At 41.4% G+C, this 524,069-nt stretch overlaps 8 protein-coding genes and 5 long non-coding RNA genes across 26 annotated transcripts; 7 read left to right on the top strand and 6 right to left on the bottom strand.

The window, feature by feature from the left end:
* Nucleotides 1-62,871: 62,871 nt before the first annotated feature.
* LOC141755829 (uncharacterized) lies at nucleotides 62,872-65,646 on the bottom strand. Of its 2 annotated transcripts, XR_012591352.1 has the most exons (3): nucleotides 65,440-65,646; nucleotides 64,142-64,221; nucleotides 62,872-63,452 (listed from the first exon to the last, which is right to left on the bottom strand). It is a non-coding gene; the product is annotated as an uncharacterized LOC141755829 (long non-coding RNA). The 2 variants fall into 2 exon arrangements; XR_012591351.1 differs by lacking the exon at nucleotides 62,872-63,452 and having other exon boundaries at nucleotides 63,765-64,221.
* A 32,163-nt stretch (nucleotides 65,647-97,809) lies between these two features.
* Nucleotides 97,810-285,256, top strand: sash1a (SAM and SH3 domain containing 1a). 7 transcript variants are annotated; one of them, XM_074616170.1, is made up of 20 exons: nucleotides 97,810-99,468; nucleotides 238,494-238,622; nucleotides 249,240-249,290; nucleotides 249,622-249,671; nucleotides 256,437-256,477; nucleotides 257,198-257,287; nucleotides 257,369-257,481; nucleotides 258,692-258,790; nucleotides 263,116-263,251; nucleotides 263,764-264,716; nucleotides 266,637-266,711; nucleotides 266,906-267,049; nucleotides 269,319-269,451; nucleotides 270,463-270,632; nucleotides 270,756-270,965; nucleotides 273,747-273,897; nucleotides 274,902-275,030; nucleotides 277,708-278,732; nucleotides 281,380-281,511; nucleotides 281,958-285,256. In XM_074616170.1, exons 1-20 carry the CDS (start codon nucleotides 98,962-98,964, stop codon nucleotides 282,216-282,218), a joined length of 4,599 nt encoding a protein of 1,532 aa, XP_074472271.1. In that variant the 5' UTR covers nucleotides 97,810-98,961; the 3' UTR covers nucleotides 282,219-285,256. The 7 variants fall into 7 exon arrangements, with proteins under 7 accessions (XP_074472271.1, XP_074472272.1, XP_074472273.1 ...); XM_074616171.1 differs by having other exon boundaries at nucleotides 97,823-99,468; nucleotides 263,764-264,161; XM_074616175.1 differs by lacking the exon at nucleotides 97,810-99,468 and adding an exon at nucleotides 150,296-150,349 and having other exon boundaries at nucleotides 263,764-264,161.
* On the top strand, nucleotides 177,533-179,948 carry LOC141755808 (uncharacterized). The gene is made up of 2 exons (XR_012591341.1): nucleotides 177,533-179,437; nucleotides 179,567-179,948. It is a non-coding gene; the product is annotated as an uncharacterized LOC141755808 (long non-coding RNA).
* LOC141756463 (uncharacterized) lies at nucleotides 275,037-276,092 on the top strand. The gene is made up of 2 exons (XR_012591480.1): nucleotides 275,037-275,208; nucleotides 275,305-276,092. It is a non-coding gene; the product is annotated as an uncharacterized LOC141756463 (long non-coding RNA).
* A 1,319-nt stretch (nucleotides 285,257-286,575) lies between the features above and the next one.
* LOC141756462 (uncharacterized) lies at nucleotides 286,576-289,706 on the bottom strand. The gene is made up of 3 exons (XR_012591479.1): nucleotides 289,577-289,706; nucleotides 287,726-287,817; nucleotides 286,576-287,341 (listed from the first exon to the last, which is right to left on the bottom strand). It is a non-coding gene; the product is annotated as an uncharacterized LOC141756462 (long non-coding RNA).
* usta (uronyl 2-sulfotransferase a) lies at nucleotides 289,611-350,229 on the top strand. 2 transcript variants are annotated; one of them, XM_074616178.1, is made up of 9 exons: nucleotides 289,611-290,145; nucleotides 317,106-317,222; nucleotides 324,190-324,233; nucleotides 331,144-331,299; nucleotides 339,470-339,549; nucleotides 339,641-339,794; nucleotides 346,988-347,085; nucleotides 347,205-347,362; nucleotides 348,342-350,229. In XM_074616178.1, exons 1-9 carry the CDS (start codon nucleotides 289,878-289,880, stop codon nucleotides 348,632-348,634), a joined length of 1,368 nt encoding a protein of 455 aa, XP_074472279.1. In that variant the 5' UTR covers nucleotides 289,611-289,877; the 3' UTR covers nucleotides 348,635-350,229. The 2 variants fall into 2 exon arrangements, with proteins under 2 accessions (XP_074472279.1, XP_074472280.1); XM_074616179.1 differs by lacking the exon at nucleotides 317,106-317,222 and having other exon boundaries at nucleotides 289,615-290,145.
* Nucleotides 350,230-353,126: 2,897 nt separating this feature from the next.
* Nucleotides 353,127-368,064, bottom strand: slc22a16 (solute carrier family 22 member 16). The gene is made up of 8 exons (XM_074615622.1): nucleotides 367,904-368,064; nucleotides 365,340-365,816; nucleotides 363,989-364,106; nucleotides 361,214-361,772; nucleotides 360,312-360,439; nucleotides 356,816-356,925; nucleotides 356,142-356,241; nucleotides 353,127-354,832 (listed from the first exon to the last, which is right to left on the bottom strand). Exons 1-8 carry the CDS (start codon nucleotides 367,945-367,947, stop codon nucleotides 354,638-354,640), a joined length of 1,731 nt encoding a protein of 576 aa, XP_074471723.1. The 5' UTR covers nucleotides 367,948-368,064; the 3' UTR covers nucleotides 353,127-354,637.
* A 7,620-nt stretch (nucleotides 368,065-375,684) lies between these two features.
* Nucleotides 375,685-410,731, top strand: mettl24 (methyltransferase like 24). The gene is made up of 5 exons (XM_074614693.1): nucleotides 375,685-376,301; nucleotides 392,153-392,251; nucleotides 397,612-397,745; nucleotides 402,427-402,652; nucleotides 409,355-410,731. The coding sequence occupies exons 1-5, from the start codon at nucleotides 375,969-375,971 to the stop codon at nucleotides 409,670-409,672; spliced, it is 1,110 nt and encodes a 369-aa protein (XP_074470794.1). The 5' UTR covers nucleotides 375,685-375,968; the 3' UTR covers nucleotides 409,673-410,731.
* On the bottom strand, nucleotides 376,010-379,056 carry LOC141755651 (uncharacterized). Its single transcript, XR_012591315.1, has 3 exons — nucleotides 378,938-379,056; nucleotides 378,509-378,591; nucleotides 376,010-376,154 (listed from the first exon to the last, which is right to left on the bottom strand). It is a non-coding gene; the product is annotated as an uncharacterized LOC141755651 (long non-coding RNA).
* cdc40 (cell division cycle 40 homolog (S. cerevisiae)) lies at nucleotides 410,529-432,316 on the bottom strand. Its single transcript, XM_074614692.1, has 15 exons — nucleotides 432,075-432,316; nucleotides 430,480-430,566; nucleotides 429,510-429,639; nucleotides 429,319-429,405; nucleotides 429,036-429,175; nucleotides 428,518-428,614; nucleotides 427,601-427,740; nucleotides 426,195-426,269; nucleotides 425,872-425,917; nucleotides 422,652-422,753; nucleotides 421,063-421,178; nucleotides 419,324-419,457; nucleotides 414,931-415,007; nucleotides 412,196-412,340; nucleotides 410,529-411,384 (listed from the first exon to the last, which is right to left on the bottom strand). The coding sequence occupies exons 1-15, from the start codon at nucleotides 432,264-432,266 to the stop codon at nucleotides 411,207-411,209; spliced, it is 1,746 nt and encodes a 581-aa protein (XP_074470793.1). The 5' UTR covers nucleotides 432,267-432,316; the 3' UTR covers nucleotides 410,529-411,206.
* Nucleotides 432,317-433,318: 1,002 nt separating this feature from the next.
* On the top strand, nucleotides 433,319-505,067 carry wasf1 (WASP family member 1). Of its 5 annotated transcripts, XM_074615020.1 has the most exons (11): nucleotides 433,319-433,854; nucleotides 463,519-463,673; nucleotides 465,319-465,453; nucleotides 476,866-477,019; nucleotides 483,565-483,682; nucleotides 490,814-490,897; nucleotides 496,114-496,170; nucleotides 496,991-497,151; nucleotides 500,460-500,639; nucleotides 501,834-502,402; nucleotides 503,294-505,067. In XM_074615020.1, exons 2-11 carry the CDS (start codon nucleotides 463,541-463,543, stop codon nucleotides 503,449-503,451), a joined length of 1,749 nt encoding a protein of 582 aa, XP_074471121.1. In that variant the 5' UTR covers nucleotides 433,319-433,854; nucleotides 463,519-463,540; the 3' UTR covers nucleotides 503,452-505,067. The 5 variants fall into 5 exon arrangements, with proteins under 5 accessions (XP_074471121.1, XP_074471120.1, XP_074471116.1 ...); XM_074615015.1 differs by lacking the exon at nucleotides 490,814-490,897 and having other exon boundaries at nucleotides 433,377-433,854; XM_074615017.1 differs by lacking the exons at nucleotides 433,319-433,854; nucleotides 490,814-490,897 and adding an exon at nucleotides 455,209-455,365.
* Nucleotides 505,068-507,538: 2,471 nt separating this feature from the next.
* kif25 (kinesin family member 25) lies at nucleotides 507,539-515,814 on the bottom strand. Of its 2 annotated transcripts, none has more exons than XM_074615013.1 (15): nucleotides 515,691-515,814; nucleotides 515,273-515,338; nucleotides 514,033-514,155; nucleotides 513,734-513,875; nucleotides 511,644-511,747; nucleotides 511,451-511,536; nucleotides 511,316-511,355; nucleotides 511,162-511,229; nucleotides 511,009-511,083; nucleotides 510,702-510,848; nucleotides 510,273-510,452; nucleotides 509,914-510,068; nucleotides 509,537-509,782; nucleotides 508,804-508,959; nucleotides 507,539-508,538 (listed from the first exon to the last, which is right to left on the bottom strand). In XM_074615013.1, the coding sequence occupies exons 1-15, from the start codon at nucleotides 515,796-515,798 to the stop codon at nucleotides 508,387-508,389; spliced, it is 1,848 nt and encodes a 615-aa protein (XP_074471114.1). In that variant the 5' UTR covers nucleotides 515,799-515,814; the 3' UTR covers nucleotides 507,539-508,386. The 2 variants fall into 2 exon arrangements, with proteins under 2 accessions (XP_074471114.1, XP_074471115.1); XM_074615014.1 differs by lacking the exon at nucleotides 515,691-515,814 and adding an exon at nucleotides 515,484-515,684.
* Nucleotides 515,815-517,012: 1,198 nt separating this feature from the next.
* ccdc167 (coiled-coil domain containing 167) lies at nucleotides 517,013-519,226 on the top strand. Its single transcript, XM_074615994.1, has 4 exons — nucleotides 517,013-517,138; nucleotides 517,320-517,414; nucleotides 517,574-517,626; nucleotides 518,290-519,226. The coding sequence occupies exons 1-4, from the start codon at nucleotides 517,088-517,090 to the stop codon at nucleotides 518,406-518,408; spliced, it is 318 nt and encodes a 105-aa protein (XP_074472095.1). The 5' UTR covers nucleotides 517,013-517,087; the 3' UTR covers nucleotides 518,409-519,226.
* The last annotated feature ends 4,843 nt before the right edge of the window (nucleotides 519,227-524,069 follow it).

Below are 524,069 nucleotides of genomic sequence, written 5' to 3'. Positions count from 1 at the left end.
GGCGCATGTTTGGTCTTTGCACACATGCTTCCACTCTCCTTCACTTCAAGTTCTTTGCCTTCCTCTCTTCCTCCAGCGAGTCCTCTCTTGGTTCCACAGCGACAGATATGGCCTTCTCCGTGTTTAGTCAGCATCGTAGTGTGGAAGTTGGTATAGGTAGCTCCGTCTTTAAAACCCCCAAAAGTGAAGAAGAGGAAAAAACAACTTCAGGAAAAATAGCTAGAGGTCATCCCCGGAAACGATGTTCAGTGTTTCTCCCTCCGACCCAACTGTTATTTGTGTGTTTTTTCTTTTTGTCAATGTTATACTTTTTTCCATCTTTGAGTGATTTCTTTCTTTTCCATACACTACAGTATGCAGTATTCTCACCCCCGATACAATCCACACACTCGAGCAACAAGAGGGAGTCCTGTCTATCTGCCATATGCCATCTTCTGTCCTGGATTCAACAGTTATCAGTGGGTTGCAGTATTTTTCTCATTGTAGCCAATTTTCTTGTACAGTTTTATGCAACTTTCACATGGATGTTTATGACTTTATCTGCTGCCACAAAAATTTAGAAATTCTGTAGATAGAGATTACTGTGCAATGGAAAATAAAAGTGGAAAATGTATTTTTTTTGTTTGTCTATAAGCATCTTTAAAAGAAAAAATCTTATATGGAGTTCAAAATATAAATATTTTTACTTTATAGTATTTCTGCATTGTGAATATAAAGGATAGAGTACTGCCATGTGTGATAGTGTACATAGTGTAGGTACGTATGTCCATACTAAGACAAATACTGTTCGTGAAGAGGAGGGGTCGTGTCTAGAAGGTAACCCACAAATTGTGAAAACTGCAAAAACTTGCAAAAACTCTTGCGAGACTCGCAGCCTGACGACCTATCCTAACCTTTCAAGGTCAATGCCTAACCTTAACCATTTGAGGTCAATGCCCAACCCTTTGCTGCATGTCATCCCCGCTCTTTCTCTCCCTTTCGTGTCAATACTATCACTATCAAATAAAGGCAAAAAAAAAGCCTAAAAATAACCTAAAAAAAAAAAAGACCCTAAAAAAAAGAGAGATCAATGCCTAACCTTAACCATCTTGTGAAAGTTTCCCAACTCGTGGGTTACCTTCTACTGTAGACACGACCCAGATGAGGCTGTGAATGGGAAGAAATTGGTTCAAAGTGTTGCCATATTTACATGTGTACACTAGATGGCAGCAAACACACATGGTTGTGACTTCATGCATTTAGACTGAACAGGGAGAGATGAGTGGTCAACAACAAAACAGTGCAATCTTACCAGCCTACGAGTTATCATGAGGTGATCTAGCCAGGTAAACATTGACTAGAATACATTTATAGATAACTTCAAAATTGGTTAATATAATTCAACTGTAAAGCAAAACGCAGATCTGTTCAATGTTTCAGTTTGATGTCTAATATAATGCATTTTCGAATAGTCGCTGCTTTGTCATCTTATGGTCTGTTGTGTTCTTATGCAGTAATGCTCCTTTTCTTAGAGCAACACAATCCTGTATCGATCACGCTAAGTGACATCCGAATGTGCTCTCTGGTTTCTTTGAGGTCGTGACACAGGTGACGACGTGGTCAGTGGAGCTCTTGAAGGTCACCTTTTTTCAGTTTTTTTTTACTCTTGGCTGAAGCTTTATTTGTGCTTGAATTACAGGCAATGGCAAAGTACCTCTAAGTGACCCTGATCGTGATTTTTGGTAAATGTGTCTTCCACAAGAAACATAGTAATTATCTTAAACTGGGAGTCTTTCTCTTGAATTTTTTTCCACTTAACCGCCTTACAATACACCACTGCTATTAGGAAAAGACCTCTTGAATCAGAGATACAGTTGTCCCAATCTCAGTCTAGCTGAGGTCAGTAAGTTCACCCAGTAGTGTATTCACAGTCGATCAATTACTGCAGCGGCTTCCAGCTTGGCTGACGATTTCCTGTCGGAAGAAAGATTTACACGCTGTAACCCGTACATTGTCATTTAATGCTTCCTTACGTCATGTGTCACCACGCTTGGTGACTCATGTCTTGCACAATAACTAGGATTCTAAGGCTCTCCTAATGAATGAATAAGTTATAAACCGAAACACAGCACAACTAAACCTGATTGCAAATTAAACTATTGATTGCTGGCTGGAGGGATAAAGCAGACTGTGATTGAATGTCTTCTCTGTATAGCTGTTTTATGATCAGTCTAATAAAAAACGTTTACTGCAGTTTGCATACGTTGATAGTCCCTAGGGGCCATACTGTTTTTAACCAAGTCTGTAGAATTGTCTGCTAATCTGCAGCGTTCTTCCTCCTTCTCTAAGTTATTTTAACTTGCAGTTTGCTTAGGAGATTTATATGCAATATGTAAAATCAACAACAAATAATAGAAAAGGAAAAATACATTCACAAAAAAGCATGCGAGGACTTAGAGGAAATGGTTATGACTCCCCTCCTCCTACCCGTCTAGCGTCTGTTCCCATATATAATGAATGGGGGTTATGACCTTCATCTCTTCTTTACGTAAACAAAACTATCAAACAAAGTGGTGTGTCATAATTTTATTATGAGGAATCGCATGTGTTTCATCAAAGACATGCTTCTGTGCCGGTGAGAGGTTGAAGGGTAAGTTAAGGGGAGATTGAGAGGCAGAGACACACAGAGAGAGAGAGAGGGAGAGAGATAGAGAGAGAGAGAGAAAGAGCGAGAGAGAGAGAGAGAGAGAGAGAGAGAGAAAGAGCGAGAGAGAGAGAGAGGGAGAGAGATAGAGCGAGAGAGAGAGAGAGAGAGAGAGAGAGAGATTGGGAAGGTGATGAAAAAAAAAAAAACATCATGTTGATTTGTTCAATTTGACTGAAGCCACGAAGAGAAGGTTGCCGGGGAGAAATGTTTGTTGATGCATACTGTTTGAACTACTGACCTTGTTAGCACATGCACAAACACACACACAGATGTAGGGTTTAGGCGATCCAGCGAATGACACGTCGGTGTGACTGTTGCCGTGGTGACTGGGAAACATGAATGACCTGAGCCACGTCTGCACAGCAGGAATCAGCATGACACCTGAGGGAGACATTGGTTTTTAGCTTGATTTAAACCATCCCTGCAGTCAGAAACATACAATGTTTGATGTGTTTTTTCTTTCTCACTGTGTAATATTTAAGAAGAAAAACCATAAACTGAGCAATGGCGGGTTTTGTTTGAATAATGTTTATTCATTTTATGATACAAAACCTGTCACACCTGCTGTTTATTGTTAGAGACGGCTGAATCTGCCATCTAAATGCTGTTTCTTGGGGGAAAAGACCAAAAGTAATTTGATGTCATCAGTCATTTTTGTTAAGGAAGGTGTTTTTCCACTTGATAGATATCTCATTTCAGGGGCATAAGCGGTTCAATTTCAAGCTTGGATATCCTGTGTTATTTGGAATTAGATGTTTTTCTTTCTATTCACATTGATATGCTGAGTCGAGCCTGAAGATAAATAGCAAAAAGTACTAGTTTACAGTAGATTTACTTTTATTTAGTAGGCTAGATTTAATGTATGGGTATGTATTTCACTTTGAAATATATTATGTCCAGATCCCTTTGAATTTACCCCACCCACTAAATGCAATATAAGACTTTTTACGGCACATTTAACCACAGGGTATGTCTAATAACTGGAGAACAGGCTAGTTAGTGCTCTAGCTAGAGGCATTATGGAAGAATAATCCCACCAGACCTGTTTTTATGGCAGACATTTTGATATAGCAGGAAAAAAACACAAGATTAATAATGTTAATTATGGCTGCATTCTATCACATTTGAGCCAAATTTATGTGCTCTGCTATTGTGCATGATTGCTAACTAGAGCGGCTTCCAAGTGGTTTAACGGAACTGAGACATCATGAACCATAGTTCAAGATGAGGAGCACCTTCAGCCACAGACTCATTCCCCCTCGGCACAACACAAAGCGCCTGGGTCAGTCCTTCATGCTGGTAGCCATCAGGCTCCACAACCAAGACTGACCCTCATATGAAGACTAGGAGGACTTTAAGAACTTTAAACATGCACTATCGGCCTTTAAACATGCACTATCTACCTTTTGACATGCACTATCTACCTTTAAACATGCACTATCTACCTTTAAACATGCACTATCTACCTTTAAACATGCACTATCTAACTTTAAACATGCACTATCTGCGATCATCTTTGACTCTAACCACTGGCACACTTACTTTACACTATACATCCTATATACCACTTTACAGACAGCACATATGTTCATATTACATTTATTTATTGTACATACTACATGTATTTATTGACGTACTGTACACACTATGTTCACCCATTCACTCTGTATCTTTTATATCTCTGTTATTGTTTTTTATAATTTTTGTATACCTGTACCTCTCCTGTGTTTCACTCTGTTTGCTGATGTTGCTGCTTTGACACCTGAATTTCCCTCCGGGGATTAATAAAGGTTCATCCTATCATATTAGGGTGGTGTCTAGAAGGTAACCCACAAGTTGCAAGTTAGACAGACAAACTTAAAGCCAGAAGTTGAATTGACTGAGATGCCAGAGATCTTCACAACAACAAGGTATATTGCTGTTCTGTGAATGCTTGTCTTATTCTACTGAACTTCTGCATGTAATGTCACCTTATTTGTGTGTGTTGGCTGCTAATTTCTGCTTTAATGCTGCTGCTATCTTCCTGTGTGCAGTATTTTTGCTGTCATTTCTTGTCATTGCTGAACTCTTTTGTTGCAGATTGGCATGCACAGTGTGGTGCTGTCCTGGTGCTGCATACTGATAGAATATGAATAACGTTACTAGCTTGAGTAATGAGTGCTATGAGCTGAATTATTTTAGCAACATATTTCCCCTGCTGCTGTCTCCTGTTGGGCTCCTCTGAAGTTCTAGTAGAGAGTAATACTGTATATTGGCTTTATAGGGATGTAAACATGACTGCACAACACAGAGCATTCACATAATCACTTCCCCGGAATAGCGGCTTCATGGGAAAACTCGACACATTGGCGTTTTCTTCAAGCATTTCTTATTCAGTTTCAGCTTTAGAGAATATTTCATTCAAAAGGCTTTACTGTATGTGTCAACTTGCTTTGCTATTTATATCATAATTGCATCTATCTGCCAAGCTCCTGTTTTACTGTTTGCAGTGCTGCTACACTCTGCCAACCTTCATCTTATCATAAAACGAATATTGCATGCTCCCATTTATTATTTTTTTTTTATTTTAATGTGTAATTTAATAATTATACCGGCTGCATGAAGTGTCTTAGCCTGCTGCACTTCAAGTGGATTTCTGGTTTTAGTTTAATCCATTTTCATTTCAATAGATGGGCCCAGTAGTCTCCCTACATTGGTTTGTTTTTGTAGGTTCACGGTGTGCTAGATGAGATCACTTTCAACTGGTTCAATTGAAATTATGATTGTAAGCGTACAGTAAAAAGAGGACATTCATATGTGACTAAACACTAAGGCTGCAACGAACTATTATTTTCATTGTAGATTAATCTGTTGATTATTTTCTTGATTAATCGGTTAGTTGTTTGGTCTATTAAATGGGGGAAAAATGTCGATCAGTGTTTCCCAAAGCCCAAGATGACATCCTTAAATGTCTTGTTTTGTCCACAACTCAAAGATATTAAGTTTACTGTCATAGAGGAGTAAAGAAACCAGAAAATATTCACATTTAAGGCTGAAATCTGATTTTTTTCCCCCTTAAATTTTATTCTAACCGATTATCAAAGTAGTTGCCGATTAATTTAATAGTTGACAACTAATCAATTATTCAATTAATCGTTGCAGCTCTACTAAACACCCATCCAATTGTGGATTTGCAGACGTGCAGTGACTATTCATGTCAGCAGTTTCTCCTTAATAAGATACTGTAGGGAGGATCAAGTTTGGAAACATAATGAGTATCTTAACTTACTGTGACTGTGCTTCTTTAGACTGAGGCCAAAAGGATGACTTCATGTTGACTGTGTTTCTACAAGCAAATACACAATTAAATGGTGCCTCTGGATATTGTTTCATCTCTAGTTCTGTTAAAGGAACATGCTGCGTATTCTTCTGTTTGATGTGAACCAGTTCGCCGCTGAAAAGGCACCTCTCGCCTTCCATAATACAGTGGCAGAACTTGGGCGGTTAGTCAAGGCTCATTTAAATACATATGTTTCTGTTTGCTTTAACTGTACCCAGTTAACATCCAACCCGCCCGCACTTAACAGAGACATGTGCTAAAAGGATCATTTGCTCCAATCTGTCAAGCTGAGAAACATCTGTGTTGTGGAAATGAGTGGAAGATCGTGTCTGTGTGCTGGTTTCCTCTCGCTTCCTCTGTGTGTGTGGAAAGGGAGAGAATAAGGGGTGTCTATAACAGACATGGGTGTGGTTGGAACTCTGACCTTGTAATTTTAAAATGGCTTAGACTCGGTGCTTCTCTCCCTGGTGGAGTGAACAGAGTCTGAAAGCTCAGTGATGGAGCCACGACCTGCTGCCCTCTGAGTGCTCGGTCTGAAGCTGTGATACCCGTCTTGTATGTGTGTATGTGTCGTCCACTTTCACTCTCAAACCTATTGGACGGCTATAAAAAAAAAAGTATTTTAAAATAAAATGCAAATCAAATACATGTGCCCACGCTCAGCGGAGAGGGAAACGGGCACACGTGCAAAACGGCAACATCATGGAATGCAGACCAAAACAAAATGGCCGACATCCAAACCCTCAGCCTGTGCAACCAATTTCAATTTGCTGTAATATGTGGTTTTGAAATACCACAGCACTAATAAACACAAATTGAGGTCTTGTGTGTATAATTACAGCAGGCACTGAAGTGGAGTTGAATCAGTCTGGTTCTGTGAGCCATGACTAAGGGATGGAAGACTTGTTGCTGCACAGAAGAGACGGTGGAAAACGGCTCATGTCTGAGTTGCCTGCTGTCATTTTATAGTCTACGGTCTATTTTAACGTACAGATATTTCCACGTCTGTATTCTTTATCAAGTTACTCCTCGTGATCATTGTCATAATTTGTTTGAGACTTAACTCTCCTCTTAAATTAAGATCTGTATTATTGCAGTTCAATGTGGGTATATTTTGCGACTACATGAAGATGAGTGGTTTTGATGCATTTGTCTTGTAGGGACCAAATGCTTCTCTGATGGCGAAATGAACCGTCCCTGTGTCCCACAAAATTACGTTCCCATACAACTAAACTGCAACTTAACTTCTCAATTACATTTCGAGGGAAATGTGTTTTCTTCAGCTGCATTTTTAAACACGTGGTTAACGTTGTAAATTGAAACAAAACAAAACAAAAAAACGCAACCCCACTTAGTTAGGTTTAGGCAACGAAACTACTGGGTTAGGTTTAGTAAAAAAAATATCATAGTTTGGCTTAAAATGACTGTTTCACACGGGACACAAACAACGGTCTCCCGGAGGAAAGTCTGGTGTTTGTTACGGTCACTCGATACACTACATCACCTGCTCTGCGCGTCGCTTGTTGTTCTACATAATGTTATCAAAAATATCGAAGTATGGTTGGAAATTAGCACCAGCCACCACCCAAATGCTGGTAAAATATGCAAGTGGCTGGTAGAAATAACAATGGTAATCTATGGAGTGGCAGGTAGATTTTGGAATCCACCAGCCACAGTGGCAGGTGGACAAAAAAAAAGTTACTTTTGTGTTGACACACACACACCGCTATTTATCTTTTTAATCAAAATCTAAAATGTTATGCACTCAATGTTGTGTAAATTTTTCCCTGTGGTAACCCGAAAATGATATAGAATATCAATATTTTTCAAGCTATTGTATCAAAGTTGGAAGTTCCAGTATTGTGACAACATCAGTACGACGTCACTTGCTGCGGGTGTCCACGGACTTACAAACGTATTAGTGATGCGTCAAAGACAAACATAATCCATGACAAAATATGCTTCCTTCAAAATGTACTTTAGAATCTGTTCAGTTGTAAGGGGACATATTTTTTTAGGAGACAGGGTTGTGTACTCGTGAAGGAGAAAAGGCACTTTTAAAAAAAGACATGCCTGCCATTTGGACCCATTTTGTGCAACGATTTGATTTGTTGTCTGTAAAAATCCTCCAACATTTAACTTGTCAAAATATTTAGTGCTGTTTAGGAAAGAGTGGCTTGGCTCCTCCAGCATGGAGAGGGAACATTTCAATATGCAAGGCATGCTGTGTTTTAGCATAAAAGGAATGAAACTTTAATGGCTGGTTTGAAAAGCAGCCTCAGAGCTGCTGCAGCGGCGGCTAGCACCAGATAATTTCCCTGCATGAGATGGTTCCATCATTAACCCCGTAACTGCATTCAGGAGAGTTTGCAAAGTTTCCTTTTGAATCGTCTGTATGCAATTAATTTCTACTGCTTCCTTTTAATTATTGCTTTAGTGGTGTGTTCTGATTTAATGTGGATTAACATGAAGAGGAACACATTCTCCAAAGCGTATCTGCTCTTAAAGTTTTCTCTCTCTTAACTTTCAAAAACTGATGGGCACTCAGGTGAAACACACTCAGAGGTGCAATCTCAGCCACGCCGTAACATCTGGCAACCACTTTCATGTGTCCTAGTTATCATAACAAATGTCTGCCATAATGCATATTTGATCATGCCAGAAGATCTAATCTAGTGGTTGCACCTCATCAATAATTAACAGTCTCAGCAAGGTATCTGTTTATATTCCCTGTATGGCAACAAGAGACTGTCTATATTACTGAGGTTAACATTTGGAAGGACGTTCTTTGTTGCCGCTCAGCAGCTGCTACTGTATTGTGCACCAGTCTGTGTAAAGCCAAATGTCTTATCTACGAAGGTGTTTAGAGTAACAAACGTCCCAAGCTCCTTCTCAAATATTTGTTCAATATTCCCATGAGAACCATAATCCAAAAGTGCAATAAAGGGCTCTTGTGGGAGTCATAAATACCCATGATCCTTATCTAGGGCACACAGATCCCATCTGAAGAGGAGAGAGGCTATCATTTCTCTTAGATTTGAACACACCGCTCATCTGTCTCTACTGGAAATGTAATTTTCCAACAGGGAACAATGTGGAGTTTAAGAGTAGGGCTGTGTAATTAATCTAATTTCAATTTCAATGACAATTTTGTCTTCCAATGATTATGAAAACCACACAATCAACATAAAACGTTAAAACGATTCACAAATGATACTCTTGTTTTGTCTTGTGTTATGAATCCAGCACACCAAAGTTTCCAAAGTTGGAGAGTAATTGTGTTAAATAATCGTGATCTCAATATTGACCAAAATAATCGTGACTATGACTTTTGCCATAAGCCAATAAGGCTACGGATACTATCGCCATTAATGATGATTGAATCCTGGAACACGTATTGTGCCCTGAATAGGGGAATATTTGTAGTGAGACTTGTGACACGATGCCTACTCTCTGGCAGTCTCATGAGAATCTTTAATTCACTTAAACAATATTAACAGTGACATAAATATTTATAATGCTTTGCATTTATGTGCATTTTTCGTTTTCACACTAGATCAAATTAACAATATTATTTTCTTCTATTACTTAATATTTCTTTAGATAAACAAACAATAACAAATTCAGATCTGTCACTCTTTCTATCAAACAGGATAAATTCAATATAACAGATTAAATATTACTGCAAACAAGTCTATAAAACAACATTAAATATATAAGCAAAAATAATTAAACAAAAATATCCTATAAAACATAAATTACTCTAAATTTCCTGTCAATTTCTTGTCTTAAACAATCACTTTATAATTAACACACAAATGCATCATCTTTACGTTTAAACACACATATACACTTCACTGGCTCATATTATGTCTTCACATACACACGCGATGAGTCGCGCGCTGCACTGCCATCGTGTGGCGCTATTAAAGCGGCAGATCAAACAGAACTAACTAGTTTGAACCAGTGTTTTACTTCACGCTCGAACAATGCCAATAAAACACTCTAAATTAGGTTAGCATATTAATAAAACAGAACGCAACAACTTAGTAAACATATCTGAAAGTTTTGAGTATGAAATACTTATTTCTGTACCTGAATAGGGGAATATTTGTAGTGAGACTCGTGACACTATGCCTACTCTCCGGCAGTCTCGTGAGAATGAGGCACCGTAGTCGCGAGCTTCCCCTTCAGGCCTCGGCAGGTATCACTAATCAATTTCAGAACAGACTTAACAGGTAGATCACAGATGGACAGGAAGATAGGACAGGAAGATATCCTGACATTTAAAGAGGTTTTAACCATAATAATGTTTTTAAAGTGTTTTTAATCTTTTTAAAAAATACTTTGTTTTCAACACTCAAACCTTTTAAATGTTTTTAACCCTTCATGGATTTCAGTTTCTTTTATGACCCATTTAACAATGAATTCATCTTTTATGTCACTATAACTGTTTTTATTACTAGAAGTTTATTTATAGCTGATCAGCTTTCTTCAATCAAATTCTACCTATCACACATACATGTAGCCATTTATCTTCAATTCTTCATAGACTGGGGACCATTTGCAGAACCTCTGCAAAAGAGACTCTCTTTCTATAAAGAGAGAGTGTTTAATTAACTCACATTAGGTGTCCACCTATGTCAAATTTATTCTTGGATAATTATGGCATAATAGGAAATAGTTAAAAATAGACACTGACCTGCTCCGTCGGAGGTGCCCTTTTATCAAAATGTCATGAAGCCGATCACCAACCCATTCATTGTCCTAATTTGTCTGCCCAAGGCCAGGCTTGTTCCAAATCTGGATGGTAACTTGCTGTTTGGGCAACCTGTGGTCTCTGAGGTCAGGAAGAGCTGAAATTAGTGCAGCCTTTGCTTTTCTTCAGTAGTACAGTCAGTGTAAGCAATAATTTGGAGCAGTAGGACTTGTTCCCTCGCTGTGTCGTGTTGACACGCTTGTCTTTCTAGAGGTGTGGTCTGAGGTGAAAGGGAGACAACCGGGGAGCCGTCTGTGTAATTTGCTAGGCTCATTGTTCGACATGGATTTGTGGAAGTAAACTTGTTCAGTTGTTTTCTTCTCTTGGTTAAGTCACAGAGATAACAGGCTGTGCTGTACGTCAAATCAAAGCCAGCGACTTTTAAACAGACAGACGGCAGATTGAAAAAACATTGGTGGCCTTTTCTTACAAATCTTACATTCCACAAATGATTTTTGTACCAGTGTAAAATTATTTTAACATTTGGTTAAAGCTGGCTATGATTTTACCTTGAAGTTTTTCTCTTGTGGGTCCTTGTAACAATCTGTCCGACAGTAATATAAGATGTCTGGGGACACTAAGCAGCCCTGCTGTAACCCTCTGTGATGGACTGGCTGGGGCATTCATTAAAGTTTCAGGCTCTGCAGGATAAAAAATTTGAGAGAGGCAGGCTGTGATTCAGGAGTGACCTTCTGCTTTTATTACGTATAATACAGGGGGAGTTAACTGAAGCCATTTGCTGGCCTTCAGGGCACGCAGCAGTCTGAGTAATACGAGGCTACAGAAGGGCAAAACTGTAGGTGTGAATTGCCAAATCTGGTCAGTGTATATCCCACGCCAAAACCTCGATAATGGACCTGGCGAGCTGAAATGTAGGCTTGGAGAGGATGAAAGTATTGTAGTGAGAGGTGGAGGAGCTGGCATGTTAATGGTGGTTTACTCTAGCTTCACTTTAATGTAGTAACTAGGGCTGTCAAAGTTAATGAAAATGAATTTTAACGCCACTAATTTCTTTAACGCATTAATGCAACTTGCGATTTTTAGGTTGTAGCTCAGTTTTAAAGCTAGAGCGAAGATACTGGCACCATATGAAACTAAGAAATCCATTGGTACCAATCACATCATACTAGCTTGTCGCAAAGGAGGCTAAATAACGCTCCAAACTTACGCTAAATTTTGGCGAGGAAAAACTGGCATGGCCATTTTCAAAGGGGTCCCTTGACCTCTGACCTCAAGATATGTGAATGAAAATGGGTTCTATGGGTACCCACGAGTCTCCCCTTTACAGACATGCCCACTTTATGATAATCACATGCAGTTTTGGGCAAGTCATAGTCAAGTCAGCACACTGACACACTGACAGCTGTTGTTGCCTGTTGGGCTGCAGTTTGCCATGTTATGATTTGACCATATATTTCTATGCTAAATGCAGTACCTGTGAGGATTTCTGGACAATATTTGTCATTATTTTGTGTTGTTAATTGATTTCCAATAATAAATATATACATACATTTGCATAAAGCAGCATATTGCCCACTCCCATGTTGTTAAGAGTATTAAATGCTTGACAAATCTCCCTTTTATTAGAAAGTGACAGGAATGATAGTAATGAAAGGGGGGGGGAGAGAGGGGATGATATGCACTGCGGGGCGCCCCAACAAATCTCCCTTTAAGGTACATTTTAAACAGTTAGAAAATGTGATTAATTTGCGATTAATCACGATTAACTATGGACAATCATGCGATTAATCGCAATTAAATATTTTAATCGATTGACAGCCCTAGTTCTGCTATATACTGTCAATCTTTCCCATTAGGACTCTAAAACTTAAGTTGACCTATCCTTATGCTTGATGCCATATTGCTTTTCACTGAACCTGAACACCTGAAACATTGTGTGAGCACAGGATGCTTGAAGTCCACACCATTTGCCAGGTGCTTCTCCATACACAATGCATTTCATTAGTTTCAAATTAGCCTCTAAAGTGAGCATAAAGTGGGCAAACATCTGCTGATAAATATCACGTGATTATGATCAAAAGCTCCAGGACAGCTACTAAACGGACCTTGCGGTGAGATCGTTTTCTCAACAATACATTCATTTCTTCTTTAGCAGACACAGACCGCTGCCCCTCTTAATATGGAGTCATAAGTGTTTGTACACAGTGGGACTTTATACTTCTCCTATCTGCTTGAATAGCACGCAGGGTCTAATTAACATGTCTGGCCAGTAAATTGCCCTGTTCTCCCGCAACAGTAGTTTGGGCGCTGTGATAAAAAACCCTAGAATGAACCAACTCAGCAGCTCAGCAGAGTGTCTGCCTGCACAAACAGGGAAGATGGTCTGGAGCATAAAAGGGACTCCATAAAACGCAAACCACTAAGTACACAGCTTAGCCCTGCTTCCTCATTCAATTTTCCTTTGTGTCATTTCAGATCACGCGGGATAATTGTTTAATGCAGCGTTTCACAAAAACAAGGTGCCTCGGAAAACAAATTAACATTATATGTGGTGACGTGTGTTATCCTCCTACTTTGGAGCCATCATTGTGTCTTTGGCGGAGGATATTCCCCCGCTGGAATTTCCAGAGAACCAGGCGCTTCATTTTGGAATTTTTAAACGACTGCCTGGCAGCTGCTGGTGTTTCCAAGGCAACTGTGTGATTGGGAAAGGGGATTTGAATGGTGGCTGTCAGCGAGGAAAATTGAGCGCTGCCACAGGGATACATTTTACCCTGTGAGAGTTTACGTTAAATGTGGGTCAATCATAAGCTTCTATTAAGTCTTCACCCTGGCGAGGCATATTAATTTGCATCTTTGCTTGACTCGTCTGTATTCCATTAAGAGTAGTAGGCTGCTCGCTGGTTTCTAGAGCTGCAGTATAATGTGTGATGAATGTGTGGTGGTATGAAGCGGAGGGGGGGTAAATAAAGAGAACTTCCAGTGCTTGCAGGCTAATGGAGGCAGATGTCATCCTGCACTTTGCACGCCTTTTGATCAGTTTCTCCGATCAGGCAGCTCATTTATTGAACAATTTGATGACATGTGCATGAAATGAACAGCAATAAGTAATACAGCAATGCATTAACTGGGCACTTTCTTCACATACAAATAAGGATTTTATTCCAATTTGTTGATTAATGCTGTCATTATAGCTCCATTGTGTTCAGTCTGTCCTGACAATCCAATCACAGTGTGATCATGTTCATCTCGTCTGCCAGCAGATATAGCTTCCAAAATTAAGCAATTGAAAGTCACCATTAACCTAACGTGTTTAATGGTTGTATGGCTGGAAGCATTCAGGTTTTTTTTTCTAAATCCTTTGTCTAAATTCTATTGAATCCAATGTCTTATTCTTTAATAGCCAAATATGATTTAGATAACAGACTCATAAGCAACATTTCTGTGACTAATGGCTTTCTTTGACGTGTTATTTATTTGTGTTTGGTCATTTAATTATATGGTTTACATGAAATGAATAGAGCCACTGATTGTTTTATTCATTCAGCAGAGACCCGCTTAAAAAGACTGGAATAAAATTCCACTGAATTTAAGCTGAGGCAAGCAGGCAGCTTCTATCAGTCTTAACGACACTGATCTGTTAAAGATGTCACTTATGACACATTGGCAGTGTGCCTGTGATGTTATGAATATTTTATATTTGCGCCATACCAAATGACATGTCTCAAACCAGCTCCTAATGGACGCTTTGAAAGGGCATTACCAACCAGGCAAAGAGGAGCATCTGCATATCAGGTTTTAAATCATCATATGATTCCAGATGTTTTATAGCTGTGCTATTATTAGCCAGTTTGTCTGAAGCATTATCAGATGAGGAAGCCGCACACAGGGGCCATCAGTGTATCATGGTGATTTTTAAACTATAACGCTGATGTTTATCTGCTTTTCACCTATCAGATTGATCCTTAATCAAATGAAAATCAGCTGTTGCGCTCAGGTTTGAATACGGCATATCTAATAAATCCCATCTATTTTTAAGGAATCTAAACATCAAATTGTTTCTGTAATAATAAGGACTTATGTTTGTTAATATGTTCTGTTTTCACTAAAAACTAAAGCGCACAAAAATTCTTATAGACTGCAGTGTTTCCCACAGGATTTAGTGAGACTGTGGTGGTTGGACCTTGCACCCTCTAGGGGGAGAAAAGTTTGTACATTTTAAAGTTAAATAATCCATCTGGTGCATTTTGAAAGCAAAAGTAAAAGGATAGGTCTATGAAGAAACTTGTGCTCTTGTAAAACAGTTTTGTTCTCTAGTGTAAATTTAATCAAAAAAGCAAAAAAGTCACAACCACATGGTAGGGGTGGGCGATATGGAGAAAATCAAATATCACAATATTTTTTACCAAATACTTCAATATCAATACTGCAACGATATTGTACGGTTGATTATTGGTGCTTTCACAAAAGATTTAGACAGAGATTGTTGATAATAATCATAAGTAATGTGGATATAATGGCAGGTAATGGCAAATAATAGATCAGCTAGAACAGTCTGTTAAATTCAGAAAATTACATCTCTTTACTGTAATGCAGCCTTTAAAACCAGGAAAAGACAACACTTTTGGCATATTATGACATCCAAAATCTAAGACGACATCTAGTCTCATATCAAGATATCGATATAATATCGATCAGAGCGGGGGGGCACATCCCTCGCCGAAGGGAGAGAGGGTGTAGGGAACACTAAGTCCACGGCCCTGGGAAGGTTTTGTTGAATCCCCCGGGCAGACTGCACGGACCCCACCCGTTGAGAAGTGTACAAGTATTTTTGGTTCATAATGAAACTGTGGCGGGCCTATCTAGACTGGCAGGTAATTTAATGGGATGATATAAAAGGTATGTACTTATAGTGCAGCGTCGTTGCTGTTACTCAGAGCGGTGACTCTCACAAGGTGGTTAGCTGATACTCGTTCATGTCCAGTTGGGAAATAATTGAGGTTGTCATATCACTTAGTTGTCATGGCAATCTGCTGGATGTCACTGCTGATCTACTGAGATGCTGCTGACCACGCTCAAGCGCCACAGGGGAAGTTTTTTTTTTCACTGATCAGGACAAAGCACTTGTACAGAGGAAGAGTGACTGGGAGGGCAGGGAAACGCAGTCACACTGACAGCTACAGCTTCGTCTGTAGACACGCACACAAACGCACATGAATCCCAAAAGCATGAACGCTTTTGGTAATGAATAGCTATCCGTTACTGTAAAGAGTCTCCGGAGAAACGGTTGTTATGAATGAGGGGTTTGTGTGTGTACGTGTGTGTGTGTGTGTGTGTGTGTCCCAGCATGAGCTTTTCACACAGACTAAAACTTCCTCCCCAGTGGATATGGAGCAGTGAAGAGCCTGTCTGCTTACCTCAGCACTAATCCAGAAAGAAAGCAGACAGGACACACTGGGCTATGGATCCACTGCTGCTATTCATGGACAGGGCGGGATCACATTTCCAGTACTAAAGAGCCTCTCTTGTCTTTTCTACTCTAGAGTTTCATGTCCCTTTTAGCATCGAAAGCCCACGAACTGACCCAACTAACAAAGATGTACACAAAATTGAATTTTGCACCTGAAGCTACACGTGGTAAATGTTTCAATGCATAGGCCATTTAAAAGATTTACAAGTGGAACACAGATATGACCTAGTGACTATACAGAGATGTTTATTCAACCAGAAGATGCAGGTACAATCGCACATGTCAACACAGGTGCTTTTCAAGCTTGATTCAACAAGCAAATTAACCGACAAAGATACTTGCACACTGTATGCAAGCATCTTCTTTTGGTTAATTTAACACGCAGCCTTGTAGCGAACAAAGAATTCCTTTCACATGTTTGCCAAACCCCTATCTCACCGCTAAATTACTGTCACAGATTTTTAAACACTACAAACACATCTCTCACCCCGGGCCAACCAACACTTAGTCAAGCTGAAGCCATTAGTGAAGTAGAGGAAAGGAGGCCTGAACACAAGTGCAAAAATGTGCAGACATCAACAACGGTTCAAGGCTTCTGTGAGGCTTCACTGTTTTGCTACACAAAAATAAACTTTAACTTGCATATTTTTAAATGGCTTCTGCTGCTCCATGCTCTTCCTTCTTATTTTCGTTCTCATTCACACTCGTAGAGCACTTTCAACTAGAGACGGAAGTGAAACAATACAAAAAAACAACTAACCACAGCCATGTACTGCTATAGGTGAAACCTGTGTTTTAGAAGTAATGCATGATTTTCATTTTGCCGTTGCATTTGCTTGCATTGTTTGATGGGTAGTTTTGTGCACAAGGTTAATGTAGTTCCTTGTGAGCTCAACTGCATAAAGCTACAGTGGTATGGTTCTGTTAATGGGATGTTCATAATGATTATTTAAGGAGCAGTGTCCACCAAAGCGTTTTTTCCTGAGGCCAGCATATTTTTTTAATGCTTTGCAATAGGAGCGCCGCATATTTACGCTATGGTAAAAATGCCAGCAGTGAGACAAGTGTCTTTTTTGCACAGAGCGCTGCACCTTTGGCGTTTTTTTTTTCAGGTTGCAGAGAATTGAAAAATGTTCAGCTTTGGGTAAAACGCTTCACTCGTCATTGTCACTTTTCACCCAGCAGTCCAATCACAGCGGAGTAGAGGCGGGACAAATAGCCTACCACAAAGATGCGATCAAATGTGTTTATTATTATTATGAATATGTTGGGGTCTTACTTTGTATGCTATGCTATTGTTTTTATTGTTTTGACTTTATGTTGTCCCCGTGTCTGGAGCACTGGACCAAACGTATTTCCCCATGTGGGATAATAAAGTTGATCTGATTCTGTATCCGAACCGAACGATCGTACTCACTGAGATATTTCCTCCCCCTCAGAATCTCATGAACCCACGTAGACCAGCAGGTTCGTCTTCTCTCCGTATACGTGCCTCAGCCTAGCTTTCATCCAGAGCAAGGGCCAGAGCAAGCAGTCTACCACCGGCATGTTTACTTCCTCGGCTATCAACCAAAGCGTTTTCAGCTGGGAAAACACGCTTTAGTGGACACAGGCCCTTAGTGTTTATCAAATCTCATGTAAGTGTGTTAACCAATGTAACCAATTTAATTGTTTTAAATCAATACATGTGAAAGAAGTAGTATTAGAAAAAATGTTTAGTATTTAATGCTGACATTTTGTGAAATCTTTCAGAATCCCTGTAAAAATGTGTTTCACAACAGGGCAAATGCAAATACTCTCCATGTATTCTCATTCTAACCGTCTCTCTCTCTCTGTGTGTAAAACTGCAGTTTGGCTCCTTGAAGACCTCCTAGCCTTGGCACGAGTGACAGCGTTTTACCCAATGTGTATTCACAACCAAGGTAATTATAAGTCTGTGTGGTAGCTGCTGTTCTTCTACATGTCTAATTAAATCATTCAAGTTAGACATTCGTGTGCTACTTTAACAGCCGCGTGCAGCATTTCGAAAAATGACCTTGTGCCATATTTCAGAGATGGTTTCTGTTTTTCAAAATGAATCGAGGTGCAACACTGCAAAGTCTGTAATGGCAGTTATTGTGTGCTACTTGGTTGAGGATGTGGAAAGGGAAGTAAAGAAGGAGAAACTACTCCAGAAAGTCAACGTCAAGGCTTTCAATTTTTGGTATTCAATAAGAGCATGTCATTGTCATCATTTCCAGCCTAACAAGTATTATAACAGTCATTTGCTTTACGGATGCTGAATGCATTTTATCCTGTCGTAGATTACTATTCACTATCAGTTGGTAAAATGAAAGCAATTAAAATGTCACAGACTTTCTAAGACTAGAATTAAAAACTATAACATGAATTAAAAGATTGGTATTGTCACATTGTTTTACATCAGCTACTCATGATTCACGTAATTAAAATGAGTCTGTAACTGTATTTGTAACCATGGGAGTGTTTTTCATTTCAGGGATGAAGAGCTCTTTACTGGCAGCACTAGTACACTTGTGAGTAAATATGACAGTGTTTCTTATCTGTAAGTGAAATGTCTGTATTTTTTAAATGAAGCATGGTGGTATGGATCCTCCAGAAGATTTACAGGGAGTTTGGTGTGACCAGGGTCACAAGCAGAGGAGGATTTCATCTGAATAATTAGCCACAGTGGCTTTAAAACCACTCCACTTCAGGAAATGTGATGCATGGAGGTGCTCGTGTGAATGTGTGCGTGCAGTGGCCAGTGATATTTACTGATTACCTATAAACATCTCATTTGCAGTATATACATCCATACAGGTCCCTGTGCAACATGAGCAGGAGCATCAACTCCTTGTTCAATACACTCCAACATGACACGGCCTCTGCAGGAAGTGAGACATGGAAGAGCATGCCTCACTTTGTGATTGCAGCTGTGTTCAATTTAGGCCTGAAATGGGATATTGTCACCTTCACACTTTCTTTTCCATTTTAATTAAATGGCTTCTTATTCCAGAGGACAGTGTAGATACCAGAACAGTCTGTTCAAGATTGAAAAGCAAATTAATCAGATTTCTCCATATGAAGTTCTATGTAGAGATGGGGATGAAAACACTTGCATGCCCCTCAAAATGGCATTGTGCTCTGGCACTCCAGCCACGCACCGTTAATCTGTTTGAACACAGAAGCACTGTGGGATGCTGGGGAATCCAGCGGGCTGCTTGATGTGGCAACAATTATTTGTTAAAAGCTTCTCATCTGGACTGTTAATGGTGAGAAATGGTTGCACAAATAGGAGCTGACAGAAATTGATCACGCTAATACCTTTAAAATGTAATCCCTCAGCCTCGGGGGGATATGACCTCATGATGAAGTCAAATGAGGTTTTATTTTGCGCTTCATGACAAAACTTGTACCCTTGTGTGAGTTGTGTAACTGACTGCATTTGACCTGCAGTGATATCATTTATTTATCCATCCATCCGTGAGTTATACCTGCTTATCATTTGGTAGGCCCCTTTGTTACGCTCTCATGGGAGGCACATGAGGCACATCCTCTTCTATCTTCTCATCCTCCAGTCTCTCTTAGTAATTCATCAGTAAAACTGCTTGTAACAGTGCTGAAACCGGCGTTTATTCAGAAGTAAATACCAGTAACCGTAACCTAGGCCCTGTCCACAGGATGAACAGAGTGAACAAAATCGTAAGCGTAGCTTTGCTGCTGGGCACTGATGTTGCAATGGAACGAACAATTGACTTTTTCTTCTTGGCAATATAGTATGCCCAAAACAGGCAATTGAGGCAACAGTTCACCCGTCTGGGAGAGTTAGCAGCCACGATGTTGTGTGTATTGTCGGGGAGACAAGCAGCCACTTTCCCAGTAAGTCTCCTAGTTTAGCCGTGAGGTTGTCAGTTGTGTGTCGGCGTACTTTACAGGGTTTCCGCCAGTGTATTGCAAGTCCGGTGGCCCACCATGTGTATGTGACGGTAAGTATGAAGTTAGCAGTAACATTATAGCTGTGAACGTAGCAGTGCAGTGTGTGCACAATTTATTAGTACATTGCACATTTATTTGTTCATTGAATAAATGTTACAACTCCTCAAGACCCAAGCCAAGTTCCCATGTCTTGCTTGCCACCCGCTAATTAAAGTGAAGGGGATTAGCAAACACTATTCCCCCCGCAGGCATAACGTTTCAACAGTATTCAATTTACAATCTGTCTTGTGTGATTGTTGCTGGAATGTTTTCAGTTATCACCTGCACACTGATTAGAGACATTCAAATATTAGCAGACATGTCACACACAATGAAGCTCATTGAATTATTATTATATTAACGAGTAAGTATTTTTTAAAATCATTCCAAAAGGCAATAACTGGGATATATACTGGTCACCTCTTGATGTCACCACTGATGCGTCCTGCTGTAAACTCTATCTGTATCATACCAAATTACTATAATCCTATTTCACTGTGTGAGCTGGATATGTGCTCCAGTGACACAAGGACACTAATGCACCTCTGAGTGGTCCAACCTGGACTATTTCCAGACTGTCCTTTTAGTGGCACAGGCCTCCTCGTCCAGACTGCCATCTTCACGTCTGCGCTTTAGCAACTATCCTGATAATCTCATTTGTTTTTCTATCATGTCTTCGCTGCCAGAAGTTCTTATTAAAGTTCACTGACCCATACTGTATTCATTAGGGAAATTAATGCTTGGAAAAATTGAAAATCAATTTGTTTCTTTAAAAAAAAAAAAGCATTGCAAAACTTCTTGACAGCACTGCAAACGAAAATAGTTGTGAAATAGTCCTATTATATCTGACTTTTGACAGTGATGTATGTTAATAGATTTTTATTTTGCACCCTTAAGTTGACTCGACATATCCGGTACAGCCAGAAGCTAGTGACGATCTATCTAAAATATAAAAAAAGCACTATGAACAACCTTAGACAACGTAGTCAATGTGTTTTGACAAGTCTATCTAAACCAGTTGGTGATATTTTTCTGAGGTTGTGTTTTTTTTTTCTCAGGCTTTTAAAAAAAATGTCAAAATGTGAAAAACCTTCTCAAATGAAAGCGTTCGTCAAACCTCTGTGAAGTTCTTTGGTGTAGCTGGCAGCTTCTGGCAGCCTTTGATGCAAACAGAACTGAATCTCTGGTGAAAATATCTGGCAAAGAAAAGTGTCCTCTGTAGAAATACAAATATAGTACACACACTGAAACATGTACTCCCACTCACTCACTTGCGCACCCACACAAACACCAGAGGTACAGTGTGGTTGTCATTTTTGTACTGAACGTTTGACAGCCCGCATGTCAGACTTCTCTCTGGGGAAAAGAGCAGTAGAGGATCAGGCAGCTACAGAAAGTCCTTTTAAAAGAAAATCCCTCTCACTTGAAAAAATACTCAGTGTTTGTCTGAAATGAGCACTCTGACACGTGTCACATCTGTAAACCATCCTAGAAAACGGCACTTGGATTTTAGAGAACACGAATCGGATAAGAAGCAATATTCATCTTCAAAAATCTGGCACTGCTAAATATGATTGGAAATGTAAAAAAGGATAAATCTATTTTATAATATTTTTTTCTTTCCTTCAAATTATTTTTGGCTAAATGGATTCTTTTGTATGTGCTTTGCAGATCATTATCATTATTATTATTATTATTATTATTTTTTAAGTTTTTACATCATTCTGCAGCTTCACAGTGGTGTTCCTTATGTATTCAAATCCAAACATTCAAATTTTAGTTGGTATGTTTAGCGTCAAACTGCTATTTTCCCAAGCCCTTCTAAAGAAAAAATCCCCATGTGACCTGATGTAGGTTTCTCCATGATGACGCTGCTACATGCACAGTATATATACTGTACATCCTTATTGTCAATATATTAATGTTGCATACAGTAACTTAGATGGCTGTCGGCACGCTCCCAGTTTGGAGAAGCTGACCGGAGTACCGACACGGAAGCTAAGCAATATACTGCTGTGTGGACACCACGTTAAGTTCGGATCCGAAAGTCGCACAATAACACAAATAAACTAACCGATCAATGTAGCGGTAGCCCAGCAACTCCCGTGTTCTGCAAGGTAAAATTACTATTTTTGTGAATGGAGTCTGGTCTCCGTCGGAAGAGGACTGTCTGATTGCAAAGTAAAGCTGTTAAAATATTCTAAATATAGCATACACTTAAACTGATATTGATTTATTTAGGTGGATAAAATGTGTTTTTCTGCTGCTCCCGTTCACAGCCGCTTTACCTCGCCTTCAAACAGCCCTTTCTGACGGGGAACTGAAGCCATTATATCGCTCACTCCAAAGCCACCAGACCACATTCACAAAAGTAGCAATTTTACTTCGGGAGTATACATACAACTCTATTTAAAAAAATTAAAGCTAACCATTTTAGTTATTTCCAAACTTAGCACACTTAACTTTGACTCAGCTAGTTCTAGCGTTCACATTATTCATAACCTTATTGATTAGCTTAATTTGGAAACCTACGTCACTGCTATTTGCAACGGCTGAGAAAGCGTTTCCATTTGAATAAAGCGGAACAGAAAGCAGATGGACCTGATCTTTAATAAATTCTCCAGATTTATGTTTCTTTGTCTGTTATTTACATTTTATTATTCAGTGTTCATTTCTAGTTTTGACTATTATGTCTTAGGATTTAAAGGGTCTTTCCTATCATTCTTCCTGCTCATTCCAGCCGCTTTTGGAAATACTGGGTTACTTTGGCTGTCCAAATGCTTGTCACATGACCTCCTCACAAAGTGACCCTGCTTCTCTGTAAAGACACAATGCACAACATGACACACTTAGTGAAAAACAAATTCACTACTGTATTTGTGAAGTGTTTTTTTTTTAAGAGAGAAATGCCATCTGCCATTTCCTCCCTATCTTTCAGTTGTCTTATCACGTCGGATCTCTCTCTCTCTGTGTGTGTGTATAAACACAACGCTGGCCGTCTCTTTCCTGCTGTCAGCAGAATCTACTGTTTGGCTCCGCGGCGCTGATGTTTGCAGCCTCTGGATTCTGCCTTTTCTGTCACGGCTCTGAGTGAATTTAATCGAGAGTGAATAACATACGAGCGCACACACAACACACACGTCTCCGGACTTGCATCACACAATGGGCTAGGTTGTTGATCGGTGCCTGTCTTCAACCAAGCACAAAAGCCGGTTTTGTGTCTTGCTGTGATAGAGGGAGCCGGAGCATGTTCCTCATTGATAACACTGTACGCTGTAATGGAATCATTCACGGTGGATTTGATGCACAAATGTTTCACCAGATGTTTTGTCACATTGCAATGTATCGTAATGATCCCATTACGAGCCAAGTCGGATATATTTCTTATCCAAAACTCTGATATTGTTCTTGACATGTTTAATCCAAAGGACAGGCCAAAGCCTTATGTAGCCCTGGAAGTCACCAGGATTTACAGATATGATCATGTTGGTATTACACTTTACTGGTGCCTTATATCCTTCCCAAAGCATTAATCAGTCATGTAAACGTTATATTGATTGGTTCTAGGTATGGGTAATCCCTTGGTTTAGTTATTTTTTTCAACAGAGAGGCCATTCTCTATTGTCTGCCCAGGGATTACAGATGTTATCTAGCTTATAGCTAACTCTAGTACAGCTAAGAAGCTGTGCGCTGCCCCTGTCAAATAGATAAATAGATGAATAAATACATATATAAATATCATTTACACAGAGGTAGATCTCCTGCTTTTGAAGAGAATTGTATTTCAAGCAATCCCCTCTCACACACTTTTACAAGACACTTTTATTAGGCAGCCTATCCTTTTTTATATCATTTATTTTGGTTATTTTTATTACCTATTAGATTATTTGCTTTATCAGTAGGCCTATTTGTAGCACTGGCAGTCATATTCTCAGATGTCTGTTTGAGCTTTTGTATTTGATAAAGTGAGAAAAAATTGATATATAAATTGATATATAAATAAGAATAAAAAAAATTCTTTATTTCCTTACATTCACCGTTGTAAACAGACACACACTGATGTTGCAGTCGCAGTACAAGATGGCGTTAAGGCACACATGTTCATAAACGCCAGCTGGCAACATACAGTAAAACTATATTAAAACATTACCTTATCGCCTTTCCATGTTCCATATGATTGATCGCAGAATATATTGCTTTTCTTCTGCGTATCTGCGTAATGCCACAATTGCCGTTACAAATGACAGAAATCCACCAAAATAGTGTTTTGTCATGACGACACCTGTCAAGACTTATGTCGAGAGACGAAATTTGACGTAGGCTTCCGCCTCGTAATTCTCTATGCAGGTAAAACCCTGCTAAAGCACCTCCACTTGATTTAACACCTGACTTAACTGATATTACACCTGCCTGACTGCTTTAACCTTCAGCGGTGGTGGTTTTGACTCGCCCGGCGGTGAGGTTCAGTCCTTCCTCCAGACTCCCATGTTGCCGCCATCAGCACTTTCACAATCCCCGTCATTTAATCTCCTTTCTGCACTTCATTAGCCTGCTATGCTAAGAGACCGCTCCAACCCCCCAGCCCGTCTGAGTGGTTAAAAGTGGTTAAACTGGCAATCCGTCAATCTGAGGCTTTAAGTACGGAGAACCCTTTCTCTTCCCCTGTGTGCCACTCTCACCCGGATTCACATGGCTGCCTGTTTTAGTGTCTTTATCAGCACTTCCTGATGTCTGTATTCTGCACCAAAGGCGAGACATTGAATCAATTACTGAAGGTATATGCATGAGTTCACACCATCCATAGGAGAGTCGCATATTAACAATGCTTCAGATACACTTGTAGGCCACTCATGATATTGCTGCGTCTGCTTTTCCCATGACCAATTAGTCAACTTCCAGACTGCACTAGCTATAGGTCGATGCTGTGTATTTTTGTCACAGACGCTAACTTAATGCAAAGGGGAAGTAATTTATCTTGTCTAATTTAGATTATCTTGTTTTTCAGCTCTTTATATCACTTTGTAGAAACTAATGTCTGTGTTTTATCATGAGGTCAAAGCATTGCAACAATCTATCGTAATATTTTGAGGTTTATCAGCCAGTCACATTTGAGCCGCTCATAATAATAATAATAATAATATAATTAAAGTAACTTGTATAAGCCAAGTCATCAGTGTCAATATATCATTGGGTTTTCTTCTAATCACTAGCCCTGCTTTGCGTCTGTAATTAATCGCTCTTGTCTGCAATGCAGGTTCCTTTCAAAATGTAATCAAAATCATCTTATCATCCATTCCATTACTCAAGATAGGCAAAATCATATTATTAACATCAATAATTCTCCTTCCAAAAGTGAACTTTGGATTGTTGGTCAAGCAAAACAAGCAATTTGAAGACCTCACGTTAGGCTTTTCTGACCTTCTCTAGACCAAACAGTTAAGTGATTATAATTGAGAATATAAATATTTGTTAACCCTTATTGCAATTTAGACATCACAGCATTTGCCCAGCATTACATTAACATGTTTTAGATATACATTTTTTAATATGTTTAGTATTCTAACATGTAATCTCTTCCCCAGTCTTCTGCTGGTCTTTTACCCTCTTCGTATTCTAAACCGCTGTTCACCCTGAGTTAAAAGTGCTGCTCATTCAGCCGTATAAACTAAATTGCCACCCTTTGCTCTCTGCTTTTCCTTGTACTGACAGCACATCACTCATCTGTCTCAACATCTCTGATGGGTAACAGAATGAGCAGCTTTGAGATATAGGATGAATTAGAAATAGCAGCTATGCAGCAGCATGACCTTCATGCTAATCGTGGTTGTCTCTTAGGATGAAGGTTGTGACAGTATTGTCAATGGATTTATCTGTGATTGTGGTTTATTTAAAGCCTGTGCCAATACCTGCCCATCAGCATGATGCCAGCTAGTGTAACTGTTTTCCTCCCAGCCTGGCCCGAGGACAAACCTCTGTGGGTGACAAGTATTGGAGGTTCATGTTGGAGCAAGGGAATTTTTCTGCAGACAATTCCCTTTTTTGGAGTCTTTTGGCCTGCTCCGTGGCTGGACCCATTGTGGTGACCAGCTGTGGTTAGAGTTTAAGAGCAATGGCCCTCAACAAATGGCACGGAACAGTCTAATTGCCACTAATAAACCACCAAAGCAATGCAGTAATCCTCCTAAGGCCAACACATTATTCAAGCCTGCTCGCGCCAACACATTATTCAAGCCTGCTCACTGGCTTCCAGCTAATTCAGAAACGTCAGATTTAACCATGTCACATACTGGAAGTTGCATAATACAAATTGCTTCATTAAATTATGAACCAATGATGGGCTGTGTGTATCAGTTACTACTAAAACAACTAGTCAGTCACTAGTCAACAGTGTTGATAATTGATTAAAAATGACCAACGCTAATTGACAGTAAATGTTGGCATTGGGTGCAAATTGTGTAAATAGTTGAGGGATACTGGACTGATTAAAGTGGTAAAGCTACATGCTCCATGCACACACATTTCCAGACACATTTTTGGCAAAAAAAAGAAAAATGATTCTCAGTTAATTTCCCACTGTCTGTCTGATTTTTAACCATTGACTCTCCTCCGGTTGAGTCCAGTCAGCACACATTTGCGACTCTGATTAGCATCACTGCTTTTGCCACACAGCTCATGCTAATCAGAGCAATTAGGTAACAGCACGCGTCTTAATTTATGCGTCTGGGGCCAACACCGAACCTCATTTTCAAATGCGGTACAATGACAGTGATCGTCAATTAGAGACGCGGTATCAGGGACGTGCAATGCCACAGATGGATAACACATCATCACGATCCCTCCCGCTAATTCATAGCCTGATTTGCATGATCCATTTAGGAAGCATTTATGAGAATGGGGAAATGGCTGTTGTCAGTGATGAGGAGGCAAGTGGGAAAGATAGTTAGTTAGAGGTGGATTTTTTGTCTTCTTGCAGCTTGTTTATACCTGCTATAATTTGTGTAGATGGATTCTCAGTGTGAACCAGCGAGGATTTAAATAATTAAGTGAAATGAGGGAAAATGCTATTTAGATTATGCCGTTTTGTAACAGGCGGCGTGTGGTTTCGCAAGTGTTATGCTCAGCTTTGCCTCAGTAGAAGAGTTAATTATAAGTCATATAATTACTTTGCATAGTAGCCTTTTTTTAGCTAATGAGGAGCTGCTAAAACAGAAAGTAGGGCAGTTTGGGTACAACATTTTCTAGTGCTTGAAAACAACAGATCCCATCAGCTACTGTCAGGTCATCCAAAGGTTAACAGTAGTAGTATCTGTAGTATTGAAATAGTGTCAACAGAAGAAGGATGGAAAATACTGTCAGCGCTGATAATAATTGATGTTGATTACTGACTTGTCAGAATAATAGTCGTAATGGTAATTATGGATAAAGCAATGATTTACACTCTAGGTTAAATAGACTCTCACTGCATAGCCTTTTGCAATTGTTAAACTATTTGCTTTTCCAGTCCAAATAAATCACCTTAATTAGATTAGTGCATCAGGAAAAAACCTGCTTCGCTTCAGATTTGAGTAAAGGTTTCTCCCTGCTTTGTTTAAAGTAGACAGCTGCCAGGTAGCCTGAAGGCAGCAGTTGCACACTGATGTATATTTAACTCTCTTCCTACTCAGGAGGACCACATACTGGCAGCCTCGACAGTTGTTTTCTCCTCTCCATCTCCTGTAAACTCTCAACTCTTTCCATTGTTTGAATAAAGTTGCACGACGCCAACTGTGTCAAATACAGCGTCTCTCTTGAAGCTTTTTTAAAGAGCTCATAGCGGATACCATGTGCAAGAAAATCAGTTTGTGATTTACGAGAGAGAAGAAGATGTAAGAGCCATGGCGGTTTCCTCATGTCAATCCATGCCTTTCATTTTTCCCCAAACCACTCACTTGATCTAATTTGCTGTTTATCTCTCTCCTTTCTCCAACATCTTTGGCTCTGTGTTGTCATATCCCACCACCAGTATGTTTTCAGACTCTTCTTCTTTGTGGCTTCCATTCGGTTAGAATACTAGTTGAGCTGAGCCAGGATTCAGTGATTGTCACATATCCTCAGGCCTTTTTCAGGTCTCTCCACGTTAACGGCAGAGATTGAGATGTAGACTGTGAGTCTCGGTACAACTTTATGGGCAACGCTGCAACCACAAAACCAACATTTCTGTTGTCAGCAGATCTGGCTTGTGCCACATTGCCAAACCCGCTGTTTATTTTCAATAGTATTTGAATCTGTCCATGACGCCGGGCTTGCGTCTGATACCTAATCACTCTGCCAAAATTGCACCCCTGGAATACGGACGAGGATTGGTGGGAATGTTGATGTCCCTGGTTTGGCATCTCTCTGTGGACAGTCTGAACTGAAGGGAGTTCAATCTTTTAGGACATTATGAAGGTCAGGAAGTTCAACTAGACATTGATCTGTCCTTAAATAAACTCCCAGCATGAATCTGGTTGAGTTTTGGCTGCAGGGAGACATACTGAGCCTGTGAGCTACCTAGTATCTAGTACATATGTACTGTACTCTTACAGCTGTGTAAGGATTAAATGTTATGGCTGACAGTGCCATTTTTATTTCTTTTTAAATTATTTTACGTTTTATTAATTGACAATCTGACGCCCAAGCTTGAAGTTGTACACTGAGCACCTACAAATTTAAATAATAGCACAGAAACCAAACTACTCTTAACCCGGTAGTTCCATTGGAAGCTTATACTGCAGTCAAATATAGCTAAGCCCTAATTATATTGCTGTGTTTGCTTTTGTTTTTACATCTCGCCATACAGTCAGGAACAACATATTGTGATAATCCTTCCAGGACAATGGGGATAAGGAAAGAGATCCGAGCAAGATATGCCTACAGTCTAATCTCCCCAATTTGCCTGTCTCAGTATTCTGATTTATTTGAGCCTTTGTCTATGGCTTAAGATACATACAATATGCAATTATGCTTCTTGGATGGATGGTCGAAATATTTCATGGGGAAAATTATGCACCGTATTAAGAATGTCTTCTACATGCCAGCATGGAGCATGGACCAGAACTGTATGCATTTAGATGCAAATTTATGTTGACAAAAAGTATTCTGGTGCGTACACCAAACCCAATTTACAATAGATGTCCTGAGCTCATATTCAGTGAGAAATCTGAATATAATAGCTATATCTGTTTTTACTGCTGGATTTAGCAGCCTGTGCAAATTTGTTTGTGGTACTTGGATACCTCTAAATCAAGAAATACTTCAACATATTGTGAAGATAAGAAGATATAGGGCTGCGACTAACAATTATTTTCATTCTCAATTAATCTGTCGATTATTCAATTAGTTGTTTTGTTTATAAAATATCAGAAAATGGTGAAAAATGTCGATCAGTGTTTCCCAAATCCCAAGATGACGTCCTCAAATGTCTTGTTTTGTCCACAATTCAAAGATATTTTGACTTTTTTTTCTAAAAAAATTACTCAAACCGATTAATCGATTATCAAAATAGCTGCAGATAATTTAATAGTTGGCAATTAATCAATTAATCGATCAGTTGTTGCAGCTCTAGGTGTATACAGTATGTACAATTAAACTTAACTTCTTCCAACTTCACAAGGGATATTGTTGCTATTACTGTACATCAAATGAAATTGCAAGGTGAAAATAAAGATAAAAATAGATTAAATAAATGAATAATTTATAGGGAGCATTGGAAAGCCATCATCATATTTAACCATCTGATTATAGGAGAAGCACTGTGACAAAATAGAAAGTTAGAATGCAAAATGAGAACTTTTGACATTGCTGAGTTTGCGTTAACATGCTCTGATAGGTTGATGAAATCTGGGTGAAAAAAATGTGTTTGATAAAATCTCAATTTAGTTTTCTCTAACAAACACGCACACACACACACGCACATGTCTAGTTACATCAGAGCTGATGTGTGAAGAGCACCTCCTGATGCCATTTTTTGCACATTTGATGCTATAATAGAGCTGCAACAGCACACTCTGTACAGTTGCATAACTGGTGTGAATGCAGTTTTTCCCTCATGCCTTTTTCCACTGTAGGTGTTATTCATTTTTACACTAGTGCCTGTTATATTAGAGACTCCTTTGATTTAGACTAAGTTGCAGAACAAAAGAAAATGAAAAGAACTTGTATCGATTTCTTTTTTTGTATAAACCTTAAGTCCCACTCGGCAGGAATTTATTAGGCCAATACCCTCAGAATGAAATTGAGGTCAAAGACTTTTCTTTATCTATAACAGGGTTTATAATAGATATGTTTTCTCAGGATTGTCAGATGAATGTGCTAAAGGAAAAGCACCTCTGCAGACATTGGTTTTCCATTTTATAAAATCTCACTTCAGCAGCTCGGAGCCTTTTTGGGGCTGAACTTTTGCTCCATCGGATCAAGAGTTCATCCAAACCCTGCAGCTGCTAGAAACCTCTTCATCTGGATAAGATGAAGACATTTTAAGCAGGGGAAACGTACAAGGCAAAAAATCAGAGATCCAAGCTCAAGATAGATTTTTGCTTTTAAGCGTAGCAAAATGCTAACAGGCAGAAAAACAAACTCCACCGTATATGTCCTTCAGCTGCAAGCATCAATATCAAATTTAGTCTGTAGTCCCTCAATATGAATGAGAGATAGAGTACTGGGTATCGGCTGTGCTCAGTCAGTCAACTGCTGATTAAATATAACCTTGGTACTAGATACACTGTTTGTCCAGACTTGTCATTGTATGTTTCTCTGAAGTGCTGAGCGTAGACACACCTCTACATATCTGTCATCCTTGCACCTTACAAACTAGTTGGCACCAGTTCTATTGCCATCGAGATCCCATTCAGTCAGCACTTTTGCTTTCAAGATGAACATTTCCCTGAGTTGGGGATTTCAAGGACGCAAGAAAGAATAATGACAGCCAGGATAAGAGGGATAAAGAGCTCACGCTTGAGAATAAGAGATGTTCGAGAGGGGGTTACGAAGAGGAAAAACAGGGGGAATGGACTGAGAGACAAATGAGATATGAGCATTTGGTGGCTGAGCTCTGTGAAGAGCGAGAGCAAATAGTGTGGGTGTGACTCAGAGGGCACATAAAGCTTTTTGCGAGCATTTCTGTCATGTGTGGTGTCCGGGGAAAGGAGATCCAGAAAGCTCTTAGGGGTGCAGGGTGACAAGATAGGCTGTGATACGACAGCTGTCGCATGTCACCTTGAGAGGACAGACGGTGTCAGAAAAAATAGTGACACCTTGCTGATGTTCCTGTGAAGTGGCCCGAAAAGACCACCCTGGACTTGTGAAAATACTGCCGTCCAACGTTTTAGAATAGCTTCTAGGGATATAACGTGAACATTACAAAGAAATAAAACAAAGGGAAAACTGAATTTAAAAAAGGGTATAAAACAAATCTTTTTTTTTTTTTAACCTTTATTTAACCAGGTAGGACTCATTGAGATTAAGAATCTCTTTTTGCAAGAGAGACCTGGCCAAGACAGCAGCATTTAAACATACATTAAAGTTTCAGACGCCACAACATAAAACAAATGCAAAATAAATACATAGCATAATATCATACAAAACACATTAAAATCAAGTGTTGGAAGCCAACGTTAAAGTGAAAATATTCAGAAACACAGACAGCTCCCGATTGACTCTGCTTCTAGGCCTTTCATTAATGTTCTAAATTCATCAAAAGTAATCAGATTCCCAGTTTCCACTTAGCGTGCAGTGTATTCCAGGAAAAGGGAGTGGAATAGCTAAAGGCCATCTTACCTAGTTCTGTGCGGACCTTAGGTGCAGATAATAAGTACAGGTCAGATGAGCGTAGGCTATAGCTGCCAGTGTTGCGCTATATGAGAGTGCACAGATAAAATCAGTATCTGGAGCTATATAATAAAAAGATGGGTAAATTCTAGGACTGTCAGTCGATTCAAATATTTCATCGTGATTAATCGCATGATGGTCCATAGTTAATCGGCATTAATTGCAAATTAACCACACAAATTTTATCCGTTCAAATGTACCTTAAAGAGAGATTTGTCAAGTATTTAACACTCTTATCAACATGGGAGTGGACAAATATGCTGCTTTATGCAAATGTATGTATATATTTATTATTGGAAATGCATTAACAACACAAAACAATGACAAATATTGTCCAGAAACCCTCACAGGTACTGCATTTAGCATAAAGAATGATGCTCAAATCATAACATGGCAAACTGCAGCCCAACAGGCAACAACAGCTGTCAGTGTGTCAGTGTGCTGACTTGACTATGACTTGCCCCAAACTGCATGTGATTATCATAAAGTGGCCATGTCTGTAAAGGGGATACACATATCTTGAGGTCAGAGGTCAAAGGACCCGTTTGAAAATGTCCATATCAGTTTTTCCTCGCCAAAATGTAACACAGGTTTGAAGTGTTATTGAACCTCCTTCGCAACAAGCTAGTATGACATGGTTGGTGCCAATGGATTTTCTAGTTTCATATGATGCCAGTATCTTCACTGTAGCTTTAAAAATGAAATGATTTTTGTATAACCTAAAAATCGCAAGTGGTGTTAATGCGTTATAGAAATTAGTGGCGTTAAAACGAATTTGCGTTAATGTGTTATCACGTTAATTTTGACAGCCCTAGTAAGTTTACTGAATCGAACAAATCAGGCTGTGGGTAGATCACCCTTCCACGTCAATGGAGAGCTTTTTTAAAAAGACAACGAGGCTAAAAGATGGCTCTGAACGTATGTATCGAATGTATTTCCACAGTATAATCTCTCCATGCCAGGCAGCTACAATAGGCACAAACAATGTTCAAATCCTACCCACACACACTCCTCGGCAAAAAGCCGAGAGCTTTAGAAATACAAAAAATAATCGTTGAGATAATACATTGGGCTTATGTTCCATAAAAGTTCACACAAATGCATATCTCAGAAAACCCACATCAAAAATAATCGTGCTAAGAATGAACCAACACTGATGGACTAAACCTGCAGTAAAATGCCATACAGATATGTCACTCTCTCCTTCTGTTACATAGCCATTCCTCAGCTGCATTACATGGTGCAAAGAACACATGTCTGTAGACAGCTACATAAATACATTCTGACCTGTAACTATAGTACATGTGTCTTGCACACACGCTGTTTAATGGTATTTTTTTAGTCTATAAATGTGGTGCCAGATGTCATAAAATAATTACTGTAGATCCACATTCACTCATCATTTGCTGTTGCTTTTGCATTTAAATCCACACGGCTAAATCCAGCCCGCATATCCCTCCACCAGTGTCTGTATTACACTTGTGTATGTAGGCAGCCCTGTCCACTTGGGGGACAGTATCAGTTGGCACTTAGAGGCTCCTGAGCCAAAATGCTCAGCCATCCATACAATGCATCAGAAACAAAGAGACAGCTGAACACACCCGATATCTTTTTCCTCTCTCTGTTCCCAGTCTCAGAATCTCAGAAGCACCTGTGCCTCACTGCTTCCATACTGTAGCGACCAGTCATTCATCTGAAAGAGGGATTTTTGAGAGACTTGAACTAGAAAAAGGAAAATGTGTCTAAAATGTCAAAACAGCTCGTATCACATTTTACTTTCTTTTTTATCTGGACTGCAATTCGTCTCATCTTCTTTTCTTTTTGACCCTTAGATTTCCAAATGTATATAAATTATCAAATATAAGCAACATTTTTGAGTGTAATGCAAGACAGTTCAACACCAATACTACAGTACATACAGCATCCAACATTACAATAGAGTATAATTAACACCTCTGACACAGTGTCAGCACGTGACAAAGCTTCACAGAGGTACTGTAGGATTTATGGCTTTGCATTAGATTTTGCATCCGTACCTCAAAAATCTTCTCTGTACCACTCAAGCTATGTAACACGGTTGGGTGGGTTAGATTATCTGAAAAGTGTGGTGGCAATTATTTTAGTTTGGACACTTCTTCTATGCTCTATAAGCTTTTATTTCCTGTATAAATCACATAATAAATGGTGATTACTCCACTTTGTAGGAACACATTTTACGTTGTCTTTGTACATGTCATGTTGGTTATGTTGGGCTATGCTTGTCTGAGCTTGTTTTTTTTTATGCTGCTGGCTGCAAACAGTTTTTATTTGGGTGGTTGGTGATGTGGTGAGGCTGGATCAGTCTAAATGTAGGCTGAAACACCAAAACAATGGGCTAAAAGAGTCTAAAAGCTGTGTAGGCCTGTAGTGTTTGGCATGATTTCTCAGTTGGTAAGACCTCTTCTAATATGATTAAAAATATTGCTTGATACAAGGATCAAGATCAAATGACATTATCTTTAAGTACCTTTTAATAAATGAGGCCCCAGACATGAGACTGTGTTTGCTCTTGTACTTTTCTCACACAAGCAAAGTTAAAGCCCAAATAAGTGACCCTTGGTTCTTTAATTTAAACCACAATATCCCCAGCGTTTGGTAATGGTGAGACACAGTTTGTTTTATACCTTTTATACCTAGTGGTTCTGAGACTGGGATACCTAGCAGCACACCTGTCCAAATGACTATATTCTGTACATACAGTATGGTATCTTCACCTGTAATGCAAACATACTGACAACATTAAGGGACTTTTACAGACCAAGACACTTTCGGTGCAATGCCTGGACGACAGTAGACCTGTTGATGACAGGCCATAGGCCACAAATTCACTTAATATAGGCCATAAATGAATTATATCTTTTTTTTTTCATATTTCTGTGTGTCGGGCATTTTAATGTAGTAACACTTTTGATGTTTTTCTACCATAATGCACAGTTTATGTTCTTGGTTTTTTCAATTATTTACAATAAATTTTCCCCGTTCAGTGTATACATTTAAAGGACTCAATGCAAAATAACGGTTTTGTGTGTACATTTATAGGTAATGAATGGAAAGTGTTTATATACTGTACATGACACGTACAATATATTTGTTTTGCATCCAGTTATTTTTACCGCTGTAACTACCCAGTGTCACCATGGGCGTTGTTAAGTTTAAGCTAATGTTATGACGCAACGAGAAAGCAGCACATTAAGAACATGACAAAAACTTGCATGTACTGCTTCTCTGTGATTCATTTAGAGTTTTGTCTGTTCACTAAACTGTCTTTTAGTCACACACAAACATGGCTAGTGTATTTCTATTATAGACCCGTGGCCTAGATATTCTTTATGGCTTTCTCCCTAATCATATCAAGCAGTCACACACACACATATGCATACACACACACAGCACCAGTCGTCGTAGCCTGCGGACATTGCAGTTTCCAGCGACTGTTAAGGTCAAACGAGCAGAACCCACTCTGATGCAACCGCTTCAACCGCTCTCATCTGGTAACATAGCATGAGCAAGTAACAACAATTACTCCCACCACTCCAGTTCACTCCAACAATTACTAACAAGCCATTCTTGCATTATATTATTGACCTACTGTGCTGCAAATCGCATTAACTTTCATTCACTTCCTGGCTCTGAATACGAGGCGTCCGAATCAGGATGTGCTCTCATCTGACGAAGGCCTGTTTATGTTTGGTGATGTCACTTTCAATTGAGCTGCCTTTTTCCTCCGCAATTATCTACGGCTGTGGCCTTTTGTTTCTGTGTTTAATTCCTCCATTCATTTGAATCAGTTCTCCGTCTGTTGCTTTTTCCGTAGAGTCCTTAAGGGAGCAAATGAATGGATTGCAGGTTTTAATTAGAATAGAACAGACCTTGGATTAGGTCAGCCACCATTAGTCTCCTCCTCTCTCTCTTCTCCTCTTTATAGCTGTTGTAAAGCACTAATAGGCAGGCCTCTCTTCTGGTCTGTCTGTGTAACTGGATCATCTGGAGGTGAGCAGCAGTTTGCTGTATTAATACTTCCTGAAGGTCTGGAGTTTATTAAGCACATCATTTGTAATCGCTCTGTGTTCACTTTTGCTGATGTCGGGGAAGATTTTCTTGTATGAAATACTTGAAGAAGATCAAATGTAAATTCAGATTTATAACCATTTTATTTTTTCTAAATTTCAACATATGTTTTGAATGTGTCTCATGGGGCCCCGAGGCTCATGAAACTCACAATCTTTAGTTCGGGCCATAAATAAGAAGCACATATAATCATAAATCTCCAAGACCACACATAATGGGAGTCACAGGGTTTTCCAGAGGCAGTCGTGTTTTTAATAATTTTTGTTTTTTGAATGCATGAAATGACACTGAACTCTTCTCTTTCTTGCCCTAACCTGGCAGACAGGCAGTGTTTTTTATTCATTATGACAACTTGATGGTGATTGCTATTACTTCTGTTGACAGTAGGAGCGTGGTTGTGGTTCTTTGGATGCTTATATCCTGATCTGAACCAAGGTCAGTGGTTATGTGATATGGCATTTATACAGTGAAATCTGTAGCTCGGTTATTAGGGCTGTGGATTGGCTAGACTCTGGCGATCCCATACGTGTCATGATACAGAGGTAACGATTCAATATATTGCGATACTGTAAGCCAGACGATATATTGAACTTTTGGGTACCCATATTGATCCCATTTTTATTCACATATCTTGAGGTCAGAGGTCAAGGGACCCCTTTGAATATGGCCATGCCAGTTTTTACTCACCAAAATGTAGCGTAACTTTGGAGTGTTATTTAGCCTCCTTCACGACATGCAAGTATGACATGGTTGGTACCAATGGATTTCTTAAGTTTTCTAGTATCACGTGATGTACAGTACCTTTTAGAACTGAGCCCGTTACAGAAAGACAGAATAGCAGCCGGGTCCGCCAGCGGGACGTTGGATTTTTAAGAGGTAAATTAAAAATTGATAGAGCGTTTTGGAGAATCGATACAGTATCGCTAAACATAATATTGCGATACTCATATTGCGTATTGATATTTTCTTACAACCCTATCGGTTATACAATTAATACGTATATAAAATGTTGTGAGAATTAAGAAGACCTTTGAGTTAAGAAGTCATGTGTCCCTTATTGATTCTCATTTTTCAAATCACTAAATAGGAGATAAAAATAACGAAAACATTCACACTCAATCTGTTCTTCCACCATTTATCCACTATTCCTGTGTGCTGTCACTTTAATGTCTGCATTTCCTTCTTGAGGAATGTCTCTTAGGGTTTGTTTTCATCAGGTAGTTGAAGTTTTTTTTTTTTTCATTTTGCTTGAAGCTCACCTGTCATCATGTGTTTGTCTTCATGTGTGGATTATGGCTTTCATGCAGCCGCTCTGATTTTTTACTTTTTTCTTTATTTTTATTTTGATCATTTGTTCAAAAAACTTTTGAATTTCTTCCCAGAAACTGAAAGTTGTTGCAGATCTTTGAACTCCGAGCGGCTCTGCTGAGACTCCCAGTGTTTGACGTTGTTTGCTTGTTTTGCACGGCGGTGGAGATGTTTGGGGTCAGGGCTGAGGGCCAGCCCCTCTCACTCACATCCTAAAAACATTACCCAGATAACCCCATCTCCTGACCTCGCCATGTCCAAAGCTTTTAGTGTCGCTTCCCCACAAACACATCGAAGATTACTGGTGTGCACAAACTCCCTGGATCACAGGCCTATTTAAGCACAAGGCAGATGTTAAAGTTGAAAAGTTCAGCTGGAATAAATCTGGAGACACAGCTGTCAACAACACTGTAATTATTTAAAGGATCTACAGCAGAGCATACCTTTATGTTGGAGCCAGGAGCTAAACAATAACCAGAGAAAATACCTATAGCTCCACTACAAATACAGTAACCGTAGCGTATAACCTCACCAAAAATGGACTGCTGATACTATCCTCATGTAGAACAATCTGTTAACACTGATGGCTAATATACAACATGGATTCTGTGTTTATATTTTATTCTTGTGTGTATTGTTGTGGACAGACAGAGTAAGTAAAACTTGACCGCAAGCCAGAGAGTGTTTCATTGTCGTTACTGTGGCTCGTTTCTGTTCCCTTCGCCTACTCTGTGTTTAGAGGGGAGTCAGACAGACGATTTACATTCCAGCTTGATTCACTGTGGAGTCAAACTCTATCTGGAGTTCAGGATTTGTAAAAACATGTCAACTGAATTTTTTTGAATGAACTTTTATTCTTAAATTAATGTTGAATGTGTGTTTTTCTCTGTTTTCTTTTAAAAAATCTGTAAAACTATTAAGCTGTCATTCCTCTTTATTCAATAAAAACACAACAAGTGTCTGCTCCAGCATCTAAGGACCAAAGTGTACAAGGATTCTAAGAGCGAGTGGACATCTCTGCCCCCAATTAACCTCCGTTTTATGTGAGTGAGCTGTTGTTTTGTTGTGTTTCATGTTTCACATTGCAGCCCCTTTTAAGCCATGAATGGCTCGGTTGGAAATTAAAACAGTGTGTGGCCCTGTAAAGAGCTCTCTCCATTAACACAGCGAGATCATTTAGAAAGTTTGCGGCGGGGAAAAAAGGTGACCTTGTTTTCACTGGCTGCCGTTCAGACAGAGCATTTCAGGACACTGTTTGTAGGTACTCAGTCTATTAGTCCTCCAAGCCTCTAACAGAAGCCTTGGCAGCGTCTGCCAACTCATTACGCGGCCCATAGAGCTCCCCGCAGAGTCTGTTCCCTCTTTTTTGCCCTCTATGTGTGCTGCTGGTCCGTGTTTGTTTACTTGTTTGTGTGTTGGGACATTCCCAGACATGCACACAAAGCTCTAGTTCCTGTTCCATCGTTTGATTTGTCACCACCGATCAACCGCGCTGACCATGTTCTCTCTGGGAATGTGCTCCCCTAGTATAGGTCCATTGCATGCATGCACATACAGGACATGCAAGGATATACAGTTGGAATGCACAATTGAGCATGTATGAACATGTGTTCAGGCTTTTGGAAACCAGAGTTCTCGTGCATTACATTCAACATACCCTGTCGCGTCCAAAACATGCATGGCATTTTCTCTATATGGATCGTAAAACATCTCTGCATTTCGAAAGGGATAAAGCTGTGTCACAATGACGAATGGAAGTGGATGCTTTTTTCTAGTAGGCTTAACTTTCTAAAGGATGACAGACTCTGGGGTTTTTTGAGGAGAGGCTGAACAACGGTGCCGGTCGAAAGGGAAAAAGTTAATTACGGGTGAAATAAATGCACTGTCATGCTGAATTACCTCCTTTAGGAAATGGGCTGGGACAATATCAAGGGAACAGGATGGGTTATGTTTTGTCGGTAATGTTGACGGTTGAATGTTCAGCAGTGTTTGTTTTTGTTCTTTGTTAGATCCCTTTCAGTCGCTGTCTGAGACAGTTTTATCGCCCTCTATTTGCATTGGACTTTATGAGTGAATTTCATCCGTGGGGTGCAATTTTAGCAGGCTTTTTAAGTAGAAATGGGTCAACTTTGTTCAGGATTTTTTGGCACAAGTGGCCTTAAGTATATTGACAATATCACACTAATTGAAGAGCATAATGTGCAGAAAGGAAGCAAAGATTAACTGTAAGGAATCGGTAGCCACAGAATTGTCAAGGTGGCATAGATGCTAGGGATGCACCGATCTGACTTTTTCAGTCCTGATACTGATAACGATACCTGGACTTTGAGTATCTACCAATGCCGAGTACCGATCCGATACCAGTGTTTACATAAATATAGGAATTACAAGTGAAACCTTTTTAATGCAGCGACAAATTGGTCAAAACTTAAACAGGAATTAAAATTCCAGTATATAATGTATATAAACAGAATTTAATTGAATAGGTCAGCCCCATTGTTACCAATATCCGATCCAGCTATCTGAGTTAACATAGGCTCGGTATCGGTGTATCTCTAAGCACATTGAAGTAATTGAAAATGTTATCATAATTGGCTGTAATAATTCATAAAATCTTAAGGAACTGTTTCAGTGCTCCAGCAAGTAGATCTAATAAAAGTCAAGGCAACTAGAAACAATAAACACATCTGTTATAACCCGAAAGCTAAACTAAGTCCAGAGCGTCAGAGATACTAAATAGAGGACAGGGATTGCAGCCAATTATACAGTCAGTATACAGTTATTACTTTCCCCATTGGGACGGAGATTAAAGTTCTTTCCGATGCTGAAGAAAGCATAAAAAATGACTAGACTGTGGTGGTGGTAGTGGTTGTAGTAGTAGTGTAGTAACAATTGCATAATATGCATCCATGCATGAATGGTTGAATTTGATGCAATAAATCATGCATACTTTTTGTGTATGTATGTATGTGTGTGAGTGTGAATTTCTGGAGTCAATCCCAATCCCTCCCAGCCTTTTGTATGTGCATGTTTAGATGTCTCCTGCCATTTGTCCTCCCGTGGGTCCTGGTTTGTTTACTCTAAGGCCCAAATGTAACATGGCTTCCATAACAGGCGTTCTATTAAGTGTGCCTGGATGGGTCTCCCACACACCACTGAGCAGCCATCAGCTCTGTGCAGCTCCTGACTCCCAAGTATTAAATCAGGCAGTGGCCAGCTGGGGCAACATCCAATATGTAGTCTTTACGTCTCTTTTTATTTTCTTATGTGCTTATTTTTATACACTTATTTTTATTTGTGTATTTTCATGGAGAAACACAGAACACATATTCATTTTATGCACTGCTGTGCTGACGAATAAAGATATCTTTTTTTAAAGGGGCTAGAGGAATCATAAATTGCTTGTTAACAGTGACACCTGTGGCCATTAAGTCAATGAGTCAGCGTCCTGTTGCTCGCTCTTGTGCTTGCACTACGTAGAGGCAAGTTCAGGGTCTGTTTTGATACCCAAAACCAAACAAAGGCCCCTCCATTAATCAAAGGCCCAGCCGATGTTAATCGTAGTTCTCCCCCCCCCCAAACGTTGGTTACGTTGCTGTTCTGCAAGACGGTGGTGGTAGCTGGTCGTTTGTTGGGGTTGCACATTTCTAACCGACAGTGACATGACAGTTGGATTTTCAAAGTAAAACCAGCCGCATTCTTCACATTAAAAGCAGTCTACAGGCTGATAAAGGAAACCCAGAAAGTCGCGGAAGGTCTAATTGTTTTAGGTTAGATCACAACTTGTTCATACATTGGCAATAAAAAACAATTCAACTTTTACACATGTAAAAACTTGCATACAGTCCCTTTTAATACTAAAAGACGAAGGGACTGTATGTAATGCTCTCCATAAACAGATGCATGCAGGCAAACACTTGTTAATATGCATATGTCCTGTATGTTTATTGCTTAAGTACAGGTTGGAGATGAAATCCACCATCATTGACTCCATCCTCCTATATTTTAGCATTGACCATATAGTCATGCCACTTGGCTTGGGCACTTCATGGATCAATCAACGCTCTCCTGTCCCCACTGTTTACAGCCAGTGTGCCACACACACAGCATTGTTTATGCTGAGATCCAGGAATAGAGGGGAGGCTTAGGGCAACGGGACACACGAGTCAGACAGGCATCCTTGAGACAGACTGCATGCTTCCTTCTGCCACCTGGGTCCTCCATTATCGAGACACATGCTGCACTCGCAATCATTCTGTCTTTCCTTTACAAAAATAGAATAATAGTCACTCGGTGGTATTAATCTTCGGAGAGTGCGGTTTTATGAAAAATACATTACGTTACATAATTTCGATTTTGTAATGGCAACCATACAGATGTAAAAATGGCATAAAATAACCAAAAGATTTATATGAACCAAAAAAAAAATTGTTGACCAGCAAAGAGCAGTGTTAAATAGTAACTACTGAATTTCAGATTTTTTTTTTTTTGTCTTTTCCATCCCTCTTTCTCTCACTTCATTCTCCATTTCTGTCTGTGTTGCTCAGTGAAACGCTTTATGCCACCACACACACACACACACACACACACACACACACACACATAGAGAGAGAGAGAGGCAGCTGAGCCTCTTTGAGCACCAACAGCTGTAATGGTGTGATAAGGTAGAGAAAACCCAAGGCCGGGGGTTTATTTTTTAGGCACGGTCAGAATCCCAGTGCAGCAAAGGTTTTTTGCACCACAATGGTACATGGCTTCTGAGAACCCCTGTTTATCATTCCTCGAACCATTTCATTGCCCCAAATGAAGACCAATGACACAAGCTGAAATCTCCTGTACAGCTGCTTTATCAAAGGACATCTGGATAAGAGAGAGGGGAAGAAAACGGGAGGAAGGGAGAATATTTTCTGGCAAAAATGTCCCCACTGCAAGGCCACCCTCCATTTCCACCATGGCGACAGTGATCTATGTCTCCCGTTGGGCAATATAGTTTATTTTCTCTCTCTCTGTCCTTTAATCTCAGATAGACTATATAGATAGAGAACACATCCGTTCAAGGAATGAAGAGGAGACCCCCCAGTAGTGCTTTATCAAGGACATCCTGCTGGGAATACACTAGATCATCGCCCACTGAGTCGGTCTGTCATACTGGACTCAAGAGACAAAATGTAGACTGGAGGTTTACAGGACAGATGTTGTTGTTGTTGTTGTTGTTGTAGTATAGGATAGATGATGACATACTGTACCAATTGTATGCAGGGTTTGCATCCAGTTTGTCCCTCCCATCCATCAGTTCCAGATTTGAAACATGTGAGTACAGTTCACTTAAAGTTATAGATCAGTGTTATGAACATGCTTTGGATGGGAAAGCACAGTGTGCCATGCTGGCTTTGATAAGGAATAGAGTTGTGCTGTATAATCCGTTCTGTACATACACTGTATATAAGAAGTGGACGTCGTCATCGTGACGTCACCCATTGGTTTGTGGACTGCTGTTTTGGTCGTTGCCATCTTGGTTTTTGCAACCAGAAATAACACGAGAGGGTGGAGCTAAGTACAACAAGACATTTTTAGGCAACCAAAATGTTAATAGTAACTTTGATGAACTGAAAACAGACAAAACACGGAAACACTGAAACAGGACAATGCTGTAGTAGCGACCGGTCAATCACAAGGTAGCCACGCTAAAAGCATCCCCTGCTTTATGGTCTATTTGTCTCTAAATGGGACCATAATTTACTAAATGAACATCATGCTGTATTGAAAAAGACTTGAAACTAGCGATTGAGACCATAAACTCACGTTTACAATGTTTACTGAGGTAATAAATCAAGTGAGAAGTAGGGTAATTTTCTCATAGACTTCTACACAATCAGACTTCTTTTTGCAACCAGAGGAGTCGCCCCCTGCTGGCTACTAGAAAGAATGCAAGTTTAAGGCACTTTGGCATTGGCTTCACTTTTCAGACCCCAGAGTTGCCCACTGGTTCTGTAGCCTTGTACTAAACAGTGGTATGTTTACTTTAATTGTTAACTGAATTGAATGTGAATGTGAATTTACTGAAAGAGTAGCAGAGCTCAGTCTGTTTTTACTCTCCAGCATAATAAAACAAACTGACTGGACATAAAACGGCTCGAATCGCTGAGGATCACTGGGATTTTTATGCTTATTTCTGCAACCTTTCAGGGCTGTTACTATCTATTATTAGATTATGACTTTGATGTCCCTTTTGAAGATATCATTCAGATGCAGATGAAACACCTGCACGTCTGTGGGATGATCAAAAGTGTCAGTTTATTATAAAACATAAAAAATGGGGTGTATTACTTTGTAGTGATGCTCTGAGTGCTGTTTGCAACACTTTGTCACAACAACAGCTGACATTCTGCAAACTCGCATTTGCATCTATTAATTCACTGGCATGCTAAAATGAATTCCAATAATCTCTTTACTACACACTGTATATTTTACTATTCAGGGTACATTTTAATTACTAATCTCTTTTGAATGTGCTGAAATTTCCTGAATATTTGTTCTTGTTTTATCGGTTTGGCTTTGAAATAACTGTTTTGCAGATGAGTCACTATTATATATGTCTATGCAACAACAATAGAATGGTGCAGGAATGAGTCCTAAAACCTGGAAATGAGTTAGCATTTTAGCACTTGCGGTTCCCTCATATTGAAGTCAATAGGTATTTGGTGAGATACCTGAAATATGGTCTGAGGTTAATACAAGCTGAAGAGATTTTAACGTTTTATTCTACAATATAAAATACGTCAGTAAATATTCCACTTGTGTCTTAAAAAAGGCCGTTGCTAACAATTGGGACTACTAAACGTCACCATGCAGACTTGTCCGCCTTTACAGCCTCGTTGTGTATACTCATGTTATGTGAGTATAGTTCGTCTATAGCCCAACGTTAGCTTTTTACTCCTGACGATTGCATTCACATTTCAAAAATCGTAAAAGTGGTGTTCATTTGTGGAGATTATCTTGCTGAACAAGACGTGTAAGTATCATAAAAGTATGTTTCTGCAATAATCCAAAACCCAATGGAAAAATCCCATTGGCTTTTTGTCGAACCAGTGCGAATCTGACTTCCTGATTGGCCTGCAAAAATATGTCCTCCCTGCACCACTCTATATGCACAACAAAACACCATATCACCGTCGCATTGGAAAATGGTGCCAAATGTTAATGATTAAGCATCAGCGCCCTGCAGCATCAACCTCCCACCCGCTGTTCTGCCATATTTCCAGTCCCTTGTTATGTGTCAGAATACCTATAATTACAAAAATATTTCACTGGACACATCCACGCATACCACCTACTGACACCCACACACACACACAAACACTGCACATCCTGACATATTTCAACCCTTCCTGTCTCTATCTCAGGCCTTAATGTTCCTCCAATTACCGCCAATTACCGCCCTCACCACTGGCGGGTAGCGACAAGATTAACGCCGAAATACCAAAGTCATTGAGCTGCTTATTGAACGTAACGCTCCTCTGTCCCAGCATGCTGTTCCCGTATTGATTTTCAAAAGGCGACGCTGCTGATCCATGAAGGCAACATGGTGGCATATATTAGAGCTATTTGAGCCAATTAGAGTGATGTATGTCTCGGCACCCGGTGGTGGCGTAGTCGGCGACACACTCGGGTGGAGACGCGCTCCGTCATTTTTCAGAGTAATTAGAAAAACATCACATGCCGTGACAGGCGGGGGCGGGGTGAGAGTGTGTAACCCCCGGCGCACTGCGATACTGCCACAGAAGTACAAACGGGCGCACAAGCACCGAGAGGGAGAAGACTGCAAACGCCATTTAACGTTGATTTATGGTGCATATTTCGCCTTAATGCCTCACATCATTTATCTTCATTTAAAGGGGATAGACATCTTATTTACAAGTGAAATTACAGATTATTTGCCTGGCAATATTTATGGAGAGGCTCACTTCCAAAGCCTGCCGAGGTAGAGCATCAACCTTTTTTTACATCACATCTGTAGGGGGCGCTCTGGGGCAACTGGGTCTCTTGCAGGTGCGTTGGAGTCACAGCACAGACTAAAAGGAGCTTAACTCAGGCAGCCAAGCTTGGTGGGCCCATTTCAGAGAGGATAGGGATGGGGGAGAGAGAGTGTTCCTATTTTTCTCTTCAGTGCTTCCATGGACATGATCATCCGTGCCCACTTAAATCCTCCCCTACAGAGTCACACACAGATAAACAGCAAGCTGGTGCTACATGTCTGAGTCCCTATGCTTGTGTGTGTGTTCACAGGTGTGTGTGTGTGTGTACGACACCAAGGGCCATATGTGCCACCTGACAACCTGTCTGCTCTCCGAACTTGAGACCTTGACTGAGGTATACCTCCTCCACCACCTCTCATCCAGTAGACAGCACCTACTATATATGTTTTCATCGGGAAAAGCAAACACACATCTGTCATGAGAGGTGCATTAACGGTGTGTGTGTTGATGCAAATGCATGCATGGTTGAGCGTGTGGGCACAGCACTGTCTCTCTGCTGGACAAAGTGACAACAGAGAGATCAAAAGAAGCCCAAGAGGGCAGATTATCTCCAGTCGGGGGGAAGCTAGGTCTCTGTCCAACTGTCGCTCCATTTTTTTTGTTCATTTCACAGTCGTACATGAGCTGATGGAGGGAGTAGAGGAGGAGGTGGCTGTCTACACTGTCTGCACTGTCTGCACTTTCTGCCTGCTGCTGCTGCTGCATGACACACAGCAGACCAAGAAAAATGAGAGAGGTGGGGAGAGAGAGTTGAATTATAAATAGCTTCACTCCAAAATACTATTAATCCATTTTGGTTTGAACAAAATAAAAAGTGATTTGGAGGTACAGCTCGATCAGAGCTCGGTTTCTATGAGTTTGTTAATTTTGTCAGTGTGTGCCTTAGGGCTGTAACTAACGATTATTTTCATTATCGATTAATCGTTTGGCCTCTAAAATGTCAGAAAATAGTGAAAAAATGTCAATCTCAATTTCTCAGATTCCAAAGTGATGTGTTTACATGTCTTGTTTTGTCGGATATTCAGTTTGGTAAGTTATTAATATATATATATATATTTATTTATTTTTTTGGGGGGGGGGCTGGGTGTATTTATTATCCTAATTAGTAATAATTTTATTATTTTTATTTTATTTATTTATTTATTTATTTGTTTATTATTGTTATTTTTTCTCATTTAATGTTTTGTTTTGAATTATGTAATTTTCTTTGTGAACAATTTCTGATGCATATCTTTAAAACCAATAAAATTTGATCACAAAAAAGATTCACGTGTGATATAAAATAGGAAATCTTCATATTTGAGAGGCTGAACAGCATTTTCTGCCATTTTTGCATGAAAAATTACTTTAACAATTAATCGATACTCAAAACAGTTGATGACTATCTTTCTGTCGATCGATTAATCGACAAATCGTTGCAGCTCTAGTGTGCCTGTGCACCAGGCACAAACAAGACCCATCTAACTGGCTGGCGTGTTGTACATCTACAGACTGACTGTAGTGGTTTTATCTTCCCCCCGTTTCTTCCCAGTCTGGCGTGACACTGTAGTCCCTGCTAAGTCTGTTTGCCTCGGGGGGGGGGCTGTAGACAGCCTCTGTGACATCTAGTAACCCCGCTGTGCAGGTGCCGTGACCAACTAGTAGAAGTTGGTAGTGCAACAACAACCCTTGCCAGCTTCCCACCCACAACTACAACCACGTATTCTATTTGAAACACAAGACCAAGACAGAAGTACTGCAGAAAAATATCCACAGCAGTAGAACCTAAAAAACTCTAAAACCTTTCGAGTAATTCAAGAATGGCAGAGAAAGGTGCTTTGTGACGAGTCACCAGTTCCTATTATGTTACCGGTTTTACTTCTTCGTAATGGTGTGCTTCATGAATAGTGTAAAAAAGAATGACCTTATTATAGCATTAGACTTGTTGCTGTGTGTATCGTTAAGTAATGGAGATGGCTGCAGAGTGAGACGGAGAGAGAGGCTGACACACATGGAAACCTTGTGGAACAGAAGCAGGCTCCTGGGATGATGGGTGGCTCTGTGTTTTCTCCGGATGACAAATTAAATCAGAACGGTGTCCTCTGCTCTAATAGAGTAGCTCTGTCCGGTTTTATCTATTTACCGCTGTACTACCTGCCTCTGTTTGGCTGTCTGCAGAGATTAGGGCTACTTAGTAGCACTGTGTTGAGCTGGTTCAGATCATACTGCTCGATATTAAAAAAGTCCCATATTAAGGCACAAGGCTGGCATTATGTTTACTATTGAATGACATTATGTGCAGTAAGTAGTGTCTGTATAACTAAAGCCTGATACAGGCATAGAACTCCATTGTCTTTAGGGCTGCAACTAATGATGATTTTCATAATTGATTAATCTGCTGATTATTTTCTAGATTAATCAATTAAGCATTTGGTCTATAAAATGTCAGAAAATAGTAAAAAATGTCCATCCCAGTTCCTCAAAGTTCAAGGTAATATCTTTAAATGTCTTGTTTTGGCAGCAGTCCAAAACCAAAGATATTCAGTGTAATATGATACTGTATAAAACAGAGAAAAACAGGAAATCTCCATATCTGAGAGGCTGAAAATAGCATTTTCTAACATTTTTGCATGAACAAGTACTTTTACGATTAATCGATTATCAAAATAGTTGCTGATAATCTATCAGTCGACTAATTGTTGCAGCTCTAATTGTCATCCAAAAGCTATTAAAAACCATGGTGACATATACCAGATTATTCCGGTCAGATCGTGACCTGTGAACTGTGAAACTGAGCATACTCCGTGACATAAAAAAAATTCTTGACACTCTGGTGCTTGAAGCAAATTAAAAAAATGAATGATATACATACAGTATAGCACAGATCCAGAGATGTGTTTGTACACAAACCCTGCTATACGACATCTCTTCCTCGAAAGTAAATAAACAGAAACATCCACCTGTGTCCTCGCTGTCTTGCTCTATCTTTCTCTGTGGCTCTTCTCAATCTAGACAGATCCTGTTTCTCTTAAAACCGAGCACCAAAGGGGGTTTTAATCATTGGTAATTGAAGACCCTGCTGGGAGTAAATGAGCCTTAATCTGACAGCCGAGTGCGTACCATTAGCACCGGGGGCTTAGGCATTCGGATGGCACATTTAGCGCGTCGCAAGATAGAAGCATGATTTATAGAAGTGTCGCTAGTTTTGCTGCTGTGTCGGAAGGAACCGCGCCACATCTAAGTTGTGTATATCCCCTGTGGGATCTTTAGTTCGTGCTAAACCTATTTTGAATAAGCTTGTGGGTTAATGCTTTGGAGTTGTTTTTATGCAACTCTGTCCTCAAACACACTGAAATATTTAGCTGTTCAGTTTGTTCTGCTCTCCTCGGGAGTATTTGATTATACATGATTTAATTCTTTGTTGATCATATCTAATTTAATTTAGATCCTCTGGTTTGCTTCACTCTTTCACTCTCACCGGAGAAAAATTTTACTTTTATTCAGATAACACATTTCCAATTCAGGAGTTTGTGCCTTATCCGCCTTTTTTTGTATGCATTGTCTGAGGTGAAACCCTTCTGACTTACATCCCATTTGACTGATAAGCCCAGAATTTATATTTCTCTCCTCAGATGCATTCTGTGGCGAATGAACAGGACTGAAAAAAAAAGACAAATCTAAAGATAGAGAGCAGCAAGCGTGAATTAAAAGATAAGAGACAAAGTTTTTCAACCAATGTTTATTTCATTTTTATTACATTTTGAAAAGGTCATAATAAAGATAAGCCTGTCATGTCTGGAAGCATGGCTGTATGAGCAGATTCAAAAATAATGTCCTTTACAAATACAAAGCTTAGACTAATGGAAAGACCTGAGGGAATATGGACAGCCTTGCTTTTTATGTAACTAATAATAACCAACCAATATTCAATATTCGCACCTCATAATTAATTCATATAAGAGAATAACATCAGGTGTGTGCATGTATGCATGCAAGGTCCATTTGTGTGTGTGGTCCAGCAGCAGGAGGTGTTTGAGTGTGTCTGCACCTTCCACATGACTGCCTGTGTTGGGCTAAAAGCCTTACAACCAAAAATGGTCATCTTCAGTGTTTCTCAACGTTTCCACTTGAGCAGCTTAAAACAGCACCTGGAACTATGAGGTTAACAGCAGCTTCTGGGGAATATGGACTGAAAACAGAGGGCAGGCTTTAGAGGATGAGTGAAGCTGCACATACAAATGATATTTACTTGTACAGTATACATGAATCCAGGGAAGTATCGGAAGTAAACAAGTCGTCATTACTGCAATGGCATCTCCCTTCATTATGTGCACATTTGAATGCAAGCTGTCCTAGGAGGTGTGCAATTTTCTACTTTTATCTTTACTTTCTATGTAACGTTACTTAATTAAAACGTCGTCTAGGAGTTCGGGAAGAACCTGAGCAGTTCTCAGCTGCCTAACGTTAGCATAACATGGTGAAACAAGTAACTCAATCAACTAACTGTGGCGTTATTGTGAAATATATAACGTTAGTTGCTCTAACTAGGGCAACCTCATGACCACAAAGTAAACATCATTCGATCTGCATCATAAACAGAACACATACAAAGTGTCTGCTAACCGTGTTAACTAATGACTCTCGGCCGAATGCATCACGGTTGCCGGTAGTGACGGCAGCTGTGTCCTTGTAGAAGTCTAAAATTTTACTTTAATCAGTTTGAAATACATCATCTGTGTTTTTTATCTACGCCAACCATTTACTGTATATAAGTTACTACGAGCAACAACAGACGCTTTTAGCCCTAAAGTCACCAGTTAATACTGAATGAACAGGAACGCACTCCAGGCACTCCAAAATATCAAAAAAGTAGCAACGAGGAAGAGAATATATTAAAAAGACTTTATTGTAGTGGCTACATCATTTAAAAAGCCAACATGTTTCGACCACTGTAGGTCTTCATCAAGGCTTACAAACAAACAAACAGACAAGGCGGATGTGGCCTCACCTATATTGTATCAACAACCAATGGGAGGCTATCACATGATAATCATTATATTACAAAATGTAAACAAAATACCATTACTTTGCAACAGAGGCTGTAAAGCAAACATGGGAGCCTAGACAGAAAAAGAAAAAAATGTATAATATTTTTTATATTTATCATTGCTCACAGAAAACATGTAAAATCTATATCCTCATTAAGGCCAGGATACTTTAAGGCATCCAGTCAATGGATCCAAAAAGTCTCCCTCTGGTAAAGTTTTAGTAACCTGTCTCCCCCCCTCACCAGCGGTTTGATATGTTCAATGCCCTCTATGCGTAACAGGGAATCATTAGCACTGTGATAATCATTAAAGTGTCTAGCAATGGGGGAGTCGCGATTCCTGATTCTGATGGCATACTTATGCTCGGCGAGGCGATCTCTCAATCGTCTTTTTGTGCGGCCAATGTAGAAAAAGCTCTCCTCACATGGACGAGACAAGCGGTATATAGTTAATACTGTTGGCACTATACAGTACAATCACTACGACTTGCCACCACATTAATGACGGCGCTGCTAGATGGCGAAACACACAAAGCGGTCGCTGGATTCGCCTATAATAGGGCATTTTAATTGGAACTAAAATGTCTGTGAGGCCATAGCTTGACTAAGATGCTTTTCACTGTTAGATCTGCTGCCGTGAAAATAAATCGGCATAAACACATTAATCTTCAGCATCTCTTCAATCACATAACTACACATGGATGTGCATTTATATACTGTAGCTCAGATGTTCAATATTTCCAGTTTGGGGGGGATCAACCAGTGAACTGATCAGATAAAGGTGGATCTCCTGAACCTGGAGGTGACATTGTCACGGTCTCCATGGAGATTCAGTCTTTTCCCAGGCAACCATAACCAAAATGATCTTTTCTACAGATAAGCCAAGATTAAATGGATAGAGGAAGTGTATATATACTGTATAGAATGAGCTCAAGCTGCCATCACATTAGTTTCCTGGCTGTTACTATCTTAATCTGACTGGTGAAATTTCCTCAAAAGGAAACCTACAGCATGCAGAACTCAACACACTGCAGTCGTCTTGCTTATGCACAGAAAACAAGCTGTATGTTTCCTCATCAAAGTCGTACTGTGGCAGTAGCAGGAAACCATAATGAGCTGTGTATAAGGAAACAGAATAGGAGATGTAAGGAAACTGTGACATGGCTTTCACTAATCCCTGTTGTGATTAACAACACCAGCGCCTTTTGTCTGTGTGCACGACGTTTGTTGTCCCTGTGTTTTCATCTACTTCTCTGTACCATGTGATGATGCATATGCATGAACCCTATAGACATAAACGCTTTGTTTTTGAAGTTCGATGACGACTCAGTTGCTGGTGCAGAGAATGTAGAGAACAAAACAAATGGCTGATAAATTCGTTGTTTTTTTAGCATTCAAGTCTTTTATTCATTTTGTGCATAATGTCCTCCGTCTCAAAAGGGGATGCAATACTTTAAAATGAAAAATTAAATGATAAGTCAGTTGCTTTATCAGTCTTTTATACATGATGCATGAAAGAAATGAAGTTCGCTTGTTCTTTGCTTTCCTTTGGGACATTCCATTCAATGACATATGACAACATAATCACATTAATGTCATTAATTTGTTTGTTTATTCGCTGTTTCTTCCTCATTTTTCAGCTCTATGTTTGTCTATTGCAGTATAAAATTAACTTGCAGTCCCACCACTTCATATTGGTAGCATTATTTTTTGTAAATGTGATATATTAATATTGTGTAACACATTTTACAATCAAGTATTCATCCTTCTAGTTTTCCTCCCTCTCGCGATCTCTGTGGCCCCTGTAGTGTTGGATGTAGTGACCAGGTACTGGATTAGCGGTTTCTAAACCCGGCTCGACTACAGATTGGGATTGCCTCGATACTCTGACCCATCCTCTTACTGCTAATTGGTTAACCCTCTAATCCAGCTGGCGGTCAGCAGCAGTAACGCTCTCCAAAGGCTGTTTGGCGGGAGCTCAGCCCGGTGCGCCAGGAAACTGCTGCCAAACTGAGTGTCGGTTCATTAACAACAAGTGGTGAGAATACAGATACTTGGTTGACACATTTGTCGTAAACTTCTACTGTAGCACTCGTCAGACTGGGTCAGAGAAATGACTTTGATATTTTGCAATTATATCACTTTCTCAGATCTAAATATCACAACCCTGTGATCATTGTTCACAACAATAATATCTACCATATTTCAATATATATAGTGTTAGTTTTGCTGTTATCTATCACCAACAGATGCAACAAAATGGTGATCCCCATTCATTAAATCTTGAGGTTTTTCCTCGAATAAATCCCTCGGGAATACAAAATATCATGAAGGAGAAATGGTAGTATGAGCAGTAATAGCCACTGTGGCTCAACAATCAAACAGCAACCCTTGAGAAAATTGAACAAACAAAAAGAAAACTCAAAAGATATCACTGTTCAGTCAACAAGTGGTCTCTAATGAACTGTTCCTATACTTATACGTGTAATGTACAACTTGCATAACATTCGCATTTTTTTGACTTTCCAACCCGCCTCCTGACAGGATCTACCAATCAGCTTGCTTGATATAGAGGTCTCCCAACTCCTCACTAACGTTCTAACTAATGTAAACCCATACGCATAATTATTAGACGCAACTGACGTAGTAAAAAGAGCGAGAAAGTCAGCGTAGGCCGGGCGGGAGGTGGTGGTTGGATGGGTCAAACAAACACAGGGTACTCTTTCACCTAGGAGAATGCTGTTCATGTTCTGTGTGAAACCAAGTCGACGTTGACTTATTTTACCTTAGTTTTGTTACGTAACTTCCATACTTCATTAAAGCCAGTTACATAAAAAACATATTTATTTTACGTAACAAACGTACTTATTTCAACCCAATTTCACGATCTTTTCCTAAACCAAACCAAGTCGTTTTGTTGCGTGAATACACATAAAAACTAAGTAAATTTACACTAGAATTTTATTTTGAAAAGAATCTGTATGCATGTAACGAGTGGAAACTGGACCCTGATGCGTCCAAAACTGACACTGGGGTACCTAGAGTGACAAAGCTGCAGTATTTGTTGAGTTGGGAGTGAGAACGTGTTGGCCTATTTTAGAGATTTGGGAGGTGTGTGCGTTGGCTTCTCTCTGAGCGACCATAACATCCTTTCCCTGCCTACAGTAGATCTGAAGAGACATTTACGTATGTGTAAGCCTAACACAGAAGAGATTTAACACAGGTCGCTTTCACAGACAAATATAATTGAACCAGCAAGAGATTAATTATAATAATAATAATAGTAATATTCTCACACCTACACATGTATAGACTGTATTTAATGACAGAAACCAAGAAGACAGCAATTATATAACGACCAGGCAGCCTCTTCTGGCAGATCTCACTCTTGGCATGCATCCATAATTATTTTAGTTTCAGTTTATTGTAAAACAAGTTGTGAAAATCGAACACATTTTCAAGAGATCAAATAAAAGTCAAGTAGAATTTTAAGATTTTTGCTATTTCTAATTAGTTTTACATTTTAGAGTAAGAAAAAAAGTGTAATGAAATAACCCTAACCAACGGGGTAATGACAGCTCAACAGAAACTGTTACACTTTGATTGGGCCTTGGATATTGTACGGCACTGACAGTTACATTAGAACTGAAATACATAAAGCCCAAATTGGTTTACACAAAGATGCTGAATTGATTAGCTTGATTAGATAATAGAGGTGAAGCTGTGGCCCTCTTTGAGCCAAACCACCCACTGTGAGAAATCACACAGGACAGGTAATCTGAATGAAGATGAACCAGTGTCTCTGGGTTCTTAATTACTTCATATGTAATCTCATTGTGTTGCCATGCACAGTCTGCCAGTCTCTCAGTTTAAACTAACAGCATTATGCTCAAAGAGAACAAGGTGCCATATGTTCAGGTTGGAGCTGTCAGCTCAGATTGGGGAGATTTCGCCCGCCTAGAGTCCTCTTTTCTCTCCATTTGTGTCAGGTATTTCCCCCTCCGGTGGCAAACTGGAACAAATGTTAAGGCTAATTGATCCAGCTAATGAAATGGCCGTGCCCCAGACTGAGGTCATACACACACACATCACAGGAATTACAGATGTGCTTATACTACAAGGCAGGAATTGATGGCTGAATAAGTGGGGGGATAAATGAGTGGTCAAGGACTAATTGATTCATCTGATGAGTTGTGTTGCATGGCTGTGTGCGTATGTGTGTGTTTTCATGCACATTTGGATGTCGGCCACAGGCCTAAATGTAGATATGATGGCTGATGGGATGGATTAGTCAGAGGGGAAGTTACAGTAAGTGGCTCCTTAATGGGCAGCTGTGGCCTCATCTGTCAACTCTGGACAGAACCTTTAACCACATAGCCTCACGCACACAGGCAGGATATTGTCATGCTGGATGGAAAACATTATCTTGTTGTAAATGCTGACACAATTAGACGATTAATTAATCAACCAATTGGCGACAATTCTGATAATCGATTAATCATTTATGACGTTTATTTGCTGGTTCAAGCTTCTCAAATGTGATGATTTACTGCTTCTCTCTGGTTTATATTAACGTCTTTGGACTGTTGGTCATACAATGATGGCCATTTTTCACTATTATATGACATTTTAGAAACTGAACAATTAATCGAGTAGTTTTCATCCCTAGTTTTTGATTTTTAGGTCGGTTTGTTTACTAATTTTGCTCTTGATTCTGTCAAAAATCACCAAATGGCAAGATCTGAAGTGATCATAAGTAGCCTATTTGTCAGAGCAAAGAGACCTTATGCCAAAGTCTGATTTTCTTTTTTTCAGCGACTTCAAATCGGTCTCATGTTGTGCTCAGAAAGCTGTTTCCTAGGTTGGAACAAGGAGGCTAAAAAGACGACAAATCACGGCGTCATATCTTTGGGGTACAACACATGCACAGTAAAATCTGGTCAACACTTGCTGAAAAGCTCAATAGCTGGCGCATGATCACAGAACATGATAGATAATAATAGCCTACTTTATGGGCAAGAATCTTTAATAAAAGACCAGGAACAGATGATCTCTATTTGAAAACATTCTTTTGTATATCGGACGCCATCCATTCAAGCGTACCCAAAAAGTTCCGTCAGGCCGAGCGCACCCAAAGAGAACAAGTTACATTGCACATGTCTTCCATATGATCAAAGACTGTGTCCCAGCCTTCATTTAATAGTCTTGGGTTTGAATTGCAGCTGAACCAATCAGAGCTTTGTAGATGGGCTTAAGAGTGGGGACGTCATCTTTCTGTGCCAGAGCTTAGAAAAAATGTCAACAGCAAAATTGCTACAAAAATGGCAACAAGAGTGGATAAGTTGGTGCAGTTGAGGTTCTAAAAGAAATAACAGCTCTTAAATCGGCAAATATGTTCGATCAACTTGAAAAATGACAACTGCTGCTGACTACTGCAGCTTTTGTGTCAACTGAAAATGACATTGATGTGACATATACGTCAGCTGGAAAATGTCAATCCCTCCCAAACAGAAAAAGGGCTAACATGAGCACAACGTCAATAAATAATGAAGTGAAATGGCAATTCAAAAATCCAACCTGTTGTACTAACCTGACACATTCAGAAGAATGGAAGAGGACCATAGCATTGTAGATACTGTAGACTACCACTTATGTGTGGGAATCAATAAAAGAAGCTCTTAGAGGTTTGAATTCCTCTGGGATTTCTCTTCTCAAATCCAACAAGCTAGGAATTGGCATTCCAGAGCTTGTGCCATTACAATATTGATCGGGAAATAATTATCCATTCTTTGTTTGTTCCCCCTCTCTTTCTCTCTCTCTCATCTCACATGCAGCTGTAGCCATCAAATTCTTACCCTTTTCATAAACATACTAATCTCAGCTGTAAGACATTTTCACGTCACAATCCCCTTCCTCGCTGTCATTCTCCATTTAGCTTCACTCGTACCAAACTGTGATGATTTAAGCTCCCTGTGTACCTTTTGGTGCACGCTGCTTGAAACCTGTGCCGTTTCCACCGGCCTCATAATGGAATATTCCATTAGGAAGTGTTTTTCAAGCCCCTCTGTGTTTTGTGTGTGTGTTGCTTGTGTGTACATTGGGAGGTGGCGGTGAATTGAAATAAAACTGTGCTGATAAATGTGCCTCCTGCAGACCCCCTAGGCTCATTAAAGTGCTCCAGTGCCAGGAGACCATTCGTCTCTGAGTGGTGAATACACAGCGGAGGCAGAGGAGTGATGGCACAGCGAGCCGTGTGGTCTCTGTCTCTGCTGGGGATGCAGTTGCACGAGGCGGGAGGTGTTTTTTATGTCTGTGTGTTTGTCGGCCCGTGTGTTGCACGACTTGCACACGCGTTCACACTTTTATAATTTACTATACTGAATAATGTGCTTCATTTGAATCCAAGGTCACACTGCGTCTGTTAGAATAGATTCAAATACCTGGAGCCCAGTCAATATTAGCTACAGTAGAATTAGAGGAATGCAGATTCCAGGGGGGTGAAATTGATTTCTGACTGTAGCCTATTCTGCATAGACATGGTTTAATGTGGTAAACACGGGTCCTGCCTCTGCTGAGTACATGCTCTCCGTTGTAGTATTTCTCCTAGATTCATAGTTTCTTGTCACTGGGAAAGCCTCATAACTCCAATTTCAGTGCTTTTTATCTGTTTATTTCAGCTCAAACTTTCTTTTTTTATTCATCACACATCACACAAAAAACATACAATTTCACTTGTTTTAATGTGTATTCTTTTCAAACACATCAAATATCTCACCTCTCGTATGACCAATGAACCAACCTCTGTAACTGCAGCGTTAACCAAACAATAAACAGGTGTAATAGGAATAAGAATAAATACAATAAAATAAATGAAAGTAAGAAAAAGAAAAAAGGAGGTGACTAGAGTCCCAGCATCGTCCGTATTAATGGAGACCATCTTTGAACAAAGTTATCTATTTTCAACTGTGATCTTGATTTTTTTTTCCATAATAAAGACATTTTTTACCCAGTCCCTCCATTGCACTGTGCTGGGGGGTTGTGGCTTCAACCAGGAAACTGTTATCATGTTTTTGCTATTTGAAGCAGGATTCTCAGTAAATTAATTAAAGCTCTATCCGTCGTATCATCATGAAACTTACCTGATATCAAAAGGGCTGGATCTAAAGCAAAATGAATACCCAACACCTGTTTAATTTGCTTTTGAACGTTCTACCAGAAATCCAGGATCTGTGAGCAATCCCAAAGTGAGTGAAGTCCAGCTCAAACTTTCGTAGAAAAATGTATTTACCATCATTACACTGGCGTACAAATGACACGCCAAAAGCAAGAGCGGCGTTCTTATTGCACATGAAATGTCAAATTACCGTGTCATTCATACGCCATTTAGTATAACCGGGCTGTATTTAAGGGACAGACATGAGTAGTGTTGATCATCTCATCGCGGCATGAACGCAAATAAACATACATACTATAGAAGGGGAAAAAAAGAGTTTTCTGAAAGTTGTTTACTGGATGTCATTTTAGACTCAGTGTTTTCTAACATGAATAACATTAACAGCTAGAATAAAATAGAATACCAAAATAAAACAAATGAGAAATGCTGAATTATAAATCACCAAATAGATTTAGTTCTACATTGATTCAATAACAATCTGTTTGATAAATAAATCTAATCTATCATTTAAGATCCCTTCAATACCCAAATCCCTTTTTACATACCATTTCTATATTATTATCAGCACTGAAGGCTGTGAAATCATGCAAGTAAGCTTCGATAATTTATGTCCATCATCTGAGAGGTTATGTTCTGGTAGCTATTCATCTTTGGTGCTCTGGAAAACTGTTCTCAACCAGGCAAGAGTTTGGACAGCCAACTTCTAATCATTTTACAATTTTGCGGAATTACAGCTCCTCACTGAAATCATCACCACATGTCAAATGATGTATTTTCTAATGTGCCAAGTCAAGCGTGACAGCTGAAGGACACAACTTAAGTACAGTGGGTTATCGTGGCGAAGAGACACTGTTCCTCAACATACTCGGCATGCTTTGTACACCACACACACACACACACACACACACACACACACACACACACACACACACACACACACACACACACACACACACACACACACACACACACACACGCGCGCTTCTAATAATAATAGGGTGGGACGCCTGAGGAATGTGTCCAGGCAAGCAAAAACATTCTACCGCCGGTTTGGCAGAAACCGACTGCCGAGTCTTTTAATTTGCCCTCCTACTATTTTCTCCCTCTTGTGCAATCAGAGGTTTGTGTATTTCCATGTTTAGCAGGGGGAGACAAGACAGCGAGCTGCGCCTATTTATTTAGTTTCAGTCAGGGGTTGTTGGTGCGTGACTGGGAGACATGCTCTGGAGGCAATGCTGACTAAAGCAGACATGGTGCGAGGATTCAGCTCGGCTTCAGCCAGGATTCTGTCAATGGCCAAAACCACAATACCAAAATGAGTCCTTGTTTTCTAATAGCAGTAGAAAAACAGCAGGGAAAAGATCAGATACTCTCTATGTTGCTGCTATATCAGCACAGATCTCAAATACTATAGTCTGCATCATAGTGTGCTGTGACTATACATGTTCAGACAAAACAATAAAATTGAATCAATAAGGGAATATTAATAGGACCCAAAATCAACTCTGAATCTGTGTTAAGGGAAGCCCGTTTGCACGAAAAAGGCGTATGAATGACACGATAATGCGCGTGTTATTTGGACGCCATGTAGTCTGTACTGACTGCAATGTAAACGCATCCACACAAATATGCAACGCTGAGGGGTAGGGATGTAGAAGAAAAAGTGAGAAAGACCGCTTATTTTGGGCAGCTGAGGAGGTGGATGGGTGCAACAAACACAGGACATTCAAGAGCGATGTTTTATTTTGTTAGTAAGTTAGTAATATTGGTCACGTGTTTTTTAGTGATGTTTGTGACGTGTTTTCTGTACTTAGGTTACCTTGATTCGTACGTATTTTACTTAGTTTACGTACTTATTTTTAAGCCCAATCATGACGTTTTTCCTAAACCTAAATAAGTGGTTTAGTTGCCTCAACCTAACTGCAAACGATATTGTAGTTTTGTTGCATGGCGTACAAATGACACGTGAAAAGTAGCATACAAATGACATGCAAAAAGCCTAAAATGCATCCTCATGATATGCAAAATGTCATGCTATTTATACGCCTCCCCGTGAGACCGGGTTGGTTAAGGGAGGGGTTCCTGACATGACATTGTTCCGAGGTAATCAGTCCACCCGTCCCCTAGCCACTACACGACTGTTGAGCCTGCCACACCTTTTCCATACTGCACACATGGAAATGGGTGGAAATGCATGCGTGTTCCAGGAGAATTCAGGTTTGTGTATAATTCACCTAATCATTCCACGCTTTTCCTTTCCTGTCTGAAAGAAAGGGGAAATACATGCGTCGCAGTTGTGTTACACTCCCAGATGAAAACATTTCATGCTGCTTTTCCTGCCTTTTCATTTTCCGGCTTGGTCAAACAAAATGTATTCTTGTCAGTGCAATTCAATGTGTTTTTGTATTGCGAGTAGGGCAATTCATAGGGACAGAGCATGCTGTCAGAAAATGACAAATTGCCCAAAATATGCTCCAAAATATGCTATTACATTGTCAATTTCCTGTCCAGGCATTGTGTTTTTTGAACTGGGCTGAAAATGGGCCAGGACAGTTTAATTTTTATGGTCTATTCCTCATCAGACCACAGGCAGCTTGTGCGGTGTTTTTTGTAGTTTATATTTCATAGATGTTTTCAGCACACATCCATTCTTTGAGCTGCGCCCTGCTGCACACATTGAGCTGCCCTGTGTAAAACCTGTTAGGACTGAGCGTAGAAGGGGCACTGTGAGTGTGCCTTGATGATAGTTGTTGAGAGAGGAGAGACCATTACCTCTCCACTCTCACCACCCAGGTTTTTTTTTCCAAATGGTCTCAGGGATTGAGACCTCTCAACCTTGGAAAGTTTCACAGTGTGGCATGAATCCATAAATTCATGATTATTGCTTTGCTGCACACTTGTGACCCTCTACAACTCAAACCAGTGTCTACTAGAGATTCTTCAGAATAACTATGATTTGTGAGCAGTTCAAACAGTGTTTTTTCCTTCTCACACTATTTCCTTTTAATTGGCTTAAAGAAAAACTAAACCATGAAAAAAGGAAAGATTTAAGCCAGAAATTAAATGTATTATATGTAGAAAAATTGAAACCGATTGTCTTGCGAGCCATTTCATCTTGCAACCCCTTCCTGACCTCATGGTTGGGAACCAGTGGTTAAGGCTGCCGCAATAACCACAGTATTGCAATACCTTTCTATTGACAAGCCAACCGCTCCAACTGCTATGATCACGTTTTTTTCTTTTTTTAATTCTTTGCAATGGGAACGCTGCATGTTTTCACTATGCTACAAACGCTAGCAGTGTGACGAGGTTCTGAAGGTGGTGTTTTGTTTTGTTTTTCGCTTTTTTTCTGGTCCCCTTGAGTTGAAAAATATTCCTTTGGGTAAAACGCTGCGCTCATCACTGTCACTTTTTACTCAGCCGTCCAATCATAATGGAGGAGGGACGGGACAAATACCACAAAGACTAACCGTCACATCCTATAGATACAGTACATGTGCTGAATAAATACACGTAGACTGCCGGGTCCGTCCTCTCGCCCTACGTACTTCAGCCTTCCTTTTCATCCAGAGCTCTACCTTGTGCAGACATTTTTACTTCTGAGGATATTCCGTATCATAGCAACCAGAGGCAACCAAAGCGTCTCATTGCCCTTCTGTGTTTTGCATTTAACAAAAAATAAGTATTCAATTAGTTTTAAAACTGTCATATTTGTCATTTAAAAAGCAACAATATACATATTAATAGCCTGGCAATAAAGCTTATAGCACTAAAATCAGGATAAATTAAGTAATTTGCAAAAAAAAGAAAAGAAAAATAGCAATAATACTGCATATCGTGCTTTTGAGCCAATCATTATCACCGCAGGGGAAATTCCTTCACTGTGACAGCTCTACCAGTGGTCACAAAACACCAAAATGTATATTGTGCAAGTTTGTGAAATTGATAATGATGGGTTTACCATATTGTTCCTGCATACATATGTTTTTCTCAAATGTTATCTGAAACATAGAAATGTGAAACCGAGCTAACTTAAAACAAGCCCACTGAACAGCAGTGTTTAGCTTAGTTGGGCTACCATGTACATTCTGTCTGTGCAACTTGATAACGCTTTTTGTAATTGGATAAAAACCAGCATGGCTACTTTGGCCTGCTGTATCTTGGACATGAGATGTTTAGTCTTTCCTAGAGGGTCAGCAGACAGAAAATATGTCTTACCTGGTAATCCCCTCCACCTGGCTAATTCTCCTTAGCAGGGCGTCGTCAATGAGGCTCAGCTATCTGCTTAACCTTACACGGCTCACTTTAATCACAGCCTAGGTAGCGTGGTGGCCTTTGCTCGCCGTCACTGTACTCAACCCGACCACAGCGGTCCCCAGTCCTCTCTCTTTACCGGCCATTCATCATTCAGACACAAACTAATACTCTGGGCCCTCCCTGCACTGAGGAATTACATGTATGGGAACTTTTTTCCCAACCAACCTTCTTGCTCAGCAGGACAGACGCTGACGTTGGCGTAAAAGTAGTTGATTCATTATGATCAATAATCCATTATTAGCATTAATATAGTTATTATAGGCCTCAGGGTTAGGCCATGTAACAGAAGAGCAGGGGTTCACAATTGAGTGAGAAAGCGTGTGGGACCAATGGTGCTGAGTAGCGCAAGAGATAATATATGTGTTCTCAAGTCAGACGTAGTGATGACAGCGCACCTGAAAGTCCCCTTAGCATTAAACCACTGAAAATCTACCTTTTGAATATCAAATGCTGACCACCGGTAGGCTTGAAAGCGGTTCGAGAAGTTCGTAAAAACATATACTCCTCAATTGATCTGTGTCTTCAGCATAGTTTCTCTACAACATAGCTAAACAAACTACTTCCATGTTGCCGGCTCATGGCTCTAAAGCTCGGCAGTAGAGTGGTGTATTTATCAATGTATTGGTGAAGCAGGGGTTTGTTTGGATCATACTGAATATATAGATAAATGGTGGAGAACAAGAAAAGCTAATACATTTTCTGTGCAACCTTTCAGTCCTACATGCAGCAAGTTTAGTATTTGGTATTTAAAAAGGCACTCTACCAATTTTACAAATGAAGATTAGTTTACTTGACACAATGACTATGATTCTAAAGGGAGCTTTCTAAAGTCTGACAAAATAACCCTGATGATGTTAGTTTGGGTCAAATGAAAGGTGCATTGTGGGAATTGTAGGATCCTGGAGCCTGGCCCACACTAGGGACTAAAAGTCAGAATATCTTGACAACTGCTACTTTGATTTCTTTTAAAAAATATCTGTTATGAGACCCCCAAAGTGCAATGCTAAATCACTGGAGTACCTCTTTAAAACAGAGTATTTCTTATTTCAACTCTTGTCCCAAATTCGTCCCAAAATTAGTTTTCATCCTCCCTGATCCTATTTTTTTCGGCCCCCGGGACAACGGGACATCTTTAAGCTCGAGCCCTGCCCATGATTACATTTGAAGTTTTTGAACTTAGATCCTCTGGGATACTGATGGTACCACAGAGGATTATAGTTTTTTGGTGTTTGGCTGTTTGCCAAACCGCGTCCCCGAAACCAAGGACGCTCATTATTGTGTGATGAGCTACAGGACCGCCGTTCTGTGCCCTTGAGAATCACAGTAGGGGCATAAAGCTCAGGACGTCCGCCGCCGCCTTCTGGCCATACCCTGTGGTAAACCTCAACTAGGAGGTCCCTGTGTTCTTGGCGTTTTTGTGGCCCTCCTCGTGTCTTCCTGACGTCATGCCCAGGCAGAGTAGGATACCATCTGTTGTCGTCGTGGAGACAGGAAAACCCCCTGGTGTCCAGAACATGAGGCAGTACAGGTAAAGCAACAGTGAACAGGTCAGGTATCAACAGGTAATTATAGTACAAATGAATTACAAATTAAAGGGATAGTTTTAAGCAAAACTATGGGGAACGGTGTATAAAGTTTCCCCTTTACTTGAGCCATGTGTCTCTTCTTAGTCAACGAATTAAAAAAAGGAAACAAGAGAAACAACTTGTTAGGCATGAGACACACTTTCCCTCCTGTCCCTCATTTCTACGCAAGGCCACATGCAGCTGGTCTCTCTTTCTCCTCCTCCTCCTCCGTGCTCTGGAGGAATATCTAATGCTGTTGCCCTTGCTGTCTGTATAGATTGTGAATTCCAGTTATGGCGCGTCTGAATCATTGGTATGCAGAGTGCAGGGCACAAGTAGCGGATGTGCCGGGCGGAATCGACACGTACAGGTTTATTGAAATACTCTCCTCATTCTGCCGGTAATTGCTCTCGCTCTCCTTGCCTCCACTTCCTTCTTTCTCTCCGTCTCCCGTCAGTGCGTCGCTCAATTTCTCTCATCTCGTTCCTTGTCCTTTTTCCTGGTCTGTCTCCCACTATTTAGTACATCCCTTGTTACTCCCTCCACTACCCCTATTTCCCCATCTTTATCTTTATCCACTCTGTCTCCCCTTACCGTCCTCTGCTGCTTCCTTCCTTCCTCATCTTCATTATCATTCTCCCCAGCCCCTCAACTCGGCGTTCCTCTTTTGTCACCTGTAAGATTGGAAGTGGAGGATAACTGAGATTCCATCATAGCTCTCATGAATAGGTTATGCAGATGTCACTGACACCACTGCACCTCATAAATACATGCCTTATTACCTGCCTCTCTTTCCGCAGCACACGTACGAAGCCCCCGCATTCATCTCGCCTAACTAGCTCTCTCATAAAGTATATGGAATTGATGCGGCGTGTACGGCAGAGTCAGAGCGACACCACAACCAGTGTATGCAAATCACATCCTCGGTTCACCTGTGCTGGATGGCATCCTCACTGTTGTGTTTGTCTTTGAGAGCAGACGGTGTGTAACTACTGCTTTCAACTCTGCCTCTTTCACAGCCCCAGCTAAAACAAACATGAGTAGCAGCGTGCTCCACTCACAGCTGGCATCCTCTGAATCACCTCTGTTGCTGCTGTTGATCCTTTTCTCTCTTTCCTGTGTTCCATACTGCCTTTTCTACTAGTGTCTGTAAAGCATCTCTCTCTCTCGGATTCAAACTGACTGTCTTTTATTTTCTCAGGCTGTGTGTACTGTACCCTTCTCTCTATGTGTGAACTCTTCAGGGCTGTCCCAAAGAGACTAGTAAGTGTGTGTATGCGATTTCTTTTTTTTGGACGAATAGTCGCATAAACTAGTCGATTCTTTTTCATTTAAAGACTATTCGAAAAATCTAAAATCATGATCCATCCCTAGTATGCATCACACCATGCTGTTCTCATACACAGTTCGTAGCTATACCTACTAAAAGTAATTTGTATATATCCCACAAAATCAATTTGTGTGTAATTCACATAATTGTGAACCAGGAAATATAGAACGCAGCGTATGGAGGATGTCGGGGAGGATGGGCGGGTTAAAAAATACCAGACTTTCACTCAGGAGACCGGCGTTTGTATCCCGTGGGAAACCAGAAGTTAACGTTGATTTGTCACGTAACTTACGTACTTAAGTAACGCCACTTCTGTAGTTATTTTAACCCAAACACACAAACTTTTCCTAAACCTAACAAAGTAGTTTTGTTGCCTAAACCTAAGGAAATTGTTTCCTGTGAAGGAGTAGATTTATTTTGAAAAGGCTGTATGCATGTAACGAGCGGAGAAGTGACACGTGCTGCTGGACATTTGTAGGAAAACGAACGGAAAAGCAGGAATAACTTTTTCGTGAGATATCATACGAACCGTTGCATGAGGATACTTTGATCACACACATACCCAGTGTAGTTAATCTTGCTCTCCCTCTCTCTTCCTTCAAGCTGTGGTGGAGGTGATGTAGAGTTCATCGAGGGGTGACATCTCAGCCAGGGATGAGTGTGGGTCTGGAGGCAGACCTTGGTTGTTAACAAAGACAGAATTATGAACAGGATTTCCTCGTGCAGACAGGAAGAGGCTGAATATCACCCAGACGGGTTTAACCTCACAATCAGCTGAGGACTGTAGAGAATCCTCCTCTTTATTTCACTATCTTATGTGCCATCCCATGTGGGAGCCGGAGATAAGGAAAAAGGGAGAGGTGTTGTTGCATTCTGCTGGTGGCCGTCAGTGATTTGTCAGCATTAACCGGGCCTACGCAGCTTTCAAATGACAGAAATAATCTCCATAGAAGTTGCTTTCAATGTGATGCGTAGAAAGCAGCACTGCTGTAGGATGAGGAGCTTCACATCATGCAGCAGAGCTAGTGGCCTCCTCCAGATGGCTGAACGCCGAAACGCAGTTTGACTTGGCTTTGCTCAATGATGCATGAAAGCCACATTGACCACCAGTGAGATCAGCTGACCTTGCGTCCCACTACCCTGTCTGTGTCATTGCCCATATTCAAGGCTTTTTCCAAACAGCAGTAAGTGCTTTGTCACCATTTATTTATATTTATTAATATTCAGTAGGGCTTGGACGATTCACTTATCTCCCGATTCGATACTATCACGATACTTGGGTGCCGATTCAATATGTTTTGCGATTTTTAAGTATTGCGATTCTACTAGTATTGTGATTCGATATGACAATTTATTGCAATTTTTGTTAACTTTTTAACATTAGCACATGGGAAAAAGTTGAATCATATACTTCTAGGGACTTTTATTTAGGGAAATCTCTTAATTGATAGAGTAAAATTTTTTGATTTTCAGCATGTATGTAGTCAGAGATGTCCTGTAGTCAAATATATATCAATAATTGTCAATAATTATTACATTTTTTCCAGTAACTCAAAAATCAAAGAATAAAGACATTTCCCCTCACAAATTAGTGGTATTTTCTTTTAATTTTTTAAGGGACATGTAATGAGTTATACTTCTGGTGAATATAATCAATTCATCTTATTTTGTTAAGAACTTAGTTTGAAATCCGGATGTAATCACACATGTATACTTCCTCTAACTTCACCAAGTCCGTTGCTAGCCCTCCCGTCAGCTTCGTCCTCTTTATACACCCCCGGACAGCTCCATCGGGACCGTTTGAATGCACTTAGCGTCGGCTGTATTTGACGACAGAGATGCGAGTTAGCTCTGCTTTTCTGTCAATGTGACCCAAAGTGTTTCCATACTTTACTGTACTGTTTACCACTTTGGATTTAAATTGTGAGGGTGCATGTCGTATCCACGTGGACGGGTATGCTATGAGGATACCTCCCCGTTTTGGCTCGCTGCGGTTTGTTTTGATCGATGGAAATGGAACGGATATGACGTCACTTTACTCTGACTACAACAATACAAGCGGTAACTTCCCTCTACCTCCGCATAGACTCAAATTAAGCCATTATATCAATTACGGCATTAAAAAATTGATTTCAAAATCGTTAAAAAAAATGCGAAACAAAGGTGAAATGATTTTTTCCCCCACCCCTAATATTCAATATGTTGTTCTTGATGTAAAATCTTTATTAATGCACAAAAACCAGCAGCGTTGATGCACAATTGGCCGCTTTTAAATAGGTGCCGAATGTGCACAACATTAGGATGAACTTGCTGATACAATATTGAGTTGCATTCCGTCATAACAAATTTCTCATCTGTCCTCAGACTACAGTAAGCTCTGTTTAGCATGTCTTTTCCCCCATCTACTCCTACCCCCTCTTCACTACGAAAGAGGTTTAGTTGGGGAAATTAAATGCTTCATTTGGGTTTATCAGATCAGTCCATTTCGTCAAAAGACACTCGTCTACAATTATGCTGCAGGCTTACACAATATAAGCATCCCTTCCTCAGTTTCCATGCATCCCATTGACAGAAGGCTAGAGCACGGATAGTGCTTCTACACATTACCAACCTAATAAAAGTAAAGGTGTTCTTGTTGGAATATATTCCCGTTGTAAATGGGAAGTAATGAGGTGGGAAACAAAAGGCTGTGGATGGTTGAACTGGGTGTCAGGAGGGGTGGGCATCAGTACCAGGGAACAGGATGGAGCTGGAGGAAGGATACCAGTGAGTGTGATGGCTAATGGATAGATGAAGAAAGTGTGTAGACAGGCGTGGAGGGAGAGCGGAGGGGCTCTATCTGCCTGCTGCCTCTCCCCATAGGAACAGCTGTCTCTCAGTCTGTTAACAGATGTAGATTCACAGAGGGGGGAGAGACGGTCTGACTGCTCCCTTCATCTTTCTTACTGCTCTTTATCTGATGAATAAAGTATATATATGTGTCACTTAGCTTTAATTTCCTGTTGAGTCTTGGGAGATACTTATTTACAATCTCTTTTTAATACCATCATCAAAACATTTAAAGTGCCTCACTACCAGCTGTCATTTCTAATATTTCTACCGTGTTGTAGGATACGTTCTCTACAATCCTGTGTGTGTGTGCTGTTTAAACTAGAGCTCCTTTTAATGAACAGTCCAAATTTGATCAGTCCAAGCCCTGTCTACTGGTAAGAGATGTTTTCAATTATTTTATTTCTATTGGTTTACCTCCCTGAGGCTTCAGGAAACTGACTGTAATCAATTGTTTGGCTCGTAGAGAATACTCCTCTTAAAAGTCGTATTGTGACTAACAATGTAATAATGTTGTATAATGTAATAACCTGGTCAAATGTAATAAAATTACCCTTTTAAATCGAATGAAGGCGCAACAGAGCTTGGTGCTTTAATTTAGGGCTGCACAATTAATCAAAATGTATTTATATAATTTATTTATTGATAATTTATCGAATTAAACGCAATATGGCCTATTGCAATTTACAAATCGCAGGAGGCATAATATTTGTTATATGTATTTGTTAAAGGCTAAATGTGTGTCAAAATACCATTTTTTAGATTAAATATAGACGTGCTGCAGAGATGTCCTGGATCACTGAAGATTATTAGTTGCTACATGTTTCCATCGACACTTATTAGAAACCTGTTAACCTTCAACACCACAGATCCTTTGGCATCATACCCTCATGTTGTGAAGAGAAATAACGTTCCAGATTTTAAACGAAACTGTATAAATATATATCTGGCTGAACTACACGGAAATCTGTATGAAATTATGCACAAGTGTCATCATACGTGTGATATAGCTTCAATGAAACATTACGTAATGTTGTAAAACATCTCACTATGAAACTACTCCAAGGGAAATCTGACAGAAATATCAGGAACATTAGGTTCCAAGTGGTAAAATGAAATGCTAAGTTGTAGTCTGGTAAAATTCTCATGAGCTGATTATCATCTCTTCCTGCATTCTGAGATCTAAGACCTTTTGTACTGGAGTGTCAAATCCCACATGTTTCACTGCTGATGTACTAACCTAGTTTCAGTTTCAACTGCAGTAAGTTCTCTTCACTTTCTGGCCCCATTTGGGGTTCATTTAAAGGATAGTGTGAGCGTTTCTGTGTGAGTGTTCGTGCTCGTGCGACTGCATGTGTGTTTTCTTCCTTTGTAGCGAATTATCTTCTTCATTAATTTCGACACACGAGGAAATTGGCCTGTTCTCTGCTCGAGGCTACGTCTAAATTAGAGCGATTGGGGTAATCCAGAGATTTGAAGGGCTTGAGAGACTAAACCTATTCTAGGCTCAATAGTCAAATAAAAAAAGACGTGACATTTCTAAGTGATTTATCTCGTACGAGGTTATCAGCCGGCCCGGGCAGTCACAGTGTGATGTTCCAGTATCTCCGTACAGTGTGTCTGCGTCGTATTGATTAGATCCAGGTTGAAAGGTTTGCTCTCGTACTCCGCCTCGCCCCATCATTCCTCTCTCCATCTCTTCTTCATTTCCCCATCTGTCATCCTCTCTCTTGTTCAGCTCGGCTGTGTTTGTCTATTGTGTGGGATGTGGGGAAGGCAGGCAGGCCGACTCTCCGGAGAGCCGGCGGCCGATTCCAAACACAAGACACTTTGACTCAGGTGTCAGAGGATGTGCGCTCAGATACTTGACTGCTGAACTGCCCACCCAGAGGCCTGTCTGAGCAGCAGTCAGCCCAGACACACTGGAGCATGGGAAAGGAGGAGGAGAGAGAGGAAGAAGAAGAGGGAGGAGGAGGTTAACAGCTGAGACAACCATGTACAGTGCAGCATACTGCCCTATGGGAGGTCTATTGAGTGAAAGCTCACTGTGCTTCAGTGGTTTGCTGTACAGCTCGGTATTGTGCTGAACACAAGCGCTATGCTGCATGTGGATTAGATTCCCTTTTATTTGATTTAGTTACTTCTTGTGCGGTTCTTGTATTCTGGCATCGTAAATACCTCAGCGGGGTTTTATTTTTTTAAATTGTAAAGTGTGCAGCCTGTACTTTTCATTCTAATCCCACCTCAATTCAATCTGTGCGGCTCTGAGGTCGCCTACAGAGCAACATTTGCTGCAGTTTGCCCCAGTTACTAAAACAGGTCTGTTTTGTCCTGGGGTGTTTCACCACTTCACTGAGTTATGTCAAATTAAGTTTGTTTTGACAGACCAGCTCGCACATTTCATGGGAGTTTAGCTTCAGAGCTATTAGGTGAAAACATTTACATTGTTGAAACGCAGTCATACAGTAAGTGACTTGTAGTGCTGTACTGGGCTGTTGCATCACCCCACCTGATCCAACCACAAAATTACGTTCCCGTACAACTAAAACTGCATTCTCAACAAACCTCCGACACAGAAAACTATAATGGAACGGCGATTCTCACGACCAATTCTTTCCAATAGTAATTGAGAATGCAGTTTAGTTGTATGGGAACATCATTTTTAGTAGACAGAGCTGCCTGATTGTATGTCAACTTGTTTTTGGTTGTGTCAAGAAACCGTTAATTCATCATATTGTGTGTCACTAATGTGGATACAATTTTCCAAAACTCAGTCCAGCACCCTTGTCAGATGTAATTTTGGACTGTCAACATTCAAATAAGCCAAAAAATGGCTCAAAACAAGGTCCTTTTAGCGGTTGCAGCCGATGACATTTAAACAGACGGAGCTCTTTCAACACGAGACATGGTTGATTTGCTTTAATGGTCAAATTACATGCACATCAACCAGGAGAGGCTCATTGAGATGGCGTGCGGCCAGCCAGCCCAGCATGAAGCCAATCTTCCCACCCTGACTGACTTATCTCTGCAAAGTTAATCAATAATTAACTATAAGACATGCTGTGATGAGGGCGGTAATGCCCCTTTAGTAAGATAACACCTTGCACTATCACTCTATTTACTTTCTCCTAATGGTGGAATGTGCACGTGCCCACGCACGACCCCAACTGGCATCCTTGAACATTTGTATCACTTTGAGTTTTCTTTTTGTCTTTCTGTTTCAGCCATGACAACCCTGGAAAACATATGGCGTTATCGGACCAAACAGTACTTGGGACTTCAAGGTAGGGCTGGGCTGTATATCGACTTTTTAAGGTATATCGCTATATTTTCCAAATGAGATAAAGGATGAGACAATACAGTTTATACCAATATGGTTTATACTGACTGAGTGACGAAGTTGCTGAATGATGAAGTTGCACCATTGGTCGCTGCTCTTTCAAAGAAATAGCGACAGTGTTTCTGCTGGTAACTTCGCCTCCGCGATCAATCCGCTGATCCACTTCCTCAGTACATACTGTACGCAGATTTTCTTTTTCTGTAGGCCTTTAAAATGTATATTTCCCTTTATATATGTGTTTCAAACGTGGTCAAATCTTGTTGGGTGTTGACACAGTTTGATGTTATAAGAGTAGTGTGGGCGTAGCTGTGTGATGTAACCTGGTCTGGTCTGTTAAACAAAGTAACATTATTACTCTAACAAATAGTTGGAAATAGCATGATTATATTGTTGAATTTATTGAATTAAAGCTTGTGACATCTCACATGTAGCTTTAACTTACAACTGAACACAACAGCCCACTTCATAGAAAATACCGAGATATATATCGTGTATCGCCATTCAGCCTAAAAATATCAAATTGGGATTTTTTGGTCCATATCTGCCAGTTTCTACTTCAAGGGATTTTTTTCAGTTTGCATTCGTACCAACGAAAGGAACACCGAAGTGATGTAAGCCAGCCTTAACTTCAGGACTTCACTGTCGGTCCATTTGTCCATTTATTTTATTACGAGCTGTTGTCTTTGTTTCGTGTTGTCTGTTGTTTACACGGCTAACAGGTTGAGGCTAAAGTTCCTCCGGTCCGAAAACGCCTATTGATGTTCAAAAGGTTCACTCTTGGTTGCTATGAACTATTGATTATATGTTAGTGGCGTTCTTTGAAATGTTCTCATAAGCCCAACACATCTTCCCAACCTGTGGGGGAGCATATAATTCCTCATGTGAAGCCAAAGCATGAACATCACGAGAGAGTTGTGTGTATCTATCTCTGCCGTCAACTCAGTGTGCATTTACTCCACAATATGGACCCTTCTCAATAATTCAGGTTCGCTCTGTTAGCAAAATAAATCCCTAGTTGTCTCATTGCTAAAACTGTAGCACAGTTGACCTTCTGCAATGCAGTCACACATCACCATGAAATTGAAAGTAGGAGCAGTCTACGTATGGCCATGTGCTTGTGTGTAAGTAAAGTTAAGATCACATGCACGTCACTCCCATGATCTGATACTGTAGGTCTCCTGAAGCAGATCACATGCACATAAATAGATTCTCTGTTAGCAGTTCATATATAGCTGCACCGTTTCCTCCAGAAACCTCTGAAGTTTAAACCAGTCATAACTAATAGATTTTAGTTCTGTTGCCAACTCGGTGTCAGTGTCAGCCTTTCTGAACACGCCGTAGTATTCCAGCCAGATGAAAAGATTGTACCTAGCTGTCATCATCTATCAATAACAAAATAGATGTCTCTGAGCCATCCTTCTTTGAAGCGCTGAGGCAAACTGGCGTGCACAGAAGATGTGTGAACAACAGTGGATGAAACAAATCAGCTTATCTCTCCGTAACTGTGATGCATTTCCCACTGGAGATTCCCTTTTTCTTCTCTTTGTGTCATTCTCTGCTTCAATCCTGTCTCGTCCCATATCCACAGCTGAATCTAGGTTACATCACGTCTCCAGATTGTACCAAACGTATCTTCACTTTTCTCTCCTTTATTCAAATTTGGATGTTAGCTATTATCAAAAGAACAACAACCCCAAAGAATGTTAGCTTTCTTGAATAAGAGCTGTAGCTCTTTCAAACTAGTTTCTCTTCAGAGAGACAGAGTGGGCATTTGGCAGCTTTCCTTTGTTGCCTCTGAGACTATTTAAATTAAAATCTATGTCTTTGTTACCGACAACACCTTACAGAGCAGAAAAAGCAAAACTCAGCAAACAAAGTGGTCTTAACACATGCATTATTAATAGATCTCGTAAGACATGCCGCCTCTGCCGAACTGCTTCTCTCCAAAAGAAGCCGCTGTGGGACCCGAGTGGGAATCCAAAGATGTAAAGCAACACGGAGCAGCTCCCTCAAGCTGTCAGGCGTGCAGCTATACCTTTTGAGTCTAAACTTTGTGATGGTAATAAAGGAAAGAGGTATGTTGCTGCACACCTTCACAGCAGAGGAATTCTTGTAGTTTACCCACGCTGTGTTGTCTTGCGTGTTTCCTCTAAATGAAATGTGTTGCACCATAAATAAATGAAAGAGGACTGGCACAAAAACAACCAAAGAAGCCTTGAGCCCAATTTCTGCATTCACGGCGAGTATTTTTGTCCCTCTTCTTTTAGTTCGTCTCAACCACAAGTGAATTCCCATGCTGCTCATTAGAAAAAGCCTTTCTGTCCCGCTGGTGTTCCAGCACGTCGAACCCACGGCCACCGCGTTGTTCGTGCAGAGCTACCCGCAGCTAACCATCCCACCAGGGGACAGTGAGGGCCACTCGCAGCAGCACCAGTCGCACCAAAAGCAGCAGGCACATGAAATAATGAGAGAGTTGAACAATGTTTCGGCTAAATCGATCGAGGAATCGATATCACACAGGCGTATGTTGTGTGGCCTTTGCGGCAGCACAGGTGAGCATATCACAGAGCAAATGTACCATGACGGTTTGCTCACATGCTTTGAGATCTGTAAGAAATTGTTCTACTTCTGCGTGTGTGATATTGTAGATCACTTAGATTACACTTAAATGTCTTTACAATACACATTTTACACCTTTTATAAGCAGGACAGAGTGCGAGTGCACCATATAAACAACTGTATACAAATGTTTAGAGCAATCTCTTCTTCCTTTTCTTCTTTTTCCTCTTCTCCCCCTGTACAGTACGTGAGCCGAATGCTAAATATTAATTTTTATTTTGCAGTAAAGCTAGTTTGCTAACTATAGTCTACATTTATTTTCATAAATGATTGCACATATGGGAGTGAGTTCATGATCTTCTCTTGTATCTTGCATCTCTGTGTCCGCTTGTACTGTAAATGTGTGTGTGTGTGTGTGTGTGTTTATTATATCGCTGTTTTTACATCTCAAAGATGAAAGAAAACATACTCCCTCGCTGCTTCCCAAAACTGCATCAAAACCTTTCATCTTTCTGGAAATTACGATGCATCCATTGAGTACGAGTGTGTTATTTTTAACATGTTTTTGGGGCTAGCCTGTGATCAGAATGATTTGGATTCAAATGAGTACGGCGATGCTAACACAAGTCTTTTCAGTCGGCGCAGCTGCAAGTTGAAGTGTGCACTCAGAATAGCTCAAATAATGGGACACTATTCATTCCATGTGCCGGACTGATTCTTGAACAGATCTTAAAGATAAACAAGTTTAATGCGGTAATTTAGCAACTGCTAAACTGCCAGGCTGAGTAACAGGATTTGACAAAGAAATATATTGAATACTCAATCTTCAAATTTTCGCCCATTGTCAATGTTTTTCTTTTCCCTGTTCCACCCTGCAGTTTAAAGGTGCTGCCATTGTATCATTTCAGATGAGCAGCACAAATGGCAATTACAGCAAATTCCAGCAGTATCATTTGCATGTAAATTGCTTTTTTTTTTTATTTATCCAATGTCAGTTTTTAACCTAACCCCAACCCTGAATTTTATGTTTGGTTTGTTGCCTATAAGCTCGTGCCTCTGTGGGACCAACTGATATGCTGCTTTTTTATTTTAAACACTGGCTTGTATTAGTAAAGTGGCAATGCATTTCAACAGGATATTATGAGTTGGGGGTCATACAGTGGGGATTACGAGTTTGAAGGGCAACTTTGCCTGTTTTTTTTTTTATTATCAGTCACTCCATTTATCTACAAAGTTGAGGAAATGTGCACCTAATGTCTGCGTATATGGCATGGGCTCTCATCTGAAGATGAGTGGGCCCAGTCCAGACGAATAGACAAAAAACAGTGGGCGACCTCCGGGTCTGAGAAGTGAAGCCAATGCAGAAGTGCCTTAAATTTGCATTCTTTCTAATATCCAGCAGGGGGCGACTCCTCTGGTTGCAAAAAGAAGTCTGATTGTATAGAAGTCTATGAGAAAATGACCCTACTTCTCTCTTGATTTATTACCTCAGTAAACATTGTAAACATGAGTTTATGGTCTCAATCGCTAGTTCCAAGTCTTCTTCAATACAGCATGATGTTCATTTAGTAAATTATGGTCCCATTTACAGTCAAATAGACCATAAAGCAGGGTTATGATTTAGGGTGTGGCTACCGTGTGATTGACAGGTCAGGGAGTTGTCCATGTTTTCGTCTTACAACTCTAACTCATTCACAGTGTGTTTTCGGTTTGGGAAAGTTAATTGTGACGTTTTGGTTGCCTAAAAATGTCTTATTCAGTGTTCGGTTGTACTTAGCCTCACCATCTCGTGCCTGGTTGCAAATAACCAAGATGCCGATGGTCAAAATGCACAACTCGAGGCTTCAAAACAGCAGCCCACAAACCAATGGGTGACGTCACAGTGACTATATCCACTTCTTATCTACAGTCTATGCTTGCATATCCAATAGAGGCATGTGTTTCACAAATGTCTGTCTTCCCTTGGAGGCAATGCAGTTTACTAATTGAAGAAACTATGCAATTCACCACATCAGAAAGTACCAGATCATGGTCATATCATCAAATATCAGAATGAAAGAGGTGTAGAGATACCAAAGGAAGTGAAAGTGATGTGGTTGTCTTCTATAGAGAGCACTATAACCTTCTGTTTTATTGCCTAAGCAAACAAAAAACAAATGCATGAGACAGTTAATATGTAACAAAATGGTGTGATGTTGCTCTATGAGTCCCAAGTGATAAGGAAAAGGACAGGCAATCCTTAGTGTGGACTCAGTAGCACTTTCTTCGTCGTAAATACTGTGTTTTGTCTCACTGCTCTTTACATGCACAGTTGGTTTTAAAATACGCTAGCCTGTTCCTGTGTGAAGTGTGAAATATCATAGCAGAGTCTGGGTGGCTGTGTGGAGGTTGCACTTCATTGTTGTTGTTATTTTAAGCCAAGCCATTTTCAATTCTTCTGTAATGTGGCGTGTCTGTTGAGTTTGTTATTGCATTGTTGGCTATTAGTTTAATTCACATTAGTCTCACGGTTGCTGTTTTTATTGTTACATTATTGTGTTTTGTTTGATGAACAGAGAATAATAATAATTTCTAAAAGGACAATGAAGTGAATACCGGTAGTTATTTGTGCTAAAGCAGGTGCCAAATAACCAAAGTCGTCTAAAGGCAGTTTGATATTAATTAAACTTGGAACAAGCCTTGAGTAAACATGCAGACATTATAAAACTGAAATGTTTTCCTTTGCCTGGACAGTTTAGTATTCCTGGAATACCAATACATGTATTTGCAGTTAGCATTAAGCACACTCCTCTAAATCTGCAGAATACATCCATTTTCATTCTTTAATCTGCCCTCAAGAGACGAGGATTTTCTCCTGTGTGACTCTGCATATCTTAGCCACCTCCACATAAAGCTGTAAATGGAAGGAATGGTTTATGGCATGTGACTGCTGTACTTTACAGTCTACTAGCAGTACTGCTCTTCAATCTATCCATATTCCTACAAAACGTTTCCTTGTCCTTACTTTTCTTTTCAGAATATTAGATTAAAAGATATAATTCCTTGAATAAAAACATAACTTCTTTAAGTATATATCACATTTAAAATTCCACATTTGAAGCAATGATTTTTGTCATGTTAACCCAGCTCCACTGTGTGGAAATGCTCGGAGGAAGTGGAAATGTGTCCTGTAAAGCAAAATAACTGCCAAATGTTGAATGCAAAAAATTAATCAAAATATGAAATAAAATATGTTAGTGTATTTATTGGTGAATTATTCAGTTAGATTTATTGTGATTACTACACGTGATTATATTTAATAGTAATTTAGAATTTTTTTTAACCGTTAACCGACAAGATTATGGTAAATGGACTGAATTTTGTTTATATTTCTTTTAACCGTTTAACCAATAGCATTAATCAGTTAGAATTATTTATGTCAGTTAACGGTTAAACTGTTAATTATTAACATCCCTAAATAGTATCGGGGATCAATAAAGTATATCTTCTTCTTCTTCTAGTCCCCAAACTTACATGGATGTAAGAAACACTGCAGCATTTAAGCATCCTTCAATTACAAATAGTGTGATAGACACTGTGAAGATGATCTGCTTAGGCCAATAAATAAACCACGAAAAGAAGAAACCAAGCTTTGTGCAGGATCTTCAGTGAAACGAAGAGTCGTGAACATAAAGCAGAGGTGGCATGTAGCCCCCACATAGAGTCTAGTAAATGACTCACCTGTTTTGCTCTGAAAAGTGTTTGCAAAGTGCCCACTATTCATGACTCACATTTGATTCTTTTCTGCCCACATGCACACTGGATCAACAGTTAAAACATTTCACGCTCTTAGTTGTAATCGTACCAAAGATCAGAGCTTCCCATCAGCGCATAACAAGCCACCACCAACGCTTAAGTACTCAACATGCAGCACTCACACACCCTGAAGTTTAAACAGCCCGTTACAAAACACAGCCAGCCGTTTCACACAAACACAGCTGCAGCAATAGAAGCGATCCCAGCAAGGTATACAGCTGAGACATGAAACGGGCTTTGGGGATGTGCGGTGCTCCAGGCGATGTTACAACATCTGGAATCGGACCAATACTGACTTTTTTTAATGCAAAGGGAGAAACAACAATGCAGAAAGGCAGAGGAGTATGAAATTGTTTGAGTGAAACATTTCCTAATACTCCTGACAAGAAAATGAGTTTTCTTATCTGGTACGTAGAATGTGTTGCCCTCAGCAAGTGACCTTGTTTATGCTTAAGATGTTCGGCGTACTGTATGGAACACAAATTAATTTGTAGCCCTTCAACTTTGTGTCCTTCTTTGAGTGGACACATTTGTGTTTACAGTTGAGGTTTTTTTTAACTTGAAGAACCCTTGAAATATAAATAACCTCTCCTCTCCACACAATAGTTAGTGTTTGACTGTAACCACAAAGAATATCTGCACAGCAATCACAACTGGAGCCTCTTATATAAATGCATGTGACACCCCCTGCAGCAAAGCATTTGTTCATGCATTTAAATAGGAGTATTATTATAATGATGGATACGTTCTGCTTATAGATTCTGCTAGTCTGCCAGTCTGTTAACTCTTCCGCATGCCACTGAACATTAGTCTGTAATTGGTTTGAGGGTGTCGAGGGCCTCCGTAGAGAAAATGAGCTCAAACATTTGACCCCCTCGCTGCTCACTCTTCTGTTGTAGTTCCGGATGATTCTACCATCAATCTCCTACTCCATGTAGGCGCTTTTTTTACAGATAAACCATTATAGATGTCAAGATGTGGAAATTTCACATTATGGTATGTTTCAAAATGTCAGTATTAAAACATCAGAAGAGGGAGATGCACCTTGGAAGACCTCTGTGCTGTTTCTCAGGGTGCTGGATGAGAAATCTGATTCATGACCTTGTGAGGAAAGTAGGCCTGCTCTGCTTTAAAAAAAAAAAACAATGATTTCTCTCCACTCTAGGGATTGGTCGGCTCACCACTTTTGTCCAGACTGAGGGGATGACCCAAGTAGAGACAGGACTGTGCAAAAGCCCCTTTGCACGCTGGGAATGAGGCGTCTTGTAAACCCCGATCAGACAGATGTCGCTAGAAATGTGTCGCGAGCAAAGCCATTGTTGGAACAGCACTTGTGTCGCATATTGTGTTATTCTAGCACTTTTTAGACGTGCATAAAAATTTAAATATTCTCAAATTTTTAGCACGGATTCGAACCGCTCATCAATGTCACACTTGGCCCAGGCAGCCAATCAAATCAAGCAAGAGGTGGTACTACTTTACCACTTCCTTCCTGTTTTGATGCCGGTAGATGTGGTAGGAACAGGCTTATTATTAATGTGGGATCACTGTCACTCACTTTTTAATGGACTTAATGACCTGACAAAGTACACAGAGTCGGATACAAGCACAGCAGTTCTCAACAGCTTTTGACCTATTAATCAGGGAAAACACCCACACTTACATGCATACGTGTTACCATGGTTACCAAATGATTTGCATAAATAGGTTATATACATGGCTGTATACAGATCAGTTATAAGATTGCCTCCTGAACAGATTTCACAATCAGCAGATGGATTTATTAGTAGTTTAGCTTTTGAAATCATGCGAAAATATAAAATCCTGCGGTTGGCTCATTTGCTTTCACACCACAAACAGTTGTTGGGTCCGCATCACGGTTCGATTGACAGCTTTCACACCAGCCCAAATGAACCGTATTCACCAGGCAAACAGACCTGAGTTCGTTCTTACTAAACCAAACCGGTTAGGTGTGAAGGCACACCCTAACTGTTGATAACAAATCTTCCAAAGTGTAAAAAGAGTTGTTTGTTTTGCCTAACATAAACCACCAAATCATACCACTGTGTCAGTGGTACAGACTAACGCAGCATATGAAGAAACAAAACTAGGATTTTCCTGGAAGAATATTTTTTAGAATGTATTTTAATTTAGTCTTGCACTGCCTCGCTGTAGCAGTAGCAGGCTCAAAAATGGTGACCAAATCACCTTCACCTTACGAGCAATAACAGGAGCTGTTTGTCAGCTACAAATAGATTGTGTTCAGACAAGGCAGACCTTTTATTCTGTCATCTCCTCATTCATCCCTCAGCCATACCCTGATGTTCACCCACGAGCCTCCTCTGGCCGTGGCCATGGTACCTTTCTGTAGGCTTGTCTCTTAAGATTCTGTATTTCATATCTCAGTGATCTGTCAGTGTCTGTTTAGTTTTGCTCTGGTGCTCCTGGGGGGGATTTAATGTTCCCTACTGAGTGTGTTCAGTATTCTGTGTGGATTCATATGGGGACCAGAAGCTGTTACTGCCAACTGCATTGCCATATAGCTACAATAGTGTGGAGTGTGCTGGAGCAAATTGTGTCTAAAGATTGTTCTCATCATTTAGCAGTTAAGTTGCCCAACAAGCTAGTTTCCTATAAGCCCAAAGTGTGTTCCATTAAATAGAATAAAGTACCTCAGATGCAGCTTCTGATCTGCTCCAAAACAAGCTTCAGCAATCCAATGGAGAACAGCCTTACTGAGATCAAACAGCATCTGTCGACCAAGATGGACTAGTATGAAAATGTGCTTTTGGAAGTTAAGATTGTGTGTATGTGTGTGCGCATGCATGCGTGCGTGGGTGGGAGTGCATGAGCCTTTCTGATGTTGCATGCTGTAAGGTGAGACTTTCAGGTCCAGGGGGTTCTGTGCAGTACATCAAATGTAGTCGGGCCATTTCTTCGCTTAACTGTGTGGCATGTTTGAAGGAGCTTACTTGAGCAGAAAATTGAATACAAAACACTTAAGTCATCAGACTCATACATTATCTTTTAAGAGAAGAGGGGGCGGGGGTTGGCAACAGGGTGGCTTCTGCAGAGATGAGAAGGATAGCAGAGGTTCTTTGAAGGATGTTGTTTAATGCATCTTCAACACACAAAAGCAGTTTTTATTACTCGCTTATGTTAAATCATTCTGGTGTGCGCCCTGAAAAATAGTGCACCACTTTCCCCCCCGCTGTGCCTCTAATAAATACGCTCACCCGAAGACTCACTATTTAAACGAGTTTCCTCACATCTAACCAAAATCCCTCATGCGTAATCATAACATCTCACATCGCCTCCACACTGTGAGCTTTATATACGCCGTATTTAGCTTCATCTCGCCCTTTCCTTGGATCCAGTTTCCTGTAAATTCAATATTTTCTTCTTCCTCTGGAGCTTAAAGTAAACTTTCCTCAACAGTGCCAGAACTTTTCCCCCAGTAATATATTCCAAGAGAACTCATCTACAATTTCAATGAAGTCATGCGCTGAATTATTTGAGAAAATACGTTTCTCAGGTCAACTAATACTAGCAGAGTAGAATGGATCTCATCAGTCATCGAGTCTTTTACTTGCAGTTTTTACAAAAGCATTGGGGAGATATTGGTTGTCATTTTGCTGATGATGTCATAACAGGATTTGATTGGTTGGTTGGGTGGACCCTGGAAATGGCTCGATGGCCGTGCATATGAGAATCCTCCCTACAGATATGAGGTCAGTATGGGCGATCAATATCCTGTATCAGGTCAATGTGGACAATGTAATACAGTCTAATCAATGCAACAACACCACACACTATGGCCTCAAGTGATGAAACGTCACCGCACCATCTCAAGTAGAGTTGTTTCGATACAGCCTAAAATGCTGGATAAGGGTATGCACGATCCAGTATGTTATTAATTTAGCAGCTCATTCATGCTACACAAGAGCAACACTACTAGCTACCCGATCCATACATCCCGCCTGATCGATACTGCACATATGCAATTCTCAACAGAGATGAGAATGGGTCACTTGTTAGCTACTTCCATCATCCGCTCCGTAAAAATCGCTGCGTCTGAAATCGATGATGGAAGTAGCTAACGTGAGTGAGCCATCTCGCTTCTTTCTCATCTCTGTTGAAAATCTGCCAAACTAGATAATAAAATAAAGTTCTATGGCATTCATTCTCTGTATGTATTTGTTCATGTTTTACAAATGGTTTAACCGGAGCCAGACTCCAAACTTACGCTACATTTTGGAGAGGAAAAACTGGCATGTCCATTTTCAAAGGTGTCCCATGACCTCTGACCTCTAGATATGTGAATGAAAATGGGTTCTATGGGTACCAACATGCCCACTTTATGATAATCACATGCAGTTTGGGGCAAGTCATAGTCAAGTCAGCACACTGACACACTGACAGCTGTTGTTGCCTATTGGGCTGCAGTTTGCCATGTTATGATTTGAGCATATTGTTTATGCTGAATGCAGTACCTGTGAGGGTTTCTGGACAATTATTGTCATTGTTTTGTTTTATTAATTGATTTCCAATAATAAATATATACATACATTTGCATAAAGCAAGCATATTTGTCCACTCCCATGTTGATGGGAAGAGTATTTAATACTTGACAAATCTCCCTTTAAGTTAGATTTTGAACAGATAAAAAAAAGTCTGATTAATTTGCGATTAATCGCGATTAATCATGGGCAATTGTACAATTAATAAAAAAAAAAAAGACAGGAATGTCTGATTTTAAATAATCCTGCAAATGAAATATGACAATCAAGGTGTTGCACGTTTATATTATTTGTTTATATATGTTTACATTGCAGATGGATGGATGGATACATACATTTGCATAAAGCAAGCATATTTGCCCACTCTCATGTTAATAAGAGTATTACATACTTTAATCTCCCTTTAAGGTACATTTTGAACAGATAAAAAATGTGTGATTAATTTAAGATTAATCATGATTCAAATATTTAAACGTATCATCTCTAATATCAAGAAAAACAGAAGATTATAAACTTCACAAAGATGATTATGATGACAAGTGTTGATTATATTGCATCCATCTCCAGTATTGTCATATATTAGGAAATATCATGCAGCAAACTCAACACATACATTATATTAGTATGTATGCTAACAATCAGTTTTTAAATTAAATTCCATGTATAAGAAGGGGAAAATATCATAAAATGGATCGTCCAGGTCTGTTCTATTGACAATGATTATATAGGAAAATATTGGACTTGACATTGGAGGAGGGACTCTTCATGCTCAAGAAAACGTCTGGCGATATCATACAAGTGACCTCATATTTCTTTCTTGAGCCTTTTTTCATTTTAATATGAAGTCAAATGTTCTCAGTGTACCGTAACAGATGAGGTGATCCTCCTGAGACCGAGCTCATAGTCAGACATGGAGTCTGATTGATGTGTCATGCACTTGTTGGGAAATCGTTTGAGTTATGATGGAATCCTCGTCCACAGCCATCACTGTCACCAATAATGACCCCTAATGAAAAATGGACCTTTATTCTTTCCATCTGTCTTCTCCGAGGCGCTGCAGAGATTAATACAGCCATCGAACCTCGTGTTCGATAACCCATTTACTTTACCTCGTCTTTCACTTTGCTTTTCATATGTCCTTTGGCAGTAAAGTAAGGTGCATATATTCTAAGATGGTAGTGAGTTCAATAAATTACTTTAATTATTCACATTTTCAGTTATTGTCATCCGACAGTCACTGTTAGTCCACATTTCCCCGTGTCTACTATGGTGTGTTTTTTCCCCCTATACATCATACCATTACACAGACCCTGAGGACCTGGTGGATAGGTCAAATCCTCAGAGCCCTATTCATTAATATAACATGTTAACAAACGTGGGCTCGCAGCCATCATCTTCCCGTCCATTTGAGACTAGATTTATTGCAGTGAGACTCTGTGGCCGCTGTGTCTAATTGCTCTTTTGTCTTCAGTCCTCCTGAGGTACAGACACTGGGAGAGGGTGGACCCGCAGCTTAGTTACAAATCCTCTTCTTTATGCGTAGCGTCTTCTCTCAGCTCCAAACACCAAAACTCTAAGTGTTAACACTGTATTAAAGGTATAATATGTAACATTTCTGCATTAAAATGTCTAAAAGTGACTCTACCTATGCTATATATATATATATATTTTGTAGTAGTGTACTTACTTTATCCCCAAATGTTTCCAACAATGTTCAAACCCAGAGAAATCCTCAGTTTTATTAATGGTAACGGACCGTTTCATTTTGTTGCCTGTCAATGACGACATATCCACGTTGCCCCTTCTAGTTCCTATTATTTCTGGGGAATCATGGGAAACACCAGATGATACGTCAGAGAGCAAGGAAAGAAGTTGGCGATCCAGCTATGCAGCTAACCGCCCTATTATTTACAATAGGTTTCTTTTGGACACTCGTGATGGAGCACGATTATTCTGTTACCGTACCGTTACAACAACAGGCTCATAAAGTTATTTTTAATACGATTGTTTTGACCACGGTTCACAGCGCTGGGCTAACTCACGATGAAATAATGTTACAGTAACATTAGCTGTATGGGCAGTCGACTCATCTAAACGTAAGTTGGCAAATTAACGTTACGTTACTTGCGGTTATTTCATTAGTATGAAATGACATAACGTGAATAAACGAGACTAAACGTAACGTGAATTAAACATTTATTCATTACCTCATCTGTGAACATGATTTCTGCTTGAGTCACGTCCGATAGATTTTCATCGGTAATGGTGAAGACACCAACTCCCATGAGCCCACGCTTCATCACAACGTCATCACACTACTTCCTTTTGTTATTATTTTGATTGAGAGCCACCCTAGCGACAGAAGTTACATATTGTGCATTTAACTTTACTATTTTATTTAAATTATTTTTTTAAATTCTGATGACCAATTTCTGTTAAGGCTCTTTTCAGGAATTTTTACGAGTTTATATATATATATAAAAAAAAAAAATCATCATCCAATATTTCTAATATCTATTGGGGTGAGTCTGCTCTACTGTACGTCTGTCAGCCGAGAAATAAGTTAAATCCTTTCATTTTGTGCCATCAATCATTGACGGGAATTTTCTGTCGGTTATTTCATCTAACTTTTAGAGAAAAAAAACAAAACACCTCTTCACATATCTGCATAATAATTCATTCGTTTTCAATCACCTTGTTTTAATTAAGAGGGAAACGAGGTCTGTGAAAAAAAACAGAGCTAATCTTTATTAATTGGGCTTTCTGCACCGCTGCTTTGCTGAGGGGATTGTTATAAAACATTCTCTGAAGTCACATGACGGTTCATTTATCATCAGCTGGAAACCTTCCCTTTAGCGCATATAGAGCTACACACACACACACACACACACACACACACACACACACACACACACACACACACACACACACACAAGGGACTGTCATACTGAAATCTTTTTCCTATAGCTGGGATACGTTGTCCCGTCTCTATCGCCGTGTCTTTTATTGTCTCTCAGCATTTGATTACATGTCTGGTGCAATTCATCCGTCCTCGGCAATGAACCAATCTTTGGGAGATCTCCTGAACGTTCAGCTCAGCGGTCGTCTCTCAGCAGCAAGCCGCCTGGTTTGCCAGTTAAACCTGATGCCTCTGGGGGCCATTTCTCTCCGAGGTTAGTCGTAGATCACGAGGTGATGTGGCCGGCTGGGATTGCCTTTAGTCAATATCTGCCGTCAGAGATCCTCAAGCCTGTCTCTAGCCAGACCCTGACCCATCTATATTATCCTGATATCTGTAATTAAAGGCGGCTGAGGAGAGGAGAAAGGGAGGAGGCATTCATATTTCATCAGCGGGCAGACTGACAGACGCACTAATTTACCGCTGGTTTTATCTCCAGCCTTATCATTAACAGGTGTGTAAGGGGTCTCTGGAGGTTGTTTAGTTGTATATGTGTGAGAGAGAGTGAATATAGAGTATCAAGACTAATATATTGAGCACATACCACTATATTTTTAATTATTCGGAACCATTAACAAGTGTGTTTGCCCGTCTGTCTGTGTGAAAATACTCGCCAGGGTTTCAGCACAAGTACCCAATTGCGAAAGAAAAATATGTCACACATTTATGCATTATATCACTACTCACATTCGCGTGTCTGAAACTGCCAGTGGCCATGTGTCAAAAAATTTGCATATATACATAATCCACTTATGCTGCCGTGCTCGGCCGGTGCACGGCCGTCCATACTAATTACATGGACTCTGGTTCACTGCGATGGCGTATCGGTGCAGCTGACTGGGGATTAAGTGGCGGCTCCCGTGGGCAAGTCGATGCCCTCCGAGCCACCAAATCTCTCCTACAACTACCTCTGCTGCTGCGAAGTCAGGTCACAGGTTAGCCGGGTCTTATTAAAGTACCGCCAAAGGCAATAACAGGAGACATATTGCCTGATAATTCTCTCTTTGGTAAAGCCTGGGTTTCCATGATAACAGCTTAAGACTACAAAGCAGCAGCTCGGTTTCTTAGCTGACTTGGTTTGTGTGGGATTTTTGGGCATTTTTCTGTTTAGCTGCGACTTCTGTTTCTAACACAAAGAAGCTCAGTGCAAACATGTTTGAAGACAGTCTGACCCATTTAAGGGAAAATTAATTTATTACCTGGTAGTTTCTCTCTCCGTGTTTGCCAAAATGTTTTCAGCTCATTAGCCTGCCATGAGAGTTTTTTAATTCTCGGCACAATAAATACAATAAATTTTAACTGCTGGTTTGTACCGCGAGTGATTTTAATTAGCAGCGGGGTCTCACTCTGCACTTGCGCTGCACAAACTTCATCTCTTTTATGTGCCTCCTGTTTTGTTTCCTTGGGAAAGGCTTTCAAGCTATTAATGTATACTGCCAGTTTATAATCAGGTTGTGAGGGGGATAAAACAGGATGCCAGAGACGTTCTGTTCTGTGCAGAGTCAATAAGGAAAAACAAAGATCTGTATCACTGTTCTGCAGATTTTTTTTTTTCCTGTTGGCTCCGAGGCTCCTTCTAGTCCTGTGCTGGAGCTGAAAACGCAGTGCAGGAGTTAAGGGTTGATTTGAAAAGAAGTCTGCACTCCCCTGAAGGCAATCACCGCTACTGTCTGATCAGAGATCTGTCCATCAGCTCTTATTGAAACAGACCCCAGGAGAAGTTGAGAAGTTAGCTCCAACTGCAACTCAAAGCAGTAGTAGTTTGATTGATGGCATCACTTTTATTGCACCAGAGGGAATGCTAACACACACATCTGACCTGTTGCCTTTTCCAGACAGATTCTCTGTGTTGATTGACAGGTGTCTGTGGCTGATATGCTTAGACATGCAATCCTTGCATTAACCCCGAGCTGCCACCCGTCTCTCCCTGTGGGGTTTGGGGATGTTTAGGTTGATATTGAGCTGCCAGCGGAGTGGCAGCTGCTCCTGACGTGCCTGCTTCACCTCTGGTCTCTGGAGATCGCCTCCCAGCCAGCCGCTCGTAATTAAAAGCGCATAAAGACAGATCAAGCGCCGTCCTTCTCTCTCCATTGAAGATGCCAGACGACTGAAAAATCCATTAGATGCCCGGCACTACCGACCGAAGGAGAGATCCTTCATTTCTAAGCTGTTTTCTGCCTTTAATTGCATCCCAAGACGATAAACAATGTGCATTTTAACACTGATTTTATTCAGCTTCACCACAAAACTACTCATCATAATAATCGCCTCCAAAGTTTTTCTCCTACTCCCCCAATTTGTTCTTGTGTTTTCATGTACAATCCTGAGAATCTGTTTCCTGGGAACATTTTTCCAATCATAAGAAGCCTGTGTTATCCAGGAACATTTGGATACTAGCTTCTATTCTTGCCTAAGCCAAATGTGATATGCAGCAATCACAGGCAATCATCAGCTCACTGCAGGATTGTTTCCTCTGGTCTTGGCTGTTCCTGTAGAATCCTCTCCAGCCAACCCCTAAATCTCTAACGGAAAGAGAGGGAGAAAAAAACGATTTGACGATTTTGACAAGACAAAACCACTCATACGTCCGCCCACTCTGCATAAAAGTTACTGTGTAACAATATGTTTATCGTTGCTATTTCAATTTGTATACACAAATCATACATTTTGTATTTAATAGTGCTTTGGCAATGTGATAATTTGACAATAAATCCTCGCAGGAATGCTGATCATAACATGCTTAACCGTATCTACCGCAGGACCGCATTCAATTCAAAGCATGAACTGTGATTTGTGTTTTCTATATCAGCTTGGCCGTGTTGCCGGCAGAAGAGTCGTCTACGTATCTATCAGGCTCTGACAGATAGCCTCCACCTGTAGAAACCAACATCCATGACCTTCATGGCGCCGCTGCATCGAGGTGGACAGAAGCCATTCTCTGCTTCAAAGCATTTTAAAATTGAGGTCTTGAAAGGTGCAACCTCGACGTCTGAAGCCAAGGAGACCTTAAATTTTCACCCAACAAAAATCCCCACCGTCTAATACCCAAGTCTTCCCTTTCAGAGAGAAAGAGAAACAGCCGGCGTAGACTATTAGCATAGAGAGAGGCTGGCTGTCAGCGGAGCTGCTATTGTCTGTCTGTCTGTCTGGCTGTGTCCATCTCCCCTCACCTCCCAGCTGTGTCTACTGGAGCTTTTCTTCCCCTCAACCTGCCGCAGTCACACTCTCTCAATCAAGCAGCCTATACATATTTACCAGACCCAATACTGTGCACTCTCGCTGCCACATATTCATATTTACCTGCACTAATGCCCTGAGCTGCCTCTTTCAGATTTTATTAAGGGATGCTTATTGAGGTGTTATTGATGCGGCAGCAGTGCTCTGGCTTCAGGCCAGTACTGCTACACTCAGTGGGGAAGAGAAATGGCTCTGCTGCTTGAAATGGGCATAGACTGCCTTTTTATGTCACTACATGAAGACTGCCTTTTTATTTTATATCATTGAATATTGCATGTTTTAGGGTTTTGGATTGTTAGACAAAATGATTTGAAGACGTCACTTTGGGTTCTCTGAATAGGTGATGGGCATTTTTCACTATTTTCTGACCTTGTATACCAGGGCTTCTCAAAGTTCGGACTACGATCCACATACGGACCGAACGGCAAGTCAATCCGGACCCAGCCCATACCTCAATACGTTGTGAAGTGTAACGTTTCCTACTCTGAAATACATTTTCTATTGATCAATAACTTGTTAGTGACGTTGAATATACAGTGTAGCTGGAGGTCATTGATATTGATCTCGTCACCAGATAAATGTGCTTTTAATGTGGCTTATTTCTCTGTTGTTTACATCACTGTCATGGCAACGTTAACTGCTGGAGATTGTTGTGTGTTGTTGCTGCCAAGTTCACGCATTAACGTCACACCGGAGAATTTGCTATCAGCTCCTAAATCGCAGATACAGAATCTGTCTTGTTTTCACTTGTACACAATTACTAGAACTGGTGTCAGAGTCAGAAATAATAACCTTCTGAACCTTTTTTCTTTCTTAAAAAAATACTCAAACCGATTAATCGATTATCAAAAGTTATAGCTATTAATTTAATAGTTAGTCAACCAACACTCGATTCCGTCGCATGATGGTTCGACAGATCTGTAAAACTTTTTTTCTTCAAAAAGAATCACACAAAAGCACCACTTTAAAGGGACTATTTTGTAACTTTCAGAAATGCTTGTTAACAGCGACACCTGTGGCCGTTAAGTCAACGAAAGTCCGCGTCAGCCTCGCACTTGCTCGTTCTAAATAGACATGAACGAGCATCGCTCAAAACAGTGAGGCGACACACGTCAGCTAAAACCACAATATCACTCTATATTTCAGCTGCTTGGCAGTAATGTTAGCTGACCAGACGAAGGTATCTCCATGAATCACTGCTGATCCTAGTGTTGGCTTTTCCTGCTTCAGCCTCCGAGGCTGAAGTAGGAAGAGAAACGTTATCGTCTCCGACCGCAGCCGGAGTGAAAAGGGAGACACCGGCACCCGGTCGGAGACGATAACGTAACTCGTTGCGGAGCCCCGTCACTTCACAAGACATGGTCTGGAGGAGCTGCATTATGTATTTCTGCACAAACGTCCACTGTACATTCACTAGATATTCTCAGAGCTACGTATCTTCTGCAGTGTGGAGTGAGCGCGCATAAACGTGAGGTGGAGCGAGAACAAGCGCGTTGTGTGAGTGAAGACAAGCAGGCAGAGGAGCGGTCTGAACAGTGAGCCACACACGAGCGCGCATTGGAAACCGACCCGGTAGATTTATACGTGTAAAAAGTTACAAACAGTCCCTTTAAATCTTGTGTTTACCAAAAATGTGCTCATAAGTTTCTTAGAAATAAGTCAATCAGACTTCCGGTGTGGCGCTGAAGCAGATGGCTGCTTGAAAGAACCTCTCCCAATCGGTCGGTTTTAATCCCCTTAGAAAAATAGCTGAGACATAAAATTAAACTGAAGTATAACATGGAAGGGGAAAAGCAAAAAAAGGGTAAAGGCAAAACAGGCTCCAGACGCGAGAAAAGTGAATTGGCAGAGGAAAACTACGGCGATGAAGAAAGTCACGGCAACAACGGCGAGGCGGGGAAAGCTAACGAGGCGGTAGCTAGCTCGGACATGCAGGCTATCTACAATGAGATCCGGGCGCTCAGATCTGATCTGAAAAGTGATATGAGTGAATTCCGACTCTCGTTTTGTGAAGACATAAAGAAAGAGTTGAAAGAGTTTAGGGGAGAAATCAACCAGAAACTCAAAGAAGCTACAGGTGACCTGCAAGCCACCAAAGTCAGAGTGGCGGAGGCGGAACAACGCATCGCCGGTATTGAAGAATGGGACGCAGCGGCGAGAGAGGCTCTTATTCAGACGATGGAGACTCAAGAGGCTCTGCAGGCTAAGCTAACTGATTTGGAAGCTCGCTCTCGCCGCAACAACCTCCGCATATACGGCGTGCCGGAGGGATCTGAGGGGAACAACCTAACGGAGTTTGTGACAAAGCTTATAAAGTCAGAGCTGGGCCCGCCGATAGCGGAGATGGACCTCGGAATACAGCGCTGCCACCGGGCTCTCGCTCCAAAGCCTCCAAACGATGCACCACCAAGATCACTGGTGATCTGCTTCCTCGAGTTCAGAATGAAAGAGCAGATAATGCATACTGCTTGGAGAAAGAAAGATGTCCGTTACGACGGGAAGAGGATCTATTTTGATCAAGATTATCCCTCCGACATTTTCAAGAAAAGAAAGGCATATGTGGAAATACTGAAGGAACTTAAAGCTAAAGGAATCCGTTTCCAAACGCCACATCCAGCCAAACTGAAGGTGTTTTTTGACAGCGGTACCCACACCTACGAGAGCGCGGCAGAAGCGGCTAAAGACTTGAAGAAGAGGGGATTCTCCATAGGACCCGTCAAGGAGCCCGACTCTGCAGCGGTGAAACAGCGGAGACTAGCAACGTGGGAGAAGGCAGGTGCGGGCCGCCGGGCTGTGGACCGAGAGTAGATACGGGAGAGACTACGGAGTTTTCAACGCAACCCCCCGGGAATATTCGGCGCTGACGAGTGATACGTTGAGGGTAATTATAACGGGGCTTATCGGTAAGTGGACGGAGCCATACACCTCCACGATGAGTCACTTGAATGACTGATAAAATAAATGTAAAATCCGACCTCGAAAATTACAAGGGACGGCCCAGTTATGAGTAGACTGACAGTGATACCGTGGCACTAACACTGGGCCACTAAACAACAGAGACAAAGTCATATTGTTTTAAACTAAGAGGCCACTCTGCTATTTTAGTTTCAACCAGTTTATTAAGACATTTGATATAATTTCTCCTGGAGCTTGCCTAAGTTGAATCTTTATACCGGCCGACTGGGAACAGTTCTGAACATTACCTGTGCAGAGTATTTTCTTTTGCACTGAGGGGAGGCCCTTGATGGACTCAAGGATTCCCTCTCAATTTGAGGCTTTATTCAAACCTCGGACTTGGAAGTCTTTTTCTTTTCTTTGTTGTATGTTCTTGTTCTATTATGATGGTTCATATACATTGTTCATTGTATTTACTAGGATGTCATGGGTAAGGTTACACAAGTGCACAGGATTTGAATTAAACACATGCATTATCAGGACTACAGGATAGTTACACTTAATGTCAATGGGTTGCATAATCCGATTAAAAGGAGTAAAATCATTGCTAAAATGAAACGAGAAAGGATGCAGGTAATATATTGGCAGGAAACCCACCTCTCTCCACCAGAACATGATAAACTGAAAAAACTTGGATTCCAAAATACTTACTACTCATCACATAAATCTGGAAGGAGGAGGGGTGTGGCTATTCTGATCCCAAACTCAGTCAATTTTGAATTTATGTCTGAAATCAAGGATAAGGAGGGGAGATATGTCCTAGTCAGGGGAAAACTAGATAATAAAGAGGTAACACTATTTAATGTATATGCTCCGCCAGGGAGTAACAAATCCTTTTTTAAGAAGATATTTAACTTGATAGCCACAGAATCATATGGTACTCTAATATGTGGTGGAGATTTGAACGTTCAAATTAATCCTAAACTGGATACAACTAACCCATCCCAAAAGAAACATCCAAATGCCACAGTGGTCCAGCGGATGCTCAAGGAACTGGGTATGATTGATGTGTGGAGAGATTTTCATCCATCGGAAAGACAATATACTTACTACTCCTCATGCCACTCTATGTACTCAAGAATTGACTATTTATTTATGTATAAATCAGACAGACATAGAATTAAAAATTGTAATATAGGGATTAGGGATGTATCTGACCATTCAGGAGTATACTTATCTTTACATCTAGTTAATCAACAAAAAAATACACTCTGGAGACTCAACACAAGTATTTTAAATGACAAAACAGTCCAGAAACAGATTCAGAATGAATTTGAAATGTATCTTCAAAATAATGACAATGGAGAAGTTTCCCCAAATACTCTATGGGACGCAGCAAAGGCTGTGATTCGAGGTAAAATTATCGCTGTCACAGCTTTCCGGAAAAAGGAAAAACAGAAAAGATTAACCGATTTACAAGAAGAAATGAAGTCCTTAGAGATCAGACATACAAAACAAAGAGACCCACAAATATTGACCAGATTAAACAAAGTTAAACAAGAAATAAATGGGATATATGATGAGGAAATAGAAAAGCAACTCAAGTTTGTCAAACAAAAATACTACGAGACAGGACCTAAAGCAATGAAACTCCTCTCCTGGAGAATACGAAAACAACAGGCAAAGAATACAATCTACAAAATCAGGAATCCTAGAACACAAAATGTCTGCAGTGACATAGAAAACATTCAACAATCCTTTGAACTATACTACAAAGATCTTTATACCCAACCGGCAAGGGCAGATACACTAGCAATGGAGAGATTTCTAAACTCATTGGATTTACCATCTATAGGAGAACAACAGAATGAAGCAATGATGGCTGACATAACAGCAGAAGAATTGGACAGAGCTATCTCAAGGTTGAAATCAAGTAAGGCCCCGGGCACAGACGGATACCCGTCTGAATGGTATAAAGCATTTAGACCACAAATAATACCTATACTGCTTAACTGTTTAAATCATACATTGAGAACAGGAGAAGCCCCGCAATCATGGAGAGAAGCAGTCATCTCAATAATTCCAAAAGAGGGAAAAGATAAAAAGGAATGCAGTTCATATAGACCAATATCAGTCCTAAATGTAGACTATAAATTATTTGCTTCAATCCTATCTAAGAGGCTAGAGGTCATCTTACCTGAGTTGGTAGATCTAGACCAAACAGGTTTCATACAAAACAGACAGACACAGGATAATTTAAGGAGAACATTACAAGTTATGAGCCATATTACAACAGAAAATATAAATGCAATGCTGGTCAGCCTTGATGCCGAAAAGGCATTTGACTCAGTGGGTTGGGAATACCTGTACAGGGTGCTTGCCAGGTTTGGCTTTAAGGATGGTTTTATTAAGTGTATTAAAGCGCTATATTCCTGTCCAATAGCCAAGATTAAGGTTAACGGACACCTGTCGCAAACAATCCAACTAGAAAGAGGGACGCGCCAGGGGTGTCCCTTGAGCCCTGCTCTGTTTGCATTGTATATTGAACCCCTTGCCCAAGCAGTTAGAGAGGACTTGGAGATAAAAGGGATTACAATCAGAGGGGAAGAACATAAGATCTGTATGTTTGCTGATGATGTCCTGCTGTTCCTTGCGAGCCCTGAATCTAGTATTCCTAAATTGATGAGCCTTCTAAAAACATATAATTCATACTCTGGATATAAATTAAATATCCAAAAAACTCAAGCTCTCACTTTCAATTTTATACCCCCTCAAGATATGAGAAGGAAATATCAATTTAAATGGAATTCCCCCTCAATAAAATATTTGGGAATAAATTTAACAAAAGACATGTCAAAACTCTTTGAAAGCAATTACGGTCCTATCAATGAAGAGATAAAATCAGATATTTCTAGATGGACGTTGTTCCCATTAGACATGAGTAGTAGAATAGAAATAATTAAAATGAACATGTTACCGCGGTTACTCTATCTTTTCCAGTCATTGCCTTTGGAAGTACCCCAAAAACAATTTAACGAATGGGATAGGATGATTTCGAGGTTCATCTGGAACAGCAGGAGACCTCGGGTAAAGTTCAAGACACTACAATTGTCAAAGGGGAAGGGAGGGAGAGCCCTACCATGCCTGCAGGATTATTATTACGCTGCCCAATTGAAACCTTTAGTGTGTTGGTGTGCACCAAACTATGAATCCAAATGGAAGACATTGGAAATAAAACAGATAGATACTCCAATACAGTCAATACTAGGTAACAGAAGTCAGGCTGAAAGGAGCTATAACAGATTAAACCAGTGGACCCTATTTTCAGTTAAGCTGTGGTTTAGGCTGCTGAAGAAATTACAATTGGAGAAACATGCGGGGGTCTTGGGTTGGGTAGCGTATGATCCAGGATTTGAGCCTGCAATGTTGGATGGGAGATTTAAACTGTGGGTTGGGAGAGGTATCACGTCTTTCTGTTCAGTCACCTCAAAAGGTCAACTACAGAGCTATCAGGATTTAGCAGATACATTTGGACTGGAAAAGCAGGACTTTTTCAGGTACCTGCAAGTTAGAGATTACTTTAAGAAAAAAATACAAAGCACAAAAACAAACGATTACAATTTGATTACTATATTCTCTGATGCATATACAAAAGAGAGAAGTAAAAAGTTGGTTTCCAAACTATATGGAAGTATACAAGACTCTAAGAAGCACTCTACAAACTACATTAAACAAAAATGGGAGAAAGAGTCAGACTCACAAATAACAGAGGAGGACTGGACAGAAATATGTGAGACTCAGGCAACTACTACAAACTCGGGATCCTGGAGGGAGTTTGGATGGAAGAATGTAGTGCGATTTTTCATTACTCCTAAATTAACAGCACTGCAAACAGACACGCAGAGCCAGGGCTTCTGTTGGAGGCAATGTGGAACCTCAATGGCTGATCATTTCCATATTTTTTGGGCATGCCCTAAAATACAGCCATATTGGCAAGAGGTGGCAACTGAGATCCATAAAATAATTGGAATAAAGTTAAAATACTCATTCATTACACTATACTTGGGAAAAATGCCAGAAATTGTCTTTCACAAAGATAAATATTTAATAAAGATTCTCTTGGCAAGTAGTAAGAAAGCCATAACGCGAAAGTGGTTGCAGACTGATCCTCCAACATTAGAACAATGGCGGGGTATTGTAAATCAAGTGTATTGTAATGAAAGACTCACATTTATTTTAAGGCTGGAATTGGAAAAAAGTATTGAGTACTGGGAAAAATGGATTGTGTATTTACACCGTTGATTGAAGTGTGACATTTTATATTAAGATGTATTTACAAAAATGTACTGTGATTTGATATTGTAACACCCATGATGACCTCATGTTCTTTGTTCTCAAATAAAAAAAGAGTTTAAAAAAAAATAAATAAGTCAATCAGAGTGAAAGAGCATAAATAAACGACAGATTAGTCGACTAATCTACTAAGAGGGGGCAGCCCTAATTTCCTTACAAACAAACAGTGGTGTGTATTTCCATACAGCCAGCGAGACTCTTGTGTTAGGTTGCCACCCTTGCCTCTCCCTGCACCCGCTGGTCGCTCTCCTTGGCCCGGAGCAGCAGAGTGGAAACACAGCGCTGCTGGCACTGCCAGCACACTCCCTGAGTCCACCCACCGTAGAGAGCACCAGTCTCCCTGTTCCATCTGTCACTCCACTCCCATAATACCCTGCTCCTGTAACCCAGCTATGACATGTCTGAACAATGGGGAGGGCAGAGCTGTGCAAGTTTTCATCCTTTATAAGAGAAATTCCACCTAATCTGAGACATTAGAGCTGAATTTCTTGCTGAGATACTCTGGTATTGTCCAAATTTCTCTTTTTTTATTGTTGCTTTATTGTTTCCATATGATTATTATCATTGCGTGCACTGTTATGAAGGTCACGCTGTATGAGACGGATGCTTTTGGTTTGTAAAGTAGCTGAATATTCATTATAATGCCAATATAAAGTCCGAGCTCTAATGTATCATATCACACTCAGCAGACGTTTAACCCCCGTTGCTCCTCTCAGTCAAACCACTTTATATACGAGTGTTTACAAAGGACGAGGGACAATATAGAGCATTTCTGAGTAATTAGGACGACAGCAGCAGACAGGTAAATCACGGTAAATGTCAACCAGCTCAAGCCTGATCGGACTGGGAACACGATGAAGGATCTAACACTGGCGCACACCTCTTCCTCTGACATTTCTGACATGCATTTTTGGCACGTTTCGGAGACTGTTTGATATGCTTCCCCACTCCTCCTCCTCCTCCTCCTCCTCAACCGGTGAGTGTTTGTTCTCTAGCCCCCTCAGTCGCATGTCATAATGAGCCGAGGCAAATCACTTCCAGCCCCAGAGCTGAGATGGTGATTGTATCAAACTGACCCCTAACAAGCTGTCAGCTCACATTTGATAAAGCATGCATCAGCACCGGGCTCTGCTTGGCATCCATTTGGACGGAGTGGACAGGTCTTATTCAAGCAAGAGAGTTATTCTCTCTGTGTTTTCCCACAGACAGTTTGACTTGTCTCATACTCATAATGAGGGGCATCCAGGGGGGGGGAGCTGCAATCTGATACAGACAGTTGGACTCCGCTTGCTTGCTCTCCCAATGTTGCAAAGTCCAAAAGAAATTGCATCAAATGTCATACAGATAATGGAAGGAAAGATGGATGGATGGATGAGTTGCTGCCTCAGTTTCTCCTATTACATCAGCTCCCAGTGCTGCGAAATCTTTCAGTTCCCCCAGTTCCCACATAGAGGGAGCTCATGCGTGTTGAGAAACTAAAACCGTGGAAATGCTGAATGAGTGAGAGCTGGTGTGTGTATGAGCGAGGGAGAGAAAGAGAGAGAGAGAGAGACATAGACATAGAGAGACATAGAGAGAGAGACATAGACATAGAGACATAGAGAGAGAGAAAGACAGACATATAGAGATAGAGAGAGAGAGAGAGAGAGAGAGAGACATAGACATAGAAAGAGAGAGAGAGACAGACATAAGGAGACATAGACAGAAAGAGACAGAGAGAGAGAGACATAGACATAGAGAGAGAGAGAGAGATACAGACATAGAGAGAGAGAGAGACATAGACATAAGGAGACATAGACAGAAAGAGACAGAGAGAGAGAGACATAGACATAGAGAGAGAGAGAGAGAGAGACCTAGAGAGAGGGAGAGATACAGACATAGAGAGAGAGAGAGACATAGACATAGAGACATAGAGAGAGAGAGAGAGAGAGACCTAGAGAGAGGGAGAGAGATACAGACATAGAGAGAGAGAGAGACATAGACATAGAGAGAGAGAGAGAGAGAGACCTAGAGAGAGGGAGAGAGATACAGACATAGAGAGAGAGAGAGACATAGAGAGAGATAGAGAGAGACACACAGAGAGAGAGAAACACACACAGAGAGAGAGAGAGAGAGAGACATAGACATAGAGAGAGAGAAAGAGAGAGAGAGACATAGAGATAGAGAGAGAGAGACACACAGAGGGAGAGAGAGAGAGACACACAGAGAGAGAGAGAGAGAGACATAGACATAGAGAGACATAGAGAGAGAGAAAGAGAGAGAGAGACATAGAGATAGAGAGAGAGAGACACACAGAGGGAGAGAGAGAGAGACACACACAGAGAGAGAGAGAGAGAGAGAGAGAGAGAGAGAGAGAGACACACAGAGGGAGAGAGAGAGAGACACACACAGAGAGAGAGAGAGAGAGACACACACACACACACAGAGGGAGAGAGACATACAGAGAGACTGAGAGAGAGAGAGAGAGAGTGACACAAACCAGCAGCTCTGATCTTCATTTCTTACTGTGCGACAGCTCCAACGTGCGCTCTCGTCTCGGACCAACTTTGGCCAAGTCGGTGTGAACCTGGTGAGCCAGTGTGTGTGTGTGAGCCCGGAGGCGGCGTTGGGAGACAAGTTGGGAGAGAGAGAGAGAGAGAGAGGGGGGGAAGAGAAAAAAGGGACTCGCATCACTATTTTTAAATGGGTACAGTGAGATTTGGGGGGCGTGGACGGTAGAGCAGCAGCAGCAGCAGTGAGCATGTTGGCTCTTGGCTGCAGCTCCAGTGTGGTGATGATGTGCCGGCTGGAGGAACCGGACTACGCGTAGAGACTGACGGGGTTTGGACACAGAACCCTGCGTTTTGCCGACTTGCTGTCATTTTTGAAGGCACCATTTGGATTTATTGCATCAACACGCTGCCTTTCGACGACACAGAGGACTATAAGGAAGGAAGGAAACCGGGTTTTTAAGACGCAGCAGCTGCCGTGCGTAACGGACGAAATCTGCTCCAGCAGCTATTTGAATGACAATAGTTTTGAGGCAACTGCTTTCTTATTTTGTTTCATTACTGGGACTGGTAAGTCACTGACATTTGAGAGCTGTTTCAAGTGATCTTCAGTTGTAAATATTGACAGGTGTTACAGCCAAATGTCTAGGTTGTGAATGGTAACCAAAAGCTTTGGTATGGCTGATCCAAAAATTGCGTAATGGAGGCATCTTTTACTTTAATACTCGGATAAATGGACTTGCATTTTTGCATTTTTTTTTAATATAACGCTTTTCTAGTCTTTCGACCACTCAAAGCGCTTTACACTACATGTCAGCATTCACCCATTCACACACTGATGGCAGAGGCTACTAAGGTGCCAACTTTGCCCACCAGGATCTAATCTAAATACTAAATACTCATTCACATTTGGGGTTTAGTGTCTTGCTCAAGGACACATCGACATGTGACCCGGAGCAGCCGGGGATCGAACCACCGACCTTCCGATTGGTGGAAAGGCACACGTTGTTATTGACAACCTTTTTATAATGCGTCTGAAAATGGGAAAGTAAGCATCACTTTTAGTGTCTTTCCTTCCGAGTTGGAGCCCAAAAAACAGCCAAAAAAAATGACAACCAACGGACCTGTCATCGTGTACGAGTGGCTGAAGACCCTCCAGCTCGCCCAGTACGTGGAGGCTTTCGTGGATAACGGATACGACGACCTGGAGGTCTGCAAACAGATCGGAGACCCGGACCTGGATGCCATCGGCGTCTACATCCCGCACCACCGGCAGCGGGTCCACGACGCCGTGAGGAGGCTGAAAGACGAAGCCAACGAGACGGCCAGCGGACTCTACTTCACCCTGGAGCCGATGCCACCCGCTGCAGAGGTTTACACCAGTCACATGGTGGACCAGTACGAGTCCAAACTGCGCGGGTCCAAGTCGTGGACCGAGCACAACACTGACCGGGTGGTCGGGCGCAACGGAGGCTACATGGGCGCGCAGAGGAACCTGACGCTGGGCAACAGGAGGGAGCTGGTGATTTACCCCAAGCTCAAACTGAAGATCATGATCAGGGATAAGCTCATCAGAGATGGCATCAACCTGGCCAAGCAGCCCTACTCTAATAAGGTAAGAGAAGAGACGCAGTGCATGATGGGAACATGCAACCACCTGTCAACATGTCATACATGGCACAACAATGGATGAAACAGCTGCAAAATTAGTGATTTAGTCAGATATCCACAGTACAAAATATGCATACAGCCTCTCTTCTGTTTTTATTGTAAAATATGTTTAAATAAGACACCTGATTTGAGAAATCGTTTAAAGGGACTGTTTGTAAGAATCAGAAATGCTTGTTAACAGCGACACCTGTGGCCGTTAAGTCAGCGTTTGGCTCGCGCTCGTGCTCGCTCTACATAGACATGAACGAGCTCAAAACAGTGAGGCGACACACGTCAGCTAAAACCACAATATCACTCTATATTTCAGCTGTTTGGCAGTAATGTTAGCTGACCAGACATGGACATGGAGACATGGAGACATGGAGGTCTCTTCATGAATCAATGCTGATCCTAGTGTTGGCTTTTCCTGCTTCAACCGGAAGAGAAACGTTATCGTCTCCGACTGGGCGCCGGAGTGAAAAGGGAGACACCGGCACAGCGGTCAGAGACGATAACGTTTCTCGCTGCGGAGCCCCGTCACTCCACAAGACACGGGAAACCTCTGTTGGTCTGGAGGAGCTGCAGCAGTTATTTCTGCACAAATGTCCACTGTACATTCACTAGATATTCTCAGAGCTAAACTAACTCTTCTGCAGTGTGGAGTGAGCGCGCATAAACGTGAGGTGGAGCAAGAACGAGCGCGTTGTGTGAGTGATGACAAGCAGGCAGAGGAGCGGTCTGAACAGCGTAGCCACACGCGAGCATGCGAGCGCACATTGGAAACCGACCCGGTAGATTTATACGTGTAAAAAGTTACAAACAGTCCCTTTAAATAAGACACCTGATTTGAGAAATTGTTTAACAATTGCCCAAAAAAATAGATTCTAGACTAAAAACAGATTGAGTTATTTGCAGAGACGGTTGTTTTTACGATGTGCCAGTGGTGTTTATAATATGGCCCAAAAGGGGCTGTGACCTGCTCAGCATCATCCATCATCCATCATTTGGTTTGAAAAGCCACTGTCAGTCAGATAGGAGCGCATCTTGTGTAAAAGGGCACATTTCACTCGTGTTTGGACATCAAAAATAAGGGGAATGAAACTGAGCCATAGGTAAATGCCAGTGTGATGCCTAAACATTTTCAGCCCCGCTGCACTTTGCACAAGTGTGAGTGGTTTCTGTCGCGGTGAATGATGGGAATGAAGTCGCTGCCGATCAATAAGCAGGGAGTGGCGAAGAGATCCTGAGGAGCTTTCACCATGCCTGTGATTTCCTGTAGGAGGAGGGGGGGAGAAAAGATTTACACTCTGATTATTAATCTCCTCTGACCTCACCTGTCCAGTGACTGGCCTCAGCATTCAGTGTGGGTGGATCAGCCAGCCAATACGCCCTGGCTCTTTGCTGTGATGAATAGAGAGCGGGCTATCGATGAAGAGCGCCCAGCTGGGTTGGCTGTCGCAGTCCTGGAGCCAGACTGAGAGGGCCTCTTGTTTTCACTGATAGTGACCTTTCTTCAGAAGTGTGTGAATCATATGCCAAACCAGCTGAGAGGGCTCCACTGAGTGACTGCTGTTTACACACAGGGAGGCTTTTGATTGGCCTTTGAGGTCGTGGCCTCTGTAGTTTTTGCTGGGGACATACAGCAACATGCAGTTTTTTGTACTAGTGTACTGAATACTAAACTTGCACAGCATGTACAACTTTCAATATTAAAAATCTAGAGTAAAATGACTTGTTGGCTGGTCAGCAGAACATGTGCACGATGTTTGGAAGCTTGCTTTGAATACTGGGACTTTTATTGTCTTAAGTCAGTGTTATTTATATTTCTGATTGGCATTATTTTCTACAGAATTTATGACTTAAAAATTAAAGGTGCTGAATTTGATATCCAGAGCACTAATATAGCAGCAAACAACTATTTGCTATGCAAAGATATGAGGAGTAATGTCTACCTGAGCAGAGAATGAAGTTGCTCTCCCTCTGTGCGTGTTGTAATCCGACTTTCTATCTGCTTTATTGACATCGTCGGACTGGCCACCCATGCTTTTAGTGCATGTGAGTGCATGTGAGTGTGCCCCATTGGCTAGCTCATGGCCGCCGCTCTGCACTGCTCTCATACGGTGGTTAGAGCTGCTAACGCCGTCCCGACCGATGTTGTCGTTGCGGAAGTGTAGCACCCACCCTCCAGTTCCCCTCAGGTTAACAGTTAGCTCTGTCATCATTGTTGCCGTACTTTTCATTGTTAGCGCTATTAGCACCGTTAGCTACGCCGGCTGGTCGTGTCTAGAAGGTAACCCGCAAATTGCGAAATCTGACTTGAGATATGCAAAAATGTCTCCCGAGACCCGCTGCTATTCTAACCTTCACTATTTAAGATCAATGCCTGACCTTAACCATCTTGTGAGAGTTTTTCCCCAATTCGCGGGTTCCCTTCTAGACACTGCCCCGCCAGCTCAGCCGTCACCGTGTTGAGAGCCATGTAGAGGCAATAGAAATGCTACCAAACTCTCATTTAGCACCTTCGCACCACCACTCAAGAACTTGCATTCTTGATTCGACTGATCCAGAGCCCGTTGATTAGCTTCTTTTCAGCAGTTGAATGAGCCTGAGGATTGAAGGCGGAAACAACTGCCTAGGGGTTGTGTCCCTGAGTGTCAGTTGGATTGTCTGTGTGTATATGCAAATATTCATGTAACGTCTTTTCAATCTCGCCATTCCAACTAATACAGATCCTGGAGATATGGTGTTCATGTAGTGATATCCGTCCATGACTATATCTACATCCTGTTGTATGACCCAAACCTTGATCTTGTTTACCCTATCCAGTACTCACTTGTTTCCAAATTAGCCTTTCCAACTGATTCCAGCGTCGATTCCAATATGTGCATGTTTATGTAAGCTCTTTTTGTCTGTCTACTCTGTATATTTCTCCCACTTTGGCTGACTGTGAATCCCACAGAGATTTAGGATTTGTGAGGGATTATCTGTCAAACCAGGGCTGAAACAAAGTGTTGGTTCCAGAGGGTTAAACTATCTCTCCCTTTGAAGGCTGTATTTATTTAGAGCCAAAGCTTTGGCATTGAGGTTTTGGAGGGGAATGAGCAGGTCAAGGTCTTTCTCTGTCGCTCTCTCTTGTGTGTGTGTGTGTCTAACCCTGTAGTTTTGAATTGGCTCCAGCCCAGTGCTTCTCTCCACCCGGAGGAGTGAGAGGAGTGTGAGAGATGGAGCTGTGACCAGCTGATGGAGGATTGACTAACTGGGCTGTGATTGGTCTGTAGATATCTCCCCTCTCTCTCTGTGCGCCTCTGAGACTGGATGTCACCCCCAGCGGAGACCGAGACCAGAGAGCCAGACTCGGGGCCAATTACAGGACACACAATGTCAGTCTCAAGGGATGTTCATTGTATAGTATAACCATGATCTCCATCCACATTTAAACTGTCCTCTGTGCTCTCAATACACAGGATTTTTTTTCACGGCCTCTGGTCTGACAGCCCTCTGTTCGTCTTCGTGTCACCGGCTTTGTCTCCATTGTTTGTCATTATGCAAAAATCATAGGCGATATAAGCTCTAAGATTCAGAAAAACCTCTCCAGGGCGTGCTAGATTATTATCAACAATTCACTGAAAGGGCTCTGCTGGGTGTAATAAATACCCATGATCCTTATCAAGGCCGCAGAGACCCCTTGTCTGAGAGAGTATTATTTCTTATGATGTAAACAAACACTTGTGCTACGGGCTGCACATTTCTAAATCTGTCATCAGGGAACGATATAAGCAGAGAAGATGGTACTGCCGGTTTGTCTGTTGTCAAATGCACTGCAGTTGTAGAGTTCACGTTATCTTCATTCTTTAGGTTGAAACTGTCTCATAAATTTCTGATATACTGAGAGTAAAAATGTCGAGCAGAAACTATCAACTATGACGATACAGCCCGTTCTAATTCCCAGGGCTTCAAATGCAGACGGTGTGATACCGCTGCACAAGGCACCCTTTAGCGCCAGGATAAAACGCACTGGGCTTTCCATTAAAGGCGCTGTGTGTAAGATCCGGCGGCATTTAGCGGTGAGGTTGCAGATTGCATCCAACTGAGGCTTCTCCCGAAGAACGTGTTGGACGATCGGGCTGGGCAGTTTATCAATATTATATCGATATTGTGTTATGAGACTAGACATCGTCTATTTATATTTTTGATATCGTAATATCGTGATTAGGCATAAATGGGGTCTTTTCCTTGTTTTAAAGGCTGCATTACAATAAAGTGATGTAATTTTTTGAACTTACCAGACTGCTCTAGCTGTTCTATTATTTGTCTTTTACACGCAGTCATTATATCCACATTACTGATGATTATTTATCAAAAATTGTGAGTAAATATTTTGTTAAAGCACCAATGGTCAACCCTACAATCTTGTCACAATATCCATATCGAGATATTTGGTCAAAAACATTGGGATATTTGATTTTGTCCATATCGCCCAGCCTCATTGGACGATCAGCTTTTATTTGTCAAGTGTACAGTTAGTATGTCTGCTGTGTTTCGGAGAGGCACCGTGCGTTAGATGGCTCACTGGTCACACAATTGTAATCCCAAAACTGAAAAGAACCCAACCTTCTTTTTTTGGAGTATCTGATGACACAGAAGACCTTGTTTCAGATTGTCTTTTGTTAATTGCAGGGGTTGACACTGGCTGTCCTTGTCTATATTGTGTTCACATCCTTGTAAGATACTGTATATCTATCTATCTAAGTGTTATGTCCAAATCTGTATTCTGTCTTTCACCTGGCTGCTAAGCAAATGCTCCTTTAGTGGTTGAAGGGTTTTGTAGTTGTCAAATAAGTGCAGTGAACAAGCACAGTGGTTACCCCTCTGCATCCTATTATCTCCCCAGTGATCTCTAAGGATTTTAAACTTTTTATCTTGTCAGAGAAATACCCATTTTACTTTACTTTACTTCTGCTCATTGCCAGACTATTTGAAGATGTGTTCTCATCCTGGTGTCATCCAGAGCCTGGTGCTGGTAACGGCAGACACAGTCAGACATAATAGCGCCTCATTGTTAGCACTGTGATTCAGGAGGAAGCAGCAGCTAAACACTGGCAGATTCTCCATTGTTTGTATGGAAGCTGATGGAGCCGCGTGTCCTTTCACTACTGCTCTGTTTTACATTCCCAATTTCCGTCCATTGAAACGGGGGCTGCGGAGGCAAGCGTCCAGCATTGTGCCGATGGGTGGGTGGGCGATAAAAACCTGGGTGTCATGCAGAGAGGGAAAGGGTTGTAAATAGATGGGCACGATGTTTTTGCTGGCTGAACGAGGCTTGGTGGGTGCTAGGGGGTAGGACAGTTAGATGTTCAAGGCCTTTCTCCGACTCCCACTGAACAGCTGATTAAATGGTGGGTGGGAACTTTGAGGCCTCCAGCTTAACAGGCCTGAAGAATGTCAGAAATGCAGCGGACACCCAGAGGTGTTGTGTGCGTCGGGGGGGATAAGCAGAAGGGAAGGTAGCTTTTAGTTTAACTGACTATTTTATTAGCTTTCTAAAGCAAAAAAAAGAGGAAGTTCACCGCCTTACATGCCAAACACTCACCTCACTTCCTGTCTCAGTGCTTTTATCTTGATTAGTATCGCAGCACTCTCGCCGAGCAGGAAATTAGGTTTTTGTTTAAGATGACCCTCTGTTGGCCCACTGTAGTTATTGAGAGCCCCCAAGGCTGACTGGACAGCTGCCAAGGCTTTGTGTGAAACATCATTTGAGCAGTTTTAAAATATTTCTGTTCCGAAAAATCTAGTTTTCAAATCTCTTACTCACAGTGCAACCAAAATGTATACATTCACAGTACAGTGAAGCTCAGGTAAAAGCAGGAATTTGATTGAAAACAATGCGCAGATTTCCATTCAAGCTGCAGCGTTATGTATTTATTCCATTTTCCACTACATATGCATGTGATGTTATTGTAACATGTACAGAAATAACTTATTATATGGCTAAACCGAGAGCTTTTTCATTGCCCTCAGTGGAACACTCCCGGCTTTTCATGAGCTTCTCATTTAGCCTATGTTTTTTGGCGAATATCCTCTTCATCTTTGTCCCATGCTATAGGGCTGGCACTCTGCCACAAGGAGGGAGAGAAAAGCCTTTCACTACGGCCTCAGAGTTTTCCACGCGCTCTGCCCGAAAGCTCTGTTTGCTTAGTCTTTATTAAGGGCTTCTTAAAGGCATAATCAACCAAAGGGCTCATAAAGGGGAAGTCATAAAGAAGTCAAGGACCAGCCTCTATTGTCCTGAGAGGACAGAGAAAGTCAATTAGCAAAGTGAGCTGCTGTTTACGTTACAGAAAAGCGGGGTTATGTGGAGCAGTAAAAAGGGATAGATCACATTCCCATCAGACGGAAAAAGTCGCATATACACTCACTTAGTGGCTGTTTCTGTAAACAACCTGTATTTAGGGCCCTTTTAAAACCATCTTTCTTAAGCATAAACTACAAGTACCAGTATTTAGCTCTTTGGAGAGCAGCTGGGTGCAGTGAGGACTGATGGTTATCACAATGACCTTTGACCTCACTGCTTTTGACCTGCGGACTTAAGCACAAATCATTGATGTGATCTCAGCCAAGACAATGAAACAGACGCTCTTCTGCTTCTCACAGCTAAACAATGTCAAGTTTACCTTACATTTAATAAAGTCTATCGCCTCAAGTGCATGTGATCACTTTCCCATCTGTTGAAAAACCGTGTGCAATAATTCACGAGACAATTTGCACATCTTTGCTCCCGTTAGTCCAAAAACAATAACTGGAAAAGGAGCCAAGTCACGTATTTAAGTTCTATCACTGCGAAGACATATCCATTTGCTGGATGGTTTTCCTCTTTTTGTAATATAGTGAGGGGGTTTCTGTCTTGACCACCCATCTCCTGGGATCCTGTGCAAATGTGGGAAAGCTGTGTTTGCAGCTGGCCTTCTCATTTCAGCAGGAAGGGGTGAGAAGGGCTCGCTCCTACTGTGCTGTTTCTCACATGATCAACTTGCTTTTTAAGCCACTTTTTTTTATTCCCCGGACACGTGAACTCTGTTAGAAAGATGACATTTCACAGAGCTCAAATTTACTATTAAACAGAACTTCACTCCATTTGTTACCAGGAGTTGTCACATGATAATCTCAACATTTAGACACTTAGTTCATGTTGAAATATCGGATTTATGCTTGTGGCAGTATAAATGTCACTACCTCTAGCCTTTGGAGATGTATTGTATTTAAATGACATATGTGAGCTGCAGTATATGTGTATCACTTAAAGTAGCAGTCATGGTAACGGCTTTAAATAAAGCAGGCCAGGCCAGCCATTTGGTTTTCCACAGCGGTGCTGGGGAGCAGGTCCTGATGACACACATTCATGACAGATACATTATCAGAGCTATTCTGGTCCAAGGTTCCAGCAGCTTCCAGACAGCCTGTCTACGTGACCACATAGTATCCGCATCAGGAAGGACTGCAGGCTGCATTATCGATACTAAAGTGTATCGGCCTTTTTCTATTTTTACTTGTTTTCTAATGTTAGTCGTCGGACAGGCATGTAGTTGGTATGTACTGTTGTCGATTCAGTATATTTAGTTCGTGTTCTCAGCTATAAGTTGAAAGGTCAGAGGATTGTCACTATTAGTTATAGCCTCACAGAAAACCCATCAAAAGGGATTATTTAAATTAATTTTATTTCCATACATTGTATTTCCATTAAATAGGCGTTATCGGTCGCTATAAGCACCATAGATGTGGGTCAATATGGGCCTACTACGCCCAATAGTAGGTTTTATCATCTATTCAGATGGTACATCACCGAAAGAAAGTATAAAAGAACACAACAGCCACCTCTACTGACCGTAGTAGTTATTATGACACGAGTATAGACAGAAACTGAAACTCCATATGGAGGTCGGGGGCGACAGATGGGACACAAAACACAGGGTTTTTATTGAGAAGGCTGTGGTTTGCATCCCTTGTGAAACCAACAACGTGTTCACAAGCGTTAAGTTTGACTTTCAATTTGAAATGTAGTTATTTGAAGCCAAAACACAATGTTTTCCCCTAAACTTAACTAGGTGGTTTTGTTGCCTAAACCTACAGAAGTTGTAGTTTTGTTGCCTAAACCTAACTATGCCTTTTTGTTTGTGTTCAAAATGTGACATTTCATTCACTTTTACATGTTAGAACGTGTTGCTTTTAAGTTTCGCTTTTCACTTATACAACATAGTAGGCATAGTAGGCCCCTAATGACCCACATCTATGGTGCTTATAGCGAGCAATAACGCCTATTTAATGGCCTTATAACAGTCGAGTGGGGTGTTTTCAGCTATAAGGTGAAAAAGTCACAGGATTGTCACTTTTAGTTGGCCTCATAGAAAACACTTCAATAGGGATTATCCAAAAGACTTTTATTTTCATGCTAAATTATGTTTGGTATGTTAAAAAAAAGCTCCCTTTGAACTCATGTCTGAGTCATGTTTGTATGATGTCTTTAAACTCAAGGCTATATTTTATGGTTCAGTGCACAGAAGGCAGATTCCAGTCGACAACGGCAAACAGAGAAAGTAGATGTTCTGTTGCTGCTGTAAACATGTTTGTTTCTTACAGATTACTTCACCCAGTGCTGGCAAATGCAAAAGACAAAAAGCTTGCTTTTATCCAAAAACCTTGGATCAGTAACCTTAAAGGACTCCTCTGATAATAACAGCAGCCTCTGCTGTAGTTACAGTACATGTACACAATAATGACCCTTGAACAGCGGAGATGGAGGGGAAAAAATGAAGATATCAAGTGCCCCAACAGGATGGAGAGTGACAAGAGAGCAGGCCCGAGCATCTGTCTGTGTCACGATCCAGATTGCAAACGCACTTGCAAAATCAACACATCCGCACATGTTTTCCCTCTCTCCACATCTCCGTCTAGCACACACTCATTAGTACACTCGCAGTGATTACTCTGGAGGGGATCATTAAATGTTCTCATAAAAAAGTAACAGTGTTTCTTAGAAATACATGACCATATATTGTTTCATACAGGCGCATGCTGTCAGTCATTGCAGGGATTGGTTTTTACTGTATCGCCTCAGGTAGTCACGTGTGACCTACAGTCCAGGAAGGCTAATTACATCTGACTCCCACACATCTACACACTGGGAGGTCTTTGTTACAAGTTACCGTGGAGACAAACGGAAAGATATTTAAAAAATCAAATGTTTGTCCTGTAATCTCACACTGATGATGTGTTGCTGGCTTTACACGGCAGACATCGAAGTTGGGATTATCGCATCGTGCTGCAATTCTATCGTGTGCTCCGCAGAGTTTAAATATTACTTATGCTATTTGGTTAAGCAGCTCTCTCATCCTCCAATCCTCACATTTGAGACATTTGATAAATGGCTTAAACCATGAAGTGATTGTTGTCAATTCATTTCCCATGAATAAACTAATCAAATAATGGAGTAATCATCTAACCGTTACAGTGCTAGTTATCTGCTTGTGTGTGCATGAAAAAATCGAGACAGTTGTAATCTCCTTCTCACGAGTATAACTCTGCTCTTCTAAAAACGTGACAAAGCGCATTCTTGTCATTTTTCTCAAGCCTTTGCTTCCATATTCTGCCCCAAACTGGATGAATTAATCCTCTTTCCTACAAAGATGCGGTAAAAAAATTAACAATGACAGCAGTTCCCTGCAATGCATTGGTTTCAGACGAGCTCCATAAATCAGAATGATGAAGGCGGAGACTGGTTGCCTGCAACTTGGCGGAGGATTTCTTAATAAAGCTCTGAGCAAGTTCTGGGAGGGTTAAAGCGCCACTACCTACAACAGAGCTTAATTGTCCTACATGTAGCTACAGTTAGGCTCATGTCGGCCCGTATTATCTTGGACTGTGTTTTAGGGCTATAATGTCGGGGTGTAGAGAGATGAGTGAGGCATGATAGCAGTGAGCATGAGTGTTAGAGAGACAGACGGGGAGAGCGTGTATAATTACCTCGTCTGAAGCTGCTGCCAGCTTGGTGTACGGAACGCAGCATAACCAACTCTCAACCCCCCCCTTATCCCTAATTGGTCCATTTCCAAGGCATGAGGGCAGGGCTGCGCTGAAAGCTTTGATCATGGAGACCACACCAGTGTCGATATGTCCCTACCTGAGTGCATTTGTAGTGGCTGCGCTCGGCGGGGGATTAAGCCATACTAAACCCACTGAGTGTCTGTCGGTGTGTCTGTCTCTTGCTCTGGCTTCCCTGCGGCTCCGCATACCTGAATGTGAACCCTAATTACCTGGCAGTTACTGCATTCCTCAAACACGCCTACGCAAACACAGCCGCACACGGACCGTGTGTTGCACATGTTCTTTTACAAAGGCAGCGGCGTTTGGTAAAGGCATGCTTTTGTCTCGTGTGGTTTGCGGCGTTTAATATGATAAGCATTTACAAAACACGCATGGGTTCCAGCGCATTCCGACACAAATGTTAATCTGTGTGGTAAACTGAGTGTCGTGTGAGCATATATCTCCCTGTGAGTGAACACTATGGGATATATGTCTCCTTAACTAATACTAATTGAGGGAATGTTGGGAGTATGTGCTGGTGACAGGTGCTTAGTTAAGCTGAAAAAGTACAGTACCAGCAACATAAATGGTAGGGCTGGGACGATATACCTATCTCCTGATTTGATACTATCACGATACTTGGGTCCCGATTCAATATGTATTGCGATTCTACAAGTATTGCCATTCGATATTGTAATTTATTCTGATTTTTGTTAACTTTTTTAACACTAGACCATGGGAAAAAGTTGAATCATACACTTCTAGGGACTTTTATTTTGGTAAATCTCCTAATTGATAGAGTAAAAACAGTTGATGTAGTCATCCATAGGTTGATGTATGTAGTCAGAGATGTCCCAAAGTCAAATATATCTGTCATTGTCAGGAATTATGGAGCAATGTGTTTTTATAGCCCCGCAAGAATTTAGAAATGTAGCTTTTTCAAGGTACAAATATAGGACTTTTACTTGGGAATAGCTCTAATTTGATACAGTAAAAATGCTAAATTTTGTATCTGACATTTCCCTCACAAATTAGTGGTATTTTCTTTTTAATTTATGACGGATGTGTAACATGTTTTATACCTGAATATAATCAAATGAATCTTATTTCCATATATGTGTTTTGTATATACCCTTTGTTGACACCTTATTTTGAAAACCGGATGTAGTCACATGTATACTACCGCTAACTTCACAAAGTCCTTCGCTAACTCTCTCCGTTTGCTCCGTTCTCTATGTACATCCGTGGGGATCTCAATCGAGGCTGTTTGAATGCATTTAACATCAAATAAAGCAACTATATTGATTCTGGCATTAAAAAATTAATTTCAATCATTAAATAAAAAAACACGACTCAGGGAAATCGATTTTTTCCCCCCACTCCTAATAAATGTATCATGTATGTTTTATAGTACAAATGTTCATTTGAAGCTCTGTTAGTGACAGATTTCGATTTTTCTGACAACAGATGACAGTACAGTATAACCTAACATGAAATTAATATAAAATAAAGAATTAGGCACGGGTCACATAATGTTTTTATCTTCCTCACCGTCTAATACGTTTTCTCTGAGAGGAAGTGAAGCTGGCCGGAGCAGCTCTGTCCAAACGTGCTGCAGCCCGCTAGTCAAACCCGTCATTGGTGGATCGATGTAGACATGCTCAGTATGGAAGGCCGGAGTTCATCACTCTAATTGCTGCTTTTCGACCTCTGTACACGTTAGAGTTAATTGTTCTATTCATTAAACGTTAGTCGCTCGCCACGCCACTTCATGCAGGGATGAAATAGGGTCTCCGCTGCGACTGTTGAGGCGGTCCCTAAACCATTTTTTGGTCTGAATCTGAAACCCACCATCATTAAAGCATCAGTCGGGGTTTTATTGGAGTCCTGTGGCTTCTGCAGAGAAAAGTCTGGTCAAGTTTGTTTTTGTTTGGTTTAACTTTGCAAGACATTATTCAGTTCATCTCATTCTAAGCTAACCTAAAATCCACAGCGAGTGAACTCTACAGACAATGGATTATAGACTGTATAAACTGAGCTGGTGTGTCCACCTCAGTGTAAAGCTGGTTTTGAGTCATAAAATAACCAAAGAGGAGCAAATGTAAGGAAATGGACTGCACTGTGAGCACATTTATGAATATGTTCTGTATTTTTGTATGCTCCATCTAAGGTCACCCTTTGTTAATGTCTGAGATGTGCACTCTTGGTCTTGCTTCATCTGCTGCGGCTGAACCGTGAAACCACAATTTTCAGATCAGCAGATCTTTAAACCAATGCTCTGCCAAACCAACACCCTGTTTACTTTAACAGCCCTTGAGCTTTCTTTCTCAAGGAAAGTCTCTCACACAAATGTGGAAATGGGTAGTGTCTTCTCTGGTTGTTTTTTACATGATGGGCTCAGCCTCCAGGGCCTGGCACCATCGTCCAAGGATCTCAGATCATTCTAACCTCAGTTTACTCTTTAGGGTTCGTGTTACACAGTCGACTCGAGTCTTGGCTTGAGTGGAATGTGTGAACAAAGTCATCAGTTAATTAAATTTGGCCTCATTGGTAAACACAGCCATCTGAAAGCTTGTTTTCATCGCAGCTGGCCTGGTGTGACTTCTACTGAAAGGCACTAGTTTATGTAACCGGTCTAGTGACAGATTTCTAATACTCGGCTTTGTTTAAAGAGGATTAGTCTAAGTCCATATTTATTTCGACATGGGGGATATTACAAACGATAGAAGCTTATTATGAGCATTTGAATATTCTAGTTTATATCGTGGAATAATTACGGACTAACGGGAAGGAGAGCGAAAACAAAGGAGGTTTCTCAGTACAGCTTTGCATGCTATGGCTCAACACTTGTCCCTTTGAATATTTGTTGATGCCCCTGAGGCCAGAGTGGCTTGCATAGCAACAGCAGACTGATAATCTGCCCCTAACGTGCAGCGGTCACGGCCTTTGGTGGCAGAGGAAGTGCCGTAAATCCGCTAAATCACCTCTTCGCTATGAATCCTCACAGAGCTGATGTCACACACACACACACACACACACAAGCCAAACAATGAACTGGCCGACTGACAGCTCGCCGTCCGTGCCTGAGCGGAGGGGGTCATGCATCGGGAATTTTTCTCTGCTCCGCCAAACATCCTCACCCAGTTTCACCTCATTCTCGCTTACTTACAGGCAGGGGAGACAAACTGAAATACAAATAGACAGACTGGCAGAGCTGTCAAGCCGAGAAAGGGAAAGAGATAAAGACGGACAGTTGGTGAAACAGGCAGTTTTTGACGGACAGAAAAAACAGCAGACACAAAGACAGACCGGCAGAGACGGAGCTGGATTGACAGGCAGAGAAGTCAAATCTTTAGAGTCATTATTAATCTCCTCTCATTTGAGACTTTTTAAAGGAAGAACTACCACTGCACATCAACAACCTGTTTTCATCTGCATGTGCAAGGTTGTGTTTGCAGCCTTGAGCGCGTGGCAATTACTCTCATCACGTACTCTCCAAAGCAGTTACAGGTTGAATAATTAATATCGTAGCCATTAGATCATGAGTCAGTTCATAAACCATGTAAGGATGATTGCTGAGGTACATAACACATAGTGACTGAGAGAAGTGCTCGTCTGTGGAGAGAGTAAACTGTAGCGTGGTGATGGAGCGCCTTGCAGGAATTTGTCTCATCACCTGATTTAAAAACATTTTTGGGGGGAAATGTTGCATAGTTTAGGGAAATATCATGGTCATCTTAAGTTTCATACTTGTATTTTGGGTTTTCTACAAGAAAATGCATGTTTACATGCTTTAATGTAAAAAAAACAACAGTATTTTTTCTCATACTGTCTGTCTGAATATGCCTGTATTCACCATCTGTTTGAAACGCTGTGTTTTAGCGCCTGTCTCTTTAAAGGGATAGTTCGGGTGTTTTAAAGTGGAGTTGAATGAGGTAATCATCCATAGTAGGTGTATTACTTACAGTAGATGATGGTCGGCACGCCCCCAGGATCGAGAAACAGACAGGAGCATCGGCACCGGAGCAAAGCAATACAGTGCTGTGGACGGGGCCGGCAGAAAAACGTATTTTAGCCAGCTATAAAGAAAGGCTCACCTTAAAAAATTGATATCCATTTAAGTGTACGCTATATTTAGAATATTTTCTGACAGCAAACTGAACTGAAAGTGAAATGTATCTATACTGTTTTTGTCATCTGAGCCTGCTGGCTTTGGAGTGAGCATAGATAAGTCTCACTTTCAGTTCAGTTCGCCGTCGGAAAGGGCTGTCTGACGGCAAGATAAAGCGGTGAAAATATTCTGTATATAGCATACACTTAAACGGACATCGATTTTTTTGTAAGGAGAGCCTTTCTTTTAGGTGGCTAAAATATGTTTTTCTGCCGTCCTCATTCACAGCACTGTATTGCTTTGCTCTGGTGTCGGTACTCCTGTCTTTTTCAGCTGGGGCCACACCGACCGCCATCTACTGTAAGTAATACACCTACTATGGATAAGTGCCTCATACAACCCCACTTCAAAACACTCCTGAAAAAGCCCAGTCTGCTCTGATTGGTTTGCGAGAAAAATATGGTGCACCTTTGCAAAGGTAGTTCTCAAGCTGTGGGCAGTATATTCTAATGAACTTGCATGTGACATAGGAAGGGGAGCCAAATCTGAATGGCTTGTTGAATCATGTGTTTTCTGATCTAGACAGCCCACAAAAAACGGACTGGGTTGTTTTAGTTCACAGTTAAGTGAGTTTTTATGATATGTCCCCTTTAAACTTGGCCTTTATCCTACTCATTTTCAAATCTCCATATGTGACCACTTAGGAAATGTATGCCATGGCCAGCAGCAGCATGGGAACGCTTGGCATTGAGCGTCTCTCCGGCCGACTGTATTGTGATATGAGTCTTTGTTATGGTCACTTAGCCATGTCCCTTGCCTGGAGACGAAATAATGTTTCCCCCCTCAGATGAGAATACACTGTCAGCCCAGAACAATGGGCTGCAGGACGGCGCTTCTTCTCCCAGCAGCCCCTGCAGCTCTGATTCCCGGCACCACTCCATTTATGGAACAGTTGAACGCTAGTGAGCCCTCCTACCTCTCTTTAACCCCCAAAGCAAGCAGTGCCCCCATTTCACCCAGACTTGGTCAAAGCCAAACTCCTAAAACTGCAACTAGATGCCCTGAAGTATGCACCAGCTGGCAACTTTCATCCTCAAGTGGAACCAGCATAGTTGAACCAGAGGGCGAGATTAGCTCGCTAATACTTCCCTGGAGATGACAAAAGGTCCTTACTGACACCAGTGTAGGCTTCTTTGGGAAGTAGACTACAATGCAGCAGTGGAAGTTGAGGGCAGCGATTATGTGTGGAGACGGTCTTCATTGTCATGCAGGAATCCCGCAGCCGGGTTTATAGCAATTGTTATGTAAAGCGGCCATTCATATTTTACACTCTGCTTGGAACGGAGGTTCTGCTTTGGGCTTTGTGTGGAAATGATACAGAGACAAGGACAGGAAGACATGTATGTAAATATGTGTTACTGTGAAGCTCTTTATACTCCACAGCGCATACACAAACCATCACCTGCTCTCGTTTTCCACCATCAGCTGTATATTTCTGCAGAACAAAGGAGTCTAGTAAATGTAGGGCAGACGCACCATCTTGTTTCTTAAATATATTTGTGTAGAAATCAAAGCCCCTCGCCGTTTCTGTGATCATTACCCGGCAAAATCACAACAGAGTGCACGAAGCTCGAGTGCTCTTATTGTTGATTAGCACAAGGCTTCTCCTGTAATCCTAATCAGGATATTGATGATGAACCCTCTTCACTCGGGGGAGAGAGGCTGAGGAGGCTTTTGTTATGAAATGGCATTATGTTGTCGGAAGCTGAGACTCAGATAGGACTGTTTATTCCGGTCACACAGGCAGACGATGCTGTTTATACAGAGAATTTCCCATACTGCCTCACTCTCTGTGGTAGTAGTAGTTGTGGTTGTTTTAAGTGGCTTGTGCCTCACTGCACAATTAAAGCTCCATCAGGACTGCTTTTAGGTGCTACTGCTGCTCAAGCACCAACAGATAGTTGTGTTTGGGGAAGCTAAAGGGAAGTAAAAAGTGAAGTTATAATTATTTTCATAATAAAAATGTATAAATAAGTAAATTTAGTAACACGCTTTCATCGCCGCCGCTCTCTCTCTCTTACTTCACCACTCACTTGCCATGTAAACACACTCTACGCACTCTACTCTTACAACAAATGGCTCTAGAGAGGACCATTTGCGTTTTCACGTCAGCCGCCTTAGCTCTGAAACACGCTTGGCACACGGGAGAGGCTTCAGTCGGTTGCAATCTCCTAAACCTCACCGTTAGATACCGCCAGATCCTACACACTGGACCTTTAAGACAACACTATGGAGCCATGTGCACAGTTGTAGATGACAAATAAGTTGTTTACACAGTCAGATGCTCTTGCAAGACATTTTTAAATGTGCTATCAAACACAACTTAATGCTTTAGTCTCTACAATAGTACAGTTTTTTCTCAGGTAAATGGCACTACAGGAGTCATTCATATGTCCTTTATGCTATAAAACCATAGATGGAAGAGGAAATGTCACCACAGTTTTAGTAGCTGCACAGGCAGTGCTATTTGGTTTATTAATACCACGGGTCCAAGCAAGCTAAGGCACTAAGATGGCACAACACATAAACTCTCACAGAATGCACATTCGAGCTGCTAATAGTCACTTAAAATCAATTTGCAGAAATATCACAGAGGATCAATTCTCCAGTTTGGTGGTTCACAGCAAAGAGTCCAGCAGTCAAATATCAGTTTCTTATGACCTCATCTGCTAATAGTAAGTTTGTTTACCCCGTCACTCTGAATTTATCCTCTTGCCAGCATGTTTTAGAATCCATTTTTTCCAAACTGTCTTAATTAATTACATTACATTTTAAATTACTGTTTTAGGACTCATAATAGACAGAATTACCATACGAAATGTAGTCTTTCTGCGATGTCCTGACTCCATCCTATCAAATGCATTACTAGCTGTCAACCAGAAGATATTTCTTAGATAAAACCTAACCACACCTACTGATAACAACAAGAACTTATACAATCTTTGAATAAATGGGTACAGAAAAGGGTTCGAAAAAGGGATGACCAAAATACACATATACTTCCCTCATGAATACTTTGCTGTTTGTGTGCTCCTCCCCTCAGAGGAAGCGACGCCTTTTTGTTCTACTGTAGCTGCTTTGTAATGGCTGTCTGATCACTACCGCGCCACGCCTGCTGTGAAACAGGCCTTTACGCTAGATGCACATCACTGCGACTGCTGCGTGAGAAAGCAGACATGCATCTCAGTACCAGTTAGCATCCCAACAGGCCACGGGGGTCTCTAAATTCATCTTATGTAAGCTACTCAATATCTACGAGGCTCAGGGGTTGTCACAAAGAGTCTGATGAGACGAGTGCGGCATAACGTGCTTCTTCTCCCCGGGTAGTTGGCTGGTGTGTTGCAGACTGAATTGAGAGATGATTACACAAAAAAAAATTAGATGACATACTTATCTCTCTGCCAGTCCTTTAAGTGGTGAAAAAGTCTTTTCAAAGGAGGAAAAGGGATATTTGGTGATGTTTGACTGACTAAAATGAAGCATATTCAATAGATGGACCAGTTGGCAACCTCCGGGTCTGAAAAGTGAAGCCATTGTGGAAGTGCCTTAAACTTACATTCTCTCTAATAGCCAGCAGGGGGCGACTCCTCTGGTTGCAAAAAGAAGTCTGATTGTAAAGAAGTCTATGAGAAAATGAGCCTACTTCTCACTTGATTTATTACCTCAGTAAACATTGTAAACATGAGTTTATGGTCTCAATCGCTAGTTTCAAGTCTTCTTCAATACACATGATGTTCATTTAGTAAATTATGGTCCCATTTAGAGTCAAATAGACCATAAAGTAGGATATGCTTTAGGGCGTGGCTCCCTTTCGATTGACAGATCGCTACCACGGTGTTGCCGGCCTGGAGTTGTCCGTGTTTTTGTCTTATAACTTTTAACCCTTTCACAGTGTGTTTTCAGTTCATGAAAGTGAATTGTAACAGTTTGGTCGCCTAAAAATGTCTTAGTCAGTGTTCGAATTGACTTATCTCCACCCTCTCGTGCCACTTCTGGTTGCAAAAAAACAAGATAGCGACAGCCAAAACACAGAATTCGAGGCCTCAAAACGGCCAAACCAATGGGTGTAGTCACGGTGACTACGTCCACTTCTAATATATAGTCTATGAAATGGACCCTACTTGGTTACATAGTGCAGGAGTTCACTTTCTTCTGTGTCCCCTTCGGTGTTGAAATACTGATCATGTTCAGCATCGCTACCTCTCCTCGCCTCTGTAGTCCAGTGGCTGATTAAAGGCCATGTGGGCTCTTGCCAAGGACGCTTCCTATCGAGTCAGCAATCCCCCCCCCCAAGAGATGGAAACAGCTCTGGGATGTAAAACACGAGCAGAAGTGTGTCAGAGCTTTTTTTCATTGAGGCCCTGAGCTGAAGCAGTGTCAGTGGGCTCAGTTTGATATCTGCCATCCCAGAATCCTCTCCCCTCTATCAGACATCCAACACTGCATATCTGCTACTTTAACACATTAACACTGCCCCTACACTTAGAGCCTAGAGTGTAAACAAGTCCAATATTTTGATGCTGTTAAGCCTCTTCATAGTTGGACGTCCCCACTGACAACTTCTCTATTGGCTATTCTCCCCTTGTTGAAAGGAAGCATGAATCCCGTTGACAGTCCCCACAGCCCTGAGCGAAGCCCCCCACTGAACCCCATTCACAACCAGCTCATTATGGGATGTCAAGTCTGGCATCCTTCCTCTTTTCCAAGCCGTGGAAGTGTGTGTTTTTTTCTTTTACTGTAATAGGTTACCAAGGCGACATGTAGGAGCACCGCTGAGAGTTTTTTGGTGGTGTGCTCTCCTGTGATCCTGTGGACAATAAGCCCACTGACAGGCATCGTTGACATGCCCGCTGCCGTAATCATAATGACGGAGATCAGGTCGTGCTGCTCGGTTGCTGGGTTTTCATTTATTGACAGGCAGTAGGTGACTTAAGCCCTGTGCGGCAACTACTTCATTTGCTTTCCGTCTTGCCTGTCACACCTCACGATTTGAAAAGCCAGGGTGCAAGCCAAAGCTAAAGAAGTAGGTCACTACAGTATGTATTGAATGAATGAGTGATGGAGTGTGTAGACTGGCGTAGTATGTTCTATAAGCCTCAAACGCCTCTCTGCTAAATACCAAGCCCTTGGAGGAATGCATCAGTATAGATGAGGACCCCGCGGTCATTCGATCCTGAAGGGGTTTCGACTCCAGGCATGTCCTGTAGGAATATCCCGACTCAGCCAATCTTGGCATGCCCGCGGGCTCTCAGCTGCTAATGCGCTCCTAACTGCGTGTCACGTATCTGCCTACTGAAGGTCAGAGGTCGAGTGGAATCGTTCATCTGTTCTCCGCAGAGGGCGGAAAAGGCCGTGGCGAAAAGGGGAAGTGTGGCTTGTGCCGGGTCGTAGAGAGCCACTCCGGGGGGGTTTTGAGCATACCAAGCCCTCGTTTCCACACATGCAGGAAGTTATCGTTAATACGCTGCTTATTCAGGGAGACGGAATGTTTTTCCTGCTCTGGCTTTGTCTGTTCAGGACAGTTGGGAGATCCCTGAAGGTGTGATTCATTATTTGTATTTGTTGGAGAGTTGGGCACACATACTGCAAAAATTATTTTAGATTTTGGAACCCTAAAACAAAAGTACAAGACTAAATATTTTAGACACTTTAGTAGTTGATATAAAAATTGCATCAAGATCCAGCTTTAGTCCTCATGAACTCTTTTTAATAGGGATGCACTGATCCAACTTTTTCAGTCCCAATACCGATAGTGATACCTGAGCTTTAGGTGTCGGTCGATACCGAGTACCGATCCGATACCAGTGTTTAATAAGCTGTATGCCTCACTGTGTGGAAGTGACTGAGATCATTCTTTTATGTGTAAGGCAACAATGACTTAAACATTGCTTTCCTAACTTTGTAAAACAAAATGTAACAAATAAGTACATGGATATAAACTTAATGAATTGTTCTTTATTATTAAAATAAAAAATTGTAAAAAAAAACAATCTTCAAAATTAACAGGAATTATAATTCAAGTGTAAACCTTTTTAATGCAACAACAAATTATTCAAAACTTAAACAGGAATTTAAATTCCAGGATATAATGTATATAGTATATAAACATAGAACTGAATTTAATAGATCAGCCCTATTGTCACGATACCCGATCCAGCTATTTGAGTCAGTATCGGCCCGATATCTGATCCGGTATCGGTAACGGTACATCCCTACTTTTTAATGTTTTTTCCATTGACATATGTTTGTATTCACTACTGTAATGGAAGATACTTACTAATCTTGACTATTCTTTTTTTCTTTTGGGTGCTACTATGATGGGAAACATCCTTTCAACATAAAGGTAAGACACTTTATTTTGATGTTTTCATGTATCTATATGATCAGCACTCTTCTCTGTCTCCCATTCTGACTTGAGTCAGGGGCGTTTACACCAGTAAAACCAGTGCATCAGACTCAGATGGCCTCAATATGGTGGGTGGGTGGGTGCCAGCTTTAAGTCTGTTACGACCCCTCCACCTCCTCTTTTTTTTTTATCTCTTCTCTGAATAAGAACAACACTCCCAGACATATGACGAGTTTGACTTGAGCTGCTAAATGCAATGTGGGTCACAATGAAAGAAACCATGCACTACACACACACTACAGTACCCGATCAAGTGGCTTCGTAAGATTACTTAGCAGTGTTTAACACCCTGGATTCCTCTGTAAAATGTCAATTTATGCAGTCTAGTCTCATCTCCAGAGATGTTGTTTAGCAGGGGAGGCATACTTTGCATCAGTTACACAAGTGTGTGCTTTTGTTTTTATGTGTTTAATTCATCTGCTTATTTACTTTGAAAGAGTTCATTATAATTTCAATACAGCTAAAATGGAACAGAGAAAACTAGGCTTATTTGTTTATCTCAGTTCCTGGCAAAGCAGACTCATCTATTATGTGTGTGTGTGTGTGTGTGAGTGTGAGTGTGCATGTGTGTGTGTGTCTGCTCTCTCTCAAACTTGCTGACAGAGGCTCTTTGTTTATAGCGGGGTGAGAGAGAGATGAGACTAGGTCATACAGGCAGATTAGTGCTCATTGAAATCCTATAGGAAAGGTCATTTACATAGTGCTGCTTAAATCCACTTGTGACCTCATTGGTGAACCCATTCACAGTCCTGACACCCTCCGCTCACGTCTGACACTGTTTTGTAAACAAATGGTGGTGCATGTGCTTTCTTTTTCGCTATGGGAGTCTGGCCCTGCCGACCTGAAGTAGTTCAGTTACAGAGTTTCACTCCACTGTCATGTTTGTTTTAAAGAGCTTTGGCTGACCTCGGCACATTTTTTTGTATGAATGCTCAGCTTGTGTCGGGTTCTTCAGACCGCCGAGACCCACAACAGGAGTTTGTCTGGCGGTAACGTCGTTTCCCTGAAATGAGGATAAGAATGTGGAAATGACTAATGGTGAGAAAGATGCTGCTGCTAAGCGTCCTGCTTTGTTACGAACATCTAGTGTTTCCCCTAACTCCTTGTTGGCAAATGCAACCAGGTAGTAAACAAAAGCACTTACTGTAAAACATGCTGCTGGATTAGATTGCTATAATACTGCTAGCGGGCAAATTGTATTGAAACAATGAGATCAATTCACGCAGACTGCTTTTACATGCATGTAGCAGTGCAGACGTAACTAGATTATAATGTTGCATGAGAGAAAGACTAAGCTCCTTAGCTGCAGCAAACGTGACACAAACATTTTGCGATATGCTGAGTAAGATATATTGCAGTATATTACGATTTATTACCTTTTTTCAACTGAAAATGATGCAGTTTGTCAACATTTGTTTTCTCTAATAAGATACAGTTTTCACTCTGTTCTTCTCAGAGTTTTCATTCACATATCTTGAGGTCAGAGGTCAAGGGACCCCTTTGGAAATGACCATGCCAGTTTTTCTAAAAAACAAAATTTAGCGCAGCTCTGGAGCATTATTTAGCATTCTTCCCGAAAAGTTAACATGACATGGTCCAATGGATTCCTTAGGTTTACTATTTTCAGATGATACCTCTGAAAGACAGAATAGTGGCCGGATTGTTAACCGGTTAATAGTTTATATAATAAAAGCTCTATACTTGATACAATATTGCCATGCAAAATATTGCGATACTATGCTGTATCGATTTCTTTTCCCTCACACCTACGGAATAGTTTACAGTAGATGAAAATAAATCTTTGCTCTGGATTCCACAGTATACTGTTAGACATTAGAAATAAGCCATCCTATATAGACTCATCCCTAAAGTGTCCCTAAATCGTCCCTTTGCTAACAAAACTTCACAAAGCAAATCACAGGAAATCAGTCATTTCCAGAGCTAGCAGATATGTAATACTCTTAAGGCAGAGCCCCGTCCCATCGGGAGCGAAAGAGGAAACTGAAATCCGCGACTCAAGTGCCTCAGCTTTACCATGGCAACGATTGTCATTGAAGAGGTTGCAGATGTGTCTTTCACATGACACTTTATCACAAGTCTTTGTCTGTTGCCAAATATTGGCCTTCAGTTTGCTTTCATTGTCTAGACTGTTTTGCGTGTTGATGTGCGAGTGTTAATTGTACACTGTTTAGTGTTTCCTCCTTAATGGTTAAGTGGGGTCCTTGATAGGCAGACACTTTTGTCAGGGCGAATAAAGCTCAAGATCGTCTGGCTTACTCACGGTCGCCACAAAATAGAGAGAGAGAGTAAGACAGCAGAAGCAAGCTCACATGTTTTCTATTTGTTTTCCCTGGATTGCCTTCTGTTTCCCAAATTTAACATCCATGCGTCTCATCCTCGGGAATCAGACTGAACCGTGCAAAAATGAACAAACTTCCAGAAACTACAACAATAATCTGTGGTTTGTCAGATTTGTGTTGCTTTACTCAGCAGCAGTTTTGCTTTGCCTCGGTTCAGCGCTATCTCCCTCTGGCTTTCTCCTTCACCTTCTGATACATAATGACAACCGTAATCTGATTGGACTGAGAGGAATCTCTGGCTCGCAGCTGCAGGTCACTGTAAACAAGACGACACCGCGCGGCATGTCCCTATCACACTGTGACAGGTTTTCTCTGTTTCGTATCAGTCACAGTGAAATTTTTTCCACCGGAGCAGCGACTCTCTGGTGGCGGGTGTAATTTGGCTTGCTCGTGCCGTGATGAATTGGAAATGGTATTAGTGCATGTGGAGGTAACGTTCCACCCGGCTGCGGTGTCACTTGTGGGATTAGGGCTACGATTCTTTTTGTGCCGCATTGCACATCTCAGTATTGATTTGCATTCAGGTGCATTAATGCATATGCACGCATGGAGCACCTGTACACACAGTGTCCATAATGGAGGAGGTGACAACAGAGGTGTCAAACACGCCCAGAGATCAGGAGAGGCCAGAGAGGATCGCACGCTTGTCTGATTTAACCTGTCTGTCTCACACACATAGAAAAGTATGAGCTACTTTGTAATAGTCAGTAAAGGTGAGGATGTTTCCATACAGTAGATGATCTGACCATCACATTTGACTTGTTAAACGTAGGGCTGTCAGTCGATTAAAATACTTAATAAAAAATGAATTGCACATTTTTAATCTGTTCAAAATGTACCTTAAAGGGAGATTTGTCAAGTATTTAATACTTTTATTAACATGGGAGTGGGCAAATACGATTGCTTCGTGCAAATGTATGTATGTATTTATTACTGGAAATCAATTAACAACACAAAACAATAACAAATATTGTCCAGAAACCCTCACAGGTACTGCATTTAGCATAACAAATATGCTCAAATCATAACATGGCAAACTCAAACCCAACTCAGTGTGCCAGTGTGCTGACTTGACTATGACTTGCCCTAAACCTTGCCTTTCATTCACATATCTTGACGTCAGAGGTCAAAGGACCCCTTTGATATGAACTGACAGTTATTTAACCTCGTTCGCAACAAGCTAGTATGACATGATTGGTACCAATGGATTCCTCAGTTTTCACATAATGTCAGTATCTTCACTCTAGCTTAGCCCGCTACGTGTTAACTTTGACAGCCCTAGTTAAATGTTTTTGAAAATAAAGAGGATTGCAGTTCTGACAGAAGCGTAAATCACAGCACAGAAAGCATCAATGACTGTATCCAGTAATGGCTACAGCACACATTTTTCTGATGATGAGAACTTTCCTCCGGCAAAAGACTACAAGAAGTTCCATTACTCATGCTACCATTCGTCATCACCCTCTAGTCATTTAGTCAATAAATGGAACCAGATCTCTCTTCTTCTCAAGATGTAAACAAATAGTCCAAGATATGAATGAATTCATTGGATTTCATTTATTTAAACCTAAATAAAACCATTTATTATGGCCTATTTTTGCTGATTTCCAGCAGTCTGTTTCTACTCACATGTGCGCTGTGTTTTCCTCTGGATGGTAATTCCTGTAACACTGCTGCTGCTACACAGATTCATTTACAGTTATAGCTGTACGCCTGTCTCTATTCATCCAGGTTGCTGAGAGCAGCACTAACCCAGGGTCACCTGTTTTGCATGAATGCCCCCTTTAATGGTCTTGCTTTAATAATGCCACAATAATTCTTTTGAACAATGGATGGTGTCAGGCTAATGACATTTCTACCTTTGCAGAGACTTCACAAACCATTGTAGGCAACATGCAGGTGAATATCAGGAGTATAACAGTGTCAGTAATGGGATACTGTTCTTTTTTTAATATTGTTTCAGCCTTACAAACTGCATAATTATTGGACATTTTACTTGAAGTTCCTTCCTCTTATTAAGGCAGCTCCTGCTTTTCTTAAAAAGGAATACCAAAGGGGTTTTTAATTATTGGTAATTGAAAACCCTGCTGGGATTTAATGAGTCACAATGTGACAACAGAGCTGTGCAAATGCCCCGCAGAACTCCCAACTCTGTGTCTGCTCCCTGTCTGCTCCCCTCTTCCCTTCCTGATTGCAAAAAAAACAGACGTTCCTAATCCTAAATTCACATGACAGCATCTCTTTTCGATCACTATAGTGAGTGACATGATGCAGATCAAGCTGCACCAACAGGGACCAATCTGACTGCGTGTCAAAGCAGCTATTTAAACTTTTGCTGGTTGGCAGAATAATGAATGTATATTGAATTTTATTTAAATTCACTCTATTGCCTTTGGTGAAGGTGAATCACTTAATTAGCATAGTATGCAAGAATAATGGGCACTTAGGGTTCTTTCTGTTATGTAAAGCATATCATTTTCATTCTCCTTTTACCTTAGCTTAAACTTTATTTTTTCAAGTTTTGATGAAAACATAATATTCACAGAAGGCTCAGTGACACGCTGAAACAGGAAGGATTATTCTTGAATTGTTAGTAGAAGACATAGATCACGGCCGTTCGCTTGTTTTTCTTGAACAAGACCTTCACAATGATGCTGCACCCATTTAGTGCTAATGATATCCGCTGCAATAAAATGCCATTATCATTATCTTGGATGAGTAGCCAGACATTAGTCTCACAACTCTTACAACTCTAGAGGAGGCTGCTAAAATAATGAATGAGCGTCCGTGGATTACGAAAGAAGCTGCCGATTTATTCTCGTGAATACATTTTCCCCATTTTACATCAAGTCTATAACTTCAACAAGGCCTTGCGTGATAGATCTGCTTTAAGGGGAAACACATACTATGTTCTATTACTCTCAGTTCAAGCCTTACAGAGACCAAGCTGGTGTGCTCAGGCACTCCTTAAGTCAAAATGTGTTCATCATCTAGCACAGCTCATAAAGTGGTAAACACCACTGGACTATTTTGGCAAGTTCAACGGCTGACTTTAGAGTTGGAGATGTGTTATTTAATGGTAAATACTTCCATACCGATCATGTTTATCTGTAACACCTTGTGATTAACAACATATCCAGATAGCTAACAAGAACAAACAGCAGGGTTTATGTCCAATTTAGTGCTGAAGACGTTGTTGAATCAATTAGTCGACTGATAATAATTTAATCAACTGCATTTTTGGTAGCTTATTAGTTATTTAAAGGTGCAGTGTGTAGAATCTGGCGGCAACTAGCGGTGAGGTTGCAGATTGCAACCAACCGACTCTTCTCCTGTGTGCCAAGCTTTCTAGAAGGTAATCCACAAATTGCAAAACTCTCACTAGAGGGTTAAGGTTTGGCATTGACCTTGAATGGTTACGGCTAGGATAGGTCGTCGGGCAACGAGTCTTTTTGCACGTTTTTACAACTTGTGAGTAACCTTCTAGCCACAACCACCAAGTTTGTAGGAGAACTATTACGGCCAACGCGAAAATGTGAAAACGTGTATGGCCCTATCTAGAGCCAGTGTTTGGTTTGTCCATTCTGGGCTACTATAGAAACATGGCGACTGGCTACCTGATGAGGACCCGCTCCCTATGTAGATATGAAGGGCTCATTCTAAGGTAACAAAAACACAATAGTTCTTAGTTTCAGGTGATTATACACTAATGAAAACATAGTTATGAATATTATATTCCATTTCTGCCAATAGATCCCCTTAAATGTTACACACTGTTCCATTAAATCATTTATCCATTAAATATTCCAATCATTTACTAAAGTTTAGATTTTTTAAATTGTGAGGATTTTCTCTCTTTTATATCACTAAATCAAATATATTGGACTTTGGTCTGTTGGTCATACAAAACAAACAACCTGAAATCTTGAAAGTATCATCATGGGCATTTTTCACTATTTTCTGACATTATAGACAATTAATCAAATAATCAAAATAATGGGTAATTGGGAGAATAATCAATAATGTAAATAAACAATCACTGCACCCCTATTTTGGTTAATTACATTATTTAACTTTTTCATTTATCCACTTCATGAGAGCCCAACACAGGTCAATCAGGGGGGTCACGAGCCTGTGGTTTAAAGGGGTTAATATATCCCCCCCCCCGGGTCACACAAAGGCCATGACATGTTAAAATGGTTTTCCATATCCAATAATGGAGAATTGACTGTAATCAGTCAGCTCAAGGACATGCTGTTGGGTTCTAGGTCGTCTGACTGTTTAGGCCTTGAGTAGCCTCTGTTGCATCAATCTCCTGCCTTGGTAATGGATGGTTTATGGTGTGAGTCCCAGCTGATTGGACCAGTTGAGTCTTTACTTTGAAGGCCGGCGTGATTTACTCGCTGATCAGTAGGAGGCATGGGACTTCCTGTATACTCCAGATCATCGTGGGTTAAGCAACCATCTGCCAGCTTTGCCGTGCCTTATTACCACAGAGGGAAGAGGGTTTCGGTTAATAGAGATGAGCCCAGTCAAGCAAATTAGCCCGTAGCTTTCTTGGGGTTGGTCATTCACCGACTGTGTGTTTGCACAGATGTGGTCATTAACTTGGCAGGGTTGAGTTGCCGGGGCAGCGGAGGTGATGCCGCTCCATTGTGAAGCTCGTTAGTCAGATACAGTAAATAGAGCTCATTGTGAGGCGAGGAGCTATGGGAGGCCGGTTCCAGAAAACACGAGACCAGAGCTGATGTTACACGGCCTTGCCAGGCGAGTTGGCAGAGGTTAAATAACCTCAACTATTGGTCTCACACAGAGGTTTTAATGGGGTAGTTATGGTAAATGTGGTGTAATTATGGATAACGACAGTTTCAGTGTAGATGTGGAGAACTGGAAAATCCTTCAGTGCTCAGGGAGAATGAAAGCATCATTGTTATTATGTTAACTAAGACCCAGCGTTTTTAGTTTGTAGCTGTTTTGCAAAGCAATAAATTGAATCATCCCCAAAAGAACTGTAACTCAACAATGAGAATATTCTCTGACTTAACCGCCGAACCACCGCATAAGAATTTGCATAAGTCGTGAAATTGATTTGTCTCTGTCCTTGCTCACTGTTCAATCTGTGGTCATGCTGTGGAGTTCAAAGAGACTTGTAAATTTCATGTGGAACATTTTTTACTTTCACTTATCACATCTCAAACTCTCAAGCTCCTCGTGTTGAGGGCAAAAGAAGAATGTCCCCGCTGATCAGAAACTTTCTGCTGGTCTAGACACATTCCTTGGCCCTTCCACACTGATTATTAGAAGCGTGCGTGGTAAATACAACATCTGGTGTCTCTCTAATTTAAAGTAATTCCGTGTTTGGTAAGCAACAAGCCCTCGAGTCAGATGGTCTATGAGAATGCGTGTTATGTTGGATAATATATTCCTACTCTTTGTATTTTGGTGCAGCGGTTAAATGTTGTAGATGTGTTGAAGAAGGCAAGTCGGAGCAAATATGAGTAAGATATTTTCATAAAATGGTTACTATATCCTGACAGTAGTGCATGAGACAGGGAATCTGAAATAAATCATGTGTTTCTGTGCCCTCCGGTGCTCCTAACAGCATCTGCAAGATTTCACAGATCGGAGGAAAACAACCAATCAGAGCCGAGCTGGAGCCTGCCGTCTCTGAGCAGCTGTAAATCACTCGCAAACTCTGATCAAACGGTCAAACTAGGCAACGCTGATCAAATATGAATCAATATTCTGTTACTGTAATGCCTATTTCTCACCTCAAATGTTTTCAGAAACATATTTTAGTGTACTGTTTGGCTGTAAAATGAGAAAGTTTGTGACCCAGCCGCCATGTTGAGATCAGTTGAGGAAATACCAAGCACCGCCCACCAGCTGGAGCAAACTTTCTCATTTTACAGCTAAACAGTACACTACAAGATGTTTCTGAAAACATTCTACATGAGAAATATTCATTACAATAATAGAATATCGATTCATATTTGATCAGTGCTGCCTAGTTTGACCGTTTGATCGGAGTTTGAAAGTGATTGACAGCTGTCTCTGTTGAATGAACAGCCAATAAGAACGCTCTCTCTCTGAAATGACCTGTGATTGGCCAAAGTCTCCCGTCACGAGCTAGATTTTTTAAAGCCTGAAAACAGAGCCATGAGGAGGTGCAAAAGTGTAGTTTTCTCTCAGAACAATTTAATTACAATATGCTGAAAGGTTATTATGGAGTTTTTGCCCAATGATGCCAAAAATATTCTGCCTACTGCCGCTTTAAGTCACTGCAAAAATAACCTGAATGGTTAAGTGACCAATTTCTCTACTTTTGGATATCGTTGTATTCCTTGTGTCATAAGTGTCATAAATGTTGGAAGATTTAATACCAAATTAAATTTTGCATGAAACATCAAAAGCTGTCAAATAAAACACATTTTCTATGATTAGTTTTTAAAGGACTGTGGTAGATTTAAGTGGGATTATGAGCCCATTTGTATGATAATGTTTCAAATTTAGCCAGGAGGCACTATTATTCTGTTCGTTACATTCTGTCCCATTAGGTGTAGTGGGTGTTATCTGAGTGGCACATCCTGTTTAAACCAGTGGAGAACTTGCCGGGCAGCCAGACGCAAATCTGAAATCCATCTTCCCCCCTGTCCTCATGTCCGGTTCGTATGTTTGAAGGGGGATTACAGTGTGCTCCATCTCTAATTTAGGCACTAACACAGCAGAAAGCGCGAAAAATGGATTGGGAGGCTGCAGCGGGGAGAGTGTGCTCAGCTGCTGTCTTCTGTATAGCACCGAGCCATAATTAGTCTATTACAGCGGGGCAGTAGCGATGGGTTATATGATCTAGTGCTATTAGAGCACTTAAAGTCAGCATGTCTCCCGATCATTTAGCCCCGCTGAGCGGCTACGCCGGATGGGCCGCACGGACTCTTTATCAAATTCTCTCAGCAGTGCAGGACGTGCCAAAAACCACACAAACCACGCTGGTAGAAATACATAGTGTGTGTTTTTCTTGTCTTTTTCGCACATGCTGCTTTTTCCAGTCATGAAATAAGATATTTATGCTGACTTTAATGACACAGAGCAGCCGTTACAGATGGTGCTACCTCTGTAAGTCCTCGCTTGGTATCATAAAAACCACTGCAAGGTGACACAGTAAACTGAAAATGATTTACAGCACGGGCCTCCTCGCCTCTACATCCTTCTGTCTAGTAAAGCTTATTTGTGACCTACGTTACAGTGTTGCCCAGCAGTTAGGCGAGCTGTAATTGGAAGTTCTCAGGTTTGATCCTAGCAACAGGCAGTAAAACAGAAAGCTGAATCAGTCATTTCAGGTGACTTTTGGAGGGAGGAAAGCACATTACAGGCAATCACTTATCAGTTGGCTTGATAGAATATTTCGATAATTTGTATCTCTGTAAAGACGGTGATTCAATCAGCAGTCAGAGGGCTTATAGCTGTCAGTCATACTTTGTATTCTAACCTACCAGCCTTGATGGTAATTACTCACCAGCGTGTCTGTTAGCCTTCTCTGCAGGAGGGGCCCGACTACTCCAGCTGTATCTCAAAACAGACAGCTCTCGCGCAGATTATGTTTGCTACATCTAATCAGAGACGAAATAAGGGGCCGGTTCGCTGCAGCGGCATGCAGGAAGGCAGGGAGGATACAGGCGATACATGCAAGGAATCACTAAGCAGTCTGGGTAATTATTTCTAAATCAATATTGTGACAAGCAAAGCTCTGGAGTGCCAAATCCCAGCCCGTCCGATTTGAGCGGCCTTATCCCCGTGGAATCTCCAAAGCTCAAACGCCGCCGCCGTGATTGATTCCCACCTGATACCGTTCACATGATGGCCATCTGCAATGCTAACACGGTGATCCCGATCGATCGGGTTCTTCTACAGCGTATACATGTGGGGGCTCGCTGCAGATCAAGGCTGTATGTGTGCTGCTGAATGTGAGCTGGAATTTGTATCCTGCTTCCATTTAATTAAATGGCTGCTCGTGTTGAAATAATGATGTTAATGTTAAAATTATTGGTAAATTGATACTATTAAGGAGGCTGGGATAGGTGCACATAAATCATACAACCACACACACACACACGCTCGCGCATAAATTGCACAAACAGAAGCTAGACTTGACAGATGGGGCCGAAGGTATCCATTAATGAGCCACTTAACTTCTGCCTTTTAAACCCACCTCCACTGGCTGAGCACCCAAGCTCTACTATATCAAAAATGATTATACACTCATGTATTTCTCTCTTGTTCTTCGTCTTTCTCCTCTAAGTATGAGTGTTTTAATTTCCAATTCCCCGTGTCCTTCTATCTGCGCTGCTCAGAAACATGTTATAACTAATTGTATTCTTGCGGGATAAGTTAATGTTTATGTTTTGTGCTTTAATTAGAGAGTAAGTGCATAATTATACCGTACCTTTAATCTTTCATAGACACCTTAAGAAACCAATTAGGAAAAATACTAGAGGAAGAAATATATACTTCATAGCGTGTACATCATTTTGTATGTATGACCAGTCGCTCCAGGAAATCACGTTGTTTTGCGATCGCAATAATTCACGCAAATTCAACCAATTTTGTCCGATCACCACAACTTTTCTGCAAATTTGACGGATCATAGCAGTCCACCGCGCCAACGTCACCAAACTCACTACTTCCTTTGTTCTGGTTGTGCTCACATTCACTTCTCCTGTCTCCTAAAGGTTGTAGGGCAGCGGCCAAACGAAGTGTCAGTGTCATATTTCCGAATAATCCCAGGTGCACTTCTTCATCTAGAATAAAGAATATTTTGGTAGAATTGTTTTAATGCTGAGCCTTTTTGGTAATGTTACTTAGAACAATCAAAACAGTGCAGTTTTTTTGCCTTTGATTTTTAATGAATAATATATATATAAAATCAACTATTTCTTAAATTTTGCTTTGCAAATTTATTGCAAAAACAAAACCCACCTAAAAACATCACAACATGCATTGCAGTTTTTTAGAAAAGCTGCCGCGGAATCAGGCATTTTAGGCCGCAACAGTCTCAAAAAACTGTGTGACTTATCTATTTCTAAAGCAATGCAAAAGCTACAGTAGTAGATATTCAACATGTAAATCCATTTGCACAAAAACTTTAAGTGCAGGAATAGAAGAAATCTGCTCAAGAATTTAACCACCCACGCAGAAAGAGAGATTTTATTTTTTACTTTTTTACCCAAGGGGGTCATTTCACTGACCATATATATATCTATATCTATATATATATATATTAATATATGTATATATGAAGATATGTTTCTAATTGGCCTGCTTTCCCTCATCACTTTCCTCATTTCTTTCCCCCTCTTTCTCCATCTCTCTCTCTTTTTCCTGCTCTTTCTTTTAGTGCGAGACAAATGTTCTCACACCCATCAGTCCAACCTCACACCTCCTGACAAACTATATTATCCCCGCACTGCCCCTCCCAGTGTAGTGCCCAACTCCACCAACCCCCTCTACACACAGACACATGGCTCCGGCCCTCAGAAAAAACAGGCCGACACCTGACAGCGGGGAAGCTCTCACTCCGAGTGGCCTGAAAACAAAATCACCTCTGAAACCATCAGGATGAGGATGTCACATCTTATGATAGCAGGGGTGTTATTCAGGGATGGAATTTACTGTCACCATTTCAAAGTGATGTCCTCATGAGCCAGTCTGTAACATGGTGGCCTATGCCGAGAAAAAACACAATACAAACCCCTTCTACATATCAATGAAAGCATACAGTACATTCTCATTTACATCATTAGAAAGACTGTCATGATACCATTGAGCAAATATTCTGAAGAGTATGAAAGCTCCTGCTTTTCTTCCAGATGCAGGTTTGATTGCGGCAACGTAAGAACAGCTGCTGCCAAGCCGAGCGTAAAAAGTCAATTGAGCCTTGGGTTTATATCTAGATGGCAAGCGGCTGCGTGTTAAGATTTGAGTGTGCCTTCATCAAATCAAATAAGATCAGGAGAAAGAAAATAACAGTACGTGACCCTGCCTCCTCTAAATCGCTTCTGTAATAAGGTTTTAGATTATACTTAAGAGGGTATTTGTGTTTAATCGAGTGTGTTTGGGCTGTGGTCAGGAACACCTTGGTGAAATCAAGCTAAGACCGTAGACTGTATATAAGTAGTGGACGCAATCACTTTTTTTGATTTTGGCCGTCACCATCTTGGTATTTCCAACCAGAAGTGACACGAAAGGGGGGAGCTAAGTACAACCGAACACTGAATAAGACATTTTTAGGCAACCAAAAAGGTTATAATTAACTTTCATGAACTGAAAACACACTTAAGGCTTAAAGTTGTAAGATGAAAATGCAGACAACTCCCAACACCGGACAATGCCATGGTAGTGACCTGTCAATCACAAGGTAGCTACACCCTAAAGCATACCCTACTGTATGGTCTATATGACTCTAAATGGGACCATAATTGACTAAATGAACATCATGCTGTATTGAAGAAGACTTGAAACTAGCGATTGAGACCATAAACTCATGTTTACAATGTTTACTGAGGTAATAAATCAAGTGAGAAGTAGGCTCATTTTCTCATAGACTTCTTTACAATCGGTCTTCTTTTTGCAACCAGAGGAGTCGCCCCCTGCTGGCTATTAGAAAGAATGCAAGTTTAAGGCACTTAACAAACAATACAATGGGTTTAGTCTCTTTTTTTTTAGACAAAAAGCATCTAAATAGCAGTTAATATATCATATGGATATGTTCTCGTCCTGAAAGTAGATGGAGATCAAGATGAACTTGAGATTTATTGAAGGTCATCCTCCCATACGGTTGAGCTGGCATGGCTGGCCACACTACTCTGGCTTTGTTTACAACCAAATGGATGCCAAAGAAGAGCTGAAGAGCTGAAGCTAATGTGGCTATTTGTTAATGACGCTAATTCCACAGGAAGGGCTGTGGCCAGATTTCATAGCAGATGGACAAGGAGAGGAGATGGGAGGACGTAAATTGGGATCGGGTAAAGAGGGATTAATTTGCAATCAAATTCCAAAATAATGATCAAACTGCATATCTCCATCCCCATTCGTCCTCCCTCCCTTCTCTCCTGTGCTTGAGGGATAACTAATGTCCCTGTTCCTGCTGTTTGCATTGATTGTGTATTCCAGTTGTGTGTCTGGTTAGTTGACATGCAGAGCACATTGAAGCAGGTGGTTCTGGGGCACAGAGCTGTAATTTCTCTCACTGGGAGTCAGGTTTAAGGAAAAAAGAACCAACGGCGAGCAAACATCAACAGAGAAGGAGGTTTCAGTATAAAACACAAAGCCAATTTCCATTATATATAACTTTTAAATGTTTTATTTCTTCTTATACTTACCTCAGAGTTTAGGCTGCTTTGAATTCCATCAGGAATAAATAAATGAATCATGACCCACCCTCTGCTTTACAAGAGCCCTGAGACGTGTGCTGTCCGCACTTCCCCGCCACATGATTGTTTGCTTCCTGTGAGACTAATAACATTATTCAATGCAGTTTATAGCAGCGCTGCCGTCATGCTGAACTTTATGATAACTGCAAAGGCTCATACGACTCTTTGTGGCATCAGAAAGTTTCATGATATTGGCAGCAATAAAAAAGAATTTATAGTCCTCAAAGTGAAAATAAGGTTAAAAAGTGTCTTAAATTGAATCCAATTGCGGCAGTAATTTCCTGCCACAGTATCCAATGCATTATCAATGCTTCAGCACATATTGTTGGCACATCTTGGTAGCCAATAGCGTATCTCCAACAGGGTTATCAGTCCCCCCTGTGGGCGCTTCTTCCAATCCCACTAGACATCCCGCTCCTACGCGTGATTGGCTGAGTGGGCAGTTGGCATACTTTCCCCGTCTTCCCTTTTGCGTTACTTTGTTCCCGTTGGCTGTGTTGGAGGTGATATAGAGTTCATTTTGGGATTACAGCTCAGCTGCCGGGCCTGTGGCAGAGCTCGGGTGTTAACAAAGAGAATTATGAATCTTTTGAAATCCTGACAGAAGAGCGTCTGGCGAGGAAACGTATAAACGAATTACCCTGCAAAGCAGTACACCAAACCTGAGCGGAAGCAAAGCCGCTGCTGTTGTCTGCGAGTTGATCTTTAAGCAGCGGGGTGTGTGTGTGTGTGTGTGTGTGTGTGTGTGTGTGTGTGTGTGTATTCATGCGTGTTTGTGAATTTTTATGTATCTGTTTCTGTGTGGGTGTGTATTGCTTGCAGGTTTGCACCAGACAGAGGGAGAAATGAAAGCTTTTTCACAATGACACCCAATACACGACACGTCCAGCTGTGATTCAGCCGTCAATATCAGCAGCACATGTTCGGGTTACGCACTTAGGTGTGTTCTTTTTTTTCCCCTCTTTCACCTCAGTCCCCCCTCACTGATCGATACAAATACCTCGTCCAAGTCGTGTTGTCACATCTCACTTTGGAGTTTTTACAGGATCAGTCTCTGCCAGCTAGCTCACACTGCTGGCACACACTAGTACAAATGTAGCCATGTTTTCCCCCCCCCTATCTTCCAGCACCAGTCAAATGTAGCCACAGCTCAATTATTTGTGGTAGATCAGGAGCGCTGCAGGGTGTCCGTGCTCTCTCGCTGTGTGGGAGCACAAAAGGTGCGACAGTAGCTGTCAATGTGTAGACACTATTCAACTCCATTAGTCATTTTCCAGTCGCTGTTATTGCTGGTTACAGTTTTTTTTGTGTGAATACTTTTAAAGGTGCTCTTGATAACATTCGACCACCAGATGTTGCATTCTCCCTCCCTCTTTCTGTTGTGTTTACTTCACAGCAACCGGTTGCCAGGCGCTTACCGTCAATCTCAGCCATTTATTAATTTGCTTTCACACTAACTGACGACCCAAAGATACCACGTGATAACGACGTCGGTAAACTATTGGCTCAAAAGCCTTGTTAGAAGTGGAAACGTGTCAGACATCTTCCACAGAGATAAACAAAACATTAGTTTTGGGCCTGCCAACATTTTCAAAATGATTAATGATTAGTATTATTTTAAAAATTGTATTCGTCAACATAAAAATGTTATCAATAAAACCTTTAATCTGCAATATTCACAGTATAAAAACTGTCGAAATAACTGCTTATGCATCATTGAGACGCCAGTTTTCAAATCATAACTACTAAGATTTATGGAGTCATTTATATTTGTCAACTGCCGAGTGATGACACGTTATGCTAAAACGATGATACATGGTGTTTTAGATTGAAACCCACTAATAGTTTTACGTGACTGTATGCATGCACGTCCCATTGTCACTCTGTCACTGATGAGGGGCCTCCGACCTTCCCTCCTGACCTTGTGCTGTCTGGTCACCACCTGGCTCCGGGGAGAATGTGGCGTGAAGGAGGACACACACACATACCTGACCAAGATTAATGGCACCTCAGATATTCATCATTATTCTCCCTAACAGCAGTCAGATATGGCCGTGGGCCAGGCCTCTGCCACTAAAAATCCACCGAGGTAAAATTATGCGATGTTCACTGCTTAGCAGCAACCTGGCAAGAGTCCCGAAGTACTTTGGAGCTCGTTCAGCCTTTGTTATAAATGGCTAACGGTGCAACATTACAATTCAAATGGATATTCGTCAGGGTAGTTTTCTAAAAAGGTGCCATGGTCACAAACGTAAATAACCGACCTCCAGTCAGTCCACACATTCATAATGCTCCATCATCTCTGCTTGACAGTCAAGTAGCCTTTGTGTTTGCTACGAGCAAGCAGTGGGTCCTCAACCTCTTGTTATCCGTCCTAATTGTCTGGAGATGAGGGTCAATGAAGCTCATACAAAGGGCTGCTGCAGGGAGAGGGAGAGGTGCTTGGACGGGGTGGGGGGTATTGTTGCAGTCGGATAGATAGAGAGGTAATCGTATGGGGGGGATGGAGGGTGGAAGGAGGGGGGGGGGGGGGGGGGTCTATCTGCCTGCTGCCTCTCCTCATAGGAACATCTGCCTCTGAGACTGCAACAGATGCAGAGGCACAGAGGGAAGGATGGTGGGAGTTGATGCATCCTGCCAGGTTGTTCCACCAGTCACTGTGGTTTTTAAATATTAGTTAACTCCTTTGCTTTGTTGCTGATATCTTTACTCTAACATCAAACACAAATCGCAAACCTTGTTCCAATCACACTCATATTGTATCTACAAGTATCTGAAGTTGGAGCTGAAACCGCATTGAAATACATAATTGACTAAATCAGTAAATTAAAAATAAACAGTCACTCCCTAACAATCAGGTATAAAAAAGGCTGGCTAACCACAGAGCAGGTAAGAATGCAGAAAATCACAGCTAGTAATTAGAGAGCATTGGGTGTGTACACTTTTGGCACCTTTTCATGCATCGCCAACCAGATTGCTGTAAATTGTCTATAATAGGCTGAGAGTTGTTATTTGTCAAGAAGGTTTGCCATTACACACACGGAACATTTGAATAGAATTCCAATTATTCAACGCTATGTTGCCTCAGATTGGCTCCTGAATGGCTCCACTTACCGTCTGTTGTGTGGCGTTGGGGCGTTCGAAGCCTCTGGTCCAAATATTTACACTCGCAATACTCGACGAACGCGGCCTCCATCGTTCAATCACTCGGACCGGTGTCTATCTGTGATGCGGTAGCACACCTCGTCTGATAGCCTGCTATTAAATCTGAATGAGCCAATTTTCCTCTTCCAATGAGATTCAACCAATTATCGTTGTGTGTATTGGTTTACCGCCGGACAGCTGCTACTGCTGCTGCTGCTGGGAAATGGATTGTGGTTTGGTAAAGATTGGCTCCAGTTCCTGCTAGATTTGTTTCAATCACATGAGTTTGATTAAAGAACCATAAACAGGCTATATAACGAATGCAGAATGAGCAGTCGGCTGTTTGCATTAAATGAAAGAGGCAGACATTTTACAACTCACCAAATTAGGATTTTTATGCCTCCGCACCAGTGGCAGCCGTTCCCGAAGGCATTATGTTTTCTGGTTGTCCGTCTGTCCGTCCATACGTCCAGTCCATTCTTGTGAACGCAATATCTCAGCCTTTAGGGGAATTTCTTCTCATTTGGCACAAACGTCCACTTGGATTCGAGGATGAACTGATTAGAATTTGATGGTCAAAGGTCAAGGTCACTTTGACCTCACAAGAAAATGTTTTTGGCCACAATTGAAGAATTCATATGCTAATTATGAGAATTTCGCACAAATGTCTATTAGGATGAAATGATGAAGTGATGTAGGGCTGTCAAGGTCAATGCGATAATTACGCGTTAACGCCACTAATATCTTTAACACACTAACGCAACTTGCAATTTTTCGATTGTAGCAGGCTTAAAGCTTAAAGCCATAGTGAAGATACTGGCGTCCTATGAAATTAGAGAACCTAAGGAATCCATAGGTACCAACCATGTCATACTCTTCTGCCGTCGGTCATTCCAGTTGTTTTTATTTACAATGTGGAAGATGCCTTCATGGATTGTTTCCGGATCTCTCTCTTCTTTCTATCTCTGTAGTCCTGTATTGTCTTGGACACATGGTAGATCTCTGGAGAAGGGCTCAAAGCTTCAAACAGAAAGTAGACTTTGGTGTCGGAGCTTCTTCAGATGTTTGCCTGTTGTCTCAGGAAGTTTCAGGAAGCAGCTCCCTGAGGACCGCACTATAAATTCACATAACACAGGTATCCGAGCCACACTTGATACACACAACTCTGTGACATCCATTCAACAGAGATCAGGTTACACAGCACAGGTGTAACACACGCAACCTTGTCATATCCACTTCTGTCGCTGCTTTGTGTTTGGTCAAAAGAGCAATTTTTCCAATGACCCTGAGCTCAGCTGATGTCAAGAACATATTCAGCGGATGAGTCAGCAGCTGTTTTAGAGCTTAGACGGCTACAAGGATTCATCCTGAGATTTATCAGGGTGATACAATTCCGTGACTTTCCTCTACTTTTTCCTCCACTCGGTTTCATCATTACTCTCGTCTGTTTCACACAAAAGTCCTGTGAGGATGTGAGGTCTTATCTGCTGCTGGAGTCTGGTGTGGACAGTGATCTGCCAGCAGACCATCGGGCCTCAGTGCTTATCAGCGTGTACCGGTGGCACCGGCCTTGGCTGCTCTTTATCTCTTATCTGTAACGCAGGATGTAGAGCAACACAGACACTGGCCCAACAGCGGCTAAGCAGGATATCAGGAGGAGCACTGCCAGCTGTGGAAAAGATATCAGATATTATTATTATTATTATTATTAACTGCGCTACACTAGGTGATGCTGTGTGTTTTGTTTGCTTGAAAGAGATTTTTGTTCAGCGTGTATGAAAGAGGATTTGGGTTATTTTCAATCTAGGACTTGAAGTTGTCAGTTTTTTGGCATCATGTCAGCTGATTGTCAGTGTCAAAAATGATAAGGTGTTCATGTTTCAGTGTTCATCTTACAATAATATGCTCAGCTTACAATACAAAGCAGTCAATATGTCAACACTACAAAAAATGACGCCCTAAAAAAAGCACCTGTGTGTCACATTCTCAACAAAAATGTAATAATATGAGCTTTACGAAGGTAGTATTTGCTGCAGGGTACTTTGGATTGGATTGCACAGGTGTTCATGATATGTGTGCCCAAAACACTGTTGAGGTTTACCTATCTCCAGGTGGCAGAGAGTGATTCTCTCTAATACACACTCAGCTGGCCAAGGACATATCCACCAGTTAAATCCCCAAAAAATATTAAAACTCACATTTAGTGTATATTAGAATGCTAGTTTTTAACACAGTGAAGAAGATTGCACATAGACAGCACTTTCTGTTATTTTTTGTTGTGAACACATAATAGAGAGCTGCTCCCAGTGACCTTGGGGTATATTAAGCTCTACAATAAAATAAGTGAAATGTTCAACACACAATCCGACAGCATGATGGGGGAATACTGCAAATTAGTTGTGGATAGCTAGAATTCTATTATTATCATTAAGGTTAGGCAAACTTTTTTCTATATAATGCAAGGCAGCTCAACAGCAACATAAACTACAGCCTCCAAAATGATAATAGAGTTGAATCAACACATCTCCAAAACATTTTCAACAAAAACGGAACATTTTAAACTCCATGAAGGTTGGATTTATTGCAGAGACTGTTGTATTAGACGGCATTAGTTTTAGCTTGGTGTACCTAATGAACTGATATATACTGCGTATGAATCACAAGCAGTGGTGTTACCATATTTATTCCTTTTACTTACTCTTTGATCACATGCTTTGTGTGTAATGAGTTGCTTTTTTGAGCGTACTCCCACACCCAGCAGCTTCACCGGGTGTCCCTGTCAGCCCCCCCGTCGGCTTTGCCAACTTTGACCGCCAAATATGTTTGTTATGACAGGGATGATTAACACGTGTCAGTGAGTGAAGGCCATGCCAAGGATTTAAACTAAAGCCAGGATGCCAGGGGGGGAGAAAGAAGCCCAGTGAACTAGGTTACATGTTTGAACGCCATCTTGCCTTCTCTTGCCTGTGGCATGTAACCCCCACCACCACCACCACCACCACCACCATATTGCTGCCTCTGTGACATTATTCTCACTTATAGCACAGTGATCATCTATCTCCAAGGAATGCAAACAATAAAAGGTGCTGATACAGGCACTGTGTGATGGCGTGCTGTTTGGGTATTCTTAAACACCCGTCAATAGTGGCATCATTAATTTATTGATGAGCGAGTGGCAACAGAGAGCCTCGGGGCCAACACGCCTTGTCAGTTGACCTTTCCGGTACTGGTGTGTGAACTTTGATACATTCAGCACATGACTCATTACAGAACCTGCTACAATTCATGACCTTTCACAAGATAAATGGGAGGTGCCAAATGTCAGTACCAACCTGCGGCGATGTTGTGTGTAGGGCTATGGGTTTTCTATCAACTAAAAAGGGCAAAGGTCTTATTTAGCCTATGTAACAGGGCAAATGCTGATTTGCTACTGTATTGCACCTCAGGGAATACACACAATATAGCTTTCGTGTACACAGTCCGTTCTGCATAGCGACAGTGACTCAAATTGAATCAGAGGTCATGTTTCATGCCAGGGCTCTGGTTTATGATGAGTTTGCAAAACATCTCTTACAGTGAGCTATAAGCATGGACTGTATATAAGAAGTGAATGTAGTCACCGTGACATCACCCATTGGTTTATGGACTGCCGTTTCGGCAGTTTGTCATTTTGGCCATCACCATCTTGGTTTTTGCAACCAGAAGTGACACGAGAGGGTTGAGCTAATTACAACCGAACACTGAATAACACATTTTTAGGTGACCGAATTGTTATAATTAACTTTCATGAACTGAAATCACACTGTGAAAGGGTTAAAGTTGTAAGATGAAAACACTGACAACTCCCAGTCCGGACAACACTGTGGTAGCGACCTGTCAATCACAAGGTAGCCACGCCCTAAAGCATACCCTGCTTTATGGGCTAAATGGGAGCATAATTTACTAAATGAACATCATGCTGTATTGAAGAAGACTTGAAACTAGTGATTGAGGCCATAAACTCATGTTTACAATGTTTACTGAGGTAATAGATCAAGTGAGAAGTAGGCTCATTTTCTCATAGACTTCTATACAATCAGACTTCTTTTTGCAACCAGAGGAGTCGCCCCCTGCTGGCTACTAGAAAGAATGCAAGTTTAAGACACTTCTGCATTGGCTTCTTTTTTCAGACCCGGAGGTTGCCCACTGGTTCAAACACCATTAACCAGGCCACTCCTCCTTTCATGTAGAGTTCATGTCTCCTTCGTAACTGAAGAAGTTTAATAGGTAACATCAATAACAGGTCAGACATATCCCTTGGATTCTACCTGGCTAGTCTGTTTCTTGGAAAGAACAGAATGTCATGACATTTTAAAGAGGCAGTGTATTTAAAACCTGGATAGAGGAGTTTCTTATTAGCCAGTTATTAATGTACTGCACAGAAATGCTATAGCTTTATTGCCTTTCAGTGTGTTTATGGGAAGCTCTATAAGCTGTCCTGCATTAACCCAGGGCTCCATCTTTAGAGCCGGGCTGCCAAAAGAAAACATGCTTTCCTTTTTGAGTCAAACCTGGCCAGCCAGCCTAGCCAAGAATAACAGGACCCATCAGCTTGCAACTGAGAATGCTCTCCAAGTTCAACTTCTTTCATTCTTCCAAACAGCAGGGTTTGTGTTGCAAATCCGAGTGTGTGTTCTCAAAAGTCGAAACATAATGATCCCAGATTTACATGATCAAATCCATCCATGATCACCCATCGCGGAGTTCCTGATACAGGATTAAATTTAGTGCAGCCCTGAGGGCACAAACGTCTCTGTAAGCCCTTCCGAGTCCCACAAAAACAATATTGCTGATCCTCCAGACCTCACACGCCCACACAATGCACCACTGAGCCACAGAGGAAGAGTGTTGGATGTAACCGCAGCACTTTTTGCTGTGGGATAGATTAGTGTACGCACAATTAAAATGGGTCAGTCCGCCAGGCACTGCCAGCAAGGTATTTTTATTGTTGGGAGTATCCCAATGGATTAGCCCCCCTGTTATATCCTCCCTGATACATTCTTTTGCTGCAGAATGAAAGGCCAGACTGGGTAGGGAATAAAACTCTCGCTTTGATGGTGCAGCATTTTAATGGCCTATTAACTCGGCTAATCATGGAAAATAAAGGAACTTCTGACAGGAACGCGTGGTAGCAGGAAGGTGCTGAGTAAGGATATGGGTGGTGTTGGAGATTCAGCATTAAGAATAGACTTTTTGCTGCACTGTGTGTTCATGCCCACCTGCACTTGTACACGTGGCTGCCGCCATTTGTGTGTTAATCACGGTATAGGGGAGGGAGTCATTACAGCTAATACCTATAAAAGTCCTATTCATGCCGCCTCCCTGCTCAGAGTGCCCTCATGTGATAAACCTGTGGCTTATCGTCGCCTCGAAAACATAAAGCCCTCATCGCTCTGACAAGGGCTTTTAAAAAGGAGCTGAGGGGAGCAGAGGCCTGAATCAAGTCGCTTCACAAATAATCTGTCGCTGGAGGGCTGCGGCTGTCAGCGGCACTCTGTCAGGCGGTTGACGCGAGGGAATGAGAAAGTGAAAGATGGGAAGGCGAGCGGAGGTCCGCGGCCGCCCGTTCCCTTAATTCCACCATTTGAATGCAAAGCCGTCATTGATCTGATTGCCGGTGTGCAGCTACGACGCCAAAGTGAGATTCACCGCCTTCTCGGCTTGACAGGGAGTCGTGAATGAAGCGGCACACACACCGTGCGCGCTTACCGTCTGACTCAGTTACTGATGTTTACCACGCTGTTTCACATTGTTTTAGTGGTCGTGTAACCCGATCCTGAATCTTAAGTATTAAAAATTGAGAACCTTTTGTTGAAATGTACAAATGACTTCATGTTAACACCAGTGTTTCCCATCACATCGATGTTTCCAGTGGCATCTCCACAGTGCACTCTACTGGTTTTATCCTTTGTCACACCTACAGTACAGAGCTTTCGAGATCCTCCATTATTTATTAATATAAATATCAATAGTATATTCACAGTTACCTGTCAAATACGCTGAAAACCTCTAAAATATGTATGTGGGATGAAAAATAAATACCACTGTGTTTAACCCTAGCATTACTAAGAAAACGACTGTCTGAATATCTCTGAAGGCCTTCAAGGTAGTATGTATGACATTACTTTTCTCAAATTGAGTCCCACCCACTTCACTCAAATCAGTGAGAAGAGCACAGACAGAACACAAATACATAAATCTCCCATGTGAAATAACCAATATATGGCTGATAATACGTGTGTTCATGCAAGACCAATTGCTTACATTTCTTTTTTGGGTGCCTTTAAAAAACAGTCTAGGCTGGTTAAAATCGACCTCCATCCATCATGTGATGGAGTCATATTGTGTAGGAGGATATGACTTTTCAGCTCTGGGCCTGATGTTGTCCTTTTTTCACAATGGGTAGGGCTTCCTATACTTCACACTAACTAAAGGTTATCCATCATGACATCCTGTTCAGAAAAGCTGTCGTTCACTGTCAGCGTCTGTCAAACAGACGTGTTCCGTTTAAAGCCTTTCTGACAGCAAATGTGTCTTCTGCTCTCCTCCTAACCAGCCCTCCGTGCCTCCTCACACTAAAACCAAACACTGTGTGGGGGTGTGAGATGGGATAAACACCCTATTGGACTCCTAATCAGAGGAGGATGCTGAGTTAGCACACTGTTGATACTCGGTAACTGGAGGTGGTGTTGATGCTCCTTCCTCCCAAACCCCTCCAGTCTCTCTCTCAGACAGATCCAATACCCCTGGGACCTCACTCTCGCCACTGGTTCTACTGGTTCATTGAACACGTAATCTGTAGCGCCTATACTAACTGCCCTGCAGAGGAAATAATACAAGAAGAAAATCAGAGATCAGCAATTCTACTGCAGCCTATACGCTGTTGCTTTTTGCTTTGAAGTCATTATTTTTACTATCTATCTTGGTATAATTCCTCATTCAATCCAAATGGAACATCAGAGGACTGTAAACTTAAACCCCATCCCTGATGGTATTTAATTGAATAAGAAATTGCAACACATCAGATTCCACGTTGCAATTTTTCAAATTAAGAAACGCATGATTACAATCTCCCAAGTTGAATACAAGAACTCTATCAAGAGGCCAACTAGTGTCGGGAAGCGTAACCGACATGTACTTATTTTTTACTGCTTACTAGAACCGGGGGGATGCTAGTTATTGCCACGCTTATATTTCAGAGCTCCTTGGCGATGTAATGAGCGCGGCTGTACGCCGAGAGTGAAATCCGTGGAGTGCTGAGATCTGCCGTGGAATGTACAGAGGCAGGCAGAGGCGTATTGGTCTGGAGGGCTGCTGACAGACAGATTGATGTAGTGCTCGCTCCTTTGAGGCATGATGAATGACTTTCTGTGTTGTTTAGAGAGTTGCCAGCTCCCCCCTCCAGCGGGAGAAACTTTGGCCCGAGAGAGTGGAATACGACTGGTGGTGGTGGTGGCGAAAAGCGGAAGAGCGGCGGCAGCACAAGGCGGCCTTGGAGACGTTTCAGGTTGCACTTACAGTATGGCGATGTTATGAAACCCGCAGCTTAACATAACAGTGGACTCATAGAAACTCAATACAAGGAATGGAAACTTCCCTTCTCTTGTGTTTAACGCGTCCACAAGCATTGAATGAGTCTTATCTCGTATGTTATTCCAAGTTACACTGAGATGCAACCTCTTTGATCCATGGGGATAGTTTGTCTCTATCGTACAATACACCCACTTACAGACAGAGAGGAGTTCAGCATGTGGAGGTGAAGATTGTCTGCAGTCACAGCGCCCGAAGCAAAGGGTGCTCTTTTTCTTGAGGTGGCAAACTGTTGTTTTTCTTTCTGTGTTTCTCTTAAGCTTAACTAAACGTAACTGGTCTGACTGGTACTAGGCTTACAGCGGTAGTTGGTGTTACACGGTGGCCGGGCATACACCGATTACATTACTTGCCCACTGCTCCCACCATGTTATCAATACATAGTTGGACGACGGACACTACACACAGAGCAGCAGGAATCAGATTTCACACACATGGGACGAGAAAGAGTGGGAAAAGTTCCTCACTGTCACATCCCTAACTGGTACATGTAGCTTTATCCATCAGTAGCTGACAGGCAGCATGCCATGTCTTTATTTGTTAGTGGTCAAACTCAACCACAGCTCCTCTAGCACCACCCTGCAGCATTCTGTTTGGCTCTCTGTGTAACTACACATCTATGTCTTCGCTGCTTCCTTATACATTTTGATGACCTCTTATACCCAGACTCAGTGGGTGGTTTTTGATTATCCATGCAGCGCTTTTAATATGCAAACATTACACGAAAGCAACCGGAGAGCAGATTATGATTCAGGGGACTTCGTCTCAGACAGATGCCGAGGAACCCTGTGATGTTGGGGTTGATTAACGGCATGGATTGGCGTGCTCCTGCTGTTGCCTATGTAGGTCAGACAAATTAAATGTGGAGCTTTTCACTTAGACATAGCAGTGCTTTAACAGCATGTAGCATGTCAACAGTAAAGTGCGTGTCAAAGGAGTCTTGACATAACTCTGTTATGTGAATATGACTGTTCCATACATGCTAAATACTAGTCTGGCTGTCCTGGAAGATAAAGTGTCTTTGATGAGATTTGTAATAGCCGTCAGAGCAATTTGTGCACGTTGCCTGTGGCGATAATCTTGTTTTATTGTCTGAGTTTGTTGTGTTCTCCACGAATCTCTTTGGCCTCCTCTCTTTTGTCGCCGTTGCCCGAGGCCAGGCTAGTGTAGCACCAGCACATTAGGGCCTCGTGTCATCAAGGAGATGGATGGACAGTGGCTGTTGAGGTTGGCTCTCCGATAGCGCCGCAGCTTCACAGGCGGCTCTTTCAACGGGGGAGACGCGCCAGCAGCAGGGGAGGATGGATGGGGTTGGATGAAGGGGGAGAGTCTGGATTAATGAGGGGCGTCTGGTGACTGATGGGACGACATCAGTAGACGGCTGTTTCAATTTCAGCCTCCCACTCTACATCCTGTCTATGTTATTCATCAGGCAGGACGACAGAAAACTCCTCTACTCAAACCACCCATCACGGTTTTTGGGTTCTTCTCTTGTTTCCTGTCTTTCTCCCCACGTGACCTGATGACCTTTCATCAGTTAAATTCATACTTTAACAACTGCCTTAACATGTCAAAACCAGCTTTGTTTTGCTTTTTTCTATTAAGCCGTGAGCGCGAGCGCAAGCTGTCGGTTTTTCATCGCTGTCAGGATGAAGTGTAAGCAGACACGAGTGCCTCCCACTCCAGCTAACCAGTCCCGTGACGCCGGGTCGTAAATTGTGGCCCTACGTTCCCTCCGGGTCCACCTCGTTGCCCCCTCTCTCCTTCCTCATCCTCTCCAACCGCCCCAGTGGGACCATTATAATCAGTATGGTGGTGTGTGTGCCTGTATCGGAGCTCGCTGCCTCCACACTGATCTCTCAAGTGGAGGGGAGAGGAGAAACCGTGAGGAGGAGATGAGCTATGAGGAGAGGAGATGTGAGGAGAGGGGGGGAAGGGACACAAGGAGCACATTAACTATTTATGGGTCTACTCCCATGGCTAATGGGAATTACATCTGTTTTAATTATTGATGGCCTAACCGGCTGTCTTTATAAGCATCTCCTCTGGGAACTCAACTGCCTGACAGATGTATTCAATTGTTGTTGTTGTTGTTTATGTATGATACCGAAGCACATGTGGATCGGTCCGACGCACTCCACTAATAATATTTGGTCTCTGAGTACATTTTTTTTTCTCCTGATTCATAGCCATGACTTAATTTAATTCTGCCTTTTATTATTTAAGGGAATTATGGAGAAAGACATAGTGAGATGAAATATTAGGTGGGTTTTCTACCATTGGTGCCGTTGTGAGTCCTGCCTGGGGCTTGTGTGGAAGGGGAAGTCTTCAAGGGAACTGTACTGGTTTTTACAGGCAAAATATGACCATTGGCAGATGTTAGAAACTGGAAATAGCACACCGTCTAGAAGGATAAATCTTTGGGAAACGAACCAGTGCACCTGCGTGGATAGGAGAAGAATATCTATGTTAGCCTTTTCCTTAAACAGAAAGTCTTTATCTTTCAAGGGAACAGATTTTTATGTTAGCTGAAACTTGGCCGGCTTGAGTTTCTGCGTTTTTCTCTTGCCAGTCATCTCTCGAGTCTTTCTGTACTCAGATTCGTTGCCAACTGGCCCTCAGTCAGCTTCATTGTGAGAAGGTATTGGTGTAGCAGATGGCACTGGAAAAAGCCCGAGGTATCTTCGGAAAACAGAGGTCCTGGCTCCGTTGCAAGTCGGAGGGAGATTATTTTCACTCGAGATGAACTCCGGTTTGTGTGTGCGCTCTAGCTCGTACTTGCGTTTCGGTGTGAAGGGTCTTGTGTGTGTCAGGATGTGTACAACCGATGCATCCTCAAGTCCCTGTATTTATAGATGGATTTGCTCTGAATGAGTGATCTCTCGTTCTACGTTTCTTCTAATGGGCCCTCAGAGAGTTGCTATTGAAAGGCAGGAGAAGACACAGGCAGGCCGGTCTCAGCCAGTTATCAGCACCTGCCTTCTGCTAGCCATCATTAACGTCACCACCAGACATTTATCACCTGCCGTTGAGCTGGACTTCTATGATCAATGTCTGAATCTAATCAAAAGACACAAAAGGCATGATTTTTGCACATTAAACTTTATTATCCTGCATATTAGGATGTCCTGAGCTGTCCGTGCTCAAATGTGCTGATGCATGATACGCTGAGGTGGCGCTTTCTTTCTTATTGCTAAAAAGATGTAGACGTCCTTAAGGATCTCCTCGCTGAATTACGGTCTGGCCTTTTTTCTAGACGAGCCCCGCTGATTAATGGGTCCTATTAAACCCCGTCTGCTGGACGTGAGAAGGCGGAGGCGACGAGTAGCGGGGACGGGCCAGGGCTCGTCCTCCTTCTGATGGATGGTCTCAGAAATGGTCCTTACCGCCTGTGTCATACAGCATCTGGAGATGTATTGATGTGCTACAGTGGGGGGGAGCCAGCACTGTCTGTTACAGCAGGTTGCACCAAGAAGTGAGAGGATAGGATAGACAGCGTGTCAAAGTCGAGAAAGGAATATTTGAAAATCCAGGTGAACCGAACGGCAAACGAATGATGGAGGAGACAGAACGACAGCCGGGCAGCGAACAAGTATGTTAACGAACCAAGTGACAAATACTAATCGGGTGATGAGTGGATCTAAATGAAGAGAAGTGGTCCGGTAGCTCTTACCGAGGTGTTATCTTCCTAACAGTGTATTATCGTCCTCATTAGAGCATGTCCCATGGTTAATTATTGATCAGCTATGCAGAGATAAGTCACTCACCAAAGGCCTCAAGCTGGGCTTTGAGGCTCCACACTTGTCCCTGCTGGGCACTGACACACACCACACACACACACACACACACACACCACGCACACACAGATAAAAACTGCTAATCATTGTTTACTCTCACACCAGCATGTGTCAGTCCCAGTGTTAATGTAAATTTAACAGGCTCACTGAGAATCCCTGACTACTGTTTAGTTTAATAGAATGCTAAACTCCAGAGACCGTGTGCTTTATTAGCACACTAACGGCTGCTAATGTCAAAATTGTGTTGGAAGTGCTATAATGGAATGACGCTTGCCTCAATATCTTGTTCTGCTGACAAAGGAAAAAGGAAATTTCGCTGTTCTCTTTGATATTTTTTTTAACCCCGTTGTTGACATTATGTGCCCAGTAGCCATCTATCAGCAGACAATAGTAGATGACCTGTGTTCGGGTCCCATGTTTGTGTTTTAGTGAATTATCACGGGGATTGCCTACAGTACGTCCTGCAATTGTCAGTGTTGAATTCTCCCATGGGCCATTTTACATCCCAGTGTTATGAGATGGTGTAACGTCTAAAAGTGTGTCTGGTGGGGGCACGGAGCTCAAAGCATGAGACTTTTGCAGGATATCATTGTACCTTATCTGTGCACTATGACTTGTGATTAAAGGAAAATATTAGGGATGGGCATTTCAAGCAAAAATGCGATTCGCTTATCACTGGGAACTATTTGATCATTCTTCAAAGATCTGTCAAGAACAAGGGAAAATATATGTTTTAAGACAAGATGATGGTCGCATAAACTATTAGATTTTTTTTATAACTTAATGACTATTTGAAAATTCGAAAATCGTGACCCATCCCTAGAAAATATACGCTTAAAGCTAGGAATGCATCAATCCTACTTTTTCTGTATATGATATCTGCAGATACCAATCAGATAACACGAGGACAGAGATTGCTGTGGCATTAAAAACTGAAATCCTCACTAAAACCACTGAATTTCATAATGCCATTGACAGAGAAACTGTATTTAATGTGGATTGATAATCATGTCTAGCCGAAGCCTGATCCGCTTAATAATGTCAGTATTGGGACAGATGGCGATCCAGCCGATCAGATCGGTGCATCCCTTCTGAAAACAAAGCTCCAGTATTGATTGTGGCACCTGCTTTAGATTGTCAGGAATCCACATCGCTGTGGAAATATCACTCACAAGCAGTCTCCGACCTGCCTGTGGTGGTGTGTTTGTACAATCGTACAGTAACGGTATGACCAGGTCAGAGTCTCTCGGCCCATTAGCTCTCCCCTCTTAGTGGGACAGGCCGGTAACAAGATCTGGAACATGATGAATCCGACTATTCCCGAGGTCATTTACTCTGGCTTTGTTCCCTGCTTTCTGCTCCCTGTGCATACACGGGATTGTCATCACTCTACATTTGACAAATAGACATTCGTTTCTGGTTTTACGGCATCTTGATTGCACTCGAGAGCAGACTCAAGGTTATATGCACCTTTCAACAGATCCTTGTCCTTTGTAGTATAACGGAGGCAGAGCCTTTTTATTAGTGCTTGATAAATGCGCATGCTGTCGGACATAGCGGATGAAAAGGATGAGGCTCGGCCTGAATATGCCATGTTGCATTCTAAAGAACACTTCTTTTTGGTTTTGTATTGTAATGAAGCAGCTTCTCAATAAGCTGCTGCAGACGTTGTGGAGATATAAAGCGGTGTTCTGTCTCCTCCGGAGGAAACAAAGGGAACACTTGCTTGGTAAGTTGCGATATAATTGAGTGTGCAGTCATTGATTTTCTTGTCTCTCCTCTCTCGCAGGTAAGTGGATGTGTTTTGCCGCGAGGGGTCCGAGGGGCTGCGGGGTGGTAAGTGCGGAATCATTTTGAACACCGAGTCATTTTTCAACACAGGACAGGGTCCCACTCCTCTTTATACCCAGACACGGCGAATGGACTGCTGCTCGGCTAGACACCATAGATTATTTTCGCTTCCTTCTCTCCAACTTCAGTGTCCTCTTGCAGCACAACATAAACAGATATCTGTTAAGGTGAAATATGTAGAATTGATTAAGGGGCCTTCACTGTATCTGAAGTCAATCAAATACAAGCAGCTAATGGATTTCGCTGCTTGTCAGTAGCATCTGTCAATGTTCATATCATACCACTAATGAAGGAGCAGCGTATGGAGTTGTAGCTTGTATTGCCTGAAGGAGGGCAATACTGACTTTTCCCTTAACTTGCAGTCGATAGCAAAGCACCTGCATCGCCGTAAAGACTCCCCTTGGCACATTTAGGAAGCGTCTTCTTTATTGAACAATAACATGACTTACATGCATTAAAAATGTATGTTTTATATTCAATAAAGTGGCTCCGCTGCTCCCCTTCACAATACTTAAAAGACTGCAATTACTCCCTCTCTCTAGCTCTCTCGGGATTAACCTTGCCCGCTAAGAAACACTCTTAAAGCCCCCAAACCGGAAAGCTGAACAAAGCTAATGACTGTGCAGCCGGCGTCTCTCTCGCCTCCGTGAGTGACACGGAGATAAAGCGCACCGCAAAGTGAAAGTGAAATAATTGTTTAACAGACAAACCTGACAAGCAAGACAAAGGCAGAAGTGGGCCAAGTAAGACCTCTTCCCTTTTTGATTATGCAAAGCAGCTTTCCCTCCATCCATCCGTCCGTCTCACAGTGCATTGTGGGTAGTCATTACTGTAGATCAGTCTCAGTGATTGGCCGGAGACATACGCTTTTGTCAGATTGGATTTGTCCATTCGGCGACGGGCATGTGGGTATCTGTGCCAGCGAAAGGTAATGATGGTGTGTTTGTACAGTAGCTGACAGCTGGACAGCTCCATCTACTTTATTCACAACAACACATGATTGTGCTCAACCCATATGTCTTAATATAGACTTTATGAGCCATCGCCTGAACACTGTGCTCTGCAGCACCGTGCAAGAAGCGGCTTTATGAGCTGCAGTCATTTAACGATACTAGCTTGTGCCGGCATCATTAGCAGGTGACCATTATGCAGCTTTAGTGTGGATCAAAGACCAGACCAGTAATGAGGAGATTACAGCAAAATGCAACGGACGAAATGTGTCTCTGATCATAGACCGAGCAGATATTCTTTGATTGCAGAATCGGTGTTCGGGTGAAAGCACATAGATGGAACAAAAAAGTCCAAGAACAAAAACGAGATCGCACAAAACGAGTTGTTTATTCAGTAGAAATCCACTGCTGCTCTCTCTGGAGACTTTACAGCGTAGGTAGGATAGACAAAAGGCAAAGCCACGCTGCAGGTAGAGGCAGACAAGGTGAGGAGAGCGTGATGAAAAACACACATGTCCTGCAATTCTAAAAAGGTCACACTGTGGACGCATCTCCACATGTGCGTGGCCCTGCATCTGTTAGGCTCAGCTTGCCTCCTCGCCTTCATGGAAGACAAAAAAACTCCATATCCAAATGTTTAAATGCTTCTATACACGTTAGATCAGTGGTTCCCAACCGATTGTCTACCGTGCGCCTAGGATGGTTTCTCTGCTTGGGATTAGTGTTATTCCTTGTGCGTGCATTGATTCACGATCTTCATCATGCATGCAAGGAGGTGATAGGCCAGATGAGAGGGATTAGACTACCTCCTGATAAAGATAAAGAATTTAAAGGGACACATCAGTTTTGTGAAAATCCAGCGGCCAAATTGCTACCAGATCCTTCCGAATATTGTTTCTGTGATTATATCTGAAACTACTTTTTCTCTGGCGGAAGCATCAATTATCCAATTAGTATTGATGTCTTGTAGAAAAAACAAAGCAATCAGCATGATGTTGTTTTGAACTAGTAATCTCCAGCATTATCAAATATTGTCTAATGAAGGTCAGGATAACAACTAGACGGTGTAATGTGGTTTCCCAAATTGAGAATGCGGCTAATTCAGTACTACAACATTAGTATTTCAGTTCGGAGCACAGGGGGGAGTAGGGTAATGTTTCATTTTAGCGATTGACCTTTTTCAATTGATTTCTTCTCCCGGTTGCGCAGGTGTCGTAAATATCAAGACGTTCAGGGAAACAATTAACCTTCATGCAAAATGATTTCCATAATTTTAATCTGCGTCATCGATTTGAAAAGTACCCTCATTCATCAGGAGGTGAAAAATGCACGGCTTCTTTTCGATTCCAATTTTCATTTCTGATGGAAACAGAAATAGAAATGTTGTTATGCTTATTTATATTACTGGTATAAGCGTATTTCAGTGTTTAATTCAATTGTTTTTGCTGTCAAAATGTCCTAATCAGCAAAACTCTGGATGTCAGATTTATCCCAAAGTTAAACTCCAATGTGGGACAGTTAATAATCAGTTTCTGCTCTCCAAAGCCTCAGCCAGAAATATACACAACAGTGTCCCTGTGTTTCCTTCTTTGCCCCGAGCCAATCCAGATTTTTAATCACTTGTCAGTGATCCCCTCTCGGTAATCTTGTTTTGTGTAAACACACGCACATGCACACACACACACACACACACACACACACACACACACACACACAATACGTGCATGGCGGGTGGATTGGGAGTTGGTTAGTTCAGTGTGCAGAACACAAACACACTACTGAGAGGCCATGTGTCCTAAATTAGACCTTGCAGAGTCACTGACATTCCAACTGGAAAACAAACCTCTCCTTCGGACACCGTTTGCATGTATGCGACGTATCAAATGTCTCTCTAAGATCTCTGCGGTTGTAATCTTAACCCTATTAAAGATTATTTGCTTCTAAATGTAATCTGTTTGTCACGAATGCTTCTTTTTCTCAGGGAACAATTGCAGTATAAGTTAGTGTGTTGTGTGCAAAAGCTGTCATGAAGGAAAGACCTGATTCAAAGAGGAGACAAAGCTCCGCGTTTGACAGTAAATTCCTGGAATCCCAAAGCGTGGCAGTGAGGAATGTGTGTCAGGGTGCGTGTATCACGTTCAGATGGCCTGTAGCTGACATGACAGTTCGCTAAGCCTCTTAAGCCGCCCCTCCACAATCACTGTGTTGACATTGTCTCTGGCAGGAAGCTGCATTGCACCACCGTCGCCCCTCTCTCTGCTCTGGATGTGCAAACACGACGACGACAACGCTTGCAGCCAATGTCAGTTTTGTCTTTGATCTATTGCCGTTGAGCTTCAGATCTTTAAAAGCACCAAAAGCGTAAAGGTGGATTTCTGGAGAGTAATGTCAAGATAACCCTCAAGCTCCATGTGCCCTCGAGCTATAGTACGTCCTTCAGCTCCTACGATATACGTTCCTGCATTTTCAATATACAGTTGGAAGGGAATATAAGGTAGTAGATGTCTTTGTTTACCTGTGTGAGAGAGACATTAAAGCGTACCTTGATATCTCTGGAAAGACAGCTGATAAAAGAAGCAGGGGGTTGGGGAAAAATAAACTTTCATGATAAATATATATATAAAGCATGTACATGTGGAAAGGATGAAGGGTTGTGCGAGTATTCTCTCATATTTGAGAGATGACAGAGAGTCAGAAGCTTAAGGGAGGGTTGGTGAGAGACGGAGAGGCATCAAGGTGTAGTAGATGCAGTGTGTCTGACTGGATGTTCTCAGAGTCCAAAACTTGGCATAAAGCTTTATGGGTTATCTCCGTTAAATCGATTCGATACGATATCCAGAGCATTAATATAGCATAATTACTATTAGCTATGTAAAGATATAGAGGAGTAATGTCTACCTGAGCAGAGAATGAAGTCGCTCTCCCTCTGTGTGTGTTGTAATCCGAGCTTCTCCGTGCTTTGTTGACATCGCCGGGCTGGCTATGTATGCTTTAAGTGCATGTTAGTGCATGTGAGTGTGCCCCACTGGCTAGTTCACGGCTGCTGCTCTGCACTGCTCTCATACGACAGTTAATACGAGTAATGTCGTCCTAACCGAAGGCGCCGTTGCGGAAGCGTAGCACCCCCCCTCGGGTTTCCCCCAAGATCTATTGCCTCCGTGCGGAGGCAATAGATCTTTTTATTGCCATTGTGTTGCTAGGGTAACAGCTTTGGTCCAAGTTTACTTCCTGTCAGCTACTGCATTAAAAAACATTGTAACAGGAAGTACAATGGGGCCCATTTAGAATGTTTGTTGTCATGTTTGAACAGGTCTATAGAAATGTCCCAATCTCACATCTAGCACCTTTAATGTAGTAATGTTGAATATGAAAAAAAATAAGAATTATACCAGTTTTTATTGTGGCCGGTCTTGAACATCACATTTACTGTATTTATAATACGCAAAACATTTTCAAATATACCCAGCAAAGAAAAAACTATTTTTCTGCTCCTGTTTGCTCCAACATTTCCTACAACAACTGGTATTCATTATGAATTTGGCTGATATTTAAGGCAAGCTAACATTTATAACACTTCAAGTGTTTAATCCTGTTTGTGTTACAAATGTGCAAACATAATATTTCACATTCTAATCACAATGCAAAACAACCAAAACAATGACAATGGGAGGTTCTAGTTGAAACAATGCAGCACTTTTTTAGTGTTTCATCACACTCCTCCTCCACACAGATATACTTTTTATAATGATACCTAGTTATCAAATCATTATGGATGTTTCTGTAAGTGTGCCATATTTTCATTAGCAGTCACTTCTCATTGTGGCACCCATTCAGAGAAGCTCATCAGTGATTCAAGGTGTGCAGTTTCCCAGATAAATCGTCAGTCTGCTCTGCATTCTCTTCCACATAATTGCAAAGGCACAGGTGTGTCTGTGTGTGTGTGTGTGTGTGTGTGTGTGTGTGCATCTATCTGCATGTAATCCACGTGCCCACATCCACTGGCCCATGTCAAGACCAACACCATTCACTTTAGTCACAGATGGCTTGGATCTGCCCTGGCGCACAGGACTGTCTCGGCAGCTTTGCCTTAAACGGGGGAATTCAGTTAAACCTCTCACAGGGAGACCAAAAAACAGCAGAAAACCGCGGTAGCTGTTGACTGGATGATCATTCAGCGGTTTCCCCATCATGGTTTGGCCTCTTTGTCAAATCCTTGCAGAGTGGAGAGAGGCTGGGTTGGCATCGCCGTTTCCCCACAGACATGCGGTTAATCGATTCATTTTGCCTGAGTATGTTAAATAGCGAGCGTCTGGTTGGTAAACTTGTCGAATGTAACTAATAAACTCAGTGCCCCGCAATCCCTCACACTCACTGCTCTCTACAGTTGTTAGAAACACAGAGTGAGGGCCACTATCCATGCACAAGCAACCATGTAATATGGTTTGGATACTTGTCATGCAGCACTAAAAATAACTTGTGATCATCCACAGCGGAGGGACATGTTAAGAAGAAGAACATTTGATGTGACTTCAATGAAACCACCATAACAACAACATTAGCATTAGCGTGTCTTACACCTGTCCAAACTGACAAAATTGTCAAGATCAAATGAGGTACAGCGGCGTCGGAATGTAAATATTAAATCGGGGAGGAACCCCGAGGCCTTCTTTAGATGAAGAGGATGACAGAGAAAGAGCTATTTTGTGCCGTGATGAAAATCTTTGCAGATAAACATCCTTTCTTATGGTAATTAGATGACGCGGTGGATGACAGCCATTGGCTGTGGCGGTGAAGAGTGCTCTTCAGGAGCCAATGGCTTTTGTTATCAATGGCTGGCAGCTGGAAAACCCATAAAGAAATGGAAGGCTTCAAGAGGCACTGGGCCCTGAAACACATTTTATGTGGGGCTCATTTTGCCAGCCAGAGTGGAAGAAGAGAGAGATGCGGTTGTCTGCGAAATGGCCTCAAGAGCACCACTAAATTTCCTGAGGAGAAATGGGAGTCATTATTAGTACCTCATTCAGAGTGGGATCATCAGTTTTTGAATGTTATTTTTGGCTTTATCCCGGATTTCTCAGGGTTTAATGCTGCATATAATATGTTTCATATTGAAAGAGTGGACAAAGTGATGAGGTTTTGCCATATTTAGTGCCTCTTTTCATTGAATGTCAACTGGCAAATCTCTGGGGGGGATTTGAGGGGTTTATCATTGGGTGTATTCATTTGTCAAATACGAGTAAGTACTGTGTCACTCCATTTCTGTTTGTATTTACTTAATTACCTATTTCTGTCTGTTAAATGCATTAACTATCACCTTTGCACAGCTGCCACACACACACACAAAGCCTTTAGAGCTTGTTGTGACTTGAGGAAACCATTTCATGATTCCATTTGTGTCTGTTTATATGAATGTGCATTTGTTTGTGTGTGTTTGTTGGCTGAATTTGTAGTGCAAGAATCCCGCCCTGCAAATAAAATGTTATGTAGCTTCACATAAATTTACACCGCAATCAGTTTTCTGATTGAATTTTTTTTTCTTCCAGTCACTATATAGTAGTCCGTTTTCATCTTTCCTCCCATCCTAGTAATTCTGTCTCTTTTGTCCTCCGCACCAGAGACAGGGGGGTGTTTCCATCCTGATTCAGTGGGAGGCCAGCATCGCTAATAATTCCTGGCAATCACAGAGTCCAAGTCTGATCAATAGGAGAGACAGAGGCAGCAGCAGGCTGCCATCCAGCCCAGCCCTGATAGCTGCTATTAAGAGTCCCCTTCGCCACTAACACCAGAGCCACACATACTATCCCTCTGTGGTCTCCTCCTACCATACACCACTATCGGATGACTAATGGAGCCGTGATTGTGCGACCTCAAATTGAAGTTTGTTTATTCCTCAAGCGGGGTTCAAGGTTCGGATGGTTGTTTGTAATCAATCACTGACGTTTTCCTATGAATTTTACATTTTTGTTCACAACAGTTTTTGTGACATCTTAACTTGAAATTCTCTGATTATGAACAAAACATCCAGAGCTGCTGCTTCTGCTGCTACCCACAGTGTAGTGGCAGCTGCCATTTCCATTGTAATCTATAACATATGCCCCATCTCTGAGGCCACGGTACAGTTCAGTCGTTTCCAGAGGAAGCTTTGCTTTACTGAAACCCGCTGGCGAACAGATGGAGTGCCAACTGAAAGTGCTTCCTAGTGAGGAAAAAAAAAAGAATCGATAGCACAATAAAGTCTTGCCACATGTAACAAAAGTAGCTTGTGTGTCAGAGCTTCCTTGCCAGGGCGACCTCCATTATGTAATCCATGTATGGTTCAGCTAGAAAAGAGGGCAGCAATTAGCTATTATCCATTTTTATACCCCAGGAGCAGTCGTAGAAAGGTGGAGGTTCTTTGTGCTCGGGGCAGAGAATAAAACAGGATGCAGGGTAACCTCACATGTGAGGCTGTGACCTTTTAACGGGTCGGGTGTCCGACTCATCGCCTGAGAGGTGTGGGGCCTCTTTGTACACCTTCAGAAATGGAACAGAAGCAACACAAAGGCTCTGCTGCTTAAACAAGCCGAGGGAGGAGAGGCAGTGGATGGTTTTATTATCAAATGTAGACAGATTTTTTTTTCCTTCAGCTGCCTTTCATGATCAATCTCGGCTTGATTTTTGTATATTGTCACTCAGGTCGTTGTTCAGCTGTTGCTAAGTCCTGATCTCTGAAGGGTGGATAAACAGAGACGATTTATAGCATTGCTGTCCCTCCCTGGGGATCACAGTCCATCTTCTTTCCAGCAATATAGATGAGATTCAGTTTGATTCACTCACCTAAACACATATTTTATTCAATCGAGCACACCACCGTAATCCTTTGTTTTATTTCCTCTTCGGAAAAAACAACTCCACAATTTACACAAAGGTTATGCATCTCATTACAAAAGGGGATTTAGCCCAAATTTAGTAAAGGGACTTAGATTAAAGCTGAGTGCCTAATCCCTCTCCAGCCCATAGCTGAGCCCTATTGATGAACCATTCTCTCTGGAGAGGTAGAGGGGATCAATAGGCAAACAGCATCATTGATCCTGACTGCTTTGAAGTCATGTCTCTCCCAGCCAGAGATCCTCATCTCTCAGATCCCCGCCGTCACACAAGCCCCTTTGTCCTCCCCGCTGCCTCGTCTGGTTAATGGCTGTCATAAAACAGCAGCCCTGTTTGCAGAATATGTCGCTATGTATTAGAAGTTATCCTAGTAAATCATTTTTATAATTAATTTTATGCTTGTATCAATGTGAATGCAGTAATGGGAGATGTGCAGTTATATATCTTTCAAAAAGGAAACCGATGAAGTCATTTATACCACGATGGTGTTTATTGAGTAGATGTCCAGTATTGTGTACATGATTACTGAAGGGTTTGGGGGGGAAATATGAGGCTCAATGATGAGGTATGAAGTCCTAATATCCTGCGTTTTTTACCGCAGTAACATGTCCCAGATGTGCTCATGGGAAGGTTTCACCAGTGACATCATCACAGCGGTCCAGACAGACACGGGCATCCCTCCGACGAGCAGGCCGCCGTATATCATTATGTGGTTCTCTGCGGGACTTCTCTGTCTCTCTTAAAACCATTTGTAACAGAAGAGAGATTCAATACACCCGAGGTGTGGAAATCCAACTTTTCCAGCCCCCGACATACAGATAGTGATCGTTTGACTTGGAGAAATGCAACAAAGCAAAGCAAGGCTTTTTTTTTTTTTTTTTTCTAAAACCTCTGCCTTCAATTTTCTCAGAAACAAGTTTGTCATTTTTTTTTTCCTGTAAAACCCAATTCCTCCCTGTGCCACAATGTGCTGACAGAAGCAGTTATCACAGCTCCCAATAATGTGAGCGTTTCCACTGGTGAGCACAATGAAAGGCTTTGGGAAGTCTTGTCAAATCCATTTATTTTACAACAATGGGCTATAACGGAGAAGGCACAATGGGATTTTTCATTCCCTGGTTCAACAGTAGAATTCATTATCAAATTCTTTGATTTTTGCCCAGTTTTTTTTTTACAAAAATGTAGTAAGTGACAGTCAAGGTTATGTTGGCATTTCATATTATCATTATTCAAGATTTTAGTGCATTCTCCAGCAGTGTAAACACCACTAGCATAAAAGCAAAACAGATTTTGTTGAGTTGATCTATTTTTTGTTGAGGTTTTTCTATTTGATTTGATTAGATGGAGAAATCTATTTAGGAATATGTTTCATCTGCTTGGTCACTTCCAGTCTGGTGCAGTTTCAACATCATAAAAAAATGATTTGGATTATGTACACTGAAAATCGGACTCCCAAGTTCAGCATCAAATTCTAGTAGGCCATACATTTACTGTAGAGCTTAAAGGAGCAGTGTGTAACATTTGGGGGGGATCCATTGGCAGAAATGGAATATAATATTCATAACAATGTTTTCATTAGTGTATAATCACCTGAAACTGAGAATCGTTGTGTTTTTCGTTAGCTTAGAATGAGCCCTTCATATCTACATAGTCCGCCATGTTGCTCCGCCAAGTTTCTACAGTAGCCCAGAATGGACAAACCAAACACTGGCTCCAGAGAGAGCCTTTTTTTTTACGTTACCTGAAGGCCACCGTAGTTCTCCGACACGCTTGTGAAACTGCGGTAACGTGAGCTGCAGAGTGCAAAACCGTGGTCCCGCCAGCTGCTGTCTGACTTCTGTTGCTCCTAAAGTAGTGTTATTACGTTAAGGAGAGAGGTGAACGGCGTTACCACGGTTTTGCACTCAGCGCCTCACGTTACCGCAGTCTTGGAAAGGGAGGAGTGAGCTGAGGGGTGCTCACTTGGTTCCAGTCTGCAACCAAACCAATAGATGCCACCAAATCCTGCACGCTGTACCTTTAAGAAGCTGAAAGCTAAATTGCAGAAATTTAAAAATTGCATTCTAACAATTATGATGACTCACCTTGTACAAACAATGCGATATTAGTCCTGCAATTGAGTGCAACAGTTTGCTGATAAAAGCCAATTATTATATCTAACGTTAAAACTCTCTCGGTGTTTTAATAATACTTCTCTTCTCTGGGTGTTTTACCGAAGACTCAAACAGAGCCATACACTGAATGTAGTGTCGATATCAAACATTTAGAGTGCGTCTTTGTGCTGTCATGTGTATTCTCTCCCACTGACAGAGAAAGCTCAGTAGGAAAGCTCTGTGTTTGTGCTCCGTCAGGCTGAGAACTGAGGTTTGAGAGCAGTGTTTTAGTGTGTGAGTAGAAATAGGCAAAGTAATGATCGGCACCACGCCCGCTCACCTCTTACTAAGACATGTGAATGTGAATGAGGCTCGGTAGCGGCAGGAATAGATGACCAGCGGGGAGCATTAGCCATCGCAGACCCCCTCGGCGCCTATTAAAGCACATAGCTGTAAGCTGACCTTACTGACATTTTACATGTAGATGTATTCTGCTCCTGTCTGCCCTTCATAGTATATTGATTGACCCAAATATCAGTGAAGGCCACAGTAACGGACTGGCGTTGAGGTCACAGAAAAATTATCTTTTTTTTTCTTCCCAATTGAAGATTAATTGAATTTAAAAAAGTGTAAATTCAAGTATACTGTTTGTGTAATGAGACACAAATATAGTCAGGATGATTATGTATCAGGTTATGATCTACTCTCCCTGCATATACATACATGTAGTATATGTGGATATATGAGATATTGAATCAAGTACCATGTCATACTTCAGCTAAGTGTTATGTAATGCAGTAGAAAAAAAAACTATTTTTACTTTCTTAATATTTTAGATACATAATGAATGTGAGCTATGTTGTCATGCAAATAAGCATTCAAACGGTATCAATGTCAGTTTGTGCTATCTCTCACTTGACAGGGAAGAGAAGAGTGACTTCATATGTTTTAATGTTAGACGTTAGCTTCTCTGTAGTGTTATGTTCAATATGTAAATTGTCCTGCAATTGGACAAATCAGTTATGCTAGAAAAGGTATCCTACTGTATTTGAGTAAGATGCACGTCTCCCGATGTTTTATATTATATGTAATTTCAAAGTAATTTGGCACATGTACAATTGTACTCTGCTGCTTATATTTTTGTGCAATATAAATCATGTTATTTGAAAACCCAGCAACAGTAGAGCTTTTAGTATAGTGGGGAATGCTATGTGTGCTGGTGACATAAGGACACATGGTACACACACAATCTTCCTCTACCGACTGAGCCGTGCCTCCTGCAGCAGTTGATCAAATGTGAACTTAACATAACAAAGTGGAGTGAATGTACGAACCATTACACAACCCACTGATCAAATTCTCCCATGCAGCAGATCAGCTATCAGTCCTCGGTACACGCCTAGACTTTGCTAGAATGTATTCCCCCTCTTGCTGGGAATGGAGGTGCTTGCGTGCAATCCGTTTGTCCGTACAGACAGAGGCATCTTTGTCTCCAAACCTTTCACAGTCTCAGCCTGTTTCATGCCCCTCGTAGCAGCCAGCACCAGCGATCCCCGAGCCTGGAGGGAGTTGTTTATTTGAAGGAGGCGGTCGATGGCACAGATTGCCCAGCGAGGCTGTAATTACACCGAAATCTGAAATGGCAGCACTTGGAAACGGATGAACTGGTCAATAAGTCACACTGCAGCCTTCCAGTGTGAACCCCCGTGTGCACACCTTGTAATTTTCACCCCTCCGTGCAATTAATACTCGCAGAGAATAGACGGCAACAATTGATTGTTGTGGTGTTAACTGAAATATAAAGTTGTGTTAGAAATCGATGAGAGGGGTTTGTCTGTGTCGTGGCAATTGCTCATATTTCCCGGGCTGTTTATTTGAGGGAGGAGTGAATTTGAGATTGAGGGGTTGTGTCGTTTTGTCCTCTCTGTGTTGTGTTTGGTATCAGAGAGATGGAAGAGGGCAGTCACATGGGTGTAGTTCAACACCAACATGCTCTAATGGGATATGCTTGGTGTCTTATCAGTGGATTTGCACGTGGTTGTTACTGTACATGTCAGCTGTATTTTACGTTAAATATATTTCCTGTTAGTAAACACAAGGGACACATTAGTAACCATTTCTGCCCAAGAACCCAAAAGCTGCAAATCTTTCAGCGCATTCAAAGTACAGTTAAGTTAATGTGATATCTATTGTAGCATGTGAGAATTTCTCTCACCTTGCTGCTGTTAGTACGCCACAAAAATGGCATCGATTGGCCATAAAACATCAATGTAGAGCTGCAACTATGATTTTAAATATCGATTAATCTTTCAATTCCTCATTTCATCAATAAAATGTGAGAATATACAATAGGGAAAAGAGCTATCACAAGTTTCCAGAGCCAAATGCCTGTTATGTTCAACTAACAGTAAAAAAAAATCATTTTAAAAAGAGAAAAGTAGTAAATCTTCAAATTTATAATTAGCATTGTAAATTATTAATAAATCTGAATAGTTGATTAGCTTTATGTTCATTAACTAATCAATTCATTTATTAATCATTCAGCGCTACATTAATGCAAATACATTACTTAAAGGTCAGGTCCATCTGCATTCTGTTCTTATTTTTTCCAAATGGAAACGTCCACTCAGACATTGCAAAAAGCAGTGATTTAGGTTCAGGTTATCAAAGTAAGCTAATCAAAGCTAATCAATAAGGTTATGAATAATGTGAACTCTAGCACTAACTGAGTCAAAGTTAGCTGTGATAAGTTTGGAAATAACTGAAAGGGTAGGTTCAGATTTCAGAAGTGGGGTTGTTATGTATACTCCTGCGTTCTGCGAGGTAAAATTACTGCTTTTGTGAATGGAGTGGATTCCCCACTTGGGAAAATAGCATTTTTTGACGCTTAACATACATGCTATGACCAAAATTTTAATGTTCGGATTTGAATACATAAGGAACACCAGAATGAATACAGAATGATGTAAAAACTTGCTGTAATCGCTCTAAATAGGCTGTTATTTTTTTATGCCATACCGGTGAATCTAAAGCTGATGCACTCATTAAACAGCTTTTAATAATTGGTCCTTAAGATAAAAGGTCCTCTTAGTGTTTCCCCCCTGTGAGTGTAATCCTTCAGAGGGATGCAGGTACACAGACACTTTCTTACAAGTACGCCAACACGTACTTGAGCGGCTCCTTGATTGGCCTCACATGGCTTCTCTGAGCACCCATTACTGCCACTCTGCATGATCTCACTGTGTCTGTGTGCAGAGCGGCGGAGGGCCAGTAAAAACCAGCAACGTTCCCTCCCGCTCCCCCTCGCCTTCACTCCTCCTTCTCCTTTCTTGTCAGTACGGAAGACAACTGGGACAAAATCTGCCTTCCAGATATAAAAAGATTTGTTTTTTGTTGGAAAGATGGACCTTTCTTTTGCTTCACTCATTGGTTTTCTGTCTGTCTCTCTAGATCGCTCTCTCCGTCTCTTCTCTCGGCCAACCCTGCGTTCTGAAACATGCATTGATCTAATTGATGATGCAATCTTATGGAAGCACAGCAGGAGATAGACGCCTTATAATGCCAAGGGGACTACAAAAATCTAGGACAGAACCTAAGCCTCAACTTTTATCTAAAAAAAAAAATCCCCCAAAATCATTTCAAATGGCATTTTATATTAATCCTACAACTCTGTTTAAGCTTATGAGGATATTTTCTCATTAAATCCAGTCAGCTGTTTAAATCTTTAGAGGACACATGAACATGCCCTCCACAGGAACCCTCTCAGACTTTAGATCCAGATTTGATTTTTCAGTATTGTACAGTAAAGTCCCATGAGAGTGTGAACGCATGCATTATGATTTTAATGAGTTTAGCAGTCATCCGTGGCATATACAGAGCCTCTAACCTGCTTATTATTCATGACTTCTCGGTAATTGTGATTATGCTTTTTGTTTCTGCGCAAATTTGATACCACTATCATCTGACTGTATGAAACAATGAATGGCGTGGATATGTAAAACTGAACCTTTTAAGTCGTAATTGTTTAATTAAAAGTGTCTGTGCCTCAGACTGAGACGGTCCCGTAAAAACCTGGATCTTTACCACAGCTGCCATTAAACTGGCTTCTTTTAGATATCACTTTACTCTCCTCCTCCAAGCTTTCACCCGGGTCGACCTTGTCTTTGTATCTCAGCTGCTTAACCGCCACGGGCACATTGTTACAGGAGCACAGATGTCTGTTGGAACGGCTGGAGGGCAAAGCGAGAGAGCATCGTAAAGTGGAAAGAGTTATTTATTTATTTGCTTGTTTATTTTTTTTCTCTTTCACCGCCATGTTGTCGCCTAAGAGTGGTACATGGCAGCGGTGGCCCCGGGGAGGGGGGACGAAGATTTGTGAGCAAGGATGCTTGAGTGAGTGAATACTGCGGAGTGGAGGCTGCCTCGTGTCTGATACATGTCTTGGGTGCAGAATACAGTAGACCAGGGCTGCCCAAAGTGGGGCCCGCTGGCCAAACTTGGCCCGCCATCAGGTTCGATTTGGCTGGCCAGATGTTTTTTCTTTTTAATTAAAAGGCCTGCGACCGACTTTACTGTCTTTCAGAGGCTGTAGCAGGCTCGGTTTTAGAGCTAGACTGAAGGTATTGTATCCTATGAAACTGGAACCTGAGGAATCCATTGGTACCAACCCTGTCGGTAAGGAGGCTAAATAACGTTCCACAGTTGGGCTAAATTTTGGCGGGGAAAAACTGGTATGGCCATTTTCAAAGGGGTCCCTTGACCTCTGACCTCAAGATATGTGAATGAAAATGGGTTCTATGGGTACCCAAGAGTCTCCCCTTTACAGACATGCCCACTTTATGATATTCACATGCAGTTTGGGGCATAAACCATGCCGTTTTTTGAATGCAGTATAAATGTGTTAATTGGTGTATTTCTGCATACTGGGATCCCTAAACAGGCTTGGAAATGAATAAATTGGGTATGATTGGAAATGAGCCCAATTGTATTTAGCTGGTGGGTTTTAAAGGTCACCTATTATGCAAAATGCACTTTTCCATGTCTTTTAAACATCAATATCTGTCCCCAGTGTGTCTACAGGCCACCATAGTATCATAAAAGACCATCCTCTCTCTTTTTCTCCTCCTCCGTTTGTCCGGAAATGGGTGCAGAAAAAAAAATCGCTTTTTTTCCTTCTCTTCTGACGTCATTAGAGAATTGCAAGCCATGTAAGGGTTTCCTGGTCGAACCAGAGAGAACCTTCAGTAGCTGACCCCGCCCCACAGCGCGTCACTGTCTCTCCTCCTCAACCGAACTTGAGCAAAGTAGCTCCTACAGTTAGTCTGCAAGAACCAGCAGAACAGTCTTCATGTACTCCCATCATCTAAATATAACATGTTCTTTCACAAAGGCTTTATGTAATTACACTGTTTAAACAGATGATATTTATATATTATATATATTTGATGTCATGCATGTAGCAGAGTACAGGTAGTAAATAGTGACTTGTAAGCAACACAACACATTTCTGTTTCACAGTCAAACTTTATTTGAGTAGACAGATGACAATATTAATTATTCACAGCATTTGTAATCATCTCACCTGTTAGTTAGTTATGTGACATGGTGCAGGAGAAAGTCTTCAGCTCTGGTAAACTATGGTAAGCTAAGCTCCGGTGGTCTGTAGTCATGGTAACACAGAGACAGCTACTACTGTAAATAATATACCATTACTCTGATCTTCCATACATTTATCTTTTAGCAGAAATAATGAACTGACTACTGTTTCACATCTTCTATTTTCCACCCTGATGGTCGCTGTGTTTACACACCGTCTCATAGCGGTAGCATGTAGCTAACCCGTTAGCATGTAGCTACATGCTAACGGGTTAGCTCTGTATCTCCCATCTGCTTTCAGCTATCTGCTCTCCTCTGGGATGATTCTGTCGGTCATTTCTCACAGATGGATCTGTAAAGACAGACGTAAAACAGAGTGTATGTTTACGGTTTACAGAGTTGATGCATGAGGTAAACACTGAGTTAACTAACAGAGCTATAAATAGTATTATTTACCTGAGAGAAACCGTCAGGAAAACCTGGAATCTGGACCGCAGATGTTCATCATGTGTCGCCGATTTCTGATCAGATTCCTCCGGTAATGTGCGCTGGGTGAAGTTTCTGGTTTATAAACTTTAAAGTGGTTTATAAACTTTATTCTAGCTGCTATCTCTCCACTCGTCTCTCTCTCCAGAGCTTCTCCGGGAGGGAGGGAGAGGGTGACGCTGTTGTTGTTGAGGAAGTTTGATTGACAGAAAACGCTGACCAATCAGAGCAGAGTGGGAGGAGACAGGCTGTGAATCAGTGGTTTTCAGACAGAGGCTGAATTAGGCTCTGAGGCAGGCAGACTCAGGCTGCAGTATGAGAAGAATAAAGGGTTTTTTGAACATTGCAGCATGTAAACATGTTCTAGTGCAACATTAAAATACATCTATGAACCTGGAAATGAGCATAATATGTGACCTTTAAGGGGTTAACTATGTAAAAGCCAAAATAATATTCAATTAGGAGAATTTGGGATCGTAGTACCATTTTGCATCTTAACAATACAATACAATAGGTCTTTACTTTTGGCCCGGGGGGCCCACCATTGAGTTCCAGTTTTGGCCCTCCAAGGGAAAAAGTTTGGGCACCCCTGCAGTAGACATTTTTTCATTCGTATGATGCGTTTAGAGTGTAAATGATGTACAGCACAGCACGCCGCGTGAAGAGAACAATGCAGGTTGACATAGCATGGCAATTAGCATAGTAGCACAACAGAATACACCCCAGAAGGTGCAGTATAAGAAAATAAGATGTACTTTTTTTTTTCTTTCCTTTGTCAACTGTCCAGTCCACTTCATCTACATATGTAAGAAAGGCTCTGGCGAGGAGGAAAGCAGCAGCAGATGGTACTGTCACCTGGAGTGCATGTGTAATGATAGACGGCCACCTGTGCTGGGTTTCGTCTCACAAAGCAAGTTCGAGCTCTGTATTATTATGTGTTATGCGAGGGGGAAATTGCTGCTCCAATGTGCTCTTTTCTAGTTGCTAAGGAGATTACCGAGCCAAATCTAGCAGAGCCGCTGATCAAACGTGTCCTTGTGTAGAAATACAGATACTTAAAAATCACTTTAATCTGAGCGTTACGGGATAATCCCCGTAAAGTGATGCTACACACACAAGTTTGCATACAAACTCGTCCCCAGTATGGAAACTTCCAGATCTGTATTCCCCCTTAATTCCACCGTCATGTCACCACAGCACCACAAGTTAGTGCTTATCTTTTCCATTTCTTATGGGAGCATCACCATCAAACCAGAGGATTTTTTCTCTTCAGCAATCTGTGGTGCGCAAATAAGCCAGCTAGCAGCCGCAACTGTGTGAGAAAACATACAGTAACTTCAGTCCTGGCAAAACAAGCATCCCCCTCTCGACCTGAGAACATGCCCAGACATCATTAGAGACGTCAAAGCGGGCATGGAACCTAAACATCTCATTACTCACACTTGTTTGAGCTTGAGTCTGGACTCCAAAAAGGTGGTGGAGGGGTGGAATGGTGAGGGCACTTGACAAATTATAGGGTAATAGATTCTCTCATTAATTTAATATGAGAGGTCATCTCTGCTAGGCTCAACATTTTGTAATGTCTTGGCAGCTTTGGGAGGCTATTAGCTTCATAAAAAGTCACTAAAATGTACTTTAGCTGTTATTTCCCCCTGTGGAGCAAAATATGGGTTATAATGCAGTAGTATACTGGCATCATAATTGAAAGTGACTGATAACGATATATCAGCTCGGTCGCATAAAAAGGAGTGTGAATGACATGATAAAGCATGTTTTTTCCGTGTTGAGGTTATATTTTTCCGTATGTATTTTACTTTGTTAACACTAATTTTAAAGCCAACCATGACGTTTTTCCTCAACCTAACTAAGTGGCTTTGTTTCCTAAATCTAAGTGAGTGGTTTTGTTGCCCCCTGCTGGTACTGCACCTTCCTACATGTGTAATATTCTCGTCTCTATCCTCTTGTGGACAGGTGGGTCTATCACACGAAGGTATGCACCAATACCGGATTGGATATTGTGTCGATTCTGACTCAAATAGCTGGTGTCAGGTATCGGTAACAATGGGGCCGATCTATTTGATTCAGTTCTAGGTTTATATACTATATACATTATTTACTGGCATTTTAATTCTTGTTTAAGTTTTGAACAATTTGTTGCTGCATTAAATAGGTTTACACTTGACTTGTAATTCCTGTTAATTTTGAAGATTTATTACCAAGTGGCTGGTGCACAATTTATTATTTTAATAATACATAACAATTCAGTACATTTTATCTTTGTATTTATTTTGTTTTACAAAGTTGGGAAAGTAATATTTAAGTCAAGCCTGATGTTGCCTTACACATAAAGAATGATCCCAGTCATTTCCACACAGTGCGGCATACAGCTTATTAACTAAACACTGATATCGGATCGGTACTCTGTACCCAAAAGCCCAGACATCGCTTTCGTTATCGAGACTGAAAAAGTCAGATCGGTGCATCCCTAATTAAATGCCATGGTGTGATATAAGGACGGATATATATACCTGTACATTTCTCTTCAAGGAAAAGGCATAAAGTATTCCTGATTTGTTGCTTGCAATTCTCTGTTTTGACAGCTCAAATAATTGCTCCCAGCATAAGGTGTTGAATGGAACATCTGTGATAGTGTGTGCATATGTGCTTACTGAGGTAAACATCCACATATCCATCTGCCATAGAAATTAAGTCCGTACACTCCAACAAAAGAAAGTGCAGCTCATATATCCTGCTCTCCTTCCAGCCTCTGTTTTATTATCTCTCCCTAGCAAAGAGGGGGGGGGGGCTCCTCAGAGAGCTGTCATCCATTGCCATCCATTATCTCCCCGGCTAGCCGTGGATGGCTGAGCACCGTCAGCCTGTGGAGCACAGTGGGACTCTGGGGTTAGCAGGGCTCCAAGTCAAGACGGCTCTCTCGCACCACTGTAAGCCTCCCGGGCCTCCCGGCGGATGGCACCACGCTGGTGAAAAGACAGCATCCAGCCCACCTCCTCTTCCACCACCCACTACGCCACAAAGAGCAGTTAACACACAGTGGAGTCTGTCAGCCTCTGTTCTGTTCATTAAACTGCAGACTTTATTATAAAATATGGTTAATTTCAGTTCATTCGGATGGAAGATTTACTGTACTCCACCACTGTATGATTTGAATTTGACATCAGCTGTGTTTGTTTTGTTCTGAGCTGTGTTTTCATTTCTCAGACGTCACTACCAAGCGAGTGGATTCAAGCATCGTGCTCTCTGTGCACGGATCAGTTGAAATCGAGGTTGTTGCGGCATGTTGGATGTTACTTGTGCTCAAGTGGATTTTTAAGACCGTACCCTGCGTGGAAAAAGTCATACAGTTGCATGTTCGCCTGCTCGGCTTCATTGACTTTTTATTACCTTGAGACGATGCCAAAGCACAGCAATCCATTTTTTTTACAGACACCTATCATTTCACTATTAAATAAACCGTTTGTATCTCTACAGTTATTATCCCTCATTGTAATTACTGCACAGCCAAAATCATTTTCCGTGGAAAACCCCTTCAGGATTTTAATGAAGTGAGCGGCACTCCTGGGAGTGGAGGACTGGATGCAGCAAGGAATGCATGATTAATCCTTAAAAATGCCTCTGGAATGCACCTCCTTGGTCTCCATCCAACTTCGGATCAAAGAACCCGAGAAAAAACTGTTCTTGTCCCAGTAGTTATTATTGACTTTGATATGATTAATCATTTAATGGATGTAATACTGCATGTCTTACTGTTCCTCGTAAATCATCCTGTTTTTGCTGCTTGGGTTATCTTATACAGTATGTACTGTATGTAGTTCTTACATCGGTAATAATCCTGTAAATGCTGTATTGTTTTGGTGGAATTTGCAAATTGTGATCATGGAAGGCAAGCAAGTGGTTGAAAAACCTCTATTTTTTAATCTGTTAACTGTTCTGGACTACTGTACTAGTGCAGTGCCTGTTTGGAGCACGTGCCCATCCGGAATGGGCCAATTGCTTGGTAGCGTTGTGGAGAACCGCGGTATGGCTGCTTGCACCCGCCAAGTGTGAAGTAGATTAACGGTTCTCAAGATATGCAAAGGGAAGTCATAAATACACAGACAGAGATTCCTTCCTTTATAATTAGATGATGCTGCTACAGCGCCACCTATTGGCCAAATGGCACCAAATTTGTCATGGTCACTCACACATCATATCTACAGATGTCCACCAAATGTGATTGCAATAGCACAAAGCGTTCAGGAGATATGATATTTCTTGTAATATAAGCCCTACCCACAGCATTTTGAGCTAACTTTTAGGGCCAGATACAGCAAAACTGTATGGAACATCATGTCCTCTCACAAATTCTGTGATGATTGCTCAAAATGTGTAGGGAAACGGTGGAAAATCTAGGTGCAAATAAAATCCAGGAAAAAAATAGTTATGTGTCTGAGATTTATGGTTAAAAAGTTACAGGCCAAAGCATAAAGTTAATTGTTATAGCGCCATCATCTGGCCAAATTGCACCACATTCGACAAAGCATTCCCTTCGGTCCCCAGCAATACACCTGCCAAGTGTGAAATAGATCGGAAGAACGGTTCTCGAGATATGCAAAGGACACACAGACAGACAGACAGATATTCCTCGATTTATAGTTAGATGGTAGTTAATAGTTCTTTAGGTTTGGTATCCAATGGAAGTTTTGCATATAATTTAGTATAAAACATAATATTAGAATGTATTATATAGAAAATAACATTTCCGCAAAATGCATCTTATATTTAAAGGTTGCAATTTGTCATTCTTTGTAATCAGATATTCCCTTTATTCAGTGCTTTTGTATCTTTGACGTGTAGCATTTCCTCTTCTGAGGAAACCCTTTAGTCATCAACATCTGCCCCAAAGATGAGAGCTTTGAACTGGGAGCAAAACGATCTGTAAAACACACGGTGATGAAATATTCATCGGGAGCGCCATGGCTTGAGATCGGAAATGTGGGAGTTATGTCCAAAACTTAGCAGTGTAAATTAATCTTATACGAGTTTTGCTATCTCACAAGATTTACTCCACTTGACATTTTAAGTGGGTCAGCCAGAAAATAGGAAAATGCTCGGTGCAGAGCTTTGACGATCTATATTTACACTGTGATCTGGTCATGGCTGTAAATGCTTTTATAGCACAAGTAAGCTTTTAAAAGTTCTGTACGGTTTTAATTTCTTCCTCCTGCATAGTCAGTCAGCTCACATTGTCCCAGAATGCACTCCTCCTCCTGCCAAGCAGAGTTTTTACAGCAGTCCAATCTAATAACCAAGGCGTTGTCAGTCAACAGTCGGCAGCCTTTCAGAAAAAGGAAAAGGTCTTCAAGCCTGAGGCGTTTGTTGCCCTCTAATAATACATTTATTGGCATGTCTGTTTGCTCACTCTCTCTCACACACTCAGAAATGCACGTCACACGCTCTGTAAACCCGTGTTCACACCATGACCAGCTTGGTTGAATGTTTGCTGTTATCTAGTGTCCTCAGCGTTCAGACCGAGAAAAAAACAGAGCTGCATTTTTCTATCGTCCTTTTTTGCTTTCCATCACATTACATTGTTACGAGGAGTTATCATAGCAAGTTAGCAATCAGAGTAGCATTAAACAGAAATACACATACAGTGACTTCATAGTTAAATCTGCAGTCGGTAACTTTGAGCAATAATGTTATGTCATTTTTATAAAACGGTCACTATATCCTGACAGTAGTGCATGAAGGAAAACAACCAATCAGAGCCGAGCTGTCTCTACAACAGCTGTCAATCACTGCTTGCGGAACTTGTGAACTCCAATCAAACGGTCAAACTAGGCAGCGCTGATCAAATATGAATTAAGATTCTGTTACTGTAATGTCTATTTCTCACCTCAAATGTTTTCAGAAACATCTTGTAGTGTACTGTTTAGCTGTAAAATGACAAAGTTTGCTCCGGCCGGTGGGCGGTGCTTGGTTTTGACTCAACTGTTTTCAACAAACTTTTGTTGCATTCAAATGGGGTCGTGTTTAGAAGAGTCCATATGAACGCCCCCCCTCTTTTGGTATTCACAACCTCGTAAGTGGAAAGTTTCTGAAAGCTCAGAGTTCACGAGTTGTGACGTGTTTGTTTACGTTTTCAGAAATGGCGGAGGCCTTGGAAGTAAATTTTTCTGTGCGTAATAAGTGAATATATTGTAATTTTAGTCGTATATTGTAATCATTAATAATTTATAATAGGTGTAAGGAAAGTGTTGATATTCCCAACGGCCTAGACGCCGACAGTAACATTAATATTGCCGTTGCTTAGCAGCGGTGTTCTCACGACTTTAACCACTTGAACGCCAAGCATATTGTGCACACGACTTCCCATGTTGTAAACACAAGCTCACGGGTTTCATTTGAAGGCACCATTTGTTCGGGCGCAGTGGAATCTCGCTAATGCCATTATGAGCACAGGAGCACACAGAGGCACATGATTTTTTCACAGATTATTTTTCTCTAATGCACTACTGACAGTTTTATAAAAATAACTTTGCACAAAGTTACCGACTGCAGCTTTAACCACTGACCCTGACAATGGACGCAGCTGTGGTATAAACTTGTTTATATGACAGTTCCTGCTGCAGTCTTTATGATGAATGATTTAGAAACCTGGGAAGGTTGTGATCTATTTCACATGTATGATGCTGTACTATTGTTCATGAAACAAAGCTGCATCTGCAGGGTCAAAAGGACACATCATCAAACGCACCTCTAGCCACTTGATCCTTGCTCTGGTCATATAGCGAACATCATGTGGAACACACAGTTTATTTCCTATTATCCTGATCTTGGCTTGGAGCTGCTCCAAGTGTACTGTCTGTGGGATTTAAAATGTCAGACATAGACACGCACACAAAGGCATGCAGACCTCCAGCAGCCAGGTGAATCACAAACCACCTTCGTCATCGCTCCGCTCACCAGTAAAGACAAACACGCTCTCACAAGCAGGCTCACACCGGCCAAACAACACTAATTAATTACTCAACTGACTCTGTCTAAACTGCTCCAAATTATTGATTTATTTTTCTTCCTAAGTACAGTTGCAGCGTGTTCATCCACATGTAGCTCATGTGCTGCTCGCACACAAACATCAGCAGTGTCACATAAATCAAACATCTGTGTGTGTAATTGCCCTCCTATTGGAATGGGATCGTATCGATTTATGAAACTAAGTGGGCGTCTCATTTTAGACCCGGCTAAATAGAGTTTTAATGACTGCCTTCATCTGTGGTCCTATTGTGAGCCTCTGGATTTCAATCTTCAGAGGAGCCAACAAAAGAATATTGCTGGGACACACACACACACAGATTTTTGGGGGTGTTTTTAAGGTCATGTGTCTGTCAACATTTCCTGTCTTGTAGCCAGATCCAAGCTTGTCAAGCTTTCTAGCAGTCTGGAGAAATCCGAGCTCGAAAGTAATTTAGAAAAAGGCGGAATCACAGCGCCAAAAAAAATCTTATCAAAGTGATTTTTTGTCTGCCAGGGAGAATATTTTATTAGATAGCAACAGAAACAACCTCGCTCTGGATCTTGAAACAAGAAAGAGGCAGTTTACTGCATTAGAATCAAAAGAAGAAAATATTTGTGTTGCGTAGAAGAGTTCTTTGTACCAAAAGGTGCTGTCCCTGGAGACAAATATTTCCAAACTAAAAGCCCTTTGAATCGCGGTCTCAGGCTTTCTAAAGACCTTGTTATCCTAGAGATTTTCTCTTGACCTTGAGCTTTGATTGGAGCAAAGTTTTTTTTGTGCTGCGCCCAGCTTTTCTGAGACAATGTGTAGATAAGACCAACGAGGGTTTTAGCTCTGAGGACTTGTGTTAAATTCTCTGTTAACCACAAACCATCCTCCTCACTTAGTCATCCTCTCATGTTGATATTTCACGTCCCTGCTATCGACAGTAAAGTTGACCTGAGATGTCTCGGGTGCTGCTGCTCTCGGAAAAGTTGACAGGTCTCCGAGCTTGTTCCTTTAGGCGCTTTAAGAAAAACTCCCGCCTTTGACCGCCGCGGTGCCGCGGAGTTCATCCATTACTCTGCGACAGCTTGATGAATGTGTCAGGCGGTTTAATTAGAGTTTGTGTTCTTAATATCGCCTCCCTTGTTTGACGACGTTATTACCTCAGTGTGCGATTCGATGTGATTATTCACCGCTTTGATAAGGCGTTGTGATGAAATGTTATTTCTCGCACGACCGCGGCGGATTAACAAAGGTTCCCACAAGACGGATCACTGATTGATCACAGCCTTCCTCTGCTTCACGACTCAACTGATTTCTTGCGATCCAGAAAAGGCTGCAGGCGCTCAGAGCTGCCAGCCCGTCTGTCACTTGTCCAACATCCTTGGCCGATAGAAAAGTGACAGACAGACAGCTGGTCCCTGACTTGTCAAACATGTTATCATTAGCTTCTTTTTCACCAGAATGTATTTAAAAAAAGCACATTTGATTTCCACTGCTGCGTGTGGGCTCATGCGACAGCAATGATTTTGTGCAAAAAGTCGACAAACACCCACTTTATTTGTTTATTCCTGCAAGACTGACGGCTTGTGTTGTCATTTTGACATTTCTAGCTGATCTTTATTGCACTAAAGTCTTTTTAGTTTTTGTTCCACACGATGCTTTTTTTTTCGTTTTGCGTCAATCAAATAGAGAGAATCACTCCGAAGCTATTTTAAAGACGATTCCACAGATGAGTCAGATGAAAACTCACAGATCCGAGATGAATCTGCTGCTCTGCCATTAAAATATGTGTGCATACATGTTGAAGTGAGCGCTCTTTAATGTGCGTCAGCTGGAAAGTGCTTCAACCTGGCTGGGGTCGCAGATCAGCGCAGGTACCGTTTGACGGCGTCTGAGTTTTACGCGTCGGCGCCTCTTCTTTGATGCGTCACTATTACAGGCTGAACATGACGGGCCTTGTCTTCCTCCACCTCTTCTTTAGCACAAAGCCCCATGCTGAGGATGGCTGGAAAAAAACAACAACTAATTATTCAGCTGTTGAAACAAAGAGGCGATGAGAGAAGTAGCCTGTCTGTAGTATTGATGCAGATGCAAGGCAGTAATGAAAGAGATTACTGGCTGTTTTGCAGGTCTTTTAGAAAAGAGGTAGCTCTTTTGAGAGTGTGTTGTAGTTGTTATGACAGCAGAGATGCAACCTTGGGATAAATGTAATTGTTTGTTGACGTGGCTGGCATTTTAAAGCCTGCGCCGGGAGACAGTTAAGACCTTGAAGGACAAAAAGCTGTGTTAAAACCGTAATAGGATAAACCAGCATCCGGGCAGCGTTCACTTTCATAGACAGCCAACACGCTCACATGCACACACACACACACACACACATGCACACAAGCGCACACACACTCCATGTTTCATTTACATTCACACTAAAACAACCACGCTCACCGTCACACCTCGCCGCCCCTACAAAGTTCCACGCACATCCATCACTTGTCAGTACAGAGTGAGTGTGAGATGATGATGGATGGTTAGATGTTTCCACAGAGCAGAGTAGAGGAAGCGTGTGTGTGTGCGTGTGTGTGTGTGTGTGTATCCCATGTTGTTGGAGAGCTTCGCTGGTTTCGCCTCAGGTGTTCTCTCCGACCCGGAGGTTAATTGTCAGAGTCAGTCAGCATGAAAAAGGCGTGTAAAAGTCAGATGTGTAAACCTGTGGTTGTATATGACAGCTGGTAAAGTGACACCCGTCTGACATGAGACTGTAACAGAGAAGATCTGCTCTGGTGTAAATGATATGGATTCCCCTTGTTTGCTCATATGTAGTTTTGATGTCGAGCATGTCTCTTTACACAGCAGGAGATAAATGAAAATGTATGAGGGAAAGACAGAACTCTCTCCTAGACGCTCTAAGCAAACCTTGTGTTCAAGGGAAAACAGGTCACCCGCAATGACTGAACCTTTTTACATCCTTAACTGCTGCCAACCGACATACATCCAGATACATCATTTCAAGGGTTATTTGCATTGTATTATAGTGGAGGCTTTGTTAAAGGTAGGATTGGTAGTGTTGTTCAGATACGTTTTGGGTTGTATTTGTTGAAATTCTCATTACAATTTCAAATGCTCTGACAAAAAAAGAGAAAAAAAATCTGGTATCTGTGTCTGTCGCGGGACTGTAATAAACCCGTTATTAGTTTCACTTTCACTTTTGAAATGTAGTTAATTTAAGCCAAGTTGTTTTATTGCCTAAACCTAAAGAAGCCTTTTTGTTTGTGTTCAAAACGTAACGTTTCATTCAGTTTTACGTGTTAGAACGTGCTGCTTTTAAGTTTCACTTTCACTTTTACAACGTAGTAGGCATAGTAGGCCCCTAATGACCCACATCTATGGTGCTTATAGTGATAACACCTATTTAATGTCCGAATGACAGTCGAATCGGTTGGTTGTTTACATTCGTTATGATATGTTTACGTCCATAATGATAATTTTGGGAGAGTGGCTTTGGAGGGAAGCCTGAACGGACAGACTATCAGTGTTGCTGACTTGGTGACTTTCGCGCTAGATTTAGGGACTTTTGGAGCTAATGCTGTTAGCTACTTTCATTAGAAACGAGTTGTTAACACGGCTCGGTTTTTCGGTTGGATCATTTTTAAAATCTAGTGTACTCTTGCAACCCAGCCTTTAACATCAGAAGACATTTTTACATTGTTTTGATATAACCTTCAGGGAAAGGGGCATTGGGGCAAAGCTTCAAACTTCAAATTTCCAAATGTTTCCTCTTGTATGAAAAGTTTCCCGGCTCAGTTTTAACAGAAAGCCATAACAAGAAGCTACGTTCAGGTGAACCCATGTTCTTCTTCTCATTTTTCTTCACACTATTCGTCTCATGAGGTGCAGCCGTTGTCTCAGGGTGTTGTGGTGTGAAGGTCACTCTGACAGTGTACCCCTTCCTCTGTGCCAGGAAGCGTGGTACCTTCCCCTCGCCAGCGTAGCCCGCATCATCACCCCGCAGGTTCCAGCCTGCAACCAGCGTGACCCCGGACGAGGCCGTGGTCGTGCGCCGCTTGGCGCTGCCCTTTTCCCACATTACACAGGCGCCGCTTCTGCCGGCGCCGCCATATGTTTTGCCATCGACTGTCATACATAGAGGGCAAAGGTGAGAGATGCCCAGCGGTAACGTCCTGGCAGAGTGCTCCACCCCATCAGGGAATCGCACACGCTGTGACACGTTTCCTGGTGTGGCGTTATATTTTGACAATAGGGTATTTAATTGTGGAAATGCAGATTCACAGCTGTTTTTATTTTGCCCCTCAGGCCTTATAAATAAATCCTTTTGTTCGTTCTTATCTCAGCTTTTTTCATCCATTCTACATGAAACAAGTATCTTTCCAGCACATCTGGTTGAATGTCAGTGACTGCTGTGAACGACTCAAGCTTTTTTTAGTTGTTGTTCCCCTCCCCTTACCTACACTTTAATGCCGTGATTAAACAACCTCACACAGTTAGGAGTGACAGAGTGCGGCCACAGATATGGAGGTAATGTTTCCTGTTGAATGAACCCTCCTCGGGTGCTTCAGCTTCCTGTTTCCTGTCTCTGGGAGAAAATAGGACAGTGCTTTGGTAGCCTGTGGAGAGAAAACAGAAAAACTCAGTGGAAACCTGGAGAGAAGGGGACACTCACTATTGTTGAACACAACACTAACAATTTCTCACTCATGGGCACAAACACTAGTTTATGGTTCCATTATTTCAAACATTGTGAGGATGAATACACTTGTTGATGGATGTCCATGACCTATGACCTCAGTGCCGCTTCCCTGTGGTGTCTGGGAATATCTTTGAGCTCCTAGTTTTATGTTGTCAAAAACAGTTCCATATTAACAGCTTCGTGATACAGAAGGTCAGAAACAGCAAGTTTAACACACATCCTAACATATATCTGAATATACTGTATATACATACATATACATGTTGTGTGGCACTGCAATTGAATAATTACTGCTTCTCTCCACATGTTTGTGTGTTTTTAAATGATAATTTGTACTGTCTGTAAAGAAGCATAATGGTTGCTATCATAATTTTTCAGACAGCTGTTGCTATAGCGACATGGAGAGTGACTATAAATTCAGTATGTGTTGAATTACCTCTGAAAAGGCCTCCTAGACCATCGCCACTGTGACCTACGAGGAATCTATAGAGAAAAATATCTATCAACACATCTGTCCACGCTGAAGCCCCACTTCACACAAGGGCCTTTAGCAAAATAGCAGTCCATGCATTTAAATAGGAATATTATTATAATGACACACCGTCACATCAAGCGTGTGTGTATGTGTGTGTGTGCGTCTGAGTGTGTCACATTGGTTTTGGAGAGGGGAAGGGTTTAGGCCATAAAACACGGCAACACTCTGACAGGTTTCAGAGTCCTGGTGGAGAAGACAAGCCTGAACAGTTGACCTCATGGCTTGGTCTTTATGTTAATGCCAGAGAATTTATTAGCAGCCAGTTTGGGCCTCGGGGGGCACTGGTACTGACGTAAATTTATGTGAGTCTAAGTAGGATGACAGAGTGAGAGTGGTGATACATTTATTCCTCTCTATTCTGTTCCCGTCAGCAAAAACGAAGCAGATCATTAGTGACTGAGCGGGACAGACTGTCTTTCAAAGAGAAAATTTGCGTGGGAGGTGTACTGTAGGTGTGTCTGATGAAAGAAGAGGGAGAACTGAGTGTGGGCCAGTCAATCATGTCATCACTAGAGCTGCAAACCAGTGCTTCCCACATCTCTGGACGTGTAAAATAAACGGAGGCGTTGATTTAATTACCAAAAAGAATACATTTATTTATCTTTTTGCAGTATTGCATTTGCGTCATAGAATGTACAGTATATAAGAAGTGGACGGAGTCACTGTGACGTGCCATTTTGAAGCCTTAAGTTTGGCATGTTGTTTTTTTGCAACCAGAAGTGACACGAGAGGGTGGAGCTAAGTACAACCGAATGCTGAATAAGACATTTTAGGTGACCAAAAAGGTTACAATTAACTTTCATGAACTGAAAACGCACTGTGAAAACAACGCCCTGGTAGCGACCTGTCAATCACAAGGTAGCCACGCCCTAAAGCATAACCTGCTTTATGGTCTATTTGACTCTAAATGGGACCATAATTTACTAAATGAACATCATGCTGTATTGAAGAAGACTTGAAACTAGAGATTGAGACCATAAACTCATGTTTACAATGTTTACTGAGGTAATAAATCAAGTGAGAAGTAGGCTCATTTTCTTATAAACGTCTATACAATCAGACTTCTTTTTGCAACCAGAGGAGTCGCCCCCTGCTGGCTGTTAGAAAGAATGCAGGTTTAAAGCACTTCAGCATTGGCTTCACTTTTCAGACCCTAAGGTAGCCCACTGGTTTTGCTTACACATAAAGTGAAGCAAAAAAGAAGAGTGTATGTTTTCTGATACTTAGTTTAAGATATATATATATATATTGATATTTTGCAATCCATGCTCTCTGTTTCACTAAAGCAGGCATAGAGGTGAAAAAAATTAAATAGTGCAGCCAGCTCAAGAAAAAAAGGAAAAGAAAGAATTTAATAACTGAGAATGGCTTCTAGACAGAAAGCAGCTTGTTCTCACATTCTCCCCCGTCAAAGCTCCCAAAGCGTGATACATGATAGAAACCACCTCGAAGATTAAACACTGTAATAGTTTGTCAGCTTTTGGTCTTGGCCAAAACTCAAGACAGATTCTGTTTCAGCTCATTGAATAACCCCCCCACCACCCCAAAAAAAAAATCAATTTTGGTTAAAAAAAAAAGTTGTGAAAATGTGTTTCCTCCAAGAAAGTCTGAAAACCACTTGACTGTACGCTGCTGGGGTTAGAGCCAAGTCCAACTGTAACTCAGTATAGACCTCCAGCCAGCAGGCTGTAGGGAACATTTCAGCGGACAGGGAGTCATAACTTAGCATGTTATTGCAAACAGGAGGTCATATTTTTCCTGGTGATCAGACAGCTCCTCTAAAGAGTGGCACAAAAAAAGGAGCGAGGCAATTAAATGAAAGGGTTTTTCTTGAATATGGGCCTACCCACACTGACAGCATGAAATTGTTAGCTGGAACTGAGCGAACGCCACAAGCAATTTACCTCTGCGAAGCGCACGAGAATGTAATTTATTTTCATTCACGTTGGATCACAGTAGCTTGCGATGTGTCACTTGGCTGTCTGCGTGGATTCGGTGACATCTGCGCGTCTGTAAAACCTAAAAAAAAACAAAAAAACAGCGATACCTCGTTAAGTATTTGATATTGGCTCACACTGTCGGGCCGCTTCATCCGAATCTGTTCCAAGCACTTAAATCAAATGTGGGGAGTATTTTGCTTGTCAGCTGTCCCGGGGCTTGAGAACCAGTGGGTACAGTAATAGCTTTTATTTGAAATAGTTATATCACATACTGAACTGAACTGCTGCTGAACTCCTGTTCAGAATGCAGTTCTTGCTCTGGACTATTGACACACCTGACTTGAGAGTAATTGCTGCAGTTAACTTAAATCAATTAGCAATCCCAAGCATCATTAGCTGCTTATACTCTGCAGCCAACACCATCACTAATTCAAAACACAGTGTTAATTGTTAATGCGTTGGTAATGATAGCTTAATTGTCTTAATAATATAGTAGGATGTTGATCAAGTGAATTCAAGGACGGGGAATATGTGAGTTTGTACTGAAACGTTTCTGTTTCTCTGTTTCTTCCATGTTTGGTCCCACCTATGATGACTCCTCTTCTTCTTTGTGTTCAGGTAAGAATAAACCCTTCCTCCTTATCACGCCCTTATTTGCTTTTGTCTTTCATTCAGACTGATGTGCAGCAGCAGCAAGGATGTGGGCATCATTGTTTTCATTATTCCTTTGTTATTACCTTACATGTGCTCTAACACTGAGCGATTGCGTCCTTGTCTGCTGATTCTGTCACAATGCGACTAACCTGATTCACTGAACCTAATTTCGCCGCACTTTGCTTCGCCTCGCTGCCTTCGGGAGCACGGCGAGAGAAACTGCGAGGATGTTTCTGCTGAATTTCATCAGCGGATCTCTGAACCGTGAAACAAAATGACTTCCTGAAACTTTCACGTCGTCCCTCTCCTATAATTCAGCGTGGCATTTAGCCAAGTAAAAATGAAAGGGGGAAATCAATAAAGTATCACAAAGTAATAGGATAGACAAAAGAAAGAAGCTCCACAAGACGAAAGAAATTACCCAACAACAAGGTCACCTCATTCCTCCTCTGAGCATCCATTGAGCAGTTGAGAATGGGGACGGGAGGAGTGTGTGCGAGACAAGATAACACACAAGAATGGCGTCGCGTAATTGAGATATCAATCAAGGAGGTTATTTCAGGGGTAATTGCTGAGGTCCTTGGGTTTGTGTTTGTGTGAGAGAGAGAAAGAGAGAGACGGAGAGAGAAGATTAAATGTGAGAAAAAAAAAATAGCGTTGAGAATCTGTCATTCATCTCGGTAGAATAGACGTCATCGTATTCGTTGCTGTTATTCTGCTCCATGACGCTCCAAGGCTGAGATGCTTTTGGTATTAAAAAAATGAATAAATAACGACAGGAATCGACTTCCTGTCTGCTGCTTACAATAATAGCTTTATATTTAGTCACGGCTGCGTCTGCATTTTCTAGGCCTATTTAAAAAAAATGTTTTTTACACAGGCACACAATGAGGGCATGGTTTTTATTTTTATTCATTTTTTTTTTCCACCAGAAGTCTGTCTGAGGAGTTTAATTTTGTATGCAGTTATTTGGGGGTTATATTTCATTTGGCTGAGGACAGTAAATAACAAATGATATCCACTAGTGGGTTTTACTTTGTGAGGATAGATGTCGTATTTTTTTTTTTTTCCAAATGGTAGAAGCCTCATTTTGAAATGGGACTCCTCAGTGACATTCATACTGTGCTTAATGTTTATGCATGTGGAATGTTTCATTTTATTAAATGCCAATCCGCTTTTATATCCGTATGGATGGGCCGTTTGAGACTTTTCAAGAGGCATCGAGCTTTGTTTTAAGGGCAACACGGAGCTCATGAATATTCCATTTCCTCATGAGATTACTTCCTGTAATAACACGGCTCTGCTCCCCAAGGACATACTACTACAGACGCTACACACTCTGCTTCAGGCACACACACACTCACTTCATCCCCCTCACACACGCTTGCCTGCGTGTGGACTTGCACACATTCCCACATACACAAATCCAGGTAGATTATTTATATATTAGCATAAGAATGTTCACTTTTAATTTGCCATTTTCTGCCCAAGTGCTCTCAGATACTGTACTCCCTGCATGGTTAAATCGGAGAATAAGCTTTTAATTGTGGTGATGGAAATGAGAATAATGGCCCTGGGTGAACTGGGTAAAGTTTTTTGGGCTTTGGTGAACCTGCCTCCCATTGCAACAGAACTGATAATTTTTTCCCATTGTCACTAGCCGCTTTTCCTTTCACGTTTTTTATGCTTAAGTATCGCATTAGAAATGCCGTATGGAAACGACAAAAACGTTTTTATGCTCGCTTGAGGTGGTTTTTGCCTTTGTCGAAAAAGGGTCGATGTGCTAAATGGGTTATAGAAACGCCTTTGTCGAATAAATTCTGACCTAGCGAACATATAACTCACATGACTGGTCAGCTGTTTCCGTTGTCGGCGTCTTCTCGGATATTCCCATAATGTGCGAATGCTTGTCTACGTCTCCGGACAACATGAAATGTGCCCAATTGACACAAATTCCAGCAGACCTCTCTCCATTATTCTATCGTAGATGGATAGTTGGCCAAGGAGACTTGTTAGGTTTCCAGTTCGCAACCTCTACTTTTACTCTGTTTACTGTTGGATTACAGCCATGTGTAGCCTATAGCGCCAACTTCTGATGAAACTATGCTGTAGCCGAATTTATTCTCTCCAAACCAGTTGATGGAAACGTGCCTAATTCGCATTTCTTTTGCGACATTTCAAAAGTTTGCTTCAAATTTGCTTGACAATTGAATGGAAACACGGCTAGCGTGCCGTTGCTCCACTTTCAGAAGAATTCTTTGGTAAATCCTCCTACGGAAGTTTAGAATAGGTAAAGTGTGTGATGTCCTTTAAAGGGTCAGATCATCAGAATTACAATAAAACACTCATTTCATCAGTCATGTCTAACTATTTCTGGAGATGCAGATCATTTGGGTTTATTTGCCCAGGTTATGGAAATGTCGATATCTGAGAGTTCCGCCTCCACCACAATACAACGGGGTTTGTGGTGCTAAAATGATATTAAAAAGTTCAGCAGTGTCTCTGGATAATTCACAGACCTCCCCGTCAACCATTTTCATTGGAACCACTTTCTTCTGACGAAACTGTTGACAGTTTGTTCTCTCTTTGAGCACCACAAAATAAAATCACATTCTCTTCCATTGTGTTGGTGTGGAGGCAGAAATGTCAGAAATGCTTATCTCAAATCTTAAAATAAAACCCAAACTGCATGGCTAGATACCACTAGAGATAACTTAAAAAAAAGTGTTTTATTATTACAACCGCTTTAACGTTGGCTACCACAAAACATATATCATGTTACTGCGAAATGGACGGGAATGCATCTGTAAGAAATAATGTGAAATTGGAGTGCACCATTTTAGATTTATTTCATACAGGATTGGGAAATATGAGTCTTCAATATATCAGCAGCATATGGGAGTGTGGTTGTGTGTTCTGGACTGGAGACGTGTAGCGCTGACTTAAAACCGGACATCTGGATCGGTCATCATCGCTCGCTCTCGTTTTTACAGTTTGAATGGAGCATATTTTGGGAATAAGGATAGTATTCTCCACCAAGTTTTATACCTCACCACCCAGTAAAGACTAACACAGCTAACTCAGCCTCTGACCACTGCCGGTGTTTTTAGATGATGTGTTTATGAAATGGATCTGTGGAAGGAACTATAAAGGAGGAAATGAAAGGAAGAGATTTGGATTTCAGGATTGAAGGAGCAGGTCTTTGGGGTATCATAATCCTCCCAACCAGCTCCTTTTGAAACTTCCCAACCAGCTCTTCACCAGGCTCGCACATTCTCTACGCATGTACAACCCATTCAGCTACGAACAACTTGACTGACACGTGAAATGCCCAATTATTGGCTACCAGCAAACAATTATTCACATTATTCACCCAATCGTCATTGCAGGCCGGCGATTAATGATGGCTCCAACCAGCCATGAAGCGGACATGATGGGGGCATTAGAACAGCAGTCGGGGGTGGCGATGTGGCGAAACGGGAGGAGGATGTTTGAGCATGTTGTCAACAGGCCTGAGATGTGGATGACAAATGACCAGTGCTGGTTTCTCATCAAGCTGATGTCTGTTATTCATGGAGCTGTGTCTGATTGAATAATGTAGCTTCAAAAGAGAGCGGCAGGATTAAAAGACGCCTTTTATGTGGAATTAGAGGCTCTTTTTTCCTGGATTTAAAGCACCTTTGGATCCAGTAACGCTGAAGTTTTCTGGATTGGCTTATTGATCGGCGGTTGATCGGTTTAATCGATGAATGGATTTGTCCCCTTCAGTTGTCTTGAGCTGTGATTGCTTTCATCCTTGTACTAGGGTCAAGGATTTATATGTGTCCCAGTTTGCTTGGACTTTTTTTGTCTTTTACTCTTTTCTACCTTTGTAGTGAAGCACTAAAGTTAACTATTAGCACCTCTAATATGGCAATAAGCCACAAAAAGGAGCACTAGTCAGGTGATTGAAGAAATATTAAAGAGGACCTATTACGCTCATTTATCAGGCACATACTTGTATTTTGGGTTTCTTCTAGAACATGCTTACATGCTTTAATGTTCAAAAAACACTTTAGTTTTCTCTTACCGGCTGTACTGCAGCACCTCTTTTCACCCTCTGCCTGAAACGCTCTGTTTGACTTCCTGCCCCGCTCCTCCCGAAAAACCCAGTCTGCTCTGTTTGGTCAGCTGACCCACTGTTGTGATTGGTCAACCAAACCAAACTCTGCAGACTCCACTCCAGCTCCGCTCTAACTAGCTTTGTTTGAGGGCGTGCCATACTAGCCGCTAGGCATGTATTATGCAAATGTGTTACATGGTGACATCACCACATTACGGTAGAAAAGACGGGACTTCAAGCAAGGCATTTCAGGCTGTTCAGGAGCAGTGTTTCTGTTGGGGGAGAGTAACTCCCTTTGGTGTGGGCTTTGTAACTTTGCAGACCTTTTACATGCACAAAAAATTATGAGTTTATATTAGGATCATATGTCTTCACATTTTGTCAAGATTTCTGTTTTGCATTCTCTTTTTTTAATCATTCAATTTGTTACTTATATGAAGTCAAGACTTTCTCAGGTTACCTACTTTTTGGTTTTCCTAACCGTGTTCCCGGTTTGAGTTAAAGGTGTTTATGAGAGTAATCCGTGTGTATATGAAGAATGTGTCTTGAGAGGGAAATTGCTGGCAGCTTATGGGACATAAAAAAGGACTTCCAGTAGTCTGGCTGATGCAGACATAAAAGCTGGCTGGTGCTTTGAAGACATGAGCCTTTTGAGATTGGATGCTGTGCATCAGCACTTTGTAAGGGCTACAACTACTGTGCTGCTGCTGGGGACCAAATACAAGGCAATATTTAGAGAAATGAAAAACACAATGGTCTCTACTGAGATATTTTCAGATAGACATAAGTATTTATCAAAAATCCCTGTTATTGAATGTCTCCCAAACACACAAAGAGATGCATAACATCTGGTATGGAGGGACTGAGAACATAAGAGAGAGTGGGGGAGTGTGACAACTTGGCTGTTAAACCTGATTCAGATATATTTTTTATAAACTGAGAGATAGACAGGCAGACTGACAGACAGGAGAGATGGAGACACAGAGGGCGAGAATGAAAGATCACAGATAGTCATCATTATCTAGCTCCAGTCCTCCCAGTGGTGGAGCAGATCAATACAGTGTACCCAGCATGGCTCTGCTTTGGAACCAGCACCACACAGCCTCTCATTACTGCCTTTCACTCTCATTACCACACACACACCGCCGCCAGCGCATGCACGCACACACACACACATGCACCCGCTCACACTTGCAGACATGCCTGTGCACACTCTGTCAATCTCTGTCAGTCTTCAGTGCATGTTGGCCACACATGACACATCTGAACAAACATTTGCTCTGATTTGAATTGTTATTGGGTTTGGCTTACTGTGTTTTTTTTAGAGCGTTTGAATGATGCAGAGCTGTGACCTTTTCTGTTTAAAGACAGCGTTTCTTGCATAAAGCTGCTATAGGCTGCACACATTGTTAGTAGTAGTGGGGTTTTGTAGAGTAAAACTGTCTTTCGCTTTACATGTCAGACCACATGAATGTGTGCACACATGTACACACACACTTCCAATCATTCCAAATCCCAATCTCAACGAAATTAGGTCATAATATTTACTATGTTAATGAGTTTCTATTTTTGAATAATTAACATGGAGTTAGTGGGATTTGAGGAGGGAATTGGGTCTCAATGTAATCCTCCATGCCTCTAGTGAGCGGAAATGTGTTGTATGTGAGACTGGTTAGACTGGTTGGTGTGGAAGATGGATTAGCATGGCGTTAGACGGTTCACTGATGATGCTCTTTTTTTTTTTAAAAAGAGATGGAACAAAAGGTTTTTGGGTATCTTTTCATCATGACAGATGTGTAGGGTTTATTAAGGAGTTTAGTACTTCTGTAAAAAACATAAAAATATCATGCATCTCTGCCCTTTTTTTGGAGTTTTCCCAGCAGCTCTTGAGCTCTCGGGAGCAGCTCAGAGAGTCCTTCAGCCCCCCTGATTTGCATTCGCTGCAAAGTTCAACAAGCCTGCTGCCTGCTGCCACCAAACAGCGAGGCAGAGCTCTGCTTGTTTTCTCACTCTTAATCAAATGGAGGGCAGGCTGTTTGTGCAGCAGTTTCATCGTCTTTATTTCCCTCCGCTTGATGCATCTAAAATGAAATTAGTAAGTCTCTCGCCGAAGCCGGACGGGGGCTTTTGAGAGTCACTCTGGGAGAGTGGGAAATCTGATCCAGAAAATACAGCTGTGTGTGTAACTGTGTGTTTTTTTCGGTGTCACTTCCTCACATACACAACCAGCGCTGGAAAACCAGATGTTCTTCCGTGTTTTATTGCTAGCCAGCCCCAGGAGAGAGGAGAGCCACCTGCTGGAGGAGCTCACCACGACCTTGAATATCTATAGCGAGCATCCATCTGCTTCCCGTACTCCGCCATCCTGCTGTGCTGCATTAAACCTACATAGGTGGCACTGTGGCTCAGCCATTAGTGCTGTCGCCTCATACAAATAGAGAGGAAGCTAAATCCACTGAGAAAGGAGAAAGAGGAAATTCAAAAGTTCAATTAAAAAGTTATTTTAGTCCATCAGACACCAGCATCTTAAGTCTTATGAAACCAGGTTTTGATGGACTGTGAAAAACTGGAATTTGTGGAATCATCTCACCCCCTTTGGTTTGGGTGCATGCCATGTTTATGAAATCCCATGTGTGTAAAGCATACATCTACAAACAAAGCAAGAGCCAGAGTCTAATCAGTGTTGTGGAGCAGAGATGCTGTGTTGTGTTCAGTTCTATTTCTGAATGTCACAGTAAGCATCTTTACATATCTGCTTCCCAGGATACCAAGTGGCAAGGTGTGCTCATTATCTTACTGACGGTGCCCCCTTATGAGTGCTGGTTAGTAGTCTCTTTGGTAATGCTCACGTACAGTAGCTCCTCCTTGCCTCCAATGATTTATGTTCTCCACTATAAGAAAACAAGGTCACCTTTGTCTAACCTTTGTCTCTATGGATGGTGCCAGTCGCCATCCTAGCGAAACAAAAAGCACTCTGTCAGCGTGGTTACTACAGTATACAGCATGCAACTGCAAATACAGACACAGCAGGGCCTTACTGTATACACAGTTCCATAAATGGCCCCTAACTGTGAATGTGAGCTTAAGTGATGGTGTAGTGGTGTTAAAACTCTGACAAGACGACCTGTCCTAACCTTAACCAGCTCCAGAGAGGTTTTCAACTTGGGGGTTACATTCTAGACACGACCTTAATACTGCAGTGAGCAACGGAGAGCGAACTGTACCCAGCATGCCAATCGGCGGTGTAACAGTTAATAGGGGTCGCCTCTCAATACACTACATATTGTGTACATAACACACTACTAATAATTATGCCCCGTAGATCCTCAAGAGCTTGGACTCGTCACTGCACTTCCTGGGGTCCTCAGCAATACACCCGCCAAGTGTACAAGTCGATTAGATGAACAGTTGTCGAGAAAATTGAAGGACAGACCGACAGAGACTCCTTCCATATTAGTGTGATTAGATGGATCAAGGCAAACATAAGAGCCATGTGTGTGTGTTATCCCGTGTTACCTGATCGCTAAGCCTCGCACAAGTTAGCGATGCACAATCAGTGCAATAGGCTGTCACATTCTCAGGGATTTAGTTTGATGCCAAATGAAATGAGAGACGCATTACACATTTAAGCTCCAGTCATCTTACTCCCTCACATACCCCATGCCTCATATTTTAGAGATTATCACACCCCTGGTGTCATAGCAACCTGTATGTAAGGAGTCAAAGAAGGCAGGAGAATAAAGGAGGAAAGAGAGAAAGAGGACAGACTGGTGTAGAAACGGAGCAGAGACAATACAAAATTTAGAGAAGAAGGAGCAGGAAGAGACATGGAAGTGCAAAATCAGAGGCGAGAAGGAAGAGAGAGAAAGAGGGGCTTCATATTCTGCCACTAAATTGCAAAACGACAGATAAATATATTGTAGTCTGTACAATTGGTCAGTTAGACTAAAAGAGAATAGCAAACAGCTAAGAGCGCGATACTATTTTTGGGGAAATATTACAGTATGCAAACACTATGGACACTATGGCGGCAAAAATATCCCACAATGCAATGCAGTGGTGATGACAAATGTTGATAACAATGTTCATAACAGACTCTGACAGACAGCTCTTTAACTTCAACGTTTCAATTTAAGTGTAAGTATAGCATCTCTCTTTGCTATGCGGAATATATATGTTAAATTAATTCAGACTTTGATTCTCAGAAATCGTTTCGGTCACATGAGGTTGGCACGGGTTGCCATGGTTACACATCTCCAACCGGCCAGGAGGCTCTCAGGCAGTGACGACGTAAAGTACTGCTCTGAAAGCACTGCAATGAATGCACTCTATACATTCCTGCAGAAGCTCGATCTCAATGTTGTTATTAAGTATCAGCATTTAATCCTTGGTATCCAGGTAGCTTTGCCAATGTTGTGCCAACCGAAGACATTGCTGTTAACATGCAGTAGGAATGTTATCCGCTCCAAAGTTGCACATAACAGGCAGGAGGCCAGACCAAAGTAATGCTAGTTAGCTGGAAACGTGCTGATGATTGATACCCGATGATAGCGGTGGTAATGTCAGACGTGATATTTTATTTTTGGATTGAGTGAAGAGTAGTTTTTTTTATTGCAGTCCTTTGAAATCCAGTAAGGGTGTGGGTGTATTTTATGACCGTTACAGTAAGAGACAGATCTATTTTTGCAGACACACACACTGCCGGTCCAAAACCGCAGTCTTACTTACTGTAAGTGAATTCAACTGAATAAAATAACATTTTTACACTTTTGTATGTTAATTCCTGCTTCAGTTTAAAAGTAAAATTGGAACATCCCCTCTGGTTTTTAGTTTAACTAACCGGAGTGTAATCTTTCAATAAGCGTGGACAAAGATGGCTGCTCTCTTGGATGAAGTAGAAGAAAACTACTGCATGAAGCGGGATGATGTTCCCATAGGGTTGTAATATGTAGATATGTGTGTGTGTGTGTGTGTGTGTGTGTGTGTGTGTGTGAATCCCCACTGTGTTACTCTCCTGTACACAGGAACTAAGTCCTGCTGTGCAATCATGCTTAGTGAAGCCCACCCGACCCCCTGCAGACACGCAAACACACACTCGCATATGCACACACACAGGTACACACACACACCACGTACGGTATACATACCTTCTTCCGCACGCCGTGCTGCACACATCCATACAGCCCAAGGAGCAGCGGGTTATAGTAACAGTATTTTCAACTTTTCCAATGCTGCTCAGCGAAGGAACTGATCTAAGCTGTTTCTCATTGCCATGAAATATGCATTAGTCCCAGCCTTTCATGTGGGCGATGAGCTGTGTTTTGTGTAAGAAGTCCCGGGGATATTTTCTGATACTTGCAGCCCACCAATTTTTTATCTTCATCTTTTAATTAAGAAGGAGAATGAGGTCTCGGAGAAAGAGAGCTAATCTTTATTAAATGGAATTTCTGGGCCACTGGGTTGCTTCGGGGCTGGTTACGAAACATCCCGCCAACAAACGCCGCAAACCCCCAGCTCCACGATCCATTATTTCTCATCAATTAACCTTGAGAAAACCACAGGAAAAGACCACGCTGAAATAATACGAGGCTTAACATGAACAAGGGGGGGTTACGCTGCCTATAATAATGATTTCAACTGCTCACCTGTTATGTCTCATTCTCTTTGAATAATGTTGAGCAAGGGGTCTCACCGCTGACAGAATCCCATTGTTCACACTGTCGGCAAGCCGTCTCCAGCTCGGGCGATGTGCAGCCTCCAGCCTGGTTCCATCTTGTGTAACGACGTGGCAATCAATCATTTTTTTGCAGAGTGTCTGCGGGGGTAGTGGTGTGTGCCCACATTGCCCATACAGGTTCACCAGGAAATTCCTAATCCCAGCACTCCACTGGCTCCTGTGACCACCACTGGTCGCTCCTATTTCCCCTTTTTCCTGGCAGGTCGGCCCTCTGCTCTTCTATTATCCCTCTATCTGTAATTAAAGGCAGCCAAGGGGAACTGAGATGGAGCGAGAGAGGATAGGTGTCCATATTTCACACAGCAGCAAAGATCCCAGCCTTGGCCATGGCCTGAAGGGTGTGTAATTAGTAGGGGTGGAGGGGAAAAATCGATACAGCATCGTATAGTGGAATTTGTGTGGCAATATTGTATCTATGCACGGACGTTAAGTATCGATCTTTTATTATATAAACTATTAACCTCTTAACAATCCGACCGTTATTCTGTCTGTCAGAGGTTTTTAGCAGACTCAGTCTTAAAGCTAGAGTGAAGATACTGGTATCGTATGAAACTAGAAAACCTGAGGAATCCATTGGTACCAACTGTGCCGTGTTAGCTTCTCGAGAAGGAGGCCAAATAACGCTCCAAACTTGCGCTAAATTTTGGCGAGGAAAAACTGGCATGGCCATTTTCAAAGGGGTCCCTTGACCTCTGACCTCAAGATATGTGAATGAAAACTCTTGAGATGAACAAGGTGAAAACTGTATCTTATTAGATAAAATAGATGTTGACAAACTGCATCATTTGCAGTTGAAAAAAGGTAATAAATCGCAATTTATCGCAATATATCTTATCGCAAAACTCAGCGTATCGTGTGTCGTGACTTAAGTATCGTGATAAAAATGTATTGGTATTGCCTCTGGTGATTCCCACCCCTAATAATTAGATTATTACAATGCATTTTTTTTTTTACCAGCAAGTCCTTGATGACAAAGTAGGTCATTTGTCAGTGCTTTACAACAGAAGTCTCATGAACACGTTCTGATCCGACAGCCTATGGTTAAAGCAACCATGGTTAAAGTTAGAAAATGATTGCTATCATGTTGGTTTAAAGAAAACAGCGCGTACTTCTTCAGGCTTTGACTCTGAATGCAAACATAGACTGTCTAAACAACCAATGCTGTCTTTTTTTCTCTGGAGAACGGTCCCACTTTGTCACATGTGAAAAATAGGCAGGAACCTGCACCCCAGTCTTTCTGTGTAGGTGTGTGTGTGTAGGTGTGTGTAAATAAAGATGATACTCAATAATTCCATCCTGCCAGCACACGCCAGATCTCTAATATCCCACACTGCGAGCACTCATAAATCTCAAATCTCTCCCTTCTTTTTTTCCATCTTCTCCCTGCAGTCCTGTAATTTTTATATTTCAGTGTTTTGTGAGTGTAACCCCCGTGCCAGGGCTTTGTCTGTGGGCCCACGCTGGCCACAATTGGACAAGATTGGAACCTGTCGCGGTAATGGGGTCTCTGACCCAGTGGGGCTATATCACACACAGTGTGTCTGTGTGTGTGTGTGTAGGTGTGTGTAGGTGTGTAAGGGTGCATATATGCGCAAGTCTGTGCGTGTGCAGTGATGTATGAGGACACAAACTGTCCAATAGGGCCTCAAGGGCACGGCTTAGCCACCATAAACAATCCGCCGTGGTTATCAGTACGGCAGTAAATATTGATTATTTTAAAAGGCTATCGCATTACGCTCATATATGTACATTGATTACACATCCTTGAGTTGATATCCTTCGATCTAAAAAAAAAAATGCAAAACCATTAGTGGCTCATGAAACAAACAACCATTTATAAATTCGTATTTATCTCCCGAAGGCTCCTTTGAGAAAAAGCTGTTTTTTAGAGGCAGCCATTAACTGAACGACTTAATGTGAGGATCAGAGAGACACCTTTACTCACATTCATATAAATCGCTGCATTTATTATAAGTGTAATTTATTATATAACCCCCAAACCGCACATAACGAGGAAACCTCTAGTTTTCCAGGAACCTTTTTCGGAGTCATTTCCTGGTAGTTTTATCCATCAGTTGCGTTACAGTCCATTGACAGAAAACAAAACGTCAGTCCCCCCAGAATAGACCCCAACAACCATCGCGTCCACGTTCCACTGCAGCCTAAACCACCATACCTTCCTTTACCAATGTACAATCAGTGTCTGCGGAATATACGACACATCATTAACTGTGGTTTACCCTTGGTTATTTAATACACTATTTTTTCTCTCAGTCTGTGAACTCTCATCACTGGGAAGCCTTGAGGGTAGAGATAGTTCATGTATACCCGCTGCCAACTTTGCAGGAGAGTTTTACAACCAAAGTCAGCTCATTGCAAGCTGAACTCCAGCTTACCTCTTACCTATTTCTTCTCCTCATTCAGCAGTTTGAGCCTCTCTGCTTCTCCCTTATTTCCTCCAGCAGCTGCCGAGAAGTGTTGATCACTCTGACGTGAGCGCGCCTCGCTCGCCGTGGGTGTAAATAATCAGATTTGTGACAAGAAAGCAGCCAGTCAGAGGAGGTGAGAATTGAATTTTTGAACCCTCGTGTTATCGGTCTGATATGAATACTCTTCAGCGGATAAAACAGCATGCCTCCGCTGTTCTCCCGAAGAGAAACTGAATTACTAATTTGAGACAGAGGCCAGCGAAGATTAAAACAGATTCACTGACTGGCAGAGGGAGTCGCGCGGCGTGCCAAGATGCGTGCGTCCCATCTTTGCTAGATTTGGCGCTCATACTGTATGCGCAGTGACAGCAGCGTCTATTCGTCAGAATGCTGCGCTGCGTTTAACAGTGAAGGAGCAATTTTGAAGTTGGCATCCTCAGGGAATAAAAAAAAAAAAAAGATAAATCAGCATGCAGCAAATAGATTTTTGTCAAGGCAATTTTACACGCTCGCCTCAAATTGGGGAAATGTAATTGTCATCATGTCAAGTAAAGCAATAATTAAGATGTATCCCAGTGCCATTTTTAACACTGATGAGTTACACACTTGATAGACCACAACCTTATAGTTTTGAGGCTTTACCTTGTCCTGGAAATGTGGAAATGTGAGGAGAAATAGCGCAGCAAGGTGAGAAATTGAGTGATGATGTGTGGACTCAGCCTACACAGACACAATAGTTCGACATGATGAAAAGCAGTGGGATTGAAATGGAAACTGGAAAAAAAAAGACTGACCTGACTTCGACCTACTACCGCTCAGTGCACTTGTGGCAGGGTCAGGAATTCCCACTTCCTTATGTAACATAAAGGCCTGTAATAGAAAGAAAAAAAGAAAGAAACAGCTTCTCGGAGGTCGTTTGACAAAACCCTTACATTTCCGAAATCATATTTCTGGCTTTTTCTATGTTTTTAAAACACATTTCAAATGATAATTTCCATGGTTTGCCTTTACTGTTATCTATTTCCTGTCATATCTCAACCTCTAAAATAACTTGATGAAAAGATGATGTTTGATTCATCAAAATCAAGGATGAAGGTATTGAACATTTTTATAAATGAACTTCCCCGGAGCTTGACAGAGCAGGACATGGAGTGGTTTCGGCCTCGAGGCATTCTTGAATAGAAAGAGCGGCAGAGAGCTTGATCTGTCTTTATGCGCTTTTAATTACACACGGCTGGCTGGGCTTCAATCCCCAGAGAGCCGAGGTAAAGCACACGTCAGGACCAGCCACTCCAATGGCAGCTCAGTATTACCCTACCTAAACACCCTCGGGAGACGGAGGGAGGGACGGGGAGAGTGAGAGGCGGGAGGATCACTGCAGTACAGGGTTAATACAGCAGACACATTTATTGAAGAGCCACAGGCAGCTGTCGATCATCAATCAGTATTTTGACGAACGAGCAGTGAAAACAACTGTCGAGCAAGGGTACAGGTTACTAGCAAATCTCACATACCCAATGTAGAGTATTCCCGGTCCGATCGCACAAAAAGGTGCATGAATGGCACGATAATGCGCGAGGCGTTTAGCTTGCAATAACAACTCCTTTCTTGATTTAGACGTGTCATTTGTACACCATGCAGTCTGTACTGACTGCAGTGTAAACGCAGCTGTGTAAATATGCCACGCTCACAGCTAGTGACGTAGAATAAAAAGCGAGAAAGACCGCTTATGGCGGGCAGGTTGGGAGTTGGATGGGTCCAACAAACACAACTTTCAACCAGGACACCGGTGTTTTTTTCTGTAAGTTACGTTACTGAAGACTTTCAAGTTTTTTGTTACGTGTTTTCCGTAATTATGTTACATTATTTCCATACATATTTTACTAAGTTAACGTACTTATTTTAAGCACAACTATGACGTTTTTTTCCTAAACCTAACTAAGTGGTTTTGTTGCCTAAACCTAACTGTGGACGTTACTGTAGTTTTGTTGCGTGGCGTAGAAATGACTCGCGAAAAGCGACTTGCAGCCTAAAATTTGTTCTCCTGACACTCGGAATGTCCGTGTCCTTTCCCTATTCCATATAGCATTACTTCACTCTTAAATGCTTTTATGTTTTTTAACTAGGGCTGTCAATCGGTTAAAATATTTAATCGCGATTAATCACATGATGGTCCATGATTAATCTTGATTAATCGCACATTTGTATCTGTTCAAAATGCACCTTAAAGGTAGATTTGTCAAGTATTTGTATACTTATAATGATAAATATATTTATCAACATGGGAGTGGGCAAATATGCTTGCTTTATGGAAATGAATGCCATAGAACCCATTTTCATTCACATATCTTGAGGTCAGAGGTCAAGGGACCGATTTGAAAATGGCCATGACAGTTTTTTCTCGCCAAAGTTTAGTGCAAGTTTGGAGCGTTATTTAGCCTCCTTCCCGACAAGCTAGTATGACATGGTTGTACCAATGGATTCCTTATGTTTCCTAGTTTTATATGATGCCAGTATTTTCACTCTAGCTTTGAAACCGCTACAACCTAAAAATTGCAAGTTGCGTTAATGTGTTAAAGACATTAGTAATGCGTTACTATCGCGTTAACTTTGACAGCTCTATTTATAATGTATATATAATTATCTCCAAAGAAAACCCCCGTCTGAATTTTTTACTTGTTAAGTTGAAGAAGAAATTTGGACAAGTTGTATGGCTTTCCATGGAAAGTGAAATTTGTTGTCTTTTTGCACCTGTCAGTGTTAGGTCTTGGTGATCAGCTGACAGACGGACAGTCAGTGTCGTTGGGTAATGTGAGAAGACGGACACGGTGCACAGCTTTATATATCTGCTATGACTGATTGATGAACTGTGTCAGGACATGCGATAAGACTCAGTCTAGTGTGTGTTTCTGTGTTAGCTGCCAATACTCACACTATACTACCCTCTTCTCTGCAGACTGACCACGCTCATTCATCCGAACATATCGACAAACACACATAAATCCACATAGATTCGCAGCCTCTCGCTCTCTCTCACACGTCTTTCATCGACACACATTCCAGCAGTTCTGAGCACGTTGAACAGCTAGAGCCCAGGGAATGAGACTCCCTCACACAGAGACCTTTTATGTGTCAGAAACCCTTGATTCACATGACTCTCACCTCCCAGAAAGAACCGCACTTTACTGCGAAATGAATGCTGTAACCTCCAGGCAATGTCAAGGTGAAGGAAACGTGTCAGCGCCTCCTCCCCGGTGAGCCTTTCCTCGCTCCAGCTCTCTCCAGTTAATGATCCGAGCGTGGAGAGCGTTGCCTCAGCCAGGCCTGGCCAGATGAGCCCAGAGGAGGTGGTCGGAGGAAGAGGAGAGGATACAGGCTGTAATCACAGGCAATCATCAGCTCTCTCTGTGGATTTCTGCTGCTCTGGGCTGGACTGCTTGGCCCCAAACCTGTGATTTGAGCTGCTAGTAGAGTGAGACAAAAGAAAGAAGAGGAGGAGGAGGATGAGGACAATGAAGATTTATAGCATAGAGTACACACAAATGAAAGATTCTAGTGATTTACTGTCGGTGAGAGTCACCTGCTTGTGTTGGGTGAGAGCTAGAGCCAAGAGTGAATTCAGTACGTCTTGTTCTATCAAAAAAAAAAGGGTTAGTAGTCAAACAGAGATCTGACTTGAATGTTGGAAGAAAGGGAACTTGGAGGTTGAAAAGTGGATCCAAAGTTGTAAACAGACACACAGTGTGCCCATGCAAACACTCAGTTAATAGTGTGGAATTCATGGTTCATGGTTAGGCTTAAAGAGGACCTATTATGCTTATTTATAGGTGCATACTTGTATTGTGAGTTTCTACTAGAACATGTTCACATGCTTTAATGGTCAAAAAATGCTTTACTTTTCTCATACCGGCTGAGCTGCAGCACCTTTTTTCATCCTCTGTCTGAAACGCTCTGTTTCAACTCCTTAGCTACAAGGTAGCCTCTAAACGGGACCATCATTTACTAAATGAACATCATGCTGTATTGAAGAAGACTTGAAACTAGCGATTGAGACCATAAACTCATGTTTACAATGTTTACTGAGGTAATAAATCCAGTGAGAAGTAGGCTCATTTTCTCATTGACTTCTATACAATCAGATATTTGGCAATTAAAAAAAGATGATAATGATGATAATGGCGCTATATCTGAAAAGTCAGGGTATCACCAAATTTATTACAATTCATCCTGATGGCGACATGAATGTTTGTACCAAATGTTTCATAGCGATGCAGCTTGACGTGGCGGGCCAAGGCGCTGCGGCTTCCCGACCCCTCCAGGCTAAATCTAATGGAGTTCTGCTTCCTCCAAGCTCGCCTGTCCCTCTCCATCAACACACAAGCAGCCCCCACCTAGCCTGCAGCACTGATACTAATAGGGAATACAGAACGGTTGTTCATTTCATTTTTTTTACAGCCAAGCTTTCTGGTGCCACTCAAAGAAGAACAAGAGCACTTCCTCACAACCCGCCAGTCTGATCTATACTGGTCTTGATAGGCAAAAAAAAAAAATAACATCTTCTTTTATGGCTTTTTTTATCTGCATGTCGGCTCTGCCTTCAGAGCAGTAAACTTTTACATTGTGGTGTGTGTGCGTGTGTGTAGTGATACTGTGTGAGAGAAAAGCCTCGGACTGTTTGTCTCTAACCCTCAGTCCTACGTGCTCTGCGGTTGAGTCTGGTTGTCTGCTCTCTACTGTGGTCTTTCATCACGTTCACTCCCCATTCTGGCATGCCAGCCAGTACAGTATCTGTGTGTGTGTGTGTGTATGTGTGTGTGTAAGTAACACCAGATGTTTACTGCCATCTAGTGGCAGAATGCAAAAAATCCTTCCCTGGGGTCAAGGAGATCAGGCATAAAAAAATGAAATCCATGACAAACAGTTACATGTGGTGTTTTGTAAGCACTCTTCATATACAGTAGGGTGTGTTTGTGGAGGTTGGGCTCATTAATGGGAGTCTATATTAGTGTAGCAGGTCAGTTAAGTCAATGAGCAAGCGCTAATTCTTCTCCAGTCCCTCCGTGCGCCGCCACTTGTTACGCATTTGCATATAAATTGCTTTAAATGTGATGTTGCTGCTAAATTCCTTAACCGCAACTTGTTTAAAATTCATGAAATGCTTTTGAATTTTGCCAGGCACGGTTGAGCCGTCAAAAAGTCCTTTGATGCGTTTAAAAACCTCCCGGCAGGTGTGCATGTACTCGTGCATTTAGGCATTTAGAGAGAATTTTTTTTGAAATTCTCTTTTTGTCTCTGAAAAACTCTGAAGCTTCCCGTGTCCTCTATCTCTCTCTCTCTCTTTCTCTTTCTTTCTGTGTTCAGACTCTTGGCTATAGCAGATGGTGAAAGGAGGTTTGTCCCTGTGTGTACGTGTGTGTGTGTGTGTGAGCATGGCTGTGTGTATATACAGTACAGTATGTCTATTTATGTCCATTCACAGTGATCAGTATTCTGAAACAGTCTGAGGTCATTAGCTAGACTGGCTGGCCTGTCACCTTGCTCTGGGAGGGCAGGGAATATTAAGGATTTGAGTATACAGAAGTATAATGAATTTTAATACTTTTCCCCCATCTTCACTCTTCAGCTGTTTTACAGCCCAGTTAACTCGTATCTCCTGACCTTTTTCAAGATTAACAAACCCAGATAGATTTTTTTTTGGACATATCACAAACTCAGAACACATACCCACCCACACTCTCATGCTCAAACACACACACACGCACACTCTTTCTCTCTCTCTGTGGTGCTGCCCTCTGTTGCTAGTGTGGCTGATCAGACTTTAGACAAGTGTTCTTGTTTCAGTGTTAATTTGTGTCTGCTGGTTGATTGTTTGCCTCAGGAGGAACGAGGACGGTGCTCGGTGCTAAAAGCAATTCAATGGCCTATTTACATTCTGCTAATTGATTCTGAGGGGTTTGACGAGTTTTTCAGAGTGTGTGTGTGTGGGTGTGTGTGTGGGTGTGTGTGTGAGTGTGAGGGAGAGAGAGTGAGAGAAAGCGAGACGTAGAGCCAGAAGCAGACCAATAAAGCATCATTTACAAACAATATAATTTGCAGTTTCAAAGCAAAATTATGCAAAGCAACACCGCAATGATGTGATGACAGAAAACAATATTCTGAAAATGGAAATATTCATTGTGTGAAGTATCTATTTTTTCTAACACAAGAAGGGCTTCTCGCAAAATGACAATTGCTAAATAAGTCATAACACGCTTCGAATCGCTTTGTTTGTGACATCACGCTCTTGTCTTTTAATCAATTTTGAGAGAAAATCATAAACCATAATATAAAATAGAACTACACAATTAATCAAATTGTAATCGCGATCACGATTTTGGCTTCCCACAGATAAATGAAAATGATCGACTGCGATATTGATGTTTTAAAATGTGCTGCAAATCAAATCAAACGCTACCTAAAAACCAACAGCCAGCCACCAGGGGGCGATCCAGATGTTTTGGCTTTACTTTTGGGGAGCTGTCATGCCGCTCTGGGCGCACCCTAGAGAAAGCTAGTGGAAAAATAACCTTATTTTAAGTTTTATTTTAATGCAAAGATAGCAGGAATGTAGCACAACATGGGAGTGAAAGCAATGCTCTGTTTATTTACATGTGAAAGTGCAATAAAAAAATATTTTGTCCCTAAAATCATGATGAATAATCATGATCATTTTGGTCATAATTGTGCAGCTCTAATATGAAATACACATACTGCTGTTGCTTGCATGTTAACTCTCAACAGAGGTGACCTACACATTCATACTGACAATGCCTACTCAGCAACAGTATATACTGCAGTACACCAGCCTCCAGCAATAGAGAAATAAAACATAAGGCTGTAATAAACATTTTATGTGTCTGCCAGTGTATGTGTTCTTGGAGTGCATGCACTGTACATACAGTATATTGCCCACTTTTGATAATAATGTAATGTTTATATAAGTGTTGACGTGGAAATGCTGGAGGGTTTCATTAAAGGCTGGTGTAATTCTATAAAAGAGTCAAACATGATTATAAGTGACTGATCCGACCAGATGGTTTAATAGAAAGTATCCTCCTTCAGTGGCTCAGAAACGTTAAACATACTGTATTTGACATTTCATACACAGGAAATACGCTGTCAGTCCAGCCACTTGAACAAAGAATGTTGACCGCATTTTCTCAGTGTTCCCTCATCAGTATGTGTATACACGCCTGTACGCTGCCTGTTTATACATTTTGGGCGCTCTGCACATCCTTGAGAATCTCATTCGGCTATTTTATTTTGTAATTCCTCCGCTGTGTGTTTACATGAACCTTTGCTCCTATGTTTCCTTCTCTAAATGTTGTGACTGCAGGTCTAAACAGGATGCAGGTCAGCTGTGATATCAGTTTATGCAAGAGATATACAGGTGTGGCCAGAGTGTCGCTGGACTGATATCACTGTATTCATGCTGCTTGGACAAAGAGAAGCATCTTGCTACACTGCAGATGGAGCTGCAGTGAATGCTGCACAAAGCACTGTCAATAGGCTTAAACAGAATTTATGAATTTCCAGCAAAGGCTTTCGGTCTTGTTTGCAAGTCAATCAAGTAGTGTTTCCATAGCGCTGCCATTGGCAGTGATTCACGTGAAGAATAAGTGCTTGTGATGACTGGTAGTGGTTAGGTCTGAGGTTGGGTTCAGGTATGGGCAAACATAAACTGATAGGGATAGGTAGGGGATGTAGGGATGACACCACAACTGATTCTTTGGTACTAAGTCAATGCCAAAATTCGGAAAATATGACGATACTTTCTTTTCTAAAGTACCGCAGGTACCGGGGATCAGGGCTCAATACTAACGGCATCCCGGGAATGATAGAAAACGTTAACGGATTATGATGCATTATGGTGCAATCAAGCTCTATTTAGTAGAAATGAGTAATTGGGCAAAGCTAAATTATAATGTTACCATGATGTGTTCATAAGTAATCTTGTAAAAAATTTACTTTTTCGCATAAAGCAGTATGCAAACGGTAATATGTGTGTGTAATTTGAAGTACATGGGATTTATTGTTTTGTTTTTTACCGTGGTATTGAATTGGGCATCGAGCATCTTGGAATTTCACTGGTATTGGTATTGAGTTGACTACTATCGACTACGAAATTTCTGATATCGTGACATCCCTAGTACAGTGTATGATTTCACCGCTGCAATTAATGTTGTGCATTCCTTTTTATATAGACTGATATACCCACAGCAAACAGTTTTGCATTATTTAATTAATTTTGTGATGGAATAAAGGTTTGCACTGGAAGTGGCTTTGCTGCCATGGCTGGCTTGCAAAATACTAATAGGTCTAGTTCTGCAAAAAAGGCCTATATTTTTCTCATTTCCTACACTTTGTGAGCAACAATTGCAGCGAGGACAAGATTTGCCCTGGAAATGGCTTCGAAACATCACAAAATATACTGAAAACGAGGTCATTAGGACCGAGCATTTCTTCAACTTGCCTCATGCTGTCTTGCATTTGAAACTATAATAAAACACAAGCAGCCCAATCGGAGTTCTTGCGGTCTCTACATGGTATCTGTATCACTGAATTAGATGTTTTTGAGTTTCTAGGTTGTGTGTTGTGTGTCCGTGATCTGTTTCCTATTTGCCAGTGTGTCAGCGTCGGCTCACCGTCACCCCTCGGGTCTGGAAGAGCGGTGTACTCGATGTTATTTGGTTCTGTCAGCAGGACTGACTCGGTGAGCCGTGTCCTGGAGGCTGGATTTGGGATGAGGGGAAGAAGTTCCTCTGGTGCCGATCAAAGCCCATGTCTGTCCTCCTCTGCCCCTCCATTCCCTTCTCTTTCTTTCTTTCTTTCTTTCTTGTTGTTTTTCCACGTCTCTTTCCTCCTCTCCCACGACCTCAGGGAGTCCTCAGGAGGTGCAGCTTTCCAAAAATGGGATGATTTCTTCCCCCCTCTTTGGTCGCTCTCTCCCGAATTAACATTGAAAAAAAACCAAACCTCACTGCTGAGTGACTCATTCAAATAATTGTTGCTTTTAGCCATATCAAATTACTCTTTTTTGTCTTTTTTTTTTTGCTTTCCCCCAGTACAGTGTGGTATCTGGGCCACTTGTGAATTAGGGCCTTTGAGCGAAAAGGCAGAAAAAGCCAGTGACATCAGAGAGGGGAGAGAGAAAGAGAGAGGGATCCAAAAAACCTGAGCAGCCCTGTAATTTTCTGCTCCGTTTCTATGATTGCATGTATGAGCATTACAGACAAATGAGTCAATGGTAGAAATGTCCTCCGTTTTGGCAGCCGGCTGGGTCACTTTTTCACGTGTGAGTAAACATGCTTCTTATTTCGACATGTGCTTAGGTGTGTCTAGGTGGAGTTCACCTTTTAATTGAATAACATAGACCACAAAGAAGGCGCTCCATGGGTGTGTTATAGTGTGGGAAAGACAGAACAAAAGAGACGAGATACCAAAGGAAAGGGGAGGGGACCACGGAGAGGAAGGCCAGACCAAGTCCATTTTGAAACAGAAATGCGAGACTTGCTGAAACATTTTTTGGAGAGAAAAGGGGGGAAAAAGAGCAAGAGATTTGGAGCGAAGGATGAGATCCCTCCCCCCTGCCAAATCCCAGTTACTGTAGACTACCCTACAGCTAACCCTCCCTCCTCTCGCCGTCCCATGTGAGCAGCAGCCTGATGACTGGACCTCTCTGTGTCTCCACTGCTTACGCTTTTTGCTGCGCTCCGGCAGACATGCATTGTTCTCCACTGTACACTACTTGTTGCTCCCATTCTCAAAGAGTTAGTCTGTGTTAGCTCTCGCAAAAGAAAAGATTGACTGGGAAATACTTGAGGCTGCCTCGCGGTGAGTACTGACATTTTCATTTTTTGGGGGCTTTTGTCAGGAGAGAAGAATTGTACTCATTCATTTGTTTGCTCTTGTCAGAGAGTTTTGCCTACTGTGTGTGAGTTTATATGATGAGGTGATGTGTTGCGGTTGGAGATTTCTAAAATGAGATAGTGAAGTTGGCATGCTGTGAAAAGAAAAAACTTTTGTTGGAGTAATGCTCCGGTAGTGAGAGCATTTTCTAGCTCTCCCCTTGTTTCTGACTGACTAGCTTCCTTTTTTTTGCTGACTCACTCTATTAACTTAATACACATGCTGTGTGGGTGTGTGTACATGTGTTTGCCATTGTGTATAACGTCTGGAATATCTCTCTCTGCCATTACATGTCTTATCGTCTTCCGTCTTAGCGCGCATATGTGTGTCAATCAAATGTAATCATTTGCACCCAACAAATGTAAATGCTGGGAATTAAGCTGAGAGACGAGAAAGAGAGACGCTGGCGTACTGCTGCATCACTGTTTGTCATCTCTCTCTCTCTCATGTCCTTATTGATTTCCTCCTCTCCGCTCGCTGAACGAGAACAATGGCCTCACGCCTGGCCAAGACCCCGAGTAAATAAGCCAACTAAATATCAACACCACATCTCCTGCAAGATGTTGTTCATTGATTTGCTTTGTCGCCACACACACACACATATAGGGCCACACACACACACACATATAGGGACACACACACACACACGTACACAATCGAGCCCTGTCGTCTTGAGGGACTCGATTGTTTGGTGCGCATAATTGTTTGTGTGTATGTGTCTGAAGGCTTGTCTTGGACAATGAAGTCTGTCACCAGGGGGATGTGGATTTCTATCTCTCTCTCTCCTTTTCCTGTCCAAGCCCCCCCCCCCCCCCCCCCCCGCCCCCCTCCTTCACATCTGGATCTCCCCACCAGCTGACAAGGAACAAGGGAGCGGATGGAGGGAGGAAGGAGGCGTGGATGGGGGAGAAGAGAGAGGGATAGAAAATGGGAGGAAGGGGAGTTTGCTCAGGCCAGAGTTCGCTTGGTGGACTCCCAATGCAGGAAGAACGAACCTCACAATGTCATTGTTAATGCACCGATGTGTGAGAGGAAACACAAATAGTGTACACACACAGATGGGAAGCGCTCCCTCACATGCATGCAAAGACACATTTAAGTTCACATATGAGCACATAATACAGCCGTGGACATAAATGCACTAGGGCCGTCGCGATAATAACGTGTTAACACAAATTAGTTTTAATCCCACTGATTTCTTTAATGCATTATTGCAGCGGGCTTAGTATTAAAGCTAGAGTGAAGATACCGGTACCATATGAAACTGGAAAACCTAAGGAACCCATTGGTACCAACCATGTCGTACCATCTTGTCGCGAAGGAGGTTAAATAACGCTCCAAACTTGCGCTAAATTTGGGCGAGGAAAAACTGGCATGGCCATTTTCAAAGGGATGAAAATGGGCTCTTTGAGTCTCCCCTTTACAGACATGCCCACTTTATGATAATCACATGCAGTTTGGGGCAAGTCATAGTCAAGTCAGCACACTGATACACTGACAGCTGTTGTTGCCTGTTGGGCTGCAGTTTACCATGTTATGATTTCAGAATATTTTTATGCTAAATGCAGTACCTGTGAGGGTTTCTGGACAATATTTGTCATTGTTTTGTGTTGTTAATTGATTGTCAAAAATAAATATATACATACATTTGCATAAAGCAAGCATATTAGTCCACTCTCATGTTGATAAGAGTATTAAATACTTGACAAATCTGCCTTTAAGGTACATTCTGAACAGATAAAAAATCGATTGACAGCCCTAAAATGCACACATATTCAAATGCATGTGATTGCACACACTCATACAGATGCCAGAGAAGCCGGCGTTAAGCCCATTGAACTGACTCGTGCTGCTGTAGTATTCAGCTCAAAGAGGAGAGTGCTGGTGCTTCATGAAGGGCTTTGGTCGTAGCGTGTCAGGTTTTCAACTGGAGGGCTTTAGCTGTCAAAGCCAGTCCTGTTATCTGTCAGTCTCTTTACTCTCTACCTTTCCGCTCATCAGTGTCCATATAGCTGAACCCTAATGAGACTCCCTGAAGTTGAAACTATAATGAAAAGCTTCACTTTAAAGAGAATCACTTGGCATTTACTTCCCTATGCTTTTTCATTTTCTCTCCGCCAGATGAAACCGTACATGCCAGCTAGTGTGCAACTCTCTGCCAGAGCTGGGCTCGCCACTCCTGTGCCTGTTTATTCATGCCAGGGCAGGGCTAAGCGCCATGGCAACAGGTGTGTGTTGACATCATTAGCGTTAAGGCGAGGCAGCGTGGATGCACACTTTATTTAAAAGGGGCGAAAGTCTCCCTCACATCTGCTTCTGCGGTTCTCGTGCAGCACACTCGATCTGTGAGTTTAGAGGTGGCGATGATTGGGACAGTGATAAACCGCCTGCCTTCATTTCCTCCTCAGCCTCCCAGGAGTTGTTTGACGGTGCAGTTTCAGCCATATGTGCATGTGTAATTCAGCCATCTCCCTCTGTCTGTGCAGCTGGTCGGTGTCTGTCCGTGACGCTACTTTTCAGTTTATTTCTGGCTGTTACGAGCTAAGCCCGCATCTTTGGTGTGTGATTTATAGGCGAGCAGCGATGATGTTACGATGCAGGTGGCATGAGCGTGACTGAGGTCACTGCTGAATAGGTTTACAGTCTGAATAGACTCTCTTTGTGACTTTACATCAATGTTAATACTGTTAATTTTTACAGTTTTAGCTTCATAGTAAGTTTTTCTTTCAGTTTCAATATAAAATATTTCATAATAGTGATGTGGCTCGCTTTTAAAAGTCATCTTGACAGAGATTGTTATCCCATCCATGTACTGTGGTAGCCGTCTTACTGGTCTGACGTCAGCCAAGTCAGTGTGTCTTGCATTAAATCAATATGTCACTAGGCAGACCGAGCACCACGGCCAATGAGGGAGCGTCATTTGGCACAAGAAGCACTGTACTGTACAGTTATTGTGCGTGTGCTAGCCAATAAACCAGAGTAAAATGTGTTCAACAAAGCTCTAGTTTGTTTTGGTCAGAGTGATGACATTCACTCAGCTGCAGTGATGTCGACACAGTTTGCACAACAATGTAAAATAGAGAATCAGACAGAGACCATGGCTGATGAAAAAGACAAAATGAATGTATAAATGAATATAAATAAATGTGGGAAGCTTTGAACAAACCTAAAGGTTGTTCCCCTTGCAACAAACAGTTTATTCAAGTTTGTAACATGGAAATCAAATATAGAGTGCTACAGGAATGAGTCCTAAAACCCGGAAATGAGTTAGTATTTTAGCACTTCCGGTTCCTTCGTCTGGAAATCAATGGTTTTTTTTAATGGGTTTTTAGTTAGATGCCTTGAATAAGGTCTGGGGTTTTGTTCTACGATATAAAATATGTCAGTAAGTAACCTACTAGTGAATTTTGAACCCTTTAATTCACTTCGGTTGTTCATTTATACCCTAACGTTAACTTTTTACTTCTGCCGATTGCATTCGCACTTCAAAAGTCAGAAAACTGCTGTTCATTTGTGAAGATTATCTCACTGATTAAAACGTTTAAGTATCATAAACGTTTGCCACAGAGCTTATTTTCTGCAATAATCCAAAACCCAATGGAAAAATCCCGTTGGCTTTTTGTCAAGGGAACCAGGGCGATGCTAACTTCGTGGTTGGCCTATAAAAACACATCATCCTTGGAGCACTCTATATCAACACACATATTAACTTGAAGTGAAAATCAGTAAATAGAAAACAGGTTTGGAAAATCAGTGTATTTCACTGACAGTCAGCCATATTGATGATGAGTTAAAGCTACACTGCAGCCATCTGGGGTATTTATTCTATAAGGTCTTTATATGTGTTATAGGAGAACCGAGGTTCTCTCGGCTTTGTGAGCTGGACTGAATACATTATGTGAGGACTCCAGATGGGATTTTACTGATCCTCCTCTCTTTCTCTTCGCTTTCTCCCTACTCTCATTCATCCAGCTTCTTTTATTTTAGGACAAATGAGTCTTCAGAGCAGCACCTTAAGCTTATCCGCCTCTCGTTTTTGATCCCCGACCTGCACTTTTTTATGTTTCTGCTCTTATCTCGGCACACATGCGCGCTGCCTCACACACACACACACACACACACACATTTCCTTTGCCTTGAATCAGAGATTTGTCAAAGTCAGTTCACACCCTGCAAGACGGATAGCAGCACCTGAGGTCTGGTCAGTTTCATCATACGTGTAGAAATTAAAACTCACACATCAAATCAGCTTTTGAACGTTTAAAAGACTCGTGGGGTCTTTGTGGTCCGGTTTCATGTTCATGCAGTATCATTATTCTTTCTTGTTCCTACCATGAACAGCTTCATGAGATTTGTCTGCCTCATGGCTCTTCATCGCTACAGTTGGTTCCAATTACAGAGAGGCATTCCCTTGTTCGACATAGCGGAGACATATTTGCTTCGCATGTAGGGATCCAAGATATTTCATATGTCGTGGCAGCCTCATGGACACAAACATATAGCTTCACTCGAAAGCGTGGGTTGAAGGCAACTGTTCAAGTAATCTGCTCCTTAACTGCATGCAAATTTGACCACAATGTCAGTCTTTAGAATCAAGTCAAGTCGGGCAAATACCAAACAAACCATGGCAGTTGTTTTTTATGTAGTGCTGCTGCAGGCAAGCAAATTATTCGTGAAAAATTTCCTCTTGAATTAGGTTTTACGAGAGAGCAGAGAATGGTGGTTCTGCAGTGCTATGTGTGGATTGCGGGGGCGTGCCAGTGGCACCCAAAATATCATTGTCATTGCGAAGGATCAGCAGTTTGCTCAAAACCTATTCAGTCGAATGCTTTTGACGGGTTTGCAGTTCTGCCACAATAGTTAATTCTGCAGAATCTAAAGTACTGTAGAGGATGTGCATGTTTTTTTCAACATTAAATCACTCTCATCTAGTCTACACAAGTAATGTATCTCTTTATTTTTCCATTTTCATCCCCCCCATTTCATTTTTTAATTAATGATTTCCAGAAAAGTGTGATTAAAAACTAACAAAATGAGTTACTGAAGCTTTTGTTTTATAGGATTAAAGGAGTGTTGTCTCAGGCCATGCCCATCAAGGTGTGTGTTTGTGTGTTTATGTGTTTGTGTGTATGCGGTAGGTGCATGCAGACATGAATACAGGTGTGGCGTCTTGCATGCCTAATTCTTTGCAAATACTGAAGATTATCATTCACTACCCCTCTCCATTGTCACTTTTTTTTCTCCTGTCATTACTAGCTCACACTACATTGTAATTCTCTGCTGTTGGGTTGTTATAAAAGCTGGCTTTAAAAGCTCATTAAATCTATTTTGAAACAAGTCAAAGGCCAGATATTGTATGAATCCCGAGTTTTTGAGTGTGTCACAGGTTACACATCATATTGAGATGAGAGGATTACAGCTATTATTGATGAAGAAAGAACATTCCCTGATTATAGCCCGACTGTGCGTGTGGATGCAAAGAGCTCTGATTACTGCTGGCACTGCCGCCCCACTTCCCAGGATACCAAGCATTGACTGGCACAGCGGGGGGGGACAGGAAAGGCTGTAGGCATACACGCTTCGTACGTACAGCGCCGACACGCAGGCACACATCAGACACAGTGATTAGCACTTTGTCGGTTAATCTCAGGCTTTTCTGTCAGCCCAGAAATTTTTAATTTAACAATTCTTTTATGGAGGTCTGTATTGAATACACATAACACAGGCAGATTTTGTGGAACAGAGCCAAACATAAAACCTGTATGTTTATGGATGATTACCTTTTGGTGAATAGCACGTCACTCTATATACTCAGTAAAACACTAATAAAGTTTGATGATCTCGCTTAACACCGGGCGACCACACACACTCACACATGCTTTTTCCTGTTTGCGTTGCTCATGGCAACGACTTGGCGAGGATCCGCGGTGATGTCAGCAGTGATGTACGAGTGTTGGGAGCGCGAGGGGATGACCTCAGCAGAGGGGACGTCCCAGAGGACTCATATCAGCTGCAGCCGGCGCTCGCCGTCAGGATTTTCTCACACTCAGTATCTGTACTAACAGCTAAAGCTGCCCTGACCCTCCCCCTCACAAACCCCAACTTCTGATCCTTCACAGGCGTCGCAAATAACAAGCACGCAGCATGGCAACGACCTCTAACATTTACCGCCCCACACCCCATAAATAGTCGAATACAACAACAACAAAAAAGGGCTGAGAATATTTCAAGGATGATTCTGGAAGAAATTAAAGGTGAACTGTGGAGCTTCTGGTCATTAGGGGGTGCCCTAAAGCACTGTTTTTGATGAGTGGGTCCTTCTCTCGTGCTTTACCTGCAGACGAAGGGTGACTCACTACCCTTCTGACAGAGACAGTAATGTAAATGAGTGGTGAGATCATAGACTGTATATAAGAAGTGGACGTAGTCACCATGACATCACCCATTGGTTTGTGGACGTGGTTGTTTTGAAGCAGTCAGCAATCAGACTTCTTTTTGCAACCAGAGGAGTCGCCCCCTGCTGGATGTTAGAAAGAATGCAAGTTTAAGGCACTTCAGCATTGGCTTCACTTTTGAGTCCCCCGAGGTTGCCCACTGGGTGAGATGTCGATGGGAATAGAATGAACAAAGTTATTGATCATTCTATTGCCAAGATTTATCTTGTGAATTTACTGGGCAATAGCTTCGATTCAAGCATGTAACTAAGCCTGTCTCCATGGTGACTTTTATTTATTTATTTATTTATTGTTTTTTACACATTTTGATATTAAAATATTCATCAGATATGCTACTAAGGCCAACTCATTTCCTACATTTAATGTTTGTAGGACATTCAGCAATATATATATAATATATATATATATATATTCTGAGGAGTTTGTCAGGACTTTGTGATGCATTCAGTGCATTTCGGTTACACAAACTGAGTGTAAACAATGTAAGCATTCATTCAGTGCGCGTACCTTCCTGTTATGAAACGAGCTGAAGTGGTCAGTTTTGCATGCTGTAATTTGAATAGGGTGTAGTTATAGTATTTCCTGTACGTAAGGCCAGTGGTTATGCTCATCAGCCAGTTTGAGGTTTTTGGCCTCTGGCACACACGTGTCCTGTGGCTTTTTTTTCAGCGGGCAACATAGGCAGCTCTGATCGTGTTATGGTCTGTTGTTGGCATCGATGTATTTCGCTGATATTCAAGCCAATTAGATCCAGCTCATCCCTTTTTCCCTCAGAACGGTGGCCTCCGTCCAGGCTGGCAGAGCGGCTGTCCAGCCTTTGCCTCTGATTCAAGCAACAGTCGATGTATATATAAATGACTGGTCGCCTCTTCCGAGGACAGCTGTGCTACCAGCCGTGGATGGGAATATAATCATATAGGAGCACCGACCACATCCATGGATACAGATTAGGAATGTGTGTTCAAGGCACAGGCGAGTGCATGTGTGCTCTTATGTGCATGTGTGTTTAAGTCGTGAACTCTTATGAGGTGTAAGGGATCAAGAGCCAGTAATGAATTATTTTTTCTTCTCTCTGAATTCGCTCTGTATTCACCTCTCACTGGAAGGTGGGTGTTTAATGGCTGTTGTAAAAGTAAAGGTTGGTAAACACATAAAAAGTGAAAACAGAGTGTGTGTTCTGACTGTGGGAGAGGAGGGAGGGAGAGATTATAGTGCAGCTTTCTGGTAGCTTACCAGCATGGAACGGTGTAGTCTGTGTTTACACCAAAATTAATTACCTTTTCAATATAGTTTTCAAATTTATCATAAAAATATTATTCATTCATCCAGTCCAAAAGCCTTTGTCAGACCAAGTAGATTATTTTTGTGCATTTTTTTAAGGAAAAACAGGAAGTTTTTCTGTGCAGCTCAGTCGGCAAAGGATGACACGGACATTACTGACTTCATGGCAGGGGTTCATTTCTCTCTTTGGACACCCATACCAAAAAATGGATATTGTCTTTGTGGCAAGATCTAGTGAGGTCTTATGTATTATTGCTGCTTTGCCCCAGGGGGAGCTGTTGCTCCAGCTGTGGACGGTAAATCCCCCTGTCCTGTCCTGCCCTGTCCTGCCCCCAAACATCCTCTTGTAACCTCCCTTTGTCCTCTCTACCTGTCTCTCAATCTGTGTTCTCCTTCCTGCTCATATCTTTCAGTCTCATTATGTTATGGGGAGACATCCCAGGTGAATAGGTAAAAAAATAATATTACAAGTTTTCTGAAATGTTATGTTTAAATATGCAAATGAGGCATTATCTTATGAGATGAAATGTGCTAATTTTCATACATTTCCATAACAGAAATCTGAACATTGAATAAAGCCAGGTTCAAAATTCTTGTTTCATTGTTGACACATTCGAGTCAAAGGTTTTTACAGAGGGAATTTTGGCTATCTCTTTTTATCACTCCATAAATCAGAAAATACTGTCAACAGCCATAAAAAAAATCTATTTTTGCCATGTTTTTAGGAATAAAATGTATATATAAATCAGTCTATGAATGACATATGAATAAACCCCTCTGTATTAACCTTCAGAATATAGATATGAATGAAACTGGAAAGTTTGGAGAGTTCTTGCTCAGAGTGAGAAAAACCTAATTTTAATAAAACAGCCTTTAAAGATATGTATTATAATAGATATCACTATGAAACTTCCCCAGTTGATTACTTACATTAAGACAATTATTTTTTGTATTTACAAGTTTTCTGAAACATTATGCATAAATATGCAAATGAGTCATTATCTAATGCTAACTTTTGGTGAATTTAGACAAAGTGTTGTAAAATAAACACCTAAATGTGTATTTTGGATGTTTTCTTTCCACTAATCTGAAAAAAGACATGTTATGGAAGCAAAATAGCAATAGCAATAGCAATCAAATATAGATTATTAAACGTTTTTCCTATATTTTATCCACTGACAATGGCCGTAGTTTACCCACCTTTCATTCTGCCATGATGTCATACCTAAAAACCCAGGCCTCAGCAGTAAACACGTTCCCACCACATGTCCTGCTGTCTGATGCCAGTCGTTTGTGTGCATAAACAGACTGAATCAGAAGTCTGGTTGAGGTTATGACTGAGCTAAACCCTGGAACTACACAGTGTCTGTCTGAGCTGGGCTCACTTTATTCCAGCCACAGTTGAATTTCAGTGTGACTCAAAGTGAAGATGCATCGCTGTGCCTCTGCTCTTTCCCCGGCTTTATCCCTGTAGGTCTTGTTGAGCTTCAGTGTACGGTGAGTAAATCCTTTGCTAGCATTGATATTCATGTCAGGGATAGTGTCAAAGTAAAACATATGAGGTGTTTGTGTGTGTACCTGCAGGGTGGTTGTCTGAGGATCAGAGGTTTGAAAAAGCAGCCTCTGTATGCTTTAATCATATTTCATAGTAGCTTGTCTACATCCTTTTGGTGCATTTGTATAGTGTAGATTTGTTTTCATACCAATACATGTGGCTTGATTGATGGCTTTTGATTATGCCTTTTATGGAAACACTACCTAAAACTTGCTTATTCTACATGAAAATTGATTTATATTAACTCAAATGTATTGAATGGGCCAATATGCAAGCTGTTTAGTGTGTCGGTTGTTATGGTTACACCATCCTACATTTCCTTAGCTCCACATCCCTAGCTCCCTCCGCCCAACAGACTCTGGGAGCAGAGCCAGAGAAGTATGATTCCCTCACACACCCTTTGGAAATACCCCTGCCCAGCTCAGAGTGTATGATATAGAGAGCTTTACATTGTTATGCTCAGATCTCAGGTCTGTGCTTTATAAGCCATATGTGCTCATATTTTTTTCCTGCTCTGAGATCATCATGACCAGATGATCTCGCAGCTGTCCCTCAATATATTCCAGACTTTGACATGGAGCGATGGAAAAAGTGTGTATGGAGAAAAGAGGAGAGAGAAAGTAATTGGGGTGTCCTCTAAAAAACAGCCCATGTAATTGCAATAACCCAGTTTCAATCTTTGCTCTGGAGCCTTGTTGCATGCAGTCCTTCTTGTTCTATCTCTATTTTTTACTGTCTGTCTGTCTCTACTGTCAATTATAATGTTATTGACCAAATGTACAATGAAGTTTAGCATGGCCGGTCACGATTATTTTCAGTACTTTTCATGTATTATGAAGTAGATCCATACCTGCATTCATGCTGATGTTGTATGTAGAGATAGTGCAGGACAAGAATAACGATAATCAGAGAGAAGGAAGGTAAATACTACATTGGTCTGGGCCAAATGCCAGCTCTGCCCCACAGGATATGGATATCTTTTCAGCCAGCATGGGCTCAGCACCAAGCCCTGCAGCGGTACACTCCTCCTGTGAGTGTGTATATGTGTGTGTCCTCCAGGGACCCCTAGCTTGTCTCCATCCATCTGACCATCCCTTCCCTGCTCGATCATTTTCTCTATCTGTATTTTGCTCATGTTTTGCTGCCTGTCCGATTGGTACAACAAGGTCTCAAGATGTCCCCCAAACATTCAGCCAGTTTATAACAGTTATATTATATGTATAGGAAGCTTATATAGTTTCATAATAGGTAATCAATGTAATTTATTAGGCAAAACAACATTTTATGGTTGCAACTTCTCAAATTTGAGGCCTTTTCTAGGTTGATTATTGGGGTTTTGGGGTTTTACAATGCTGTGGTAGCTACCTGTCAATCACAAGGTAGTCAAGGCCTAAAGCATCCCCTGCTTTAACATCTATCTGACTCTAAATGGGACCATAATTTACTAAATGAACATCATGCTGTATTGAAGAAGACTTGATACTAGTGATTGAGACCATAAACTCATGTTTACAATGTTTACTGAGGTAATAAATCAAGTGAGAAGTAGGCTCATTTTCTCATAGACTTCTATCCAATTGGACTTTTTCTAGCAACCAGATCAGTCGCCCCCTGCTGGCTTTTAGAAAGAATGCAGGTTTAAGCTACTTCAGCACTGGCTTCACTACAACTGAAGTGGTGACACGTGCAGTCTGTATTCAAACACAGCATCTCCTTTTTAGGAATGTGTCCTTACCTCAGGCAGAGCCATCTGTATCCAAACACAATTTTACTCAGCCTGCATATAATCTCAGTGGGCCCATTAACCTTTACGCTGCTTCTGGTCCCGCTGAGTCGTCTTGGCTCCAGAGAAGCTCCACTCTTCCAGAAGGGTGAGGGGGCAGTGGAGCAGAGTCATTACTGGTGCATTGGCTGGCCTCTAACCCAGACTGGAAGGACAATCATTAAACACACAAAGCTAATGACCGCCGACTGCTCCGTTTGTTTTTTTCTATCAGCCTGGGTGTCTGTTTGTCGTTGTTGTGTGTGTTGGCGTGTTGGCGCAGGTTACATACTGATAAGATCAATGGGGACACGGATAACAGAGCGACACAGAGATTGAGTTAGTGAGAGTGAGTCAGGAAGGTGTGTTAATTGGTTCTGAGTGACCATCTGGACCAGAGATTTCAGACAGGACTCCCCACCAGCCTGTAATGAGGTCTCGTCAGGCCCGAGCAACCATCGCCACGGCTTATGCCAAGCATCGGGGGCGCCATGGTAACCTCTAAGCCCTTTTTTACCACCTCAAAGGTTATGAGTCAGCCAATTACAGCACAGAAACTCACAAGTCATCCCAGATAGATAAGTGCCTAGTGATGATTTTGATTTTAATGGTCAGGGTTATAACTAAGATTGGGTTTTAAAGATAACCTTTTATGCTTTTGTGCTTTTTCCCTTTCCTTTAGTGTGTTATATAGTTTTTTGTACATGTATAAGGTCTGTAAAGTTACAAAGCCCAAAGTCCACGCGAAAGGGAGTTACTCTCCACCACAGAAACACTGCTCCTAAACTGCCTGAAATGCCTTGCTTGAAGTCCTGCTTTTTCTTCCGTAACATGGTGATGTCACCATGTAACACATTTGCATAATACCTGCTTAGCCGCTAGTTTGAAATTTCAAAAGAGCTTTTTTTTTAAACATTAAACCACAGTGCTTTTATTGGTGCCTGAAATGGGTCCTTAGAGTCTAGAACCGAGAGTTGGCATTTCAATTTGTGATGTTTACTTATGCTTTGATCCGATAGTTCCAGATTTAAATCAACATTTTGTCAATTGCAGCCTATTTTAAGGTCTTGCAGCTGCTTGTCTCTAAATATTTTGGAAGTTTGGCTCCTTCGAAAAAGTTTATTTTTAACGCGGTATTGCTCTAGTATCTGTACCAAAAGATAGGTATCTCATCAGTGCTACCATTTGAAATGATTCCCTGGTCTATTTCTAACTTTAGTTTGATGATAATTTGTTGAATTTGGTTGAATACATTAGGAAAAAAGACAGTAAGTCAAATGCACCTTTAAGTATTGCTATGTATAATCACCTTTAAGTATTGCTTTATTGTTTTCAAGCTAAAGACCCAAAGACTTTTGACCTCAGCAGATTTAAAAACATATGAGCATCAATTTTATTTGTTTCAATCCACAATATCCTCAAGTTTGACTTCATCCGTCTCCATGTGAACCTGTTTAAGCAGTTAGGAAAAATATACAAGTTGTGTTTTGTTTTGTGTCTCTGTGGCCGGACGTTGCCACTGGGCTCATATTTTGCCGGTGTAAGCAGGATCCTCTGGGCTAAAATGGGGGAAAATTCCTGTGAAAGTGGAGGGCTCCAGTCAGTGGTTGAGCTGAGTTTGCACTATGTTTGTGTGTTGTGTGGTTTGAGTTTCGTGTAGACAGACAGAGACGGGTTGAGACTGTGCTACATATGCACCCACATACACACACAGAGCAGCCAGAGAGTGAGTTTGGTGGAATGAGACACTGGCGTATAGCGGCTGATTGGTCGTCTGGCCTGCCGGTCATCTGTGCTGCTGACTAACTTTCGTTAACTGTGTTGCTCAAATATTTTTAAATGTGAACCTAATACATGCATTAAAGCTGCAGTGGGTAGAATTACAATATGCTGAAAAAGATTATTATGGAATTTTTGCCCAGTGATGCCAAAAACATTCTGCCTACTGCAGATTTAAGCTGGTGGTTATGGAAAATATTATCATTCAACAATGAAATTTAAAATTGAAACTTGAATTAGGAAGGAGATGTGATACTAAAACCCAAATGTCTTAAGATGAGACACCGATTACTAAAATTGCCAAACATGTACAAACTAGTTGCCTCACTGTGATGTCAGAAAGCAATACAACTGGTTGGGGCAAAGAGAAAGCACAAGTAAAAGTGAGAAATGATATGGGAAGGAAATGTGGAAGGGGCTGAATGTGCTGTGGTCAAGGTTAGACTCTGGACCGAACTGGCTAATGATGTCAGTAGGGACGGGTTGATCTTGTATAATGCACTCTGCCCAAGCCACATACAGTACGTGCTTTAAGACCGCAGTCAAATCCGGAGTACAGAGCCAGTTACACAGCACAAGTCAACAATTTAGTCTGAGGTACCCGAAGAACAGAGACATCAACACCACATATTTAAAACAAATTCAAAATACTTACTTTACTTGAGCTAACTAAAGGAATTTTCTGCCTCAATTGTTTAGATTCTTTGTCGTTGTCAGCAGGATATCTGAAAATGGATTTCCAAACAGTTCAGAGGACAGATCGGCTCTGCGCCAAGGAATGTGTAGCTCAAACAATGAAATAAACTGAAGTTGTGTTCTAGATGTCAGTGGAGTGTTTACAGACTGAATAACTCAGTTTGGGTTGAAAATGTATGTGATAAGAGCATCTTAGGTTATATCATGGATGTTTGTAGTCATCATTTGGAGAGGTTGCGTTTGTGAAAGAGCTCCGGTCAATTTTCTCTTTTTGGCTCTCTGAAATTGAATTATAGTATGAGGAAACTATTTAACTCTGGTACTGGCCCAATACTCACCAATAACCTCAACAACAGTCCCAACAGCACGGAGCATTGGGTTGAATAATATGTTAGTGTTACTGTAAATCCCTCTGCGTTGAGGTTTTGATATCCATCCACTGTTGTGAGTCAGAAGAATATATATTTTTTTTTTCGCGTGTCAGCATGTATTTTAACATGGCCGTTTATTTGCCTATAATGTGCAAAGTATGTGTGACAGATCATGTGTCGCGGGTTGTGTGTGTGAGATATATGATGACCGCGTGCATACTGACAGTAATTACAGAAGGCCGCACCACAGAGCGGCCCGGGGCTGGCCGAGGAACAAGTTATTATAACATCTAATACATAACCAAATGTCGGCCGTGTCGGCAGCCTTTTCGCTGCGAGCGATGTGATATAAATCTACAGGGAAGGTGAAGCTGTAAAATGCTCATAATACATGGCTCACTCTTGGTATGAAAAGATTATAAATGTGGGCTTGAGGTATTTTTACATTTGATTTGCAGTTGTAGTTTGTTATTCAGTGTGAGTGAGTACATGGCTGAGTGTCTGCTGTATATCCTTGTCTGTTTATGTGTGTGTGCCAGGGATAATGTGGCATCTCCACAACTGGAATTCCTCTCACACCGCACCACACAAGAGACTCTCTGTCTTTTTACCGCTCCTGTAGGAACCGAATGTTGTCTCTTTTGCTAGTTTCCACCGGCCAAGGTGACCACCTAACAAATACGTTCATGTACGATCCAACATTTTGTTGTCCCGGCTTCTTTCTGTGGTGTCCCAACAGGTGAGAGTGTTTAGGCAGAGAACCAAAGCAGAGATAGACCCGTAAAGTCTTTTATCGAGCCCCACTGGCTACTGTCTTGTTAGCACTGGAACTGTAACGTTGTGCAAAGCTGCTCTACGTCTGTATTGTGTGCAGGCATGCGTGCCTGTGTGTATTTGCGTCCTATAAACTTGAAGCCAGCGCTATAAAACTGAGATTGGGATGAAACTGCAGGGGATAATTATGTGTTCACAGCACACATGGTCATTAATAACATCGAGGCCGAGCTTGTTTTTACTGTAACTAGCTCGGAGGCTAACATATGGCAGAGCGGCTGACTTGACATAACAGGATGTGTGAGGGGCATTTAATAGACAGTCCAGTGTGGAGCAGGGCCCTTATGCTCTGTGGTTTGTGAGTATATTTGACAACAGCAGGGGGCGCCACTATGTCCCATTTTTACTGCCCCATTCTCAGATAGAGGGACACAGAGAGGGGAAGCAACATTTTGAGAGGAAAAAGATGGCAAAACATAGCCATGGGAAAGCTCCTGATAAGCAAGAGACCAGTGACAAAACAACCTAGAACAGCTCGTCTCGTCAGGCTAAACAGATACGATATCTCTGGGTTGTTTTTGAGATTCAAGGTACAGTCCATGATTTATTGGCAATAATGTTTTGTATTCAAAGAAGACTCAACTCCTTACTTTGACTGGTGTGCAGGTGTATTGACTCTGTGGACTCTCAGAAAGAGTAATTGTTGCCAAGGGAACCATTAGGATCCATATAAACATCAAATAACAAATTCTGGCCATGTTAATATCAGTCAGGGATAACCAATTAGGCATAGCTGTGTTGCAATGAAGTATCTTAGCACAGATAAGACAGCAGCGGCTATCTAGACTTCTTTCAGTACAGTGTAGAAATGTTTGTACTCTCATAAATTGAAACTCACATTCAGTGTGAAGTTAATCAGTAAAATGTACGTTCTTTGAAATCTCTCCGGAGTTAGTTTTACTAGCACATCTGATATTTTTAAAGGTGCAGTGTGTGGAATCTGGCATTATGTAGCGGTGAGTAGAACTGGGCAATATGGCGATATATGTTGTCTAAATGATATAAAAATGTATATTTTTCGATAGTTTCTATCGCGATATAGGTTTGGCCTGTATTTATTTCCTTTTTCTGTATAATTTAACTTGAAACTTTGATGTTCACTTTGCACTCAAGTTCTTAAAATGAGAAAATACTCAGTACTTTTCATTTGTCATGTATTTAATTCACACAGGAGTATACAAAAATAGGCTTTAACATGTGGTTATTTCATATATATCCTATTTATTTATGGAATTACCAGAAATATATGATATATATCGATATCGAGATATGAAATTACCCATATCGGGATAGAAGATTTTGCCTTTGTCGCCCAGCTCTTGCGATGAGGTTGCAGATTGCAACCAACTGAAGCTTCTGTCGTGTGCTAGGCGTGTTGGAGAACTACGGTGGCCAACATGGAAACGTGAATACCTATGTAGATATAAACCACTCAATCTAAGGTAACAAAAACACGATTCTTATTTTCAGGTGATTATACACTAAAGACATCATAGTTGTTAATATTATATTCGATTTCTGCCAATAGATCCCCCTAAATGTTACACACTGTTCCTTTTAAAGTATCCATAAGTACCATTCCAGTAAAGTAACAGCAGTTCTTCTTGGGTCAGACTTATTTTGACCTCTCACATGCTCTTTCCTTGTTGTGAAACTGGTCTGCAGTGCATCTTGCGCAGACAGAGCTCACAGAGTACAGAGTGAGATGACCAGAGACTGTATGACACACTTGGACATCAGCGGTCAGCCTGGCACTGCCACCCTGACACCAACACAGCTGCCAGTCGAGTCTCATGACCTCCATCCACAGTGACACCAACACATCTCCACTGTCTGCACCTGTGGCCTCACTCACACAAACAAACAAACAAACAAACAAACATGCACTTTATACCCTGTTCTTGTTGTGTAAGAGCACATGCGTGAACAGCATTTTAACAAAGGCGCAGTTTATTCTTCGTCCACGGCCATTTCTCTTTCAAACACGCATCCCCGCCTGCAAAATATGCACCAAGCTCAAAAACACTCCGTTAAAGGAGTCTGGCCTCTCGCGCCGTGCCGCTCATACCTCTGGAAGCTCGCTTACATCCAAAACAACATCTGTCCTTTCAGTCGCGCCTGATTAAAACAACCCTGGAATCTCACTTCACACACGCACACAATAGTGTAACACAATCACCTACTGTACCACATGGCCACGGAGGCGTACACTGCATGGAGAATGTGGGGATCCAGGGCTTAGCAGAAATATGCTTTGTTTATATATCGGCGGTTTTCTACACAAAGCACATGAAAGGGTCGTGCAATTACCGCTGCATTAATGAAAGCGTGGATTACTACTTGTAAATCCAAGTCGGAAATGCTTGTGTGTTTAGGAGGCACAATATAATAGTGTGAACTGTATGCATATGAGTTGGAGAGTGCACAACCGAGGATACAGAACTCTTCAAATTGACTCATATGCGACACGAAGAACGTCAACCATTCCAGTGAAAATGTTTTGTCTGAGTTACAGCGGTGTCAGCAGGTTTTTCTGTACCCATTTGTTGTTCTGTGTTCTCTCCCAGTTGCTCATGCATATCACTTTGTGTTCATCTCTTCCTCTACATTTTCTCTTCTTCTCTTCCTCCCTCCAGCCCATGAAGTAACTCCCGTGTTGATATTTGAAGTTTCCCCCAGCTTCCAAAACTGCTCCAGTGTTATGGTTGACCACCCTATGAAAAGTAATACCCCGAGCACACAAACAGCGAGCGCCAGGCGTTTCATTATTACTCCCCGAAAGCATTGTTTTCAGTGGAAAGGCCAGTGTGTTGATTTAATTTAATGAGTTGCTCAGCTGGGGGAGGGGACCGAGGCAACAGTAATTAGTTGTCATGCTAATTGGGTTTGTGTGATAACTCCCACACAAGGCTCAGTGGCGTGTGAAGCACTGTGGGGCTGGCCTCAGCCGCCTACGCACACACAAACACACACTCATCTTGCACATTGGAATACACATAAACACATATATACACACACATATAAATAAGAGTAACGAATGCTCGCATCTAGATTGGTTCAAAGGAAAATGCCTGACCTCAGGCCTTTGACCCATCGACTAAGCGGAATTAATGATGTGAAAATCTTGATCCCAATTAATCACTTAGAGAAGGCGCACGGAGAACTAAGAGATAAGGGTTCAGGACGTTCGATCCAATTAAGCTTGAGGTATAAACCTATATGTGCTGATTTGGGAAAAAAAAGGAGGACGGTGTGTAGAAACACAGGGTAAGACAAAGGTGAGAGGTAGATGAAGATATGGGCAACAAGAGAGGTGATTACACCTTTATTGCTTCAATATGAGGACTTTATAATGACCGATATTTAAATTAGTATCCTCACAATCTACTGGAACAGAATAGGCTGCATGATGTTACTTATATTATCACAATCTAGAGGATTTATGCTGTAAAACTCAGTTATGTTAAGTGTTAGTGTTGTGTGGTCATGTCTAGCATTCCTTCAGTGCGTTGGTGGTGTCCTTGATGTTTGTCCACCAACTTGTTAATCACCCCTGGCAGCACGGTTCATGACTCCCCACCCGGGGGCTATTTTTAAGGCCTGGGGGTCACTGACCTCCAGGAAGGGTCACTCTCACTATCAGGGGAGGTCCAGCCACTGGTCTGCTTTAACGCCATCTGCATTCTTTTTCTATCTCTTATCTCCTTTTTCTCCTCGGCTCCGTCTCTGGGCCCGTCTCCGCTGTCTCTCTGCTCCTCTTCATGTCAACTTTTAGTCCTAACAACTCATGGTTAGAACTAAATATGATTTTCTATTATTTTCCTTACAAACTCTACAGTGTAATATAACTAGGGCTGGCAAAGTTGACGCAATAATAACAAGTTAACGCAAATTCGTTTTAATGTCACTAAATTATTTAATGCATTAACGCAGAGAGTGAAGATATTGGTATCATATGAAACTAGAAAACCTAAGGAATCCATTGGTACCAACCATGTCATACTAGCTTGTTGCGAAGGAGGTTAAATAACGCTTCAAAGTTACAATCAATTTTAGCGAGGAAAAACTGTTGTGGCCATTTTCAAAGAGGTCCCTTGACCTCTGACCTCAAGATATGTGAATGAAAATGGGTTCTATGGGTACCCACAAGTCTCCCCTTTACAGACATGCCCACTTTATGATAATCACATGCAGTTTGGGACAAGTCATAGTCAAGTCAACACACTGACACACTGACAGCTATTATTCTTTTAATGCTATATTTGTCATTGTTCTGTGTTGGTAATTGATTTCCAATAATAAATATATACATACATTTTCATAAAGCAAGCATATTTACCCACTCCCATGTTGATAAGAGTATTAAATCTCCCTTAAAGGTACATTTTGAAAAGATATAAAATGTGCAATTAATCATGCAATCACAAACAATCATGCGATAATCGCAATTAAATATTTCAATCAATAAAATAAACTTAAAATATAACTTTTATCAGTTTGATGCTAATTACTGTTATGTTACCAGCCTGAAAGATTCCACTGCAATCTTCTCCTACTCTCTGACTCCTCCCAGACCTTTATCTCCCTCTCTATTCTCTGTTCTTACCTTGCATCATCATCACCCCTCCTACGAGTGTGTTTAGACACGCCGCCCGCTTTTGTGATAATCTTGCCGAGTCACAAAATGAAATGCTGTGATACACTGTAATCCAGGACATGTGCGTTTATAGGATATCTACCGTCTCGACGGAAGTTTATCTGAATCTGTAACGTCATTCAGCCTGTGGGAGTGTTTGAGCGTTTAATGAAAGGACTCGGTGGGAGATTAGTTGATTCTTTGTAGATGTAAGATCTTCATGTCTGCAGTGATATCTGCAAGACACACATGCTCTTCCCTGAGATTTAGTCTTGTCCTGACCTGTTCTAAAGTTCCTACCTACTCCTGTAAATGTAGTCATAATGCCAGCGCTGTCAATCCCAATCCCTACCCTGCTTCCATTTTGTGAAAATAAACTTGTTTTTAACTGATTTATTTTGAGCAGAAAGTCACACACACAATGACCCCAGGCAGAAATGACTTTGGCATGTCTGATATAATCTACTCCAGAGGTTTCCCTGCTCCGACCCAAACCTGATGACAGCGCAGTTTTCCTCCCATCCCACAGGAGCCCAGCAGAATCAGCACAGGAGAAGAATGATAAGACAATGAACCTATTAATAATAGATAAAAGAGATGAACGAATATAGATGAAAGGCAGTAAAAAGTGTCAAAATTACTTTCATACTTGACACCCATCAGGACGTAATCCAAGTCCTGAGGCCTTTCGAGACTATGTTCAAAGTAACCCACGCTCGCAATTTATATTCATGACAGAGAAAGAGCCCCCTATATATCATGAGAACCATGAAACAAGTTCAGCTCTCACATCCTACTTTCAGGACACATTTTATAGGCGCTGTGAATTGGTTGCAGGCGGATCCTCTTCGCGTTCATACGCTCCGAATGTTGCCCTCGTTTCTCACAGAAGAGCTGATCAAAGGAGCCGACTCTCTGACATGTAGTAAATTGCCAATTAGCTTATGGTGAAATAATTAGCGAGTGGCTTGTGTTTCCTCTCGTCTGGCAACGTGACACCTTGATTAGTGGTCAGTGTGAAGACAGAAGGGGAGAGCTGGCATCTCCACACACACCGGCAGTGTTTGATGAGTGTGGTCTAAGTCAACAGGCTTCCTGATCTCCTCATAAATACAACAGTTTGACCCCTCTGTTTGAGTTGCTCCAGGAGGGGTCACGCTGTCTTGTATTTGGGTAGGAGGGGGAGGATAAGAGTGGTGCCTCAAAAAACACAACGTGGTCATCATTCTTTAGAAGCAGGGGAAGACGGATGGACTGCGCAATGATGTAATGGACACACACACACACTAGCAGTCCTACCACTCGCTGCTGCTGTCGACCAGAGGTTACAGATGCGAGGTCGGCGATCGCAGACCCCTGGGTTGTCGACTCGCCGAGCCGACAAAGCTGCTCTTGTGCGAGCGTGTGTTTCTGTGTGTTTAGACTGTAAGCGGGATACTGTTGAGCAGCTGCTGCTCATCCAAGGCCTGTAAAAAATGCACCTACACACACTTTGAACCATGATGTTGTATATAAAGGAGCGATCAGTGCCAACAAAGAGGAGTGTTATTTGGATTTGTAGTGCGGGGGTGCACCATTTAAGTCCAGGCTGAAGTATCTACTGGATGGACAGTCATGGTCCCTAGAGGATAAATCCTACTGACTTTGGTGATCCCCTGACATTTTTGTTTTTTATTGAAATATCTCAAAGTATTGGATGGATTGCCATGCAATGTGGTACTAACATTCATGTTCCCCAGAGGGTGAATTGTGAAAACCTTGATCCCCTGACCTTTTCTCTTGCGCCATGATTGGGTCCAAATTTCTATTTGTCCATGACGTCAATGTATGACCAAATATCATATAGACTGTATATAAGAAGTGGACGTAGTCACTCTGACGTCACCCATTGGTTTGTGGACTACCGTTTTGAAGCCTCAAGTTCTGCATTTTGGCTTTCGCCATCTTGACACCAGAGGGTGGAGCTACAACTGAACGCTGAATAAGACATTTCTAGGCGACCAAAATGTTACAGTTAACTTTCATGTACTGAAAACACACTGTGAAAGGGTAAAAGTCCTAAGACGAAAACAGGCCGGATAACACCATGTTAGCGACCTGTCAATCACAAAGTAGCCACGCCCTAAAGCATACCGTGCTTTAACGTCTATTTGACTCTAAATGGGACCATAATTAACTAAATGAACATCATGCTGTAATGAAGAAGACTTGAAACTAGTGATTGAGACCATAAACTCATGTTTACAATGTTTACTGAGGTAATAAATCAAGTGAGAAGTAGGGTCATTTTCTCATAGACTTCTTTTTGCAACCAGAGGAGTCGCCCCCTGCTGGCTATTTGAAAGAACGACAGTTTAAGGCACTTCCGCATTGGATCCACTTTTTCAGACCCAGAGTTTCCTACTGCCAAATATGTGCAAAACTAATGACATTCCCACCAGATGCTAAACTAAGACGGTAAACATTATACCTGCTAAACATGCTAACATTATCATTATGAGCATATTAGCATGCTGTTAGCAAGCAGTTAGCTCAGAACACTGCTGTGCAGTCTCACAGACTCTAACTGTAAGTCTTGTTTCAAACATCAATATCTTTATAAGACGCTACTAATTGCATAAAAGTGCACATATCAATCAAGTGTAGACTGTGCTGCAAAAATGTGGAGATGTCAGTGAAACGTGTGGGAGCCTTTTACACCCCGCATAACCCACAATAGGGTCCTATCACATATCTCCTCACACTACAGGTGAAACTGTAGCCGTGGGGATTATTGTGTAACTGATCACCTTTTGCATGGTTACGGGAGAGGAATGTGTGGTTAATGTTTTATCATTTCCCCTTCGGTTATGTTGCTTTTTAAATTCATGTTCTTATTGCATGTGGTGTTGTAGGCCGATCTGGTAAACAGCAGGTGAAGCAGCATTTTAGATTGGCTTGAAACCAACCACGGGGAAGGGGAGCTGAGAGAGAGGAGCTGTGATTTAAAACGTTCCTCTCCGTCTCTCTCTATCTCTCATCCTTATGGCATCTGTCACAAGACCTGGCAGCTGTTGGAGCTCTGAGAAAATGTGCCTCTTCTGAGAACAACAGGGAGAATCAGAGACTTCTTCATTACAATAGAGTAGCCTGCTGGTGGAGCGTAACAAACGGCTGATCAGACAGGAGAGCTGTGCAATTTCATGCTCGTACATGACGTGTTTCTTTTTTATCTTACGTATTCAAATGAGATCTGCAGCACAGGGGACGTCGCTGTTACATTATATACCAACAGCTGGTGTTTGTGATATGTGAATCGTTAGACAAAAGTGACTCAAATTAAGTAGTTACAGTCAAAGTTTCATCGTGTTATTGTTCGGTATTTCGACCAGATTTATGCCCATGCGTAGGACACAGTATGCATCACCCCCTTAAAAACATTTTTTCCCATGCGCTTTTTTGTTGTTCGTACAATTGTGTGGAGAATGTGCTTTGTTCACAGTCCCTATTCAACGCCGGCCGGAGAGACGTATTGGTGGAAAGCCCTGTCAGCAGGAGATAAAAAAGTTTTCTCGGCTGGTAAAAAAACAATCCCTTAAATGAACTGTACTTCTATAATGGCTTTTTAGAGCATACAAAACTATAAACTCACTTCTTAAAACGCTCATAGAAGGCAATAGGGACATAAAAATCATCATGAAGTAGGATTTGGTCACTTATGTCGACAATGAGTACAGCAGATATTTGGAAATTCACATGATGTTTAGAGTTAAAGGGGAACTACTGCCATTTTCAAAATTCAGACATGTTATCCCTATGGTCTAAGACAGTCCAAAAAATATTAGTAAACATGAACAACTCTCTCCCAAATACAAAAACTAGAGTGCTAAAACTCCAACTTGTGATGTCATAGGGTATAAAGTGTGGATCTGCTCCATAGACAATGAATAGGGAGAGATGTTTTAGATGACACTGAGAGCACCCACGGGAAATGTTGCAAGCATATGGGAACATTTTCTGTTTCACAACTGAGAACACTACAATAGAATAAAGCTCATTTGGGTATAACAAAAAGAAAACAAACATTCTGCTGGTCCACAAAATCAGTCCTCCCTTTCATTGTTTAAGGAGCAGCTCCAGACTTTATACAACACTATGACATCACAAGTTTGAGACTCTTGTTTCTGGCTTTGAGAGAGAGTAGCTCATGTTCACACATATTGATTGAACTTTACTAGGCCATAGAAATAACATATGGGAATTCCTAATTTAGGTGGCGTTCCCCTTTAAAGGGACTGTTTGTAACTTTTTACACGTATAAATCTACCGGGTCGGTTTCCCATGCGCGCTCGCGTGTGGCCGGAGTCTCTGCTCCTCTGCCTGCTTGCCTTCACTCACACAACGCGCGCGTTCTCGCTCCACCACTAGACGTGCATGCGTGCACACTCCACACTGCAGAAGAGTTAGTTTAGCTCTGAGAATATCTAGTGAATGTACAGTGGACGTTTGTGCAGAAATAACTGCTGCAGCTCCTCCAGACCTACAGAGGTACGTTATCGTCTCCGACCGGGTGCCAGTGTCTCCCTCCAGGCTCAGTCGGTAGATGATAACGTTTCTCTTCCGGCTGAAGCAGGAAAAGCCAACACTAGGATCAGCAGTGATTCATGGAGAGACCTCCGTCTGGTCAGCTAACATTACTGCCAAGCAGCTGAAATATAGAGTGATATTGTGCTTTTAGCTGACGTGTGTCGCCTCACTGTTTTGAGCGATGCTCGTTCATGTCTATGTAGAGCGAGGACAAGCCCGAGCCACATGCTGACTTTTGTTGACTTAACGGCCACAGGTGTCACTGTTAACAAGCATTTCTGAAAGTTACAAATAGTCCCTTTAAAACAAAAGTGTTTTATGCGCAAATTATATAAGATTACTCCAACAAACTTGTCGTTTGACTTATTATTGGAATATTAATGATTTGTCAGTGGTCTGAGTTAATTCCTGGCCATTGTGCTCTCTGGCACGGGACATTGTGCTGTAATGTTTTGTTGGGAGGAGTGTGTGTGTGTGAGAGAGAGAGAGAGAGAGAGAGAGAGATGGGGGAGGCGCAGTGTTTGGAGGATTTGCTCTGTGCTCTGTGTGCTCCGGGCGGTTCTCTCACTCCAAATCTTTAATGGAAATAAGCTCCATGTGTGCTCGCTCCACTAGTTTAGACACTTTTCTGTCACTCGTCGAGGGATTCCATTAACTTTTTCGGAAACTTCTTCTCCACTTGGACGACATATCTCCCCACCGGTTGTGTGTGGTGTGGTTTGCTTTGTGCCCGGGCACTGCACCGTGCAGAGCGGACTGAAGAGCAGAGAGGAACAACACCGCTAGGAAGTTTTTCTCTTAACTCCAACTTTTCGACGCACGAGTTGTTGTTGTGGGAGTTTTTCGCAAATATGTCCGGACGCATTTTACGCACCAAACTTCGGATCGTGCCAAACAATGTTGGAGCATTTCACCGGTGCGTCAAGGGCAACTTTGTGTAGGAGCAGCAGACCTTGGCACGCACACACACACGTCTCGTTTGTTTGTTGCTGGTTGATCAGCAGCCTGTGGGTTTGGATTTAGTCATTGGTCTGACTGAACACAACATCTTGTAACATCATGGAAGGTGATCAGGAGACTGGAGAGCCTCCTCGAGCAGACAGTGCTGCTGCTGCTGCGTCCACGGACAGCTTCTCCCAACTGTGGACGGACGTTATGGGCATGCTGGTGAGTTGTGAGGTTGTGAGGTGACACCATCATATAGACTAGTTTGGGCTGCCCAAACTTTTCCCTTGGAGGGCCAAAACTGGAACTCAATGGTGGGCCATGGGCCAAAATTAAACACCTATTGTATTATTAAGATGCAAAATGGTACTAGGATCCCAAGTTCCCTTAATTGAATATGTTTTACATATTTAGCCCCTTAAAACCCACCTGCTGAATACAATTGGGCTCATTATGCAATTTATGCATTTCCAAGACTGTTTAGGGACCCCACACTGCAAAAACAGCCCTACTAGAAATAAGCCAAATATTCTTAAATTTCGACAAATTTTCTTGTTTTAGAGAAATAATCTGCCAATGGGGTAAGCAACTTTTGCTTGGCTAGAATTCTTAGAACTAGACTATAAATCTAGACACTTAAAGACTGTAATGTCTCTTAAAACTAGAAAAATAGGCCAAAAGGTTGCTTATTACAAGCAAAGAAACTGTTATGTAAGAAATGTTTACTTACAATGAGTGTTGTGCTTTCTTGATAAAGCTGACTTTAAGATTTTTTTACTTAATTTAAGAATTTACACCTTAATTAAGATTTTAATATCTTATTAAGAAAAAGTTAGATATATTTTCTTAAAATGAGATTACTTTTCTAATGCAAAACTTACTTGTCAAGATCATTTTTCTTTTTAGGCCAAAAAAATAAGAAAAAAATCCTAGAAACAAGACTTTTTTTTACTTCCTTAAAAATCCTTTTTTTGCAGTGCAGTATGTAAAAATATTAAAATACACCATTTTTAGAATAGGAAAAAATAACACATGTATACTGCATTCAAAGAACTGCATGTTTTTCCCCAAAACTGCATAGGGTTATTATAAAATGGGCATGTCTGTAAAGGGGAGACTCGTCGGTACCCATAGAACCCATTTTCAGCCACATATCTTGAGATCAGAGGTCGAGGGACCCCTTGGCAAATGGCCATGCCAGTTTTTCCCCACCAAAATTTCACCCAACTTTAGAGTGTTAGCCTCCTTCTTGACAAGCTAACATGACATGATATGGTACTAATCGAGTCCTTAGGTTTTCTAGTTTCATATGATGCCACTATCTTCTAACCATAAACCCAAGCCGTGTACGGTCTCCAAAAGACAGTAAAGTCGGTTGGGTCTTTCAATAAAAAAAAAAAAGAATTTGCTAACATCTGGCGGGCCAAATCAAACCTGAAAGCAGGCCAACTTTGGCCTGCGGGCCCCACTTTGGACAGCCCTGATATAGACTGACATCATAGACTCGCAACTAACTGCGAGTTTTCACCCTCATCCTCAAAAGTTGACACTGATTCGCCGATTGTGTAGCCAACTAGTCAGTGCATGCAAATTAGGCATCAAAACAACTGTTATATATAGGCCCCAGTTTCACATGAAGCAGCACTCTACATGCAGTCTGGGTTCAGGTGGTTTAGTTGGAGGCTGCTGGTGACTAATTCATACTGTTGAGTGGGTCGAATCTCAATGCAAACAGGAATCCAGTGAGAATATGGTATGTTGCACTTTGAAAGATTAACCCCTTTGTGTGTTTTGTTTGCTGCCATGCTTCTCTGTGGCTGTTGTTGTACTTCCACACTTCATTGTTTATCCATTGGAGGACCTCAGTGAAGCTTTGCTGCTGTTTTCTCTCCAAGTTAAACATGATGATGTTGCTGCTGAGGCCTCCAGCTGAGGAGATGTGTTGAGTCCTTCTTGTAGACTGGATGGTAAAAGATGCTTTGGCCTTCCTGAAGTTCACCTCAAGGACTCAAAGATATGCTGTGGCTATCTTTGTAACATTTCAATAACTTGCATTGGAGGTCGACTGATGGATTTTTAAAGGCTGATATAATAACAATAGTTTGGAGAAGCTGATATGCAGATTAATCTGGTGATACATTTTGTGGGGAGAATAAACTGAAAATGGGTCAGATATGACACAAATACCACGTGTCAGATTGCTGTAAAAACAGTTATTCTTGTAAAGTATTAGCCCATATTTTTTAACCATATCGCTGAATAATGATATGTTTTTTTCATGGAGTGGAGGATTGCTTTCTGAAAAAAATATCTCAAACTATCTAAATAATAAATGTCTTAAACGTAATTTAAAGTCTGTCATGCATTATGGCTGGAGCTGGGGTCTTTAACAGTTGTTAAGATTATTATCAGAAGTTAATCATACGCACACAGATATTTTCAGCAAAAGTGGCCCTTATTATGTGTATGGAGCCTCCATGCAAAACAGTGATTTACGTCCCTGCGTGACTGGTGGCGGCTGCGCACTAGAACAGTTCCATTGATAACAATGGTTTGTAATACGTCCTATCAGCATCGATTAATCGGTCAACCTCTGATTTGCATATTGTAAGTTAAGTCTGTTTCTGTCACAGTGTTTCAGTGATTCATTTGATCATAAGAGATTCTGAGTGCTCTGTTTTCTTTGTAAACTTCATTATCTCAGTCTAGACAGTCAGATGTACCGTACATGTTTGTGCCTTAAATGCTGGTGACTTTGGAGATTCTGTATATTGTAACAACCCTCTTTTGTTTGGTCTTGATTTTACAGGCCACAGCGTCTGATTGATCTGCTGACCAAATGTGTTGCAGTCTGCTTAAAGACAGAGGTGTTAATTTGGTTTGGTCTGGCGCTGAAGATGTGAATGGTGTGTAAATGAAGGAGTGTGAGTGGATGTGTGTGGGTTGGGGAGGGTGGAGGGGGGAGACTGTCCTGCCCTCTGACACCGGGTGGGAGACCTGGCACCCAGCCAGGCAATTTATCTACATTTATTGCTCTGGAGGCAAATGTCTGCAAGGCTGTGCTCATCTTTGACGTATTTCCCCTTGAGCTGAAACACACACACACACAGCAGCAACAAGCTTTTTGAACTCTTTTGTTCTTGGCATACATGCATCCAATACACACATCTCCACTATTTTATCCAATCATCCTTTAAACATTAAACTTTTAAAGTGTTCACTAGTTGGTTATATTGATAAATGCATCCTTTTATTTGCAACACAGTTGGAAGTCATGAACTAGTTGTGACATTCATTTGAAGTAGCTAACTGTCCCTCCAATAAACATACTGCATCTAAAGTAAATTCAAAGTCATCGGCCACCCCGCCAGCAGACATGGCACGCTCTCGTATTATTTCAAATTCTTGTTCCACGTACTGTATCGCTTTACATGCTTATGTCTTCAGTCTTGGGAAGGCTTGGATAGCCTGTGTGACCGTCTTATTTTCCTATACTGTAAAGATTAGAGGTGTGAAAGTATGGAACTCGATCGGCCTTCTTGGCTGCTGACGGGGTCTTTCAAAAGTTCAGCGGGTCAGTTTGTCATACTAGAACTAACTGGTCGACAACCGTGATAATGCGTGCTCTTCTGTTGGTTGCTTCTGCTTGAGTTGATGGCAGCTTGTAAGTTATGTAAATGGGTTCCAATAAAACATTGGCATTTTTTCTTTCAAGTATACAATATTATATTTTCACTATCTTAGATTGATTCATCTAATTATTGGCGTAAAAAAATAATAGTCACAATAAAAACTCACAAAAACAGAAGTCTCTTAAATGTCCCTTTTTATATAATGAGCTTTATTCCTATAACAATGTGCTCAGGCCTATGAGATGAATATCCTGAGCACAATGAACACCATCCACCTCAAAGCAAAAATGGATCTGCTATATATAACTATTGCCCTATGACTTTCAATAGCTTTTGTTTTGCTTGGTTGCGAGCCTATATATGTGAATGCCCTTTAAAAGTTGGGCTTGCCCCAAGCGTGTTGACCCAACTTTAACTCACTGTTGCTAATGTGTTTGGTCTCGGCTCCCCACACGTGAGGACATGCCTGTGCAGATAGACATCCAACCCTGATAAAGATCTGGTGAACATGCGACTCCTGTCTTTAACTGTTTACTGTAGCTTTCAGCACACATGTCAAACTCGAGAACTACTATTGACAGAGCAGATACACATTACACAGCTCCTCCACGTAATGTCATCTACATTTCAACATAAGTTTTCATCATGTAAATCAAAGAGCACTTTGGTCTGCTGTATTTTTCCGAGGGGGGCTTGTCGTTAGGGTTAATCAGTACCCTGTTGTGGAATGTGTTTTAATAAGAATACCGAAGTAAGCCAGTCATTTAATTGTGGTTGAAGCCGAGTAAATAGCACTTGAGCTAATTAAGAGTCAAAGGCAGTTTATGACGGAACGGCGCAGGAGTTATGGCGGTTCTAAGTGGTCGGATTTATAGATGTTTGAATGGGGATTTTGCTTCTTGTCCAACCCCACTTCTGGAGACATGAGGGTTTTTTCCTGAACTTTCTTTATTGAATGTTAAATGGACATTAAAATGGCCTGACTGGAAACAGAAAACTTTGTATCCGCATCTGTACAGACTTTAAGATCTCTAATCCGTAATAATCCATTCCTGTTCCTCACTATTGCACCTTCTTTTGGCAAATGTTCTACGACTCTGTGGGGTTTAGTGTTATCGGGAAAGACTGCTGTATTTCTTAACATAAGGTGGAGGAAAGACATTTTCAAACATGCCTTCACTCTGTTGGGACAAACTTCTAATTGTGCTCCTTCCTAGTCCAGTCGATTTGATCACAAACCTGGACAGCTGACAGTCATCCATTATTCGCTCTTTTGCTCCTCTGGAAGAAATCCCATCTTTGCTTGAAAGGTCATCTTGAGCCTTGTGGAAATATTGTACTTGCCTGCAGGGAACACTACTCTGTTTGAAGAGAGTTTTGTGGTGTTTCACACAGCGTGGGTGGGAGTTTGTCCATTTGGAAGACACTGCTTATGTACTAGACGGCGCTTCATCTCTAGACCTAAGGATCGGATGCCGCTCTCGAGACGTGAATATTGATTGTGTCTGGGAAACATATGGTAAGATGAGGTGATCTCTATGTTCCTCCTCCCACGTAGTACTTCATACGGAGTGGCAACATATGCTCCAGTTCTTTTTCTTGCCAAACCGCGGTTAGCTAGGCCACTTTATGTCTTTGCCAATAATGTTCTAACACAGTCTATCATAGCCTAATTTTGTCTATTGTTGCCCAATCCAACTCAGCTCACCCCCTCCTCCCTGACGTGTCTCATTATTGAGGTCACACAGAGATCTGGCAGGTTTCCTCTGTTGGGATGGCAGAGCACTGTTCTGCTCAAGCCACGGATATCCTCAGGAAGCCCTCTCTAAAGGGGGTGGGCTGTGCCCTCTGGCCTCACCTTCCTCGACAGTCATCCCCCCTTGGCTCCCATGCAGGCCAACACTACATCTTAGTCACACTTGAACTGGTTTTGTGGAATTCTCCACTACAGTACGTCCCATCGTTTTTCAGAACTGCTGTATTTTTGGATGATGCAACATTGCACATGAGCAGCATTTTCTTTTCATCCACATGTCTTTACTTATCTTTTCCACATTTCTCTTATCAGGCTTTATTTCTCTTTCTCCTTCTGGTTTGAATTCTATGATCGGTTGTAAGACGATATGGAGAAAATCAAATATTTTTATCAAATACCTTCGATATTGTGACGATATCATAGGGTTAACCATTGGTACTTGCTTTGGTAATATTTACAAAATGTTATTTTTGATAAATAATCATCAGTAATGTGGATATGATGACTAAGTGGGTAAAGGCAAATAATAGAACAGCCTGGTAAGTTCAGAAAATCACATCACTTTACTGTAATGCAGCCTTTAAAACCAGGAAAAGACAACACTTGTGCCATATTATGTGATCCAAAACCTAAGACAATATCTAGTCTCACATCATGATATAGATATTGTATGTATAGATTGCCCAGCCCTTATTGGTTGGCAGTACAGTGACACTACTGTACTAGTCCAGGAAATAAAATGGGGATGATCAGATCTTACCTGTTGGAGGAACTGGATGGACAGAGGGCTGGGTGGAGTAAAGGATGGATTACATGCTATTGCTTTTATGGTGACTTGTGTGGGGACTGTTGTACAGGCGATCTCTCGCACGGGTTGGGTTTAAACTGGTGTATCCATGACTCAGGGTGAATGCGGATAACCCTTTTGGTTCGCTTCTTGATGAAACATTAGCACAATGCAGCACAATGCAAGACAGTCGGTGGCTATTTAAACCTGCCGTACCTGTCCTGAGGTTGCGCAGCGAGGGGAAAGTGATCACGCCACTGACGTTCAAGCGTTACATCAGATGCGCGGCTCTATTGTAAACTGTTGTCTTTGTTCTTTCCCCCTAGAGAACGGGTAGTCACCAGGCCTGTAACAATGGTTGTAACACCACATACGCTACCACTCAACCCATTCAGGAATGTGAGCCCAAAGGATTGACCAGAACAAACGTGTTAAGCCCAGGCATGTCTTTTATGGTTATAATATACAAGCCCTTTCTTTGAGAGACATCTAACATGATGTGGGGAAACCTCAATTGAGTGTAACTTGATTGCCAGATTAGCTGTATGCCTTGGCAGTGATTCCTTAGTCATCAGTGCCTAGCATGCTGGTTGTGGAATTTTTTAATAACTTTGCAAGAGATTGCTTTAGTGGAGTGCCATTCAGATGCTCTCTGTCGTGAAGAAATTGTCACTTCAGACTGGGGACTGCTCATTCTTTATAATGTGTATGCCCTAGAATAATAGAAAGAACAGCTTGTACCTAAGTATTTATTTTGTGAATCGTAAAAAAGTGGTGTGTCATGTCGTTGCATCATAGACTAGTGAAAATGATGTCCGTTTCTGACAATGCTATAATACAGGGCCCAGAATGGTAGAATCTTTGGGAACTATAACTCTAGATATAGCGTGGTAACATAGGAAGTACACAGCATTGCCTCTTTTATTAAGCCAATGCTGCTTTACTGACTTACTGAAAGTCTGATGAAAACAAACTTCTGTGGTGGTCAGCATGCCAGGAATGCTGTGGCTAATTGATTAAGCCAGCAGAAAGGCTACTGGGTCTCCATGCTGTTTGCATTCTCATCTGTGCAACCATGCTGCCTTTTGTGAGCACATACACTAGCCATATATTCCAATACTAAAGCTGAGGATATTTCATTCATTTCCATTAAAGATGGGGGATGAACCATATTCATATCTTGGAATTCTGGCATGAATGCTTATCATCTCCTCCAACGCAATCTTGAATATTGTGTAAATCACTTGGTTATGGTTCAGTAGCAGCCTTATCACACATTGCTGAAATATTTATCCACTGTGGTGCAATAGCAGTAGTTTGTGTTATGATGGTCGAACAACATGGCAGCCACTAACTCCCAGTTACACTTCAGTTATACTTCTCACAAGTGTCTTCTCTCAATGTTGAGTTGCGCAAAGTCTTGGAACAGAAGTGACATGCAGTCACAGTTATTGTCTGACAGATTTCAGCTGCACAATTGGGAGTAGCCATCTCCACAGAGCTGCAGGCTCGAACAGCACATGACAACCTGGACACTCTTTACTGTATAGATACACACAAACTCAAACACATTTTTGCTTGGGTGTTGTTTTTTGTTTGTATGACTATTGTCCTCCCTCACATCCAGATCCAGGGTGGAGGAGCAGTGACATCAGCTGAACTAGTATTAGCCTCCATTTCAAACATACCTCCATGAAACTAGCTGTGTTTATTAATGTGGTTAATTCATTTTTCAAAATGATATTTTTAGAGTGGAGGTTTGTTTGAAGGGTTAACACACAGACACCCATATGCTTTCCAGTTGGAGGATTTAATACTCATCCTTAGAATCTCTCTTATAGATGCCGATTTTTTTTTTCTTCCCACCCAGACTCCAGATGTTTTATCCTCCTCTCACCCCACAGCTGCTCTAGTCAGTATCCCACAAATCATCCCTTGTCCAGCCTCCTCTCCCACCCTCTCTGCCCGCATTTCCAAACTGGATGTGTGGACCACTGTCAGATCCCTCCATGCTCCTCCACCTACACTCCCACATTGACAGATTCTCTCTTAAAAATGTGGACTAAGCTCATCTGCTGACACACACAGTCGATCTAACAGCCTGAGAAAATAGTTCCTTTCTTAAGTCAGACGCTGCGATTCTCCCAAAGGCATTGTCGCTTTCTACACTTGTCTTCACGTGCTGCCTCACAGTGGATATACATAACTGAGCATATATGCAGTATCACTTTACACTGGGTGGTGGTGGTGGTGGTGGGGTGTGAGGGTCAGCTGTGTTGGACCCCCCATGATGAGCTCATGCCACTGGAGAATTGGAGGAATACCAGTTATTCATGCACACACATGGATGCACATCAATCTGAGAACAGCAAAGCACGTGCAGCTTTACCTGTCCACAGCCAACGTTTACATTCGAATAGGCAAATAGATCAGTACAATCATGGCACGGTGATTAAAACATCTCGGAGTTCTGTAATGAGAGCGTGCTTTCAGGCAGTGTGAGGAATGGAGGGGAAAGCATGTGTCTGCTCAGGGAATGCTCCCACCGGGAATCTCAGTCATCTCGGACCATATGTTCGGCCAGAAACCGAATTTCTCAAGTAGTGAGAGTGGGAGGATAGATCACAGGCAGCCAAACTGGACTTTGAGACAGAACATATGTTTTGTTAGTGATATTGTCAGTAAGTAATGCCCTCATTTCATAACTTAATCCACCGAGCTGTGTTGTTTACGATCGGTCTGCCTCGGGTTTGTTTTGGTCCAATGTTTTCCAAATCTCCTGCATGCATGTGCGTGCATGCTAATGTGTGTTCACAGGGGCCTTATGCCCATGTGAATGTGTGTGTTTGTGGCGTTCACACTCACAGTGATCCATTCATCTGTGGCCTGGCACCCAGATAGGGAGTCCGGTTGAGAAAGACAGAGACTGAGAGAGACTGTTCGGACCCTGCACAGTGACTCAATGCTAGCTGTCTGCCTGGCACAGATTAGATCAACACTGATGAATATTCAACAGTTTGCCATCGCTGCCAGAGTGGCCCACATTTTAACCAAAGCAAGAGATGAGTGTCGGCCTTCTCTGGCACATTGTACAAAAGAGGTGGCTCTTCTTATGGGTTTCATTAAAGGAATAAATCAAGTTTTCAGATTGATTCTGGCAGATGGAGCAAGACTATAAGTCTATATTCCAAACCTGATACGCGGACTGACCCCATCTTCATGATCTTGCTTCGTGATTCAGCATACTGTTTTCCAAAAGTAACTTGGAACATTACATCCAAAGCGTATTCTGTTAGGAGTGCAGCTTCCTCCCTCAATCCTAAACACACGTCTTCCAACACAAAGACAGGAACTGTGTTGATCTAAACTGCAGCGAACCGGAAGAGTGTGTTTGGTTTGGAGTTGGGTGAACGTCTGAGGAGGTAAAGGGCATCCTTGATATGAGTCTCGATAAAGACAACACCCAGGATTGAACCAAAGACACTGAATGGGACTTGATAAGAATCAACCGCCGAAAATATACAGACCTTTTATTGAGGGGTATTTTTAGGTTTGTATGGAGTGTATGTGAGTAGTTTGGGAACAACACATACCTCTGTACATGTGCGTTGGTGAGTGATTATGTTTGTAGCGCAGTGCCACGCTCAAGCCATGCCACTTTTACCCAAATGCATGCCTCTAGGTACCCTTTATACGCCACTAATTGTAAGTGTATGTGAGTTAGTGGTTTTGTAAAGCTGCGCTGCGCTGTAAACGGAGAGGATGGAGGGATGTGCTTGTCACACAGTGTACTGACTTGGTCAGGCTTTTCTCATCTCCTGAAGCACTGGTGGGACGTTGTGAAGTGATGCATTTATTGTTAGTTTTTCTTTTGTTTTCATGTGAAGTTTTTCAGTGATTCACAGAATACCAAATTGCCCAAATTTGCAAAGACATTGTTTTCCCTGTAGAAGTAGATTATCAGCTTTCCTATATCGGGAATGTCATGGTTCCCTGGCTAAACCACCCCTCTCTTCCTCTTTTCCAGGATGGTTCTCTGGGCAACATAGATGACCTTGCCCAGGAGTACTCTGAGTACTACAACACCTGCTTCAGTGACGTCAATGACCGCATGGAGGAGCTACGCAAAAGACGAGTCTCCCAAGAGCTTGACATGGTAAATACAGACTCACGCACCCACACATGTAAAAGAAAACTTGCATAGCAACATGGTTTGAGCAAAAACAGCTGTCAGCCACAACATTTCACGCTCTCCACTCAGTTTCCAAATTGCTTCGGACAAATGATAATTTTTCTTGCAAATCCTTTAATAATGACCCTAAAAAAATCCCCCTTTTTTAGAGTCGTCTCATAGCTTTACACAGTGTAATTTCCACAGTCTCAGCCAACGACCTGGCAAGAAACAACGCCAGCGGAACTAACTTGAATGTGTGCTAAGGTTTAAGACTTTCCTTAAAGGCAGTACGCCTTTTCTGGATGTGAAAGCAGTGGTGTTCTGGGGGTCCATAGGGGGGTTTTGGGGGTCCTTTTCACAAGGATGTAGGGTAGTGGGGCACCCCTTTGGTTGCCAAGCTGCACACCAATATGTGAAGGAATGCTGCTGCTGGTGCTGCTACAGAGGGCCTAGCTCTACCCAGTAGGTCCACAAACACAAGAGTGACTTTTGAGTGCTATGCTAACTTCATAATTGCTCTATGACTTATTCATGGTGAATTTAATTGGTTTGAACCCTTAGAAAATGCCATTTGTGTTAATTTCTAAAACAAATAAATACAAAAAGTAGCCACTTTTCTGACTTAAGCTCTCTACAGCACAGATCTACGTGAAAGAAAAATGTCCAACTTGAATAAAATGAGGCAGTTTGATGTCACACATATGATAATACTGCCTGACAATAATGATCCAGTTCTCCCTCCTCAGATTTAGCTCACGCTGATATCGCGTTATCTCAGCTTTTCTTATTTTAGCCCCCGTCCAAATTGTCTGTGCTCATATATTTTTGTCTGTCATTACTGGTTTTCCAGTTCAGTAGGAGGCCTCTTCTGCTCGGAGGCAGCCATGTGGCTTTGGTTGGGCTGACAGGTACAGCTCAGATGGATGGCTGATTTACTGTGCTCTTCCTTTTAATGACTGCCGGCAGACATCCTGTTCTCACAGCTTTCATGAGAGCGATTGAAAAGCATAAAAAAAAAAATCATAACTCTGGATTTCGTTGATGCATTTCAGGTTTGATTGTAGGTTAAGCGTTCTCTCTGTGTGGGGGCGTCATTTGAGTTTACATTAATATAGATTTACCTCTGGATGTTTTATTGTTTAAGAAGGTTTCATCCTGAGGAGATAAAACAGAGGAAGCAATCAGGGCAGATTTTTGCAGTCCGGGTGTTGAGAAGAGAGGAAAAAGAACTGACTGGGCCCCGAGCCTGAAGCCCAGGACAGGAGGAGGATAAGGATGTGAGCAGAGGAAGACGAAGGGAGGAGGAAGAGGGGAATGAAGAGAAGGAGTGGAGAATGAGAGCGCCTGCAGCTGTCCCGCCACTCTGCAAAGTTTGGCAGCGAAATATAGGAGACGGGGAGAGAAAAAAAACATGAAGGAAGGAATATAGGTCAGACAACACCTTATTGAGAGCTCTCAAACGCGCAGTATCAACCTACGCTATATGGATTGAACTTTCAGTGCAGTCCTTATCTAAAATTAGGTTTGGGGGAATATTCAAGTCTAGAGCAGCCGTTTCTACACCGAGGTTAAGAGTAGGTTGAGACCAAATTCCTCCTCTTAGGCAATATTTTTCCACTGGCCCAGTATCTGTAAAACTGGCATAAAAAAGTGAAATACATTGTGAAAGTAATACACAAGAGGAGACGTGGGAGGAAGACAGACAGAGCCAGAGACACCATGATGAAGTGAGAATAAGGGCCGCGGAATGGACACCCAGAGTAGCGAATGACTCTTGTGTCCAGAAATCAGTGGCTGCAAGCCAGCGTCACGCAGCCGCCACCCTTTGGACCAATAGCAGATGGTTAGAGAAGGTCACAATGTCCAGGAGCCACGTTAATGGGGAGACATTTAGCAAGTTGCACTCCTGAGGGACTTGCCCTTTAGGGAAAGACCTGTCACTTGTAAAGGGTACAGGATGGTGGGTGACGCAATCACGTCTCCACAAGGCCCACTCCCTCTCCACTCATTGTCTTTGTTTTTTTTTTCTACTCCAAATTTATAGGTCAGTGTTTTTCTATTTTTGGCGGGTACCTCTAATCATCTCACGTCACTTTCAAAGTAACTGTTTGCGACAAGTCGCTCCAAATTGTGGGGCAAAGGTGACCCTAGCTTTGACCTCTCCTGGTCTTCACACTCAGACTACAAGAGGAGGCAGAAGTCAAGATAAAGGAGGTTTTGGATGAGGGCAAGCATGGTGTCATAAGAGAGGAGTTGGAGGATAACGTATGATGACAGTCTCATTTAAAAGTCGACATACTTTGTCTGCTGACAACACGATTTGGCAATTTGCTTTAAAAAATTCCAACAAGAAAGCCCCAGTGTCTGTAGTTACACTGTGGTCTGCATGGTGCCACCAAAGAGAAAGAAGAAGCAGTCTTATTGACTGTTTCTGTTCTCCAAAAACCGTCTCAATTTGACTCGTAGGCCAAAAAAATGCACTAATCTTTTTTTAATGGGAACCTTTTGGTTTCTGTTTTGGCTCCATTCTTGAGAAATGTTCTTGCAACACTAACATTATTACAAAAAAATGTGTGGAACTTAACATTTCTGTTTGTTTTCACTTGCACAACGTGTCTGCCAGCTCTTAAGGGGGCCTCCCAATTAACAAAGTGTTGGCTGTGTGTTGTGGTGAAACACTATTAGGAGCTGATGATGGAGGCTCTCTCAGAGATGACTATCAATGTGCCCCACTTCCTGTCTGGTTTCTGTTAGGTCGTTCCTCTGCATCTTCATGTTAGTTTTATGGGTAGCGGGGACACAAGGGGTTGAATAAACATCCCTCTTTGGGAATGTGACCTATGGATTAGAGCTAGCATGCACAGTTTCCCAGCACTCCTATAGACAAAGACAGTTTGGATGGCTCTCACTGTTGGCATGCTGATTTGGTGAGGCACAAGGCTTGTTAGTGGAAGTGATAGGAAGGATTGAAAGGGAGCAAAGAGTTCAGCAACTTTAACAAAACCTGTTGTTTGAACAGAAAGGTCAGGCCAGAGGGTGAAAGTAAAATGACTTTTAGAGCATTTACTGCTGTTTTTATATTGTTTTGCATTTATTGTATCTGCAATATTTGATATACAAACATGCAATTTACTAGAGGCGGGGGGAAAATTCATTACAGCATAGTGTCACGATATTTTGCGTGGCAATATTGTATAGATATATGGACGTCAAGTATCGATCTTTTATGATATAAACTATTAACATCTTAACAATCTATTCTGTCTTTCAGAGGCTGTACAGGCTCCGTCTTAAAGCTGAAGTAGGCGAGAATTGAGCAAATATGACTTAAAAAAAGTTAGTTTTATAAAACGGTTGCTATATCCTGACAGTAGTGCATGAAACAGGTAACCCGGAAAAAATCATGTGCGTCTGTGTCTTCCGGTGTCCTGTGAAAACGGTATCTTATTAGATAAAACTGATGTTGACAAACTGCATAATTTGCATTTGAAAAAAGGTAATAAATTGCAATACATCCTTTCACAATACTCGGCATATCGCAAAATGTTTAAAATTGCAGTAAGATTGTATCGTGACATAAGTATCGTGGTAATATTATATCATGGGGCCTCTGGTGATTCCCACCCCTACAATTCACCCTATCAACATCCACTGCAGAGAGCTATACATGTCAGATCAATCTTTTAAGCAGTCCTATGTTTTGGTCTGCTTATATAGTACAGTTAAATGTATAATCTTCTCTTCCACTTATGTTAGTTTAAGATGAGCTACTTGTCTTTTACAGATGGGTTTCGGGGGTATAAATATTGCCTTTTTCGTTTCATCCTGAAGCACTGTTTCCTTTTTTCGCTGCCTGTGGTTCACGTCAGTCAAAAACGCTATCTTAAAAATCAGGAAATGCGTGTCAGTGCTTCACTTTCACAAAGTTCAGAAAGAGAAGTGTTCAAATTTGATTAATAATAAATCTATGAAGACAAAAGCTTTTTTTTAATCAGACCTGTATTTACTTTCTTTTGCAACACTGTAGTTGCTACTGAAGGTGAAAACATGCCAAAACATGGTGATGAGAAATCTCATAGGCGTGCGGAGACTGGTCGCTCGGGCGGAATATCGTGTATAGCCATCGGAGGGAAACATCAAACTAGATTTGAACGTGTCTCTCTCACCACCGTGATGGAACAGATGATGTACATCAAATATAAATCACGATGGATCACGTTGGAATCTGTGGTTGCGGGGCAAACATTTTAACACATTTCTACATGCTGTAAACCATAATGACACATTGCAGCAGTATCTGTGGTAATGTCCTTGAGAGTAATTATAAAGTCGTGGATAAACAAGCAGGCCTTGAAGATTAAATCCTTTGATACTTTGGCCAAAACTCCTCCAGTCGTTGGTCTCACTGTTGACTTCATAATTGAAACACTTTTGACACAAAAGCGCCTCAGCTGGTGTCAGATTGATCTGCTTGCCTCAGGAATGCTCCGTAATGGTTTTCTAGCTGAGCAGCTTGACAGTCGGGGGTCAGGACTCAAGTGCAGTCTTGTGTTTTGTTTTGCCATGAGGCCTGTGTGAAGTCGAATTCACACAAAGTGGGTCAGTTCAGCCGGGTTAAAACTACAGCGTGGAAGAAAGACAAACTGTCGTGAATCCTGGTGATTATTTGTCCTTTCTAGCTTCAGGTTTTTGCCCTAGAAACGCAGCAACTCAACAGCGGCCTTTGTTGCTGTAAGATTACTTTCCAGTGATGTTGGCGTAGCTCCATTATTGCCATAACCCTCGGGGAAAGCAAGTGGTATATTTGTAATTTATTGATGATGTGATTTCAACATTGGGATCGTGACTCTGTCACTGGAATTTGTAATAACTCTGGTATTTGTCTTGAAATACCAAAACAATGATGATCCTCATGGCTTAGGAATGCGCCGCACTGTAGAAGCACGCAGGCCTCTGCTGCAAGTATGCACATACACATACATACACATACACTCAAAGGTCTTCTGGAAAGGAAGCAGATATAGGAGTTGCTGAGTGTGTGTCTCATAAGTTAGTATGGCTGGGATGATACACCTATCTTTCTAAGAATAAAGACGTTTCCCTCCTAAATTAGTGGTATTTTCTTTTTAATTTATAAGGGACATATAATGTTTTATACTTCTGGTGAATATAATCCAATCACTTTTATTTCCATATATGTATTTTGTCTACGGTTTGTTTTGGTTGACAGATACAGGATGGAAATTATATCACATTACTCTGACTAGAACAATAAAAGCAGTAACTTCCTTCTACCTCCGTATAGACTCAAATGAAGCAAATATATTGATTCTGGCATTAAAAAAAATCTATTTCGAAATGAAAAAAAAAAATTTACATAGGTGAATCGTTTTTTTTCCCACCCTTATAAATTAGTCCATGCATCAACTCAGAAGTGGCATGGCAGACTCTGGTTTATACTGCCCACTGAGAAAGTGTATTTCCTGCTTTTGTGCATGTGTGTGTGTTTGTGTGTGCATATCTTCCTGTTAGATCTCCCAAATGAGCCGGTTCTGCAGGCTTGCATTGCGCCATACTGGTCCCACCACTAACGTCATTTTGGTCTTGCACCAGGCTTTCCAGTTGGTCCCCGTCCCTCCACATGCACAGTCCTACCTAGCAACCTTCATACTCGCCCACCCAGACTTCCCCAACCGTGCCAGTTGGCGTACCTCCACTAAGCCACCTGGTCTCTCTAGTTTTGCCGCATATCCGCTACTTTTCGCATCTGAGGTTGGCAGTAACTCCGCTGTGGGAGCTCGTCGTGCCTTCGGTGGGCTTTGCAGTCGTGTTTGGAACCGAACTGCTTCTATTTAACGCTGATCTGTATTTCTACCCTCTCTCTCTCATTAACAGAGTGTGCTGCTGCTGTAGCAAAGCAGAGTTTAGCTGGAGTTTCTGGGTTAATGATGGAAAGCAACGTGGTGCTTGGAAACAGTCGCTTTACAGGAGCTTTTGATGCCTGTTTGCGTGCATGTGTGTGTATGTGTGTGTGTGTGTGTGTGTGTGTGGTGGGGTTGAGTTGTTTCAGATGCTACATTATCATCCCCCGTCTGCTGACATAGTGATCCTCATTAGCCGCAGCTCTTCCTCATACTGCTTTCGCTCTCTTTAATTTTAACTCAGTTTCAGTCATCCTTTAGCAATCAGGGTCTTGCGTTCCCATCGCGCTTGCACATACACACACACACACACACAGCGAATTGTGCACAAACAACCCTATGGCCATCTGGAGGGAAAAAACACACGCACGATCACACGCATACGTGTCAATTCGGGGTAAGTAGGGCAGTATCTCGAGTGATGCTGGTAAGTTCAAGTAAAGGATAGCGTGCCCCCTCTGGGAGTGTGTTGTGAGATCTAAGTCTCACATACAGATTAGATACCCCCTCAAAAACTGCACGAATTTGATATTCTCTTTGAGAATCTGTGTCAGTTACGCTCCACCGATCACTTTTGCTTCTACATTAGCGATGCACAATCAGAATCAGAATGGTGTTTATTGCCAGGTGTAAGAGGTATACACTAGGAATTTTCTTTGGCATTTTTTTTACAAGTCTTAGAGAGAAACCCGAAATTGAACCTTGGGAAGCTTTCACATGAATCTCTCTCCACGTCTCGTGCGCTGTGACAAATTCATGTCGCAGATCTGTACTTAAAGGCAAACGGGATGTAGGTTTTGTTTGTTTTTCACGGATCTTCTCCTCATCTTTTCGCCCTTCTCGCCCCCTCCTTCCATGTCAGAGATGGCACGCACAGACGGGGCGTAAAGGGAAGCTGAGCAGGAACAGAGAGCTGCTTTGTATGTCTGTCTCTTAGGAGCTCTGTCTGTGGAGGTGGAGGCGAGTTGAGAAGTGTGTAGGTGCTCCTCGGTTTGGCTATCTGTCTAGGTTTATGTCTGTGGCCATGTCAGGGTTTGAGCCTGGCTGTGTATTTCATGTGTGGTGTGTTTACCAGGCAGCAAGCTGACAGTGTAATCTTACAACCAGTCAACACGGTGCCTGTAGTTATCCGTAGGCGAGACTGGCATATATTTTCTGCCACTGCAGTCCGGAGAAGCCATCAAAGAGGATCTGATAGGATCTGCTGCCTTTTTGTGAAAGAATCCGTGACTGTGTGCGTGCCTGTGAGCAACCACCTTGTTCCATCTTTATGTGGCTTTTTTCTGAATTATTCTGCACCATGCAGTTGTTTAAACAGAGCCGACTGCCAACGCTGTGCTTGTTTAAGTGATGCATGTGTTGTTTCTTTGTCTCACATAAGCTCTCCCACTGCAAGAAAAAAGGATTTTCCCCGTGTGCAGCCTGGCAATGCAATGAGACCAACCCCTGTACCTCTGCACTGTAGGTCTGGTAGATGAGGTTTTTATGACCTTAGACAGCTACCTGCTCTCTGACTTATGGGACTCACCATGCTCCCCGGGAAGGACAAATAGTTTCATAGCTTTTTTCCGACATTACTTGATTTACTTTCCAAAGAAACGTCCGGACCCGTGTCTCTGTCTGCTTGAGCACTGTAACAGACAAACAAGGCAAATAGGCTAGGAGGACTTGTAGTCAGATAAAGCCAGCCAGACTGTCTCACTAACATCTTGACTGTCTGCCTTCAGTTGATAACAGTTGGGGATAAGTGTAGGGTTCAGGCTCATTTTGAGGCTTCAGCAGTCTCCTGCTCCGTATGACCTGCAGGCTACAGGCTCTTAAAGAGCTCTTAAAGGAGGTTATGTCACTTCCAGGTCCTTTAACTATTAGCCACTCTCTGACTCACGCTTAGAGGCTGAGGGTGTGTGTCCTAAGCCCAGGGAAAGAAGGTTAAACTGCAGGTCACTGTGATTATGAAGCATGACGGACCAAGTATAGGAAGTGATGTAGTTTCGGCTTCCTGTGACTCTTATCCTACAATCTAATATCTGGGTGTGGAGATAGAGAATGATGCGTATTTCTCCGAAACAACTCATTTCCTATTCCTGCTCTCCATTCGGGAAACTCCAGATTCAATTTGTCTTTTCTTTGTGGCGGCGGCGGCGGCGGCAAGTGCCATTTAATGATTTTAGGGAGCTGGCAATTCTCAACCTACTTGGCTGATGTCAACTCCTTTATCCAAGCATGGTGATGCTCTAGTAAGATAACTTGTTACTCTGGCTGTCGAGCCGGAAGACCAGCATTTAAACTCTGTCCTTTCTGTACAAGATGAGGAAGTTAACTAAAACTTTGACCGTAAGCTGATATGACAGAAAGCATTGCCATGCATTCCAGTAGTCTTCAGCCTTGACAGAAGAGACATGCCTTTGGGAGACACGTTCTCATCTGAGAGTAATAACACTTAAGCTAAGTTCACACTACAAGACTTTCAAAGTTGTCAGATCGCTGTACTGTTCACACTACACAACTACATGACTGACAGGCGACAGGGGGGTCACACACTACAAGATCTTTCACCAGGAGGAATCCTTGATGAGGTCTCCAAACGGAGACGTTTTGTCACAAAAACAATACAGCCTGTTTCCACATGTCTATTTTACTGTTTATTCCTCGAGGTGCAACAACAACTTTGCTCCGTGCTGCAAATGCAACACATACAGTACCCCAGGTTTCCCCTCAACCCATGTCTTGCGCTCTCATTGGCTGTAGCTCGTGGCCGGAGTCCCCGACAGGTCCAAATATTTAGCATCCTAGATATCTGGAGTGTGTCTTCGAGGCATCGGCGAGTGCGGCAAACCTCTCGGCAGTTCACACATGACAATCGGATCTTCAGAAACTGTCAGGGAGCTGAAAATCAGGGCTAAAGTCATGTAGTGTGAACTAGCTATTAGGGGATTACCAGAGGGAGTTTTTTGTAAATTTTCAAGTTTAGCAATTTTCCCACAGAGGAACAAGATTTGTACAAAAATAGAAATGGAAAGTAGAAACAGGAACTTGTCTTAGGTTACATTTCTTCTTCTCATTGGTACCTGATGGATGCAGCAATACCATGACGTTGACACTTCCTCAAAAATGGTCCAAAATAAATTATTTGAAAGCAAAGAGGTCATCACAAAGAGCTATCCTTAATATAACTTTGACTAAATCACCTCTGTAAGCTCATTCCCATGCCGTCTACATACTCTAAATAAGACTTTATTCTTAGTCTACATAATATTCTCAAGCCTGCCCCATGTATGCATCACTATTTCCACAAATACTTTTCAATTTATGTGCTTTCATTTTGCCTCCTTATGGTAATTTAGCATAACTGAAGCAATGAATAGGGGCTTGGTTATCGTTGGTTACTCTCATAGCTCATGCCAGAGGGATTAAAGGCACATGGAGAGCAAAGCCGCATATTTATCATTGTGCACCGAGCAAGAAAAATGACCACTAGAAATTAACAATGTTGACATGACGGTAACCTCAAGGCTAGAGGGGCAGTCCCTGGAAAACATTTTGAAAATCTGTTCACTACCCTAAGGCAAAGTGCTGACCCCATCTGTTTCTGCGATGCTTAATATTCCACAGTACAGTAAGACCGTGTTAGCACTGGGCGAGTGTGAGTACGGGGAGTTGGGTAAGCTCCTCCACGAGAGTTCAAAAGCACACAAGAACACACGACCGAGAAAGTATGCACTCGACCGATCCCTCAAGGCTGTTCACGGGCTTTAAATAATCACATGCAGCAGGTTGAAATCGTAGTTGCAGGCATGTTGTGATTGTGCAAACCGTGTGTCTGTCTGGAGAAGCGTTTGGTGTTGAGGCACATCTGTATCTGGATATGCCATGAGGAGGACACCTGCTTTAGATATTATGCAAGCATCGGCCTTGTGTAATAGTGAAAACAGCCCTCACAGACATCGCGGGCTGGAGAAGCTCAGCAACATTTTGTAAGAAAAGAGAGGTTAAGACATGTGCTGTTTTCCACTGCTTGTGTACAGGACGTTCTTTTTATAGTTTGTCCCGTAAATCCATGGCCAACGTCTGGATATCTGTTTTCAATATACTGCATAAACCAGTTTGTCCTTGTGTGCTGCCATTTCATTCAGTCCAACTTGGAATATTCCAAAAATTTGAGGCAACCCAGCAGGTGTTGTTTTGTGTAGAGGGAGGTGCACCCTAACGTCATTGTATTCACACTATGGAATTCATGTAGCCAGTTACGTCGGTGCTTTTGTGATCTCTTGTCCTGCTGGGGAAGCCAACACTTCACTCAGCTCCACCACCGCCCAACGGTATTCAATAACAATCAGAACGTGTATTGCAGGTTTACCTGAAGCGAGACTTGACATGTTGAGCCGTCTATGACTGGCTGGGTCGTTGGTGTGCACACACGTGCTAGTGTTTGTTTTCACTGACATGCAGGTGTGTCTACATGAACCTGAACCAAAGAACGTCTTTCCCACATGAGGGCGTTGTTCAACACGCCATCCACTGTTTCTGTAGTCAACTGACCTTTCTCCTCCATATACAGATCTTGTGTTTTTCATTTCTAATCTTTATTCTGTGCTCACAGTTCATATGTTATTAAGGGATTGATCCTTGACACTGGCATTTGACCTCTTTTCTTCTCCCTTTTGCTTTTTTTTTTCAGGAGAAACAGGATACAAGCAGCACATCCCTGCAGCTCCGCACTGAGATCCAGGTAAGCAGAGGCACTATGGGCGCAAAACATAAGCTTAAAGGCCTAAAGGTCAATTCTTTGCAGAACGAGGTTGATTTTCTGAGCTTTTGCACCATGAATAAAAGCATCAACCATTCATGTTTTGCGGAACCGGTTTAGTTGCGCCTGTATGTATGAGACAACAACACAGAGGCTTTGTAGTCCGAACCAAGACGGCAAACTGTATTATTCTTTTCAACCTTGACAAAGGTAGAGCAAGGCAGTTCCACTTCTTCCCTTCTTACCTGTCACAATAAAAGCCCTAGACATATCATAGCGTCAATCTGACCCCTGTCTCCTTCTCTCTCCTCAGGAATCATTAGGCTTCAGCAGTGAGGTGTCTACTCCAGAAACAGACAGAAAGTAAGTTTTTTTTTTTTCTCCCCCCCCCCTCTACGTTAATCACTGTAACATGTGACCGGAGCCGGCGTGGAACCATGAAACACGCTTGGATTGAAATGTGTGTCTGTTGCATGTCAAAACAATGTGCAGCGAAGCCTGCGTCTGGATCGCATCAGACCGTACATGCCTGCACACATAATCATGGATCACACTTGGCCTTTCTGCATGTCCGCAGCTAAAGATGGAGAGCCGAGTGGAAATACACGCATCACCTCCATATGCGGCTCATGTGATTGATAGATCTCTTATGTGACGGCTTGTGCGAAAGGTCTCTGACCTCGCATAGGAGGTCAGCTCCTCAGGTGGTAAACTCTTCATGGATGAGTGTGTGATCCCAAATATTTAAATGCTTATAATGATGAAATATATCACTATTAGATAAAACATCACCTAATTAACATGAAGATTTTTAAGTGAGGATAAAGGAAATCGACCCTCCGCATTCATAGACATCACACATACGACCCATAGTCGGTCCTCTGGTCACATCCCTGCTGTGGTTAAAGGAAAACCACTGACTGCTTCCTTCGGCTGACCTGCTCAGTCTAGCAGCCATTCTCTGTTCTCGTGCTTCCTTCCTGCCTTTGTGTCCAGCAGGGGAGAGGGTTGGGGGGGAGACAGAGAGGAGCGATGGCCAAATGATTACAGCAAAGGAGTACGAATGAAAGAGCAGGATGGAACCAGGCATGGGTGGGGTTCCTTTTCACTGGTTCCTGTAACACAAAGTGTGTGTGTGTTCATTTCTGCATGCTGCTGTATATTGTGTCTATGACATTTCTCCACCATGGCCCACCATGAGATCACTGCTCTACACTGTTATACACATTAAAGAAAAATGGCTCTCTAAATGCCCCGCTGTCAAACGGAATTAAATGAAAGGCCCTGGGTTTGTTTGACGTCTGTTAAACGAGACTTAAGGTCAAGAAAATATTCAAATGTCTCCTCGCAACAAGATGACTAATGGAGATTTTCGATACAGAATAACAACAATGAACTTTATGTTTTGGCTAGGGATGCACCGATCTGACTTTTTCTGTCCCGATACTTATCGCGATAACTGGGCTTTGGGTATCGGTCGATAATGAGTACCGATCCGATACCAGTGTTTAATTAATAAGCTGTATACCTCACAGTGTGGAAGTGACTGGGATCATACTTTTATGTATAAGGAAACATCAGGCTTGACTCAAACATTACTTTCCTAACTTTGTAAAACAAAATGTAACAAATAAATACATAGATACAAATTTTGTGAACTGTTCTTTATTATTAAAATAATAAATTGTACAACAACAACTTGGTAAAAAGTCTTCAGAATTAACAGGAATTACAATTCAAGTGTAAACCTTTTTAATGCAGCAACGAATTGGTCCAAACTTAAAAGGGAATTAAAAATTCCAGTGTATAGTATAGTATATAAACATACCTTACATGACCGATATCCGATCCAGCTACTTGAGTCAGCATCGGCCAGATAGCTGATCCGGTATCAGTATCGGTACATCCCTAGTTTTGGCCTGTAACTTTTGAACCCTAACTCTCAAACTTAACACAAAACAAAACACGCTCGTTTGCATCTACACTGATTTTCCGACATTTTGAATTTTGTCCAATTCTGCTTCTTTTTTGCTACTCCTATAAATTTTCACCAAATTTGGTACAGAACATTTCTGGACAAAGCCGGAAAAAGTTTTTGGATTGTTGATGTTCCATAAAGTTTTGCTATAGCTGGCCCTCAAATTTAGCTCAAAATGCTGTGGGCAGGGCTTATATTACAAAAAATGTCATATCACCTGAACGCTTTGTGTGACCACATTTGGTAGACATGTGTAGATATGATGTCTGAGTGACACATTTGGTTCCATTTTGCCAAAAGGTGGCGCTGTAGAAGCATCATCTCTGTGTATGTATGACTGCCCTTCACATATCTGGAGAACCGTTCATCCACCCAACTTCACACTCGGCGGGTACAAGCAGCCATACCGCGGTTCTCGACAACGCTACAAGCAGCACTTTTTGGGGGTCAAGCAATCGTCCCAATCGTTCTGGACGGGCACGCGCTCCGAACGGGCTCTGGCAGAGATGAGTGGAGGGATAGATTAGTGCAGGAATTGGGAGCCCCAGTCAAACCCCGACAACATGTTTGCCAGGGCCAAAGGTTAAATAAATCTTAGTGTGAATCAGAAACTGTCTCCTTTATCTCCATTTTTTTGGGTGTTTGTTCGTGTCCATCACCCCTGCGTGACCCCCCAGTGGAATTGTCATGTTCACGTGACGACCACGTGCGGCAGAGGAAGCGCATACCACAGACATGATCTCTTCTCCCATGGCTGTATACGTTGCACAGACAAATGCTGAGGATGATGGGAACCAGATGCCAAATTTTTGGAATGACGTCTCACTGCTGTTCGAGCGAGACCCACAAAGAGCCCCTAACTTCTTCCTGTCAGCCTGGTTTCTTTCTGTCCTCTGTGCCTCACAGGCTACCTCTCTCATAAACATTCAGACCCTGTCTCACCTTGAGTCTTCAGTTCATCTCTAATGAAACTGCTCCACATTCACCTGTCTCTTCACCTCCTGTCATTTCCACTCTTTCTTCCATTTATTTATCTTCCTACAAAGGCCCAGACTCCATTTCTGGTGTGAAAGTTGGAACTTTTTTGTATCTAATTAATCTCGTTTTTATGCTGGAGGACAAAATGTCCCCCATCCAAAGCCTCAGAAACCTTTCTCTGCCAGCCCCTCTCCTCTCTGTTCTCTATTACACTGCCTATTGTCCACTCTCCACTGTGGTGAATGGGTTTCAGGTAGAGTGATTTATCATGCGGCAGGCAGGGTGATAGACAAGCCCACTCCATTCCTCGCGACACATTCCTCGCCGCCTCACAAGAGGCGCGCTCACACGCACAGACACGGATACCCCCATCATCACCTCGCTGCAGGACAATAGCACCAAGAGGAGATTACCCAGACTTCATCTCTTGGGCTGCGCCACCCCTTCTGTCTGTGCGTCTCCTTGTCACTTTGTTGGCAGTAGGTGGGCACAGCTCCCATGATGCCTGGTATGCGACAGAGTGCTCTCAGAAGGCTGGAGGGGTTCAAGCTTCCTGTTTTTGAAAGGTGATTGATTGGTGGGTATTGTTGCAGCGAGCTTATCAGAGAAGTTAACAGCAGAGGTAAATGGATCTTGATGAAAGCATACGTGTGCGTGTTGATTATCGGCTCTAACAGGGGTTGTAAGATCGCACAGTTCGAGGCAGTTGGAAGCCCAGCTTATGCAACTAATAATCAGATGGAAATGTAAGCTGTGCCATGTGAAGAACAACAGTACCATGTTGGAAAACTAAAGTACCTTGTCAGCGTATTTACCACTTGTGGCTGAGTGTCGCAGCCCTCATGGAACTGTTATTTGCTTCTGAGAGTGGAGCACAGGAGGCAGGGAAATACACGCACAAGCACAAAAATCATGCAGTTTTTCAATTGTGTGTATGATTTCTTTATTTCCCTTCCATATGATCTTCTATCTTCCCCTTCCATGTGACCCCCTGACCTCTTCCGTGACCCCCGAAGAGGTCATCCCTCTGCTCTTCCTGTGGACACTGCGACTGTCGCACGGGGTCGCTGCCTTTCATTGTCTCCACCAGAACACCGGAGATCACCTCGCTCCAGGTGGCCACCCCCGTAGTCCTCAAACACACAGAACACGTGTGCAATGTTGTGATTTATGCACACAGCTGTGTGTCCAAATCTGGCTCTGCGCTGCTTTATCATCTCTCCTGGACAGCAGCTCTGTCAAACAGGATGCTAAACCTGTGATTCATACTGCATCATATAACGGCTCCCTACGCAGCATCACTTATTCAATCATCCTGATGTTGATCTCTTATTTTTTACGTGCAGAAGTGTTGTTTTTAACACACCTATAGTACAGCTAGGGCTTGGCGATATGGCTTCTAAATAAGATCTTGATATTTTTAGTCTATATATATATATATATATATACTAATCTGAACACTTTGAGGTGGTGTAAAGTCATATTGAAGTCAGATCGGTCTTTAGAAATGTATTTCTTATTAAGTTTTACTAATAATTCACACCATTGGAATTCAAATTTTCTCTGAAATACAGTTTCCAGGTGGTAGTTTATTAAATTATCACTAATTGTATTTATTATTTAATATTTATCTATTATGTTTTATTTATTTATTATTGACTGACTGACTTCCTATCACATTCACCGGAGGATCACTTTTATTCTGAAATCAGTTTTTGCTGGATTTTATTACGAAGCCAGTTCTTACAGGCTCTTACCGTAACGCCTAGTATATACACCAACTGCAAAACAATGTGGGGGATAGTTTGATTGTCTTTTTTGAAGTGGAGGCGGGCATCTTCCATCACCTTTTTCCGACCTCAACACGTATAAACTCGCCTCACCCTTCACTTCTTTCGCTCTCTCCAGGCTCTTTCCAAGTTTCCTGCTTTCCTTCAGATACAAAAACACACGCCCGGTACGCACATCCATGCTCATACGCCACACACACACTCGCCCAGGAGAGTGAGAGACAGCCGTGAGAGAAGGGAAACGCTAAAGCAAGTCTTAATATTTGTACTCGATGTTCGCAAAATAGTCATTTACTACATTCCATGTAGAACAAGCCGCAATACATTGAGTATATCCGACATATAAGTGGAGCCTCGTACTATAACATAGACATCAAGCTTGCAATTCACCCATAGCTCTAATAGCATTAGCTCATGTTATTGTGACACAATGCAGAGGTATCATTAAAATAAACTTTCACCTATCCTACATAGGTTCAGCCAAAGTTAAGATACTGTACTTAATAGTATGCAGAAAGAAAGAAAGTTGGCTTCTTATGCTAATGAGATCAAAAGCAGTTAAATGTGCCCTACTCAATGCAAAGAGCATAAATTGAAATAGAAAGGCATGCCAAAGATTTAAGGTTAAACCAATTAAGTTGCCTAGCCACACAATGCCGGACTGACACCTTCCTCTGAGAGACGTCAGGCTCGTGAGCGCGCGGATGCGAGTGTGTGTGAGTGCATGCATGTGTGAGGTTAATTTATAGAGCGTGGAGGAGGGAGGGAGGAGGGAGGAGGGAGAAGGGAGAGGATGGGGGTGCATCGCTGCCACAGAAAAGCCTCTATTGAGTGAGTTCTATTAGCATTAGCTTTGGCCCTAGCCTATCTGAGAGGGGGGGGGGGTGAACAGAGGGGCAAACCATACAGGCCTCCATTCAATTAGCATCTCATTATGTTGCCATGGCAGCCGGGGCTTTAAGCCACGTGAAGATTTCCCATTGCACCAAGAGAGGGGCTGCCATGTCTCAACAAACATATGAACACACACACACACACAGACAGATGCAGCCACTGGAGAGTGGAAGTGACCTGTTCGTCTTGTTTTGATCCTGTCACACACTTTCACATCGCTTCACTGGCACAGCCACCTGTCTCTCTGCACGGCTCAGCAGCTGCGTGTGCCCGTGTGAACATGGTGTGTGGATGTGTGAAAGTAAGAGGGAGTAAAAAAGGGTGAGACAGTTCTGCCTTTAGTGGAGAGATTTACTTAATAGGTCTCTGAGGATCTCAACTAGACAAATATGTCTTATCGCTCCTTTTTCCCCCCTATGATTTATTCCCTTTTAATTGAAAGAACGGAAAAGCTTACAGTGTGCAGCCGCCGCTATCATCACACCATCACACACACACATAAACACACCTGTAGGGCGTTATCCACCGACATAATCCGCCCTGAAGCTTCACTCCCTCGTACTCAGCCCACTTAGCTCAATCTGAAAACAAAGTCTCTCCTTCTGTGAAGTTTCCAGCAGCTACTTTGAACATGAACCGCTGAAGCTCACCACCCACCCCCCCACCTTTTTTATATAATGGATACAGAAATAGATTGCCGTTGATGTGGTTTCTGGTGTCCTCCAGAACAAGGGAGAGTCAGCCGCGGCCTCACATGCTGCTGGACTTGCTAGATAGAACGTTGGGTGAGGCTGCTCATACATGACTTTTTGATTGGAGTGCAGTCCATGTGTCACACATTGAGTTATGTTTTCCCTGTTAGTACTGGTTATTTAGGAAGGTTTATGGACATATCATACTCAGTTATTTTCCATCTCTTATGCCCTCTCTTCTTCCCTCTGTCTTCCTCGTGACTGTCTCTCCTGTGGAGGGAAGTGGAAACACAAACAGGCTGAGTCTGCCCTGTGGTTTCTCCTCCTCCTCCTCCTCCTCCTCCTCCCCCTCCCCTATCCCTCTCTCTCTTCCATACTTTCCCCTCTTCCCTTTCACATGCTCTCACCCTGTCTTTTTCTTCATCTTGTTGACCTTCCTCCGTTCTTCACTGCTCCTTAAACACTTTGTAGTACCGCCGTCTTCATCTGACCCTCTTGTTTGTGCGACAGGGGTGTCATTGTCTACATCCTCTCCTCCACCTTCTCCCTCTCAAGCCTCAGGAGCCTGGCTGCTTTTGCTGTCACATAAGTACCACCACTGACCCCAAGTGGCGGACAGACAGAACTGCAGAGCCTCAGTGCCAAAAATGAACACTTGCAAAACACAGTTACGGTGTTTTTGAAGCACTGTGGTTGACAGAGACTGGAGACTTTATGATAGGGCGTGGGAGTAGGAAGAAAGAAGATGTATTTTTCTAATGTTGATTCTTTCTGTCTTTACTCTTTTTCCTTCCAGAATGCCTCTGCACAAATCCAGCTCTGAAGATGGATCTGGAGGTAAATTGAGATGCATTTTCACGTTTGTCTACTGCTGCCCTAATATGTTTCCCTTTTTAAGATTTAGCTTAAAATGTATTGATCATTGGAGTGAAATTGAAAGATAGGAATAACCAGACAGACATATACTGTATGTGTAAGGGTCATACTTAATTGTTGCAAGGAATAGAGTCTATATTAGGGCTGTGTATTGGCAAAAATCTGGCGATACGGTCCGTATCGTGATACAGTGGTTACGATTCGATATATTTTTATACTTGTAAGCAAGGCGATATATTGCTATTTTTTAAATCAAATTTTAGGAAAGCTGTCTGAAGAACACACCACCATATGCATAAAATCTGAGTAAAGAAAGTTAAATTTTTTATGCAGTCAGAACAGTCACACAGCCCCTTTAACATCCAACATCATAACAGTACTTTTTGTGCAATCTAAGCAAAGGAATTAACAGTAAAAAAATAAAATAAAAGGGCTTGCAGGACTCTTTAGGTAAACAAATTCAGTAAACAAAACATGTAAAATACAGTGAAACATACTGTATATATATATATTTTTTAAACTATTAATTAAAAATGTATAGTGTTTTTGAGAATCGATACAGTATCACCAAACAAACATAATATCGTGATACTCAAGCGTATCGATATATTCTTACATCCCTGGTCTATATACCAATGCAAATATTTACAACCTGAATAATGAACCTGCCTTCCCCTTCAGGTAAATGGGACAATAAGAAGAAGAACAAATCTTTTTGGCAAAACTTCCGCAAGTCTCAGCACAAACCAGTCATGCGACAGACATCCAAAGGTTTGTGTTGCTTTATTTTTCTACTATACTGAATAAAAATGTTGCTCCGTATTTGACCTCTCTTGCCGTTACACCCTTCAGGAGAAGACATCGGCTATGTGGCCAGTGAGATCACCATGAGCGACGAAGAGCGAATCCAGCTGATGATGATGGTGAAAGAGAAGATGATCACTGTTGAAGAAGCTCTAGCTCGGGTAGGAAGCTCCGCTGACTTCCTGCCTCATGTTGCACCTTTTCTCCCCACCCTCACCTGACCCCTTCCCTTAGTAGTGCCGGTCTGTAGTCTCCCTTCAACCCCCCCCAGATCCCCTCACCTCCCCCGGGATTCGTTTCCAGCCTCCCCTCCCTTCTGCTCCGTATTCCCGCTTACTAAAACGACTCACTCTTACTAACCCGTACGAGGCCCCCGCATCTTAACCCAGCATTGTCCTCTTTACACACACACAAACTCCAAACTGTTGGTGTTTATCCAGATGTTCAGGAGTCTGGGGATTTTTTGGGTGTGAGCTCTTGGAGTGTGTGTGTGTTGTTCAGTTCATAATGGCGAGGTTGACGGTTCTTAGTAACTCAACAGCTCCATCTGGTGGTTGGGATGCTCTGGTGCATTGTGGTGTTTCTCTCTAGGTGGACATGGTGGATAATTACTTGGCTTTCCTTTAAAATTCCCTTACATTTCTTTTTGAATCAATTTCAGACTTCTTCTTCTTCTTCCTCTTTCTTTATCTTCCCTCCTTCCTTCCTGTCAAACCCCCCCCCCCCACCCCCCCCCGGCCCCCCTCCTGTAATGCCTTGCTCATGGGTAGCATGACAGTCCAGCAGCTCTCCACAAGGCAGATCGTTACCAGAACTTTGATTTGACACTCAGTTAAACCAATCAATGATCTGCCTTTTGTGGATACTTGATTTGACTTCTTGTTGTGCTTGGGTGTCTTTATATAGTGTGTGCCGCTGATCAATACCATCGTATTGGTTTTTAGTATTGCCAGTATAGTGATAGATAGTATGTGTCCAGGAATGTAGTGCACTATAAACTTAATAAAATTCAATCAGTTTTATTTATGGTGTAAGATTGATGTCTGCTCAGAAAGGCAGGCATGACTCTTCATGACAAAAAAATCATCCCACACACAAAAGAAGGCTATTCACAGGAGTATATTGATATTATTAATATAGATTAATGCTTTTAGTTCAGTGATTGTTTGCACCAAACTCACATTTACAATACACACCTTTTATTTACCTCTACATCACTGGTTGAGTCTTTCTGTTCTGTCTGTATACATGCCCTGTGAATGCACAACTGTCTGTTAGAGTACGGAGAGATGTAGCATGCCGTGGTGAGAGTGGGTGCCCCCCACCCCACCCATGTTCCTCTGCCTCTCTAAACTCTTCTTCTCCACGTAGCTGAAGGAGTATGAGCGCAGCAGACAGTCCAGCAGTTCTGACACTGCAGAGTGGACTGAAGGATCTGCGTCCAATCTAAACCAGTCCTCAAACTGCAACGTAAGTACACCCCCCCCCCCCCCCCGCCCCATTACCCCCTGACACCCCGACCCCTGACCTCTCCTCTTTTACTCTACCTCTCTATAACACTCTCACCTCGACCACTCTCACCTTAAAATTTGATTTTCAGCCGAGGAGGTTGTGAAGGAGGGCAGCCGTCGTCATCGTGTGCATGGATGTGTGTGTTTATTCAGATTGTCATCTGGACAGTTTTATATGCCATTGCATAAACCACCTTCACTCAACTTTTATCTTGCCTTCCTCTCCCTTTATCTCCCCTTCTTCTCTCTCTGCTCTTCATTCATTGGCCAAATTACAATATATCCGCCTTTGCACATACATTCCACCATGTCATGTGCATCTTGATACTATGGGTGTTACCTCTGTGAATCTTGGCCCATCGCTTACCTCGCTCTCATGAATTGGCAGTCGCAATGAGATATAGGCAATATGTTGCAAGTTCTGTCATGGACATTTGAAATTATGTCCTCAACAAAGCCAAAAGTTGGCTGCTGTAAAGACAAGGAAATTGTCTTATGGAATATTTAGGTCAGGTCCGTTTCCTAGCAGAGAGTCGCACATCTACCAGAAAACCCTTTGCAGCGTGAGCTCTTGTCAGCAGTGGATTTGTCAGCTGTGATCCGTGGAGAGGAGGCCTCTAAACCTCCCCGTCGCCTCTGAGCGAGTCGAGACCTTGGGGGGATTCTTTGTGTTGCGGAGCTGGAGACAGTCGAGGTTCTGTTGGATGCAGTTTGGTGTTTACTGACAATCTGTCAGTAAATCTCCTCTGTTGTGTGTGCGTGTTTGTACATGTGTTGTTTCCTGTTTTAAATGTAGGTCAGCCCCGATGCAGATTCGCACTAGTCACGGCGGCTTTGTTTTCATTAGTTCTGCGCTGTATGGCATCATATGGGAATAGCATACAGTCTCACACACTGACCCACTTTTCTTTACAGGAAGCGAGTTTATCCAAACACAAAAATTCCGAGATAATAATTCCCCGCACATGTGTATTATCGCTACTTTTGAAATGTGCTACTAATTCCCGACTAAACAGCAGTGATGTTTTCTAAAACCAGTCTCTTGCATTTGCTCTTATATCCACTTTGTGCAGCTGAATGCATTTCACATTATTACTGTTAAGTAAATGGATGTTTGACCCCACGGCCTTCACACAGATTTAGATCCTGCATAGAGTTCCCCATGATCACAATTTCTTTTAAGTTGATGAATACGCTTCAGTGCTTGACTTTTACACATTCATAGCTGCCCCCTGTGACTCTTCAACGTCAGTCATTCTATGATATGCATTCATAAACTCAATAAAATCTACATATCTATCACTTACTGTAACTGAACTCATGCAAAACTAGTTTTATCGTCAAGGGTCCCTATTAGATTCTTTTTCCGCGCAATGATTGATGATTTCCTTCCGTATGAAAAATAGGTTAATTATGCCATACATAACCTCAGCTTGAGTTCTGGCTGGCTCTTTGATGTGTGAATTGTGCATGAGTTTGCTGATATATCAGTCTGTCAGCCCTCGCGTTACCCTTCCGCTGCCAGCTGCTCACTTCCTGTGGGAAGAAGCTGGATCGATTGGGGGTTTTTTACAGACAAGGGAGAGGATGGACGAGTTACTGAAGGCGTATTGTTTGGAGGGAACACACAGCTCGGCTCTGGAGGCTGTGAACAAATGCAAGAGCTGGAGGCTGAGAGGAAACAAGGGAGGGAAAAAGGACACTTTGCACTTTACCCCGAGGCCCTGAAAAGGGAGGAGTTCTGTGTCCCGAGTTCCAAAATTGGCCACTTCAGGAAATATCACTGCTCTTCTGGGGCCTCTATTGGTGTCACATACAGCCCCCTCACCCCTCTAATGAATGGAATTAGATCATTGCCAAATTCGAACAGTTTTGCATGTCTGTGTGCGCTCTATATACAGACATGTTAATATACATTTCATGCTTGTAACTGACATGTTTGCAATATACAATCTGTGGCTGCTCTGTGCCTTTCTTTGATGCCGTCTTTCCCCCGGTCTGTCTTCCTCCGGCGATCGGAGCCCACATTCCTGTGTTGGCCATTAGCGATGTGGGGGCCAAGGCAGGGTCAGAGGGGCTCAAACGCTGGGATTGTTCTGCTCGCACAACACGCCTTTTCTCTGCTAGCCGTGCGGCACGGCGCTTCCAAACAGTCCCTCATTCCTCAGAGCTGAAATCCAATAACAGGCTGCGTCTGTCTGTATCTGCCAGCATGTGCACACGGGGCACAGATATTATTTTGGGTCGCGGATGCGTGAGAATGCGGTCGACACGCTATGGATTTTGCGGGACCCGCTCTTGCTAACTTGTTGGATGTTAACGCAGAAAGCGGCGCCCTGCTGTTTTAAATGAGGTGGTAAGTATTCTTAACTGTTTGAAATAGATTGGTCCTTTTTGTGATTGTCCTGTTTTTATGGTGCAGGATGACAGGAAGATTTTGCATCATGAGGATGTTGGTTTGTAGTTTTCTAAGTTTAACTGCGTCTCCAAAGTTATGGGAACGAGCCTCGATGTAATTTGTGAAGTGAAACGGCAATTGTGGCGGTGGAATTGTTGCTTTGACCTTGTTTTCGATGGCCGCCTTTCAGCCCTGCTTGATTCATGGCCTCGTGTTTGGCTTTCTCTCTGTATCTCTTCCCCTGTTTATGTGGTCATTTGCATGGATGGTGCTCCTCAGGACTCAGGGTTAGGACTTATATATCATTGTCGCCTCTTTACCATCTCCTAGTCCTTTTCCTCCGTCTTTCACACAAGAAGAAGAACAACTCATGTGAGTTAACTAAGGCAGTTGTCCTCCACATAGTTAGTGCACTTCTCAATAATAGTTATTAAGAAGAACCAATCCAACCTTTTGTGATCTCACAGTCTTTCTACCTCCTCTTCTATCAGTCCTCTCTGACACAGACTTCTTATTACATTACATTCTCTGACGCTAACACACTCGAGCATCGTCCAGAGCTAATGGAAAGTTGAAGGAGTCTCCGCTGTAGCCAGAATTGTGTGGTTCAGTTGAGGGATTGTCAGGGAGAACTGGGCCGAGGGACAGTGGAGTTATGGGTTTTCAGAGCCTATTTCTGCGGTTTTGTCAGAGGCCAAATGAATGGCTATACCCTAGTTCTGGTCCGCTGAGCCGGTATGACAGAAGACCTAAAAGTTCATCACGCACCTCTGAAAGTGGAGGCAGGTTTGATAGAATGGACTTTCGCGATGCCACATTGATTTATGTGTTGTTCCCGTTTCCAACTTGGCGACAATGCCTACGGTTTTGTAACACTCCCACGCCTGCAGGAATCAAAATATCTGCTAAGGTGGTTTGGTGCCATCGTGGATTTGCGGTCAATGTCGGATCTGTTTGCTCCAACCAAGCCGCACTCATTACCATCATCCCTACTGTATGTCAGCAGCCTTCTGAGCCAGGCCTGTGGTCAACAACAGCGAGAAAGCGGTTTCTTCCTTGTTAGCTTTAGAGCCTGCAGGAGAAAGACTGCGTTTTATAAGCTGAGCTCTGCAGGCCCCCGCTCTGTCTAGTTCTGTGTATGCGATGTGTGTCCCTTTTGCAAGCGATGCAGTCAACCCTGACCGTGGAGCTGGCAGCATGTGACAAGAGAGGTGGTGTTGCTGTGGAAACCAGTGGCAAATAGAAACAAATGAAGTTGTTTGAGCCTAATGATGGCCGTTCCTGCCAGACAATCTTTAGGCCAAAGCTTGGCTCATCAGCATCATCATCATCACATGGACACACACATATGCATACAGCTTGGAGAGTGTGTGTGTGCTCTGGTTGGGAGTAGGGTTTGGATGTGTGTGTGTGTGTGTGTGGGGGTGATGAAAGTGTTTGTGACTTCATTATTCGGTGTCTTTTCCACTCCACTACACTGTGCAGAGAGTTTGAATGCAGTGGTCATCAGTGGAGAGGCACCATAACACCAGTTAGACCATTTATTGTAACACTGATTCATTGTGTCATTCAGTTGTACCAATTTTGTTTTAAATTACTGTTTCATCTGATGCATTATTTCTGTGTTTACTATGAATGTGTTCCTCCAACCCTCCATTTCTCACCTCACTAACTTTGACTCCACCCTAAACAACGCTTCCATCTGTCGCATTACAACAGCGTCTTGAAAATCTCAAAATGTATTTGTCAAAGCTTGTGTATTATTGTCTCTCCTGCTTTTTACTAATGTGTTTTTAAAGGTTTATTTAATTGAGAAGTGCTTGCCCGTCTGTCCCTTTTTATTGTATCATCCCTCCCTCTTTCTCTCTCTCTCTCTCTCCCACCAGTCTCGTGAGCAGTCAGATGATGAGCAATCGGAGGACTCTGTGAAGTTCAAACGGCTTCACAAGCTGGTCAACTCGACACGCCGGGTCAGGAAAAAACTCATCAAGGTGGAGGAGGGCAAGAAGCATGGCTCTGAAGGTTTGTAACCCCGGATTATTTTACGGTTCAACCATAGTTTAAATCTGTCAACATTTGTTTATATCAGGCAGTTAATGTAGTATTTCCAGGCCACATTACGGTCTCTGTTTGAGGCATCATGCTTCTACTGAATATACATTTAAACTCTGCTTGCATTGCTTGTGAAAAATTGCATGTTAAAAATCTGTTTTGAGCACTAAAATGAGCTGTCTGTCCTCACTAAAATGAAGTTAAAGTTCAGTCGTAGTAATATTTGTGTTTCCAACTAAGGGTTATTGGAAATTAATGACTTGTGGGTTAAAGAGTAGGATTTATTTTTTATGCCAACGTATTACATTCTCATCTGTCATGGGTTTTGCCTAATGCTCAGACGTTAAGAATGTGTTTTGAAATTTTTGCTGGCGAGCAGTAGTTTGGAAAAACCACAGATGGGTCATGGGACTACTCAGAATGTGATGTCTAAATCCTCCCAAGTAACAAACTATCTAAGGTTTCTGTCTTCTTCTTTTTAGATTTTCTGAGTCTGAGGTCACCTCCCACCTGTGAGGACAACACAGCTCTGTATACGGGGGTCATAAAGAGGCCCCCTTTGCCCCAGGATCTCACCCAGGATCAACTCTCTCTGGATGGAGACACAGACAGTCTGACCAACTCCCCGTCCTCCAGCAGCCTGGACACCTGGTCCGGACACAAGCTGGTCAAAACCTTCAATAAATCGTCCAGTACCCACGGCCTCATCCGGCCCCCCAGGAGAACCCCGGTTGGATCCGGAGGCTCCAACTCCGGCGTGGGCGGTAGTGGCTCTTCCTTCTCGGAGCTGGATGGCTGCGGATTGGACGACGAAGGAAAGCTGTCGCGCTCCACGACTGACAGCGAGATGCGGAAGGCCCTGAGCTCCATCTCCCATGGGGTAAGTAACAACGAGGCTCTCTACGCCTATTATGGCCTCACCAAACCCCGCTCTAAACCCCACTCCCAGTCCCGCCTCCTGATCTCCCTGGACGACGGCCCACAAGGCAGCCCCAAACCCCAACCTGCCAACCGGCACCACGGCAGCTGGACGCACCGGAAACCTGATCCCAACTACGCTTACTCCACCAAGCACCTCCTCTACCAACGCTCGCGCAACGCCAAGACCCCCATCTCCCCTCTGTCTGTCACCCCCTCCTCCCCCGCACGCTGTGATGTAGCCAAATCAAAAGGTTTTGGAAGCGGGGGAGGCGGCTGGGTGTTCCCGTCTCGCAGGCTGCGTGGTCGAACGGCAGTCAGCGAGCTGAACATCACCTATGTGGTGGAGCGGAGCCTGTACGGCCACCTCAACTGGGCCCAGCTGGTCCGCCCAGTTACCCTCAGCCGCGCTGAGCGCCGCTGTCTCTTGGAGGAGGACCGTGAGGCAGACAGGAAGTGGGCGGCCAGTGTGGACCGCTGCACCAAGCGTGTGCTCTTGCGCATCCAGCAGAAGTCTGTGAGTTCAGACCGTGAGGTTTCAATCGACCGCCTCGTGTGAGCAGGACCTCGGTGCTTCAAAGTTGCAGAATAGCTCGGAGGTTACAGGGGAAGATACTGCAACACACACGCAACACACACACGCCAGGTCAAATGACTTCACCTTATCCATTTAAGCATCGCAGCTTTGCTCATGTATAGAAAACGGCCGGGGGCTTGTGTATCTATCACAGACTTAACTGCCCCAAGAGGAATGTCATCTTCTATGACCTTTAAGTGAATGCCTTTGGCTTTCAACCTTTTTTTTTTTTTATTATTTCAGCTGAATATGAAATGATTGTGGAATGTGCAGTGGCCCACTAGGGAGGTTAAGTTGCAGCAGAGGTTTTTATAAGTGCCTTTTTATAAATGTCAGATCCCTGAAGAACACTGGCACAGTCACACTGATCCCTGTGGGCAGAAGAGATGTTGTACAAGCTTGAAGCTGCTCATCCTTAGAACTGCACAGCACATAGCCTCAGAGATGTTTTCAATAAATTGCCTTATTAAGTGACTGAATAGTCTTTATGCTTATCAACTAACAAGGCTGAGTATAGCAACACATGTATAAATAACAGAAGTAGCGACACACACTCTAGGTGGTGACATAGTGGAGCTATCCTGCAGCTTTGAGGGTACCTGGATCCTATCGTGTTCTAGTGAAATCACCGGAGGTCGTTCTCATCCAAAATCTCTCCAAAAAAAAAAATCCACTTTTTTATGTTGTTGGCTTTTCGTGTCCTTTTTTGGCCCGTGCCTCTATGGTTGCAGATGTTTTTTTTTCTTTAGTTGTTTTTTCCTTTCCTATAATTATCTTTGAGAGACGTTATTTTTTTTTTTTCTGGGTGCATGTCCATTCCATCGAGCATCGCCATCGCCATCACATTCAGAGTTCTTTTTGGACGTCTCTTCAAACATGTTTGTGCTTTTCCTTGGGAAGTTGTGATGTGGACTGCAGCTGTGGACATCTAATATGCAAACAAACAATTTTTGCTGAACGTGAAAATGCCTTCTCACACGGAGGATCTTCGTCCAGGGTTGGTGGGAGTTTAGTCGTAGGAGTAATGGCTTTTTGAAGCAAAGGAGAAATGCCATCAAGTGCCTCACTTGAAACGAGTTTTTTGGCACATGTGCATGTCTGTGTCTACATGTCTGTGTGTGACCTACTGCAGAGCTTAGGGAGGATTCAAAAAAGGAAAACCAGCTCAGTGATAAGATCCCGGATCTCTTTTTTCCTCTCATGTCACAGTTCCCCTTTGTGTCTACCCCTTATCTTGCTGTTTGACCTCTAAAGTCATCCTGTCCTCTCAGCAGAAACAATTTACTCCCCCTAAAAATGTTTCTGATGAGAATAACATATTCTAAGCAACCTACATGTTGTGCATGTTTGCATACTAAGCCCCCCGTTCTGCATTTCTCATAATTAACCACAAGATGTTTTGCATCAGGCTGAAATGCAATGTAAAAGTGCAGTTGTGTTATATAGCTCGGCCACATCAAGAAAGGTTTAATTGCATCCAATGTTTTCTCCAGGGATTCAAGCATTTAAAGCATAATACGAGCAACTTTGCTGGAGCCGACTGCGCGCTCTCCACGGTCAATATAACAGCTCATTTGCCGAGGGCCATGCAGTAATTTGCAATTTTACAGAGCAGCTCATATAACAGTTTGTGTTACATCATGTCTGTTGGCTGTCCACAGGTCCCATATGACATCATGCCCCCGCATATATACAAACCATATACCCCATGTGCATTAATCAGAGTGCTGCCTGTGTTGTGTCAAGCATGAATCACTGTGCGTTGACCCCTCAGTGGGTGTGGGATGGGGAGTTCCCGTAACATGACCTTTTGAATGTGACTCATGTGATTTGTGTTTTGGCTCTCCCCCCCCCTTACAGAGAACGTGCAGCTTCGGAGGCTTTGACCTGTCCAACCGTTCGCTCCATGTGGTCAACGCGGGCTCCGATCCCAACGTGAGTGCTGGCAGCTTGTGAAATTAGAAGAGGCTGCGAGGTCTCGTGTCACACTAAATCACCTTTTCTCTCCCGTTTTTCTCCTTTTGTTTTTGTGATCTCCCTGCCCTTTGTCCTCTTCCTGTCTCTCTATTTCTCTTCTCTCTGTCATCTCCTTCCTCTCTGTCCATCCTTTTCCTCTCTTCTAATCACAGAGTAAAGAGCAGGAAGCCATATACAGAGAAGTGGTCAAATCCCCCACCACGTCTCGGATCTCACTGGGCAAGAAGGTCAAGTCGGTGAAGGAGACGATGAGGAAACGCATGTCGAAGAAGTACAGCAGCTCCTTGTCTGAGCAGGTTAGACAAAAAAACACACACATGGATGCAATTTTGAATTGTAGAAAGTTCAGATTGCATTAAATTCTGTAGGTTTGCCTTGTTTTTAGGGCAAATAAGGTATGTATAAACATATTCAAACCGTGCCTTTATTTCAAATGGAGCAGCTAAAACACAAACAGTCCCATAAATCCACACATTTTGTATTTCGTCCATTAAACAGTGAGCCAAGCGCAGCTGTAAAGGAATAAAAGCTCCCCATGTTCTGCAAACATTTAGAGGATGTTTTGCAGTGTAAGCCACATATTCTGTCCACAGGCTGTGAGTGGGTGGGAGTATTTGTGTTAGTTACAGAATAAACATGGAGCGCTAAATCACACACACACTTTTGGACGTCTCTGTGCTGTGCTCTCCCTGGGCCCAGTGTGTAGGGCGGAGTGCGTGTGTGTGTGCGCGCTTCATGCTGAGCTCATGGAGTGATGCAAGTCTCCCCGAGGCGAGCTCTGAGGAAATGGAGACTTGACGTGTGAGAGAAGTAGAATGGCCGTCTCATCTGCACTGGCCTCATTTTTCTGGGCATCCTGTGGCTTTTACTAGTGGCCCGTCCAGCCCCTCCAGTTTGATGTCTCCCTGCAGAAGGGGTCATTAATGCACAGCTGAACATCTGTCAGTCACAGTGGTCTCAACACTGTGACCCACATATCCTGGCATGAGTCATGGAGCCATTGGTTGGGACTGAGCAAAGAAAAATTAATTGCCATGTGACAATGTCTCAACCGTGGTCATTTTATAGACCACAATGCCACCTAGTGGATAAATAAAACACAGTACAGTGGGTGTCAGTGTAGCATGTTGCTGTATGGATTCTAGTTGTTTTTTTTAACATCAAAAGAGATCTAAAAAGATTTTAATAAATTCAAAAGGTTAAACGAAAGTGTTTTAAGTGAGTATGACCCCCGTGTACTTTAGACTTTTTTAATTAAATTTGTATTTTTACAGGACCATTTCAGTGTGAAAACACAGCCGAATTTAGAAGATACAAAAAAATAACAGATTGCGTCTGTAGAGTGATATTAAACCTAGAAAACATTCAACTTGATTAAAAAAAACACACGACATATCACTGGAAAGCCCAGGATGTCCTCTTCACAATACACCAGGGGTTGATAGAGTAGGTTAAAAGAGTACAAGGAGATGCATGTGGACAAAATGTCCACTACATAGGACACATGTTAAGGGGCTGGGTCTCATTATACTTCTACTCCACTACATCTCAGAGACAAATACTGTACTTTTTACTCCACTACATTTATTGTATAACTTTAGTTACTTTGCAGATGCAGATAATAATAATACTAAATATTATCAATAAATAAATTATAATGTATTAAATTGGATAAATATAGGACTTTATTGTTCCCTTGGTGAAATTCACAAGCTATAGTACAAGAAGTATAATAAAAAAATAAGCTCCACCTTTAGTAGCTTCAGCATTAAAGCAATGCACATTTTAATGCATCAATAATTTTAATTCAATAATATAATATATATTATACTGAAATCATCCATTCTGCATAATGAGTACTTTTGTTACTTTAAGTATATTTTGATGTTAATACTTTTGTACTTTTACTATAAAATTCTGAATGCAGAGCTTTTACTTTTACTTACTGAGTACTTCTTCCACCACTGACAATAATACAATGCAAGTAAAAAAAAAACTCTTTAAAAGGTCCAATTAAATGATATCATTACTTCCATAATTTGATGTGATTCCTGTTGAAATAAGTTGTTCAGACAGGTTATTAGACAGTGAGGGATCTAGTTTATGGCTGAAAGGACATGCAGAAAAGAACAGCTGGTTATTTAGCATGATTTTATTGGTTGGTTTGTTGCTGCTTGAGTTCACTTAAGAAGTTTGAGTGCCTATTTTATGAGGTCTTTAAATGACAAAAAGATCTTTCCTAATTAATATCAGAAAACAATCAGAAACTTTAAGAAGTTAAATCTTGCAGAGTTTGTACATGTTTCACAGTTTTTGGTTAATATTCACAATCTCAATTGTGTACATATAAATACTGACAACCACTCTAACCCTTCTTTTTCCAACCCTCTCCTCCCATCATCTCCATCCTTTCTTCTTTCTTTCCATCTTATGTCAACCTCTTAACCACCCTTTCTCATCTCTCACATCCAATCATCTCTTAACTGCACAACATTTCCTTTGTATCTTCCTCCCCATCTCCTGTCATTACCCATCTGCATCTCCTGCTCACTTTCTGTCTTTCAGTCGAGTCCGGATGGAGCTCCTGGCTCCCCTCAGTCCCCTCAGCCCGACACCGACTCTCTGGAGAAGCCCAAGCTGAAGGCCGGAGGCTCCGTGGAAAGTCTGCGTAGCTCACTCAGCGGACAGAGTTCAATGAGTAAGATCCAAGCACCTGCTTTTTAAGACTTTTAAATGGGTTTTAGGTAGCATATAAGTACCTTTTTGACACCGTGATTAAGATAAATATTGTTTTTTGCTTCCACAAAAATTAATTCAGTATCTTTTAAATCAAATCTTTCAATCAAATCAAGTCCTCCGTTGTTTCAAACCCATTTTTCTTGGTGCTATTTTTACACTTTTGGCACATAATTAAGGTTATAGTACAGTCATGGAGTTCTAGGATGTCAGTACATTTTATTTCCCATATAAAAATTGTAAGTTGTAATTTAGTGTATAGCTTAAATTGACTGCCTGTTTTGAGCCATGTTTAACACTAGATGGTGCTTGTGGCATTTGCTGCATGCTGCTGTACTGTATATTTCAATTGCATACAGATCGCATTACATGTCTACCAATTATGATTTTTGTGGAGTGATGGCCATGAAGAGGAATTCTCTGTCTCGATCGCACCCAGTCCCACCAGCTGACTCACGTGTTGTGATCTCAGAGAGTTTTCAAAGTGACCTCTCAGGTCTTCTTATCTAATTACAACTTCTGATTACTTCAACCTGTTGTTTCCGTCACGTCTTCGTGGATAAAATACCCTCCGTCTCAACCTCAGGGTGAATTAAAGACTTGGCTGACTTAGTCATTCGGAGCAGTAGAACATGCACTCAAACACGCAGGCAAACATGCGGTAACTATTAGGTAGGAAGTCCTGCCTCCCAGATTCCCACATGTTGACATGATTTCAGCAGCCTTCCCTCAGATACAGAGAGAAATATGCAGCAAGTACTCTCCCAGGATCTGTAATACAAGTGTTTGAGACTTTAAGCCGAAGTTCTCACACAGACACTGCAGCAAAAAATAAGAGGTTGTTGAAATAAAATCAAAATAGTTTACCTACGACTTCACATCTAGTTACTTCATACATCCATCTTATTATTACATTGACCAGGGAGTTATTTTTTTAGCTTATATAAATCTACATGTGTGTGTTTGTGTCCAGGTGGTCAGACAGTGAGCACCACCGACTCGTCAGCCAGTAACAGAGAAAGCGTGAAGTCAGAGGATGGCGATGACGAAGAGCCGCCTTATAGAGGGCCGTTCTGTGGCCGCGCCCGAGTCCACACAGACTTCACCCCCAGCCCCTACGACTCCGACTCCCTCAAACTCAAGGTAAGACACACCCGTTTACTTTACAGTTCAGTTTTTCCCAAGCTAGTCTCAATATTCTTCAACAGTGTCAAATATAATTGTCATAAAAGTTCATTCTGAATTCTCGTCCTTGTGATCCTCCAGCGCGGTGATGTGATCGACATCATCAGTAAGCCGCCCATGGGGACGTGGATGGGCCTGCTGAACAACAAAGTGGGCACCTTTAAGTTCATCTACGTGGACGTGCTGATCGAGGAAGAGGAGAAGCCCAAGAGGCCCGTGAGGAGGAGGAGAAAGGGCCGACCACCCAAACCCACATCAGTGGAGGACCTGCTGGAGCGCATCAACCTCAAGGTACGGTATTGACGGGCATTTAATACGTTTCCAGTGGTCGTAAAGTTTGATTTTGTTCATTGTATAAACTTGACAACAGGGAATTGTCCAACCTGAGAAATCCCAACCATCTGGCACCTAAATAGGAGAAAACAAATCTGAAGAAGTAAATGTTTTAGCTAAATATCTTCCAAACACATTTGCAGACAAGCAGAGATAAATATAGCGCAGGCAATTACAGGCTGCACAGCTTAGGATGTTTGATCTGACGCCGATGCATAAACATTAACACCCACATTCTCACGGCCACGCCCCGACAAACAACCCTCATCTCTCATCAGAACCTCCACAACGCCGTGAGCTTGGTATCCTCTCCTCCCACTCAGGCAGCCAGCAGGCCTCGCTGCCCCCGAACAGAGAAAAAGACTTTGTGGGTTGTGTGTTTTATCTCTGGCCAGCCTAATGGCCGAGTCACAGATTAGAGAGCCAGGGTGCATTATTAATGTTTCAGCACAGCAGGCATCCTACAGTGAGCTTGGAAGTCTGGGTGTTACAAGTGCATCATCAGAGCGCTCAGTCTCCACCAGAAATAACACGTATACAACATTTTAAAGTTTCTAGTTTGCAGCCAATCTACCAGGTATTTTAACACTGTTTTCCTTGATTTGTGCTCCAGTCCCACATTTCCTCATTTAAGATAAATGATCTTTTCAAGCACCATTTGCATTCAAGTATTCAACTTGTGTCGACATACAATAAGCAGTCTTTACCTTTCTTAGTTAGATATTAGTTTTTTAAAAGTTTAAAAAATGGATTGCATGGTTGCGACAGACTGATCTAAACATCTGGTCAAGATAAGACTAAATGGTTTTGCTTATTTCACAAACAAGACCGATCATAAACGTCACAGCAAATACATTTAAAGGGATAGTTCGGGTGTTTTGAAGTGGGGTTGCATGAGGTACTTATCAATAGAAGGTGTATTACTTACAGTAGATGACGGTCGGCACGCCTTCAGCTTGGAGAAACCGACAGGAGCACCGTCACCGGAGCAAAGCAATACAGTGCTGTGGACGGGGCCGGCAGAAAAACACATTTTAGCCACCTAAAAAGAAAGGCTCAACCTAAAAAAAAAAAGATACCTGTAAGTGTACGCTATATTTAGAATACTTTCTAGCCTTTCTTTTAGGTGGCTAAATTACGTTTTGCTGCTGCCCCGTCTACAGCACTGTATTGCTTTGCGACCCATAAATAATGAAGTATTAAGAGCCTTTATCTGGATTTTCTGAAGCTTCATTGCTTAAATCAAGTCTTTTTAGTTTACTAGATATGTTCAAGGAGTCATTTTTTGTTAACCCATTGTCAATTTGTTTGTTTGACAATAGCAAAATTCTCTAGATGACACAATATTTCACTTGTTTGTAGAGGGCGTTTTTCTTTTAAAGTGAAATGTAAAAAGTTTTACTGCTTAAGAGTGCCTCTTAATTTTCCACAGTTTTCTCAGGTTTGCATCTTTTCCATGTTCACAAAACAAACTGACTGAGCTCCTCGTAAGGGATAATGTGCAACAAACCGGTCATTTTTGCGAAATAACCCCTGACAGGGTGATGCAGGACCCCCGACGCAAGGCGGATTTGACACACAAATGGTCCTCCAGAGTCCGAAATCAGAACTGTGTCCATGGCAACGGCCTGTTATACATAGCACAACAGTCTGCTTTAAAGAAACAACAGATCGTAAAAACGCCGTGATTGACCAATCAGTGAGAATATTGTTTGTGTGTACTTTTGGAAATGCTAAGTAACATTTAGTTAAACTGGCAAGCCAACATTTGGAACACACATCAGCAGTGAGGAGTGTCTGTAACCATACAGTCTCCACACCGCTGTATCTTTTTGCGCCAGATGACTTCTCTGCCAAATCATCGTTGGATTTTGGAACGCGTTTAAGTTTTGGACCGGCCAAAAGATAGTGTGAGTGAGAGGATCCGGCTGGCGGTGTTTGTGTTAGTTGGTGGTCCTTTTGTTTAGTCCTGCATCTTCCAGTAGAAATAGAGCAGGGACACGCAGTTCTTTGTGTGGACTCCACCATTGTAATTGATGGTCTCGCTGGTGACACACAGTCTATGTATGCGTCCAACAAAGTGTGGATGGAGCCCAGCAATATTCAAAGTGGAAGGAGTGTCAGCTGACTCACACTCACAAGGGCGTATCTCAGATAACACAGTGGTTGGGGTGACTGCTATGTTGTGCTTGTTTGTGTTAGTGTGTAAAACTTCTGTGGTCTAGGAGAACTTTGATGTACTCGTCTCCACCTTCGGTTCTTCTTTGTTACCACATCACGTTAAAGGGTCTCCCTTTCAAGTCCTGTTTGCCATCTCGGTCATAGCTAGAACAGCTGTTGCTTGATTGGTGCAGTTAACTCGCTAATGTTGCTACAGCTCATTTTTACATGCCTGTCGACAGGACGGGGTTTGTGCCAAATTATTGCGGGTTGACAGTTGAGGCAGCCATAAGTGAATTAGCCACGGCTTAAAGCGATTACATGCCATCTAAAAATCCAAATAGCAGTTTAGAATTGGCTGAGTAGTTATTTAAAAATACAGTGTGGATGGGAAATTATGAGCAGATGACAAGTGTGTACTCTACTCTTGTTCTCTTGTTTGTGTTTTATGTTCGAGCCCAAAAGTTTTTGTCACTGGTCCCATGACTCAGATCCAAAGTGTATTTTTCTTTTGGTCTAGAGTGTATTTTTCTCCTCAAAAGAAACTTTAAACTCAGACATCATTTTTCTGCCATGCAGGAGCACATGCCCACTTTCCTGTTCAACGGCTACGAGGACCTGGACACGTTCAAGTTGCTGGAAGAGGAGGACCTGGATGAGCTGAACATCAGAGATCCTCAGCACAGAGCCGTGCTGCTCACCGCCGTAGAGCTGCTGCAGGAGTATGACAGTAAGTAGAAAAAAGAGTGAGAACACACTCGAGTGATAATTCAAACTCACTAACACTCCTTGGCTGTATAAAAGATGTATCAGATCTGTATTTTGATGAGGGTTTTTACTGTGAATTCTCTCCAAAATCTACTCTAATATCCCTGGAAAAATATTTGCAGGAACCCGTAAATGTGTCCCTGTGCACCTGTGTCTGAATATCAGACTATCATATGTACTTAAACAAGTTGCCATCTCCAGGCATGCAGCATGTACATGCCTGGAGTTGTCATTACTAAGTACCAAAGTGCCGCCTTGAAATGTCATTATTACTGTATGGAAATATAAGTGGATCAGCTGCAGCGTTTCCAATAACTTTTCTTCCTAATATGCAGCATACCAACGTGTGGCAAATAAATTGGAATAAAGGCCTTTACACATTGAAAGCATTTTTTCATGCGATTAATTTGCACGTCAATATATTTTCTAAAACTGTTGTTTTTTTAGCTTTTGCGCCGCGAATAAAGGCATCAACCAATCAAGTTGTACGGAACAGGTTGAGTTGTGCCTATATTTATGAAACAACAACACGGAGGCTCCGTAGTCCGAACCACTACGGCAAACTGTATTACTCGTTTCAACCTTGACAAAGGCAGCACAGACCAGATCCATTCTTTCCGTTCTTTCGTTTCACAATAAAAGCCCTAGATATGTAATAATTACAGGCGAGTATTTCACATTTTCGTGTTGCTTATGCGTCACTCGGGAGGGCCTTAAACTTCAAATACAACTTAATTCATGGTGAAAAATGTCTGGGAAAATAGTGATATATTCATAAGAAGTGATCACTTTTTAAATTGGGTACCTCCTTGGCTTTCGGGTTGAGATGTCGACCAAGAGCTGGCACTCTCCACTGTCGCTATCTAAAGGCATAAAATGCCCCCAAAAGTAATTTTAAAATCATGGAAAAAACATTCAACCCTAATTTTGACGATGTTGCTATTCTCTGTGTCTTTGTATTTCCAGGCAGCAGTGATCCAGAGCGCAGCGGCCTGTCGGGCTCCCAGGAGAAGCTGCTGTCAGAGGGTCCGTGCCTGGTGGGAGACTCCCCGCGAGACTCCGGCTGCTACGAGAGCAATGAGAACCTGGAGAACGGTAATGATAGCTTCGTAGTCTAGACCACCAAGATCCAAGGCTAGTCCTCCTTCGCCCCTTTTTTCCTCTGTGGGTTTCCCGCCTCTGCTCCATCTCTCGCCATGCTTCTGCAACACCTCGTCCCATCTCACTCCTCTGGACCAGCGCCTGCCAATCAAACCTCACCTTTTCCTCTCTAGTACGGGCGCTCTAGAGAACCACTTATCACCTCATACCCTATAAACTTTAACTATCCTTTCAAGCCACTTTCTTCACCGCTCTTTCCATCTTATAGGCATTCTGTGTCATCAGTGCCAATGTCCAATTGTAACAGAGAGGGAGCCAGGTCCAAGACCACAAAGCCTAGTCCAGCCCACAGTGCTGGGAGCTCAAAGGGAGAGATCCTCCTCAATGCACAAAACTGTTCTGATGAGAACAAACTCTCTGCCCAGTCTGGGACTCAGGTTTCCACCAGCTCTTCCACCTGTGGATTCAAGGCTGGTAAAAGGATACCAGGAGGATGATTATGGGCTCACAGAGTATTTCTGTTAAGTGTTATTTTAATATAGAAAGAGAGCTTGCAGAGTAGCATGTCAGTAAATGTTTCTTTGCAGTGGTGATTCTTTAGGCTGATAAGGTTTATTTGAAAATGTTCTAGTCGGGTAACAGATCACAGCTGCCATTTAAATCTTCGCTATTTCAATGTGTCACTTTCCTTGTGTCTACAGTGACCTTATTGCACAAACAATCCTACAGTATGTGCCTAAAAAAAGAACATATTTTTAAATAGTAGTTGATAGATTGTAAGAGAGTTCATTGTGAGATTTATTTTTTATTTTTGAATCTTCTCTATCCTTCGTTTGCTTTCTTTCTTCCACACACAACCTGCTTTTTTAACAGCTCCACAACTCCTAAATCACTGCTTTGTCAAACCTTTCTTTCTATATCTGTTGGGTTCCAGTGTAACTACTGGGTTTCCTCTTTTATGTGTGTACTGTATGTGTCATTCAGGTTTCTATCTGCCACAGTGGAGATTTTTAGTTGTGGAATAAAAGCCACTTCTTTAAAAAAAAAAAAAAAAAAGACTGATGCTGCTTGATTGTTTTTAATGTTTCGCCTCTTTTTTCCGTCTGTTTTTCCTTCCATGCCTGTTCACAAATCAGCTGCATAACATTTAGTAAACATTTTGCATTTCTTCTTGCAGTTTCAGGGCTCCACAGTTCTCTCACCTGTACAAACTCATAACATCGTCAATATTTATTAGAAAATGTTGGATTTAAATGATAGGAGGTAATTAAAGATGTCTTTCAAACTCTCTCCTTTTGGGGGGAAAAGTCACTGTAGAGCCCTGAACGTTACTCTTTTAATCAAACGACCTTCCTTTAACATACTGTACATGTGTCTGATCGGTTTTCCTGTAACTATATGTAATAATTCTTCCTCAAGTCATCAAATGATTTCTGAAATCTATCAACTTACACTCATCTTCACATGCATACATAATGTGGTGATGTGTTGGTCAGTTAAGGAAAGGCAGGTAATAATAATAATAATAATAATGATTCACAGCTTTAGGTGTGATTTATTTGAAAGCAGCTCATTATTTTATTTATTTTATATTATTTTATTGTAATTGTTTATTTATTTTATTTTATATTTGTATTTATTAATTTTATTGTATTATTACTCATTTTGATTTAAACAATTAATCGATTTTATAAATATTTTTCAGTTTGGTCAAGTTTATTACAGTCTACATACTGTTATTATATTTCAGTGTATAAAACACATCATACCAGTCATACTAGTTTTTAACTCACAACTGAAATTGGCAAATGTCACTTATTTATTAAATAGCCACACATTCTCAACTTTTGTTGCATTTTCGACCTCATTCTGCTCTGATTTCACATCTGAAAATTAACATGGTAATTAAAGTAAATATAGTATTTATTGGAGCTGTCCAGTAATTTCATTTATTATAACCCATTCTACCTAATTGGCCATAGCAAACACCAATATGCTTAACTATTTTTTTTTTTTACATTTCTGGGAACCGTTAAGATATTTTACGACATTTCCATCTATTGAACTTCTTTCTGTCATCTCGCCGTTTAAACTCTTTGGCAAGCCTCACTACGTGGCACCCATCCATTTCATCCATCCACTTTGCTCTGTAAGCCAGAGGATAGATGGTAAGTAGCTTCAGCCTTTTGTTCCAAAGTTTCTGAACTATCCCGTCCAGATATCTTTATTTGGGATCGCTGCTATGACGACAACAAATCAGCCAGTTCGGTCGTGAGTCAAAGAGCTTATCTTAACCCAGTGGCACCCTTTCTTTATAAACATTACTGACTGTGGTTTACAGACAATAAGGATGTAATGCTTATATGAGTGGGGTTTTCTTTTTCCAAATGACTTGGCTCTGTTAAAATATAATTGGCGTTGTGAACATGTTTTCCAGTGCTGCAGAAATACATGATCCATCATAAACAAGGAAACTAGTGTGGATGAAAGGCAGTAAAATACAGTAATGTTGAGTCATATACAGTTTTTTTAATATGGATCTGATTTAGCAAGCTGAAGAATGACGTATTCTCTATTTGCAGTTTCACAAAAGAGGGAAAAACGTTGGCTCACTTTGGTGAAAGTGTCTTAATGCCATTACTAAGAGAGGATGCATGTTTTCATTTTGCAGGAAAGAGCAGAAAGGCTTCCCGCTCCAGTCGTTCCTCAGCAGGCCTCCAGTCTCCCGACTACCCCACGCTGCCCATGACCCTCTCCACAGAGGCTCTGCAGCAGAACAGCAAGAACCAGCGCACAAAGTTCACAAAAAGCTTCTTCATCAAACCCTCCTTGAAGGGTTTCAGCCTGCTGGGGCTGCGGAAAGCCCAAAGACGGTCCCCCATCCCGGCCAGCCGTAGCTGCGAGGACCTGGACGGACCCGAGCAGCCCACTGGACCCTGGAAACGCTCCCACTCTCTGGGAGATCTGCACTGGGAGCAGAACTTTGAGCAGAAGGATCTTGGTATGGAGCTTAAACTCACCAAGGAAGGACCCAAATCAGGCGACAGTAGCCCCACTAAGGTCTGTAGAGAGGAGGGTTCACCAGCTCAGAACAGGACTCCGACAGTGAGCCCGAAAGGAAGGGCCGACAGACCACCGGTGCCCTCCCAGCTGCCTCTCCGCCCGCCTTGTCCCACGGCCCAGTCCACCAACCCTCCAGAGCTCCTCTCCAGTCCTACTCCAAGTCCCCCTGATTCAAGCGGGGAGAGGGTGATCCGGACTCACCCCAAAAAGCCTCCAGTCCCTCCTCCCGTTCCTGCCAAGAAGTCTAGGGAGAGGCTCGCCAACGGCCTGCGTCACGCCCCTTTCTCCCTGCCTTCCTCGCCGTCACCCACTCCCTCCCCTACTCACTCCCTCACCCGTTCTCACCCCAGCAGCCCCGTAATCCGCAGCCCCAGCTACGGCGCCCCGGCTCTGCCCGCCAAAACCCCGAGCACCCCCGCCAGCCCCTGCGCCACCTCATCCGCCTCGTCCATAGGCGAGGAGTCAGGCACTCCGCCAGCGGTGCAGCCTCCGTGGTTCTCAGATCTGGGGTGCAAGGTGGCTGTTGCTAGGAAGGTTTCCCACGCCAAGATGAGTCCGGACCTGCTCACCCTCCTGGAACAACGGCTGGAGGCCGAGGGCATCGATCTGACGGAGGAGCCCTACTCCGACAAGGTTAGCGAAGTAGCATTAATCTAAACATTAGACAAGAAAAATCACCTCACAATTTAAATTACAAAAACATTTGACATGACTTTTGGTTGGGTTGCAAATCAATAAGTAAACAGATGCACCATTTGTATTCAGTTGATACAACCTTATACACTTCAGACAGATACTGGCAATATGACATTTAAAGTACTAAAACTTCCAAACTTGATTCCATCCGTAATACATCGTTCTGAAGTTTTTGTGTTGATAATTAAAGAGGACCTACTATGCTTTTTCTCAGGTGCATACTTGTATTTTTGGTTTCTACTAGAACATGTTTACTTGCTTTAATGTTCAAAAAATGCATAATTTTTCGACCTCTTTTCATCCACTGTCTGAAAACGCTCTGTTTGAGCGTCTGTCCCGCCTTCCTGAAAAGCCCAGTCTGCTCTGATTGGTCAGCTGGTCCACTGTTGTGATTGGTCAACTGAACCAGACTCTTTGGACTCCGCTCCAGCTCCGCTCTACTTAGCTTTGTTTGAGGGCATGCCAAACTAGCCGTTATGCAAATGTGTTACTTAGTGACATCACCACGTTACGGAAGAAAAGGCGGGACTTCAAGCAAGGCGTTTCAGAAGCAGTGTTTCTGTAGGGAGGGGGAGAGTAACTCCGTTTGGCGTGGACTTTGGGCTTTGTAACTTTGCAGACCTTTTACATCCACAAAAAACTATATAATACACTAAAGGAATGGGAAAAAGCACAAAAGCATAATAGGTCCCCTTTAAAATAAACATACATGCACCATGAGGAGAGGGATTCTATTTAAAAACCACATCAACACATAACAAAATCATATGAAGTCATGTTTCTGTGGTTAATGTGAAAATGGGGCTCCGAGACACCTCTGGGCTATACTTGTCTGGCGTCAGGCTCCTTTAGTTTAGCATCGTAACATGCCTTACTTAACTCAGTCTCAATTTGACTGCTGCTTGGATCCAAAATGACTCGGTCCAACAACAGCCACGGCTTACTTTGGAGCTTGTTTAGTTTAAAAATAGAGTCTAAAGTTTGTGTGTTTCTTTTTGTGTGCACATGCCTTTTTGTATGTAATTTGCGAGCGAGGGTGTGTGTGTATTCACGATAATAAGTTCTCTGCCTGGAGCTGAGGGTAATACTGTGGACTGAGTCTCACTATGATGCGGTTCAGGCTGTTAAGTTTATGGGCTGAATCTTACTGAAGGCAGACGGGGTTGTAAAACCCTCTGCCACCCGCCAGACCCCAGGCTGGGCCCCTTTAACACGGTGGAGCCCCCGACTCTGGCAGGAAAACAACAAACACGAAGAGGCAATCGAGAGATGAGGTGAGAATCAGTGCGTTAGACCACAGCACAGCTCTGCTGGATTACTGTTAGTCAGAAGTGGGTTGGCAGGGACGTGAGAGGCACTCTGCTGCTGTAGTAGGAACATGTATAGTAGGGTGTGAGCCTGCACATAAATGCAGTCACTGGTGTCAGAGGTCACGCAGGTTAAACATGTTGAAAAGGTTTTAAATTTGATTCCTATTTGCTAATTAAACTGCGCAATTATTTTAAGATAGTGGACTTTTTGGCTACTTGGTATCAGATATCAGTACTTTTTGAGTACAAACAGTATTAAAAGTAGCTTGGTTTGAATCTTTTTTTCATTACTCCTGTATAAGATATTTGCTGATAAAAAGTAGGACTCAGAAAAGAACATGTTTTTATTCCTAAAACTAAGCATTCAAGTACCATTGCGATACAGGTACCGATTGTCAGATATGATATTGGCACGGATATTAGGAAATTTCAAACGATATTCAGCCTTAGGCATGATAATAGAGGATAAAATCTAATTATTGTACGTCTTGAAACTTGCCTAAAGGCATCCTTTCCGGTCTAATCCAGGCATGCAAAGGTTAGGTAGGTTTGTATGACCGACCTGCTTTCCATCCGTGTCTCCGGAGAGATCCGTTCCTCCATCCACCCACCCTTTGATCCTCAAAAAGACCTCCGGTCCAGTTTGGCCAACCAAAACCAGGCCGTGCTGGAAACCTGCCATCACTGCAGGTGTCTACACAAAGAGAGAGAGAACAAAAAAACAAAAAAGTTCAAAAAGTTCAGCAGAGCGTTCTGCCTGTTTTCATCCCTCACATAGTCACTGCTCATGAAAATCCTGTATCTTCCTCTCTTTCCTCTTCTCTCATCCTAATACTTTTCTTTTCCCAACTAAATGATAATAGCAGAAATGGACATACAACATATAATCTAGCTGTACTTTCAGTGTCAGTGAAAATAGGGATTACGGTATTGGTTTCGGTATAACAAACCACATTGACCTGAGTTTAATTATAGTGTCTTATGTTCATTACCTTGCCAGAAAACAAGCAATTTGACGCCGTTAGCCCGCTTCATTCATTCATAAACAACCAGATCTCTGTCTTCATAAGGACCGTAATAGGTCAAAATGATGCTTTATGTCAGCTCACTTCATGTTGCCTCTCACTGGTTGTATATCCACTGCTTTCTGATGCTTAAATATGTCTGACATGATGTCCTCTTCTTTGAAAACATAGATTGATGTGGTTTATATGTATTCTTCTTCCAATATAGCCACGTCTTAACGTCTCTCTCTCTTCCCGTCTCTCCTCCAGCATGGCCGGTGTGCCATCCCCCAGCCGCTGGTTCAGCGTTACTCCGAGGACTTGGAGCAGCCCGTCAAGGACGTGGCCTCCACCATGGACCAGCTCCGAGTCAGAGAGCTCCGTAAACAACACCGCATGGCTGTAAGGCAACAGCACTGATTGTCCAGAGAGCTTCATATCAGTGGAGACAATGATGAGGCCATTTGTTTTGGAGTTATAGAGTTAGATAAAGTTAGGCTTTCCTAGAAAGTAACAATGCAGGCTGGAAAATAGGCCAGTTGTGAGACAATTATTTCCCTGTACCCTCGACTGGCAACATGATAGAGGAGCTGTGATTATTATGCTTGCTTAAATACCTCACAAGCTGGGTGAATGTGGAGATATACTCTTAAAAGGGAATTGTCACTGTATTATTGTTGTAAGTAGGCTAAAACTGGCTTAAGCTTTAATAAAGTCTATAACTTTACGTGATTTGGCAAAAAAAACATCTGAAAAATTTAAAACATCTGTTTTTTTCCACCACTAATCTCTCTGTTTATTCAGTAATAACTGTAACTAATGCCTTGTCACCCCATTGTGTCACTCAGATTCCTTCTGGAGGTTTGACAGAGATGTGCCGGAAGCCTCTTCCCTCAGGTAACATCAGAACAGTCTCCGACTGGCTCACCTCCATCGGCCTGCCCATGTACGCCGCATCCCTGAGGGCGGCGGGAGTCGACACGCTGAGTCGCGTGGCTTCGTTAACGGAGAGCGCCGCGTGGGAAGCCGGGGTGCGGGATGAAAGGCACGCCCGCCGACTGGTCAGCGAGGCCCGACTGCTCAGCTCGCACAGAGAGGTGCAGTCCTAACCGCGCTGCTGGTGGAGTCGTATGAAATAACAGGTATCAACTCACTGGTCAGCACCATCTCATTTAAACACGGTCAGTAGGCGGCCAGAGACAAATAGGCCACGGGACTTGGCGATCACACGGGTGACCACAGCACTTCCTGTCTCGCATGTGTCAAAAGACTCACAGTGAAGCCACCCTGCTCTCTGATTTTCTCTCTTTATCACTCTCTTTTCGCAAATGTTTACGGCATGGAGGAGTTTCTCCCAGCAGCCAAGACAAGATATCAGATGCCTTTTTATAAAAATAAAGACTGTCGACTCACTCTGTGGGATGAATCTCATTCTGAAGACACCCCCAAAGTCTTAAAAATAAAGACTCGGATCTGCCTTGAAGGAAGATAGCACACTCTTTTGTAGGATGGATGTTTTTTTTAAATACAGAAAGGACGGTTTGCTTCCTGCATATTTCATAAGTGCTTCATTTTCATCTTTTTCGTGGCAAGGCGACATTATCTGAGGGTCTCTTTAAGGAAGTAGCTCGGCCAAAGTGATTTACTCCTCATTCAGCGTTTCATTCCCACTAATAGGTTCATGATGACGATGGACTTTTAATCGACTAAATACACACACCAAACTATGGTGGTTTTTGAGATGGCTTATTTTGTATCATGTTTCTGTATTATAGCATATCTTCATTTTAAAATGATTTATATGTCAGAATTTGTGTTTTGCCTTTTTGAATGTCGCAGCCTTATTTGGAGGCCAGCTCTCAGTCATTTCTAAGCTGAAACAGCTGATGTCACACCTTTATATTTCACATTATATTTCACTGCATATCTCGGATGAGCCGATATGAATACAAGTCTTACAGGAAGCTCTGTTTTACTCCGGTAATCACAATCAGCTTTCACAGCAACAAAACATTCCCCCGTGTGTCCAAGCACGTTTTAAGTTGCCTTACCATTTACGAATGTTCATCAAATAGAACATCTGTATAGTATTATTGACTATACCACAAGGATGAACTGTGCTAAAGCCTTTTTGTTCTGAATGTGTCTGAGAAATCATTTTGAACACAAACCGGATCATTTGAGCCGTGCACATGGACCACAGAACAGGCCTCTGATGGATTGCAGCTTCTGTACTTGTGAAGCTCTGAAGATAAAAACCACAAAACCACAGGCACGACACGGACGTCATCCCGTGTTTAACATCCATGTTTGACACATGTGGGACGAGGAACATGTTTCCAAAGACGCAGCTGACATCTGGGCTGTCTACACTTTGGTTACAGTTTGTTTGAGGAATTTGATTTATAGCTGAATAAGAAGCTGTTTGGGACTTTTTTTAAACACATTTAAACTGTAGCTATAGAATCAATGCCGGTCTGAAATTCTTAATTTCTCAAAACACGCTGAGGTTACATGGTAAGGACAGATATATCAGGTGAAAAGCTGACCTCTAAGGTCGGCATACACGATGACACTAAATAGGGAATGGGAATCACAGAGCATTCTGGGGCGCGCCGACATTTTTGGAGGGTAGCGTTCGGAGCTACTCCGTTAGCGTACGGAGATAGACTGTCACCGGTCTATTCATCTGTCAATCGTTCATCATCAGAAATGTATAAAGTACGTGCAAAAGACAAATATGTAAATCTTTGGAGGCCGATGTCCAATTTACAAACGGGTAGGTATATGACGATCCAATCATCCGGACAAAGATAAGCTAGTTAATGTTATGCTAACGGAATACTAACAAAATGTTGGCTAATACTGCATAATGAATCTACCGGTATCTTGCAAAATGAGACCCATAACGTTAGCCTACCTTTGTGTCTGACTGTATGCTATATATACTACAATTTGGCTTTTGAATCTTATTCACTGTGCAGTGTTTTGTGTTGTCTTTTGACACTTGAAGTAAACAGCCATCCTCCAGAAATGGCCGACTTGCTGTCGGTGACGTCACATTCCCATTCCCCATAGAAAATCAGGGAAACGCTGCGTCGGGTCAGCCTGTTAGAAAAACGTTGTCGTGTCTAGAAGGTAACCCGCGAGATGGTTATGGTGAGGATAGGTTGTCGGAAGAGTTTTTGCAGATTTGAGATCACATTTTGCGGGTTACCTTCTCGACACGACCAAAACGTTGGGCTAAAAACAACCAGAAACTCTCATCGTCATTTTGCTCTACATGAAACGGAGCTAACATTTGTGTTTTTTCTCTCTTATTTCTAACAGTAAAGTTCTATCTTTCTCAGTCAGAACTGAACTGAAGACTTATCCCATGGAGTTCATATTTAAAAAATTTGACCAAGTGTTATTGCTAAAATTAGAGGATGTTTTTTTTTTTGCAGTGGGAACTTGATAGGTAGATGTTTGATGCCTTTTTTCTCTTCAATCAAAAGTGGTGCTCTGAGAAAGCGAGGGTGGGGGTCATCATTTAAAAAAAAAAGTAAAAGACCCAAGAAGTGTTTTGTAAAGAATGAAAATACTGACACTGTAAATGCACTTTAGAGGGTAAATCTAGCTGTTTTATAGGCGGAATTGGCTCCATTTTGTTCACAGGTCCATGAATGGACACTCGTTGTCAGGTATTGTAAAGGGTTTCAGTGGGTGACGCTGGTATTTTATTTTAGTATTGAGTTCCCAATGCCAACTTTGATAACCATTCAACCTGTTCCAGTTACTCACTTCCAGTTTGCAGTCTTAGAAAAAATTAATTCTTAATTACATATATGAAATGCTTAGCAGGAGTTGCACATTCTGTATATGTAATTGATATTTAAATAACTTATTTTTGCTTTTTTTTTTTCACATCAACTGTAATTAGCTGTACTATATGAATAGCAATACCTTCCTGCATAATGCATATTGCTTTAGCCAGTGAGGAACTACAGTATGTATTGTAAGATATGTGTACAAATTATTATTTTATTTGGTTTTCATCTACCTAATGATTGTCCATACAGATTTGCTTGTGTATTGAAAACAACAAAAGTAAATGTCCATAACTATTTGTCATTCTGAAATATAATAAAAACTGTTTCTTGCCATACGCTGGCGCCCGGAGTCTCACTATGCAAACACACACTATACACACACACACACGGTAATGGAAAGACGTGGGCATGGCCTACTGGCTCTTTTCATCAATGTGGTTAACTGTGACTCTGGCCTGTTGATAACTTTCTTTAATAACATTTTTTAAATTAAAAATTAAAAAGTGTGGATGGGGCGACAAAAGGAATAATAACACCAGACTTGATTTGATTAAAACCTGTCTGTCTAACCTGTTATTATTTTATTCTTAGAGGTTCATTCATTTTCTACAGTTTGGTCAAAAGGAACAACAGAAGACAACTCTATGACCTTACTCGGTTGTGCTACATCACTACTGTATCTCTCAATAACAACTCCTGTACTTATTATACTGTCAAAGGTTCAGTTGGTGGTTGGAGCTCTGAAAACAAGGAGCTTAAAAACATTGTCTTACCGTGTCTGGCGTCATTTAAAAAACTACACACATCTGATCAGAGTTTGACTGCCTGTCTGGCTCTTGTTGCTGTGCAGCTGTTTTCCAGTCTTATTCATGCCAAGAAGCCCCAAATAGGTACGCACCAGACCATCGACCCCCATTACATCAACTGTTGTCCCAAAAGAGTGTTTTTTCCTTGCATAACTTCTATCCGAGACAGTTGTTTAGCATTCTTCTGAGTGGAAATCGACACAACTTGAACAATAATTTCCTTCAGGAAGAATGAGAACAAAACCTGTCCAGTGTGTCTTCCTTGGCTACTTGCTATAGTACCTTTTAAGAAAGATCGAGCCACTGTGCAATAATTGTCCTTCACACCGCTGAGTAATGAGCAGTTAGCTTCCAGTTCACGACTCCGTCTTCCACAGATACAATTGCTCATCCAATTTAAAGCGTCTCCGGAGGAAAAGACGAGACCTTTATTGCAATGAAGACCGTCTGGCTCGTGTTTCTCACCATTTATTCTGAACCACATCCCTCTGCAGTGTTTATTCACAGCTGTATTTTGTGTCTGTATGTGGGGATCATATCATACTTCATCATGACAGAGGATGTGAGAGTGAGAATAGATATTCTGATACCAAAGACTCCTCACCAGTAAACTAATGTCATATTTTTATTGATCAGTTGGATGCAATCTCCTCACCTCACCGAAATCGCCAGATCCTACACACTGGACCTTTAAGTAGTTCCCCTGGAAGTTTGTGAAGTCTGACTCGTAAAGTTTACTTTAGTGTTGGACGGTAAATCCAACTATCTGAATTTGTAGCTCCCTGGGTTACTCCCTATTGATTCTCATTGGTAGGGTAAACTCAATTAAGTTGGCTCTTAGTCTTAAGTGCAGTGGGCCTTTTTGTTTAAATGTGTAATGCCAGAATGAGGTTAATTTCTCTCCGTCTCCTACCGTTTTCCCAATAATTTTATTTACTCTAACATGACTTTAGTAGTGTACACAAAACCTTGAGTGATCACAGGTGGGTGGACAAACTGTTTACTGACTGTGTGTGAGATTTTACAGAGGAGGTTCAGTTGGATCGAGCTAAAACTTGTATGACACATCTGGGTGCATCTTGGATTTTGTTCCTCCAGGTATTCCACTTTTCTTCCACAGTCCAAGGAAAAGGTAACACACCACCAGAAGTGATTTGGTTTAAATCCCACGGCCAGTAGCTCTGATTAGACTAAACCTGATTTACGGCAGCAACCTCACTAACATCCATATACTGCTGTGCTGCAGGGGAGATTGGGCTATAAACCCATAATGCATTCACACTTGTTTTGCGTAGCTTGCAAAATACAGCACTGCATTATTCACAATGCATCTACCTGTGGAAAAGCCCAAGCCAAAGCGCCCCTCAACAGTGCTATTATTGTGCTCTTCTTTATTGCCTTTTGTCTTTTGAGCCAAATTGTTTCTCACAGCCGTTGTTGCTCCCTCGACTCCTGTAGCTGTCACCAGTGAAAGTACACCAGCACCCTCTCGGTGAGGCAGTTAGTATGTTGAATGACTGTTGTCGCCTTCCTAAGTGCAGGTGTAGTCTAATGGTGGGTTCTGGTCCCACTGTGGGAAGATATATGGCTCAGTGTAAAGCCCCTACAGCTGGCCTTAGGGAATAGAGAGAGATTAACACACACACACACACACACACACACACACACACACACACACACACATACATAAGAAGTGAGCTGATGCACATCTCGCACATTAAACATCTTCTTTCATCTTAAAGTAGTGATAACAGCAGCCTGTTCCATTTTATGATTAATAACCACTTTACACAGGGAATCGGTCACTGTGATGTTTCTATTAAGGATGAAGGTTTTGTCTTCAATGTCATTTGATATCTCAAAATCATTAATAAACTACAATAGACCTTTTTTTTAATCAGCATATTGTTAAAGCTTTGGTTAAAGGATAAAGTCACCACTCTGAAATTAAGAAAAATGTAAATCCACAGCTAAAGCGTTAAAACTCTCTCCACAGACCTCCTTGTCAGTCTCTCCAGGCTGCTACTATATCCTCCTGGGAACCGAGTACAAAGAGAGTCTTCCAATTCCTTTTTTGTGTGATTTCCTTCCTATTTAGGGTTAAAAGAAAATCTTACAATTTAGGCTTTTTCAACTTTATTTTTTATTTTACAGCATTTCCACTGTAGTGGACTACAGGACTATTTCAGTGTGAAAAGACCTAAAAGAAATTAACAGATTATGGCCGTAGAGTGATATTAAACCAAGAATACATTCAACTTGATTAAAAAAAAAAAAACATGCCATATCAGCCCATGATGTCCTCTTTACAATACACCAGGGGTTGATATAGAGCAGTGGTCTCAAACTCAATTTACCTGGGGGCCGCTGGAGGCAGAGTCTGGGTGAGGCTGGGCCGCATCAGGTATTCCACAAAAAAAGCTTTGTTAAAAAAAAAAACAATCTTCTCAAACGTCATTATTAACAGTTCTTTAACTTGAATGGGTTCTTCTGAACATGAACTGTCCTGAACATTAATGGAACATTGAAGAACATGAACGGTTCTTCTGAACATGGCCTCTATTGCGTCTCCCACTTTTCCTGAAATTGTCTGTGCTCGTCACCAACCTTTCTCTTCACTGCAGGCTTTGAAAAAGACATGATTGGGGCTGTGTGACAAGATATATATTCATTCCACTTGGTGTCACTCCGCAATAAAGTTGTGCCTGCTGTGTTTGTGTTGCTCTGCAATTACACCACCAAACCGCTAGTTGGCGGCGGCGTCTCTATGAGTTTCCTTCTTCTTCTTGTACTACAAACAGAAACTGAGCGGAGTTGGAGCTAATAACTGTTGAACCACAGAACTTTTACTGATATTACTGCAACGCCGAAAAGAGAAAATATATCTGAGTGGATTTGTGTGAACAAACATTGAAAAGATGGAGGCAGAGAGAAGTAGAACTTTCTGTGGTTGTCCGGGGTCCTGGCCGCTCAGCATCGCTGAGAGACTGGACCAATCACAGCTGTTGCGGTCTGCGTCGCCGCGACGTGTAGTTACATTTCTGGAGAGGTGCACGTCAGGCTACGGCGTCGATTCAACGCAGAAGTATAAATCAAGCTTTAATCAAGCTTATGCGATGTTACACGGGCGCCGCCACAGTTGTTGTGAAATGTTTCTCTGCTTGCATCAAGCCCGGCCGATTGCCCGCCCCCGGGAGCCATATACCCCGCTGTGATTGGTAGGTTCGTTCAGCTCGGGCTCGCGCAACAAAGGGACCTTCCACGGCAAACTGCCATTCACATAAAACTCGCGGGCCGAGGGCGCCTGGTTAGCTCAGTTGGTAGAGCGGGCGCCCATGTAACAAGACTTGGTCCTGACCGCGGCGGCCCGGGTTCGAATCCGGCCTGTGGCCCTTTCCGCATCCACTCTCTCTCTCCCCCCTTTCCAAGACTCTATCCACTGTCCTGTCAATAAAAATGAAAAAATGCCCCCAAAAAAAACTTTATAAAAAACTTTATAAAAAAAAAAAAAATTTGCGGGCCGCACTAACATTAAACTTTCATATCAAGGTGGGGGCCACAAAATATCGTCTTGCGGGCCGCAATTGGCCCGCGGGCCGCGAGTTTGAGACCCCTGATATAGAGTAAGTCAAAAGAGTAAAAGGATATGCATGTGGACAAAATGTCCACTACAGAGGACACATGTCAATGGGCTGGGTCTCAGGAGGATAAATCAAACTCTTTTCAATCACATGAATGCCCACCAAACTACTTTATCTCTCTCCTCTAAACACTGGGTGGAGCTGTTTTACGCACTGCAAAAAATCCAACCCAAAAAAATCCTGCATGGAAGTTTCTCCCCTCTTTTACCACGTTCAGTAATCTGACACCCAGAAGACTCCAGAGGCAGAAGGATGGACCCTTAAACTCTGCTGGAAGGACGGAAGGAAGGAGCACTCATCCAAACGAAGAGGAACCGAGCAGAAGTGAAACGTTGCCTGTGCGTAAAAAAAGAAAATCCAGTCCGTGGCTGCGGCAGCTGGAGGACGGAGAGCTGGGTAGCTGCGCGTCTCCAAAAACAAAAAAGCACTCTTAATGCTCTCAAAGAAGCGACAACTTTCACTTTCCACATGCGGATGGGTGACTTTCCACGGCGCTTTGTGAGGAGGAGATGATGAAGAATTTCAACAGCAGCAGTCCCCTTCTTCACAGCAGCAACAACCACCAGCACAACCAGACTACCAACAACCACGTTAGAGAGCGAAACAACAGAAAGTACAGCAGCTTCCTCTCTGCTGCTGCTGTGCCTGCTCTCAGATTCTCCTTGCGGGGTTATGGTTTCTGCATGGCGACGCTGTTCCTCTTCTGTTTCGGCTCCCTTTTTTACCAGCTGAACGGAGGACCACCGAAAATCCTGCTGGACATCCGACAGTATCTCGGTAAGAACTTTTTTTTACCTTTTTTTACCTCTCTGCTTGGCTGGCTGAAGAAGCGCGTCATCATCACCAAAAAGAGATTCTAGAATGTTGAGCGTCATCACCAAAAGAGATTCTAGAATGTTGAATATAGAAGTTGCACAGCTCGTCTAGACGTTCTGTTTTGACTTAGACGTGGAAAAAGGAAAAGTTCATCCAGAAAATGATAAAAGAGAGTTATTGAGGCTTGCACTAAGTCTATTTTTTTTATGAAAGGCCACTGCGTCTGCTCCTCGACCCCATTCACCTCAGAGGAGTTATCTTCAAGTCCTCTCACCATTCAGAACCTTTACACAAAGTGGCTCTATGTGAACTTACTGTACACATTCTAGTTGGAGAGTGCTGACATTTGAATGTGCACAACTATATCTGAGCTTTAAAATATTATATTCCTCTAATCCCAAGTTTTAAATCCAACAAATTCAGACCAAAAACCTAAGGAATGTGCTCCCCTTTTGCACCATTTGAACATCAGTTCTGACTTGTCGGAGCGAGACTGGTGATCTATTATTGTAACAAGAACTCAAGCAAACTGTAAAGATTCATACTGTATGTATATGTGGATGATGACTGACTGACACCTCTTCTCGTGCAGCCAGCTGGTGCGCTCCAGCCACACTCATTGCGCTCATTACGCACGACATGGCACCGGTGGAACAAGCGCAATAGTGTTCTAAATACTAAATGTACACTGTAAACAATTGCTGTTAATTTACAGCAGGATTTCAACAGTATTAACCTGTTATTGCTAAATACAGTGCTTTACTGTTTTAACTGAACTATAATGCATTCTTAAAAAAACAGCATTTTACTGCTGATCAACTGTCTAAAGTATCATCAGTAACAGTTTCATGCAGTATTTTTTTAATTCTGGGACCTGATCTGCACATGTGAGGCTTGTTCATTGTACATGATTGGAAAATCAGTGAATTAGCTTTATTGTTATTCACTCACATGTTCTGGTTTGCATTCTGTGCTTGTAGCCAGCTAGAGACAGACATTTTGGGAAAAGTGTCAACAAGTCTATTATAGTCTTTTTCCTAACAAGTGCCTTTAATTGTATTTAGTGTGACTATTCCTATGTCTGTAACCTGCTAAGTCTATTCATCTAGGCAAAAAATTATGTTTATTAAAATGTATGTAAAAAATAAATAGTGCATTAAAACAAATCAGTAAGATAATGTTAAAGAAAGGTGAAAAACAGCTATATAATGTATCTTTAAACAGTTAATTAACTGTAAAATACTGTGAAATTAGTAAGAAAAAAAAACAGTTCAAACTGTATTTATCATTAACAGTACAAAGCTGTAAATTTCAAGGACAGTATAATAATGTTTATTTTACAGTAACATAAAGGCAACCCTGCTGCCAGTTCCTTACTGTTATTTTATTGGGAAATTCTTAACAGTGTGTGTATGCAACCAAGCGTGCCATGTCTTAGGCTTATTGATGCATACATAAGATAGAGGTTGACAACTGTTTTCATATCAACAATATAGGTTTACAATTTAAAGGTCCCATATTATAAAAAAGTGAGATTTTCATGTTTTTTTTATTATAAAGCAGGCTTCAGTCCTATATAAGTACTGTGAAAGTATCGAAACACTCAATCCACAGGGAGATACACACAGCCCATATTCAGAAACTCTGCATTTGAAACAGCTGTCAGGATTTCTGCCCATTCATGATGTCACGAATATACAATATTTAGACCCATGACACAATTTTAAACGTAAACATTCTAAATGTGTCCCAGTTTATTCCTGGTTGCAGCGTATGTGAATGTCATCAGCTTGACAGGAGGTACACATGGACCCAAGCTGTTGCCTAGCAACGCAATTCTGTTGCAATTCCGTCAAAATGCGCTAAAACGGAGCGTTTCAGACGGAGGGTAAATACAGACATATTCAGGCTGACAGTATGAGGAAAATAAAGTTGTTTTTTTTAACATTACAGCATGTAAACATGTTCTAGTAGAAACACAAAATACAAGTATGAACCTGAAAATGAGCATAATATGGGACCTTTAAAGTGTTGTGTCCTGAGGGGAACATTTAAAACTGCACATGTTTTCGTTTAGTTCTGACTTGGCACTGCTATATTACTGTCATTATAATACATATATCTATATATTATGAAATATACTGGGTGATAACTAGAAGAAAGTGGATATATGACAAAAAGAGCCCCACATCTGGCTACATCTGCATGTGTGTCTGTCTTTAGGATGTATCACGAGTCAAAAAAAGGAAGTGTGTGCTTGTGTGTTTGTGTGCTCTAGTGACTTAAGACCAGCTGATACTCTACACACACAGAGGTGATTTCTTATCAACGTGTCTGTCACTGCTGCTACAACTCAGGCTGCAGCTATAGGAAGTGTGTGCGTGTGTGTGTGTATGTGTGTGTGTGTGTGTGTGTGTGTTGAAAGGAGGTTGTGTTCCTACCTATTTCTCACAGAGGGCTTGAAGCCTTTATGACGTGATAAACATCTGGAACAGAATGAGAGTCGCTCACCAAGTCGGCCACTAATCCCGTGGGTCAGATTGGTTTCCTGTAGACACACACACACAGGCTTGCACAGTGCACAGCAGCTGTCAAAAAATCATTTTGATGTGGTCCAGTGTTGCAAAACGTAAACACACCACATGACATGAATATCTTTAAAATGTTGTGCAGACCAAATTAAAAGCTAGTTTTACAGCTTCATTTGTTAAATACTTTATACTCTAAAATGAAACTTGATTGCCTGAGCAGACTCTCTCTATATATATATACACTACGCACACTGACGCATCATCACTCTGATGGAACTTTGCAGCCTAAATGTGATTTCGAAATTGCAGCAGTCGATGCAAGTACATCTTTATCTTAGAGTAATTGCACAAAGTGGACAGCTGGGATGTCTCTTCCGCTCACTTTCTTTGCTAAGCTGCTACTGAGAATCCTCTTTAACCTAAACGCACACACACAAGCTTGAGTTATCAGCTGGATCATAAACACCCTTATCATACAGGAAGAAGCAGATGTGCATAGTATTAGTTCACACACAAGCACCAGCAAACAGACAGGGGAAAAACATGTATTAGTTGCACCATCATATCCCACCAGCACTCAAACGCATGTGGACCACGAGGGCGAGGAATCCCTCTATTAGGAGATGAATGAGTGTCCGGGCCCACCTGCTTGACGTGATCTGCAGAGACCCTGAGGGCCTGAGCCTTGTCAAACACACTGACTCTCTCTATTGACTTCAGGAGGAGTGAGGGTTGTTATGTAACAGTGACACAAACACACTGTAGCACCTCCGCTGGGGTCTGGATGAGTAATCGTCTCTGCTCAATTACGATGCTGCAGGGGCAAGAAGGAGGAAGAGCTTTGTTCCAGAATCGGATGGCTGCGAGTTGAAAGATTTGTGACACTCTGTTAAAGTAATAGATAAAGTTAGATATCACTAATGAAGTACTACATTTTTAAAGTTTTCCAAGTTGGATTTATTGAGCTTTTGTGGAGAAAAACTTTTTGCGGTGGATTGTGAAACGGTCGGATGTTGTGTGGGTGGAGGAAGGAGAGGGGAGGGGAGGAGGGGGAAAAGCATAGACTGATAAGGGTTCAGATGTGGTCTTGAAATCTAGCAGAAAGGAGGGAAGGTGTGTAGAGCTTTTCTGTGCTGAATTTTCTTATGATCTGGTGGCAAAATTGAAGGAAAGTTATTTTGGCAAAGAACTTGGATGTTCCAAAGTTTCTCTCTGTCAGTCTGTCAATTACACGCACACCCTGTCTCTCTCAGTCTTCAATCTACTTTCTCTGTCTCGGTGTCATAGATTGATCAGTGGAACAGCAGCAACTGAACACCAGCAGCAAATGGAATAAATGAGAAGATTAAGAGGATATTCAGCATTAATAATCCTCCGATATCTACTGTATGTTTGTATGTGTGATGGGCAGGTTTGCAGCCTCTTCTAAGCATCAAGCAGTGATTAGCTGATTTACTTTTGGCTGCGCTGTGCCAAGATGAAGGTGAGGATTCCTGGTGGGGTGAGTGAATGTGGGAGTGTATGGGAAATAGAGAATAGTGGGTTGATTTTGTGCGAGTGTGCGTTAGGCGTGTGTGTGTAGAGGGAACAGACTCTGTTTTGTTTGGGCCACCAGCGGGGAGGTTGGTGTTTGAGGGTGTCACTCAGCGTGGAGCTACAGCGACTAAAACGTGCAGACCTTTGGACCGACATGGGTCGACAGCCTGTCATGGGCTCTCGCTCACACACTTTCTTAATCTCCCTCTCACACACATATACGTGCTGATGTTATCTCGACCAATCCCAGCTACTTTGCCTCCATTTGAGTGACGTGTCTGTCTTGCAAAGATGTGTGTGTGTGTGTCTCCAGGTGTGAATGCACGATCACACCTGACTGTCTAGTAGTGATTCCCTCTAGACATTCGACTTGGCTGAGCATGAAGGTCTCTGACTGAAACATGATTAAATTATTATTTCTTTTAGAAAGGTGGACAGCTTGTTTCACCGCTGTAATCCACTTTGAGTGTTCACAGGTCAGGGAAACACCAGTGTGAAGCGAAATGACTGAATTAGGTGATTTGTAGTCAGTTTATGAACTATTATTCGGGGTGTAAGAAAATATGGATACACATGAGTATCACGATATTGTGTTTTGTGATACTGATTTTTAATTCACCCACTATTACTGTATTTCTGAGGATGTTGCAGGCTCAGTTCTGAAGCTAAAATCATGGTACTGGTAACATATGAAACTAGAAAAACCAACCAATTTACCAACAAAAAAGGTTATCGGACCCAAATGAAATGTAAGTTGGGAGTCACTGAAGGGGGGGGGGGACACAAAAGAGAAGTAGAGGCTGGCTAAAAATGTTCACACTCAAAATCAAAACCCCACAAAAATCACTAAACACAATGTAAACCCAGAGAGCCAACTAAAGGTGTTGACCCTCTGCCAACACACAACCAAATGAGCAGGGAGCAGCCAACCTGCTCATATAGCCTCCCAGCCAGGCTGATAATCAACAGCTGAGGGTGATCACAGTTGCCACCAATGGCTCCTGATGAGCAAAGCTCAGAGAAACCTGCAGCCCAGAGATCTGTCATTATCCCTCTGACCATAACAACAATAGAAAATATGAAAGGGTTTAGCAAAGACTGGACCCTGCCAGAGTGTTTGGCGCTCTCTCTGTTCACCACACACACCATACATCTCTGCAGTGACATATTCAAATACTAGTTGACTCTCAGTATTGTCGTGATCTCAGAGAATGTGAACGAGCTGATGGGAAAAGGACTTTTGCTCCTCGTTGATATTGCACGCCATCCTCTAGTAGTTCCTTGGAGCCGAGAGAGACTACAGAGAGAAGGATCTTTCTCTGTTCTCTCAAATCTTCCGAGTTATTGAGACGGATCTTTCAGGATTAGCCGGCATGTGGTGCGCTGAATCTCTCCATGTGAACAAATGCAATGTACTTTTAAGGACTCTTAGTACACTGGTCTTCCTCTGTGTGTGTTTGTGTGTTGTTCCAGTTCCCTATCCCCCTCTACCGTAAATCATAAACGCTGAACAAACTCTCGCTGAGCATCGCTCTGCTTCTCAACAGAACCCTGTAACCTTAAAAGCACTCACACACATTAACTTAACTTGCCAGAAACTGGCCTGCAAAGTGGTGGAGCTGTAGACTGCAGGGCGGTGTTGGGGATTAGACTGGTATGTGTGGACACAGAAGAAGCTTCAGGATATCTCTCCTCCCCCCGTCCAGTTTCTGTCTAATTAACAGCAACGCTGGCCAGGAGGTGTGTGAAAGCAAACTCTTTAAGTGAATTCAAATACAGTTTAGTTTGGCTGGTGACCACTTGGTAGAAGTAGTGCTGTTAAATAAACTTTACATGTGTAGAAAGAGTAAGAGAGAGGAGATGGAGAGGGACGTGATGCAGAGAGGGAAAGTGAAAGGATGCCTGCCGTGAGAAGATGTGGACAATACAAACACAGTACGCTTCACTCATTCTGTACCTGACCTCTGACAGACAGACTCAAACATACAGACAACACAAACATACAGTGAAGTGTGATACGTTGCTAAGTACAAATGCTGATTGGATAGAGACTGACCGCTTTGACCTTACACTCTTCAACACTGCTTGACCTGCTGGAATGCACAGAACTTGAATGCACAGAACTTTATTTTTAGTTTCTTGACATTGAGTGCTGGGGTGTGTGGAGTTCATTCAATGTAAACTAGGGGTGTAAGAAAATATTGAGTATCGCATTATGTTTTATACTGTATCGATTCTCAAAAGATTTTTAATTGATAGTTTACGTGCAAAAGATCAACTCAGTCAATACTTTATTTCATTTGCAAACATTGGCGTCCTCTGTGATATATGCAAATGCAGATCCTACAGTTCTGAATGCAGATAAAAAAAAAAGTAGGGCTGACCCGAATACCATTTTTTGGGCTTTGAAGCTTCGGTGAGAAATATTCAAAGGTATTCAAAGCTTCGGGACAGTGCTGCTGCCGCACAACTGTACACACACGCACATCTACACATAAACAACGATATCTGTCTGAGAATAACTAATAATAATTCATGTTGAATATGAATAATGTTGTGGGATTTATACTATATTATTACATACTTATGTATAAAAAAAACAAAAGCATTCGAATACTGATTTTAAGGTCGATTACCATGGCAACAGTCGAAGCTTTGAAGCATTCGGGTCAGCTCTAAAACAAAGTAAACTTTTTTTACTCTGATTATGTACATACGGTGGTGTACTATATATATATATATATATATATTATGACAGTTTTCCTAAAATTAAATTTTTTAAAAATAGCAATATATCAGCTTGCTTACAGTATCGCAATATAGTGAATCGTAACCCCTGTATCATGATACGTATCATATCGCCATATTCTTGACAAGACACAACCATTAATGTAAACATGCATCATTATCTTCAATGAAACATACATGTAATACTGGCATGAAGTGTGGAATATAGCAACTTGTTTTGCAGGAAATGTAAGAGTGAAATCATCCATTACTCATTTTTATTCATTTCAAATGCCATGCAGGCTTTGCCTCTGTGTATCCCTGAACAGAAAATGACCTTCAACCCAGTCTCACACCACTATATCATCATATCTTTTTAAATTTGCAATGCCCTCCTGACCTGCACAACCACAGAATTCCAAACTTGTGCAGTGACAGTGTCCTCAGTCTTGGGGTCAAATGCCTTGCTTAAGGGCAAGGTCACAATAGTAATCATGAGGAAAGAGAGAATGGTGATTATTCATTTTCCCGGACCTTTAAGTCACAACCCTGTTCCACTAACCTCAAGTCTGACCTGATGCCCTCCTTTTGCTTAAATGTGATTAAAAAACAAGTATATTTAGTCACTTACATATTTTATACGTACTGTGGTGAGGAAACTGACGCACAAACTACACAGATGCAAAAGAGCTTTTGTTGAGCGAGCCAGGCTTGTAAGTGTGATCTTTGGAGCCAACTCGCCACTCCATTCACACCAGTACGCCCACTTCCTGTTAGAGGATATTAAAGACGAGGACTTTATTTCATCTTGTCATATTTTGTTCTTCAAACTGACACATTTAGTGCACAGACTCTTGGACCAAAGTGACATGTTTTCGGGCAATTTAGTGAAGTGTCAAATAAAATGGAAATCGGGCCGGTGCCGGTCAAGCTGTCACTCTGGGTTTTAAAGTGACTAACAGGTTTGCCAGGTGTGTACCAGTCAGACTCTGGGGTGAAGCTGGTCATGTGGAAAAATACTTAAACTGCCCATTTATTCCCTCACTCCTATTCATGTTTTTGTTATTTACATGTGCGATGTTTGAGCAGAGGTGGCAAACCAAAGCACAAACATGCATTTATATATTTAATACTAAAGGCTGCTACTCTAAAATAATCTCATGTTTTAGGGGGTGAAGATGGAATAATATTTTGCCTCCATCCAACACCTCCAGCTGACGAGGCTCATTAGGAGGTGAATGCAGGACAACTTGGCCTACTTCCTCCTCGTACAGTACGTTAGTCCTCGTGGAAGTGTCGAGGAAAGCTAAGCATCGCCTCCGACAGACCCCAAAACAACTCCGAACTGGCGTCACATCCAGCCTAAACGCCAAAACAATCAGACGGCGTGTAATTCCCTCCTGGTGGGTAAAACAAGCAGGCCTCCCTGCTGAGCAGAGGCTAGCCACGCTCTGTTTATTTACCTGCTTTCTAACGTGCATGCCAGCTTGTTAATTGGGTTTAGGGGTCAATAAAGGGAGAATAGTTTTTACTTGAATGGAATCCAAAGAAAGAAAGACTGATTTCAAATCAGATGATTTAAAAGAAGACATATAGATATATATGTTATGATTGTTATAAGCACTTGGTTCTGCATGCGGTGAATGGATTAGCATATTTTCTTTTTTAATAGTTATAATAAATTATATTTTTTTTCATTCCTTATTACGATATGAAATAATTTGGAAAAATAGCTTCATGTTGACCCAGTGATTACATAATAGAAGCAATTAGCATTACCAATTAGCATCTCCATGGCTGAGAGGCTGCTATTGCCCTCTCCAGAGAGACAGGCAAACACTAAAACAACACAGGATAATTATCCTCCATTAGTGCATTTTGTTTTTCACCACACGAAAAGAGAGCAGATGGGAAAAAAAGGAAAAAAAACATCACCAATGTGCCAACGCTGTTTCACTGCAACTGCTGTTCAAGGCTTGCTGAGCAATGATGGTTATAACCCAAGAGAAATCTTAGATCAATTTGTGGCCAATGGTTTGTGACTAGACTTGTGGGATGTGCCAGTGTATGGCTACTGCCTCTGCTTTTGACAAATGACTGGAATGGATTGATCAAATTAAGACATATAAATACTGGCCATAGATGCTCTGAGTACATGATAAAAATATTCTTTGACAGTCAGACTGACAACATAAAGGTGTTATTTCTTTTGCAAATGTATGCAGACAGATATAGGAGTGGTATCGTCCTTCTTATCCAAATCTATGGAGGTGTATTTCCCAAAATGTCGAACGATTCCTTTAATGCAAAGACGCAAGCGTGCCAATCTTCTCAACTTTTGCCAAGAAAGCGAGTAAGTGTAATCCCAAACGGACAAACTATTCCTTTAAAAGCTTTTATAGCCCGACTTTATGATGATGAAAAGTGAGGTATGATATTCCACACAGCCCGTATAAGCTTGAGTCTATTTCTTTCCACCTTTTGTACTCCATATAGTCAAGAACACACATATACATCAGCTCAGAAGGGGGTTGTTTTTAGGAACTTTGTGCTGTTTTTAAGGGGTTGCCAAGACACTGATGATGACTGGTTGTGGTGACTTTTATGTCAGCTCCTGTGGTGGTGCGTGAATGGGTGGGTGGCTCGGGGCCCACAGCCACTGGGTGGTACCCTGGCTGATGCTTGGAAGAAGGCAACTTACGTATATCCCATAATTTAAAAGATCAGCGCCAGGATAAATAGAGGTCCTGTGAGGAAATAAGTTGTCCTCTTACAACATGTAAACTGAATGCCCCCACTTTAATCAACTCTGTCCTGTTCATCCAGAAAGAAGGAAACCTCTAATCTGAATCCAGGTCCCTTCATGACAGAATTAGAAACAAAATAATTGCAGTCTGCTTTGTGACTGTTGTTGATTTCTGGATCAGCTGTGCCTTGGTGTTTTGAGCCTATTTGGGAAGTTTCTTTGTTTACTTTGGCGAGGGTTGAAGCACTCCACATTCCTCTGTTTATTGCCACAGAACACCCAACATGAGCTCTTGTTACTGCTCCGTTGGCCACAAATACACTTGTCATCAAACAGCAGGTTTTTGTGGCTGTTTAAGTCAAACAATTATTTCCCAATTTGATTCAACAACTGGAGACTTTTTCATCAGAGTCCAGGGTGGCAAACGCACTGCCTAAAGCCAAGTCATTTGTCGTTATGGGACTTGTTAATAGGAAACATGTTGCCCGCTGGTCAGCGACATACCTTGTTCAAGGAGCTCTGCCTATCTCTATTCTGAGTGAGTTTACCACAGCTCTGTCTGCTAGCCTCATTTCATGGCAATGAAAGAAATATATGGTGGTTTAAAATAGCAGCTTTAAATATACAGCAGGGAAGATAGAGCAGCAATGCCCAACCCATGTTGTTAAAACCACTATGTGCTGGTTTGGGGAAATGTATTGCCTTGCACTTTAAAGTTTTATATAGCCTATTCCCTTTTTGGGTTCAGCTGAGCAGAATGAGAAAGACAGTTTTCCTGCTGTTTTCTAGAAACTGCGAAATTAATTTTATATATATCAGAGTATATCATAACTCCTTAAAGCAACGGTAATTAATAGTCTTATAATAAGAATGGATCACATATGGTGAGAACTACAGTATCACCTAACTGTGCAGCCCGGTCGCACGAAAAGGAGTGTGAATGACACGATTATGCGCAAGGCAAAGGCGTGCAATAAGAACGCCACTCTTGCTTTAGGCGTGTGATTTGTACTACATTATGTAGTCTGTGCTGACTGCAATGTAAACGCATCCACGTAAATATGCTACGCTCGGAGCTAGTGACGTAGAATAAAAAGTGAGAAAGGCTGCTTATGGCTGACGGGAGGGCAGGTGGATGGGTCCAACAAACACAGGACTTTCAACCAGGAGACCGGTGTTTGTGACGTGTTTTCCGTGTTTCCATACGAGTTGTACTTGTTTACGTACTTATTTTAAAGGCCAACCATGACGTTTTTCCTAAACCTAACTAAGTGCTTTCGATACCTAAACCTAAATGAGTGGTTTTGTTGCCCCCTGCTGGTACTGTACCTTCATACACGTGGGTAATCACACCTCAGCGAGGCAAAATGTGACACTGACACGCTATCGTCTGGTGGACAGGCGGGTCTATAACGCGCTTTGGCGTGATATTGGTTGCACTGTGCGGTTCAACTCAGTTCCAGCTGAGCGTTTAGTTTCTTTTAAATCACTGTTATAGTTTTCGGGCTCTCAACTTTACTGTTTTGGTTCCCTCTCACCGCTCTCATTAGCGTTGTATCCAGATGCAGTAGACAGCTGTTTTCAGCAAAAAGTTCTGATAAACCCAACGTACGCTACCGATTCTGCACCAAATGGCAGACGGACAAAGTTAGTGACTAGCTGGTGAACATAGCGGAGCATTTAGCACCTAAAGAGTCAGATATTTTCCTTTAGGAGTTGGTGGAGGAGGCTTAAAGAAGAGTGAATATTGTTCTTACATTCTTCAAATGACCAAAAATATGACTCTAAATAAATGCAGAAATAATGTCTTATTTGGATGTGTTCAGTGAATAAGGTAAATGCTCCATTCAACCGTGCTAACATTTAATTTATTCTGCTGTCTCTTCTGTTGATTTCAGTTGTAGAGGTCAACCGGTTGCAAAGTTGCTAAATGTCATTTTTCCAGACACCAGGACTGAGGCCTAAGGCCAATATCAGGTGTTTCAAAGGTTTTCAAAGACGTCAGAAGTTGCCTTTCTGTAAAACGATACCGAAGCACAGATTATCATTTTCTGCAGCCTTCAGCCTTTATGATTGTGGGGTCTTTCATCTTTTCTAAAAAGGCCTGTTTGCTCAAAAAGCCCTGAACATAAAATTTGAAAGACCACGTAAATGTGTGTGATTTTTGCAAGTACATGCATATATACACAGTTAGATGCCTTTAAAAGATCCAAGTTGGTGTCAGATGAAACAGAACTGGACTCAGATTAAGGAAAGACTCAAAGACAACCTTGCTCTCTCAGCTGCTGCTCAGTTTACATAGAAGATCATAATACGCTACTGCTGCAAGAACTGACTTTATACATTTTCCTTTGTTTAGTCTAAGAGCCGGTCTATGTTTTACACTCCGACTTTAGTTATTTTACAAGAAACACTCCCTTCACACAAGCTAGAAAGAATGCATTTATTTTTGTTTAGGGAGAAATAGTTTTTACAGAGCCGCTTCACATATCTGACCAAGCTAAATAAAGAGGAGAACTGAAAGGATGTCTTCTAACCCCTACCACCCACCCAGCACGTACAAACAAAGCCTTATGCCTTCTGCTTGTCACTCTGAAAGTCAGCCTGAAGTAGTACCTGTCTACTCCAGACTGTTGTGTCAGTTACTTTAAAATGATCACAAAAAGGTTTTGACAGCTGACTTATAGTTATTGTTATCATTTTACTGCTTGCTGACACCAGAGACAGTGCAATATGTTAACATTGACAAGGTTTGGATGTGAATCTGCAAAAAGTGTGTACTCTACTGCCAACTTTCCATAATTTGACGCATAATCTCATTTTTAAAGAGCCTTTATAGTCAAATGCGATACAGATAAATGCCAATTTTCTTACTTTTTCCTTCTCTTTTACTAACTTTAAGACTGAGGCAATTCTTTTTTTTTAAAATCCCTATGACATTTTGCATTGCATTCGACATCACAAAAACACATTAAGTCTTATTACTATCACAGTGTGAGTATTGACTCGTCCTGTCCCTGCTTGCAACAGGTGGAATACGACAGTAACTATCCTTAGAGAATAAAAGGTATTTCATTGCCTAGTCTGAGACAGATTAATGTATTGATGGTAAAAGCAGGGGGTGGACGCTCTGAGGTCGGCTTGAAAAGCATTTTTGAAATGTTCAGATGGAATGTGATCGTCCCCCGTGGAAAGCAAACCTCGCCTCGGCCAAACCTCACACCTCTGTCTCAAAATGTGCTCTCTTCCTCTGAAGCCCACCTTTGTCTCCCACCACTTCACTTTCTCTGTGTCCGTCTTTTTTTACACACTGTTCACCTCATCACCCGTCTCTCATGTAAAGACAGCAGTGCAAAATGTGACTGATGACACATCGTACCCGCCCCCAAAATAAAGTGAGGGTTAGTGCTAAAATCCACATCCTGCCATCACCTGGCACACACGTATGAACTCCTCAATACCCACATCTCCTTTTTCATCGTGTTTACCCTCCAAACAACAGATCCGTCGACTGCTAAAAAGCCGCAACCGAGGCGTAGTGTAGTGCTGCAGCTCTAAGCTGCAACCATAACCCTGTACAAATGTTCTGGTCTGTTGGAGAAACCACATTTTCCAGATGTTTTGAGGAGACATCTTGGAGTGAAAAGTCCAAAGTTAACAAAGTCTTTATCCAAAGACACACAAACGCCCGGCTTCCAAGAAGTTATTCTTTTTCCCCGTCGGGTCAAGACTGATGTTGAGTCCTTATTCTCGAACAGGGGATTGGTTCGGCAGAGGAGTCGGCAGGCGTGGTTGGTGGTGTTAATTACATGGTGGGAGAGTGATGGGTTGTGTGTTTGGAAGTGAGAGTGATGGAGTGAAGTTTAACGTTTCACCGTTTTGCGACCAACCAGAGAGGTTCAGGAATGTAACCCGCCACAAAAAAAAACTAGTATCTCCTCAAACTTTAACAAGAGGTCAGGGGTCATGTTACGACCTCAGATAAACCCAACTTGAGGTTAAACGGGTAACTCTATAGTATGGGGTTTGATTCTTAAACACACAGTGTTGCTATACGCCCCTTGAAAAGCCATCAGTTGTCTGGCCCGGTTCACTGGCCCCGGTCCTGGTTGTGTAGTGTTTCCACTGGCCGGGCCCAGAGCAACTTGCCTGCCTCTTGGCCCGGCAGCACCTTATCCTGCTGCACCAGTCTGGCTCGGAGTGGGCGCCAGTTGGACCTGTAAATCCATCCATCACTGTGCCGAAAGCTGTTCTAATTCTTTACCGCAAATTCTCACCCCGAGAGTTGCCACGCTCTCTTCCACTGTTTACCCAGCCTCCCCTTTTTCTTTCTCTTCCATCTCACTCCTTCTTTTTCCATTCCCCATCTGTTCCTTTGACACTTTCCCCCCCCTCTACATCTTCCTGCCGTGTACTTCTTCTTCTCTCAGCGCGCTGTCTTCTTTTTCTCTCCTCCTCCTCGCGTTTCCTCTCCTGAAAAAAAAAACTTCCAAGTGAAATTCTTTCCTGGAGAGCAAACTCGGAGCGAACAGATGCAGCCTCTATAATGTCCTAGCAGTGGACGTGTGTGACACAAACACACACACACACACACACTCACAGAGAAGCCACGCCACTGGGTGCATTGGCTGTGTGGTATTGCCAGCTGGAACGTTTGTGTCTCTAATCACTACATGCAGTTCCATTACATAGTCCACCGCAGGATTTCAAAACCGCTGTCTCTCTGAGCTCCCCTGTGTCTTCCTCCGCCCGTTGGCGTGCCCGTTCATGTGTTTATTGTTTACGCGTATTTTATCTATGAGAGAGAGAGTTTGCCGACCGACGCGTAAACAAGCAACACCACGTCAGTGCACATTCTTATATTTGTATATGCTTGTAGAGCTGCTTTTGGTATGAAAACGATGTGATTGCAGTCCATTAAAACTTGCGGTAAATGAAAACACACTTGACAGATTTATGTAATCTGTTAGTGTAACTGGCTGCTGTTTCACAGTCTGAGGTAAAAACCTCTGTTTATGTCTGGTCATGAATTTTGCTTTAGGGGACACATAGTTGAATAGAGTAAGAAGAGATAAAAGATCACAACCTTTGGGGATTATCAGCCAACATTACTGTCCGTTTCCATCAGCCAGTCCTCTCCAAAGTCTCTCCAAAAACAAAAAACAAGGGCGGCTCACCACAAAATTGGGAACCATCATCATCTATCTTCCTTATGCGAGTGTCTGCTCTTGACTCTAACAACGTTTTTTTCCCGTTCTCGTATTTTTCACAACAGCTTGTTGTTCGTCGTGGCTCTAGCATGTAGCTGAGTGTCTATAATTAGCCGCTCTGTTCTAATGAGGTGTTTCTGAAGGACTGCAGCGAAACCGCTGACCACCAGCTAGCGTATAATGTAGCCCACATCTCTAAATTAAAGAGTGCCTCGATCTTCAAGGCCACGCTTAGCTGGAGCCTGCACTCACAGGCGGCGGCCCAGTGCGCTTTAGTGAGTAGTAAACATACAAAACATTCAGAAAAAAAAGAAAGAAATCGGTAAATTTTTGTTTATTTCTGGTGTTATGGTGCACCGTGTCGGGTTTATACGCCTGGTGTTTCCTGTTGGTGTAGTAGTTAAACAAAAGAATCCAGTGTTGAAATCACATCAGTGAACTACAATGGCCAAGATTCATTGCCCGTATAGCAGCGTGTGGACATGATAATGAGAGAGGAAGCCATTGTTAATTTTACATAGTTTATATTTGCTTCAAAAAACACAAATTAAGCTCAGTTAGCCAGTGGTGAAAGTAGCATTCATATCCTTTTATCCTTTAGAGTAGCAATCCAAACAATACTCCATAACAAGTAAATGGGAACATTTGAAGTAAAAGAGCATACGTATTATCCGCAAAATATACTTCATTATCAAAAACAGAAGTACTCATTATGGGGCTTGGCTTCTTTCTGAGTTATATTATTATATATGTAATATTATTACTTGTACATTGTGTACGCTGCATTTTATTGCTGTAGGTTGAGGTGGAGCTACTTTTTAACTACTTTATATACTGTCCTGTCTTTTAATCTATTAAAATGAGCTATAATTCTCAAGATGATTACATTTCATAAGTATAATCTTAATGCAAAGTATAATAACTATAGCGGTTAGATAAATGTAGTGAAGTAAAAAGCACAATATTGAACAGTAGCAGAGTATTTGTATGAAGCAACTCCACTCCTCTCTTTCAGACACATTTTTGTTTTTTTTGACAATATAAATTATTATGTTGACAATCATTTTTGACAACAATATATGACACTGTGTGTCAAGCTGTTGAATTTAAATACATTTTGAAAGGGCTTAGAATAGTGTATATGATGGTCATTCCCATGCTCTATTATGTCCCATAAATTGTTGCAGCAATTGTTGGGGTTGATACCATTTGTTACACAGATTTGGTGCCAAATTTAAGTATTTTTTACCACTCGAGAATTGATTAAATGATCAATAATCCCTCCAAAATACCACATTATAACACCAAGACTTTGAGGAATATCATAGAAAAAAGCCATGCTGTGATTTGGTATCAAAAACTTTCTGACATTTGGAGATTTCTGCAAGAATTGCATGTTTCGGCGATTGTATGATGAGCACTTCTGTTGTGGAAACTGCTCAGAAACCCCCTTATTGTCAATCAGGAAACCAGTAAGTTCACTCTAGCTGTAAAACTGAGCTTGCAACAGCCTCTGTAGGACGGTAAAGTTGGCAGAGGATGCCGGCGCCCTCAAGGAATGGAAGAGGTTAAAAAGGAAAATTGTACTTAATTCAAATGAGTAAATGTACTCACAGTTCAGTAGTAGTAAATCTCTGACCTGTGCCAAGCATCAATACCCTTATTCATTAATGCAGAGGCACACATCGCTCAGTCACATATGTGTGAGTAACATATGTTAATATATAGACTGTGCTGTACAAGTTGCTGCCTGTCTATTTATAAGAGTAAAGGATCCCAGTGGTCTAAATAAAGGGGCTGAAGGACCAGCAGAAACTGGGCCCATGTGGGTGATTCTTCCCACAAAACAATCCCCAGCTTTCCCGGCTGCGTTGCCCCACAGAGACGACGGAAAGCCACTTCGCTCAAGCCAAGCTTTCGAGGAGTTCATTCGTTCCATTTTACATCTGCTCTGTGGAATATTAAATGCTTTTTAGGGAAACAGGTGGAAGAGTAGACCGTCGTCCTTCCTGCATTGTTTCCTCATTAGCCAGATGTCCTTTACTTTTTGGCTTCCTTTATCTCTTCTCCCCCTCTCTCTTATCTTTATCTCTTCCTTTTCTTTAATCCCTCTGAATGTCATCTCCCAGACTGAGTCTTAACGAGTGGGACAGATTGCTCCTCGTATATTTATAGGCAGAGCTAAAAGCAACATGACACATTGATTACAGGCCAGTGCAGACTGTCTGAGTTTGTGAACTGTGACCGGCAGCTTGTGGACAAAAATGATCACGAGTGACCACATATACAGTTGGACAAATGCATGAGCAGCGCTGTGCTGTGAGGTTTGCTGCTGACGTCTCTCGAATGTCAGTGAGGTTTCAAACGTAACTTGGATCCAGCTCTTGCTAAACCGACAAGTTTAAAATTGGGTGTGGATGCGGTCTAGTTTTTATTCCGGCATTTGTTTTTTTGTCGTTCTGCTCTCTTACCATCTCAATATTCAGCGCAACGTTCATTTTTCACACCTTCTTCTCATTAAAAAGGTGCGAAAGATTAATGCATGCCAGTCACACACACCATGAATGAATGCTCTTCATTCAAAAACCAGGCTGCCCAACCGCGATTGAGAGTTAATCATCACGGCTGCCCGCAAATGACAATGCGCTGACCGTCGGATGGCGTTTATGAATGAGAGCTACTTATATCTCTCTGTGAGCTAGTGTTTGGTCAGAACTTGAAGCCGTGCCCACGTTTCCGAGAGGCCAGTCAAGGGTGAGAGAGTTTCCCTCACCTTAACGCTGCGGAGCTCTACCAGCAGCAACCGTATTAGCATGAATCAACAGCGTTGGCGTGTGGATGCCGTGTTTGTTTGCCTCTGCCTTGCGTCGCTTGTGTACAGTAGCTATATGTGTGTGTGAGGGTGAGAGAGAGAGTGTGGCTCAGCAGGGTGCCTGTTGGGAGAGTACAGTACAGGGTTTCAGTGTGCTGCCTCCAACCAAGATGTGATATACTGTGTAACCCTGCCTGAACACAGCGGAGGCGGAGGGAGATTTAGCACCTTGAACCCTCCCTTTGCCCCTGGTGACAGAAACAGAGAAGGAATACACTTGGCACTCTGCTGGTACTGCAAGGAAACCCACTTTATGAAGAAAATTAGGTTCTTAATGACCCATAATAGGTGTATAATTCTTCATTGCCTCTTCTTTAGAGCTTGTGGTTTGGGTTTGGGTGCCAGAGACAAAAAAGTGCAGGAGTGGGCGAAGGAAAAGTGACCAAAATGTAGTCCTGCTCAGAAGCTCAAGTGCATTTGTTGTGACAAAACAAGCATGTCGACGTAGATTGCTCATTAGTGCCTTTGTTATCTTAATGATTAAGCTCTTTATCATAACCTCAGATTTTCTAGGGCCTATTGTTTAAATCCAAAAGTGATTATTAAAAGAGGCAACAGGGTCAGCTCTTTTTCCAGTTGCAGGTGATGAAGGGAAATGAAGCGATGAGAAGCCACAGAGGTCAACATCTTTGCTGATCTTTCTTTCTTTCTTCATAGATTATGTTGAAGTGCATTAGGACAGCTTCAGAGTGTCAGTGAAGATACAAGCCCAACCTTTGTGCAATTACTTGAGGCTTTTTGCAGGGCTCTGTTTTGGCCTTCTTTTCTTTCTGTTTTCATCAGCAATAGAGTGGTGCAGGGATGACGTATTTTTGTAGGTCAACCCGGATGTCGGAACTGCACGGATTCCCTAGACAAAAAGCCTGTGGGAGTTTTCCATTGGGTTTTGGATTATTGCAGAAATAAACTCGTTTATGATATTTACACGTTTTGTTCCGTAAAATAATCTCTGCAAATGAACTCCACTTTTCTGAATTTTGATGGGATATTTACTTATTACGACGTATTTTATGTTAAAATCTCTTCAGATGGTGATAACCACAGACCTTATTTCAGGCATCTAACTGAAAACCAATTAAAAAAACCCATTGATTTCCAGACGAGGGAACCAGAAGTGCTAAACTGATAACTCATTTCCTGGTTTTAGGACTCATTCCTGCAGCACTCTATTGGGAAAACACTATTTGATCATCTCTGCAATGCCACTAGTGAGCTCCAGACACATCAAGCCTCACCTTATTGAAGAAATCTGTCTTAAAATGCTCAAAATCTCTGCACGTGATACACCCTGGGCATGAATCAACCCCCAAGTGCTAATTTAATTAGACATACTACCATTACTTCCACAATCAAGTCACTTCAAATCTGACATTACATCTCGTTCTAAAAGCAAAGCTGCTCCATTGTTTTATGTGTTTGGATGTGATTATTATTGTTGCCTGGTCAACAGTGCAGACTACAGTTCGCTTTCAGATTGTAGTGATAAACTTGATTCATGAGGATGTTGGATCGCTTTTAAAAAGCCCTGATTGTTCCTGCAGTCTGTTTCAAAGGCGTCATCTATAAATACTTTGGCTGTTCTTGGAAGCGAGAGCTGCCATCTGTTGTTTATTGCTCGGTTGTTGCTCTTTGCTCTGGCCACTGTGGTCCGACCAAGTGCCAAACGCCTGTCACTGCATTATCACCAAACTGTTCAAACATCGCCACGGCGTTTTTGATTGTTCACTTCAGTCGAGTAACACATTTTTATTTCCATATTAAAAATCGGTTCAGTCAGGAGGATGCTTTGTAGATGCGGTGCAAGACAGTAAACATGTTTTTGATTATGCAAGCGTGATACGTGATACCTCAGCTGCTGTTCAAAAAGTTAGTCAAAGTTCTCTTCCTCTTCACCGGGGCAGATCGCCGTCACCAACATGTGCGTAACACATGGCCAATGCACTTTATTTGGCACCTGATGAGGGTAGGGAAAAAATAACAGGTTAGGAGGTGTGTACGTGTGCGTGCACACATGTGTGTGTGTGGAGTTTCAGGAGGCACTATAGTGATGTCATGGGGTACAAGGTGGTCTGCTGCAGACGCACTTCCTGTGGCTTCTGGTAACAGGCACTGTAAAATGTCCTTGTACACTTAAACACACACTTCTTTTTCCAACACGCACCTTTTTCGGTTGTTTTTCAACCTCTCACATACACTGTACATGCAATCAAATACACAAACCACACATGTATACACACACCTCAGTCTTACATTCATGTTTTTCACACTGTCTTTCACATATTATACACATATGCACACACTGAGGACAAAGCAAGGGAGTGGCAGCGTCCCGGTCCAGCAGCGGTTTAACCTGGCATTGACCAGCGCTGCAGACCAAGATGGAGCCTGACAGCAGTTTCCGTCAAATGAGTATTTATGTAACAGATGATGCTGGCACGGAGGCCGGGGCTATGCCACCGTCCACTGTGTCATTAGTGAGAGGTTTGGGGTTTCGCGGACTCCGGTTATACATGTGAAAAAGCACACATATCAGATACATGCAAAGCACCGAGTGTGCACAGATATTTTAAATGTTTTTCTGCGTTACAAGTGATTGCAGAAACACACATAGAAAGCCTGTGTATGGAAAAAAGTCGAAAACAGGTGGCGAGGGAGAGTCATGGTTTGGAAGAGTTTAACTCTTCCAAAGTTGTAATTAGGTAAGAAAAATATTACCCAAATATGATTATAATGATGATGTATTAGGAGGGATTGGAGTAAAGCAATTATCTCATTTAAATAAATTAGCTTTTGAACATTTGTGGAAAACTTCCTGCCAATTTGGGCACGATTGTAGCTTTGACTGGTGCTGGCCTTGCTCCCGGTCTGATTTCCTGTCGGCAGTGAGGAGAAACATGTCTGACTCTGGCACCTGACTCTACGGTGGCCCCGAGAGCTCAAACTAAGAGAACTGTCTCTTAGGGACACTAAAAAGTGCCTCACATGGCTGGGACACGTGTTGCCATGGTTTGTATAGCTTATGAATTTATTGATGTCTGCTATCCATCATTGTGATCACATGATTCAGGTATTGGGCTATAATAATAGGCAAAAGGCTAACACTAGGTTGACAGCAGTTATGTGCAATAATATCTGAATTATGTGATCAAAGAATAAGTCCCCCAAAAATATACATTTTAGGTTATTTTCCAACACAACTGACAGATGGCCGACTTCAATAACTTCACTCCACAAACGGCAACAACAAACGTTGCATGTTCCAGCAGTTGCATCACTTCTGAGTGTCCCCTGGAAACAGTTTCCGTTGAGTTGTGAGCTTCTTGCAGGCAGCGTTTTTCTGTATTTACAGCACTTTTTGTTAATGCTGCGCATGTCGTCAAATTGATTTTTTCATGTGTCATTCAGTTGAAGCTGTTTCTTCATTTGCTTGTGTTGTGTCGAGGGCTGCACAGTTGATCAAAATTTTATCGAGATAGCAATATGGCCTACTGCAATTTTCAAATCGCAGCAGGCGCAATATTTGTTGAAGGTGAAATGTGTCTCAAAATACCATTTTAAATTAAATATTGTGGTGCTGCAGAGATGTCTCGACCTGCACATCATATTCTACAGACTTGAGAAAACATATTTGTTGGGTACAGATCCCTGTAAAAATCACACCATAATCCTTTCAACATGTTTTTCAATAAAAATTATCATTCCCTCTAATATCACCATTGTTATATCAGTCAAAAATAATTACAGTTAGATATGTTTTTTCCTAGTTGTGCCTATTTGGATGTGTTTTTTTTCAATTTGCAGTGTTTTGAGCTCTCAGGGCCACCGTACGGTTGTATACTGACTGACTGTTTCTCAGTTTAGGTTGAATGTGTCTATTTATGAAACCTCCATTGATACAGTTGTGTTTGGGGTTTATAGTCGAGGCAATTTTTCAATTTTTTCCTTTTTATGCACTGTTGCACATCTATTTTTGCCGTCATAGAGTGTTATACTTTATTTGACTGACTATTATTTACTATTTCCACCGCTAATAGGACTTTTGGGAATTGTTGCCCAAATGATGATGATGTTTTTGTTATATAGGCTGTGCCTTTCAAATTTTGTTTTTTATGCCTCAGCACATTCAGGTTTTTTTTCATAACTAATGGTGTAATAGAGGGAAAATGTGACTTTTGCATTGGAACACATTGCATCATTGTTTTTCTTGATAATATAAAACATTTTTAATACAGTTTACCATGAATTTGTGGAAGTTACTGTGACATATTTTAACATTTGAATCATTTTAATGTCCTTTAATAACATATCAGATGGACTAAAAGAATCCGTTGCATTGCTCATAGTGTATGTCTTGTTAATTAACAGCCAGTGATAGTGCCTGACCTTTATGTGTAGAGATACTATACCATATGTCTGGAATGGATCATCTCTGTGCTGAAATCACACCTCTCTCTGTGTCAAACAGAACAGAGTAACAGTCCTATAAAGGTCTATTGTTGGGGCCCATGAGAAAAGTAGCACACTTCAGTGGACCACAGTCACACATTGTGTGGAGCTCTCACTTTTTTTTTTTCGCCCTGTGGAAATATTTTATGACATGGGCTCAGTTTTGACAAGGCTATCCAGAAAGCTATTACAACTCCCCAGCTTTTTTTTCTCTCCCTCATTCCATTCCATCATTTCTGAGCATCGCTCGTTCGCCTACCTCTGTCCTTTATCTCTCACAAACCTTTATTTTTCTCTTTAAGTGCCTCTCTCTCCTCCACATCACTTCTGCCCCTCACTCCAGTGTGAGATTTAGCACCACACAGGCTCTCTTTATGCAGTCTGTTTGTTCTGCAGGGCCGAGCTGCGGCGGCATCGTCCCTGCCCTGCTCGCTGGTGAGCAAAGTCTGATAAGGACTGCCGCTGCCGCTGCCGAAGCCGCAGAGACAGCGAGAGATTAGATGTGAGGCATCAAAATAAATAGCTCTTCTGCTTGTGAATGTTTGACTCGCACATGGTTACACACATGGACACGCACACTGTTCTGATTAAAGTTCTGTCATAACAATATACAGAGGAATGCATGCATCTCCTGTCATCGTCCATAAGAAAAAGGGTCTTTCTCACAGCTGGGTTGAGCCCCTGGGCCAGCACTTCCTGTCAGGAAGCAATAAAATCCCAATCACACCCCATTGGCTGCTTAATAATTACAGCCAATAATCATCATATTGAGTTCCTAATTTTCATTACCTTTCACAAATAATCACATTATACATTTATAGACAGGGGAACACCAGCTGATGGGGATTTTACTGTATTTATTTCAGTCCTTGTGTGTGTGTGTGTGTGTGTGTGTGTGTGTGTGTGTGTGTGTGTGTGTATACAGTATATACAGCAGCACTCTATCTATGTATGTGTGTGTGTATGAATCTGTGCTTCCTGGTGGAATCATTATGTTTTTCTCTGTTGAAGGCATTTCAGGCTGTTGAGGAAGCTCTAGCTGCCAGATAGTGCAATTCATCTTCTTCTGCTGACCTCTGCAGAGGGCTCAAAAAACTGATTTGATAACAATTTGTTCCTGTTTTCTCTCTCTGGCCGTCTCTCACTCTTCCCCTCTCCGTACCCCCCCCTGACTTTCTTTCTTTTCATTTCTTTTCATTTCCTCGCTACGCTGCAGACTACAGCAGCTGCTTTTCCTGAATCTTCTGTCACATGACAAACCCAGAGGAATTCTGGTTCTCTGTAGTCATTCACTGGCTTCTTTCAGACCGCTCCTTCACGTGGTACTTTTTGTCTTCTCTCTTCCCTCCGTTGAACCCATTCTGCCTCCTTCTGTCCATAACTTTATATCCACACCCCCACACAGGGTCCTGAAGGCCGCGGGGGCCGCAGGTGATTTACATTGCACACTAGAGACGTTCTGCATGTGTGCATGAACGTCAATCTGCGGACATGTACGGTATAATTGTTGTTGTTTCTTTTTTTATTATTAAGAGTATAAGAAACCACAAGAAGACAGGAGATCAAGAAATAGTTTGACATTTTGGGAATTTGCTTGTTCTTTTCCCAAGAGTTTGTGGTTTATATGCTAAATATGAAGCTACAACCAGCAGCAGATTAGTTTATTTTAGCATAAAGATAGGAAACATGGGGGAACAGATAAAGTCCACATACCAGCACCTCTAAAGCTAATAAATTGGCTTCAGGTGCGCTGATTTTCTTTTTCCCTTTGGACAGAGCAAGGCTGTTTACCCCAGTTTCCAGTCTGTATGCTATGTTAAACTAACTGTCTCCTGGCTTCATCATCATATTTCAACCCATTCACACTTCCAGCACGTCAAATACCGCAGCTTTGTTAGTGCCTCTCGGCGTCTGATACCGACGCACGAGGTATACCCTTTAGCGTCTGTATGAAATGCATCGTACGTCTCCAATGTACACCAAACAGCGCCATTATTAGACGGGTAGAGCAACTGACGTACTGTAGGCCTAGTTTAAATAGCAAGAAAGTTTGAGTAGGGTGGGAGGGAGTCAAACAAACACAGGACTTTCACCTATAGGAGACCACTGTTCATGTCCCGTGTGAAACCAAGTCGATTTACTGTAGTTTTGTTAGTTACATAGCCTACTTAACGGCATGTTACGTAGTGTGCATACTTATTTTATGTAACAAACATGCTTATTTTAACCCAAACCACAATGTTTTCTTAAGCCTAACCAAGTAATTTTGTTGCGTAAGTAAACCTACGTTGGAAGTTTATTCTGAAAAGAGACTGTATGCATGTAACAAGGGGAAACTGTACTTTTCCTTTTAACACAGAAGTTTATTTTGAAAAGACACTAGGCAGCGGAAACTGATCAAACTAACCCGACACGTCCAAAACTGACGCTATAGGGGTACCTACTTTAGAGCGTCATAGTTTGAAGCATAGGGCCACTGACAAGGCTGCAGTATTTGATGAGCTGGGAGTGAGAACGTGTTGCATATTTAGCATACATACATGAGAATGGCATCAATATTCTCATCTAACTCTCAACAAGAAAGCTACTAAGTGTATTTCCCAAAAATGTCAAACTGTTCCTTTAAGTTCTGCTTCACTGTGTCGTGGCCTCATTCAGTGCTCCTCACAGATGTGATTGTTTTTATGACTATGCGTTTCATATGTGTGTCCTTGGCTCAGGGGTTAAAGCGTGCTGCTCTGTGCAACTGTGATAGAGAGCACATTGCAGGTCTTCCAGATTCCAGGCTCTCTCAGTGGCTACATGCACATCCGAGCATGAAACCTAAAGCAAGCAGATAGCCGACGCTCAGCGTTAAATCGCACACAGCGGGAGAAAGCGTGCAGGTTTAAGACTCGTGAACCATTTTTTTTTGCATTCGTGTGGAACCGTTGAACATATAAAGCAATGATTCTTGGCACGTAACAGCAGGAGTTGCTCACCCTTAGTGTTCATAATGGTTGCTTTTTAGTACGTTCACAGTGGAGGCAGAAAGAGAAACCTTTCATGGCTTAACATCATGAAAGGCCAGCGAAAGATTTGGTTCACCAACAGTCTGAAAATATCTGGTATGGTGATGATTGTGCAGTTAGGCATGAGTGCGCACCCAGCAGCTCTTTGTGTTTTTCCATATTTATCTATAGCATGCCTCATTTGTGACTCAGCAGCATCACCACTGACTGCTAAAACAAGGGTGTAGATTGTTTACAGCTCCCACAACCGGCTGTTTTCTGCCGACATTGTCATGATGAAAGGAGTTGTAATAACACATTGTAATCCCTTTTTTGCCTTTCCAATTCTTTTATCCTTTTTTCTTGCTAATGGTTAGTTAGATGTCAGGTTTCATATAGACGATGAAGAACAGGGACAAAGTGATAAACAAAGCTTGTGTTGCCAAAAAAAGAAGCAGATAAGATTCTTTCAAAAACTATGTTTGTTGAGGCTCAGAGCCAAGGGAGCTGTGTCGTAAACAAACAATTACAGCAGGGTGTTTTTGGCTTCTTTCACTCAGACAGAACCTTCTGTCCCGGTTGCAGCCGGGCCGACATAGTGGTAAATATAAAGGCTATTGCAGTAAAAGCTTCTAGTTAAGATATTGTGAAAAAAACATTGGTATAAACAACAATAATTGTGTAAATGTTAGTTATTTTAATCAATCGTTAATAATATGATCGAATTCTGTTACCAACGCATGTGAGTAAGATGAATTTATTTAGCCAGAGTCAAAGCTAATTGAACAACCATGTCTTATTCATAAAGACAATCATAATGTGTGTTTATGGAAAGATGACATCTTGCTGGTGCTAACTGCAAAACAGCTCACAACAAATTACTGAATTTACTCTCTAAAACCAGGAGTTTTCATTCCAGCTCCATGTTGTGTATGGCACCAGTGGTGATTGAGTGTAGCTGTGGGGCCCAGCCATTAATGCATGATGCATTTCCACATCTGGCGTGTGTTTTGCGAGTTGAGAGCTGGTGCAAACAGCAACAGAGGTTGAGTAGATGCCCAGTTGCGGATGGTTTTAATGGGTTGGCTGCTGAAGTGTAACTGCAGCTGTTATTGTTCTTGTAGTTGTATGAGAGACTACCATTATTTACGTATATATGTTATAATATAATATTCAGAAAGTAGAGCTGCAACGATTAATCGATTAGTTGTCAATTATTATATGAATCGCCAACTATTTTGATAATCGATTAATTGGTTTGAGTGATTTTTTAAGAAAAAAAAATGTCAAAATTCTCTGATTTCAGCTTCTTAAATTAATTATTTTTTGGTTTCTTTACTCCTATATGACAGAATCTTTGAGTTGTGGACAAAACAAGACATTTGAGGACGTCATCTTGGGCTTTGGGAAAAACTGATCCAAACAACAAATCAAGAAAATAATCAAAAGATTAATCGACAGTAAAAATAATAGTTAGTTGCAGCTCTAAGAGAAAGAGAGAGGTATGACATGCAACAAAAGGTCCCAACGCCAGAATCAAACTCGGGATGTTACGGTTATATCGCATGTGCTGTTACCACTCGGCTACCAAGGTGCTAAAAACCTATTTTAGTTTTTTGAGTGTTGCCGACAAGTTTTATCCAAACATACTGGTCCTTCAACACACTACCATGCTTTGAATGAATCTCTTATACACACAGAAATATATTTTGTACCTATACTTCCCTTAGCTTTCCTTAGCATCTCTATCTATAACTGACATTTCTGTGCCCCAGTGGATATTGTTGTTTATTATTCAAATTTTCTTTATCAATCTAAACGTAAGACTTAAAAAGGTCCCCTCCCATTTGGCTTCTTTTGTAGGAGTGTGTGAGAAAAATCACTGGTCAGTCAAAATGGCCGGCGGCAGGCTCTTTATCCATAAGGACAGGCCGGCAAGACAGCTGGTGTCGTGCCCACATGTCCACAAGCAGAGACGAGGTACGTAAAAAACAAACTGCACAAGCACTCTGGTGCTCTCTGAGGGGGAAGTGACTTGTCCAGAATTAGCTGACAGAGCATGCGGTTTACGGGATATCCCTGACAGCATCACATCCTGTGATAACAAACAGTAATCTGATTCTGACGTATGATTCTTTGTCATTATTGGGGCAATATATAGACATGATCGCCCACATGACTTTATGAAAAAAGAGCATCACCGCCTGACTAGTTGATGAGTGATTACTTCTCCTACTTTGGCAGTGTGGCATCAGACATCTATTAGGGTCTCGACTGTTTGCCCAATTTTCTACTTCACGGCTCATTTCTTCATTTCAAAGCTTGATTTTCAGAGGCAGCCTGCCTAATAGAGTAGGGTCTCACGAGGTCAAGATTCATACCTGTTTTTGTGTAGAAATCAGTGCGCTAGAGTAATACTTGATGTACTTCACTCACCTAAATTAAATAGATTATACTGCAAAAACAGCCCGTAACATCTGAAGATCAGTCCCTGCACTGTGCCGATTCTGAAAATGATGGAAATCCATTTCCCTTAAGCATTAAATTCAGGAATCCTGCAGAACCAAGTGATGCTCCACTACTTCTCATGGGGTTTCTTTGCATGCTCAAACTCCCTTCTCTTGATTTTATTCACGTTGCTCGGCTTCACTCAGGCACGTCGACTGCCTCTTCAAATTCCGAGACATCAAATGACTCAGTCGGCGTCTCGTGGATTAGTTTACGTTGTCAAGTGTGAAATCTACTGATGGCAGTTTTGAAAGTTCAAAGTGCGTTACTTCATTTTTTGAAATGCACTGGTGACTAAATACAGAACTGATCAACCGTTATCTAACAGAATATGCGAGATTCGATTCAAATTGGTTCATTACTTCAAAGTGTGTCAGTTGTGAACGCTGTGGGCTGTCATGTGGCATCTTTGTCAGCTACCGTGCCAGTTTACCCGTCAACTATTTTTAAAAGCATTCACATGGGTGATTTTCTCATGAATTATATGAGTCACTCCTGTTTCCTCTGAACATTGGAAATGATTAAGCTTTAATTTTTTCCTGTTCCACTAAGTATGACTTTTATTTGAGGCCTCTGGGGCTGTACAGCCACCGCTGCTTTGCTGGGTCATCAGTTCAGCGGCACGTCCCTGTCATACAGTATACACGGTGGCAACCGCCGGTGTCCACAAATGACACGCTGACAGTCACCCTGACGTCTCCCAAACCTTGCACATTTATGTGCATGTGTGTCCTCCTACTCCATTCCAGTAACCAAAATTTTAGGGGAGAAATACGTCCGCAAATTAGTCTCCCTACCAAGTTTTGGTCTTTGGGCACCTGCAATAACATAGCAACGGCACCGCCTTTCTATTTCTATCACAAAGCTGTCTGACCATTGTTGATTCTCCAGTGACTGAGGGGTGATGTGGAGCAGGGCGGAGAGAGGGTGGAGACCCTGACCCTCAGATTAACTCCCTTCTGTAATTAGGTAGACGGGTCGAGCTATGGGGCTTAATGGAGGGCCACTCCCTCACTCCAAATCAAAGGGTTGGGTGACCACACACACACACATTTCACAGACAAACACACCGAAAAGCTTGTATGTAAGGCTGACTTTGTTTGCATATGCTCTCTATTATGGCACAAATGTTTAGTAAGGACTGTAACCAGAGACATGTGTCTAGTTTAGCTGGGTGTGTTTCACACAGCTGGATCAGGCAGGAGTTATGTAATTTTCGACTGCAGTGCAGACTGTCATAAGATCGGTCCACTCTGTTTAGTTTAAAAACTATGCTCTATATTCCTCAGTCAGTATAGGGGCTTGAAGCAAGCCCACACCTTTCATTTACGTCTGCAGTAGATACAGAAACTACAGCAGGATGTGGTTATGGATGAGAGAGTTTAGTCTTCACAGTCTGAGGAACCTGTAATCTGCTTTCACATACTTGTAGAACATTCGGGTGCAGCAGCTCTGTAACGGCCCCTTGACTTCAACACTGTGCGCCCATCCTCTTGGCCGTATCCTCAACAGCCATTCCTGTGTGGTTTTCCGCTCCCACCTCGACCCTATTCTGGGATGTGTTCTTTCCTAAGCTCTACTTAGCTAGGTCGCCAATTTCACGAAGTAAATGAAATGGTCTACGCTCTAAATACATGTTTATGAAATTCCCAAACTTTGCTGTAGCATTCCTGAAGCAGGCCAACACCAAAGGGGGAAATACCAGAGCCTGGAGGAATTGTTCTGGGATGAAGCCTGATGGGTTATTTCCCGTACAAATGTAGAGACCTCTATACGCCGTACTAGTTTTCTTTGATTTGAAATGTCAGGAAATAATACCAACCTTTTTTTCAATATTGATAAAATACATATCTTCGACCAAAGTTATGTTTTCTCAATGCTAAAGAATAAGAATCCTGAGGCAGTATTCTGCTCAAAAACACATCACATTTATTTCTGCATTTGTCTTTTTCAGTAATTCAAATCTGGATAAACAACCCAGCTAATCAGAGCATTGTAGGCGGGATTGACAATCACCTTCCTGGGCCAGAGCCTGAAATACAGCGCCAAAAAAATTGCTACAAAAATAGCCACAAGCGCGGATGAGACACAGCTGTACAACTTGACCCTCTGAATTAACAACAAACACATGACTCATTTTTTCACTGGAGAAAAAAAAATCCACTCAGCTAATGAGGTGACTAATTGATGTAGGTGGTAATTCGTTTTAACAAGTTCCTGGACAGCGGCTGGCCTTGTTTTTCTTTTTCTTTTTTTTTGTGTTGGGTGCTAAAGTTTAATTGGATGCTTCCACTTATGTAAATGCAGGGTTCATAGTTAGTGCGTACATACGGTATTAAGGATATAGATGTTTGATAGTGGCTTTGTGTGGTGTGAGTAGAGTTTTAGAGTTTGTTGTCCTAAAACATGTGGGAAAAATAGTGAGCAATGGCTTCCCTCACCAGACTGACAATAATTAGATCCTGATTCATGCAGAAAATAGCATGTATGGCAATAATCAGCAGAGTTTCACATTTTGTTCTGCTATATAAATCACTAATATTGTTTTTAGCTTTTAACTTGTATTACTTGCACGTGTTGTTCAGTATTTGTGGAGATGTCTTGCTGTGCAAATCACAGGCTTTTATTTGCTACACATGCAGTTTTTCTTAATTTAGTGACAATTTTGTCAGACAGGAAGTAACACCCACTGACAAAATGTTCTCATGCCTAAATGGCACAGATTGTATGTAACACAGTCTGCTTCATATTATGCTTTTTAACAGGTTTTTTTTGTTTAATTTGTTTTTGTTTTATTATCCTTTTCTGGGTAACATATACAGTAGACCATTGTAGAATTCACTGATTAAAACGTAAAAAGCACCCACTGATTTATGTTGTTCATCTGGCAGTATTGATTAGATAATTGGACTTATGGAATGGTTATGCAGCTGCTCTTAGCCAGAGGCGAGTCCATGGATCTTGTGACACAGTAATCCAATTAACCATTTAGCTACAGGCCCATGCATACCCACACTCCGGTTAGTTTCTCCTTCAATCACACACACACATTATGATAAACATGAGGATGTTCAAAGGTGACACTGACCTTTGTTGTTTAATTTGGGAATTCTTCCTTCACTTCTTAAGTGAGCCCTTTGCCCTCTCCTACTTAACCATTTCTCCACTTGACCATTCATGACCCGTGTATTCCTTCTACCTGCTTACAGATAGGTGACCAAGAAAACAACATTTAAGATAGATATTACTGGTCTTTTATTGAACACCCGTCCTCCAAATGATATTCCCTCCTTTGGTGTTTTGATGAAGGTGGAGAGCACTGTCCTATCTGTCATGTTGATCCCAAATCTCCCAGGTGCATGGGCGGATTATGAGAGAATGGACCCCCCTGGACACAGACATGTAAAAGCCCCCGCCTACATCGTTTAGTTGTTTTGCAGGAATCTTAACCCTGAAGTTGTGTTGTTGGTTAAAACTATTTTGTTAATGCTTTGGTTGAATAGAGGCTTAATCCTTTTGTTTCCAGATCCACAATGGCACATGTCTCCAACAGTTATGTGCCAGGCTATTTCTTGTCTGGACCACTTCCGTAATCCATTCATGCATATAGGTGTTCAACTAGGTTGATATCTAGGTGTCTGTGAGGGGCTGTAGCTTAAGATTCACATCATTTTCATATTCCTCCATCCATTCGGTGAACCCGTTTCCTGTGAGCATCTGCATCCGTTTCATGTTAAGGAAATGGTGAAATGCAAGTGCTGGTTTTGAAGGTTATTCCTGTGTGGTTTGTGCGAACAGATGGAGAGCTGTGTGGGGGGCAGAGTGAAGTCATAGTTATCAAACCATAGATTGGTAATAAATCATGTAAACACTGAGAACAATAAAAAATGCAGCTGCCACAAAGTAGCCCTACGGTATGAATTTTTGTGGGTTGCGGCCGGTTTTGTTCAGCTTTGGAATTGAAACATTTCGTAATCAAGCCAAAGAGACCCATGAAAGTGTCATCCTCTCATCAGCGGATCAGAGGACAATGGGGTCGTTGAGTACGGTACACTTGTACATTGGCTCTTCAAGTTCATTTCCCTCTCTCTGTGGGTGGTGGGGGCGGAGGGCAGCTGTCAGCTTTTAGGAGCCTCGTGCCCTGGAAAAAATTAGTTCCAATCCCTTATCCAAAAACGCTAATGAGAAGCACACACTGGAGGTGGGGAAGGGTTGGAGGTCGTGGGGGGTGGTTGTCCGTGATGGATGCCAGAGGACAGAGCAGAGACGTCTGCCTCTCTGCATCCTCGCCCTGCTATGACCTCCAATGCTTCAGAGAAGAGCTGCGAAAACCTCCCTCTGCATTCCTCAGGAAAGTCATGAGAGAGACAAATCCATATGCAAAGATAGAGTCTAAAAAACACCTGAGGGTGAGCAAAGTGCAGCTGTGTCAGTATTTATACATCCAGCTCCCGATAAATTAATGAGCCACAACACACATAGAAAGTCAAGCAGGTTCTACAGTAGCTGCAGTGTGTGTGTGTGTGTGTGTGTGTGTGTGTGTGTGTGTGTGTGTGTGTGTGTGTGCGTGTGTGTGTGTGTGTGTGTGTGATTTTGTCACAGAGCCAAACAGAGGCAGATTGGATCTCAGTGTAAGACTAATTACTCAAAGCCTTACTATCTTAAGTATAAACAGTACTTACAAAGTCATACAATACACTTCCAGCACAAGCATACAATAATATCTCTAAGTGTGTGCCAAGTGGGAAACTTTGGCGGGTTATGAATGTGTGTGTTCATGCGTCATTTCTTGCTATTTTCATCCGTGTGTTGGATCGCATTTCACAGACACAAGGAGAGATTGTTCTCTTATGTAATATTTCTTCTCTTTATAACTTTACTTCCCCCCACGCTCTCCAATTTGTCTGTCTCCCTCTCTCCTGGGCGAGCCACCTGAATGTTGTAAATGCGATGGGAAGCGATTCGTCTGTGTGTGTGTGTGTGTGTGTGCGCGCACGGGCCAAAGAAAAGGCCGCTGTCTGAAGCCAGGGTATGGATTTGGAGAGTGGGTAGAAAAGCAGGCACAGATCCTAAGTGTGGGGGCAGCCTTGAATGAGCTCCATTGTTCCCTCATAAAACAGCTCCACAGTGTTCGATATACTGTATAAAGAGGTTGTGACTCTTCGTGACATCCTCAGACTTAATGCAGAAGAGCTATGCTGTTTTCTGTGGGTAACTCTGGCAGAGATGACAGAGTTTTTGTTGTGTTGGGGCATTGGGTTTTTTGAAGTGAAGTGCCACCTGTTGTTTAGTATACAGCTTCTAAAACTGTAGGGCGTGGCAAGGGGAACATGTGGAGCTGAACTAAAGTTGGATCTGATTAATGTGGGCACAATAAAAAAAAGCAATATTTACATAGACCGAAACATATAAGATACAAGAGAAGAAAAACAAGTGACGCTCATTAAGAAGACACATCAGTCAAACCAAAATATGACACAGCATCTTGCTCACAGGTTCACTGTCAATGGGAGAATCTTGTCTTTTTTTACCTAAAACTTGTATTATTCATTTGCAAAAAAGAAACTGGCTGTTCATGATCTTGATAATGATATTTCAATACAATGGCATTCACGTTAGATTGTTGGCTGCACGGTGGTGCAGTGGTTAGCACTGTCACCTCACAGCAGGAAGGTTGCAGGGCCCTTCTGTGTTGAGTTTGCATGTACCCCGCCTTCGCCCAATGTCAGCTGGGATCGGCTCCAAGCCCTCCGCAACCCTGAATAGAATAAGCGGTTACAGATAATGGATGGATGGATGTTTTGTTACTAATTTCCAAAAAATGATGAAAAACTAAATTCATTGCAAGCGGTTGGGGACATGAACTCTTGTCTTGTTTCCAAAGGGGGACATGGGAGAGTTTAAGAGCCACCAGTATCTCAAACAAAAAAAATCTGCTTCTCATGAGCAAGAACAACAGCCTGGTTTCAGCTTTGTGACAGTGCATGTGTCCGCTAATCCACTGTTTATCTAATGGATTATGTATTTTAAGAAGTAAGATATTCTTCTCAACCTACAAATAGACACCCTTCGGTTTATTTGAAAAACTCCAAATGTCCAAATTGATTTTATTTGGACAGCCACGCCTTATTGAAGTGAGTAAATTGTTTGATTGAGAATAGCAAATAGATGACTTTGTTTCAAACATGCACTTCGGGGAATTGCCATTCCATTACGGTCTTGCTTGGGTGCTTTTTGAAGCATGTAATCCTCTTTACACCATCCTCTTTGGAGTTCTCAAACTGGCAACACAGTTCAATCACCTCCTTCTTGCAGCTATCATGCTGATGTAAAGTAGCTGTTTTTGATGCCCATTGATTATTTTTATTTATGATGCTTGAGTCTTCCGGTCTCTGTCAATGGACTGAATCCTAACACGTATACTTTCTTGTCTTTGCAGGTGAATCCACATATCTGGATGACCACGGACCCCCTGCTCCAAGAGTAAGTCTTCCTCTATCTCTCTGTCATTTCCCCTTTCACTCCTTCTCCCTCTTTTATCCCTTTTTCCCCTCTTTGACCTTTAAGTTTTTCCCCTAACTCTCTTCCTCTCTGATGTGCTGCCCTGCGTTTCCAAGCCAGTTCAGTCCAGTCAGGATAAGGGTTAGGTCTGTGTGAAAGATCTGCGTGCAAACTCTCTCTAAATACCAACTAGACCTGGCTTCAGTGCTACAGTAATGCTCTGAACACACTCTCTCTTACACACACACATACACACAGCGCTGACACAGAGGCCTTGTATTCATCCAGCTGCACGTCTGCATGACCATCTCTCTTCTATGCTCCCTCTTTCTCTCCCTGCCAACTTCTTTCTCCCTCTGTCTGCCCCTTGTTCATTATCTCCTTGAGTCAATCACCACCTCATTTTCACCTCATTCGTCACCTATCTGATGCCCATCTTCGTCATTACTCTCCCCCCCACCCCCCGTTCTGATCGAAGAGTCTGGTGTTTTTCCTGGTTTGGGCACAGAATTTAATACATAACTAACCCGACAGGTCGTCTGGTTTGGTTACAGGTTAGCTTGTGGCTGATGTGAGCAGCTGTTTACTTTGGTCACATCTGGGCTTTGTTTTTGAGTTATGTGTTAAAAGTCTATTCTGGCCAGTGGCCAATAAGTGTCAGGGTAACGGAGTTGGACGCAATTGTGGACCAGAGGAATCTTAAAGTTAGCCCCAGGAGGGTAACCACAAAAATTGCAAGTGATTGAAGGGCCTAAAAAATGCTTGGTGGACTACAAGGTTTGGTGCTTAGACTTCGGGTGGAGTCAGTCCTGGTTACTGTAAATGGGTTGTTCAGTGATGGTACGGAGCATTTGCTCATGGGAGCCTATTGGGTCTCCCTATGCAGTGATAGCCTGCCCATGCACAGCTAGTTGTGTGTTAAGCTCGGAAGCTCGTGGGTTGTTGATGGGAGGGTTCGCTGTGTTTGACAGTGGCTGCCTCATTATGTCAGGGTAACGGGGAGTGGGATGCAATTGTGGACCAGGGTAATCTTAAAGTTAGTCCCAGAAGGGTAACCATAAAAAAAAAAACCACAAGCGATTGAATAAAAAAAATGACCGTAAAGAAAAAAGGCTCCCTACCCTCATTAGGATATTTAGATTAGTGCGCTCAGATAGTAAACTAAAACACCACTGCCGAGCAGCTGACTAGAGGATAAACTCTCTGGGAAACAGAGTGAAGTCAACTAAAAGAAAAAGACACTGACATTAATGCCAGGTCAAAACTGAGAAGCAAGGCTATACCCCACTCTAACAGACTAAGCTCGAAGAGCAGACAGAATGGTGAGCAAATCAGGCAGATAGGTTCACGTGGTAACTTCTGCCGATACACACACCTCTACACAGCCAGCACCAGAATGAAGCTCTCATTACCTCTCAATGAGACAATGAGCATCTGAGCACTGGAAGCCAGAGGTAGTTATAGGCTTCACACACCTGATCCTCATCAGGGACCATTAGGCTCCACAGCTGCCTCTCCTAAGGGGTAATTAACCCAACCAGCCTGCTGAGTGGCAGGTGATGCTCACACTAAGCCAAACCAGGCAGCCACAGTGTTTTTTCATGCAGATAACAGTGATATTGTGTCATTTATGTGCAACAAACTGTGGCTGACTGGAACGCTGTGGAGAAGTTGCTGGGATTTTTTTCATACCAGTTTTATTTTCCAGGGAAATTTATTATCTGAAACAAACCTTTATATTTCAATAACAACGGGCACACACAGTGCCAATTTACTTTTATACATACTGTCGATGCCAAGCTCTCAATATTATACGGGCTTGTAGAAATTTAATGGAAATGAAGTCTAATAAATCACAAATAGTTTCCACCATTTCCCATCGAAGGTAGTCCTGAGAGTGGAACAGCTTGAATGTGTCCTGAGGCGATTCTGAACGATTCTGAATATTTACATTATAACACAAACACAGAAGCTCTGGAATTCATTCTGACACCGAAAAGTGTGATTTTAATGGAGGGGGGAAAGTCTCAGGGAAGCAGCGGGGACTGATAAAGATTAATTTACTTTATGATTTATTTCTGTAGCTTTTGAATAAAACATGTTCCTTTCTAAACGTTGTTTAATAATTAAAGCAGGCATTCATCAAAATCAAAAGATTTGTACTCAATATCACTGAGTTGATAAAGCTGTTGATACACCCATCTGGATCACCTCCATTACTGTCGGCTCACAACAATAAGCTCTAAGAGCAGCAACTTTTATGGACTTTTTTTGCCCCAGGTTTTGCCTGTCAGGCTACATACACTACTGCCTGCCCTATCCCGAGAGGGTGGAAACGCGGATGCAATTTAAGAGACTTGGGATGCACCCGGGTGGAACTTGTCGTTGCTCTGCATGGCCTGAAGAGCTGCAGACACTAATCAGGGCTGAAAAAACTCTTGCCATCTGCTGTATAATTTAATCTTTAATTTTAATTACAGTGAATATTCACCTAAAGGAGCCTAGAATTGGCCATCAATCATAGATAAGGCAGTAAAGGAGGTTTAGTAAAGATACAACATTATCAACCAGTGAAACTAAATGTGATTTGAAGTTGGGATCGCGAATAAAGATGTAATCTACATACATTATAAAAAATGTAATGGGGTACTGTTATTGTGGAAGCCCCGCCAAGTTCCTGAAGTTTGAAATCGATAAACTTTCTCTCCCTCTTTTCACTCTGGTTTTTAAGTAGCTTAACAAACTACACCCAGCCTCCATAGACACAGTCAAGGCTTGCTGTGATTACACATTAGCTGCTAACTTTGATTGATTCCACATCTGTCATCATCTCATCTCCCAGACAGATGATGCTAATGCCATGTCAGTGGCGAGATCGCTACATCAGCCACGTCTCTCATTATATTTTCGTTGACGTCCTGCTGCAGCTGAGATTGATCTCCTATTTCAGCAGAGGTTGGTCGCATTGCAGCATGTGTGTGCATGCAGAAGGCTGAGGTCCATGGTAAATGTAGGGAGACATTAGAAATCGAGTTGAAAGCTCAACGTAAATGAGAGCGTATGGAAAAACCACGCAGCTCTCAGAATAGCGTTAGGAGTCTTTATGTGTATGGAAGCATGGCAAGAATGTCCTCTCTACGTACACGTGTGTAAAATGTGTTTCTAAATATCACTTCATGGAGAACATTTGTTTTTTATTAATTCCTTAATTGCACTAGATCTTAAAGAGAACAGTTTTTAGCCACCATAGCGTTTGAAATGCACTTTGAAATGTTAAAAAAAGACCAATCGGATGAGTTTTTTCTAAAGGAAAACAGTGAGGCTGAAAAAAAAACATAAGTTTTGATGATGTTGTGAGCTGATATTTCCATATTTAATGAAACCAGAAGACAAAATAGACATTTACTCTCAGAAATATCCTAATGCACAAACTAATGTTCTTGCAAGCTTGGCAGATTATTTGTTATCCAACAAAAGCAATTCAATCTCCATTTGTCACGCACATTAAGTTTCTGTATCCAACAAGTGTAAAGGAGCGTGCGGAAATGTAGTCAAAGTTTCCCATTTCCTCTCCGTCATTGAAAGTCAATTCATCTTAATTCACATAAACACATACTTGGATGGAAACTGCGCTGTCACAGCTCCTTAGAGCTGTGAGGCTCCGCCGCTCCTTCTCCGGGTGGGAGTGGAGATGAATGGATATATCATTAATAACAGGAAGTGCTGAGAATCTCTACTGTGCCCTTGACTGAAACCTTAACATGCGGATCTCCACTCAGTGTGGGATGAGCAGTTGACAGTAGAGAGCAATGAACCCGGAGCAGGGCAAACTAAAAGCAGCAGAGTGCAGGTTAGTGGTGACGTATACCTGCGTGGGTTTCCAGGATCTGCAGCAGGAAGATGTATGACATGTGGCAAACCAGGACATGTTGTCCGTTATGTGATTGGAGGTGCCAGAATTCTGTTCTTCCGCTGCAGAAATGGGTGGTCAAGGCCATGATGCAGAGACGATAGTTTATGTTTGTTGAACCAGCAATGTCACTTCTGAAAATGTCTCAAAACAGCATGAAGCGTTTGCAGGCTTTGGTGCAAGTGTGTGGGCAGGGTGTTAGAAAAGAAAGGACACTGAGAAAGTAAGAGGAGCGAGAGTGGAAGAGAAAGCGTGAGAGGTGCAGGACTACTCATCTCCTCAATGTCTGCTTGATATCGACTCGCCAGCATCAGAGCTGTAAATACCACAACAATCAGTCTGACTCTCTGGAATAGGAACGTCCAGTGCAGACACGGCCCTGTTACATAATGCTTTTTTACACTATTGACAGAATCCTTTACTGGCAGTCGCTGCGAACATATCTCACAGCGTGCATCAGAAACTTTATAGCTCCACAGAGTGGGAACAACAATAGCACTAACGGAAGGGTCGCCCTTTCACTGCTGTCAATGCCGACGGGAGATCTGGACTTTTGATGGCATCTCTGTTATGTTATTCTTGTGTTACACAACAGCAGGCTGTCAGAGGTCTGATACAGTCATTTGTCATCATATCAGCGGGGACTGGTGTCCTGCAAAACACTGCATATATTTCATTCCGGCTCATTATTGTGATAAACTGAGAAGTCTGTGGTTACTTGGCAAACACTGAGGAATGTGGAGGACTGCTGTCCAAGAAAACCATCTCCTGTCTGCGCAAAATATTTTCCCAAAACTGAGTGAAATCGCAACTATTGATTGTTTCTTAACAGTATCTGATATATAAGATTGCTTTACAGTAAATGATGACTGTATTCCAGCATGTGACGCAAGCTGAAGCACGCCTGTCAACAAAACTTGTATAAGCTTGTATAAATAGCACAGATTTCACCTGTGAATTGTTTTTCCAGCACTCCCTACCTCATCCTGGGGCAAATGTACGCACACATCTTATTTTGACATGATGTCAAACCGGTTCAGTCTCTTATGACGTACGGTAAAATGCTCTGATTCTGGGAAAAACAAACGGGATCGATGCGGTGACGGCCAGTCATCAGACCGATGCTGTAATTTTCTCTTCCAACTAACTCCCCCCTCTCCATCTCTTTCTTTCTCCCTACTTGACTCCTTCGCTCTCCATCCTGTTGTTATACTTTCTCTTTCTTTCTACTTGGCAAACACTCAAAGAGGCTCTCGCTGTTTTTGCAGAGCCTGGGTGGGACTGCTGCTTTTGGAGGAGACAAAACAAAATCAGCGAGTGTGTGTGTGGCTGCAGAAGCTCTGTGGTGTGGAAACTACTGTCTGCAGCAGCGACGCTAAAGAGCACTGAGATTAACTAAAGATTCATACTAATTTCCTATCACCAGTGGACTATAAAACTAGCCAATTTGTTCGTAAACTAGCCACCCCATGAGCCAGTGAGCTAGTTAATTCAGTCAGTCAGACTTGCCTCCAATATCGTCTGTCAGATATCCAGAAACTCCCCCTGGGAAAAGCACAATCACCATTCCAGACTGGGAATGCCGACAAGAATTTATCACTGCCGCATTTTTTCCCCCATCTGATTTACAGGAAAGCGTTATTTGAAGTGAAGAGGAAGAAGGGTTTTTCAAGGAAACACAGCACTGACCTGCCTTTGCTGTTTTTGGTGTAGATCTCTATCACTTTTACAGTAAAAAAGAAATCTTCCAGATGTCTTTTAAATGACCTGTGTCTCCCTCCCTCTCTCTCTCATTCTTCACTTAATTCCTTTAACTGGCCCCAATTTTCTGTCACTCTCGTTCTCGCTGGTACATTCGCTCGGATAGCCTTCATTCTTAAGGGGCCGCTTGTGTAAACCTTGTCGGCCCTCCGGGATAATTGCCAAATTAGTGCATTCTTGCTGCCCTTGTGCTAAAATGAGTCTCATGTTCAATACACATGTCAGCCTCAACTTCCTCTTTCTTGGAAGCAAAGATTTGCTGTCACAAGCCTGTTTTTTTAGAGGTAAACAACGTTTTTCACACACACACTTCCACTTTATTTGACTCTCTGAATCACGGCTGAGCTACTTGTTTAATTGGTGAGTCACGACGGGCGTACATGCTTGTGTGTGTGTGTGATAAAACACTAAAAGAGTTGCGTCAGTATCGCTTTGCAGAGAAGTCAGCAGAATCTCTGACTCATTGAGTTCAGTTCATATGAGCATATGAGGAGAGAAGATGAATCCACGCATGCCTACACTCAATCTTTGTGTGTGTGTTTCGTAACTGAAAGGGAATACATTGCAGGGTCAATTTAGTCCAGCCCCAGGGAGAGTAGATGTGAGCAACAGAAGGTCAAAGGTTGCAGGAAAAGAGGCAAGAGAATCCAGCCAGAACTTGATGAATTTCCTTTGTGTTTGTCCTTTTTTCCCTCCTCTTTGTATCACTTTTCACACTTTGTGTCTTTTCCTTTACTGTCTGTTATGGCCAGTTGTGTTCAACACACTGGTGCCCTGAAACGTGCTATAAATAGAACTAGGGCTGTCCTCGACTGAAGAAATTCTTAGTTGAATTAAGCTCATACATTTGTTGATTTAATTAACAGATCTGTAAAAGTGAGTTTCTCCACAAAGAATCACACAAAAGCACCACTTTGAATCTTTTGTTTACCAGAGATGTGCTCATAAATTTCATAAGTTCTCATTCAGCATGAAAAAAAGTTTAAAAAATTACTTATTGAGTATAGAAATCTTAGTCGACTAAGACCAACACGACGATTAGTCGACTAATCGACTAAGAGGGGGCGGCCCTAAATTGAACACACATCAGTACAATTCATATAGTGACATCTTAACATACTTAACACCAGTGAGAGTAACATACAATAAGAAACAGTTTAATCTATAGATCACTGTGTTTTTTCTTTCTTTCTCCTTATGTATTTCTGCGTGTGTTCGCAGGTACTCCCGTTCCCCAGCCAGGTGGTTTATAACCGTGTGGGGAAGTGCGGCAGCCGGACGGTGGTCATTTTGCTGAGATTACTGGCTGAGAAACACCAGTTCAACCTGGTCTCCTCTGACATCCACAATAAAACACGCCTCACGAAACATGAACAGGTAAGAGGAAGGAGATGACGGTGCAGTAGGGGATGGATTTAAGGGTCAGAGGTTTTATAATAGTTTGTCATTTCTCCATTGTGTGGTTGACACAAGTAATTGTTACACCTCCAGTTAATTAAATACCCAAGAAGATTGGAGTTGGATAGGGGATTTATTAGCATTAAGTGCCTTAATTGCTTGAGCTCTTGATCACATCACATTATCTTCATCAGATAATGGAGTTTGCCCAAATCATGGAAATATTGATGTTCAGATTTCCATTTTTATCTTTTTACATTGTCATATGCTCAGTCATTTTTATTATGCAGATAACATCTAGGAAATAAATTAAATTAGATTAACCTGTGGGACTCTGTGGCTTTCAGATCCCACTTCTGAAGCCCCTACTTTTTGCATTCATCATCTCTATATAAATATTCAGCCAGGCTCGAATCACGTAACTTTAATTTAAACTACCAGATTCAAAGCAGTTGCTGTTGTCAAATCCTTAAAAAAACTAACCCCCAGTATATATAAGGTAATACTTACAGTATTTGGAAAAAAAAACGTAATTGTATTTTGCACTGAACTTTGTGGTCACAGCGAACACATAACAGCAGCAGGAGCTCAGTCAGTGTTTGTCTTTCATTCATTGTGAGAACAAGGCTGAAGAATAAGGGATCTCTTTTTATTACTTCCTGAAATATCTCGAGGACATGAGCGTTGGCTTTACAGAGGAAAAACTGCTTTCGTTTAAAAAACCACAGCCTTTTGAAGCACTAACAAGTGCTGGCCTGTGCCAGTGGGAATGCCAACGCAAATGCTAATGTGCATAAAGCATATCTAAATGGCACTGATTTTGTTTGTGATGAACACACGTAATCTTTCTCTTATGGCTTTTTCCACGAACCCCTGTTTTAAAAATAAAATAAACAAATAAGTAATGTAAATAAAAGATTTTCCAACTACGTTAGGATCTGATTTACTGGGCACTGTGTGTTTGGATGTGAACATGACTCCAAACTGTAGCTCCAAAACAAGCCCCGCTTTTGGCAGGATAGCTCACAGAGACCTGGCCTTGACCACATGATTTAAGTTCAGGCTCCTGTGAGAGCAACAACTTAATTGAGCAATAACCCAGTGGTGGAAGAAATATTCAGACCTTCAATAAAAGTACAGCTACCACAGTGTAAAAATACTCCTCTACACTTGACATACTCTAGGTAGAAGTACAGAGGTACTATCCGCAAAATGTACACAAATTAAAAGTACTCAAAAGGAACAATGGCCCCTTTTAGGCTAAAATATGTGTGTATGGTTTGATAATCTCCCCAGCACAATCCTATTTTTCTATTAGTGTTTTGTGTTTTTGTGTTTTATTACCTGTGCAAATACCTTCAGAACTCTAAACTCTATGTTATTGGATTATTATTACTGAGGAAAGAGGAATTTACAACGTAATATATTGTTAGTGAGATTACAAGACTCGGTCAAAACCGAGTATATGGCTGGACCGTGTGTGTGTCTTAATTGGCTGTGAATGTGTGGCTAAATTCTTATACAAATAGTCAGTGGTGATGTCTATAATGTTAAATCCAGCAGTACATGTCCAGCAGGTCCGGCGAGGACATTAGGGGACGCGCTGCTCCACTCAACTGGCCGTTCAAGCAGTGACGTACCCTCGAGGAAACTTTCTGTTAATCCGTCTAAAGAATCCACCAAAATCTACTTCTGAAAATATTTTAAGAAATAGGCTATGCCACTGCTGAATCCAGTTTCATTTTAGAACTAGATCGCCTAGTTTGACAGCTTGGTCCAAGTTTCGTGAGCCGGACGCGCCGCGCTGGACTGGCTCATTTGCATAAAGGACGGTTCCATGCCTTTTCATTTTGAAAGAGCAACGGCTAATGCGGAAACTCAAACACTTGGCCGACCAATTGTGTAACTTCATCACTATGTCAGTCACTCAGTGACAGACTATTGTAGGGCTGGCCCTCTGCGGTCCATCCAAAAATAACTATTGAAATAAAAAGTGCAATATTTTCCCCAGAAATGTTGTCAAATACAAGCATAAATTGGAAACATTGAAGTATACAGTATACAGTATACAGTATACAGTACTTAGGTAAATGCACTTATTTACTTTGACCTTGGACATTCCCCGATTGAGGCCAGAAAAGAATTCCCCGATTGAGGTCAATGATCTTCAGTAGAAGAAATATTTTATTTCCTTGGAATCAGCACAAAGCCCAAACATCTAACTAATGGCATTTACCACTGATGCAATGCCTCTTCCAGTCATGTGAGTGAGAAAATAACTTAACTGTGTGTTTGTGTGGGAGTATTGCAGCGGTGACTCACATCCTCATATGACGTTATCAACAGCATCCTTTAGGGATGAACTGCTGCTAACCACTTGTGAATGGTCAGCAGATGATAAATAACTCTAACCATTACTGACCGATTTGATGTAAACGTTAAGCCAATATTGAAACAGCCACTTGTTTATCCATTCATCAAACCCTGAAACGCTGGCTGCACACAGTGGCAGAACACCATTAGACATAAAACATCTCTGTGAATGGTCCCAAGCAATGCTCCACATTCCAGTGTCTGTGCGAGGGGGGGGTCTGTTTGAGAGTGTACGTCTGTGCTTGTGTTTGCGTGTGATTCTGTAAAGCGTAGCTCCATCTTTGCGCGTGTGTACTTCTGTGTGTGTTGACTTATGCAGATGCAGACGCGCGTCGCCTAAGTTTAGAGATGCTGGTCTCATCAGTTGTGGTTCTGGCTCCAGACTGCGAGTTTTGGACCGTTTTCCTTCTGGCTCGCCCAGTAGTCCGCTAATGGGTTTGCCCAGGGTTGTGTGTGGGTTGCCAAAAAGTGAAGGTGCCTTATGAGTCTGGAACTTTGCAGAGCTTCTGCAGCTTTATGCCGTATAGTGACCCATCTGTCCCTTTCAGTACGGGGGTTGGGGGGAAGGCTCAGTGGGAGAGAGAGGTTTAAGACATTTCCTGGTAAAAAGAAAAAAGTCTTCCTTCAAATCCTCCAGAAACAGAAAGACAAGCATCTTTATTGTAAGTGTGTCTGCGTTCATGTGGGTTCCTGTTTCCTCCCACTTACCAAAACACATTAACCAGCAGACAGATGCTCTGCAGCCGCTAACCTTGGGTATCTGCATCACACAGCCGCAGATACGCAAACACCGAAAAGCAACTGGCCCCCAGTACAAACAAAGATTGTAAACAGTTATTCCCTGGTAGCATCTCAGCAGCTACATTCGAAGCAACAGTTTGCCTGTGGCCACTTACAGAAAATTGGATTGGGTGCTAGAAGAAGTTGAAATTTGGTTTGAAGTGGCTGCTAAAACTCTGATTTCAAGCCGGATGTCTTTTTTGTAATGTAAGCAGTTGTGTCATTTTTTCCTTTTTTTTAATTGAGGATATTAAGTAACACTTCCTGTGTACTGTTTAAAGACTCTTTTAGAAGAAACTTTGTATGAGCAGTTGCTATAATATCTGGACTCCTTGAGTCCTTTTCTATAATGTCTGGCTTCCACACAGGTGTTGATTATTTCATATTTCATAGAGACATATTTAATTTAGTTGAACGCAGATCAGCGTAGCGTTCGGTGGTTTTTGGCAATTCCTACGTTTCCCCTGATGAGCTCTGTGTGGGCGCCACGGGGGCTCAGGAAGGCGGTGGGGGCGGGTCAGGGGGTTGCAGGTATGCCTGGAATCTCAGACTGTCCTCCACTTTCCCCTCTGTCTTCCTGCAGCTCTCTCCTGGTAAATGAGAGGGGGTCTGGCCAGACAGACCAGAGGGCTGGGTCAGAAAACACACACACCAAAATGTGCCAAATGTGTTCAGGGTCTGCACATCAACCTGGGTGTGGGGGGAGGGGGCGTCAGGGGTTAGCTCTGGGCTAATTGGTCTGGACTAACGGCAGTTTTTTGCAGAAAATAAACTTTTTTTGTGTAGAATTGTAATGGATTGATAGAGACAGAGCATGCAGGAGGGACCCGGAGTGGTGAATTAATTTCTAAAGCTAATGAAAGTTTAACATTTTTATAGCCGGGAGAGATCCACAGAAAGTGCAAAAAGCAGAGTGAGTGGAAATGTACTGAGTTTATAGAGAAGAGGGAGGGTGTTAAACCCGAATCTGACTGGGGCCTCAGATTAACTTCTCTGTGTACATAAACAAGTATACATATTACTGTTGCTGTCCAAATAGTCTCGCTGTGACGTAACAGGTGCCTACATAGTTTTATGACAGCAGGACATTCAGTTCCTTCAGCTGATCAATGCACTCTGCTTGAAAGATCTTTATATAAAGATTGATTCAGTCTGCCACTCTCAGGTTTTGGTCTACCTGCTTTCCAGTATATCCTCAACCCTGTCATGCACAATCATGTTATTTACATCCTTTTTTTCAGGATAAACTTGGCTATCAGAATATGTGTGCTGCAGCAATGTCACATGAATGAATAAATAGTTATATGACCGTAAATACAAAAGAAAAACAACATCATTAAGGAAAAAAAACTGGTACTTGTATGGTAGTAAGCATTGAGAAATAAGAACACTTTTAGTAGATCGTCAGTATTTTGAAGATGCTGTGTGAAGTGGTGCATTCATATTTTATTCATTTATTTAGGATCACATCAAAGGTCATTCAAATTGAAAAGAAGAAAAAGAAAGATTTGCTCCAACTGACGGTGTGTTTGAAGTCTGTCTGTTGGTGTAAAGGAGAGCCACCTCTCTGAACTTTGTCTGAGTTCAATCAGTTCTTCTTTTTCTCTCATTAAACTTTATGCTACTGCTGGGAAACAACCAGACTTGTTATTTCTTGGTGCTAGATTTTGTTTCCAAGAAATGCGTCATTGATAGTGTTTTTGGCTCGTCGGCTGCTCCGCTTGAATATTCCGTGGAAGCCTCATCAGGGAATCACCTAGAAATCCCTGCAATGCAGAAGTGGCACATAGAGTCTGCCCAGACGGTGTCCTTTTCTGCTGCCACAGTTTGATCTGACAGATCAATGAAGGTTTTGTAGGCACCGTGCTGTCTTACAGAGAGTATAACTCTATGTATGATTATGCCATTGATCTTCCAACAGACACTACTGCTATAGTCTGCTCTCTCACTGGCCCTAAAGGGTAGAAAAGGAGAAATACTGAACACCCAACACTGTGTGGACTCCACATAGACTGTGTCAAGCTGTCACACACAATTGATAGTATTATTGTCTTATTATCTGGTCCCTTGCTATTTTCAGATTAATCCAGCTTTCCATGACGTCTGCATCAAGCCAGATGTCAGTCTCTGACCTCCCACACTCACACTTCTGCCTTCAGTGTGTGCATGTTAGCCAACTTTAGCATTTAGTTAGAAGCGCTGTTGTTCAGTTCAGCGACAGAGACGGAACCAGTTCTTCTGAACTGGTTTTAGCCTGAAGAACCCATTTGGGTACCTGTGAAGGGAATCCTAGACCTTATTTTTATTCATAACCTTCAAAAACAGCATCTGGATCAATGAGGGTATTTGAGGGCTATCCTAAGACGATATGTTTCTACCACAACTGCTGTTGAAACATCCACCTCATCTGTTTCTCCACGTGTATGCCCCTTTCCCCCCGTTTCCCGGTCTTCAGTTATGTTCTGCCTTGGCCTGTGTGTTACTGTCTGGGTCACAGAGGGACTCGTTGAATTCCCCATGTGCAGTGTTCGCCTGTTGTTCATTATTCCTTTGTGTTTACCCTTTTAAACTTCCACTTTTCAACTAGTCATGTAGAGGACTATTTTTTTGTTTTCCCTGTGCTTGCCTGTGTTTTCAGTCTAGCCTGGCTGTAAGCTTTGCAGACCAGCCTCGGCTCTTGCCAAAACTCTGTATCTCCACATTCACATTAGCAGTACCTCCGGCTTGGTTGTGTGTTCTGATTAGAACAATTGTTCGAGTTTTATAGTGGGCAACCAGTGAGGGATCATTATGTCCTTGTCTCTGCTCGTTGGCCGAGGGGCCTGCAACAAGGAGCATAGGATGCCAGGATGAAATAAATTGTTGACCGTTGCATTGTATTGCTTACTGGCAGGAGAAAAGAAGCAACTGGGGACAACATGTGTCACAAAGGTGGAAGCGGGACGTAACTGTCTGCACACTCCCGTGACCAGTAGTGAAGTTGGCTAAGGACAAGGACCACAGTGTGCTACGGTGGAATAAGTCATTCCATATTCGGGAGATAAAGGAGAAACATTTGATAACATTAAAAAAGGACAAATGGGTCTCACAAGATATACAAACTTGGGGAAAACCAAAAGTCTCATCTCAGATACTTCTAGCACTTAGTCTGGTAGAAGTCCACTATGTTCAATGAAGTCTGCTTTTTAATCATCCAGAAAAAATTGAATCAATCAATTTTACAAATTTGGGTCATCATTATGTGTTTTTAATAGGGCTGTCAATCGATACAAAATGTGATCGTGATTAATTGCATGATTTTCCATAGTTCAATCTCAAATTAATTTCACATTTTTTATTTGTTCAAAATGTACCTTAAAGGGAGATTTGTCAAGTATTTAATACTCTTATCAACATCGGACTGGGCAAATATGCTTGTTTTATGTAAATGTATGTATATATTTATTATTGGAAATCAATTAACAACACAAAACAATGACAAATATTGTCCAGAAACCCTCACAGGTACTGCATTTAGCATAAAACAATATGCTCAAATCATAACATGGCAAACTGCAGCCCAACAGGCAACAACAGCTGTCAGTGTGTCAGTGTGCTGACTTGACTATGACTTGCTCCAAACTGCATGTGATTATCATAAAGTGGGCATGTGTGTAAAGGGGAGACTCGTGGGTACCCATAGAACCCATTTTCATTCACATATCTTGAGGTCAGAGGTCAAGGGACCCATTTGAAAATTGCCATGATAATTTTTCCTCGCCAAAATTTAGCGCAAGTTTGGGGCGCTATTTAGCCTTCTTTGCGAAAAGCTATTATGACATGGTACCGATAGATTCCTTAATTTTTTGTAGTTTCATATGAAGCCAGTATCTTCACTCTAGCTTCAAATTGAGCCTGCTACAACCTAAAAATCGGAAGTTGCATTTAAATGCATTAAAGAAATTAGTGGCGTTAAAACTAATTTGCTTTAACGTGTTATTATCGTGCTACAGCTATTTAGTTTTTATTATTTTGAAATTAGACATGTATTTGTGTGCTCCACTTGTGCAGAGACATAACTTATTAGTCACTTATTTCTTACATATGTGACTGGGATAACTGGATCTCATACACAGAATTATTCCAATATGAAACTATTTATGAGAGGAGTGACTAAGAATTCGGTTTCTGTTGCATGGCCTTCAGTCAAAGGCCTACTGTGAGCCTGCCTCTCCATGCAGACCTGGAAAGCCTTTGGGTTGTTTTTTAATTTGTCATAGCAGCAGAGGAAGCAGAAGTTTGGAATAATTGCTTTAAAAATCTTGGCCTTCCTGTGCATGACATGACAGAGGGGAAACTAGATCTATGGCGATGAATCTTGTTTGACGAACCAGACAATCTGAAGCTGTGCAGCGGAGGCAGAGGTTGAAACTGTGGTGAGGTCAGTCTGCAAATCGAATCAAGGTAGACCCACAGCCAGATAAACACCGCCAAAGTGCATTTTATTCATGGTTATGCTCAGTTCAAACATGCAACCGTTTGGGATGGTAACTTGTGGTTCTATCTGACAATACCTGAAGATGTTTGTTTTTGTCAACATTTAGTTTATTAGGATGCTTCTATCAATACAAGGTGCACTCAGTTTCTGTTTTAAGTCTGTGTGCAGTCTCAGGAGCTTGCATATGCTTTGGATTATCACCTAATAATGTGATAATTGCTTGGTTTCTACCGTGACGTTATGCGTCTCAGATGATTGCCCCTATTTATGGCAGATGCTGTGTTTTTATGGAGCTAGAACAGTGACAGCAAGTTTTAGCGTTGAAAAGAAGATTTGGCATTTAATAAGGAACAATTGGCGCTGAAAAAAGGTTCCACTGAAAGATAAAACACAGGCAATAAAAAATATTTAATTTTATTTGGAGATATTTTTGCATTCTGTCACTGTTCCTAACTCCATATGTTTTATACTTATTAATTATGCGAGACACGTGAAATTAACTGTGTTTTTTTTTTCCAGGTGGATCTCATGAAGAACATCAGTACTATCCCTCAGCCATTCCTCTACACACGGCATGTTCACTTCCTCAACTTTACCAGGTACAGTAGTGCACCAATGTACAATGATGCTTAACAGCAGCATTTCGATTTTGCACAGGTCTTAACTTGCATTTGTATTTGTCTTTGCAAGGTTCAGGATAGAGCAGCCGGTCTATATCAACATAATCCGGGACCCCATCAACCGGTTCCTCTCCAACTACTTCTTCCGTCGATTTGGTGACTGGCGGGGCGAGCAGAACCACCTCATCCGCACTCCAGGGATGAAAGACGATGAGAGATACCTGGTGAGACCTTTGTTTTTAAGCAGCAGTTCATTATTTCTGGCTTGTGAAAAACTAAGCTATTTTCTTAAGCATAAATTTGAGATTTACATGCTACCATCTGCATTTCATTTTTTATTTTAGATGTGTGTATCGTGGAGTAAATGAGTGTCTGTTGATGTTGTTTTTCACAGACTGAATTAATTTCTCTCTTGAGAAAATGATGCATAAATACAGAACACATTTTTGCACTCTGGACTAATGGTGTCTTGAACTTTTTTAATGGTCTACGAATTCAAACTTGTTATTCGTTTCTATTGATATGACCCTGTGAACTGCTTAATACATAAATGCAAATGTGAGGTGCATCACTTTTCACTCAGGAGAACTACTTCTGCCTCTGTTATAGCGTCTCACGCAAAGTGCAGTCATGTGGTTGATTGATTAGCTTTAGTTTTGTGGCCAAAGCTTTGCACCTGCCTTGCAGATTGGAACGGGTTCATATTAGGAGAAATCCGTTATCATCTAGCATCAATCACCTTTTTATTTCCATTTCTAAGTAGTGCTTCTTGGCCATAACATTGTGTCAGATTTGTGATGAAGAGAACTGACAAGGTCCGCTTCTCTCCAAATTCAACACTTTTAATTAAATAAACTTCAGAGAGGGTACCACATTTACCATGTTGCCAAAGTCCCAAGACAACCAGCACCTAATGTAGAAAACGTTTCTAACAATATTATTAATAGAGTCAAACAAACTGAGAGTCTTTTAGCTGTCTTCCCCTCTATCTACCTCTCATCCCGGTGCCAGTGCCCACAGGCCCATTTACTCTCATATGGACATTAGCTAAATCAATGCTTCGGATGTTTGGGGTTTGAAATACTAATGCGTTTGCAGTATTTGACAGTTACTTTATGACTGAGACAGTAGTTTGCCAATAACAGTGCTTTAAATCTGTATCTGTTTTGGTTCCCAGCCAGCTGGTTTCATAACCTGAAGCTCAGTTGGGACATGAAGTGAAAGTCGTATACTCATTCACTTATTCTGGTATGAGCTTTATATACACTAATTATGGAGGCACGTAAGTCAAGGAGACGTACAGAGACAGTAATGATACTGATTGTCGTAAACACTGTATAATTCTACTGTATATTCCTACTGACATAGATGTTTTTTCACCATTGATTTCTGCATTCATTCATTAAATAACCGATGTATCCTGCGTCAGCCAGATGACTGGTTTGTTGAATGTGAGATGTCTGCTTCTTGTTGTCTTGAGACAAACATTAACTCCCCTAAATGTTCAAATACAAGCAACAGAACATTTCTTCAATACAGAACTATATCAAAACCACACTCTGCTCTCTTTGAAGACGTTTTTCACGTGGTGTCGCTGGAGGCAGGAAGGCAAATTGTAAGGCCACGGCAGCCTGGTGCTAAACCCAATATTTAAATCTGATTATGATTCCAATTAGAGACCTGATTTAGTAGAACCACATCAGAAAATTGGTATCCCCTGTGTCTGCTGCGCTGAGTTGTTTACCCCTGTAGCTCCATACTGAAGGCAAAGCTTCTCATATTTTACAGTACATGCCGTCTGGAGCCTAATTTTCAAGTTTTGATCTCTGTGTGAGTTTTACTCTGTGGAGGAACTACTGAAATACAGTTTGAAGTCATGACATACAGTGCAGTTTGCAGCGAAGTGATGGGTCTAATGTGAGGTTGGAAGTCCCCTAAAATCAGACTACATTTGGGAATGGGATTAGGGGAGTGGGTATAGGCAAAAACCTAAAACATATTGGCTATAAATAAAGGTCAAAACAATGATTATATCAGTATTTTAATGGCAGATCGATATTCAGGCACAAACACAGGTACAGTCCTTGTCATTCGCCCCACAGTCCTCCATACTGTCAGAGAGCCTGAGAGCTCAGAAGGCCATGCAGAGAGGCGAGCAGGAGGAGTGAATGTCATTCTGGCTCAAGTCTGACTGGGTGTAATTAAGTATTGCACTGTTTTCCCTGGAGTTTTGGACCATGTGAGTTGAGTTATTAAAGTATGCAGACCACGGGGGCCCCTCGCTACAGTTAAAGGGGAGGGGGAGGCTGTGTTGCTGTAGACTGGCTTACCTGTGTGTGTGTGTGTGTGTGTGTGTGTGTGTGTGTGTGTGTGTTTACACTCCTATATTTATGAGGACCAAGAGTCCTTAACAGGGTTTAAAGTGACTCAATTTTTCCAAAGTGATGACATTGTGTTTGTGCTCACCTCTTAGTTTAGGTAGAACACACCATGTGATGTTTTGCCCTCATTAAAGTGTATAGTCTATCATCGCTTATATACAACTTATTCTCTGGAAATAGAACTGAGATTTTGCTGCACAGCTGCGTAGATATCATGTTACTGTACTGTATCGTGTCTCTCAGGTGATCTTGTTTTTCTTTGCTGTGCTTTCTTCTCCTACTGCTTTACATCGCTGCCGTTGGTATTGTCTGTTTGTACAGACTGTGCTCGACAGCCACAACAACCTATAGCATACCTAATCAGCAAAAACAGCTTGCAGTTATGTGCTAAATCATATCCATAAACAGTGGCTGCAAGCATATGCCACACTAGCATCTGTACGGTATAATGCTGTAGCCTGCTATTATACTGCGAAATGTGCTGACCCTCACTGAAAAAAAAACAATTACAGGCTAAAGTTAGGCATCAACATATATATAGTGTCATAGACAGATGTGCAATAGCTGTAAAAATACAGTAGCTTAATATTTAAGAAAAAAGGGATTTTAAGTTTTAGGTAGAACTAGATTAAAGGGATTTAAGGATTAAGTTAAAGCCAAGTGGCTAGTTAAGAGAGTCGAGCCTTCAGCTTCTGGGAGCCTGTGTGCTGGAAGCAGCTGTCCACGTTTTTATATGGGGGGTGGTTAGAGAGGGCTAGTGCACCTGACAAATCAGCAACTCAAAACAATGAGCAGCAATGTCACCTTTTTAGGGAGTTATTTGATTCAAAAATAAGGCTTAATATAAAAGTGTCGATGTGTTTTGTAGAGGTCAAGATTTGAGGCCAGGAGATGAATGTCCTCGCAAGTATAGCATTTCAAATATGTGTGTGTGTGTGTGTGTGTGTGTGTGTGTGTGTGTGTGTGTGTGTGTGTGTGTGTGTATCTCAGCGTGAGTGCCCCGCTATGTCAACACATGGAGTTCGGAGGACTAGTCTTGGATGTATCCCCTGCCTGGTGTGCATTAGCCCTGCCTGCCCTGCGCTGGGTGTATATGAGAGGTGTCAATGAAAGAACACTGTCAGTTTGCAGGCCGGGGCCGAGGGAACCTGATGCACGTGTTACTGAGACATTCCTGTGGTCGGCTTGGATTTTCCGTCAGTCCCCCACACCCCTTTTTACACACACACACACACACATACACTACACTATACAAAGGCATGCACTGGACACTTGAGCGCAGAGTGTGCATGCATTGGATTGAGCACATGCATAGACTGTCACTTCAGACCTATGACCTTTTATTTAGAGTAAAGTAGGGTTTAAAGGGGAACACCACCCACGTTATGAATTCCAATATGTTATTTCCATGGCCTAGGAAAGTTCAATCAGTATTTGTGAACATGAGCTACTCTGTGTCAAAGCCAGAAACCAGAGAAGTAAGTCTGAAACTTGTGATGTCATAGGGTATAAAGTCTGGAGCTGCTCCATAGACAATAAATGGGAGATTTACGAGAAGAGTTGTTCATGTTAACTAATATTTTTTTGGTCTGTCTTCGACCACAGGAATAACATGTACGAATTTTGAAAATGGGCGTAGTTCCCCTTTAAAAAGCCAGATTGATCTGGTCAGATTATTTCAGTAACTGTACAGATTTAAGTGCGTATTTAGATGTATAAAAATGATAAATACAGAGGCAGCAGTTGAGAGTGATCAAGCTCTGCCCTACCACAAAGTACAATGTGTGTGTTCATCATACACGTGACAATGCAAGCAAGCACACGCAAAATGTCTATGAGGTAATTCAGTGTCCCTACTGATCCCAAAGAACACAGGTTAGTTCCCAGAGTTAAAAAAAAAAAAATACTGGTCTGATCTGTTGAGATTCCCACAGAGCACATGATTTCCCACGAGTGAATCATTTATCATTTGTTCTTAGGTAACCCCACATTTACAATGACACATACATGCTCTCAAACAAATAACGAAAGAGGCTTTACTGGCATGGATCATGCCCTGACTTGCCTTGACATTAGAGACGGTAGGGTGGTGATGTATCTGTCACAGGGTTGATTGCCTAAGGTGCAACCGACACATGAAGTTTACTGGCGTTGTCTACAAGCATGAGTTGGGTTTTTTTAAGACGCAGGAAAGTCTTCTCGTCTAATTTTCGTATCGTTTTCTGTGATTGGCAACTGCTTTGACAGATGTCTGCTAAAGAGTTAAAGGTGCTATTGATAACATTGGTAACATTTAGATACTAGATGCTGCATTTTCCCTCGCCTCGCACTTACCGTCAATCTTAGCTGGTTTTTCCGCTCTAACTGACCACCCAGAGATACCACGTGATACTAACGTCATTTATTGGCTGGGTGGGAACCAATTGCAAAATTAAAAAAATGACTAATTCACAGGAATATAATTTTTTTTCAGGAAAAACTGTTATCTTATCTTTTCTAAAGGCTCTGTAGATTTTTTTCTATTTTTGAAAATATTTGTCTACATAAAAATGTCATCAATAAGACCTTTTAAAACAAATTGAATCAGTTCTTGCTGGTTTTAAATGTGATTTGACCCAGGTGTACCACTCCCATGCTCCCTGATGAATGCTGAGGCAAACTGTCCCATGGGAAAGGTTTACATCATCAATTACTCCTGATTTAATTCATGCATACATTCCATTCAGGGAAACGGGAGGCCGCCGTAGAGATTAGGGCCTATTTTGCTACAGTTTCTGTGACTGCTCAGTTGGCTTAATCCACGGTGAGAATAGGAACAATGAGCCCGAGTGTGCACACAGGAGCTCTCTTCAAAATACTAATGGGTCCTCTGCAGAGAGTGCGTATTGTCTGACGGCTGTGTCTATGTGTGTTTGTGTGTATTTGATCGTGCGTAGTTGTATATGAATGAGTTGTGGCCGGATTCCCAGAGGTCCCCTAAATGCTGAGGCATAAGGGTCCTGTATCAAGTGCTGGAGCAAAGCGAAGGAGGGACTTCCTGGCAGTGAGCCATGTGTGTCAGGGAATGGTGTCACTTCCTGTCCGCCTTTCTCTGTTTCCCCTTCCACTGGCTCCCACTTGCTTTTTCTCACTTTTTCTGTTCAGAATTTGGCTCATAATGATTTTCTTGGGAGCTTTTTTCTGCTGTGCTGCATTTAGGCTGATTGTAGACTCTGTCTGGAGTCGATTTCCATTATCTGTTTATTAGCGTTGCAAGTGTGTGTGAAATATATAACAAGGTTGCAGTTCAAGTTAGGTCATGTATCAACTGTAACTTCTCTTTTGAAATCTCCGCACGTGATTCATCATTTCTCACACAGAGTTTTATTGTTTGAGAAGCTGTAACTGACAGGAAACTGTCGACTGTATACACATAATAATTGATAACAGCCGGATGAACTCACACCGTCATTCTCGGAATAATGGAACACAAGAAGACCGAGACATTTTTCTTAAAATTATGAATCAAAGGGCAATCTTATCACAAGCGCAATCTGTACTCTTTCTGTGTTTTCTAAAGGTTCCTCTGGGGTTTTTGTTGTGGTTTCTTTGAAGAGCGTTCCTGTGGTTTGCTTCACTGATCATCAATATGTCCAGTTGGTAGTTCAGCTCAGTCATAAAGTTCAAACAAACCCTGCAGCCGCCTGGTGAATCAAACACAGTTGCGCCACAGAATTCAGCTGCAATGAAAAAATAGCTGACCAAGTGTATAATTTATGTCATCCCAGTTTAGACCTTCATGCTCTTCCTGTCATGGCTACCTCTTTTAGAAGCTTGAGAGTCTTTTTTGCTGTCTCATAGAGAAGAAATGGCACGGAAATAATCTTCATGCTCATCATAAACATGCAGCCCGAAATACAACAGAACGAACTGAGAACCAGCTTTACCTCGTGTAACTGTCTAAAAGGCAAACAATCCAAGCTCATATTGCTCATCCACACATGGTTCCCTGCCTCTATCCATGTTAACACCCCTGTCGGTGAGGTGTTTTCGACAGCTCAGTCACCTTGTTCCCAGTGGTTCATCCGCAGGCCCCTCACATCTCACATCTCGCCCTCAATGGCAGACTGCGTCCTCTGGGAAGGTCTGGGCCTCCGGTCCTGTCTGACCCCGACCTTAATCTCTGTGATAGAGCATGTTGGCCTCAGTGTTTGCTTTGACAAATTGCTCCGTTTTAAATCAGCCCTTACCGACTATAAATCTTAAAGACAAACCTTGACGCAATCATTACACTTGCAATTTGTATCCACTTTAGATGCCATTCCCTTTTATACGTCGAATCTGTCAACACCTTTTGCCTCATGCATGTAGCCTGGTGCTACCGCATGTGTGTGTTTGAGCACGTGTGGAATATCTGCGTGCGTGAGAGTCTTGCTTCGTGGAGTGTTTTGTTGCTCGGGACTTGTTGCCATCCACAAGGCTTACGTCACCTGACACGGATTTGACTGTTAGTTCCATAGAACTGAGTGGCTGGCCAGCTTCACTCCTGCATGTGTGTTTTTAATTTGTCCGCTGTTTAGTTTTTTTGCCTTTCATTATTTAATAGCTCCCACATTTAGACAAGGGGGGTTTTAAAGTTCACAACTCTGATCTAATCACTTTATTTCTCACTTATAAGACATGAAAGTGCGTCTCTGCTTGATCATTTGCATAATGACAAACTATCACTTCTATCTGGTTTCTGGAGCTAGATCATGGTAATTCCAGGTGAGCACAAATCCATGCACAACCATATGTTTTCTTATTTGACACCTCGGCCTCTGAGAGCAGCTGAGGTGAAGAGGCAGAGCTTATCTTTGTGCTCAGGATGTGGTTTTGCGTAGCACTTCTCAGATGATGACTATCAGGGAGTTCACAGCAGTTGCTGGTGAAGGGCTTCCTCTAGTGGCAAAAACAAATCATTACAATTTCTGTTTGAGCTTCATCTACTGCATTAAACTGTAAAGGAATGAGTACTGTCAAATTAAAAGGATAGTTATGTGTTTGTCTGCTTTCAGGATATAAATGTGTGCATTCTAGAGAATTACCCAGAGTGCTCCAACCCCAGAGTTTTCTACATCATCCCCTACTTCTGTGGACAGCATCCGCAATGCAGGTATCTACTGACTCTCAAGTTGCATGACAACGTATTTTTATGTTTTTAAATATTAGTAAATGAGTCATGTAAAGCTGCTCTGTTGCTCTTACTCTTAAATGTTCTCCTCTCCCCACCAGGGAGCCTGGAGTATGGGCTCTGGAGAGGGCCAAGCAGAATGTAGTGGAGAACTACCTCCTCGTGGGTATCCTGGAGGAGCTGGAGGATGTTCTGCTCCTGTTGGAGAGGCTCTTACCTCATTACTTTACTGGAGTACTCAGCATCTACAAGAGCCCTGGTAGGTGCACATTCTAATTTTTTTTTGGTGAAGTATCACATTTGTAGTTGTTCCCTTCAAAAAACGGAAGTGTGGCAAATGTATTTTCTTAAAAACGCTGTAAGTTGTAGTCGGATTCTTTGATTAGATTCCTATCGAGTTGCATGCAACCATAGACTGTATCAAATATGGACATAGTCTCCGTGACGTCACCTATAGGTATTGGATGAATAGCCGTTGTGAAGCTCAATATGGGTGGCTTATGAAGCCAAAATGGCTTGATTTGCCGAGTGATGAATTACCCGGATCATTCCGTGATCTTCCGCATCCATTAGGCCCATAGAGCAGGCGCAGTAGTGTTTTCTTTAACTCCGCCTCGCAGCCCTCAGTCTGGGGCTCATTCACATGAATGGAGGAAGGGAAATAACTCTGGATTCAACTGTTGGTGCATTTGTACAACTTGTAGGACCTAATGACTAGTGTTCATACTGGGAAGTTGATTTACTTAAAAAAAAACTATCCGCTGATTTACGGACGTCTCTTTCCCAATGAAAGTCTATGGGAAAAAGTATTTTTGGGCCCCATGGCATCATCATATGATGGACACGAACGTTGTAGTACCATCGTTTGGCGCTCTTCCTGGGGGTTTGATCAGACAGCTAGCGGCTAGCCACCTGTGATGGCACCCACCTGTCACTCAAAGCGGCCAAGCCGTTAATTATGCATAACTTTAAGCCTTAATATAATTTAAACGGGTGACATGTAAAAATTCAACCCCTGTACGGTTGTCATGAACGGGGATATTTGCTATAGAGACCAAAACATTTTAACATCTATGGAGATTGACTCGCTTTTGGTGCCAGCCTTAAGTGACCATTTGAAGAACTGCAGTTTTTGGCACTTCTGCATATAGGCTTCATTTTTCAGCACCGGAGGGTTGACGCTTGCATGCGACTGATTTCCTCTTGGTCATTTTTTTTTTTCCATCTTCGTTCTGCAGACTATAAGAAGATGGGGAACATGACAGGCACAGTACGTAAACACACACCCACTTTGGAGGCCCTGCAGGTGCTTTACCACCGCATGCGCTACGAGTACGACTTCTACAACTTCATCCGAGACCAGTTCCACCTCACGAAGAAAAAAATCGGCCTCAAGTCTGTCTCCCAACCCCCTGCTCACTCACCGGCTTTCCTACGAGAGCTGGCCCTCCGAACCCCAGAGCCTCTGGATGAAGACGAGGAGCTCGACGCAGACCTGGAGGATGCCAACAGCTGGCTGGTCCATCCCTAAGGGCTGTTTGATGAACAGTGGGTGTAGCCAAAAAAGCTGATTGGCTGGAATTGGCTGGCGATAGCTGGAGGCTGCCTTAGGGCAAAGGGGAGCGTTCCCCGACTTTCAGCATTCCTAAGAAAAGTGAGGTGTGTTTAGGGGTGTGTGGATCCTGACGCTCGTGTTTTTTCGGGCTCTGTTTTGCATCTGCAATAGACTCCTATCATGACAGGCTCAGCGCTGTGGACTATCGGGTTGAGTAATTGGAAGGACAAAAAAAAAAAAGACCAAGGACAGTGGGAAATAATGTTAAGCTCAATTTGCTTGACTCAAATTTTGTTTTAATTTGAGCTTGTTTTTGGGTTTCTTCGTGTAAAAAAAAAACATCATTGCTCTAATCTCCAGGAGAGATAAGTGCAAGATGTGGATAGATAAATGCGTTGGGAAATATTCTAAATGTTGGTCGCTGGGGTGTTTACTGTACGAGAGGACTTCAGAGACATAGCCCGAGAAAGAGGTTCATACTTTATGAAAGGATTAATGTCCTAAAAGCTGGAATGGGAAATGGTATCCATGAATAAAAAGTACCAAAACCTCTTTTTGTATATTAGTTGTCTACGACTTTTGCAAGTGCCAAACCTCGCTAAGAGTTCCAGTAACTGACAGGAAACCTCTGTGCACAGCTGGTGGAGTTGTGACATAAGCAAGTCAGTTGTTATAGTATTGATTTATAACATTTTGTTTAATTTGTAAGATATTATTAGGTATAAATGAGGGTTAGACAGTAAGCACTCAATTATGAATTCAAAGAATTCCAACTGTGTGTGCATGAGTGATTGAGTTTGACCAAACCAGCAGTGTATTTTAGCATAGATTTATTATTTGGGACAGGTCATTTGTTGAGAGTTAAACAATAAAAAAAAGAATTTATGGAGCGTAGTTTGCTTAATCCAAAGTTTAAAAGATTGAGCTTGCCAAATACCAGTGTTTCTACTGCGATGCATTACAAAACTGTATGAATATAATGCATTTTTTCTGAAATTCTGCAGCAAAATGAGGGATTTGGTCACAAAACTGGATACTAATTTTCCTTTCATATCAAATAGGATTATGTGACTGTTTAAGGGTTTGTTTCCTCGCTCAAAATATTATCATGAAAGCATATGAAGTGTTACCAATCCCAGCTAACACTAATTTCTAATCCTCTTGCAGCTATTCAGAGTGCATGTTTTTCATCACTCACGTACAAATCATCCAGAGGACAGTAACCATAAGCTACTATGTGACTGTCATCTACATATTTCACTCTGCCATCCTAATCTCCATTGTCTCTTCCTTTTCATTGTCCTGTTTTGTGTTCAGTGTTTCTTTTTTTGCCAGTTTAATTTATTATTTTGTATTCATTTGCATTCCAGATAAGATTCTCAGGAAGGAAAAAAAGATGTTTAATAACTTGATCATTTGTAATTTTGGTTTCTGGCGGCTATGAAACTATTCTTGGTATTTTACCGTTGTCTAGAATGGGTTTATATCAACAGCTGAAAACTTGTTAACAACAACTAATGCAGTCCATAATTTTACAGTCTTCAAAATAAATGTCCTCTAACTATTGCAGATATTGTCTCCGCTTTACTTGGTATGAAGAACTTTGTGGAAGCCTCTCCACCCCATCAGGCAACCTGGCACCTCATCCTCAACCTGCCTAAAATCTCCCATGCTGCTACGCACTTCAGACTGTTAGGCAGCTACTAACAGAGCAGCCTCCAAAACTATGAAAAAGCACCTCTGCAACAAGCAGCTTACCTTGATTTAGAGCGATGGGATGGAAACAATTTGGAAGGAAGCAACACAACCTTAAGGGTTATGATCATAAATAACTCTATAGGCAATGGTTTGTCAGTTCATTCTTTGAAATAGAAATCACTCGCAAACACTACAAAACAAACCTCAAAAAGTTCAGCCATATTCCGTTTGATGTAACTCCCAGCCATGGCCAGCAAATGGTGTCCTCTTTCCATTTTTGCTGGAACACTTCACTTGAGGGAAAAAAACTAAACTATGACTTTAATTTTTTCGACATACTATACTATGACTTTTTTTAACATATTATACTATTACTTTTTTTTGCATTTTTTCGACAAACTATACAATGGCATTTTTTGACATACTATACTATGACTTTTTTTTTTTTATCATACTATACGATGACCTTTTTTAGACATACTATACTATGGCTTTTTTTTTTTTTTACATACTATACTATGACTTTTTTTCAACATATCTTACTATGACTTTTTTTCATTTTTTTGACATATTGTACTGACTTTTTTTTCGACATTATATACTATAACTTTTTTTATTTTATTTTTACATATGCCTACTTTTCAACATACTATACTATGACGTTTTTATTTTTTCAACATTTTTTTTCAACATTTTTTCAACTATGAATTTTTTTTCCAATATACTATACTATGGCTTTTATTTTTTCGACATACTATACTATGACTTTTTTTGTACATACTATACTGAGATTTTTTATTTTTTCGACATACTATACTATTTTTTTCCATAAATTTTTTGACATACTATACTGTAATGTTTTTTTCATAAAATGTTTCGAAATACTATACTATGACTTTTTTTCATGAAAATTTTCGACATTTTATACTTTGACTTTTTTTCATGGAATTCTTTGACCTACTATAATATGAGGGTTTTTTTCGACATACTATGACTTTTTTTTCATGAAAGTCATAGTATAGTATGTTGTAAAAATTATAAAGTCATAGTATAGCATGTCCGAAAAAAAGTCATAGTATAATATGTCAAAAAAGTTTAAAATCATATTATAGTATGTAGAAACAAAGTCATAGTATAGTGTGTTGAAAAAATGCAAAAAAAGTCATTGTATAGTATGTCTAAAAATTTTTAAGTCATAGTATAGTATGTTAAAAAATGTAAAAGTCATAGTATAGTATGTGGAAAAAAATCAGTATAGTATGTTGACATTTTTTATAGTATAGTATGTGGAAAAAAAGAATTTCTATAGTATCATATGTCGAAAAAATTAAAAAGTCATAGTATAATATCTTTAAAAAAATATTAATAAAATTCTTTCGACGTACTTTACTATGACTTTTTTCGACATACTACACTATGATTTTTTTTAAATTCTTTTGAAATACTATATTATGACTTTTTTTTTATTTTTTCGACATATTACACTATAACTTTTTTTCAACAAACTATAATATGACTTTTTTATTTTCTTGACATACTGTACTATGACTTATTCAACATACTATAATATTATTTTTTATTTTTTCAACATACTATACTATGATTTAAAAAAAAAAAATTATCATATTATACTATGTCTTTTTTTCGACATACTATACTATAACTTTTTTTTCTCTTTTTCGACATACTATACAATTACTTTTTATTATGATATACTATGACTTTTTTTTGACACTCTATACTATGACTTGTTTTCGACATACTATACTGCGACTTCTTTTGACTACATGTTTCGACAAACTATATTATGACTTTTGTATGTCATTTTTTGACATACTATACTATGACTGTTTTATGTAATTTGCCGACATACTATACCATGACTTTTTTCATGCCATTATTCGATTTACTATGCTCTACAACTGTTTTCGATATGCTATACTATGGCCATTTTTTACGACACTTTTCGACGCACTACCCCATGTCTGTTTTCATGCTATTTTTCTACATACCATACTGAATTTTTTGTCATGCCTTTTCAACATACTAATGACCTATGACATTTTAAAGGCATACTATACTTTGACTTTTTTACAACATTTTAATGAAATTTTATGCCACGACTTACGTAACAATCATGCGTCTATGAAATTTTTTCTTACATGACATTTTTATGGCATACTAATAACATTTTAATGACAGCTTTATGGCATACTGTACCTTAACTTTTTATGCCAACTATAAAACGTTGATCTAACCAGGCAGAACTCGAAGTGGTGATGAAGTCTTAAAATGTATGGAAAAACACACACACACACACACACACACGCACACACACGCATACACACACACACACACACACACACAACCTGGCTGTTAAGGTTCAAGTGAAGTGCACAACTTTAGCTTTTCTGTCCACACAAATACACACACATACATACACTGTACACTGGTCGTATATCTGCAGAATTTTCTACTTCAAAGTTGAACACAGAGGGTTTATTCATGTGCTGGGTGGTGCAGAGGTGGGGGCAGTGGGGACCTCCTCTGCACTGACAAATAGGAAGCTGTTAGTGTCGGTGGGCTGTTCCCAGGCCTGCTCTATATTCCTCGTATGACAAAAATAGATTCCCTAGTTTTCCAGCACCAGGTTGAACCCTTGAGAGAGAGTGAGAGAGAAGAAGAAGAAGAGGAACTACAGTGGTTAAAGCAGATTCATAGAAACAAGCACATTTAAAGGTGTATTATAGTGAAGACGAGGTCATCAACCTCAGTGTTAACCATTTTATTTATTTGTCCATAATGAAATAAAACAAAGAGACTATTCATACTGTTGATTGTAAAACTGTTCAGAATAGAACGTGAGCACTTTCATCACCTGGTGATCAAATGTCCTTACTGTTAGGATACTGATTGTCATGATTTGTTTTCATTCAGATTAAAGCACCACACTGCTTTGATATGAAACAAAAACCTGCTAGTATACTACAGTATTGCAAAGCAGGTGAATACATCTCCACACTGTTGTGGTTCCTTCCTGTCTTTGGTCCAAACATCTGGAGATCACATCCCGGCTCTTGAACATTATGTAATGTAGCATTACTCTATATACATGTCCTTCAGTATGTTCAGCTTCTAGATTGCATACACAGAATAAGCATGTAGAAAACTAGGACACCAACTATTGTACTTACTAACACACACACACACACACACATGCATGCACACAGACACACACACTCACATTAGATAGAGTTAAAGCTAAACACTGGCATCTTAAACAAGATGGAATTGAGGATACTGTCAAACTGAGTGTAAAAAGTAAAAGCTACATTTAGGATAATTTCACAGTGATATCCAAAACTGGATGCCCTGAGATTTAAAACAAAAACAAAAAAGGAGTTATGAAAAATGCATTGTGTGTTTAGAATAACATCACAATATGTATGCTTTAATACTATATGTTCCAGACAGAGAGGCACACTTATGATTACTTTTTCAGAAAGGTCACTTCCAGTTTAGTTCAACTTGAGTCTTATTTTTGCAGTTTTGTCAATCTGTCGTATTAACATCGTTGGATTCACAAAGTGAATTGCTGAGATCATACACATTTAGAGAAAGAACAGGCTAGCTGAACTAATTTGAAAGAGAAAAAATCAAAAGCAAACAGTAAAATCATCACCCAAACTGTCCATTGTAAACACTCATCACATTTTCTGGTTTAGCTTTGACCTACTGAAGTTTGGATACAACTTGTTTGATCACCTAACTGCTGGTGTTTGGACAAAACTACACAACTAAGACTGAAGTTGTCATAAACAGAAATGATCCTTTAATATCCTTCATGTTTTCACACACACACACACACACACACACACACACACACACACACACACACACACATACATACATAACACACACATAGCACATGATTTCCTTCATCATCGAATTCATGGACTGCTGTGATTGCACTGTATCTGTGACTGATTGTTACAGTACTGTGATCTGTATGCATGCCGAAGGGTTTGTGTAATGTCTCAGGACCCTTAAAGTACTTTTCCGTTGGTCATTTTGTAGAAATAAATGTCAACAAACACGTCATTTCAAGTTCTGCTAAAAGTTCTTTTAAATTTCTTTTCAACAATCCACTAAATCAATGATGTTACTATTTCAGTTTTTGACAGCCGTCCCCTACTCACTCTTTTCCTTCATTCCCCCCCCCCACCCCCCCCCCAAAGCTTCTCTGTGCATCAGTGTCTCTGGTTTTCCAGCAGGGTAAACTCAGGCCTTGGCTTCATGGTGGTTCATCTCCAACCCATCCTCAGCATCTTTATTGCCCAGGGCTGCGTTCTTCTTGCTGGGCTCGCGTCCCAGAGCTTCAGCCTCTTCCAAAGTACTTGTTAGAGGTTTGCCCAGGGTCTCAGGCAACAACAATGTCAGCACTCCGATAATGAACGCCAGGATTCCCACGATGAGCTACACGGGGGTTGTGATGAATAAATCAATTTGTTAAATTTAATTTTGTTGCCAGGATACCCTTGTACAGCAGATAATGACAAATGGAAACTAGTGTTGCACGGTATACCGATACTAGAAAGGTATCGCAATACCCTGCCGTTAAAAACGGTACGATACCCCGTTTTATTAGTACCGATACTTTAAGAATGACAGTGTTTTAATAGGAGCGATGAATTGCGTCGATGTGCAACCATGGGGCTGTGTGTGTGCAGCGTTCTGCTTTAGAGAACGGCATTAGGATTGGGATCCCGCGGAAGCAGGTGATAATAACTTTGCACTGTAGTGGCAACATGAAGGAAGGAGTCAACAAGTGAAGTTGAAAAGGATTAAAGCAGGTCATGAACCGCTCACTGGCTGCACAGTCTCGCTCTGAGACCGATAACATTAGATATACCATCTTTTCTGAATCTGTCCAAGCCTCTCGTGTAATCCGGCAAACACATAATCCACCAAAGAGCATGTCTTAAAGTATAATTTGACCGTGTTTCTCAGTAATGTGAAATGGACAAAGAGGAAAAGCAGTCCGGCGAGAGTGACTCTTCTCTCTCTTCACATCACTTCGACTAAACACAGGGCTTTCTACAGTTACTGTGGTGTCTTCCTGATTTTAGCAGCTTTTCTCACATCAACTTCTCACAGAACTTTATCTGAATTCATTATCATTTTGTGGGGTTTTTGTTTTGGAAGCCTCTCGCTGTCTCCTGTGCTGCAGTACCACTCTCCGCCAGAACAATTACTGATGCGCCGGTGAGGGTGCTGTTTTATTTTTAATTTTTTTTAAAGCCTCATTACAGTAAATGCTGTTTATTGAGTGGTATCAGAATCAGAAATACTTAATTGATCCCTCGGGAAAATTACAGTTGTTCCGTTTTAGAATAAAAATATATAGAAATATAGATAAGTTATAAGAAAAATAGAAATAAGAATAGAGATGAAATGTAAATGTGTGTGCATTATAATAAAAAATAAATGCAAATATAAAGTTAACTATCAAAGAAATCCCGAACTCAAATATAATAAAAAAAATATTAAGTTCCATGTTCTGTCATCTATTATTCCATTACTTTTCCTGATGTTTAAAATTGTTGCCGTAATATCGTTTCAGTATCGGTACGGAAATATTTAGGCAGGGTATCAAAGTCATAATTTTGGTATCGTGACAACACTAATAGGAACAGGGTGCAAAGGTGACAGAATGGACAAGGTAATTAAATATGAAATAATATCTGTTGTGCTGAGAGATCCAGTCAAAAGAGAACATGTATACCTGAGGTAGGTAGATCCAGACATCAGCCAGGTACACGCAGAAAGGGGCCACAACACTGCCGACACGGCACATCATACTTCCGCTACCCACTGCCAGAGACCTGGAGGGACGCAAAGTCAGCAACATTAGAAAGGACAGACTCAGTGAGGTCAGGGTACAGACACGAAGCCTGCCACCACCAATATAAACAATAATCCATTACTGAAAAGCAACATTACTTGTGTCATATCTGCAGCTACATAAAACTCTGGTATGACTGTCATAGTTCAGACTGTGTTTCTTGACTTTTCTATGTTTCTTTACTTGAAAAAACACAGAACTGGCAACTTTAATGTGCTCATAATGATATTCTGTGGAAAGGGGTAAATCTACAAAACCACCTACATAAAGTATACAAAGTTAATGACGCTCATGACTCTTTCTTTGTTGATTGTGTATCTTTCCTTAGATTGTTAGAACTCAAACAGCAGAAAACTATGCTTTAAAAGTGCATAAGGGCTATAAAGACTGAAAACAAACATTTGTTTTCTTTTGTTTGGGGTCTGTATGAGTTGAGCGCCTTGATAAATCAAACAAGCATTATACAAAAACAACTCTAAAAAGACAAATTGCAAACTGATTCTAGTCCAGATGTTTGCGGGAGCTGTATGTGTTTTGATTGTGTTTGCTCTTACCTGATGATGGTTGGGTAAAGCTCACAGGTGTACAGGTAGATGAGACCAAAGGCAATGGCGATGGCAAACTTCCCTGTCATAGCGAGAGCGATAGCCAGTGCCTCGATATCCTGTGGAAAAAGGGGGTAGGGGTAAAAAAGTCAGTTGGACTGTGAGAGACAAGAACTTCCCATGTTTATCCCATGTCTCATAGTAAAGTAAACAGAAACTTTGCTTTGCTCTTTTGCACATCATTTTGTTCTGAGAGGCAACGTTTGCTATAAGAACCTTTACCCTGTAAATAATATTTCATCATGCACAAAAATAAAACACTTAACCTTTGACCTTCAGATGTTTCATTAGACCACTGACTCCAATAACAGTCCAGACTCTCTGGAGTTGAACTGAAGTTCAAGCTGACTGGATTTTGTTTCATCACTTTTGTCATAAGTGATTTAATAAACTGAAGGACTGATTGCTCCCTCAGACACTTTTGATTTACTTAGTTATTACACATTGTGGCATGGGAAACACATAAACTATTTATTTTTACGCATTTATGCATGTGTTTATACTGTATGTGAGAATATGTATGTGTGGGAGTGTTTCATATTTGTGCATGTATGTATTTAATATGTGTGAGTATGTGTGTGTGAGTGTGAATGTACTACAGTATCCTCGTAAAGTGAGCTGTGATCTCAAAAGCTCCATTGCTTCTCTTACAAACACCGGCTATGACGCACGCAACAGATAGAGACAACAACTCCTACGTTCTGCAGAGAGAAGAGGGAGGCTGTGTGAGCTGATCCAATCCAAATAAGCTATTTCTGAACTGCTGGTCTGAATCCAACAATCTTTATTTTTGGCTGTACTGATGTTAGGAATGAGAGTTTCTTTTCTCTATTAATTAATTTCATCTTTGTTAAGCAGTTGGTGCTACGGTGTGTTTGCATGGTACTAGCAGTATGTTGCCGCATGTAAACACATGACACACACGGGGCTGCTTGCATGCAAACAGCCTCCTCTCCTCTCTGAGCCTGAACATGGGTAATCTTATTTATATTACAGGTAGTCAGTGATGATGGGAGGGATTTTTTTCATCCTGTGCAGGTGTGTGTTAACAGTATGTAGTGTTTAATAAAACATATAGTGGTTATATTTGGACAAAATACAGATAGAGGTAAGTAAAGCCACTGAAATAAGTTATAAATGTTTTTACTGTAACTCCCTCACTAATACCGTTCAGTGTAGCTATATAGACAAACATTCAAAAGTAAGAGTGCTCAGGGTAGCCACCATGAAAAGGGAGACTGTTACCAATACTCTCTGAGCCAGAATGAAGTTCTAACTGCAAAGATTGCATTACAAATCTTCAGAAACTTATGAAGAAACTTGCTCAACAAGTTGGGATAGAAACTGAGGCTCAGAACAGAAGAGCACATTGTGAAAAGATCTATAGAAAGATGTATAGAAGCAGGGATTTTCGAGGTCTGAGACTTTGGGCCTCCCCTCAGACAAAGCTTAGAAAAAAGCGCCCCTCACCAGTCCGTAGTTTACTTGCTTAGTTTGCATATGGGATCATGATTATATTATTTGATCGCATAAATGAGCCAAAATAGCCTAATATTGCTGTTTGACATAACTTCAGCCTACACCAATTACATAAAAAAGGTCTGTCCTAAGGCATTTATTAGTTTCTGACTCTTGGAAAGTGGGAAAAACAGTTCCTTAAAACTACTGTATCTCTCTTTAACCAAATCACACACATCTAGGCTATTCTATGTAATATTATTTTGATAACTAATATAATATTTTTGCACTTCCATTCACTGAGCCTCCCCTGAAATGTTTTGGAGCCCTCCCTGGGGACGCATGCCTCCCACTTTAACCTCCGATCTATAGAATAAATACAAAGAACCAATACCAAGCTTGCTGAAAAAAGGAGGTTGAGACATTCAATCATTCACTACTCCCTACTCACTATCCAGGGAGTTCTGTGTAGAGGACTATATAGTGAGCTCATCGGCAAAATGAAAAAAACACTTTCGGACACTACTCGGGTCCTTCTCTCTGCGCCATTAATTACATCATTGCAGTTGCACAATTATGCCAGATCAACGTCAGCTTTGACCATCCATAATAAATACCCACATGTATTTTTGTGCTAAATACATATTGTAAGCTATTTTGTTGAGTTGTCTCTTAGCGAAATGCTCTGAATGTAAGTTCCCCCTGGTAAGCAGTGATGCAGCGTATATGTCTAGGGCTTTTATTGTGAAAGGTAAGAACGAAAGGAGTAAAGCTTTGATGTGCTGTCGTCTGAGGTCTGTCTGCCGCCAATTAAAATATTTTCCCAAATTAATAAATACAAAGTACTTTGTGGCTGTTTGTGTTGTGATTCGCTGCTCTGCGCACATTAAATATATTATTTACGTGCCGCAACTCATGGATTTGTCTCAATCGCGCTGCTCTCTTTCCTCTCGTCCGTGTGCCATTTTTCCATCAGCGCAGTGCATGATGGTATATAATGCCTGTTTAGTAACCATCATTGTCCATTATTTTTCACAATGCATTGTGGGATACTTTGGTTCCACTTTAGGGTATAATAATTCTCACTATACGGACAGCTCAACAAAATGGCAAACTCACTATATAGTGAGTAATGAGTGATTTCAGACAGTCATTATCAAAACTTACACACCAATGGCCAAGGAAGTGTACAAACTTGCTGGTTGGTCATTAAAGTGTTTCTTAGCACCTTTATCCACTGTGTGTATCCAACTCTCTCATACTTCTATGGTATGTTTGCCAAGGTAAGGTATATTTGTCCATGTAGTTTACTGAAGAACAAAGAATACACTCTGGTATGTGATAGTGTTTGTCAGCCTGCAGATGGAGTTTCATTAAGTCGTGCAGAAGTTACAACAGTGACACACTACAGAGAGAGGAGGAAGTAAAAAGACAGCTCGATACACGGCTCTCTGTCTCCACGCTGCTATATTTCAGCACGTTGACTGCTCTGTTCAGCGTGGCTTTCAATGTCAAAGGTCCTATTTACTTAGACATTATGTAGCAGCTGTTTGCCAACCCAACTGTAAGCAGCACTAATGTGGGTCGGAGCTCAGCGCACAAGTACTGGGAAATGCATGTATCATATCTCAGGGTTCAACGGTGGTGCAACGGACCGGGGCAACGGCGGGACAGTAAAGTCAAGAGCTAACTGTCCAGAAAGATTGTAAGAGAAAATACTTTAAAATAGCCCTATATTACAGTACGGGGTCAAATATGTTGTTTTTAACAGAATTTTGTAACTCATTTTCATGATTTTCATCATGGAGACACTAAAAATTGCGTTGGAGCCAGTAGTTTTATAACCACAAAGAAATAATAGCGCTGACGATGCATCTAAGTATGCAACAACATGAATTATAATACTTTTAAGAATACTAACGCTTAAAATTCGTACACATATACACATAGTGTCTCTCAGACACACACTCAGACTCTCAGTACGTACAGCAGGTACCACAATGATGAGCATACAAGCGACCCCGGCCAGGATCAAAGCTGGGGCGCAAGTCTTCTTCCTGCCAATCCGGTCCATCGCAAAGCAGCCAACCAGATACGAGGGGATCTCCACTGCACCTGGAAACAGCCAATCACAGCAGAGGTCAGAGTCAGAGGTTACCGTGGCACTGACACACTGACACCGAGACATTTTATCTAGTTGACCTAAATAACCTGCATCATCAGTGTTGGTGATACTCAGCCACCCAAAGATTTAAGATTGCATTTGTGAGGAATAATATTTGCTTGGGAAAACTGCACCCTTTCAAAATAACATTACATGAGCAGTACAACAGTTCTTGAATTGTTTAACAAACAAACAAACAAATCTTATTTTTCTGTATCGGTTGAAAAGAACACAGGGAAACTATTAAGCTTGCAGATGGAGAGCTGCTATTTTAATTGCTCACAGGCTAATTTGACCTGCTACGTTACCAAGCGGTAAACAAAGCCAAACAGAGGAACAGAAATCATCTCACTGTCTCCCCAAAGACATAACACTCTCTCAAACTAATACGACCCTTGATGAACATGATGTTTATATAATGTAAAGGCACAAACATTGCAAACAGACTGTAGAGTCAAAGCTGAGATTTGGTAAACAGCCTCACTGCACGCAGACATAAGACATAAATAAAGAAACACACAGACATAAACCCCGCTCTGCAATTCAAACCCACATGTTGTAAAGTAGGACAGCAACTGTTGTCAACAAGCCATCTACAAACACAAATATACCTACCCTTGGATGACCTAAGCAGGATGTTGTTGCATAGTTTTGCAGTATCATTACCACTATTTTCCTCCTTTTTTGCATGCACATTCATTCGCACTCGTCAGACAATCGCTTACCAGCAAGGAAGAGGTTAACGTACTGGTTTCCTCCTAGGTTGACTGAGCCCAAAGAGAAGACGTAGTAGCCCAGGCTGCCGATGAACCAGATGGCCCACACTGTACATGTGCGGCCAGCCATCCTCCAGCTGCCGAACAGATCCAGGATGGAGAGCTTCTTCTCGGACTGCGGCGGCCGCTCCTCTGCCTCCTCCAGCAGAGCTTTGCCGTTCTCTTTCTCCTCCGGCTCCAGGAGCTCCTGCACCTTCAGCCGGCATTCGAGGCCGTTGACGCGGGCAATCCTGTCCAGCAGGGCCTGAGCGTCTTTGTAACGGCCCTTGGCGAGCAAATAAAAGGGCGTCTCGGGGAACTTCCAGCAGCAGAACAGGAAGGGCGAGGTGCATGTGGAGAGGATGATCTGGTAGATCCACCAGACCCGCACCAGGTAACCGGTCAGAGCCACCACCATGACGCCGACAGCGAAGGCCGCGTGCACGTGCATAGAGGTCCACGTGCGTACCTTGACCCCAGTGAACTCTGTGACGTAGACAAACACCACCACGAGGTAGCCACTGGACACCTGCCAAAAGCAAGTATGGGAAAGAGGAAAGGAGGGACACAGATGATGAAGGAGGAAGATGGAAAGGGGGGAATTTATAATATACATGCTTGCAGCTGCATTAATCAGAGCTTTGTGTCAGTATTGTTACCACAGAATACACAGTGCCTGGTTGTAAAGTATTTAAGGATTTGAAATGGTGTCTTTCCTTTAGGCCACATATTTGTAACATTTACATTTAAGAAGCAGCTATGGGATAAAGCTAAATGCTTAATGTAAGAGTAGCACAAGTAGAAAAGATTCATAAAATCAGCAGACAGATACACAGCTATGCACGTCTATGCCACCGTAAACTGCTCGTCATACCGGAGTAATCCAGACAGTAGCAGCAAAACCCCTGAGTGCATTGAACTGATCAAGGGGTGAATTTAATCACTCATTTATTCAAGTCTCCAATTGTAAAAGAAACGATGTGCCCTTTCGTCTTTTAAAAGTAACATAGTGTTGCTTTAAAGTGTAAAAATTGGAATTATTGCTTGCTCCAGATGTTGTTCACTGGATCAACTCATTTCCACTTGTATGCATATACAGCAAACATGTTTAATGTTGTTTTCTTTGTCAGGTCAAAATCTCTGTGTAATACATACCGCATGGCAGTTAATCAGGTGTTAAGTCCCTGCTTATTAAACGCTGTTCAGTGTGTCACTGCAGTCTGAGCCTTCACTATCTGAGAGTCAGATTCTATGTGAAAAACAACAGCTGTAGCTGAGGACTGGGTGGGTGGGGGTGGTAGAAGACGGAGAGGAGAGGGGTGAAACAGTGGACACACTGTGAGGGCACTCAGCACAACTTAACTGCTGTGCGGACTAACCATATCCGTAATGTCTCCCTTCCTTTGCCTTGTAAACATGTTGTTTTATGCACATATTATGTTTTACTTTTTGTACACAAAATCACCATTGTACACACACATAAACATACACTCTTAGTTTCTTGCTCTACAGCTGTTTACATTTTAGGTTAACAGCTTCAGAAGGACAACTCAACTCAGACGTAATGCCATATTCATATATACACAGATATCTATGCTATAATAGATCCTGCCCGTAACATCTCCATACATTTAAAAGTTTTCTCGATTATGAAAAATATAAGCAATTATGGTCTAATTTCTGCTTGCATCCCCTTGTTATATATATTATTATTACATGACTTTGTTGAATACTCGATTCTGATTGGTCAATCACAGCGTTCTACGGTCTGTTATTTCTTTATAACAGACCGTTGCTATGTATAACAGACCGTTGCTATGGACACAATTCTGATCTCGGACTCTGGCGGACCATTTTTGTGTCAAATTTTTGATTTCTTAATTAAGTAGCCGTTTAATAAACGGGATAATGTACAGCTAGCAGGTCAGGGCAATGCAAGACCCCTCCACATTGGGGTTTATTTCACAATAATGCCCGGCTCACTGTACATTATCCCTTACTGAATGCTTTTTCAAAGTTTATGTGGGTAAATATTTAATTCCCAGTAAAAAAAAGTGGGTAGAAGTATAATAAGTTACACATTTATAGTAAGTTATGTTCTTAAAATACACAGCTGGAACAAACATCTTGCTTCAGTTTGCATGCTGGCTTGCAACAGGAGGTTGTATTCACAGAGAACAGCGATTGGCAAAGAGGTTGTTTTGTAGAAAAGCAGAAAGTAGGGCACCTCCCTTGTCCCATACTGGGTGTTAATAGTGTTAACAGGGACTTTTTTCCAAAACAAGTGACATTAGTGTTTTGAAAACGTTTTGCAAAATACAATTTCACACTGGTGAATTACCATTATCCACTAAATTAGAGGTCTCTGGAAATGCACTGGAAATTCATGTCACAGTTGTTCACCTACCTACTTTTCTTTTGGTATGCTCTTATATCATTCATTCCACATTAGGCTTTTACAGTATACCCACCTATCAGCCAAAAAGCCATTGGAATATATTCTTACACACACATGTGGGTATTTGTGGTCTTTTCCATTGTGGCTGGAGGTGCAAATATGCATTGTAGCGGACGGCGGCGTGGGTAGAGCGTGACATCACTGTGTGTAAACAAATAGAAGAGTATATCCACTTCCTCCTTGGTAACCTACTACCCATCTACCTTGCAGTACACCCACCTCATCAATGACCACTACACCACCGCAGATACTCAACCACATACAGTACATACACACACTGAACTCACCATGGCAAGGAGGAAGCGGAGCACCACAAAGAAATAGTAGTTCCCAGAGAACGCAACAGACACCCCGAGTATAAACTGACAGAGGCTGGTGAACATCAGGATTCTCACACGACCAACTCTGGAGGAGAGAGACACATTCAACCCAGGTAGAGAAACAGAGAGAGATAACATAATCGAGTTAACATTAGTTAAAAGGTAAGCAATGCATTTAATATAGGATATTTTAATTGTCAAAGTTGTGTTGGAGCTTTCAGTTACAGCAGTCCAATATAATGCTGTACTCAAGGTACAGTACTAGACCAACATTTTGATGTAGGCATGACATATATATTACAATAGGGCTGCAACTAACGATTATTTACATTGTCCATTAATCTGTCGGTTAATTTCTTGATTAATCGATTAGTTGTTTGGTCTATAAATATCAGAAAATGGTGAAAAAGGACGATCAGTGTTTCCCAAAGCTCAAGACGACGTCCTCAAATGTCTTGTTTTGTCCACAACTCAAAGATATTCAGTTAACTAGAGGTCATAGAGGAGTAAAGAAACCAGAAAATATTCACATTCAAGAAGCTAATTCACTTTATACCTTACAGATTTGCCTCAGTTCTACCTGAACAACATCTAACACCAACATTCTCCAGCTCTGTGTTTGAAGTTTAACATAAACATGGGATGTCCACTTTTGCCTCGAACATAGAAGAGATGCTTAAGCACCTCTTTGCCTGCTCAATGTAACTCACAGCCAGCAAAACTTGACCTCACAGTGTGAGCCACAGGGACCAGTACTTTGACAATGCTCAGCTCAGAAAGGCATTCAACCAGTCGTGGTGGATAAGACAATGGATAAAAACACAAGACCTGATACAGTGAGGTGACAATGATCCATAATAACAACTGCTATCAGCATTTAATCATTACCTTATAAGATGGTTGGCAGACATCAAAGCAACGACTAACTTTATATCAGACCAAAGTCCTACTACTAAATGTTGACCACTTTGTCTGGGGACACCTGATATGTCCAAAGTGTGTCGGGACACCTACTATTGTTTTCCTGCCGCTCTCATCTCTTCTTCTTTCCATCCTCATCCACACCAACCATCCACCTTTCCAGCCTAACTATCACTCTCATCATCCCTCTCCCATATGCTGCATGCCTCCATGTTTGGTAGGGCAACTCAGTCCTGTGCTCATATATCAGTATAGTATATCAGAAGTGTCTCCTGAAGTTATGATTACATGTGTAAAGGATTATAAAGGACCTGTGCTCTTGTTCCCCCCCTCCCCCTCCCCTGTGTGAATTCAAAGTACCCACCCTCTCCTCCTCCATCCTGCAGCCCATGCTTACCTGTCAGCAATGTCCCCAAACACCAGCGCTCCGATCAGCACCCCCAGCATGAAGGTGGGCTGGCACAGCTTGGCCAGCCACTCTCTCTCACACACCAAGTCCCAGTCCGTCACTATGCTTTGGTGAACTTCAGTGAGGTCGTAAACAAAGTTCCCATCGCAGGCTTTCCCCGTTTTGTTGCCATCAAAGTCGTACGTAAAGTATTGCGGGTCGATGCGCAGGGCGGAGTGGCACCGGCTGAGCTCCCACTGATCTCCCTCTGCTGTCCTCACCACCAAGGGCCCAGTCCCCGCCTTGAAGAGCGGCAGGATGTCTTCCAGGCTAGATCCCGTCAGGTTACCGTACAGGACATCGGTGATGTTGCCAGGCACGCTGCACACAAAGTTTGGCGTCTGCACTAAGAAGACAGAAGCCAGGTAGTGGATCCCACAGGCTACGGCCTGGAAGACTGCTGCGAAGTACAGACATGCCTGAAATCTGGAGGGAAAGAAAATGCATTAAAATTATGCTGACACCAGAGCTGAAGAGGAGATGATGACGAGTGATTTGGAGCAATTATTTAGTCCTCCCATTTAGCAGACAACTGCAAAAAGGTCACCTTAACAACTCATTGTATATATCCATATAAAGCTCTTACCTGTGCATAAAAAATATAATGATTAGTTCAAAACAAGCATCTCAAACTGCATTGGATTTAATAGAAATGTTGAGACAAGTTGGACTATGATGGACAGGTGAAATCATCTCTTATCTAAACTTTAAAGCCAAAATGGACAAGAAGCCAAAAGTGCTCAGAATCTCCAAAATTGTATCATCAACAGTCTAATGACAAACTGAGCAAACTCTATATGCTGATTAAGACAGTTGAAAGCTTAGTGAGTTGACATTGAGCTAAGATTGTAAATATATAAAAAGACAATATTAAAACTAAATTAAAGGTGCAGTGTGTAGGATCTGGCGGTATCTAGCGGTGAGGTGAGGAGATTGCAACCAACTTAAGCCTCTCCCGTGGTCGTGTCTAGAAGGGAACCCGCAAATTGCAAAATCTGACCTTAACTATTCGAGGTCAATGCCTAGCCTTAACAATCTCTACCCTCTCCTGTGTGCCAAGCCTGTAGGAGATCTATGGTGGCCAATGCGAAAACGCGAATGGCCCTCTCTAGAGCCATTTGAAGCAGAGCCAGTGGGTAGTGTGTATGTATGAGGGGAAGTGAGTGGTGAAGCAAGAGAGAGAGAGCGGCGGCGATGGGAGCGAGTAACGTTATCGACTCCGGATCAAGCAGGAAAAGTTAACAGAGTTTGGTTTGTCCGTTCTGGGCTTCTGTAGTAACATGGCGGTGCAACATGGCGGATGCCGTGGAGAGGACCCGTTCCCTATGTAGATATAAACGACTCATTCTAAGGTAAACACAACGATTTTAATTATCATGTAATTATACACTAAAGAAAACATATTTATTAATATTATATTCCATTTTCTGCCAGTAGATCCCCTTAAATGTTACACACTGGTCCTTTAATAGTTCATTATAATGGTCTTTTGAGAGGAATGGGCAGAGTAATAAAGTCCTCAGCCAGAGTCACTTCTACTCCACTGTCCTGTAGCATATAGTATTTTGTAAAGTAGTGTAGTAGTTAGTAAAGTCCCCTGAGGCAAACTTGTGATTTGTGATATTGGGCTATACAAATAAAATGGACTTTACTTGACTCACCTTCAAATATATCATAAATGTTCATATCTTGAAGTGTAAATTGTTCTTTTAAGCTACAAAACAAGTGTTTGGAAAAAACTACAATGGTGGTGTGAACAGATATACTGTATTTTGTTATGCAAAAGGACAAACTGCACAAAAACTTGGACCAAATCGACCGATTAATCGACTTAGACTGGCTAAGTCTTAGTCGACCAAGATTTCTTTAGACAATTAGTCGTTATGTTATGCTTTTTCATACTGAATGACTTATTTCCAATAAAATTATGAGCACATATCTGGTAAACATCAGATTTAAAGTGGTGCTCTTGTGTGTAAAAACTCTTTACAGATCTATTGAATAAATCAACTAATCGATTGTAGTCGACAAAATCGTATTAGTGTTAGTCAACTAAGAGTTTCTTTGGTCGAGGAAAGCCCTGACAAAAACCAAACTACATGTGATTTATGAGAAAAACCCAATTAATAAAATGTTATTAATTCAGCACATTTTTATTTTAAGGGAGAAACATTTGGTAAACAGTTACATTCTGGCATTTTTAACTTTTATGCGATTCAAAAAGAAAAGATAGTTCTAATAACAGGTGGAATAGTTTATTCTCTAAAGAGGTCCTCTGAGGTGAACCCCTCAGTAAACATTTAGATGTGGTAGAAACAGATGTTAAAATTATCCAAAAGCATTCCGCACCAGTAATGAAATTTTAGTTATAGCCTGCATCTGTAAACATGGAATAAAAATAACTTTAGTTACTATTACAAAACTACCCAACAGGTTGTTGATGATACCACAAAAACAGCCCGAATTCACTCACAAAAAACAAAAGGAAATGTGCCAATTTAGTTTTTTGATACCTTTTGAAATGTCCGAGCTCGTCGAATAATCTCTCTACGGTCATTTTGTGTGTGCGTCGAGGCTCCCGGTGCGCGTTTCTCTGTCCCCGGTGGGCAGCGGATCCTCCTGAGCTCCAACACTCAATAATAAACTGTCTGTGACTTCCACTGAGCGGACGAAGTGAAGGGAGGAGGGGCGTACACACACATGCACACACACTCACACACACAAACTCATCCAGAAAACACTTTATTTCAGGTGAACTAAGATATCATTTAAATTGTTTTGTCCTAAATTTTCTCTGACAGCTACTGGCTATTCTATTCATGTCATAAAAGTCCATTCATCATCATAGATATAAAACACTTTCATGTGTTTTATATCTATGATGATGAATGGGCTCTTTATTACAGGGCCGGCTCTAGCCCTTTTGGTGCCCTATAGGTGAAATTCGGATTTGGACCCCCCCAAACCTCCTCTGCCACCGGGGTTAGGGTTCAAACCCACACAATCCTAACTCTAGCCCTGTAAACCGCAACACACATCACACTGATTTTAAAACAAAAAACTTAAAGGGACTGTTTGTAACTTCTTACACGTATAAATCAATCCGGGTCGGTGTCCCATGCGCGCTCGCGTGTGGCTACGCTGTTCAGACAAGACTCCAACACAAACTACACGGAAGCACCAAAACTGCAAAAGTTATATCTAGTGAAGCCTTGTGTCGCCTCACTGTGTTGAGCGATGCTCGTTCATGTCTATGTAGAGCGAGCACAAGCGCGAGTCCAACGCTGACTTTCGTTGACTTAACGGCCGAAGGTATAGCTGTTAACAAGCATTTCTGATTCTTACAAACAGTCCCTTTAACATGGGTGGGAGTAATGGACGCAATATGCTTGTTCTATTTATGCAAATGGTCCCCATCTGTATATATGCACTTATTAATGATACAGCACAATTATATAATTTATAGCAAATTATTTTGTGGACCCCCTGACTAAGTGCCATGGACCCCTGGGGATCCCCGGTCCCCACTTTGAGATTCACTGATGTAGACAGTATCAGTCTATAAGCATAACTGTTTCTCCTGTTGTAAACAGACCGCTAAAGGGCAACACTGGGCCCCTGACATCATGGGGACATATTTCTCCTGAGGTGATAGCCCTGTCAGGATCAACCGTCTCAGAAGCCAATGAAACAAGCAGCTGCTGTAAATATGCCTGGTGTTTACAACTTAAACATAGTGGTAATGAGCTGTTGAGTTCATAATCATCAAAAGGTCACAGTTGATCTCTAAACCAACAATATGCTGCTCCATCCTTACTGGTGTCTCCTCTTTCCATTTGTTCCACTCTAAACCAGAGCTGCAAGTGATGACTATTTTTTATTGTTGATTAATGGGAACAGGAGGGGACATGGCTACCCTTCTTCTCCTAAAGGAGTTTTTACATCTTCACTTTTAATACCCTGACACCACGAGGTCTGATCCATGAAATATAGGAATAATACTGCAAATCTGATCCAAGATTTATTTATGGTATACCTTCTTGTTGATCTGAATTGATTTATGTCTCGGAGCATAATTCAACTCCTGCTATCAATAATTCTGCACATTATTTTCTTGATTAAGTGATTCATTGTTTGGTCTGTGAAACATCCGAAAATAGTAGGAGATTGCCATTACAATTCCCTGGAGCCTGAAGGGACATCTACAAATAGCATTGCTTTTGTCAAATTAATAGTCCAAACCCCAAAAATATTCAGTTTGCTCTTAATTAAGACAAGCATAAGCAGCAATTTCTCAAATTTGAGAGGATGGAATCATGAAATATTTGTCATTTACACTATTAAATGATAAATGAATCGTTTCAGCTCTACTCAAAACGCGGAAAACTCTATACAAACATGAATTGCTGGCCTGTGTTGTGTATCTTTGCATGTCTGTGTGTGTGTAATAGAGCATACTAATTAGTCTTTAAGGGTAAATCAGACCTTTTCGGACCCTTTATGTTGCACGAGTTTAGCCAGATTGTACAGTACAAGCCTCACTTCTCTGTGTGCCTGAGTGTGTGCATGCATTTGTGTTTAATTTTAATGAAACATGCTGTTAAGTGCCACCATCTGCACGTCTCTGTGCCTACAAGTGTTCCTCTTGAAGCCTTTGATTAATGATTGATATGAGCTGTAGTTGTATTGACTTACTACACCGTGCCTTGGCTGGATTTAGCAGGACATTACACACTGGGACAGTGTTTGTTTTTGCCATCGAGCTGACTCGCCATCTGCTCCATACCATCCGATGGGAAATAATTAAACAGTAGAGGTGTAATTGTAATAGGCAATTCATGCAGGCTGACAATTTATAAACAGTTTGCCAGCTTAAAATGAACAAAAGGTCCCCTTGTCAACATTCAGTGTTTCAGGTGTAACATTTATACATCGACAAATCATTCTCTAGTGTCATTACCAGCCTTTTCTGACCTCCAAATTGCATTTGATTTCCATGCCAAAAGGTCGGTTGTCACAGGAAATGTAGTGAGTAAAAGCAGACTGAATTATGGCACAAACAGCTGTTGGTGCCATAAATCAGACAGCGCAAGTGGAGCTGTCATCTTCCACATGTGTGCTAGGCATGCTTGCAGTGGTGAGACTATAAACTGTAGAATCATATTTGCTTTTGGTTATCATACAGTTTATTATACAACTTATATAGCTATACCACTATAGCAGTAATTCTAGCTATTTAGGATAAGTAAATCCATGCGTACTGTTGACAGTAGGTTCGTGACCACTGGAGTTTAACCTCATTCTCTCTCCTTCCACTGACCTGTCAGCTTTTGTTTGCTGTTCACCTCCCTACTTGCTTTATTAACGTATTGAAAGGTCACTGATAAAACTTTGCGCCATGTGCTCACTGAGGATAAAAGGTGCTTATCCTTGTTGAGGGGTGAACAGTTGCTTTTGTACATTCCTGCACTATTCGACAGGTGCAAGGTGTTGAAGCTGGAGGAGATTTGTTTTATGGCCTCAGATATATATACTCTTAGTCTGCAGATACTGAATCAATCTGTGACTTATTAAAACAAAGTTGGCAGACAGTGAAGATGTTACAGTGTTTACTCCTTTTTTTATATCTGTTACTTATTCGTTTCCTCCTCAGAGTTGGTGATTGTTGGAGCAGTGGAAAGACTAACAAAGACGCATTTGATGAGTTCTATTTTGTTTCTGTCGAGTTTGAATGAAGTGTGTTTTACGACGATCAACGAGGTCAAATTGCTGTTGTCTGACTGGAGTCTGGTGGCTTTGAGGAGAGCATATTAATTGTATGTTTTGTACGTCAAATTAAAATAACTTTCCAAATCCTTGTTGATTTTATTTATTACATATTCACTTCAACGTGTGTCACACAGCATGCCGGAAAAAGGGCAAAAATTAGCATGTCCACCCGGTTGTCGTGTTTCAATTCAATTTTATTCAATTCAATTTATTTTTATATAGCATCAAATCATAACAGAAGTTATCTCAAGACGCTTTTTAGTATAAAGCAGGTATAGACCGTACTCTATAATCTAGAGACCCAACAAGAGATCTCCCGTGAGCATGCATTCTTACGCGACAGTGGCAAGAAAAAACTCCCCTTTAACGGGTATAAACCTTGGAAAGAACCAGGGAGACGAGAAAGCACAAAGACTCTGGGGAAGAAATCAAGATGCATGAATGGGACATGAATAGATACAGATGGAGAAGGAGAGAGGAGCTCGGTGTATCATAGGAAGTCCCCCCGGCAGTCTAGGCCTATAGTAGCATAACTAGGGGCTGGTCCAAGGCAGCCTTGGGACAGCCCTAACTATAAGCGTTATCAAAAAGGGAAGTCTTAAGCCTTCTATTAAATGTGGAGAGGGCGTCTGCCTCCCGAACTGAGACTGGGAGCTGGTTCCACAGAAGGGGAGCTTGATAGCTGAAGGCGCTGGCTCCCATTCTACTTTTGGAGACTCTAGGAACCTCAAGTAACTGCACTCTGGGAGCGCAGTGTTGTAATGGGGTAATAAATGGTAAATGTAAATGGTAAATGGACTTGCATTTATATAGCTCCTTTCTAGTCTTCCAACCACTCAAAGCGCTTTACACTACATGTCAGCATTAACCCATTCACACACACATTCATACACTGATGGCAGATGCATGCAAGGTGCCAACTTTGCCCATCAGGATCTAATTTAAATACTCATTCACACACCCATGGCACAGCCTTCGGGAGTAATTTGGGGTTACGTGTCTTGCTCAAGAACACATCGACATGTGATCATCAATCGAACCACCAACCTTTCGATTGGTGGACGACCTGCTCTACCCTCTGAGCCACAGCCGCCCCACTAATAGGGTACTAAGAGCCAGGGAGCCAGGGAGCCAGTGCAGAGAAGCTAATATGGGAGAAATATGATCTCTTCTTGTCATTCCATCACTGCAGATTGGAGCTTAATACCCGTTACTACTGCAGAGTCAATTGACCCAGGAATGAACGTTGATTGTAACCTTTCCCACTAAAGATAAAAAGCCAGATGCCAGTGGGTGTTAGTGGGATTTTTGTCCAGTGGGAAAGGGGCTTTAGTTGTGACTTATCAAAGTTGAGGTTTTACTTGTTTCTGATTGAACTATAATGATAGTGGATAAAGTTTTAAGTGCCAGTGTGTGCATACATTTTTATCAGACTTTGTGAACACTGTGTTGCACTGTGTGCTAGTATTTTGGGCACCATGCAGCTGAAAGCAAACACTCTAACGTTCACCTGCTCCTGTCACAACTGGCTGCTTCCCACCAAGCAGTAAGTGTTTCCATGTCGCAGTGTGTTCTCCAGCCAGAAAAAAAACTTTATTTTACTGTGCAGACAAACCTTTTTCAGTCCAGTTCAATCTAGTTTTACATGGTGTGTTGTGAAACCTGCATACACCGCAGTACATATCAGAGGCCCTGCTGTTTGTTTACAAGATTAAATCCCACCAGCAAGTAGCCTGCACGCTTTATCTTGAATGTCTAAACCTAAAATGGAATTTTCTAATCTGTAAACCTCACCTCGCATCTTTCTATAGTCTTTAATCTCACATGTGCACACGCATTGTGTGAGCCAATGCTTAGTTTACACGTTTCTTCTTGTAGTTTTGGTGTTCATTGTCTTGTCACTCTGCCCTCCACTCCTTATTCCCAGGAGGGTTGATTTACTTTTTGTCCTTAGCGTCTAACACCTTTTTTGTATGGGTTTCAACATACATGCTTTATCTACTGCTACACATACTCAAGTATATCTAATCTACTACTGAGACATCACTTTTTTTGCCCCCCTTCTGTGTGTAATTGTTTGACTGAATGATCGCATGTCATGGTAAAGATTTTCCTGCCAATATGATCAATATGTTTTGTCATCAAAATCAAACAGCAGATAACTTACAAGTAGCACAATGCCCTTAATGGTATTGGGTCAATGTGTCCAGTCAACAGTGGGCCTCTGCCTGACCTTTCGTTTGATCTTTGCACTGACTTCTGTGCACGGCTAAGCAAGAAGGAGCCAGTGGATCAAGTTTGCATGACCTGTACTCTCTGGACTTTACTTTGGTCGAGGAGAGGAGAGGAGAGGAGGGGAGAGAAAAGGAGAGGGAAAAAAAAGGCCAAACACGAACATGTGGCAGCAGATTTTGGCCAAATCCTGACAAATCATTGCAATATGTGTGATGTCGTCTACAAAGAGAAAAATCTCCTTCGTTTGATCCGAAAAAGCCACAACAAAACATAGTTTCTTATTGCGTGTGATACACAACATGAGTCCTTTTTTCAGAATAAAAATTGGATTTCTCTTTGTGAAGGCACACAACAGAAACAGTCATGCATACTCACCTTCAGGCACACAGTGTACTGTACATGCACACGTGTAAAAAAAACACACAACCCGAATGTATCACGGCTCTACTTAATGTAATCACTTCTGCATGAATCTTCAGTCCGTTTAACGGGCTGCATTCTTTCCTGATCCTCTCATAGCTTTCAGTACCATTACCAGTTCAATCATCATTTGACCTACATCACTTCAGGCATTCACAGACTAACACTATGTTGTAATCCATTCCATATGGAGGTGATGGGTGTTCATGACTAACCACTGGGTGGCAGTAGAGATCGTCCTGCTTTGAGTTCCCAGAACTGACAGAGGTAGATAAACTTGATTGATTGTTTGTATTGAATTACTTGAATTACACTACACCTACACTATAGGTGTTACCTAATTTTTGGTAATTCATACACGTTCCGAACTGTTTTTAATCCCAGAAAACTGCAATAAATCTACTTTCAAATGATTATAAATTAATTCCATTTTTCATGTGATGTTATATACGTGCCCAAAGTGTTTCTCTACCAAATTTCAAGACCGACCAGAACAAATGTTGTGGCATTATTCCTTATCATAAATATAGTCTTTGGGCACAAATGGGCTACCTGGTCTTACTAGTATGCATACAAACAAAGCAAAGCCAATACAGGAAGGGATATGTTAATGTTAGTCTGCTGTCTACAGTATATCCTTTAGAATGTGTGTCACCCTGTCACTATGTCTCATTCACAAATGTTTTAATGTCTGTTTATTGTCCTTGGAAACTAAATGTATTGTGGAACTAATCAGAAAATACCAATCCAATGCATAGACCTACATGCTCTCATTATTAGAGAGGCGTGGGCAGTATTGTTTTTACTCCAAAGAGGGCAGTAGAGAGCTAATTATAAGTCAATATCCAAACACAAAAGTTTGTCATTGATTCTAAACTGCAGAAAGACGGCAGCCTTATCATTATCCTGCATTAGTTTTCTTGCATTTAGCCAGGCAAATCATAATTTCCCTCCAATTGAAACTGTTGCGAGCGTTGCTTTTCTCAGTCCAAAACTAATCCGCTTTGGCAGGCCTGATAAATGACTCGTCCTCTTTTAGTCTAAAATATCAATAACATATTTAATAAACGGGCCGCACAAGAAGCAGCTCTGATTATTAATTTGTTTATAAATAACGGCAGATTTAGTTGACTTTGGAGGGAAATCAATAACGAAGTTAATGAAGTAACTTGAGAAGACAATGAGGCCAGTGTTGGCTAACAAATTCATTTTTGGAGAATTATTGCCAAGGAAAATAAAACACAGAAATTAGTTTCAGCATGTTGCCAGAGATTATAAGAACTAACTGATTAGTGCCAGTAACAGGACATTTAATTCAGGAATGCATAGAGTACTGGAGGAAACACCCATAAACTATAGGAGTAATGATTAAATACTGCAATTCCTTTAGTACGGTAAATGAGAACTGCTATGTGAGAAACAGATCCTTGTAATAAAATGTCCGTGGGAAGAAAAGCAACAATGCAAATCACTGAGCAGTGTAGCACATCAAATATTATCATTCATATCCCATTTTCATATATTTTGCAGCCCAAAAAAAGCATGCAAATCCAGGCTGAGCTGTCCTGATTGGAGAGAGTGCCAACTTCTTTTGCAGAGGGATCTGCATGGGCCCCGTGGTGCTGGCCCTGCCCATAGCTAGAGTTACACAGTAACCCGAGAGTGTGTGTGGGGCGGGAGAGGCAACCCGAGGGGAGGGAGCAGAGCAATGTGTGTGTGATGTGAGCCCAAGAGAAAGAGAAAGAAAGCAATTAAAGGGGCGTGTGTGTTTGGGGAAAAAGGGGGGATTGAGAGTGTGAGGAGGGAGTTCCCAAAGTTTTCAAAGAGGGCGGCTCACATTGTACTTTAGAATCTGTTTGCAGAGCCTCATGACACACACCGTAGCATGCTCAAAATCACTCAGGTTCATTCATGTAGGCTCACACATGTGTGCAGTGGTTTATCAGCAGAGGTGTCCTTGACATGTTTGTGTTTCATTAACTTGCTCTTGGTCTAATGGTGGACTTTGGAGAGGCTGGACGAGAAGAGAAGAGGAGTACAACTCTTTGACAAGAAGGAGAGGAAGAATGGGATAGAAACAGTAAAAAAAACAAAACTTCTAGTTGAGGAGATGGACTGAGGTGAGCCAGAGAGACAGAAAGGACAAAACAGTGGATGGACATGGGCAGGGAGCGACTCACCCGGGGATTGCTGCTGCGCTTGGGTGTCCTGCTCACTGCTGTGTGTGTGTGCGTTCATGTTTACCTGGAGACGAGTTGGCGAGGAGCACCTGCACCTGCACCATTGGGACGTCCCACACAGTCCAGTCAGAACTGGGGCCAGCAGCAAAGCAGAGCCAAACTGGAGGCAGAGGAGCAGGACAGAAGCATTAAAAGGAGAATCTCTTATGTGAGAACACTAAAGAAGGACAGCCAGGCTAGGAAGAGGGACGAAGACAAAGAAGACCCCTCACCACCATGCTGCCCTCAGGTCCGCCCGCACAGAAAGGTATGTTTAATAACCCATCAAACTTCTGAGTTCTTAATAGCCGCGATTACGATTCTCGTATCTGATCCTAAATCAGTGTAGAGCGGCTCAATGAGGAGCTTTCACTCCATCTCTGTGAGGCACTGGCTTAAAGCTCAGTAATCCCAGGAGGGTGATGAAGGAAGAACAGGCTGCAGAATCAATGAATGTTCAATGAATGCTTTGAAGCTGAAACAGTGAGTTTGTCACCAGAGGTTTCTGGTGGTACAAAAGCTGCCTGCTATATATTTTGTTTTGTTTTTTTGATAGATGTATTTAATTTAAACAGGTGTAAGTTTAAGAAAATCAAACCAGCAAACACTCCCCCCCCCGCTGGCTGTTTTGTATCAGTAGCAAATTGATTCTAACAAAGAAGCATTCAGATGCAATGCCTGGTGGAGCAAACACAGCTATCCACATACACACACACACACTCCAGGGGCTTGACCTTTGACCTGTGAAGGGTGTGTTAAAGCTCTGGCTTAACAAAACTCCCACTTTCTGTCTCGCTTCATGCCTTTTATTTTTTTTCTCTTTGATTCCTCTCAGCTATTTGCTTTAACCGCTATTTTGTCATGTGATCTCTCCATCCATCCATCCATCTCCCTTTTGTTCCCTTTCATGTCCATTTCCCCTCAACCCTCCCACCACCAACACACACACACACACACACACACACACACATTCCTTGATCTTTCTTCTCTATATCAGTTCCCTATTTCCTCCTCTCTACTGCTTCGTTCTCTTACTTTGGGGCAAGAAATGCTTGTTCGCTTTTGTCTTTAAATCTTTAATGACTTCAACCAACGAGAGACTGAGCGCTGAGTTTTAAATGCTGTTTTAAAATCACTGCAGGGCTATTATGCCACGTCGAGAGATGGGCACTCGTGCGCCATCAATATTACATACCACCGTATGCTCGATCTCCCTACTTAATACTAAATTTGTCACATAAGTTGGCCTGAAGGGGCCCTGATGAAATTTCTGTGTCATGAGCTGCAGCCATTTAACTCTCTCTCTCTTCTTCATTCTACCAACACCTCTTCTCGCCTGTCCTCGCTTTAGGCTCTCATCTGGAAGATCACTGTTGCTCTTATCGCTCTGTCATGTCACCTTGTCCCCGTTCTCCATGCTCTCATCCTCCCTCTTGCTTTTTCATCTCTCCTGTCTGTCTCAATTTAAAACTTCAGTCTCGCCTCACACTTAGTTTTTCTCACTTCTCTCTCTCTCTCGCTGTAGCTCACAGCCTGCTCTCTCCTCTTGGCACATATTCATGCATCGCAGATGAAATAATGGGCTGGAAAGCAGGACTGTTGCTCTGCAGGGAAGATGACGAGGACGCCTCTGGTGACCTTGATGTATAGCAATGGAGGGATTCAAGAGAACAATCCTAGAACAAGCTCAGTTATCAGTGGGCAGTGCAGCCTGTACAGGGTTATGCTTTGGAAAGTATTTTTAAAAAGCTGTGTTCATGATGCCATCATAAGCACTCAATGATTTCTTTTTGTAAAAATGAGTCTGCATATCTTCTCCCAGACGAGGTGTTGTTGGTGTTGTTGCCTGCCATGATGTTTGGCATGTTAACCACAGTATAACTGTTTCTGCTGTCAACACATTGTGGAAAGTGTCATGTTGCTGAAGAGCATAAACAGAAACTGTTAGCTGTACCTCACTATTATCTCTTTATGTAAATCCGAATCAAACCAGTGGAACGTTTTGCAACAGTCATGACCACATCTACAGTGAATAGATGTGCAAATGATGCCACTATGTTGCATTCCCAGGAGTCAAATGTTCTTTCATTCATCTCAGATTGGGTTTTAAATTTGTTTTAAATGTGAGCGGCGAGGTAATGATAAAAATGTGACCACATCGGAATTAGCGATAAAACGGAACAGCTCATCTTTGATTAGATAATTAGTTAGTTAGTATTACACTATTACGACCCCAAGTTTATCTAAGAAGAATATGAAGAGAGTTTGTTCAAAGTCTCAAACTACAGTTGAACTTCAGGGAGAGCCCAGGCCAAAATAACAAACAAATAAGAAGCCCTACCTAGAAATAAACCCATAAAACAAATTAAAATTGCAATGCTAAATGCTAACACATATACACAAAATACAGAAGTACTATTGAGCTTTAAAGTTTATTCTTGACTTTGGAAACAGCAGTTGACAAAATAATCTCACCTCAAGGTCCTTTTAGTTGCTGTTTTGCAGTTTTCCATCATCTCACATGATCTTCATCAGCAGATGGAGTTCGTCCTGTTGTCCTGGAAACGTAAATTAATAAAAGAAATAATATGTTTATTGATTTGAGTTTTATTGCATATTAAAATTAGCAGGTCCTGAACCACACATCAACTGTATTTCAGTATCTAATTTTACAGTGTCATTGTATTTATTAGTACATGGCAAATCAAGTTATTCTTATTCTTATTATTTATTTTATATTATCCATTAGTATGGTTGATTGAGGCAAACACTAAAAGTATCACTTGTACTGTAGTTGAAGACGCTCTCTATACTTTTCCTCTAAGAAACATATGGAGATTTATTTGTGTCTCAAACCTGATTCAGACACTCCATACCAAAATAACATTTTCTCTTTCACATTACCTGGTTGATTGATGACATTGTTATGGCATAACAACAACTAACTACAAGGCGAAACAGCTTCACAAACACCAGCTGCTCTGTTATCTTTGCTGCAGCTTGAAAAAAGCCCCTCCAAAAAAATAACTTTGAGGCTTTTGTCTGAGCAAAATGAAGAGAAAACTCATTAAGAAAGATATTCAACAAACTGTAGTGTAGATAGGTGACCGAACAGGGACAGAGAGAGAGAGAGAGAGAGAGAGAGAGAGAGAGAGAGAGAGAGAGAAAGCCTTGGGGTCTGTTTTAGTAATAAAATAATATAAAGGAAATCTAATCTCTTAGCTGTCAGGCATCCCCATAAATACACTCTCACACACGCATCCTCTCTAATCATTTACCTCTTGCAGGCTGTCTCTCCCCCGCTGGGAAAAGAGGAGAGAGGGATGAGTTGGTAAATTATAGACAGACATGAGGTGTGTTGAGCCAAACAACAGCAGCAAGGATGAAGGGAGAGAAAGAGAGAGATAGAGGAGAGCAGAAACAGCATGCACTGATGACTCAGCCTCCTGACTTTAACACAGTAATAAACAGACTATACTGCCCCTAAGTCACAGTGACGCACTCCAACGCATCTCTATCTCTCTCCAACTGAAAACTTATGTAGCTGCCGGCAGCTCAAAATGTCATCAGATGACGCCATATGCTAATTTGCGTGACTATGCCTCCTACGCTCACCTATACTGCCATTGGTGGGAGAGGAAGTGCTGCTATTACCCTGGTTGGATAAGAGAAGCAAGTACCACCGATGGATATTCTCAATCATTTCCACAAATCAATCTCCACCTGAACAAGTCCACACTATAGCAGCTGTGAGGGGCTGTATAGGCACAGCGGTACTAACTATGTTAACATGCTGATGTTTAGCAGGTGTGATATAATATTACCCTGTTTGCCATCCTAGTTTGGTCTGATAGCATTTTAATATTTGCTAAATTGCACCAGTATTGGCCAATAATGGATTAGCCTACTTTGGGATTGCTGTTTTTCAGTAACGAGGGTAAGGGATTACAATTTGAAATTCAGTAGAGGGGGATTAAAATAAACACTGTTATGGCCTTTGAGTTGACTCTAATTCACTCTGTTTGGATAAAACAGAATACTTTTGATTACATTAATTGATTCCACCATAAACCACCAATAAGCCAGAACAGCCCGCACTTTGATTCAAATGATTTCCTTTAATTAGATGAGACACAAGTTCATTTATCCGCGAGGCAAGTATTAATTACTTTTGTTCAAATAAGCATCAGTGTGATTCCAAACAAATACTTTGCTCCTGATTAGTTCAGCGTTGGGGATAAAGCCAGAACAGAAAATGACACTTTATGTCGTCTGCGCCAACCGCTGCCAGCTAGGATTGGGCCCCCAGTGGAATTTCTAATGCAGAAACCCGGTGACCTTGGTCACATCTTGGAAAGCTGAAAGTCCTCGGCTCAACAGAGGGAGAGAGAGAGAGAGAGAGAGAGAGGCCGTTAGAAAAGAATTTGAAGGTTGACTTCTGTAATCCCAGAGGTGTGACTGGAGTCAGTTCTCAGGCATCTTTAACCTCCAGCTGGGGCACCTGGGGAACAAGGGAGTCACAAGAAATCAACGGCTGGGAAGCTGGCATGTCACCTGGGTCACACTAAACTCCCTGTTCGAGAGCTAAAAATGGCATCCATTACAAACAGTGCCTAGTGCAGTTGCCCTCCCAACTTGGGTACACTTATTATTGACTTATTCTACAAACTATTTTCTGGCCAAAAGCGGTGACGTCCTGGAGTCCTCCAACCTCAAGTCAAAATCAGCTATTTTTTCGTGTCCGGTGTTCACAACGTCAAGTCTAGACATTTTCACTTTACAAATGTGGTAATTTTAACTCCTACCGTGTTGTTTTTCCTAAACCTAACTAAGTGGTTTTGTTGCCTAAACCTAAACAAGTGTTGTTTAATTCACATTGTTAAGCACGTTTTTACTGCGACTGAAAAGTGAGGGGTCTGACAAAGCGTCAGTATGCGACGAGCTGGGATGAGAACGTGTTGAGATAACGTGTTTTCCCGTTTTCAGTCTTTATGGTAAGCTAAACTAACGGTCTAATGGCTCCAGCTTCATATTTAAGTGACACATACTGTATGAGAATGGTATTGATCTTCTCATCTGACTCTCGGCAAAAGAGTGCAAAAAACCTGCAAAACATCTTTTTAGTATTATTTAATAGGCAGCAACAAGTGCAAAAAAAAAGAATCTGCTTGCACTTTAGGATCACAGGAACCTTGAAAGCAGCTTACATGGTGCAATAACTCCAGGCAGATGAAATCAGAGTGGAGAAAGACATATGTTCAGACATGAGAGCCCTTTGATTTCCAACGCTTTTTGCATCATATAACCGCAGTGACATCACATCACCCCTTATGCACACGCCAGCCACCCTGGAGAAGTAAACCGCTCTACACAGGCACACAGCTTTTCTTGCTCAATGCCAGATTAGTATCCAAGCCCAACTAAAGAAAACAGACCGACCTGGAATCTCTGCCAAGTTATGGGGAGGAATAAACACAAAGAGACCTTTCAGATAATCAATCACCCCACTCTCAGCAACAGAAATATGACTATTTAATCGCCTTGAGCGAGGGTTTACACACTTTTTAAACAAGAGAATCAGCGGAGAGTGTATCTGGAGCTGAGAAGATACTTTTATTGTATCATAAGTAGGAACATTATGGATCCCAAATCATACTCTGTTTTTTAAAACCTTGGCTAAGAAAAAGGTCTGAGGGCAGAGTTGAGACCTGAAAGCTTCTGATCCCGACTTTAAAACGTAGATCCATACAAGCCCTGCCTCAAACAAGATAATCAAAAGCATATGTTGCAGATGGAAAAAAAACAGAGGCCACTCAATGCTCTTTATGTTACTGACTGAATACACAGTGGGCCTGTTGTGTGCGCTAACTTGTATCGGACAAAGACTCCCACTGGAGGGGGAAAAGTCGGTGTCAAACTGTCAAGTCCGAAGTCTCGACCGCACAATACTCCCCTCAGACACGGACGCCTTGTCTGGAACATTCCAGAAAGTTCTCAGTCTCCCTCCCAGCTGATATGAATGAGTGCATTGACCTCTGAAATGGGACGCCGTCACTCCCATCTTCGCCACTGCCCCATCCATGAATACACATGAATACCTGCTTCTAGCAAATAGCACTTTGTGTGTCACCAAAAAGGTTTGTTTGTGTAGCAGAAACCCATTTTCAGTAGCATCTGAAATGCACCTCGGCTACTTGTATCTGGTTACAAAGACAACAGACGCCACTTAGCCCCAAAAGCAACAGAGAGGACCTCAAGAACAATCGTTTAAAGAGCTTGTTGTCGCTCTAAGGCACGTTTAAAACCCTTTGGAAAGAATATATCTACCTCTCTGTCTCTCAGTCTCGCTCTATATCTTCATACGTATTTGATAGCTGATACTGAGTGATAATGAGAATGGAAAACATATGGAGAGGAAGGCGCAGAGAAGGGAGATGAAATTAGAAACACAAACACAAGCTGAGTGCTTGTGGAGACGCCACTGCGCAGTAATAATGTTGGCAGGACTCTAATCTCACAAAACAAGCGTGACAATTGACAATTATGCTATGACAAGGCTGGAATATACATCCACCCTTGCCATCTCTTTCAATTTATTTCCATTTTCATATTCAGTAATCATTTATGTGCAAGAAACAAACAGACAAATTGGCAAGAAAAGTAAAATGATGATGATTTTCCAGCTCCGTCTCAGGAAGTGAATGTCATATGGTGCTCAGCGGGCTTCCTTTGCTCTTCCCAACTAGACATCAAACACAGATCTCATATCTGGGATATTGTCCAGGAAGACAGGCGCACACTTGCATAGATTGACTCACACACTCAGACACACACATGCAGGTTTTTAGCAACTGTGAGCCTGCTAACAATACGACTCCATCTGTCTCTTGAGATGCTGGCCAAGAAGGGCCCCCGATTCAAACACGATATGATCAAATCAGACAACAACGTGTCCTCAGCGGTGTTAATCACCTTTTGTCCAAGTCCTACACAACCATCTGAATATTGTGATGAATAGGAGCATCTGTATATGCCTGGATGTATGAATATGTGAGGTTACCATGATGTGAATGGAAGGGGTTTCCAAGGCAACAGCCGGTCCTATAGATATATAAGTTGACGGCATGTAATATGACAAGTCAAAGGTCTCCAGAGAACACACTGGCTTCAATGTGCATGCATGTGTGAATGCATGCATGGATATGCGATAAAATCTGTTTTTTGTTGTTAACTGGAAACCACACATAGCTGATGGGAATCTATCAAACCAAACCACACACAGCAGCCTTTCCTTTTAAAACCACACACAGCAGTGAGCAGTATTTTATAAGGGCGTTAACAAGTGTACTTTCCCACTGCGGCTTTCATGTTTACAGCAAAAGCTGTACGGTATGCTGTTGTGGTTCTACCAGCTACATGCATACCATGTAGTGTGCTGTAATACCTTGCTTTAAATGACAACTGCTCTCTGCACAGCCTTACTACTGAATGCCTTTCCATCACACACGTTTGTAGCGGAGTGCACAAATGGCTGTCTTTGTTTACTTGCCATTCAATGTAGACAGTGCTGGAAATGGGAAGCAGTCACAACACTATATGAGAGCTGGAAGCTGTTTAATTTGTGCCATTGAATAGAGCAGCACTGATTGCTTTGCTATTCATTTTTTTTTTATATGTGTATGTCAGTTTTCTGCAAGGTTTGTCCTTGCTACTTAAAGGGATAGTTTGGTGTTTTGAAGTGGGGTTGTATGAGGTGCTTCTCCATAGTCAGTGCATTACCTACGTTTTGCTTTGGATCCTTGTGGTAACTCCTGTCTGTTTCTCCAAACTGGAGGTGTGCCGACCGTCATCCACTGCAGGTAATACACTGACTGTGGATAAGTACTTCATGCAACCCCACTTCAAAACACCCCAACTATCCCTTTAAAGAAAACTACTACTACTGATGCTACCATCATCTGATCAATTTCATTCAACTCATAAAGTGTCCTCATATCTGTCATTTAGTTATCTTTCATGCTACTCCTTATGAAATTCAAGGCACTGATATGGTTCTCTTAGTTCAGCATAGTATATTTAGTACGTTTGTAATGATGCACCTGGAACAAAATACAAGAAAAATGCAAATGCTTTGCACTGGCAAAGATGGTTAAGCGCTGCTCACAGATCAGCTTTGATTTAAGCTAGATGGACACAAAATGAGGCTGCCATGTAGGCGACGGCTCAAAGTGCTGAGCGAGAATGGGCTCGCGCCGGTCTTCGATCGGCTTTGATTTATGGCATGTGGGCAGATAGTGCTGTTGCCAAGTAGTGTGCAGAATGAGGAATGATGCCGCGTGTGTGTGCTGTAATGTAACACAGTGTTGGGCGCGTGAATGCAAAACCTCAATGTCAAATAATATTCAGAGGTTAATTCGACTCCTCCGCTATACAATAAACTAGGATTGTTTCAGTCGTTTTCCAACTTCCTCTCTCCGTCTTTGGTAAATGCACACCAGATGTGGGTTTGTTTCCTCCTATGAAGGAGAAACAGCACAGAGAGGAGAACAATCTCTTCATCCTCCAACTACACCATCTGCGCCTCAACCTCCAATTTCTCTCTCTCCTTCTCTTCCACACACACTTAACTTCCACTCCCCCTGCTCCTGTATCTCTCCAATCCTCCACAGGCTTCTTCCACAGCACCGCTCTGCCTTTGAGACTGAGGCGAAACTCTTCTGAGATTACTGCCTTTATTAAAAAAAGATCAGCGTAATCCTCCGCTTTAATTCTGTTATACCCTCTCTGTCTCTCACCGTACTCTGGCAGCGAGCTGGGATTGGTCAGTGAGCCAGGCCTGCCGAAGGAATAGAGATGACACTGCAGGAAGTGGAGACAGCCGGGTCTGGTCCAACTGCCAGTCTCCCATCTACCAGATTAGTCAGAATGATAGAGCTTATTTTAGACTATATGTGATTATCCTGCATACAATCTTACAGTCGTGCTGTCAGTATCAATCCTTTCAATATACACTTTTTATTATGCTCAATAATTCTCAATATTTGGTCCATTACCAACTAATATAACACAATATGTACCTATGAAAGCTTTTACTTTTGTTGTTCTTAATACCCAGAATGCAGCCGGGATACATGATTTGGATTAACAGGTCTGATCTGACCATTAAAGGTGCTAAATGCAAGATTGGGAGCATTTATATTGCCTCCGAATGGCTCTCAACATGGCGACGGATGAGTCGAGGACTCATAGCTAACGGTGCTAACAGCACTAACAGTGGAAACAATGGCAACAGTGCTGACACAGTTTACAGTGTTAATCTAGAGGGGAGGATGGGTGCTACGCTTCTGCAACTGCGCCGTCGGTCAGGACGGCGTTATCAGCTGTAGCCGCTGTATGAGAGCAGTGCAGAGCGGCGGCTGTGAGCTAGCAAGTGGGGCACGCTCACATGCACTAAAAGGCATGCACGGCCGGCCCGGCTATGTCAACGAAGCAAGGGGAAACTCAGATTACAACACAAACAGAGGGAGAGCGACTTCGTTCTCTGCTCAGGTGGATATTACTCCTCTATATCTTTACATAGCAAATAGTTGTTTGCTGCTATATTAACACTCTGAATATCATATAGTGCACCTTTAAATCAAACCTGTCTGATACTCGTTCGCTTTGCAGACTTTGTATACAGCATCCTTAAAGTCAGTCGACAGCAATGAGTGCAAAATCTAATCTTTCGCTGTCATCATTTGTCACTTTAAATAACTGGCAGTAAACATCGCTGCTACCTACCAAAGCTGTGATTGGCTGCCATGACAACTATAATCAAATGATCATCACATCTAAAACCTAATACATCTCTCAAATGACAGAAATAGAGGGAGTTAAAGAGAAATGAAAGCAAGATGAATGATTTCTGGCAGGCGGAAAAATAACCATATAGCTTTATCAACGGTAGTGTTACGTAGCAATGTGTGTGATCTCAGCCCCAAACTCAGTAGGTTATACCATTCACCATCCATTATCATGTCATCATAATGATACAGACTAACCAGCTGTTTCATATCCAATTGTAATAACATTATTTTGTTTGCAAATGTGATGTGATTTATGAGTATATTTAGCAGCAACGTGGTAGTTACCTTTCCCATGAGATCCTCATTTTACTAATGTTTATTCCTAATTTTTAGCCAGTTGGTATAGCCAGTATCGTCATGAAATGGAAAAGACCAAAACATCATTGTTCATCTTTATCAAGTATTAACTATCAGGTGTCTGTACACCTGTCTGTCAATGCAGTTATGTAAGTATTAAGTAGGCTTTATTTCTTAATAAAAAACTACTTTTGCTTAGAATATAATGATAGTGTTTGGTTTTCAAAGCAATAAAGCTCTCCACCTTATGATAAATGTTACTTTACACAAAAATTCTGAGCATCACAAAAAAAAAAACAGCATCTTTTGTTTTGTTTTTCCTGAATCATATTAGCACAGCCCCCTGGAGCACAAGTCTCTGATATAGTCTCTCACCTGGGTTCCCCAGCTCCTAGAAATCAGAGGGAGGCTAATGTGAATCAGCCCCCCGCTGTTTCATTAAACCACCACTTCTCTGTGTGCCTACTTGTCCATCGCATGTCTTGACCTTCATTTGGCACGGAGGCACTGTTGAGTTTTCACCCAAGTTGTCAGGGAAAATATAGCCTGTCAAAGAACATTTCCTAACTTCAAGACACTCCATAGTGTTAAAATAATATTCCACACGCTGTTGAACTGAAAGCTTTGACCTCTTGACTGCACAGCTTGGTGGTATTTTTCTCAAGCGTCTGGACTCTGCTGAGAGCAATCGGGAAAAAAAGAAAAGAGCAGCAGATCGGACGCTCAGACACCCTGGCACTTCACCAACAGACGGGGCCGGCTTGGCAGCTCTCCGTCTGAGGCCTTATGGTTTCCAATTGGGCGGACACAGCTCACCTGTGGCTGCCTCCTCCGTGACATTTGATACACCGGTGACAATGTGTTTACTCGAGCACTGATTTGTGCTGTGTCCTCGGAGATGCTCTCGGCTGAATCGTTATGTATCAACCTTTTCTTACTCTTGGTTTTAAATCCATATACAGGTGTAGAACTCTTCTTCCTCCTTCAGAAGGTGAGGTACATTTCCTCCTCCGTCTCCCCCTCTACTATACCTTCTTCTCACCCTCCTTCATTGTTCTGGCAGACCGTCCTCTTGTTTTATCCAGTCATCTCTTGTCCATCCATCCATCCTCCTCTCCCCGGGGGATTATTCATGCTTGGCCTGGCTGCTCACACTTCCCTCACACCAGGCTGAGAGGCACACATCCACTAACACACCCAGCTCCATCAAGACGTGCAGGCCATGCAGAAAGGCCTCATAACAGAGCGATCAAAAGGGGAGGGCGAGGATGTTAAGAAAACATCCTTTTTAAATCCCTGAGAAATAAAGTGAGAAGGAACGGCAAGAATATGTCAGGATAAAAGAATAACATACTACAATTCAGTTACATTTTTACCCCTGGGGTAAAATTAGTCCCATTAACTTTGTCTCCAGATTAATTCAATTAATCATCTCTTTTTATTTAACCGAGAGTTCATCTGCTTTCTCGTTGTTTGAACTGAACTGAATCTTCAATCTTCAGCATTTCCCTTTTAACTGCCACTTCAACTTCTTTCAGTATTCATACTTATTCAACAAAGGTTTCAAATATACATTTTTACAGCAGCGAGCAGCACCAGCCTGTTCTCATTCCCAGGGTGTTCAATACCGCAGTACAAAGCACCCCTTAGCGTCCGGCGTTCCATTAACTACAATGTAAACCCATCCGTGGCAACAGTAAACGCTCTGAGAAAGTGTGCCAGAAGTGTGGTGACGTATTTTTAAGAGTGAAAAGACACACACCTTAGGTGGTTGGGTCCAACAAACACAAGGCTTTCATCCAGGAGACCGCTGTTCGTGTCCCGTGCATCACGTTGCAATCAGCTGTTTGTTCGTGCCCCGGGTTCACAACGTTCAGTTTCATTTTCACTGCACAAACATAGTAGTTTTAAGCCCAACCATGTAGGTCTTTCCTAAACCTAACTACAGTGGTTTTGTTGCCTAACCCTAAAGTGACGCCAAGGGGCGTGACAAAGCAGCGATTTAGGATTAGAACGTGTTGCGAGCGCATGTAAATTTCCTTCAGAAGATATATAGCCTTTTCTAGTTCCCAATGTCATCATACCAACTTAATCAATACTTTCTATCGTCCATTCTTCCATCTGTGTCAAGGCGACTACCTGAAATGCTCATGCTGAGGATGCTGTTATATCTAATGTCATGGGATTAAGGTCTAAAGAGCTGAGCCTCGACAGAGTGACGTTCTGTGTGTTTGTTATTAACACTGCTTACCTCTGCTGTCCCTGAGGCGCTGATGACTTGTTGTTGCTTGACTGAACATGGGGCTTTTACACTAATCTCATCACCGCTAAGTGATGATTCAGCAGTTAGTGAGAGCACATAGACACGTATAGTAAAATGCATGCAGAGACACACACAAAATGTCTATGTTGAAATCTCAGTTTTAGCGCAGTGCAAAAAATGTGTCCTTAGATAAAGGTTGGATATATTTTTCACCAAATAGCTTCAATTCAATTCAATCCACTTTTTCCCCCTCTGTTCCTACTCAACCCCCCACTGCAAACTCCCAGTGAGTCCATTGTCCCAGATATCTGCCCTCTGATCAGCAGTCCTGTCCCAACCTGTACCAGGCTGATGTATGAGGCCTGATAGCTGAGCTTTGCAGGGGAGGACTTGGTAAGGAGATGAAAAGGGCAGCACGGAGACGGGGAGCTCTGGGAGCTTTCAGAGTCCCCGGGATGTAGGAAGGTAGATGTTATTTGTCTACGTGTAAATAACAGACTCCCAGTCCGACATGCAGTCTTTCTGTTCCTGTAAAACTCTCCTGGCCTCACTACTGCACTATTCTGTTCTTTTTATTCAGGGATTGTTTGTCTGATTGTGGCCTTTGCAAGAGAGTTTTTCTGCTAAGAGATCTGAATAAAATTGTTATGGTGGAATTCAGCAACAAAGTCTCCCTGTGGAGGCTTAGCCATGGGTAAAAATCACAACAAACTTTTTGTTACAAAAGAGTCTGTATGGTCCTGTAGCACATTAATGATGACGACATCATATTAAATACCTATTAGGGTTGTTAACACAAACTAATTTCTGTAATGCATTAACATAACTTTAGTTTGGATTTGGCTCAGTTTAAAGCTAGACTGGGATCATATGAAACTAGAAAATCTAAGGAATCTATTGGTACCAACCATGTCATACTAGCTTGTCGCATAGGAAGTTAAATAACGCTCCAAACTTGAGCTACATTTTGGTGAGGAAAATCTTTCAAAGGGGTCCCTTGACCTCTGACCTCAATAAAAATGGGTTCTATGGGTACCCACGAGTCTCCTCTTTACCGACATGCCCACTTTATGATAATCAAATGCAGTTTGGGGCAAGTCATAGTCAAGTCAGCACACTGACACACTGACAGCTGTTGTGGCCTGTCGGGCTTGAGTTTGCCATGTTATGATTTGAGCATATTTCTTATGCTAAATGCAGTACTTGTGAGAGTTTCTGGACAATTAATCGCGATAAATATTTTAATCGATTGACAGCCCTATGCATTTTTGATTGAGCTCTCTGTTGTGATGTTTTGTCCCAAGGTACGTCGGTGGCCTCTTTATGTGTCGTGGAAATTACCTGTAAGCACTCAAACACACACAAAGTAATGCAAAAGAAAACTCAAATGAGTATAAAGTAAAACAACTATATTGTAATTACAACAGGAGAGACCACGAACCGCATCCCAGGAGTCAGTAAGGAGTGTCTCAACAGAAAGTTGCGTACGTAGCCCCTGTGCTGCTTATACAAGATGTTTCATTAGTCAAAAGGTCATAACTACCATTCTGCTCTATATCTGCTACCATATCCAATGTGCAACAAGCCCTACTTTGTATATCCTATAGCTCATGATACATTAAATACAGTGCTACCCTTTGTCTAACATTAGGATGATAATTATTTCCTCTCTCTGACCTAAGCTAATCACAATTTGTGACCACGAGGATTCTTCCCAAAAGATGTGCTACACATGTATTTGTACATACATACAAAGTAACATACATGAATAAATGATAAACTTAAATGCTCCATGGCAATTTACTTTCACATATGCGACGAGCAAATCAGGAAAATCAAACTGCGGAAAACAATAGCTGTAAACTGAAACCCAGCCGTGCACATCCATCACCCTATTTGTCCTGCAGGGTAATTATGTTGATCACGGCTGCAATTATTTTAAACTGAGACACTGAAGAGAGAGAGTGGCAGACAGACTGAGAGAAACAATAAAGAGAGAGGAATGAGACGCAGAGTGTTCGAGCCAGAGGAGGAAAGAGAGAAAAGGAAACAGAGGGATGACATGATGGAGAGAGAGAGAGAGAGAGAGAGGAGGGGAAGAACTGAGGCACGGCAAGCATTCAGATGTTTTGACACGCCGCAAATCAATTAAAGGCTGAATGCCAAACAGTGAATAGTGTGGCGTGGATCCAGCACTGCAGCCATTAAATGGACAGCTGATTCTCTGCATTGGCAGGTCCAGGATCAGCATCACTGGAGGAGGAAATGACACACACGGCGCTGCCATGGATAATGTATTAGCAGAGTGCTGTCAGTGTATGTGCATGGCCATATACAGGAAGTTCATATGTATGAGTTTGCATGCATATGTGAGTGTGTCTTTATACATGTGCACTGAGGAAGAAAAGACAGCCCTATCATAGGAAATGCATTAGTAGATTATCTGTGGTTTCAGATCTATATGTAGTGCATGCGTGCACGTTGAAATGCACATAAGTGTGTCCACGTACAAGTCCACATACCTGTGTGTATATGTGACTTTTTGGGAGCATGTTTTCTCATTTTTTATGCTGATAAAGATTGAAGTGAAATTAATTATACAGTATGTAAGTATGTTGTGTGTGCTTGACTAAATGTAAACTATCCACTGGCTTGTAACACAAAATACGAAAGAGTTGACCTCAATTGTCAAATCACACAAAGCCAAGTTAGTTGAAAGTGAAACAGTGTGATTGTAAAACAATGTGTCTGAGCTATGACGCCCTTTGTGTTGAGCCTGCAATCACAATGCTAAAGTGAAGGGCATTACTGTGGGTAGAGAGAGAAAGAGGCATGGAAACGTGGGTGTGAATTCCAACACAAGATTGTTTTTCTAAACAGACCTGATGTCACCATAGTGCCCTTTACAGATTGCTCACCAGATGTGCCCGCAGCATCGAACGAACCCGGACATGATCTTGCTCGCTAAGCCAAAAATCATCTGCGCGTAACTACGGAAAATCTGAAACTGCAGTGCTCATAAAACACCGATGAAAGGCGGGAGCGTCCCGGGCAGGGAGGCACTCTATCGTGAAATCACCCAGGATAATTTATACTGGGGCTGCTAATGAACAATTGGCCGTGGTGTTTGACCCAAGAAATGATTGTGCAACCAGCAAATGCATCATCGCAGCTCTGATCCTCTCTTTCTTTTCTCTCCATCTCGCTGCCTCTCCTCTAATCATAAACAGACACATTCCTGTAGAAATGCAGCAGGCTGTAAAGCAGAGCTCTGCCAGGTTTCAGGAATGTGATCACACGCAGCAGCGCTGAGCTGCTACGGCCAACCGATGGCAAAGTCTGAGGGCTTGTTTTTCCACCGTGAAACACGGCTGGACTTTATACAGTAGATTATTTTTTTTAGCAGCTCAGAATGCTTGAGAATAAATAGCAGCCCCCATTTCACTAAAATAACAATGGAAATTAACTTTAGCAGTTTATTTGTCACTAACACACAGGTGGGATAAAAAATAAATCCTCCACTGAGCACATTGTGACCTAGTTCCATCATACGCAAGTGGGTTATAATACCTGGAAGAATAAAGCTCCCTTTGTGGTTGTCCTTGCACTGGATTTCTTTTGAGTGGCCTACTTTGATGTTGTTAATTTGTCAATTTTCATGTTCCTTTCATTGTTAATGATCACGTATGTGTGTGTGTGCTTTCACTACAGACTCCTCGGTGGCATATAGACTTGGAGCCCTGGGCCGGTGAGAGTCATTCTCTGGAGGACGAAGCTAAAAGGTTCCTCAACTACATCACAACACCACAAGTGAGTCTTCATTGTTACCTCCGCCAAGGCCGAAGGCCTATAGGAAGGAAGTTATGTTTTCACCGGTGTTGGTTTGTTTGTTGGTTTGTTGGTTTGGCCGTTTGGAGGATTACTCCAAAAGTCCGTGATGGATTTGAATGACATTTTTTGGAGGGGTGGGGTGTGGCACAATCCATTAGATTTTGGTGGCGATCCGGATCATGATCCGGCTCCGGGAATTGTTTTCAATAACTGCGCTCAGCCTGTGCATTAACACCACAGGCTTTAAGACTTGCACAGTGTAACTGATGACGCGTTCATGACGCGTCACCCTGCCTCTTTTCTTCTGCCTACAGAGAGAGGGACAGAGAGAGGAGGGCGAGGGTGACACCTGTAGATTCTGCGTTTTTTCACATTAAACTCGATTTCAAGATGATGGCATGAGCATTTGCTAAATTTGAGCCCATTTTCCTATATATTGAGGATAAAAACAACTAAAAATCTTTTCTTGTATCGAGACATGTGTACTTGTTTTTAGTGTAGCTGTACTGGTTTTAAAATATCTGTGTGTTCTTTGAGACTATACATTTTAACTTTTTTTTTTTTTTTACAAAATCTTAGCAAGTGAAATTTTCCTGTTGGCAGACAATTTGCTTATTTTAAGCAATATTTTCCCCATTTTATTGCTGACTTTTTGTAGTGTGGTTTTTAAAATAAGTCCCTGTTGTATGTAACTACTTCTTTTATTTTGTGTATTTGTAAGGGACCATGAACAATATTGAAAATAAATGTTGTGACTTGCAGTGATGGAACAATACATATACAGTACGACAAATGAGAACAGTGCAATCTGATATGGAAGATTTGCAGAGCAAATATGAAGATGCAACGATATTATGAAAGTGTGAAACAGAAAAAACAGGATTGTTGGTTTCTTGGCTCAATTTACTCTGTGGATTTTATGTATAAAGACAATCTGAACACGTCTTCACACGGTACAAAAAGTATTGTTTTTAGACAAGAGCTTTAAATTCAGTAAATCATAACGGCTCGATTCTTTTGCCTACAAGTCTCTGGTTGCTCAGTTTTTGCCTTGTGCACTGTTGAAGTGTTTATGGTTTTTCTGTGTGATATTGGCTGTGCTTTGCTGCAAGCTGTGTTCCATCAGGGAACACAACATCTTAAACTTGCATCTGCTTTAACTAAAGATGAACTGAACATTGTAACCAGATGCAAAATGCAGCATTAAGGCCGTAGTTTGAAGACAGATAATCAGAGTGGAAGTTTCTATTGAAGGCAAGGAAGTGCATTATTTTGACAGGTCTTTGTTATGTATATCAGAGCGAGCCTGTATCTATCAGCCCATGACTGAGCTACACTGGCACCTCTTTCACATTCAGCTCAGCCAGAGTGTATTTGTCTTGCTCGGCAGCACACACATAATTCATTACTCTATTGATTACCATACAGATGAAACTCACAGCCCCTCTATTCATACTTAATCAATGAGATGTTGTGGTTTGTTTGTTGGTTTATGTCAGTATTAAATTACTACAAATCGATTACGATGTTCAGCATCATAATTTGAGAAATATCAGGGGATTGAGAAAGGGTGTCCTTGTCCTTCTCTTGTGAAGGTAATGCAAAGACACGGTTTCATTTTCACTGTCCAAAACACAGGATGACATTTTTTTTTGGATTACATGTGCTGCATTTTTTATTGTTATGAAATTGGCTTGAGGATAAATCAGCAACTTATCTTTTTCCCTCACACAATATAGCGAGAACACAGAGTACCCCACTCCAAATGACTAAGCAAACGTTCTATATCTTTCACAGCAGACATTCAGCTCATAATGAATTAGCCCCGGGATGTGTGTGTGTGTGCGTACACGGGTGTGCAGCCACTTGTGTGTATCTGTGTGTGTGTTAAAGGAACAGACAAGGACAAGAACAGAGAGAAAGAGATTGTATGAGTGTTTGTGTGTGTTTGTGGGAAGCTGTTGAAGGGAACTGTCCGTCATACACACTGACAGGATGGAGGGTGGAGGGAGTTGGAGGGGGTAGAGTGGGCATAACAGCATCCTCAGCTGTAATGCTGACTGACACAGTGCCTGGTGGAGCTGTTACTCAGAGAGATGGCCTGCGACACAACTGTCCAATCGATAGGAGTCAGTGTATCTTGCATGCATGTATGCACCGGCACACACACAAATAAGAGGAAGAGTTTCTATAAAAGTTGCATGAAATGCACTGTGGGATTTTTCTGATTAGCTTAAAAACAATAAGTAGTAGCTGTTCAATACCTCCGACAAGCAACATACATGAGACCTGCCTTGGCGGAGGTCCGCGCTCTCCGAGTGCACTTCTAGTTCATTATAATGTGTGCTCAATGATAACGGGTCAATTTTTGCAGCTCAAACAGTGCTAAGCAGCAGTTCAATGCCTTGTCCGCAGATGTGAAGTGGCAAACTAATCAAGAGTTATTTTGCGTTTCATTGCACACTGTGCATTGAGTGCTGATGAATGCTTTCAGCAGGAACACATTAACAATGACAGGCATAATGAAGCGTGTTTCATATTTATTTAAATACGTTATGTGCGCCACCCACATGTACAATATAATTTGTGACTTTTGCAACAAAAACACATCGGGGGACTTCATCAGGTGACACTGCACTTGATTCAGCTGGTCCCTTCCTGAATGACCTGTCACTGAACGCGGAGAGAACAGAGGGGTCATGGGAGTTTGCCTATCCAGCCTACATGGGATTTTTGGAGAAGGCTTAAGGGTGGGGTATGGGGTATTGAAGTCATTGCTGAGCCATCCAATATCCCAGTGGGTGTTGGGCTTCGCCAGGATTGTCACTTGTTGCCGATTCAGTCTGTTATTTTCATGGATAGAATCTCGAGGCGCAGCCGGGATAGGAGAATGTGCTGTTTGGGGACCTCAGAATTGCTTTTCTGCTCTTTGCAGATGATGTGGTCCTGTTGGCTTCAGACAGTGACGGTGGATTGCTCCCTCTGGGCTGGGAGTGAGTTGCTCCCACAAGTGAAGGAGTTTAACTATCTTGGGGTCTTGTTCACGAATATGGGTAAAATAAAGCCGTAGATCGACAGGCGGATTGGTACGGCATCAGCAGTAACGCAGGCGTTGTACCAGGCTGTTGAGGGGAAGAGGGAGCTGAACTGGAAGGCAAAGCTTTCAAGCTTTTTGGGTAGTGACCGAAAGAATGAGATCGTGGATACAAGCAGCCAAAATGAATTTCCTCCGTAGGGTGACTGGACTCAGCCTTAGAGATAGGGTAAGGAGCTCAGACATCCGGAGGGAGCTCGGAGTAGAGCCGCCGCTCTTTCACATTGAAAGGAGCCATCTGATCAGGCACGTCCAAACGATAGGATACCCCAGGGAATACCCAGAACACGCTGGAGAGATGATATGATTATATATCTCATCTGGCTTGGGAATGCCGCTGGATCTCCCAGGAGGAGCTGAAAAACGTTGCGGCAGATAGGGACATCTGGAATACCTTATTTAGCCTCAAAAACCCAAAAGGCCACAGCAAGGAAACCATGTCTAAGCTGTAAAAATCTATCTCACTTCACAAGGGAACTCTGATGTTGGCCTGAGAACGTAAACATGCACAAATAACAGTTTCAAATGTCAACTTTAAGTAAACAATATATGTGACTTTATAAGACGCTGGCATACAGTGCTCATCGTTCCCTGCCAACAGAATACTTTTTGAAAGCACTAATCGTTTCTCCTTTCTTCATTGCTTAACCTGTAAGCTGGAAGTGTTAGACTAGATAATACGCAGAGGAATACAAGAACGCACACGCGCAAACTTATACACGTGCTATCTTGTTTACACTTGAACGGTTTACAGTAGACCCATAGATTTAGGTTTCTATTATCACGGCTGAGCCAATATTGTCCCTTTTTCTGCAAACTGAATCTCTGCAGCAGACGGAGCTTAAAGTAACCAGACAGCAAACATTTGAGCAGCAGCTCCTGCGCTGAAGCTTAGTCACTTGTAAAACCGCAGATGTACACGCAACCAACACGCTGACATGTATGCACATGGTAACTACGTGCATGTACACAGTTTATGCAGGTGCACGCTTTATATAAACACACCCAGATAAACACACTGATTTGAACAAACAAACCCGCCGACCTGCACTCACTGAATGGAATTTTCAGCATATAAGAACATAAAGAACTTCAATCTCCTCCTTGTTTATCGTCTTTCTTTCATTGCCCTGTTCTCTCACTCTACCGCTGAGAGACTTGGCAAATGCTGCTGATGCATTCGCCCCAGCTGCGCATCATGATGAATAGTATGCATAATGTAGTTCAACACTGAGCCCCAAACACACACTAGCCCTGGGTCAGATTCAGTAGCAGTCTCCTCATATTTTGAGGAAAAGATGTTCATCACGTCAGGACAGTTCAGAGAGTGTCTGCCAAGCTGCTGGTGTGATTGTTTTAAACTCCCAGGCGCTTCATTTATTGTCCTATATGACTACCTGGTTAGACTAATGTTGTTGAAGACAATTGCATTCACACACACTCAAACACCCAACTACCTAGAACAAAATGTGTCTAAAGCTTAAGAACTCTGCGGTCCTATTCAGGCCTGGTTCACATGTGGCCTTGAATGTACACTGTATATAGAATGTTTACACAGTTTTAACAGATACTTACATTTACTCAATACTATTTGCTTTTTGTGTGTCAGCAAGCGCCGTCCTTGAGGTTTAAGGCAAGATGTAAGATGCTCGCTAGCTCTTTGAGAACAGGCGTAGTAGTTGTGATAACACTGTAGAACGTGTATGGTTGTATTTGTACATGAGTAAGTATGAGTATAATGGGTGCATGTGTGTATGCAGGGAATTTTTTCAAATTTGGCACAAACGTCCACCTGGACTGAAGGATGAACAGATTCAAGTTTGGTGGTCAAAGGTCACTGTGATCTAAAAACACAGTTTTGGCCATAACTCAAGAATTCATATGCTAATTGTGTAAATTTCACACAATAGGATAAAATGATGAAGTGGTGACATTGTGGACAGACATGGATGTAAACTGCAACTTGACAGGTTGGCAGAGGCATACAACCGCAAGGTGGTAATCCTAGTTATGTTTTTTATGATGTACAATCATGTATAGATATATTTCTATTCTTTATTATTAACGTAAATTCTGCTTTAATTCCATAGTTAACTGTGAGCATGAATGCTAATAAACTCAAAAAAAAGAAGGTCAAAAGTCAATACAACCCACTCTAATGGAAATACCATTAATTTCCCATTATGATGCTTGTTTTGTTCAGATTATACATTATATTCATATGTGCATGTTTTTATGTGTCCAGGTGTCGTGTGCATCGTTGGCCGGTGAGGAAGCTGCTCCGGAGGGGACCAAAGCTGCCTGGGCTGCATGTCTGGACCCCAAGTACAGCCTGGCCCACAGAATACAAAGCAAACACTGCAGAGTTTACTCTTTCGGGTGCGTATAGACACTCACTTTCGCCTTTCACTGAATACATTCATTCCCTTCAACTCAAATCTTTAACCTTACCGCCACATGTCAAACACATAAATCTAATCCTAAATGTAATCACTTAGACTGTCTTTGAGACAAGCTGCCATGTACTGCATCGGTAGAGCAACAGAATTGTTCACAACATTAATTTTCAGACAGTGAGTGAGTTATCTGCAGATGCGACAGTTATTCAGAGCATCTGGTTCTATGACAGCCTGTTATATATCTAGACGCAATTGCCGTTGGTGTCACTTCACCCATGACAATTCAGATTTATTCCAAGAGGAGAAATTCAGGTTTTTCTCTCACTATTTCATCAAAGAATGAAGTCTATTATCCACACAATAGAGGAGGAGTATCTCTGTCTGGCCTTGTCTTTTCATATCTTCCCATTTCAATGACTAATTGGTCACTGAGCCTATATTTATTCAGGATCTGTCTTTCTCTGACAAAGTAGAAATATTCACTTTTTTGTGCCAGGTAGCAGTTTCTTTTTCTTTGTGTGGTTATCCCGGTATTCTGGACGATTTAATTTGTTGAGTAACACTGTAATAAGAGTAAAGATAATCCTCTGTCTGCCTTAACTGTACCTCCGACATCCACCTGGAAAGTCGCGTCCACTCCACCTCTGCTTCCTCTCCTTGAGTGGCAAGTAATCTTGAATGGAGTCAGCCAGGCCAACGCGGTATTTGACCCTCTTAAGATTGGAGAGTCAATCACTCCCAGTTTGGCTTTGCGTCGCGGATCAGCTCGGCCCAGTTTCTGCCCTGCTGGGCCTCCGCTGTGCCGAGGTGCTGCGGAGGTCTGAAGGGATTTTTTTCTGCAGGAGAGAGGGAGCTTATTAATTTGACTGTTGAGAGACAGCACAGGTGTGCTGGCATCAAGGCACAGATACTGATGCAGGAGGAACGGGGGGAGAAACTGCGGTTTCTGGCTTTCTGCCTCTCTATGGAGAAGCGGTCAGGGGTCAAACGGAGGGAATGGAGGAAAACATATCTGATATCCTCCAACTGACTGATGGAAAGTCACTCGTGCAGGCAAGCTACATGGACATGCACCAGAAAATAAAAGAAAAATTATGCGTCCTTTCAGTGATTTATGCAAACATTTTAACATTTGACCTGAATATCAGCTTGGGGGGGAAATGTGACTCACAGCTCTGATATTTCACGTCAATGAAAGCCGCATTAACATTTTTCCTTCTATCTAACTGATCCCTTAAGACCTCGGGAATGAATTCGATTTACGCCGATGCAATAACAGTGAGTCGACCTAAAAAAAATGAATTCTATGAAAAGCAGAAACTTCAGGAGTAACAAAAGAAAAGTCCTGAGAGACCAGTTAGTGTAACAGTTCAACAAGGCAAAGTGCTCTCTGAAGTTCCACTTTTCTGGATACGTCAACAGATCTTCTCCTCCCTGTGTCCCTTATCTGACCTAGATTCATAGTATATACACACAAACACACACACTTCATGGTCATACTCTTGAATCAATGCCAGGTATGCTATTCTCAGGAGACTTCTGCTCTGCTGTACAGGACACTAACAAAACCAAACTGCTGCACATAACACTGGCTTTAAAAGAAATGTCAAATACCATTAAGTGTGCACATACACTGTTGAACTCGGTGCATTAGGACGAGTATGTACAGTTGTGTGTGTACTCTTGTGTGCACTTTTTGTGCGTTTTTGTGCACGTGCATACGGTTGATACGTCTCATCTGCATGCGGTTTAACGAGCCGTGGACGGCCGTGCCCGGGCAGGATGAGCAGCTGTTTTCTGATTGGACTGTCACATGGCGGTGGATGTGGGTTGAGGAGTGGAAGGGGGGGGTTGCTGGATGTTTTTCCACATGAAAGACCCACCTTTCACCTCTCATACTCTATCTTACCTCTCTCATCCTCCATCGTCCTCCTCTTATACATTTCTTTTCATCATACATTATTTTTCCTCCTCGTGCAGTAACGGTGCAGAAGCTTACTGTAATTGAAGATTGTCTGAGAGGATGAATCATCCATTGTCATTAAAAAACAGCCCACATTCTGGCCAATCAAAGCAGGCATTGAAACAGTATAGCTACTGGCAATAGTGGCTCCAGTAGCAGCCCTTTTGTTCTCTTTGGCTGAAAATTTGGAAATAATGATTATTATTAGAATTGTGGAGGCTATGATTAATAATTATAGCTCTAGTCATAGCTTCTATGAGGGAGGATGTTATTGCCTTCAGTGTTAAAATACATCTATTTCAGTAACTGAGCTAACCGTAGGTGTATCTATGACTGAAGCCAAGGCTATACAGTACCTTAATTTAGCTTAGAGCACACATCCGTCTTTAAATGAGCACAAAAGCTGTTGTGCGTGTGTCCTCTAAAGCAGCACTAGTGGATCCCAGAAATGCAAATACATATTAAGATGTTTTTACTAGGGCTGTCAATCGACTAAAATATTTAATCGCATGATTGCCCATAGTTAATCGCGATTAATCTCAAATTAATCACACGTTTTTTATCAGTTCAAAATGTACCTTAAAGAGAGATTTGTCAAGTATTTAATACTCTTGTGAACATGGGAGTGTGCTTAATGCAAATGTATGTATATATTTATTACTGGAAATCAATTAATAACTCAAAACAATGACAAATATTGTTCAGAAACCCTCACAGGTACTGCATTTAGCATAACAAATATGCTCAAATCATAATATGGCAAACTGCAGCCTAACAGGCAACAACAGCTGTCAGTGTGTCAGTGTGCTGACTTGACTATGACTTGCCCCAAACTGCATGTGATTATCATAAAGTGCGCATGTGTGTAAAGGGGAGACTCGTGGGTACCCATAGAACCCATTTTCATTCACATATCTCGAGGTCAGAGGTCAAGGGACCCCTTTGAAAATGGCCATGCCAGTTTTTCCTCACCAAAACTAACTCTAGCTTTAAAACTGAGCCTGCAACAACCTCAGAAAGATTGATCGCGTTAATGCGTTAAAGAAATTAGTGGCGTTAAAAAGATATTATTGCGTTAACGTTGACAGCACTAGATTTTGCAAAACACCCTCAACAGTAGAGCATATTCAGCAACTTTTACTTTTACACTGAACTAAAATAAAAATTGTATTTATGTTTTAGGATGACTTTGTGGTAACCAAATGGATCTTCGACATGTGAGGCCCTGGAAGTGCAGAAATTGAAAGAGGTCCACACATGACAACTTTTCCTGCAGACTGTAGGTCATGTAGCAAAAAAAAAAATCAAATATCAAATTTGGAGCACTTATATGGGCTAAATCACAGCACATCACTCATTAATCATGCACATGTTAATGAGCTGCAATGAGTGATGAAGGAAGGGGAATATGAGCGCGGTAGAGAGAGAGAAAGAGAGAGCGAGGATGGAGGTGGAGAGACAGACAGTCATGGAGAATATTTTGAGAACGCCGTGGGTATTTGAATCAAAAGGAATAAAAGTAAAAGAAGATATAACAGTAAAGGTACAAGGGTAGGAAGGAGAAAGAGAGACAAACTACCAGACAGCAGAAAGTTTCCCAGCCTTTGTTAACTAGTCTCACCTCTCAGGTTCACAACATCCAGAGGCTGTTGACATTATAGTTCAGTGCGAGGACAGGCAGACTAAAGGAACTGTTTATCTGATGTACAATCCATTGGGTGTTTGTCACCCACCACACATCTGGTTGCCATGACAGTCAACAGTGTTACCGCTCCTGCACTCTGTAGTCTCATGAGAGAGGATATTACAGCTAGTAGAGACCCTACTTTTTCAGCACTGTCATCCAGAAGTGCTACCTCCCCCCCCCCCCCCCGCTACTCCATGAGTTATCACTGATCCTGTCATCTAAAGTGTCTCTGCAGTGATTCCTGGCCAAAACACCCCACCAGAGAATGGGGGGAAACTCTCAGTGAAGCATATGAAATATTTAGCGCGGTAAAAAGAGACGTCTAGTTGCATCTCAAGCTCTCTCATACACTCATCTCTTATCTCCCTGCTAGTGGGATGCATTTCGGAGACCCGGTGCCTCATCTGTAAAAGACATGTACTATGAAATGTACTCTCTCTGCCGCAATTACAGAATACAGCCGAATCACAAACTAGACACGGGGGAATGCGGAGACAGCGACTGAGAGAGGAAGAAAAGGAGAAAATTGCAGAATTAGAGGAGGTGGGCGTGGGATAAAGAGAGAAAAGCAGTGAGAGAGGGATGAAAGAGAGAGAAATACGGGGAAATGTGTCTGTCTACTTAGATTTACACATCATATTTCAACATGAAGAAGCAGTCCTCCTCGTGATCATTGATTTCTTGGCTTTTAAGTGGGCAAGTGAAGTGAAGATCACAGTGACTAAGTGGTGTTTTATGAGGAGAATTCACTGATCCTCCATTGCATTTGACATGTGTGATAATTTGTGCTGATGTTTCTCAACATTAAGACCATTTGTCAGGGCTGGCTCTAGCCCTTTTGGTGCCCTGGGCAAAATTCGGATTTGGAGATTTGGACTTTTCCTAAATAAACTAGTAGCTTTAAATCAGGGACTATCTGATCATCACTCTATACTTACTGTATTTTGGCTTGAACCAAGAAAGTATTGAAAGTATTATACCTGATCATCTTGGGCTGTGTGTGTGCTGCAGGTTGGGTGTGGATGATCGGTCACTGGAGCGTTCTCTGGCGAGGGCAGGATGTGAGGTCCACTGCTTTGATCCCAGTCTGAAGCAGCCTCACGTGCAGCAGGCTGACATGTGGCTTCATCGGCTCTCTGTAGACTGGAGGGATCCCAACCCGGCCGTCGTCGCCCAGCGTCAGTACGCCAACACCAAGAAACTGGCCACCATCCTTAATGACTTTGGACACAGACAGGTGAGAGGTAGAGCGTAATCGGGATTGAATACATCTAGGTCTCTGGCTGTAATATCAATTGGGAAGGATGATTATAAAATCACCTGGAACCGCATGAAAGTGATTTTTCTTTCAGGTATTCACTTATATGCTGCAAGCATGCAAACACAGGCCCCTTCCTGTTCATCCCAACATATAACAGCTCATCATGATTCATTCCTCTGTTGTCTGTCTCAGGCTCCAGGTGGATAAACACCCATATATAATTTGCTTTTCCTCCTTTAAATATTATCATGCTGAATGTTACCTCTTCAAAGCCCCCCAGGGATTGTGTTCCACCTCATCAGATAGGGATCTGCATACGAGATCAATCATATACACACACACACACACACACACACGCACACACACACCAAGCCCACTGATAGCATGCATACTAATAAACACAATTATAGATCCAGCCAACATGGCTGTTTAGGAACAGGCTGAATGATAATTCAAGGTCAAAGCTGCCAAGATTCTCTTACATAGGTAATGAAGACAGCTGAACGACAGCCAGGCTCTTTTCTCCTCACTTGGCAATAAGAAAGAAATCTTTATTCAACCAGGATAAGTCCCGATGAGATTAAAAATCTCTTTTTTCAAGGGAGTACATGCATAAAGATTACCGACAGAGCATTTATAGTCTGCTAAATTAATGGCTGGATTCCATTTAAGCACATTTTTATGTGATTATAGCATCTTACAGACTAATCTCATGGCATAAGGAAATGGTCTGTAGAAAAAGGAGTCCATTGTAGTGGAAATTAGTGCCGTTCACGTGCTGTTTTTTGTGCCTCGCTGTCCTCCTTGGTTGATACCTTCACTTGGAGTTGCCAAAGTCAGAAATGTTCAAATCCTACACAATCCTACTTTAAATTATTTGTGTGTATTCATTGTCCCCAGAGGTTGGATCCTAATCTTTTTGGTGACCTGTGGCCTTTCTTCTAGCATGACCACTAGGCAAAAACTTTTATGTACTTCATGTTTTAAAACGTCAAAATCTAATGTGCAGACTGTCATGAAATTGAACACATCCTTGCTCCCCAGATGATGAACTCTTTCCATTGTGGGGCTCCATGAGTTTCCATTGACACCAACCTCAGGCAACAGTGTCTGTTTACTTACAGTACAAGATGTCTCCTTATCTGGGAGACAGTTTGCCATGAAATTTGCATATTTCTGCACCCATGAAGATAAACCAGTGGGCAACTCTGGGGTCTGAAATGTGAAGCCAATGCTGAAGTGCCTTAAACTTGCATTCTTTCTAATAGCCAGCAGGGGGCGACTCCTCTGGTTGCAAAAAGTCAGAGTCTATTTCACAGTCTATGAGAAAATGACCCTTCTTCTCATTTGATTTATTACTTCAGCAAACATTGCACACATGAGTTTATGGTCTCAATCGCTAGTTTCAAGTCTTCTTCAATACAGCATGATGTTTTTTTAGCAAATTATTGTCGCATTTAGAGTAAAATAGACCATAAATCAGGGTTATGATTTAGGGCGTGGCTACCTTGTGATTGACAGGTTGCTACCACGGCGTTGGCCAGTCTGGGAATTGTCCATGTTTTCATCTTACAACTTTAACCCTTTAACAGTGTGTTTTCAGATCATGAATGTTAATTATAACCTTTTTGTTCAGTCAGCTACTAAGGGGGCTGCTAGGAGGGCTTTTAAATTTTTATGATTTGCTCCAGACAAATTAGCTAAACCAAATGAATCCATTTTTTTTCCTACCAGTCAATATATGATCAGGTAAAGCAAAGCAAATTTACATCAGCTTCCGGAGCAGAACGCCTACATGCTGCTCAATGATGTTTTGCAGTTAGTTTAAGTTGAGTTGTTAATTCCTTTTCTAGAGCCAAAAGCAAAGCAGACTGGCTCACGCAAGGGACTTGGAAAGATATTAAGATGTCCTCGGTGTGTGACAAGATATGAACAAATAACCGTTAGTGTGGGTGGGTTTGAACACCATACTGTTTCATAGATGACAGTATCCACCTGTTTTAAATGCAAAGCCACGCACACGTCCTTGTAATGAGGTTTTAATGCAAGTACATAGTGTGCCGGAGGAGCAAGCAGCGGCGGCAGCAGAACAGTTTCGTCTCAAAGGCTCTCGCCCAGCCTCTGTGACAGGAAAAGCGGCAGCGAAGAAACAGAGCCACTTGGAAAGGTCGAAATATGCATTTCTTATCTGTGTTCGTTAAAAACTACACAGATGACTCATTCACTGAGCTCTGGTGACCAGCTGAGATAGCAGACGCCGTCACCACAGGGACAAATGTCAGTTGCAGGAAGTCACATCTCATTTATGGAAAGAAACTGCATATTGGACTATTGATCATACTGGTAATTGAACAATACAACAGTATCAGCACTGCTCAGCGGTAATACCATACTCAATTAAAGGAGGTACTGCCATATTGCAAGGGGTAAACACAACACATAGTACTTCCATTTTACAACCTTTTCGTTTCCTGAACAAAGTGCTCAATCGTGCAGTCATCTGCATACATGTTGCTGTGGTAACCCCATGTTTGGATTTCTAATTCTAATTGCCAATTGTTTCACACTAATGGATGAGGCTTCGTCCGAAATTACATACTATGCATTGCATACTCAATATGTGTACTTTTGTGTGAATAAACAGTAGTAGCCTACTGTATGTATCTTTTCGGACGCACTGGGCAGTAATTTAAGTCGTCACTTCCTGAGAGCTTCCTTGCAGTTAAAACATAACATTTCACCGGAAATAGTATGCAATTCACGTACTATTGTTTTCATATTTAGGCTTCGGACATATTACAAAACCTCACATACTGTTTTAGCGTACTAAATAGCATGTTAGCATGGAATTTCAGACACAACCAATATTTTATTGGAATCCAACAAAACAAGACTACAGCCTAGGCACAGCAGTGCTTTGAACATAATGCTTACATCAGCATGCTAACATGCTCACAATGACAATGCTAACACACTAATGTTTAGCAAGAATAATGTTTACCATGTTCACCATCTTGTTTTAGCATGCTAAGATTTGTTAATTAGCACTAAGTACACACAAAGTACAGTGGAGGCTGACGGAAATGTCATACATTTGGCAGTTATTTGGTTATAAACCAAATTAGGTATTGGACTAATTGTAATTTTGGACCTTGGATGATGGTGCTATAGATGAAAAGTTAAGGGATTAGCAAAGTTATTGCAATTCATCCCAAAAGGAAACATGAAATTTTAGCAAATTTCATGACAATCAAATCCATCAAAACATGTTGAGACATTTCACTCAAAACCACAAATGTCAACCTGCTGGTGGTGCTAGAGGACAAGTCAGTGGCTTACTAAAGCCAGTACGATACATCCTCTGGGAACTTTGAATGTCTGTACCAAAATTTGTGTCAATCCATCTTGTGGATATAGAGATACTTCAATGGATTGGTGGATTGTTTTATATGGTGGTGAAAATATCTATGTGAGGCTTTAGCTAGGGTGAGCTGCCCTGGAAGTAAGCACAATTATCTCACAAACTGTCTGGAAAACAGTGCTGAATACACAGGTGAATACTAAGACAGCTCCCACGGTGTGTCTCTGTCGAGACGCCTTTGGGAGGCTCTGCCCTGATGTCAAGGCACTTGTTGAAGTGCTTCCAAAAAGCACAGAATCAGCAAACCTCTTAGATGTGTAATTAAAAATCTTCAATTGTGATCTGCTCTCTTGCGGCAGGCTCACTAATTAAAGCATTCAAAACATATAATATTAAAGGTCAGATAAGCTGTGATGTCTGGCTCTCTGCTTTACAAGCAAAAAACAGTTGACTTATTTTGACAACACCAACCATGTGGAACAAAAGGAGACAGTAAATAAGAGTCTTGTTAATAGCCAACCATGAAATAAACACGTTTCCGGCCAATTAGCACGCCAAAGTGTAAACTTCCATTTAAAGTTATTTCCTCAAATCTGCAAACTTGTTTGTTTACAAAGACTCAACAACTTTTCATCAAAAGCTTCTCTAAATTAAAATTTGTCCCAATGTGCTGCCTAATCCTGAGGATGCCGTACTGAAATAATTACCATGTGTATTTTGATCACATACTGTGTGAGTCACTTAGAGGAGAGGAAATATTTGCCCACTGGGTATAAAGACCATTTGCAGCAATCTGACATTAATTCCTCGACAGTGGAGGGCAGGAATTTATGTGGAGTGCAAAGACATTTTTACATATTCTACAGAGGATATACAGCAGGGCTGATCAGCTCCATTATTGCGGAGAGCGCAATTTGGTTCATAAAAGTTTTTGAATTCAAGACACTTACAGAGACAGACGTCTTTTTGCAACTCAATTTTTATATTGGACTGCACGACAATGATGCAAAATGGTTTAAAGGGTTTGCTGTCACAGTACAAAATGAGTCAAAATTAGTTTAAACCAAAGACAAGTCAATGTTGTTCATGGGAGCCTATTGTTGGAGAAACCTATGTGTACCTGTTACAACCCGGAGTTGGTGTAGGGGTAAAAGAAGTAACATATAGCCGGTGTTATCAGGCAATCACTTTATTAGACGTGATTGAAATTAAAGCAAAATAAACATACAATGGATTGAATTATAATAACTAAAAATGAGGGTTTCGGGTGGCCGAAAAGGAGACAACAAAGACACACACCCTAGCCCTGAATAATCCCTAACAACCAGACAAATTACACAACTGCTCTATGCACAATGAAATATAAACAAAACGAGTACCTCAAACTAGTTAACATTCACTATACCAATCTAAAGTCCACTGACTCCAGTGGGACTTATACACAACATTCTGGTTAACAATTCACACCACAATCGAGAGGCACGGGGAACAGATCAATCATAATCACTGCTTGCCCTAGTTTAGTCAAAGCTGACTTTTAAATCTTTACACGTGGCACAGCCGGCTGGTGATTGGCTAATCAGCGGTGACGTATCCGAGGCAGGACCACAAACGGCGGGAAACTGAGGGCATCCACCTGAGGGCGGTCCGGAGGCGTGGCCCTGTAGGGGGATCCCCTAGACGTGACCTCATCTTGGAGCGGAGTGTTTTTTTTTTAGCATGACTGAAACCTTAGTATGAAACCACTAGTAGGCAAATTGCATACTATTTCCGGTGAGATATTACACTGTGCAAACAATGGACATTACGGTGGCATAAATATCCCGCAATGAGGTATTGATGACAACATTCATAACAGATGTTGCCGGACAGCTCTGTAACATAATTAGCACTTCAATTTAAGTGTAGTTATAAGATTTCACTTTGGTAGCCGTAATATATTCTCAAATTACTTCTGACTATGATTCACAAAAATGATCTTAGCTGCTGGATCAAAATGTCAAACTATTCCATTCAAAAACAATCAACGAATGTCAGCCAAATATCTTTAGGATTTGACATACAACACCTCACTTTGCCCTCCAGCCACCAGGGAACACAGTTAAGGAGCATTTAGCATGGCTGCACAGCAGTGTAGCACAAGTCATCTTTCCAAAGCTCCAACACCATGTGGACTTTACTCACACCAGACAGGAGTCTTGCCAGGGCTTGTACACTTCTCCTGCAGAGACAATTGATGTTGGCAGCATTGGATCAGGGACCATTGAGGCAGAAAGGCAATTTATGTGAAAAAAGAAAAAAAGAGAATGAAGCTGTATGAGCTGCTCTAAATAACATCCAATTCTGACAAATGCACACAAACACAGCATGACACATACAGAAACACAACTCTCCTTCGAGACAAAGCGAATACATCACCTCTTGATGAAGCCATATTGTTTTCCATTTAGGAGGTTTGTGAACGTATCTCTGCTTGTGGGAGTTTTGGGGCCCACGGGAAGGATAGAGGACAACATTTGGACTCGTTCTCCACAGATAGCTGTTTTTTGAGAGTTTCTCAGACTTATTCGGTTCCACTAATGAGGGCTGGGAATTCTGTAGCGTCACCAAAGGCATCAAACTGTAAAGGGATTTCATGGTCACTTTAATATCTGTGCTGTCAGATGATGTTCTCAGTTTAGTTATAGATATGAGAACGCTTCCCACAATTAAAGAAAACAGAGCACTATGAATTTCCTTTAGCCGGTATCTTATTATCTTTAATATAATAATCCTTGACACTACAATACCCCGGGCCTCTTTCTGATAAATCTTGTAATCTAAATCACTCCTCAGGTCTTATCCCTACTAATTTAGCAGCTACATGATGTACTAGCTGAGAAACTGCTAACCGAGACATTACTGAGCCTGGAAGGAATAAAAGCAGACTTTTAAAGACATAAAGGTCAGACAGTGGACATCTTTAGCAATCCAGAAGAGGAATCCCAAGATCCTCAGGATGTGCATTAAACCTTGGGCATGCATGACTCTCCTCACATGAATATGACCTAAGGGTGCTATTAACATTCATTTTCTGAAGCATTTCCTCTCTGCTCCGACACAGCAAGCCTTGTCAGGCCGCTCGCTTGCTCAATCCATCATCAGCAACGCTAAAGCAAGAACAAAAGCCAAGCTTTGCTTACTCCTTTTCATCTTTTAATAGCTTTTGCGTTCAATAACTCCACGCAGTTTAGTGTCATTCCAGTGTTGTAATAGAACTCATTTATTACCTGAAGAAGAAGAAAAACATCCAATCTGTTTTTTTTTCTTTGTTCCAGGTGGATGTACTGAAGGCGGATATAGAGAGCGCAGAGTGGAAGATTTTGGAGAACTTGATCCTGGAGGGAGTTCTGGACTCAGTGGGGCAGCTGTTGTTGGAGCTTCACCTGCACTGGGCGGGCTTCGAGGTGGGCGGCGATGACCCATCCGTGGTACGGTACTGGTTCAGCTTGCTCAAGGAGCTCGAGTACGCCAACTTCCGCCTCTTCCACGTCCACAGCGACCCGGCCAAACCTCACCTCTTCCTGCATAAAAATGTCCTCAACGCCAGCAGTGCTTACACCCTGAGCTGGGTGAACACGGAGTGGAAGCCTTGAGGGGAAGCCAGACTGAATGAAACCAAACTGTTATCTTGGCTGGAACAGCTTCTGAATGGAAATGTACAAGTTTGTGTAACATGGAGTTTTAAGTCAGAGCACAGATTCTTGCTAGAGCAAGGCTGTTCCCCTTATCAGGCCTGACCTTTTTGCAAAGCTGAAATCCCTGCTCCTACTTATCCTCCTGCTCTTCCTCTCCTGGCCTGTGCTGACCTCGGCCGTGTATAGGGGCAGAGTAATTGCCTCCAGAGGCTCTCTGTGTTCTACCTCATAGTGGCGGTGTTGTTGGCTGCAGGTCAGCCTCTTGAGTCACAGTCACCCCCGTCATCACGGTCCTATCTGAGCTCGGCACACAGCCAGCCGTCCCGCCTCATATACGGCAACCTTTCTGGATTACAACAGTCTGCTCAATAGAACGTGAATTAAAGGAAATGGATACATGATGTTAAAGGGGGGCAAGTAGATGAAAGATCCTGCCTCATTGACAGTAAGTGAATATTTGTGGAAGGCCATTAGAGCTGCTTAAACAGAAAGAGTACTGCTGAGGATAAAGGTAAAGAGATGGGATCAGCTACGGAGGCAGAAGAAGACGTCTAGACGAAGACGCTCCCCTGCAGTTGAACCCTGATCTGATTTTATCTACAACACATAACGCGGCAATAATAATGTGAAGAACGTCGCAGTGATGTCTCTCGATTTGTTCAGTGTTTGTTGGATACTTGAATGAGGATGTGTGGGCGAGTGTGTGGGAATAAGACAAAAAGAAAAGATGAACTCCAATTATTTTTTTTTCTCCACATTGCAGTTTCCTGGGTTATAATAAAAAGCAACAATTGAGATCCACACAAAAGAAGCATTTTGTCGAACTGTCAGTTCTTTTCTGGTGTTCCAATTGTCACTCCTCACACATTATCTCTGCTGCACCAGAACTTCACCAACAAAACTTTATCTGAAAACACAGCACTGGCCTGACAACCTAATAATCCACATTGATAAATGATCCCATTAATGTAATTTGCCAAATATTCTTGATGCAGTTCAATAAAGAAAGATTTCTCCTCTTGATTTTGTGTTGAATTGTGGATGAAGAAACATTTTCTCAATGGAACCAATACTTCATTTTCTTAAGAGGTCAAATTTACAGAATGTTTATTTCCACAAAGGGATGGTCACACAATTACAAATGAAGAATTTTTACCAAGGATTAAAGCGGCATACTACATAGAACATTGCAAATTAAAATAACAAAAAACAATATTAAAAAAATGCCAAAGTTCCCCTCTAATATGCTGTTTGCAGTAGAAACTATTTTTAAAAGGATGCTCTTTGTACAGATAACACATGAGTACATGTTTTGAACTCTCATGATGGGATACAAAAATACGCTGCAACAATAAGACTGGATACCAGTCCTGTGGCCTTCACAAAATCCATGGGACAACCAGTCCCCTTCCGTCTCTCTATTGCGAACCAGTTGAGTCCACCATTTCCCCGTTATCCCCTCCCCCAAACAGACACACACACCAGGACAGATCTAGTCCCAGAGTTTGATTTGTCCATCCCAGCCACATGTGATAACCTTGGAGGTTTCGTGCGGGTGCCACAGTGCGCTTATGCACACCTTGTCGTGAGCCTTGATCCTGTGGTAAAGCTTGGTGGTCTTCCAATCCCAAATGTTCAGCTTTCCATCCGCATCTCCTGACACCACGTAGCTGGAAGAACGGAAACAGGGAGAGAGGATGGAAAGATTAGCACTTTGCTAAAAATGACTCCACTTCACCTGCCAAAAGGTGGGAGTTTTTGGTATTTAGTCTAGCCAGGAGTTGCAGTGTTGCTATGGATACTGAAAGGAGGTTAGGGCACCTACTCACAGACGTGGGTGAGAAGAGGGGTGAAACCAGTTTCAATGGGAGTTTTGGCTAAAATTAGGGTGCTGGACTGTCCTCAGACGTTAGATAATCTGAATTTCCACAGCTCTTCATCAACTGGAGGCTTTTTAGAGGACAGTGGGCGAGCAGAGGAATTCTGTATCTGAATATACTGTGCATCTATATATCTCGCTGTGACATTAAGACAGTTCTAACCCTCTTCTCAAAGAAACAGTTGCATCACTGCTAACTCAGTTTTCATTTCTTTAGCATATTTTCCTTAAAAGAGGACCTATTGTGCTTTTATGCTTTTGACCTTTCCTTTAGTGTGTTAGTTTTTTTTGTGCATGTAAAAGGTCTGCAAAGTTACAAAGCCCAAAGTCCATGACAAAGGGAGTTACTCTCCCCCACAGAAACACTGCTCCTGAACTGCCTGAAACGGCAGCACAGCCAGTATGAGAAAAGTAAAGTGTTTTTTTAATACTAACGTATGTAAACGTGTTCTAGTAGAAACCCAAAATACAAGTATTGACCTGAAAATGAGCATAATAGGTCCTTTTTAACCACCCATTATAAACTATTAATCAGCTGTGAGGATCTCAGCTACCTAATACTCCCCTTCATCAGAAAATTGCGTGACAAAGTAAAGGCTTACCTCATGTCTGGGGAGAAGTCCACTTGGCAGGCATAGCCGGCCACCATGTGGCCTTTGAACACTTTCTTCTTGTTCAGTCTGAAGCGGTTTTGGGCTCCAAAGATCAGAATCTGGTTGTCCATAGACTGGCACGCTAGCCATTTACCTAGGGTTAGAAACAAGCAAACAGCATGAAGCTAAGCACTAATCTCAAGTGGTGCTGCACAGTACGACATGCTTACAAAATCACTGAAAAGAAAAAAGATTATATTCAAGTATTATGGTATTGAAATCATCAGAGGTACAGTATAAAGGTTCAAGGCCCACATAAAGTAGGACAGCGGTTTGCAGTAATAATTTCAACATTGCAAACATATCTAAGCTTTGAAAAGTTGTCACAACAAGTTTAAAAGTGCCTATTAGAATGCTAGTTTGTCTCATTAGCATGACTTTATACAGCCAAATGTTTAACAAGCAGCCACTGTGGAATCATGATGCGGCCTGCCACTGCTGTTAGTATGCACTAAACCTGGCAGTGGAACAACTCTGATCAAGTAGAGTCAAATATTGATGGTAATTGATGGAAATGTGCTTCATAGACAGAAATCAAACAAAAAACTAAAATATGGAGATTTTGAGTTTTAGTGGTTGACACTCTGAGAAAGGGTATGAACTCATCATTCTGCCATCATTAAAATGAAAAACATTGAGGCATTTAGGAGAAAATAAAAAGAAGCTTTTCATTGGTGACTGTTCATCTGAGATCTACTTTACAGAACGTTCCATCTCCTGACAACGCCACAGCCTCAAAGTCACTACACAGCGATAAGAGGCAGTGCTTCAGTGTCAAAGCGTTACACGACTCGCTGCACTTCTTGAAAGGAAACATGATGGAAATTATTAATGTGGTATGAGAGAGATCTAGCGTTGGTGTGTCCTCTTCTTTACATCCTCCCTCACAAAACATAAATGGAAAAAGACGCTATTGTCCACAAATGTCAAACGCGATACATGCAGAAGAATGGAAACAACTTGGCCAATTTCAGCAGCTCTGTCTCTTTCGTTACGACGGCAAGAGGAGAAAATAAGAGAGGCTGTTTGTGGATGCTGTGCCAAGGGGGGTGGGGGGGCTGGGTGCCATTTAGGCGCGAGAGAAAACTGAATGGTCTCCCACTGAGAACACATTCATTATTCACACGCTCAAGAGAAACAAACCATGTTGGCACAAATAAGAACGCTGCCCCAAAGCGAGGGAGAGACGAGGGAGAGTGTAAAGAAGAGGATGAAAGGGAGGAATCAAAGTAGGTAGAGAGGGAAGGAACAGACGACGACAGAAGAGCCGAGTTTGATGGTAGCTGAAGCTGATGGGAGTGCAACAGGGAATTCCTGATTCAAACGGAAGCGTTACATTTGAAGAGGAATTCATTCTGGTATTATTTTAGATTAAACGACTGTGTCAGTTAAGTGGCGTCTTCACATCTTCCACTCACATCTGCAGAAACTCATCATCAGTTCAGCTGTCCAGTAGCAGGTTTATTCTACTCTTGAAATGCTGTCATCTCCCACTGTGTCACATGTCTGCATGTTACATAAATAGGGATGTCCCGATTACACATCTTTGCCCAAATCCTGAGCTGAGGACTTTAATATTAAGTATCAGCTAATATCGGTGCCTATAGAAAGCCTAAATTACATCAATTAGTAGGGCAATTAGTTCAACATTTAGGAAAATGTTCTTATTCTCTTTCTTGCTGAGAGTTAGAGAAGATTAACAGCACTCTCACATCTAGGAAAGAGCTAGCTTCGCTCTGTCCAGAAGGTACCAGCACATCAGAAGCTCACTAATTAACACATTATCTTGTTTGTTAAATCCGTACAAAAACTGTATTGTAAAAAGTCTTTTTCTTGGCCGGGCGCAGTGCAGTGACTTCTTGGAAACCTCATGGTGACGACAAGACACCAGAAGTTGTTTTTAACCTTTTGATAGAGCCACGCTAGCTGTTATCCTTGCTTCCTGTCATTATGTTAAGCTACGGTAATTGTCTCCAGGTGGTACTGTCATATTTACCGTACAGATATTGAGAGTGGCATCAATCTCATGTAGCTCTGTGAAGTATTCATATATAGTGTATAACACTGCTTTCCTTTGACGTTTTCCTATAATATTTTATACAATGTACGTTTTTGTATATTATCTGTGGATGGAGGAAAGCATCTTTTCATCTCGAGTTCGAACATTAACATCCACAGAGAACTATCACTAAAATAAAGGCAAACCAGCACCTCTTTTTTTTTTTTTTACCCGATGCAGCTCCTCTCATCCCTCGGTGGCATGTCGTTAATTGAAAGTGCTGGCTGCTGTGCGCTCTACAGTTCACTCCCTCACAATACTGCGCATTAAGGAGACCATTATAGTGTTTTAACAGAGCTCAATGGGCCATTTGTGACAGCCGGTGTACCCAGAGCAAACAGAGGGCTGGAGATGGATCAGGCTTTATACAGCCAATATCTATCTAACCACCATCTATCACAAATGTCAGGACTGGGCCCGATCCTGATCCTATTGACTGGATCTGGACATCCAAACACATAAATCCACTTAGATGACACTGAGCCTGCCTTGTTTTTATTCTTTTGAGCAATGACCAACACTGGAATCAACTTCAATCTGCCAATATGGGTTTATGCTCCCCAGAGTCCTCTGTAGTCTGTACCGTGTGCCTTACTGAGTGTTTTTCCATGATTTGACTACTCACCGTTGGGAGAGAGTGTCACAGCTGGCATGGAGTGCATACTGGGCTCGGCGATGTACTTGAAGTCCACAGGGATGTCCCTGAAAAAAAAGGCACAAAGCACCGTGAGTACACTTGAAGACGGGTTAAAGGCGGGATGAGAGAGCAACCTGAGCAGCCCCTGAAGCGAAAACAACTCAAAGGAAAAACATTCACCGAGCTGTAGTTTGTTTATCATCGCAGCTGCTTATGCCGTCTCAGAAATGCTTGTTACTGAAGAGAAAACAGCGAACCAGGCAGGATCACCATTACGGCTCCTGTATGTGAATAACTCGTGAAATCTGAAAGGATCCTTTGATGCTGCACCGCCGTCTGTACCGCCATCCAATTATTTATTAATCCCTTCTTCGCTCTTTCTCCCCCCTTTTCTTTTATGCTCTGCGATGTCTCTCTGCTTTGCGAGAGATAGGAAACTTGGCTAGTTGATCTTAAGTGGTCTGCAGAAGATCATTCAAATCTACAGTGCTGTGTGTGTGTGTGTGTGTGTGTGTGTGTGTGTGTGTGTGTGTGTGTGTGTGTGTGTCTGCCAGCATGCCAATCACCTCTTTTTTTCTATTTGCACAAATGCCCTGTGACAACTAAGTGAATGAGTGCAACAAATGTGTCTTTCTGCCTTAAAACTGTGTGTGCTTGCGTCCAGTAAGTGCCCTGTTCTCATCTCGCTATCTGCTTAGACTAAAGCCATGTCTCTCAAGTCTGAGATGAGTAGCAGCTGGAGCAAAGTGATTGCACCGTGTTCAAACACACACGCACGACACCAAAGATGGGCTTCGAAGAACTAAAGACGAGTAAACGAGAACTGCAAACCCTTGAACACATAAAAAACACAATTCATGCGCGCACACACACACACAATCGGGCATTAAAAAGGGGGCCGGGGTTTGTCAGAGCCAATGTCTGCAGACAACGCCAAGCTAAACTCGGAAAAGAAAACAAAGCCATCAGATCTCTTCTTCTGAGCTCCAGAAATAACCAGTGTGAATGTTGTGTTGTCTGGAGAGCGGTGAGAGAGGGAGAAAGGAAAACACATCACAAACCATCTATGCACAGGGGATATTCATGAATAATAGATGATTGATCGTTGTTTGCTGTGTTTCACGTCGATCAAGAGAGGGGACAAAACAAACAGCATTTTTTGTATATTTTATATGTGAACTTCGGTTCGTCAGGCATGATATCGGCAGGTTAAGTTATGTAATCAGCCTGCAGGAAAAAAAAGTCAAAAGACCGAAATGAGAAAATCTCTGAGCTTCTCTTGAGAGGGGATTAAAACACACCACCTTTGTTTGTTATTTGGAACTATTGTGAAAAGAGGATTTCACAAAACACAATTACTATTGACAAAAGAGTAAATTAACTTTTTTTCTTTCAAATGACACATCTGCTTTAGCGCAAGTTATTACTAATGGGCATTATTTTACATAATGTTAAATTTGGATTGGCAGGAGCGGGCTTTTTGAAAAAGGTCAGGGCCATGATGATGAAAGTCAGTCTGGAATTGAGTACTTGGATGACAGAGCAGACACAGCAACAATAGAGTGCTCCAGGGATGATGTATTTTTATAGGCCAACCAGGAAGTTAGCATCGCCCTGGTTCCCTCGACAAAAAGCCAGTGGGATTTGTCCATTGGGTTTTGGATTATTGCAGAAAATAAGCTCTGTGGCAAACACATGTTTATAATAGTTAGACGTTTTGTTCAGCAAGATAATCTCCACAAATGAACACAACTTTTTATGATTTTTGAAGCGCGAATGCAATCAGAATGCAGAAGTAAAAAGCTAACCTTGGGCTATAAATGAGCTACACCACAGTCGCACGAGTGTTAGTATACACAACAAGGCTGTAAAGGCAGACGAGGCGGCATGATGACGTTTTGTAGTCTCATTTAGCCACTTGTTAGCAACCGCCTTTTTTAAGACACTTAAAGGACTCAAAATTCATGAGTGGGATATTTACTGACGTATTTTATATCATAGAACAAAACGTTAAAATCTCTTAAGCTAGTGTTAACCACAGATCTTATTTCAGGCATTTAATTAAAACCCATAAAAAGAAAAATTGACTTCTTGCAAAAAATGCAAACTCATTTCTGGGTTTTAGGACTCAATGTCCTTCGCTCTGTCTCTGCCATTTTTTCATCTTTCTTTATCGTTTTTTTCTCAACCCATAATCATCCCAAATGTCCCTCCAAGCCCAGTTTCATCGCTCTGAACAATGTCTTTATGACCAAGAGTTAATTCTCCTTGTTGGCACATTTCATATCGATTGTAATCCTCCTCCAACGCAGACATAAAACTCTCAGCTCCCTGATGATAAACTTCTCTTACGGATAAAGTTGTCTCCCCAGAAAACTTGTGTGAAAATGAGGATGTCATTTGAATCCCGAGTAGGCGGTTTGCACCGTGACGTGAATGTCTTGATTTGCTGCCTCACAATCTTTAAGCATCCGGCGTTCCCTCACCCTGGTTGCCCCTCTCTGCCAGTCTCCACTTCCGTTCTGGAGATATGAGACTGTTCTGGTAGATTCAGTCTAATGCTGCTATGTAAGCAGCTCTGACAAGGGGGGTTAGCTTAAGCTGAGAGCCAGGTGGTATCCGTGGGAGAGAAGGGGACAGTAAAGCCACTCTTTGGCCGAACCAACCACTTGCCCGTTCGCTCCCACGCTGCTCTGAAAAAGCTCATCTGAGAGGCCCGCCTGAACAAGCGTACAAAGTAGACTCTTGGGATGGGGTTCTTTTGCTTCATGTTGTTCTGCGGAAATTGTATTCTGTCCTTCAACTCCGGCTTAAAGAGTGTGTGAAAACCAAAACATTTTGTCACTATAATCCCCATCTTTCACACTCTGGAGGAAAAAGGCAAGCTGGGAAAAAAAGAAAAACTACACAAATGGCCGTCAATGAATAAAAAGCACTCCCTTCCAAAAATCTATTTATCAGCTGTTTTTTATTTATTTATATATTTATCATATTTGAGCAATAAATACCAAAGTTACCACAGGACCCCCAGCTAATCTGTTTACATCTCTGTATATGTACATATGTGTGCATATCTACGTACACGCCTCATTATGCATATACATTTACAACATTCTTGTTTACAGTCACCTTATTCATTCGCAATTATTGTCTACCGCAACTTTATATTACATTATTTCATATTTATTAGCCTATATTATATGTTATTCTATATTCTAACTTTCACTATTTTATGTCTTAGATTCTCGTTTTGTTTTTGCTTGTGTGATTTTCTTTTTATACATATTTAATTAGCACATTATTGTTCCTTTATCGTTGGAGGGAGCTTGAGACCCAAGATTTTCATTGACGACGACTGCTTCTGTAATTGTTGCGCATATGATAGAACATAACTTGAAACATAATCTGTAAACCGCTCTTGGTGGTCTCTCGATTGGCCACTGAGAAAAAACTGCAGTAGAACTTCAAGTGAACATGAATTTGTTAATAACATAAGTGCGCGATGTGTTTTTGTCATTTCAAAAAGGAGAAGAGGGGAGAGTTTAAAAAGGCAAATTAGTTTTACACTTTATCTGACCTGCCAGTCATCCCAGCACTTCTGCCTTCCAATGATTTAATTTGTGGAAACATTTCAAAATGCTTACTTATTATTAAAATATACAATTGGCAACAGGGGCCTTGGCTCACAGGGGCTACTGCTGGAGCATTGACAATGTACAATGTAGGCTCCAGGGAATAAAAAAAGAAACTCCCAGTGCAACAGATGCATGTAAAGCAGGCACATTGTGGCAGAGGCCATGACTCAGAGCAGATTAGCAGCACAGCTGTGGGAGCTTTGTCCAAGATAGGATCGTCTGGAGGTTTGCCGATGTCTACTCTTCTTATGAACGACTAATGGCAGGAGCAGTGAGCAGCGTAAGAGGACTTCTTCAGAAGGCAGCATGATACACTGATGATATATTGGTTGTTTTTCAAATGTTTTTTTCTGAAACTTCTTGTTACGCAGGTTAGACAAAACACTAAGGCACTTGATGTCACCATGATGCAGCTGTATCACAGTAAAATGTCCCCTGCGAACTATCTTGCTACCACATCTACAGCATTTTCACGTCAAATCAGACTAAACACCCTCTTCTCCACAACTTCTACTCCTCATCAGTTTTTACCTTAACTTATGACTGTACTTATCTTGGTTGACCAAAAATGAACATAATGAATCCCTGCTTTACATTCATACCATTGATGAATTTCAGCCAAATGCAACCAGTCTTCCAGTATTAAGTACTGTATCGGGTGTCATATGCTCAGAGGTACACTACAAAAACAATACAATCAAATTCAAACCACTGCATTAGTATTCCAGGGTGTAGTCTGTACTTACCACTCCCAAACTCGAAGACTTTTGTCGTCTGACGTGCTCACAAACCGGCGGTTCTCATCAACAAAGGTGATAGTGTTGACGGCTCCCAGGTGACGGTCGTACTCCTGAACCACCTCACCCGTCCTGATGTCCCACTGACAGAGAGACACAAGGCGCAGAGAGCAAAACAGACGGAGAGGAGGTAAACAACACATTTATCTAAGTCAAAACAAAATAAAGTGGATTATTAAAATGGAGCCACAAAAGCCCATCAAAGTAGTTTCTCTGCACATTCCCATACTCTTGTGGAGTGTTGATAACAAACAAACAACTTTTCTTACTGTTGTGAAAATAAAGTGGCTGTGGGAGACTCACTGAGGAGCAGTTTGAAATTGTGCTAATGCAGTGAAATGGCTTAACTGCAGTGGCGTAATGAAAGCGATTAGCTAACAACACGCCTCTGTCTTCATTTTCTTGTTTTTTGGAAAACATTATGCACATATTAAAATGTAAAGGAAAGACAACCACATAGAAACTTCCCCCAGGCAACAAACGAATAGGACGCATTTCTGTCCAAACACATTTTACATCCAATTGTATTTATGCTCTTTTTTTAAATCTTAGCCTTCGGCTGCTCACAGGAGCAGCCATCTGTTCTCAAAACCCCAAAGAGAACTGCATGATTTAATACTAACCCTGATTATTGTAGCAGATATTGTGATAGTTACTACTGTTCATCTGAACAATTAGAGGGCAAACTAAGTGCCGTGTCTTGACATCATTTTAATTAAAAAGATGCTGCTGAACGTAAAATGAAATAAAACTTTTCTATTAAGGTTGGGTGCCATCACGGTAGAAATGTGTCCACCAGTAGAGATTTGGCAATACCGTTTCCACTGTGGTACGTTCCATGATTACCAGACATTTGCACACTGTAGTTTATTTTGTTTCGTCAGCTTTCTGAAATGAAAGATGAGCAAATCCTGCAGGACAAATCAAGTCGTTTTGTCTTTTGGTATACTCTTAAATACAAATTTGTGTGATTTTTATATTGCACTGACTGAAGTAAGGTTGGTATTTATTTGCACCTGTTAACCTTAAAACCTGTAACATTGAAATTATTGTTTTCGGGAACCTTAAAGTCTTGTATTTTTAACGCAGTGTTGTCGTTTTTGTTTGTAGGGAAGGTACGGTATTTTAAACCATTTCTCAATTGAATTTACAGAACACTTTCTGTATTGTGATATATACCGTTACCGTGATATAAAATTACAAATACCGTGATAGAAGATTTTGTCTATTATCGCCCACCCTCATATTCTATATTAGTTACTCCCAAACTCCATGATTATGAGTTGTGGAAAATCAGATAATCTATTTAGATAAAAATCCCAGCTATCGTCTGTTCATCAGGGTTACTTGTTCTAAAAACGGTTTACCTGATTGTGTGATATCGTAGTTATAGATTTCCTACTTTTATCACAGATTGTTCTGTTTGCCTCTCTTCCACCCAAATGCTACCTATGATTAATGACTTGCTCTAGTCCTGTCAGCCACTGAACCTCTAGCCACGTGCGCACAAATACACACACACACCAGTGCCGGAAGAAGAGACGGGAGTGTATTTCATGCTCCTGTGAGCACACGGGGTATACGCAGAAATTCATGTGTGCATCTGCTTGGTCAACTGGGAAATACACTTGATATGATGGTGGGAGCGGGATTGAAATGCTAGCGGTGCAGCACATGCCCAACTTTACCTGAACAATCTTCTTATCCGACATGCCGGCCACAAAAAGGGTCTGTTTGTCCTCGTCTGGGTTGAACTTGACGCAGTACGGTACCTTCCTGTTGGTGAAGCGGGAGATACATTGGCCTGTGGAGGGGGGCAAAAATGAAAGTCAGAGCTCCAGAATAATCCACAGCGGCTTTTCAGAGAGGTACGCTCAAGTTGTTTAAAATTTAGGGACACAGGCGGCAACTGTCAAGGCTGCATGCTCCGTCCCTGCAGGCAGCGACAGCTCAGCCATAACAGAAATTTCAGTGTTTCTTTGTATTCATTCAGCGGAGGTGAATCACCACAGGAATGATGCTACCACCTCTGCTAGAGCTGAAAGAACAGGAAATTGGAAATGACTGCAACACCAAGAGGCCCTTTAGATAAGAATAGAGGCTTTTCACCAGCATCATCTCTGTATTACATCCAGTCTTTAACTGCAACTGGAACAAATCTAGAATGAAATACTAAAATTACCCCCTACGCATCACTGCTATGTGCAGCTGCAGGAAGGAAACAACTGCTGAAATTCATATTAAAACAAACCTACAACAACTGGTGGGAACAATTTGTAAATGTGTAGCAAGTTAACTCTTAACGGAAGTATTTGGATGATGTGGCTTAACAGGGCATCCAATAACAAGTGGGGGATTTAACTCTTTTCTGCCCTCTGCTGGATCGGCACTCTTGAGTTGAGAGGGGTGGAAATTGAGATGGATGAGCAGTGGGGGAAGATAACGGGGAACCATGCGGCACCAGTGAGCTCAGGGGCCCTACATTTTGTGAACAGTCCTGACATAAAGGAGATCAGTGAGACATTATTTTATAGATATGAAAGATAACATACTAATTCAATAATGTGTTCACATGTGCAGCCTCTCTTAAAGCTGCAGTAGGTAGAAATAGAGCAAATATGATTAAAAAAAAGTTACTTTTATAAAACGGTCACTATATCCTGACAGCAGTGCATGAGACAGGTAATCTGAAAAAGATCATGTGCCTCTGTGTCCTCCAGTGCTCCTAATGGCATCTGCAAGATTTCACAGACCGGAGGAAAACAACCAATCAGAGCCGAGCTGGAGCCTGCCGTCTCTGAGCACCTGTCAGTCACTCGCAAACTCCGATCAAACGGTCAAACTAGGCAGCGCTGATCAAATATAAATCAATATTCTGTTACTGTAATGCCTATTTCTCACCTCAAATGTTTTCATAACAACTTGGCTGAAATGTATTTTTGACCTTTCAGAAACACACTTGCAAGGTCTAGAGAGAAATGTCTGATTCTAACAATTACAACAGGAATATGAGGTCTCCGCCGTTGTTCACAATTATCTGGTGGAAAGCGAGATCAAGGTTGTATTAGACTGCGCTGCAGTGAGTTATTATGTCCTCCAATATACACAGTCGGCTGAGTGTCGCTGAGACACACCGAGACATACTGTACAAGTGAGATATTCATTTGGAGTACATTTCCCTTGATTCAGTGATTTTGAAGAGTCAACGACTAGAAGCTGTGTGAATAATAGAAGTAATAATAAAAGAGTGTGCTGACATCAGAGCGGTGGAGCCTACCTGTCTCAGAGTCCCAGAGTTTGAGGTAGCGGTCATAGGCGGCGCTGAGGAACTGGGTCCCGCTGTTGTTGTAGCAAATGTCTCGCACTGCTTTGCTGTGGCCTGAAACAAGCGGAGGAAATCGACACATATATTACAAACAAATAAATAAACATATGCTACACAAATTCACTCTCTTGTTACCATGTTACCCAGCTGCCTTCCTTTGAAACCCAATTCATTTGAGGAATGTGAAATCTGGTTATGGGAAAATAAGGGATGTTGAGGAAGAAAGATGACGTGGGCTGTGGGAGACGAGGGAAACGGAATCTTTAAATGAGCTTGGAGAGGAAAGAGGATGAGAAAAAAAAAAAAAAATTACATGCCCCATCTGTCTTTTCAACTGTTCTCCACCTTCTCCTATTTTCTTCCTAATCCCAATCAATGCAGCGCCTTTGGCTTTTTCTCATGCAGTGCAGGTGATGCGAGGTCCCCGTGAGCTCAGCGCACGCAGACGCCTCCCTTGTTAAAACTGGCTTTTATCAGGGCTACATTGTTTCCACGGCGATAACAGAGCCCACTGAGGCTAAGCGCCTGCCTGCTCGCTTGCTCTGCTGGCAGACCAAAGACAGAAAGCCTCGTTGGCGTGTGTTGGCATGTGTGTGTGTGTGTGTGACTACAGGAAAACACACATACACAACTACTGAGAGCAGGGCACACATGTCATCAAATAAACCGTTTGTCCCAGACTGCATTCAAACATGAAAATGCACACATAATGATATGCATGCTCATTCATGCACATCCCCCAAGATAATGCTTAACTGTTCTTTCTTACTTGATCATTCTGACTAGCTACATTCGCTGACAAACAACAGTGTCCTATTACAGTGTACGGTTTAATTACAGAAAATACCCATATTGTAATCAATTTAGAAGGAGAGAGATATATAATAAAAATAAATTAAAAAAAACATCCTAACCCTCACCCTCAACCTATTTAACATACAAGGGAATAGGGCTGTCCCGAATACCATTTCTGGGGCTTCGAAGCTTCGGGGCAGTGCCGCTGCTGCACTACTCTACACACACGCACCTCTACACATAACAAACAGCGATATCTGTTTGAAAATAACTTATAATAACTAATGTTTAATATGAATAATTAATAATGTTGTGGGATTATTCCTTATTTCATGGGCAATTTTGTATTTATACATTATTTTTACATACTTATATATATATATATATAAATGTAAGCATTTGAATACTGATTTGGAGGTCGATCACCATGGCAACGGTCGAAGCTTTGAAGCATTTTGGGTCAGCCCTACTAGGGACCCAAGAATAAACTACTATAAGAAACAACCATCATAGCAAAATGTTAAATTATTTCTTCTCAAAACACTATTAGTTATGCAATTAATGTCATCTGAAGAGAAAAGAAAAACAGATTATTGTTATTTTAGGAAGGTTACAGTTAATTTGCATATTGTGTAAAACGAAAATAGAGCGCATGAGGAAATCTGTGTCTGCGGCATCTGTGTCTGTCTCCTTCAAAATGTCATTAAGGAACAAATTGATTTATAAAGTCATGAAAAATTGGAATGATAGAATAAAGCTGTGAGATATGACAAAAAGTATACCTCTGGGGTACTTTTTGTCCCCCTCATCCTACTGACTATCAGTAGGTAAAGGTGTACTTTCTAAAGACCTGAAAGTCATCCAAATTCATAAGAAAGCAAAGTAAGAAAAGAAAATAAGATTTTACACCTCAGAGAAAAATAAAAAATAAAGAAAACAAAAAAGAATAATTTATTATACTGAAATAGAAAAAACAAATATACCAGACAGTAGACGATGGAAGAGAGCACAGCAGCAACAACAAAGTGAAAGCCTAATATGCTCTCCACGACATAGCCGTATACTTCTAACACTCCTCTAATGAAAAAAATAATTAACATCATCTGCATCTCTACTGCTTCTCGAGGTCATAAACTCCTCAGCCGGTCACTCCCTGTCATTTCATTCACCCCTAAACTGTGTTCACTCTTCCTGTACGCCAGCTCCTCTCCGTGTCTTGTGCCCTCCCTCGCCCCTCGCCCCTCGTCCCCCTCGTCCCCCTCGGCCCCCGGGCTGCTGAATTATGCATATTCTGTGAAGGAGCTGACAAGCAGAACCACGGCTGCAAACAATCTCTATTCAGACAGCGTGCTTTCTCTGGGAAGAGTGCAAGAGTGACCTGCACACATTAGCCAAAAAACCCCAGACCCCATCTACTAAAAAAAAAAAAAAATCTGAATACTTTCTGTCAGCGGTCAGCAGACGTGTCATTAGTGTTCCAGTAATGCTGAGCACACAGTCTGTCACTGCTGTGCATTTCCCAAACGGCTGCATGTATTTCAGACCGTGAACATATTTCATGTCAGCATGTATGCTGATGATCCATTGTTGTTTATAAAATGTTATACTTGGCTTTTGTAATACTCTGTTACCATTTCATACAATTATGTGTACAATGTGTAAGATATGGCCAAAATGAACTAACATTATCAACAGAATGTGAAGAGGTTGCAGTGTTGACATTATGTCCAAGATTTCTATGTATTGTGTTGCAGAGATATCTACTGATATGAGCATGCTAACCAGCTAGCCCCAGCCTGTCCTTACTCCTGTCTTGTAATAACATGGCAAGTGACCTTTATCACCATCTCATCGACCTGCTCCCGGCAAGAAACCACGTTCAGCGGCATGGCTTACATCGCTGGAGACAGCTCTTGGTGAATAAAGAGATGAGGTTTGATGCTGAACTCATTTCTTTTAGGCTGGAAAGTAACATCTAACGTTAATGAAACAAACCATACCAAAAAACATTCCAAATGGTGTTGATATCTGGTTTTGATGTGGCTGTTTTCTTTTTGTTGTTGTTTGTTCTTCTAGCTTCAATGGTCTTGCATAAAACCGAGCTGAGCAAGCTATAATGTGAACTGTAGGCCAACGCAACACGTGAAAATGATAAGATAGCAGTAAACCGTCTCTCAGAGTTTCCGCAGTTTTGTTGGATTTTGTGTATTCTTTCCCTGCAATTAGTTTTTAATAACTCTTGACTGTAAATTTAGATTGTATGGAGGAGGAGGGCTGCCCCCTGTTTGTTTGGCGCATGTGGCCAGGTATTACACATTGCACCTTAAATTATTAACATTTCTCAAACTTTACCATATCAAAATTTAACATCACTTACCAATAAATGTCCGTATACACCTCCTCTCGCCGTACACTTCCCACAGCTGTGGAGAGAAGGAGATTAAACTACAAGTGAACACTGATTTGAGATACCCCAACACTACATTAAATTAAGCCAGCGGAACAAATGCATCAGGTTGATTTGAGGTTAGCTTTGAATCTTCTCAAAAGCAGCGTTGTACAATAAAACATTCAAACTCATAGCTGACAATGTTACCAGCCAATCATATCATGATTAAACTGTATCTTTGAAAAACAGAACAAGTGGGTATATATTATATTCTTTTATAAGCTTCTGTGATGTTTTTTATGATTATTTACCTTGATCTTACAGTCCATGGAGGAGGAGAGCAGTAGATGACCAGAACTAGGGAATAGTCGGATAGCACTGACACCCTGGAAAACATGGAGACACGAGAACTTGATATGTATAAAACCCTGTTTCACCTAATCATGGTGCTAATCATTACTACAGGTCCAAGCACCATTGCAGTGCAGCGTTTTTCTACATAAATATTGCACAATATTTTTGGGTAGCCTTGCGAAACACAAAGTTAAACTAGAAGAGAGCGAGAGAGGAAGTGAGGCACAATCCCTAAGCTCTTACTACAGGAACAAACAGTATGATTTACAGTGTGAAGAGGAGGAAAGAAGTGTGTCAGCAAACATTTCATTAATATGTTAACATGTGTAAAGATATTCCATATTATTCTAGTTTACATTTGGCTGTACTGTATGTTGTAATGCCAGAGTACTGCAAATTATGACATCTAAGATTTCCATGTGTGTCGGCTTGGACCATAAATCATAGCCCCATAGCTATGATATATATTATTGCTAAAATAGTTATTATAATGTATGTATTGGATTAGTGAGACACTTTCAAAGTCGTTATTACTTTCACTCTAGTATTAAATTGGCTATAGAGTAAAGGAGTCAAAGGAATTGCCAACGGTTAAGGAAAAGGCTGCACTACATCTCAATTTTTCCTTAGTTCCTAAGGGGAGACATCAGCTGAATCCTAATAACCAGAGCAGATGAAGTGTGTGTGCAGACTACGCTGGCTCCGTAATAGTCATAGAAATTATGATGAATTTCAAGTTACCAAACTTTCTCCCAAAAATGTCCTAAAACTTTGGTGACACCGTACGGGCCATCCTCCATCTATTATCTCGACATCAGCACTTCCACACGCTTATCTTTTCAAACCTCTTTGTATTTCAAATTAGACTCTCAAGGCTGTAACTTCCTGCACAAAGCGCATAGGAGCCAATTTAAAACTTGAGTGATTTCTCTCTCCCTGAAGCACACTGGCAGATCTGAAACTTGAATCAGATCTTTCTTGGAATAACCCAGTGTTTGCCTTTATATCTGAATTATAATGACGGTGTTTTGAATGAGACAGAATAATCTGGGATGAGTCAGGGACAAGCGGCTCGTATACGGCTGTGTTATCGTTTTATTCGAAAGAACCCAGAAGGCTTTTACCGACTGCCTCGCAAATTCTTACAAGGACTGCATAATGGAGTTTTCTCTATATATAAACAGACACTTACGTGACAATGCACTCATTTTGCATTTCAGAATAATTTTAAAACAACACTATAATACTCACCATCAGCAAAGCCTGCACAGAGAATACTTATAGCTGCGGGATTAACTGGTACATAAAGAGGCAATTTGTGTACAAACAGAAACACAAATGATCCATGTTCCTTCCCACTGACCTTGGTGTGTCCAGACCAGACGTGAATCTGTTTCTTAGGCAGGTAACACTTGTCTGGAGCGTCTGCAGAACGTAGGTTGATACCCACGTCCTGTGGGACGTGGAGGTAGGACCTGCCCTGGTAATCATACATGTCTTTAACTGGGGGGAAAACAAAAAGAGAGAGCATATCATGTAAAACAATCCTGAAGCATTTGGATACATGTTTTTAAAGGACATCTGAATGTCAACTACCCGTAGTCAACAAGACGTCCTTAAAATACTAAGTTGAACATTTCATTATCTATAATCCCATGACAACTGGGCAAACGTCATCTGCCGAGGAAGATTGTGTGATGCGATCAAACTAGACTAAACTTTCAATCTCAATTTTAAACCAAATGGTCCTTCAAGAATTAAAGTTAAGTCTAAAAAGAAATACTGTGTATACTCCACTCTCAATACAATTACTATTAGGGCTGCAGCTAGCGATTATTTTAGTAAATTTGTATTCTACCGATTATTCCAACTAATCGAGTAATCGGATAAAAAATACTTTTGCTTTATTAAGGAGCAATAGTAAAGAAACATAAGAGAAAATAAGACAGAACAACTAATTGGTTTCCTTTTTAGAAAAATCTACATTTTCATTGCTTAAATTGCATAGAATAATATCAGATGTCAAAACTAAACCCATTTAGTGCATTTAAGTGCCATACTACATTCTGGGTTTTAAATTAAAAAAAATCTGAAATGCAAACAAATAAATTACAAAATTATTTCAAATTGCTTTAAAAATAATTTGCACCGATGATATTTAGTAATCAAATTACTCAAATTTGAAATGTTTCAGCCCAACGAACTGTCATTTAAAACTTAAAACAAATCAGTAAATAATTTCACTCAGTGAGATGTCTAAATTAGAGAGGTCTACAGTACCATGGAGAATGGTTTTCTCTTCTGCAGGAGCATCTTCCTCGTTCCTTCCCTTCTTCTGCCTCTTGGCTGTGATCTCATCCAGCTCTTTCTGCTCGTCCTGTTAAATAAAATTAATCACAACCCAATAATTACCAAACAGATTTGTTCAGCGATACAGTGCTGAGGACAGACTGAGCAAATGGAATTCAAGTTTTCTCTCAATTGCATGCCCTGGGGTAAAGGGGATTACTCATATTAGGTGAGGCCACTGGTAACGCATGCTAATAAGGCAGAAATACAAAGGCACTTTTTTAGTGATTTAAATAATAATAAAAAAAGTAACCATATGTCAACCATATTAGTGATTGCCAGTGTATCTGTCATATTGCCCAACAGTAATCATGAGTGTCTAAACCTGGATGGTGCTGTGTTTTCTTGCCTTACTACCGTAACAAGTAGTGAGTCAGTTAATTATGAAAAAGCAACCAATCTCAAACACTCAGCCACAATATATTTATACCATACATTGGAAGCATTACCTCTGATGGTTTGGCCACATCCTTCTCATCGACATATTTCGCCCACGGTCCAAGGAAGTTGTCAATCTCTCCTGCATCTCCACCTTTGATCTTTTTCCTTTTCTCTGTCTTCTTCTCTCCAGTCTCAAACACCGTAAGCCCTGGAGGAAGAGCCATTAGACATTATAATTCTGAATCTCCCTTAAACAATACTGCATGCAGCATAAGTACTACTAAATAAAGTCTGATCTACACAGTCAGATGCAGACGAAAACATTAGAAATAAGGTGCGATGAACGATTACCTTTGTTTTTCTCAGCCTCATCCACTGCTCCAATGTAGCTACAAGTGGTTACGTGGTGTGTGTCAACAGATGGATCTAACGCATAACCTATTAGCAGAGTGGAGACAATTGAAAAACGGTCATTCACATTCAGGGTCGATACATTGACCACATTATTAAAAACCCATCACACAGGATGTAGATGAGCTCACCATAGGTATGGAAGGTCCTCCTTTGCTGTTCAAACATAAAGTCGTTGAGGTGAGCAGGTTCTGCATAACCAGATAACATGTTCCTGGGGGCGGCCATCTGCTGGCTTTTAAAAGGGTTCATTGGCCCAAACTAAGAGGAAGAAGCACAAAATAATTAATACAAATTAAACTTTAATGAATCTTTGCAAGAAACTACTCGTTTTGCTTGACCCTTCTTTTCAATTTATATCATCATCAAGCATGACTTCAATAAGAACAGACTTTCTGATTTATGTAACAATAGTTAGATGGATAAATAAAGAGGTAGAGCACTAGATTCATTCTAACGGGAAATTGCAGCATTACGTCAGTCAAGCTACATAAACCATGAAACAGAAGAGATAGTGTTTTTTTCCTTAAATACAATGATAGTCATCATAACTAATAACCAACTAACAAGCGTGGCATCAATAAAAACAGATATTCAAATTCATGTGATAGTATTTGCATTAGAGCTGGTTGATATGGAAATCAATAGTAAAAATATGATGACATTTGGAGATGTTACATTATTAACACACAAGAAATGTTGAAATTGAGATGATAAATAGTAATGTGGGTATGATGGCCGAGCAGCTAGAGGCATTCGGTCCTTCATTTACAAAACAAGATTACAGATAAGCCTTCTAAACTAAGAAAAGACAACATATACACAACCATATACAATAAAATTAAATAAAATCCTATGTGTCTGCCTTATATGTGTCTCTGTCATGTCCGACTGTTTTTATCTGTTTATGTATAACTTTATATTTGTAAGGTGTCCTTGGATGTCCTGAAAGGCGCCACCAAATAAAATGTATTATTATTATTATTATTATTAAAATTAAAAATGTTTAAAAAAAACAACAATAATAATAACAATAAAAAAAAATTGGTCATATAAAGTATATATATTTGACCCAGCTCTAGATCTAATTCTAAAACTTACCTCTGGTGCAAACATGGTTTCAAATGTCGGGTTATAAGTGACTTCTTTCAATGCAGGGTCCAGGTGTATGCCAGTCTCAACAGACTCCTAAAGTGAAGAGATGTACAATCAGGGAACGAGACTCTCACTGTTTGACTAACAATACAATACCGAATTGCTTGTTTGGTCCCATGTAACATAGAAAAATCATAATACATAGGGCTATATCGATAATGTTAGTTTTTCCTGAATGATTAGCTGGTTATTCTTTGACACAACGTTATGTTAGACCAGGGGTCTGCAACCTGCAGCTCTGGAGCCACATGCTGCTCTTTAGCTCCTCTCCAGTGGCTCCCTGTGGATTTATAAAAATGGAAATGAATAACTGTTTTTTGTTTACATTTTCATTTTTATTTATCATTGTTGTAGGTCTATGGTACGACGGTAAGACGGAGTATTAGGGCCACATTGATAAAAAAAAAATATTTCAAGAATAAAGTCATAATATAAAGAGAAAAAAGTCAAAAGTTCATGAGAAAAAAAGTTGTAATATTACGAGAATAAAGTCACAAGTTTATGAGAAAAAAAGTTGTAATATGAGAATAAAGTCATGTTTAAGAGAAAAAAGTCGTTGTGTTATGAGAATAAAGTCATAATATTATAAAGTAGTAATTTTACGTGTTAATTTCTTTTTTTTCTAGTAAAGTTATGACTTTATTCTCATATTACGACTTTTTCCTCATAATATTATGACTTTATTCTCGTAATATTATGACTTTATTCTCGTTATACTACACCTTTTTTCTTGTAATATTATGACTTTATTCTCGTTATACTACACCTTTTTTCTTGTAATATTATGACTTTATTCTCGTTATACTACACCTTTTTTCTCGTAAAGTTATGATTTTTTTTCTCGTAATATTACGACCTTTTTCTCGTAAAGTTATGACTTTATTCTCGTAATATTACACATTTTTTTCTCGTAAAATTATGACTTTTTTTCTTGTAATATTATGACTTTAATTTCGTAATTTTACACCCTTTTTCTAGTAAAGTTATGATTTTTTTCTCGTAAAGTTGTGACTTTATTCTCATAATATTACGACTTTTTTTCTGGTAAAGTTATGACCTGTTTTTTCTCGTAATATAACTTTTTTTCGTAATATTATGACTTTATTCTGTAAATCTCAGATTTGTTTTCCCTCAATGTGGCCCTAATACTCTGTCATACATTTGATCTTTGGCCCTCACTGCATTAGACTTATATACTATATACCTAGACTATAAACTGTGTTACCTTCATCACAATGCTCAAATGTTTTGAGTCTCCAGACAGATTTTTTATTATTATTTTTGCCTAAAATAAACTCTTGATAGTAAAGATTTCTGACCCCTGAACTAGACTAACATACGACACTGTTTCCCGCTAATAACTCCTAGTTTACTTCAGTAACGTTAATTGTTAAGTCTACACACTAAACAATTATTCAATATTCCCCCGTTATCAACTGAAACCGTCTCAACATGTAAGCATTATGTGTGCTTAATACTAATATCTTAACTTTATAACTATGGCAACGTGAAGCTAACGCTGTTAGCATGGTTAGCTTTACCTTAACGGCGACCTCGGGAGCTGAGTTGAGAACAGCCACGGACATCGTGGGAGCAGACTTTAGTGGTTTAAGGTGAGCCGTGGCGTCCGGGTGCGCTGGGTCCATTTTCTCGGCACGGGTGTTGGATTTGGACTCATTATCTGAATCAGAGTCGCTACCGTACGAAACGAGGCAAGATGCGCTGGCAGACATTTTGGATGTTGTGAATTCACCGGAAGCAGAAGGGCGGGACTTCCGTTGTGACGTATACGTTGCTTACCCCAGGGTGACGGGCATAGATGACAAAAATATATTTTTTTATTTTCTCATAAATGTATATCTTTTAATTCTGTATTATTAATATTTATCATCATTGTTTCTCTGTACAATTATTTTAAGTACATGTCTGCAATGTCTGTACATTTCGATGTTTTTTCAATAAGAAAATATTTAAAAAATAAATAAAAAATGTGTACGTTTTTATTTTCTCATAAATGTATATCTTTAAATTCAAATGTATATTCATTATTATTCATATTTCTCATCATTGTTTCTCATTACAATTATGTTAAGTACATTTAATTTAATTTGTACATTTTAATGTCTTTTCAATAAGAAAATATTTTTAAAAAATTAAATAAAATAAAAGGAGATTTTAAGAGTAAATAATATTTAATTTGATATGTTCTCAGAATTAGTCATAATAATGTCAGAAATACCGGACCTGAAACAAATAGTCAATCGATTTTTTTATTCATTAATGCGAAACATTTTCTTATTCCAGCTTTTCAAATGTGAGGGGCAGCTTTTACTGAATTGAATATATTTGGGCCCCCGGACTGTTGCTTGGACAAAACAAGCAATGTGGTTACATTTTTCCACTATTTCGTGACATTTTTATAGGCATATATATATGCCTATAATATATATTATTATTATTATTATTATTATTATTATTATTATTATTATTATTATTATATCATGTTATTATTATTATTATCATATTATGATAATAATAATAATAATATTTATTAGATATATCTAATAACAGAGTACATAATCTACAATGAAAATAATCATTGGTTACAGCCATAACCACATAATATGGTCTTCTGGGTCTATATGGTGGTCAGTATTATCTTTGACCTTTGTAATGTATTTTTTTTAATGTTGTCAATATATGATCATCATATCATTGCGCAGGAGATCTATGAACTGTGTAATAATGATATGCTTTATATGTACAGTGAGGGTTAATTGGGATAATCCAATCAATCAAATCTCTGAAATGGATTGGACAGATAACTAGCCAATGCAAGCGAGCGCGCACGTTATCCGCGAGCCTCCCACGAGCCCAGCAGCCCCAACAATAGAGTGGTAAGTACCATTATTGCCGGTTATAACGGGGGACATTCTCCGTAGAATAAACCTCCTTTCGCCCTCCCTACTATGGAGAGAACACATTTTATCGCGTGTGGGTTAAACTGAAGGATATTTCTGTCGCTACAAAACCTGTGGTTCGCTTGCACGTAACCAGGTTTGATGCCATTTCCACAAATATCTACCCCGAGATTCCCTTTGGAAAAAAAAGCGCCTGGATTCTTCTTCTCCTCCTCCTGCAGCCGCCTCCTCTTCTTCCACCAGGAGTACATTTGATAGCAGAGACAGACAGACAGTATACATACAATCATGGATCCGACGACCAGGGGATTTAAATTCTTGGACACGGTGGCATCATGCTCTGCTGCTGCTCAGTGAGGATGGGAAGAAAATAAGAGGGGATTTTTAACGCACGTATCAGGTAAATTATTTGAACATTGTGTACTGGAATATAATTTGTTAACTTGAAAATATGACAGCACAGCACAGCAGCAACAAAGTGCTTTTTTAGTCACCATGTTGTAACAGTAGACTTAGCTGCTGCACTATAATAACGGTCTTGGTAATTCAACACTGTCTCGCCATAACCCATTACGCACATTACGCACAGGTATAGTGTTAACAAGGTTATAGGACTCCAAAGTGCTCCTAAAACCTTAAAAGTACCAATTTGAATAATTAATACATAAACAACACATTTGTATAACGGGACTGCTTGAAGGGTGAGAGCTCCACATCTGCAGGAGCTCCACATCTGCAGCAGCAGTCTTGACATATCCAGTGCTATAGGAAGAATATCATGTTGGTGAGAAAACCGGTAAAGAGCAAATATTTGCATGCAAATTATCTAAAACATGCCACATATCTCATCTTTCATGTTTTTTTTCTTATTCGTCATCGGGTTGTGGAGTTTCACGTTGGTATACAGTGTGATTAGGTTGAACCGCTGGACGTGATTTAATTTCCCCACATTGACTTGCCTCCGAGAGAGAGAGAGATAGAGAGAGGTAGAGAGAGAGAGGGATAGGGGCTGGGGTCTATTCCAGCCAGCTTGGTTTGCAGTCATGGGGGATGGTAGCCTTCAGCCCAGTGAAAATCATGCTTTGTGAAATTCGAAACCTTCCTACACTACTTCCAAGTGCAGCAAGAAAAAGTGGGCATGAGGAAATTTATGATCAGCTTCCACATCTGGAGATATTCGCTGCATTGCATGATGCCATGCAGCTCCTGTGATGCTGTTATGGTATATAGGGCTTTACATTAAACTGATGTTCTTTTGCAGCCTGTCCATTTAAAAAACCCAACCAAGGAGAGAGGATGCATGCTGCAGGAAAACACTACGGTGAAGCAGCTAGGCAGCATATTTTATGGCTTTGCCCCTCAAAAAATAAAGTAGAGCAGCCCGTAGTGGAAATGTGTGTTTAGATCTATGTGGTTGCTGGTGATGAATGAAACATCAGCTGCAGAGCCATTGATAAAAGTCTATGTGCGCTGCTGTGCCCGCTGCTTTTGACAGCAGATTAGTGGGGCCAGTTTGTAACCTCTGATGTATTAAAATTGCATTCAAATGTAATGATAATACACAAGAGATACAAAGCAGGTGCTAAGTGTAGTGTAGGGTGACAAGATGTCCCACTTTATGAGGGACTGCACAGCATTTTTATCCCTTGTCCCACATATTGAGAGAGACGATGTCCCACATTTTCATTGGCTCCGGTTTGCAAAAGTCCACTGTGGGTCAAGTGCAGGTTAACTTGCCACCGCCTTTGCTACGCCATATGTCCAAAGGGGAAAATTCACACAAGCTATGCAGATTTATGTGGAATATGCTGTAAACTACCACAAAGAAAAAGAAATGCAGCTACAACAAAAACTGGGAAACTACTTATAAGTGGGTGGGTGAAGCCGGTGGAAGGCGATTCTCACAGTTTTTGTGAAATTTGCCAAGCGACACAGTTCATATGAGTCTCACAAGAAACGTGTCTCAAAAAGAGATGTGCCGATCTAAGGATGCATTCGGGCAAAGCATAAAGATGTTACAATGTAAGGGGGCAGAATAGAAATGTTTATTTTTTTTAAAGTTAGATAAACATAATGTCAAAATTGTAGGCTACCTCTCATTATTGGTAACATGTCCCACATTGTCCCACACAAACATACTCTTTGTCCCACATTTGTTTTGTTGGGATCTGGTCACTCTACTGTAGTGTACATGCAGCAGTGACTGTGTGTGATGTGTACGAGCTGAAGGATTTTACTTATTCGATTACTTTATAATGAGGTTAAAGAATTACTTTCTCCAGCATATCAGATCTTTATTGTCTCTTAAGAGGAAATTCTTTAAGTCTAGACAGCAGACACCACGTCAATATCAACAAACAGCTGATTCTCAAAACTAAATTTAGCCACACGGCTCTACACGCCCACACTGTCTGGACCATGATCCAATAAAATGCACAGAGAAGATATTCTTCGGTTTGATTAGAAGTCACAATAGATTCTTAATTCAAGTCAAGATACAGAATCTGTATGTACACTTTAAAAACAATATATATATAGGTTATTGTATGTGAAAGCAGCTCTGACTCCACGGACAAAATAGTCTGTGAGCCCTTGCAGCTGTTCAATTTATCAGTCTGCAACAGTGGCATCCAAACTATGACATGACTGAGTGGAAGCTATAGGCTGAGTTTCACAACAGCTCAGAGGAAGCATATATATGTGCATAAAACAATCACCATATTGAATGAAGTGAAAATTGCCTTCAAGATATAATCTAGTGTCTAAAATGCTGATTTACACAACCAGTGATCAAACTCACTGAGTGGATGTATGCTGAAGGACGCCTACTGTGCCTCAAATCACTGCTACTGTTTTGTTTGAGGCAAGTTCTTCCCCAGTGGGCTACCTCCTGGGGTTTGTTATAGTATTTTTAAGCTTGCAGGAAAACATTAAACACAGGTGAAAAGTAGGAAAGTTGAATCCACATAACCTGCCCTCTGATACGTGAATCTAAATAGCGCTGGGTGTACCAAACAAATGGCACTACCTACAGGTGTGTTCCCAAAATAGAGCGGAACATATTGCATATCTGATGCTGTTTGTGAACTCTTTGCTGCGAGGGATGACATTCCTGCACAGTTTTTGTGTTTTTCTCTGTGTTTCAGAGGCCCTCGTGATAGAAAGAGCTTTGGCAGTCGTCCTGCGGAGGCTTTTGGACCTCTCTTATTTGTTGACATTGCTCTGATCCTCTGCCAGTCTCTGGCTCTCTCATGCTACCAAGAAGAATATGTCTCTTTCTGTAGCTCGCTTTTGTCTTTCTCCACAGAGGTGGAAAGGGGTGATTGGAGGACACACAGAATAACATAATGAAAGAGCGTATAGAGAGAGAGAGAGAGAGAGAGAGAGAGAGGGAGAGAGAGAGAGAGAGAAAGGAAAAGAGATGAGAGTAAAATGAGTGATGGCTGCCTAGTACGAGGAGGTGGGAAGAAAGTGGGCAGAGGATTCTGGGAAAGGTACAGAGGGAATATGTATGTGTGTGGGTGCAATGCCCCTTTACGTGCCATTTAGTGGAGTCACAGAAAGCCCTCCTATCTCCCAGCTGTTAGGATGCTCCAGAGGCTCCGGCACACAGCAGCTATTGTTCCTCCTCTTGGCCCTGCCCACGGCTCTATATAATACTGCCTCTGTCCCCTGGTCTGAACTGGCCTGACAGAGGGACACCAGGGCTCAGTTAGCCCGTCTGACTGGTGCTCCTTGTGTCTTTACTGCCACTGCCTTCCTCCAGCACCTCCGTCCCTGCTTTGTCCATGTATCTGTCCATCCACGGTTGGGACGTTATGCTCTCTCAGACACAGTTTACAATGTCTTTTCTCTCTTTCTTGCACTGCTCTTTTCTACGACTCCAGGGATAGGAGTTGTCATGGTGTGCCTAACCTTATCACAAAACTTAATGTCCTGTGTTACAGCAGGTTTTTTTTTTTTATCTTACTCTGGAGCAAAAGTAGAGCAATATTTCTCCACACAAAAATGTATCAAAGTTAATGATATCAGGGGTAAAAATGAAATCCATTAAATGAAATTCAAGACTTTAAACTTTTTTTTTTTTTTCAAAATGCCAAGGAATTTATTGATGACTTAAAAAAATACAATATAAAGAAACATTCGGGGATTGTGCAAGAAGCTTTTTACACTCAATACAAACAAAAAACAGAGGAGGATGAAAAAGTAAATAAATAAATCAAGGGGCACAAATTAATAAATAAGTAGCATTAGCCTATAATTTTATATGTTTCAAATATTGTGTGGGTTTTTGTTGCCTTTCTATTTTTTAGCTAATTGTAATAGAGGTTAATATCCATTAGAAATATGGTAAAGTTTGTTTTTTATTGGTCCATTTCATTTTATGTAAATGGAATTTGCCAAATATTATAAAGAGTTGCATTGAAAAGCTAATATGTTTGTCCATCCAAACATTTTTCTGTGATGCTCACAGAGCACCGTAATGAACTTTGCCCTCTGTATATCCTTACACTATCACACAGAAACATGTTGCGTTTATATCTCTACGACTTTTTCACTTCTTCTCCCTCTCCTCGTAGTGCCCAGCCACCTTTTACCTAATCTTTTTCCTCGTCTCTCTCTCTCTCTGTTTCATTCTCTCACTGTCACCCAGGGGGAAGGGAGGGCGTTGACAGTGTCTCTCAGTGAGCTGACAGGATATCTCTGAAACAGACCTGTCTGACCGCGTCTCTGCCAACAGGGCAAAAACACAAAAGCCCCGTCTGAGCTCAGAGCCGCCCCTTACTCAAATGTGGGAACCGAGCTTCATCTATATCTGCCCTCTTCTATCAGTTTTGTCCTCCCTCTGCCATCTCTCTCTCTCTCTCTCTCTCTGTCTCAAGTTGAAAGCACCGCCAGCGGCTATTTTCTTCTTCTCCTCTTGTCACTTGCTTTGTATTTTCTCAGTCTGCTTGCCTCCATATCTATACAGCAGGTCCTTACTCACTGTGATGCAACACCTCTGCTGCCAACTACTTCGACCACAGCTGCTGTGTTTTGAATACATGCACACGCGTTTTGTCACTCAGCACATCACTTTAGGCTCTGATGACTTTTTAGAAAGGATTAATCTTGCTTGTATAATGTTCAGCCTATAGCGGGTATTTTGTGCCAGTTGCAGCTTAGCGAATAGAAAGGGTATCAGCCTTTAAAAAGAAATGTATTTATTTAGGCTGAGAAGTTTAGTGTCATGACAGTCTAAATGTGGTTCAGAGCAGATAAAAAACAGAAAATAAGAAGGGAAAAAGGGCTGTATATTGGCTTAAAATACTATTGTTAACTCTCTCCTCATGGCTGTTTCCTGCAAACTGAATAATCCAGAAGGCCTCACAGCTCATCAGTCATTAATAGGCAGGTATTTGGGAAACGGAGCACCGTGGTGTCCTGTAGCTGACCCAGCTTATTCTGTCAGCTGAAAGCCAAAATGAGCTTCACAATGGGATAAACTATGGGCTGTGGAGGCCGCTCCCCAGGTGTCATGTGTATGTTTGGATGCTAAACGTAGTCTGATACCTTTTCTCAGCACAATGGAGCCTCGGTCTGCTCCAGGAGTGAATTGGATACAGGGCTCCCCTCAATAGCTGTTGGCCCGAGCTCTGACAGTCTGTGTGTGTGTGTGTGTGTGTGTGTGTGTGTGTGTGTGTGTGTGTGTATACTAGGGCTGGGATGATACACCTAACTCCCGATTCGATACTATCATGATACTTGGGTGCAGATTCATTATGTATTGCGATTTTACAAGTATTGCGATTCGATATTATGATTTATTGAGATTTTTGTTAACTTTTTTTTAACACTAGACCATGGGGAAACATTGAATCATACACCTCTAGGGACTTTTAATTTGAAAAATTAGAGTAAATGAATACTTGATTTGATTGATGCATGTGGTTAGAGATGTCCTGAAGTCAAATACATCAGTCATTGTCAGGCGCTATTAATTCGATTTTTCCAGCAACCCAAAAATCAAAGAATAAAGACATTCCCCTCACAAATTAGTGGTATTTTCTTTTTAATTTATAAGGGACATGTAATGTTTTGTACTTCTGGTGAATATAATACAATCACATTTCCATGTATGTATTTTGTATATACAGTTCCCTTTGTTAACACCTTATTTTGAAAACCGGACGTAGTCACACGTGTATACTTTCTCTAACTTTGCCAAGTCCGTCGCTAGCTCTTAGCTCCATTGTCTTTATACATCCATGGTCAGCTCCGTTTTACTGTATTTAACATAAATGTAAGTATATGGGTGTTCTACAGTTGTGGCGTCAGTCGATATGACGGCGGTTGGCTTGATTGCAGGTTACAATATGATAATTTTTCCTGCCCATAACAGAGTTAGCATGCAGCTTTAGCCATGATGTCTTGCTCTGCTTTTCCTGGCAATGTGTGAAACCCAAAGTGTTTCCATACTTTACTGTATGTGTTATTTACCAAGTTGGATTTAATATGTGAGGGTTCAAGTCGTATCCACGCGGACCCTCCGCTGTTTTGTACTGGCTGGCTGCGGTTTGTTTTGGTTGACGGATACGGAACAGATATGACGTCACGTTACTCAGACTACAACAATTAAAGCAGTAACTTCCATTGGCATCCCCTCCCTTGGCATTAAAAAATTGCGATACATAGGTGAATCGATTGTTTTTTCACAACCCTAGTGTATACAATGTCAATGGTTAGGGTATTCTTACTGTTTATATTAGCAAAACAATGTAATGACCCTGCCCGTTTAGGTCACATTGTCCTGTGCATAATCTAGCTCTAAATGCTGCCAACTGACATCAAAATGATCTCAGCAGCTGCGCTCGGAGCATGTGTGTATTTGATTAAATTTGAATATGCAAAGTTAAGCAAAACAGTGAACTCCACCATGATGGGCTAAACAACATACAGTATATTTCTCCCTTTTCCTGTCACTCCCCCTCTTTAAATATCCAGGCTCTCTTTTCCTCTCCCTTGATTTCTGTCCTCCTCTGTTCAGTCCCCCCTTCCCTTCTCTTTCACTGATGGGTTCTTACTGAGCTGGAACAGCCGATGCACTGGTCGCCGTGGCGATGTGTGATGATTGATGGAGGTTGGAGGAAACGGGAGGCGAGGCACGTTTATCCAGTCCGCAGCTTGAATCCTTCGTGTCAGGACCGAGACGTCCGTATTCAATTACAGACACGCTGCATTTTCATTAGGATTTTCATAAGCACTCGTTTTTCTTCTCAGTTCCTCTCGCTGCACTCGTGGGAGTATAAGGAACTGCGAGGAAGAGGTAGAGAGGGGACGACAGTGAAGGATTAGAGATAGAAAATAAAAGATGCAATAGGGTTTTGTTTCAGGCACATAATCGATTCGTGCCACTCAGTTTATTTTGGTTCATCTAGCTCAGGACTGTTGTGGTAGTTAATGCCCCTGCTCCTATCTTCTTTGGTATGTTTGTCCACCGTAGACGGTCTAAAAAAAAACCAAGAAATGTTATAAAAATAGTCTTTAAAAAAAGACCAAGGCCGCGGCTTATAAAGGGAACAGAGCGAAGTGCTGAGAAAAGAGAAAAGAGAGCTAAAGGGGAAGTAGCCTCTTAGCGTCCCGGTGTGTTTGTCCACAGTTTCGCAGCAGGGGTGCCTGTGCACACAGACAACTGCTGCCTTCAATTAGGAGCCAATATTTGACTGTTCATTTACAGCTCACAGCGAGCATCCGGCTCCACTTTGGATTTTTCGTCTGATTTGTGCTGGATAAAAGCCCAGCAGGGGTACACTACTCTTCCATTTCAGAAGAGCGGAAATAGAAGGAAGCGTGCCTTCCTTTTTGTCTTTTGATGGTTAGCAGGAAATGCCAAATTCACTTAAATCCCCAGCATGAAAAAAAACAATCTTACTCAGCAATCGCCTCATCTGTGTTCTCAATGCTTATCATACAGCAATGCAGGCGGTTCACCAGGACAAATCATTGCTGCAGAGCAGAGGTCAGATAGAGGTCAGGAAAATTCTTACTGGTGAAAGAAGCTAAAGATAGAGAGTCGGTATAGAGGGAGGTTGTGGTTCAGTGAAAGATTACGTACTGTAGTCTTCCTCCTCCATACAGTGGTGTGCCAGAGGAAATGTAAAGACATGGGGGTGGTTGTAGTTGTTTGTGCTTATCTGCTCTCAGGCCTTCCTATCTTAAACCATTTCAATGATATGGTGATGAAATCAAAGCTCTCACATCAAGCTATGGGAAACAGTCTGAGACACAGCAGCAGTCCCTTACATAACTGTCTTTCATTTATAGGCACATGCCCACAGCTTGGAGCGCTCCTATTATATAATATTATATTATTAGATCTTCTGCACTCACGTACGTTGATGCCGAGATCAGTCTTTAGATAACGGTCATCTTCCTTTATTCTGACAGTGCCCATATGTATCGTCTCTTTGTCCTCGATCTGACGGCGCATCAGTGTGTGTCGGTGCTCATGTGTTTATGCATGAGCTCACATGTGCATCCCTCTGCATCTATTTTAGCACTGTGCTGTTGACTGTGTAGCGAAGCCAGCGAGCTGTAACTGTGAACTGTTGTATTCTTGACATAGCCACTCACCACTCCGCCTTTTTTTTATGAACCGCTGCACTGCTGGCTATCAACTATAGCCCAGCGCTGAGCTAGCTTGGGCCACAGATGCAACACCACTCAAAGCTCAGTGCTGTGGCAGAGAGCATGTGATGCTGACAATTAATTGAGTAGGTGCTTTTAGCTGAAATGTTTTTCGAATTATCATGTCATAATTATGTGCATTTGTATGGTAGATTGGGAGGAAACACTAAAATTTGATTCTCTGACAGTTCCATTGATGTCTATCTGTATCGATTCAGTACTTTATGTTCACATTTACTTGGTCTTTCTATGGCATTTTCATTGCATACCAGCAGCAATGCTATGAAACAAATGTAGCACTAGAAGACATCTTTGCCGTATTTTGATCATGTGCAAATTTACAATTTAAAGCTGAATTCTGAAGACACTTCCTCAAAAACGTAATAACATATAGCCCCTTTTCCACTGCAGGATCTTTCCACCAGAACTAGGAACCTTTTTAGGAACTCATTGCGCTTTAACACCAGGGACCAGGGTCTGAATTAAGTTCCGGGGACATTTTACCCCCCCAGAAAGGGCTTTGATTGGGCGTTAGTATTTTCTGACAGTACCAGAACTTTCAGGCTGGGGTTTTCAAGGATGATCGTCGCTGATTGGTGAAACACACAAAGCTCCGCTGCTTCAACTCGTGTACTGCTTCATTCATAAAACAAGGATGTACTGTAGTATTGATTTAGGACGAGGGGAGAGCATTTCTCTCTGTTTGATAATATTAAAAGTAAATTTACGCCACAGAGAAAAAGAGAGAGAGATCAGGCGAGCGAGCTGATAGAGAGAGCGGTAGAAGAGACCCACGATGCTGTGAATGAGAGGGGAGAAAAAGTTATTTTCTGATTATTTCACGGCGGTTACGCTCTAAAGCACAAATAAATAACCTTCAAACACTCAACAGATGATTTACTGTGGAGACAGACTCTTAGTTTCATTTTCCTCCGCTGCATTTCATTCACTACATCTAACGTGCATCAGTAATGCAGCAGAAAATGTCGTCGCAGTGAGACAAAACCTAAGGTTTATTTTTTTTTCAACTTGTTTTTTAGATGAAACAGGCGAGTGTTTACTGCTGTGACCACCAGCAGCCCTCGTCCCATGTCTAGTTGCTTTTTCACACGTCAGCGGACTAACTTGCCTAATCTTCGCAGGCCTTTAGACCGCTATGGGCTGAAGGAATCTTTTAGTTCCTTGAAAAGTAGTCCCGGGACTAAAATTACCAGGGACTTCTTGGTGGAAACGGGGCTATAGATGCTACTTGAGGACCTTGGGAACTATGATTGCTCTGCTTTATGTTTTCTGTTACATAACTCTAGTCCTTGATCCTTGGTAAATGCAGCAGAACCACACTTATTTTCACCTGTTATTTGCACAGTCCCTCCATCGGTGCATAAGGAGATAGGTGCACTTCACTGACTACACGCAGGGTGCACCTCAGATGACGGGTGTGCACCTGTTTGATGAATAATACAGACATCTCTAGGGACAGACTCTGAAATAGAATGTGAAACGAGGCTCAGCGCCATGTGCTTCAGATGCAGTGTCCTCCTCAAGGATCGCAAATGAAAAGCCACTTATCGTATGATATTGTTTTTGTTGGAACCAGAATTTAAACCCCAAAAATGCCCCATTAATATGACAGGTGTATATTTCTTTTAGAAATCAACATTTACTGATGATTAATTATTTAGAGGCAACACAGTGTGTGTACAAAACACACAATGCACACATACCACGGTGAGCTGTGAAAGTAGTGCAGCAAGAGTCCCGTAAACAGTAGCAGATGGGCTGCAGTGATAATGAGGCAGGTAATGGTATTCAGGGCTTGTTTGGGTCCTTCAGCAAACCAAGATACCAAGAGGAAAAAAAGGGCGTGTGGGGACGGAGGATGATGAGACAGGAGTATGTCTGATCTTTAAATTAGGTGTAACAGTTTTGATTGATCCTAATACTCTCCCTATGCAAACTGTAGACTATAGTCTAAGATATGTAGCCATGTGCTTCTGTTTGTTGCACAGAGATTGTGTATCTTCGGGTCCTTAGAACAATGAGCGCTTGTTTTCGGGGTAACGGACAGATGGATAAATGACCTTTTTTCCGTCCAATGGGACATTTTTTGGAAGATTGGCATTTCAGAAATAATGGGCCACCCTCTTCTCAACACCCAATAATGTTCAAAAGGACAATACATGGCTTGAGATCACCCAGCAGCTGGGATAAGATGAAGATGGTAATGTGGCTGATGTGCACTTGCTAATGTGTCACGGAACAGCTAACATTTCTCTCAAACTCACATTTGGGGTCCGATTAGTTTATGTATTGTGTAGTTAACGTTAGCCCCTTATACATTCTCTGGATAGGTTTTGTTGTGTGGAGTGGACAAGGAGGAAACTCCTTGCGAAAACACGGCAACTTGGATAATTCCCACCGTTGTGCATACTGTAGATGTCAAAATGCGGTGCGGGAATGCGGAAAATCTGCATGTGTATTCCCGCACCGCATTTTCGCATCACACTGGTGAGAAACAGCTCTAAAGCAGGATATCATTAAGGGTACTAAACTACTCTTTCTTGCAAACGTGTGTTTTTTGTATGTGTATATGTGTCTCTTAATCAGCCCTAGCTGGATAAATGCCAGCTCAGTGTTGGGAGTTAAACGAGTTTGGCGTGAGGCGCCTGGAGGAAAACCATCCTCCTCCAGCTAAACCAGTAAAGCAGCAGCCCGCGTAGGTCCATCCAGGGGTGTGGGATAAAGTCAAAGGTCATTTCATTGTTGTGTGTGGTTATATAAATGTTAGTGCCGACTTGAGGCGAGAGCCTGGTTTGTGTAGCCTAGCCTCAGGAGGACAGATAGGTGCTGACAGACAGGCCCGGCCTCACCGCTGGGACTTCTGCCTCTGCTGCTGCATATTCTTTACTATCTATCTCTCTCCCCTCTCCCTCTGTCTGTTTCTTCTGTGTCTATATATGATATCCCTCTCCTACCTATGTCCTACTTTACATAAGCTGGAGCTGCACAGTAAGTGCGGACTACTTCCAACGAGGCTAATGATGAGTGCCAGTTTTGTGGTCAACATAATGTCTTAGTTTGGCAATCAGCAGTGTCTGGGGCTCGACCAGATATTTAAATGCGGATCTACAGTGAGTTCAAGCAAAGGTAACGTTACAGCGGAATAGAGGAAGCAGAAGGATAGGGCCAGTTGTTCACCAGGCCAGATGTTGCCTCAAGCTTCATATTACATTTTCCAAATGCAGCATGGATCAAGAATAGAGAGGAAAATCTTCGCTGGTTTCGTTCAGCAAGTCATGTGTTTTCATTGTAGGACACACTAAAGATCTGTTTACATATTGCCATTGAATTACCATCAGTGTCTTTATTCTGAATGAGTAACTGGCCTCATTGCTGTGATCAACAGTTACACACTTACTTGTTGAGCTGTTTCCTTCTTGTATTTTGCTTTTGTAAACCTCACAGCTTCGGGTTTATCACGATGCTGCTAACAAAGTTTTGCTTGGATGTGAAGTGAAATTGAGGCTCTCGGGGCGTCCCGATAGCCAAATAAGTCATATACCACATAACTGCAACTAAAGATTATTTTCATTATTGATTATTCTGCTGATTATTTTCTAGATTAATCAATTAATCGTTAGAAAATAGTGAAAAATGTCCATCCCAGTTCCTCAAAGTCCAAGGTGACGTCTTTAAATGTCTTGTTTTGTCAGTCCAAAACCCAAAGATAGAAGCATGAAATATCCATATTTGAGTGGCTGAAAACAACATTTTTGCATGAAAAACTACATTTACGATTAATCGATAATCAAAAAATGCAATTATTTTTCTGTCAATCGACGAATTGATCAGTCGATGCAGCTGTAGTCTCCAGTTTGACTCCAGCTGGGGACATGTGCTGCATGTCATACCTCTCTCTCTCCTTGTCTCCTATCTGCCTCTATAATGTCTTTGCCAAAATGCCAAAATAATGAAAAAAGAAACTGAGGCTCTTTAACCATACTAAAAAAAACAGGAGAATGTAGTATGTATTAAACCTTTGGCTGGTTTAATGAATGACCTACCACACATGGAATCCCAGTCATTGAAATGCAATTGAAACAATGGCTATGGGTAACCAAGCTGCAAAGTGTCTGGACATCTCATTACATGCAAATCCCCCAAACTGTGCTTACTGAAGAGTTATAGAAAACAGGACCGCGTATGTTTTTCCAGCCCTCGATCGGGGTCAAAAAAATGGCTCAAAAGTTTCCTGGAGTTTGAAGAACTTCTTGTGAAAAGTGGGCCAAAGTAGTTAAGAGATTTTGAGCTCTGAATCATGCAAAGGCAAAACTTGTTTAGTATCTATATCTGATCAGTATCTGGAGCTACTTCAGTACTTGTGAGATGAAGGGCTACAGGAAGAGGTGGACTATGAGCAAGCTGAGTAGGTGTTTATCTAATTGCAGCAGGACTGTGAGAGCTCTCGGGAGCGGAGCGATGCAACAGTGACTATGACTGACAAGGGCATGATGACTCAGATATCCTCACACACACACACACACACACACACATACATACACTCTCAGGGGGTGCAGTGATGAAGGGGACGACAGACAAGCCAAAGTCTGACTGACCGGGAAAGATAACAAGGAATCGTGTGGGAGCAGTGATAACGGTTGCTGTGGAATCTGTCTCACACACACACACACACACACACACACGCCAGCCTCACTTCATACTGAAGAGAAGGCTTGAAATATGTCCACTGATAAGGCGAAAAAATAGAGGCAACCAAGGGGAGAGAAAAGGGGAGCGAGAGGCTTTGTACCTGCAGGAAGAATCGGAGTTGCTTCCTTTTCAAGAGACGAGCAGAGAGCCTTACAATGGCTGCTGACAGCCCGACGCAAGAGGGAGAAAAGGGGACAGAGAGGTGCTTTTGTCTCCATCCTCTCCGTCCCATTGTCACCCATATCGCCTATCACTAGAGACGAGACACCGCATCGGGCTTGATCTAATGATCAAATCTGTGTGTGTCAGCCGTGTGGATGGAGGAGCGTATTGTGTCTCGATTGTGATCCTCTGGCCTCACATACACAGCACTCCCCTTCTCAATGGAGTGAATTGAATCATGCAGACGCCTTAAGTAACAGTCTGCCTCAATCTCGAAAAATCTCATCTCGCTCTGCCTTGCGGGCACTGTGAATCGGTGTCTTTATCATTTTTCAACATAATGGCAGAGTAAGTGGAGGGTCGAGGCCTTAATTGAGTCAATCTTCTACAGTGCTGTTAATACAAGCCTGTTAGACCACATTTCGTCTTCCTTAGCCCCCCCTTCCGCTCCGTAGAGATCCGTTCTTTCCTCCTCAGCCCCGGCTCTCTTTCCATTTGTATGCAGAAAGTGTTCACCCACCATTTCGCCTCGCAGTGGCATTTTTAAGCGTAGCTGTCAGGACTGTGTGTGGGTGCACGGGGCGGAGGGTGCCGAGATGTCATGAGACACAGGTCACATGATGCCTGCAGCTGACCCCCTTGACCCCTAATGAGCATGCTGTTTCTATAGATGGAAAAAGGCCCTGAGGACGGTGACCAACCGCTGCCTGCCACTGTGGCACCACCTCACTCTCAGCGTATGTGCCAAAGTGTGTGTGTGTTGGCAAAAACACAATGACATCTTTGTAACTTATAGCATTTTTCGACCTGTTTAATGAGTAGCTAGATGGTATTTTAGTTGTTTTCCTTCTGAATGGTTAATAATAACAGCTCATATTAGCTTATCACAGATATTTTGGTATATCAAAGCTGATGAATTACAAAAAATTGTACAGAAATGACAATGATATAGTATTTCCATGTTCACTAAAGTTTGTTTTTTCAACTGTAAAATGTCTTGGTAAGTTCATTTCATGGTCACAACCCAATTTAAAGGAACAGTATGTAACATTTTGGGGAAATATATTATCAGAAATGGAATAAAATATTCATAACTATGTTTTCATTAGTGTATAATAACCTGACACTAAGTACTGTTGTGTTTTCGTTAGCTTAGAATGAGCCCTTCATATCTAAATAGGGAGCGTGTCCTCTTCACAGAGTCCTCCATGTTGCTCCAACATGTTTCTACAGTTTCTACAGTAGCACAGAACGGACAAACCAAACACCGGCTCTAGAGAGAGCTTTTTGTCTTTTTACGTTACCTTGAAGGCCACCCTAGTTCTCCGACACACTTGTGAAACTGCAGAAATGTGAGCTGCAGAGTTCAAAACTGTGGCACCGCCAGCTGCCGTCTGAAGAAGTGTTGCTGCTCAAATAGTTTTATTATGAGAAGGATGGCCTCTGAGCGAGGTGAACAGCGCTACCACGGGTTTGCACTCAACAGCTCACAGTACCAGTCTTGGAAAGGGAGGAGTGAGCGAAGGGGTACTCAGTTGGTTGCAATCTGCAACCACACCTCTAGATGCCACCAAATCCTACACACTGTCCCTTTAAGGGATCCTGACCAAAAATCTGCAAATATCATAATCCACCTCAATTATTCTATATCGATGAGCTACAATGTGCAGTATATTAGAATACAACTTGTGACATGTTTGCTTGTGTGCGCATTAAACTAGTCTTGCCGTGTTTAGTCTCATTAGAAATGGCTCTAGTTACTGAGAGTGTAGTTGAATCGGACTTGATCAACCCAGAACTTGATTTCGTCCCAGTAGTTCGTCCTGCTGCTCCGTACCCACTGGCACCGCCTCAGGCCTCCTCACGGCAAGGGCACCTTCACTAACCACCGCCGCCCTGGTCTGCCAGCAGTTTGTTCCCACAATCATCTTTATGCACCGACACAGACTGTGACATTGCCCACAAACTCAAGAGACAGCCTATGAGAGGTTTGCACAGCTGCCCTGGGCACTGTGTGATCGGTCCAATTTATCCCACAAATCCTCCCTGCTTCCCCCTCTTGTCTCTGTTCCTCACATATCCACCTCTCAGCTGCTGCCAAGATCCACTCAGTTCACTCAATGGTTGTGAATGGGTTGTTTAATCAGTTGTCGGGGTGTAATTGACTCTGTTCCATCAGCATTGTTTTATGGAGGTTTCATAGTGCGGGTGGTGTGCATCATGCCTAGATTTAGCTTTGATAGTTTCAGCATATAAACCACAGACTGTGTATAAGAAGTGGATGTAGTCACCGTGACGTCACCCATTGGTTTGTGGACCACAGTTTTGAAGCCTCGAGTTCGGCATTTTGGCAGTTGCCATCTTGGTTTTTGGTCGTCGTGCAGCTAAGTACAACTGAACGCTGAATAAGACATTTTTAGGTGACGAAAAGGTTATAATTAACTTTCATGAACTGAAAACACACTGTGAAAAGGTTAAAGTTGTAAGACGAAAACACAAACAACTCCCAGACTGGATAATGCCGTGGTAGCGACCTGTCAACCACAAGGTAGCCACGCCTAAAGCATCCCCTGCTTTATGGTCTATTTGACTCTAAATGGGACCATAATTTACTAAATGAACATCATGCTGTATTGAAGAAGACTTGAAACTAGCGATTGAGACCATAAACTCATGTTTACAATGTTTACTGAGGTAATAAATCAAGTGAGAAGTAGGCTCATTTTCTCATAGGCTTCTATACAATCAGACTTCTTTATGCAACCAGAGGAGTCGCCCCCTGCTGGCTGTTAGAAAGAATGCAAGTTTAAGGCACTTCTGCACTGGCTTCACTTTTCAGACCCAGGAGGTGATGGACTGGTTGTTTTCATTTTAATGAAATTTAGATGACACTTCATTTTACAGGTCCACAAATTTCATGGTAATTAGGTAATAATTAGCAAGTGACCTATTTGAAATTTCTTTGGAATTACTGCCAAATTACCCCAATATTTACCTCAAAATTTATCGAAAATTACTTTATTATAAACATTATTTAATAATTATATTCCGCTATTTCCCAATAGCTGGTCATTTATTTAATACATTTTCACGAAAAGAATACAAATTTAATTGATATGCTTTATTTCCATGTCTGCTGGTAAATAGATAATAATTAGCAAATAACTCCCTGAGTCATTACATTAGCTACCAGGTTGCATTTGTGTAGACAATAAGTCACACAATGGTGACATCTTTGCCTGATCAGAAGTGTCTTCTATTAGTTTTGGTTTTCCACCTCCGATGAAGAGCAGCGCACAGCCGCTTCTCAAGCCTAAGGGCCTTATATTAACGATTATATGATATATTTAGAATATAATTATTAAATAATGTGTATAATAAAGTAATGTTCGATCAATTTTGAGGTAAATATTGGGGTAATTTGGAAGTAATTCCAAATAAATTTCAAATAGGTTACTTACTAATTATCACCTAATTGCCATGAAATTTGCAGACCTGTCAAATGAAGTGTTACAGAAATTTAATATAGTCTTCATTTATTAAGTTTTGAGTAAATTAAACATGGAAAAAAGTAGTAAATCGATAGCAGCCAGTTACTGTTAAAAGTGTCTATGATGTGGTCAGCACCTTTTGAAGTGCAAGACTTAACAGTTTACACGTTGTCTTCTTTGCGAGAGGCAGTGGTGCATGAGGGACTGAAATACACTTTGCCTCCGAGCTATTATCACCCCACTTTAACACCGCTCTTCCTCTCATTCTCTTACCATGACGTGTTCTTAGCTGTAGATCAAATGAAATTAATAGAAGAACAATTCATCCACCGTGTGCTGATTATGCACTTTCTCACCAGAACTAGGTAGATTGACAGAGTGGTGATGAAATTACAAAAAAAATGAAAAAGGTGAGTGCTCAAAGGGCACTTCACATGTGGAAAGGCAGGGCGCCATATCTTTTGCACTCGACGTGTAATTGCTTTTGACATGTTGCCCTCTGGGATATTTACAGCAGTCAGATGAATGTGAATCAGTACATCCCATTACACTGTACAGTACTGAATCACAAAACCTACTGTATTGCAATATATTGAAGAATTGCAGTGTTTGTTACCCTGCCTCTCTGCCCTGCAACACAGAGCCTCTGGTGTGGACATTGATCTGGATGAGAGAAGAAGATCCCTCTCTTTCCCCCACGATGCCACCCACGCTGCTCTTTTTTTAATATGCCTCAAGCTCCCGCTCTCTTTTTCTCTCTCCGTCTGGTGTACTTTTACCCCCAAAGCTCTGGACTACCTCCATCTCTGCGCAAGAGCCTGGAAACTTTTTTTTTAAAGATGCAACAGAAGGCGAAGGTCTTCTTGAGATTTTTAACTCGCACTTCATTTGCATGCAGAGAGAAAATATATTAAATAGTGCACATGTGGTATTAATTAGCTGGAGAGACTGGGTCCATCGTCTTCCAATTTCAATTTACCACCAGATGAGGGGACAAGATGACTGTTTAATTTGGCAGGCATGTCCATTTTATCTAAGTGTTTTGCCCTCTTAACAAGCTTCTTGGCCGGCTTGAGTAGCACTCCTGTGTCTTGGGCTTGTGAGTATGCATTGTTTTTTGTTTGTCTGATGGTGTTTTCTGGGGTTGCTGCAGCGGCTAGTTTGTGTGCATGTCCTTCACGTCTGTATGAACAGCAAGGGAGTTGCTATAATGAAATGTACCTCACAGACCAAACAAGCGCAGCTGCACAGTACGAGCGTGCAGACATTTATTATTGAGCAGCAGGCTTTCATTATTCATACCAGTGGGTTTCTGTGCACTCAGCAGATAAACTTCTTTGAGTCTGTTTGTTCGTCAGACACACCACTCATTGATGTTGGCACACAGACGTGCATGAATATTTAGCCGTGGACGACTACAGTGGGATAAAGCGTGTTTGCTAAACGAACGTCTAAAGCAATCTGAGCTCTTTTTGTAATGAAATACAACGTGGGGCTGTGTCCAGCGACTCACCGAGTATACGCTTCATCGTTGACGCTCTGAATGTAAAGTGTAGTGGACAGACGGCCATTGTTGTTGAGTCACGTGGGTTTCTTTTCATACGCAGAAAATGTTTGATGAATGGAAAGCTTAGATGCTTATCGTCTCCAAAGAGCTGTAGGAAGGAGAGAAAAAAGACAACAACAACAGTGTGTTTTATGGCTGCACAAAGACCAACATTTCTATAGCTGTTTAATTCCACACATAAAGGATATTGCAAAGGCAATATAAATTGGGCTTCATGTGGGGACTACATTGGTAATTTGAATAAAATAGAGATAATAGACAAAAGGAAATCTCCAGCTGATAACAGCCAGGGATTGTCATTTTGCATTTTCAGCAGTCAGTGACTACGTTTACATGCACACTCATATTCCACTATTATTCTGAATATGATAATATTCTGAATCTAATGGGGGTCATGTAAACAGCATAAATGGAGACATGTGGGATATGCCGATATTATTCTGGTTTTATAACACAGTCTCACGGCAGTTTGTGAAATACGATCACAAAATTGAATCTATATGATTTAAATATACATTAATTTTCCTTTTTTTCTCTCGTGATGCTCAGCACGACTTTCAACAATGTATTTTTCATGCTTTTTCCTATGAATGTCCAGCAACACGTGACACACGTGTCAATTTCCACTCCAGTCTTTTCAAAATAAAACTACTTGATTGACTTGGTTAAGTTTAGGCAACAGACTACTTAGTTAGGCTTAGGAAAAGATTGACTTGGTTAGACTTATGCAACAAAACGTTTTAGTTAGGTTCAGGAAAAGATCGTGGTTTGGGTTTAAGTAACACTGGAGTACGGAAGTTACGTGACAAATAAATCAACTTTGGCTTGTTGTTTCACACGGGACACGAACAAGCGAAAGTTTGGTGTTTTTTTGACCCACCTGTCCACCCTATCCCACGGTCAAACAAGTCCGCCATCAGTTTAGTGAGTATGCACGGAATATTCATTTTCAAAAGCCATGTAAACAGCTTAGTAGGAATATTGTCTTTTTCGGAAAAAGGGCAAACACTGGGATATTTTGTGCCTGTAAACGTAGTCAGTTTTGCAGTTGGTATTTCTTTTCTATCTGTCTGAAGTTACTTCTGAAACTTGTTTACAGCTGTCGGACAACATTGTAACAGGCCAGAAAGCCAGCCAGCCAATGGATCCGTGCCATGTGAGTACCTGAGTACCATCTGAGGTGCCAGCGTGCCAGGGCGCTCACTTTGATCAGAGCTGGCTGTGTGAAGAGGAGAGGCAGGGTGGCGTATAGTGCTAAATGACTGCCTTGCTTCGCACCTCCGCCTGATTGGGACCTCTTACTGTCTAACATGTACATGAAAAATATGGCCACGGACTGACTCGAGCGCTCAAACTAGCTAGTGGGAGAACAACACTACACAGAACAGCCTTTGTTTATGCGCAAGTTAGACAGCGTGTCAAAAACACTATCATGAGGAATACAGTGCAATCAAAAATTCAGAGTTATTGAGGCGAGGAAATGAGTGTATGTAGCCGCATCCCTCGCCACAAGCACCCTGTAAAGTTTCCGACTACCTAGTTAGCATACCTGTCTGAGCCCAACCTGACAGCGCTAGTGCTGCAGGTGTATTTTTAGCCCGACAACAAGAGGTCTGCATGTGTGTGTGTTTTTTATAGCACCTACCTGGTGAGGGCCTGCAAGGTGTCATCTCACCGCTGAAGGGGCGCCGGCTGGTACAGAATTTTAATTGGCAGGATGACACACTGGCACATGCCATGATATGTTCTGCCAACGTGATCTGCTGTGACGGGTGGAGGGACGGGGGATGTTTTAGTCTATAATGGAGGGGTTGGTGTGTGTGTGTGTGAGGTTATTTGCATTTAGATGTTTGATAAGAACTTCTTCCAACCTCATAAGCTTTCAGAGAACTTCAACATGTTCAGTGTGCATGTTATTTCGTTCTGCACATTTGCACCAGGGGACCTCGTACTGTGCAGCGGCGCCAGCTCTCCTCTCCTGTCAAATCCAACAGTCTGTTCCCACCAACAGCGGCAAAGCACTGAGACTGGGGTAAACTCAAAATCAACTCCTTTTGTACGACATGTCATTACTAAGTCTGAAGGCAATTGTTTATCGCTGTGGCCAAATGTGGAGAAAGCCTGTCATCATAGACATAAAGTTCAGCGTCAGGCCTTCTTCCTGTCACTATTTTATCAATAAGTTCAACAATCTCAAGTTCAACTTCCCAAGGACATCTGATTCAGTCGAAGCCACGCCAGAAATCAGCATTTTATTATCTTAAAATGTGTGATAAAAAAGCGTCTGGCCATTAGAGCTGTTTTTAAAGGGAATGAAGATAAAACTCTACCCTTATGTGCTAATGAGAGAGACAATGAAAGAACAAATAGCATTTAAAAATTCATAGCTGCCTCATTAGAATAACAAAAGAGATGAGCCAGATGTCTTATTTTTTCCTGTTGAGCCTCCGCAGTCGCAGAGGGAAAGTCTTTTAACCAGCTGAAGGAAACCGAAGTCTCCTTGATAAGTTCTGAGTTTGACAACGTACATTCGTTCCCTTGTTTTCTTTGGAAAATGAGCTGCGGTAGCCGTCCTGCACTGCATATCTGCATTACTGATTTAAACCAGCTGCTGGTAAGCTTTGCCAGTTTGATCTCTGCTCCCTCTGCCATTGGCTGTCGCGGCTCTGCCAGTTTCCCTGATTAGATGTCTGTGTTTTTTATATTTGCAGCTGTTCGTATTGTAGGAAGAAACCGAGTCCACAGTTATAGTGTACGAGATCCAAGAATCACCGGAAAAAAGGACAAAACGCTCAGGATGGTTTCGAATGCAACCATCCTTAGGCTTTGAGAACAGCACATTATTAGGAATTTGTTTTATTTTAAGGCTTTATTTGAAGTCCTAGAGAAACAGTAAAAAAGTAAAAATATTTTCTCTTCCCTTCTGCAGGCAGTAATGTCAGTTATATAATGTTTTGGTGTCTAATCGCGGGCTGTTGGGAAGCGTTATTTACCTTTAAACTAAAAGTGGGATTGTTGCGACAGAAGAATATGCACGCAGGAGGCTGTTAAATCCTTTTTGTGGAGTTTTAAGGGCTGTTCACATGTTGCGTCTAAAAACGCGTGGAAAACGCCAGCCGTGCCGCTTTCATCCTTTTAAGTTGTGGTAATTTAGCAGTAAGTGTCACTGACTAAACAAAACAAAGTCAAAACAAAGATAAATGTATTTCCAGGACCATAAAACTCTCACCGTAGCTTTACTGCTCAATTTATCTGTGTCAGTTTGGCTGAACTTTCAACCGGATGTTGTGACGTTCTTGGACGGAAAGGGTGAGGCAAGTAAAACAGATCGTAAATCTCTGCTTTTCCTTCATATATGTACCACAGACTGATATTTACGGAAGAAAGAAAAGATATCTGCAGGCCGTGATTGGTTGTTCCTCGTCACAAAAGTCCCAAAAGTTTAACTATTTTAATCTTGGATGCAGCTGTCGCGCCCTGAAAAATAGGCGCTTGAGAACGCTTGTGTGACGTGACGGCATCGCTCTAGCGTCTTCCGCGTCTACATTGACAACAATGGGTTTAAGGGTGCAAAAAATGCGGCATGTGAACAGCCCCTTAGTCAGCACCCCCAGACCTAAAGCAAACATTAGCTAGCTACAGTATCCACAGTAGGATGTGCATCGTCTCAGAAGAGGCTAGTGTCGATTTTAGCATAAAATTAAATGAACTGAAATGAATTACCTACTCATCCACTTTCTGCCAATTATCCAGGTCGAGGTCTCATTAATTATAATGATCAATTATATCATTAGGACTTATTGTTAGACATAGAATCTGCTGGGAAGTGCTGAAAAAAATATATCTTTATACTCTGGACAGCATGATTGTGAAATGGGTATTAAATTGCATCCTGTGTGATATTAAAAAACCCTGCGCTCAGTATGCGAGCCCTTGGTTGGAACCAGACTCTTACTCTGTTCCGTGTGTCAGAAAATCAGTTTGACTAACTCCTCAGACCATGAATTTTACATCACTTAATGATGAGATCTCTCTCGTTTCAGAAGGCTTAGGCCGTTTCATTTAAATTCCAACCAGCTCCCTGTCTGGTTTACTGCTAGTTTCTTTCTCTAGTGCTCCTCTCCTCTTGTGATTTTCCAGTTTCGCAGAACCAACAACTGTGATGGCAAACTGGGGCTTAAGAAAATTGCATCGCTGCTGGATATTAGTTGTTTTTTGGATATATAGTTTGCTATTTTTTCCATGCTTTCTCAGTTGAATTAATCACCCTTTTTTTCTCTATAATTTGCAAAAAGAACTCTACAGGAAGCACTGGTTGCTTTTGTGTGGCTGTATCAAACCGTAGCTGATGGCGTATCAAGGGTCTGCCTCTACAAAGCTCTCCAAGCAAAAGGCCCTTGACCTGCTCCTCATTGAGGGGTCCTCGGCTTTATTGTGTGGCCGTGTGAGTGAGTAAATACTCCATTAGGATTCATTAGAGCCTCTAGTTGGACATATTGTCCCGAGTGCAATGAGCCGCACCAGTGGAGGCCCCCTGCTCTCCGCTGGCACGTGCCGTCCCTCGCCCTGCTTTGTGCTCGCACACAATGGATGAGCAATCCCACCTCTGCGTCTTTATTCTCCCTCTCATATTGCATCATTCATCAGCTGCTATCACCGTTCTGACACATCACCCTGATCTCAGCCCAGTCATCCCTCCCTTCACCCGCTCCTCTCTCTTTTTTGTCCACCTTTTCCACTCCCGTGGGGTATTATAAAGTGACCAATGACATCCCACTGCAGCCGTTGCCATGGTGATAGGTGACAGCGGGAAGCACCACCCAAGATGTATGGATCGTAAAAGTAGGAGGACACTGGTAAGTGGTGTATAGAGAGAAATAAGGCTGGCTATAGCCCGTAGACTGGATGGAAATATAAAAGAAGGGAAAGAGCAGGAATGTGAAATCATCCCTGATCATTTAACATATATATGGGCTGCAGTGATGGCCTGCCTCAGTTTTACTGGTAAGACAGTCAGTGAAGGAGGAAAAACTAAGGGGACATATAGGGAAACCATAGTTCTCTCACAAAGATCTTTCAGCTGCCTTGTTCATTGAATTAGGATAGAATTGAAAATGGTAGAGTGTAATTTTCTCAGTGTTTGATCGGTCGGAGCCGACCATTGTGCTGAATAGTCAGAAATCCGTCTGAGAGTAATCACCAGGCAGTCATAAATACCTCATACGCCTTCAGCCCATTGTGGAATATCAGCCGACGATTGGCCATTAGCTAAAACTGAGAACAGTTTGTTAGTCTGGAACTTATAATATAGTCGAGCTAAAAAGGTTTCTACTCACTCAGCTGTCGTTAACTCTACTACGGCCTTTAAAAATGAGCGAATTGGACATGGAGAGTCTTTGGAAGTGACGTGTGGGCGTGTAAGACTGGTCAGAGAAAGTAATAATTGCAATGGTGCTAAAATTGTAAGTTACGTGTAAGATTTTACACTTTTTAAGGCATTAAAAATAACAATCTTTTGACATCTTTTGACAACTTGACATGCTTGATGTCAACATTCCTCCTCAGATTCAGTTTGCTCGGTGTCATTTGTTGTGTGCAAAGAATTTCAAGTGTGAACCGAACGGCCTCTTTATATGCAAAATCTGTCTGCAGCTCTTTTTATCGGGGATGATCGGAGAGGCTTTTACAGATATGTAAAAGCCTGTTCACCAGATAATTCACATAGCTCAAGTCAAAGGGCATCGGCTCGCTAGATGGCTACTAAGTAGATTGTTATGTGTTACCGTCATGTCAGCAGCTCAGTCATGGCAGTAGAGCAGACTGCTCTTCTTACATGCAATTAATTCATTCCTCTGCAACACAGAAAGTCCTGACACATCAAAAACATGATGTCTTTATAGTGTCACTCTACATCTGCCCATTAAACATCATCTATTTTGCAGGACTCGTCTCCTAAATCTCTTTTGCACTTGAAATATCTCACCAGAGCACATGTTGAACTCATGCTTTTTTATTGTCGCTATTGTGGAACAGTTGAATGTGTTGAATTCTTGTCTGAGCTCTGTGGTTAGTGAAACCCTTTTCATCTTCCATGGGGGTAAAAAAAAAAAAAGCCTTGACATTAACTAGTCATGATGAATATCCTGTATTTATCTGGTGGTGGAACTCTCTTAGTGGAGCAAACCTTTTTGTGTAGTGATTTCTCATTAAGTTCTTTGGGTTGCTGCTGGGAAAAGTACGGTTGTTGCTTATTAAGCCCTTTTTGTCCCTGCAGGAAACAGTTGTCTTGTAATTCCACCTTGTTAAGTGCTGTCTAATTGTTATGGTTTTGTACATTTTAATGGGATAGTGTGTTTCTTTCTCTTGCTTTCATTTTATTTTCCTCTCACTGTCAGAATAAAGGTGATGTGTAAGCGAGTTCTCATGGGAACCCCACTATTCTCGCGGGAGCAGCGCTGTCATATGTCATCATGTCATAGTATGGTATGGAAACCACAGTGACCTAATGCAGCATGTATGTATGTGTGTGTGTGTGTGCAGACAGTATAGCAAGTGCTTGTGTGTGTGTAAGAAAGCGTTCCCTCCCGTGGACAGCAGTCTTGAGTTAACTTATGTCCAACCAGCGAGGCAGCAAATGCATGCTGCAGTCATTAATCACACACACAGTATGCGCCGCTGTGGCGATACAGTCTGAGGAATCCTTTGAAAGGCAAGGCGAGTTACCGTAACAACTAATGATGTGTCAACAAATATCATGAAAATGTAATTGCGCCTGTGATACTGTAAAGGAAAAGAGATAAGTTCATGTTATCCTGATACGTTATGCAAAGACACAACCTTGTAACCTTGCAGGCATGCAGGGATGGAGGTGGAGCGCAGAATGGAACTACCCCATGACATAAGCGTTGAGGATGCACTACTCTTCCTCTCTCCTTTAAAGCAGCAGTGGGTAGAATTAGAGCAAATATGATTAAAAAAATTATAATTTTTAGTCACTATATCCTGACAGTAGGGGATGAGACAGGTAATCTGAAAAAAATCATGTGCCCCTGTGTCCTGCGGTGCTCCTAATAGCATCTGCAGGATTTCACAGACCAAAGGAAAACAACCAATCAGAGCCGAGCTGGAGCCTGCCGTCTCTGAGCAGCTGTCAATCACTCGCGAACGCTGGTCAAACTAGGCAGCGCTGATCAAATATGAATCAATATTCTGTTATTGTAATGACTATTTCTCGGCTCAAATGTTTTCAGAAACATCTTGTAGTGTGCTGTTTAGCTGTATAATGCGCTTTGATCTGAGCGTTTGATCGGAGTTCGCGAGTGATTGACAGCTGCCTCTTTTGAATGAACAGCCAATAGGAACGCTCTCTCTGAAATGACCTGTGACCTGTGCATTTTTTAAAGCCTAAAACAGAGCCATGAGGAGATGCAGAAGTCTATTTCTCTCTCAATATGCTGAATGAAGCTACATAACCGAGAAGTCAATTGGTTTTATGATTCTGTGGATGACTTTGAAACCTGGTAATTGCTTATATTTGAGCAAAACCGCTGAGTTTTGGTCACTCTTAAATCTTAATTTGAAGCCAAGGGAACTGTAAATCTCTTCTCTACTATTTGAAAAGCTCACCCTGAGGAGCTCAGGCTGGCAGAATCAATATCATCACTTAACACCTATTTCTATGTGCTTTTATGTTATGCGGGGCTTAGAGAGATGGAGTGAATGCTGATTCTCTTTGCTGCTTTGCTTCGGACGTCATCATTTTATCCTGTTATGGCCTTGTTTCTCTATCATTTGTGGCATATTTGTTTGTTTTTTTAAAGTCATATAAGAATAGCAGGTATTAATCCTGCAAATAAGTAGCCAGTTTGTCTCCCACATCTGCCTAAAATGGTTGTTTTTCCCTCTGTGTCATCGTTCTTACGCTGCCATCTGAAAGCCTAATTTTCAATCATTGTGCTTTTATCTCCCACTTTAGACAAACCGTCATTCTCAGAAATAACTCTTACGACCCACTAGGTAGGAGGAAGGTTGTTAAGAGGACAACACATTCCTTTATAGGGAGATGAAAGAGTAGAGAAAGAGATGAGCACAAGGGGTGGGAGGGGGACAAAACCAGCGTGAACTAGCCCGGCAGATACATTCGTCATCGTCTGTGTGTGTTTGTGTTAAATACGATAGTGTGCATGCATGGCAGAGAAATAAACAGAGTTATGATTGACCGATTCAATTTTTGTTTGCGTCTATCTATTTCTCTCTGAACACCTGTGCCTCAGAGATATCCTGAATGTACAACAGTACACTGTAGGAACACTTACTGTTCTCATAAAGTCAACTGATGAGCTGCATAAAGGTAAATAAACGCCTTGTTGGTTTCTGATATTAAATCCACATTAATCCCAAAGGAGGGGATGATTTAAAGTGGAGCAGGATGTTTATACTTTGATTGTGCAAAGGGAGATGCAACTTCAAGAAGATTAAATTAATAGTAGTACCACCAGCAGCCGGATAACTTAGCTTTGCACATAGACTGGAAACGGGGGAAACAGCTAGCCTGGCTCTGTCTAAAGGTAACAACTCTACCTCCCCACACCTTAAAGGAACAGTGTGTAAAATTCCGGGGGATCTAATAGCGGAAATAGAATATAATATTCATAACTATGTTGTTATTAGTGTATAATCACCTGAAACTAAGAATTGTTGTGTTTTCGTTAGCTTAGAATGAGCCCTTCATATCTACATAGGGAGCGGGTCCTCTTCACGGAGTCCATGTCCATGTTGCTCCGCCGTGTTTCTACAGTAGCCCAGAACGGACAAACCAAACGCTGGCTCTAGAGAGGCCCTTTTGCGTTTTTACGTTAACTGAAGGTCACCATAGTTCTCCAACACGCTTGTGAAACTGCGGTAATGTGAGCCGCCGTCTGACTTCTGTTGCTCCTACAGAGGTGTTATTATGGTAAGGATGACCTCTGAGCGAGGCAAACAGCGTTACCACGGTTTTGCAGTTTTTGAACGCAGGGGTACTCAGCCGGTTGCAATCTGCAACCACACTATTAGATGCTGCCAAATCCTACATACTGTACCTTTAAAGCTGACTGAGGATTTTATATATTGTTTTTAATTAATACAAAGTGTAAAAACAACAAATTTTATGGGTTATACGTTGGATTATTTCTTGGTCAGGGCCGGTTGCCCGGCAACCAGCGGATAACCAAGAAGTTCACAAACATGAGAGTGATATCAATCATCTAACTCTCAACAAGAAAGCTTCCTTTGGTGCTATCCATTTTGAATTTGAGATTTTTTAGTGTGATATCCTTTTTCTTTCTCCTGAACATAGAGTAGATGTTACATTAAGTAGTGTTGGGGCCTGTATGTTAAAGGTCAACACAGTAACAACTGAGATTACACCTCCACCTTGGCGAGTGGTAGGGTCAGCCCTCCATTAAGACTTCCGGAGGCTGTGGAAAATGTCAGCGCACACTGGGTCAAGAGGTGAACCCAATCAGGAGAGGATGTGCATGTGTGTAAGTGATGGAGAGACTGTGGGAGGAAATAAAAAAGAAACTAAAGAGTAGAGAGGACATCTTGTTATTTTAGAAGTGGGCAGGGATTTGACGCTGTGTTTGGGTTTGTGTCGCAGTAACATCACCCGCACATCTCATTCAAACCACTTTAACAACGGCTTACAGAGGTGCGGGTTCTCATTCTTTCCTTTTATGGGCATTTTTGCCCCCATTTAAGAAGCTTCCAAGATGAATCATCTCAACAAAGCCTTTTACTGGGCTCCTCTCTCTCTCTCCCCTCTAACCATCCATAGCTGGGCCACTTCCTAGAATAGCCTTCCTTGCCCTACATTTTTATGGATACGGTCAATAATCATGTTTACTCCTCAGTGAAGGCAACACCGCTAAGAATACAGAGGGATATAAAAAGTACCAGACGTCAATTAAAGTTTAATCAGCGCTTTAACGAGGCCTCATCACTGTCAGTCCCAGTCAATCAGTCAGTCCACCTGATCTCCACATCACCGCTCTAATTATAGCATTATTACAGCAGAGAGACGAGGTGTTGTTAGCATGATTAACTGGTGTTGTCACATTGTGCCGGTAGACGGTGTTTTGCCCTCTGCCCTCCAGATTTAATTTCTCACCCTTCTTTTCATCACATGTTGTGTTGTGTAACATCATGTTGCTGTCATGCTTTTTTGCTCCTTCATCTTTACTCTCATATTGTTTAAGTACGCAATTATATGTGACATTTTTCCAACAGCTATTGGATGGATTGGCACATATTTTTGTTTCCCTCATCCTGACGACTTTGGTGATCCCCTGACCTTTCCTGTTGCGCCACCACAAAGCTGACATTTGCAGCTTTGTGTGAACTATCTCAACAACTATTGGATAGATTACTATGGTAGTGTATTACTGCCGCCATGACAAAATAAATATTTGCTCAGTTTCTTGTTATAATGAGAGTCCTTTTTCATTTTTACAAGATCCTTTTCACGTTATAATCCAAGATGCTTTTTTTTCAAATTAATTTAATGTAATTACATTTTTATTTAGTTTATTTATCTTTATTTAATTATTTGAATTTAATTATTTTAAGGTATTTATTTAGTATTTTTATTTTATTTAGATTTATATAATTTATTTATTATTATTATTATTATTATTATTATTATTATTATTATATTAGTTATACATTTTATATAATTATTTATTTATTTATTTATTTTGTATCTATTTTTTATTTTTTATTTATTAAATATCCGTCTTTCTTGGTTATTATTATTTCCTGGGGGAATAGTAATGAGATGCTGAACATGGACGGATCAGCCATTTGTCATATGCCAGCATGTTAGCATGCTGATGTTTACAGCCTCACAGAGCCGCTTGCGTAGTTGTATCCTCTTTGACTGTTTTAACAGTTTCTTGTGTCTTTTTGAGTTAGAAATGTGTAGTAAGTCCTATAAACATATTCTGGTTCTGGGTGATTGCAGCCTCTGTGTCTTCTGTGGTTTTGGGAAGTCATCCTTGTGTTGGGTGTTGGTGTGTACGCAGGAGAATCGGGCCTAAGCAGCTCAGAGCTGCAGCCTTAATGCCATTAGCATGGCTGAGTGGGCAGACAAAGTGCTGAGGTTTGTTAGCCTGGCTGTGCATGATGAAAAGGACAAGACAGTGCTAAGTCGGTGAAACAGATGAGGGAACATGGCCGTTAGCAATGTCAAAACATGACGTCTGCTATTCTGTTACATTTTCCATTTCCCCAGGATCTTGTTAAACTGCACCTCTCACATTGTATTGCCTCTCCATGCGCTCTTTTTACTCTCAAACTTCTCCCTTCTCCTTCCTGTCGGTATCTTCTATCGTTATAAACCGCAAAATCACAAAGTGTGTAACAAGAATTGTCACACTCACAAAGTTTTGTCTTCTCTGTCCCGTCCCCCTTCACCTGACTCCTGCAGGTAGTGGTGTCGCAGCAGAAGGATGCCGCTGGTGAAGCGCACCATCGAGCCCAGGCACCTGTGCCACACAGTGCTGCCAAGGAACATCAAGAACGAGCTGGAGTGTGTGACTAACATCTCCTTGGCCAACGTCATACGCCAGCTCAGCAGCCTCAGTCAGTAACACAGACACACACACACACACACACACACACACACACACACACACACACACACACACACACACACAGATACAGTTATTTTCTCATACAGTTATTTGAATAGACACACACACACCTCGGCTTCCTGTAAGTCGATTAGCTCACCGTTCGGATATTAGATACTGAGTCAGCTAATGTGTTCTTGTCAGTTTTCATTCTTTTCTGCTTATTTCCTGGAAAGTACGTCACAGAATATTTAACTACCTGACAAATGTGATAATCCTGAACGCCCAAGATCAGTTTTCACAATTGCATATTTTTGCAGAGTAAGTTTGTGAGGAAACTGTAGAGCTGTCCTATAGAATCAGGAGTCGACTCCGAGGGGGTCGTACATTAATTTGTCGTGTGCTTGTGGTTCATTGGTTCATGCTTTTTCTTATCTATAGATATTTTTCGCTTTCATAAACACTCAACATTATTATATAGCTGCCCCAAGTTAAACTCCAATAGTATCTCGTTTAGAGCTGCAAGGAATAATCGATTAGTTGTCAACTATTAAAATTAATCGCTAACTATTTTGATAATGGATTAATCAAGTATTTTTTTAAGAAAAAAAGTCAAAATTCAGAAGATTCCAGCTTCTTAAATGTGAATATTTTCTGATTCCTTTACTCTTCTATGACAGCAAACTGAATATCTTTGAGTTGTGGACAAAACAAGACATTTGAGAGACGTCATCTTGGGCTTTAGGAAACACTGATTGACATTTTTCACCATTTTCTGACATTTTATAGACCAAACAACTGATCGATTAATCGAGAAAATAATCTACAGATTTCCTGTAATATTCAAGTTTTAATGCCTTTGTTCAATCTTCTGCGATGTGAAAACATCAGATTTCCACCCAGTTGGAGAAAGTAAAAGTTTGAGTCCTGGTCATAGTTCAGTTAGAAAATCCTAGCACACCGCTGAGCATTGCTACTGACAGCGGAGGTTGTACCAGCGTCTGGTTCAAAAGTAGTTTAGCCGACTTCACTGACAGCGAGCAGCACCGGAGCTGAGAGCGTTGGAGCAGCCAGCAGACACGAGTCACGCTGCCCTGCCTGTCTCGCGCTGTCTGAAAGGAGTTACCATTACAGAACATTGGAGCAAAAGTAATACTTTTTCTCTTCAGTTTAATCTGTATATGTTTTTTTTTTGTCTAACTCTGGTATCACACGGCTGCACTCACATCACCATCGGAGCAGTCAGCCTCCAACGTTAGGTTCCCGAGGGACACAGCGTTTCTCCAACTCTCAATATCAGTAATCGCACGTCTCTAAAGCTGTGAGGCTTGACACAGAAGAAGAACAGCAGTTAAAGTTTGCTGTGATTGTCTGACAAAGCATTTAAGTTTACCTTTTCAAAACAAAAGGACCTAAGTGTTGAAGACTGTCTCCAGAGATGGTTGATGTAAAACATAACTAACGTCTAGTGAAAATGTTCAGCCAAAGAGATATGACACTTGGAATAAATTGCATTAATAGCAGGTATCTATTTTAGACAATTTTCTCATTATCGCTGCATATTAAATTACTAATGGCTTTGATGGCTATTTTAGTTGAGTACTTCATAAGTGTAAAATAAATGAAAAATAAATATTTTGTTCATGTGTTTGCAGGTAAATATGCAGAAGACCTGTTTGGAGAGCTGTTCAACGAGGCCCACACCTTCTCTTTCCGGGTCAACTCCCTGCAAGAGCGCGTGGACCGACTCTCCATCAGCGTCACACAGCTGGACCCCAAAGAGGAGGAATGTGAGTACTGTAACCACACGCACACACACACACACACACAAGGGACGTTTTTCGTGCAATTAATTTACATTTCAATATATATTTTTTAGGACTGTTGTTTTTATATACGTTTTTATAATATTACGAAAAAGCGACAGATTTTTTTTCCAGAATGAGGACGATTTTTCTGAGCTTTTGCATCACAAATAAAAGCATCAACCAAATTCACTCAGAGCATTTTGTTAAAAGGAAAATAGCTTACAGTAGTTTAGGCTATACAACGATTTATCGCAGACTGATGCTACTCTGGGCCAATAGGATCCCAGTTTTGGCCTCTGCCTGCGCAAATCTATTCTAAACTTTTATTGAAAAAAGTATTGCAACCGTCGTAAATTTGCATCACTGCCAGTATGAAATATTTGCAGGTGTGTATTTCACATTTTCGTGTTTATTTGTCACGTCCCAGGTGTTGAAAGGCTTTAACAGCCTCTACTCGTGCACTCTCCTTCTTTCTTTGAAGCGTTTTTCGTCAGTCACACCTTCACCTCTTACTGCACCAAATTGGATGTGCACTTGTTGATGTGCCTTTGAGTGTTTGTGTGTCAGCTGTGTGATGGAGCTCGCCTGTATCCCCCCCACACTCTCCAGAGTTAATGGCTGTTATTAGAGGAACAGGCAGCTATGAGACGATGTCATTTTTCACCCCCAATAGTACAAACCACTGCCTCTATTGGAAAACATTGTGAGTTTCACTTTGGCTGGATGCTCGTTTACTCGCTAAAGGCCTTCTCTTTGTGAGGTGAAATTGGATCTGTGGACAGGCTGTATCTGAGGCGAGCAATAATAAAAAGGAATGCGATAATCGGCGAGACTGTCGGGTAAGGCAGGTTATCTAGAGAGAGGGGAGGCGGGATGACATGATAGCGCATAGAGGAGAGAGTGCAGTGGATGCAAAGTAAAAAGAGAGAGAATCGCAGCGGTGTAATACCATGCTCCAAGGCACCGTATCGATTTCCCATGGGACAGCAGCAGTGTGTTTACGGCTTTGCACAATGCTACTCTAACTGCTTCCCTGTCACTGATACAGAGACAGTAAAATGCTCACTGGGCTGATTATGGCTTTTCTGTGAGTGCAAGCACAGGCTTAGGTACCCTTTTTACAGGCCAATGAACTGTTTTTAGTTTTTGAAGAATCACAGGTTTGTGTTTTAAACACAGTCGAGGAACAGACTCCTCCAGATCCAGACTCCTCACCCTCCCCACTCTGTCCAAACACTGTAGACATCCTAATTGAATACTTGCGTGTGATCTAATTGTGGGAGTCTGTTGTGCAGGGTGTCTCAGCTGGTAAGTGAGTCCATATTATCCTTCAGAGGTTGAAGGGCAAAGACACACTGACTATGTTTACATGTGTTGCACACTTGGACACAAAGTGACTTCCAGGCGTGCATGAGTTTAAAATAAATCTTTACTTCTTCTCTGGAAACACAGAAACACAGCACATTAGCCTTGCGCGGCTACATTCTGCCGATACGTCTGCTGAATGACGCATACCATAAACATTCACATTGGCTATGAACACACAATAAACATAACATGTCTGCTTCCTGTATAATCTTCAAAACACATTCACACTGACCATGTTCTGTACACTCACAACTCATATCCTAGCAGGCCCCGGTTGGCTACACTATAAATGTCCTCATTAGCAAACGGCTAACACTTTTACACACAACATACTTCTCACAGCTTGCAACACTCCGTTATAAACCTCATGTTTACATTACCGCTGGTCCCTTATTCATACACATTCTTTATACATCTGTGTCGCTACTTTTATACATCTTTTAACTACTTTAGCTCACCTGGAAACACAGAAACACAGCACATTAGCATTGCGCGGCTACATTCTGCCGATACGTCTGCTGAATGACGCTTTCGCGCTCCTGCATCTCACCCAAGGACCCCTTAGCTGCCCGAAGTGCCTGTATGACTTTTACTCTTTATAACCACAGATAATCCTACCAGAATATTAGTTGCTAGTGCACATACACATATCAGATTAAAAATAAAACAATACATAACATATACATGAGAATGAGAATGGGGGGTGTCCAGTGTCCATCACTATGTCTAACATTACTGTGGGTCCCACACATGCACCAAATATTCTCGTTTTTTACCCTTATTAAAAAAAAGACAATATTCCTACTAAATTCTTTACATGGCTAGTAAAAATGAATATTCCACTAATATTCCCGTTTCCATGCAGCCATGCATATTCCGACTAACGTACGTCATGCTGACCTATAAACAACCCATTTAGCTAAACAAGTCAGCTGGCTACCTCGTTGTCTTTTTCCCTATTCTTACCATCATCATCATCATCTGGTCCATTTGAGTATAGCTCAAGGCATCCTCATCACCGGGGCCGGTGAATCCCACGTCAACGCCATTCTCGGCTGTGTTTGACAGGGGTTGAAACCCTAACATGGCATTTATCGCGTCAAAATATAGAAAAGTGGAACAGCAGGAGCCGCTTTTCCAATTTTGCTTCTTTGCGTCAAAATGTTTTAACTTTTTTTCAAAGTTTTCCACCGTTGGCACACTTGTTTAACTGTGTGTGAACACAGCCCTCCTCTTTCATTCCTTTAACCACCTTTTTGAAAAGGTCGGCGTTGCGTATTTGTGCATATCTAAAAACCTGTTGATATCCAAGTTTTCATAATGTTTAAAAGTAGGTGTGTTTCTGCTTCCGACCAGAAATGTGAGCTTTTCTTTTGGGCATGCATCTCTGCAAACTGTCGGCTAGTTGGTTTGTGTACAACACACAGAGCTGGCCGCAAACAGGCAAGAGGCCGTGAGTCGCAAACAGCTGTAAAAACCCACATTGAGATGCATATTCTGCGTTATATACATGCCCAAAGAATGCTCCTAAAACCCGAATAATATTGGCATATCCCACATGTCTTAATCAGAAAATGCTCCATTCGAGACAAGACCAAATTCAGAATATCCAAATAGAATATGCTGTTTACATGACCCGTATCAAATTGGAATATTGTCATATTCGGAATAATAGTAGAATATGAGTGTGCATGTAAAGGTAGTCACTGACGCACTCGTCCTCTCACGCACACAAGGTGTACTATCTTACCATGCAGAGGATAATTTATTTTACTAGATACACATCTGCAGATTTACTCGGGGACGTACAAGTAAGTAACGACAAAGCCCGTCTTTGTGTCGTTTCGGCGTAAGGCTCCTTGTTCATATTCATGTGACGTTTCCGCATTTGGACACAGATTATGAATGATTCTGTGTGTAAGCTTGTGTCTGATGCATGTGGTCCTCGGCTTTATCTCCCTTCATAAATAAGCCCAACTTTAGCCTGAAGTACTGGCTTGAGACAGTGGATAAGGATCAGCTCAGTTGCAGTTTAAGTGTGTGGTGGTGGTGGGAGTCGGAGGGGAGGAGGAGGAGAGTAAGAAAGATGGAAGGATAGAGGGATGGGCGCATAATACAGGGCACTGCAGCAAAAGCAGTGGAGTGTAAAAGGATTGTACCGCAGAATTTTCTGGGCTAGGTTGAAATGGCCTCCTCTGCAGGTTGCAGTGATTTCCCACTCACTTCTTCAACTCCTCCACACGCAAGTTGTCTTGTGAACGGAAAAAAAACACACATTTTACTTTCCGTTCCCGACCATTGTGAAATCAAATAATAGCAAGGTAGAGTAGCAGTGTGTGGCGACTTCAAGGAGAGACGTCAAAGATAAATATGACAGAAAGATGGACGGCTGCAGGAGGGGTTTAGCGAGGTTTGTTTCCTGTAAATGCCACCCTTCTTTATCCCCACCCCCACCCGGTCTTTACCCTCTCAAACACACGCTGCTGTACACAGTTGAAAGTGTATGCTTTTAGCACAAGCATATGACTTGCCTTGTAATTGTCTGTGTGGGTCTGTGGTCGGCCTGAGAGGAGGAGTGAAGGAGAGGGGAGCCAGAGCGGGCAGGGATGGGACCATAAATCAGGACTGTAGAGGGATAAAGATAGGGAGGATGGGGGTCGGCTAGGATGGAGGACAGAGAGAGAAGCACACAATGAGTATTTTACAGATACTGTTCACAAAACCCTTCGCAAGCCTCTTTGAAGTTCTTTAAAACCCTTAATGAGAAAAAAGATAATTTAGCAACCAGCTAATTACACTTGGAAATGGTTTCTGATTCACAGCTAAGCTGTGGTTTCTGTTTGCTTTTAACTTTTGCACAGCGATGGATGATGCGTCGAATGAATTTATTAAAATATTCATAGTCGAATGCTAAAAACTCTACAACCTAAACATTTTTTGATTTTGGTTTTTAAAAATGTGTCATATTGAAATATAGTGGACCAGAATTTGAAATCATTTTAAGATGATTAAAAAATCCTTCAGTATAGGTTTTATTTTTCTCCCAAATAACTGATTTTGACATCACAGACGTGACCAAAGTGGTGAATTTTAGTAAAATGTAACTTCAATTTTACATGAAAAATGTGAACCACAGAACAGCCAATAAATCGTCATATTGGATGATATCGTTGTTACTCTATAACCTAATTTAGATCAGCAGTAGAATAGTCACCAACACTGCGAGCAAGCAGTAGAGAAGAACCAGATCTGTAATGTCTTCGTCTTATATTATAATTAAGTGTCTTTCAGGCACTATTGGTGAGTGTCTACCTGTGACCACAGTTCCTCTTTGTCTATGCACGTCTCCATTGTGATGTTTTAAGTCTCAGGCACCAGTAATTCACACAGTGATTACTGTAAATTCTGACTAAAATTGCAGCTGCACAGATGAGTCAAGCTGAATATAAATACCCGTATATGCCACAGGGGTTCAACAATTATCATTCAGTGCAACATGAGGCACCTTACGCAGGTCATAAAGGCAAGATAATTGCCACCTGAATTGCTTGAAAGTGCAGCATTTGCAAACACTGCAGAATTATATTAAGTGTCAAAAAACAAACCTCAAAACAAATCCCTGAGATCTCCAACCCTACACATAATGGACTTAAAGACGTACTGTAATTGGTTACTGTATTGGAAAGTATCCACCTCATGTGTTATATAACTAAGGACTATATCACAGTCTCTAAATACAAATAAACTTAACTAATACAGGACAAGTGCACATGTGTTTTTACTTCCCAAAACTACATTTGAACTTCCCTTCATAGTTCAGACATACTGTAAATTCATGAAACAGTAATTGTGACTTCAGTATTGGGAATAAAGATCAATCTGTGTGGGTTAGCTGTGTTTGGTCGCATGCAACACAGTATAGAAGACTTACAGGATTGAAACATGGCGGCGCAGACAGACGCTCTGAAGTGAATGATGTTTTATCAGCCCAGAGCATACGGACACAGAGCGTGAAAGATGTTTCGCTGAAGGTCGGGGGGAGATGTGAGACGGAGCCGTGGCCGGAGTGATGTATGCAGTGTCATCGGCGGTGCAGTGGTTGAGGTCAAAAGTGCTTTATCACGTGGATTTATGCACGTTCAAACTGATACACACATGTACACACACACCTCAAGACTTTAAAGGGTATCGTCTCTCACGTTGCCCTTTAGGCCTCCATCCCCCCCACCCCCTCCATACCTTTTCCAGTCTTTGTTGTCCACCCAGCCCACTCCCATCTCTCTGATTGATCTCTGCTCTCCGTCCATCTTGCATGGATGCTATTTGTGTGCTGTCAGGCTCTCTTCCCCCTATCACTCCAGCCAACCGAACTAATGGCCTGTATCCCCTATTTAATGGCGCCGTTATATCACCGCGCTGGCTGCAGGCCCTTTTGGAGGGCCACAAAGCCTCCCCGAGTCCCTCTGGGCTCTAACTGTTTCTTTATGTACTCCATAGACTCTCTCTGCTTCTGCTTTTCTCTATTTGTCCCTCTGCGTTTCTGTATTCCATAAGAGGTTTGTATTCCTTCCGTTTGCGTCTCTTTACTTGACATCTTGATCTTTCATTATTTACATTTCCCTGTTTTCCTTTTTTTTCTCCCTCTTCTACTGCTTGTTAACCCTCCTTGACTCTTATTTTCTCTGGCACTTTTACATACCTCTCCTTATCTCCCTTTCATCTCTCTCGTTTTTTTTCAGTCTGTCTTTGTTCAAATAAGCTACGACTGTTAAAACACTTCTCAAAGCAGTACCTGTACATAATAGGTATATTATAAATCTCCTTTCCTCTGAAACTCCTATTTGTTATCTAGCATCTTTGTTTTTCCTCTGTGACTGGAGAGACTGTAGTCTGGAGTGGTAACATGACTCATTCCCTGAAAGGCACTTAGAATTACAAATGATCAGGTTTATAGATGTGCACACATCCTAGAGACTCCCAGCAGAACAGTATGTTCAGATGAGATTCGGTGTTTTAATAATGTGCTTTCTTTTTCTCACATGTGCATACTGTAGTTACATACTACAGTCATGTAAACTAACACGAAGCAGGAGGAGTTCAGTGACCGTCCACTGTGTTTTGGAGTCAGTTTAACTCTAAACATCGAGGGGGAGAACATTGGCTTTCTTATAGCTTTAGTAAGCATTTGATGACTGGTCATTACATATATTGATGGGACCTGACCGCTTGTCCCCCACGGTGATTACGCGCTTGGCCTTGTTTGATTAAAAGCAATAAAATATCAAGGTGTATATCATTTTTATGTTGCAATATACCTCTACAGTATAGTACATTTTCCAGAACCAATTACATCGCGGACGTTATCTCTTCATTATTACACGGCTTTGTTGAATGCTCGATTCTGATTGGTCAATTACAGCATTCTACGCTGCTGTGAATAACAGACCGTTGCTATGGACGCAGTTCTGATCTCCGTACACAGCGAGCTGATTATTTTTTTTTAGCGGAAGCAATAAAATCATTTTTAAATCAATATTTTGTGTAAAATTACGGATTTCTTTAGCAAATGGTCATGTAATAAGCAGGATAATGTACAATGATTGGGTCATTATTGTGAAATAATGAACCCCTTCAAGGGTGAATAAAGACCCTGCTCGCTGTACATTATACCTTACACATCTCTGTTTGTTTAAGCAATGCTGCAAATCAACAAGCAGGACTATTTTATGACTATATTGGATTTTTATGCCTTTTTTGTACCAAAGTTTACAGTGCACTGATTTGTGAGGTATTTGATTTCTTGGATTACACAAAAAAAAAATGCATTTCGGTTCTGGTTATATGTCTTTCGGGCCCGCCTCACCATTTGGCGACCAATTGGCACATGACAGAATGTATGTCATGCAGATTCCAGTGATTATGCAGATGCAGAAAGTATAATTTACGCTTCTGATTGTTCATCCAGAAGCATCGTGAGTGATGACCAGCAAGCAGGTGTTAGAAACACTGTGATAACAAAAAAACGTCTAAAGTCCAAACCAAAATGATGAGGAGATCCATGCAGTCTATTCACTTCTTAGTATTCAGTAAATCCTTCTTACTGTGTAACATTCTGTCAGGATTACATTGTTTATACAAGAAGAGAGAGGGAGAGGACAAAATGAAAGAGAAAGGAGAAACAATAAACACATTTATAAGAAGGAAAAGATGGAAATAGATGGAGCAAAATCTCTGGAGAGGAAAGAGTGATGCGGGGCTGCAGGAGGAAGAGTGCAGAAGGGGGAAATATAGGGCAACATTTGCATTGAAGTACAACAGAAGAGAAAGACGTGCCTGCATGCTAAACGACAGCTTGGCCTATGCCTTTTCTTATCTTCAGCGGCTGCGTGTAGGACCGCATCTCTATGAGGGAGGGGACGAGGAGAGGGGAGAGGGAAAACATCATTTCCCTGAAACTTTAAGGGAAGCTGAAGGAGCTGTGAGTGTGTGTGTGTGTGTGTGTGTGTATGTGTGTGAGTGTGACACAACAACTTCCTCACCTCTCTTTGGTCGAAGGTGTTTCAGCTAGATGCTATCTGTCTTAGAGGAAGATATGAGAGAGAGAGATAAACTATCCACCACCGGCTTACTGATAAGGAGCTTCACAGGCTGAGATCAGAGGCTGCTGCTGCTGCTGCACCTGGTGCTGCTCGACCTGACACACACACACACGTACACACACACACTTAAAACCTCTCACTAACTCACTCATTCAGTCACAAACGCGTACACTCACATTTTTCTCATTAGCTGAATGTCTTCACTAAATGGGTGTAATTGGTAGTTCAGCTGAATAAGTGACATTTTGTAATTAGGATGTAGAACATCATGCGAAGATATCCATATGGGTGTGTGTTTGACTGATCCTGATTGTGTTTCTGCGCACATTGATTAGTGCAGTGTGCCTCTCTCAGTGCTCAGTGTTGCTTGGCAGAGGTTTATAGCCACCTCACTCTGCATCAGATTCATCCTGACACACACTTCTGCACTGCCTCTCTCTTGTTGGTTGCGTTTGCACATACTTGTCACACCATCTGACAGCTCTCTGCTCTCCCTGAATGCACTGGGGTGGCAGGACACAGTGCTCTTGCTTAAAGGGATAGTCCGGGTGTTTTGAAGTGGGGTTGTATGAGGTACTTATCCATAGTCAGTGTATTACCTACAGTAGATGACGATCGGCACCAGTTTGGAGAAGCAGACAGGAGTTACCGCACGAAACCAAAGCAATGTACTGCTGTGGACGGGGCCGGCAGCAAAATGTATTTTAGCCACCTAAAAAAGAGTGTAAGCTATATTTTGAATGTTTTAACTAGGACTGTCCCGAATACCGTTTTTTGGGCTTCGAAGCTTCAATGAGAAATATTTGAAGGTATTTGAAGCTACGAGGCGCAATGCAGCGCTGCAGGCTGACAAGTTCTTCTGTCTCCATCTCAGTGCCTTAGACAGTGCTGCTGCCGCACTACTGTACACACACACCCATCTCTACACACAACAAACAGTTATATCTGTCTGAAAATTAATAATAACAATTCATGTTGAATATTAATAATGAATAATGTCGTGGTATTATTTCTTATTTTATGGGCTGTTTTTTGGATTTATACAGTATTATTACATACTTTTTACTATAAAAAACAAACAAACATAAACAGAGCATTCAAATACTGATTTGGAGGTTGATTACCATGGCAACGATTGAAGCTTCGAAGCATTTGGGTCAGCCCTAATTTTCACAGCTTTACCCTGTCATCAGAAGCCTTTTCTGAAGGGGAACTGAAGCTGTTGTCCATCTATGCTCTCACCAAAGCCACCAAAGTCCATAGAAAAAAACTTTAATTTTACCTCGCAGAACACAGGGGTCGCTGTTCTTCCACTGCCTTGATCTGTTAGTTTGTTTGTGCTATTGTGTGACTTTGGTGAATGGATAAGTACCTTATACAACCCCACTTCAAAACACCAGAACTATCCCTTTAACATGCAGCACTCAGCAACACCAAATTGACAACGGTTGGCCAGGGGCTGCGTCTGGCCCCGGCAGGGTGTTATGTGTCTACAGTCCACTCTGTTGATTTATTCTAGTAGTGAGAGGGAGAGTGTTGGTGCACTTTCCTGACCTTCACTCTGACCTTCCTGTGCAAAGGAGGCAAGGCAAAAAAGTGAAATGCCCTACAGGGATCACTAAACCATCACTTTAATGTTCATATCTCCTCTCCCACATCTTTATCCCTTTACCCTCTCTAATCTACTTCAACTTCTTAGATCTCACCATTACTCCCACTTATCCCTGGCATTTCTCTCCTCTGTGATCGCCGTGGGCAGTGTAATTGTCATGCCACGGTGGCTGTGGCTGTGGCTTTGATTTTTCCCCCTTCTTATCATTAGTCACCCCCTTATGTTGCTGATCAAGGAACTGCCGTTGCACTCCCTGATACAAGCACGAGTGAAAAGGATAATCGTGGGTCTTATTTTCATAGTTTTGGGCATCGTCCCTATCACAAATAACAACAGGGTACTGGTAGACACACTATTTTATTGGCAAATTACATTAAAAACAAAAGGTTGGTACCAATAGATTCCTTTGGTTTTCTAGTTTCATATGATGCCAGCATATTCACTCTAACTTAAAAACTGAGCCTGTTACAACCTCCGAAAGATCAGTTGTGTTAATGTGTTAAAGAAATTACCAGTTCTTCCTAAATCTTCTCAGGTTACTCTCATGGGACACCTCGCTCACGCCTTTGTTTTTCCTCACAGAAGTCACACTTTGTGTTTTTATGTGTCGTCTCTCTCGCTTTCTTCATCACCACTCTTCACACTTTATTTCCATGTGCCCATGTTAGTTTTATCACCTCTCCCTCCGCTCTTCAATTCCCCTCCTCTTCTCGCGATCCGTATTTCTTGTGAATGTTTCCTAAGTGTCGTTGCCTGCTCTTTGTTTCACCGCTAGTGCCTCTTCACTCTGTCTCTGTCTGTCCCCCGTTTCCATCACCCTGCCTCTGTTGTGTCCGTGCGGTTTTATTATCTTCCTCTTGCATTCTCCTCTCTCTCTCTCTCAGAGTGTTACTTACCAAACGTTGGCTCACTGATAGTGTTTGTTAGTAATGATACTTCGGTGCCTCAGGTGGCTGGCCCTTCACTGGTGTGTGGAAGTAATTACCCAACTAGAAGATCAGATTGGGGTAGTTTTTCCTTTGTACAATAAACTGGCTTTATTTGTCTCATTTTATTAAGAAAAGCATTCAATGAGTGTCTCGTTAACTCAGTCGTTCTATTTGTTTGCTTTAAGAGGTCGTCGTACTGCGCTGGGTTATAGTTCAGCATCTAATTCTACGGTGTTATTTAGTTGTGTGTGTGGTATATGTCCAATACTTTTTCTACATGCCATATGACTTTTTCAGTCTTCCTCCGGGCAGCAGTAAAGTGTATCCATTTGTCATTCCCTCATGTATAATTCAGACAACGCTCTGAATTTCTTTCCAAGACTTGCTGTTTTCCAACTTGGCCCGACCAGATTGAGGGTTAGCATAAGTGTGGTTGTGTTTTCTCTCTTCCCCCTCAGCCATTTCTCCAACCTGTTTTTCTCAAAGCTTCAGCTGTACAGCATCAAGTTATTCTTTTGCCCTCCGAAAATGTCAGCTGTTCCTGTATGAGAGAAGGGCAATTATCCCCACAGCCTCGATTTAGCCTAGTTTAGCTTAGCTGTCATGTGTGGGTTTGAAATTAGCCAATTAGGACAACAATGTAACGTCAGCTCAAGGGAGGATGATTAGCGGGTTCTTATAGGTTTAGTGCCCCGTGATGTGGATGAGTGATGTCGACGTCAATTTTGATGACGATGATAACGGCAAGATGGAGCCAAATGAAGCTCATTGTGTTCATCCGAGACATGAGACGTGTAGGCAATCACATACTTCTTAAAGAATCTGATTTAATAACTATAATTCTCTCTCTTGTCTTTATTCTCCATCCTCCCTTCCCTCCCTGTAGTGTCTCTTCAGGACATCACCATGAGGAAGGCTTTCAGGAGCTCCACCATCCAGGACCAGCAGCTGTTCGACCGCAAGTCGATGCCCGTCCCGCTGCAGGAGACCTACCAGACATGCGAGCAGCCGCCACCCCTCAACATCCTGTCGCCCTACAGGTCTGAATATAATCCAAACGGTTTCACTAACTTTACCAAAAGTGTTCTGTGGTTTTCCGATGTTTTTTTAGAAAAGTGAAATCACATTTTGCAGGTGAAATGACGATACTAATAATAGAGGAGATTGAGAAGTGCCATTGTTCCATTGCGGCCAAAAACCCGACATTACCCACAACTGGAATGTTTAATTGCAGAACTTTTTCTGAGCCCAGCATGGCACTTCAACAGTATCAACCTTTCATATATTTGTCCATTTCCACTCTTGGGAGGAAAAATTAATTTGTATTTCATTGATAGGCATAAAGAAAGACAGGTTTCACCCCGCTGTGTTAACACAAAAGCACCCAAATGGCCTTGAGTCTTGGCTATTATTTGGCCCACTCTCATACTTCTGCCTGCCATTATAAAAGTGTTTTTTTAACAGTAATGCTCACAGTGACGCACAGCACAGACAATAGACCTGAGCATGGATATCCGTAGACTCAAACGGATTCAAAGTTTTTATATGTATCAACCCCTTACCATTCCACCCTGTTTCTTTTTAAGAGGAGTAGAGGTTAAAAAGATTAAAAAGTCAACAGTAGATGTCACATAGAAGTGGTGTACATCATCTGAAAGCTGGGAACATGAAGATTAATTTGAGATGCAGCTCAGCACTGTGTGTCAAGTTCTTCTAGTCATTAATAAGAAATAGAAAATAATTAATTAGTATAAATTGTGAAAGTGTATAAGAGCGTAGAACATGATGATATACGTTTGCGATGGTCATTCCCATGCTCTATAATGTCTCATAAATTATTGCAGCAATTTTGGTGTTGATACCATTTGTTCCACAGATTTGGTGCTAAATTTAACCATTTTTTACCACTCAAGAATAGATGAAAATGATCAGTAATCCCTCAAAAATACCACATTAAGACACCAAGGCCTTGAGGAACACCATAGGAAAAAGCCATGCTGTGATTTAGTATAAAAAACTTTAGACATTTGGAGATTTCTGCAAGAATTGCACTTTTCTGCGATTGGATGGCGAGCGCTTCTGTTCAGAAATCCCCTTATTGTCAATCAACCTAGGAACGCCATCCATCCTCTGAATGCTCTATGTCTCTAGTTTGTGGTTGTAAAGTTTCATGAGGCTGTGATTATCCTAAAGGTCACAAAAGGTCATTTTATACAGTGAGGTCACGTGTCAAAAAATGGTCTCACTACAATGAAATGGCTACTATGGAGACTAACATCATCACACATGAATACAGTTGGAGTTTTAAAGGGTTAAAAGACGTGCTTGTGCACCTTGGTTGGAAGTTGTTCGGTATATTATTATTATTATTGGCAGGCTTGTGACTCTTTCACACCAGACATCTCTCTTGGCTCTTGAGCCGGGCGAGCAGAGCGATAGAGAGAGTCATCTGAAGATGAATAATCCATAAAAAGCTCTGCTGGCCAGCGCTCTCTCGCCTTTATTCCTTGGCCTTCTCACCCCGCTGCTTTCTCACTTCTTCTTTTTTATTTTACCCTTTCACTCCATTTTCTCTCCTCCAGCATCTTACGTGACCCACCTCTGTGTAATACTGTCACTCTGACCAAGCCGGTTGGAGAAGGTTACAGGGCAAAATCTTTTTATTTTGAGTGTGTATAGACACGTACACACATGCACTGCAGCGAGACAGGTGTAGGCCGTGGTATTTAAATCTGCCGTGGGTGCGTTTTTAACGTCTGGGCCTTGACATGGCCAAGAGGGAGGCAGGTGTGGGCGTCTGCCTTGCTGACGTTATTTACCACCAGCACTTTAAATGTCTTGTTTGGTGCTTGCTGAAGGCTACACGTCAGTTGTTATTCAGACAAGGATTAATGGTTGAACTAAACATACAAAATATGTACTATGTATCCTTAAAGTCAGTTCCCAGGCTGGCTGGAAAGACTCTCACCTCTCCTTGAATAACAACTGATGGTCCAGTCCAGGTCCATTATCTATTATAGAGGACTATAAAGGACTTTCATTATCAATTAACCCAACGATTAGTTTCTTGAGTAATCAGTTAATCATTTTGCCTATAAAATGTCACAAGTTCTAGTGATGCCTTCACAACGTATTGATTTTTTGGGGGATGAAATATCCGTATTCATTTAATTATCATATAAGACAAAGAAAAGCGGGAAATCGTCACTTTTCAGAAACAAGAACCGGCTTGAAAATGCTTGAAATATGATTCAAGCATTCAATCAGTTATTAAATTTATTGCTGATTCATTTTGTCACTTGATTAATCAACTAATTGTTTCAGCTCTATTTAATGTTAAATGGGACACAGTTGGATAAGAGCCTGCAAGCACAGCAAAAACCTCCTCTCCTCTCCTCTCCTCTCCTCTCCTCTCCCCTCCTCTCCTCTCCTCTCCTCTCCTCACTTTGTTCCTCTCTCCTCTCCTTTCCTCTCCTCTCCTCTCCCTTCCTCTCCTCTCCTTTCCTTTCCTTTCCTTTCCTAATTTTGTTCTCCTTACTTCTCCTCTTCTATTATCTCCTTGCCTTTCATCTCCTCTCCTTGCCTTTCCTCTTCTTTCCTCTCCTCTCCTCTCCTCTCCTCTCCTCTCCTCTCCTCTCCTCTCCTCTCCCCTCCCCTCCCCTCCTCTCCTCTCCTCTCCTCTCCTCACTTTGTTCCTCTCTCCTCTCCTTTCCTCTCCTCTCCTCTCCCTTCCTCTCCTCTCCTTTCCTTTCCTTTCCTTTACTAATTTTGTTCTCCTTACTTCTCCTCTTCTATTATCTCCTTGCCTTTCATCTCCTCTCCTTGCCTTTCCTCTTCTTTCCTCTTCTCTCCTCTCCTCTCCTCGTTTTGTTATCCCCTCCTCTCCTTTTCTTTCCTCTCCTCATTTTGTTCTCCTTTCCTCTCCTCTTATTTCCTTGCCTTTCATCTCCTCTCCTTGCCTTTCCTCTCCTTTCATCTCCTCTCCTCTCCTCTCCTCTCCTCTCCTCTCCTCTCCTCTCCTCTCCTCTCACCAGGAGTCTCCCTGGGACACCTCCCCAGGCTGTTATTTCTCAGATCCCCTCTGAACTCAGTTACTCTGCTCTGCTCTCTCTCTCTCTCCGTCTATCACTCATACACACAAACACACTCCTCAAATATACTGCGAAAGAATACCATGCAATAATGATTTACACAAACACTCAAATATTACCCGCAGTGCACACACACTACTACAGTCTCTCTCTCTCTCTCTCTCTCTCTCTCTCTCTCTCTCTCTCTCTCGCTCTCTCTCGACCCTTTCCTTATCCTATTGTTGAATTGTATTTTCTTCCCTTTGTTGTGTTGCATGTCATTAAACTTTCCACTCTTGGCTTTTGAAGCTTTTTCCTTTTCATGTTCTGTTTTCTTGCTCTTATCGGTGTCATCATCAAATAATTGCCTCCCAAAGTGTGGCCGACATTGGGTGAAGGCAGCTGAGTTCAAGTTAGGACCTCTGAACGGTTACGATACACCCCCCAATATTTCTTTGTATTCATTTTTAGCTTCAAAGAAAACATTTTATGTGCCCTTCAGTCCTGTATAGAAATACTTGTGACAGACAGTCAGAAGAGATGGAGTTACTATGTTGATTTGCACTACTGTTACTGAGTTACTGAGTAAATCCGTGCTAGTTTGCAGGAAATAACAATAAAGAGAGAGGTGATTTAGATCAATATTGGTACTTTGCTCTGTGCAGGAGAACACCTGGTGGTATTGATGTTAATTAGGTCACATGCTGACAGACAGAAATAGCTCCTCTCACTTTCTATTGGGGGTTTTCACCTAAAGAAATTTCCCAGAGGACCAAGAACCTTTTGAGGAACTCAGAACAATACATGCACTTTGACCGGAAGACACAGAAACTACATTTAGCTCTTCTATATATATATATATATACTGTATATATGTGTATATTGTTTATATACATGTATATAGATGGTAGGGATGGGGTAAAAAATGAATAAAGCATAGTATTGCGATATTTTGTGCGGAAATATTGTATCAATACACGGCTGTCAAGTATCGATCTTTTATCATATAAACTAGTAACCTCTTATTTGTAGTAGCGGGCTCAGTCTTAAAGCTACAGAGAATGAAAGTAGAAAGGTATCAATAGGTACCAACCATGTAATGTTTGCTAAACATGTGAATGCTAAATAACGCTCCAAAATTTTGGCGAGGAAAAACTGGCATGGCCATTTTCAAAGGGGTCCCTTGACCTCTGACCTCAAGATGTAAATGTGAATTAAAACTCTGAGATGAACAGAGTGAAAAACTGTATCTTATCTTATAAGGGAAAACAGATTCTGACAAACTGCATAATTTGCAGTTGAGAGAAAGGTAATCAATCAATATCTTATTGCAATACTCAGCATATCGCAAAATGTTTAAAATTGCTATAAGATGATATTGTGACTTAAGTATCCTGATAATGATTGTACCGTGGGGCCTCTGGTGATTCCCACCCCTAATAGATGGATAGTTTCGGGTTGAAGAACTATTGTGTGACTTTGCAAGGCTGAATGTTGATGATTTGTATAACACCAATCATATACGGCTTCTTTCACAACATTAGAAACAAGAATTTAAATTTGAAATTGAACGAGGTAATTGAGGATGTTCCCAAGGCTGTAGTCCAGTTCCACATACCTCACAAACGGATCAGTTATGAATAATATACATGGAAGAAAATACATTTGGAAACCACCAAGACAGAAGAGAAAGACATCAGCAGGGCAATTTGCGAGGCTTATCCCTCGTATTGATATGAAATGACATTTCCGGACAGCAGCTGTGGGCGTTTGTGTGTGTGATCATTTCCTTGTCAAGAAGGACCTTTTGATGTGATAACTACCTGCGTCTGTCAGAAGTCTTTTCCTGTTTCCATCCCTATCATCATGGCACCGTTCTCCCCAGTGACCGCCAACCACAAAGGCTTCTGTAATGCGAGTGAAGAAGAGAGAGAGCGGAGCAGAGTTGAGAGGGAATGAATGATAACGAAGGACATTAGCTATTATTCATGGCGAATGGTAAACCAATGTGATTTCTTGAAGGAAAGCAGACGGGCAAGGGCAGGACACAGGAAAAGAAAAAATATTATTTTCAAACATTTCAATCACTCTCAATTCTTCATGGTTGTCCAAAGTCTGTAGCGCCTGCCTCCTGCATGTTAAGAAGAAAAAGACCCATTTGTAGCAGTATCATTTTGTTCCCCACTTCCTTTGTCAGCCTTTATGTAGAGCTGAAACCATTAGTTGGTTAATTGATTAGTCCATCAACAGAAAATTACTCAGAAAGTATTATGACAATTAAATAATTGTTTGAGTAATTTTTCAAGCAAAAATGCCAAATATTCTCTTGCTCCAGTTTCTCAAATGTAAGAATTTATCGGTATAAATATTAGTATAAAGGGAATAATTTGAAGTTTTGGACTGTTGGTGGAAGCAAACAAGACATTTGAAGAAGTCACCTTGAATTATCAGCCGATTAGTCTGTTGTCAGGCTATTAAATAGGTGTTATCAGTCGCTATAAGCCCCATAGATGTGGGTCAGTAGGGGCCTACTACACCCATTAGTAGGTTTTATCATCTATTCACATGGTAGATCAACAAAAGAAGGTGTAAAAGGACATGACAGCAACCTCTAGCGACCATAGTAATTATGACAGGAGCAGAAGCAGAAGTCAGGCACTGTAGTATAGACAGTGTGAAAGGGGTAGAGGTTGAGGACGATGGATGGGACACAAAACAGGAGCAGACTGGAGTTCGCATCCCGTATGAAACCAACAATGTGTAGTTGTCTTTGTGTTCGTAGTTATTTGAACCCAAAACACTGTTTTCCCCCAACAAATTTTTTTTTTTTGCCTAAACCTAAAAAAGTTATAGTTTTATTGTCCAAATCTAACTGTTGTTTTTGTTTTTTGCCTAAACCTAGAGACGTTGTAGTTTTGTTGCCTGAACCTAAAAAAGTTGTAGTTTTGTTGCCTAAACCTAAAGAAGCCTTTTTGTTTGTGTTCAAAACGTGACGTTTCATTCAGTTTTACAACATGTTAGAACGCGTTGGGTCTCATTCCTGTAGCATACTAATTGGTCAAACATATCTGCAGGCGGAAATCCACTGATATCGAGGTCCTTGTGATATTTGTTCCACAGGGGTGTGCAAGCATTTGTAAGAACCACAAAATCTTAGTTTTTAAAAAATTTCAGTGTGAATTTTTCATTTAAATTGTGTCTCATGCCGGCCTGCAGCTTACGATTATTTTCATTATTGATTAATGTGCCGATTATTTTCTTGATTATTTGATTAAACCGTCTTGTCTATAACATGTCAGAAAATGACCGTTTGTCCAACCAACAGATATTCAGTTTATCATATATGACAAAGAAAAACAGCAAATATTCACATTTGAAACCTGAGACCATTATTTTAATTTTCTCTTAAAAATATTATTATCATAATTCAGCTTCTTAAAAAGAAAGGTTACTACTTCACCAGCTTGCCAACCAAAATGTAACACTATTTCTTGGTTTCTTTTGTCCGTCTGCAGGGACGATGGGAAGGAGGGTCTGAAGTTCTACACCAATCCGTCCTACTTCTTTGACCTGTGGAGAGAGAAGATGCTGCAGGACACAGAGGACAAGAGGAAGGAGAGGCGGAAACAGAAGGTATGTCGGAACAATCACAAGCACATGGTGCACAGTACATTTAACTCTCTCTTCATGCAACAATTCAGGACTATGCTGCAATAGATGGAGGTGTTTGTGACGAGGCCGTGAGCACATGAGGTTAGCGAGTAGGAAGACGTGGCGCTTCCTGTAGTCTCCACAGATACACGCCGATGCTTGAATAAACGGATTCACTGATAGATTCACAGGCCTGGCTTCATCCACCGTGTAGCATTAATTAGCCACCACTCCTAGATTAATCAACTCTTCCTCCAGTCGACCCTCTTAGTTATTACTTGTGTAATGATTACACCTAATTAATGGGAGCATCTGCTGCTCACTTGCCCCCGCACTGTGTGCCATCTCTCTGGCTCCACACACACACACATGTAACCCTCAGCATGTAGAAGCCGATGTTGGATTTTTATGCACACAGACACACACAAATTGAATAAAAGAAAAAAGCCCCTCTCCAACATCCAATGCAGAGCTTTGACCCCCTCCTCTAAACAGAGGGGTTTCCCACCCTCAGCATCAGGAGCTCTAATCAGCACCAGCTTGCATTTCTCTGCGTGGGAAGCAGGGCGTGCTCCACATCTCCCACCCTCACAGTCAATCAAAGCTTATTACAGTCATTCAATGAGGAACAAGGAGAGTGATTTTCCACTCTGAGGGTTCATGTGAATGAAGGGGTTATAATCTGTTGGTTATGAGGTTTTTAATGATTGTGGGAACGGGCGTAGAGAAGACAGAGGGCGAGTTTCAGCCAAGAATTAGCTGTGACTCAGGATGTAAAATTAAGGATATTTACTTGTTTATGATAGCGTAATAAACATATGTGGATTTTGGAAGCGTAAGCTCATTTGCAACAGCTGACAGACCTGACTTTCTTCAGAGGGTTAAGGTAGATATGACCGCTCGTAGCCGCAGCTCATTCCAGTGATTTTGTTCTAATTAAAGCCCCGGGTGGGCTCAGCTTGTAAAGCCATGTTCATTTCCCTCTTCACCACACTGGCAGTTAGACAGACCCCATGGAAAGGCCTAGAGGACGTTCACAGGGAGAGCAGGATGGATTAGAGGAATTACGCACACATATTTGTTGGTTTGTGTAACCATCGTGGAGGATAAACGGCCTGAATGAGGATCAGGGCAAATACAGTGTGGAGAGGATATGTGTGTGTTTATGGAAAACAGCCATTGAAAGGATGAGGGATGGAAAATACACACATACTCACATGGGTGAAATTTAGTGTGTAGATCATCGATAGATTAAGGAGTCTTTTTTTTACTGAGGAGAGAGTGTATGCAAAGCGCTCTGCATCTTTTTTCAGAACGTTACACCTTTTTTGTGCAGCTGCTCCGAGCTAACCTCGCACGGCAGCTGGATTCTCGCAATGTCATGCAAGAATCGTGGGATCACATATCAAACGAAAATCCATCTTGTCAGGCTTCAAGTAATGCAGTTGTGTCCGGCAAGCCAGCATCCTGCTCGTAGCTGCTGGCAGCTACGAGCGTGGTTCAAGTGTGTGTGAGATTATGTGAAAATCTCTGAACTTTTCAGAAAGGCGGTGGTCACTGATGCTCTTTTTCAGGGAACCAATCATATTTTAGATGGGGCAGGACCTGGTAAACAAGAAAATAGAGGGGAAAGCTTGTTCTGGCCGTGTCTGTAGATGGATAGTAGCCCAAGTAGATAATAAAAAGCAAAGGGGCGATACTAGTCCTTCATACAACGGCGGTTAGAGTGGTGATATATTGTCAAGATTGTGTTGTCATAGAAACAAAGCCCACGTGCAGCGCTGGGATGAAGTGCTCCCCAGCACCCTGCCAGAGAGAAAAATGCTATATGGACACACGCCCTTAGAATTCATCACTTAGCTCATTGAGTGGTTCTGCCACATCATCTCACTGAGCCTCTCTGTTACGGTGTTCATGAAGTGTGTTTGTTGCGATAAACTATGTATACTCTTTGTACTCCGCCTTATTATATCACCTGCAGATACCATCTATATCATTCTCTGCTTCTAAACTCCCAAACTGCCCAGACAAATGCTTCCACAGATCTAAATAGACCATGATCTAACCATGCAGCTGCATTGTTGAGGACCTGGTGGGCCGTGCCACCTGTCAGTCGGCGCGGCGCTATCTGAGATTGGCTGCCAGCACACTTTGTTCTGTGACAGACAATGTTCCAGCTCTGCCTCTCTGTCCCTACTCCCTAATGTCTGCCTTCACTCTTTCTCTCCAGCTCATCCTACTTTTTCCCCCCTGCAACTTTACAGTATATAGTATATATAGTATATAGTTATGGCTGGGCATTTGGCAATATTAGTTTCAACATTTTAAATATGTGTGTATAATGCAGAAAGGGTACCACAATCGATAGTGGTACAAGTACACAACACCGAGGGATTTTAAGAATGGCAAATAAAGAAGAAGCACAATAACCCAATAGAGAAACCCTCCACCCATGAAAAAGACAATAACTATGAAAGACAGAGATTTTTAAAAAAGTAAATGAATAAATTAAATCATATAAATCTATATAAAATAAAAATAATAAATAAATACATTTAAAATAAGTAAATAAAAAGAGAAAAATAAATTAAAAAATAAGAAATAAAATAGATAAATAAATAAACCCGACTGACCATGAAGAGATTGTAAAATTACCAAAATGTATATACATCTGTGATAAATTCCAAATGTCTGGGCATGTGGTCATAACCGATATTGTCTTATAAATCATAATCTGGTGGATGGGCATTTGGCAATATTAATAAGAACATATATAGACGTCAATATATATCATGATATGTCATATGTATGTAAAGTCACACATTTAATGCAATGAAATGGGTTCCAGACAAGACAATAATGTTGAATTCTCACCAAGCCTTGTTATCAGGGATTTTTAAACATATAAAACGTGATTATAAAATGTGATTATATACATACTTATGGCTGGGGGATGATTCAATATGAAAATGAAAATGAATCGGCTCTCAATGGAATTGTATCTTGATGAATATATCGAGATATTGTGATACACAATTATATCGTCTAAATTGATAATAACAAGCACATACTAACTCAAATTTCTCATAAAATCTTATCAAACTCAGTTAAATCAAATTATTGTCTTAATTGTACTAAAATTCTTAATTATATGAGAACATACTCCACACTTTTCATTTGTCAAGTATTTAATTCACATAAGAGTATACACAAATAGGCTTTACCGTGTGGTTATTTCACATAGACTATTTATTAATAGAACTACCAGAAAACATGCTATATTGTGATATATATCGTTATCGATATATGAAATTACCTTTATCGGGATAGAAGATTTTTGGCCATACCGCCCAGCCCTATAAACTAGAATGTATGTTGGTAGATAAAACAATGCATATGGACATACATGGCATACAGGATTTCTAACGTAGAAGATAAATAATCAAAAGGACAATTCAGATAAAGAGTCCCTGACATGTTTGATAAATAGAGAAGAGGATGTTGCCTTCAGGGAACTCTCGCTTTATGTAGCCGACTCTTTAAAGGTTTTTCTTGATACATCACCCCTTGAATCCAGTGAAGCAGGAAAAGGGATTTGGATGCCTTCCAGTGAGAGGCAAAAGTAATTGATTTCAGCTGGTGTTCAGGGAGACACAGTTCACGGGTTCAGGTCAGAGTTTCTTCTTCCACCACAGAGGAAAGACAACAAATCAAATATTGTATCCCAGAGTGTCGAAGGAGCAGATTGAGTGACTGTCGACGAGGGCATTCATGATAGACCTCTATAATTTAGACAGTCTTAATAGTACAAGTATATAAAGGTGTATTAATACCTATTATTCAAATGTAATTGAGACATTAATTCACCTAAAATAGGTCCAGTTCCTCGTGTAAAGTGTCCATACTCTGGATTGTATCATACATCATACAGGAAATAGATCTCTGTTATGAGGATGAAAATGCTTTATCTGCTCCTTTATCTTATTCAATCACCACCAGCCATTTTCTTACAGAGTCACATCACCAATAGTTGCTCTAAAACCACGTTCTCACACACACTACGCTACACACAGATTAGCAGCCAGTGATAAATGGGAAGCAGCACAGGGCAGAGGGACGGGAAAAGAAGCCTACGGTGTCCTAATCTCATTAGCCCCTGTGTTAGCCTCACCCTCAGTGGATTAGCAGCAGACGATGTGCTGAGCCAGTCAGAGGGAGACAGAGAGAGAGTGAGAGGAAAGACCAAGGGACTGAGGAAGAGAAAGAAAGCCTCTCTTTGAGATCAGTGTTTGAGTCCACACTACATCTCTAGCGACTGGATCCCCTGTGGAGAAGCCCCTTTGGCTCTGCCTCTCCTACTCCTGTCTCATTACAGCACTCACAGGCACAGGCAGCTGGAAATGCCTTATCATCATGATGGAATATATTGACATTCAAGTTTTCAGCTTTTTCATACACTAGTCCAGAAGTAGGGAAATATTTTCTGGATTTTGTTCTCGTCAAAAAAAAATGCCGCTGCCAGTCCTCATTAAAACCAGTGGGCGTCTACTTTTGCGCGTTAATGAGACGGCGTGAATGACTGACGAGCCGGCATAAAAAGTTTCCCCCACATTGTCACAGGTGACTGCCCCCAATTAAATTGTAAAATGTCAAAGTATCAAATGACTACAAGGAATTCAATTTGCAATGGCAATATGTGATTTACAGTATCAAACCAGGCTATAATAAAATCTGAATTTATGTTCATTATTTGATGACGACGGCTCCACAAAAATCGATGTACTCATTTGGGTCATACAAGATGTTCTTCTGCACGCTTGTATGAAACTTTCAGAGGACAGGTGCATCAGAAAAGTCACTCTCAGGTTAAATGATTAAGAGAGAATGCTACACATTGTCATAAGTAGAGCGTTGTATTGACAAAGAAGTGCTTCGATCTTACATGAGGAATGTGTCGGCTAGTAGCAACCTTTACACAACACATTCTCACTCCCAACTTGTCAAATACCACCGCTTGGTCAGTGCCCCTCGGCATCGGGGGCTGACGCACGGGGTACCCTTCTTGCCAGGGACGACGTGTCAATATATGCTCCTTACATGCATAATGTCCTTTCAAAATAAACTTCCGTTTTCATAGGAAGTTAGGTTTAGGCAACATAACCACTTAGTTAGGTTTAGGAAATGGCAAGGAGGGTGAAAAGAGGAGCTGTCACGCGTCATCTTCGCGTCATATTATAGGGGTACAACACATGTGCAGTCTGCACTCGCCGAAATTGAGCCAATAGCTTTGAACTTCAGAACCCACCAGAGCAACTCTGAAGATACAGGAGACAATCAAGTCTCCCAATGTCCTCAAAATGTCCTAAAGTGTGCAGATGCAATGTCCTGTCAAATGTAACTAATCAGAAAACACCCGGCACATTTAACCAGACGTTAACCAGGAAGATCTCTTTCAGATCAAAACTTTTCCTGTTCATCCCAAAATGTTCTCATTAGAAGCTTCAGGGAGTGCGTAGGATCTTTTCTTTACTTACTAGAGCTGCTGTAAAGTAGGGATGCAAAACCGATCCGCAAACAAACGAACCGCTGATTCATACAGTAGCAGTAAGCAAAGAGCGTCATGTCTCCATCACTACTGCTTTCTGATACAAATTTCCAGTATTAAGTTGCACCCCTCCCCAGAATAATCACACTATCCCCCCCACCACCACCACCCCCCAACCTGCTGCGGTTGCCACGGCAACCGCTCAGGATCCATTCAAGACTCTTGAGACAGCGAGCTCGGAGCAGTGAGACGCAGAGATGGACCGAGACTGACACCCTGAACAGTGGCCTGCTACGGGCCACAGCAGCTGCACACATGAGGCTGCTCATACTGTCAACACACACACACACACATACACGTTTGGATTACAAGACGATCTTACCAAAAACGTCCTGTGAACTCCAGCACAACAAAAAAATGAATGACTTCCATCCAGACCATTCAGAGTTTTGGAGCTGAATGTGCAGATCCTTTATTGCTCGGACACCGTAGCAAATAAATAGAGAAATTGATCGACCTTTCATCACAATGCTTTGGCAACTGTGGCCTAAACTATCATTAGTGAAGCACAGCGTACTGAGCACATCTTTGAGTTAAAAGTCATGTTTACAAATGTCATTATCTTCCTGCAACAGAATATGCATGGTAATTATTTCAGCCTGCCTTCTCCACAATTACAGTTACAGCATTTAGCGGGTAGCCTTGACCAAAGAGACGCTCTCTAATGACTCTGATATCAACAGCAGATTGTTGTTGTTTTTTTCTTTTTACACATGAGGATTGAGAAATATGCTCAACACGATTTAGATTATATGCAAACACTTCTGACTTCTGATTATCTCTGCTTTTTAGTTCATGAAAGTATACTTTGTATATTTGAACTCGTAGTACTTAGCCAATGATTTACGTATTACATAAAGAGACTTGCTCCTTTTGCTATTTGATCTTGATGAGATTAAAAAAGATAATAAAATGTGTTGTTCTCGCATGCCTCTACGGTGAACAGATAATCCAAAAACTTGATCAATTGAAGTAAATTCATATCAAAACATCCTTTTACAAACTGTCAAAGAATCGTCCAAAGAATCAATTTAATTGTGTCGTGATGAAATTTGTGATTTATACCCCTATGAGCTGATGTGTGTGTGCACACTTTAGGACAAGTGACAGTGTGTAATAGCACACCTTATTGTCTCCTCGTAGCTTGTTGCAGGACAGTGATTCTGTAACTTTGGGCTGGTTTAGATCAAGCATGCCATTGCAAACGGGGCATTTTTGCTTCCCTTTTCTACTGGAAACTGACCTAAAAGAAAGAATAGAGAAAGGCCGACAACTCTTTGCATGCCTTTTACCAGTTACAGCTTTCCATGTTAATTAAAACAATGTTCACACTCAAAGTATGTGATAATGTCATGCTATAATAAGACATTAAGACAGCTGTTTCAGTGGTTAATAGGATAGTGTTAGTGCCCCAGAAAAAAAGAAAGTAGAAATGCTGCTTTAGGATCCTTTGTCTTCTCTCAACTTTCTCTTCTCTGAATCCTCTAACTCTGTCCAACTCTGTGCAGCTGGAAATGCCCTATCATGTGTGTCCCAATGGCCTTATAAGAGTCCTCTCTGAAACCCCTCCTCCCTTCCTCACTGCCCCAGAGGTAAGACCTTCTCCCTCCCCCCCCCTCCGCCAGAGCATCTGCTCCCCACGCGGTAGCCTGCAGCCCTCCCTCCCTCACTCACCCACTCTCCCTCTGGTTTGCTGTGGACGAGTGAGCTCCCCACCTCCACCTGCACCTCCACCCTAACAACTAACAAGCCTCCAGTATCTACCTGCCCTGACTGCATCCCAGTTCTACTCTAGTGATAGGAGACTAGAAGTCTTATCAGTGATTCTTTGTTGGACTAAATTTGACCCCACACTAAATTCAGTCGTTTTTATCCTAGCCTTAAAAATCTGACTAGTTCATCAATGCATTTTTGCTCAATCACAGAATAGGTTACTGAGTTTAAACGTTGTAGCTGGCCTTATGTCGTGTTAATGTCATATGGGATGGAGGGTATTTCCATGTCTATGACTTGCCTACAAGTGTTCACGTCAACGCGGCGTCACCGTACATGCAATTCCAACTGAAAGGTAAACCGGTTGGCACTCAGAGTAAAGAACAGTCTTTTGGAGTTCTCATTAGCTGTATCTTTATTCTGTTGTGATGAAGAATAGTGCCATACATGCAGTAGGGGTGTAAGAAAATATCGATACACTTGAGTATCGCGATATTATGTTTTGTGATACTGTATCGATTCTCAAAAAACACTGTTTTGATTTTTAATTGATAGTTTACATGCAAAGATTCGTGGCTCAGATTGCACAAGGGACTGTGATAATGCAAATACAGATCCCACTGTTCTGATTGCATTAAAAAAAGTATTTTTTTTGCTCAGATTTTATGCATACATTGGTGTGTTTTTTATCATAAAAAAAAAAAATCATAATATATCGCCTATACACAGCCCGACAGTTGTGGTCAATACACATTGAAAACTGCAAGTCAATGCATCAACTGTCACTGAATTTTCAGAAAAAATATATGCAGAGATTAGGGGTTTGTTTAATAATTAATAATAATTTATGCATGTATGTCTAATCTCAGTCAAACCTGAAATAAAATGGTTGATCATTTTTAAAATTCCAAATAAAGTCAGTGAAGGTTAAATGCTTTAAAAATAATCCTCAGCAACACCTGTCTGCATGTCAGTTTACATGTTAGTATCTATAAAGTAGGAGAGGAAACTATAAAAAATAAGGAATTTGGGACACAGCCATGGAGTGGACACTTCACTAACAGCAATCATACGCTAGGTGATCTTGGATTTGAATAACTGCACATTTCTTTTGAATGGGAGCCCTCTTTCAAAAGGCTTTTTTGCCTGGCTGGCGTTGGTTTAGTGGTCAAACTAACACTCTGACACGCGTTTGAGCAGAGATGTCTTCCTCTAATAATAGCTGCAGATAACACATTTGCATTTTTTAATTGTACAATTATTCTTTCATTACATGCATCACTAAAATCAGTTGCCCCAGATAATTACTGTACACGTCTGTGCAACCCAGAGCCGATAGATCAGCAGCAGCAGAAATGTGTGTATTGTGTGAGGTGGTCTGTGTTGTTGTCGGCAGCGGGGTGGTCCGGCGGGCCTCCCTGCGGGGGTTATTTACCCGCTCACATAGCCGCAGTTCTGCTGAGTCTGTCACATTGAACATTCACACAAACACACAGGTACACACACACACAAAAAATGCACATACAAGTGTGTGTACAGACAGAACGCACTCTGTACATAACATAAATCTATAACTACTGTATTACACACACTCTCGGTGCTTACACAGCGACACTTTCTCTGCCAGCGCCAGTCCATTTGGATGAAGGATGACGACCTAGCGGAGGCGCACAGCCCTCTGAAATTAGCCACATTTATAACAGCTGTGACAAACACGTGCACACACACACACACACAGATGCACTGTTTTTTCATTTTCTCTGAAACAGCGTAGCTCCCTCCCTTGTTTACTCTGCTGTTTTCACGTTGCCGCATTAAACCCGTCACTCTGATGCTTTCCGTTGGACAGATGGTTGTCTGGTGGCGTTATGTGTTTCCTTGCCTTTTTATCAGTCTACCACCTGTCCTTCCTGCCACTTCTCCCATAATACCAGTCTATAAAGTAGTATTGCAGCATGTTCACTTATTTTTTTTATTTAGCAAATGTGCTCCGTAATGCCTCTTTAAATATTGCCAAGACACGATAACGGCAAAGCTTTCAGGGAAGTCGGAGGTTAGTCAGACTAAAGCTAATCTTCCAGAGAATTGCAGCAGACTTTTTTCGAGGCTCTGCACAGTTTTGAAAATGGCAGAGGACGATAGGTTAAAATATTTGACCTTCCGATGCGGCTCCCTCAGCCTCGGCGGGCAGCGTTGTCAGGGAGCATAGCTGTTTCATGTTTGGAATAAATGATATTCGGTCTGTCAGTGCAGATATATATAAATGTGCCGGAGCGGTCGGTTGTCTGAATGTGTGTGTGAGTGCAGCGGCTTTCCCCTCGATAGGCCAGTGCCTCATCAGGGGTAATGGGCCATGATGAATCAGAACCTAATCAATGTGCATTACCATTAGGATTTATTCCCATGCTCACTCTCAGCGGCGGATGGGCAAAATCAACATCACTTAGCCAAAGCAGAGGAGACGCTACCCACAACCCACGTTGGGTTGAATCAGCCAGCATCAACCACACACACAATTATGGAATAAGCAGTGGGGATCTAAGAGATGATCTAAGTGACATAAAGAAATCGATGAGTATTGGTTTTAATGCAGAGTTCTAGAAAATTGTTTTTCAGTGGCCCTTTTTTTCACTTTGCCTTGAAACATTTCTTGGGGGAAAAAATGCACCACAACATACGCACAAATATGTACATAGACACACAACCTGTGTTTCTACTAGAAATAGGATTGCAATATAATTGTTTGATTCCTCAGAAGCTAGAAAGCCAACAGGAGGAAATGTTATGTGTTTATGTAGAATGTGTTCACCCATACAGTACTGTACTACAGCTTGCTTACAACCTGATTTTATAATGACCTACACTTGAAGGATAAGTCTGGCGATAATCTCTATTTTTCTTATTGTCAACAAATCCCATAAAAAGACTAAAACCAACAATGAATCGATTCCAACGACAAGTATTGTCTGTGTTCCCAAAGCCTGATGTATCTAATTCCTCTGTGCCATAGAGCTCCACTACCAAACTATTAAAAACACACCAATAAGACAGATGTACACTGGGTGACATGTTCCTTCGTTACAATGAACAAGAGCACTGTAGTTTATTTTAAATTAATCCCACATACAGCTGAAAATATCCCTAGCACTTACTCCTGTTTGAGTAATGTTTGCTACATCTACAATATGCAGTGCCCAGCCGTTTCGGGAAATGATTTAGCCCTTTTCAAAAATGAAATCATAAATGTGTGACTTGTTTTTTAGATTTATATCTTCAGTATGACACCAGAGCGCTTGAGGCTGAGTGCCACAGGCAGGCTAGAGAACTCAGAAAGTGTTGTTAACACATTGCTGGTTTTTGTCTTTTCATGGGATTTGTTGACAGTAAGAAAAATATAGACTAAAGCCAGTCTTACGCTCAACCTTCTTTACTATAAAGATAGAAAATGTGTTCCTAATTGAATTGTACACCAGATTTGACTGTTACCAGGCCATTAAATAGATGGTATCAGGCGCTATAGGCACCATAGATGTGGGTCATTCGGGGCCTACTACGCTTACTACGTTATAAAAATGAAAGCGAAACTTAAAAGCAACACGTTCTAACACGTTGTAAAACTGAATGAAACAGTGTTTCTTTAGGTTTAGGCAACAAAACCACTTAGTTAAGTTTAAGAAAACGGTTTGTGTTTTGAATCAAAATAACTACGCTTCAAAAGTGAAAGTGAAACTTAAGGCTTATGAACACAAAGACAACTACATGTAGTGGTGGAATGTAACCAAGTACATTTACTTAAGTGCAATTATGAGGTACTTTAATTGAGTATTTACATTTTATGTTCCTTTTTACTTTTACTCCACTCCTTTTTGAAAGCAAATATTGTATTTTTTACTCCACTGCATTTATTTGATAACTACTTACTTTGCATATTCAGATTATTAATAGTAAATCCAAAGAAAATAAATAAATAAACTAATACATTATGATGTATTATCACAGGTTAAGTTACCCAGCAGTACATAAAGTACTTAAACTAAGCTCCACCTTTACCTTAAAGTACATTAAAGTGATGAACACACTAATTATAATTCAGTAATATAATATATGTTATGCCGAAATGGGCCTTCCCGCATAATAAGTACTTTTAATTTTTGATACTTTAAGTACATTTTGATGCTAATACTTTTGTACTTTTACTTAACTAAGACTTTGAATGCAGGACTTTTACTTGTACCAAAGTATTTTTACACTGTAGTAGTGCTACGCTTACTTAAGTAAAAGGTCTTAATACTTCTTCAACCCCATAAGGAGTTTCATGCCGTCAATACTACAGCTCCTGACTCTCGCTTCTGCTAGAGGTCGCTGTTCTTTTATACTTTCTTTTGGTGATCGACCATGTAAATACAGTAGATGATAAAACCTACTAGTGGGAGTAGTAGGCCCCTATTGACCCACATCTATGAGGCTTATAACCACCAATAACACTTATTTAATGGCCTGATAACAGTCTAATCGGCTGAATTGTTTGTGTCAGGATTACATATTATGTTCTAAACTGATTCATTCACGTCAGTATTTAGTTGAACTGTCAAATGCTCCCGTCTTCATTTTAGCGTTGTTGTTCTTTAACCTGTTTATGTATTACTTTGCTCGAGCATGTGTGTGTTTGTTTTGCATGTCATTCTTCAACGTGAGCTGTTGTTGTAGGTTTCAAAGTTTTCTTTTCTTTATAGCTTGTTCTCCCATTCCAGTGAGATCTCTCTCTTTCCACCTCAGTCTTCTTTCTTTCAGTGTGTGTGTGTGTGTTTGTGTTTAGACTGTGTGTGCCGCCGCTGCTGCGTCCTACCCCGCATTGTGACGTCCCCGGAGCAGTGCCATGTGTTGTGTCATTTTCTGTTTAACAGCACTTTTCTTTCCCCCCCCCTCTTTCCCCTTTTGTCCCAACTCCTCTCACCGCCCACTGTGTTTTGTCCCTGTTGACTGTGTGCAGCGGTGTTGGGCTCAATTCTGTGCCCGTGTTGATTATTTTTTATTTGAACCCACTGCCCTCACCACCCCGGTGCTTCTCTTATGGTTTTTGTTTTTGTTCTTATAGTTGCAGGATCCTCGCATGTATGATCAGGTCTATAGGTACTTAGACCTTCCAGGGCAGGTATGTGAAAATACAGTCATTTATTTCAAAAACACTGTGTGTGATTTCTGCTTCTTTACAGATCTGTGTGTGTTTGTGTGTGTGTGTTGAGTCAGTCATGCTGAAGTCTGTGTAGCAGGGAGTGCTCGATGGACTGGAGTAAATATGTAAAAGAAACATGTCAAATTGTCACTTTATGACTACTTTGTGAGTTCCACGCTTCAGTAAAAACATAAACTTGTATGATAACTTGATTTGGTCCACGTCAGTCAATGAGCACTCCCTGTTCCCAAGCTTGACAGTATTTCCTGAGTGATTTGTCTCTTCACAGAGCTAATTCAGCACACTGTCTATTTGACATCCTCTAATTTAAGACGTGTAGAAGTTTTGCTGCTGTGTAAAATGAAGGTGAATTGTTTAAAAGAGGAGGCGTTGGTGTATGGATGTTTATGTGAACAGTTAAATAAAGAGGATTTAGCAGCATTTAGCATCAGAAAAGAGGGTAAATATCCAGAGGGGGCAACATAGATCCACGTTTAAAATGTGTGTGAAAACACTTCTTTTACTCAGGTTTCTCTTTCTACTTATAAATCGGTCACCTGTGCCTGTTGTTATAGTGTTTAACAGGCAGTCACTGTTTGATTTGTCTTGGAAAATGACGAATAAAATGTATTTAACAGCAGCTAATCTGTTATCTTTCCTCTCTCCCTCTCGTCTCCTTTTCTTTCTCTCCATCCACAAAACCATCTCTTGCGGATTTATCCTCCATCTCCTGTTTCCCTCTAACCGTTTCTTCCCACACCATCACCACCATCATCCCACCCTCCTTACCTTACCAAAGATAAAGGCGATAGACCGTCCGGAGCCGGAGAAGATACCGCGGGCGCCTCACGACCGTAAGAAGGAGTGGCAGAAAATGGCGCTGGGCGCAGAGCTCGTCCAGGACATACCTGATGACAAACACAGAGAGGCCAACGGATCTGCAGGTTACCACGACAACAGGTATGTGAATGTGGCTGTCCAGTAGTCATCACGCATCTCAGAGTTGGAAAATTCTCAGAGACAAACATTTGGGTCTACTTTTAGGCATACAGTTACAATTTCTTATTACACGGCTTTGTTGAATACTCGATTCTGATTGGTCAATCACGGCGTTCTACGGTCTGTTATTTCTTTATAGCAGACCGTTGCTATGTATAACCGACTGTTGCTATGGGTGCAGTTCTGATGTTGGACTCTGGAGGACAGTTTTTGTGTCAAATTATTGATTTCTTAAATAAGTAGCCGTGTAATAAGTGGGATAATGTACAGCTAGCGGGTCATTGTCGTGAAATAACGTGAATAATGTGTACCACATCACCCTGTCAGGGTTTATTTCATAACAATGACCGGCTCGCTGTACATTATCCCTTACTTAATCTAGGAAAGTCGTAGCCTGTTAGGAGTTACCAGCAGGTGTCAAATGTTGGGACTAACATGCACATCCATCCTGGTAACCATGGAAATACAGTATTAAAATATCAATGAGCTTCAAAAACACTGATTGGATAAACATCGGAAGTAATCTACAAAAAATAAATTGCGCATCACTCCACATAAAACGAGTTCTCGCAGTTTACACTTCAGCTACAATTTAAAGTTCCTCACTGTTGTGATTGTGTTTATTGTGCCTCATATTCAATCATTTCCCTGTCAGTCAGTGTGATTAATAAGAAAAGATTTTATGCAAAGTGGCGGTTTTCTTTGATTTGTCGGTGCCATGAATAGCTGACACAAAGTCTTTTCTCCGAGTATTGATGAGGAAGCATACCGCAGTGTCAGCACATATACATGGTTGTGAGTCTGTGATGGACTAGGAGAGCAGCCCAGCAGTACTCACAAAACACCGGCTGAATAATTACTGTAGCTGAGGCACATTTACATTTTTGCTCATAAATAAAATATATAAAAATGGTGCAAAATACAGAAATAGGCAGATTAACTGTAATTATCTTTGAGGACATTAATCCATTGTAGAAGAATTGATTTTAAGCCTTGATCTGAGCTGAAGTGGAGTGTGATACACCCTCAAGTGATGCTACTTTCTGAATTTCATTTTCTTTTTTTCCTGTGTTAAAAAGTCTAGATCAGATGGGTCCGCAGACTCACTGAGAAAAACATTGTGTCATCTCTAATTTTTTTATAAAAGTTCAAAGTGTAAAATCTCATTAATTAAATCTCAGAAAAAAAGAACTTCAACAAGCTTGAACATTCCTGCTAATTAGGTCCTTCATCTCGGCTTCATAAATACAGGATTGATCATGAAAAGATGTTTTTTAAACTTATTTTTACACTTTTTTTTTATTAAGAGTAAGTAGACTGTTGTACCCAGCGTGCACCACATTCACTCTTAGCCCACCTCTGTATAATGCAAGGAATATTTACATGATACGATCCATTATATCTGCTCCCAACCTGGAGGTAAATCATCTTCATCCTGTAGGATGATTTACAGGATAAGAAAGAAGAAAATACAAGCTCTGCTCGCATCTTTGCATCTATCTCTTCAAGCCTCTAAACATTATTCAAATGAATCTAGAAAGACTATGAGAGGAAAAAGTCATTTCTTTGGTGGAACCGCTCACCACTTCTTGACATGTACAGTATAATGCATGATGAGGGCTCACAAGTAGACATTGGATTGGGCCTCATGTAGCAACGTTCTCTTAAAGTCAACTCTAGATGCCACCAGAAAAAGGCTGCAAAAAAGTAGAACTTCAGCACATAGATAGATAGATAGATATATATATATATATAGATAGATAGATAGATAGATAGATAGATAGATAGATAGATAGATAGATAGATAGATAGATAGATCAGAACTGGCATTACAGAAAAATCGAAAAGGGTCCAAGTGTTTTTATTTAGTCTTAACCGGGATTAATGACCAATAGTATTTATTTAGCCCACAAATTTAATAATTCAATCATTATAATTACTCTAAAACATAAAATAATCTAAATTTGATAACATGATATTTTGTTTCCTTGTGTTGGACAAACAATTCATGGACTGAAAAAACAAAATGTTTTTTCGGTAACACTTTTTACACAACATTTTACAGGTCCGCAAATTTCATGGTAATTAGGTGATAATTAGCAAGTAACCTATTTGAAATTGCTCTTTAATTACTGCCAAATTACCCCAATATTTACCTCCAAATTTATCGAAAATTACTTTATTATAAACATTATTTAATAATTACAATCCTCTATTTCCCAATAGCTGCTAATTTATTTAATACATTTCCAGGAAAAGAAAACAAAGCTAATTGATATGCTTTATTTCCATGTCTGCTGATCGATAGATAATAATTAGCATAATAACTTATTTTAAATATCTTTAAAAACTCCCTGAAGCATTACATTAGCTACCAGGTTACATTTGTGTAAACAATAAGTCACACAATGGTGAGATTTGTGCCTGATCAGAAGTGTCTTCTATTAGTTTGGCCTAAGGGACCTATTTTAACCATTATATGCTATTTTTTAGCACATAATTATTAAATAATGTTTATAATAAAGTCATTTTTGATCAATTTTGAGGTACATTTTTGAGTAATTTGGCAGTAATTCCAAAGAAATTTCAAATAGGTTACTTGCTAATTGTCATCTTATTACCATGAAGTTTGCGGAGCTGTAAAATGGAAGTGTTACCGTTTTTTCTTATCTAGGTATGAGTGCTCTCGGCCCCTCGTAAAATGTTCTCTTACCTAAGAGAAGAGCAAAACTCAGAAAACATTAGTGAATCCCAGAAATCAATATGTACTATCAAAATAAGAACAAATCATGGATATGAACACAAATAAGAGGAAATTTCTTTTTATATTCCTGCATGAGGCCCAATGTTTGATTACGTATTGCTCACCACGCAGTCTTATAGATGGGATGAAAAGGTGTGACTCACACTTTGAGACACTCAGTCCTTCATCAGGTAAAAATTCCTGATGAATGCGAATGAATTTTGCATGAAGAAGATGAGGAGCGAAACTTTGTAAATAAAGTGAGAGCAAGCTATGAACAGTATGCAGATGATATTGTGGTTCTTTTAATGAAGGGGTCATAAGGTCAAACAGGTGGGAGAATTGGGTCTATTCTATATGTAGCATGAGCTGTAGTCGTAGCCAGAATGTCTATTGTTGCGTTTAGCTGGCGGGAAAAAAAAAAAAAATAGTGATAAGTATAGAATTGCACGTGACAATAGACACAAAAAATCAGCGAGGGAACCGAACAAAATGTGAGTTAAGGACAACATATCTCTCTGCTCAGGGCTCCCTCGTACATGGAACATTTGGACGGGCCCTTCTCGCTGGCGGCGCTGCCCTACACCCAGATGAACGAGCTGCTGAACCGAACCGGGGACAGAATGTATTCACGACCCCACGACCCTCCACCGCCTCCACCACTCATGCACCCACTGGGAGAGATCAAGCCACCCTCTGTGATCAGGTGGGACGGGAGACAACAACTCAGTTTTATGTCCCCTCGGAAAACCTTTATTAATACATAGTATAGTTGCAAATAGGTGCTCAGCCACATTTGCTTGCCAGGAAGTTGTAGATCTGATTTCCAACTTACATAACTTGAAAAATTGAATCTTGTGACCCGAGCAGATTCAAGTGTGAAAAAAGGTTCACAAGCACACGCACACAAAGTTGCAATCCCTTCCACCTCTCTTTGGTTTGTTTGTTTTTTCTCTCATTTTTTTCTGTTATGGATCAGTTGGCCGTAGTGAGTGGCATTTCATTACTTTTCTTTTCCATTCTGTTTGAGAGGATTTTTCGCTCTGTTAGAGCTCAGCAGAAAAAAACACAGAGAAGAAGAAGAAGAAGAAGAAGAAGGGATGAACGGATAGATGGAGGTTTTGTGGACCAGAGCCGAAAGAAAAAAGAAAAGGCTCGGAGAAGGGAAGGGTCAATAAAGTGTTAAGGCCACTGAGCGTATTACAGGTTGTTTTTCTGCAGCGCACTTTTGCCGCATATGTCACTGTTTGAAGGGATGGAGAGATCAGAGAGAATGATTAAGGCTGTGGCTGCGGCACTAGAGAAATATCTCATTGATTTTCTTTTTTTTGTCCTTGCAGCTATCTTTTCTTTTTACTCACAAACTCTTTCCTTACCCCCATCTCGTTTTTATTTACTTTCCAGTCTTTTTCTGACCTTTGGTTCTTGCGATTGCTCTCCTTTTATAAGTTACTATCATTGTCTTCTATATCCAATGTTCTCACTTTACCCCCTCCCCACATTTAATATAGCACTTAGAGGCAATACTCAAAACATGTTATTTTCCTCCCCCTTTTCTCTCTCTCACTGGGCTTTTTTTGTCTGCAGCAATTTTCTCCGTAGGAAGAAAATTGATTGCGAGCATGTCGGTCTTTGTGTTTCAATGTCCTGTAATAGCTTGATCCACCCACTCAGCTTCAGCAGCAATTAATGGCCAATACTGATGGCATTCTGCCTTTAATGTTCAGCAGTTACTTGTAGCTGAGACTGATGCAATGCTGCACATTGCTCCACCGAAAAAAATGTGTCTTATGAACTAACTCCTAATTTTTGTTGAACGAGACAGTATTGATTTAACTTGTTATCTGACTCTAATCCCCCGTCATGACCTCCTTTTCTTCCTCTGTCTTTTTCCCTCCAGTTCCAGTTCGGGTTTTTCCGACAGCAGACCCCAATCTCCAGCCCGGACAGCAGGCCTCAACTCCAACACTCCTCCTCCACCGCCTCCCCCTCTTCCCCCTCCGCCTCCCCCGTTACCCTCCTCAGGCATGCGGGGCACTCCTCCTCCTCCCATCCCTCCTCTACCGGTCCAGCAGCATCCCCCGGCCATCCCGCCTCCTCCCGCTCCTCTCCAGATCGCCCCGGGCGTGCTGCACCCGGCCCCTCCGCCCATTGCACCTCCCCTCCACTGCTCCCCGGCCCGTCTCCAGCAGGTCCTGGACAGGGGCCCGCCCGTGGGCTCTGGGACCCAGTCGGACGGCAGCATCCTGCCTCCTCCCCCGCCGCCGCCTCCTCTGCCCCTCCCCGGAGCGCGGAGCAACTCGCCCTGTTTGTCGGGCCCGCCACCGTTGCCGGCCTTCCCCTCAGCAGGAGCCATGGCCTCCCCGCCGCCCCACACCCTCCACGATCTGGGGAGCAAGAGGCACCATCCGGCCAATCTGCCACCCATCAGCGATGCTCGCAGTGTCCTGTTGGAAGCTATCAGAAAAGGTGGGTCGTGTTTTACCAGAAATGTTTGAAAACTTCCAGTGAGGAGAAAATCCTATTTTTTATCTTAGGTTAGGAAATCCTAAATACTCAATCCAACATTGATTATCAACTTTTATGTCTGTTACCTGGCAACCGACGTGGTGCACTTTGTCCAATATCGCATACTATGTACTACATACATATGTGTACTATCGTTCAACACACCTTTGTGTGAATAAACAGTAGTATGTATCTTTTCGGACGCACTGATTAGTAATTTATGCTGTCACTTCCTGAGAGCCTCCTTGGCCGGTTGGAGACGCGTAACCATGGTAACGTGTGCCAACCTCATGTGACCTAAACATCACCTCATGTGATGTTTGTGCCATACTAAATAGCATGTTAGTATGGAGTTTCGGTCAGATTAAGTCAAAGTAAAGAAGATTTGGGGAAGTTAGGATGCTTGTTTAATACACTTTTCCTATCTTAAGTTAGGATAGGAACATTGGAACTTAGGAACTGTTCATCTGTAATGTTTTTTTTTCCTAAATCAGGTTACCATGGTTACCAAACAGTTAAGATAGGATGTACAAGTTAAGAAGTTTCTGTAATAAGGCCCCTGATCTATAAAATTACAGCTGAAAAATGAGTCAATTATTCAGTTGCTTGATGGACAGGTAATTAATCTGTAAAAATGTTTGATATTTGATTATTCGTCCGAAAAGAAAGTCCCTTATAAGTAAAAAAAAATTCCAAAAATTCACTTGTTCCAGCTTCACAAATTAGAATGTTTTCTGATTTGATAGTAAATTGAATATCTTTGGGGTTTTGGACTGCTGTTCAGACAAAACAAGCAATTTTGAAAGACCCCACATGACATGATCATAAACTGTCTGTTACTCCTTCTTCCAGGCATACAGCTGCGGAAAGTGGAGGAGCAGCGAGAGCAAGAGGCTAAGCACGAGCGCGTCGGCAACGACGTGGCCACCATCCTGTCACGGCGCATCGCCGTGGAGTACTCTGACTCAGAGGACGAGTCCGAGTTTGACGAAGGAGACTGGATGGAGTGATGGCGATCAGAGCGATAGAAGAAGAAAAAAAGAAGCAGCATTGGAGGCAGAGGACAAAGTGTTCAGGTGCCCCACCCACCCCCAAACCCTGCACTCCACACCTCGCCATCAAAGAGTCCTTTCTACTCTGGAGAGAAGCGAAACATCGTTGTTGCCCACTTTTCCTCTGTCAAGCTTTTTTTTTTTTTTATCTCTGTCTCGTTGTGGTTTGTGTTCGGAGGACAATCTCCACGTCAGTCTTTCTAGTGTTCCAAGAGAAGTTTTTTGCATTCATTCTTTTCTGCACTACCACACGACCTTGTTTCTTCTGGATTTCTTGTGATGAAATCCCCCATGTTTACTATTGTTATACATGAGAATAACTTTTTTTTTGAAGAACCACTTGTTTTTGTTTCTTATCTGTATGTTGATGTAAAAAAAAAAAAAAAAAAAAAAAAATAGAAAAGGAAAAAATTAAGGCATGTTGCATTTATCCTTAGTTCTCCAGCACCGTTTTGCCACCTGGTGGCTGAACATGACATTGAATGAATGCTGTTTTATCTTTTTATTTACCTTTTTTTCTGCTGAAACATTTGCAGTTTCAACGGGGCCAGTAGTTGCTGATGCTGACCACTACATGAACAGTCGCTCAGCGTGAACACCAGCTGGGATATCAGGACTAACTTTACCACTTAGAACAAGCAAAAGATTGTGTTGGTATGTCATGTGAGGATTGATGTATGGGTTAAAAATGAAGGAAGGGGAAGTCTGCTTTGGCCACGCGTGTGCATATCCATCCATCTAACTTTGACCCCAGGGAAATGTATGCCAAGAGATTGAGCTTTTTGTCTGTCCAGGTTCTAAGGAGCCACATACGCTCATGTTGACATCAGGCAAAGATAAACACTGAGCCATTGGTTTATTGAGCTCTCATCCTTTTTCTCAAGTTCGTTGCCATAGAAATGGACACTGGAAGTGATTAGACGCTGTAGATGTGCATCAGATTTCCTGCCTCTCTTATTGTCCCTGATGAATATTCAGTGTGCCGAGGAAAACTTTGAATTCTGAGAAGGTGCCCTGCGATAATGGGAGTCTGACCAACACCAGGTACAAAACCACTCACCACCACTGAAGGCAGCTCTTCCCTCAGATCCCCCCTTACCGTGTACCTGACCACTAACGAGAAGCCTTACCTCGTTCGGTTCTGCAGCAGCAAAACGTCGCTCAAAAGAATACATTTGATGTGATACACTGCCTTTCCAGGCCTGAAAAAGAAGGATACATTATGCCTTGTTTTGGCTCATTTCAACGAAAATGTCTGCCATCCTTTTCCGTTTGTTCGTTCGTTTGTTCTTTCTTCTACTTGCCTTATTGTTCGTACAAAACGTATCGTTGAGTTGATGAATGTATTGTGCTGTTACTACTTACTTGCCTGCGCTTGTATGGATTTGCTGTTTCTATGTTTGGGGGGAGAAAAGGGGACGGGGGAGGAGAGTGGGGTGGGGGGGTGGGACAGAAAACCCTGGTTTAAAAAAAGGAGATTAGATCAATACTGTATACCATGTAACTTATGTAACTGTTGACTGTAACAGTTTGCTTGAATTAATAAAAATCTAATGTTACGTTTCAGCCCTAAATGTTACGGGTTCGTTGGTGTCTCATGATCTCCACAGCCGAGCTCTGCTCTTCGTACGAGGATAATAACTGAGCAACAAGTCATTAAGCAAAAGTAGATGGATCATGACCAAGACACAAAGTCAATTAGACATGAATTACTCCTTTCATTATGGGCACCAGCAGAATCATGTTGACATAATTATGATATAAGTAAAAATCAGTAATTTTCAAAATAAATGGTTAACTATGTAGATGATGAGTAATTATTGATGCTGTTTTGATGGGGATTTGTGGCGTAAACACACAGATATATAAAATGTGGCATCATCTGTCTATCTATGCAGTTGGATTTAAACGATTAAATATTCCAGATCAGTTTGAGTCTGTTTTGATTAATAGGAAATCATAAGTAAGATTGATTGCTGGACATTTTGTCATACAATTAATATCTAAAGTTTAATCTGCTTTATCAGAAAGTCAGGCAGGTTTCATCTCAGTTAGAAAAGTCAGCTTTATTTCTCGGCATTTTGACCATTTAGTTATCAGGGCGTCCCGAGGTTCATCAGCTTTAAAGTAACTAAACTTAAACTTAATTACATTTGTCATATACATACAGGTACACACATGAAATTTGACCTCATTTAATCCATCCTAAGTATTTTAGGAGCAGTGGGAACTACTGTGCAGCTGCAGCATCTGTACCCATAGTGTCAATCATGAGTACTATCATATGAGAGCTGATTGTAGTTACTGTCTGGTCAGGTTACTTTTATTTCAAAATAAGAGCTCACTGTTATTCAAGATAACTTCATCGAACACTAACAAATACAATCTCTAACTGCACTTAAAGAACCAAGTTAGCAAATGAGAATTAGGAGGATAATTTTTATCTGAAAAGGCAGGTTAGCCACGAGTAGTTGAGTCATGTTTGAAGAACGGAGTCCTGTGTGTATTTACTGTATGATGCAATTTCATTAATTGAAAAAATGTCATAGTTAAATGCCTTGTTTTTAGCTCCATTCGACTTTCAACCGTCACAAACTATTTGATTATTGTGTACTTTTATCATGTAGAGGCATGTCGCCCTTTATTTTTGAAAGATGTATTGTGACATTATCATGTTTCTCATCTAAAATCATAACAATCTTTATATTTTCGAGAAAGGGGGTCATTTGTATCTGAAAAAAAAAATTAATTCCTATATGAGGGTTCACCTTAAAATGTCTTGACCACGATACTGACCGAACAGCTCCGGATACGTTTTTAAGCCAACTTTGATGAACTGAAAAATGTCAAATCAAGTTAACTACCATGTATGAAGGAAAATGATCCACATCTGGACTTGTGGAGGAGAAGAACCATCCTGATAGAAGTCTCACATTCTGTTTGTCAGATGTAGATGAAGAATGAAGGTTAAAATTAAAAGTTCACTGTTTCATGTGTCATCACACCCTCACCTTCTGTTCCCGTTCCTCTCTCCTCTCATTCTCACTTACACGTCTTCACTCATCTTTTCTTTCCACTTCTTCTTCGTCTCCTCACCTCCCCTCTGTCTGTCTCTTTTCTTCCCAGTCATCTCTCTAAACAGAGGAGGACGCTCTCCTGGAGTTTTCATGTTTGTTATCTTGTCACTCTCGCTATAATCTCATATATTTTTTTGTCCCGTCACTCTTTATCCTCTAAGCCTGCAGTTTCAAAGACGCTTTGGGCATTTGAGCTTTCATGTCAGGGTGGCACATGACAACTGCGTCTCAAAAACATGTCAGCTTTGGGGCCGCGTGGATTATGACTTCAATACATTGTGCTGAGCTCTCGTCGTAGTTTACAGCATGCTGGTAGGAGGAGGAGGCTTATTAAAAGTGTGTGTGTGTGTGTGTCTAAGGGGAGCTGATGAAGAGGAGATGTAATTACCTGATATAGTGAAGTTATGCTTGGAAGATGTCCAACTGTTTCACCTTGGAGGAAATTGCCTGATTTGTTTTCTTCCAACATTAAACTATAAGTCAACAGACCTGAAATAGCTTTTGGAAAATAATCATCAGCTGGTGTATTTTCTTATTATCACCCTGATGAGTTTTTGCCACATTGGACAATACGTTTTTACAGCTCCTAACTTGAATTATGCTTATGCAGAATACTCCACCTGCTCCAAATCCTTTAGGGTAAAACAAAAGCTTAAAATAATACCATCTTGTCCAAATGCTTAAGTGAATGTACGAGTTCCTCTTTGCTGTAATCTACACAGCGGCAGACACAGTGGAAGGAGTTTGTATAGAAAGCCTGTTGTGAGCAATAAATTTTATATGAATGGTTCATTTTTAGAGGGACTGCACAATGTATTCACTGTTTTTAATTACCTAATGGCGGTATAAGCTTTCTCGGAACAGACTGACAAACAAAGATATACATTATCTGCATATCAGCTGTTTATTTTAAAGTCATATTAACAACATTTTCTACTGGGACTATTCTATCAAGGCGTTTGAAAAAATGTGTAATGAAAAGGTGATGGTTACAGATACAGAATACATCAACATGTACTGTATAATGCACCAACACACTACAAAACAGAAGGCATGGCATGCAAGTACTGAAATGTATTTACAGCAGAATACATGTAAGCCTACTTCAGTCAGAATGCATATACAGGACTGTTGACTATTGACACGATCTACAGTTTAATGAATGGTCAAAAACAGGGATTTTATACTAAATTCAGTTATCATTATCCAACTTTTGTGTAATTTCATTGTCATTCATACTTACTTAGCACCCTTTGTAATTGCCAGGCTTTTTTAATTGCTATCAAGATCTATTTAAAGGAGCAATATGTAAGACTTTCATTGTGACATCTCTGTTGGTCCAGTTCGTTTGCATGCTTCCCTGGCTGCAGAAGGCTGTGTCTGCGTGCCAGTTTGTTTCATATATGGCAATGGGGTGTTGAAATGGGCAGTGGATGGGATCACACCGACCAAAACAAAAACAGACGTTACGGACCGGAATGGAAATGTCAAAGGAGAACATACTGGCTGTAGCATTGTTGTCGGAGAAACCAGTATTTCTATTTAGCTTGTTTCCTTAATCTCTGATGACATATCATGGTCATTTTAGGATTTATTACAGTAAATATATTACATATTGGTCCTTTAAAACAAAAAAAATATATGAACAATTCTGGCAAAACCAATCTATTGTAAATACTAAGAGTAAGAAGTCAAAATAACACATTTGCAGGCGTGTGATCCTCTACCCTCAAATCTGTTCTGTTGGCATGACTGATACATGATCCATGTCGCCACAGCATCTGTAAAAAGGATGAAGTCTCTTTCTCTCGTCTCGTCACTTAACTTTGAGGGTGTTACTCTTCCTTCGCGGTAGCTCCTTCTGGACCTGACGGGCCCGCGAGCCAAAGCCCAGAGACTGCAGGGACTCTGTGATGAAGCGCTGCGTGGGAGAGACGCACAGCATCACCAGCAGCTTGGCATCGCCACCTGATGGAGAAGACGGAGAAGAACAAGGAGGAGATTCAAGCCTGAGATGTTTGAGTGACTCAGTGTGTTTGGGGTATGTTTATGTGAGTGTATGTTAGAGTCAGGGTTTGCAATACACTGGTATGTGGAATCTCTCAGCTAGATGAAGACACTTTGGGGTTTGAATGAGTCTTTCCCAGGGGAAGCAGACATGAGAGACATGAGGTCATAGGTCGTAAAACAGAGAGAGTGTGTGTGTGTGTGTGTGTGTGTGTGTGAACCTCACCTATGGCATCCTGTAGCAGATGAGTGAGTTTGCTGTTCCTGTAGGGGATGTGTGGTCTCTGCTCGGCCAGAGCTCCCAGGACGTCAGACAGAGCGGAGAGACTGCGGTTTATACAGGACACCTCCCACAGAGCTGCACCCGAAACTCCAGACATACCTGGTACAAACACACACACACACACACACATTTATAATATGCCCTAAAGCTAAGTGATCTGCTCAGTGAACAAGCATCTGTTGTACTGGGTTCAGTGACCTTTTTTCCTGTGTAAATAAATGCAAAAATAAAAAAAGGTAATTACAAAGTCCTGCATCCTCAGCTTTGTTTGTACTGTGAACCTTTATCTGTAGATTAGTCATTTGATATTTCACGGTTCAGACACTTAAGAGAAAACAGAAACAAGCCGAGCAGATTTAAATCTGCATATTCTGCTTAAAGTAACACCAAGTTGTAACTGTGGTGAGCTTGCTTTTGATTTATATACTCACTGCTGTTTGAGAGTCGTTTTTTTTATCTTAAGAATTAATTCAGAGCAAAGACGTGTAGCCACTTGACACTTGAATTTCATTTTAAGCAGCAGTTTATCTACAGCATCTTAATTAAGCCCCATTATGCAATGAATATTTTTTCAGTTAAAATATTGCCTGGTGCATCTTAAGACATTCAGGGACCAATGCTCCCACGACACCTGAAAAAACTCAAGAACATCCTTAAGCGTGGGAGCCGCTCTCACCGACACACTCGCTCCCTGCCAGGTCCACCAGCTGCAGCTTAGTCCGGAACGGAGCCTGGGAGATGCTGGGCCTGGGGGAGGGACACGGTGAATGGGAAGGCGAGTGGCAGGGAGAGGAGGCCGCGCTCGCAAAGAGACGGTCCTCGGATGATTTGCAAGCAGAGGGGTTGGCACGGCGACAGCGTGGACTCCACCACTCCTGCGTGGAGCGCTGAATGTCCTTCTTGGCACTCTGTAGCCTGCGGGCTGAATGAAAAGAGTGAATAAAGGAACAGTACAGGAACAAGTGGCCAACATGTGCCATTTATGTTAATGTGTGAGTGTGAGTGTGTGTGTGTGTGTGTGTGTGTGTGTGTGTGTGTGTGAATGCGTCTCACCCAGGGCCAGTGCGTTGGGGCTCTTGGAGGAAATGGTGAGGGTGATGATGATGTGAGAGCGTGAGGAGTCCGGGTGGATGAGGGTGGGACAGTGAGCCCTGAGCTTTAAAACGCTGCTGATGATCTGCATCACCTCAGAGGCGTTACACACAGGCCTGTATGAAACACACACACCATTACCTGGATTTGTATTCACCAGACTCCAGCCATTACACATAATTTGACACACAAAAAAGTATTGATTAGTAGAGCTTAAAAAATAATTGCTTCTTCAAAAAACAAACTAAATAGCAGTCCAGCTGCAAAAATCTCATATTCTAGTCCCCTTCATAACAAAGTACAAAAGCAGCTGTACTCACTCGTATGTGAGGGAGGTGACCTGGCTGGTACCAGAGGAGGTGGTGATGACGTCCCGGCGCTGGTCGGCGACGGCGTTGCCCTGCGCATCTTTCGCCAGAAGGTCGAGCACCTCGTTGTTGTACACTTCCATCACTGACACCTCCACCGTGTGGCTCTCTGCAGGCTTCTCAGAGATCAACCTGGGTCAAACACACACACAGGAACAGATACACAACCACGGACAGATAACGAAAAGGTCAACGATCAACCCAATTATATTCTATTTCAACTCTCAGTGCACATTATGAATTCATTCTTTCTTTGTGAAATAGAATACAGTAAATTAGACCAGATCTGCTTAAAAACATACCCACGTCTTGCAGAGTTTAGTCGTTACACACTGTAAATATCACTTAAACAAATGAATAAAAAATGCCTTTCTTTCTCACCGAAAGAGCTCAGCAGCAGCTTTGGAGATGATACCCTGCTGTGTCTCCTGCTGCGTCCCTGAGTGCTCTTCCAGCAGCTGGGATCCCATCATGGTGTGAGTCTTCCCACTGCCTGTTTGCCCGTACGCCATGATACACACATTGTAGCTGCAAGGCCAGGGAGGGAGACGACATCCAACATATTATGCTGTTTGTCATGCATTTCATTGTTTGTTCTTCTTTCACGCAGGGTATAGTTAATGAATGAATACATTTAAAATGACACGTGATTCGATGTAGTCCTTTTTTTGTATGTTTTTAAACTCACCCGTCCAGCAGAGATGTGAGGAGCGGCTTGACTTCCTCAAACACTGCATCCTGGGAATCCTCTGGTCCATGCACTCTGGAAGAAACAAAGACTAATCATTAATAAACTGGAAATTAAATACAATAATGTACATGTGAAAATGTTTGATTTTACCTCTCATACTCAAACATCTTGGTTTGCGTTGGTATCCCCGTTTTTATGCAATTCACCATCAAAGTGTCCTTTAAAACAACAAATGAGGAATAACACAAAAAAGTGAGCTCACTGAAGCAGTAATATATTAAAATAAAGAGTCTGTGAAACTCACATCACTGATGGCAGAGACCACTTCCTCTGATGATGCAGGTCTGATAGAGAAAAGCATAGAATTAGATTAGTTTTTTAAGCACAGAACAACTCATCTCAATTATCACACAGTATTTAATGTCATATGTTGACCCACCTTAATGCAGAGGTGGAGGACTGGACGTGGTCAAAGGCTAGAACTGGTCGAACCCTGCAGTGAACCCTGATGTTCCCTCTCAACTCCTGAAGCAAAACAAAGAATGTAATCAGATGCTATCAGATATGCTGTAGGTCTTTATGAAACCTACTGTATTACCCATTATGTTGTGACACTAAACATCTGTCCTCACCACCAGTGTGTTGTGGAGTTCTTTCCTCCGCTGCCTCTCTGCACTGCACCTCTCCCTCTCCTCCTCCAGAGAGCGCTCCAGAGCTGCAACATTGGCTTGCAAGTCTGGGCAGGGAGAGCAGAAAGATAGTAAAGGGAAAATAGTCCAATCAAAATTAAATGTAGAGCATTTTCTATCATGGACTGAGATTAAAAGGTTAATCCATTGTTGTGCAAATTTTGAGACACAAGCCCCAAACGCTGAATGAGCTATTGTGAACCACCGGGTAAGACTTGGTTGGGAATCTGGTGCAGTACAGCAAAAAACTCTCTCTAAGGTAGAAAGCAGTATAGAGTGAGTGAGTGAGTGAGTGAGTGAGTGAGTGAGTGAATGGCGCTCTGTGTAAAAAATCAACTCAAAGACAGAGACATCTGTTCTGGTGTAAATCTTTGAATTCAGGCCAAGTCTTTAATCCTGGAGCACACATGTACACACACCAAACACTTCCATTCACTCAGCACAGGCTGAGACATTCAGGAATAACCTTGGCTGAACATAAATAGACCAGAATAGTGTAGAAGGATTTTTTTCTCTGTTTAAAGATTATTTCAAACATACATTTTTCCTCAAAATTCCACCTAACAGTAACAAAACAGCTCAAATATCTTCTTTCATTGTAAAATATTTCTGTACTTTAAAGCCTTCAAGCCTGTGTGAATCTGTAAGTAATTTATTTATTGGTTTATTTTTTTGGTATGTTACCAGCAAACTTTTTTTTTTTTTTTTTAAATTTATAAGATAATAAACTTAAAGTTTCCTAATCATGTAATTACAAACATAAAAGCAACTCCAGGATTTGAATCTTTATCTGGGTTTTACATGATTATTCTACTAATGAGATGGTTGATACTTTAAAAACTGACTGACTTTGCAAAGGTTTTGGAATGATGTATATTATATCTAAATTAAGATGGATTTTCACTTTAATAAACAGAGGGTACCCAACCCACCGTCCAACCAGAACAGCTCTATAAATCATGAAATATGCAAAAGCTCATGTATGAAATATGAAATTATGAATAAATTAACAGCCCTTCAATATAACAAAAAATTATGAGCAAAGTAGTAAATTAAATGCAACGTAAATGTAATGTAAGAAGAATCTCCAGACGGGTTGACACTAACAGGAGAGAAGAGAATATTTTGTATTTAGTGCAGGTACAGTAAGTATGTAAAGTTTTACATTCTCCATCAACCAACATCAACAATAAAAGCTAAAGAAAAAAAGCCATGTATGTTATGTTATTACGACCAGTTTTAACCATTCATCAGAGCCATGGTGAGTAGCTGACTTGCAGGACTGCATTAGAACAAGACAGTCAACCTTGGACAACCTCGAAGGGCGGGGTGAGAGATGAAAGGGGAGGGACAGTGTGAGAGGATTAACCAGCAAACAGCCTAATCAAGACCGAGCCAGCACATAAACCACTTTAGAACGGAGAGAGAGACACAGAGAGACGGTGAATGAGAGAGCAGAACAGAGAGTTAAAAGAATTGAGAAAATATGAAGCCAGAAGGGAGGGATCAAAAAATGTTCCTTTAAATAACGTCTTCAAAGATCATTGAAGGAAATAACTTCTGACAGTTTGAAACCTCCTCTGTGGTTTACAGTACTTGGCAGAGTAGCCTGAGTAGCATATAAAAGCAGAGCAGATGCTGGTGCAGACTCTATTAAAGGGTAATAAGTTAACTGTTCTGCCCGCGGCGTAAAAGCACTGTGTAAACTTTTATGAACTGCTACTATGAAAAGTTACTTGGGATTCTTAAAATGTGTGAATTTGAAGCATGTAAACAGACACACATAAATAATATTGGCTGATACATCATTATTCCTTTAAGATGCTGCTCTTCTAATAGCTGCCTGCTCGCCCCAGCTCACTGCACCAGGACTCCAACATGACGCCCAAATTTTCGAACTCCAAATAAAAATAGTGCCAAACAGTAAACTAAATCCCAACCTCAAGGCATTCCCTCAGAATCCTAACCTAAAGGATGATGTCAAAGATGCTGCATGTATGTTCACCTATGGTGCCACATACTCAGGTACTTACTCTGAACCTCGTCTCCACGGTGACCATTTGGAGAACAGCTGGCTTGCTCTACTTTTTTCAGCAGCTGCTTGCTCTGCTCCTCCAGCTCAGTGGAAAAACTGAAATAGACTGCGAAAAGTTCACTCAGGTCCTGCTTCACAGCCTGCCACAAACACACAAATGAGGACAAATGAGTTGTGTAGGGCTCTGTATGTGTGTATGTGTGTGTGTGTGTGTCTACTGTTTGTCTGTTTCTTGACTTCGGATGTTATTTAGTGAAACATCTAAACAAAACAGACATTTCATTTTGTATTTTGTACCTGGACCTCAGAGAGGAGTTTGGTAAGGGCTGACCGGATTATCTTCTGTGCATTCCTCTGGTGCTGATGATGGTTCAGGGTCTTGGTCTCCTCTTCATGGTCCCGACGGAGTTTCCCCAAACACTGAAAAGGATATGACATCAAAACTTATTCTAATCTGCACCACTGTGCCACTTCATTCTTACTTTATGCCAAGCTACAATAGATTTGTATCATGTGATGCTTAATTGAATTTAACTATATTTTAACACAATACACACGTTTTTGAGAGGCTGGGCTGTTTGACAACTGTTGAGTAGTTAAGAACATAGAAAGCAACACATTTCCCTAAATAGATGGTTTGCTCCAATGTGCCATTCAGCACGCAAAAAGTTGAAAGTTAAAGGGAACTATCCTTATCCCAATACCTGTACAGTAACAGCTCTGATGCTATCCGTAATTTTGTTATTCAACATCGTAGTATCCTGTAAATTATTAGGGACTACTTACTCATTCTAAAGGAAGTAAATTTACAGTAATGAACAGCTTCAGACCGTTAAATGCTAGAAAGCAAGTGAATACATGGCTGCTCACCTGAAAAGGTTTTAAAAATTATCCAGCAACATTCATTTTTGTTCATTAATTAGTGTTTTGATTTGATTGCCAGATCCTGAAAAGCACAAGTGTAATTAATAACATTAATGGCGTTCACTTTATCTGTCTCAACAATATGCACAATATCAGGACCCTGGAACCGGCTCTCTAAATGAATGTTACTAATTACACGTGTGCTTTTTCTGCTATGACATTTCAAAATGTCTACAAACACCCAATTAAACATATTACTTTGGGTAATACTACTAGCCTGATTACTAGTGTGTGTTGAAGTGTTGGCATTGAGCACCTAAAGGTGACACATGAACTGGATGGCAGTGAAATGAAAAGCACAGAATGATTGATGTCCACGGTCCACCAGAATATTTGACTCCGTACAGCAATAATTATCATCAAATAAAGAGTTTGTCTCTCTGATACACCTTTAAGTGAAATTACATCACATGATCAAACTCACAGATCAGTCACCAAGGTCAAAAAAAAATAATGAATTCACACAAAAGCCTTCTTGAGCATCTCAGCGGGTCAGGGAATAAATATAATAAAATCATGCTCATCTATAACAGTAGAATATAATAGTTATAAGGGCTTCTCATAGGCCTATAGGTTTAAACCTGTAAGTAATGAAAGGCAGAAATCTTCTTACCTCAGCAAGTCTTAAATGAAGAATAGCATTCTCTGTCTCCAGCTCCAGTATCCGCTCCTCTTTACTCTGAAAACATCAGTGACATATTTACAAACTGGCTTTTGAGCATATAGTTATTTAAAAAAAAACATCAATGGATAAACTACAACTAGTCAGACATTCTCTAATAAACTAATCTCCCATTAGGAATAACAGTGAAGCAGTGATTTACCCTCAGTTTGTGCTCCAGCAGGTGAACCTGATGAGCAAATATTTGGTCCCTGTTTATAAAGAGAGGCATTTTTTCCCCTTAAAGTAGATAAATTAGTAGATAAAAGAGAGGATAGCCTCGTCCCTTTCCTTCTCAGATGACCAAGTGGTGTCCTGTCAAGCTATATAATCCGATTAACAACGAACAACAGATCTCAACTCTGCTCACCTGCTCAGAGCTCAGAGGGGAGGAGGATGACAGCTTCCGGTCGCTCCAGCACAACCTATTCCTGATGGCAAATATATGATTTTTTATATCTTCTTCCCCAGTATTCATAATTCAAAGTGTCAATTTAATTGGACTACTATTGTTAAAAAAAAACAAACAAAAAAAACACTTGTTCTGGTCTTCTGGGACTGTATAATTCCTGTTTTAATGTGATATAACATTACTATATTTTAAATTGATGCAGAAGGACACGATCTCAGCACACAGGTGTTGTTAATTAGCTAACCAGGTAACTCAGCTATTGGTAACGTTAACGAACTAACGGTAGAGGGCAGCAAAGTCTCCGAGGAGTGATGTGTCAAAAGGAAGAAGAAATTGAAAGGAAGAACTTCTTACAAAGTAGTTCTGGGGAAAAGAGTTATTTATTTGTTATCCAATACCTCAGGAGAACGAATTTGATAGAAAGAATATGACTCTATTTGTGTCTATAGATGTATACATATATAATACATATTATTATTATTATTATTATTATTATAAATAATAATATTTATAATAGTATTCAACTAATAATATTATTTAAATAATATTAAATAATATATTATTATTATTATTATTATTATTATTATTATTATTATTATTATTATTATTATTATCATTATTATTATTATTTTCTTTAGTAGTAAAACCAGTGAGTAGTAAGAATCCTGATTCACACTCCATAGAGATAATATGACTCTATTTGTGTATATAGATGTATGTAAACATATATAATACATATTTTTTAATTTAATTTTATTTAATTTTATTATAATTTTCTTAAGTAGTAAAACTAGTGAGTAGTGAGAATCCTGATCCACACTCCATAGAGAGAATATGACTCTATTTGTGTATATAGATGTATGTATACATATATAATAATTAATTATAATAATTAATAATTGATTTATGGAGAAGGGGTGTGATTAAATAAGTTTATACTTCTTCTCACTCCTTTTCGAATATGTAAATCAAGGCATCAAGTGTTGACAATTTATTTTTCTTACGCTTTATATATATATGTAAATACTACTTGTTTCTGACTGTCCACTCTTTATTTTGTATCATATATTTTTTTGTATTCTACATGTTCGAAATAAATTTTGAAATGAAATGAAATAATAATACATATTTTCTTTTTATTCTTTTTATTTTAGTATTATTATTATTTAGTTTTTCTTTAGTATTAAAACTAGTGAGTAGTGAGAATCCTGATCCACTCTCCAGACCAGGTGGAGGCGGTAATGCACCATAAAGTTGTTTGCAAATCACAATAAAATCTCCAATGAAGAAGAAGGAGAGAAGAAAAACACTTCCGTACAGTCACAGTTTTTATCAGCAGCAGGTTCTGTCACAACATGGCTAAATTAAAAGACAAAAGACGAGAGAAAACCAGCGTCGCCTCGGAGGTAAGACGATGGAAGACATGTCCTTGCCTTTATCTCTTTAGCTTTCGCTTGCTACTGCACCTTAACATTAACATTGCATTCATTCATTCAATGTCCTGTCTGGTAACTCTATTGGTTAAATGTTGTCTAATATGGCTGTATGACTGTTTACATTATTATCTCACCTGTTATAATATCGTAGATTGATCGTCTGGAGGAGAGGAGGGCGCGTTGCCAAGACAACCTGGAGAAGGTTGAGTTCAAAAGCAGGAAGGAGAGGCTCTCTGACCAGGACAGGTGAGGAGGAGGAGGATGATGGAGATAGAGAAGTTTAAAAAAAAAAACTGCAAAGAAGATAAAACGTCAATGAATAACTTTCTCTCTTTGTCCAGAGAGTGAAACCCTCCTCTAATAGTGCTGTTTCTCTCTCTCTCTCTCATCCTCTGTGCTCTACAGACAGGACCTGGAAGATGAAATGACCATCATTAATGAGAGGGTGCTAAAGTTAGGTAAGTACATATCCATAAAATGCTTATTCATACTATACAAATCACTGTAGGTGTATACAAGAATACTGTATATATTTTACAATATAGACATCATGATGGTCAAAACTGCTTCCAATGACCACACCAGTACCTTGCATGGGTTTGTGTTTGTGGGTAAATGAGTGGCAAAATTGTAACACGCTTTATCCTACTAAGATTCAAAAGGCTACATGAGTGCAGTCCATTTATCGTTTATATTGGCCACACATACAGTTTAGTTAAACATTAAAAAACAGGAAGGACTCAATTTTTAAATAATTGAAGAGATTAGTGCTGCACGATTTGGAAAAAATATCTAATTGTGATTATTTTGAGTGATATTGCAATTGAGGGAATGATCATTTTTACATCATTATTCTCATTTTCATTAAAAAAAACATATTCAAATGATTATGGTGTGATTTGTTCAGGGATCTGTACCAAACAAAGCTGTTTCTCTTAAATCTGTAGGCCAGGACGTCTCTGCAGCACCACAATTTAACAAAATATTGTGATTTTAACAACGATTTGAGAATAGGTTATAATAATTGCAGGTTTTGTTCCTTCATGAGGTTTCATATTTAAAGGAAATTGATGGTTGCTACACATTAGTGCCTTCACATCAATTGTGTTTGTCATTTCCAGACAAGGAGCTGGAGACGTTAAGAGGAGAGAATCGGAGGAACATGATGCTTTCAGTCGCTCTTCTGGTTATCAGCGCTTTCTTCTACTACGTCTTTTTCTACAATGAAGAGGACTCATGATACCACCTGGTATCCTAAAGGGACCTAATGCTCTTGTTGTCTTATGTCAATTTTGTCATGAGATGATATGTGAGGTCAGGATTGTGTACACAGGGGTTAAATACATGAGAAAGATGAAGAGCTGTGTTGATGAAATATTTCAGTTCTGCCTCTAGATGGCGTCATTGTCATTGTCTTGATCTCTTCTGGTCATCATACTGTTGTTTACCCTGCAGTCAGAACCTCATTACAGCTTCTTGGACTAAATTAACACATAATATATGAGATAATATTAAAGTGAAATTAGTCATTTTTGTCTTTTCATCAGCTTGTATACAGTCAGTTGTTATGCGTATTGCTGTATAAAGACCTTACTGTATATTATGACATTCAACTTGAAGAAGAATTTATCTATATAACAGTTTGTCCCCTATATAAACAATTAAATACAAAGTTTATAAAGTTTGCCTTATGCCACAAATAACACCAAAGTAATATTGCTTTCATACAATACATATCAAAGAGATGCTTCATCAGATGGTGCCATATCAAGTCTGCTTGACTTATAGCATATAAATAAATATGTGTGATGATAATGCATGGTACATTTGTGCAAGTTGTACAGCATGTTTTGTCGTTACAGCAAATAGAGAATGTATTTTTTGTTTTGATACTCATGCTGGCCATACACCCATCATCTAATAAAAGCTGAAAAATGGCAAACATGTTCACAAATGTATTGTTTTTTGTACACATATAAAAATTGAGAGTATGATAACTGGTTTTGGTCCTTATAACTGCTCTGTTTATCTGTTATTCTGTCTTTTATGCTTTTTTTTTATGAATAAAAAACACTATACCAATTTTGGAAGCATATTTATTGTATTGTTTGTCTGTATTTCAGGCTGCAGTGGATTAGTATTCAAAAATAATATTTTTTTATTTATAAAATCTATTTTGTAAGTAGAGTCATTACATGACTCATAGCTTTAATAGAGGCCCAAAATTAGTCATAACAGGATTTATCATTTGTGAATAAAATTTGTGATTCCTTCCATCAAACCTGTGGTTCCCAACCTTTTTCCTCTCTACGTTTTGAGTAAACTGATTACCCCTGACTAAGTGACATATTCTATGGATATTTCATATTATTATTCAATGCATAACAATAACAGTACAGATAAACTGTACAATTAACCCAAATAGTGAACCCAGTAACTGCAGGAAGTTTGTGTAAAATGAGCAATTTGGTTAAATTTCGATTGATTGTTTCCTGTGAATATTGCATCGGAGATGAGTTTTCTTGTCATCTTTAGGAACTTGTATTAAAATTTTCTGTATTATGTATTTTTTTTGTATATATTTTTTAAAAACCCTTCTTAAAATCAAGAAGGCCTCTCGACCCCCCCGTGAAGCTTTGGTGACCCCTAATGGGGTCGGGACCCCCAGGTTAGGAACCAGTGAACTAGAGCAACACATAGTACAACAGAAGACTTAACATGTTGAAGGAGAACACCACTCAGTGGGTGAGAAGACGATCAGGGAGTTTATTGTTTGACACGAGATGACGAGGAGGTGCAATTCTTCACCCAGTGACACAGTCATGGTGTGAACAGTGTGGCGCTCGGGGGCAATCTGAGGACAAGACTGTAGAAAGTCTAAAGGCCTTCTCTCTATTATGAGTGGATAAAAGAAAAACTAATTCCTGATATTGATTCTCATCACTTTATAATGATTCTTTTAAAGACCCAACATAAATCTGTCTTCTCTCAATTAGCTATTTTGTACCGAAATTGATTTAATAGGTAAAATATTGGCCGTGTTTCTTAGATTCTCCTAGTCAAACTGTGTCATGCAATTACGGGCAAACATCCTTAGTAAATCAATGACTTGTATCCCATTATCTGTTCATATTCTAGCCTGAGAAACATTATTTTGAACCCTTCTCATAGACTGTAAAAATAAATCTATATCTTCAAGTTTTTCTTAGGTTAATTTGATTGGAAGAATGTGTACTCTTATTGTATAAGGCTGCAGTGATTCTCTGTACCATGCAGTTTTCTTATCATGTTCAGTTATTACACCTTTTCTACATCTTCTAAAACCTATACAGTTTTCAGTTTTGGTGCAATTCAGGTGATGGTTCTCATAGAGATCATCACTTTTGTTTCTGTACTGCATTTAAAGGTTCCTGATGTATGAAGAGATATTTAAAACTAAGTGATTTTATAACAGTTACCTTCACTATCTGCTAATTCTGGGTTCAGTTTCCTGTATTATAATTATAGGTTAAGCTTGCCATTGTCAACAAATTCAATGAAAAGACCAAAAACCAAAAATGTGTTGGTACTTTAAAAACAGCTGTGAATTTATAGTTGCATTAAAAAACTTTTTTTTTCTGAAACAGATGGGCACTGTAGTTTTAAGTAAATAATATGCAAACGGAGAATATGGTGCATTTGTTGGGGACTATTTTCAGCTGCGGATTGATACACATTTCGGTGCTAGTAGTGAGTATTTCCAGAAGCAGAACTAAAAAAAACTGCATTGCATATGTTCATCATAATAAAGGAACATATCACCCAACAAAGAGGATCATTGGATCATCTTTTTCCACACAGACAACACTTGTTATTAGAATCAATTCATTGTAGGCTTTTTGTCTTTTCATGGGATTTGTTGACAATAAAACATATATAGAATGATTTATCCTTAAATTAGAATAATTTCAGACTCTCTGCTGTCTATGTATAGGAGATCTTTGGTTGTGGTGGGAAATCAGTAAAATATATAACAGGACAGGCCAGTAAATAGTTGTTTATTTGCCCTCCCGCCTACACACTCTATTATCTCCAACACAGTCCACGGCACGCCTACGCACCCTCAATCTCTCATCCCCAGATTAAACAAACATAAACAAGCCCATTGTGCAACACTTCTGCGGGATTTACACGATGATTATCACCTGAATATGTTCAAATATTCATGTTCACGTTTTGGTTGATATTATTGGTCATTTAAAAACATTTAAAATTAGGTAATTAGTACAAAGTCACAAATTAGTCTGAATATTTTTATAAATAATTTAATAATATAATATTTAGCACTTTTGTTAAATTTTGTTAAATTCTGGATTTGACTTTTGAATACTTTTTTAAAGTATTTAATCTTAGATATAATAAAGTTAGCTGATATTTATCATTTAAGATAAAACAATTGATAAATAACTTTGGAAAAACAAAGCAAAAACGTGAAAAAAAACATGACTTAGTTTTACTTTTGATGAATTGCTCCTCCTAAAATATATAAAAGTTACAGTGCCTTTGCTTGAGTGTGTTCTGCAGCCAGATGCTGACCTTGTGTGCAGTTTTACTTTTCATGACACAGTGTGTTAACTGGCCTTAAGTTATGAAAGAACATGACTAACAAAAAAACTATTTGAGAATAGGTCTGTCTGAGCACCAAAATGCCAGCTGTCACTTTGAATTGTTTTGGTTGTGAAGCACAGGGATGTTTGAGCTCACCTGCTGCAGGTGGAGGGTCAGTGTCTGCACTCAGGTCAGGTGTATTGTCAGGTCAGGTATTATGTAAGTTTGCTCGTCTCTTCAGGTATTGAACCTCCCTTGCTGCACTTTTTGGGCATATGACATCAAAAAGGTTTTATATCACATATTTGGTCATATTTCAATTTAATCTAATATGTGTGTCTTGTGTGCTGTAAATAAATCTCTACATCTGCCTACATGTGCATGCAGTGTCAATGCATGATTACTGAATGTATTGTTTATCAGAGGAAGTTGTCAGATCTAGAAGTCAAAATTCAGAACTTAACTTCAGTAAAAGTACAGAAGCATTATCAGCAAAATGCACTTAAAGTAACACAAGTAAAAGTACACGTTATGCAGGAAAATGGCCTTGGTCAGTGTTATTTTATTATATTTTATATTATTGCATCAATTAATGTTGTGTTAATATTCATATTAATATTATTAAGCAGTGATGCTTTGGCAACACTGTTTTTTTTTTAACTTTCATGCCAATAAAGCCACATTGAATTGAATATTACTGAGGTATTAATGCAAGCAGCATTTTACTCTTGTAGTTTGCCAAGGAGCTAATTCTAACTACTTTGTACTACTGTTGGGGTGTTTAATCTATAGTAATACATCCTGTTTTATAAGATGATCATATGTTTTGTGACTAAAATCTTAGTTTGCGAAGTAACCAGTAGCTAAAGCTGTCGGATAAATGTAAAAAGTACAATATTTGCCTCTGAAATGCAGTGGATTATAGCGTAAAGTAGCATAAAGTACCAAGTAAAGATATATCAAACTTGTACTTAAGTACAATATTTGAGTAATTACACTTAATTTACATTTCACCACCACTGTCTATGGACATCAGAGGTGTTTTTTCTACTTGTGTTCACATGTTCTTATGTCATTGTATGAACATTGTTTTGTCTTTTTTTGTTCAATGACTTGACTTAATAGAGAACACAAATCGACTACACACCCACACATACAGCACAACAACTCACTTAAAACCATGACGCATCATTTTGTCCTTTACATCTATATTGTTAGATTTTAAATCACTCCTGCTACTTGCGCTCATGCTACATTTACATCGTTGCAATTTTCCAGAGTGATGCGTAAAAGTGTCTTAAGCTTATTTCTTTGAGATCTCCAGCATTAAAAGCAGCTAATAGTGAGGAATTAAGTCATCATGCTCAGATAATAATGTAAGTCATATTCCCTTAGGCTGGTTCTGGCTGGATTTATCCCCTCTGCACCTCATTTCTACATTAGTCGTCATCGTTGCAGTCAGAGTGGTGACTAATCTCTTAATAAGTGAATAGGAGTTTCTCTTGAAAAGACGATGAGAGCAGAGTGAAGCATGATGGGAGAGTGACGGATAGGCTGGCACTGGGGAGAGTTCATTTGTTACAGAAGTGCCTCTTAAGAGTTACACTAGTCTCTAGCGTTGTGTCTGAGGTGGGGGGGTTCCATTGAGTGTGAGGGAAAGTAGAGGAGTATCAAACAAGGTGAGCTGATGGAAGGTAATGAGGCCGAGTGAAGGTGTGAGTGATGGCGAGCCTGGTGAAGTACCACAGTAAGTGAACTGGCTGCAGACACCAGAACTTTTACAAAACAGGCATGTTTAACTTGAGCAGTTTGATCTGCCTTCTTATTATCTTCCAGGTCAAATTGACCCGTTTCACTCAAGAAAGCATTAAAGATTCGTTCAGCATTTCTCTCCTCGCCTGAGTTGCATGTCAAAATGATAATAATAATTCGTAATCATTTTGGTCACTTTGACCTGGTTGTGGAAATTGAGGCTAAATCGGAGTTAAATGGTCCAAATGAAGCCTTTGATTGGCCATTTCCTACTGTGATTTCCCCCTGAGTTCACCGTTTATAACGACATGGAATCAAAGCCTCTCCTCTCTTTCAGCTATGAAACAGGACAAATTACAAATAATTGTTGAACAATCTGACAGGAGACTTTCATTCCCTCCCACTTTTGCCCTTTAAAGTGTAAGAAACAATGAAATAGTCACCTATACAGTCTGCAAGGACCACTCAGACGGAGCCAGGAGCTAATCCACAGATACAGATAGTATAACCTGGGGCCTGTTGACCCTGGACCATTCAGCTGGCGATATACTTACTACCTGAG

The sequence above is a fragment of the Sebastes fasciatus genome, chromosome 18, assembly GCF_043250625.1.
Source record: "Sebastes fasciatus isolate fSebFas1 chromosome 18, fSebFas1.pri, whole genome shotgun sequence".
NCBI lineage: Eukaryota > Metazoa > Chordata > Actinopteri > Perciformes > Sebastidae > Sebastes > Sebastes fasciatus.
The sequence above is the reverse complement of the archived record's forward strand: the minus strand, read 5'-3'. Positions and strand labels throughout refer to the sequence as shown.

Excerpts from the sequence above, each read along its gene's own strand:
- sash1a (XM_074616170.1), top strand. The coding sequence starts at position 98,962 with ATGACAACCAACGGACCTGTCATCGTGTACGAGTGGCTGAAGACCCTC. Across the intron at positions 249,672-256,436 it reads ACTCCAGAAACAGACAGAAA|AATGCCTCTGCACAAATCCA; the intron begins GTAAGTTTTTTT and ends TTTTCCTTCCAG. Across the intron at positions 278,733-281,379 it reads AGGAGCCCTACTCCGACAAG|CATGGCCGGTGTGCCATCCC; the intron begins GTTAGCGAAGTA and ends TCTCTCCTCCAG.
- usta (XM_074616178.1), top strand. The coding sequence starts at position 289,878 with ATGATGAAGAATTTCAACAGCAGCAGTCCCCTTCTTCACAGCAGCAAC. Across the intron at positions 317,223-324,189 it reads TGTCCACAAGCAGAGACGAG|GTGAATCCACATATCTGGAT; the intron begins GTACGTAAAAAA and ends TTGTCTTTGCAG. Across the intron at positions 347,363-348,341 it reads CAGCATCTACAAGAGCCCTG|ACTATAAGAAGATGGGGAAC; the intron begins GTAGGTGCACAT and ends TTCGTTCTGCAG.
- slc22a16 (XM_074615622.1), bottom strand. The coding sequence starts at position 367,947 with ATGACCGTAGAGAGATTATTCGACGAGCTCGGACATTTCAAAAG. Across the intron at positions 364,107-365,339 it reads TTTGGGGACATTGCTGACAG|AGTTGGTCGTGTGAGAATCC; the intron begins GTAAGCATGGGC and ends TCTCTCCTCCAG. Across the intron at positions 356,926-360,311 it reads TCATCATTGTGGTACCTGCT|GATATCGAGGCACTGGCTAT; the intron begins GTACGTACTGAG and ends CTTTTTCCACAG.
- mettl24 (XM_074614693.1), top strand. The coding sequence starts at position 375,969 with ATGGACATGGGCAGGGAGCGACTCACCCGGGGATTGCTGCTGCGCTTG. Across the intron at positions 376,302-392,152 it reads AGGTCCGCCCGCACAGAAAG|ACTCCTCGGTGGCATATAGA; the intron begins GTATGTTTAATA and ends CTTTCACTACAG. Across the intron at positions 397,746-402,426 it reads TGCAGAGTTTACTCTTTCGG|GTTGGGTGTGGATGATCGGT; the intron begins GTGCGTATAGAC and ends TGTGTGCTGCAG.
- cdc40 (XM_074614692.1), bottom strand. The coding sequence starts at position 432,266 with ATGTCTGCCAGCGCATCTTGCCTCGTTTCGTACGGTAGCGACTCTGAT. Across the intron at positions 429,176-429,318 it reads TGAGGCTGAGAAAAACAAAG|GGCTTACGGTGTTTGAGACT; the intron begins GTAATCGTTCAT and ends CTCTTCCTCCAG. Across the intron at positions 422,754-425,871 it reads GTGTATACGGACATTTATTG|GCCACAGCAAAGCAGTGCGA; the intron begins GTAAGTGATGTT and ends CGCTTGTTTCAG.
- wasf1 (XM_074615020.1), top strand. The coding sequence starts at position 463,541 with ATGCCGCTGGTGAAGCGCACCATCGAGCCCAGGCACCTGTGCCACACA. Across the intron at positions 490,898-496,113 it reads CCTTCCTCACTGCCCCAGAG|TTGCAGGATCCTCGCATGTA; the intron begins GTAAGACCTTCT and ends TTGTTCTTATAG. Across the intron at positions 502,403-503,293 it reads GTTGGAAGCTATCAGAAAAG|GCATACAGCTGCGGAAAGTG; the intron begins GTGGGTCGTGTT and ends TCCTTCTTCCAG.
- kif25 (XM_074615013.1), bottom strand. The coding sequence starts at position 515,798 with ATGAATACTGGGGAAGAAGATATAAAAAATCATATATTTGCCATCAGG. Across the intron at positions 515,339-515,690 it reads CCCCTCTGAGCTCTGAGCAG|AGTAAAGAGGAGCGGATACT; the intron begins GTGAGCAGAGTT and ends TGATGTTTTCAG. Across the intron at positions 511,230-511,315 it reads TGGTCTCTGCCATCAGTGAT|GACACTTTGATGGTGAATTG; the intron begins GTGAGTTTCACA and ends GTTGTTTTAAAG.
- ccdc167 (XM_074615994.1), top strand. The coding sequence starts at position 517,088 with ATGGCTAAATTAAAAGACAAAAGACGAGAGAAAACCAGCGTCGCCTCG. Across the intron at positions 517,415-517,573 it reads AGGCTCTCTGACCAGGACAG|ACAGGACCTGGAAGATGAAA; the intron begins GTGAGGAGGAGG and ends TGTGCTCTACAG. Across the intron at positions 517,627-518,289 it reads TGAGAGGGTGCTAAAGTTAG|ACAAGGAGCTGGAGACGTTA; the intron begins GTAAGTACATAT and ends TGTCATTTCCAG.